Below are 450,391 nucleotides of genomic sequence, written 5' to 3'. Positions count from 1 at the left end.
CAATGTCATGTTTGGAATTTCATCGCAAAGCGAGATATGGTAGTGATTCTAATAATAGGTTATGCACATATAAACGACATATTACACATCCAACGCAAAATGGGAGGTTTAACAAAAGTTTGTCAATTGAAAAAGTTCAGGCCCCAGGGAAGACGAGGGTTGGGGTACCCCGGTCTGAGGGCAATTACCAGACCCAGGGCTGGTGAATCAACTTCGTTATTTTGCCTCACTTTTCACTCAGAGTCAGTCTCTGAAATACGTGACACATTCATCAGAAATTATTACTTTAGTGTGCCTTCTCCAATGATGATCGACCTATAGTAGCCTAACATAGTATAATTTTGTATGGCCATTTGCTAAGAAACAATCAGTTTACTGTCTTGGGGTAGTTCTTAATTGGTGCATGCAACTTTATATTAATAGCTATTACAGAGACTATTCTCCCAGCAATTGTGTTAAGTAGGAGCAGTGACATTTTTCTGAATACAGTAGCCCAGAACGATAGTAGCAGCTTTTATCTGGCTCAATAAAAGCCACCGGATTCAACAGCCGGCCCACATCATTGACTATTATTTTAACTGACAGTACCATTGGCCTATGATGATTCAACTATCAGCTTATGGAAAGTAGCTTTGTTCATAGTGGGTGTGACCTCTCTTGCAAGGAAAGGCTTGAGTTGAGAGTAACCAATTGCGCAATACGGGGGCGTGTATGCGTGGAGCGATGAGTTCGGTTGTAGCCACAGTCCCTTGTGGAGAAAGCGAGAGGACTGTTTTGCAGGTGTGAGGCACTCTCCGTTGACTTGAATTGGGTTTACGTCGTCCCGCCAACTAGACATTTCAGAAATAACGGTATACGTCTGAGCGGATTGTAGTACTATTTTTGGTGCTTTGAAGACAAAAACACCTTCAGGTTTCAGGTAAACATATCTTCAGATTAAGTCTCCTACTAGTTCATTCGGGATGGACTTTAGCGCCTGAATGAGATCGTGAACATCTGTTCGTGTTTTGCACATAGTTAGATACCTAGTGTTTTTACTGTAAAACTACGCGGTTGTTCCGATAGAGTACCATGTTGCAGCTTCAAATTTTAATGTGTAGCCAATGTCCGTTGCGGTTTTTTTTTTTCTTATGAAATGTTGCTTATATTCCACATCCATTCCTGATGAAGATAGACTAGCCTATTACATTTTTTTATTCTTAAATGATGATGAATCTCTGTTTCATTTGTTGTTTTAGGTATAAAACGATTAAAAAGTAGCCTATTCTGCACGCAACGTAGCGGATACTTTTTTAACGGTTTGGGATAGACCATATAGCCTACATCTGGAATTAATTTCCTAGACGCTCGCGTCCGACGCCGACGTGTTCTTTGGTCCGACAGAACCGATTGGGTTCTTTTTTTGGTGTGGTCTAGACCGGCCATGATATTAATGTCCTGTACTGTAATACACTCTAGTGGTTTTAAAACTTTTCAATGTCAAGGACCCCGGGTTTGTTCAGGCCACTGAGGACCCAATACATTAAGTCTAAATAAATGTTTTACCCTGTATGTACATCAAGGCCTGTATACTGTTACATTGGCTTTGGTAAAGTAGTTAATATACAATAAATAATACAATAGTAATATCATTCTGTAATTAATCGCGATTAATTGTAATTTTACAATTTGCTCATATTTAGCCTATAATAAAAAAAAATCTGTTTTAAAAACAGTGCTTTATGTCAATGACATGCTGTGCTTTATTGCAGGAGCTGTCGTTTTCTAAGTTGGTCCATTAGACAAGGGTGTGCCACAGTCCTTACATTTCTTTGCACAATGTGGAAGCCTGTATTTGTGGCCCATGCAATTCTAAACAGAAGGTTGTGCTCTTGATAAAGACACTATGTTAGGCTATTGTATAAACTGCTGTACCTAAACTATGTTCTGCAAGTAAGCCCTATAATCAAACAATATTACATTTTGTAAAAACAAAATTCATGGTTTTCCAAAACACTTCCTTACTTGTCTGTTAGTTAACTACACAAACCTTGTGTCCTAAGGAAATGTCCCAAGGAAATTAGGAAAACCAGAAGTGTTTTGGGTCTTCAGAACCAGAGTTACCTATCCCTGGTCAACCTAATGGTCAGGGTGTTGGGCCAATATTCATGGGGTTTCTGGTTTGAATCCCTGTACCAATAAGGAGCCAAATCTGTTTATCTGGTAAATGACTAAAATCTAAACGTTAACAATTGACAAAAATCAAACACAGTGATTGACAGAAAATTGGAAAAATAAATGGAACTGTTGATGAAACACTGTTGAAGGGGTCAGTTTAATTCTTCTGTAGATGGGACATCATAGCTGTCAGTTTTAAAACTAGAAAAGCTAACATAAAAGCAATAATACGTGTCTCCAAAATGTTCTACCATCTGGGAAATACTTATTTTCAATGTACTTAGAAGACATTTATGTATTTTTAATGAGTGGAAAAAAATACATATTTAAACTTTCCTTTCGCAACCACCTAAAATAAGTCTGTCTTAGGCTATGGTAATACCTGCTACAGTTCTGGCTGTAGCAGTAGCTTGTGAACAATATTAGATTCCTGTGTCTTTGCAGGCAAGAATGTTGTGTTGATGTAATTGTCTTGCACAGATGTCTGGCCTAACTTTGGGGGCATTACATGTCAAACACATTTCCCATATTTTTGATTCCAGTTTTGCACAAGGTCTGATTTGGTGGCATACAAATATTGATGCATTTTGATTCATAACTGTATTTTTCATTTATGTATTTTTCTCTTGTTGGTTGTGTGTTATTGATTCATCAAATTTCATGTTATTAAGTGTTGGACTTCTGATTTTTATTATTTTCTTTCCCTCACATCACTTTGGATCAACTTGGAATGGAATTCTGAATGACCTGCCATGGTGAGTACAAATAAATGCATTTCCTTACAATTAAAATAATGCTGGTTGGTTTTGCTCTTGTCACTGGTCAACAAATTGTGTGATCATATTTATAGACCTACAGTAATCTACAACTACTCAGTTGGTGGGGGCTCAGTGTCCAAATGCCTTAGATGCTTATAAATGCATACCATAGCTCAGCAAATGTCATATTGCATAAGCAGAGAAAGTTAAATTGGTCTAACTTCACTACAGCCGGATGCTTCACTGAACACTTCCTTTGGCTGATGCCGGGAAGTAAATAAAGAGAAGAAGCACAACTGAATTTGGCGAGGTTCTTTTCAGGACAGCCTGTTCTGTTTTGGCCTGTTTGCCTGATATTTAATCTTCCGAACCCCCCACAGATGTGGATTAACCACAACAAATGTCTGTCAGCCGAGCCCTACAAACGCTAAGCTATTGAAATGCTGTATAGCTGTCAGCCTGTCGTTGTTTCGCATGCTGTTATTGTTGTTTAAAGCAACTGATATTTACTCGTATTTACTCCCAGCAAGTATATTAGGTACAGCATTCTGTTCACAAAATGGGATTGCCCATAAATATAAAAAGCCACATGGCCATGTCTTGCTGTATCAAGCGGGCTGACAAGCATCGAGGCATGTTACTGTTTGATGGAGCGTTAAAATGGCCAGTGCAAGTGACCGGAGTGACTATGCCTCTGTGGTTGGAGTATCTCAGAGACATCTATCCTCCTGGATTCTCACACTCCATAATGCCCAGGGGTCTGCCTGGAGCGTTGCGACAAACCAAAAACATCCAGTTGGCTACAACCCTGTGCAAGAACACCTCGACGAGAGAGGTTGAATGAGAATATGGCGCAAGCTGACAAGACAGGCCACAGTGAGATAATGGTGATGTGCAGAGCAGCGTTTCAGGAACTCACAGCTTGCTCGTATCACGGACGGGCTACGGCGGCAGACGTACCACTTCTGTCAGCCAGAAACAAAAAGAAACCGCTCCAGTGGACTCTCAATTACTAACGCTGAATAACTGAGGTGCGGAAAACAAACAGTGGTTCCTGTTGTGTCATGCCGATGGCAGAGTAATGATTTAGCGTAAGCGCCATGTGTCGGTGCCCGTCAGGGTGTTAGCAGTGTTGTCATGGACTGAGGGTTGTTTTCCTGGCCCACGTTAGGATCACTGACACCCGCTGTGGAACACCTGAGTGCCACGACATACCTAAACGTTACCTGGTGCTTCCCTTCGCGGCTAGTTTACCCTTTATCGCGTGGATCCAGCGGGATAGCGTGCTCCCAGGAACATGACAGCGAGACCAGTTTGTTTTATTCTTTTGTATTTACATCATTTAGCAAACTCTCTTATCCAGAGTGGATTAGAGTAGTGAGTGCGGAAATGCCTCATGCCCCCCCCCCCCCCAGGCGATTTACCAGTAAAAGGGTTCAATCAGTTTGCTGACATGGAACTGGCTGCTCGCAACAAATATACCACCATTTAATCTACATCAGCGGTGTGATGCCATCCTCTCAACTTGGAACGAACATTCCTGGTAGTGTAGGGGTTTCCAGTTTCAAATTTTATCTCTTATTCTCTATCTTTCAATGTATATAACTCTCATATTCTCAATCTCACTCAGATTTCTGTGTCTTTCTCCCACTCTCTCTTTTCACTCCCTATCTGTGTATGTCCGTCTCAGCTCCCCACAATATTTCTCTTTCTGTCCCTCCCTCCATCTCTCCTTCTCTTTCTGTTCCTCCATCTCTCTTATCTCTCTTTCTCTGAATCTGTCATTCCTCTGCCTTTCTATTTGTCTCTCTGTCTCCCCCTTTCTCTTTTTTTTCCCCCTCTGATTTTCTCCCCCTCTCCCCCCGTCTGTCAACCCCCAACCCAGTTTTTCTCACTCTCCAATGTTATTGTATTCTCCACTCTTTTTCTAAGGGCAGTATTTCCCTGCACCAACAGGCCTCTGGTTTTTCTCTCTACTTTTCCTTTTCTCTGGTTCTGTCTTTCTTTACTTTTCCATTTCTCTCCCTTTCTCTCTTTTTCTTTCTCTGCTTTTCTCTCCCTGCCTTTCTCTATTTATCTAGCTCTCCTTAATTCACATTTTCTCCAAGGACACTGTTTTCCTGCAACTTGATCGCAAGAAAGTGAAACAATCGATCTGCAGGTATAAATCAGCCTCTTTTTCCTTTCCCAGCAGCAAGTCATAAAGTGCTCCATTACAAGCATGACTCATGCCTATTGAACAGATATTTTTAATTGAGCCACAGGAGCTGGAGGATTCTGAATTTTTAAATGCTACGACAGTCAAAGTTCCAGCTCAGCATCATGCACGTTTTGCATTAGTTATTGAAATACCCTGGCCAGTTGTTCCAGTGTTTCTGCATGGCCTCGGCGCAAAATTGCCAATTCAAATTGCAAATACTTCTGTACTCCCATTACAGTTTCCTGATTGCTTTTCGTAAAGCAATACATAGTAGCCCCTGGATGTGAGATCGTTATGGACTGATGAAAAGTTATATTTCCCTTTTAGGATTGGAAGATAGAATTTCACATGGCCTTGCACTCTCTCTCAGGCTCACACATAGCATTCCCGAACCAACTCCCTCTCTCCTGTCATCTTAGCTTGAAAACACACACACACACTCGCTCACACACACACACACTCCAAACTATGACAGTCTGTACTAGCAGCAACCAGAGGAGCAGGTCTAACACTAGCACTACACGCAAGCCAAGATCAGAAGTGTTCTCCATAGACAATGCTGTGGTCTTCATAGATGAACATGTGATTGTTACACCAAGCAGCACCTGCTCTGCATTCATGGTTATGTGTACATTATGTCGTATGGTAACACAGTTTGGTACACATGTTGCAAACACTGTCAAGACTCAGCATACACAAGCACATATATCGAACACACGGTGGCACTCTAACAAGCACGTCTATATGTTTGGATCTGTTTGACTCATAGTAATACAAGTTGGCACACATGATCAGACATTTGAGTTTGGCTAACCCACGCAATGTCTCAGACACCGCAGGCACAATTTTAATAAATACATTTCACTGATTGGCCCGGGGGCGGCCCGGGGGCGGCCCGGGGGCGGCCCGGGGGCGGCCCGGGAATTCGTGGTGGACAACATGTTTACTGTTGCCTGTTTAGTTCTGGCTCCAAATGTGTTAGAAAATGGAAGTTTCAAGTTTTTGCAAATTTCACTGCACTTGCAAAGCAGCTTAAGAGCCACCTTTGTCCAGTCCTAACACATCAATATATCTGTTAGGAAAACACAAACACCAGAACCTCTGGTGTATTCCAGTAATAGTTCTGCTCAAACAGACTTATAATTTTAACGCAATTCATCTTCCACTTGTTCAGTTCTGGAGAACCTTTGTGGCCAATGTTCTTAATAACCATTCACTATATGATGAGTAATGGACATTTAGTAACAGTAATAATAGTCATCATTGATCATGTTTCTTCATTGACATTGTCCGAAGTCTTTGGCCTCAAAAGCTCTTCTATTGACTTATTTGGCCATGACTAAAAGCTCATCTCCTCAGTCAATATTCTTCGTTCGCTTTCCGGGCTTTTACATGAGGTATTGAAAAATCATTGGTTCAATTCTGGCGAGCCATTGGTGTCGCGGTTGCAATGACCAAGCATAATCGCTTTGATAAGGTTAAGAGTAAAGTAGCCGATTGCTTGATCATTTCTTATGAAAACCTTGCGTGGGTGATTTGTAAACAAGGTCAAATAGCCATTAGTGTTACAGGAAGTGAGCATAAGAAACAGAAAAGTAGAGGGCATCTCTAATGATACAACCCCACTGTGAATTCTGTCACGTCTGTAGAAGGAAGCCTGTTGTTTGCTGAGTGACTGAGACCTGAGTTCAGATGCTGCTGTGTATTTTCTGGTGGATGGGTAAACCTTGGTATCCTTAGCCTTTTGGACTTCTAAATGACTAGTTAAACTCAGCAAGCTACATACAGCTGCTTTGAGGGTTTACATAATGAATACGAATACTGTAGCTATGACAAATACACACCTTTTAGGAGTGAGTTCTTGTGGAGTCAAAATGTAGAGCTGTTTTGGCATTGTCTTTAGATGATGTGTATTAATTTGAAACCCAACAACAAGTATGTTATCTTGGTTTCTCAGGACTTTCCCCAGTATCCAGTCGTAGGTCCTGGAGCCTTGTCATTGTTTCCAGCCTCCTCTGAAGGTTGGATTCCTCCTGAGGTTGTTTGGCAGGTTGTGATTTGATTGGCTTTCACTCCAACGGTGTGGCGATTCTTCCAAGTTGTGTCCACCGTAAATGACTTCTCGAGGTTTCAGGCATTGTTAAAGATGATCATCCTGAAAGTGTGTTGAGCAGCTGCCAAGCGATAGAGCCCATTTCCTCAGCAAAGCAATTACAGTCTAAGTCATGTTGGAGTGGGTAAAAACAGCCTGGTAGAGAAGGAAGTTCGGAGCTTCAAAGACGAGTGTTCCATCACTTCAGTCAGTGTGTGTGTGTGTGTCTGTCTGTCTGTGTGTGTGTGTGCGTGTGGGTGGGTTACCACAGCAGATCTGTCAGAATTGACTGCTTGCCCGCGGCAGGTGAAAGTAAGTTGCAAAGCAAAACAAAAAACAGAATTTACACTTGACAGTGTCTACCTAGGATTCTCCATGTGGCTGTTCTGAACGTACACTGAGTATGGCAGCATACTTACTCAGTGGTTTAGGCTAAAGATTTAGGCTAAAGCCACCATGGATCAGTACCACTCATCTCACCTGGTTTTTCCTAATCAGTTCCTGAGGAATGTGCAAATCAGTGCAATCTCTTAGGTGCGGTGTATCTTTGAAAGTTAAGAGTTATGTCTGCAATGCCCTACATGTCTGTGTGTGTGCGCGTGTTCATGCTGATACTGTGCGCGCGCGCGTGTGTGTTTGTGTGTGTTGTCTTAGCCCAGTTCCAGAGAAGTAAATCTTATTAGAAAAATCAGTTCACCGCAACAGTACCGCCCAGTTGTCTGTTAATGTGGCAGAGTGGAGATTCATTTAAGGTCATCTAAAGAATTGGGCAGTCAGGAGCGTGTGTTAAATTACTGCTTCACACATGGCTGCACTCAGAAGCCGTTTTGTTGCTTTACAGGGAGAGCAGCCAGTGGTTTTTACAGGTGCGTGAGGTAGGCCTATAATATAGGCAGTGAGTGTCCTTGGAGAGTTCTTCCGCTCACTGTAAGAACTGCTGCAGTGATCCATTGCACCTGCTGAGTGAATGCCCTGTGTCTCCGCGTCACTGGTGGATTTCGGGAAAGGGCCTCGCTGAAAAGATATGGGCGTAATTCCTCTTCTTTTTCGGCGTTCCACTTTAAGCACGGCATGTTTTTTCCCCCGTTATTTTGGAGATCAGGATTTTTTGTTTGTTTGAATCAAATCAAATGATCTAATAAGTCATTAAAACACGGTGAAGATCATCAGCTGTACACACTACACACACACAGACACACGCGCACAGGTATACACAGTCACACATACACTATTTCCCATTACATCACCGTCAGCCAGTCGGGCCATCTCTGCCTTTGTTTCGTTGCTTTTCATTAGAACACGTCTCTGCTTTGTGGGCGGGTGTCTGGACTCGCCCCCTGGTCTTGAATAATTGAGGTTCTATTTTACCAGTCTAACGTGAGGAGAGAAAAAGGAAGACCCTCGCCCACTACCCTATCTAGCCTAGGGTGCCATCTTCATAAGCATAACGATGGCTCATGACATAATGGTGACATCACAGTGACAGTCGGAGATTCGAATCAAATTACAGTGAGATTTGGATTCCTAATGATAGTTTAAGTCCGTAGCAGAATATGTATGGGACTGAGTAATGCGGTTGAGCTCATTGATAAAGCATTGTGGGCGATGGGGGCGGTGTGTTGATGTAGTTGCGTCAGCTGAATTGGGATCTGAGGCGGTTCAGTTTCTGAGACCGTAAAGAGGATGTATGGTGGAAACAGGGTCATCGCTGCGACTGTCCTCCCGGTCACCCGTCTGTCCGTCATGTTGTTTTATGGACCTGGTGGCTTGCGCATTTCACCGTCTAGTAAATAAATCAGTCTCTTCCATCGTTCTGCCCTGTTCTCATTAACGTTTTTATTAGATTTGGTCCAGTGGTTTAGTGGATAGCACTCACTAAACTTGGGCCATGAGTTGGATTTTGTTACAAAAGTGGGAATTTGTCACTGTTTCTGTCACCTGTTTTCTGCTCAATATTGTCAGTCCAGTTGTTCATCTGTTTGGCATTTCACTTCAACTCAAGGTTTTTTGGTGTCACAGGCTAGTCCATTATGTTTTCCAGTAACTGCACTGCTGAAAAGAAATGAAGGGAACACGTGATCATCATAGTATGACACCAAGTCAGTTCAACTTCAGGGATATCAGTCTGTCCAGTTAGGAAGCTTAAGTGATTGTGAATCAGTGTCACCAGTTTTGGTTCAAATGAAAGTGACAACTGGTGCACTGGTGAGGCAACAGCAAGACAACCCTGAAAAAAGGAATGGTTTTGCAGGTGGTGGCCATAAAAATTGCTCTCTCCTTATCCTTCCTGACTGATTCTTTTCTAGTTTTGCGTTTTGCTAGTGTCCTTGTCACAACTGGTAGCATGAGGCGGTACCTGCAGCCCATTCCCAGTCCAGCACCCTGCTGCTTGATTGGCATTTGCCAGAGAAAACCAGAATTGCCAGTGCCATTGGCACCCCGTTTTTTTCACAGTTGAGGGTCACAGACCTCCACGTGCTAGCTAATGGTACCCTGACTGCTGTTAGGTACCAGGATGAATTCCTCAGACCCATCTTCAGACCTTACGCTGGTGCTGTGGGTCCTGGGTTCCTCCTGGTGCAGGACAATGCCCTGCCTCATGTGGCCAGAGTTTGAAGGCAATTCTTTGATGACGGAGGCATTGATGCCATTGACTGGCTCTCACATAGCCCAGACCTGAATCCAATTGAGAACCTCTGGGACGTAATGTATCGGTGCATCCAACGCCGTCAAGTAGCACCACAGACTGTCCAGGAGCTCACTGAAGCCCGGATCCAGGTCTGGGAGGAGACCCTTCAGGACACCATCCGCCGTCTCACCAGGAGCATGGCCAGACATTGTCAGGAGTGCATACAGGCACATGGGGGCCATTACTTCCACTACTGAGTCACATTATGAGTGATTTCAATTGTTTACTTAGATTTTCGGTGTGAGTTTGAATCCAGCAAACAAACACCAGTTAATTTACAGTAGTTGGCTTGTGTGAGCTCACTGTGCCTCTTCCCTTAGGGCAGGGCTGTTCAACTCTGGTCTGAAGGGCCAATTTTTTATTTTTTTTCTTCATCTATTATTTCAGGATGGATTAAGTCCTGCTATCAGTTGAATGCAATTAACTTCCAAGTACAAAAATACAATAAATAAATATGAAATAAATCCCAAGAAAAACTGTGGAAAAAATGGATTACTTGGATGTAAGTACTCAATACAATGAGTACAGTTTAGCACAGTACTCACTGTACTGAATACAGTTTAGTCATTTACCACCAGAATACAATGCCAACTGGGACAAAGAAAGAGGAGTCACTCATGACACGAGAGATTGGCACAGTGATTGATAGTTCTATGCCTTACCTAACCTGAAGAACTAAACCACTAAACAGATCTTTGTCAGACAGCTCCGCCACCGGTAGCCAGCAGCTAGCCACATACCATAATATAACATGGCTAGTGACAGTCTGGCCGCTAATGTGAGCAGAAATGAGATGATCACTGACTTAAGAATATAAATACTTTATTCACATTATGATTATTCATATTATTTATTTTGGGATCTTGAGCACGTTTTTATTTACAGCAATAAACTTGTTGGTATATTTGAAAGAAATAACAAAACGAACACCTGTTCTCAGTTGAGGCTGGCATTTATCTGCACAAGTCACTTCACTTATACAGCGGAAACAGAACCCCCGAAATCACCTAGGGATTTCATATCAACAAAACAGACTGTGCAATCAGTGACACGAATCATGGATGCTACATGAACAATCAGTGCTGAACAGAACACAACCCCCACCTCTTAAAACTATTAATGAAAGGAGTTCATAAAGTCCTGAAGCTGAGGCAGGGCGGAGCCACTCAGGTCACAGTACAGGTGCCACAGCAACAACCACAGGTATTTGGGGGGTTGGCACTTAAACTCCAGGTTGGGCAAAGGGAGCCCATGCTGCCGGTAGTGAACCAGAACCGGGTGGCATCAATGGCAGAGTGAGGACATGCAGGGGGCGTGGCAGCACCAGTCGTCAGTCAGTTGAAAAGTTCCTGGGCCTAACTGCTGTTGTGACGTGGGGCAAACCACAAGGTCCAGAGCTTGTCTGCTCGATGTGGCCCTGGCACTCTGCAAAATCGATCACTTGGATTCCAGGAAGCCGTGCTTCTTTAAGGTTTTGTAGCGCTCCTGCTTTCTATGCTGTTGGGTTGTGTAAAGGCAGGTCTAGTACCAGAATCAACCTGGCAGGACAGACTGCAGTGGTAGAGCAGTAAGGGTTTACCAGGCCGTTCTAATGGGCTGGATCCCCTTGCTTTGGATGTAAGAGCTGAACTCGGGGGAAACCAGTTGAGGCAAACTCCACAATTTGCCACATCACCTACATTTCCTGGTGGTTGGATAAGATCTACATTCAGAGTGATCACACCCACACGCTTTGTCACGTCAGGTCTCTATCATAAACATCCAGAATATGTTCTGACTACGGTCCGTAGCACATGTCTGAAGGAAAATGGAGAGTCAGGACACCCATTTAACAACCCATTTGAAAGATGTCCACTTCACGACCTTAGTGCTTTGGGGTTTGATATTTAAACCAGAGGAAAGAGTCCCCTTTACTTGCCCTCCAACACCGCTTCCAGCAGCATCTGGTCTTCCATCCTGCTTAGCTTCAGAGGTAAAAATGTTCTGTAAAAAATAACTCATGATTATCTGATGTGGAGTGGAGCTTTATGTGAAACATTTATATTCCAAAATTAATAATTTATTTGAAAAATCTGTAAATTGCTACGCTAATGAAGCTAAAGAAAAACCTGCCCCGCTTGAAGAAAAAAAAAATAAAGTTTTTGATCAGTAGAAAATGCATCCTGCTACATTATCTGTCTCTATTACATGTTTGAACAATGAACCTGCATTTGGTCAATAGAAACCTGCCTGCTGCTTTTTTTTCATTTGGGGCACTGGGGTCATTTGTATTTGAACACTAAGATTAGAGATGGGGACTGACTACAGTCACCCAGGTGAGTGTAATCCAGCAGCTGAATCACAGTTTTGGACAACATGTGCGCTGCCCGGATTTGCCATTTGGTGAACTGATCTTGCAGGGCGTGAATCGACACCACTGAGAATGTGCAGTTTGAGTGATGCTGGAAGTTCTCGGATGGGGATTCATTCTTGTTTAACATAGCTGTGAACTGGAGAGGGTATCTGTGTGCCCGGACCACACCAACAAGCCATGGAATTTTAGCCATAATTCATGTGTTTTGGTGATAGATGACTTGTTTACAGGTTTTTGGCAATAAAACCTGTAAGTGACGATTACTTGACCTTATACTCTCGGCGGAGAAAGTGGCATAAGAATGTAAGAGGTTGACCTGGGAGAGTCTGGACAGCCTCATGACACTGTCTCTGTCCCTGTCTCTTAACTGTAACACATGGCTTTGCCAAAAACCTGCTTGATTCAGATGGATTGACAGGCATAATCAGCAGCACCTCAATAGGGCGGCGTGGCATGCTTACGATATGGAACGCATGAAACGTTTTCTAAATGAACACAATGTCATCCTGACATATTCTAAAGCAACAGTCCCTTCATTTGTCCGCGCAGCAATTGTCCCATTTCTTCTGGCGTGCTGGTGTAATTGCCTGTCAGAACAGCTAGTGATAACGTAATTCAGAGCGCCCTTCATCTTCTTTTCCATGTTTTGGAAGTATGATTGAAGATGTGATCAGTTTCTAAACATCTGACCAGTGGGATACTGTCAAGCGAATATGATTGTGATATTCAGTGGAGCAATTTAATCTCTTGGAGAGCAAATATTTAACTTTGGAATAAAGACAGTGCCTGCGGGCAGGGCCAGTTCTAGCCTTTTGGGGGCCCTAAGCAAAATTTGGGCCCTCTCCCCCCAAGTGGTCGGGAGCTCCTTAGCGGTCAGGGGCCCCAAGCGACCACTTAGGGCCCCTGACTGTGTGTAATTATATAGTGTGTAATTAAGATGTGTAATTATATGAAACAATAATTTATGTCTATATCTGGTAAAACAACACAGGAAATTGTTAATTATAAGTAGATTGAGTGGAGCATGAATTTCAGTAATGTTTGGTTTATGTTTTCAGGAAGTCACCCTCAAGAATTTAATCAGCGATATTTGACAGTAGAACGCCTTCCATGGTGATTTGAAATGTACTCTTTGTCTCATACTTATCTCAGTTAGCAGAATAACATATGTGTAGGATGACAGACTCATTGGCCTTCTTAAGGCAGCTGCCCTGCATATATAATATTACCAAATCAAGAGTTATTTCAGCGATATTGGTTAGAGCGTCCGACCAGTAACCTATGGTTTGTGAAATCAAATCCCAGAGTTGGTAAGATGAGTTGTTGCTCTGTACTTTAGCAAATCAGCTAACCTTAATTCTTCTCCATTCTCCATGTGCTGTATAGCTAATAGTATTTTGTTCAGTTAACATGCCGGGCAGGAATAAATAATTTTGACAATTGCAAGCATGGGTTTGGTGGACAACCTAATAACTTAGATGTAAACAATTGCTTTTCGCAATTAACACTGCATACTAAATTATAAGCCTACTGTGAAGAAAAATCTATGATATGGCAGGTTGACGGAAAATATAACTAGATCAATAGTTGGAACAATAACTAGCCAACTAGGGATTCTCATTCACAAAACTTGTTTTGGGGAAATAAGAGAGAGGTCTCACCAGACCATAAATATGTTATTATATTTAAAAAAAATCTAACAACCCCAAGGTTGCCTTGCTAGTTAGCTACAGCCAGGATGTCATCTCAGCAGTGGCAACAAGAAAAAAGTGATAAGCCTATGAATTTTTAAGAATAGTTTCAAGTGGATAGTCAAAGCTGAACATGAGCCAGCTGGGTAGCCTAGCTACATTCGAGAACAACCCATATAGGGAATATGGTCCGGTTTACAGATGATCTGCCAACGAAGACCCGACCGCCTGACTGCTGACAGTGTGCTGCCCAACAGCGTGCTGGCCGATGATTAATTGAGTATCAGCTTGCAGTTTGTCAGTTGATGGCGGTCCAACCACGGCAGGCTGCTGACACCGCGCCACTCACTAACCGGTAGGTTATTGCTAGTAGCGGTGGCTATAGCTAAACTACTTCACTGACCACAGCATTAAGCTAGCTGAAACATGTGGTCAAACAGGTAACGGGGGCACAGTTCCTGCATTATGACTGCAGTACATCAAACTTGCTTATGTCATCAGAATGTGCTGGAAAATACAGTAGGGTAGTTTGGGGTAAAATGCTCCCCCTAAGATCAATGTCTATTTACTGACACAGTAAATAAAGGTGTTGAAGATGGCAATGCTATGGGTCACATATTAAAGTAAAATAAATGGCTACAGTTGACAAATTACTTTGTATTTAATCTGATTTATTTTTTAGGAAAAGGCATTTCTTTTCAATTACTGGGGTAACTAACTGGGGTTACTAACCCCCCTCCATGGGGTTAGATGCCCCCTTGGGAATCTTATCAAAATAGAAGACAATGCCTTAGGTTTTTAAAGAATTGTCCCTGTTTAAACTAAACTTATTATAATTTAAATAAGGCAATATTTTAAATCCCAGCTGTCTTTAAAATGAGATTCAGAAGAAAAAGTTTTTAACAGTTGGCTGAGCAGATGTGATCATATAGAGGACATTTTTTGTTGATTAAGTCTAGTGGCAGCCAGAGGTGTTGAAAAAAATAATAGGCGTATTACCCTAGGGGGTGCATTGCCCCATGTTACCCTACATTACTCAAAGCAAGAAAAGTCAACTGAGTTAGCTGTTTCCTTGCATTATGGCGAGATGCATTTCAAGAGGTCTTTCATTAATTGTACTGTCCAAAGTAAAAATTCCCAAAACAGTTTTAGTTCTTAAATTCTTTGGTTTTTTGTCCCAGCTTAATTTGTTTCAACAATCTTTCAGCCCAGTTTAGCTGTATGCTATGTTAGCTTTGGCTAGCAGCATTGCAAATAGCTTAACTTTGCAAAATATTCACAAAATATGGCTACACAGACACACTTTCTTTCATTACAGTAACACATATATTTTTCCAGGTTATGAATATTTTGCCCAATTTCTCCTTTCCTAGCACAGGTATTGTCTGGATGTCAGTGATTGAGTGACCATATTGCTTGCTTTTTGGAGTCATCTAGGTAATGCCTGATATAGAGAACAACTTTCAGGAATACATAGAGATCTGGTCATTCAAGTCTTTGTTTTTACTGGGTTATTGCTGGATGTAGGCCTAGAGTACCTAATCTTGTTTCCAGACACTTCCACATGCAAAATGTATGGTGGATCAATGTGTCAAACATCACCTGTGTTAATTAATGCAGAATGACTGACAGACCATTCTGCTGCATTAGCTTAATCCGCTTAATCTACCAACCAGTCATCAACCACTTTTTGCTTCTATCCTCCATCCACCCTCTCCGCCCACCCTGACCAGTAGAAATGTGGGTTTTCCAAGGTTTTCAGCAGAAGTGGAAATAGATTTCTGTTACTGAAAAAAATTAACTGTGACACACCATCTTCCTTTCCACATTTACTGGATTAGTTGAACAGTGCAGTTTCACATGTTTCTTTCAACTCCTGCTACATTCGCCCACACCCCGTTCTGCTAGTTTTGCTCAGAAAACAACTCTGCACCAAATTACCATGAATTAGGCAGACAACTTTTAGGCTTATCCACTTGAACACAGAACACAACAAGGGTTGTGCATGGTCAGTCACAGCTCAGACTAAACACTTTTTGGAAGACAAGTGGTTGTCTGGCTTTGAAAATGATTTAAAAAAAGGTAACTCAATTGTTCTTATCTTATTCATGGCTTCTCCTCTGTCCCTTCTCAATTTTACCTTCACCACATTTGTTTTGACAGTTTTGTTCTTGAATAGTCATTAAGTTCCTGATTAAACTGTGATTGACTTGCTCGGCACGTCAGACGCAGTCGAGTGTTTAATGACTCTCCCTTGTCTTGCCTATTTTTCACCCGATAATTAGGTATATGGTAATGAATGGTACCTTGGTGACAAAAAGCGACGGGAGCCAATCAAAATGACACCTGAAACATCCGATTGACTGGCACCTCCTTGGTGGCCTGGGTTGTTCAATAGGCACCAAACTAAAGAAAATGCATTGAAACAGGAGAGGGGCTACTGGGGCTAATAAGAAACTCTTACCTTTGTTTTCCAAAGCAAAAACATTTAAAAATGTTTTCTGTTGTGCGCTCGAACGAACGCAATGCCCCAGCACCTCAGTGTCCTTGCCTAGGCTGTCTCGAAGGGATGACACTTAACAAACAACAAAATCCTTGAGAGCCTGCAGAAATGAAGTCAAGGCCTCTGGGACTGAGTTCCTCCATCAGCATGCAGAGAGCATTACTTCATTGGTATGAAGGGGCCAGATGGAACGCTGAGGTATAATGGTGCAATAACAGAGAATTGCACTTGAGGCAAAGATGTTACAGGAATGTCTATGATGTTTACACGATATTAGTTAAAGGTTTGGCTCCTTTACATGAGCTTGGTTCGTTTGGGAGTCTAAGACACTAAACGAAACTCCTCCATTAATTGATGGATCACGGTTTGCAATTTCTTAAACATGTCAACTTTATATGTATGTATTTGGGCATTTTATGCTTCATTTGATAGACAGTGGTGAAAGATGGAGTTCTAATGGGCACTGAAGTAGCTGCTTGGAACACTGGACCATCCTAGGCCACATAAATTCATAAACTCTGTGTGTTGGAATTCAAAGGTTCAAACAGGAGCACTAACTTTTTGTTTTTTATTTTGTCACTGATCTTACATCAGAAAGTCAAGAGATAAGAATTAGACTATGGCAGATCGACTTTAGTGGATAGACCTTACTGAAATACGCTGTAGTGACTAGACTGTGGTGAATGGACTGTAGTGAGTAGAAACAGACTGTAGTGAATAGAGTGAATACATTTTTAAATAGACGAAAGTGAAAATACTTAAAATGTTGTAACTCTAGTGAATAAACTGATAAATAGACTGTCGTCTGTAATGAATAAATTGTGGTTAATAGACTAAGGAAAATAATACACTGTAGTGGGTACACTATGAATAATAATGTAGTGAATAGATTGTAGTGAATATAATGTATTGAAAACACTGAAGTGAATATATGGTAATTAATAAATACACAGTAGTGAATAGCTTGTAATGAATACACTTTTGTGAATATATTGTAATGAATACACTGTAGTGTATATATTGTAGTTAATACACTATAGTGAATATATTGTAGTGAATACACTGTAGTGTATATATTGTAGTGAATACAATATAGGGAATATATTGTAGTGAATACACTGTAGTGTAAATATTGTAGTGAATACACTATAGTGTATATATTGTAGTGAATAGACTTAAGTGTATGTATTGTAGTGAATACACTATAGGATATATATTGTAGTGAATACTCTTTAGTGTATATAGTGTAGTGAATACACTATAGTGTATACACTCACCTAAAGGATTATTAGGAACACCTGTTAAATTTCTCATTAATGCAATTATCTAATCAACCAATCACATGGCAGTTGCTTCAATGCATTTAAGGGTGTGGTCCTGGTCAAGACAATCTCCTGAACTCCAAACTGAATGTCAGAATGGGAAAGAAAGGTGATTTAAGCAATTTTGAGCATGGCATGGTTGTTGGTGCCAGACGGGCCGGTCTGAGTATTTCACAATCTGCTCAGTTACTGGGATTTTCACGCACAACCATTTCTAGGGTTTACAAAGAATGGTGTGAAAAGGGAAAAACATCCAGTATGCGGCAGTCCTGTGAGCGAAAATGTCTTGTTGATGCTAGAGGTCAGAGGAGAATGGGCCGACTGATTCAAGCTGATAGAAGAGCAACTTTGACTGAAATAACCACTCATTACAACCGAGGTATGCAGCAAAGCATTTGTGAAGCCACAACACGCACAACCTTGAGGCGGATGGGCTACAACAGCAGAAGACCCCACTGGGTACCACTCATCTCCACTACAAATAGGAAAAAGAGGCTACAATTTGCACAAGCTCACCAAAATTGGACAGTTGAAGACTGGAAGAATGTTGCCTGGTCTGATGAGTCTCGATTTCTGTTGAGACATTCAGATGGTAATGTCAGAATTGGGTGTAAACAGAATGAGAACATGGATCCATCATGCCTTGTTACCACTGTGCAGGCTGGTGGTGGTGGTGTAATGGTGTGGGGGATGTTTTCTTGGCACACTTTAGGCCACTTCGTGCCAATTGGGCATCGTTTAAATGCCACAGCCTACCTGAGCATTGTTTCTGACCATGTCCATCTCTTTATGACCACCATGTACCCGTCCTCTGATGGCTACTTCCAGCAGGATAATGCACCATGTCACAAAGCTCGAATCATTTCAAATTGGTTTCTTGAACATGAGTTCACTGTACTGAAATGGCCCCCACAGTCACCAGATCTCAACCCAATAGAGCATCTTTGGGATTGCAATACGCCCTGGCTGTGCATCCCACAACTCTCCATCAACTGCAAGATGCTATCCTATCAATAAGGGCCAACATTTCTAAAGAATGCTTTCAGCACCTTGTTGAATCAATGCCACGTGGAATTAAGGCAGTTCTGAAGGCGAAAGGGGGTCAAACACTGTATTAGTAAGGTGTTCCTAAAAATCCTTTAGTTAAGTGTATATTATAGTGAATAGGTTGTAGTGAATATGCTGTACTGAATAGATTGTAATGGATACGCTGTACTGAATAGATTATATAAGGAATAGCATATTAAATGCCCCACCCTTGTTAGTTTGGCTCAAGGCCAGCTCAGACAAAACATTGGTCTCAGTAGAATAGATAAATTGCAATTATGATTTAATTATCATTTTAAAGTCTGTTCTTTGTGTGTGTTATAATTGTCTTGGAATGTTTGTGTTTATTATTACCCTAATGGCTGATATTTATTCACTTAATATTTGCTTTTAAGGACCTAGTTTGTAAGTGTATTTTATCCTAGTTATACAAATACTACTGATATGACTAAATCAGTTATATTCATAAGAATATACTATATGCATGAATTTTTTATTCATACATTTTTTATATGTTTCATCAAAAGCAGCGGTGATTTAAATGTTTCATTCTTCCATGTTGACTGGAGAGTGTCTCAATGAGGGAGGGATATGTAAAACAGCCCAAATGTCCTTTTCACAAAAATACACTTGTGAAACACTTGTACACCTGTGCTTGAAACTGGGAAAATGACATGCACCCCCGCATTTGATGATCCAGTACAAAATGTGTACATTTCCACAAGGCAAAACACACCCTGTAGAATGTATGTTTATCATCACAGATTAAAAGACACGATGCTAAAGTTATTTTGAGAGTACTTACGGTCATTAGTCTGACTTGTGAGATGCTGGCATCACCATGAAGAACTGTTGTGTCAGTTGGAGTAATGTTGGCTTTCTTGGGAAATGCATCAAACACTAAACCGACTTTTGGAGTCTGTGCCACTCAGCCACCACTTTCAATTGTGTGGTTCCATCAGAGTGCTAAGTCGACCAGCAACCTTCCACCCCCCATTACGTTTCATCTCAACATACACTCACCTAAAGGATTATTAGGAACACCTGTTAAATTTCTCATTAATGCAATTATCAAATCAACCAATCACATGGCAGTTGCTTCAATGCATTTAGGGGTGTGGTCCTGGTCAAGACAATCTCCTGAACTCCAAACTGAATGTCAGAATGGGAAAGAAAGGTGATTTAAGCAATTTTGAGCGTGGCATGGTTGTTGGTGCCAGACGTGCCGGTCTGAGTATTTCACAATCTGCTCAGGTACTGGGATTTTCACACACAACCATTTCTAGGGTTTACAAAGAATGGTGTGAAAAGGGAAAAACATCCAGTATGCGGCAGTCCTGTGGGCGAAAATGCCTTGTTGATGCTAGAGGTCAGAGGAGAATGGGCCGACTGATTCAAGCTGATAGAAGAGCAACTTTGACTGAAATAACCACTCATTACAACCGAGGTATGCAGCAAAGCATTTGTGAAGCCACAACACGCACAACCTTGAGGCGGATGGGCTACAACAGCAGAAGACCCCACTGGGTACCACTCATCTCCACTACAAATAGGAAAAAGAGGCTACAATTTGCACAAGCTCACCAAAATTGGACAGTTGAAGACTGGAAGAATGTTGCCTGGTCTGATGAGTCTCGATTTCTGTTGAGACATTCAGATGGTAATGTCAGAATTGGGTGTAAACAGAATGAGAACATGGATCCATCATGCCTTGTTACCACTGTGCAGGCTGGTGGTGGTGGTGTAATGGTGTGGGGGATGTTTTCTTGGCACACTTTAGGCCACTTCGTGCCAATTGGGCATCGTTTAAATGCCACAGCCTACCTGAGCATTGTTTCTGACCATGTCCATCTCTTTATGACCACCATGTACCCGTCCTCTGATGGCTACTTCCAGCAGGATAATGCACCATGTCACAAAGCTCGAATCATTTCAAATTGGTTTCTTGAACATGACAATGAGTTCACTGTACTGAAATGGCACCCACAGTCACCAGATCTCAACCCAATAGAGCATCTTTGGGATGTGGTGGAACGGGAGCTTCGTGCCCTGGATGTGCATCCCACAAATCTCCATCAACTGCAAGATGCTATCCTATCAATATGGGCCAACATTTGTAAAGAATGCTTTCAGCACCTTGTTGAATCAATGCCACGTGGAATTAAGGCAGTTCGAAAAGGGGTCAAACACAGTATTAGTATGGTGTTCCTAATAATCCTTTAGGTGAGTGTATGTCTTTTCAGGCCCCCCCAGATGGGTTAGCAGGGGGGCTAAGAGGAAACAGCCAACCCTTTACCCACTGTCCTCTTTGAGTGTGATGATGAGATGACAGTCAGAAGGCTGACCCTGGCCAAACAAATAATTCAAACCCAGATCTATCAGACTCCATCACCAGGCCATTAATAAAGTCTAGTTTGCCAATGCGTGCTGTGGGCTTCTGGGACGGTGTCCCGGGTGGTCAGTGATATAATGTCTTCACTTTGACAAGTCAAATCACCACATCAAAGGAAAGGGTCCCATGTAGCTCAGTTGGTTTGAGCATGGTGCTTGTAATGCCAGGGTTGTGGATTGCATTCACCCGAGGCTAGTGAGAAAATCAATGCACTTATTGCTGTTGGTGGAAAAATGCATTGAAACTACAATGAGCTCAACACTATTTTACCTGGTTTTATTTTGGGGGTGTTTTTAGGCTTGATTTGGCAGATACAATGATAGAGGGGAGGTTTTGCCAGGCAGACGTGAACCCTCTGTACTGGAGCCCTCAGACTAGACTGCTGAACCACATGAGTCCAACCACCAATTATTTTGACCACTTCAACACTGATCATAATTGCATTTTTGTGAACATTGTTTAAATAATGGATATGGAAAATCGAAATATGCCAATCTGAATGAATGGGAGTGGCCCCAGATGGCCCCTACAGCGTCCATAACAGCCTGAAGGTCAGGATTCAGGTTCTCTGATTCATAATGACAATAGACAGACATTATTGGTTTTGTGTGTTGTTGTCCGCCGCGGTGAAAGAGAGGAGGGACAATGGATTGGTCTCGGTGTGTACATGCGTACATGCGTCACGTGAGTGGTATCTAAGATACAGAATGCCACTGATTGGCCAGTTGGTAGCGCAATATGAAGTTACTGATAATGCACATTTTGGAATGCCACACCCCGTTAATAAAAGTCAATAAAATATTACTTCTCAGGGGGACAGTTTCTTTTTTGCCTTGTTGACACTGGTTGTAGGTAGTAGATGTGCCATGTAGAAGGGTGTCTTCGTTATATGCACATTAAACACCAACCTGGAAGTGCAATTAGCTTTGCTTTTGTACATAATTGTAATACAACCTTGTTAAGTGTCAGCAGCTGCCTATGTATGAAGTGCTTACTGGGAGCTGTATATGAGAGCTGTACAGCTATTGCAATCTGTTTACAAGACTGTATGTGTAGCTCAAATAAAAGCACAAACTTTAACTGCTGCTACGATATGAGAGTCCAATGCCCAGCCCCAATTTCAGGGGTGGGTGGGAAAAGCCCATGTGTAGGACCATCAAATTGGCATGTTATGATCATACACACTCCCATAGAGGAAGGTTATGTATTTATATGAAAAGAAATGTAGATGTAGGGCCACACCATGTACGCAGTTCAGAAGTAAAATGTACTGAAGAAGTCAGTAAAATGTACCTCAAGGTCAGTTTCTAGTGTGTGATAGCGCCCGTTTTGATTTGAACCTTTCCATTGCAGGAGAGGGGCATTTTGCACACACTGTATAATTCTACACCACTATCATCAATCTCAGGGTCGTGTTTTGTCTGTCATAAGGTGGGCATCCTTGGCTATCCCAGAATTCCGTGCTGCCTGGTGTTCAGTGTAGCACTAGCAAGCTAGTTTGGCTACTGCAGGCAGTGGAAGGATGACATAGGGATACTTTACCGGTGTAATCAGTCAAAGCCAGGAGAAACTGCACCTTAGACTACGGATCTTGGAGGACACGGGATACCCGGTAAAACGACACTAACTGCTGATTTCAGAAAGGTGTGTTATATGTTTAATTCAGAAACTGCACGTTCATGTGAAAAGAGGAAAAGTAGTTTCATTATCGATGTTTGCATCTGAAAATGTGACGTGCGGCGGTGCATCATTTACAGTAGATGACGAGGCGAATCCCTTGCAAAAAAATATTGCTCAGGTGTAGGGTTACAGTTAGCATCAAGACAAATAGAGCTATGCACTCTAATATTTCTAGACAGTATCCCACACTTATTTAATAAGTGGGTTTTTTCTGCGTTGGCTACTGCAACCTAATATATATGATTTTCCACTGCATGCTGAATCATGCTCATGTGGTCAAAACGCTTGTTCTGTTGAGGAAAAGGGTATTGTGTTTTATCGAAGATAATAATCTGTGGTGTAATTATTGCATTACGCCTGGATTATTGCTGATCTATGGAAAAGTTTGCCGTTATAATCTTTTGGTGGAGCTGTGCGCTTTAGGCTGCACTTCACAGTTGCGGTTTGCGTTTAAGTCTATCCGTTTTGAATTTGTAGACTTGTATGTCCTGCATGACAATTATGACTTGCAATCCCGAAGTTACTGTCTCGGTTTTCGGGATGTGCTTCTGCAATGCGGTGGGTGTGGCTTGGCTGTTCGTGGATGGAGAGAGCAGAGAGCGTCTCTCCGGCCGCTTTGCCCGGGTTTGTACGTCTGATGGGGCGTTTTTCCGACCACGTCATGGTTAGAAAGTGGGAGCACATGCCACAGACACAGGTTGTGATGCATTTTGTAAGATGGGTCCGAAAATGTAGCAGTACTGGTCCATGGTTAACTGTGTTTTTGATAGTGTTTTGGTCTAATCTGTTATCACTGGACACCGGAAATTTATTTCGAAAATTAAGCCTATTCAGGTAACCTAAAGGCAGGCTGCTACATAATGAAATACCATTATTGATTTAAAATTAGCAGGGTGTTATGACAATGTCTGCACCCTTCTTTTAATATAGTGATAGGCCTACCTTGAATTTTGTTTTGCCATTCTTGTGTCCATACAAATGTGTTCTCTTTCCAAATAGCCCTAGCACAGTGATTACCATGGCTTATTTTATGAGTGCAGCATAGGAGTGTTGTGTTGTTGACCACGCCTCAGAAGGCCGGTCAATCTCCCTGTTGATGCTTAACAATGCTTGTATCTATTCTCTCAGATTTAGATTCAGAATTTCTTAACTAAAAGGTGCATAGTTTACCTTATCTTGGCTCGAGCTTAGTGGTCAAGCACCCCAGTCCTCAGTGTTAGCGGAATAGCTTTGAGTTTAAGGTTAGATCATTTTCAGCTGTTTAAAGCTTTGAATAGTAAGAGGTAGCATAACTGTTTTGCAGCTGGCGATGTCATGATGAGATTTAAGCCTTATAGTATAGAGCTCTTCAATCATATTGGTGTTTAAACCTTGTATAGAGCTTTTCAATCAATCAGTGGATCGCCTCCATTTCGTAATGGTGTTTCAACCTTGTATAGCCTAGAGCTATTCAATCAATCAGTGGATCGCCTCCATTTCACAATGGTGTTTCAACCTTGTTAAGAACTCTTCAATCAATCAGTGGATCGCTTCAGTTTTATAATGGTGTTTAATCCCTGTATACTGCTCTTCAGTTAATCAGTGGATCGGTTCCATTTTGTTACGGGGTTTAACCTTGTGTAGAGCTCTTCAGTCAATCTGTGCATCAGTTCAATGTTTCTCATTGACTTGTCACATCCTCATGTCTGACGGACGGCTCAAGGTGCTTACATGCTGACCACAGTGTATCACACCCATACTGCAAATGTGCAGAGGGAGAGTAAAAAACACAAGAGCTCCTACCATAACCAAGAGTCAAAGGTATCTAAGGTGTTCTGTATTCTGTGGAGGAACAGTGGACCTGTTTGACTGGAATGGACTTCTCAGTCTGTGGGCCACTGTGTTCATCTCTTATTATGTTCCTGTCCACATTTTTCATTTCTTTGATTATGTTATATTTTCCAATGCTGGATGATTTCCAGCATGAGCTTAGTGTGACTGTGTACAGTTGGTAACTCTGGCAGCGGGTAGCCTAGTAAAAGTTGGGACAATTGCCACAAGGTTGCCAGTTTGAATCCCCCAGCCGACTAGGTGGGGAAAATATATCTGGCGACGTGCCCTTGAGCAATGTGCTTTTCCTTAACTGGCTCTCATGCCGGCTTGCCCCCGACAAGTTCATGTCTCAGGATGGAGTTGGGATGTATGAAACAGAGAATGGTAATTTCACACCTACATACTTGCACAACACGTGGAACAGCAGGAATTTATGCACCCCATATTTGACATTGTTTAATCAGTCTGCTGCATCTGGGTCGCTGGCTTTTGGCCTCCGTCAAGGGTTTCAATCACTGTATCTAGGCTACGCTGATAGGAACAAATCACAGAGCAGCAGCCCATTTAGAGCCTCATAGGAAGTAAGGTAATACGAAGGGGGATTTCTATCAATAGCAGAGTGAAGCTGTTGGTTTTTTGCAGTATGGTTTATGATTTTCTAAGCGTTTAAGACTGCCTTTATGCAGTCCAAATATACACTCACTTTGTTACCGCATGGAGATCAGTTTACAAGAGCATGCATGTTTTATGTAAATAGGGGAAGTGGAGTTTGTTATATGGACTTGTTTGCAAATCAAGGAGGCGTGTTTTAGCATTGTTACAGAACCATGGACAGCGTCACAGGCTTTGAATAGACAATCCGGACAGTTTCAACTCCTACAGCATTGCTTCAGGCCTGTTATTCACTTTACTGAAGGGATACTGAAGGTCAGTCAGGAAGCCTGCTATTGCTTTGTCATCAGGATAATCTAATGTCATTCAAACAGATCTTTCTGTGGCCTGGTGTGATCTAGCGGGTTAAGTTGCTCTCCTGGTGTATGTGCAGTGCTGCAGCATGGGTTAAACCCGATCCCAGCAGTCCTTTAGTACTCAATTATTCTGAAAATGTATTTATTAAACCCTGCCGGTCCTTTACCTAATAGTCTATGCAGTGAACCCTGAGCAGTTTAAAGGATTTTAAGTCTTGAGTATATAGAGGTTTGGTAGTAGTAGATTTTATGTTCCTAAAAAGTATTGTACTATTTTTTTTTAGATCTCAGTCAGTTTGCTGCAGCATCTCATGAGGCGTTGGAATTATTTTGTGACCCCAATCAAAGTTCCCCAGCCCCTGGGTCCCAGTGAACAGATCCTCTTCATACTGTGGTTGTCCGGATCGGGTGTGTTAGTGGATCTAAGGGTAGTTGTGGATCTTGGGGTATTAGTTTAATCTGGGGGTATCTAGTGGTTCTGGGCCTATGTATCTTGGGGTATGTAGTGGATGTATTAGTGTAATCTGAGGGTATCTAATGGATCAAGGGGTATCTAGTGGATCTGGGGGTATTATTGTAATCTGGGGGTATCTAGTGGATCTGGGGGTATTAATGTAATCTGGGGGTAGCTAGTTGATCTGGGGGTATCTAGTGGATCTGGGGGTATTAGTGTAATCTGGGGGTATCTAGTGGATCTGGGGATATTAGTGTAATCGGAGGGTATCTAGTGGATCAGGGGGTATTAGTGTAATCTGGGGGTATCTAGTGGATCTGGGGGTATTAGTGTAATCGGAGGTTATCTAGTGGATCAGGGGTTATCTAATGGATCTGGGGGTATCTAGTGGATCTGGGGGTATTAGTGTAATCGGAGGGTATCTAGTGGATCAGGGGGTATTAGTGTAATCTGGGGGTATCTAGTGGATCTGGGGGTATTAGTGTAATCGGAGGTTATCTAGTGGATCAGGGGTTATCTAATGGATCTGGGGGTATATAGTGGATCTGGGGGTATTAGTGTAATCTGAGGGTATCTAGTGGATCTGGGGTTATCTAGTGGATCTGGGGGTATTTGTGTGATCTGGGGGTATCTAGTGGATTTGGGGGTATCTAGTGGATATGGGGGTATTAGTGTAATCTGAGGGTATTTATTGGATCAGGGGGTATTAGTGTAATCTGGGGTTATCCAGTGGTTCTGGGTGTATTAGTGGAATTTCTATATTGAAAATATTTGTATTATTTTCGTCTTTTGATTTTAATGATGTATATGCAGTCAGTAATGCATGTGGCTTGGGATAAGTGTGTCTGCCAAGTGACTGAAATATAAATGTGTAATCTTTATCTTTACCAGGTGAGTGCACTAAGATGGACCTAATTTAATAGGCTTTTTCTCATTAGTTGAATGGTATGGAAAGGCATTCAGATTCTTATATAATAAGACTGTTCTGATCAATGAATAAAGTCATCAATATTATGCAACATGAAAGGTCTGGTATTACAGTGTTGCCCTTGTTTTCTTTTACTTCAAAGGGGCCCAGATGATTGGAAAAAAGTTAGATAGTCGCTGACTCTTAATAAGGTCTCTTAATGTTTTGTTAAAATGAATGGAGAGATAGTTGATGAATGATCGTCTAGTTTCCAAGCACTGGACTTATTTCTCATTAATGAGCTGACTTCTTGTGTGTCCACCTACATTGGACAATCAAAGCCTTTTAAAGGTGGACATTCAGGCATGTTAGGCTTTATTTGCCAGGAAAGTAGTGGAAGATGCAGAAAGGGCAGTAGGTTGGATTTGACATCACTACTGCAGTTCTGCTGAACAATCCAAGGCAAAATAAAAATAAATTGGGATGATTTAACTGCTAAGCGTAACTCTCCACAAACATATTCACGCGACTTCCGATTACGCACATTTACATCACATTTCCAAAAGCTTTTAAAGCAATTACCTGCACTCCAGATCATCAAATCAGCCAGTGGATGGCATGGGCAGACCTTTCCAGAACACTTCCGCCTGTACTGTCATGTCAAAGTTTATATTTGCCTCACGTTGCTCATGGTTTATTAGGTGAATATATATATTTTTAGGGGTTTTTGTACAGGTTTTGAGTGTTCACGGTTCTGGAAATTTTGGCTGAATCTGGCAACACTTCCCTGCGCTCAGACTCACATCCATTGCCATAGTTATCTGATGAACCTAGACATAGAAATGCATTATACATTTTGAACACCTAAATTGATAATGCAGTTTATATACACTGTACTTTTTCTAACTACCTAGCCTGTCTAAAGAGAACGCTGCAGTGTGGGATTTGTAGTCAGCATGAGTCTCACATTATTTAGTGATGATGATGTAGTGAGTATACCTTAGGAATGGGAGGTTTTGGGTGGATCACCCCTTTACATTTTAAAATACCATATAGTAGAGTGACACAGGTCATTTGAGGCCATACCAAGAGCACCTTTCCAATATCAGTGGTTCCCTCAAGACCTTTTGTCACTCGTCCTGGCGTTACTTCGATTATGATGCATGGCTGTCTGCTACACCCGCCATTGTCTGCTCCGTTATTTGATGGTTGTGACAACACAGATGTGTTGAACACTGCCCGTTATGTCCTCCAGTCTCCCTGGGAGGACGTCCCTTGTGAAAAAGTGTGCCTTCAGTGGAGTGCACGTAATATCGCCCTCCTCTCCTCCTCCGGGGCGGTCTGGCTCCTGGATGGTTAGGTTGAGAGGCTCTTTGGTGAATAGGACCAGCTGCAACGGTGAACTGGGTAATTGGTTCGAGCAGCTCACTGGACTGAGTCGGCCCACCAACTCTATTAGTGTAAGAGAGAGATAGAGCAAGACGCGACGCAGTGGAAGAAAGCAATGCAATCAGATTGAAGGAGACACTTTAATACTTTGGGAGTAGTTTAAGGGAGAAGCATAAGGTGCAGGAAGCCAGCGTAAGATCAAATCCAATTTGAAGAGGACATCCGTTATTATGTTCTGGGCTTTAAATAGAGATCGAAGAAGAAAGGTTAAAATGATATCTAGTCAGAGGACAGCAGATACAATGGGTGGCAGAGTCAAAGGTGATACTGGCTTGTGTTTAAAGCTAGAGGATATTTCTGGGTTCAAATATAGCTTGTTCTTTAAGATAATTTGAGCGTTTGACCGTGTCTGCCTAGGGTGTGCGAAAATGGATAGGGTTTGCACATTGAGACTAATCTGTTTGGCCATACGAGCTCAATCCACCATAGCCAAAGTGTTTAAAAACAAACACCATTTGAGACCAGTTCTGACTAGAAGAGCGACCATTGTTTGATCACATTCTCTGTAGGACAGTCCCACAGGTCCTTACTGGATCAGGACTCTCTGGATACGTTAGCCGGGTGTCAGAAAAGGTCAGCGACGCCATGTTTTTTGACAGCTGTCTGCGTTACAGCTGTGAGCGTTGAGAAGGCTCAGTGAATATCGTTTAGCTTGGCTGAGTGTAACAGATACCCAGCACACCAAGGCATTCTCTGCACAGCTGTGCCAAACCCGGACTGTGTTGGCAGCCCTGCTAATTATAGAGCCCAGCGGATAGAGAAAGATACAGACGGTGGGGAGGAAATGGGGGTGGGAGGTTTGGAGAGGGAGGGACAGAAAGAGAAAGTGACTTGAGCGAGAGCGGCGAAGAGAGACAGGGAGGGAGACTTAAGAGAGAAACAAAGAACGCAAGCGTTATTCAGGTCTGTGTTGTAGCTCAAAAAGAGATTTTTATCTGGGGCTTCAGCCAGGGCTTGTGTGCTGAGGACCGTACATCGGTGTCCACTGGCAGTTGTGGAAGCAACCCGTTTGTTTTTCAACGACTTTCTTTTCTCTGTGAACTGGTGTTATTTTTCTGTTGAAAAATTGTGTCTTCTCTTGACTTTCCCCCTCTGATCATTTTTGCTTTTTGCCACGCTTCAGTGGCCATGAAAGTAGATTATTCTGGTTAAAGTATTAGCTCCATTGTCTAGTCAATTTTATTCCTCTCTGAGAAGTGAATGACCTTCATGTGATGGCTTTGAATAATTTATATTCCCAGCTATTACAATAAAAAATAAAGAATGTCTCGTGGTCTTCTAAGCAACAACTATAGTATAGTGGCATTTGATGTCGGTGATTATTTAGATTTCCATGTAATAGTATCGCTTAAAAAGTTTTTCTGTCTTCATGGGAGAAGGGATCGTTCGTGTTTTTTTGTTCACCTGACATGTATGGCTCTGCAGCGCACCAGAATAAGGCTGTGGTCGCCATGCAATGGGCAGCAGATTACTGTGGTCCCGTTGTTTGCTTCTGTCACTTCCACAAGAACGGCCACACATTTATGTTTTCTGTCTCGTTTTGTCAAGATGTGTTACAGGTAATGGCCGATAGCTATTCAGTTTGACTATTGAACTTCAGACAATTTAATTTGGACATCCTCAAATCCAGCAAACCTTTATAACTGTGTAGTATTACTAGTAACAAAAGCTTAGGATATTCAACTGTTGTGCCAAACCTAAAGTCCTGGCGTCCTGTTTGTCCTAATAGTCCTTGCACTGTGGAAAATGTGGTATGCTGTAGATTTATATATAAAGTAATACGTACTCATTCATTATGATTGTTTTGTGTTACACTGTTCAGTCATAAATATGTTAGGTCTATCTGGGCCACAAGCCCAACAGTTCTAAGTCTTTTTGCTTGAATTTCCTCCCTGAACATCTATGGAGAAAGGAGACATGGGAAGAGAAAATCGTATATTAGAGGAGTTCACAGGGAGGGTCACGTAGCATTTCTCACCCAGAGGTCAGTGGACTTTGTCAGAAATGATCTCAACAACCCCTCTGGTTGAGAACTCAGAGCGGCTCCTGTCATTACCTATCAGCCTCTGAGCGGCATGTTAGGGGATATTTTTGGCTCTTGAAAGAAACGAGAGGGAAATGAGAGAAAACCAATCTGTTAGCATCTTTCTTTCTGTCCAAAGATTTGTTTGATGTGGTGTGAATGCGCTGTTGAGAGGTGCTTGTTTGTAAGCTTTAAAGAATAATTTTGCCTTTTATTACAAAAAAAAAATACGACTTAACTTAGATGGTTTCTTACACTGGAAATGTAATATGGGCCAATAGAGACTGTAATCTGTGGTTCAGTTCGGCTGAACATTTACTGGGGGTGTGTGTGAGCAAAATGTAATGGCTGTTTACGAGCTTGAGCTTAACTTCAGAAAACCCTATAAATCTAACCTTCAGTAGTGTGAAAACTGTTCAAGCACAAAATCAGTCACATCACAGAATAATGATTTTGTCTTACCAATTTGCTATGTATGTCATGTTAAGAGGTAACAACATGCCTCTTGTTTTCAACAAAATGCCAGTGTTTTCTCAATATGTAAATTGGGATAGATTTGACAATTCTAAAGTCAACATTAGACTTATAAAGTTGAAACTATTCAGGTCATGGAAATATTATGTATATGTATTCTTTTAAACCTTTAGCATTGGGCTATAGTTCAGTGTGATTTATATGCTAATGGTACACTGGCTCTTGGTAAATTGATGCTAATGCATTCAAACCAGAATCTCATTGCAATGTTACACTATTCATATGAGAAATCTGCATCTTTCAAAGCAGTTTGTTTATTTGGCACAGGTATTGTCAGAGGTTGTCTACTTAAGTCCCTTACAGTTTTAACATCCTCTTCTCCCAAAAACATGGAAGTGAAAAGCCATAGATTTGTTTTCTGTGGCGGGGGGGATTGGTGTTAATGTTTTTATTGCCTTCTGTCAGTTTTAGTTGACAAGGATTTGTTGTTAGACGGGTGGAACCAGCCTACTTGCTGCATTCACCATTCTTTGTCACTTAGTAGTCTGGGCTTAATCTGATAGAAATCTGTTGATATTTTAAGACAGAAAAAGGACCATCCTGTCAGCATCCTCTCAGAAACAGTGAGTGGGGATTAAGGACAAAAAAAAACGTTAGCTTACATGTTACCACTTCTTTAGTCAAAGGTGAGCCAATCATTGACACGATAGAATCATGACCCTTCTTGCAGACTTAAACCTGTGTCAGGGAGCCATTAAAGCTTAAGTAAAATAGAAAGGTGCTCCTAGATATGAGGAAACATCCAGATTTAATAGATATAGTCTTTCTTTTTTTTTTTTTTACATAATTATTTTACGCTTTCTACATCATCACAGCGGTTCTACAAGACTGTCCTTGTAGTTGGCCTCCACCAACTGGTCGCCGTTTTGTTTGAACAAAAAAAACAGGGGCTAACAGTGTGCCGTCCCTCCGCCTGGCCAGCAGTGCACATTTGACCCATATTACAGATAGCAGATTCAACAAAGAGAAAGTTCCACAGGCTTACCTCACCACAGAGACCGGTTCAAACCCAGCTAGGATTATCCTGCTGCTGAATGAGGACGAATGAAATGCTCCGGAATAATACTTTTCTGAGGTATCTTGTGGACCTCACAAAGCCATTGTCTTATCTGCATTTGGGCAACACCGAGCCTTAATTGAACAAGTTGATTACAGAATTAATGGTGGTTCATGTCGTGCTGATTTTGTGCCCTGTTTGTGTGAAGATGTTCAGCCTTGACTGTGTGCGGCGTTGACTTGGTTCCACTTGAGACGTGCTGGGGTGTTGTGCCTACATGTAACCATGTAGCCGTGTGGTTGTGTCTAGATACATGGATGTATGGTGTATGAGTGTACAGACGTGTGTCTGTGTTGTGGGGTCAACACTAATGGTCCAGTATAAATAGCCCCAGAGCTCTGTGAGTGACAATGCATCAACAGCTATGACAGCCCTGACACCGCCTGTGTGTGTGCGTGTGTGTGTGTGTGCGCGCGTGAAACACTACCCAAGCCAAACACCTCCAGCCATGCAGGCTCAAGTTCACAAACTAACATTTTGGTTACCTTTCTACTAGGAAGTATTACAGATTCATTTCAGCATGGAGACAACAATAAAACATAATTTCTCTAGGATTGTAGGATTGTGAGTACTCAAACGCAATATCATCTAAAATAAACTCCATATTTGGTTTGATGGAACTTTAATGTTATCTGGTCATAAAATAATTTACATACTGACAATTACTTCCATTAATTTAAATCTGGCAGTGGCTAAAGTAAGCTGAACTTTGCAATGAACCATCCAGCATAATTATATAAAGATGTTAATACATTTAGAGTGATTCGTGTAGTGCATATTAATTAGTAAATCATAATCGTTTTGTATTGCTGTCGAATGATGAATATGAAAATTATGTTAGATTTAATTTTTCTGTCCTTGAAGACAGCTGAATATTGATTATTATTTTCCCAGTCCAATTTGCTGTTAAGGTTTTTTTGGTTTGTCAATTGAGTATAGTAGCCATCATTTTACAAATAAATAATAAACTACTGTGAAATTTACTGGTCTGCTGTATTTACACATTATTAACATTTGAAAGACACTTGGGAACCCTGATGGACTGTCACAATGAAACATTGAGCAGCTAGCAGCCATCATTTAATTACAGTCGAATCACTGCTATCTCAAATAAGCTTATTATGGAGCAATGTACTCTAGTGTCACCTTTGTTTCAACCGTGAAGCTATGTAAAATACATTAGGAGTCAAATCAATGCTGACTTTCTCAAGTGCTTCTTATTCTATAACCCTGGATATGTTTGAGGTTGGCAGCAAAAAATTGTACCAGATCTTTTTTTAGACACATCAGTTTGGATGTGTGATGGTTGGAAATATGATAATATCTCTGTATTTAAGTCAGCTGTTTTTTAAAGCTGTGTAAAAACATTTTCTGAACATATCAAAATTGTATTTAGCTTAGTCGGTTATCTCTGCACCAAAAATTGTGTATTCTTTCCTTAAAATCTTGTTCTGTGTCTTTGTAATGTTGGTAACAATTCTGTTTTCAGCACATATGCTCCATGACTGATAAAAAAAAAAAAGGTATATCTCTTGCTTGTCCTTTTCTGCAGCAGCAAGCAGTCTTTGGAACATTGACTTGCAACAAAATCACAGTTTCAAACTGTAACACATATAGATTCATGAAAATTGTGAGAATCACAATACATACACTGAACAAAATTAGAAACGCAACCATCTGAAATTGGAGAAGGCTTATGGTAAAGAAATGAACATTCAATCAACGGGAAACAGCTCTGGTGGACATTCCTGCAGTCAGAATGCCAATTGCACGCTCCCTCAAAACGTGTGACATCTGTGGCATTGTGCTGTGTGATAGAACTGTACATTTTAGAGTGGCCTTTTATTGTGGCCAGGCTAAGGCACACCTGTGCAATAATCATGCTGTCTAATCAGCATCTTGATATGCCACACCTGTAAAGTGGATGGATTATCTCGGCAAAGAAGAAGTGCTTACTAACACAGATTTAGACAGATTTGTGAACAATATTTGAAAGAAATAGGCCTTTTGTGTACATAGAGAAAGTCTTAGATCTTTGAGTTCAGCTCATAATAAATGGGGGCAAAAACAAAAGTGTTGCGTTTATCATTTTGTTCAGTGTACATTATTTGTACCTAAGTATGGGGCAAATATCTTAGAGTGAGGTTCCTGGCAATGTACTGGCAAGTGTCCTTTGTTTAGTGTAGATTAGTACTTCTTTCCAGATTGACCTTTCTCATGTTGTGTATCTATTTGTTGCAGGGTGAACCGTCATGACGACAGAACCGGGTTCTGAGTCCAGTGCGGACCAGCAGGAGACCAGTGTGGCTCCACCCCCCCTGGAGGCGGACTCCTTCCCCCCAGCCGCTGCCCACAGCACCCCCGTTAGGAAGGAGCAGGTTAGCCACACCCACAAATACCGCACACGCCATCATCACACAGGAAATGAACTGGGCTCTATATTTGATTTAAATGGAAGAAAAATAAACTCTTGATTGAACACACGGTATCATCATGCGCTTGTGATTTGATTCATAGATTTGTGAATTTCTCCATAAACATTCCCCATCATGTTAATTTGGGCCACCAAGTATCTCCTCTGTCATTTGCGTCGCCAACTGTTCGGTCCAAACAGCACAGTGTTGTCATCACCCCACCATTGCGGGCATGGTGTTATGTAAAGACCTCTACGCCCCCCCCCCCCCCCCAACGGTGAGAGAGTGGAGGGAAGCGTGGTTCCGCAAGGGAATCAGCTTGACCCATCGCAAGTGGACGAGGACAGGACTTCCCACAGGTCATCCACCAGCAAGCTGTCCAGGTCCCCTGGTGGAGGCCGGAGTGTCCGGAGCTACAGGAACATGCAGTGCAAGGTTACCCTGCTGGATGGCACTGACTACACCTGCCTGGTGGAGGTGGGTGGATAAGATCACGGTTGAGGTCAGGAGTTCAGCATGTCGGTGTTGGTGTGTCAGCCTTAATTTAGCCGAGTCACACCCATGTTTTCTTTTTCAAGACAAGCAGTCCTTTGCGGGCTTTTTCCCATGAGATCGATTGGCTTGAGTTATTACGCTGAACCACTGACCTCCCCCTAAACTGCTTCTCCTCGGTCTGCAGGAATTGTCTGGACATAATGGGGTTGTTCTAATGGACGTATCTTAGGCTGAATATTTTGGGTAGCCTGCTCAAACTACTCTTCCCAATGTAACTGATCTTGGCACAATTAAAGATTTTGGAAGACTATGGAAGTGTGTATAGGAACAGTATATCAATATGCTCCCCTGAAGACAAAAAGTCAAATCACAGTTACTTAAAAAAATAACACAAATCAGACAGAGCTTATAGTCCAATACGCTGTGGTCTGTCATAGCATCATTATCTGACTGTAGAAATCTGTCTGGTACTACACATTTACTGCTTTGTCTCCTCCAAAAAACATGCTCTGTGCTGCTGCTTCCAGAAAACTGTCAGCCAAGAGCTGGAGAGACCAATCTACTTAGGGCAGTTTGATCCTCTGGTTGGATTTGGCCAGATTAGTCGCTCTGTCCAATGGAAAAAAAGATGATGAAGCATTGTGGCCAGTTGGCCCGGTCATTCGGTTGGTTGCTCACTGTTGGTGGCCATGGAAACGCGACACAGTGGTGAGAGGGGTGTGGCCCTGGGCTTAATGTGCTCTAGATTATTGACTGGTTCTGTCCCTGACAGTGAGCTGGGGGAGGGGGGAGGTACAGTACTAGATGACAAAGGAGGAAAAGAGGTGAGAGAGAAGAGGGGAGAGTTGGTGATTATTTTGCTTTAAGAGGGGAGAGGAGGAATAGCTGTCAGGAGAGAGGGTAATGGACAGCGGGCGAGAAAGAGGTGAGCTGAGTAAAAATGAAAGTGTGAGAGAGTAGAGAGAGAGCATAGGAGAAAGATGGAAATGATGGGGAGACGAGATGGAGAGAGGAAAGGGAAGAGAGGAGACAGAGAAGAACAGAGAGAGGGGGATGATCGATCATTGACCAGTCTGCCACAGACCACTCCCCATCTGGGTCACATGGTCTGAATCATCGACGTCACTCTGACCTCCCAAGTGGACCTTCGCAACATTCGGGCAAACTACCAATAATCCTCCATCAGTGCCACAGCAACATTCCCAGTAGTGGATGGAACGACAGTTTAGCTGCAAGTGGGGACTCTGCTTTTCATCTCTGTCCTGTTCTTTCTGCCAGGTTCTTTGTTGGGACGTTGATTTTGTGAGAAACTGTAGGAGTGCTTCTGGGGATTGGAAGGGGACGATGAGGATACAGAGATGATCCTGCACTATGAGGGCTGCTAGCTGCCCGGGGCTAAAGCACAAACTCTGGCTTATATTTTTCCTATGGGTTTTGTATGATTATGTTCCAGTGTTTAAGTGGTTCCCCAAGGGGACATACGACCTGGGAAATGGCTTGACGGCATTTCATGGTAAATCGCAGACACCTACTGTACCATAAGCACGTTCCTCAATTACAAAAAAGATGACTACACACACACACACATCTTTTAAATTAGGGGTTGGATTGGATAATTATATTCTGTATTGCCCAACTCAAGTATTCATTTTGATCCTCACACTTCTTTCAGAAGAAGTGGCGACGGAAGGAGACAAGTTGATTTTCTCACAGGAGTTTTGCGGTCTTTGTTCGTGATGAGAGAGTATTGTCTGGGGACAGATGAAACCAGCGTCTCGCTGCACGTCAGGACGCTGTCTGAGACCAACGGGGGTAACATTGTGCTGCAGGGTGGATCTCATCCTCTTAAAGCTTTGGGGAACTGAAACCATAGCACATTCTGAAATAGGAAATACAAACATATGTTGGAATTGGGGGGCACGTAGCTCAGTGATTAGAGTGTTGGGCTAGTAACCAAAATGTTGCTGATTCAAATCCCCTAGCCGACAAAGTAAAACGTCTGTTGTTGTGCATATCGTGGCCAGGCAGGGTAACGCTCATTGAACCAGCAACGGTATGGTATGGTGGTGGAACGGGGGAGTTACGCTCTCAACTGCCCACCTCCCTCATAGAAAATGGCTGTGGAAAGATGATTGTAAGGAGACTGGCACCCACTGTGGCAGAAAGGAACGGGCTTGTATGTGACGAGGTGTGCACGTGAGTGTCTGCACGGTTACTCTTCAGGCGGTCAGTCCGTAATTAAAAGGCCCCAGGCCTGCAGACTGGAGTATATCACAGTATGACAAGATGCTGTTGTCATTTAGATTAATTTTATATTAGAAAAATGGTAAGCCTCTGTTAGCTGGCCAGTGTATAATTCCAACAATAACAGAATGTAGACTAATCTAAGTGGTTCTCCTCTATCTGCAGAATGTAGACTAATCCAAGTGATTCTCCTCTATCTGCAGAATGTAGACTAATCTAAATGGTTCTCCTCCATCTGCAGAAACGGGAGAGAGGTCATGTGCTATTTGACAAAGTCTGTGAGCATCTGAACCTCCTGGAGAAAGACTACTTTGGCATCACTTTCCGGGACGTTGAAAACCAAAAGGTGGAATTGATCTTTTTGATTTTGTTGTGTAATTAAAGGTGGATCTTTTTAGAAACGGCTTGACACTGTTGTCTTATACTCTCATAGAACTGGTTGGATCCATCCAAGGAAATGAAGAAACAGATCAGAGGTGCGTGAAATACTGGTATTTAGGTGGTATTTCTCTGCATGTTTTGTATGTGTTCCAGCGTGCTATACAAAAACAAGTCATGGCAGACCTTTAAATATTAAACCCGAGAGCTTGGTTCTGGGGAGAACTCTTGGTTTGGGTTACAGGCAGAACTTTGAACTGATAGGAAGTTGTGCTTGCAACTGCTAATTTCCTTACGCACTGTAATGCCAACAACACAATCCTATACAATTGACCCCAAACTGAATACATTGCTGTTCACCCTAAAACACAACTTGAATAAAATTCAACATCTCTTTTTTTACCTTCATCTGGTCCCATAATACAGAGACTCAACCTTCCTGCCCTTAAAGGTCCTTGCCTTGATTGCCTAAGTCCTTCTTAGGCAAATCCCCCCATTACCTCAGCTCACTCCTCAACATTGGCTATTGTAATAGCACCACTGATGTCGTGGATATTTTACAGTGGTCAGTCCTAAGAGCTACACTGTGTTTGTTCATCAAATCATTTCAGTTCTATGCGGTCAATGACTGGAACTAGGCATTTCATAACAACCCCGTGTTTGGGTGTTGCTGAGTCCCATAATAAAGAAGTTAAGAGTTAAATTGCATTTAAAGGCTGGTGGAACTGTTCGTAGATCATTTTAAGTAGAAGCTTTATATGAGAGAATTTTTGGAAGAATCCTGCAGAGGGTTTCTAGGTAGAACCTTTCAAGAGGGTTCTTGGCAGAACAATATACACAAGGTTCTACCTGGGACCTTAAAGCTTTGGGGACAAACCAAAGAACCCTATATGATTGTACTTGTTCAAAAAGTATAGTTTGGAATCTTTTCTACTGTTCAGTGGTCTTATTAATTAATTGTTTGTTTTTTAATCCCAAAGGAGTTGCTTGGAATTTTTCATTCAATGTGAAGTTCTACCCTCCAGACCCTGCCCAGCTGTCAGAGGATATTACAAGGTAATACCTGCCATACTACCGATTTCACAGTGTGGTCCACTGGGTGTTTGCGTGAGGCATTGTATTGTTGGGATTTGGTTCTCATGTCTACATTCACCAAATACCTGTCTGGATCGCATAGGAGAGGTTTCTTTGTCATCTGGGTTTTCACATTAGCATAATAACATTGTCTTTTTATCAGTTTATTACTGGGCTTTGAGCATTTGGCTGCCAATTACCTTACTCCCATTCTCTTCTTTCCTTCCTATCTCTCCTCATCTCACTCACCTTTCGACCCCTCCCCCATGTCCCCAGATATTACCTGTGCCTCCAGTTGAGGGATGATGTGGTGTCGGGCCGTCTACCTTGCTCCTTCGCTACCCACACAGTGTTAGGCTCATACACCGTCCAATCAGAGCTGGGGGACTACGACCCAGAGGAGTCTGGGATTGACTATGTCAGCGAGTTCCGCTTCGCCCCTAATCAGACCAAGGAGCTGGAGGAGAAGGTCATGGACCTGCACAAGAATTACAAGTCAGTCAGTCTGTCTGTCCATTGGTCTGTTTAGAACTACAAGTCATTATGTCTGTCTGTCCATTGGTCGGTTTAGAACTACAAGTCATTATGTCTGTCTGTCCATTGGTCTGTTTAGAACTACAAGTCATTATGTCTGTCTGTCCATTGGTCTGTTTAGAACTACAAGTCATTATGTCTGTCTGTCCATTGGTCTGTTTAGAACTACAAGTCATTATGTCTGTCTGTCCATCTGTGTGTTTAGAACTAATAGTCATTATGTCTGTCTGTCCATCTGTCATTATATCTGTCTGAACTAAAGGTTAGCCTATCTTTCTGTCCATCTGTAGTAGAATTAAAAGTCAGTCTGTCTGTCTAGACCGCCTGTATGATATTCAGTTAATTGGTCTGTCGGTGTGCTTGCTTGTAGAACTATAAGTATGTCTGTCTATACCCAGATTAACAAGTTTGTCTGTCAGAAATACTTGTCTACAAACCCAAGACAAGCTGTCTGTCTGTCTAGAAATTCTGTCTTTTGATCTGATCTGTTTAGAACTACAAATTTGTTATTTCAGTCTCTCTAGATTTACAGGTCTGTCTTTTAGTCTCTCTAGATTTACAGGTCTGTCTTTCAGTCTCTCTAGATTTACAGGTCTGTCTTTTAGTCTGTTGAGAACTACAAGTCCTATTCAAAGTATGTTTCAGTAGCTCACCTCTAGCCTCTGGTGTGTTTGTGTGTATAAATCTCCAGAGGAATGACGCCAGCTGAGGCTGAGATGCATTTCCTGGAGAATGTGAAGAAGCTGTCCATGTACGGAGTGGATCTTCACCATGCCAAGGTACCGGGGCCGCATTCAACTCAAACACAGGCTGCTATTTCCAAAATGCACTGTTATTGTGACCTGCATGGTCCTGCTTTGTTCCCTGCCCTTTAACCCTAAACAGCTTGAGCAGCCATTTTTATTTTTTGTTCTTTGAATCCTCAGAGCCTAAAAAATAGGGTTATGCACTGCCCACAATGACCCCCTTAAATCCAGCAAGTGAAGGAAAATGAAAGATGTCACTAATATGCTGTCATGTTTAGTTACTAATTGAATCTTCTTGGCAGATGAATTAATCCAGTCTGTCAGAGATGTGTACATTGTACATGGCCCGCATATCACTAGCTAATGTACTCTGTTTTGTGTTAAATGTTGTTCTAGTTTTTACTTTGTGCTGCTGTTGTTTGTTTCTGTTGTTTTGCAATGTCAACAGGAGAACAGATTTCAGGACGTACGAACCACCTTTCTAAGTACCATTGCAAATACAGAAATCCCCAAATCACTGGCGTAGATGTAAATGGACATGGCTCTGTTAGATGAAAAAACATTGTCAAATAGAAACCGCTCATTTCAGATTAAGCTTTACTTTTGACAGATTTAATGTTATCTCTGTTTCAAATAAGTATTCTTTGGAAAATAGTATTTCTGTGGCCAGACATGGTTTTACATGACCCAGCTTTTGAAAAGGTTATATCATCCTACCTCATGTGAAACAAAGCGGCATGAGGAAAGATCGTTCACCCAAAACATGTTGCCACACCTCTGACTAAAGTCAGAAAGTAAACAGGGTATTTCTCAATATGTATTCTACTGTGCTACAAGCACGCAAATTGAAACTCAGAGAACATCCTGAGAGTAAGTCCAATATTAAAGTATTCATTACTGCACAGAGGACAATCAGACACATAATTTGTTAGTACACATTTTCGAGCTACAACTGAAGCATCCTATTATTTTACGTACTCAAACCACGTAGAAACAAGATCACAAATGTCCTGGAAAACAACAGCTAGTGTTGTGCAGAGGTAAAAAAAAGGGTTTTGTCGTTTAAAAAAAAATCCAAATACAACAGATAATCACACGCCTAACAGTCTCACTGATTGCATGGAAACCATGGAAACCCTCCCTGTGTTTGGTCAGACCAGCCTGTTTTTCTTTTCTTTTCTTACCGAATGGCCTAGTTGGTAGGAAGCCTGTTTGAGTGCTTGTCTCCAGCTAAGGGCGAGGTAAGGCTTGCATTTTGTTTGTGTGTAATTTCCGTAGTTACATGTATGTTACATGTGTCCTTGTCTGAAACCCCCCGTCTTTGTGCATGACCATGGACCGGAAGAGTTCATCGTTCGGGGCACTGTGTTTGCTTACCCCCATTTAGAACTGACATTGTGGATGGCTGTGGTTGTAGTTCCTCAGATGTCTGTTGTGAGGTGTAGGACATTGCCTCCCCATGGTAAAACCCCCCACCCTCCCACCCGCTCATAGCCCCATATTCCACTCTCAGCAAGGTGTGGACCGTTAGTGTCACCCCACCTGCTCTGCAACGCCCAGACTGTGTTTATCTGCAGACTTTTGGGGAAGGCCTCATAATGGTGATGTCATGTGACCGGTATCTACCATCTTAACCCCAGCTTTGTGGCTACCTCTCACAGTCCTTACTGACAAGCCACTAGAATGAAGCCTTCAGGTGTGGTATGCTAGTGTGGGCAGTGGAATATAGCATTACATGGAATATAGCCCAGACTCCTCCATCAGCCTTACATTCACTGTCCTTGCAGTGCCTTCGTATTGCAGTGTACATAGGTGTATGCACTGTCATTCGTACAAAATGGCCACCGCTGGCTGCATATCTTTAAAAAAGTGCAGTTCACAATGGAGCACCGCTGAAAATCCCTCAGCTTGGCTCATTACTGCCCTCAACTACATCTATCTAGCTTAGACTAGTACAGGAGTGTCATCGGTAAATTGGCTCTCGAATGCTTTGAAATCAGCCCCCCCTCATCTCTTGAATCCATCGGCACTGATTGGGATGTGACAGGTTAAAACAATATGCTGGAAGCTCATCATTAGGTGGGCTGGTACCTGGACAGTTATATTAGATCAGTGCAATGAAGAAGAGGAGACTGTGAACAGATAGACTTGTTAGACAATTGAGATGGAGCCAAAAACTTGCTCCTGGCTTCAAAGCCAGACAGATCATTAGGGAGAGAGCGGGGAAGGAGGTGATTTTAGGGTAAGTGATTGGTTTCTGGTAATGTACTGTAGTTCATTTTATTTTCTCATGAGTTCCTAGTTGGGCGACGGTTTGGTAAATGATGTCCCTTTAACATTACAGCTCTCATGATGTTTTTCATTTCAATTTTACTTTTTTTTTACAAAGCTAATTTTTATCCGTCATTGAGTAATGCTTTGTAAATGGCTTGCTGTGTTGCCAATTGTCTTAGAAAGACGTACGGAAAGAGAACTGGTGGATTTTTTCTTTTTTATCACCATGTTTTGGCATTACTCATCTACTTTGCTGTTATAATGTTAGGTAAGGAGTCTAGCCAGGAGTGAAGAATACATATTATTTCATACTGTTGAGGTGTATTCAACTCTAAGCCTGAAGCACCAAAACAACTTCTCTAAGTCTTTGGGCCAATGAGTGACAATCAAATAACTATTCACTAAAAATATGACTGCCAGCAGTTTGGCCGTTCATATTCGGAGTTGAGTAGCCCTGTAGACAGTAAGCTAAAGAAAACAACCAATAAATGAGTTGAATAAAGCCAGAACCACTCAAAAGTAGAGTTACAAAATTCCAGAAACCTTCCCAGGTTTTGTTTTTCTCCAGGAATCCTAGTTTGCAGGAGTTTTGGGAATTTTGCAACGCATAGTCTAGTTTAAGTGTTGTCTGGCTGTTGACCACAACACACGCCCCTGTTCCCTTTTCAGGACTCTGAGGGTGTTGAGATCATGCTGGGCGTCTGCTCCAGCGGCCTTCTGATCTACCGTGACCGGCTGCGCATCAACAGGTTCGCCTGGCCCAAGGTCCTCAAGATCTCTTACAAAAGGAATAATTTCTACATCAAAATACGCCCCGGAGAGGTAAGCCGAACTGAAATGAAAACACCTCGCGAAAGTACTGTATGCCCATGCTTTTTCATGTACCTTTTTTTTCAATACACTGCGAAAACACATTTTTTGAATTGTGTGAGAATCTATTGAAACTCAAAACCTTCATTCAGTACCTTGTTGAAGCGCTTTTCGCAGTGATCCCAGGTTAGGGTCTTCTTAGATTTGCCCCTACCAGGTTTATAGGCATCCGCAGATCAATCCCTTTACACAATTCTATCTAATACGACTACTAAAATGTCCTTGGACTTCATGGCTTGGTTTTTGTTCTGACACGCACTGTAAAGTGTGCGCCTTTCTAAATCAATGTATGATTGTACAACCAATTGATGTACACGCAGTTGAATTTACCACAGGTGGATTCTAGAGATCGCAAGGATGATTAAAGGACACAGGACGCCTATCAGCTCAATATGGAGTGTCATGGAATAGGGTTTGAATACATATATACATGAGATATTTCAGTATTTTATTTTCAATAAATTGGCACAGATTTCTAAAAACTTGTTTTCGCTTTGTCCCTATGGATTATTGTATGTAGAGTGTGGATGAAAAAAGTAATCTAATATAAAATAAGTCTGTAGGATAAAATGAAGGGATCTGAATACCAACATTCAGGGAGCACTGTGTACATACTTTAGACGGTATGCAAATCATATAGACTGGTGTAACAGAAAAGCCCCTCATAGTTTGCCACATGTGTTTTGTATGTTCTAATGTCAGTTTGAACAGTTTGAAAGCACAATCGGGTTTAAGCTTCCCAACCATAGAGCTGCCAAGAGACTGTGGAAGGTTTGCGTGGAGCACCACACCTTCTTCAGGTGAGACCTGGATCACCACCACTCATTTCTTCTGTGACCCTCCCTTTACCTTCTTGACCTCTTGATGGATTCATACCTTTCTTTGAACTCCTTTTTGACCAATAGGTAGATTCATGCCTCCTCCTTCTGTTTTCCTGACTCACCGTTCCTCCCTGACCTCCAGGTTGGTGTCTCCAGAAACTCCTCCCAAGAAGTTCCTGAATCTGGGTTCTAAGTTCCGCTACAGCGGTAGAACCCAGGCCCAGACACGACGAGCCAGCGCCCAGATTGTGCGCCCGGCGCCCCGCTTCGAGCGCTCCACCAGTAAGCGCTACATCATGTCACGCAGCCTGGACGGAGGTTCGTAGTTTACAAGTTCTGTTTGAAGTGGTGAGAAAATGTATTTAAAAATGAAGTAATTTGTCTCAATTCTTCTCTTAGAGTTTATCTTGGAGGAAGTTTGCCTGAAAGCATACAGTTCGCCACCGAAATGCTAGCTACAGGACAATTAAGAAAAATTGCTCTGTCTCCATGTCCTCTGAGTTTTACAGAAGTCTCTAGGCTTTTGAGTTCAGTAGCTTTTAGTGTGTCAAGTGCCACTGCTGTTTACCATTCATCTCAGGCTGCAATCAATCAGTGCACCCTGCCCTACTGGTAATACCACGCCGCTCCCTGTGACATCTGTCAATCAATCACACTTGTTTTGGTCTTCACTGCCATTAACATTCACTCAGGTCCTCTCCGACCTGTCAGTGGCTTACAAGTTCTGCCGATGGGAATAATGCACACTGTCCTCTTGAACATTCCTAAAACGATGCAACGTGTGCTACTTAATATTCTCCATCAAGCCATTTCGGTCGCTGCTCGTCTTTAAAGGTGGTCGTTTGCTTGACAGCTTCAGCATTTCCCGGTCGACATGAAAGCTTAAGTTCTTAACCTCCCTGAGCAGCGGTGCTGTGAAGTTGCTGGAGGCTCTGGATGCCACCCAGTCTCATTATAGTTTCTGGCTGTTGTTTTATCCTCTGCACTCACATCACCTTCTCATCTTCCCAGCTCAAACAGTCCTGTTTGCTCTCTCCCAAGTCTGTATCAGTCGGTCCCAGACCGCGGGTGAAGGCCTTTATTCTCCCAGCTAGTTCACAGAGGAAGCTGCTGTTATAGTGAATTGCTCATAGTGACGGCGGCTGTGCACGAAAGAGTGAGCCAAAAAGGGAGTGCATTTTTATCCCTTCTGAGGGGACAGGCTCTTGCCATAGGGAAAGACAGCCGGCCTGCAGTGTTTGGTTTATCATCGTCACCCAATGGCACAATCTCTGTTTTTGTTTTGCTTTGTTCTCCCTTGTTCGCTGATGGATATAATAATTTGTTATTTTATGTGCCTCCCCTCCAGAGAGCCAGCTGTCCTTGCAGGGGTGGGCTGTCATTGTCCTATCAGTCAGTTTTAATGCAAATATTGTTGTGTCTGGAGTCTCCAGCTGATGTCTCATTTAGGGGTAAAGAGCTCTTTTGGCTGAATTTTTCTAGCTAACTGACATGGAAGAGAGATTCGGCCAGTTGGCAGTGATGCCAGTTGAAAATGAGATACTTAGGGGTCCATATTAAATTCAGACTCCATCATTATCATTGAACTGAAAAGACAACACTGATGTTTCTGTCATTATTGGGAGAAATAAGGAGGCTTTCAGGAACACTGAGAACCAAGCCCAATTTAGGACTGAACATATTTAAATCCCCAATCAATAGTTACAGAATAATTCTAAGATAAACCGGCAGTGTCCTCTCCCCGTGCTCAGCTGACTTCTTATTGGTCAGCTTTAAAGGAGAATTATGTGTCATGTTAACGTTGACTCTCCCTGCATTATTCAATCTTCCTCAGCTCCAGAGAGTACACCCAAAAGGAGTTCACCCAATAGAGGTTCACCCAAAAGGAGTACACCCCAAAAAACAGAGTCTGTATCCCCGAAAATAAAACCTCCTGCTAGTTTAAACGGCACAAAACCAACAGGTAGATATTATACACTGTATCTCCTAGTACGTGCTAACAGTAGATGTTGCCCTGAGCTAGCTATGCCTGCTAGTTAATGACTCCATCTCTGCTTGTTTCCTCCTCCTCTATCCGACATCAGACATGTTTGGTGTTTTGGGCCCTGGTTAGCGACGCCTCCCTCCGTTTTAATCAGGCTTGTGCTGCATGCTCTCATGCTGATATGGGGGGGGGGGCTCCCCGCCAAGCATGTGACCGCACCATGGCCCTCGCTTCGCAGCTGTTCAGTCCTAGCTGTTTGTTTTAAAATATTGAGTGAAGAAAAAAAAAAGTCATGTTAGCTTGGCCACTAATGGCTAATGTGGCCCAGTTTTATAAAGAGACTCGACAATCAATTATACTTTTCTCCCAGCCCGAGTGCTTTTTGTGCCAACACTGACGTAAGGAGATGAAACGAGTTCATGTTGGTTAGGAGATGTATTTTTCTATTCTGAATGGCAGTGTCGTACCTTCTTGGGGTTTGGCAGGGATGCACTGCATGCTCTCATTAAGGCAATGACGGAATATCTTTTTGTTTGATTTAATCAGCTCATTCTGTACCATAGCATCAGCCGACTTTTCATTTGGCTTTTGTTCAGACACTGATGCAGGAGGTTTAGTTTTGCCATTAGAGTGTGTGAAGGTAGCCTTTGACATCAATTTGAAGTGTTTGATTTTTCCTTCAATTAGATTAATTTTGAAGCTGCAGCAAGAGAATGTTGTTCAGGTCTGCTGAAAAATGACATGTTATCAGGGATTGTGGATTTTAGAGGGATTTCATCATTTGATGTGAATTTTTTACTTCTGCCCATATGCAGGTTATCAGGGGCTGTGGATTTCAGCATCTGCTGTGATGTGAACTGAAAACAAATAATTGTCAACCTAACATAAAAAAAATAGGTTGCCAAGCTTCGTGACACCTAATGACACATGGTTTCTCATTGTTGGTATTGATGGTAACTTTTAGTATAGCACTGCTTGTAAGATGCTTTGAGAAGCTATATAAACTGCTCATTTCAGACCACACGATCATTTCAAAATATCGTGTGATTTCAGAATATTGCTTTATTTACTGTTCAAGGCAATTATCTGAACTTGAAAGGCTGCAACGTTGATAATGTTATTATCAATGGAAATGGAAATTGATGCATGCTTTTAGATGATATCCTTCCAATCTGTTTTGGATGAGTATGCTTGTACAAAACGGCTTATTAAAACCATCCTTGCACCTGCAATATTATCTCAGTTGGAGGCGATAGGACAACTCCTTAATGGAAAACGACATGTGCGTGTGTGTGTATATATGTGTGTGTGGGTATCTGCGTGCGTGTGTGCGTGCGTGTGCGTGCATGTGCAACTATGTGCATGCTTCAGAGATGGGCTCGGACCTGTATGGAAGGGCGAAAGGCATTGCCATGAGTGACCTCATCACCACGGTGACGCCAGAGAAAAAGGTGGAGGAGAGGAAGGCAGAGGAGGAGGTGGATGTGAAGGTGCAAGTCCAGGTGGAGGCGGAGGACGAAGACGACACCACGAGAGTCACCGAGGTCTCTCAGCCGAGTCCGACCTCTCCGATACGACACGACACGAAGGTACAGTTCTCCACACCCAATTCGTCATCGATCCTCTGCCCTCGCACCAGTTTTGTCTGTAATACATTCAGACATACGTTCAGCGTGACCAGATTTCACTGAAAACCGAAGCTGTGAGTTGCTGGAACTCAGTTTAGCCCGGCTAGAACCAGCCAGAGGAGCTGAGACAGACTAGGGCCAGATGTTCTTTATTTCTCAGAGGTAGCGAAGCAGCACAAATCGCATTGCCTGGGGATGCCGTCCTGCGCTGTCACGCTCCGTCACACTCTCTGTAAGGTAGGCAGGGCACTGATAACTCACTAATGTAGAGCTGCACTGTGCTGAACCTCAACCCTCTACTCCTGCTGAGGGGCAGCTTCTTTCTGAGAAAGGCAGGGCCAGACTCATTCAAATGTAGAAATTGAAAATGCTTTTTTTTAGATGTGCTATTTATTCGTCGTGCAAATGGATGACAAGGAGCTTGGCAGAATGTTAATGAGTGGAAAGAGTTCTAAGTTAAATCTAAACCCTTATTGTGAAAAGGCCAACTGCTTACTGTAATTGAATTTGAGATGAATGCTACTACAGGGCTGCAGCCTCAAGCTACGGGGGTCCTCTGTAATATATGGACATATGATGACATACTGGTTGTTGTAATTAATATTTATATATACACTCACCTAAAGGATTATTAGGAACACCTGTTCAATTTCTCATTAATGCAATTATCAAATCAACCAATCACATGGCAGTTGCTTCAATGCATTTAGGGGTGTGGTCCTGGTCAAGACAATCTCCTGAACTCCAAACTGAATGTCAGAATGGGTAAGAAAGGTGATTTAAGCAATTTTGAGTGTGGCATGGTTGTTGGTGCCAGACAGGCTGGTCTGAGCATTTCACAATCTGCTCAGTTACTGGGATTTTCACGCACAACCATTTCTAGGGTTTACAAAGAATGGTGTGAAAAGGGAAAAACATCCAGTATGCTGCAGTCCTGTGGGCGAAAATGTCTTGTTGATGCTAGAGGTCAGAGGAGAATGGGCCGACTGATTCAAGCGGATAGAAGAGCAACTTTGACTGAAATAACCACTTGTTACAACCGAGGTATGCAGCAAAGCATTTGTGAAGCCACAACACGCACAACCTTGAGGCGGATGGGCTACAACAGCAGAAGACCCCACCGGGTACCACTCATCTCCACTACAAATAGGAAAAAAGGCTAAAATTTGCACAAGCTCACCAAAATTGGACAGTTGAAGACTGGAAGAATGTTGCCTGGTCTGATGAGTCTCGATTTCTGTTGAGACATTCAGATGGTAGAGTCAGAATTTGGCGTAAACAGAATGAGAGCATGGATCCATCATGCCTTGTTACCACTGTGCAGGCTGCTGGTGGTGGTGTAATGGTGTGGGGGATGTTTTCTTGACACACTTTAGGCCCCTTAGTGCCAATTGAGCATCGTTTAAATGCCACGGCCTACCTGAGCATTGTTTCTGACCATGTCCATCCCTTTATGACCACCAAGTACCCATCCTCTGATGGCTACTTCCAGCAGGATAATGCACCAGGTCACAAAGCTCGAATCATTTCAAATTGGTTTCTTGAACATGACAATGAGTTCACTGTACTGAAATGGCCCCCACAGTCACCAGATCTCAACCCAATAGAGCATCTTTGGGATGTGGTGGAAAGGGAGCTTCGTGCCCTGGATGTGCATCCCACAAATCTCCATCAACTGCAAGATGCTATCCTATCAATATGGGCCAACATTTGTAAAGAATGCTTTCAGCACCTTGTTGAATCAATGCTACGTAGAATTAAGGCAGTTCTGAAGGCGAAAGGGGGTCAAACACAGTATTAGTATGGTGTTCCTAATAATCCTTTAGGTGAGTGTATATACACCTTTTCTTTCCATAAAAATGAAGACTCAATAACAGTTTTAACCACTTTGGCTGTTTAGGTCATGATGAGTTACTCTATACTCCATGCTAACAGCCTTGTTGGTCTTTCCTCTGATGTTTTTCCATGGGATGTCCTGTTGTTGTGTCAGACCGAACTGACAGATACAGCGGTCGACGGTGAACTGACAGCCACTGAGGTTTGTAACGTGTCTAGTCCCCTCATCGATGTTGTTTCATGTTTCTGTTTCAACACGTGATTGTCTGATGATCAACTCAATGCATTGGTTTTTGACAGTTCTAATGAGCCATATTTACATATGTCCAGAACAATGCACAGAATCTGCGTTTTAACTGTAAATTCCTTCCTGGTGCTTCCCAATGTCTCCAGTCGGACCAGGAGGACGAGACTGACTTAAAGACACAGGTATACTGAGTAAAGTGTCATTTCATCCACAGCTGGTCAAACGACCGTTCCATCCCTGTCAACCTGGTTTACAACATCACTGTGGGCTCCACATTCCACACCTGCCCTCATAGGATTCATGTTCAGTGATCTAAACGTCATTTTCTCTCCAGAACAGTTTTATAAGGCGAATTAAGGGGGAGAGTCTGTTTGTCAGACATTGTGCGCTGATGTTAGAGGTTGGTACTGGATGCAGCAGTGGGCTTGTGCATGGTGAGGACATTTTGCTCGAGGACCTGAACCATAACAGTGGATTTTAACACCAGCAGCATGAGTTGTGTAGATGAATAATAGGTGGTTTTAATAACAGATTTAGTCGACTACTAATTGATTCACTAACATACTTTGGTATCATATTAGTGATTTATTTGGTTTTGATTTGCTGTTACAGAGGATATGCCAGACTGGGAGAAGAAATAATCATGAACAGAATCAATAAGATGACATTAGGCTCCAGAGCATACCTAGAAAGAGGCGAATCCTAACATTCAAAACATTTTACTCAAGTGGAAGTAAGGATCTGCGGCAAAATATGCTTAATGTATTCATTAGTAGCCCTGAATGCATGTTCTGCCTGTTTTGGATAGATTATAACATTATATTCAGCTCATTACACTGAACCTTTGATAGGAGCACAATACAAACATAGTGTACATCAAATGAATGGACGTAACATTCGTCATTCTGTCGCCAAGGCGACACTTAGCCACGCTACTTGAATAGCAGCGGCCAAGCTGCACACACAAAGATTGGGAAGTGTAATTTGCAAACGGAGGAGTCTCACAATATGCGGTTGATTTTCTTCTGCATTTGCATTGAAAAACTCATTCAACGCGTCATTTCTTTTCAAAAGGTGTTTAAGGCTGCAACCAGCAATGATTCTGATCATCGATTAATTTGACGACTACTGCTTTGATGAATTTCATATACACTGCTTAAAAAAAATTAAGGGAACACGTAATCATCACAGTATTACACCAAGTCAGTTCAACTTCAGGGATATCAGTCTGTCCAGTTAGGAAATCAGTTTTACCTGTTTTGGTTCAAATGAAAGTGACAACTGGTGCACTGGAGAGGCAACAGCGAGACAACTCTGAAAAAGGGAATGGTTTTGCAGGTGGTGGCCATAGAAAATTGCTCTCTCCTTATCCTCCCTGACTGATTCTTCTCTAGTTTTGCATTTGTCCTTGTCACTGGTAGCATGAGGCAGTACCTGCAGCCCATTCAGGTTGCACAGGATGTCCAGCTCCTCCAGGACGGCACATCCATATGTGCTGTCGCAAGAAGGTTTGTTGTGTCTCCCAGTACAGTCTCAAGAGCATGGAGGAGATACCAGGAGACAGGCCATTACACAAGGAGATCTGGACAGGGACGTTCTCTTCACAGATGAGAGCAGGTCCGCACATTTGACAGATGCAAAAGAGTCTGGAGACGCCATGGTGAACGTTATGCTGCCTGCAACATCACCCACCATGACCGGTTTGGCGGTGGGTCAGTGATGGTCTGGGGAGGCATATCCTTGGAGGGTCCCACAGACCTCCACGTGCTAGCCAACGGTACCCTGACTGCTGTTAGGGACCAGGATGAAATCCTCAGATCCATCGTCAGACCTTACGCTGGTGCAGTGGGCCCTGGGTTCCTCCTGGTGTAGGGCAATGCCCAGCCTCATGTGACGAGAGTATGTAGGCTGTTCCTGGGTGACGAAGGCATTGATGCCATTGACTGGCCCTCATATTGCCCAGACCTGAATCCAATTGAGAACTTCTGGGATGTAATATATTGGTGCATTCGACACCACCAAGTAGCGCCACAGACTGTCCAGGAGCTCACTGAAGCCCTGATCCAGGTCTGGGAGGAGATCCTTCAGGACACGTGGGGGCTATACTCACCACTGAGTCACATTAAGAGTTGCCGTGATGAAATTCATGGAAGTTGGAACAGCCTGTGATTTAAATTATTTACTTTGATTTCCAATGTGAGTATGAATCCAGCCCTCGTTTGGTGATTTTGGTTTCCATTGACCGTTGTTATGTTATTTTGTTTTCAACGAATTACACAATGTACAGTAAAGATTTAGTATATTTTGTTCATCAAGACCCGATGTGTGATTTGAGTGTTCCCTTAATTATTTTGAGCAGTGTAGATATAAAATCATACATTATTTAAAAACAACTTCGAAATTGCTGATTTATTTATTTCAGAATGTATGCATAATTCCACAGTCTGTTTAAGACCTAAAGAAATAGTGAATGGTAAAACATCACTGAGAATCTTATAGTACGCAGTTTTAACTGAAATACACAGACAACGTCACTATTAAAATGAATCAATTAACATGCATTTTCCTCAAAGTTTCAATTGCAGAGGAATATAGAATTTGCTACCTCTGACGCTCATTTTGTCCATCGACAGTAGTTATTTAAGATTTAAGGCCCTACTTGACTATGAACATGAAGCCAAACTAAAATGGACATGTCAGATGAACGTATTGCGCTGAGCCCTCTTCAACATCTGTTGTCATGTCTCCAATGTGTTCTCCTAGGTGTGCATGCATCACTGTCATGTTCCCTTGAGAAGCGGTCTCTGTGCACGTTTTTCCGCAAAACCAGTCTCTTTTAAAGTCTCTAACGTGAAGGGCAGAAGGACTGAGTTGTACACGTCTGTCCACTGGTGTAGACACAGCCTCCAAATCTTTTTTTATCTCTACTTCAATTTTTAGCTGTGTCCCACGTAGATTCTAATTGATAACAAAATGTGTTGCCAACTGTTTTCATTATTGACATTATTGGTGTTGTAGATTAGTTGTTGCAGCCCAAAATGTATTGATATCTTCCCAATGAATTTCCTGTATTACACAGTTTTGACATGACTCATCACTACCTATAGTAACATTGCGTCCGTAAACGCTTAAAACAAAATGTACACAGTACATTTATTAGCAGAATTAACAGTGACGTCTTTCTTCATTACTATCACAGGACACAGTGGAAACTCCAGAGGAGCTGCTGAAACATGCAACCAACATCAGCGAGCTTAAGAGATCCTTCATGGAGACGGGGGTCGACAAGGCTGGCCTCACCGAGTGGGAGAAGAGGTTGTCTTCGTCCCCCCTACGCTCGCCGCGCCACGACGAGGCTCCCATGATTGAACCCCTGGAGCTTGACGAGGATCCATGTTTAGAGGTAGCTGGAGTTTTTGTTGTACGAGAGAGAACAGGGCATGGAGTCTGGAGTGTTTCCTCAAAACCACAGCTCTGTGTAGATGTGCCGAGAGTGTCAGTAGAACATTCAGTAGAACCACAGGGAAAACATGCAACATCAAATATCGGGTTGCACATAATCAAAGGTGGCTCGTGTGCAGGCTTTTGTTCCGTGCCAGCTCTAACTTATGATTCTACTAATGTGCTGCTCATTAGCTTCTTGATAAGCGGAATGAGGTTAGAAACACTAGATGTACAGAATCGTCTTTTCGCAAAGTACTTTTAAACCTACTTACAATTTTACTTGATGTGATGGTGAATATATGAATGGTAAGCATATAATAGAAGATAATGTGATCAGTGCAGTAATATATAATATAAAAGTATTTGCAGCACATACATTTGCATTTTTTGTTTCCAGTGTTCAGATGCAGGGAGATTGAAAAGCGTGAGCGTAGTTTAGTGCAGCTGGTTAGTTTACAATTACAAGGCAAAGGAACTGTTCTGGTAGCAGGATGATTGACCCTGACTGCCCACTTCCAGTCCGCTGACCAGAGGAGAGTTTCTGAAACAGTTTTGGATCAGGGTGAGAGGATCAGCGAGGTTCTTGGGTGGTTAGAGGACGAGATATGTCTTGTGCAGTGTGTTCTCAAGTGGTTAGAGGGCGAGATATGTCTTGTGCAGTGTGTTCTCAAGTGGTTAGAGGGCGAGATATGTCTTGTGCAGTGTGATCTCAGGTGGTTAGAGGACAAGATATGTCTTGTGCAGTGTGATCTCAAGTGGTTAGAGGGTGAGATATGTCTTGTGCAGTGTGATCTCAGGTGGTTAGGGGACGAGATGTCTTGTGCAGTGTGTTCTCAAGTGGTTAGAGGGTGAGATATGTCTTGTGCAGTGTGAACTCAAGTGGTTAGAGGGTGAGAAATGTCTTGTGCAGTGTGATCTCAGGGGGTTAGGGGACGAGATATGTCTTGTGCAGTGTGATCTCAGGTGGTTAGAGGGTGAGATATGTATTGTGCAGTGTGATCTCAGGGGGTTAGGGGACGAGATATGTCTTGTGCAGTGTGATCTCAGGTGGTTAGAGGGTGAGATATGTCTTGTGCAGTGTGATCTCAGGTGGTTAGAGGGTGAGATATGTCTTGTGCAGTGTGATCTCAGGTGGTTAGAGGGTGAGATATGTCTTGTGCAGTGTGATCTCAGGTGGTTAGAGGGTGAGATATGTATTGTGCAGTGTGATCTCAGGTGGTTAGAGGGTGAGATATGTATTGTGCAGTGTGATCTCAGGTGGTTAGAGGGTGAGATATGTCTTGTGCAGTGTGATCTCAGGTGGTTAGAGGGTGAGATATGTCTTGTGCAGTGTGATCTCCGGGGGTTAGGGGACGAGATATGTCTTGTGCAGTGTGATCTCAGGTGGTTAGAGGGTGAGATATGTCTTGTGCAGTGTGATCTCAGGTGGTTAGAGGGTGAGATATGTCTTGTGCAGTGTGATCTCAGGTGGTTAGAGGGTGAGATATGTATTGTGCAGTGTAAATGAGGGTGTTTGGGAGATGACCGAGAAGCCTACCGCCTGTGGTGAATCAGGAGACTGGTCCAACCACCGCATCTCTTTGAAAAGCTGCTGAATAATGCATGTTGCTGGAAGTGGCTAGTTAATGCCCCACTACTGCAGGCGCAGGGACACTCGTTACCACATAATCCCTGCCACACTACCTGCCTCTCCTTCTCCAGTTTCAACTGATCAACCTGTTCACACGTTAACCCCCTGTAACAGGTAGTGATTCTGCTGGGGCTGTACGAAGAACCCCAAAGTTTACAATATTCAACTGTTATAGTGTATAAAAGGAGAGGATGTTGAAAGGAGTGGTGGATTATTTACAATGTAACGTCAGTGTGGAGCTTGATGGATTTTTAACAGTCTGGGCTGTGAATGAGTAATAAATCCCTGTGCTGTAACCTTGCCAAATGGACGCGGGAGGGAGAGTCTCAAGGAAGCAAACATCCTGCTCGGCTGTGCATTTTGCAGGGGTAAGATAATCCCCCCCACAGCTATGGAAACGCTTGCAGAAACTTCAAAAGAGAGTGGGTGCGTGTGTGTGTGTGTGTGTGTGTGTGTTAATATATTCGTGTTTGTAAACAGTCAGGAGAGCGGCAATGATGATGTTTTTTTTTTTATGTAGATGACAGTATATTCCTGCCAATACTTTTGGGGATATGTGCAAAGTGACAAGGAACCGGTTCCCTCTTCACCCAGTTATTCCCACCGTGTTTCCTTTCTTTATTCATGAGCTCCTGGAAAAAGGGGGACGGTGTCTGCCGAGAATGCTCTACTAGTTCTCCCAGACCCCCGTCTGTCTCTTTCATCAAGCCAACAGTGCGTCGGTGTTTGGAGAGACGCTTGGCTCCCGTAGCCACACACTGTTACGCCGCACCACACCGCCTCGTATCACATGCGCTCCTATCAAACAGAATGAGTGATGATGCCAGAAATAGAAGGTTTGGCCGCACAAGCGCAGACGCCTCAGAGATACATTTCATTCTGTTTGATTCGTGACAGGCTTGTCTTGTTTTTTGTGTTTTTTTCATTCATGTAGAGCAAAGAAGACGGGAGTGCCATGGCCGCAGGCGGGAGCACTGAGGAGGAGACCCGGCACGGCCACGTGGAGACTGACACTACTGTGGTAGGTAGCCAGGCGTTGCCCTCACCCTGAACGTCATCTCTGCTACTTGGTTACATCAGAGCCAGCTACACCAGTGAGTTATCATGTAGGTTATACATTCAAACTAAGATCCATCTGGGATTGTGGGAATTTGACATTCGCAAAATTTCGAGCGACTGTGTATTGCTGTCTGCGCTCACGCTGTCTGGGACTTATGTGGATTCATGCTCAAAGTTTGTTGTCTTGAGAATTGCTCTTCTTGGGAAATGTGAAGTCCTTCTGCCCAGTGGAACAGGCTAACCCCAGTCTTTGTATGTATCTTGTATATAGGACTCTGACGGGTGGGTAATTGTAAGCCATGTCCCTCCTAAGGTATCCGAAAAGAGAATCGTTTTTGACTATAAGGTAACGGGCATAACTCACACTTTGGCTGAAGGAGCGCTCGCCGGCGCCAGCGGTGACCTAGGCAACCAAGAGTTTGGTAAACCGCGCGAGAGCCTCCTCGGCGAGCTCTCCTCCAAGACGGAGGAGATGAGGGAGAAGACGTACACCCTGGGGAAGTCCTACGACACTACGTCGGGCAAGATTGTCAGCATGACGACGCGGGCCAAAGAGGGCAGGGACGCGACCGCCCCGGTGTTCGCCAGGGAGCTGAAGAGGGCGGCGGACCAGTCGGCCGCCACAGTGAAGGTCATTCCGGTGTCCGCGGAGTACGATGCGCCGGCGATCGGACCCCCCATGATCACCATTAAGGAGGCCAGCACGCCCTCGCCGTCCGAGGGCTCGCCGCCCGTCCTGACTGCCATTAGGGAGGTCAAGGCGCCCTCTCCGTCCGAGGCCCGGGTGCTGGTGTCGGTCCGCTCCGGACAGTACGGGGGAGACACTTCAACAGTTGACAGCAGGAGGCAGTTGAGGGAGACATTTCTCCTGGGTGACAGGAGTACCAGCCCCGTGGCACCTCCCACTCCCCTCTCACCGCGCTCCCCTATGGCAAAGTCCCCAATGGCCAAGTCTCCCATGACGATGCCCAAGCCTGCCATGGCGGACCTGCGTCTGAGCCCCGGCCCGGTGTCCTATCTATCCAGAACCCCGTCACCCTCTAAAGTGGTAGGATGATATGATGCCCTGACAGACGCCTGATGCCCTCACCCCCATCCCCACAACTTTCTTCTCAAGCCAGTCCTGGCCCTGTTTGCCTGGTCCTCTGATCTAGTGCAACAAGGCCAGACCTGGCGCCGTTTTGGACTCAGTTGAGTGTTCGAGGGAATAGCTTGGGAGTCTGTTCCTTCTTTGTATGGTTTGCTGTTTTTCGTTGGTCACTAATCCCCGGCCACGGTATTTGGTGTCATTTGTCCACTGCTTTTCCTGAGCCAAACGCGCTACCTTGTGGGCACTGGCATTTGTTTACCCCTTTTAGTTAAATTTGTACATTTAAAATCAGGCTTTTATTTTAAGCTGTTTCCCCATGCTCCTGCTAGCCTTAACAAATGAATGCGTTCCACTTTGGCTTATGGTGTTGTGCGCGGGACACCATGGTTTGAATGCCAGCGACTGCTTCAGTCATAGTACTTTTACTTTGAATTCCCTCGCTTTGCACTCTACAAACTCACGGCTGCTTGATCTGGGTTGATGATGCGGGCCCTATTCATAAGAGCAGACTCTGACAAACAAGAATCTTGTCTGTTTCATCTGTTTCTTTTGTGACCCTTTGAAGACATGAAAGCCAAATACTGAGCCATCATTTGGTCCCGCTAGCAAAGTTGAATTGCCAGTGATGATCCAGACCTTTGTAGGCAAGCTATATTTATAACACCTCTAGTTCAGTCATTTTACAGGGAGCTGTTTCTACCTATCATGAATTGCTCAGTGTTGCATATTATAGCACACACATATGGATTCAAAATGTGATTAAGCCTTTTTAATTTTGTTTTGCGTTGTCTTATACATGTGTGAACATGTAAAACCTTTGAATTAAATTCACAGTAGATTGTGATTGATAGAAAACTCAGTTTCAAACCAGCGGTCTATGATGAGAGTTTTTAGCGATAGGTTCTCACCTCATTGCTCTTATGAATAATCCCCATCATCTGGTCCCTTTTCTGCCTGGACCTTCTCTGTTTATGATTCCTCCTTTGGATGTATAGTAGCCTATCTAACCGTCTGTTGGTGTCTCTTCTACTGTTCTGTGAATGTGTGTGTGTGTGTGTGTGTGTGTGATGACTCTCCCCATCTCTTTGTCTGCTCAGCCTAAGCCGTCCTTTGAGGAGATGTCTCCAGAACTCACGACTCTCTTACAGTCGGCCCGAGATCAGAGCAGCATGCGGGGTTGGACGGCCTCGCATGGTCAGGCCCTGTTTAAGGTGGCCGTTCATGTACTGGATCATCCGCCGCTCAACCAATCAGATAACAGCAGTTCTAGTGCATGCTCATCCTTAGAAAACAAACGCCACCGGTATTGTTATTCTGAGGTCAGCTCTATTTCCAAAGAGACCTGTTCAGGATGGATAGCGTTTGATCATGACCATGTTTGTCCTGGTTGGGGAGGAAATGTTGCTGTTGCCCTCGTGGTGTCCGGCAGTCATTTCCGTCATTCGCCCCACACTCTCCCCTGTCCCCACGTCTGTACTCCGCCTCTGTGGGACCAGGCGGCCCTAATTAGGACCCATGGTTTGTCTCCGTCGCGTCTGTTTAGGATGACGTTGACCTGGCTTTATTATTAGATTTCGCAACCCGCCTCCACCTTTTAGGTCATGCAATGCGAAGCACCGGATGTATAAAAGGCAGACTCATCCGATTTTTGTCATCCTCTCACCTTGTCACTGTGTAGTAGAGTTCACACTCAGGTTCATGGAAGACTGACTGAGACGCACTTCTTGTTTCCTTCCTTAGACAACAGAGAAGGTGGAGCACATGGTGCTGCAGACAGAGACGGTATCATCCCAGCACGGCGAACAGCCGACGCAGGACGAGGCTCAGCCGGAACCGGACGGCCAGCCCGACCGCGGGGAGAAGAGGGCGGAGCTGCACCCAGACCAGGTAGAGACTGGATCACCTGAAGGGATGGAGGATGACGGGCCTCAGTCTGTGCACGGGTTTATGGGGACACGCGTGCATGCCGACGAATCGGACGACTCGGACACGCCCAGCGAGGCCAGCGACACCAGCGACGCTGCTAGCATAGCGTCGGTGGGGCCCGCCCTGACCGCCGCTGCCCAGGCCGCCGTCGACCAGGCCGTGGGGGCGGCGGTGAGGCAGGCGGAGGCCGAGGAGGGAACCCCAGTCTCGCGCTCGGGCGGGGACGCGGGCCCGGAGAGCGCGTCGGAGGAGTCAGAGTCAGGGGAGGAGGAGGTCTGGAAAGGGCGCTTCCCTCCCCCCTCCTCCGTGACCCGCTGTCCGACAACAGCGTCCTGGCAGAGTCTGAGTGGGGAGGTCGCTGCGGCTAGGGTTCACTCGGAGGTAACACCCCCAAAGAGCCCCCCCCCCCAACTCTCCTTAGCTGTCCCATTTACCAGTAAACTATCCTTACCACTCCTTTACCACTCGCCTGAACATAGCTGTGGAAAAGATACCACTCTTACATCCCTTTTGCGCAGTGTGTTCAGTCTATCCCTGTCATCTGTAATATCCCTCAAAGGGCCGTAAAAAAAAAAATCCCCATCTTGGTCTCCCGTTGTCTTGTAATATCAGCGGGTGATGTATCCCATCGTGGCCTGTGTTACCCCTGGATAAGCAGTCCTGCTTCCGCCCTGCCTTTTTCCAACTAATAGCAGACAGCAGATAGAGCTGGTGGGGAAAACATGTTCCTGTCCATGTTTCTACCCACTGGGTTTGATATTGGAAATCATTAACCCCGGCCAAGCCAGACCTACATACTGCAACCTGCAGATAGGAGCCGCTGAGAAACTCTACAGAGAGATTGGATAGAGGCAGGCTTGCGTGAGTGTCTGGGGGTGTGTGTGTGTGTGTGTGTGTGTGCGCACGCGCGCGCGTGTGTGTTTGTGCGACATGCCCGTACAAGGTTGTGTCAGTTGTCTCAGCACCACTATGCATTTCCAATTATAATCTATTTCGACCTGTACATGTACACACACTCTGACGTTAGTACCCACTGTTCCCCTAGATTACCTATGTGCCAATCATGAGTGGCGAATTAATTCAAATGTTTTATGGACGCCCGTCTAATTGAGTTTTAAGTTCAAAGCCAATTTCAATTATGTGGACAGTTTCATTGAAAGGGAACAGGGATTGTTCATAAATATGTCCAACCCTTCCAGGTAGACCCATCTTTACAACAAAACCTCAACAATTTTAAGATGCTTTGGGGGTTTATTTCATTATTTCAATTTGATTCGTTTTTATTATTAGGTCAATAGCAAATGTTTTAGAGACAGAGATTACTCTTCATGTTCCACAATTCAACCAGTACTCTCCATGTACTTCTCTTTCGTTGTCTACGACATTTGAATGAATTCCTCGCTTATGTATTTGACCATGTGTATGTCCTGTAAACCAACCATGTCATTATGTATGTCCAGTAAACCAACAGTGACATTGTGTATGTCCTGTAAACCAACAGTGACATTGTGTATGTCCTGTAAACCAAAAGTGACATTGTCTATGTCCTGTAAACCAACAGTGACATTGTCTATGTCCTGTTAACCAACAGTGACATTGTGTATGTCCTGTAAACCAACAGTGTCATTGTGTATGTCCTGTAAACCAAAAGTGACATTGTCTATGTCTTGTAAACTAACAGTGTTATTGTGTATGTCGTTAAACCGTACTGTGTCATTTTGTATGTCATTTAACCGTACAGTGTTATTGTGTATGTCTTTTAACCGTACTGTGTCACTGTGTAGGTCTTTTAACCGTACTGTGTCACTGTGTAGGTCTTTTAACCATATTGTGTCACTGTGTAGGTCTTTTAACCATACTGTGTCACTGTGTAGGTCTTTTAACCATACTGTGTCATTGTGTATGTCTTTTAACCGTCCTGTGTCATTGTGTATGTCATTTAACCGTACAGTGTCATTGTGTATGTCTTTTAACCGTACTGTGTCACTGTGTAGGTCTTTTAACCATATTGTGTCACTGTGTAGGTCATTTAACCATATTGTGTATATCATTTAACTGTACAGTGTCATTGTGTATGTCTTTTAACCATACTGTGTCATTGTGTAGGTCATTTAACTGTACAGTGTCATTGTGTATGTCTTTTAACCGTACTGTGTCATTGTGTATGTCTTTTAACCGTACTGTGTCATTGTGTATGTCTTTTAACCGTACTGTGTCATTGTGTATGTCTTTTAACCGTACTGTGTCATTGTGTATGTCTTTTAACCGTACTGTGTCATTGTGTATGTCTTTTAACCGTACTGTGTCATTGTGTGTGTTCGTGTTTGCATGAGTGGGAAAGTGAGCATCTGTAAGTGTTACAGATATGAAGATTCTAAGGACAATATCTGATCGTCTTTCTCTTTCTTTCTTTCTGTATGTATCTATCTTCTCCTCCCTCTACGTCATCTGTGCTGCAGTCTTCAGAGGTCGTGACCTTCAACAGGGCACAGGGGGAGGAGGAGTCTGACACACTGCTTTCCCAGGATCTCCCAGTGATACACACCGAAACTAAAACCATCACATACGAGTCCATGGAGGTAAAGGCGCTGGCAGGATGTTTTTCTGAGATGTTTTCTGAGACTTACTCAGTCCCACGCTCTACCCCAAGAGTAACGAGTTCCACCTGGGTGCTGTGATTTAAGGTTAATTAAGGAAACCATTGGTCGGTAGAAAACTCTGCCTTATTCAGACAATGTTCTTCTGTTTTGGGCCTAATGAATGCAACTGTTTTTGTAAACCGGTGAGGAATGAATTGTGTGTGTCTGGTCACAGGGCGATGCCAACACTAATCCTGAGGCGGGGATTTTAATGAGCGCCCAGACCATCACCTCAGAGACCACCAGCACCACGACAACCACACATATCACCAAGGTAGCTACTACCTGAACCCAATATCTTGGTCCGGATAGTGCCATGGCAACAGACTGCATGGGACCACCGGGGGGCATGGAGAGCGGGGGTTTAGTTCATGTTGTGCCAGCTGGTTCCATTGGCTTAGTTGGCAAAAGTCAGTCCTGGGAAGAAGACAAAAATGATAATTAGTCATTCTTTTTTGGGGGGGGGAATTTCTCTGAAATTCAGTTTTTATTGATTTTTCTTGCCAGACTGTGAAAGGAGGAATCTCAGAAACAAGGATTGAGAAGAGAATTGTCATCTCGGGTGATGCCGACATCGACCATGATGAGGTGAGCTGTCAGAAAATGTCTGTTCCACATCGTTTGGGCATTATGGACCTACAACCTGGTGTGAATGAACACACGTTCTGCTCATGCTATTAAAACACTAATGCTAACATTGTTGTGGTGACACGGTTAATGGCTGTTCTTGGCCATGGCTTAATGCAGTGTGTCACAGCCGTTAGCCATACAGCCGTTAGCCATACAGCCGTTAGCCATACAGCCGTTAGCCATACAGCCGTTAGCCATACAGCCGTTAGCCATACAGCCGTTAGCCACGGTTATAGGCCTTATTAGTGTTATGAAATGGTTACCTACATATGACAATGTTTTAGTCATACTGGGATTATACAACAGCTTTTAGCTAAGTTACTGTCCTTACGGATATACTTTGTTTCTTAAGTCCCTATTTTATCAACAAGATGTATCCTATGCCTCTGCCCCATAGTTATCTGAACAAACATTATAACAAGAAATATGTTGTCGATCAAAATTGTGAAGTAGCCTGTTAGCATAATGACTGCAGACCTTAAAGCAGGGACCAAAAAGTCCAGTCAAAGTAGTTTTCAGTAACTCAGGCTACAATTTAGCAGCACAACTATATAAATCAAACCATTGAAGTAAATATATTGCTAAACGGGTGGATGAAACACAACCTGTTTCTCTTCAATGAAACGTATGCAAACTTCCCTGCTTTTGCTACCGTGATGTGCGTTCAAACAAACCGCTGACATCTAGGCTACAATCATACTGCACCTATATATTATTGTAATGTTTGTTGAAATGGCCTCTGGGTTTTTAATTCTTCTGTTCGGGAGTATGAGGCAAAGACATAAGCTTAGTCACCTTGGTTGACTGTGAGTAGAGAGAGAACTGTTGACGAAAGGGGGACAGCAGCAGATTTGTAGGAAAAGGAGGGGAGCGAAGGATGAACAGCACATACCTCTGTTAAAAGCAGATAGACAGTAAACACGGAGAACAAGATCCGGATTACAGCAGACGCTTTTGGGTTCATGGATCTAAAAATCCAATGAGTAAAGGGAGGCGGTTATTTCATGAGATTGGGTCCTTTACCCAGCTGGCAAAACCGGTGCCAATGACATCATTATGGGGTTTTATATGATGTCATTGTCAGGCGGGATACTGCTTCTAACAGATTTTTTTGGATCATCTATTTAGCAATCAAGAAGATCACCTGTTTGCTACAGAGGATCAGTTGGTTGTTAATTATTTAAGACAGCAAGCTGTGAATTCTGCCTAGTGGGTTCCGTTTTGAGAGAGACGGACAGAACACATTGTTAACTCTGTAGGTCCTTGTTAGGTCAGGGACCAGGAGCTGTACACGTTCTGTGACTAGTTGAACGCTTGTGATTCTGATCATGCCCATTCCACCTTCATCTCTGTGTCCCTCCATGGGGTGTCTGGTCTGATGCTAGGCCTTGGCTCAGGCCATAAAGGAGGCCAGAGAGCAGCACCCCGACATGTCAGTGACCAAAGTAGTTGTCCACAAAGAGACTGAGATCACACCGGAGAAGGGCGAAGAGTGACCGCAGGTAAGGGGATCACCACGGTCCGTTCATCGGCCGGCGCCGGCTGGGGGCAGCGTGGTTCTGGCCGGCCCTGGCAGGACAAGTTATCCCCTCTTCATCCCCTCTTCATCCACCCTCTGCTCCTGCTGTCTGCAGCCACTGCCGTCTCAGCAGGGCTGCTCCACGCTTAGCTATACTAACCTGGGGCTGCTCCCAGCTTCACACCGCCCGGTCCGGCATTCCTCTCCCCGTCCACATTCATCCGTGTCCTGTGCGGTAGTAGACCGATCGGTTCTGTGTGGGCGGAGTCTCTGTAGCATACCACGGCTGACTTCTCTCTGCAACGGCCATGTCTGCTCTGTAAATGCAATGGTTGGTGCTAACCTTGGCTTTTTCCTTTTTAGCTTCTAATGCTGTAATTGACAATAAGCAATTTAAACCTGTGTGTTTTGTCTGTTGGTGTGGGATTTTTTGTTTCTCTTGTGTCAAAATTTATTTGGGTTTTTTATTGGTGGTTAGTGCCCTCTACTGGCCATTTTTGGTACTGTGTAGACACTATTTGTTTTGAGATTTATTTTGGAAAATTGGGAGTTTGTCTCATTTCAATCAAATTAGGGATTAGTTTAAATGAACTGTATTAAGCTAAATTATTGGATTTCATCATTATTATTTACCCTGCTGGTTATTGTTATAGCATAATGCTTAAGAAAGAGACACCAGTTTGCAATTCTTATTGTCAAGGTTTCTGAATGCTGAAGTAGAGGCATGTTGCCCAGCTAGTGCTTGCTTGTCAGAGGCTGTCTTGTAGTTTAGTGTGCCTATTAACCCTGTTACTTTTTTTTAATCATGTGCAGGCATGCAGCTTGTATGATACTGTGTTTGAATGTCTGTTAAGTGTTGGTTGAAATGGAAAACACTTTCTTCTGCCTGATCATTCAAAGACCATTGACTGTAATTCAAATGACCACTCTCATGCTTTGCTTCTTATATTCAGCATAGCAGCGTGTTACTTAAAGGAGAATGCTCAGCGTTCTGTTTTAATTTGGCCCTCACTCTGTACTCTTCAGGACTGAAAGATCACCGGGTTCTGCAGCGTAACGTCGCGTTGTTCAGAGTACGGGACACAAAAGGGACACTGATGTCGCCGACAGATAAGCACTGCACTGTAGAAGTCACCACTACTCCTGCATCTGAACACTACTGGACTAACCTCACCCGCAGTCCCCCACACACCAACCCTACTGGCAAACACCGACCCTTCAAAACTGGCCAGCCCTTCATCAGAACATGTATATTGCATGAAAAGGGGAACAAATCTGCATTTTTGTAAAAGGAGTGAACAGATGCATTTTAGGAAATATCAAACTAGGTACTGGTATATATGTTTTACTCAACCTGTGCACTCGGTGGGAGAAGAATGTATGTGATGAGAGGTTTAAGAATTGATAGTAGGTACTTGTGTTTTATTTATTATCAAACTGCTCACTTGGAAGAAGAAAAAAGCTAATAGTAGGCTGAATGTGTATGATCACACAATATTTATCCATGCAATATGTGCCATTCATCTTGCCACAAGTCCCTTTATTTATTCCCAATGCTGATTTTATCTGATTTACAGTAAGATTGCCTGTAAGACGACTAAAACAATATGTAGCTATGGTATTGTTACATTCATTTGCTTAGTAGAATATATCTTCGAAGATAATTTTGTTGTTTTTACTTTAATTGTATATATGTTTATTTCTTCCTCCTACAATTACAAGATAAATATATGGACAATGAGGACGATCTCATAGAAGTGTGTGTTAGACAGGACAGTAAAACGAACTCCATTGCTGTGACCTCCGAGTTGATCAACAAATCCTTTCAAATGTGTCTTCAAACAGTGGACTTAACTTTCTTTCTGGGTTGTGTCTGAAATGACGCCCTAGTTCCTATGGGTCTGGTCAAGAGAAGTGCACTACTGTGAATAGGGTGCCATTTCAGACACAGCCTTGTTCATTCTTATGTTCTACCCAGAATCCTCCTCTCATTCCTGCGTGGCACTGCTAAGCCTTAAAACTGTGCAGAACAGACAGATAACCTCCAGTACTACCCTGCAATGTGTGTTTGTGTGCTTTGTTTCTCAAAGGCCCATGTGTCAGCGGCCTAAACACACAGAGGCATCATGCCCACTGAACCTGAGGTGGCACACAATGGGTGGCATGTGCCCCCCACACCCCACCCACCACCAGTGTCATCCGCTGGGGTGTGAATTCATCATCAGTAGTGTCTTATATAGAACAAATACTAAGGCATTATATGTTTGGTCTTTGGTGCCCCCACAGAGTGAACAGAAGTATGACGCCTCTGGTCCCGCCCCTTCAAACCATCCGTATTGAATGTTTCCCACATGATAAATAAAAGGATAAATACATTTTGCTGGATCTAGGTTATTTTTTTCATCAGTCACTAAAATGATGTGTTGTTTTGCCAGGAACTCTACAGCAAAGCCATTGGCAGTAAAGAAATTGCATTATTGATAACAAACAGTTTAGATTGACAAACCACTGCTTGCTCCATCACTCTTCCCCAGCTAGCTGCACATTTGTTTTTACAGCAGGAACCCCTACTGAAAGGAAATGTTTGACCGTGTGCGGACTGAAGTTCCCTGAACACAGGTGCTGCTCCAGTCAGATGACAATCATGCATTACAAGGCAGGTATAGTAAATTACTCTGGTTGACTTAGATGGATTAATAATGATTATAACCAGGACAAATGACACCAAGACAAATCAGCAAGACAGTTACTTGAAATGGTAGAAGGAATATGTGGCACCAGAAATGACTTGTAATGTTATAGTTCAGCTACAGAAACGAACTGAGGAGGAACGGAACCAGTCAGCGATCAGGGCCCATTTTCCAACACCCTCTCAGAGTTTGAGGAGTGTTCTAGAGGAGTATTCAGCCAGTTGGCTCTGCTCAAAGAATGTGTATAGCTGTTTGTCATGAGTGTGTGGGTGTATCCAATGTCTACTATCTGTTTCTCTGTGTATTTGTTGCTTGTGAAGCCGCTGAAATAGAAATGGCAGAAATGATCTCATTTGAATGATCTCGGCAGTTAAGAGCTCATACAATCTCTTGTTCTTGCTGAAGATATTCATTATTTTTCTTTTCCCAACGTGTCACTGTGGCTCTGCAATGTATTTTTCGATGGCAGGTTTGATGTTTTAGGGCGTACTGAATTTGGCTTCCCTCCAGTTCAGAGTGAAAATTCACCAACGCAGCGTTAAGTTATATGTGGAATGCACAGCTCATCTGGCCTGAGGCAGATGGGGACCTTGTGCCATTGGCTTGATAAGCATTATTTTCATTATTTTAATTCCCTCTGGTTTTAAGAGGGTACTCTGAAACACATAACCAATATGGAATTATAAAGTAATCTTAATCTTTTGGAGATGTGTTGCACAATAAATGCATGATTTACACATAGATAGTATTTTAACAAAAGACTCAACTACCTGACATACAAAACATTAGAAATATTTATGCAATGGAGCATATCAAATTAGCATTTATTTTTTTGCATAACTGTAGATGGAAGATTGCATTAACATAATTTACATTTAGAATGTACAAGAGATCCATGATATTATTTGACTTTCCCATTACATAGGACTTGTCCATTGAGGATTATCTTGAGGTACAGCAGTGTAATTATTGCCTGCAGTTCAAATCCTGTTTGTAGCATATTTAAATTGGCCAAGAAACGGGTTAACAGCCCTGCTCTTACATTTGATTTTAAGCGAACGCAGAGAGTTGGGACATTCCATACAAACGACTGCACCCTATGCGAACATCACCTTCACTGCCCACACTGTTTGGGATTTGTTATTTAGACTAGTGGGAATAGCGCCCCCTACTGGCCCTCCAACACTAATTCCAACAGCATCCGGTCTCCCATCCAGAGACAGAACAGCACCAGCAGTGCTTAGGGTATACCAGTCGTGGGATTCAGGGTGCTTTGCTGCTGGCCTGGCCATAAGTGGCAATTGGTCTGTACGAAATTTAGAGGGGAGAAAAACGAGTTAAAATAAGGAGATAACAAAAACGTGAGGACCATCAGAAAATGGAAATAAGCATAATCAGACTATTTCTACATAGTTCTTGTCAGATAGTTTAACTAAATTGGGTACTAATTATTAAATGTGGTTAAATCACAATTTGATGTGTTATGTCTAATAATTTTAATGAATGGTCCCATCTACAACGCTCAGAGTTGAGACACTAGCGTGTACACACCCACCTGTACGGCGATGGAACGGCGGCTCAAATTATCGAATCTCTGTCATCCTAGTAAAAAGCGCTCTCGCTTCCCGCTCGTGACAGTACCTTTCGCGCCCCAAATCTGCTCCCGTGTTCCTTCTAGGTTCGCGCTCCAGAGACTTCTCATCAGCAATTTGCGTAAGCATGTTCGGTCACCATTTGGTTTCTGCTTGTTGTTTTGTTTTTACGCTTCGAGCGTAGTCGCATCCATACAATGTACGTACGTACGCGCATAGTCACTCACATTCTGCAGTTCCGTGCTGGCGCAGCGCGTCCTTCCGCTTTATGCTCGTCCTCAGGCCAACAACACACAAAGTGTATTATTCTTTTTGGATTGGGTGACATTCATCGGAGACTTTCTCAAGGGGACAACATATTGTACTAAAGGTAAGAAACAGATTTTTTGTGAATCAGATCCGTTTCCGAAATATTGCATAATGTTTAACCAAGATGCCTGCGCGCTCACGGTTTCAGTAAAAGCTCGAGTTCGTCGTTTCAGGAGTGTTCATGGCTGCTCGGGCATTTTCCGTGATAGTGTGACGGGCGCTTCCTCGCGTGCTTGTGGCTAGCCAAGCCTCTGATACGGTTCAGAATGAGACAGATTGTTTTATTGTTGTTTACATCGACATAAATTGTGATTTTTACGACCGTACTAAAACCAAGAGATACACCATATTTATGTTCCGTTGAATAACATGAGTATATAAGCCAAGGTGGATGCAAACAATAGCTACCTAAAGGTTAGCGAAATAGGCTAGCTAACAAGCCAGTTAGCTAGCTACCCTGAAATATAAACTGCCTGTAGCTATGCATGCACGGTAGTTATCGCGTCAAATCATTAGTTATACGAAATTGAGATTAACGTTATTGTTAAGCAAGCATGCATTTATAATTTGGCCAGTATTTTATGTGATATGTAGTTGGTTTTCTGGGTTGACAATAAAAGGCATTCAATTGGTGGGCATTGGTAATATTTGCTTAGATTAAATGTAACAAAATAATCTGTCCACCTTAAATCTTGGTTGTAATTCATGTTTAGTTAAAACAAAGGCGTGAAATAAAATTAAGTATGCCGCTAAGTAACGTTATGTCCATCTGGTCGTGTGGTTTATAGTGGGGATGTTGAACTAATACCCTCTTATCCCTGACAAATGCACATAAATGACTAAAGTTATTGATTTGATCATAAATGCTGAAAAAAATTGTAATAGTATTTTCTGTCCACCGTGATTCTGCCCCATAATACCTGTCATCCAGAGAAATATGTATTAGACATGCTGTGCAATTGCCTTTAATTTGCAGTATGACTACTGGATATTAGAATATTAGTACTAAACGGTTCAGGCTAAAAATGTATCCACAGATATCTAACAGCATTCTATCCATTGTTCCAGATTATCAATCCAAGATGTCAGAAACTGTGAAGTACATGGATGACGAACACAAGACCATCTTCCTGAAAATACTGAATGAGCAACGGTTGGAGGGTGAACACTGTGATATTGCAGTGGTGGTGGAAGATGTGAAGTTCAGGGCCCACCGCTGTGTGTTAGCAGCATGCAGCAACTATTTCAAGAAGCTGTTCAAGAAGCATGAAGTCGACAACTCTTCAGTCATAGAAATCGACTTCATCCGTTCAGACATCTTCGAGGAGGTGTTGAACTACATGTACACTGCCAAGATTTCTGTGAAAAAAAAGGATGTCAATTTGATGATGTCTTCGGGCCAGATACTTGGAATCCGATTTCTGGACAAGCTCTGTTCGCAGAAACGTGACATGTCCGCTGAAGAGAAGAATGGGGAAAATGCCAAACCCTTTCCCTACGATATTGTCAAAATGGCTCTCCCGACCGATGACCCTACTTTGGGTCAGGAAAACGACGTGCAGGTACTGGGTGACCATGACGACACACCCACCGACGACCTGGTGGAAGAGCCCGCGGCCAATCACGACCTGGATAAATCACCCAATACGGCGTTGAGAGTTCAGGAGGCCATTCTCAAGGAGTTGGCCAATGAGGACGTGCACAAGGTGAGCTGCTATGACCAGGACGTGGAACCCATGGACACAGAGCCAAAAGACCTGGCAGGACACGCCACCACCACTCTGACATTTGCTGACAGCATCGGCGAGGTGAAGGACGAACAGCCTCCCGGGTGGACCACAGCCACAACAGACATGAAGTTTGAATACCTCCTGTATGGCCACCGGGAACAGCTGGCCTGCCAGATTTGTGGAAAGACCTTTGTCGATGAGAATCGGCTACGGAAACACGAAAAGCTGCACTCCGCGGAGCGTCCGTTTGTCTGCGAGATATGCAGCAAGGCCTTCACTACCCAGGCCCATCTCAAGGAGCACCTGAAGATTCACACTGGCTTCAAGCCCTACCGCTGTGACGTCTGCGGCAAGTCCTTCATACGAGCGCCTGACCTTAAAAAGCACGAGCGGGTCCACAGCAACGAGCGGCCCTTCGGCTGTCAGATGTGTGACAAGGCCTTCAAGCACAAGTCCCATCTGAAGGACCATGAGAGGCGCCACAGGGGAGAGAAGCCCTTTGTCTGCGGCTCTTGCACCAAGGCCTTTGCCAAAGCCTCCGACCTAAAGAGACATGAGAACAACATGCACAGCGAGAGGAAGCAGATGCAGCCCAGCGCCCTACAGACGGAAACGGAACAGCTGCAGGCGGCGGCCATGGCGGCAGAGGCCGAGCAACAACTGGAGTCCATAGCGTGCTCATAGCACACGACATTTTGTAATATTACCTCACAGGTCATGGACAGCTTGAGAGCAATCTTGAGTTTCTGGGGGGTTTTCTTTTTTTATCTTCTTTTTTTTCGGAGGGCAAACGTACTCCAATAATCAGATATATTTGATGTTGATCATTTTTCTTGAGGATATAACATAGCAAAATGAAATTGTATTTGAATACATTCATATATTCTGGGGTTCACAGTCAAGCTGTGACACGTATTCTTATGTTTGACTTATTTCTCCTGATTTAGGTTCTCGCACTGTTCAGTGGTATGAAATGTCTCATTCTTAATCATATTGTAAATGTTTAAAATTATTATTTTGTTAGTGGTAATGATTATGCCAAAAAGTGTGTGTAAAATATATGGCAGCCTTGTGGACAAAAAATGCTCGACTACTGCCTCCTGGTTTTGTCAATATGTCAGTGCTGTTATACAGTGCTGGTTTTTAATAATGAAAACTGGAAATTAAATGTCTGAGTTGTTAAATGTATAAAAAAGAATGGTAAAGAAACCACAAAGTTTTTGGTGGTTGAATATTTCATTGCATTACACACGACTCTTAGTGTAATTGACATGTATATGTTCATCACATCAAAATGTTTTGTTTTAATAAACATGCTACCTTCAACTGCCAACAAATCCAATTATTATTTTGGGAAATACACTATTATAGCATATTAGCAGTTATGTGTAGGCTGTGTGCTTGCATAGATTATCATGTATGTAGTACTTAAAATACATTGAATAGAGGTATAGATACAACATGCAACAATTTCATATGGAAATCCATCAATGCTACTAGCCAGAAAGTACACAAAATGTGCTCACAAAATGTAAAAGAAGCAAGTGCTTTTGGTTCTTGGTAAAGTTTAGCTCATGAAACATGAAAGCAACAATACATGTTGTCTATACGTTTTTGTAGATTAACCGTTGCGATGGCAATCCCAGTTTTACTGAATTAATTGGAATGATATCGCGTCATTTGGTTACGTATAAGCATGCGCAGTAGGTCGCTTTTGGTACTTGAAAACTTTCAGGTGTGTTGAGTGTTCTCATCAAGTAATTAACTAACTCGGTTTTATGTAGAGAGCTTGGACAACTCTGCCATAGGTTAAGAATGCTAGCCTTTTTGGTACGTTGGGGTATGCTCGTTTCTTTGTCTACAGGAACAAAATACTTTGACAGTTTGTATTTGACCGCGCATATCGATAAGTAGCAATTGCTGTCGACCCCACCCATTTCAGTTCCATTGTCAGTCAAATGTTGTTTTTGATGGTGCTCCAAAACCGCTATCCGTAATTCGACTTTGTGTTGGCAAGAAATTCAAACGATATATTTGTTTTAATAGGATAACAGTCAAACTTGAACGATGAAACTGGAAGAAAGTGAAGGGCATGATGGAGCCAAAACGTCCAACAGGAAAAGAACAGCATCAGAATCCCCGAGGGACGGAAGTCCTACAGACAGGTGGGTGCTTTCCCCGATGGCAAGGCCTATCAGTTACATTAGGTCATTATTTACGCAGGATTATCCTAAGATCACACTCACATGTGGTCCAACAGGAAAAAGAGTAAGAATGGGGAAAAAGACAAGACCGATGTAAAAGGGGGGATACACAAGGTAACAATCTACATTTAATTGAACCGAGCTTTCACATTGAGAATTGAACTTACAACCACCGGTTGTGTGTATGAGACACACTTTAGCTCAACTGGTCCATCTTCAGTCACTACATACACTTGTATGATTTATTATTTGATGTAATAGGCAAAGCACTCCAGTTGTAAACAATCTCAAAAACCTCTACAAGAGCCAAAGATCACAAGGTGAGCGTGGAGACATCACTCTATTCAGATAATTGTACATTTCAGTGCTACTTTAATTTGGTAACTCTTTCAGCTTTGCAATCACCTAATTCATCTTGTTTGACAATTCATCCTTAGGCTTTTTTGTGAGTTTGAGACTTTTATTATTTTTATTTTTTGTCTTTTCCTTTATCAGTTCCGAGAATTTAAATGTTGCACATGTTGAGACAAAAGCTGTAGATGAGGTAAGAACCTCAAAATGCTATGTCATATACTTAACAAAAATTTAAAACAACAATTACAATGTTTATTCAAGGAGTTTGTATTTCTCTCTGACAGGATGCTTCACCATCTCCTGGAAATAAGTATGTTTTTCTCTCATTTTGAAATGATTTACACCAGATGCAATCTGTTGGTAATTTTTTTTGTGTGTGTTTTATTTTTTTTAGAGACACTGGTTTATGCAAAGTTATAGAATCAGATGAGAGAAAAGGGATCAAGCTTGAGTTACAGGAAATTGACTTGTTCGGACCAATTGAGCATTCAGATACAGAGAGGTAGGCTACAGATGCAACATGTGTTTATTTGGGTACAGCTGTCAATTGGTGTAGTGAAATGAATTTTTCCCGTGAACTAGGTCTGAAAACAAATCAAAGAAAAGTGTGGATTCAAAAAAAGATTACAAACACAAGGTACATGACTATCTTTATTAATATTTATTTTCTTACTGAAACAGTTTGTGGTTGAAGTGTTGTCTAATGTCTTTTCCTGTAAATATCAATACAGGACAAACCTAAAGGTAGCCAACGAGGAAAGCACTTGACAGATGAGAAACATCTGGAGAAGAAAATGTGTCAACGCTCAGCAAACAGGTGGGTTAGTTTATCCACAAGGAATTATAATAATGTTACTGTACTTTTTAGTTTTAAATGAAGTACTGAGACAACCACCTGTGCATATTGGCCATGTTCCTAAGACCTGAGTGTTTGCTAACCGGGGAGAAAGTGTAGTTCCTTGGCTGGGCGCGTGCACGCACACAGCCTTGTGGATCTGTGCAAAATTGCTACAGTTCCTTCTTTTATTGGAATTTTCTCACTTCTTAAAATATTGATATTCTTCAAAATGTTTCATAAGCAGTGATTATTGATGTTTTAAAGGTCTGCTGCGATTGTAGTTCGAGGACCAATACTGAACAAATGAACGTTGAACTACAAGAGTAGTGGAGTTTAACCTTCTTCATTGGTCACTTTTTTTTTTTTTTTTTATATTTCAGAAATTCTTTATGAAATGTGTCATACATTTACACACAACTCTAAAACTCATTTTTTCTGTCCACCGTATAGTTTGCATTTAAATGTCTTATTTTATTTTCTACGCAGTTCTGAAAGCAACTCTAAAAGGAAAAAGAGCAAAGATTCCAGTGAAAAGGATTTTACGCCTACAGGGGATGTTAAAAAAGAAAATATCAAGGAGAAAACCAGAAATGATAAGGTAAAAAAAGAAAGAAGCAGTAAAGACAAGAAGCCAATTTCAGAAAAGAAACGAAAAAAGGAACCAGATGGACAAGTGGAATCCAACAAGAAAATGAAGAAGGATGCTGAAATGAATGGAAAAAACCTTAAATCTACAAGAACAGAAGAGGACGACTGTAAATGGAAATGGTTAGTGCGCACTTATTTTCTGTATATCTAAGCAATGTTGCATGTGGTATTTGGCCACTATACCGCAGCAACACAGCCCATTAGCCATGGTATATCGGTCATATACCAGAAATCCCTGCCAAGCCCTATTGCTAATATAAGCTGTTAGCAACGCAATTACAACAGTATACTTTTTTTTATCATACCCCGGGAATACAGTCTCAAACTACTGCCAGGTAGTTATCATCCTGCATTTCAGTTGCACATGCTACCTTGCACCTTCAATTTGCCTTCATTGCACATTTAGAATTGCAATTTGCCTTCATTGCACATTTACTGTATACATCCCACTTACAACATACATTGTTCTTTATTGTTTCACCTAAATTTGTTTCACTCTTCTGTTTGCACTTCTGGTTAGATGCTAACTGCATTTCGTTGCACTGTACTTGTTCAATGACAACAAAGTTGAATCTAATTTAATCTTCAGGGTTTGAACCATCTGGTTTAATGGTGTTTTGTTTTTCTGTATTGGAAGTGTCATTTAGGCGGATATAGCCAATAGTGGGTGCTGTTTAGCTTTGTTCGTCACTGACAGCATAATGTACTTGGTTGTTGAATGGGTTTTGCTCCTGTAGATACGCAGACGGACTGTTCTAGCAAACCTTGTTTCTAGGGGACAGCATTAATGGTTGCTCACGTGGAATTTCTTTGAAACCCTTTTAATGAAATTATTTTGGCTGCGTATCTCATTTATTTTCGCTTATTTGTAATGAAACATTTTAGCAATGTTTTTGCCAACTTAATATATCACTCGGTAACATTTAAGAGAAGTTGTTCCGCGGTTTACTCATTACGATTTTACCGAATTGCTGTTAATATAAAGAATGAGCCCAAACAACCCTTGTAAGTACTGTAAACGATATCTTGTAGGCAAATATTTGACAATAGCTGGGTGGGAAATGGCTAATTCAAAACCACAGATCGATGGTTTTGCTAGTTATCTTTGTGAAAACCGCGCACATAACCAGGTGTACATGTAATTCTTCCATGTAAATGTGTAGATGCTTAATTGTCTGAGCAGTAGAGGACGTGTCTACCATTCAGAGTCGAGACGTTGAGAATATCGGGGGGGGATTTTATTTTTTTATAAACGAGGGGGCATGTCTAATTCATATACCATTTGCAGTGTTTATGGGGAAACAAAACTTGGGAGGGCACAGATTCTATCTGTGATCCTCTGTGATGCCAGTTCTGTAAATCAGATAATTGCTCAGTGAAACTGCATAATCTCATAAGTGCCCCATGTATTCAAATGATAAGGTTTGCAAAGCTGGCTAATAATATTCTAAGATGGAGAGTCCGTCTTCCGCTCAAACTAAACTAATGGGTAGTTACTTTAGCTAAATGTGAACTGAATAAAATTGTGATACACTTGTCAGGTGGGAGGAAGATAATGCCAACAACGGGAAGAAATGGTCCACATTGGAACACAAAGGTCCATTTTTTCCACCAGAATACGAACCATTACCCAGTAACGTGTGTTTTGTTTACAATGGTAAGAGACCTCCAAATGTATTCCTGTTACTCTTATCCTCGTCAGTAGTTTTATTAGTTCTGTTTTGCTGTATTCTCAACATTCAACTTTCTTTGATTTACAGGAAAGTCTATAAAACTCAGTTTGGCTGCTGAGGAGGTAGCCACGTTTTATGCAAAGATGTTGGACCACGAGTACACAACAAAGAGTGTTTTCCAGGAGAACTTCTTCAATGATTGGAGAGAGGTGAGTCAAACTGACTTGGCCTGATACTTTACTTTTGAAAGTATACAATCAGGGTTAATGTCATGAGTTTTTTTTGTAGGAAATGACAGAAGAGGAGAGAGAACAGATCAACAAGCTGTCAAAATGTGATTTCTCTCACATGGCCAAGTATTTTCTGGAGAAGACTGAGGAGAAGAAGGCCATGACCAAAGAACAGAAACAGGTAGCCAAGTACTTTGAACCGCATGTGTTAAATGATGTTTCACTTGCTTTGAATGTTGTTGATACTTCATCCTACATATCTGCGTAAATCAAATGATTGTTTCTATCACTGAGCTATTCTGTGGATATTTGTATTGGCCTTCTATTAGGTCTTGAAAGAAGAAAACAACAGGCTGACTGAGGAGTATGGGTTCTGCCTTCTGGATGGTCACAAGGAGAAGATAGGGAACTTCCGGGTGGAGCCCCCTGGGCTTTTCCGGGGCCGAGGAGAACACCCCAAAATGGGCAAACTGAAGAAGAGGATCCTACCCGAGGACATCACAATCAACTGCAGCAAGTATGTAGGACTAACAAGCCTACTGTATCTCCCAAAAAGTGCCCTGTACATTTCAACAGCAAATGCATTCAGTGGTCAGTTTAAGGATGCCTTTCTAGTACATGTTTGGACCCCCGCCCGCCCCTTTGCCCGTGAACCGCCTCTGTTCAAACTCATCCCTAAAGGTGCTCTATTGGGTTAAAGTCTGGGGGTCTGCACAGAACACTCAAGTTAACTGAATTTGCTGTCATGTTCTTGGGACCCTTCGGAAACAATTTGTGCTTTGTGACCTGGCTCATTATCCTGCTGGCAGGGTCAAGGGTGAACTGTAGCCATGAAGCAACGCAACCGTGTTCGTATACACTGCAGGGTTCAGATGTTGCTCCGTTGCTTTCAAGGAACCTAACTTTTTAGTGTTTTTACTTTTGGTTGTTTCCCCAGAGACTCTAAGATCCCAGAGGCCCCAAAGGGCCACAGGTGGAGGAAGGTCCAGCATGATGACACCGTGACCTGGCTTGCCTCCTGGGTGGAGAATGTTCAGGGCAACTTGAAGTACATCATGCTCAACCCCAGCTCCAAACTCAAGGTACTGAGCCGCTCTCTTTACCATTCTGAATTAAAAAGCACATTTTAAAGCAGAAATGGACAATACTACCATAGAAACCCAAACTTTTCTGAATAAAAAAGGTAATAGGTTTATAAACCCAGATTTTTGTTAAGGTGTAAGAACCTGAACTTTGCCAAAGTTTGAATCTGAACCCTGAACAAAAGATTTGGGATGACTATCATATAGAGTTAAAGTGGTCTTTTATTGATGATCAGTAAAATGTCACTGTTACACAACACTCAGTTTTCCTGTTGTGTAAGGAGACCCCAGCTTGACTAAAACACTGACATTTCACTCCTTTTCATATCACATTAATGGTGTCAGTATCACTCTAATATCAAAATAACGGTGGCCAACATTAGGAGAGACCTTTAGGCTAGCTTCATCTGTTTTAAATTACATTTCTATCTGCTGATCATGGAACATTAGTGTGTTCTGTCTAATTCTGATAATGGAGCCGAATGTGTGCATGACAAACTGATGATTATGTTACAACCAAGTAGTTAAACAAATATTAAACATCAGACCGACGGCACACAGTTGCCAATAGATGAAGCAGACCTGGCAGCCGACAGGCAAACATGATGTGGAGGGTTGGAACTTTTAAGCCAGTCACTCAGAACCTGGTTCGTTGCTCGGATTGTTTTATTCTTTGTGCCCAGGGGGAGAAGGACTGGCAGAAGTACGAGGTGGCTCGTAAGCTCAAGCTGAAGGTGGAGACCATTAGGAGGCTGTACCGCGAGGATTGGAAGAACCGAGAGATGAAGATCCGGCAGAGAGGAGTGGCCCTCTACTTCATAGACAAGGTACCACTGTTCTATGCGAACAACATGCTAGCTCTATGAGTTAACCTCACACATTGTAGAACACTAATATGATCATGTTTAGTTATTTTAGTGTGCGGACGTTGTAATTTTGTCCATATTGGACCCCCGGTGGGAATCACGCCCGTCATTGCGAGTGCCATAGTCTACCCACGGGTTTGTGTGTGCGTGTATAGCTGGCCCTCCGAGCGGGCAATGAGAAGGAGGAGGGCGAGACGGCAGACACTGTGGGCTGCTGCTCTTTGAGAGTGGAACACATTACGCTACACGAGGAGAAGGGAGGCCAGGAGTTTGTGGTGGAGTTTGATTTCCTGGGCAAGGACTCCATTCGCTACTACAATGAGGTCCCAGTGGAGAGCAGGGTAAGCAGTGGTTCCTCTTTTCAAACCCATTTTCCACATCGACGCCTTTTCACTACAGGTGCAATAATGGAGGAAATCTACTTCCTGTTTGACCTCTGGGGTGAATGCCATTGTGGAAGTGTAGTTTCCCCGTGCTGGAGAACAAGGTTGTTTTCAAGACACTTTCTTTGGCCAAGTGGTTTTATTACCTGGAAACGGCTAAAGCATTGTTGAATGAAAATTGACCTGTGAAATAAATGGCCTGTCTTTAGTGGTTCCCAGGGGAATAGTAACTACTGTGTGTCAATTCTGATTGTTCCAGATAATCAGTGACCAGGGCAGGACTTATCGCTGCGTGTAATCACAATTATACGTGAGCCATGACCGATTCTCCCTGGTTACTGTTTTGACAGGTTTTCAGGAACCTGAAGCTGTTCATGGAAAACAAGGACCCGGAAGATGACCTGTTTGATAGAATCAATGTAAGTCACACAGGACATTCACTCAGTTTATCTTTTCATGGCTTCTGACTCATTTCAGAAGCTATTCTCTGTTCCCAGACCATCTACTTGAACAAGCACTTGAACCAGTCCATGCCGGGGCTGACGGCCAAAGTATTCAGGACTTTCAATGCGTCCACCACTCTGCAAGATCAGCTGAACAAGCTCACCACTGGTCAGTCCACACCAAAACCTTACACCAAGTATTGGGGTTTGTAGGTCTAATTCGCAATATTAATCTGCTCAAACAAAAATACCTTCTTGCTCAGCTGACATGACTCTGGAGGAGAAACTGCTGTCCTATAACCGAGCCAACAGAGCGGTGGCAATTCTCTGCAACCACCAGAGGGCAGCACCTAAGACCTTTGAGAAATCCATGCAGAACATGCTGGACAAGGTACCGGGAAGCTTTTTTTTAAACCCTCAATACTGATAAGGAGCATTGTGTCCAAACTTAGCCCATCATCAAATTCTGTTAGAAGTGAGACATTGCTTAACATTTCTTTAACTGTTCCAGATAGCCCAAAAGCAGCAGCAGTTGGATGTGGCCAAAATGGAGCTGAAAGAAGCCAAAAAGGAGCACAAGAAGGCAGGAACTGAGAGGACTAGAAAGTAAATTATAAAAGGGTGAATGACCGCTGGTGATTCGACCTGATTGTTCATCTTTGACCCAACCTTTGGGTCACCTTTCATAGCCTGTACAATCCTTTCAAAATCAGCCTTTGTCCATCCAATGGATTTTACATTTCACTGACTTTCTGCAAAAACTTTGAAATTATTGCATTATTACCACCCAAGATGGAGACCGGAGGGGCCCAAAGAGAGCTTCCCATTTTTACAGACCAACACGTTTACTGTGTAAAATGGTTTTAGCCATTCTCACATCAAGAAACATTTTCCGTCCGTGCATTTGTTTTGGACCATGCCACATTTCACAACTGACAAGTGCCAAAATCCGGCATCTCAGCCCACAGATCTTTCGAGAACAACACCTGCAGAACCCCTGATGGACTGCATATAGTCTATACCACATCCACTGTAACTCGTCATTGCCTTATTGTCAGAGGTGGTTTCTACTGTGCCCTTCTCAGACTGGTGGAGAAGAAGGAGGCTGCTGTGAAGAGGCTGGAGGAACAGCTGAAGAAACTCCAGCTGCAGATGACTGACCGGGAAGAGAACAAGGTCATTGCACTGGGCACGTCCAAACTCAACTACTTGGACCCAAGGATATCAGTGGCTTGGTAACACATTATTTAACGTAACATTAATCATTTGGCCTTCGCCAGTTTGTTTGGAATGCTCCAATACTTACTGATGCCATCTAGAAATATATTTTTACTTGTGTATTTTTTGTGGCTTGTTTTTCTTCATGGCAGGTGTAAGAAATTCAATGTGCCAATAGAGAAGATCTACAACAAAACCCAGAGAGACAAGTTTGCTTGGGCCATTGATATGACTGAAGAAGATTTTCAGTTTTGAGCTGTGACATTGGTGGCTAGACAGGATCTGTATTATTCATATTCCTCTTTTTCATGTTTCCTGTCTCTTAAGCATTGATAAAATAGACACAAGGCACAGTTTGTTAAAGTTTTGTTTTGTTAACAAAAAGGAATGTGAATTTAAATAGTCATTTATGTTTAGTTCTTGCTACTGCATACTCCTAATGCCTGTCGAAGTATAAAGACAACTGTTTGTAAATTCATATCAATATTCCAACATAAATAAAAGATTCAAGAATGTGAATTCATATTATGTTATGCAGTTTGATGCTGTGATGGATTCTTAGATGCGTGGCATATTTCCCTCCCAGATCCGCTCCTAGTGTAAACCTCACCACCTATATCTTATACTGATAGGATTGGAGACCCTTGATAGCGTAGGTAAATGTCACCATACTGAAGAGCGTGCATGCAAGGACGTCCATGCCCTTCCCTAGTGTATGAGAATATGTCCACATTATGTATGACTAGACCACTGACACAGCAGCTGTTTGAACACTTTTTTTATTTTTATTTTCTTCTATTCATTTCACATGCAACCTTTTTTTTTTAACCATAGTTTCCTGCATCATTTTTGCATGACTACTGTTGCTAAATCCCTGAGTGACGCCAGGCCTACGTGGTTCCCCACAGGTCTGTGGTCAGTAGACTGCAACGTGCCACATCAGAAAGCTGTGTGCAGCTCTTTCAATATAGACAGCAAATATGGGACAGAATCCTGTGGATCAGGGTCAGACCATTTGTTAATTGTATTCTCCTTTCTTCCTCTCCTGTCGCCTTCTGAAAGCCCTCTATGGGAGAAAGTTATGGAGGAGGGACCACTTGCTATCTCATCCAATGGGTTTTGAGCAGGAGATGAGAGTGAGACATTTGGCAGTTGAGAAAGGCCTAGGTTTGATGCCTGACTGCCTGCAGCCCTGTGTACTCAAGACATTGGGCTTTTTTTTTTTTTTGCAATCGAGCAGTTTTTCCAAAAGCTCATGTCTCCGAAAACAATCTCCTCACTCAAACTCTTGCAGCAACATCTCAAACTAGTACTTACATTTCTTCAAGCACTATGCCAGACATAGGAGGTAAATTATTCACTATAGTACATACGCCGTAGGCCAGAGCCACCAATGAATCATGCAGCGCACGTTATTTATTTAACATTGCAACAGTGTACCGTGCGGACCTTAGGCCTAATATGCTGAAAATGAGAAGGTGGGGGGGGGGGGGGGGCTTTTTCTCAGCTCTTCTCAGGTGGCATGTGCAGTCTACCCCATTTCCTCCATCTTTCAATGGCATTCTGAGAACTGTAGCCTACTGGGTGCCATCTCCGAAGTAAGCCCCTTGATCCAAGCTTTGTGTTGCTGCGGTCCGTTCAGATGGACCCTGTCCTGCGCACTAATCTAATCCAGGCGCTGGGAGTTCTTTGGGACAAGGATTTGGGATTTCCCTCTGTTTGTTTAGGGATTAGAAGCGGGAGGTACACAGCAGTAATGAGCTTAAACACATTGAAAATGGGGGAAATATGCCCGTGTAAGATGATGGGCATTCCGAGAAGCAGTATGACCATGTATCCTTCCAAGACCAGGGTTTGAAAATGCTTCCTGGATTTAAATATTTTTTTGTAATCTTCTTGTGAACTCAATCTTCCTACCAAGCAAAATAATTTGAAAGAGGTCTTTTCGTCATCTTTTCAGCCACACAGACATCTTCTCAACATCCTTTGTTCTGTGTTTTAGAACCTGGGAGAACTTTATAGGGTTGTATGTATACAATTATACAAGTTTATTTTCTACCCTAGTAGTTGTAAAAGAAGTCCTGCATAATGAATTGTAACTTTATTGGTTGTTGTTGAGCTGTGTTTTTTTTCTGCAAGGGAGAGGGCCAAAAAAATCATATTTTGTCATGGATTGTTGTTTGCTCTGGATTTTGTGAACTTCAAAAGCCCATGCAGAAAAGGGAAACCCAAATCAGGAAGTTCATTGTTTTTGGCCTGTATTTTAAGTTTAGCCTTGCAGGAAGACATTTTACAATAACAGCTACTGGATCTGACCTGCCATTATCTAGCTGATGGCTGTTTGCCATCTGTATGTGGAAGTTTTCTTAAATGATTATTGGGTTATTACTAATGACTGATTCAAAGCCTCCTTTGTGGTGTTCTAGCATCTATTGATGTGGAAGGGGTGCATTTAAATTGCTGAGGCCATTGTTACTAGTCCTCTGATCACTGGTTGTTTGCTTTTTTTCTTTACTGGGTTTAATTTATAAAAATAGACATTATGAATGACTGATTATAATTACTTAGCAAAGGGGAGAGAGACGCCTGAAAGCAGAAGCAGATGTGGAATGTTTTCTGAAACCCCAAGCCGAAACGACATTCCTCCTTCCCCAGATCTGGGTGTGTTTGTCTTCTTGTGTTTGTCGCCAACACGCGATATATCCACCACGTTGAGATGTTCAAGCAGCAACGCTCTCCACGACATTTTTCCTGTTTAATTATTTAGAGACATTCCGCTTATAGGGCCCTTTGCCTTCCACTGAAATACAGCTTGGTTTTGTCTGACAAGGCGTTAAGACAACCTGGCTTGACCACTAGGCTACCCCACCACCCCATACTCCTTCGATTTAAAAAAAGATTTATTTTAAATAGAAAATTAAAGCTGAGAGTAATTTGCAACGATGCGTGTGAACATTTGCACTTGTAATATAACACAATGTAGTACGATAAACATCCAGAGGTTTTAGTATCAATGCTATCTATCGCATCACCATAATCTAGCACTGAGAATTGGCCTATATTATTTTACCTCTCTGCTGAGTTAAATACTTAATCTTTAGTTTCTTCACTGACTGAGCGGTGTGTGGTAAAGAGTGATTATTATCTAACAAAAACCCAAGGTTTTTGTAGGGTAGGACATTATCACAAAAATGTCAAAGGTAGTAATATTGAGAACTTCCAATTGTAGATTTTTGGGTCTTTGAGAATAGCATATACTTTGTTTTGCTAGCACCAGCATAGTGTCTGTAAGTGACTTAAAGTAGTTGAAAATGTGTCTGCAATACTGCAAAGGCTTCATATATGTCATTTATATAACAGAATATCACAGTATTTACCAGTGACTCCAGAATATTATGGATTGATCAATAATTTATCATGGTTACCAGCATCCCTACTTATAGCTAGGTGGTGGCAATACGTGGGCGGTTTTCCAGATATTAGGAATGACTTCAGAAATGAATGTGAGATTTAGAATATGGGTTTGACAACCAGAGATAAACCTGGGTCAGGTCTGTCAGCCTCTGTGGCTTTTCTACTATTGATAGCCAGTAAAGAATCAAGGAATACCTTTTCTGTGAAAAGAATATTGACTATTAACCTCAAAGTATTTCTGCCTAACAACGTGGTTATATTTTTGCTCTCTTTCATTTGTGGTGAACATACTGGCCTTCATTCATGAAACTTCAGAAAAGATCTTAAATTCTAACTTTAGGAGAGACTTGGGATCATCTCTAAGTGTGATTCATGAAACTGTTACACCTGGTCGAAATGAGCGTAGATGTCATCGCAGATTAATAAATCGGATAAAGCCGTGGACGCGAGAACGCGCTGCACCTGTCCTTATTTACACATGACATATGTGGGGATCAGCAACCTATGAATTGACAGATTTCAACATAAATTACAGCCTGAAACGGCAAGTTAATCATTCGTAATTCTCTGTGACAAAATCAGCGCAGTTACGGAACCCTTTCGCGTCTCAGCCCAGAGCCGAAGCCCAGAACCACTGGTTTATTTAGTCTCTCACTAGTCAATTTAAGACATGTTAGCTAATCAGGATGCCAGCCACCGAAATGACTATGATCATTTATGATCTCCAAGTATGTCGATACGGCTGAGTGACTTATGAAAAGCAAGGCCACGCAAGTTTGTCTAGCAAGTTTATTTACATACACAAAGCATTTCAAAACGTATAAACACATGAACAACAGAAATAAGAGAGAAAATGCAGAATAAAGTAAAATAAATAATACAGTAATAGCCTACCGTAGTGATACAATATTTAATATTGTGGTACCGTAATCTTATTTTATATTACCTAGTATTCTAACTATAATTGTGGTTGTTGTTACTGAGGCTGTTATGATTGTTGTTTTGGCGCATTGTTCGTGATAACTATGGTCTTATTGCGAATCAAGCATGATCTTTTTTTTTTTGTTGACGTTTGTACCCACGGTCTCCGACCAGAGTTTGATCGTAAGGATACGACAAAGGTAATATTGATGAATACCAGCTCTGTCGTTGAAATGAACGTAGTGATTAAAACGTGCAGGGTGAACACACTTACGATCAAATTTGATCGTACGCACGTTTCATGAATGAGGGTCACTCTATTCAAAGAAATTGCCTGCTGCAATAAAGTGGCAATTGTGCAGATTATCCTCAAAAGCATTAGCAACTCACACATTGTGGTATTGTGTCTTGTTTAGTATCGAAATCATTACATTATTGTCCATTTACTGGCTATGTGCTATTTTTATGTACTATTTTTTTCTTTCCAATCTGCTAATCAGGGTCTTATTTAGACCTGTGACAGCAAGTGGTCATAATTATTGATGAGATGGAGCATAAAACCACCAGGCTTTGGACCTTGTAGATATGTTTAGAATACCCCTGATCTATGATAATGTATGACTTTAGTTCATGTCTCTGGTGCCTAACAGAGTGTCTCAGTCTGGGCAGTAACGTTGAACCCCATATATCTATTCACTCATATAAGGCACTTATCCTAATTGCTCCAGGGTCGTCATCCATAATGGCTGATCCCAGGCTGTGACCCCATGTGCCGAGGTGCTTCAGGAAGTTGACATATGCAGAAAAAACATTTCCATTTTCACACCGGCACATTTATAAAGCACTTGGAGCCGGTCCAAAATGGACGTCTCGTATTACATTTTCCCCCATTCCCGCCTTCCAGAAAATGGTCAGACCCTTTCAAAGGGTCAGAGTGACGATAAGGTTAGCTGACACCCCCCTGTGAGGGCCAGCTAACCCTTGACCTCGGAGGCTCGTCACCCCCATTGACGAAGGCCACAAGGAATCCATCTCTAATTGGCCTCCGGATCCCCCTCTGAGCAGGAGAGGAGCCCCTATAGAGGACCACAGACACAGCTGCTCTTTTCATCTCTTTATATAGCGCCTACACTCTCTCTATTCCTCCAATAGAGTATCTCTATTAAACATGCTTTTCGTCCAAGATTGTTCTGTGTCTAATGTCCGAAAAGCCATCCCAAAATGTGTGAATGTCAATCGATGATTAGTGTGTGTAATACTAGCTGAATAATCTTAATAGTTTTCGATGCCTTCAAATCAGTACTAAGCATTCATCCAAGAAATGCCCATTAGCAGACATGAAAGGTTATTTGTACTTTCTCGGGTTGTGTTTTTGCTCCTTTGAGCATCAAAGATGTGTACAACCCAAGCATGTTTTCATTAAGCAACACAAATGCTCATAGTAAGTATATTTTGGTCTTGTTAAATATGCTTAGGTTCCCTGAAGGGATTGGGCCAGCCAGTGCTAGGCTGGGCTTGTAGGCTGGCAGACGCCCAGTAAGCACAAGGAGCAGTCTCTCCCCGCTCCCAGCACACACACACACACACACACAAACTTTGAGGTTGGACCTACTGCAACTTAGAAGATTAATATCAAACACTATTATACCGAAGTTGGTCATAATGATGGTAGAGATAATGTAGCATTATTTAAAATCCACAATGTATTATTTACATTTAAATTATAGATTTGTTTGCATAATTTGGGACCAATGCATCAAAGTACTGTATATTCTGTCAGTGCATGAATTTATAACCTTGGAGCCTGAGAACAGAGGGCAAAAGACAGAAAGCTAACATCCATTTGCATAATCTTCCTACTTTTTCTTCACAACGTTAAAATAAAGCACTTCGGTGGATCATCAACTTTACTGGTTAGTTCAGGAGCATACTTTTAAACTGTAGGCTTCTTGTATGCTTTGACTCAACCAAACTGATACATAATTCATACACAGTAGCTGAAAAACCCCATCAGGTCATGGAGGAAATGCAGTTGAGGACAGATCGGAGTGAGAGATATTTTCGACCACACTCTGACATATATCCCTCTCACTACTCAACTGCAAGACATATTTATATTCCACCAAATAATTCAGAACCCAAGAGATAAGGAATGCATTGTTTATCACACTTATATTGAAATTCTGATGTAAAATTGTATTTGGTCTCTGCTGTGTAACTAACTGTACTGTGCATTAAATTATGTGACTACACTAAAGCATGTGCTTTTTGATTAATGATCCAGTTTGACATGAAATTACTTTAATATCAGTTAAATCGTTTTTCCTTAAAAATAGTAAGTGTGTTTGAAAGCAGCTTTTCTGTTTTGGAATGGTGTAGGCATATAGCTGTCATTAAAAAACTATTAATTTGAGTAGACCCCCTGAGTGGCCAGATCATCGTTCTCTACAACTCTGATTGGCCAGCTCATTCATATGAGGTTATTATGAGTTAAAAGAATATAACATTTTTAAAGTGAGAGTTTCACTAGGGTTACTTCAAACCGTTAGAATGTTCGTTTTCCGTTAATAATCATTTATGGGCTACCACCAGTCAGAAATTTGATACCAAAGTAGAGTGTTGAATGGAATTCCAACATTCCAACAATTCCTTATGATCTCTTATACCTATTGTATACATTTGGCGCATTTTTGTGTAACATGGGTTATTTTTTTTATTTTTTTTCTACAGTTTATATGTTCATATGACATGCTTGTTTGAACCACACAACATCCCTGGTTATTTAAGCTCTCCCGGGACTTTACTTCCTTTATGTTCAGTTAAACGTTATACTCTTCGGTTTTATGGGGGGCACTGAGTCACAGCGTGATATTGCCCCTCTATGAAACTAGGGCTTGTGTGTTCATCAACTATGACAGACCGAGGACAGAGGAGCGCGCGGAACATAACGAAAAGAATTACATCATTTCTCTGAGCAATACTGAAGAATTGTTGGATTGGTTCGCTTTGTTAATAATGTAAACTATTTTGATTTCGCATCTAGACATCAAGCCACGTCTCTCGGAACGGGTGATCACAAAATTTTCTAGGATGTATTTTATTGTTTTACAATCGAACGGGTGGTGATGCACGGGTCAAATGGGCTGAAAGGCAATCGATTATGGAGACTTTAATGGTCCTTATTTTGATTATAAACCTTTTTATTTATTTATTGGTTTCGTCTGAAACGAGTCAAGACTAAAAATGTTACTCATTAAATTGATTATTTCCAGTGCTTTTCTTTTCAATGGTGAGTTTGGAACATTATGTTAGTATTAAGTTATGTAGTCTACTTATTTTATTATATTATATAATTGGTGAGAAGCTACAATGTTGACTTAATTACAAAATGCGTTGTAGGGGATAATTAGTATTTTCTAGAATTTTAGCGAAGTATATGTATTCTGTCAGTTATTGTATTTATATGAATATACATATATATATATATCCACATGCCATGAATTACAATGGAATTGAGAAACCAAAAAGTCGCGCTTGGAAAATAAATATTGCGAAATAAAATAAAATATTTTGTCCCTACAGGTGGTTGTGAAGACTTACTGCTTTATTCTGACATACCAGCTGGTGTCAAGTCCCTCGGGAGGAAACCGCTGCATCGGCATATTGCTGTTGTTGAGTCTCAGTGTCACTACATGCTCAAACACCTCAATGGTGGAGGTCAGATCTTAGTGCATATGCCTCCCAACATCACAGGCCACTGGGTTTCCACCAGGTAATCTAATAGTCACTGTTATTGTTATTGCCCCTTATTCAATTGTACCGCATTTTAGGAATGTATTGTGAAATATTTGTAACGAAGTGAGGGATATTCTTGACAGACCTATTTACTTTCAATGTTCAGAACCTCTGGAAGAATTTTCTACAGCAGCTGTTGGGTTAATATTTTCCTGTACATAAGCTTACTTGGCACAACAGGTTCAGCCTCTACCCTCTTAGGCTTAGCGTGTTAAACCGACTGGTGCAGTAAAGGTTGGATGCTCGACTCTAGTTAACCACCAGAGTCACTGTGTAATACCGGATTATCAAATAATTTGACAAAACCAAGGTCATTATGTTTAGCTTTTTTCCCCCCTTCAGCTGTGAGGTCAGGCCTGGGCCAGAGTTCATTACCAGGTCCTACCACTTCCACCACAACCACACCTTCCATGTTCTACAGTTCCACTACAGGGACAACCGCTGCTCCACCCCGACCTACACCTTCCTCGCCCAGGGCCAGTTGCACTTGCGCCAGGCCTCCTGGGTGGTCCGTGGGGGCACCGAGGCCGATTACCAGCTTCAAAGAGTCCAGGTTGAGTTCCACAACCCCGAGGCAGCCCTGGAACTCAGCCAGTGGCTCAAGCCCAGCTGCAGAGCTCTGTCCCTGGCTGCAGGGGAGTGGTGGGAACCCCATGTCAGCTATAACCTTTGGAGCGAGGAGGAGGATCGGGGGATGGACTGTGCCCACAGGCTAGGTTTCACTATGAACGAGCTGCAGCTAGTGCGTGTGGAGTGGCGCCGTCATCACGATTACCACGTAGCAGAGCTCTTTCTGGGGGACATCCACACTGAGCGTGCCCAGAGGACCCATCACAAACCATCCAGCTACCAACTGCCACTACAGAACACCAAGGTTGGTCCGAATCAAAGATGTACCATCGAATGTCTATGCTCTAATCTGCATGCTGTAATTCTGTGGTCTCCCCAAAAATCATTTGCCGACTGAGACCCAGTGATTAGCATCCCTTCAGATGTAATGGCCAAGTAACTTTCTGATCCCAATTGAAATTTCTTGTGAATATGGACTTTACATTAGATTTTTTAGTAATTTAGCAGATGCTTATCCAGAGTGACGTAGAGGTACTGCATTCATTTTGAGATTTGCCGGGTGAGACAAACAGTCATAAGTAGATATGTGTTCTCAATTCAGAAGTTATGAGCAAAGTCAGTGTTAGAAGACAAGTACACAGTTTGTTTATTTGGTGCGGTCGGGTTTAAAACCGAGCTGTCTTATATAAGATGCTCTTTGAAGAGGTTGAGTTTGAGATATTTTTGAAAATATTCAAGATGACATTGTTACAGCCTTGATGTCAGAGACTGTTTTCAAGCTATTAAAGTTGACAAACTGGTTCAGCAATTTTTGTTACATATGGAGCCAACAGTAATTGATGCATCATGCTTCAGAGCTGTGTACTCATATTTTTTTCAGCCATCGTACTGATGTTTTGTACAAAAAGCTTCCGTGTTTGTTTGTTGGTTTGTCGGTGAAACAGGAGAGATTATGTATTGTGCAGAAACCCAGCGGCAGAGCCATGGTTGGTAGTGATCATCTGTTGGTTGGTTTTCCACAGCCACTCTTCAAAGAGAATAGCAAATAGTGGCGCAGTATGATCTGCTCTGAATGCCTGAATTCCTGCCCCTCGCTCCCTGGTAGTGTGTACCCCAGGCTTTATGGAGGGCAGAGGGATGAAACTATAGATGGGCCAGAAAGATTGAACAAGGCTTTTCGTTCAGAGGCTCACTCCCCCGCACTAAAGAATCTGTTCCCTTCATGTCCTCCCAGCATTTAACCGCTTTTTTGTTTTTAAATAAATGAAACGCCCTGGCTGTAAAGTGTCAGGTTGATGTAGTTAAAAGCTGAGGCGATTCATGTTGAAAGTGACTGATGTATGCTCTGATGGTGATTGTGGTGAAGCTCTATTCAGCCTGGAATGAACCCAGTAAGTCACGCTCAGCTCTACCGTTAATTTGTTGCTCCACCGCTAAGAGTCAACTCTAAAATGGGCTTCCCACATTAAAGGGGCTTGATTCACTTTTTACTAGATTTTAGGCACTACTCAGTGAATCCAAACAGGATTCCAACCCATAACGAAAACCCAACTGTCAAAAGAATTTGGAAAAATCTAAAACGAGGCTTGGGATGCAAACATCAGTATACTTCTGCCTTTTCAACTGTCTCCATATTCACTGCTCCCACAGCACATATTGCTTTTCATACATCCAGTTCGCCCCATCTGCTCTTTGGAAACCCAGAGAAGAGCGAGGGGTTTTAGGCACCCGACCAAGTACACTTTTGAGGCCATAGAGCAAAGCTTTTGTTTCTTTGCCATTTATATTTTTTTTCATCGCTGCCATCAATCTAGGCTGGCATGTGTAGTGATGTGTGAAGTAACATTTGAGTGTCTTCCATGCCAGGCAGGCTTATCCCTTTTGGGTTAGCAAGGTGGGTCAGACCGTTCATTCTTTAGCTTGAATGGCTTTCCTTGTGTTTCACCATCATGTTTAATTGTCGGCTGTCATCTCGGTTAGTATCGATTATATTCATTATCATCATGCCTTACCTCATCAAACTGCATTGAAAAAAAAATTCAGTTCTCTGGCTTTTTGTGTTAAACATTCAAATGGTTTGAACTCTCACATCCACAGGCTCCTCATGGAGGTGCAGCGAATTCCTCTTGAATCCCAGAACAAAGTATTTATATTCTGAAACACCCTGTATTGCAGAACCACGACCCTACGTGCAGTGTCTGCAGAGTCATAGCTGGGGCGGACGAGCTCCATCCTCCGGTCCTGCCCTGCGAAGACAACCTGACCGTTAAACTTCAGGGCCAGTGGGTCAGCCAACGCTGTGAGGTCCGTCCCGGGGTCCTCTTCCTCACCCGGCATTTTGTTTTCAACAGCCACAACCGCACTTGGATGGGACACTACCGGCATTATGCCGATCCGGTGTGCCGACACCCCACATTCGCCCTGTATGCCCGGGGTCACTACAGCCACGCGGTCCTCTCCAGCAGGGTCCCTGGAGGAACCGAGTTCGTCTTCACAGGTTGGTGTCACCGTCGGCATGAACGGAAATACGGGTATCTAAATAATGGCCGCTTATTCTAATTATAAAGCGTGCGTTTGGCCTTCACAGTGGATCACATGAGAGTGACCCCTATGGATCAGGCCACCACCTCCCTGCTCAACATCTTCCGGGGCAACGAGTGCGGGGCAGAGGGCTCCTGGCGCCAGGGCCTGGAGCAGGACGTCACCCCGACACACGGCTGCGCCGCCCTGGGCATCCGGCTGCCCCACACCGAGTACGAACTGTTCCGCATCGAGCAAGACCCGACGGGTCGGCACCTCCTTTTCAACGGTCAGAGGCCTTCAGATGGCTCCAGCCCTAACCAGCCCCACAAGATGGCCACTTCCTACCAGTACCCGCTGGTGCAGTGTTCCGGGGTGAGCCACTGGTCGTCGGAGTGGGGGAGGAGGGCTGACCGGCTCTCCAGGCTGGGGAGTAGCAGCTGCAGGCAGGGAGGAGAAGGGGATGTGAGGGATATGGTCAGAGTGCTGTTTATTGCTGCTTTCGCTGTTCTTCACGTCAGTTAGGTGTAGATGTGGGTGAACGTCGTTGGCTTTGTTGTTGTTGTTGTTCTTGTTGTTGTACTTGTTGTGGCGCAGAACTGAACAGACTGTGAGTCTGACTTTTAAATACAGCACATTGCAGTGTTGAGCTGTAACTTATTCCTGACTTCATTAGGTATTAAACTGAAGAAAATGCAAAGGAAGTGAAAGGGGGAATGTACCGTACTTTAAAAAGAAATGCAACTTTTCTCAACATTGGGCTCTAATGAACATAAACCAATACAAGTTGTCAGTGCTATATTTGTGGTCGAGTTAAACATCTATTTGGATCAGAATGATTCAGAATCTGTAATCTCCCGTTTACTTTCCAGGTTTTATGTTCTTTTTTAAATAATCAGATACCACAATGACAGATAAATTGTTCAGTGCTTTGTAATAGTCTCTATATTGCCATCTACTGGACCAGTTATGTCACATTTTGTTTAGCCTGAAAGGCAGCCATGTTTTTCAAAATACTTCATCTTGATCAGAATGATCCGGAATATTTAATGTTGAGGTTCTTTGCATGACCACTCAAATGGAAACCTGTACCTTCACTATCGTTCACAGCAGTCAGTCTGGGAATCCTTCCGTTGCAGTAGGCCACGTCAAAATTAGGGTTGTTTGACAAAAGCTAATTTTGGTTCTGGCCAAATCGGTCAGTTTCTGTGATAAAATTGATATTAACTATTGGTTTTGGTGGACCGTGGAGTCTGTTCATATCAAGACTGCTTGCATGGAAGAAACTAAACGTGGGTGTAGTATTGTGCTTGACTGGACCTGTTGGGGAAGCCAAGCAGCTTTAAAAACCATTGCAAGTAATCCAAATGACAGGTTATTCTGTAGTTCTACGAATTGTTTCTCCACTAAACATGGAATTAAGATATTTAGGACAGGGATCACCAGGGGTTCAGTAGTCTTAGTCATCTGCATCATGGTGGCCAGGAGTTCAAAACCCACAGGGGTTAGTACAAATTTACACCGTCGTCCACTGTGGAGGGGAAAGTCTTGTCTCATCACACTCCAGCGTCTACAGGTTGTTGGCTGGAGAATGAGCTCTCCTCCCGGCATGTATGTACCAGCGAATACTACCTGGTAGAGCGAGCACTGTCATCATGGATGGTCTGTCATAGGGAAATAATGGTACCTATCGAATAATAGTAATAGCCTTTAACTTTTAACAAGTATAAACTGCAGACTAACCAGCAACTAACCTGCAGTCAATTTACCATGAGGATGAATTACCAATTCCATATGTATCCCCATCTGGAGGATACAAATGTAGTTTTTCAGTTTTGAAAACCCCATTGCTACCATTTAATGAGTGTCCAATATATTTATCAAATTCACTACTTCACTAGGTAAGTCAAATTCATATTGGCCTTCATCAGCTAAAAACACAATCCCAGCATTGTTCAAGTGTTTAGGTAAATAGTTTCGTCTCATTTAGCTGGAGCACGTTCTACTTGATCTGCTTGTCTACCCTGTTTCTTTACAAGATTCCCATCATCGCAGGCGTCTTTCGCATGCTTTTTTTTTTATTCCCCCAAAAATTCTAACATTTAGTCTCATTTGATTATCCCAGCCCTTGTGAATTCTAGGTTGTCCTATTGGATGTGTCTATTTCACAAACGTTCATTGAAACCTACCCCTTAAGTCTGTGTGATTAGCCGGGATTGTGCTACTGTAGTGTTGGTGAGACCGGCAGATCCAAAAATACCCAGGTCTTGTTTTTCTCATGAACTAAGATTCCAAATGATTTAAATTTGAAGCTAGTATGATCCATCTATGAAAAGCTGGCTGCCATGAACATGTAAACATCATCTGTCACAAACCACACAAGTAGCTGAAAGCTAATAACTTAGATCATAGGTAATTCCAAAACATAGTGTATATATTACTAGAATACACTCAGTTTGCTGTCACAAACTCCTCACAAATCACTGACTATATTGGATTTTTATTTTCCTGTGAACTTACAGCATTCTTACACAGTTTAATACATTTTGTTGTTCACATTAGTAAAACTAATGAATTAAACTGTTAAACTGTGTTCTGCTTGTAGCCTTTGTTGTCAAGAAAATCATGTTGTTTTTTTTTGCTAGGGTCCCTGGGCCTCAAAATATTAAAAGGAATTTTCAAATAATCTAACATACAGCGTTTACGGTCTCTGCAAAAGTGTTCTACTTTTTTCACTCACAGAAACCAGGCACTTTAAATGCAGTCTGAAATTTTTTGAACTCTTGAAACAACCATTTATTCAAAAGAACTTCTGAAATTCTATAATGTATGTTAGTTAATAGGAAAATATGGGATTTATTTCTAAAATGTGATAATTTTACATTGTTTTCATACGCAACAATTTAATCGTGCTGACAGTGTTTTTAATTAGCTCAAAAGAATGTAGTATAATAGCTAAATTAAATCCAAGCCTGGCTTCCTCAAAGACCAAATATAAACAATGACAAAAAGAATGTTAAACATATTTTATATTTTCAGCAATGTTTAATACCATGGGACAAGACTGCAAGAACATCTCTTTTCAGTCAACATTTGCCTCACAAGGGATATATCATTTGTGTAAAGAAAAAAACTAGAAAGAATTCATATAATAATATTTTGTAATAACTCTGTTGTCTGGCAGTAGGGATCAGGAGAAAGACATGTCCTTGGAAGGCGGACACTATATTCCCAACAGACAATCAATTCACGTTCCTCAAAAATCTAAGATTTAAGAATTCCGTGGACATTTCAGCAGCCATCCTGCAACATGTAGCAAAGTGTTTTTTTTCATCCCATTTTCTTAAAAGGATTAAAATAACGTACAGTACACTGAACATTCCAAGTCTGATTAAAACCACAGAGAGAAAGAGACAACTCATTTTTATTTTGCTTCCGATTTTAAATCAAAAGTCTTCAACCCAGTACCCGACTCGCCTTCCATCGATGTTCTGATAAATGTACAACTGTCATTTTCACTAACCCCCTCCCCCCAAAAACTCACCCAAAAGCAGAAAGCTCATTCCTCTGTTTTTCCATATGTGTACTAAACCATGTGAGATTGTGAAAGGCAAGGCCCGTTTATGATTCTGTACACAGAACATATGTACGTATGTCGTGAGTTGTGCCACCACCGGTAATGGCAGCCAACGATAATACATACTTCAACCTCCAGGCCCTTGGAGATGGATAAAGAACCCATGCCTGCTCTCCTTCTCAAATGCCACCCCTACAAGACAAACTTCCCTAGGAAGAATCCAATGAAGATGGCTGCTATGACAACAAGTAGCGAGGGGAGGGAGCTGGAAGATTGCAGTTTGCTCATCGTGGCGGCCGAGCTGGAGACCATGTTGTCCGGTCTGTGGGTCTTCCTCATCCTCAGGCCCTCGTCCTGACAGGAGATGGAGGACAAATATTGCGTGTTAGAACCCCAAGGTTGTCACGCGTCTTCCTACTATAAGCACGACCTGAGGCCAATATCATATCAACCTATGATGGATGTACCTTCAGTTGGCGGTTCTCGTCTGACAGCTTGCCCACGTCATACTGCAGCCTCTTGCATTCATCCATCAGTTTCTTCATCTCGGAGTCATCTAGAGACATGCTGCCAGGCTTGGGGGCTGACGTGCAGTCAGCTCTAGAGTCCAGGGTGGGGGCAGCTTTGCTTGCATCGACGTCATTCTGAAAAAGTCCCAGTGTGCAGGAAAGTGGCAAAACGCCAAAAAGGTTTCCCCAATAAATCAAACAACTACTGGAGAAGTTAGTTTGAAATGACAAGAGGTGCTGAGTTTTTTTTGGGGGGAGGGGCCTAAAAACACAGCATTAACCACTGTCCTACATTAAATTGCACGAGACCAACAACAGTACCTACATAACCTGCATCGTTGCGCTCACACTACTATTCTATTACAACCAGAACTAACCCTGCAAGTAGTGCCCACCTACAATGAAGACACTACACTTCCCAGCATGACCAGCATGGTTACCTGCCCTGCCACAAACCTGCCACTGCCTGCCTCTCACTGACACGAACTCCGGGAGGTCACTGGAGTCATCGTGGGCAGCCAGGTGGTGACTACTTCCCAGTGGGGTGCGGAAATCTCCGGGGGTGGGGGCAGCCCTGGCGCGCAGCTGCCTGATGCTGAACTTAGGGGTCTGCCCTGGCCCTGGGGTGGTACATCCTGTGGCACTACCACCAGACTATCACACCGGAGGAGCACACGCGGCATGCATTACCAGGAAACAGGTCAATTACATACGGATGCTGGATCTTGATTTGATCCGGCTGGAGTTCCAGACACTTTCCTAAGCTGACACTTGCTTGGTAATTTCACAACTTTGAAAATGTCTGACTTGTTTTGGCCTTAACAAAAGAAACGTCTTAACTATTACCCACCTAACTCTGATATCCTGTTGTTGTATGAACAACATCCCTGTAGTAAACTGCCTATGTTAATACACACCTACACATCTGAGGTGTTCAGGCATGCTCTGTGTTTGCTTGGGTTCTAGGCTAACACCTGAACCCTCAAAGGCAGCTGACGAGTCGTACACGTTTGGACAGTCCAGCCTCTCTGATTGTACACATTACTTACCATTTTACCATTTTCAGATGGCAGCTCAAACACACATCTCAGCTTGGAGTCCATGAGATCATCTGGCTTTGCGTCTCTCCACTGTGGGGATTCAACAAGTTAAAGTAGAGATTTAGACTGAGAAGTGGGTACACTGCTCAAACAATCACAGGCGCTTCTGGTGAACGGAGAAGCACGAAGATGCGCACCGTCAGCTAATAGCCCACAGAACAGTGTCTCTCAACCCTGCTCCTGGGCGCCTCCCTGCCCTGCATGTTTTACATCTCTCCCTGCTCTGTCACACCTGATTTAAATGATCAGCTCATTATCAAGTCCTTCATGAGCTACATCAGGTATGTTAGGGCAGGGGAGCATCCATGAGCAGGGTTTAGAAACACTGTCATAGAAGGATAAATGACAGGCAGTTGCTGGTATGGGAGTTGTGTAAAATGCCTTTCGCTGCCCTCTGCTGGCACAAACACAAAAGGTACATTATTTAAACCTGTGGATTAGCAAAAGAACATCTTCCGCGGATCACATAGCAACTGTGAAGCATAAAATGAGTTATTGGTAGCGAAATGGACTGACAAAACGTACCACTGCATCCATGTCAGTAGCAGTGGAGGGCGCAAAGACTGTCTGCACCATGAACTTGTGTTTACTCTTTTCATTGGGGTCGTACTCAAAAGGCTGCAGCATCACTGTGAAAACAGAAGGCACTCGGTCAGCAACTACGCCCACAATATCAACATTTGGCATTCACACATGGATATAGAATACTGCCAAAATGTTTGTATTCACAGCATACAACTCACAAAGGTGAGCCATAATTCGCAAATACACAGCATACAATCCGTACACAGCGATACACATGTAAACCGTGGTCCGTTAAGCCTAGTGGTCTCACTCACATTTGTGGATCGTTGATCGGTGACCAGAAACCGGAACATAACTGCCAAAATCCTGTGCCCAAATGTAAACCGATCCACGCACACAACTTGACTCACGAAAGCACACTCGACAATTCTAACACGAAAGTGTGGACTGACAAATCTGGTTGCATTTATACAAACGCTATTTCAGAAATAAGAGTCGGGTAGTGTTTGTACTGGATATTGACATCTGTGGAATTGGAAATGTGAAAAAGAAAATCCACATTTGTGAGTTTAACGCTGTGTATTTACAGGTCACGGTTTACATGTGTGGATTGTATGCTGTGTATTTACAGGTCACGGTTTACACGTGTGGATTGTATGCTGTGTATTTACGGATCACGGCTCACATTTCCGAGTTGTATGCTGTGAATACGAACATTTTGGCAGTATTCCATCTCCACATTCAAACGCTTGAATTCCTTAGCGCATACAAAGTCTTACAGGTATTTCAAGTAGAAGTAAAAGACAGGTTTTGATTTATTATAGATAAGGGCTTGCCTGGTTTTTTTGAGTAATATTTGTGCTTTACAAAAGTCTTCCAATTCAAAAGACTCACCAGAGACCGTGACGGTTCCACCAGACTCAATCATGCCACTGTTGGGCCGCACACAATACCGACGAGGTGCTGTCGTCTTCACTTTGAAGCATACTCTTTTGTCCGAGGGATTCTTTAGCTTCAGGTTAGTGGTCACTACTTCTGTGAATGGACCTATAGGAAAGAGAAAGGAGAAATCTCTGGGAGTTAATACACTCACCTGGAGTCACACTCAGGACCACAGAGCACCAATTTGAGGGGGGGGGGGGTCGGTCAAAAGTCAAAGTCAAATATCAGTTGGCCCTTGTGTTCAATCGACTAATACAAGGAATGTAATCCTTTAAACAATTGTATGTTATTTAACTGACGCAAGATTGTCTCCAATAAATCAATCAAGCAAAAACTGGTCGAATATGCCATTTTGCATCTGGAATCACACAATAAGCCAGAGAGGCATAATTTTACAAATTGGAATTGCACAAATCCTATTTTATAGCAGGAATTTCTATTTGTAGATCAGCAATTCTACACCTCACTTTGATGAAGTTGACACCTCTCCATCAGACTTGAAGTTGCAGCTAAAAAAATAAGTAATTAAGTTTATTAAACAAAGGTATGTTGTAGCAGACATACTGGGATTTAAATGAATGGCCAGTAACTGTCAAGACAACACCATATTCATTAAGACAAGAGGTCTGAACCTACTGGGCCACACTTCAATGATTAATGTGTTGGCTTGACTGATGCTCGATGGGGGATCAAGTCTCAGTTCAAGCTCAATCTGCTACATTGGTGTCAGAAGAAAAATGCCACTTATAGGGCAGATTGAGGGGAGTATACATGAGGGGGGTGGTATTGAACCGCCTGAATACACACCATTCCCCTTTAAGAAGGCGTAGTGTAGCTACTTTAAATCAACACCTGGCATGTGTTTAAATCGGTTGTTTGGACATCTTGACGTAGCAGTTAGTGCCGATATGAATGAAATTCAACGTAGGCTAGTAACAAATATTGTTTAATATAACGGCAAGTAAACATTATGTAATAGGGAAGACTCCTAAGTGGTTAATGCGATGCTAATGGTATGCAATCAAGCAGTAGCTAAGATAATTAGCACTAGCAGCGAGTGAGCGCCTGTCAGTCCATTAGCTTGTTATCTAGCTAACTATGTACTACTTACAATCTACAATTGCTGCCTTGTCACCCTAGCAACAAAAAATATGCAATGACTGTTCTGGTCATTTAAGGCCATGTTGCTTTTAAACTATTTGAACTACTGCCATCTACAGTAGTTGCCAACTTTAACTAGGTATGTTTCTTGGCCAGAACCAGGGTGACTGCTGTAGCTTTCAGGCTAGCTAGTAGCAACCATATCTAGATGAGTGAATGGTCGTAAACTTGCTGCCTTAACTTTAGCAAGTTTGCCAACTTTAGTTCCGGATCGTATCGTAGCAATGTCCAGACTCGCGAAATAGCATTACCGGTCTAGTCTATATAAGCAGTCGGTTTACATCTAGCGACTGTGTCAACAGTATGACTTACAGTATGAAATGCATTTGACATTAGCTAGGTAGTTAACGTTAACTAGCATAGCTAGGTATTACAGCTAGAACACATTACGTCCTACGCCCTCAACTGACGAGAAAACCAGCAGCCGTGTGGTTTTCCAAACTACAGTAAAATTACATATTTCTAACTGGATACGGACATAAATCCTCGCTCTCATCTCAAAATGGCGACGGTATAGGAGAGGTGTCAGTAGGGTTGTTGATGTTGTACTGTAACACATCCTCGGTCCATCGAGCTGGTAACGTTAGCTATCTAGCTAATCCAATGCGTCTACAAGTGATAAATAGGTAGTTACCATCCGTATTCTTCTTACCTTTAAATTTTAGATCATACGGCGGTTCAAGGACTAGGATCTGCTCCAGTTTAGACATTTCGTGTGAGTTATTTTGTTCAAAATCGTTCCAAGAAGCTGTTGTTCACTTAATTCGGCACCGAGTCACGCTGAGCCAAAAGACGTGCACACGAGCACAGTTGTTACGGAAACGCGCAGCAGGACAAATTGCACGTCACCGCAAAAAACGTGTTCTTTACCTGCCGAATACAGAGCGAAGACATACATTTGTATTGTATAATGTAATGTATTACCAACATAAACAGTGATATTATGGACTGAATGTCGATCAGTGGAAATGTTTCATTTCAATCTTACCACAATGGAAATCATATGCAAATTAATACTCACCTGAATAATCTGAAATGCACATAGGTCACAAGACCGTACACTTTAATAAATATGAGCACGAAATCTGATAAAATGCGTTTGAGATATGCTTAGGCTATCAATGAATATATATCCAATTATATAAGATATCTGTTATTATAACTTATTTTCACCAGTCTATAAACGTTTCCCGTTACGTGACAAGCCGGTGTGTGTCAGTCGGTGTCAGTACTATGAGGAATTATGATGATCTTGATATACAGGTGGCCATAAAATTTGAATATCATCAAAAAGTTGCTTTATTTCAGTAATTCCATTCAAAAAGCGAAACTTGTATAATGTATACATTCATTCCACACAGACTGATATATTTCAAGTGTTTATTTCTTTTAATTTTGATGATTATAACTGACAACTAATGAAAACTCCAAATTCCGTATCTCAGAAAATTTGAATATTGTGAAAAGGTTCAATACTGAAGACACCCGGTGCCACACTCTAATCAGCTAATTAACTCCAAACACCTGCAAAGGCCTTTAAATGGTCTCTCAGTCTAGTTCTGTAGGCAACACAATTATGGGGAAGTATGCTGAATTGACAGCTGTCCAAAAGACGACCAGTGACACCTTGCACAAGGAGGGTAAGACACAAAAGGTCATAGCTAAAGAGGCTGGCTGTTCACAGAGCTCTGTGTCCAAGCACATTAATAGAGAGGTGAAGGGAAGGAAAAGATGTGGTAGAAAAAAAGTGTACAAGCAATAGGGATAACCGCACACTGGAGAGGATTGTGAAACAAAATCCATTCAAAAATGTGGGGGAGATTCACAAAGAGTGGACTGCAGCTGGAGTCAGTGCTTCAAGAATCACCACGCACAGACGTATGCAAGATATGGGTTTCAGCTGTCACATTCCTTGTATCAAGCCACTCTTGAACAAGACACAGTGTCAGAAGCATCTCGCCTGGGCTAAAAGGACTGGACTGCTGCTGAGTTATGTTCTCTGATGAAAGTAAATTTTGCATTTCCTTTGGAAATCAAGGTTCCAGAGTCTGGAGGAAGAGAGGAGAGGCACAGAATCCACGTTGCTTGAAGTCCAGTGTAAAGTTTCCACAGTCAGTGATGGTTTGGGGTGCCATGTCATCTGCTGGTGTTGGTCCACTGTGTTTTATGAGGTCCAAGGTCAACGTAGCAATCTACCAGGAAGTTTTAGAGCACTTCCTGCTGCTGACCAACTTTATGGAGATGCAGACTTCATTTTCCAACAGGACTTGGCACCTGCACACAGTGCCAAAGCTACCAGTATCTGGTTTAAGGACCATCCTGTATCCCTGTCCTTAATTGGCCAGCAAACTTGCCTGACCTTAACCCTATAGAAAATATATGGGGTATTGTGAAGAGGAAGATGTGAGACCCAACAATGCAGAAGAGCTGAAGGCCACTATCACAGCAACCTGGGCTCTCATAACACCTGAGCAGTGCCACAGACTGATCGACTGCATGCCACGCCGCATTGCTGCAGTAATTCAGGCAAAAGGAGCCCCAACTAAGTATTGAGTGTTGTACATGCTCACACTTTTCATGATCATACTTTTCAGTTGGCCAAGATTTCTAAAAATAATTTTTTTCTATTGTTCTTAAGTAATATTCAAATTTTCAGAGATACTGAATTTGGGATTTTCATTAGTTGTCAGTGATCATCACAATTAAAAGAAATAAACATTTGAAATATATCAGTCTGTGTGTAATGAATGAATATAATATACAAGTTTCACTTTTTGAATGGAATTACTGAAATAAATCAAATTTTTGATGATATTCTAATTTTAGGACCAGCACCTGTATGTTTGAAAGCTTGTTTTACCTGTGATTAGACTAGCCAATTATACGACGAGAGTATATTCCATTGTATCTTATGGATGTTTTGTTCAGAGCGGATTTCGGTATGGTTTTGAAATCATAAGGAGCGTAGAATATTTCATAAAGGAAGAATTAATAAAACAAATAAACAGAACAATAAAAAAATGTAATAGGTTGGTGTTCCTGCACCCTACATCTCCTACTCCGCATGTTTCAACAAAGACATACAGGACCTCCTATAATTAACCTAGGCCCTGGGGTGCGCTGAATATACTTGCTATCTGGGGTAATATAATAACTGGGGCAATAATGTGCAACTACATCGCAATTCTGGGCGTTCCTGCATGTGGGCTTATCTGCCCCCACTTTTTCGGATTGTGTTTCAGCTCTACAGCATCACTTCACGCTTAACTGATGCAAAAGTTTGATATGAATCTAAACGGAACCCTTGTCACTGATGTGGTCACCACGTTGTCAGTACCTGAGATCCAGACTCTCATATCTACTTCGCTGTAAAAGCAATGTGATTACATCGTAGGATCTCAAAGGAACTGTGATCTGTAATATTATGCATATATGCATAATTATAATAAGAGAACACCCACTAACCTGGCATCAAAATTTCGTTAGCCTACTTCATTGCTCAGTTGTGTCGGTCCACCTATGATGACCTATTCAGTAAAATTTTGTCAACATAACCTTATCTGTAGATTTTGTGATTTGATGGGACAATGAGTAATTGTGGAATGTGCGGCGTAAAATGTTGGTGGTTGTATTTACCAAACTTTTCAAAAGCATGAATGGAATCCCCCGTTAGGACCGTTGTTCACGAAAAGCATCTTCAGGAAAACCATGTTTAAAATATGGCCTTTTGGTGATTCGTTATAGGTAAAAAATTCCGTTAACATTCATCATTCCACAATTAAAGATCATGACGACAGTGTATGCTCCGGTAAGCTACCATCTGCTAGGAAAGATGCATTCTGGGACTTAAACAAATTACAAACTATTTTAAAATAGTGTTAGGGAGTAGGGCTTTCGACGGCAATATAACGACATTCGTACACAATCAGTATTGAGTTATCAATTAATGAATCATAATTGATAGAAAATTAATTGTGCGTTGTAATTGACTATCACAGCCTCTAGGTGGAGTGGTGATTTCTTCACGGATTTGATACTATCTGGACCGTTCGTTCAGTTCTAACTGCGGTTCATCGTCTCTCCAGTTGTTGCCTCATCTGCACAGGCCACTTTAAATGTAGGACCAGGACAAGATGGCGGGTACGTATCCTTTTTTAACACTAGCTTGGGGGAAATGCGTTTTTAATATTGAATTCCATTCGATATTTTAAAGGTTTTGAAGTGAGTGTCGCTGTAGAGTTTAGCTACCGATTGAGTATCCTTTGTTTTTGTATTTGGTTGTTTTACAGATATATCTTTGCTCCAAGAGGATTCCCAAGAGGAGTTGGACGGATGTAAGTTTGCCCCTGTGTTTTCAGTATGGTGCTCTCACTGCTAACAAGGGCTAGCCAGTTTGCTAGCTACTCTGCTTCTAGCCAGCGGTACAGTGTGCATGCGATGATTGCCCTGTCTCGGTTCTGGGGTTCACGGGTGGGTGGTCTGTGTGGGCCTTGGGTAGACGAATTGGATTGTCTCTTTCTTCGCTGCTCACAGAACTTCTACATTTGACGTGAATGAGTACATTTTACATTCGAGTGCTCTTAAAATGTTTATTAACACTAACGAGAGCTATGTTATGCGCTAACTTAAGTTTGATAAGCTACCCAGCTAACGTTAGCTTATCGAACCAGCTAAATAGCTAGCTAGCCTCGAATTGTCGAATTGACAAAAACAACTAACTACTGTAGTTCAGCTAAAGCAGAGTTATCAGCAGTTCGATTCCCTTATCGTGGTTATTCAATTTCCTTAAGAATATTATTTCGGTGCATTAGTTATGTAACTTCACAAACTTAATCCACCAAGATGCATACTTTTTAACCAAGCTAGCTAGGGCAGTTAGTAATAGCTAGCTCCCTCCTTCACGGGAGGTTTCTGGTTTCTATTACATCAGAAAGGTTGCTCACTCAGGGCCCTTGAGTCTAGTCACTCAGCTTGAGTGACTAGACTCAAGTCACTAAGGCTTGAAATGGTATCAATGTTACAAAATGTAGAAGCAGGCTATTTCTATTGCGGTCTGGACTCATAGCTTTGTTTCAGTCCTACGTATTGCCACAATATAACTATGACGTTTTGAAAACTGCCACTCGCTACCTCCCTGCCTTAGACCCTGACCCGGTGGTCTGCTGCCGTGTGCTGTTTTCCTTGTTTAGACGTTTGTATTGCATGACTTCAAACGTTTTCCTTCCATCGAATCCGTTTCTGTCACTTTCTGCTACTACTCTGACATGTTGTTTTCACTCCATTCTGCATAGCTGTCATTCACCAACCTGTCTGGGTTTGTGGTGGTGGGTCCCTCTCATGCACTATATTTCCAATGTCTTTAATAGTTGGTGTGGATGACTACAGCTCAGAGTCTGATGTCATTATTATACCTTCAGCCTTGGACTTTGTATCGCAAGATGAGATGCTGACTCCTCTTGGAAGATTGGATAAATACGTCACTAGTGAAAACATTTTTAATAGGTAACTGTCCAATGGAATGTTATTAGATGACACATTTTTGAAGGACTTTTTTTTTAATGCTAGGCTGTAGTTAAGTGGTCATTTTTTACATCTGATTTCATTGCAGACAAATGGTGGCGCGAAGTTTGTTGGACACTCTAAAAGCAGTGAGTGAGGATGAGAGGGACTGTATTGCCGTCCTGGAGAGAGTGGGTAGATTAGCAGATGACTCCGGTAAGTCCTCCCTTGGGGAATGTGAGAACTGAATTTGGTGGGGGTAATGGTTGTGTTCATGCTCTGAAAATGACACTTTGTCATGAATTGGGCTGAAAAACACTCCTTTTTTTTTCATCCCAATCGTGACAAAAAAAGGGGGAATTTATTTCCAGGATTTTGCTGTCTGGTGTAATTTGTGGTCCTTTTGTCTGACCACCAATACAGTGGCGATGGAGGATGATGAATGTTTGATGGTGCTGTGTAGTTATCTGCACCTGGCTGCCATTTCAAAGGTGTAATTCTTTTAAGCTCGTTTTGAGGCCTCTTGATGTACGAAAAACTATAGGGTTTAATTAACAAAGCCATACAGGTAAAGGTACATTACTACTGTTATGTATGTAGACTGTTCATGTCGACAAGTGTCAGGAAAGGGGAAAATAAGTGTCCTCATTAGCTGGGAAAATGTTTATATATTCAGGTCCCTGTAATTTAGTGAATAGTGGCCTAGTAGTGTCCTGCCTTGCATTTTCTTGTAGTCAAACCTGGTATTGTAATGCATGGGCCCTGGATGCGATTTTTGCTAATGTTTTCAGAACTCTCCTTTTCCTCCCGTTTATAAGATATTATTTGGTTACGACTGAAGTAATGAAATGCATTTGATTTGGGTACCTTTTCAGCTTCACCCCTCCATTGTATCCATCCTATGACGTCATGCTTTGCACGACTGTATGAAAACATCTCAAATGTGTGTTTGTGTGTGCGACCGTATTAGTTTTAGTTGTATAGCGGTTTAATTTCTTCAGAGCACACTGGTGAGCAAGTCTGTACATGGTCTAGTTTCCCAGTAAGAGCCACATGTTTTTCAGGTTTTGCTGTTCATTTCACCCGCATGTATTATTCGTTGTAGATTTGTTCTCACAGTAATTCAAATTACTTGATCATTACAGTTTACATTGTAGGCTACAGTTTTGTTAGACACTGTAGATAAATGTAAGACTGTAGACCCAGTGGGAGCTTCGTTATTCATTTAAGTAAACAAAAAAAAAAGAAACACAGGATGAAAACAAAGTACAATAACTTCTAGCTCATTTAGCTATGTGTTCGGACACTTTGACAATTATATGTAAGGTTTTTGCTTGTTTCGCTTGCACCTGCCCTCATTGGCTGTAAGGATCCTGCCTAATCAGCCTTGCTGCTTTGCGGACGTTCTTTCAATCATAAGAGTGGTTCAGTATATTTGGCCTGACTAAATCTTTGCTTGGAAACACAAAAACCTTGGCCCTGGTTCTGAAGAAAATCTCTTATTTTCTGAATGTTCTAAAAGACAACACCTAAACATTTGCAGTTTTAAAGTGGTTTCCTTTTTGTTTCAGAGCCCACAGTTAGAGCAGAGCTGATGGAGCAAGTCCATCACATCGCCATTTTCTGTCAAGAGAATAGACCTTCCATTCCATTTGCCTTTTCTAAATACTTGCTTCCCATAGTTGTCAGGTACCTGGCTGACCAAAACAACCAGGTGAGGTGGATGCCAATTTCTCAAATGCTTTACATTTTCCCTTGTCTTTTTAAGTAAACCTCTATTCAAGTTTTTGATTGCATGTTTTTAAGTCATAAAATGATTGGGATGTCTTCCCAGGTCCGAAAGACCAGCCAGACGGCCCTGTTGGAGCTCCTGGAGCAGGAGCTGATTGAGCGGGGAGACGTCGAGACACAGGTGTGCCCCGTTCTGGTGGATCTGACCGCCCCTGACAGCAACGACGACGTCAAGACTGAAGCCATGGCCGTGAGTCACCATATGTCCCCAAGTGGTTCCCTAATGTCTTGAACTCCATAATCAAATGACTAGGTTTAAGTATGCAGGAATCCAGCTTAATGATTAAGAACTGCGGCATTGAGGCTGTAGTCCTTAATCTGAAGTAGTGCAATACAATGTGACCAGTTTTGGCTTTTAACCACACTTTTAATGCAACTCTGAAATTGTAGAAGTGATTTGGATGGATCTTTAGGTAGTTCAAATGTGGGGGTAGCGTGCCATTTAACTTCAGATTCAGGTGCTGTAGTATGTAGAGATCAGGCTTGCCGTTAACCTCAGCTGTAAATTAGAGGAAGACTGCTGCGTTTTCCTTTCTGTGGATAATGGGAGCTCAGGGGAGCCGTCCGTAAGAACGTACTTCTGTGAGGTTTTTGGCCGAACCTGCTGTGTGAGCGAGGCTGATATAAGCTGTATTCTGACTGTGTCGGTAGATTATCTGTAAAATGGCCCCCATGGTGGGCAAGGACATCACTGAGCGCCTCTTCCTGCCACGCTTCTGTGAGATGTGCTGCGACTGCAGGATGTTCCACGTTCGCAAGGTCAGTGGGGACATGACTAAGGATGTTTCTCATGTAACCAATGGATTAAAATAATGATGTATAGGGAGGACTACTTGGACTCATCCACAAAGGCACTTTTCTTTCTTATTCTGAAGCAACACAGGACTAGGCCTACCTGGGATTTGTGTCCATGGCGTTTAGGGGTTGAATGGACTCAAGCTGACTTTCACATTGAGTATTGGTCTTTTTGTTGCTCTTGTTTACCTTGTGTTTACATCATTGCCCACTTCCTGTGTGTGTATGGCAGGTTTGTGCAGCGAACTTTGGAGAGATTTGCAGTGTTGTTGGTGGAGAGGCAACAGAGGAACTCCTGGTAAGTTTTGATGTGGTCCGTCTTGTCCAATTGCCATGATCACTTTGTCCATGACTGCTTCCAGTGACAGGAGTGTATTCAAAATGTAATCTGACAGCCATGTACTGCTACTCTGCCTTATGTTTGACAAGTCCTACGTGCTGTTACCAACTGCCCCAAACATATCTTAAATTATTTTATTGAAAAAAAAAGTGAGTATGTTTTTGTCTATGTTGCTGCTGTGTTTTCAGGTTAACTGTGTGACTCCACTTGGTAGCGCTGGCCTGTGTGTCAAGGAAAGGCCTTTCTGAGCTGTAACTGAGGCCCTTTTTGCCTGCCCTCCCTCCCTCCTCTGTCCCTTTTCCTGTCCAGCTGCCCCGTTTTTTCCAGCTCTGCTCAGACAACGTGTGGGGGGTGCGGAAGGCCTGCGCAGAGTGCTTCATGAGCGTTTCCTCTGCCACATCGCAGGAAATACGCAGGACCAAGCTCTCGTCGCTCTTCATCAGCCTCATTAGCGACCCCTCCCGATGGGTCAGTAACCAGCAGAAATCAGGACATCTGGCGTTCGACAACATGCATATCAAACAGAACCTCACCCGCAACTTGACATTAAATGCATATCATACTGACTTTTACAAATTAGGTTTGAATGTTTGAATTATTGAGGTCTGTGATAACCTTGTGAAGCAACAAAAGGGGGATGTCCAAGGGGGCGAATACTTTTGAGACCCTGCAGACAGAAGTGCACATTTTCTGCTCTTCACTGCATGTGCTACTCCTTCAGGCATGTGAATGTTGCCTAGGTAACCAAATACTTTGTTACAAGACCTTGCTTGTTTCAGCCCTGGAGATTCGTTTTCTTCCTAATTACAAGGTTTCAGCGACGGGCGATAGTTTGCACACCTTCTAGTGTCCGTTTGTTCCGCACACAACATTGGGCCTGTGCGAATGTTTATGGGCGTAGTGAGACCGAATCCACAACAACATGGAAGAATAATAAGAGTGGAAAAACGGCTTGCTGTGTGGAATGTCTAATTGGGTTTAATGCTATAAAAAAAAAAAATTGGGTCCCCAATTTAATCCATTAAACTATTTGCCTAAAGTTTTGCCTAGTATAATCATGAATTTCTAAACCTTTGCAACACAGACATCATATAAGCAGGTTAAACTGCTTTTGGGAATTACTCGGCTACCTGTTTTAAAGGTAACCTTCTTAAAATGTCTAGTCTAGTTTTTGCTAGTTTTTATTTTCAAGTGTCATGTAAACTTGACACATAATTTGGCCTTTGACCGCTTTCTTGTACTGTGTATGTTTCTCAGGTTCGTCAGGCTGCGTTCCAATCGCTGGGTCAGTTCATCTCCACGTTCGCCAGCCCCAACAGTGTGGGCCAGTACTTCAAAGATGGGGAGGAGGGCGAGTGCAACTGTGTCCGTTCCCAGAACAGGTGCAGCCATTTGGGTCTTTTCAACCGGCATCTCAGAAGGGAGTCGCAGTTACATGAATGGTTGTGTCCTCTCTCGATGAAGGACACTTGAACTGCGTGTATGTAACGAGCTTCCTCTCTCCCCCAGTATTAAAGAGAATGCACTGAACGTTGACCTGGGCACTACAGACCCGGCGATCCGCGCCAACACTGAAGTGTCTCCAGGAAAAGAATTTGACACCCCTTCATGCACAAATGGAAACCACCAGGAGGGATGTCCACAGCAGGACGTCTCTATCCACAATACACAGGGGGAGGTGGGGGTGTTGTGCCGGACAGAGACTGTAGGAGTGGATGTGGCAGAGGAGGGGGGTGGGGAACAGGCGGCGGAGGGGGAGGTGGAAGCCTTGTTGGCGTCGGCTGGTTGTAGCGAGAGTGAGCGGGAGCTTTTCTTGCTGACCCCTGAGCGCTCAGAGGAGCGGAGGGACTCGTTGGACACGGTAGGGACTCTAGAGAAGGGGATTGCCCCTTCTACCGATACTGAGTCGCCGGACTTATCGGTGCCCTTGTCCATCTCTTCGCCTGAGCCAGCAGAGGAGTCCTCGGCCCAACCTCCAGATCGTGTCCCTGAGCAGGAGCTTTACAACTCCTTCCACTTCTGGCGGACCCCTATCGCCCAGATTGACCTGGACATGGAGCTGCTACCACAGGAGGAACCCGCCAGCTGCGTCTCCGTTCAGGCTAAGGCCTCAACCCCCGCCCTGGGCCGGAAGCAGCTGGAAGAGCTCATCGAAAACCTGGAGCCTCATATTGATGACCCTGACGTTAAAGGTAACCATCTTGCATATTAGGTTGTCTTGCGCTCTTGGCTGCGACGACGCTATTCAACAAAGTGTTTGGGTTTAAAAATCTACATTAGTGTACGCCATGTAATGTTATTAATTCCCCAAACAGAAACATTATTGGGCTACTTGTTACTCATGAATGACCAGAAGGAGTGCGTGTTTTACCCTGGCTGCCTAGGGGAGATGAAAATGTTGTTGCAGTGCCCGTGTGAATGCAGTAGAGAAATTATGGGCAATATTAGGATGATTTGTGAGCAATTGTTGTTTTACAGTTTAATTGGTCAGCAGATGCGTTTGTCCAAAGGGCCCAACAGGCGTGATTAGGGTTCTGTGGCCAAATGTATTTACTCTCCACTCTGGGTTTTGAACCTTTCGGGACCTTTAAGTTGTCAGCCCAATCCGCTGGAGCACTAGGCTGTTTGCTAACATTTGTGTTGAAGCATTGATTGTTGCTGTTGGATTATTGTTTCCTGAGGTTGTATGTGGGTAGAACCAATTAGGCTTATGCTTGACTGAGCTAACAGTGACTAAGGGGGCTGGGACATTCAGTAAACCGTACATTTACTGCAATTTTACTCATGTAGACATGTTCCTTTTGTCTAAGGAATTCCTTTGATTTAGCAATGGTGAATGTGAAACTAGCTTTTCTTCACTCGAATGTCTATGCTCTTCATCTGGGTTTATTGAAGTGATTTTAAATACCTTACATTTTGAAATGGAACTGTATAAGAGGTGATTATTTGGGTCACTGTTGAAAATCATAGTTGTCTTTGAGGCACTATGGCTGGCTCAGATGTATGTATTATGTAGTTATATTGTGACGTTGTCAGAGTGAATTCTCTAGGGTGATTAAGAGACCTGTTTCTAACAAAACGAGCTGGGGGTGAAACTCTATACATTGTTGACTGTTAAGATTCCTGTGATACTTCACAGGTATTTTTGGGTCAAGGTCACCGGCCAACCCTGGAGGCTTACAAAGTGAGGTTATAGACTGAGTCCCGTCCACTGTATTTTCAATAGAAGGAAACCCTTGATGTCTCCTCTGCATGTGAGCCTAGCTGGCTTCTGGCCATTATACAAAAATAAACAGGAGGCTTTTAAGCCAGTCTTGTGAGAGCCAAATGTGAAAATTAAATGTCTTTAGAGGTATGTTGTGTATTTCAACTTATTTTTTTATTTTTATACCTCTAAACATCTTATACCTTATACATCTACACAAATTGTCCAATTGACATGTAGGGTCTTGTCAGAGGTTGCCGAAGTGGAATGTAAATCCACTGCTCAAAACTACATTTTATGAGACTGTTTTTACTGCGATTGTTTGTGTGCTGCATAGAAACAGTCAAGCTGCACATCATGAAAATGCAACAGGCTTGGCTTATTCTACTGGACTCTGCTGTGTGGGGTAGGGGGTATCCTTTTAACTTCTATTCCCGTGATGTCTCCTGAGATCTGCCGTTTGGAAAATGGGTCGCATAATTTAGGATGATCCAGGCTTAGACCTGCATGTTCTCTCTTGCTGGTCTGATTGTGTTTGACAGAACAGTGCACGTTAAGCGTGCGCGCTCAGCGACGTGATTGTGAAATGTGCTGAATGTTGGCAGTTAAAAAAATACATATATCTATCATAGTGCTGACAGACCATAATAGTACTTTTAATATCCTCTCGAATTTCTCCAGCTGTACTAAAGTAAAGCGCGGTACATATTAACCAAGCAGCTGCTTTTGTCAGAAGGCCTAAGGTAAGCCATGTCAATGCTGTGGCTCCTCTATAGATGGAGGGTGGGGTTGGGACTCGTCCCTGCTCACAACTGACACACTGCTCTTCAGAAAGCTTTGGAAGGCACTGCCACTCCTGTTGCTCTTGAGAAGCGTAGCTTTATGGAAGTGTCCTTACGCAGATTGTCTGGGGGGAGCGGTGCCCTAACCCGGGTGGAGTCTCATTGTCTAATAGAGGATGTGTGAGCACAGCCCCGTGAACGCCTGTTTGACATACACGCTTCAGTCACCTGTTAACCAGTCTAGCTAATGGCGCCACAACAAGGAAGACTATGTATGCTCAAGGAGGGCCTTGATGCGATTCCCTTAGCCTCAGCTGTTAGTGTTATGATTCTCACCATATAGATACTGGGTGTGGTGCTCAAAACCTGAAATACCCATCTGCATGTGTATTATCTTTTATTTTTTTTTAAATGGGTGAAAGGATACCTCATTGAGTGACCGGTCTGTTAGTAAAACATTTCAAGCGTTAATACCACTGCAAAGAAAGCAGGACTGTCAATTCACGAAATGCAGTTGGCAATGCAGGTGAATTTTTTTGATTTGGGACTGTGGTCATGAATTGAATTGGCTAATTTAGTTTTAGGCTGGTTTTTAAGAGCCTGTGGGTGACGGTTTCCATTCCGTCTGTCCACTGAGCGGAGGGGGCAACCAGTGCCTGGCTCAGGGGTTGATGTTGACATTATCTGTAATGTCTTGCTTCCTGGTCTTTTTTGGTTTTTAACATTTCAGCATGCTGTTATTAAAGTGTATTTTGTTTACTTAATCTGGAATGTATTTATTTTTGACCAAAAACTTAAAGGTGGTGGATGTCTTTTTGCTGAAAGAGCAGTGATTCAGATTCAAACAGTTGCTGCAGCTGTACATGTCTACCTGAGGCGGTGACATAGCCCACTGGACACACCATAGGGCACAGAGTATTTTGTCTTGGGTGCAGGGACCCAGGGAGCTGACACAATGTGGCCCAGACACCGTGCAGTCATTCCTCCAAACGGCATTTAAAATTCTTAGCTGCCACCTCCCACCAAACGGGTGTTTCTTATCATGGTGATGGGGGGATCTGGGACTCAACACGTTCTTCCCTTGTTTCCTCCACTTCCCCGCAGCACAAGTGGATGTCCTGACAGCTGCTCTGCGCGCCGCCACCCTGGACTCTCACCTCGAGGACGCCTTCCTGGAGGCCCGGGAAAGCCAGGGGATCCACCACCAGGACAACCCCTTTGGTGTGCACCAGACGCCCCGAATCGGCCACGAGGTGAGGGCTTTGGCTGGGAGGACGGTGCGTGTAGGCTTGTCAGCTTGTCCGCGGCGTCTCACCTGTTTTCCGTGTGTCTGTCAGAGCCGATCCTCGTCCCTGCGTATGCACCACAGCGACGACTCCGATCAGGGCGACTGCTTCGGTCAGGCCGAGGAGAAGAAATCGAAGCTTCAGGACGTGATCCCGCAGGCCCTGCTGGACCAGTACCTCTCCATGACGGACCCCTCCCGGGCTCAGACGGTGGACATGGAGATCGCCAAGCACTGTGCCTACAGCCTGCCCGGTGTGGCCATGACGCTGGGCCGGCAGAACTGGCACTGCCTCCGAGACACCTACGAGACACTGGCCTCCGATATGCAGGTGGGGCTCCGGTTCAGCCTCTCCCTTTGGAAACCGTCCTGAGGGCCTTTTCTGATGTCAGGTTTTTTGTTCCTGTGAGATATCTTGTAGGACACGGCTGTTAAACCCCCGGGGGAACTCGTTCGGGTTGGACACAGCACTGTGGAATGTTCAGGCAGAACAGGATTGTTCCTTCGCATGTGTTCTAGCTTTAAATTCCCCATAAAATACGTCTCCTGTTTTACTGTAACCGACTGCGTTTGTCTGCCAGCTTAATTGACTAAGCCACCCTGATGGCCAGGTTCAGGTTGGAGTCAGTTGATCGCGGCCCCAATGTGGTCATCGACCAATTCAATGTACTGAAACTGGTTCCTCATGGACGTGCTGGAACAGACTCTGTAATGGCAGGCGTGCGCAGATGAGACCTCTTCATCTGGTCTGTTCAGATCAGTGGAGTGTTCAGTCTGCCAAATGTTGATGTTCCACCACGTTGCACCCTTCGGAGTGTGGCCTTGATGTGGTTAGCAGGATGGTGTTCTGTCACTCCGCTCTGTTTCACTCTGAGCAAGGTTTATTTTTTCCCTTCTGTTCACTTCATTATTCATGGGTTTTTCCTTTTTTGGGTGGGAGGCGTGTGTTCCAACTGCAGCCCACGGTGACATCTCTAATTTTCATCCCGGGAGTTTGTCTGCCTACTAGGGAACACCTCAGGACCTGACCCAACATGCTCTGCTCAGAATGTCAGTCCTCCTGTCAGCTAGGAGAAGCTGGAGGCAAGCTGTCAGAGGACTGACAGGCTGACCAGAGCCAGTTGGCTCGAGCCCTAAGGTGTTCCATAGCAGGCCGGCCTCGGTGTGCCTTATGTAAGGCCTGAGTCTGGGGCTGTTGTCCTAGCTCTGTGCGTATGCGTCCTTTAACGCCCGAGGTCTGATGTCTTCCCCTCTGCCCACCTCGTTGCCTAGTGGAAGGTGCGTCGGACATTGGCCTTCTCCATCCACGAGCTCGCCCTGATTTTGGGTGACCAGTTGACCGCAGCTGACCTGGTGCCCATCTTCAACAGCTTCCTCAAGGACCTGGATGAGGTTCGGGTTGGGGTCCTCAAACACCTGTACGACTTCCTTAAGGTCAGTCCACGCAGCCTCTTAGGGTGGATTTGTGTCCCTTTTTACCCGTCAACACGGTTCTTTTATTTCCTGTCATCCATTTGACTGACTGTTTCTAGGCTTCCTGATATCTCGTTCTGTGTAGCGCTGTGATGGTTTTCAGGCATACCTGCAGCACCTGTATGTCCAGTTTCACAGTTCTGCCGGGTTGCTGCGGTCGGTCCCCTTCCCCGCTCATCATCCCTGAACTTGTCTTTACTGTTCTCCCTTCAGCTCCTGCACCCAGAGACGCGGCGTAAATACCTGTACCAGCTCCAGGAGTTCCTGGTCACCGATAACAGCCGCAACTGGCGCTTCAGATCAGAGCTGGCCGAGTAGGTTACAACATCAGACACGTTAACACACATTATATTCCCAGTAAACTGGGGACACTGTAATTGATGCATCCCTCATTGTTGGCCATCAGAACCACAGTAAATATGAGTAAGAGGTGTTTTTGTTTTGGTGACATTTGATTCTGTGGGTCTGGGTAGTCTGACTGTGTGTGTCTGTGTGTTTTAGACAGCTAGTCCTGTTACTGGAGCTGTACAGTGGTCAGGATGTGTATGACTACCTGAGACCGCTGGCCTTCAGCCTGTGTACAGACAGAGTATCCTCTGTACGATGGACCTCCTACAAACTGGTACGTCTCCCTACAAATGGCCCTCTTCCTCCCATGTGAGCAGTACAATAAAAAGCAGGATGTGTGTCAGAATAACCCCCTTCACCTTCTTCTTTGGGGTGGTTTCAACATGCCAAAGGCCATAAGTGTGAATTGAACCTCATGAAATGGGGCGGGGTGAAATGTTTTAAGATGTGGAACTGGTGGGTAAGAAGCACAATGTCCACCCATGACTACATCTGCTTAACACTTCCATGTGGGCAAGAAACCGATGTGATTTAGTGCTGTATGATGTGACTGGTGCTACATGTTGACGGCCTGTATGAATGTTTTCCTCTTGGGCTTCCCTCGTCAGGTGAGTGAGATGATCAGGAAGTTGGCGTCGTGCCAGGCTCTTCTGACAGACTTTCTGAGTGAGCTGGTGGAGAAGTTCTGCCACTCCCCCAAGTGGTCGGGACGGCAGGCCTTCGCCTTTGTCTGCCAGGTGAGGACACGTTCATGGTTCTCCTGACAAATCATCAGTTAACCACAACCAAAAAACAACGTTCCCTTCTGCCCTCGCCCTCAACCCTGAAGTGGTGTATTTTGGTAACGGATCCTATTGAATGGGTTTGCGTGGATTTATTTATCAGGGGGTTAAGATGTTAAGTGTTCTTCGTGTCATTGTCTGGTCATTGACAGGATATCTACCCGGATGTACTGTTATGATTCTTTTTTTTTTTTTTTTTTCTGTTTATTGAAGAGTATTTAGTTTCCATTCCAAATGATTACACAGTGAGTGTAGTTGCTATGGTAGCACAGAGCACACAGCTCTCAATGAGCCACTTGACTGTGTCCCGACCCTTGGTTTCATCATGAGTAGCACCATTCTCTCACAATGGGACTATTGTGCTGAAGGACAATGATATCATGATGACCGATTTGAGACGTGAGGTCGAGGGTAGGGCTGGGCTGGGCGATTTTAATAGTTTACTTTATTCGTTTAAATATTATTTTTTTGCGTGATATGCCAAATCTATATCATGAATCTATTTTGTGCATGAGTTGGTGTATAGCTGTGCTGTATATTGCTGTGTGAGCTCGTCTCCATTGGTTGTAGCCTAGACGCGTGTAAAAATAAAATTAAAAAAAATGTATCCCCAAGCTAAGATGTGGCCTTTAAGTCTGCAAACTACTGAAGCACAAAAAACTATAGATGAGTTACGTGATATATGGTTCCCCTCCTTATAGTGGTAGATCTTGTTTTTAAAATCCTGCTTAATACAATTGATGCCATGTCTGTTAGTATTGTCATGACTACGATGTTTCTATACTTGATAGTCGCCTATATGTTTGCAAATATTTCCGACTTCTCCACAGCAACTGACACGGTCGGGCCCTATGGGTTTTATTTAAATGCTGTACGTTCTAAGGCAAAAGATTGCTAGTCTTGATACGACCGAAATTGGTCAGTGTCCAAACAGAAATGCACGTCTTGAACACACTCTGATGGTCCTGTGTCTGTCAGCTGGCGATTGAGGATGACTGCGTGTCGTTGGAGCAATTCTCGGAGCACCTGCTGGCCCCTCTGTTACAGCTGGCCTCGGACCCGGTGGCCAACGTCCGAGTGCTGCTGGCCAAAACCATCAGCCAGAGCCTGTTGGAGAGAGGTAGAACCACAGACACTGACTGTCAAGGACACTGCTCTGAGAAACATTCGTAGTTAGGCCTAGGTAACAATTATGGCTACATTTGGTGTGTGTGGAAAAATGCTACACTGCTCTCACAGTGCGTGTTAGATAAATGAAGCTAAAGTTGCATTGATCCTATATGCACAATAAGATGCTCAACAATGGCCTAGGAACAATTTCTTTAAAAAAAAAAGGAACGTGACAAAGCGGGATCACGCTGTAGCATTACAACATTTAGAAATTGTGTCCATCTATTTGCACCTGAACCCCCCCCCCCCCCCCCCACACACACACACACACACACACACACACACACACACACACGCACACACACACCCCCACCTCATCAAAGCTGTCTTTTTTTATTTCTTTTTGTTCCTCTGTCCTTCTCTGCAGAGTACTTCCTGCATTCTGCCAACTCGCACCAGGAAGCCCTGGAGCAGACGCTGGTGGCCCTGCAGATGGATCTGGACAAGGATGTCAAGTACTTTGCCAGTGTTCATCCAGGGAGCACGCGCATCAGCGAGGACGCCATGAGTACCACCTCCTCTACCTACTGAGCCCAGGACACACACACACACACCCACACGCGCTCTGCTGAACCCAAGCCAAGTAGGGGGCTGAGGACTTGAGGTAGCCCATTTCTACGGCTCTTAGGCTTCCGTAAACACAGACTCACAAGGGGAAGACACAACTCGCCCAAAGCAGTGCAACACTTGAGTCACTACAGCAAAGATTTTGTGCTTTGATATCTAGATATTATATTTTGCCACAGGAGCCTTAAAGGTGTCTTCCTTAAACATGAAAATACTTGAATGTCTGGAGTGAATTCAGTGGAAAAACTAAACAAATGGAGAAAATGCACGGGCATTTCTTTTTCTCTTTTTTTTTTTTTTTAAAGGACCATTTCTCCCTGTTTCTCATTTCTCTTTGCCCTCTATAGAATCCTCCCCAGACTTGGTGACAAGCCAGTATGTCACAAGCTTTATCAAACCACAGAAGCAGATCAACGGTCTCTAACTTGGAACATTTCAATGGTGTATAGTTTCTGTAATTGCTATCTTTTTTTATACTGTAAAAATTACTCATGCTGCATAAATCTCTATATATATATATATTAAAATAGTCTACCATCACAGCCTTCTTTAGTGGGGAGCTGTTGGTGGGCGACAGTTCTCCTACAGGGATTTGGCCTCCATTGTTTTAACTCTAGTGCAGCACATTGTTGTACCCATAGACTGAAGGCCGCCCCCTGGCATGCAGGGGGTTCCTGTTGTGAATGAAAAATAACTATTGTATTTTTTATTAATATGGCTGTTTGTTCGCGGCGTGTAAGTAGGAAGAGGGATTTCCGATTGTGAAAGGTCAGCACACACTCACTTCTACATGTGGGGGGGGGGGTATTTTTAACCTGAGAATGAAATACTGCGATGTCCCTCTCCCTCGACATTGCCACTCCTCCTTTTATATCCCATCTGTACATATCTCCAGCAATGTTTCTCCGTTTTGATCAACGATCATGAATTTTATTGTGATAGTTTTGTTCCGTTTTACCTGTCTCGACAAGAAATGAAATAAACAGCAGGCACTATAACTTGCACATGTATTTGGTTTGTGTTTTGTCTGGCAGGGAGCACAGAGGATTAAGGTTCTAGAGCAAATCTTCTGGCTTTCTCAAGGCCATAATCATGGAGCCACTCTCTTCCCATTTAAGGGAATGTGTTGCTTCAGGTTTTGCTGTTCATAGTCATCCTACAGCAGCGCATGCAAGGGCCAAGCAGCATGAGCCATTTAGTGTCTTGAGGTCATACTAAGATCACATGATAACCCCAGTGACACTGCCAAGCTACTCCAAGATCCCGCAGTTCTGAAGTATTTTTGGAGGAGCTTGGCGATGTCACTGGGTGGATCATGTGACCAGAGTCTTAAGCTCTCGGTTGCCTGTGGATCTATATTTCAAGTTTTGGCATCAAAAACATAAAGGAGGTGTTTTCAGACCTGAAATCTGTGCTGTGGTTCCTTATAAACTGGGTGGTTTGAATCTTGAATGCTGATAGCTGCAGTATATCAGACCGTTTTTTTTTTTTTTTTTTTTTTTTTTACTGCCATTACTGTGTTGGTACCGTGCTTGGAGTTGGTGATCTATTGGGATTATACCTCGGCTAAGCGCTGTGTCCAGAAACTCTGAGAACCAATCTTAGCACAATACCACACCCCTCGTGCCTTATTGCTAATTTGGGTTTTACCGCATGGGTATTACATCTGGTTTTTATGGTTTTAATTGCCATGCAAACAGGTTTATAATACCAATAAGGTTCCTCCCACAACCTCTGCCTTATTGCCTAAGTATATCATGGGTAAACTGAAACATTTGTATTCATGAAGTTAATCTCAGCTACATGCATACATTTGGTTAGTTACCCGGACACTAGCTGTCGTACTGCTTCAGGAAACCATAATCTCTTGTCAATGTGTTGGTCACATTCGGATGCTTCACCTGTGGTTTCGTAATTTCATGCTTGCGCTGGTTTTTGCGCGGTGTTAAGAGTTCAGTATGAACTTCGAGTTGAGAATGTAACAATTTACACACAGCCCTGACGATCCGCATGCACAGTGCCAACTAATGGAGTAAGGGAACTGCTTTTGGAAGTACATTAATTGTTGTGGGGAGACATGCTTGAATTGCATTTCCTGAAAAAAAGTTTATTGTACCTTGCATGCAGGCTTTCCGAACAGGACACATTTCATAGAATCTCAGCACGTCAGTTAATTTGTAACGGTACATTTCCATGTAATGTACTAATTTGTATAACTATACTAGCATCATGTGAAACCATTGTTGAGCTATTATAAAAGTCGAAGAGACTAGGAAAAGGGCTTTCCATTCTCCCAAGGACTGTTTACTATTCGCTGCATTTCAGAGAGCGCCGTAATAGCCCAAAGCCGCGGACCTGCATAATTTTCATTTTATATTGTAGAGGCAAACCACCAATCGGGTTTAGTGCAACAGGCACCTTTCAATACAACCTTTCCAGCAGTTAATGCCCGCAAAACGAGCAGGTACATACACTCTCTCTACAGGTTTGAGTCAAAGTTTATTGGGCATTTATGGGTATCTAAAACGATCTGAAACCGACATCAAAGCGTTGCTCTAGTTTTATTATTATTCAACTGAGCAAGGCAAGATAAGGCACGCATCCCACATGTAACACTATTTTGGTCTTGCGTCGTCTTTTCATGCTTTGGCATTATTTCCCCCCGACTTTAAATATTTTCACCATTTATGGAAAATTTCGTTTTGGCGGGCAAATAATCTAGGTCGTGATATTTAGCAATGATTATGTAAAATCGGTGAGGGTAAAACCGATCGTTATACATACCCCATGTATTATAAAGGGTTTTAAACTAATAACTTGTCAGTAGTCTACACCTTTTATTTTCACTCGATAAGAGTGTCCACTTGGATATTCGTTCAGACTAGATTACAAGTGGCCTACAGTACAATAAACTCACTACTGTAATTTCCGCACCCCAACTCCCCAAAGCATCAAAAACCAAGTGCCTACACCTATTCCTCGTGTCCTTTTTTAAGACCCTTCCCTGTTTGTTACAGTAATCACAATGACATCTTTGTACAACGCTTCAACAAAAGATGTCTGCCTGCTTGCATCCCAGATCGACTGTATTACAGCAGGTTTGGCAGGCCCACCATGGCAGGGGGACAGACAGATCACGTGGCCAAAGCCACCCTCCGGAGAGAACCAGAGAAAGACTTCTTTTGTGAGGCTGGGGATGCCCCAGCAGGACAAGACAGACAGCAGCACTCTTGTTTTCCTCCAGCTGGCCAATGTCCCCAGGGTGTATGGCCCAGCAACATACTCCACAATGAAAGTCACACGCCTGCCTTTCCTATTCGTGCTTTGGAAGAAATAGGATAAACTGATTGGGGACACCTGGGTTGTGTGGTAAACAGGCTCAGACAGTTCCAGGGTGACATGAAACAGTCATGGAAGATCTATTGTAAAAATCTAATGATCCTGTTAAAATGGTACCATAGATTCATTATCATTCATTACATTACCGTTTTTATTTTATCTTTGCCTATTTGCATCATGATACAGTGCATGTATTATCACAACATTAAATATTGAATTTACAGGAACAACACTGTCACTTGACTTACCCCATTTTTCATTTTGATATGTGGTTCTTACTGAACATGTAAGTGAAAGCAGCTGCTGTAAAGGCATGTGTCCTTATGGTCCTGCAAGCTGCATATTAGACCAACCCAATACTTCCTAAAACCACATAACTGCTCCACTACCCTTCCAGGTCAGAATAACCAACATTGTTTAAGCTCTACTGGCTGCATTACCACTATAAATACTTGAAATTTCATCAAGCAAATAAGCCATGCAAGACAGAGTGAAGCGGCACAGCCAACCTCGAACACATAAATGGAAAGTCAACACCATTAGAAGAATACTTTGGGGGGGGGAGACGTCATACTAATATTTTAGCTGGTCACTGGCAGCTCCCTGCCTGCCTCAGTAGCCTAAGTGAAACCAAATGTTGCAGGACTCATAAGTAGCATTGCTAAGACACGAAGAATGTGAAATAAACGCTGGGGGCTCAGTATGATCACAAGCGGATTCCTCTGTAACATGACATCTCACAGTGGAGCCCACTCCTGGCCACAGCCACACCACACCAGGCCGTCAACTGTTTAATTAACTGTTGAGTGTGCATAGGTAACAGTATAAAATATTCAGTAAAACACATACTTGGTCTCAAATGATTGGGTTTCAAATATTGTTTACAGAAGAAATCTTACCTGCACATACAAAATAAAACATGCTGTTTTTGAAAACCCAGCTATCAGTCGGAATTGAGCAGAACCTGCATTTTCTAAAATAATGCGATTGAACTATACAAACAGTATTTACGATTGTAAAAAGCTAGTTTTTTTTTTTTGGCCTCTCTACTTGACTATACAAACCTGTTTGGCATAGTGACCCTTTCAACAGCAATATCAGGGAATATAAAACAATCCATATATTTCTCTTCTGCTAGAGAACCTATAAAATATATTTATAAAAAAAAGACCACACATCAAGAGCAAAGATCATTTGTAAGGGCTAAAATTTGACATCACAATACTGAAGCATTGTCATGAAAGGCACACAGACTCTAGTCTCCCTCAGTCAACAAGGCCCACCACCACCACCTGCTACTCTGGACATAGCGCCCCCTTGTGCCGGTCTGTTCGGAGTACCCCAACGCTGTCAGTCCCGCTGGCTTCCGTTAGAACAGACAGTTCATGCACTTGACGGCTTTGCTGCCGTAGTCGAGGCACTCCGGGCCGATGCACTCACAGCAGGCGTTGTGGAACCAGCGGTACTTTGAACCGCCCATGGATTCGCAGTACTGCTTGCACTGGCGGATGGAGACGCAGTCGTCAAAGTACACTACCGTGCACATAATATCTAAAGAGTGGGAGGGAAGACCGGTCTTTTATTAACACAGATCAAAGGCAAACATTGTCTATATTACACATTTATTTAGTGCATTCTGTCCCTACACAACATCTACCGTTGGCGGTGCCATTACACTAAATTCATTCTGTGTGTGTTTTAAAGTAATTTAGAGAATGTGAATCTGATTTCCTGTCCTGGAGTCATCTAGGACATGGACGAATGGCAGATGGCGGTCGATTAGTGTATTCCAAAGCTAGCACACCTGACTCAGCTTGTCAACTCATTTTCAAACCTCAACTAATTGACTCTGAAAATCACCAAACCAAGGGTCAAGTGTTTTAGAGTCCACCGCAACCCTGTATGAACTACCAGGGTTCAATCCCAGGTCTTGTTTGTACCACAAGCCTGTGTTAGCCAATTGAGCCAAACCACATCTGTAGCACATGCATCATCCATATTATGCTAAGGAATGGCATGTGCGTCTTCATTTAAGTCCATGTGTTCATCTCAGCCACGCCCATCCCACGGCAAAACTAGGGAAGCCGTTTGAGTCGGGGGTCCAGAACAACCCAAAATGCCTGACCCTCCTCACAAGACAAGGCCAACCTCCCACTGCTGGATGCCTGATTAATGAGTTGGTTTCCAGAGGGAAGACAGATTTGGGTCAGGGCTTTCGAGTGGCGATACGGAAGGAGCTCTCTGCTAATGTGCACAGATGCACGCACACACACACGGGTTCCCAGTCAATTAGAATCAATAGGACCTGTGGTTGAGGATTGGATAATTGGAGCGGATGCCCATGAAAGTCCAGAAGGCCAGTAGAAGCAATCTACTCATAATAATGTGCAGGGTTCTTTGGTTTTCTAAGAGGCCCACTAAACCAATAAAGAAAGCGACAAACCTGAAATCTCATAAGCTTTTATGGAGGGGTCGAGCATCAAGCTCAGATCAAAGCAGCCGTGGCCATGAGTTCATGACAGCTTAGCCCTCCCCCTTCTAAAACAATATGGCCCCTGCCAGGAGTTTAAGGTGTGTCTTTAATTCCACTAAATAGTGGGCTGAACCCAAGCTCATATCCTTAGCAATCACGAGTACCCAAATCCTGACTTCCTAAGGAAGTTGCAGGTTATTTCATTCTGTTTCTTGGTTTAATATTTCAGTGACAGATCACCATGATCGCCTATGAAACATTCTCTTATGGAAGTAGTAGCCAGGAGCTATGAGTTCCCATACAGTGTTCCCAACTCCTCCCTACCTTCAGGGCCTTGGGTGTTATCATAGCTGGCATGGATACTGTTCCCTGGCAGGGAAACATTCTGATGCTGGTCCTCCATGGTCTCCAGGAAGGACACCAGATTCTCATGGTAGGATAGTTCCTCTGCCACGGGGAAGGACACCACCATCATGTTGATCGGCGCTTCGCCCTCGGTGAGGGCGCGGAACAGCGAGGGGATGGGCCGATAGAGTTCCTCCACCGTGCTCTTGGAAGTGGCTGGAGTGTCGCTATAGTTCCTGGGGTTACACATCCCTGAGCGTGGGGAAGCAGGAGTGTAAGGGGCAGAGTAAGGAACTATTGATAGTTAGTAATTAAATTAAATAACTGATGACAAATTACTAATAGAGTAAACCACTATACTGCCCTTTGTTAATCTGACAGTCAACACTCACTGTGTGTGACGTATGTATTACCCTGAAAAATCTGTAAGGTCAGGCATTTAAGAATTGGTAGGACCTTGCCGAGATTCTAGAACAATCTTCATTAGCCACATCTATTCTGACATTGGCTGTTGTTAGTCCGCGACACCTACCTACACAGTCACAGCACTCCTCCCAGAGGGAGCCCAGACAGAGCATACACTCCTTACAGCAGGAGCAGTTTCCATCCGAAGGCCTACACTGACACAGCTCCTGTACAACACAAACACATACAAACACACAGTCCACTCAGTGACCAGTTTATTTGCTACATCAGCACGTTTAGGAAAACTTGGCGGGAATCGAGGCGTTTGGTTCCTGTAAGACTGAACGTTTGAATGGCCAATGAGAGTGGCCTATGTAACTTTAAGCATGCATGACGATCGAGGCTTTAGATTGTCTGTCACTCTAAAACTCAAATGCAGCTTGATAGAATCCCATCAGAGAAACTGGGATGGAAGGAAACATAACCAATCACAGCCCTTGATTAACTTGCATCATTGCACATCCAGCAAATGACCAGTAGAGGGGGAGACTTTAGAACACATTTCTCACCTGCTTTGGTTGGTTATGGTAACCAGTTGATCATACTTCTAAATCGAGCAGAGATTCTACGGGAAGTGTTATATGCCCGTTGACTATAATTTTGTTCAATATATAGCAATTGCATACATCTTGTATAATCCTTCTCTAACATGCACATACAGCTCTGGAAAGAATTAAGAGACCACTGCACCTTTTTTTCCTTTCCAAATAAGTTGAACAGAAGCGTTCAATTTGCAGTGGTCTCTTAATTGTAACCCTTCTGTACCTCACTCAAAACCTTTTCGACGTTTTTTGGGAAGGAAAGAAAAAGGTACAGTGGTCTCTTCATTTCTTCCGGAGCTGTACATAAACAACTTACAATACAGTAGTCTGGGTGTATCTGTAACGTGAGGAGGGGGAACGTAGCATGCTTCATTCTGTGTGCATGGTCATGGTTGATACAAACCCAAGAAAATAAACCGTGCAAAATATCCTGTCTCCACTAAAGGGCGTGTGTGTGTCTGTGTGCGTAACGGCGTATGCTTGAGGTCTTAACCAGAGTGAGTGTGGGCCCGACCTCAAGCTGCCTGTTCTGTGACTCCTTCAGTGCAGGAGGGAGAGCGGTTGAAAGGGAGAGCAGAGGTCAAATTCCAGATGTGCACAGGGATGGAGCTAACTGAGCGCACAGTCAAGTGTGGTTGTGGCTGCACCAGCCACCAGGAAAAGGTATAGCTATATCAATCTCGGTTGGCCATCTCATGTATAGCCAAGATGCAGGCAAAGGTTTGACATCCTTTGAAGAAAGTGTGCCGCTGCATATTTCGAACTTGAGCTTAGGGTTCCCACAAGTTTTTACTGGTGTTTATAGTAGTTAATAGAAGTTGTCACGGTCCAACATGCTTTCCCAATGCATGGAGAATAAACCTACCACTCAGGTTAGTAAGTAAAATTACATCAGATTCACAGTACACACGAGACATTTTGTAGGAGGGTTATCAAGTCTTAGCTGAGCGCAAACAAATTAAACTCTTGGCATTACACTGTATGGCAGTGGAAGTTAATTCTGAAAGTTAACTTAAAGATGCAAAACCATGAGTTTATTAGCTTTCTTACCTGAATGAGGCACTTGCTGACATCACTGGCACAGAGTGCTTTGTTACAGGCGGTGGTAATGGAAAATCCCGAGAGCAGGAAAAGAAGTGCAGTGGATAGTAAAATGTCTGTAGACTTCATTCCGACACGCAAGAAACAACTGTAACCTGCACCGAAAAAGCAGACAGACAAGAAGAAATGAGAATCTAGCCTACGTCGTTTGTTCAAAAAGATAACATCCTAGCAAAGAGAGTAATCAGGACACAATAAAACACAGGAAAGGTAATGTCAAGGAGCCATCCCTTTGATTCAATTGTTATGTTAAATTGCCCGCCTGCTTCAAAGGAGCATCATTCATTTTCGACACAAGCGACAAACCACAAGTAGTCAGACGCAATGCAAACAAAATCAATTTCTTGCAGGCCAGACATTCTCGCCCTTTCATCATAAAATTCTGATAAATTAGAAATCCATGTCCAATTTCATATAGCTACCTACTACGGTATAGTTTAATATAAAAAACGTGTATGATGACAGTAGCGCAACACTCTTTAAAGGATTACATACTATAAGTTTTATCCTCAAATTAAAATTTGGAGACATTTGACATAAGCCTGACACTTTTCAGGCACCGTTTATGAACGAAACTCGTGTTTTTGGGAGATCCGAAGTTATACAAACATATTCTCAACATGAACTAGGCTAGGGTAGGAAATAATTGAATGCACTTTTGTCTTGATAAAGAACGCATACTAACGAAACATTGAATACAAGGAGAAATCAAACTTACGTGGCCCAAATAGTCGATTATTGCTCCAGAGGCGAACGTTTCTTACCTCTTTGTTTACCTCTACGTTTTCGAATTAAAGCATGTTCTTCTGTTTCGATGGCGTGACTCTCCCATCTGGCAACACAAAGCAGACAGGGGTAGGCGACAGCCTTAAAGATACAGTAACATTTTTAGAGGATGAAAAGCCCAACAATTCAGGTGATCCAGAGCCAAGAAAAGAAAAGTGGAGTGGCAAATTATACGCAATTAATCAGTGTTTTTGTATTTTTGCCCAGTTTGACTTTTTCGCTAGACACAATTAAGCATTGTGTTAAACGGACTATCGTTTTTTATTTAGTTAACTTCCACCACAAATATAGCACCTACGAGATGTATGGCCTCTGCCGCTGGCCGTTTTAACAGCTTATTAGCCAGTAATAGGCTTACTAGTATCTATTAACTTGCTACATGGAATAGTAATAATAATTGAGCAGTTGTTAGCAAAACTGAAGATGAACTTTACACCGCCAAAGTGATTTAATTTCAAGGCTCAACAACGCAAGTTTTTCTTTAATTCATGAATGACATTGATACAATAACTATCAATATAGGTGACAATAACTAACTTGGTGAAAAGACGAGAGAATCGTGGAAACCCTTCCTCTTTTACTGTGCAAGGGGTTGTGATCTACTGTATATTACCCCAAAAAGCATGCACGGCTGCATACAAAATACACCAGAAATAGTTGGAATATAAGCGTAACAATTTTATTTTAGGCTTACTATATTGTAGCTTCTGGAGGCTGTTGGCAGCGACGTTTTTACCTATTCTGAACAAATCCTAATGCATAATTTGCTTTGATTGCTGCGGGGCTGGAACAATGGTCCCTAGCGTGAGAGTCTGAGTTTCTAACCTATAAGCTATTTAACAAGAATCGGTCTGTTTGTCAATAAGAGACATCTGCTCTTCTTGGCCGGCTCCGGTTATGCTGTCTGGTAAAAATAAATAAAAACAAGGACTTTTTGTATCTAGTATCCCAGGCCGAACTCCAGGCCGAACTCCAGGCCACCCCACAGATTATTTCTTTGTAAAGAGAGTCAAATGACTGAAACATCTGAAAACTTGCCATTGGCTTGGATACTCTGATTGGGCACAGATGGTCCAAAGAAACCTGGTTCCTCACAGACCAAACTTGTCTAAGCATTAACCAATTTTCCCACACTCTCCAGATAAAACACTGACTAACTAATGATGACACTTCAGGGTCCCCGAGCGGGTGTCCCTCATCACCTCTCCGCTTATTCTCACCCAGAGTACTCTCCTTGACCTGAACCAGGCTCCCTCTCTCTTCTAGTTTAATCTGCTGCATTAAGCGCAGTGAATCATCTGATCCTCCGCTCCAGCTTTATCGGATTGCATCCATTAGGGGAATCTATTTCTGCTTTAGGGGCTCTCACTACTGGTGTCTCCCAGGGCTTGGTTCTATGCCCTTTCCTCTTCTACCTATACACCAAGTACTTTGGCTAATCCATATCACTATGGTCTATCCCAGTGCTTCTCAATCTTTTTTCAATGACGTACCCCCTATCAAATGTTTTCTCAGCCAAGTACCCCCTGACCGGCCCCAACCATTTGAGATAGAAATAAAAGCTATGACTACGATATAGTGACGTGCCATCATTATGAGATTTATTAAACATTGTAAATGAAAAACATTGTTGTTTTCCCCTCTAAGCTCTTGCAGAAAAGTACATTTTCATAAATGTCGTTGATATCCACATACCTCACAAAAGCAATGAGCTGTGCCTTGCCACTGACATCGGTCGACTCATCAAGCTGGAGTGAAAATGCTTCGCCAAGTTTTCCCACAACTTGTTCAACAATATCCGGTCCCATTCCTTCTATTCTGCGGGAAACGGTGTCTTTAGACAAAGGCACCGTTTTTAATTTATCCGCGTCATATTTGTCCAGCATTGTCTCAGCTAATACAACCGCGGGTGGGAGTAACAGGTCCTCAGCGATCATGAACGGCTTTTTTGCTTTAGCCACGAGCAGTAACACCGCGTTTGACGCCTGTAGCGCTTTGGCTGATGTTGTGGAGACTTTTCGCATTGTTTCCTGCGATGATCTAAACTCAGCAAATTTTCTCGTGAAAAAGTCTGGTGGTTTTCCAACATGACACTGATGTTTGGTGCTGAGATGTCTCTGGAGGTGCGCCGGTTTCATCGAGCAGTTAGCTAGTTTCTCCCCACAGAAAAAACACAATGCCTGGGGAGGGTTGCCGTTTGTTGCCGTAAATCCCATCAAAACATACCCCTCCTGATATTGACGGTATTTTGTTGGCTCCACTTTGGCTTTCTTTTTTTCTTCATCCTCCCTGTTCTCCGCTGTAGTATTACTACGTTTTAACCAGGATTTCATTTAAATGTCTGTTTGTTTCCAGTAGAGTAACTGGCTTCCCGCTGGGCGTGATTCAAATTCTTCTTCTCTGATTTAGGTAGTTTACAATCAAACATTTTATATAAAAATGTGGTTTACATAAACATTTTATTAAACCTATTTTCGTATGATATTTTTAGTAATCATGGATGATTTTGTATATCTTTTAAATGAAATTAATTAATAATTTAAATTGTTTTTTTTTTAAATAGATCTCACGTACCCCCTACAGTACCGCAACGTACCCATAGGGGTACGCGTACCCCCATTTGAGAATCACTGGTCTATCCTATCACTGATATGTGGATTCTCCTTCACTCATTCTGAAACACAGGGGGCAACAGGTTTTTATATGCCTGGCTGACATTTCTGCTTGAATGTCAGCCCACCACCACAAGCTTTTGTGGAAAAAAAGCATTACTGGACACTTTATTGAGTAAGGTTTAATTTCCATTACTGGGATATGTTGTTGTCCCAATTGGATAATAAGATGCACTAGCTGTCAGTAAACCAGGATAAGAGCATCTAGTTGACATTTTAATCAGCTTCTTCCAATCTACTGTAAACCCGCTGAACTCTTTGATTCATCACATCACTAACCACACCCACCCACCCACCCACCGCTTAGTACTGCCTCTCAGGGACCTTGTTGCACTACTCACCACTTCCCTATCTCGGGAACCTTATTGCTGCAATCCCTGCATTTCAGTTTCACATGCCAGATGTTACATACACATGTCTACCTCAGGAACCTCATTTATGCTATCCCTGCATTTTAGCAGCACCGACTACCTTACACCTACAACTTTCTCAGTTGCACAGACAGAATTGCATTTGCCTCATCACACAACTATTCATTCCCACTTGCATATACTTAATACTTGTAAATGTTTACATTTTCTGCCCTTATTTGCCTTCATTGCTCATTTAGAATTGCCATTTTGCACCGTATTTTTCTTCACTGCACATCTATACATTCCACTTGTAACATACACAATAAAGTAAAATCTAATCTAATTATCAGACCGATTATTTAGCTGAAGGCCACATTTTTTGTGAGGACTAAATTTCGAGTCGTCATCCTTCCCTTTATACGCAGTAGTCGCAACATTGTAACATTGACGCAATACGTCAATAGGTGAAGCAAATGTAACTCATGGGCTTCCGTAGTCATCACACTGGTGACGAAAGGTCTCTTGAAAACAGTAGCAGTAGCTAATGCCAGTATTCAGTCAAAAGCTACATCTCAATATATTTTAGTCAGTGGTATCTTCAGAATTAGTGTAATATTTTGAGAGAACCACTGTATAGCAGAGCTGCCACTGGACCAGATGGCTGCAAAAATCAACGAGGCGCACGACCACATAGCCAAGGCTGAAAAATAGTAAGGACATCGTGCTAGCTGACTTGCTATAGCTAGCTAACTGTGTTTTCTTTGTAAAAATCCACTACAGTCAGTAGCCTAGAACGAGCTAGGTAGACAGTATTATAATGTAAACAAAAAAGTACACATTCTGTATATTGCAAAGATACAACACATAGATTTTTTTCTTTCTATTTCATAGAAGTAGCTAAGCTGACGTTAACTAGCTGTACTAGCTAGTAAGCATGTCATTGCGTCTCCAGATTTTGATGGTACATTTCTATATTCTATAAATTCTGTTTTTATATTTTTTGTCACTAAATATGATGCATTGTTTTCCACAGTTTGAAGACTAGTTTCATGAAATGGAAGCCTGACTATGACAGTGCTGCATCAGAGTACTCTAAAGCAGGTATTCTTGTATTTCAAAGCCGTTTTATGCTTTTGAATCACACTACAACCTCGGACAATGTATTTCACCATTCCTATCAGTATTTCTAGGCGAAACTGCACAAGTATTTCTCAAGTTTTCATTTCCATTATCTTATTATAAATACATGATAAAGAATTCCCTTCTCCCCCCAGCTGTTGCCTTTAAAAATTCCAAGATGTTTGAAGAGGCGAAGGATGCGTACCTGCAAGAGGCAGAGGCACATACCAACAACAAAACGTATCCTAGTATAATTCACTGCTATGACGGTGTCTAGGCTTATTACAAAACGTGAACGTGATCGCAGTGGTCTCTGTACTCCCAGACCTATACATTTTTTTGTTTAACATGATTTCATATGCTGTCTTTGGATTCTGTCATTTCATGTTCCCCTTGAACAACGTTTAGTACAAATATCTGATACTGCCACAAATGTTGACCTTAACTCAGTGTACAGACTATTCCATGCTGCCAAGTGAGTATGAAATATTGATCTAATTGAATGCTATTCATTTAGCCAGCATTGTCGTTTGGGTATGTTGTTGAATGTGGTTAATGAGGCATTTATGTTGCAGAGCACTTGAGGCAGCAGGTATGATGCTCAAGGTGAGTGGTCATTTGATAAACAATCATACATATTTAATGTGTTATTTGGGGTCTGGTCAAATTTGTTCTTGTATTTAATATGCCATTTTCAACTTCTTGATGAAAAATCTGTTTTTATTCTGATGTTTTTGACAAATGATATTCGCAACAAAGTTCCAATTGAGAGTATGCTTCTGGATTTGACCCAACCGCTCCGAATAGGAGAGCTGTGAGGGGGCTGTGACGATGAGTGCCCGGGGAGCAGTTTAGGGTTAACTGCTTTTCTCCGAGACAGAATGTCAGAATTTTACCTTTCACCTTGACACTTAAGGATTTGATCTAGCAACCATTTTCTATGGACAAATTATCTAACCACTAGGCTACCTGGAAGCATTGTTTACTACTGTAGCTGTTCATTAGCTTGGTTTTCTACCATTTTACTGTTTACTAGCTGTGCATTAGCTAGGTTTCCTACCATTTTACTGTTAGTTAGCTGTTTGTTAGGTAGGTTTCCTACCATTTGGGACACATTTTCAGGCAAGTATTGTAAAACCTACATGATTTAGGATAAGCTCACGGTTAGTTTGGGCAAATGGCTTCACAATACATGATATGTTTGATGTGATGGTTATTCTATCAATATTTGCTCATAAAGGCATTTCCACTTTGTTTTACAAACACATAAAGATCATACCATGTTGACATTACTAAAATGTTACCCACATGTCCAGTTTGGTCTGACCTGTTCTGACGTTTTTCATATGGCATACATACATTTGCTTGAATAAAAACTGAGAGTTACTGTTTTTCTCCTCAGGACATGCAGAGGCTGCCAGAGGCAATACAGTACATTGAGAGAGCAAGCATGATGTATGTAGAAAATGGCACACCAGACACAGCAGCCTTGGCCCTCGACAGAGCTGGAAAGTACGTCTACAATATTGTTAATGTTAACTGTGGTCCTGAATCATGTCAGTGTAATGTAATGTATCGACAGTGCCTTGTGTTGATGCTAAATTAAGTTGGAAACTCCTTTATTTCAGGCTAATCGAATCACAGGATCTAGCAAAAGCAGTGGATCTGTACCAGAAAGCTGCATCCGTGTTTGAGGTAGAGTTCCATTAATGGAATATTGGATTGTAGTGAATAGGGGAAGACCATGATTCATTGTGTTGTTGCATTTGCAAACATCCCATGTACTGCGTGACCGTGTGATGAAATGAAGTGACATTGATCTGGTGAACGTATAAACCTGCAGAACGAGGATCGTCTACGCCAAGCTGTGCAGATGGTGGGAAAATCGTCAAGACTCCTCGTTAGACAACACAAGTAAATCCTCCGTTGCTTAACAGATGTTTCTGGCCCTGAGATCCATTGGCTCCCTGGTAACTAACTGAGTTTCTGTTCGTCAGGCTTGACGAAGCAGCAGCCTCCATTCAGAAGGAGAAGAACATGTATAAAGAAATAGAAAATTACCCAACTTGTTTTAAGGTGTGTTATCTCTTCACTTGCTGAACCTGATCATTAGATATTGTCTTTATGGGTTTATTTTTTACTCGTTTTGACTGAAAACTAATAATGTTTATTTGCAGAAAACCATTGCCCAAGTGCTGGTCCACCTCCACCGAAATGACTTTGTAGCAGCTGACAAATGTGTTCGAGAGAGTTACAGGTACCGACTTCACACTCACTTTGACAACAAAAGGCGGTATATTTTGTTCGGTTTGACTTCTCTAACCACTCTAACCATTGGCCTTAGCCTGCCAGGGTTCAGTGGGAGTGAGGACTGCATTGCTCTGGAGCAGCTCCTGCAGGGATATGACGAGCAGGATCAGGACCAAGTGTCCCGTGTCTGTAACTCGCCCTTGTTCAAGTACATGGATAATGACGTGAGTAGCCATCATGTAACCGCCATTCACTTCAATGCATGTTGTCCCAAGGTTTCAGTGTCTACTCTTCATTGTGATGCGTTGTCTCCTTTGATTGCATGTAAGGACTTTAACAAAAGGTATGGAATCATGAGCGTTCCTTTCCATGTGATTCCTCTAGATGCAGTTCTGCTAAGCCTAGCCTGCAATAGACGTTCACTTGCCTGCTTACTTCCTCTAGACCTCATTTCCTTGTTGTTTTGGCACCTTTTCAAGTTTGATGTTACAGTAGAACTGTTTCCCAAACCTATTCCTGAAAGATGTGAACACACCCTGGCTGCATTCAGTACGTTTCAATGGAAACTTGCTGGACGTGAATGACCAGTTGAAAAACAGGGTGTGTTTTGGTTGGGAAATGGTGTCACCATGGTCACTGCCCTTTTCGGATTCAGAGCAACCAAAGGGTTTCTGATTGGTTAATTGTCTGAATCATCTGTCCTGGTTGAGGATGTAGCTGGGGGTATTCAGTAAGGGGTTTAGGAAACACTCTTCTGAGGAAGAAAAATAATGTAGCGACCTCTATCTAATTGGCCTAAACAATGGACTGATTGTCTTGCAGTATGCCAAGTTGTCCATCAGCCTGAGGGTTCCAGGCGGTGGTAAGAAGAAGCTCCTGGCTGCGGCTGCTGAGACCGGGGAAGCGGGAGCAGCGGCCACAGATGCTGATGAGGATGAGTATGCTGGTGGGCTATGTTAGCCCCAGAGCCTAGACTTCCTGTCTGGACCAGAGCACTTCCTGTTCTTAGGGAAATCGGAATCTTCCACAGCTTGCCCTATTCTAAGCATGTCAGGGGGACTTGAACTTTGCCGTCCATTGCCGGGGAAACAAATATGGGGACTTGGACCCTCAAGCTTAGCAACAAGTTATCTTCATAATATTAAGCATGATTATACAACTGTGGAAGGATTCAAGCACTACTCAATCATTTTGAATATATTATTTGAGGATTTTACTGCGATTGTAAAATTTATATTTTGCTACACTTAAAGTAATATGATACCTTTGATTTTGAATGTCGATATCGGTTTGAGAATGCTTTTGATTATTTTACACCCCAGTAGATGGATCTTCAATATATTTATTCTATCTGTAACAGTATGCTACAAGATACCATGTGTGAATATTGATTTGCACATTCAACTCACAATATCAAACTCTGTGCCTCAGTGATGTGTAAAGGGTTGGATGAGTGTTTTTAAATTTGAAATATTTAGTGTTGAAAGCGGCTATTTCTGTTGCTATTGTGTGAAGGCTATACTTTTGTTGACTGAACTATGTGGAGAAACTGATATTATAGGTTATCAGTTTATTGGAATAGTACCTTTGTTTCATAAGGGTTTCTGAATGCCTTTCCAGTTTTCTTATAAATCTGTACTTTTGAACTGCAAGAAATTATGATTCCAAGGGCTCTGTGGTGGAAAAGCAGTTCTAAGTGCTTTTTTTTTAGTACCAATCTGTCCACAACAGTCTAGGTTTGAACCTTGACTGTGCGACTGGTTGACGTGGCTGGGAGCTTCATGGGCAATGTGTATTGGTCAACCATTGCACAGGATTTGGTTGGGGGTGGGATCTTGGGATTTCCATGCTCAGCGACTCCCTCAGGCTGACTGGGAACCAGCAAAAGATAACGGAGGTTGTCAATGGAGTGTGTCGCTGATCGATCCGATTTCCTAGTTGGACCTGCAGTGTGGGGGGACAAAAATAGTACATTGCTTGGCGTGGATTCCTAGGAGAAAGAAGTACTGTAATCATCAACTCCCCAGAGTCCATTGGAAGTTGCTGCGATGCCATGCGGTCATGGGTACAATTTGGGTGTCACAACATGAAGACATCAATGGTTCCAGTCACCAACTCAAAAATGTGTGCAAGTCTTGTGGAGCATGCCAACTGGATGTTTATGGCATGCCCTCTGTTTCAATGAATCAAGTCACAAAATAAAATGGCAGCACGTCAGCTTTCAAACATGTGCTTTATGTTTAGGTTGCTGAACCACAGTAACACCAAAACGTGATTTCTTACACTAAAGATCTTTACATTTACACAAAACAATACTGCATTTTCCAATGCATAGATTTCTTGGCCTTGATCACATTTTGGTTGTATGGGCTAGGTTCAATCAGATCTTTACCGACAGTGATAACAAACAATTACGTTGCTGTTAAATCGGCAAGCAGCTCCCAGTGTTAGAATGGTCCCAGAAGTTGCCTTTGGATGCTAAGTGTTCCATTAATATTCTATACATCCTCTTGTTACATGTTTAAACACTAATCTATGCACTGATTAAGTTGATATGCAGTTGTCAGTTAATGCTGGAACATATTGAATCCAGGCCCAAATAATACAGATGTCAGGACACAAAACGGGTTACACATTGCAATGACTGTGTGAAGCCCTCCTCAATTCACAGGTTCCACCAAGAAGGACATGCTCCAGAATCCCAAAGAAATATAATCTATAGTCTAGGTGTGTTAATGATTTATACAGTATTCATCACAACATCACTGTTTTTCCCTCAATTTTTGTTTGTTCTTAGTCCTACAGGTTAAAACAAAAAACATACTCCCTTTCTGGTGAGATGAAATGCATTTCCTGAGAACAATGTCTTGCGACAGCCACAACTCCCTTGATTACTCTGTAGAAGCTAAATAAAGGAAACAGAGTATTGTTAACTTGTCTTCGATGTCACAGCCCCTCAACGCTGTCTTGCCAAAACACTTGCAGGTAGTCTACTGTAAAGAACTTATATTGGAAAATAAAAGTGGCTAGTGTCTCAGTTGCTGCCCACATTTCTGCTTTGGTTCCCATCTCTCCCGTGGTAGCTCAAGAAAACATGTCTGTTGAGGTTTACAGCCAGCTTTTAGGACAGTATATTGCACAACCCATGGTACATTTCCCAATAGGAAGAAGGCCAGATCCCTAATGGCCGGTAGGACAGCAGTTGTCTCTGACATCTCAAGCACACTGACTGATGGCTGCAGTTCTTCATAATTGTACTAAACGTGTACAAAAGTATAAAAAAACCGCTTCTTCAGAGTCACCTTTCACATGTGGGTCACACCGTTTCACGCCAGGCTTGATAGGGAAAGGGTCCCCTTATCACAGTCGCAGCAGGGAGCCCATAGCGAGCTAGCTAGCTACTTCCTGCTGGATTGTGGTTTTCCAATCTAGCCGATTTTCTTTTTTTACTTCACGTCTGTTGCCCACTAGGTGTCTCTTTCACTTAGTTTTCTGAGCCCTGGTCCACTTGATCATAGTCTCTGGTGATCGGTAGAGGAAGATGAGCTTGGCATACAGGTCTTCTTCCAGCTCCAGCTCGCCGGTCTCCCGGACCAGGAAGATGTCGGTACACAGCTTCAGGATACGGTCCACCGCAGGCAGCTCCTCAAACATGATGGAGTGGGAGATGCCGCTGAAGAACTCGCGCACAAACTTACCGATGACAAGCACCACCGAGGCATAAAGACCCATGATCCTGTCAGCGAGAGATATAACACATTTTAGTCCCTGGACTTCAGGCCCATTTTTATTATTATATTTTTACATATGAGAAAGTTTCAGTGACTCAGGAGCCCTGAGTGACTCAAGCCACGACGGCTGTGCGCTGTAGGCACAAAACATTTAGAGACGGCCTTTTCCTAGCAAAACAGAAAAATGGTTTCCTAGGAGTGCCTTATTGAACATGAGGTACATGACCTGTGGTCGTGACTGTCAGAAAGTCTCTCACCCGTATCCTGCCAGGAATCCCAGACTTGGCGGGCTGACTTTATCACTGAACACATAGAGCTTGAGGCCGGCCTCTCTCTTCTTCCCCAGCGCTGCACTTCTCATCTGGATCTGGCCTGCCGACGGCTGGTCCACAATCCACCACTCCTGGATCTCACCGCTGCTGTTGTGGGTTCTCTCCAGGTCTAAAAGGATGTTCTTGTAGCTGTTGTCTAAAATTGTGGACATGTAGGAGATAATCGACAATGCACTGTGTTGGAAGGTGTGTTTCCAGCATTACATAACAAACGGACCAGCCAGTGTCGCTAACCAAACCACCGTCTTAGCTTTCTATTTTAATAATCAAATTCAAGAATTTTTTGAAACAAGTTGTTCATTCGCACCATTGAATTCTATCGTGCGGATAAACAACGTGATGTGTGTAAATAACCCATGCTTCTAGAATGCCCTTCACGCTGATCACAAACAAGTATTCAACGAGACCATGGTATAAAATCCACATAATACCTCAAAAGCCATGAGAGAGCCTCGAAATAGAAGTGTTTATATTATAGACAGTGTGATGTAAAGTTGAAATATGAATTTAAAGTCTATACGAGGGTTAGTGTGTTACCTTTATAGAGTTGTTCGATAGGTTTGGCATTGGAGTCACTGGGAGCTCTGAGGAAGCATGGGAAGACTTGTTCTATCACCCTGGAGGAGAAGAAGAAACCTCAAACATAGTCCATAATCCACTGATTATATTCATGATATGGAATCATGGCATGATGTAAGTGATTAACAAAACATCTATAACAGGGCTTTTCATGAGGATTCATGAGGCCAGAAAAGTTGTAGTCTGTTTTAATTAGTGTAAACTTACACAGGTTGGTTTCTAGTGCCATTTAGTAGATCTATCAACTCTTGTCGTGTTGTCATATCTAGATATGTTACATGTTTATCTGTTGCCACTTCAGCTTTGGCTCCAAGACTGAAATTCCTGTTGAACAGGGAAAAATCACTATTACATATACACATTCTTTCCCATACATATTACTTTATTTTTTTACCCACAAACAATGCATTTGGACATGTATTTTATAACCTAATGGTATGTGAGCCCTCACAACACTTCTGTTCAAAGTCACACTTCAAAAGACATTTAAGTGTAAGTTGGTCTATACATTTCCATTATTATGTGTGCATTACAGTATCACTTGTTTAGTGGGGCACGTAACGGAAAACATTCTAAAATCTTTTTTGGAACTGCCTTCGATGATTTGTGTTCTATTTTGTTCCGTTTGGGAGAAGATATCCCTGGTTCTCCTGCCTGTGTATGGTCCAGGACATGGTGACCGGGAAGTGTTCCTCCTTGCTGAGAACATCCATTAGGTTGTTCCTGCTGGGCGGGCTGATGGTCCACAAGGAGTTGGAACTGCCCTCCAGCTCCGCCACGGTCACGTCCTCTGATGTGTACGCCTCCAGGAACTGCATTGCTGACTGGGCAGACGGAAGTTGAAACAGAATAATGATCCACCGTTCAGGGACCCTCTGGGGAACGGGAGGGGAATGTCCATTTTGGTCTTACCGGAATGTAGTTGTACGAATTCATGAAGTCTTCAAAATCTGCTTTGCTGATGTCCTTCAGCTGATTTTGCTGTGCACTCATTGTAAATATGGGCTGAAGAAAAGGCAACAGCGCGCATCAGCGATGATGACGATGATACAATTTACCTGAGTACCGAGTCAAGACTGTGTAAATCCAGCCGATTCAGGTAAACAGACATTCCACTCAGTTAAAGAATCCTTCCTCACCTGAAAGCCTCCGAGAGTGATGGTGACGGATACGTCCAGGGGTTTGTTGACCACTCCGGCTACGGACTTGACCAGGGACATGAAGAGCAGTGGAAACCAGACGATGCAGATTAGCAGCATGACAATCATCCCTCCCATTCCGTACTTCACCACTTTCTTCTTCTTCTGCCCGCGAGGCTGAGGGTATCTCTGGTTGAGGATACAGTCAGAACATTAGGTGTAACACATGCAGGACACAAAATGGTATATGACATCGGGGACTTTAAAGTCGTGTGATTTTTATTTTGTGGATTTGGTTTATGTATACAGGATCCTTGTGGGTGGAGGTCCTGCAGAGTCCTGTTGTGGCCACTTTCTGCACAGCCTCTTTCACAACAGCCTTCCTCAAGTCTCAGTCAAAGATGGACGGGGTGGTCCGAGGAATAACAGACGTCCCTCACCTTCTCTGACATCCTCCAGCACTTGAGGACAAATATGTGTGCGTAGATATCCTCTACACAGATCCAGCTGGACAGGCTGAGGGTGGTGTCCGTCCAGACCCAGTCCATCACGGCCCGTAGCTCCGTCAGGAAGGGGACCAGGCGGAACCTGGTTTAGGCGATTAATAGTGCCACAATATGATATTAGCGCAACATTAGCACATTAGCTAATATAGCGCCATCAGCATTATCAATGAACCAGCATATGGTGGGCAGCCACAATGGCACTTGTCATCCCTGATGAAATCATTCATAGAAATCTGGCTGTTTGGTCTGAAACCTAGACACGAGTGGCGTCAGGCTACTCACCCTTGAAACAGGAAGAGGTTGAGGTAGTTGTAGCTCTTGGTGAGGAAGTTGCCCAGGACGCGGGTGGGATAGCCACACCGGATCTGATATGCCGACAGACCAAAGTAGATACACTTGAAGAAGTACCACAGCTGGGCCACAGCGTTCTGACTGAACCGTCTGGTGATTGATACGGAAATATTATTAATGTGCCTCATTGTTTTTTTAGCGATATTTTGGGAGTGATGTTTATATTTTTACTGAAAGGACAGCAGAAAGGAGAGTCAGTTATTTCTCCACATTTGTACCTCTCTGTGACTCCAGGCAGAATGAAGAACATCCAGAAATGGATGCCGAACACCAGGATGACCTGGAAGATGACTTTCCCCATGACAGTTTTACGGAGGTACAGGGCCCGGTCCACCACCATGGTGCCAAACTGGATCAGCACCATGACCAGGAAGGCCTCTGGGACCTGGTCCTCTGACAGAGAGGAAGTTATATCAGCCGCAGCAGAGTGTTTCTGTAGGGGAACAGGAAGTCATGATATGCTAGTCAATGGGAAGGGTTTTGTGTTGCTATGTCATTGTTTAAAGTTCAAAACTGTTACGTGGCTCATTGCACTGGATTTCAAACACAAACACAATTGAAGCAACAGGAATTGAGCACTCGAGAGGTATTGGGACACTTCATGAAATTGGGCAAAAGCGGATGCAAAAACACAAATATAACCAAACAAAGTGGCGCCTGTTATGAAATCATTTTCAAGCATTATTAGAAACACATTAGGTCATACAACTTTGTCATGTAACTTTTTGCCTGTGGGCACCGCCGATATGTTTCGCGACAAGGAAAAACACCTGAAATCCACACCAGAACATCATGGATCATTGATGCTTTGGGGCAGTGTTGCTGCCAGTGGTCCAGAGGGTTCTGTTTAGATTGATGGTGTGTTGAATTCCACTGAGTAGCAGGATATTTTAGCCATCAACCTAGTTGCCTCTGCCTGGAGATTGAGACATGGCCATGGACAGACCTTTTACAGACCAAACAATGACACCTCAAATCCAAATGTAAACCTGTGATCTGAAGTGAAGAGGCCTCCCACAAATCTAAGACTATCAAGGATCTTGAAATGTGATCCCAGATCCCTCTAAAAGGGTATGCCAACCTTGTTATACTTCACAAGAAGAGGCTCAGATACGTTAAAGCATATGTATGCTGATATCCACTCCAGGGGAGGATTCACAAAATATTGATTGTTCCTTCCGAAACCTGCGTTTTTCAGAAAACATCCTACTGCAAATGAAAATGTTTTGTGTCTGAGAAACAGTGTTGAAATAAAAGTATACTGCTACTCTTACATGTTTAAGCCCAAAATATGACTACTGTTTCATGTAGTTTATTTCTGTGACAGAACTTTTTGAATTGACTGTATATTACATAAGAAACTCACCCCAAAAGCCCAGAACCCAAAAACAATGATGATGAAGTCGACTGTGTCTGCCAGAAACATGAGCACGTAGACATCTGTGACAGCGCTGTACTCTGGGTGGATCAGGTTGTAGAAGAACTGACGGATGGGAACGTAGATCTCCAGAGTTCTACACATAGTTAAGGAGTTAGTACCAATTATGCACAAATGTATACAAAATAAACCAAAGTACCACCACTGTTAACTAGTAAGTTGTTTTGATCAACACTGTAGCGTGTATTCATCAAGTAGGCTTCGGCTTTTAGAGTGACTAAATATTACCGGCCTGAAATGTATTACAAGTCGGGAAATGTGACTGAATATTACAATTTGGTTAGCCAGGCAGTAATATGGCACCTTCAAACCTGACAGACCACTCACTTCTCGACAGTAAAAGTCTTGGCTTTGATGAGTTGCTCCCTGAGTTTCTCCAAGATCATGTCCTTCCTGCTCATCTGCTGGACACTCAGCTCGCTTCCCCGTCTCCGCAGGCTGGGCTTTGAGCTCACACTGTCTGTGGAGTTACCCCGTTTGACGAGATTTGGAAGACATACGGCTCGTGAATTATTTGGAGAAACATTTCTAAGAGATAAGTAGATTAGAGAGTTATTCTTCAGCACTTAGCGGCCATTCATGTCTCGTGAACTTACCTCCTCTGGTGCGGGTGGAGCGCAGGGTGCGCTGGGAGAGGTGGGAGGTGGAGCTGGAGCTCTTGCGCCGCTGCTGGGTGAAGGTGGACAGGGGGTGGCGGGGTAAGCGGGTGCGTACCGACTCCAGCAGGGAGCTGCTGCGCCCCGAGGCCTGTTTCTCCTCACGTCTGGACCTGCTCCGCTTCTCCATGTCCGGACCGAGGGTTTCTCTCCCCCTGGGGTCGTCCTCGTCCCACAGCCCGTGACACTGCAGTTCAAGGCCAAGGAATAGGTGTGTTATAACCGCCAAAAAACATAGACGGGGGAATGCATAAGCCTAACAGAACAATTAAAACAAACATGGCTATGAAGAACTTTTGAGGTGTCAAGTGAAACCCCAAAACGGTTCCTTAGAGGTTTATGTTTGACATGCCCCGGAATGTTCCCGTTTGAAGCTTTCATGAATGATAGTCCAGTAAGAATTAGTGTGCACCTTGAGAATGGACCGGTGGAAGAAGAGGGCCAGGAGCTGAACCAGGTCGTAGTGCACATATCCCTCCTTCTTCTCCACGCCGATGATGTTGGGAGGGTGGAATGGTTTGGACTTGTCCAGCTCAATGTTCTGGTTGAAGGGGAAGAAACCAAACTGGAAGAAGTATTTGATCACAATGGTGACCTGGTGGTAAAGAGAGAAGAGATGAGATAAATCACCAACAAAAAAAACGCCAGACTCATTTCTATTCTTTACAACAATAATTCAGTACAATTCAGCAATAAGTCAGGTGGGTGGTATGAAGTCAATATGCCTGGATACAGCCCTTAAAACAGCTCTGGAAAACATTAAGAGACCACTGCACCTTTTTCTTTTTCAGTGAGGAACAGAGGGGTTAGAATTAAGAGACCACTGCAAACTGAATGCTTCTGTTCCTCACTCAAAAGAAAAAGGTGCAGTGGTCTCTTAATTCTTTCCAGAGCTGTATATCTAAGCAATAAGGCACAAGGTAGATAGTCAATATTCCACAGCTAAGAATGTTCTCAGGTACAATGCATCGCAAAGTAAAATGGAAAGAATAAAATAAATACAACCAAATGCATCCCTAGAGAGTTAACTGATATGTATGCACTCGTGCCTAAGTGGAGTGTAACACAAGTGTATTCCAAACGGCAGAGACATCATAGTTCATCCTCTCGCCAGTGGATTGATTGTCTTTAAGCGTGAACGAGACTAGCGTGTTTCTGTGCGTTAATACCTCTGTGTAGACGATGGCGGTCATCCAGAAGCGTTTGCTGGGCCTGGGGACAGACAGCATGGCCCAGAGGAAGATGAGGATGGGCAGAACGAGCGTGGCCACCGAGGCTGAGATCATGTGGTTGAGGATGATCACCAGGTAGCAGACCATCTCGGAGTGGGCCACCAGCACATTGTACAGCGCATACAGCAGCTGCAGCAGGGCGGGCTGGTTGCCATAGAAACGCTCAGAGTCTTCCAGCTCTTCGTCGTAGAACATCCTGGTGTTGACATGGAGGGCGGGTGAGGGCACAAGGAAAGAGAAAGGTGGGGAAGGAAAAAAAGTAAGAGAGACAGGGACAAAAACATAATTCTTGAGGGCAGCTCGCAAAAATCCTTTAGAATTGTCTAATAAGCAAATCTTAGCCGTGAGTGAATTTCCTGGAGCATCTCCAGTGCTTGGGCGGTATTGCAGTAGGCCACGCACAGCTGGTAGTGGTGAAATACTATACCTGCTGCGTAGCAGATCGCTGGCAGTCATTTCATAGGTAAGGGAGGGCATGCTGGAGCTGGCCGTGCCCAGTGGATAGTCAGACTTCTTGTCAGCTATTGTCTTCTCATGACGGCTTCTGCTGGATGAGGCCTGGTCTGCCCCCTCCCTGTCCAGGCCCGTAGCCCTGCTGTACGAGGGGGGGATGTCAGTCTCTGTGGGGGTGGTGATGGGGAGGTCCGGATGGTAGAGCTGGAGCTCACCGTGGCAGCACGGTCTACGGCCCCACCCTGACAGTTCCGCCTCCAGGACACTGTCCCAGTCCAAACCCTGGGACCTGGAAAGGAGACCCCCCACGGGGTCCACATACAGCCCAGGGGAGGTGGAGGTGGATGGGGTCTCAGTGTTGGACGAGCGGGGGTCCTGGAGGTCATGGTCGGCTGTTCCCTGGTGGAAGCTGAGGGCCGTGTACTCACTAGTGGGGAAAGACCGTGAGGCAGAAGGATTGTTTGTGTTCTGGAAGTCATCGGTCGGCCGTGGGCAGAAACATCTCTAAAATATTTACTGCTATGATTCAGAGATCAGTCCACAAGTGGGCAGTGTTCACCCCCAGTAAATTCCATTATTAGTACCAATAAACAGAACAGTGTATACTATATTTGGACACTTATATGGCGCATACATTGTGTTAAAGGGGTTTGTAGAGCTGTTGGAATGGATGCATAGTGATGATTTGCTACGGATTACAACAAACGCATCAGGAACGCAGTTTTAGACAATTAGCATGCAGCACAGGAAATATGCCCCATACAATCTAATTTACACAAGATAATAAAATGATAGTGTTCCTTTATATACACACAAACACACAGCTGTTGATGGGTGAGGAAGGAAAGAAGGAAAAGGTTTGACAGAGAAAAAGATAGACAGAGGAGCACACCTGGTCTGTTAAGCAGACAATAAAGGTACTCTACAGTCACAAACATCATAATGAGGCAGTGCTTGGAGTAAAAGGCAGGATTTAGTATTAGTCTTGTAGCCAGGAAGTGGAGTGGATGACAAAAGCAAGATTCAATAACCTAAGCCTTGGATTCAGAGGGTGGAAAAGGGTGACAATGTAAAACACTCATCAAAAAGAGGACGGGCCTTTGATTGATTAACATAGGAGCGCTAGCTTAAGGTATTGCATTAGTTACACATATGGTGAATATGCCAACTTAAAACAAAGTGACAAAGACTGGGATCAGGGAGGAGGGTAGAACTGAAGGATGAAGAGAAATGAGCGCAAAGAGGACGAATGAAGAGGGATTAGCATAGAAAGGATTGACGAAGGGTAAACAGGAAGTCTGAAGACAGTAGTCTAGACAGGACCGGTAAAGACAGAGACGTAGAGGGAGACGCTGTGTGTTGTCCTTTCCTACCCAGCCTGGCTGCCTCCACTGTCCGCTGAGGAGGAGGTATACTCCCGGTCTAGGCCCTTCATCTCACAGAGTTTAGGACGGGCACGCTCACTGGTCCTAGGCACCTGGGTGCTGTCAGGGCCCGTGTCGGAGTGGTCCAGGGTGGAGCGGCAGGAGTACAGCAGTGTATTCTCTGTGTATGCACTGGAGAAACGCACGCACGCAGTCCAGTATGAGTCACCTAGTGTGGAAACTAACCCTGACCATTACCCTAACCCTACCCTGAACCCAGATGTAACCTCAACCTCAATAACACAGCCTTTAGACCTTTACAACTTAACCTAGCCCTAATACCTATCCCTAAACCTAACCCACAATGCCTAAACTCAACCTAACCCTAATTGGAATCTCACCCTAAACCTAACCCTGATGAGGTCCTGATTTAACCTCATTTGCTCTTCCCTCTCCAGCTTTGTAACATCCAACTCTATTCACAATTCTATACCAATTCTAAACCTTGTTTCATCTTATGAATTCGTACCAACTGTTCTGTTTTGTCCACGCTGCAAGTCCCCCCCCAAAGAAATCGGTTTACATCAGCACGTGTGAGAACATGCTCACTTGAATGATGGCCCTAATCACCTTGCAGGTGCTCAAACTGCCTGAGTTGATTTTGTGAGATGAGTCAAGTAAACCCTTGCTGACAATGCCACCCCACATCCAGGGTGATGTTTGACCAATGTATTGCTGAATGGAGCTCCAAGCCACCCATCAGCCAAAGGCAAACGTTGTAGTTTTTGTACTACAATATGATGTCTTCACTGAGGAATATTTAGTGAACATCCATGGGTGGATGCATTTAGGGCAAATATTGCATACTGGCTTCAATCCAACTGTCGCAGATATAGATATAAATACAGGGAAATGCCTAAGGAAACATTTTAAACATGTCCTGTTGCTTTTTGGGCGATAAAAATCTTTCTTTGGTTATTGGGGAGTGTAACAACGACTCGTAAGTAATAATTGGGTGTCTATGTGTGTTCTTGTGTCTATTGTTGTGTGTCTTCACTTTGTGTGTGTATACGCCTCCATGGCTGTCATTTTGTATGTATGTGTGTGTGTGTTTGTGTGTGTCTACGCCAGACAGAGAATAGAATAATGGCAGGCAATAGTGGTCCCAGAACAGAGCTCCGCTGTTTCAAGCTGCTAGACTTAAACCCTTCAAAAAAACGTAAACACCGACCAGAAGCCTGGCACTCCTCAGCATCTCAAATAAATATGACAAAAAACAGACAACTGCGTCGAGCGCTGTAGAATTACGAAATCAGCAGCCCAGAATTACAGACAGACAAGTCATGTCAAAATGTAACCACTGAATATAGAATGATTGTACTCAGAGGATTGTGTAAGTGTTCATCATGTTGCACTAGCTGCACTCAGATGGCATCATTTGAGCAACACTTGGCCCAGGACACCAGGCTAGGGTTCTATTAACCACAGATGGAATGCAAATAAAACATTAAATCACGTGTTTCAAATTCCAATCTGCTCACTAACAAAAGAGGGCAGGAGTCATCAGCGCAGCATTAGATCTTACAAAAAAACAGCAAATAATCTTGCACATAATCATTTTATATTTATGTTTGCCCTGTTCTTCTCTCAACCCCAATCTTGTGAGATAATTGCCTTGCCACAAGCCGGTTCTGGTGGAGAGCACATTCATTTGGCAAACAACTACAATTGAGCTTGCAAGTGCCTGACCTGCCACACGGAGTCACCAGAGCGTAGAGGCCTGTCTTGTCTAACATCCACCTTGTGTTCACCCTGGTGCTGATCATTTTATTTAGTCCAGCAGAGTTAGTCTCTCTGCATTTACCTTAACACTTTTCTATGCAGCCAAAATGGAAGGCACACCCTATTTCTCTCTCTCAACGTTTCACTTTGAATTTAGTGGCTTGCTTCTGGGCAGGTAACTGATATTGTACTACCACGAGATTTACAATGATTATCATCATCTCAGTTACATAGTCATTAGGGCAACTGATTGTAAAGCAACAATAACTGTTTATAAAAGCGTTAATAAAACTGTAATAAAGGGTGTGGTTTCCTCCATTCCCATACCTGGACATGCTACCATGAGAGAGTGTTGAGTCTTGACTCTCCAAACAGGAACAGCTTTGCTGCTCAGACTTGTGGGGGATGCAGTCTTGGCACATCTCCTCCTCAGTCCTCCCCAGGTCGGACTCACTGGACGTGGCTTTACACATCTGCTTGCGGTAGTACACATGGATGCTCTCCCGCGATGGCTTGTTCCCCTGGTAACATCATAACCGACGATAGCAGTTAGAATGGATGGTCCCGAATGGATGGCTTCTCCACTCAAAACCTATAGCCTTGATTTTGCAGTTACGGGCACGTTTTGTTGAAAAATTATTCTCTTGACATAATTACTCTCCTAATCTTAGCAGGAACCATAAACTGGTATTGGCTGTGACCATTTCATTCGAAATATGTGAAGAAAGATTACTTAAAGTATAGGAATGGTTACATAGCCATTAAAAAGTGTGAACAGAAAACATTTCCTGTTGTTTTCCATTGTTTGTATGTGTTTCTTCAGAGCCCATCAGTGATACAGTATACAGATAAGTTATTTGTGGGTAGAAAGTGTACTTCATGTAGACATGAGGCTCCCTGCTGGGGACCATGGTTCATTGTCTCTACACTTGACCACTATGTCTCCTCCTTACTCGTCTACCTGGAAAACCAACTGTAAATTAAAGCCCCCCCGAGGAACAACAAGAAAGACAGTGGTTAGGAATGAGGCTAGATCGTACAACCCCCTGGCCGTCCCATTACCTTTTTGACCTCATGTGTAAGCATGCAGCGCTCAATGCGAAGCACAGTGGAGATGTCGATGTGCTCCTGACACATGGAATTGATCCAGGCCGTGAAACTGTCCAGCATGGCCAAGAAAAGCACCCAGGAGAACTTGACTATGTTGAAGACCCGCTTCAGGACATTGTCTGAGGACAGGGAGGAGGCCAACACACACACACACACACATACACACACAGACAGACAGACACACGCACAGACACGTCCACATTAGTCCTTCATCAATGTGACAATCAGAGGGACGAGCAGTGTGCTAAGGGCTGGGTCAAAAAACACAACCTACGGAGTGAACTCAATGTAACATCCTGAAGGAAATGAATCCCAGTGCTGCTTTGATCTATTCTTACCTGGCCCATCTGTCTGCTCTTTGTCATCCTCCCCCTCCTCCGCCTCGAAAGCAACATCAACTGCCAGACAGAAAACAAGTATTGAAAATGTAATGTGTCAATGGAATCACTCAGTGATAATAAAATGATATAACTAGGTATGAAGTCACAAGAACCGCAACCCTCCAAAAGAGGGAGGGTCCACTCACACCCCGTTGTTTGAAAGGAACTTTTTGTGGTTCCAGGAGCAGCTGTTCTCTATCTACACAGCCGATCCAAGACAGTGTTGTCCTCTTCCTGACCTCATGTACAACTATTTGGCTGGACAGAGATGCTGCCCTGTATTCCAGCTATGTCCATGGTCAGTCCAGCTGTCATGTGGGATGAACTGACCTTGTCTAATCCAACATGGCGTCCTAGAGTATATGTCAGACCCAGGAAGGCCATACCCACAGCTGAGACTGGACTGTTGAAGGGAGGCAGCAAATCTAAGTGCTTTTGAACCCTTAGGAGCAGTCGCTGATGCTTGGGCAGGAAACAAACCAAATAAATGAACTAACTCTACAAAAAAAACACACAAGTTGCCCATTAATCACTAGTAAAGGGCCTAGTTGTGTGACACTGACAGAATCCCTGAGGGAGTGAAGTATCCTTGAACGCAACCAGTGACAGGCGAATGGGCGGCAGCCAGACAGGGGTAAACACTCAGGGCCCAGGGGCCAGCTTCCAGGAGGATCTGGTAGCATATGACCTTTCCTACATTGGTAGGACCAGCCTGGTACAACCACACTGAACGCTGCCATCAACCTGCTTTAACATTCCAAGAGTGTTCAGCCTGAGGTGGGAAGCGGAGACCACTGAAAACCCTTTGAATGACACGCCAGGTCATTACCTTCCCTCTGGTCCTCCTTCCTCGGCTTGTTGTTGCTACTGCTGCTCCCCTCAGTGTATTTCCTCCAGAAGCTTTGTTTCTCTTTGCTGCGCTCCTTCATGGCTGTTTTGGAGTCCGTGATCCAGGCATGGTAGACAAACTGTGGGGACAACACTGTTGTTCAGTGATGTATCGCCAGACACGCGGTTAGTAAACTATGTTTTGGTGCTTACATGTGACACATACCCCCCCTAGATACTGAATCACATATAAAGATTTTAGTTGACACACTAGTAATTGGTATAAATGTTTTATTGAAGGTCTAGTTTTTGATTCAAACCTAGTTCACACATAAAACAGTTGTGTTAATGTTGGTTTTAGGAAATGTGTCACAATTAGCCAAAAACACTCTTCTATACAACCACTAAAGCAGAGACAGCGAAGACATTGACAAAGTACATGATACACAGTGAGTTTCAAGAGGTGTTTTGATCCAATGAAATGTGATTTCACTGAGACCAAAAAAATAAGTTCCTACTTTGAAACAATGGTTGGGTTGGATTCCATTTTAGTCCAGTACATTTCAGATCTTAAAATTGACCGAACTGAAATAGAACTGGCACCAACCCTGTCTGACACAAACCAATCTCCACAGGGAATAACCAGGGAAAACAATCACCCACCACCGCACATGCACATCTCACTCCCAGAGCACATGCAGGGAGGATATCTCTCACCACTGCATGCATCATCAGCTGCGGCCATTTTGTAATGACTCGCCAGGAGGTTTTGAAATGGAGGCAGGCCGCGGTCTTTGAACAGAACTTAATTGACTTTGTGGGGATGGTTTTGGAGTGAGAAGGGAAAATGCATGTGGTGTCCTGAGAAAGTGGCTTATTGGTCAAGAGAGAGAGGATACACACATCACACAAAAGGGAAATGCAAGATGGAGACCCCGGAGGGAGAGTACCTTGGCTGCCCTGATTATACATTGCAGAGCAGTTTTGGGCAGCTTAATGACAGACTTTGATAAAGCCAGCAAAGCAGAGGTAAATGTTCGGAAAGCTCTCTACAAGGGAAGGACAAAGCAGAGGTAAACGTTCGGACAGCTCTCTACAAGGGAAGGACAAAGCAGAGGTAAACGTTCGGACAGCTCTCTACAAGGGAAGGACAAAGCAGGGATGAGTCAGGGGAACGCTTGTCGCAAATAAAGGCCAGACACACACGACTCACAAAAACTGATGTTAGCAGGTAGTACTTGGTTAATTAAGAAACAAAACTGAAGAGAGAACGAGCGGAATCAGGGTATTAGCACAATAATAACATTTTACAAATCTGTAGTAATAGGTAAAAAAAAAACACATTGGAAACTGGTTTGAACAGTAAAAGCAGCAAAGAGCCTCTATTTATATACAAAATCAATCCAAATGTTGTTTAGATATTCTCACAATACAGGACATTGCTAAAGGAATTTCATCTGACATTCCAATGTACCTGAAATGCAGACTTCTTGGGCTGCTCTGCTTCCTTTTTATCCTCCTCCTCCTCCTCTTCCTCACTGTCCGTCTCAAATAGGTAATAGTTACCACTTCTCACCACTGAGAGCGCAGCAAAAGACATGGAAAAACCGAAAACACTAGACTAGTCCAGTCCTGTATCACAGTGTGCACACATATTTATTTAATGACAAACTTAAATCAAACACTTTATACCATTCATATTGTGTTTCCACATGACCCAACCTGTTTACTAGCACGTGCTGTAATGGAACTAGCACCACATTTAATGCACTGTATTTTACTGAAATGGAATATTGGAAGTTGAAGTTGAGTTTCTTCAAATAGGTCACAAGGCCACTCACTGGATGCATGATCCACCCACGGCCTCCACCACTGTTTCCTCCTCCCTCTGGTCTTCTCTTTGTCTGCCTTTTCTTTATCTGAAGAAAATAAAAGTCAAGTCTTGGTTGTGTAAAAGTGCTTCATTGATGTTATTGGGTAGTTTATTGTGTCTGTGTCTTGACATTTTGTGAGACAGTAATAGGTGCCTACAAACTGACTTCAAATACATGCTGAACTGCTAAACTGTACGGATCTACACGGCAGAACGCCATACACAGACGTGGTTAAGAGCCCTTGTTACTTCAGGCTCAGAAAACAACTGGCTGCCACACCTTCATCCTCGTCCTCCTCCTCTTTGATGGGTCCGGCGTCTTCGCTCTCCTGAGCCAAACTCAACATCTTCTCCTTCCCCCTCTTGAACTTCTGCTGACGACTCTTGATGCGATCCATTCTGATTGGACACAGAGATTGAAACAACCACAGTTGGCAGTGGGCTCTCACCACTGGGTGTACGGACAATGGATCTGTCCTTTGTTTTCCCTCCTTCAACTCAGTTCTGTGGGTTTGTGGAGAAAGAACTTATGGGAAATTATGGGAATTCTGTGCACAGTAATAGGGTTTGTGGTTTGGTGTCTAGGTGTTTTCGAACATCTTCTGACTGGTAGCAAGCAGAGAGAAAGAGAGAGAGAAAGAGGGACGGTTAGAGAGCAACTCAGTGAAAGATACCCAGAGAGTTAGGGAGCGGGAGAGCGAGTGTGGTGGGTGGTGGTGACAATGAGAAAGACAGACATATAGAGAGACCGACCGCAAGCGAGAGGGGAACACTGACAGAGAGGTTCTGACTGATCCTCTTTGTTTCCAACTGCAGCGGATGTGGCCTGCTAACACACCGCTGTTCTGCGGTGGCAGACATTACAACCTGAGGTAAATCAAAACAGCGCTGGACGTGTTGGACATCAATCACGGTCAAGCTCAGCTGTTATAAGGAGGTGCTGTCCATGTCAAGTTCTGGAGCACATCGTGATGAATGGTTTCTTTAATCAGGCAAGAATGTAGTTGTATCCTGGAATTATGGTTAATTTGAGAGTATGTACATGTCAACATCTGACAGACTTGTCTTTGAGTGTAGAGTGTATTCAATTATGGTGTTCTGAGAGAGTATATGTCAGTCTAATGTGTCTTTGCTTGTGTAATATAATGTGTAATACCATTCATAATGTGTAATGAGTTATATCATGCATATTATATATGTATTATGTATATATTATGTGTTATGTATGTATATTAAATGTGTCATAAGTGTATATCTATATCTATAAGTGTATATCTATATCTATCTATCTATCTATCTATATATATATATATATATGTGTGTGTGTGTGTGTGTGTGTGTGTGTGTAATACAGTATGTGTATAGTATATTATATGTAAATTCTCAGACAAGACATTCAGATATGTTGTATATGTTCTCACTGTCTCTTCAGCAGATCCATTGACTTTTTCTCCACTTCAATTCTTGCTTTGACAGCTTTCACTATGGTGGCTTGGAACAGCTCAGCCCCTCTAACACAACAAACACAATTTTAATTAATTTTAATCATACAGTAAACTTTTATTTTCTTAAAAACATGAAAGAAAACCGAAGTAAAGTAAATAAAGGCAAACGTCACCTGGAGGCGAGGATCTGAGAGGAGCGGATGTCAGCAACCACATGGAGGAAGTAGTAGCTCATGAAGACACGTCGCTGTAGCAACAGAAAGGCAAAACAGATGCTGTCCCAGATGATGCCTGCCTCGTCGCTAGGCAACTCACAGTGTTTGTGAGCCTGCTGCTCGGCTGAAAAAAAGAAAAAAAAAAGAAGAAAAAAACACTAAATATTGAATCTTAATTGTTTTGTATTCTTTATATTTTTAAGAAAGTAAGATATAACGTTTCTCCTCAACCCCAACTATAGTGCGCATTCTCCACCCACTTTAGATGGCGTTACCATCAAGCCTTTCTGAAATTAGAAATGCTATTAAATCCTCTTAAATGAATGGACTGAATAGCGGATGAGTCACATTCTAAAGGCATTCTGCTATCCTGGGTTAGTTGTGTCACCTACGTTTAGAATAGCCCTTTATTGTGCAGGCAAGACTGAAGAGCTGGATGAGCCAACAGTGGTTGGTGACAAGGGCCTTAATGTATCCACAGGCTAGTATCTGAGGACACAAGAGACAAGTCACAGTTAACACAGGACTCAGCAGGAGACAACATATAAAATACAAAGCCTAGATTTTGTTCCAGAAGCCTACCCAGCAAGAGAGCAGTCGCCTTTGAAATACTATCTGTCTTCAATCATGTTATACAAGTGACACAAACAGAACAGTGTCAGTGATACAGATCTGGTAGAACTATCCTCCAACAAGATTGACAGATTTTTTACTACGTAACAACAATGTCATTATTTTTCTACAAGCTTTGGTGCAAAGATGGACTTTCACAAACAACAAACAAATTAAGGACTCTGACGTCATTCAGGATGGACTGTATCTGACTAATCACAATCTTACTGACTATACTCAGTATCCGATGGACTGTATCCAGTATCTGACTAATCACAATCTTACTGACTATACTCAGTATCCGATGGACTGTATCCAGTATCTGACTAATCACATTCTTACTGACTATACTCAGTATCTGATGGACTGTATCCAGTATCTAATCACTATCAAACTGACTGTACTTAGTACAGCATCCAGTATGTATCCAGTATGTGAATGCATCAGACTGTTCCCAGTACTCAACACGTACAGAGAGGATGTTCTTCATTGTGATCACAAACACATTGTAGGCGATCAAGAAGTCCCAGTAGTGCAGGATGCTCTTTATTGGCTTGAGCAGCAGTTCGCCACCGAAGAGCAGGAAGTAGAAGCAAGCCACCAGGTAGCCCATGCAGAAGATGGAAATACGCGTGGTGCCAGTGATGAAGATGATGGTGAGCACAAACCAGAACAGGTAGCTGAACATGATCACCTTCAGCATGTCCAAGTATGATCTGAGGAAGAAATGTTTACTATTATTAATTTAGCATCTTATGCTTCTCTGGATAGGAATGTAATGAAATTTAGAGGAGGGATAGTGCATGTGCACTGGAGACAGAGGCATAGACCACTGAAGTACCCCATAACACTGAAATGATTATACGTAAAAAGCATATCATTCCCACTTACAGTCGAAAAATTTAGAAAAATACTTTTTGGTTATGAAAGTCAAAACACAAATACTTCACATCCATAAAGAGACAAGCTACATAATAAGCTGGAATAACTTGCATTTCAGGATTTTCAAAAACAACATATTCATTCACTCAAATCTGTCATTCAAATCACCTTCATCATCCTCATCACCACTTCCCATAAGGAGGCAGAAGTATGTAAACTAGCAGTGGCGCCATCGAGGTACACTGACTGGGGGGGTTCTGTATGAGGGGGGGGGCGGTTCTGGATGAGGGGGGGAGGTTCTGGATGGGGGGGGGTTCTGGAGGAGGGGGGGCAGTTCTGGATGGGGGGGGTTCTGGATAAGGGGGGGGTTCTGGATGGGTTCTGGATTCTGGATGGGGGGGGTCTGGATGAGGGGGGGGTCTGATATAGCCTTGTGCCGTTCGATTTCAATGGCTTCACTGTCATGGTGTTAAAAGTGGTGTAAAAAGGCCTTCGACAATGTGTGCTTACTCTGCTCACTCTGCTCCACTTTGAGATGACTGAAACTGTGTTAAACGTCACTTAACTCCCTTGACATGTCAAAACAACAGGATACTTACATGAGGAGGAACCCAAGGAAAGTGTCTAACATAAAGTGACTCTTTAAAAGTTAATTTGGATAGGGACATACAGAGAAAGAGAGAGAGACTTGAACAATGTGACAGTAATTGAATGGAATGGGCATTGAACTTGAACCCTACATTTGTAAATGTTTCTATTAAAGTTACATTCACTTTTGGCTGTGATTTGAACTGACATGTTCCAATTACCAAACTCTTCTGTAGCCTCAACTACTTGGGTTTTGTGGAAGCTGAGGAGCAAATTCACCTTAGTGCCATAGTGGCGGTGGTAATCAAATTACACTTGTCCAGAGACTAACATTGGGTCTGTCAAAAAAGAAAACACAAGGGCTTTAGCACTTAGGGATAAACTGGTCTGAGGTCACACGTTCAAAACCTGCTCCTATTCATAGCCAGTACACCAGCCCTGGTCCTGCCTCGTTCTGCAGGGGCTTAATGATTCAGTGTTTCCACGGGGGTTCCAGTTGGATTATTAAGATTTTGAATTAGTGTTTTGATTATTGTTGTTATTAATCAAATTTCTTATACTCTTTGCTCATAATAGCAGCCAGACATTGATGCAGTGTTATCTCAGTGTTTCCCCAGAGAGGAAAAACCAGAGTAATAACCCAAAGTCTAGCCAAAAACTGTGCATGTGAAAGGAAATTGGCACACTGCCAGCAATTTTAAGAAAAAATAGTTTATATCGGAGTAGTTCATACTTTCAATGGGCTGTGTGTTGCCTTCTGGGTAAATCTGAGATATGGGAGTGAACTTCTTCAAGGAGTGACAGGGATTCACGTGTTTGGTTGATAGCCATTACCATTCACCGACCACGGAAAATTCTATGAGTTTGTGGACAATGATTTCCGTAGTTTGGGTTGAAACATTAAGATCAAATCGTTACTGCATATCCATTATCTCTGGCTCCCCTTATCTCTGGCTAGCTAGTGGCTACTGGCTAATAGTAGACTGTGTAATGATACTGCAGAATTGTCTGACAAAATGAATTTTTCATATTTCATTATTTTGAAGTATTACTCAATACCGTAGTTGAGCAACAGAGTTTTCAAACAATCATTGGGGAGAGCTACTGTCTCACTCGTTGTCATGGGCAAGACTAATATAGCGTACACCATATAATCACAACAAATACAGTTTAAAACATCTAAACAAAAGTCAATAGTTTTGCTGAAAACATTTCATTCCGACAAAAAGGGTTTGATTCCCAGGTTAGAAACACTGCTGAAACCTCCTACCGGCAATGGATGAAGTCTGGGACGGGGTTGTGCTGGCTGAAGGAGGCGGCGTCCAGGTCTCTGCAGATCTCTATGTTGTCTCCGGCCAGGAGACGCACGGACACCTCGTTCTCCTCCTCGAACACCTGCCTCTGTAGCGACGCACACAGAAGCAGCATGAAGTCATCTGAAGGAGATGGGAGAAGAGGAGAATTGGGAGGAAAAGGAGAAGTAGGGGAAAGAGCAAAAAACAGGAGATTGAGGAGGTCTTGTCACAAACACACTTCTTTCAAGACAAACCAATCCCAGTCCCGATCCCAGTGGATGCAAACCCAAACGCAAGGAATGGCAGATTATCAAACTGAGTGTTCCCCTTCATTTCACGTACGAAGTGGCAGACATTCAGTGGAACGCTGTGAGGGCAGTCAAGTTAACTATTTGCCAGGAATGGAACCGACTTTCCACTAAAACCTGGGCTTTACATTTTCACGGACGTGTAGCCACCAGGAGAAAGGCAGCGGTCTTGGTGATTTCTAGGCAATTTCAGCTTGACGAGCGTATAGCCATGTAAGCTAGTCGCAAGGGCAAAAGCAAGTGTGGAGGACATACATTGTCATCCAAGAGAATCAGAAAAGGGGGCTCTCTGAATGGCGCGGCAGTGTAGTCACCGCCTCGCGGTTCACCGCGTCATTGCAAGACCAGGGTTCCATTCCTGCTAACGGATTAGGCCAGAGCGCTATTGGCGATCACTGTCTGGGTTTGTGGGGTTGGTAATCAAATGTACAATGCCTCACCGCTCTCTAGCACTTCCTTGCAGCGGCTAAGACGCCTTTGAACTCAACTGAAGTAAGAGGCTGAAGAGTGCGCTACTTCTGCCGGGCATACACTTCCTGGTCAACCGAATAGAGTTAGAACTGAATCAGAACGGCTTCGGAAGACACTTCTCAACATGAACTGTCCTGAGGCAGAAGAGGTGTGCCTCATCCAAGCCTTTTCACTAAACAATGATTCTTCCCGGCTCCCTCTGACTACAGGAGAGAGAGCAGTCAACAATTGTACTCACAGAGCAGGAACAAGGGGTTGGGTTTGGTGTGGAAGTCAGGGAAGTAGAGCCACTTGATGACATTTGAGTCTGTGATGGATGAGGGGAACCTCCATGGGTAATCTGGAAACATTTGAAGAGGAAATGTATTCATTATAATACAATCATTATACAGTGATTTCCTGTGCCTTTGCAAGAATATGGAATAGCTTTGATGTATCTTAACTATCAGGGAAAGACAACCAATGAAACAAACACGATGCATCAGGTCCTGCCGTGGATAAAAAATGCCAATAGTACAATAAAATACACACATGTTAAAAAGTCGTGTTGAACTTATCCATATTTGTCCACCCACCTTTGCAGGCGGCCGGGGGAAAGCCAATGCAGACGAGGTATTGCCAGGTTAGCATGCAGGCCAGGAAGAAGCAATACTTGGGCCAGATCTCTGCGATGGCCTTGCGCTGTCGTCGGTAGATCACCATAATCAGGCCGAAAGCGTGAAGTGTGGCATAGAAGTCCATTCTCTGGCCAATAACGTTCACCGCTAACAGGAAGCACGTCTGACAATAACAACGATAACATTTTTTGTTTTAGGAATATTTTGTCTTACAGGAATTTTGGGGTCTACCGAAAAGTAGACTGTGTAGTTAGGGCTCGTTTATTCTTGCAAATCAACAATTACTCTAACATTCTTTAAAGTTACTCTAACATTCTGATCTTGCAAATATTTAAACTATGGCGCTAGGAAAGTCCAATGTGACAAGGCTTAACGTTACATCATACCTCCAGGCCAAACTTATAGAAGAAGTAGTTGATGAAGTACTTGGCACAGTTGAGGATGCCGTCGTCAAGGTGTTGTCGGGTGATGTCGTGGAAGACGGTTCGGGTGACGGGGGCAGTGAGGTTGCTCCTCATGCGGTACAGGTCCTGGTGGCGGTAGATGGTCACCTCGAACGCCAGGAGGGCTAGCATCAACAGGTTGTTCTGGGTGAAGACAGGATCAAGAAAATTTATAGGTTTCGATTTAGTGTCCTATGCGTTAACAACCCGGACACTGACACCTTCCGAAAACAACGTACGTAGGTCCGACCCAGTATTTTCAGGCCACCACACAAGAGCGCCAGAAGAGATGACACTACTGTATAATGAAACATGCTTCCACTGGGTTTAGTGATGTGTGAGACAGGCAGGTAGGATATGTGTGTGTTTGTTAAAGTGTAACGTGACTCTGAGCGAAGGCATAGCCAGGCTCCAGCTGCGCAGTCTTCCTCCTCCACTCACCCTCAGGTTCTCCAGAAGTGGGGAGAACTTGCGGAGGCCAACCCAGTTGGCCGGGTCCACGGGGCCGCTGTAGAGCAGGGAACGAGCCATTTCACTCCTCTGAACCTCCGTGTAGTTTAGAGGCTACAGGCGACAGGAGCCGAGTGGCATTCATTAACCAAAAGCTGAGAATCATAGTGGCTATATTTATACAGACAGATACTGTAGCAAAATTATGTACAGCGGGTCCCTCAAAGAGGTGAGACAGGAGAGAGAGAGAAACACACACACAATCACCAGCTGGGAACACACACCAACACACACTCGCCCCTTCTGACCAATGCACGACCGCTGGACCGTTCCTCACCATGGAGCAGTTCTTGGAGTATGTGGACGGGTTTATGGAGGTGAGCTGGTAGAGCATCTTGCAGACAATGAGGACACAGGTCCAGACAGTGCACACGCTGGAGGCCAGGGGCCTGAACTGACTGAAGGGCAGCGCGAACGCCCAGCTCACCAAGAACACGTAGTTGAACAGAGACACCTGGAGGACACAGGAGGGAAGGCACACCTTCACGTCTTGATGGAGAACTATGCGTAGAGGTCTTTTTTTTTTTTGCTGGTTTGAAAGAACACTGTGGGCAGCTGATTTTGGAATGACACTTTAACAAAGGAGGATGAGGTGGGAGCCCAGTGGTCAAGACCGTAGTGGTTCCCAACCCTTTTCAGTTCCTGTACCACAGACAGAATTCTGCTCAGCTCGGAGTACCCCTGAAGTTCCCCTTCATGTTCATTTCACTAGTAAGCCTATGGTGTCATGAGTGTTTTCAAGTACCCCCTGTGGAAAGGCCAAGTACCCCCAGGGGTCCTAGTATCCCTGGTAAATTAATGGTTGCACATTCTAATCCCTGAGTCGACATGGTGGAAATCCCAGTAACCCTAATTTCTCCCAGGTCGTTCTTATTCTCACTCTAAATAAGAATGTGTTCTAAGCATATTGATCTTATAACATACTTGTGGGCATCTCCCCACGTTAATAACCCCCTGGCAATCTCTGGTAGAGCAGGAGCCCTTGCCTCTTTGACGGACACCCAGATGATGTAGGAGGACACGATCTTGACGATGTGGAGCTCCAGAAGCCACCAGACGGTCAGCTGCAGCTGCTGGAAGTACTGCAGGAACTTGAGGAACAGCACCGTCAGACGGTCCACCACGAGATGCCACTTACTCCGCAGATCTGGGAGCATTTTGTAGAGAGAGCGGGGGGGGGGGGGGGGGGATGATGATGGGGGGGGGGGGGGGTGACGACAATGGGAGAATGGGAGAAGATGAGGAAGGAATGGCGAGACAGAGTGAGGGGTGTTCACAGCGTCAGTTACGAAGCGCTACATGCAGTCCCCAAAAAAGAACAGGAAGCGACAATTCATATGCAACAGAACAAAGCACCACTTCATCACGGCATGAGACACACTGAGCGACAGGCCCGCACTGAGAACCGTTTCAGGTGCAGGCTTCAGACAGCGGACTTCACCACCACTGGTGGGAGCTGTTCCATTCAAAACCAACAGATGAGTAATCCATCTGACACGATGCTTTGGAGGCAAAGACGATCCTCTCATCTGACCCTTCCATAACCTCTCTGACCCCTCCCACCCCGTCAGGTCACCGTCAGGTCACCGTCCTCCGGTAGGCTAGGTCAGTCACGTCTGAGACGATCCATCCTCAGGAATAGTTTCTCTCCCCCCGCGCTGCGTCAGTCAGCACACATCCACTGGTCTACACCAAGGACCACATCCAGCCACATCCAGCCAACTCCAAGCGGTGCAATAATTAGCCACAGGACACTGCAAATGTGTACATTAACTCTAAATCCACATATGTAATATCCACACCCATCATATTCCATCATACTCACTCATTTGCTCACCATCCATTTGTATATAAAATTGCATGTATACTCTGTACAGATTATGTATAACCAGTCCCTATATTATGATGCCTGACAGCGTCATGACAACAACTAATATTTCTGGTGTGTGTACGTCCTTAGCGATGAAAGGGTCATTCTGATCTCAACGTTTTGAAAATAGGAAGAGCCACATGGTGCAGGAGGACAGTGGATTTCTTTGACAGACAGACAGACAGACAGACAAGTCCCCTCATTTATGTGTTACTGGGAATTTCGGCGCATTCTGGGCACAGTGGCAGAGAGTGTCATCGCAACGATAAACACCACACAGGCACGCACGCATGGCATATGCAAACACACACACACAGACACACGTGTGAACACAAAGACACACAACTTGAACATATTCAAGTTCATTCTTACATCAGCAGGAAACAGTTAAACAGCGGTGTTCAGTCGAGACGCTGAGACAGCGTGAGGGTTCAGAGAGACACACACACACACATCCCCTCAGCCAGTAATGCAAATGGTCAAACAGAGGAAGAATTCTTCTCACTCCCACCCACTCCAGACAATTCCAGGCTAACCACTGAGGTGAAAGGCCAGTAGTCAGCCTCAAATGAACATTTACTGGGCGAGTAAGAACCGGATGGCAAGTATCCTACTTTATGGGAGTTACACAGCCCAAATATACTATGTTAATTATAGCTTGATATAATTAGCCTTGGGCAGGTCATACACACCTCTGTAACACACATGAGAATGTACTGTATCTAGACATTGGAGAAAGAGGAGTGTCTTCCTAACGGCTTACTTCAACTGGTAACGCAAGCTGACTGCCCCTAACTAACTGATTTTACTACGTACTTTGACTGATTCTCATTTGCAGCCAGCACCTGGGGATAAATGAGCAAGTTGGAAGCTGGGAAAGATAAGTTGACCATGTTGGTTTGTGGTATCAATAACGAGCACAGAGAGTTAGGACCTCTGTGTCAAATCCCATCTAAAAGATGGCTCAGAACTCCTCCCAGCAGCCTCTGGCTTCCCAGGTACTTGGAGGACTCATGTCAGGAGTGCCTCCATCCACTGTTGGTGTGGCTCCCTCCTTGTGCCATCAAACCCCCTTCAACTTATCCAGAATACTCCAGCCCATCTGGAGTTCTCCCATGTCATCCAGACCCTCTGCTCACTCCACTGGCTTTCAGTTGAAGCTCGCATCTACTACAAGACCATGTGCTTGCCCACAGAGCAGCGAAGGGAACTGCCCGTTGGTACACACTTCTGCTACCTCTGGTCTCTAGTCTGTCACACTCCTGGAGGGCTGCTCCTGTTCTGCCAAGTCCATTTGTATTTGTTATCCCTCCCTTATAACACTTGGCTAAACGGACTAATTGTAAGTTGTTCAGGAAAATGAGTCTGTTAAATCACTAAAATGTAAAACAAGTTCATTTGTATTCACAGTATAGTGTACAAAAATAGAAATGCAAAGTGTAGAGGGAGAGGTAACTGAGGAGCATGTCTCTGGTTAACCACTGGTTCCCAGACTGTTTGCTCATCAAACAAGTCCAGACACATTTCAATCCCAGGTGTTTATGGTATCTGTCTGTCTGTCTGACTCCCAGTGACTCCGGTAAATAGGACATAATCCCAAGCAATCAATAAATATAGAACATTTCAACAAAACACAGTAATTGCTTTTCTATAAAAACTCGTGAAATGATGAATGCAGACTAACCTACTAGGACAGGGGTTGGCAACAGGTGGACAGATTTACTGTTTTTGGCTCCTGAAGTTTCGGGGAGGGGGGGGGGGGAGAATAAATATTATTTTGTTATTGATGAATTTCAATGTATTTTTGTAAAGCAGTGTTGTAAAATCACCAAGAATTCCGTACAAACATTAAACCGAATGGAGGGAAGTATTCCCAGGAATGAAATCCCGTGTTGTTTAATAGTTAAAATAATGATGGTCCATCTCCATCCCTGTAACTGTCTCCTACTCCTGTGGACACAGTCTGACAGTGGCCAGTGCAGGGCCATGGGAACATGGATCAGGAGGTGCTGACGAAGGGCAGGGAGGTACTGAACAGCTATTGGACGGACAAACAACGCGAGCCCATTGGTCAGGGTGGTGCGCGTCACCTCAACAGCTATGGGCCAGGGTAGAATGTCAACAAATCCAGGCGACCAGTCATACCCACGGACAGCGTTTATATATGAAGAAGGGGCTTACAGACCAGTTGATTGTGTGCTTTTCGTAAAAGGTTAAGGGCATGTGTAGCATTCACATGGCTCTATGTGTGTGTGTGTGTGTGTGTCAGCTTGTGTGCTAGTACCTGACATCTCCTCAACAGGAGGCTCTGTCAGAGATTGGAGGTGGAGGCTCTGGCAGAGCTCCTCCTCGTCTTCTTGCCACCTTCTCTTCTCCTCCTCCTTCTCCTCCTCTCCCGTCCACACTTTCTCCACAGCCTCTTGGTCTTCAGTAGTGACAGCGAGGGTGGGTTTAATCAGGGAAATGTCTGCCAGACTGCCATCGAGGTGCACCAGCCTGAGTGTGGACAACAGAGAGTTAATTTACTATCCACTCCTAGTGTCCTGTATTAAGTGAGGACAGCAGATGTCACTAAATGTTACTGTGAGAACACTACGTTACAGTCCTATTATTCCAGCGTACCTTAAATGGTCATACAGTTAAAACACAGTGGGTCATGTCAGCTTTTCAAAGGACCATCTCTCTATTGAAACTCTTTAAAAACAACTTTAACCTTTACAACTGAACAACGACCATTACGCCACGTTGGAAATAAAATGTCTTAATGAGCTCTATAGCTTCCAAGTACTACCCTGTGAAAATGGGTGACAGCGTGGTCCCTAGCCCACATCGTAGCAGTATTTGACTAGTGGGAGGAATTTATCAATGCCTTTGATGAACCACCAGTCACCCATTTGTCAGTTTTCACGTTGTTTCAAAAGAAGCCGTTAGATCCTTTCAAACGAGGCAGGAGTCTGTGTGTTTCAAAAGAGGCAGAAGTTTGTGTTTCAAAAGAGGCAGGGGTTTGACCATTTCAAAAGAGGCTTTTAACTTGAAACCTTGTGAAAGTGATATCACATTTGGCATGGCAAAGCTTGTACGAGACTGGTTTCTGCATGTGGCATGATAACAACAACTACAGCTACACAGCTCATTCCGGCACCTGGAGATGGTGCTCTTCTGTTGGTCGGCCATCGTCTTGATGTCCGTGAGCAGCAGGAAGCGCTGGTGGAAGTAGTGCAGGTGGAGGATGCAGACGAGGAGGAAGGAGGTCGGGATGAAGATCCGTGTGAACAGAGCCGGGACAGAGAACTTCTCCAGACCCAGATCCTTTAGTCTACACAGGGAGAGAGTGGTTGAGGGCAGACGGACAGGGGAGAGAGTGGATGAGGGCAGACGGACAGGGGAGAGAGTGGATGAGGGCAGACGGACAGGGGAGAGAGTGGATGAGGGCAGACGGACAGGGGAGAGAGTGGATGAGGGCAGACGGACAGGGGAGAGAGTGGATGAGGGCAGACGGACAGGGGAGAGAGTGGAGGAGGGCAGACGGACACAGAGGGAAACACACACACACACACACACAAATCCATAAAATAACCAGGGACCGTTTTTCTTCCCATGTATACAGTGCTTTCAGGCAGTATTCAGGCCCCTTTACTTTCTCCACATTTTGGTTGTGTTATAAAGTTACTCTGCAGAGATGGGAGAACCTGTCAGAAGGAGAACAAGCTCTGCAGCAGTCAATCAATCTTCATGGTAGGGGGGCTGGATGGAAGTGAACGGGTTTATTACATGAAGGACACTGAGAGCATGAGGAAAATATTCTCTGTTTTGTTCCAAAATCAAACTACTAGGCCTGAATGCCAAGTGCTTTGTCTTGCAAAAAGGTCCTGCTAAAACGTTACCGCTTCTCACCTGGCTAATACCGTTTGACTTTGTCATTATGTAAATTAAGTGAATGACACTAAATAAATGTGAATACTTCCTGTACTGTACTAAAGCCAGGTGCAGCACATGGGGATGAGTGAAACTAATCTTCATCATAAATGTCCTCACTAAGTGGTATTGGCAAAGCAAGCTTTGTGACATCCTTTACGTAACAATATACACACAGGTATATAGAAACACCGACAATTACACACACCCACACCCACACCCACAGTTTCTCCATTTCTTTCTTTCTACTTACTTTTCTTTGCTCATGCCAGTCATGTTGGACCAGACATGGATGGAGGAGTCAAACTGGAAGGTGTAGACCAGGATGAGGACCAGCATGGTGTAGACCACCACAGACATCCAGAAATACTTCAGCATCCTCCTCCACCACTCATAGTTCACCTAAGGACCACAGGCGGAGTGGTTACACACCTGGGACAGCCGTGGACTGCCAGGCGGCTAAACGCGTCCCGCGGTGTCCGTAAGATAAGTAATGCTGTCGACATGAGTGAACTGACCAAAGGCTCATATTCCAAAAACACATGACCACAGTGCTATAGTGATATTGCCCATAGTGCCCTCGTTTCATGTGTATATTTATAATTGTTTCAGGCGCTTGTGTACGTGGAGTGAACCTGGATTTAGTTTTCCAGGTAGTATGAAATCAAAGAAAAGGTCCTGAGCGCCAGCCAGAGAGGAAGGCAACTGCAGCTACCTGATAACAGGCTACACAGAAGAGAAACAGCATCATGTAGATGATCTTGTACATGACGATGCGTCCCTCGAAGCTGACGAAGAAGAACATGCCGCCACAGATGTAGATCCAGTACTTGTTCATCATAGCCATGAGCGTGCTGCCCAACACCTGCATCATCTCCCGGTGTCCTCCACTCCCCTCCTCCTTGTCTGTAGAACGCACAGGGGAGGGAAGAGCTGAAACAACAGCTGAGAAAACCACACACACACCCAAGGCGACAACAAGCACGTAGGAAACCACGCTGCTAATCTTTCTGTGGTTAATTACTTTCTTGATACCACTGAGGTATTTGACAGATGCATACAGACACCTCTGAACAGACAGACACATACAGATACCTCTAAACAGACAGACACATACAGACACCTCTAAGCAGACAGACACATAGATACCTCTAAACAGACAGAAACATACAGACACCTCTAAGCAGACAGACACATACAGACACCTCAACACACAGACAGACACATACAGACAGACTTGGTGTCTCACCCTTCCTTAGGGGATCAATGACCCTGATATCCGACAACACCTCTTCTCCTCTCTGCCTCTCCTTTCTCTCTGTCAGTGCCTGTCTCAGCAGTAGCCAGAAACTCAACAGGCACAGCATCTTGGAGCCCAATTCCCGGAAGGGCACCTCTTTCTTCAAGAAGAGCCCAGGCACAGGGCGGAGAACCTCAAAACTCCATATGTATTGTAGGATGATCAGCAGGTTCCCATAGAACACCATGAAGGGAGAGGTGACCATGGCGTATCTGCGTCGGTCACGGACCATCCACAACGTGCAAGACCAGATCAGGAACACGAAGGTTAGCCAGCTGACGTAAGTAATGCTCCAAGCCTGGGAGGGGATCGGAAGAGGGAGAGAAATAGAGACAGAGAGGGAGACAGACCAAAATAGAGAGAGGTAGAGGTAGAGAACCAGATCTTCATAACAGGAACTCCAACCCTGTTCCTGGAGATCTACCTTCCTGTAGGTTTAAACTCCAACTCTGTCCCTGGAGATCTACCTTCCTGTAGGTTTAAACTCCAACTCTGTTCCTGGAGATCTACCTTCCTGGAACTGGGTTGGAGTTAAAACCTACCGGAGAGTAGATTTCCAGGAACAGGGTTGGGCAGTCCTACCATAGGGTGCTAGTTTTGAAAAAAATGTATCCATCTGCAATCCATCTTAAAAGTTAGCTGACCCACACTGGTTGCAACTGAGATCAACAGTGCAGGTGATTTCAGTGTGTAACAATGGTTTCCAAAGAGATCTCTGGTTACGTAGTGGCTCGTCTAGGTTTCATTTTCAGAGATCACATTTAAAAAATAACTATTTTGGTTAATGTAGTGACTGGGATTGTAAAACATGGCTCAATGTGCCTCACTCTCCTCAACACATTACTACAAATGACTGAAGCTCAACAGGGGCTGGCTGAGACTAAACAGGACACTGGGAGGGTGTGTATTTATCTTGAAGCCCCTCACATCCCCTGGGACTGAAAAGGCGGACTGTTCCTTCCTTCAGCAGACAGACAGATAAACAGACAGCCAAGTTGACAGATGGACAGACATGCATGCAGACAGACAGACAGACAGCCACAGACAGAGGCAGACACACACCCTGACTCACCATCATGGCAATGAGAGCACATATGTAGCTTTGCTTCATGATGAACCTGAAGGCAGTGACCGCGGCATTCACTTGCTCCTTGGTCAGAGACACCATCTCCCCTCCTGCCGTGTTTTCATTTGACCCCTCGCCCTGTGCCACCTCATAGACACTGCCCGCCTTTCTCTCTGCAGAAGGGAGAAAAGGAGAGATGGGAGGAGAGGAGGGAGTGCGATTAGCATCACCGGCTAGCTACCGACAGAACCGGATGTGAATCATTATCAAATAACTGCAGTCAGCCTTGAGAAGCAAAGCCCCGTTTTTCTCACACTCCCTGTGATTTTCCTAACCCCCACAGACTACCCCCCCCCCCACCACCCCCCCCCAGGTGCTGCAGTGTGTGTGTGGCGGTGCGGGAGGTGTAATTCCCAGGACATGGGTGACACTAACCCGGGTCTGGCCCAGGTGGGTCTGGGTTGTACTGCGGTGTGTTGCACAAGTCTTGTCCAGGCAGGCTATTGGTGGGAGCACAGTCCGAAGGGGAGCCGCTGGACGTCACCATGAGGAGCTGGGGAAGGAGGACACACTTAGCAGGGAGATTCAGAGCACTGTTGGCATTCTAGTAAAACCTCATCGTTAGTGTATTTCCTGCCCAATGGCTCTGTTTACTTGATATTTCTTGTTGCCATGGAACATCTGATTAGGTCAGTTTCCCAGTAACAAAAAAAAACTAAGCAACAAATGTTACATCATGTGGCAAGTTAAGTAATATAATAAAAGAATAGAACTCCAACCTCAGATGTGCAGCATCCATCTTGGGTTGAATGAAGCTAGAAAGAAAACAGAGAATAATACAGTCTACATTGTGACTCCCTTGACATGACCCTGTGTTTCCTAAAAAACAATGTTCATAGACCATCTATCCACTCAGAAACTAACACACTGACTGTAATAGTAATAGTACTACAGTATAGTAACAGTGTGTGTAATAGTACTACAGAACAGTGACAGAGTGTGTAATAGTACTACAGAGCTGTGACCGTGTATGTTATAGTACTACAGAGCTGTGACAGTGTATGTTATAGAACTACAGAACAGTGACAGTGTGTGTAATAGTACTATAGTATAGTAACAGTGTGTGTAATAGTACTACAGAACAGTGACAGTGTGTGTAATAGTGCTACAGCACATAATCAGGTGGATGGATTACATTTCTCTCATCTGTATTGATGTGAGTCATCCGCCACAGCTCTCTCTTCTTCTCTGCTGTGTGAGGGATGTTATTGATCATAGACTCCTCCCCTTTACCCAGATCTCCCCCATCAGGCACCTGGAACCCAAATCAGTGAAAAGAAAACACCATGTCATCGATTTTACTGTAAATGTGAGTGATTAAGAAAGCTGTGCAATCTCTGGATTTTCTAACCAAGAACGGTGGATGTGCTGGAATGAGCAGAACTTTCTCCGTGTCAATATATACTCACACTGACTGGCTGACTCACTCAGTAAATATTAAGTAGAACCACAAATTGAAACAACCCATTGAACTAGAACATACATTTGGTTAAAACTCCCATTTGCTTGTGTGTTTAATAAAAACTATTTGACAGAATTACAAAACACAGTTAAAAACATTTACTCTGCACCAAAACAGTTTGTGTCACAGTACACCCTCTAGGGCTAAGCGCCACAGGACTCGGCCGCCAAAATGGCCCCTGTGTTACAGCGAAGGCAACTCACCCCGTCCGCGGGGTCCTGCAGCCAGAGGCGTATGAGCGTGGCCAGGGTGTAGTAGAGCACCAGCAGCATGATGGGGTTGACGTAGTGGTGCCAGGCTAGAGCCGGGTTGACCCGGAACATCCAGGTGTAGCTGCAGTCCGTCTGGACCACAGACGAGATGCCAAACAGACTGGTAGAGGGAGAGAGGGAGGGGATGGAGAGAGGGAGAGAGGGAGGGGATGGAGGGGTGAGGAAGTGTTTATATGTGTTCTGACCTGTCATTTCAGAACTAACAGAGAGAGAGACAGACAGATAAAAGGAGATGCCTCTAATAGATCTTACGTATTTACTTCAAGCATGTCTCCTGGACCACAAATCCCACAATGCTCAGAAGTGACTTTGTTCTTGCTGTTCTCAGTTTTCTGTCTCTCAATTCCTCTTAACCGTTTAAAGAACACTAAAGGGAGGCCGCCGGCAATCAAACCGACAACAAGCATTTCTCATTAAAGGAGTGAAGGAGGTCAAAAGAGAGAGGCCAAATTGTACAATAGTCATCCATCAGTCATTCGTTTAGTTTAGTTGTTTATTTTGTCTGTGGGATCACGGTAATGTAAGTATGACAGAGTATGACCTATGACACCTGAGGAAAACTGCAGCTATTTGTGTTAGCCGATGGGCTTCAGAGTATACTTAGTAAGATGCATGATGCGTTCGAGAGGCTGGCTCTTTGTAAACTAGGTTTTACTTCCTCTGCCTCCTTGGCATAGCCAGCCTGCGAGCCAATGGCGATCACACACTGCTGCTGCAGCTGGTGAAAGCTGACCGCTGAGTAGCGGGTGTGTCTTCAATCAAGTGCCATACGATAAATGCCCTTGTTTTTGCACTCTCTCTCATTACTGCACAGAGGACACAAGGAATTGAGAGAAAGAGGTTATTGAGATTCAGCCAAAAGCAACATTATGGCATTAAGTGGTTATTCAGCGCTGACACAGCCTGTCATGGTTTATATGGTTTAAAGTGAACATGGCTGGGAAATCTGGAACAATCAACAACAGGGATCGCAGGAGACAAAAGACTACAGGTGTGTAGTCTTCGACACTATTACACAATGTGAACAATGAGAGTTGATGTACAACAACAACTCAAGCAGATTGCTGAGTCATTGATACCCAATTATTGTCCTAACGCTACAATAAACACACCCCACTAAAACCTTTGGCATTCGCTCGTAATTTGAACCTTTTACAGGCTACATTTTACCATCAAGTAGTTTTTTTGTTGGTGTTTGGGTTTATATTGAAAAGCACACATATTTAACTGGAGCTTGGGTAGTAATCAAAACGGCATCGTTGCCCGCAAATTAAATTACAAAGCTGGTTCTGATTGTGCCTTTGATTGTCAGAGGGTTCTTTGTTTTCGCCTAGAGAGAAGGCATCTCTGCTCTGAATTAGCTTAGTGCTCAGCTATTAGTTGTGGTGTGCTTCACAATTTTGGGGCATATTTTGTCTCATGGATTATTTCAGATTCTGTGAACTCGTCTTTCCATGGTGTAGTGCAGAGTGACAGAGAAGGATCCCAAGACCCCAGTACATGTGCATATGCTTTAGTACAAACACACAAATCCCAGCGTGTGGGACGGAGGTGTGGGGAGGCTCAAGTCTTTTAAGATACTGACATAAAACAGCACCGCTTGGAAAGGACATGGAAGAAGTTTGTTTGAAACGTTGTGCCCTTCCTGGTGACTGACAGCTAATGGGGTGCTTACTTTCCACACAATAAAGCAAGAAGCCTTGAAGGTCAATCCCATTGAGTTTATTTTTATTGTCACAGACCCCACCACTCTCTCGCTCTCTCTGTCACACACACACACACACACACCTGTTAATCATCCCTAGCAGTTCAAAATGAACAATAATGTATTGGAGTGGACAAGTTTAGCCAATGGACCACCCGTGTGCGCACACACAGACACATACCTACACTGACACACACTGACACACACACACACACAGACACACACACAAACTCAGACAGTCCTCTGACAATTGGTGTGTGAGTTTTTGTATTCTGCTGTGAGTTACAACTAGTCAGGGAGGCACATTTCACAGTGAACAAGCGTTTTCAGCCATTAGTATCCTTCTCTAGCGCTGTTCTAAAACAATGCTACTGGCAATCTGAAACTGAAACCCTGAACCGAGCAGCCCTCTGCAGGCCTGACCGCCGTCGTTGTTCATGCATTGTTACAGCGTTCGCCTTCTAAAAAGACCCATCATGCCTTCATTCATATAGACTGCGTCTAGTTTACTCAGGGGCTCGCTTTTCTTTCCCCCTCTGTCTCTCCTCAAACCAGTCGCCTTTGATTTTTTTTTTTTCTTCCTCTCCTGCTCGCTCCCACAATTCGTGTCGAGTTCCCTGAAACCAGCTGTGTAATTTCAGAGCGGGCCAAGAACGGGACGGCGTAATGAGAACCACCTGGTTCTGCGTAGTGGAGCCGTAGCCGGGCCGACTGGTCAGTGCCACCTTTCCCGGGTCGGGCTCTGTCGAGGGCCTGACGTGTATGTTTGCGTGTGTAGGCAGATGATAGCTGAACTCAGTTGAAATGGGGTGGGTTTCTTGTTTGGCCCTGAAATCACTGATGCATTTTCACAATGCATCTTTAACTCCGATACATTGTGTACTCAGTAATAGCTGGTATTTCTGGGACAACAATATCCCTCCTATTACGTAAATGTTGGCGTAATTTGTGTGAAATGCTTATGATAGGATATGGACAGGAAACCTTCATACTCAAAATATTTTAAACGCACCAAATAGAGACCTTGTTCCTTCTTGGTCTTTAAACAGTCTCCATCCAACATCTTCTCACTAACAACTAAAAAGAATGGATGGAATTTAATTTGCTAATTACTTACCTCGAACTGGCTTGTGTTGTCTGTACACATCCAATACAATATTGGTAATTCTTAACTGAAAGCACTCAATCGTGGGTTTATTTAAGGGATATGTTTCAGCTCAGTAACAGCCCCGCAGCAAGGGATCTACAGCCACTTAAAAAAAAACACATTCCACACAGCATTAATATGTCATACCACTCCCTGACAGTTTTCCTTTTCAGTAAAAGGCTGATTGCAGACTATCAGTATCACAGCAACAATTAAGCATCTTAATGTATTAGATTTCCACTGGGGAAAAAGTAGCCTTACAGCAAAAATATTTATTTATCAAGCAATAATCTGGCTAGCACTGAGAGTGGTGTGAGTGGGGGGAAAGAGGGGGGAAAAGAGCTGTTATTGGCAGAGTGGTTAGGAACTCTTTGTTATTGGTCTATTAACCAATTTACTGCATGGTGATGTCACTGTAGAAAGCCAAAACTCCCGCCTATGCAATCCTTCTGATTAGGTCCTGTTGGTTATATATATTAACCAGCAACTATCAGGAAATAACACTAATAAAAATGTTTTCACGTATACCTTCCTGGAGTTCAAAATGTAACTAAAAATACAAGCAAACAAAATGTAAGCATGATGTTAAAGACAACATAAACATTACAGATAATCCAAATGAATTAAACAGATATCAGGAATAAAAGGCAAACTCCATTTGGCCAGTTCCCACAATTATAAACCTATGTAAATATTAAGCCTAGGTGTTCTAGGCTTAGGGACTGTGAAGAGACCCCTGGTGTTCTAGGTTTGGGGACTGTGTAAAGACCCCAGGTGTTCTAGATCTGGGGACTGTGAAGAGACCCCTGGTGTTCTAGGATTGGGGACTGTGTAGAGACCCCTGGTGTTCTAGATCTGGGGACGGTGAAGAGACCCCTGCTGTTCTAGATCTGGGGACTGTGAAGAGACCCCTGGTGTTCTAGGTTTGGGGACTGTGTAGAGACCCCTGGTGTTCTAGATCTGGGGACGGTGAAGAGACCCCTGCTGTTCTAGATCTGGGGACTGTGAAGAGACCCCTGGTGTTCTAGGTTTGGGGACTGTGTAGAGACACCTGGTGTTCTAGATCTGGGGACTGTGTAGAGATCTCTGGTGTTCTAGGTTTAGGGACTGTGTAGAGACCCCTGGTGTTCTAGGTTTGGGGACTGTAATGAGAACCCCAGTGTTCTAGGTTCGGGGGTTGTAATGAGACCCCTGCATTACCCCTACGGATGACATGTATCACCACATTTCTGGCAAAAGGTTATGAATATTTATTTTAATACAATACATGCAAACCTTTGGCTGTACAGAAGTTCATGGTCTGGGTCTTTCTACTGTCTGATAACAGGTCTCCTAGGCCTGTGCACGGAGGGTCCCCTCTGTGCGCGTTATAATCTCCCATTTTCTTCCGGTGATCTCCCCATGTGTGTTCCCATTTGGAATAAATTGCCATCTCCTGTCTTTCCCTGGCAGCGGACAACCTTCCCACAGCAAGCCCCCCACATCCGGGGCCATCCCCAGTGACACCCATTCTTCCTCCTCTTGACCGCCGTCTGGACTATATAGCTGCGCAGTGAAATCTCCTGCCCCATGACCTGCTGGTAGCTGAATCTGCAGGCCTGGCACCTCCACCCAAGTCGCAGAGCAATTGCTCGGAGATACAATGAGTGGTCTTTTTTAACAAAAAGAATGATACGTATTTTATTCAAAGTCAACCAGAGTCATGTGTTGATACATGTTACGAAGGGGTGTTCCCATGAAATGAACCCCACTTTTGCAACGCTGCAAGTGTCCTGCTCCAGCCAGTGAACTACCAGTAGACGCATTACACGACATTCCCATGGCATGACAACATCCCGACTGATAAAGAAACTCCTCCTTTGCCGTAAGGCCGCAGGCGGGCTGAGCAGTGCTGAATGTCTGACTCTGGGGCCAGATGAAATATACCATGATCTACAAGCTTCAGCAGATGTCAAACACATTGTTGTGTTGTCTGGAGCAGAGAGAGAGATGATGCACATGTTTTATCGGAAGGCCTTTCAATCTTAAAGGAGGCACTTCCACTGACAGCTCCCTGTGCTGCATCTCAGAGGAATTCTTATGAAATCATTTTTTTCTTTGTTGGTAAAAACAGAATAAAGAGGGGGAGGGAGAGAAATGGAGGTAGATAGGGGGGAGATGGACGTGGAGAACTATTCACCATTTTAACTTGACACAAGCAATCTCTTCATAAGAAATATCACCGGAAGCTCATTTTCTGACCGTGACTTTGGCTCTGTGATGCCAGGTACAACCAGAGACCACAGACGGACTCCTGAAACCCCCTCTGACATGTGCAGCTGGATCACACTTGATTTGACTGCTTGATTAGATTGCATGATTGGTCATCTAATTGGACGGTCAGAGCCTCAGTGTTCCCGGCATTCCTCTTAATGATTACACATCATCGCGGTTACACAGCCATTCCAAAAGATCCGGTGTGTGGACGACGAGCAACGTGCGTCACTTTCTTTTGGATGACGTATTTGAATTTCCTGTTTGAATAAAACACTTTGGAAACATGAACACACACACACACACACACTCCCTCTCTCCCTCTTACCTGGCGTAGCTGTCCCCGGGTGGAATGAGCTCCTGGAAGAACTGGAACTGGTAAAGATAAAGGACCAGCAGGTGACCGGCGCTGAAGATGGCCATGAGGACACAAAGGCAGCTGAAGACCAGGGGGTCAAAGTTTCGGCAGAAGGACCACCAGGTGCACAGGGCCAGGAACGTGAAGAAGTAGACGGCAGAGGTCAGGGAGGGCAGCATGACCCCTGGAACGGCACAGACCAACACGGACGACAGCGTGACTAAAGGAAGGTCCTGGGTGGAGTGGTGACATGGTGTCACACCACCCCTGAATATGAAGACATCAGGATTCCGTGAAAATTAAGGTCCATTTTCAGAAAGGCTTGGAGAAACAAGGTCCACCATAATAATCTATGCACAGCAATTTTCAGGAAATATTGTAACATTTCATATAAACATTTAATAGCTTATACTGTATATGTTTATACGTAAAATGTATTGCAAATCAATCAGAATTCAATAAAGTCCATTGAAGCAATTTGGTATTGTCATCAGTTGTTATTGTGAGTGAGGGCTCTTACCTGTGAGACCCAGTAAAACGGTCACCACTACTTTCCCAGCAGTGGTAATAAGATTCCCAACGATCTCCTTGACTTTGGACGCCACTGATGCCATCTGGCGAAGCATCTTCATCTTGGTGCTCTCCTCCTCTTCTTCTCCTTCATCCTCTCCTGCTTCCTCCACCTCGTCACCTGTTATATCTCCCTCTCCGTCCTCCCCTGTCTCAAAATCCTCTTCAAACATCAGGTGGTCCTCCCCAAACTCCTCCTCCCTTTTCTCTTCCTCCTCTTCTTCTTCCTCTTCCATCTTTTCCTGGGGAAAATAGACCGCATCAACATCAACAATGTTTAAAAGTTAATATCCTGCTATTTTGAGAGGAAATTCCTATACTTGTGCTGAGTCCTGTTGATTTCACTTTTAGAATCAAATCCAATGAAAATGCACAATACACTTCAATGCCTGATACTAAGGCTTTTTGTGTGTGGAATCACCAGAGCTGGGCTAAAAAATTAAAACATGAGAACAATGTTTCAGTGAAACGGCTGATGGTTGTTAAAGAGGAATAGCAGAGGTGCTCCCATTGGGAACAGTAATTGAAGGAGTCAGAGAAGAGATTGCAGGCCTGTCTGACAGTGACAGGTGGAAGGACTGCCATCCCAAACACATGTTTAATGAGCACTTCAACCAGTTTTTTAATTCAACAACTCTTATAAATTCATAAAATGACTAATACACATTCCTTGCCCTTTTCACTAAACAAATGCCAGTGGGTGTTTTGATTCATACAGCAAATTGCATAAAAAAATTGTCAACCAGAAAAAAGTATATATTTTTTAAAAGAACCACAGTTATAGCCATCCGCATGTTGTAGCGAACATAAACGGGAAGAAAAGCAGACGAAGATGTATATTTATAACATATATATACACGCCTACTAGTATTTGTCTCCATAGCATATACCCCCACTTCTTCTTGAGTACTTATATGATGGTGTCCTGCTTCAATTTGCAATAATACATGTCAACAGCTTCAATTCAGCTGTACATAAATACAAATTATTAGCCCGTTTGTTTGTACATTCAATTACAAAGTGACATACGTTAGGAGAAAGACCTCCCTAACGACTTTACGGCAACATAAATGAATCTACTAGGACGTAACAGGAGGGATGAGCATTAAGATAAATTAGGTTAGGCGTGGGACGCTTGACACAAGACAGAATGTAACATTCACTTCTAAAGCATCGGCCAGACTAGCTGACTCCAAATTTGGGTAGATGCAAGCCACTGGCTGCCACATGGTATGTGCTCCCAGTTTCATATGTAAATTAAATTAACAGGAGATGCAAGGTACTGTAGTTAAGTCGCCAGCAATGTTACTTCAGATGAAGTCTCCAGCAATGCTATGCGCTGGTTGTAACTAGATGCTCCACATTCATCTCCTGGCTCTTTTACGTGCTGCGCTGTTCAAACTTTGACCTGTGTAATACAGTTGCCTTCAGAATGATTGGCGCACTAGCTAGAAATTAAGACGAAAGAGCAAAAATGCACTCTTTAAGAGAAATGGTTACTTTATTCATGTTCATCTGAGTTTTAACAACAATAATTGGCAGCAGTTGTTGATTTACTACCCAATGTGCAAATTAGTTTTTATAATAAACACCCTGAAAAGGTCACTGACTTATATAGAATTATATATAATAATAATAATGATATATAAATATTATTATTTATTTATTTTCTCAAGCGAGTCAGTTAGTTATTGCCATAGACTTTCAGCTGTGGTACTTAAAAGAACACCTGCTTCAATCATCTAAGCCATGATGAAATCCATTTCAGGCAGTCAGGCAGGAAAACAGACGCAATATGAAGGATACTGGGCATTGACATGTTATTACTGGATTAGCAAAATGTCGGCCAGGGGCAGTTAACCGCAGAAAAGGAAATTCAGAAATGTCTGATATTCATCATAACAGCTACAATTCAAAGTAAAGTAGAAACTATAAACGTTTATGTTTGAGAAGCAGAAATAACTAATTTGATGTAAAATCCCTCATTCCTGAACAAAGGAAAAACAAACTATTGCGACGAAACTGAACTACTCTTCTGAACGTGTTCAAATGTGCCCTTCGGTTGTCATGAAGGCATATGTGGTCATCTGAGAGTAATTAGCGTAAATTCCTCCAAACATTAGTCTCTCGTTGTTCACATTCACATACATAACAATGGTCCAATGTGTGAGATCAAAGACTCCTGGCGGGTTTCCGTTGAGAACTCGGGTTCAGGTGCAGGCAGTTAGACTGTGGTCGAAGCCTCAACGTCAACCGTGCTTCAGTCATCTCTAAATCAGGTTGATCCTCTCGACAGCCCAGCCTCCTCTGGATTAATATCTACACTGAAGTCAGCAATTACTGACAGAAATAATAAGACCTTTAGCCCTGACTAATCAGCTGTTCATTTGAAAGGGGCCAAGGGTGTACCAAACCACCGCAATCGAAGAGTGTTCCGTGCGTTTAATCTCCATTCTATCCCAGAATTACACAAACGTCTCCCGCACGGGGCCCCAGGAGAAGAAAGCAAAGTCCGTAATCTGCTCACTGTCGTACGCAGTGCATAGTAATTGACCGAACAAGTTGAGACTGAAAATCTCGGTTTGTTTAACTGTTGTAACTTACTCCCATGTCTGGTTGCCGGCTGGCTGCCGCCGATGCAGTGTGCGGCTGTGTGTTCAAACCCCTGGCATTAAACAGAGTAGGCAGCGAAATGAACCAACAGCTCCCTTATGAACTGCCTGAGGGATCGGGTTCCACCTCATCCTCCTGGCTCTCACAAACAGGCTCTCAGTCTCTTCCCTGGCTGCTGGGCTGCTAGTAATCACTGACATGCCCTGACTGTATGAGCAGGGTCGCTGGGGGCAGTGGGGCCAGTGGGGTCATTAGAACCTGCACTGATTAGACCAGTCTATTATCAGAACCTGCACTGATTGGCCTAGTCTATTATCAGAACCTGCACTGATTGGCCCAGTCTATTATCAGAACCTGCACTGATTGGCCCAGTCTATTATCAGAACCTGCACTGATTGGCCCAGTCTATTATCAGAACCTGCACTGATTGACCCAGTCTAGTCATCAGAACCACCCTGGTAGGCTGGTAAACTTTACACTCAGAGAAGTCTAAAAAGGATACTTGGGACACTCCAAATCTGACACTCCAAGAAGAGAAGGTAGGGCCACACCATCCTGAACCATGCCATGCGAATATCAGACAATCATCCAGAACCATGTCTGTCAGATATCAGACAACCATCCAGAACCATGCCTTGCAGATATCTGACAACCATCCAGAACCATGCCTTGCAGATATCTGACAACCATCCAGAACCATGCCTTGCAGATATCTGACAACCATCCAGAACCATGCCTTGCAGATATCTGACAACCATCCAGAACCATGTCTTGCAGATATCTGACAACCATCCAGAACCATGCCTTGCAGATATCTGACAACCATCCAGAACCATGCCTTGCAGATATCAGGTTGGTCACTGCTTGCTACTTAGCAATTTCCCACTTTATTTCTTAAACATAGAGGGGATGGCGATAATGACTGAAAAGTGCTACATTACTATCAGGTCATGCACTTTTGCCACAAAATTTTACAGAAGGTATTTGCTTTTCCTAATAAAAGGTTACATTAAGGGGACATTGTAAGGAGCGGGCAGGAGGCCATGAGGGCTGAGTCCAATTCTATATCCACAACCACAAGCCCCAGTTTAATACCTTACAAATCACACACATAAACCCCAATGGAAACGCCACACCAAAAGCTCTGGAAGACGTTCAGATGCTTAACCACTTCCCTGTAAATACATTTATTAGTAGAGACAAATACCTCAACTATGAGGCCTTGTAGGCTTCTATGTCAACAAAAACAACAACAACACATGTGGTCCAGTTGTTAAGACGCTGGCACTAGCAAAGGTCATGGGTTAAATTCCACCAGATCACTCACTGCAGCCAAGGTCAGCCTATCATTCCCTGAGCATGACAGTGCTTCCAGGTCAATGCTGTAATATATCATCTGTTATCGGGCATACTTAGCAGGTAGAATAACGGTAATATATACATCATATTTATGGACTGATTATATTTTTTAGGAGAATACAATATAACCAATTGTTTGTTTTCTGGCATTGTACGCCTTTTTGGAGAGTAAAGTGGGGAACAACTGAGGAGAGTTTCAGCTGAAAGGGCAGAAGGTCAGATTCCAACCCATGCTGCAGCAGAAAATGTCCGCCGGGGGGGTCTGCACTACGAAGTTCAATAAAATCCCATGAATCTGTTTCTATCAACCTCAGCGGAAGAGTGAAGAGCACAAGGAGAGCAGTGCTGACAGGATCAGGCCTCTAGTGATAAACGGCTCACATGTCAACACATGGAAAACCAGCTTCTCTGACCTCCTCATAGACAGTTCATCGGATTCATCATCACTGAGTTAGAGACCATGTACTACCACGTTGAGGAGGGCAAATCCACTGTGAATAATGGCCTAACACACACACACTCTGTGGCCCATAGGTGTCAGAGAGAACTCTGTGATGAGTATTTTATGGGCATTTTATGTCGTAGTAAGGTCATATGTATAAGAATATTTCCCCTCAGGAACAATAAAGTTAATCGTATTGAAGTTATAGCAGCTCATTAACTTAAATATGTCACACTTAAAATAGACCTCTAAGTTAAATATTGCTACATTTCCGCCTGCATGTGGAATATCATATAATTAGGTGACTATCACCGCCAATCACAACACTTGCAAATAAATAATCTGTGAGACACCACCATTCCACATTTACTGCAAGTATATTTTGGACTTTTACAAAAAAATCCAATGCAAAAACTAAGCAAATAACGCCCTCTAGATTAGGGGTCCTAGATTAAGTTTAGGACTGTGTGTGTGTGGCTGGATCAGAATGACGTTCAACGTCGCCTCACCTAGTAGCTACAGCAGTAACAAGTTCACCAGCCCAGATGAATGGATGGTTCATGGAGTAGCTTTATTTTCACAGTTTGCCTTTGCATTGGCATGTGTTACTAAATAATGCTGATGTCTGGGCTGCAGAGCTGAGAAAGGGAGGGAAGGAGGTAGGGAAGGAGGGAGGGAGAGATGGAGGAAGAGAGAGAGGGAGGGGGGGGGGGGAGAGAGGGAGAGAGGGAAAGAGGGAGAGAAGGAGGGAGGGAGAGACCCAGCCAGTGATCAGAGCAGAGCGGTATGAAGTGGTGTGGTTCTAATTAGCCCCTGAGTCATACGGCTGTAAAGGGCTCAGCCAGTGGAGAGGGAGGGCCGGGGGCAATGGCACATTCCAACCCATTACCCCAACACATCACACTGCACACTGGGAGACAACACGTCCCCACGCTGCTTTTATTAAGGCAAAAAGACGGACAGAGAGAGGGAGGAGAAAGACGAGAGAGAGACAAGGGAGGAAAAGAGGGACATATAGGGGAAGAGAGAAAGAGTGAAGAAAGAGAAACAGAGAGAGAAGAGACAGAAAGAAAGAAAGAAAGAGAGAAAAGAGAGAGGGACGGGGAGAGAGAGAGAGAAAGAGAAAGAGACGAGAGGAAGAGCATACGAAGCCTTGTCCTGGCACTGATATTCTCTAACTGGCACTCAATGAGGAGTGGTGAGGATGCAAGCCTCTGAGCACACCACAGCAAGATGAGAGACGATATAGAGGAGATGGGAGATGAGATTCATCAAGATAAAATAGGGCCTGTTAACCCTAGCGCTGCCAGTGCCACTGAAAACCCAACCCCAGCTAATGTTCACCAGATGTCTATCCTTTTGCTGGTGCTGGAATGTAAACACATTGTTAATGAAAACAGATCAGGCAAATATTAGGCTGTGCTAAATATTGAGCTAAGAGTAATACTGCGTGGATGAGAATTTTCACCAACATTAAATACGATGGTGTTCTTGAGATTTCAGGCCTGCTAGATTCCACTTCTATTGGTTATGATATTAACAAACCTGTTTAATATTCAGTTCAAAATCAAAATGCAGACCGACTCCCTGCTAGTTGGGGTTTTGACAGCTTAATGATTAACGTGCAGGCAATGGCCAAATGAGTAGAGGGGGGGATTACATAAACACATCCCCACAATGATTAATAGGCATGAAACATGGGCATCAGACTTCAGTCAAAGTGAATTATTGAATTACAGACAGACAGCCAACGGGAAAGAAAGAGAGAGAGAGAAAGAGAGCTCTGCCTATGGAGACAGGAACCAAACAATCTGAGCCAAGCACCTAAATAAAAGTAATGCTTTTATGTCATAGATGGACATAACACGAACCACACACTCCACTAAGATAGAAATACATTAGTTTGGGAATATTAATTTTGCCTTTCCTGTGTCCTGCCAACAGTCCATCAGTCTAGTGTCTCACCTGTCCCTGTTCCTGGCCTCAGAGGCATCCAATACATCTGGTGACTCTGACTAACTCTGGCAACACATAACTCAGGCGTGTCAGAGCAGGACATCTAAACGGCAATAAACAAGGACCTGATTACAAAACAAGATGTGTCTGAAAGAGGGAGGAGGAAACTGTGGAGGGTAAACACACGTCATGCCAGAGCAGAGGGAGAAATGGACCGGTTGTCTGCAGCCAGATCAAATACTAGTCTGTGAAATGGACGGGGGAAGCCAAAAGCAGAGAAGAAGAAAAAAGAAACAGTGGTGCTGGACTCCAAGATTTTTTTTTTTATGAAAGTGGGTCTGAAAGAATATCTTGACCTTGGAACCAGATGCATGATGGTGTGTCAAGGAAAGGCACGAAACAACTAAGAACCAAAATAAGGGGTCAGGGCGCTGAGTTTGCTAGGACACGTCCAGGCATTGTGGAGTCAAAGCCAACTAGTGAAATTGAAGTCCAACAGACCATACGTTGTGGAGGGTCACCCGGGATTGACAAAAGGGGGCACGAATGGACGCCTGCCATGGCCTTGGCCAACAGAACAAGGCCACAACAAGATCCAAAAGGCCCCACATTTGGCGTGTTCTTGGTTCCCCCGACTAGCCAACAACCGACCGAAGTGACTACGAAAATATGACCTTTTCTTCATGGCTGCAGAGAGAAACAGAACATTGTTTTTATGAGGGAGGAAAACAGAACATTTGTCATCCCTTCAAAGTAGAGAACAGCTCGACGGAGAGCAAGTTTTGGTTTTGACGAATAAAGCGTCTATAACATGGTTTATATTGTATATTTTTATTTATTTTTTTAATATCTCATCTTCCAGCTTCCCCAACGCAGGAATGCTTTAAACTGATATCATAAGTGTTGGTGTAACGGAAGAGGGAGAAGGAATGAAAGGTTCTTAAATGTGATCCAAGTTCAAAACTTTTCGAAGGACTGAACTCAATGCCCTGGAATCAGCTTTTTATTTTTACTGCATTAATAATTGGGTGCATCAAATCAAATCGTATCCACTGTAATAAGAACGATTAGCTAGTGGAACACTGCTTAATCATCCACAGCCTAAAAGAATCCTTCTGAACGATGTCCCTCAAGATTAATTAACATAATCCGGTGACCTTTATTCGGCCAGGACAGGACACAACTACAGTGTGGTTGTCTTCCCCCAGCCAATCCGCTCCAAAAATAATGAAGAAAAAAAGATCCCCCACCCACACTGAATGATATGACAAAGCCTCAAGGTTTCCTGTTTAACCTCCTAAGACCTGAGCTTTGGTGCAGGAAGCCTAAAATGTCCACGTGAGTGTGCCCCGGGTCTCAGGAGGTGAACAGACGAATGTGATCCATGATTGGAGAGGAACGGCTGTCAGTCACTGGGACCCGTTGTCACCATAGTTCACACAGCTCTGTCCCAACTGAACAAAAGGAATACAGATGGGATCATTTTCTTCAACGCCATGAGGCCCTCAAATCTCATCTGGAAGTTGGGAGACCTTAGGCTGGACCAAGACCAGCACAACTGGACTCGTGGCTTCCAGAAAGTGAGGGTTGTTTGCATAGCTAACATCACCTCCACTATGTTGAATCTAAACATGGGATACGAGCTCAGTCCCAACCTCCACTCCATGTTCACCAATCGCTGCTATGGATGACTTCTACTCAATCATCACGTCCACTGGCGACCGTGGTTTTCCAACTAAGATGGGACAGCCTGCAGGGAGGGGGTTTTGTCAGGTTCATCACCACCGAACATGGCAACTCCACCACCCAAAGTCGTCTGGCTTTTCAGAGGCTGGTGAGGTCACTGCTCAAGAAGATTTAATCCAAGAGGTGCAGAAGAAAGGCCACAAAGATCCATGGAAACACAATCGTTCTTTCCTCACAGTCATTCCCACACTTACACAGAACTGCTTTAGTTAACCAACTGCCTTGTTCAGGCCCACTTTGCTATATTGGCCACAACATCTGCTATATCTATGTGACCAGTAAAACTTTTAAAATACATCTTGTTTACTGAGCTAACTTGAAACCACTTTCAAGAGAGCTGCTGTATTTCTCTTCAACTGACCTAGCCTACCATGATCTCCACTGTGTGGTGGCCTCTTATCTGTACATCAAACACAGCGGGTAGTGACCTGTCACTCTGGAGGGACCTACACAAACACACACACACACACAGGCGTAAATGGAAAAGAGAAGACTCCTGATAAGAAGAAGACAGATTATATGTGATGGGCGACCACAGTACTGGAGAGGGTGTCTGCCTTTAAGTGTAAGTGTCTGTATGTGTGTGTTTTGTGATGACCAGACATTTCCTCCAGTTAGAGAATGGTAGAATCATTGGCTGGCTTACTGGGGATTAACATGCAATTAGACGAACCTCAGAGGAGAAATTTCACTGTTTGTCTATCAAACAATCAAATGTATTTATAAAGCCCTTTTTACATCAGCAGTTGTCACAAAGTGCTTTTACAAAACACCCGGCCTTAAACCCCAAGGAGCAAACAACAGTAATGTTGAATTTCAGTGGCTAGGAAAAACTCCCTAAGAATGCGAAAATTTAGGAAGAAGCCTAGAGAGGACCCAGGCTCAGAGGGGTGACCAGTCCTCTTCTGGCTGTGCCGGGTAAACATATTAAGATTACAATTGTAATAATTAATAAATGCACGTGGGCTGACACTAGAGTCTATTTAAACTTACTCCAGGTCGGAAGCATGACCAGATGGACAAGGAAAGGGACAACACGGGGGAGGGGGAGGAGTCAGCACAGTGGCAGCTGAAATCGTCAGGTATCGTATTGATCTGCAACACAACCAGGAGGACTTTGGACAGGGACAGCAACGGGTCTTTCAAGAAAGGGGTACTCCGCAGGTGTGAGCCAGGACCTCATGTCCTCCTAAGTTCAAAACAGGAGGAGACTGGGAATATTTAGAAAACGCTTTCCTCATATCAACAAGGATTTATAGTGGAGAAGGAGAACTTAGTGGAGAAGGAGAACTGACCCAATCCCCCAGCACAATAGTATAGCAGCGTAAGACCTTGGGGCTGAGACAGGAGGGACCGGCGACACTGTGGCCATATCTGGGGGATGCCCCGGGACAAGGCCCAACAGGCAGGAAATCAATCCACCCACATTGCCAAGCATCAACCAAAGGGACACCCACCAACCGCAACCACCCTGAATGAGGGCCGAGTATTGCTAGCAGAGTACAGCTCAATTGCACAAGTGCGCAACAGAGAGACAATAATAAGCCAGTGACTCCGCTCCCGAGAGGCATTGGAGGGAGGGCATCCCAGTGGCGATGAGAGCCCACCTGGCAAGAGAGCCCACAGCCATATCGATAACCAGACATTGAGTGGAGGATAATGTCTTTAAACAGAGGCTGTTACCATTTCAGCTGAATTACACTTTAGGGGTTGGAGATACAACAACATCTGTTGTATTTGTTTGCAGTTCATTGGCTGGTGTACATTTGTTGGTATGGTGTAGGAGGTTGTACAGCTGTTGGTATGGTGTAGGAGGTTGTACAGCTGTTGGTATGGTGTAGGAGGTTGTACAGCTGTTGGTATGGTGTAGGAGGTTGTACAGCTGTTGGTATGGTGTAGGAGGGTGTACAGCTGTTAGTATGGTGTAGGAGGTTGTACAGCTGTTGGTATGGTGTAGGAGGTTGTACAGCTGTTAGTAGGGTGTAGGAAGTTGTACAGCTGTTGGTATGGTGTAGGAGGTTGTACAGCTGTTGGTATGGTGTAGGAGGTTGTACAGCTGTTGGTATGGTGTAGGAGGTTGTACAGCTGTTAGTAGGGTGTAGGAAGTTGTACAGCTGTTGGTATGGTGTAGGAAGTTGTACAGCTGTTGGTATGGTGTAGGAGGTTGTACAGCTGTTAGTATGGTGTAGGAGGTTGTACAGCTGTTGGTATGGTGTAGGAGGTTGTACAGCTGTTGGTATGGTGTAGGAGGTTGTACAGCTGTTGGTATGGTGTAGGAGGTTGTACAGCTGTTGGTATGGTGTAGGAGGTTGTACAGCTGTTGGTATGGTGTAGGAGGTTGTACAGCTGTTGGTATGGTGTAGGAGGTTGTACAGCTGTTGGTATGGTGTAGGAGGTTGTACAGCTGTTAGTAGGGTGTAGGAAGTTGTACAGCTGTTGGTATGGTGTAGGAAGTTGTACAGCTGTTGGTATGGTGTAGGAGGTTGTACAGCTGTTAGTATGGTGTAGGAGTTTGTACAGCTGTTGGTATGGGGTAGGAGGTTGTACAGCTGTTGGTATGGTGTAGGAGGTTGTACAGCTGTTGGTATGGTGTAGGAGGTTGTACAGCTGTTGGTATGGTGTAGGAGGTTGTACAGCTGTTAGTATGGAGTAGGAGGTTTTACAGCTGTTCAGCAGGGCTGTCTGTAATGAGCTACATCATACCTGATTGTCTGGGTAGGCATTATGCTGCTGTAACGCGTCATTCCCTTGAGGCTTCTCCTCCAGACTCAGACACAGGATCCATGTGACCAGGCCCGCCACGAACATGCCGATGTCTGGGATAAACACACGGATGCCGTTTCCTGCGTCTGCTCCCCTGACACTGCACACACACAGAATAACGATGGGAAATGGTCAGCTACAGCAACATAACAGGGGGTACATTATTTCAGTGTTACTCTGTGATTTTAATATGCAGTGGCCTATGGTATCTTGTTTTATAAGGTTAACTGGCAGCTGACTGTTGATATTTGACCCTTTTTTCATAAAATGAAAATTATACCTATAATAGGTGCGTGAAACAGGTTAATGGAACACAACCAAAAAAATGGATATGCCACAGGGGAGATCTGTTCACAGGCCTTGCTGACCCATTTAACGCATATCTGAACCGTACATTCACAATCCCTGCCTTTACAATGACACCACACTGAACATATTCTGTGTTTACATGGAGCACCGGCTGTGAAAATGACAGCCAGGAACCACCGAGGTACATCTGTTCCCTGAGACTTTGCTTTCTGGAAATGTAAGTTACTTGTTTATAGTTAAAACGATTAGGGTTCTATGGGATTTTTTGGGGACTTCTGTCTTTTACATTTACATTTAAGTAATGTAGCAGACGCTCTTATCCAGAGCAGCTAACAGTAACCTTCAGAACATTTTACTGTCAATTCTACTGTATTCAATTCCACTGCATTCAATGCAATACATGAAGGCTTCAGGAAAGGTGTTTCACAAGAGTCAGACTGACACAGACAAAATGGATGTGTCAACCACAAACACACACAGAGCAATCCATCACATAGCATAGCATAATGACGTCACACTGGTGAGACACTCAAGATCAGGTACTGTTTATGGCCTTGAACTCCTCTTCCATAAATATATTGGTGATGTTTTTTCACATACATAGTTATTATTATAATAGGGTGATTCAGACCTTGAATTCTGACTGGCTGAGTCACCATACTGTATATGAGACCTTACTATATGTCAGATAATAATTTTTACTGTTCTGCGTTGGTGACTGGTTTATAAAAGCAATAAGGCACCTCGGACATTAGTGGTATATTGTCCGTACACTTCAGCTAATTCCTGAAACCAGGTGCGTTGAGTCGTGCATTAGTATAGCCATTGTATATGGGCAATGGGCCACACCATGCTGCATTGTTTAAATAATATTCAGCCCAATAAACTGTCATTCATTTTCCAATATTGGTGACAGGATTTTGTTTTCTCACTCAAATCACAGGGGATTTTTTGGACAAGTATTGAGTAACGAGGTATGTATGAAAGAGGGAATAAGGAAATTAAATAGAAGTAAAGGTTAACAAAGCAGGCTAACGTCCAAGTACAGTGCCTCCATACATTGTGTATGATACACAAGGTTTTACAGGCCTTTCTCCACAAACCAATAAAAGTATGGGTTGTATATATAAATATATATAAATACATAAATATTGTCATAAAAAAAAAACATTAAAAAGCCCCAAAAACCCTCAGAGTTAAATTAACGTTGATCTATCGTTTTATGGGCAGCTTAGCTCAGCGGTGCACGGTGCTAGACTTTTAAAAACACCCAGAAAACATTCTGTTCCACCGTAAAGACGTGCAATATTCCCACTGTCCTCCCTGCTACAGCGCTGGTCTGGCTGGTCCTTATTAGTCTGGCTGGTTCTTATTAGTCTGGCTGGTTCCTATTAACCTGGCTGGTTCTTATTAGTCGTGCTCTGAGAGACTTTGCTGTGCTGTTCCCAACACTGGTCCCCCTCGCTTGGCCCAAACGTTCTAATGAAATTAAACCATCTCATCATCGGCATGGCCAGCATTCAATGCGTCCCACAACTCCAATTTCCCCCTTCGAAACGAGCATAACTCGAGTTCTCAACTTTCATATTGGCGGAGTTTCAGTGAAAAGCAAAACACTGTATGCGTCGGATGTTGAAGGCTGACGCCTTGGGCCGGTGGAGCTGAAGTTACATGTCCCAGAGAAAACCCTTTCGAGATCCATTTTCGATTCGTGAACTGGGAGTGTGGATGCAGAGCGCAGGCGTCAGGATAGCAGGGCCCTTTTCATGAGACGCTGTGGCGGGAGCACACAGTACAGACCGTCCTCTGTAAGCCAGAGGACAGCTCTGGAGCCTGGGAGACCTGGTGAGTCATAGAGCAGTGCGCCCTGGGAGACTGCGTGGTTGGGCAGGAACAAGTCATCCCTGGACGCATGGCCCGGGGACACGGTGGGAGAGCACGAGAAGCTGAACACTGATGAAGATGAGCCCAAGAGGAGCAAGGTCACAGAACAAAGAAGCCTTTGTCAGTGTTTAAACGGTGTGTAAAGGACAACGGAGCCTAAAGAGCTGGAAAGTGTGATGCACTGAATAGATTATCTTTTGGAAGAGTTCAGGGGAAGGCAATTCTCAAAGAACAGGTAGCCTTGGGAAGACATGTAACCCTTGAGAGCCCAACAGCAGTGGCATTCCTGTCATGGCGCCTTATTAAAGGGCTGTGTAATCTCCTTAGACAGGATACGCTGCCACAAGCAGTAGGTTTATATCCGAGTCTTCGCAGGCTTGTTTAGCTTCATTGTTGAGTTGCAGAAAAGGAAAGGGGAGTCAGAAAGGGAATCGGCAGCTCTGAGCCAAGACAACGTTGTTTAAACAAACACACGGACATAGCTGAAGTAGAGTTGGATAAACCCACCTGTGATAGGGATTGTATTTACAGTGAATTAACAAATGCTAAATAAACTGTTTTCTCAGTAAATATAACATGGTTTTGAATATATCCATACAATCCACACCAGAATAGAAAGAGCAAACGCGTATTGAGCCATAATAATATTATGTTATTTTACTGCAATCCCGTCGATTGAGGATCTCAACAGTAGGTAGATTCTATCTCGTGCTGCTCTCTTGTTAAGACAGCTTACAAGATTCCAAAAGATGTTAAAGAACCTTAATCTCCTTTCACATATTTCATCGTCGAACCTTGTGTTTTCTCTAGACATCCCAACCCAGTATCTTGTCAATGCACGTTCCCTCTACAATACCCTGGAATGTGATGTGTTCGGTACACTTGTCATCTATTATCCTGTGTGTGTGCGTGTGTGTGTGTGTGTGCGTGTGTGTACATCCTCGCCACCGGAGAGAGACTTTCCCATTAAGGCTAATTAAAACATTCTGTATGGGCATGTCAGCCTGTCACTCGACAAAGCTAGTTAATTTACTTTACAATCCAAACAAGACACAATCTGCATGACCCTTTCAATCACTGTGTATTACATCTCAATCGGTCAACAACTTGCCTCGGCACAGAGGATCACTGTAGGCCTGTGAAAAAAACATCTCAAATGGATTTGACACAATCTAAAAAGGGTCAGGCTAAATCATTAATTTCAGTGCCAGCCCGCCTTGTTGCGGAATTAATACAGGAGTCAATGGCAGGGCGACATCTCAGTGGACTCTTTTATTTCCTTACTGAACGCATTTCAGCGACCCAGTGTGGTATCTGTTTGTGCCGTAATCCAATCAGATCTCTCATGGGATTTCCTAATTATTCCCATGGACTTCCACCATTTTTGCCTCTGGGTCCATCTGAGTGAGGACATGTGTAGGTCATCTAAGGAGTTGGGTGGAGATATGAGCACGGATCATATTCAATGATTGCTAGCTTATCTGTTATTTTAATATAAAAAAGCTGTTGTGTTTAACTAGTTATGTGAATGTGTCCATGGTGTCTGTTACCCCGGAATACAATTATTTACGTATCTGGGTTCAAATTACCTAGGGCTCAGTTGAATCAAGACTGCATTTTAGTATTAACACGGTGGCTCCATTTCCAACAGTCAAGTTAACTCTACAACTACTACCAGACTGGTCTTGGGTAATGTATTAAACCCTACAACTACTACCAGACTGGTCTTGGGTAATGTATTAAACCCTTTAACTACTACCAGACTGGTCTTAGGTAATGTATTAAAACCTACAACTACTACGATTAGAAGAATTAGATGTGTGTGAGCACAGGATGAATATAGTGAATAAAGACGGGGCAAAAAAATCCAGACACTAATGAGACACAAACATCGCTTAAGCAACTTGATGTCTTTAATTTTAATGGACAATCAGTAAACTATGGATCTGTGCATTTCAGCGGGTGCTTATGATCTAAGACCTTCTCAGTAGACCGTTAAAAGCTAGACATCTTAACAGAAACAATAACAAGGTGGCCACCCCGTGGCTGATTTGGTAAACAGATGAAGGATGAGTTTGAAGAAATCTCAAATTCAACGACAGGCCATGTTGTCTTACACAGTGTTTGAGTACAACTTACATTTCGGGTTCTAATGGGATATGCAAGTTGATTAAGCTCATTTATAAGTTATGGACAAAATGGATGTAGCCCTTTTAACACCTGTAACATGATCAACAAGTATCTCTCATCAGATCCAAAGATCATGAATACCGTGGGGACCACACATGAAGGCAAACTGTGGTTTTATTCAAACATAAATAGATAGCATTTCTGAAGATGGTTCACATGCAAAGCTTTTATTACGAGAGCCTGGGGGCTTGGTGTTCTCTCTACGGTATGAGTTCTGGAGAAGGCCATCCTAAGACACTAGTGTTACTGTCAACCTCCTGGTGTATGTCAACACACACACACACACACACAGAGAATGGATGCCAAACTTCCGCAACACATCAACACACACAAACACACTGCTGGACACCAATTCCAGGTAATAAGGAAAGGATGAACTGTTCCCGGGGCCATTGATCTGTGGACCCAGACAATCCGTCAGCTGTCATTTATAAATGCTTTGACGCGCATCAATATCCACGCCCGGCTGAGCGACACGGCTAAAACGGTTGAAAAATAATTCAGGCCTTCAGAAAGATTTTCCAGACGAAAGACAAGAACAAGGGAGGTAAATGGTAAAGGGTGGAGCCTTGCTCCTCTCACACAGGGCAAAATCTTTAAATGTCTGAAAGCCGATACCCCCGATCAACTATTCCTGTGCTTAGTGAAACTCCAGCTGACAGGATGATTAAGAATCTAAAAGACATACTGTTATTGTACTTACTTAAGGCTGTCAGGCCTCATGAAGGTTTTAGAAAGACTTTGGGAAGGTTGAGCTGTTTGCTGGGTGACAGTGTATGGATGAGATACAGTGGTTGTTTACTGAAAGCATATTTAGATCAATGTTAAACACGAACAAGAGGATCCAGAGTTCTTTCCTGTCAAGGGGGTGCTCCACAGAAAGAACATTGTTTTCCACTATTGTATTTTGACGTCTCCTGTTTCTGAAAAATAATTCCGATATTGATGAGCAGTGGGACTGAAACAACGGAATTTCACTAGGGCAGCACAAAGTACTACTCAAATGTCAGATCTAAAATCTGCGTAGCCCTCATTTTCCAAACACTGTTGCTTCCTCAGAGTAGGTCAACGATGGGAAACAGTGAAACACGACGGACGACAAAGAAACCAGGATATCTGCATGCCACGGCAAGGCAACAGAATTTTCGTCTGTGGGTAAATAGTTGTCCTTTGTTTTGTCCTTGTCTGGGTGGTGTTGATGGTGCAGAGATGACAGTGCTTTAGGCCACTACAGGTAATTACAATGCTGTTACAATACACACCACTGGCCAACACAGGATCCTAGTGATTGAATTGAAGTTGGCTGAGTATGGTGGTTACAACAACAGGGTTGTGGGTTCAACTCCCATTGCGGACCGATTTCTCCAATTATGATAAACCTACTATTGTAAAACACTGTTAAAAGTAAGAATGTCGGCTAAAGGACTTGTGAATGTTCCGGTACTGAGGCTTCGAACACTGAGGCTGAATATCAAAATGCTACCGGTACTGCGTTTATTGAAAACGAAGCTCAGTTTGAAAACGACTATATTGAAGTAGAGCCTTTGATTTAACAACATCTCAGCGTGGCTTGTCCGTTAGACTCTTTTCACTCATGGACTCACCTAATGTTGCCATGACATTGCCCACATGTGTTTGGGGTTCTCTATGGGACACGCACTTTCAGACTATGTTCGTACTAAACCATCTTAGGTACAAGTCTGGATCTGTTTACTCTAACTACTGGCATTTCCTCTCAAAATAGAAGACAAGTTGTGAGTTAGATTAATTTAACTCGGTTTAACACTGTTTGCTTTGAGTCACCGAGTTTAGAGAGAGAAGAAGACATAATACCGAATGACCAGTTTTCCTCTCATTTTCAAATCACAGCCCATTGCTTCGAGCCTAAAAAAACTTGGTTTTAGCTTTAAGGAACACATTTTGCTTCTTTGTTTTTTGTATTAAAAAAACAGGAAAATGATTATCAAAGAAGGAAAATATTCAGTTGTGAATGGAATGGCAAAAACAATGTGGCAGTCATTACAACTCATCAATCAAAAGGTGTGTTTATCAAAGCATCTCCATACCCGACAACAACACCTTGCTTATCCGTTTGCCATTTTTATTCCAGGACATTAAACACTTCCTCCCCACTTCACCTTTAATCCCTGTAAATCCCTTTAACCGGGCCATTACATTTCATCCTGTATGCTCCAGCCTGTCAGTAGACAGCAATTACGCCTTAATTGTTTGTACAGTAAACAGAGGATGCTGGCGTACTGCCCCCCCACAGCCCATAGGGTACGGCGCGGTCCTGGCACTGTCGGGGCAAAGAGGACAGTGTCCACAGACTGCCAGGCCAAGAGAAGCAAGGCAGCACAGTGGTAGGATTCAGGCCTCGCAAATCTCTGGCAGGTATTAAAGTACAGCAGCACCTGGCCAGTGGGTAGTATCCAACCAACATTATGAAAGTCTGAAGTTTAACTACTGATTTAAGAATTATACATCAGGATGAATGACATGTTTTGTGATGCTGTGTTTAACAGGAACACGTGTCCCAATAGACTAAGGTATAATTTGTGTAATGGACTAGGATATGTGTGTGTAGTAGATGAGGATACATGTGGTGTAGTAGACTTGAGTAAATGTTTATAGTAGACTAGAATATGTATATAGCAGACTAGGGGATATGATTATAGTAGATTAGGGTATACGATTACAGTAGACTAGGATATATCATTATTGTAGTCTAAGGTATATGATTATAGTAGACAAGGATATATAATTATTGTAGTCTAGGGTATATGATTATAGTAGACAAGGGCATATGATTATAGTAGACAAGGATATATAATTATTGTAGTCTAGAGTATATGATTATAGTAGACAAGGGCATATGATTATAGTAGACAAGGATATATAATTATTGTAGTCTAGAGTATATGATTAGTAGACTAGGGTTTATGATAATAGTGGACTAGGGCTTATGATTATAGTAGACTAGGGCATATGATTATAGTAGACTAGGGCATATGATTATAGTAGACTAGGGCATATGATTATAGTAGACTAGGGTATATAATTACAGTAGACTAGGTTTTATGATAATAGTGGACTAGGGTTTATGATTATAGTAGACTAGGGTATGTGTTATAGATTGAGGCAGACATATGTAGCAGAACTGATCAGCAGACGCTCTACAGACAAACTGAGATCTTTGAACCCCTGGTTTTAACCTAAATGTACAAACCAAAAGAACTGTACAGTAGACCGTAACACAAGAACAAATAACAAAAGACTCACAGTGGAGATTAGAAACTAATCTCCACATGAAAGGAAACAAAAAAAAACTGTTGCCTTGATGAACCAACCTACTGAACATGGTTAAGAGCCTCATGGGTAAGGGGCTCCCGAAGAGGAAGACAAACTAGAATATTGAGAATGATAGAGGCATCTTACGGCCAAAAGGTAAATTTAGCCCTTGCAGAACCACTGAGGGATCCAACATTCTAAGTTAGTCTACTGGGTGGGATTTCAAATTTAATTGGCTGATACATTCTTAGGACCTTGTCGTAGTCATGAACCACTGAGTCACACAGAGGAATACGAAGAACATTTACTACTTTAAAATGTAGTTTGCCCTCAGTGGCTTTGCCTGTGACTCTTAGATGCCACTACGGAAGCTGTATAGGGATGCTTTCTCTGTGGGATGTAATTGCTGCCACATGACGGAGGTCATATGACGGAGGTCATATGACGGAGGTTACTGTTTTTACACATACAACCACTCACGGTAAACCTCCAATCATATGTGTTTATTCCAGGAGCAACGCATTTCCTATGGGAACCACATTGAAAGTTTTTTTATGACCGTTTCAGAAGACAGATTATGTAGACTAGCTTGACCAACTCCGCCAAGAAAAGAAACAATCAAATCCGAAGTGAGATGGTTACATGTGGTTGTTCTCCCCTCTGTTGCATCACATGGAAATACATGAGCAAGAGGACCAATCTCATATTACAGATGCTTTAAACTACCAATACAAAATGCTTCAATCTACTAAAGGGCTACTACTGAAACTGAGCTAAGTAAAAAAAAGAAAATTGAACCTTTTTTACGACACTTTAAGAAAAAAACTATTTTCTTCAGTTCCGTAGAGAGACATCTTTTCTTTTTTAACCTTTTTGGGTTTTATATATCCCTTAGGTTCTAGTTAGAAATATGGGTTCTAAAAGCAACCTTAAAGATTCCTAACTGAAAACAAAAGGTTGTCATTAAACCAAAAAGGCCTCTCCTACATGGACAGCCGAAGATCCCTTTTGGAACCTTTTTTTATTGATGTTTTTTTACAATGTAGACGTTGATAATAGACACAGATGTTTCCTTTCCTAGTTGAGTCAGCAACTGTCAAACGGATGGGAATAATAACAAGGAATTTGTCATACTACATAAACAGCTATTGACACTGCTTATCTATAGCCTCCAGACAGATACATGGTTTATACAGGTGCACACACACACACAAACACACACACACACACGCCCCCTCTTCCTAGTGAAATTACAGGTGTCATTCAGAGACACACAGTAAAAGGGGTGGAGCTGGAATGCCGTAACTATGGCAGCAATTCAGACACACTCCGTCACCGTAAAATAATATAACAGGCTAGTATTAGTCAACGAATGTCAGGCCAATAACCAGTCATTTGTCAAGAAAAGAGTAAGTAGCAATTAACACCTGGTGCTATACAGCCGAGGTAGTGACTCAGGTCAACATCTGCCTACTTCATAACATAGACATTCAGACTTATTTGTTTTATATAAGTATATGTAGAAGAAACTATAGGACAGGACACTAGTTCAGCATTAGATTTACTTTACAAGTTACTTATCTGATCTAATCCAGAATAACTTACAGTAGTGAGTGCATAAATGTTTTTTGTACTGGCCCCCGTGGGAATCAAACCCACAAGTGTTAAAAGCCCTACCAACTGAGCTTCCTTACCCAGTAATGGTGTTCCCTCATTCGTTGTTACGGTCGCTCTCTTGCGCTGTATGTTATGTGAAACTGAGGCTCCATTAGGGGGCCAGGCCTCTCCAGAACCATGTGTAAGTAGAAACGATCACTCATTGGGCTCCACAGGCTCATGTTTAGTACAGATTCATCACAATCACTCACCTGCCTCCCAAACTCCCACAAAACAACAGGAAAAGAGGAGCGAGGCAGCAACAGCAGCAGCCCTCTTAAATTCCTCTAGTTTTAGTGTTTTTCTCTCTCTCTTGCAGTGTGCCAATGCAGTTTGAGATAATACTGCATTTTTGCACAATGACACCATAGACCAACTGGCCATCAGACAGACACCCATAGATGACAGAGCGCTAACTATGATGGACCTCTCCATGTCTGTCTACCACTTCCCACGCCTTGTTGGGAAACCCCTCCCGACGGTTTGATCATAACCTGACACCTGAGGAACGCCGTCTCAATCAGGCCTGTATTAAAATATTAATCATCAGGTTTGGCTCTTGTCCAGTTGGCTGTTGCTTTAACCCGGTGAGCAGTAGCATTTTACCAATGGATCACACCAGGATGAATGGCTCCGCTAATTATCCTATAGCGCACAGACGCGACACAGCATGGACGACAAGGCTGTTTTACTGTTTACACCACATCTGGCGCAAGGATTTGAGTGACACTTTCTACAGTTGTAATTTCAACGAACACAGCAGCCGCACTAGCCATGACTGCCAATGGGAAAATAAACGCCCACTTCGGTCCGTTATGACGTGAAGGGTGGAGTCTTGAGAAAAAAGAAAACAACCTCTGGCTTGTTGAGTCTGTTACTTTATGGCTGGCGATTTCTTCAAACCACAGCTGGGGACGAGGCACCTATCGGTCTCTGAGGTACTTGATTGCATCAACAAAGCCTTGAACAGCATGCAGTCATGACATAACCCATTGAAGTGAGACGTGAACTTTCCAAACATAATACGCCTGGAAATGGACTGAAGTCTGTCTACACTTTGTTTGGATGCCTGTTTTTGGACATGAGGTTATGTTCAACACACACACACACACACACACATATATATATATATATATATATATATATATAAATATATCTAATTTCAGAGAAAGGCAGATGATGTGGTCAGCCTGAGTCTGCTGTCATTAGAGATATCAGTGTCCACAGAAAGGAGCATGGCAAATCAACATTTAAGGTACACCCATTTAAATGCCATATAACGTCTTGGAAAAGCAGTCCATTTTAAGGGACTTTCTTTTCCACACTTCATTCCATCACTCATTGTGTGGCGTATTTACCAATGACTGCGATAACATGTGTTCAGGCATAATAGAGTTGACAATGACACGCTCCTGACAGAGTCATTACCAGTCTGATGCAGGCTTTGAAATGATTCTTTATGAAGAACCCACTCTTTTGCATTATGGGGGCCTACAGGATTGCTTTGTATTGTAATAACATTTTATGAGAAAGGAACCTCGACTGTTTGGTTCAGCCACTCTGCATTAATTTGCGGGTTGGAGTGTCTACCAAATGTGGTGGGAGTGTAAACTTAAATCTAATAATTTAGAACTGAATTTAGTGTCCCGTGTGATGGCAGAATAAATGTACACATATACAGTAGATAATGTACAAATGCAGTGGACAATCCCTAGGGAGATTAAATGTAGCATGCGTTTGTCTCTTACTTTTCCAAGCCCAGCTGTCGCAGCGCCTTCTCCCATGTTGAGCCTACAAAAAAGACAAAAGATAAATGTCAAATTTGAGACACAACAGGGTTGACCACTATTCAACACTCTCGAGATGAGCTAAAGATGGTGTATTCCCAACTGGCGCTGTTTCATGAAGCACTCCTTAATCCCAAAGTGCCTTCCCAATTTTTACGTTGACAACCTGTGAACCATTAGCATACACTAAAAGTTGAAGTTACATCAATTCATGTTTGACTGGATGCAGTTTATATGTAGCCACAACAGGGTGCAATACCCCCTTTGACACCAGCGTGGCAGATCTGTCAGACCATTAACAGATTATATGAGTTGAAGGATCAGATTGTGGACCCGACCCGTCCACATGGACACTGGCCCTCAGTGGGACCATAACCCAGATCTAAACCATATGTTAGAACAGTTAAGGCGCGCGCGCGCACACGCACACACACACACGTTTTCAAACCCCCAAAAACATTCCCATTCAAAAACCTATTTTCCCTCACCCCAATGCCACCCCACCCCTCCTCCACCAACTCCGAACCCACACATCACTCACACACAGAAGGCTGCCGTGCACCTCAACAGCCTGTCGGAGCCCCGCCCTGCTGAAGGCCGTCGTCCTCTGTAAATCACATGAGTCATCTGGTAGACGAGTGCTTATCTTGTTCCTGTCTTCCATGTCCCCTCTCTGGTTTAAACATAGTTCGGTCTGTGTTTCCAACATTAAGTGCTTATGTCCACCCATTTGTTGATTTAGCGAGGCAGGAAAAAACAAAACCTGCATTCCTTTGGAGGCTTTGGGACCCTATCTGTTTACAAGGTAATTTCCAGGTGTCCAGGGGCGCTGTCTGGGTGAGAGAATTCGGACATGGTTTACTGCCAAGTGTCAACACCCAACCCAGCGGGTGAGGAGAGTTACCCTAATTACAGATCAATGAGACAGTGCTAAGGCGGCCAATCTGCTCTGTCAATAGTTCATTAACTGTGTGGCTAATAGGCCCTCGGATGAGAAATATGTTCACGACTGACATAGCTGATGATATCATCCTGATTAAAATGAAATGTTTTATTCTGCAGTATCTTCTATGGTGAGGAAGTCATTTCAGTGACTTTCATTTATTAGAGCTGATCTAAATCACATCCGTCATTACACTTCACCTCGAGTTAGCCTTCACCAACCTAACTACACAGAAATATCTGTTGTAACAATATTTGTATTATCAAATATTGTATCAGTATCAAATAGCAGCATCAAATAGTAACATGAAGTATCTGTGCTATGGTTACATGGAATGCTTAGACATTTCCCAAAAACATATTAGCTAACATTCTAGTCCTCACTTTCAAACTTTACAGTCTCTGCGGTTTTAATGCCAGCTTACAACTAGTACTTGGCCCCAGTGATCCATACAGCCTCTTTGTTATGACAAAGTATTCTGCATGTGTTGTTACTTGCTACTAAAACCACACAAACATTTCCTTCAAGGATTCCTCATTGTATACTGATCTCTTGCAGTTAACATGGTTAAGCCAAAAACATACAAATAATAGAAGAGGTATTTTTATTGACATTTTAGTAGTGTTTTTGGATTACATCACGTGCACCATCTCCCCTACGCTTCCCGTCTTGCTGTTCGTCACCCCGATATTTCATGGCCACAGTACAGCCTGCAATATTGCCAATCCCGATTTATGCAGGGCCATGGGAAATGTCATGCTCGTTTGATGAGATGTTTTTCTAAATACGATGCATGGAGCTCGTCGGTCTCAGCTGACTTACGGTCCAGTTCTACAAACGTCTGAAAAACTCCAACCGTCACTGGAGTGGCGCCTCGCGATTTGTGTGTTTATATTTCTGGAGTGGACGCATATAGTAGGAGCGGAATTCCGTAAATCGATTTGGGTCTGACAGAATAATGTTCATGTCCATTAAAAAGCTAAATGACCCCGTGTAAAACAGAAAGTCTCATATTAACAGTCAAAGCGTGTATTGTTGAAAGAAAAACCGGACTAACAGAAGTTAGCTTTCGATATAATAATTACAAAGAGGAAAAACGTAACTGGCAAGCCTCACGTGAGAATAACATCTACATTTGTCTCACAATGTTTCTCTTTGAAAGAATATGGGGAGTTTAGACCCTCAATCCTCTACAGTAATAGGCAGAGTGTCAGTAGTTGTTTTCTACATTGACAATGTATAGGCAGGCCTAAGGGAGTGTGGAAGAGAGTTTTGTACATAGACAAAATGACGTGTCCGTGGCAGTTCAAAGTCGTCCAAACCCATAGGTGGAATTTTGCTTTGTATTCTCATTTATTGATAAGTTGCAGCAACAAGTTACAGATGAACATTACTTGAAGAGAAATAAATAGTTTGTGGGAAAGAAAGATTCAAGAAAAGGGGAAAGAAATGTGTTACAAAGATAGAAAAATACGTGGATGGAGAAGAGTGATAAAAATAAAGAGACACAAAGGGGGGTTGGCCATGATGTGGGCTTAAGCAGCTGTTTGGCAGCTCCATGCCAATGGGTGCAATAACTTGGGAGAGCAATAATGTGCTAGCGCATAACAAACCAATGGTATTTTAATTTTCAGGGTTGATGGCAATGGAGTGCAGCGAATGAGCCTATACAGTACTCAGCACAAAATACACACACACACACACACACACACTATCCTGCAGCTCATTAGTGGGGAAACACCTCATTAAGTATAATATTCACTCTATAATACTATAATATAATTCAGTCATGGTATCAGAGCTCAAATAGATACCTGTGATAATTAAAACAATCCCCTGTGTTTTTATGTGGAATTGTCACCCTATAGAAATCAAAAACAATCTGCTACTTTCTGAAGGCTTGCCAATGAAGTACAACCCGGTTTTCTGCATAAAATGTAATCACCTCTTCTTTTAGCAATACTCTGTAAGCATTTGGGAACTTAGGAGACCAATTGCTGTAGTTTTGAAAGTGAAATGTATTCCCTTTCTAGCTTGTTTTAGGATTTCAGCTGCTCAACAGTTCGAGGTCTCCTTTGTCGTATTTTTCGTTTCATAATGCACCAAATGTTTTCAATGGGTGACAAATCTGGACTGCAGGCAGGTCAGTTTAGTACGGAGCCATGCTGTTGTAATACGTGCAGAATGTGGTTTGGCATTGTCTTGCTAAAATAAGCAAGGCCATCCCTGAACACGTCTGGATGGCAGCATATGTTGCTCCAAAACCTGTATATATTGTTCAGCACTAATGGTGCCTTCACTGATATGCAAGTCACCCATTCCATGTGCACTAATGCACACCCATACCATCACATATGCTAAAACCAATGGTGCTTTTGAAAACAAGCTGGATGGACCCTCTCCTCTTTAGTCTGGAGGACACAGCGTCCATGATTCCCAAAAATAATTAAAACATTTTATTTGTCAGAACACAGGACAGTTTTCCTCTTCACCTCAGTCCATCTTAAATGAGCTCTGGCCCAGAGAAGGTGGCAGCGGTTCTGGATCTTGTTTATATCTGGTTTATTCCTCGCATGGTCGAATTTTAACTTTTTTTTAACGTTTTTGGAAGTGTTCCAGAGCCCGTGCAATGATGTCCACTACAGAATCATGTCTGTTTTCAATGCAGTGCTGCCTGAGGGCCCAAAGATAACGGCCAACCAATATTGGGTTTCAGCCTTGTCCCTTGCATACAGAGATTTGTCAGAATTCTCTGAATCTTTTAATCATATTCATTTCTGTTCACATATAACAATTCAAACGCACCTGTGACAAAGACAGTCTAAAAACAATACAGCAATTCCACCGGCAGAAAAACAACATTGGCTTCTGTCTGCTGAAAGCCATTTTAGAGTCTGTGCAGTGGAATGTTTTCATATGGCCAAAACAGTTCTTCACAGATGATGACTGTTTTGGGAAAACAAGGTTCAAAACAGCCCGTAAGTCTCATTGGACCACATAGGAATATACCAAGCCAGAACTTCACACGTCTGTACAATGCTTTGACAATGTAAACGACTGCGGTTCAGACACCTTGTAAAAACTTGCCAACTACCATAGAAGAAATTCCTTAAATTTCTTTAAACTGTTATAAGTAAAACAAGGAAATGCTTTCAGTTTATGTGCATTGTGGGTTTCAATTGCATTTGCAGTCATGTTATTTTTGGGGGAAATATCATAGACAGAGGTCCTCAGTGGATATTTAAACTGAAGAACTGCACACTAATTGCGTATTTTTCTGTTGAGCAACAGACCTTGAGTTTGTGTGCAGTTATGGCGGTGGTGGAGGACGTAAAACATAAAGGCCTCTTCCTCCCTGGAAGTCCCTCATTCATGGCCTCATCCTAAACTGTACTTCAGTTATTCTGTTAGAAACGGACAGACTGGCAAAGGACGAACAAACGTACCGACAAACGGATGTACGCGCACCTGGTAAACAGGGCTTTCGCTGCTCATTGACGGATGAAGCGCACATCTCAGGGTCGGCCAAATCAGTACAGGGCAAATCACAGGGGCCCAATCAAGGAAAGCTGTGGCAGCTTAGTTTTGACACAGGGTTACACCCGCAATGCCTTCGGAATATATATTCAGACCCCTTTCTCCACATTTTGTTGTGTTATGGAATTTTGTGTTCTAAATATATAACTGATAAAAATTGTTTTGCGAACAATCTACACATAACACCCCATAAGCAAAAAACCTTTGTTCATTTGTGTCAGATGAATAAAAAATAATAACGGAAATGTCTCATACATAAGTACACAGATGCTTTTTTAAGTACTTTGTAGAAGCACCCTTGCCACCGATATCAGCTAAGAGTTTTCTTGTCTATGCCTCTGCCAGCTTTGCACACCTGGATTTGGGCAGTTCTTCTCATCCTTCCTTGCCCATTCTCTCAAACTGTGTCAGATTGGATGAGCAGCGTTGTTGAACTGTGTCTCCTAGACTCCCAAGGCATTGTGTTGGCTGTGCTCTTCAGATGGTTGTCATGCCTCTCCGTATTTTGCTCTGTATATCCTTCCCTCTGAGGTGGTTCCTGCCTCTGAGAAGCATCCCCATATTGTTCCCCCACAATGCTTAACTGTAACGACGGTATTAGCCAGATGATGAGCGGTACCTTGTTTTTCGACAGTTGTAGCCTTCTTGGCATTCAGGCCAAAAAGTTATATTTGGTCTAAGGTGTAAGGTTAAGGCTTGATTGATGGAGTGCTGCTGGGATGGTTGTCCTTCTGGTAGGTCCACCCATCTCTAGAGATAAATTCTCAGGCTTTTTTTCAGACCATGTAAGCCAGCCAAGAAGAGCGAATGTGTGTTACTGAATGATTGTGTGAGTGACTTGAGTGAGTGACTGACAACCCATTGTTAAACAGCATAGTGGTAAGAGACACAAACTGCCACATAGGTGACCGGGTTTTGATCCTCGCCACGGACAAGACAAATTAGGAATTAGGATTTGTTCAGGATAGACTAAAACTTCACTGGCTACAAGCTTCAATAGCTACAATATAGTAAGCTTAAAGTAAAACTGTTTATGGTTTTACTGCGATGGACGAACTGCACCGACAACAAACACACTCCTCTCGATTTCGATTTACATAGCATAGTTCACATAGTGTAGTGGAACCAGCCATGGAGTGACTGGAGTCATTGTTTTCATTACTGTATAGCTATTAGCTAGCCATCTACAGTAATCTCTTTCTAATTTAACCTGTTGAATGTAGTGTAGCGACCCTGTTATACCTGTTGTTGGTTTGGATGTTAGCTAATGTATGGAACGAGTTTCAACATTCATCCCTTCTAATCGCAGGCCGGCAGAACTAGGCTTGCCGGGTTCCTTTTCTTGTTTATCTCTGACCTCCACACACTTTACTTTGGGAAACGTCTAAACAAAGTTGATACAACATTGTTTACTTCTAACGGAGCTAAAGGAAATGAAAGGTTATCAGGACCCCACACTCTCCTTTATTAGTCACCCATGCTTCTGCCTGCGTACCTATACTGTAAAATATGGACCATGAAGTATTTTTAGGATGAATTGTAGCCTACACTGCATCCTGGGGAAGATTCTTCTTACTGCCCTAGACACAGAGCTATTGACAACAATCCGATCGTAGAAAAAACATTAAAATACGTTTTTGACATTTATTATGCTTTCTTGCCGCTCATCCATGTGGTGATGGATGATAAAATATTGTTGCTGGTGTCCAGTCTGATAGCAATTCTAATGTTAAGAACAAGCCCAACGGTGCTTGCAGACGAGCCCAACAACAAAGGCCTATTAGGGTACAGAAATAAAAATGAGAGACGCCTACAGAGTAACACTGCCTACTACGCTTTTTGACAACATATTAAAAAAAAAATCTTTGTTTTGAAAATGTTCCTGTCCATGTTTCTGTTCCCGATAAACACATGATCATGGCTTTGTTTTCCTGGTGACTCCCCATGGTTGAGAATCTGAGATCTCTCAACCAGTGAGGATGCTGGAGCATGCGAGATGTCTACCACCAACCTTGGTGGGGCTGAGCCAATGTGCACTGCCCTTTCATGGGACAGCATTGGTCGCTTTAGTGCCAATTACTAATGGTACTGTTTACTAGTGTTGAAGCATGAGACAACACATAAAGTAGGTTTACTTTCAATTATTCACCAGCTAACAACAACATTTTGGCTGGGCTGTCTGGGAAGCTTTATTCTGGTTTTGCTGGTACTGATACCAAGTGGATGCATGGTTCTTACCTGAAACTACAAGGGCAGTTCAACAATAGACTCCAGTATGTCACTTATAAAGCATTTGTAGTAACTGTGTCAGTCCCTGCCTTCACACAGTAGCCCTCTCTTTCTCATCTGTCTCTCTCTTTAATGCCACAACACTCGCTTTTAGCAGAAAGGGTCATTTTTCATCCCCTTTAATCTCACCCCAGATTACCTCCTCAGAAGGGGTGATTGTGTGTTTCTCCGTACCTCATTCACTTCACTCTAGGCCCTAACTCTCAGAGGGACATGGCAGCGTTTGCAGCGAGCACATTTTTACAGTGCAGATTTATCCCCTGCCAACAGCCATTACTGAGAGTTCGGGAAGGAGATGTCATTTTTGGCACAGCCGAAATATGCACCAATCTCCTTCAGGGATGCAGGCGAGAAATGTCACCCCAGAGGATACAGTCGACGTACAGAGGGTGTGCCTCGAGACGTTTTCCTCAAATTCTATTAATGTCTTGTCTTTTAAAGCCAGTTTTTTATGTATACAGCCTTGTATATCCTATGCGTATGACCAGTAAAAACTTGAACTAGTTACTGCCTGAGGCCTTGTTGACTGGTCCCTTTTCATCAAGTCTCCTTTCAATAGTGTACACGCAGGCATGACACGGTCACAGGCCTGGGTGATTATAGTAACAAAGGAAATGGGGTTGGCCGTTGGCCAATCAGATAACCTTGCTACCTTACTCCTTCAATTTGCCTCGATTACACATCTAGAATGCCATTAAGAATTGCCATTTTTACCCGCACAACTATCATCCAACTTGTAACATACACCATACTTATCACATTTTCTGTCCTCTATTTGCCTTAACTGCACATTTAGTATTGACATTTGTACTGCATTTGCCTTCATTGCACATCTACATGATCTCACAAAAGTGAGTACACCCCTCACATTTTTGTAAATATTTCATTATATCTTTTCATGTGACAACACTGAAGAAATTACACTTTGCTACAATGTAAAGTAGTGAGTGTACAGCTTGTATAAAAGTGTAAATTTGCTGTCCCCTCAAAATAACACAACACAAAGCCATTAATGTCTAAACCGCTGGCAACAAAAGTGAGTACACCCCTAAGTGAAAATGTCCAAATTGGGCCCAAAATGTCAATATTTTGTGTGGCCACCCTTATTTTCCAGCACTGCCTTAACCCTCTTGGGCATGGAGTTCACCAGAGCTTCACAGGTTGCCACTGGAGTCCTCTTCCACTCCTCCATGACGACATCACAGAGCTGGTGGATGTTATAGACCTTGCGCTCCTCCTACAAGAGGGTTTTGACCAGTCAATGCGTGTGACATGATGAGGCAGCCTGTCTGGAATTCCCCCAACCATCAGGGGCTGTGACCGTTCAATATGTGCCGTCCTCTACTTGACACCTGGGACATGTCAGTGTGCCGCGACCAGGATTCCGGCTTCATCAAGCTAACGATTTGCCCGACAGGGATGAGCATAGATAACCTAAAACTTTGTATGCGCTACGCTGCTTCAGAGGATTACGCTCATTGCTATTAGCACAACTACTTGATAATTTGGATACTTAATAGGCTATGGTAAAACTGCAGTCATTTTCTTAAATTCATGCCCCCAGTTACACAGAATCACTGTGAGATCTCCACACACACTATGTATAGTAGACTCCACAGCTATGAATAATAGTAGTCATAAATCAGAAAGAAATTAAAGTAAGAATTCCAACCCCCTAAATATCTGGGTGATGGATTTTGTACATTATTATTTTTAAAACAGCATATTTCTGAAACATCCAATTTATGTCAAGGCCAACAAGACCAATATATCACTCAGTATCTGTTTTGAACACAATGTAGTTCATTACCCCTACTGCAGTATTACAGTCTGTTGTATATAATTCAGAAAGTCTTTCCTGATGATTCACCGCAAGCTAATGCCAGTGGTTTCCTGACATGGAACAGATCTGTCACTGGGGTGAGCAACAAACAATGACAAACACCTGTAATTTAATATCAAGACAGATTTTCTAATTTTTGAAAAGGAGATTTGTGGAGGGTGAGTAACAAACAATGACAAACACCTGTAATTTAATATAAAGACAAATGAAGATGAGATTTGTGGAGGGTGAGCAACAAACAATGACAGACACCTGTAATTTAATATCAAGACAAATGTTCTAACTTTTGAAGAGGGATTTGTGGAAAGTGAGCAACAAACAATGACAAACCACTGTAATTGAATATCAAGACACATTTTCTAACTTTTGAAAAGGAGATTTGTGGAGGGTGAGTAACAAACAATGACAAACGCCTGTAATTTAATATCAAGACAAATTTTCTAACTTTTGAAGAGGAGATTTGTGGAAAGTGAGCAACAAACAATGACAAACGCCTGTAATTTAATATAAAGACAAATGAAGAGGAGATTTGTGGAGGGTGAACAACAAACAATGACAAACACCTGTAATTGAATATCAAGACAAATTTTCTAACTTTTGAAGAGGAGATTTGTGGAAAGTGAGCAACAAACAATGACAAACGCCTGTAATTTAATATAAAGACACATTTTCTAACTTTTGAAGAGGAGATTTGTGGAGCTTGGTTCACACAGTGGTTCAAATGTAGCAAGTGACCATGTTTTCAGAGGGTATTTTGAGGAGTATTAGATTAGCGCGTACCCTACCGTGCAGGAATGAGACGTGAGAACGCGAATTGCAGAGCGTAAGAAATAGAGCAAAGAACAAACAGCACAGCAGAGCTCAAACAGGGGTAAACAGATGTAGCGTGTCAGGTCCAGACATGAGGCATGGGGAGTGACACACACACACACACATCTGTCTGACATGTGTTTCAGCCAAACCGCTGACTCACAATGCACCGCCATTCTACCACTAGCTCTCCTGTGTTCAACCTTTGACCTTTCAGAACCATACTGAGGATGCTGGGAGGGAGCTGCCACATCTAGGAGCAAACCGACATCCCTGTTGTTCATCTTACAACACTTGGTCACATGGGGGTTGTAACCAATCAGGGCATTCGTTTTGACTGCAGCCTACATACACCGGAAAGACATAACATTATGACCACCTTCCTAATATTGTGTAGGTCCCCCTTTTGCCGCCAAAACAGACCTGACCTGTCAAGGTATGGACTCCACCAGACCTCTGAAGGTGTGCTGTGGTATCTGGAACCAAGACCTTAGCAGCAGATCCTTTAAGTCCTGTAAGTTGTGAGGTGGAACTTCAGTTTTGGAGATGCTCTGACCCAGTCATCTAGCCATCACAATTTGGCCCTTGTCAAAGTTGCTCAGATCCTTACGCTTGCCCATTTTTCCTGCTTCAAACACGTCAACTTTGAAGACATAATGTTCACTTGCTGCCTAATATATCCCACCCACTGACAGGTGCCATGATAAGGAGATTATCTGTTATTCCCTTCACCTGTCGGTGTATACATAATTAACACATGTATATTTGTCTAAAGTCCATGGAATGAAAGCAGACAGAAACGTAGCTGCAAACCAAATCATGCGGTCAAATAGAAATTCAGTTATGTTTGCTGTTGAATGGCCCAGGGTCCAGACAGCATAAATAGTTATCGCATAACAAATGTGAAAAACTTGTGTTTACTTGGTTGTTGGAACGATGAGTAAATAGCTCAGTGGCTTTGTTCTTAACTAAATTGCATCTTAGTTACAGTACAGAATGTTTCAAAAGGATCTCAAGTCTTGAGCTCTCTTTGTCCTGAGCCCACTGCCAAATGTTGTCTTTGGCGCCCTCTTACCTGCAGGTCTGCGTTTCTTTTGCAATATAACACAGAAACAGAACACGGTCATTAAACGTTAATCCTTAGCAAATTGGACTTTAAAATGGTACTGCTAATTCCTCACAGTTTTATATTGTAGCTGGACAAATGTTAACTTTAGAATGAATCTTACTGTTGTAGTCCTGACTTTAAGTTTGCCATGAGCTTGTCAGAGATTTGCACTAATCTGGCTTTACTTAAACAGTGTAGTGTGGACAAGAAATTCCCTTTTTTAAATGGTCTAAATGGATTCTTAATGTTGTATTCCATCCAAGCCTAAGCCTCTCTTAAAAGAGTTTGCAGCCAAACGTGACATGAGGTGAAATTCTCTCCCCATTTCAGAGTATATGTTGCTTACTTTAATCACACCCAGGAGCAGGCCTTTGGCGCGTCCTATTTCTCCTGATAATCAGTGCATTTGGAATACAACTGACTCCAGCATCGCCTTAACTATCCTTTTCTCTGTGTTTGGCAGTCCATTTTCATCAGTATTTGAAAACAAAAAAAGGTTTGCATTGGCACTCTCCTGTCTAGACAGAGGTTTTAAGATGATACAAAGCCCCATACCTTCCTCTAACAACCATTTACATCTCTCACACAGCTACAGTTGCCTGGGGTTTTCAGCCCTTGGCGAACTGTTAAGCATTTGTTTTCGTTCGGTCTTTCGACATGACTGTGTACGGTGATGCTGGGAACTTTCACGATGCCACTCGACTTGCGTGAGACAGACGACCTTCGCTCTGAATATTTCGGCGTTCAAGTGCACTTCAGTCAGGACTCACTGGTGGTGAGGGAGGTATTTCTTTTCATTGTGTTAATCCCCATCTTGAGTGCAGATGTTGTGGCTTACGTTGCTCTGGGAGAGCTGTTCCAGCGGTGTGCAGCACCAGGGGGACCTGTATTGGGCCTCTGCCCCAGGCTGAGTCTTCTGTTGTGGTCTTAACACCCTGGTGTCAGGGCCAGCGGGTAAGCTGATCCAGGCACGTGACCTGTCGCCCCAGCCTGCCCAGGAGACCCTCAGTGAAGCACAGGTTTCCTCCCACTTACAAGCAGAGTTGGGGATTAATAGATTACAAGTAATCCATTACATGTACATGTAACCGATTACAAGCAAAAACAGTAACTGTAATCTGTTACGTTACAAATTAAAATATTGTAATCAGATTACATAAAAACAGTGCTTTTGAAAAAAAAATTGATGGTTCCTTACAGTTCCTCACTTACTGATCCGTTGGGAAAGCATGTGATACCACAACGATGTTCCGAGTCAAAAGTCAGGATGGACACAGATAAGTGTGTGAGCGTGCGTGCGTAAGAGGGAGATAGACTGCGTTTGTGCACAAGCATGTGCACACTTCTGTGTGTGTACGCATTTTTTACACAAGGAAGACGGCTGAGTCGAGAAGGTCGGTACTCACAATTGAAGTTAGGATTTATGCTGTCCCCTGCTAGTAGACTGTTGATGGTGATCTGGTAGATAACGTGCAGCAGCAGGAAGGCCAGACTGGTGAAGCACAAGGACTTAAGCAAGCGCCCTGTGTGGCCTGAAAGGGAGGGAAACACAGTCAGATTTTATTCGGAATGTATTTATTTTTACATTTATTTATTCATTCATTCATTCATTCAGAGAGTCAGCCTTGGATCTATCCCTCTGATACACAAAATAAAAATATGTATCTAAACATCTAACTATTAAAACAATTACATAAAGCATTCACATTGAGCAACAGAAATATCGCTTCTCAGGCATTTGAATAGCCCATCTAAGTTGAGTATATTCGGAGAAAGAAAATTCTATGGGTACGGTGTGTTGTAGTCTTGTAGAGAAAAGCAGTTTTCCCTAACGTTGAATAAACCTGCTGGATCTCTAAGATGAACCAGTTTTGAGTGCAATGATCCAGTGTGCACCATGCTCAGTGGGACCCCGGGGTCATGTAGATCTGCCACAATCTGGATCAGTGTAAATAGAGCAATCTTGACATACTATATCTCCAAATTCTTATTATCCAATCAAATTAAATGGGCTCAGTTATGCCACAAAACAAGGAAAATGTTGACGGGTGGATGATTTTTTTTTTTTTTTTACAGAAGTAGAAAGACAAATTCCAGGATGCTCTTGAAGGACCATGGTTGTACAGGACAAACCTGGAGATAAGAATGATCAGAATTGATAAAGTATCATGTTTCAAAGTATCCAAGCTAACATTGATCATTTCTCAACTGAAGATCAAACAAGAATGAATACCCAGGTAGGCCTGCTGTAATCCACCTCCATAACCTCCATATACAGGAATATTTTGGAGACGTCTCCGCTGAGCATGGCCAGTAAAATCACAGAGATGTTTTTGGCAGCCCGGAGGCCATCAGTCAAGAACCAACCTAATCACATGGTGAGCTCACTATTCGGCAAAGGAGATGGATTAAAACGGAGTTCAACGCTTGGAAATGATTGATCATCCGTCGTAAGGCTGATTGAAAGGCTTACATGAATATGGACGAAAGGTCACCTCAAGACAGCAGGAGAAAAGAACACTGTGAACCGATATGTTTCAGCTGGTTCAATCAATTTCACATGACATTTCAGTAATCAAGCAGATGTTGTAATCCAAAACAATTTAGAATAGTGAGCACATTCAGGTTCATACTTCTTTTCTACTGGCCCCAGTGGAAATTGAACCCACAACCCTTCCGTTGTAGGTACCATGCTCCATCAATTGAGCTACACAGGACCCTGTCTGTTAGCCCAGTACATCATCTAACCAGGAAGCAGAAAAGCCAACTCAGTTAATGGTAGATTTAAACAAGATGTTGGCAGGGCTTCATGAAAACAAACAAAGTACAGTACAAGTAATATTAAAAAATATGGATAGATACTGTAACTCTAAGCAAGACAAACTGACAGATTAACACTTGCCTCTTAGTTTATATATTTTAGTGTGTGTCACACATTGCTAAATGTATTTGGAAAACATACATACCGTATGTCAGAAAATATGCTATTTCTGTAGTTTTCCCTTTAATTTCATGCTTTAAATTAATATTTTTTTTCCGCCTTGGGTGAGAAGCTGAGTGCGAGAACGGAGAAGGGAGAAGTGCAGCTGTCAGACCCCTGACACAGAACAGAAGAACACTCCTGTTAACACCCAGAGGACCACTTCCATCTCTCTATGAGGATGAATGATCCCACCGCGATGTCCATAGACGTGGGATGTTGTCCGGACACCGCATAAATATGGACACTCGCATTTGGTGGCGCTTGTCATTTTATCATTGCAAAATCCAACTTCCAACCAAAATGTAGTTGAATGCCTGTTGTCATCTTACAGTGGATTGAACTCCCTGTAATGCTTGGGCCTACAATTACAGTAAAATGTAAATATGTTATGCATTAATGTCTCATTAGCCAGAATGGCACGCCCACAAAGACATTTTGAATGGTCTCAAGCCTCAAATTGTAGTTGGCTTCCTTGTCTGTTTTCGATTAGTTGTTTTCGAGAAGTATTATTCCAACACAACATGTCTGCAGGGTAACTTTCTCACCTCACTCTATTCTCTGTAGCAAACCCTGTTCAGTGTGGTTCTTCACCATAACAAGCTTGGTGTGTGAAGTTGACAGACGGCGCCATTACCCACACTTAATAAGGCTCCGCGCATCAAACAGCGGACACGTCACATCATAATCACCTAGGCTACTGGTCAGATTCTTCTGTCTACATCAGACCTGGGCAAGATAAAGCCCCCGGGCCGGATCCGGCCCGTTGAGTCATTCTATCCGGCTCGCAATACATCCAAAGCTTTTTTTTTTACTTTATTTACTGTTGCATATTTATTTATTTTCAAATTAAAAGTCCCATGTCACTCCCAGTAATAAGTACAGCAGTATCATACTGTCTGTTTAAAATACCTTTAAGTTGAAACTAGGTATTTGCGTTGCTATGATACGTAGGGACCAGCATCACAATCCACGCGCGGAAGTTATCATTTGTACGTACTATACGCAATTGATGGCTATCGATCTCTGGAAATGAGCCTAAGAAAAGTTGATAACGAAAGCAGGGTATTTAAAAAACTCTTGACAGAAAATATTTATTTGCAGATGTCGCAGGTAAAGCAACTTGCTTAATATGTTAAGCTAACAGAGGCACTTCCTGAGCAAGCATGCAGGGAAATACCAAAACTGTCACCCGATGCTACAATTCAACAAGTCCAAGCGCAGATGCAGCCTCACTGATGAACATATTGCAGCAGTACCGCACACTTTTTCAACAGAACCGCACACTGCTTCAGCAGAAATGACTCCTGACTTCACCTCACTTGTCAACGCCCATACGAGGCTCTCCTGTTCATATTGAGTAGCCCTAAAAGTTGATTTCTTGGGTCTGGGCTGCTGGAATCGCTGTCGTTAAAAGCACGTAGTACAAAAAATATACTGTAAGTTAGATGAAGACAATTATACCAACATTTGCTTTGAGTGAAACTCTTCAGAAGTGATTTCATAGACTTATGTCTGCCCTAATAACTAGTATACCTATATAACTGTTATACACTATACCTTATAGCTTACTCTGTTGAGTTGAAAGTTAGGTTTTAAGGCAAATATGTGTTGCAACATTTCTATTGAGTAATAACCCTAAAAGGGATTTTTTTTAGGCCTTTGCCTGCCATAATAACAGTTGTTAACATTAAATAATAAAAAAAACGTTAAAGTAGATGAAGTTCAATTATGAAAACGGTGCTGCGTGGAAAATAAATATGCATAAATATAATAGGCAAGTTATCAGAGTTAGCTATGTTGTGTGTTTTTTAGGCGTGTTTGTTAAAAAAGTAATCTGGCCCACGATGCTCTCTGGCATTTTCAGTGTGGCCCCCCAGTGAAAAATATTGCCCACCCCTGGTCTAGATGAATGTTTTTGGGGAGCAGCGCCAACATTACAATGGGAAACTGATGAAATATGCCACTGACATACAGTGGATATAAAAAGTCTACACACCCCTGTTAAAATGCCAGGTCCTTGTGATGTAAAAGAATGAGACAAAAATAAATCATGTCAGAACTTTTTCCACCTTTAATATGACCTATAATGTGAACAATTCAATTGAAAAACTGAAATCTTTGAGGAAAAAATAACAAACAAAAAAAACAATACCCTGTTTGCATAAGTGTGCACACCCTTAAACTAATACTTTCTTTAAGCACCTTTTGATTTTATTACAGCACTCAATCTTTTTGGGTAGGAGTCTATAAGCATGGCACTTCTTGACGTGGCAATATTTGCCCACTCTTCTTGGCAAAAGCGCTCCAAATCTGTACGATTGCGAGGACATCTCCTGTGCACAGCCCTCTTCAGATCACACCACAGATGTTTAATTGGATTCAGGTCTGGGCTCTGGCTGGGCCATTCCAAAACTTTAAGCTTCTTCTGGTGAAGCCATGCTTTTGTGAATTTGGGTGTATGCTTTGGGTCGTTGTCGTGCTGAAAGGTCAACTTCATCTTCAGCTTTCTAATGGACGCCTGAAGGTTTTGTGCCAAAATTGCCTGGTATTTGGAACTGTTCATAATTCCCTCCACCCTGACTAAGGCCCCGGTTCCAGCTGAAGAAAAACAGCCCCAAAGCACGATGCTGCCACCACCATGCTTCACTGTGGGTATGGTGTTCTTTGGGTTATGTTCAGTGTTTTTTTTGCACCAAACATACCTTTTGGAATTATGGCCAAAAAGTTCAACCTTGATTTCATCAGACCATAACACATTTTCCCACGTGCTTCTTGCTTTTTGTTTTTGCAAACTTCAGCCGGGATGTTTTTCTTTGTAAGAAAAGGCTTCCATCTTGCCACCCTCCCCATAGCCCATTCATATGAAGAATACCGGAGATTGTTGTCACATGTAGCACACATCCAGTAATTCCTGCAGCCTAATGTTGCTGTAGGCCTCTTGGAAGCCTCCCTGACCAGTTTTCTTCTCATCTTTTCATCAATTTTGGAGGGGTGTCCAGTTCTTGGTAATGTCTCTGTTGTGCCATATTTTCTCCACTTGATGACTGTCTTCACTGTGTTCCATGGTATATCCATTGCTTTGGAAATTCTTTTGTACCCTTCTCCTGACTGATATCTTTCAACAATGAGATCCCTCTGATGCTTTGGAAGCTCTCTGCTGACCATGGCTTTTGCTCTGAGATGCAACTAAGAAAATGTCAGGAAAATCCTACTAGAACAGCTGAACTTTATTTGGGATTAAGTTTGAATGTGATTGGTTAATTCTGAACACAGCCACATCCCCAGTTATAAGAGGGTGTGCACACTTATGCAACCAGGTTATAGTAAGGTTTTTATTTGTCATTTTTCCCCCTGGAAGATTTCCTTTTTTGTTTTTCAATTGAATTGTTCACATTATAGGTCACATTAAAACTGGAAAAAGTTCTGACATGATTTATCTTTGTCTCATTCTTTTACAAAAACTTGGCATTTTAACAGGGGTGTGTAGACTTTTTATATCCATTGTACATAAGTGCCCAGTTTATATGTTTATGTATCATAATTACTGTACATCTTGGTGAGAATGTTTATGCCTAACATCAACAAGAACTAACACTAAATTAGAAAAACCATTAAAAGGAAAATTGTGTGTAACATTAATTAATCGTTTGTGCATTTTAATAATTTGTAAATTAATTACTAGCAACTTCTGATCAACTTGTACTGATTCTGAGTGAATGTTCAAAATGGCTGATTTGACAGAGGCCTGCCCAGCAGTTGTATCATGTATTGAAGTCATTAGATGTACCAGGAAATTCTGAAAAACACCATGAGAATGTCCCATCGTCGGTAGAAAGGCGATACACAGGAAGCTGAAATATGGGCCAGATGTTCTGTGTGTCCTTGTGTATGTGTGTGTGTGTGTGTGTGTGTGGGGGGGGGGGGGGTGGTTTAGTTAGGACAAAATAGGTTGCGCAGGCAGATCATTTAACATCAGCAACAAAAAAACAAAAATCGCTACTTTGTTTCTCTCCCCTTTTGTCTCTGTCTTTCTCCCTCCTCTCTCATGCTCCCTCCCTCTCCCTTGTTCTCCCTCTCTCCGTTTTCCCCTCTGTTCCCCTCAATACCGTGTCTGTATTCATGTTGACATTAACGGAATGCAATTTTGCAGGTAGGAAAGGGGACCGGCGACCGGATGGTGTGTGTTCAGCACGAGACCCACATGTTTCTAATTCCCACCACTGTAATCTGAATTTAGAAATGTCATCAATTTAATCGCATTTAAAGATCGTCCCTGGGCGAGGTGAAGGCTGCCAAGCTGTGGGAGTGAGCTGCTTAGCTCATTTAAACGGGCCCCCAGCTTGGGTCCCAGCTTGCGTGGGGCCAACGATGCTCGAGTTGCAACTTGGCTTCTGTCTGGCCCATCATAACTTGTAATTGTTTTGAAAGGGAGAATGCGCCCGCCTTCTAGGCTCCTGGCCAATCGTGTTGCCTGTGAGTACAGCTCTTTATGGGCCTTTACAAATCACCAACAAGGAGTAAATCACATTATTCACAATCTTTTCTTTGTGAATCTGTGACTATTTACTGCTGTTCTTATTAGGGAGAGGAAATGTGATTTGTTATTCCATACAGTCAGAGCAAGAGAAGAATGAAAGGAAACCAAGTGGGTTAGGGTGGTGGTTCAGTTGACTAAAATGATCTCCAACAGTTAACAAATTGTCATTGTCATTGATTTTCTTTGTCATGGGAGCCATTGTCAACAGCCATTCAGCTAGTGGGCTACTTGTTCAGGTCAGCTCAAATGACAGTGAAATCTGACATTTTATTAAATAAATCTGTTACTAGTGTATACTTGCAGTATAATATTTGAAGAATCAGTATACTGGCATTGACGGTCCCACTGGCTGACAGGAACAAACGAGCTCCATTGAGGGATACATTGCCTGGGTTGGGGTCTGGCACTGTCAGTAGGGATTTCCTTGTTTCATTGCATCCTAGCGACTCCCTCAGATGGGTTGGCCACCTACAAAAGTGACACATCTATGCCTACCTCTTTCTTTCCTGGTCTGCCAGTTGCATTTTAATTTTTGCATTCTTTGATCATTCAATGTAGATGTCTTTCTTGGCCTACCGGGGACAGCTGATCTCACCAGTAATATCCTTCATTATGTTCCAAAGTGTTGTTTTTGGTTAGCTTAAGGTTTTGGCTATATTTAGGATAGATTTCTTTCAGATTTTTCCAACTCATAATGGCTTCCTTTACTTTTTTTGACAGGTCTTTGGTAGTCACTTTGACAAACACCAATAACAGATTCCAAAGGGAAAAGTGAAGCCTTAAATCAAGACAAGAATTTGGCAGCTTTTTACGCTTGCACAAATTGCTACAAACCATACATAACTAACCCGAAACACCCGAAACACAAGCATTTGTTTTCCAATCACGCAAGTTTCAGTAAAATCTGTCAGAGACTCTCTGACTCTCGAAGAGTTGGACTTTAAATTCTAACTTCTGCAGCACAGCGCAAAAAGAACAAAGATGCATCACCATCCCAATTCTGCATATAATATACATATTTATACACACAGTATGTATACATCAGAAACGTTTTTAACTCTTTACTTTGAGATGGCTAAACGGACTTGGGTGTTAGTACTTCATTCCCTACAGGCATTACCTACTGCTCTCACTGCAGTCTGGTTCATCTGGTGCAACCTAGTGGAAAGCACTTACCCTTTGCCTAGCATGAAATCTAAATTGTGCTATCGTGCCACTGTTACCTTCACAAGCCTCATCCCCTTTAAGGCCTCTCTAGGAATAAATATCCTGCCTGGAGTGAATTCCTTGAGTGCAAATCCCAAAACATATTAGACTGTGGCATGAACAAAATGCAGATTGATATTAGGGATGACTGCACATTTTGGTAATAGTGGAGTGATGTTATTATGCCAAGAATGATAGGGAAGAGGAGTAGTACCTTGCATGATAATTGCTTTTCTGAGTCTTTAGAGTAATATTTATATGATAAAACTACTTCTTAAAAGAATAAGAAAAAAATATAAACTTTTTATTTTCTGGCTGCCATCTTGAAAGTAAATAAAAACAAAGAAGACAAAGCGTTGTAGATTGTAGAGGCAGGTTTCTGTTGCAGAGTTTTGAACATGACATGGTCATTAATTGAACCCCAGTTGAATTTATTAACATTGCCTTGTGAAAACAGGAAATGCATAGCTCTCCATTCCTAGTGAAAACAACTGCCCAGCTCTCTATTCACTCTCATTGGTCATTTGCGGTAAAATCGCTCGATGTACAACTTTTTTCAGGAACACAAAATATCTAGATTTAAAGAAATAAAAATATATTTTAGGGGAATTGATACCCTGCCTTGACTTACATTTGACTAATTCAGTAGTCCTAGTAATAATATAGACTTCTAAATTATGAATGAAATAAATGATCGGGAAAAGATTATATGTAAATCGGGAAAAGATTATATGTAACACATAACAAATCAATGAGGGCACAGTATTATGTTACTACTTCTGGCTGTTTTTAATGAACTTGGCAGAAGATGTATCCCAATAGTTTAAATGACCCTGAATACGCTACATCAACCAACATACCTAACAGAGGTTAATTCCTCAAATAAAACAAGGCCTTCACCCAGTCTCTAATTAGGCTTCATGAAATTTCTAAGAGTCTATAACATGACCCAGAACACACCACTGGGTCTCTCCAAAACAAAGTGTGGAAGCTTTGTACATATTTGTATATAGTTATGTGTGTGTATGTATATGTGTGTGTGTGTGTGTGTGTGTGGGTGTGTCTATGTGGAGCTGCCAAAGAATATTGTCAATGAACAAAAGGAGTTTTCAAGGAGCCAGCCCAAGCTAGCACACAGTGCTGGTCTTGGAATGCAACCTCAAAAGAAAGAGCCAGTTGACAGACCATCAGACAATGATGCAGACATGAGCATTCTTCAGCCTCTCTAAACCATTCTGCAGTATAATTATTATTCAGTCCAGTGCCAAGCAAGCATCTGATGATCCAATTTCTATTTCAGACAACCAGACCAGAGGTTTGTACGGTAAGAAACATCCACAGATGTTCAAACTCAGTCCCCATTACAAAATACCCAATGCCACAACGAGTCAAAGCCTCATTGTTGGTTGGCCTTAACATGGGGCCCCCGAGGGCCATGGTTGACATGTTGCATTGAGGCGGCATTCAAAGAGACAGGGAGGGGGAGGTGGGATGGCAGGCAGGCAGCTACTTGGGCCGACGGTTCTTGGTGACTCATCAACTTCCTGAGGAAAAGACACGGAGGGGTTTTGACGGAGGGTTTTCGGAAGGCGTGGGCCTGGGGTCCTCTGGTGACCACCTCTCCATTGAGCTCTATTTCCTCAGGAAGCCCTTATGTCTCCTGTGTCTACCTCTCTGAGGACAGATTACGTCTGTTTGTATTACCGTCCTACTGGATGGATAGCTGTGGTGAGGTTAGCTGCTATTGTGGTGCTGTAGCTGTATTTCAGAGATTCCTGGGAATGTGCATAAGTAACAGTAGAATCCGAGTCATCATGGGAAACGACTTTTGTGTCAAGCGTCGTGGTCTGGGGTGTTTACATTAAGGTTACCAGCACACTACTTATTTGATAACACTGGAAAGCGTTTTTTTAGCCTTGTTTCTCCCTATAAAACATGTCTGTCATAGTCAGACAAATCAAGGAGTGACAATGAAATGTCATCCATCTTCAAGGAGCCTTTTAACATCAGTGTATTTTACAGACAGTGTTAGGTTTTCCTGACTGGCAACCACATTAAAGTGTTATAAACTAAGCATAAGCAAAAGCAAACACCTGAAGAATTATCAGAGTGAGCTAATTGAGGATTTCCTCTGATCATAGTGATTGTACTGTTGTAAACAAGGGCATTGAGCCCCAAGGCCGTGGTGACAGCATGTAAATGTCCTGGGCCCATTGTTAGCAGCTCACACAGCACTCAATCATGACCTGCACGTTTTAGTAAAAAATCTCCTATTTCCATAAATGAATGACAACCCCCTGAAAATGTTGTGCTTATGTTCATGCACACCTATGACAAGATTAGGTGGCCCAAAGTTCTTGAACTGTTTGAACATTTTGGCCTTCAGGACGATGCTGACTCATCCAAATGTGACAAAAGCAAGCAAACCTAAATCCATCCTAGATGTGTCATTAACGGTGAGTTATTTGATATAACAGGACAACAGCCAGCCAAAAAGCTGGCAGAATTCTGGGAAAAATTCCTTCTTGAGTGTGAAGTAGAGGTCAGGAAGAAGTCTCCATCTCATCCAAAAAGATACCAGCAGCTGCACCTACAAGCCCATAACAACACAATCTAGTCAGGGCAACCCCTGCATGGTTGAGTAACACACAAAATGCCAATATGGCCAGGATCCTTGTTGTACTCTCTTCTTCAGGTCCAGACGTAGTGTTATTCTCGTCTCCCGATGCTTGCACCAAGTCTGCAACCTTTTATGCCGAGTCCACAACCACATTAATCCAAAGTCTTTGCATAAACTTTTCCATGCAGACATTGTATAGTTGAAAGATAAGACCCTTGTTGAACTGCCCTTTAAGAGTTCAGACACCTAGTCAGTGAGTTCAGACTACAAAAAAGTACCCCATAAAAATGTTTAGTAAAATTGGAAGCCTGCGATGTAATGCTTGTGCAACTAGAACATTTGGCCACACAATCCTCAAATATTGCAATCCTCCTTGAAGAGCAAGTTAAAGAATTCAGTGTAGAGGTAGATAAGAAATGTAACCTAAGAGTGTTCAAAGAGTGTTCACATTACATTATACTCTTCAGAAATTAATTGGTCAACAACAACAAAAACTAGGGCTTCACAAGAACGGTGTAACGTGTTGAATTGGGTTAAAAACGTATATGTGACAGAGATTTCAAATTGCTGGATTAAGAGAAAAATCATCTGTTTCTTCAATTCTCCCTGTAGTCTACCGTATATTAATGCCTCCTTAACTTATTATAACAATAATTTTCCAATTGCAATATTGGTGAACATTTTCTAATAAAAAGATCAATGTTGTATGCTTCATAATAAAACATGCAGTCACTCAAGCATATTTAGAAAAACTGTGTAAAATCACAGAACATTACAGTTTATAAAGGACCTGACGGAAATAATTGATAGAGATGCATGTCCTTGTTTGTCAGGGAGCTGCGATGGGACTGAGGCCTAACGCTGGAGCAGTGAAGGAAACAGCTGGATGAGAAGAGAAAAAGAAGAGGAAAATGTCTCAATCTCTCCGCTGCTCTACAGCCAGCTGTTACAGGATGAAAGAGCTATGAACCTTTTCAACCCTGACCTTTGTGGCCTCACTGCATCCCTTTCCATTGTCAGTCCATGACAGGCGAACTTGTTCCATTACTGTGGTGTGTCTCTGTCCGTTTGGCTTCATCTGCTGCTTCGCCCAGATTAAAACATGGAGACCGTTGTAACGTAATTTACTTTTACCTTGTTAGATTATAGTTCACAGCCTTGTCACCCGGAGGTGAAAGAACCTCCTGACAAGAGACAATTCTGACAAGAACATGTTGCAGGCTCTTACAAGCCAAGTCAGTGTGTGCACAACAGCACTTGGATTAAAGTCCATACCAAGAGTTTGGCTCATCTGAGTTAACTTTTCGAGAACGCCACATCTTCCAGCATTGCTGCGGCTAAGTGATATGGGTTGTGCACTTTTTTTGCTGTTTAGTTTTGATCAAAAAATTAAGAGACCAGCGCACCTTTTTCTATCCTTTCCAAAAAAGTTGAAAAGAAAAGTTTTGAGTGAGGAACAGAAGCGTCCAGTTTGCAGTGGTCTCTTAATTTTAACCGTTCTGTTTCTCACTCCAAACCTTCCTATTCAACTTTTTTGGAAAGGAAAGAAAAATGTCCCTTCATTTTATCCGGAGCTGTAAGTCTATTGCAAGCGATGGGTTATATCATTGTCAGATGAGCATTGATGGTTTAGTCGCCCTGTGTATGAGATGCTGGCCAAAATCTAAGATACACAAGATTCAGACTATTGCTCCTGTTAGAAAGTAGAATCCCAAACCTCAGCTATACTTGAATGTGTGAAATGTATTTCTATTTGCCTGTGCAGTCGTTCCCATATCGATGACACTACCCCCATCTTTACTTCCGAAATCCTCTCTGGGATGCTCTTTTTATACCCAATCATGTCACTGACTTGTTGCCAATTAACCCTTATTAGTTGTGAGACGTTCCACCAGTTTTTTTTTTATTGCATTTCACAACTTTCCAGTCTTTTTTTGCTCCTGTTCCAGCTTTTTTGAAACATGTTGCTGGCATCAAATTCAAACCGGGCACATGTTTTTCAAGAAACAATGACATTTCTCAGTTTCAACATTTGACATGTTGTGATTTGCACATCATTGCATTCGGTTTTTCCCTACATTTTACACAGCATCCCAACATTTGTGGAGACAGGGTTGTACTGTACATATCACAGACGGACTTCGTTCATTTCTGTCACAGAACAAATTATTAGGGGCTCAACAGTCAATCAGGTGAACCGTCTGTTGGCTTAGACTTCAAATCATTCCTACTGTATAGCCGACACACAGTAATGGGTCTAATGTGACTTCGCTTCTAGATCACTTTTTCAAAGTAAAGCAAACAGGCTGGCAACATATGACATCAGACACATCTTTCCATTATAATGCCGATATGCCTGAACATGCAAGAAACAGAGGAATGGAGAAGCACCGAATGTCTCCCACAGCCTGCATTCCCATTAACTGGTATCAGTCCTGGTTGTACAGAAAGTCTCTGGATGAAAGAAGAAAAAAAAAAAGGATACATTGACTGGTACTTTCTTTTAATTCAGTTACTTTAGTTGCATTTGATTTGTATTGTCAGGCTTAGGTTGGTTTGCAGTTGTGGGACCATTCGATTGGTTGTGTTATGCCAGGCAAGCTAAACCTTTTTTTAAAAGAAAACAAACATTCCCCCTTTAAACTAGTTACAATAGCTGACCACAAATACTACAGTGTTTCTACATAGTAAATACAGCATACAGTTATATATTTAAAAATACACAAGTGGTCTGGCTTTCACCATGGGATAAACATTCAGGCAGGATGTTGTGTAAATGCAGACCTACAGAAGACCAGGCGCAGTGGCTAAAATAAACAGCATTTCTTCTCAGATAACAGCTAGGTTATTCAACGCTGAAATAAGTCTGGCCAATAATGGAGGACAGGATAGGATGGGGTGTTGTTTCACACGGGGGGGAATCTAATCTCTCAATACACCACTAGTGTCTCACTATACACCTCCCAACAGAAAGAACAACCCAAGATTTATGCTGGCGTCCAAGATGAGCTTTCACAGGCTAATAAGTGAGTGAGAGACAGAGAGACTGACTGAGTGGGTGGCTGGGTGAGCGAGAAAGTGAGCAAGTGGCTGGGTGAGAGAGGGATTGAATGAGTGGCCGGGTGAGAGGGAGAGTGCGTGGCTGGGTGAGAGCGTGAGAGGGAGTGAGTGGCTCAGAGGGTTGAACTTGTAACCTGCTAACACTCACAGGGGAGTGAGTGAGGAGTTAACGTGGCAGACAGGCAACATTCCTTCATCTCACTCTGACTCTCTTGTCCTGCCTCTCTGAGTGGTGCTATCCCCGCATGGCACACATGTTCCCTGAATATGTCACTGTTCTTTTTTCCACAGAACCGTGTCTATGGATCAATGAGGAAGACTAGAGGAGCGATGTGTTATATTTGACTAAACGCTTGTGTACTGTTCAGGCCAATGTATGTTCAGAAAAGCACACAAAGGACTACGGTACAAGAAGTTCACAAGGACAGATGTTTTTTTTTTTTTTTTATTTGTTTCAATGTCCCATGACAATGTTCTTGAAAGTAACAGATTGGGAGATGTGTGTGCCAGGTGTGTGCGTGTGTCTGTGCATGTAGTTGTTGCCATTATACACCTGGCCCTGGATCGTAATGACAACAACTACCCCATCATCCCATCCCAGTAGTCACCTCCAACACACTGGGAGGCTGGGAGTTACAAATCTGGGAGTTACAAATCTTTCGGTCTCTGAGTGCTGTAAATCCTTCCTCTACACCAGGGCCATCCATCAACCCTGATAATGCAACTGTTTAACCTCTTGCGCTTTAATGAGGCTTTTTTGCTCAATGAATTACCAGTCACGAGTTTACAAATGTGCTTTATGTGACAGTAGACTCTCAAACAGATAAATGTAACCTCCACATACTAGCACATGCAGTATCAGTACGTGGTATCCACACAGGAATAACAGGTAGGAGAGCCATACAAAATAAAGGTGTGACTGCAGTAGAAACATAGTTCATTCAGAAGGTAAATGACAGACCTTGCATTGTTGTTCTGGTGGGTTCTGAAAACAGCGGGATGAGGAGGAGGTAGATGAGGTAGACCAATGAGAGCCCATTGTACCGGAACAGACACGCTGTAAGAGAAATGAAGTAACATGTCACAAACCATCAAAGACACAACTGGTCACGAAGAACTCCCCCCCCCCCGAAGCTAGTACTGTTAATTGGAAGGAACTAAAATAAGACCGAGCAGCAGCACAGTTCTAAATTAAAGGGAGAAGAAGGTCTGCGGCTCTATAAAAGTTTAACATGGCAGCGGTTGGACAGTGGTGTGAAAGGCTGTTGCTGGGAGGGGAAGGGATGGCTCTATAAACCGCAGAGCCTTTGACACCGAGTTCTTTGATGGATGCGTACATGGCACTCGACATTCCATAGGTGTTTGACACCACGCGTTTGGCCCCGGAGCAAACATGGCAGAACTCTGTCAACGTGCCAAAACTGAGCCGAACGACGTCTAGGGCCTACCCAGGCTCCCTGTGCCAAAAAAACATTGAGATCCCATTAAGATAAACTGTGGCCGATGCCAGTTCAATCAAGCATTCCGCTCTTAAACCTGTGCAGCAGTCTATCCGTGGACTCTGAAAGCAGCCAATTCAGTGTTTATGATGAATGACATACAGTACTGTTAGGCAGTTGTTAGGCCTGTTAGTCCTTGCTCTGGCGTAGCATCATTCAGCCCAAATGAAATCTGTTTGCGGGGTGTTTTTTCGGGCTTACAGGCAAAATGGCCCAGTCCTCTGAACAAAGATCAGTCCTTTCAAGCGATTCAACCAAACACAGATTGGTTGACATGGCATGCGGGATGTCAACACAAAGGGTCCGTTGCTCACACCAAAAAAACGCACAACCATAGGTTTAAAATAACAATTCTGTTTCTATGCAAACAACAATGGACACAGTGTGTTAACGCTCTTTGTGTTTGCTGTGAAACAGCACCCTGAAAACAGCACTTTTTTTTATTCATATCAGGTCTTATGTTTTAAGGTTTCAAATTGTACTTCTTCCAATCTGGATTCTGCATTTTCTCATTAAATGGAATCTTAATCTTTACCTCTCTGAAGTGAAACAATGTGACATTTACCCCAAAGTGATGGTGCAGACATTTTGTTTGGTTTTCACATTCAAGATGGGCCTTCTATTAAAATGGCCTGCATTCAATTAAGAATTGAGTTATGTAAAGTAGTGTTCCCAGTAATGTTCAGATTACCATCAAATTACATATAATAACATTGTTCAAGCTCTAGAATATTCTAACATAAAAAAAATGCTTACACTGCAGGTTGAAAAGTTCAGTAAGATGATAAAAGACTGTTCCTCAAGGAGCCCCAGACTTCAGACATAATGCAATTACTCTTGACCTCTTCACACATGATCTGATGATATCTATAGACACAAACATCTATGACATTAAATAATAGCCAACAGCAGGGGAGAGTGGAGTAACTGCCAGGGGTTTTTCCTTGGAGTCCACACACAAAATGAATTCTGTGATGAATATCTAATAAGAGGTCATCACTTACTGTAATCGTTAAAGGACAAAACCCACGAGAAGAAATGTGCTAGAAAGGTCCTAAACAATTATTTTTTAAATATGCATTGTGTTATAGGTTTCATAATGCTTTAATCTAAACCAAAGTAGATCTTTTTAAGACAGTTGTATATATCATGAGACTATAAAAGGTCTGGTTGTTATTTTACTTAAATAAAGTGACCCTAAATGGTATATAGCTAACTATAGGAAATATTTATTGTCAATACAGAGGAAATGTGGCAACATCTGCATCCTTTTCCCCTGCAACAAGAGGACAATCAAAAGGTTTCACCATCTTTAATGGCAGAAGACCCGGGACCGAAAATATCTCCATTATTTTCAAAAGAAGAGGAAATGAGGAAGGGAAGTATAGGTACAGGACTGTTTACTTCAGAACAGAGGAGGTAATCCCTCCTGTCAAACCCAAACAATAGCCCTCATCCACTGACATCTCCTCTGCCCTCATCCACAGTCTTCTCTGTCCTCCTCAACCCGAAGTATCCTCTGCCCTCATCCACTGATGCGTCCTCTGCCCTCATCCACTCTTTCCTCTGTCCCCCCATAGATCTGTCCTTTGCCCTCCTCAACTGATGTGTCCCTTACCCTCAACTGATGTGTCATCTGTCCTCCTCAACAGATGTGTCCTCTGCCCTCATCCAAGGATGTGTCCTCTGTCCTCCCCTATTGATGTGTCCTCTGCCCTCCTCAACTGATGTGTCCTCTGTCCTCAACTGATGTGTCCTCTATCCTCCTCAACTGAAGTGTCCTCTGTCCTCTTAAACTGATGTGTCCTCTGACCTCCCCCTACCTTCCTTGCTCTCCTGCCAATATTACATGGCATGTACAAGCTCAGGTCTTATCTGTTTGATCCCTGTCAATAGGTGCCATTCATCAGCCTCCTGACCTACAGTCAATGGTTCCTGTTTCGCCTGTGGCCACTGGGGTAATGGTAGGAATGGACAGAGGCGGCACGTGCTCTCTCCAGCTTATGGCCCAACCTTACTGAAGACACGTTCGCAGTGTAGTTCAAATTCTCGGAGTCCTGTGAGGCTTGCTTGGTAAGAGCACGATGACTAGAACCCCCAGGGTCAAGGGTTGGATTCCTGTGTGGTTCCACTATGTAAATGTACACACTCACTACTGTAAGTCTGAGATGGTGTTTTCTGGTCACTGTGTCTCTGATTTCAGCTTGAATTACATTCCCGTGTTTTCCTCAGATAAATTGAACATCAATAATTGGCCAATTTAGGCATGGAGTGTTACTATACATTATATCTGGTCGCTCTCATTCTCAGCCACACCTTGGTCTTTTAAACACTGTACTGAGTGGCTCAGGGTGGGGTCCGCTGGTCTAACGCTCTGGTGTAACTATATGTACACCAGAGCATTGTACCATAGACCCTGCTGCAGTGTGGTTTTGAAACCAACCTATTGTTTTTATCTTCTATCTTTAACCCATTTCCTGCCCAGCCAAGCATAAATTACCTGAAAATAATATATCTTTAAACATTATGTTTAAGATGGGCACCTCTCCCAGCTGTTCCTCCATGGCATTCGCCGCTGACCACTAACAAAAGAGGTGACTTGTTGGCACCTGAACCCATGAATCAGTTCCCATCCAGTTCCCATCGTGTGTGTACAATGTCTGTTCAGTTTCCCAAATTATTCTAAAACCATGACTACCGCTCAAAGCATTTAAAAGCATGTGTGTGTGTGTGTGTGTGTGTGTGAGACATGGCATCTGTAGGCACCCGGGTCTTCAGCACCTGTAGGCAGCCAGGTTCTTCAGGACCAGCCTGTATGTTTACAGTAGGAACTGGACATGAGTGAACACAAACCTCACGCCGCCCCGAAATGTCCGGGCACATTTATTTTCTTTACAGAGCTGCAAACACTGTTCTCCAAACAGACAGCAAATAATTGCCCCCAGAATATCTGCTGTGGGTTTAAGTGACCATAAGGACCGGAGCTTGGGACAATGCTGGCGGAGGCAGAACTTGTCTTGGTGGTTGCAGAACAACACACTTTACGTTCCATTCGCTTCCTCGTCTAGCTCCAAGTCACACTTCACCACCTATGCTGTAGATTCCCCATTCATTATTACACAAAGATTACTTCACACAGCTGGTAACCTCAGATTTTAACCGGAACGTAATAGTTACATATTCTTGCACTGCAAGACATACACTAGAGATGACCAAAACACACCAGAAATAAATGAGACCTACACTACAGCTAAACAACTTCGGGCAGCCTGGTGACTTAAGAACACTGGGGAGCACAGTTGAATACATCCAGCATTCTGGATTGGGCTTGTGTTTCTGCCCTTTAAAACCAGGCCAGGTTGGGCAGTTCAAGGAAAACTATGATAAGGCAAATCCTCGTCTCGTAGAGCGGGCGAGTGGCTGAACTGCTGTTATAAGGAACACCTAGCTCTACAGCCTGACTACCTTCAGTCTGCCCTCTGTTGTGGATAATCAATAGTTTGTATAGCTCTGAGTTGTAAGTGGTATGGTATGGACCGGTGGTTTAGACCTCAGCATAAATATAGGGATAAACAAATGCTTTTAAATATCAAACCACTTGTAAATGCCGTTTTGTTCAAATTTTATTTCCAAAGAAGAAGGATTGTCTAAATGGACTATACCCTTTGTTACTAGTAGACATAAAGACTTCTCTGTTACTAGCAACCATAAAGAGAAACAGGACCGATAGTGGAGAGAAACAGGACATACAGTGGAGAGAAACAGGACATACAGTGGAGAGAAACAGGACCGACAGTGGAGAGAAACAGGACCGACAGTGGAGAGAAACAGGACCGACAGTGGAGAGAAACAGGACCGACAGTGGAGAGAAACAGGACCGACAGTGGAGAGAAACAGGACATACAGTGGAGAGAAACAGGACATACAGTGGAGAGAAACAGGACCGACAGTGGAGAGAAACAGGACCGACAGTGGAGAGAAACAGGACCGACAGTGGAGAGAAACAGGACCGACAGTGGAGAGAAACAGGACACACAGTGGAGAGAAACAGGACCGACAGTGGAGAGAAACAGGACATACACTGAGTTGTATCAAACAGTGAAAAGTGCTAAGTGTTCTTCAAATCGAAACGCTTGTATTCCGCAGTGAGACAATGCAGGAAAGCTGGCCTAAGTATCGTGTAAGAGATCCATTTGACCCAAAGTTTATAGCACAACATGTATGTTACTACAGGAATGCCTTTTTGTGAATAAACGAGTCAGAGACCATATTTAACACATTGTTGAAAACACAGAGGTCTATCAAGTAATAAAGAGTTCAAGTTAATGAAATAATATTGACTTACATTTGCCATGGATACTTGATCCTAGGTTGCAGAATTATGAAAGTAATTTGAGCCTTTATACATATGTGAATTCTGCACTTGCAGCATGGTAAAGAAATATTGTGTAAATTTTAATAAATATATTTACTATTACTAGCAATAAATAAGAAACTTGAATAAGAGACAAATAAATATGCAATGTAAGGCTTTTACCCTTAAATTCTTACAAATTCATGATGTATCAACTGTCTGTAACCCAGTTACAAATTAGGATCATGATAAACAGTTCAAAATACATTTGAATTATTAAAATATACTCCAATCAGAAATGCCAACGGAACAAGGTCCGAATCTGGTTGATAATGATTGGTAGCTCTTGCATGGTAAGCTGGGAAATGTTTGAATATTCCAGAGCTGTAGAAAAAACTGCCTGGTTAAAAATGTAAGAGAAACGTCATACTCAAGTCAGGAAGACTTAGTGCTGGTAACACCCTCTCGGGAGTTCAGCTGAAGTCCCGGTTTAACATTCTTTCTCGAGAGTAGAACGTCCATTTGTCTTGGTGAGTGGTCGAGCAGAAAAGATTGCTTGAGGTTATCTCCTCTAGTAAAATTAAATATTACTTATTGAAATACTCTTGAGAATTTTATTTAAACAAACACAGTTTAAGTACTTATTCCTACATTAGTAGAATGTTAATTCGGTTTTAAAGTAGGAATTACATTGTTACTTACAATACAATGCAATGTGAGGAAAGTCATGCAAAGGCTAGCATTTCCATATGGATTTTCCATAGGGGCGATGACGTGACTGCACGTGCCCTAGGACTGTTACCCACACGGAACATGACATACACATTCTACCCAAGAGTACTGTACACTTGGATTGGACAGAACGGAATTTGATTCATAACAAATGAATCAAATTCAAAAGAACTTCACAAAAAAACTTCACTGAATAAACATAACGACTTGATAGGGGAAAAAATCTTTACAAAGGCCTTTTCTATATTTAAGAAATATATATATTCAAAATACTTTGTATAATTTTCATGCTGATCCTGATTATATCACTACAGAAATGTTGCTTTTATTAGTATTAAAATCTGGTCTCTGGTTCATTCATTTACAGTATATTGTGTTCCTTTAGCTCCTAGGACCTAGCGTTGATGTACTCACCCTTACCAATGGGTTACATCCTGAATGAAGCTAGTAGCCTCATGAGTCATGACAGATATACAATTAAATGGTTCATTTTGTTTTGAGCTAACAAAATGAACCATTAAGTTGTAAGAAAATAATTCCAAGAACATAGTTCCAGTATTTCGGAAAAATTGTTAATAACACCCTTCCCTATATCAACCTTTTCATCCCAGATCCACTGAACGGCCAGTGCTGCATGGTCACACGCCAAATGTATGAGCGGTTTTGGATTTCACTTAAGTCTTGTTGCAACTTTTTTATGGTTCTAAAACATTTTTATATTTACAGACTTACAAATGATGAACTGTTTGTAAATCCTGAAGGATCAATGCAAAATGTATAGCCTACCTCAGATTATGAGGTAGGCTATAGAGACGGCATTCTTTATCGACAGATCCATCTCCAGGCAAAGCAAACAGCACATGGCTTAACCCCAGTCAACCACCTGAGGATGAAAAGATGCACAACGACCAGTCAGTCATCGAGTGGTCATCAAACCTATGGATACTGTGCATACTGTTAATGGCGGACAATGTTCTCCGTGCGACACTAATTGTGAGGCTTTACTGGTACACCTTTCATGTGGTATGACTAGTGGTGTAGTCTGTTGAAGTGGGAGAAACCTTGGGATCCTTGGGACCAGAATGATTTCTTGTTTTACCTATTTTCTAATCCTAAATCCAACCCTAATACTTACTCTACCATAACCTAGCCCTAATGCCTAGCCCTAAATTTAACCTGTAATGTCTAAGTAGTAATGACTAATAGTGTAAATACTGACTGTTCATTCCTTGTAGATGTGTTTATTTAGGAAAGATCGCCACATCCCTGGCACAGTCAGTACACTAAATAATATTGATGCTGATATTAAAATAATACCAAGTGCTGACAAATATATTTATCCAAAAGGAAAAAAAACACCCAAACGTTTGCCCAAATTTTTATAACAGAGCTAAATATTAATGTTAGGTTTAAATATGTCAGTTCATTGATGCTGGTGGAATTTATGGGAGGTGCAGAGAACAGAAGCCTCAGGCAGGAACACCATACGCAGACACCCGGATTCCCCGGCTCGCCTGGACCCCTTTCAGCTGGTTCGCTTTTCACAGGTAACTCAAACTGTTATTTCTCTGGGCTTTGTTTACACTAGAACAGACACACTTCAAGGAATGAGTTACCTGAGAAGCACCAGGACGAACTATAGTTTGCCCACATTTTTTGAAATATTACTAAAACTAGCTACAGCCACGCCTGCAGCACCAAAACAATGGAGTGAGAGACAAAAATAGGAGGGGAGGATGCCCTGTAAGAATCAACGTACAACAGGCCTACTCATATCTCCCTTCTAGTACAGTCACATCTATGACTAACACTCTATGTAAGCGATTTCAATAGCCAATTAATATGACATTTCAATAGCCAGTTAGATATGAGTCATTGTGATGATGAGGGACTACTGTAGCATGAGAGAGATGGGCAAGCTAATTACAGGGTTAGTGGAAAGTCCATGCGTAACGTTATTCTTGATGAACACATCTACTACCACAGCAGCACCAGTACTAAAATCACAGAAATCAGATACTTTGAAGACTGCAAGCCACAGGAATATTACATTGGGTTTGTGTTCATTTTGTGTCTGCACCTAGCTGGCTACCAGCTACCATTCAATATCTGGTGATCGGCTAATTTAGCAAGCTGCAAGAGGGTGGATATCACAGACAAATACTTGTTGTTGGCTGTCCTTCTGCTCCCCACTTGTGGCCTCTGCTACTTCATCAATTTGCATATTAGTCGGGCAAACCAATGAGCTATACAGCTGCCAGTGTCCTGACCTAGCAGTCTATATCTTGTGAGGTAAAGGTAAATCCTGGAACAATATCACCAGTTGACACTATTCAGGTAAGCAATGTGGTCACAAACCTCTGAACTAGGTAGCCTCCAAAAAACTCTCCAAACAAAGACAAATTAGGAGCTATATAAATTGTCACCCAACAGAAACCCTCACTACATTTGTACAAACTTTGAAAGTTTTTTCTTTAGTATTCATACATTTAAATCCTGTACATTGTATTCACAAGTCTTACTTTGGTTAAATACAGCCTGCAGTTCATAGAACATGGAAGGGGTATTTCTGTGACCTCAATCAAGTAATTCATGGCTTTAGAAAAAAGCTTCCCAATTTAACTACAGACTCACTGGAAGATTACCAAAACTACTAGACTGTGCTGCGGACACCCACGAATATAACTAAGTAATCTTAATCATACCCGATTCATACACAATGTCAATCCTTTAATTAACTTGAGATACACAGTTGAAAGGTGAAACAGAACATGTTTTTTTTTTTTTACTGTTGAAACCAGACACTTTGAGGTGTGATATATGGCTGGCTTGTTTCTAGTAGTCTGTCTGTAATTGCTTAAGTGGGGGGAGCTCCAGGTTCTGTGTGGTTGGGGGAATCCACACAAAAGGTTCTTTCAGGTGGCTGAGTATGTTTCAGAGGCACTGCTGTCAGATTATAGACAGGAAACAGTTAAGATAAAAATGTATGAATGGTCTGACTATGAAGCCAAAGGAGAGCAAGAGAGGACTACCGAGGGAGTGAGGTGGACGTCCAGGGATCTTCAGTGACAAAAAAAACATCTTATTCTAACAAAATCTATGCCATGTTATTCATTTAATGGGGGAAAAGCTGTTTGGCTGATTACAGCATCAGCTCCTTTTGAGGCACATTAATTTTGACTAAACTAAAACCAACTGACCCAAAATAAAACATTTTAAATATTTCTGTGATATACTTTTTTACTAGGTATTTCACACCATAATGCATAATGCATGCTAATATGATTGTTTCCTTGAAGCAGAAGCTTAGTCCCTAAATTTAATACATTTGTTCTTGGGCCATGAGGTAGTTGCACTATGGAACTGAGAAATACCAGCATTAGATAACAGAAAACTGAATATCTGAGAGTGCGTCTTTGTGGCACACTCAATTCCAAGCCTCCATTCAATGTTTATCTTCTCTGCCTAATCAAGAGATGCTGGGCACAAATAGCAGCTGCCATAACCGTTTAGCAGAGCCCATGCAGCTTCCAGAAGTTCCAGAAAAGTTGGACTCCAAGGCCGAGAACAAGCAAGATCAGGGGCCGCTTTAAGTCATGGCCTTCCCACTTGAAGGCTTCCGGTTGAAAGCCTTTCAGCACCCCATGTACAAACACAAGTTCCTCCACACACAGCTTCATTTACCCATGCAGAGTGTTCACCGGCGCGGCTCAACATAAACTTTATAGCCTCTGTATACATCCTGTGAACCCATGCAAACAAAACGTATTTCCTTGAAGAGAAAACAGTGATAAAACGCTTAAGTAAAAGCTAAACCCAACTGGCTGTGGGTCGCCGGGGCGCCGTGAGGGAACTCTGAGGGGGGAGCTATGGTATGTTTGGCAAATAGCGCTTAAGTAGAACGTGTTAATTTTACACATACCTCTTGGTTGATGATCACAGTTGAAAACATCTTTCACTCTACATGGACTGAAAAATATGAAGGGCAGGTACAGTCACTCTCTTTTCAAGTGAAGAAGATACAGTTAGGTCCGGAAATAATTGGACACGGACAAGTTTAGTTATTTTAGCTGTTTACCAAAATACACCTCTGGAAAAAAATTAAGAGACCACTGCACCTTTTTCTTTCCTTTCCAAAAAAGTTGAAAAGGAAGGTTTTGAGGGAGGAACACATGCATTCAATTTGCAGTGGTCTCTTAATTTTAACCCTTCTGTTCCTCACTCATAACCTTCCTTTTCAACTTTTTTGGAAAGGAAAGAGAAAGGTGCAGCGGACTCTTAATTTTTTCCAGAGCTGTACAGTATATTCAAGTTATAGTTAAATAATGAATATGGGATTAAAATGCAGTCTCAACTTTAATTTGAGGGTTTTCACATTCAAATTGGAGGATGGGTTTAGGAATTACAGCTCTTTCGTACGTAGCCCCCTCTTTTTCAAAGGACCAAAAGTAATTGGACAATTGACTTAAAAGCTGTTTCATGGACAGGTTTGGGCTATTATTTCGTTATCTCTTCATCAGTTAAGCTGGTAAAAGCTGTGGAGTTGATTCCAGGTGTGGCATTCGAATTTGGAAACTGCTGCTGTGAACCCGCAACATGCGGTCAAATGAGCTCTCAATGCAGGTGAAACAGGCCATCCTTAGGGTGCAAAAGAAAATCTAATCAGAGAGATGGCAGGAACATTCGGAGTGACCAAGTCAACAGTTTGGTACATTCTGAGAAAAAAAGAACGCACTGATGAGCTCTGCAACACAAAAAGGCTTGGAAAACAGTGGTGGATGATTGTAGGATCCTTTCCATGGTAAAGAAAAACATCTTCCAACATCCAGCCAAGTGAAGAACACTCTCTAGGAGGTAGGCATATCATTATCCAAGTCTACCATAAAGAGAAGACTTCACAAGAGCAAATACAGAGGGTGGCAGTGTGATGGTATGGGCATGCATACTTCCAATGGCAAGTGGGGGGAGTCACTGTGTCACTAGTGTTTATTGATGATGTGATTGAAGACAGAAGCAGTCGGATTAATTCTGAAGTGTATAGGGATATACTGTCTACTCAGATTCAGCCAAATTCATTGAAGCTGATTGGACGGCACTTCACTTTACAGATGGACAATGACCCAAACATACTGCGAAAGCAACCCAGTTGGCAAATATGTGGAATATTCTTCAATGGCCGAGTCAATCCGATCGAGCATGCATTTCACTTGCTGAAGACAAAACCTAAGGCAGAAAGACCCAAAAACAAGCAACAATTGAAGATAGCTGCATGTAGTAAAGGCCTGGCAAAGCATCACAAAGGAGGAAACCCAGTGTTTGGTGATGTCCATGCGTTCCAGACTTCAAGCAGTCATTGCCTGCAAAGGATTCTTGACAAAGCATTAAAAATGAGCATTTTATTTTATTGTGTTAATTTGTCTAATTACATTTGAGCCCCTAAGACAGGGGTGCCCAAAAACTGATGACCCCATTTCGATACCTAGAAATTCTCACGACCCCAACCATGTGAGGAAAATTCTATAATCGTATTTTTTAAATTTGAGGCTATGAGAGTCAATTTTAAAACATTCTCCCCCGACCCCATTTTCATATCAGGTGACGCCACATGGGGTCACGACCCCTAGTTTGGGAAACTCTGCCCTAAGATAAGGGTACTGTGTATTAAAATGGTTGCAATTCCTAAACGTTTCATATAATATTTTTGTTCAACCTCTTGAATTAAAGCAGAAAGTCTGCACTTCAATTGCATCTTGGTTGTTTCATTTCAAATCCATTGTGGTGGCGTACAGAGACAAAATTATGAAAATTGTGTCAGTATGCAAATACTTCCAGACGTAACTGTATGTAGAAGCAGTATCCTTGTATTAGCCTCATACAGTTCCCTCATGCAGCATCACGTAGTGCCCTGGTAGAAGCACCCTTGTAGAAGCATTTCTAGCAGGTAATAAGAAAGACACACCACGACAACTCTCTCACTCTGTCATGTACTCTAAATCTCTCTCATCTGTTTCTTTCTCTCTCGCCTCTTTCTCTCTCTCGGAATAGCACCCTTCATCCTGTACATGAGTCATCCTCTACATGAACATAATTAACTAAACTATTTGGATGTGCTCTTTAGCTTTTCAAAGAGATTTTACCACGCAGTGACTCCCATAATTCTGCTGTATTCTCACTGTGTCAAACTGGTATCTTGCATGCAATTTAGTTAAGGGGTATAATTTGCCACAGAAGCCTTCCAATTCCATTGAAACCCATCAAGAGAGTAATAGAAACAGCACCTTCAGCGACAGAGGTCTTGTAGAAAGACGTTTTTTTCACCAACTTGCCAATGGAAAGTCTTGAACATGGTGATTTTGTAAATGAGCAAACTCCAAGAAAACAACATATCTCTGTATCAGCTGTTGCATTGGCCAGCTTTGATGGGTCTGTACAAACAAGTCTTACAGATAAACCATGAGTCATAGGACAGACATGTCACTATATAATCACATTGTCAGCGAACTACAAAACAATATGCTCGTCCTCACTTTGAGTGTGGGAGCCTCGGAAAAAAAGACTGCAGCAAGTCTGAAAAAAGCCACTGTATCTCAGGACTGAAAAGAACAAATAAGCAGGAAGGTCTAATGACATAAACTCTTGTCAGTTGTTAGTTCATCTGGTTTGGGTGGTACTGACAGTTACCCATAGATATCTACAGTATTAATGACAATCTATAAGGAATATGGAAGTGGAAGACTAGAATGATGGATTCCCTTCGACAACCAAAGGTTAATACATCTTTACATGGCGGACATTTTGTGATCTATTTGACATAATCACCCTGTTACACTAAATACACTTGCTTTATTTTCATATATGACAGGTTATTGTATGAGGGTTTTAGTGGTCAAAACTCACACCAAGTTATTAATTTCTCATAGTTGGCACTGCTTAAAAAAGCAGGAATATCCTATACATTTACAAGCTGTAATGATCAGCAAGCCCTACAACGTGTTGATGCTAATCAAATATGTTGAATGACACCAAACAAACTGTTCAACCATGATTTCTCCCTGGTGTAAGAGCCATCCAAACATTGTGATCAATCATTCACAGTAGAGGATGGGTGTAGAACCGCACCAAATTATTAACATCAAATAAATTGTTCTGTAAAACCTACAGACTTTGATGAGTGATTTAAAGCATTAGACAGGCCTTGGCTAGGCATTTCCCTGTGGCTTACCCCATAAGGCAACTAAGGAATCTACCAGGATATTCTTATTCTGATTGGGATATTGCCAATATCGACAGAAGAGGAACACTGACAACAAGGTCAACCAGACTACAGTATTCTGCTGTATTCTGTAGTCTCTATGCTGCTGGGAAATCCACAGTCCAGATTCGAAGAGAAGTCAAAGATGATTCAATATTTGCAGGTCCAAAAAACATACTGGACATGTGAGATGTCATTAAGTAAAATCTAGAGTAGTAACCCTAATCTGTCATCATGAAATTAACACTAATACTATTACATTTTATTTGGTGGACGTCCTTTCCTGACATTTCACATACATCTTGCATTAAATGAGTCTTAGTGTAAAACCTTATACCTGTCCTAAACAAAACAAAAAACAAATACTACAAAAAAGCTATGTCATTAGACCCAGATATTTTACTTGGTAGTATGTTTGATGTAAGATGTGATCAGTGGCCTCAACATCACCTGTCCACTCATCCAAAACCCCAATTTCCAAACAAAAGCATTTTTTAAGCCACCCTTTTATTATTGTTTAAACAATGCTGTGATTTTTTCACCTCTATTATTGGGTTACCATAAACAAAGACCATTTAAAAAAACAGCTCTACAAAATAGAAAATACGGATTCGTTTCATACAGGCCTAACATGCTTCTAAAGCATAATTTAATGTTTTATCTAATTAAGATCCATGCTTGGTTATTACGGGGTAAAATAGATGCACACATGAACACATACTGCTATGACTGATAAATATGAATATCAAAAGAAATATAAAATGTAACAATGTATATTCAGCTTTCAATGTGTTTTCAACAGCATATGTATCCTTCGAGATTATATTTAGCTAAATACTAATAATAATCTTAATTTGTTGAAATGCTGTTAATCGGTTAATTTTAGTCACATCATGTCTTTTTATTACTTCAAGTTTGTTTATATTGTCCAGAGTAGTCTAACGTATTCTTGTTTTGTTAGCCTTGTTGTTTTGCAGTCTTGTATAGCTTGTCCCTGATTAAGAAAGCATTGTTAGCCAAATGATATTAATCATTATAATAATTTTAAAATATATTGTATTATTAGTATTGTATGGATAGGTCTATGTATTTGTTATTATTATTAATCTGGCTTTCCAAGAGCACGGTATATTAAATGTATAGAAAACGGAGCTTACGCTTTGAATCCGTTTTGGGCAACCAGGACTTACCTGCAGCGAGACAAACTGGCAGAAGCAGCCTGAAGATCAGTCCGCACACCACCTGGGAAGCCATTCCTTAGAATTTGTTGAATATGTAACAGACAGCAATCTTCTGATGATACGCTGCTATCTTGCATTAGGGTATATCAATGCACCCTTGCAGCTCTCTACAAAGTCCAGGTGAGAGGGCATTGTCCCGTTGCCGTCTCCGACATCCTTTCTTGAAGTCAAAGTATAAAACAACGCTTTTGATTAGCCATATATCAACCGAGAAAAGTTTAAGCACTGCACCGTCCTATGCCCAAGTTTCGACACCCTGCATCCAAGACCGCATACATAGACCAGTAGGATTAAGAGTTGATGCGGATCAGAACGATAATTATTTAACAAACACTGATGCCAGTAACGGCTTGTTAAGATGGAGAAGTTTATCTCAGGCTGTTTCTACTTGTCAATAACGGTTGTCTTGGCTGTGGACCACAAGTAAGCTATCAGGAAATAAATACTACCATTATCTCCAGCCCCGCGCTCTAGACAGAGAACAATTATAATTTAAACTGTAAACAAGTTGCAAATTCATAATCCGCCATGGAGTGAACACAGTTTGTAAGGCGTCCTTTTTCTTTATTCTCATTAAGTTTGGTTATAGTTGTACCACTTGAAATGCGTTAAGGCGTGACTATTCTTTCCTTCTGAAAAACCTACACAACAGCGGTCGCACACGCTCCTTCTCCTGGACAGACGTATGCTTTACCTCATATGATTACACTTTTTTGCTCCTCAATGAAAACTTCACAAGACCACCCGGTAACTGACAAATGACTCCACCATTCAGAAGTCAGGCAAGAATTAGGGAATGATGTCTGGTCCCCAATGAGAGGGAGGCGGAGGTGGACGGAGGGCAGGCCCGGGCTGTGAGCGAGCCTACAATCCTGCGCCCCCCTCCCCTGAGAGAACCGCAGGCGTGGCAGTCGCATTCCAAGCCCTCCTCTGGGTCAGGTAACTCCATGCCTCGTAGATTTCTACGCGGATTTTACGCGAATAACGGTACGATGTTAACACGGTTTAAGTGTTACTCTGGGTTAAATGTTACTTTGAGTGTTATAACAGGTTTTAGGTGAGTAGTCAGTTCAATATTGCTTATGAAAATAAAATTTTATGATTTTAATCAGAGAAATAAACCGTCTACAGTAGCATAGTGCTTCTATTTTCTCATTCATTATTAGGCTTAGATAGTGTAAACTAGGCTTGAGGATTATATTATGAATAGTTTGTGTGCAAATTATTTTTGTATACAAATAAATGTATGCCCCCATATTTAGCATATTACTTAGATGTATACAAGATGATATATAACCTATGGTACTAAAGTAGTCTAAAGTAGTCTAGGTCAAATATCCATAGGCTACAAAACCATTTGTGCAAGGATTTGTTTGAAGTAGAGTGTGGCTATAGGTGATTTTAAAGCAATTCCTTTGTCTTGTTGTTACACAATCTAAAACAACTGTCCAGTACAAGGCCATGTTGGTTTTAAAAAATACCATACATTCAAAATAATGTATACAACAGCGACATCTATCGAACTTTGGGTGGGCTTGCACCTGAGCCTTAATACTATATATTCATCTGAGAGATTTTAGCTAGGACCTACGAAGTTGTAGTATTAAAAAATATCTATGAATTTTCACTGGCTTGGAAGGTAATTTAAACATGTTTTTTTGGTGGCATCTAATGTTTCTTTATTGCTTTTAGAAAATGATATGGCCTCTCACAGTCAGACATAAGAAAAACTTCCACAACATGATCATCTATAGAAGTAGAAGGTAATACTTCTTGTGGATTTCTTTTTGTGTATGTAAATTGAATGTAAATAGAAACGGTGTTGTCTAACAATAACAAACAATAACACACAGGTAAACATGCCTTGCAGAACAGGAATCATTCAAACTAAATTACATTAATTATTTTATTTTCCTTTATCTAATGAATAAATAGGCCAAACGGTGCAGAAGAAAATCCTTGGCAGTGATTTAGTTCTTAATAACATAAATAAACAAACACCACTACAAACCAACTTCTAAAAATACCTGCTTCCACTATGCTTGTTACGTCAGGGAAAAGACTTCATCATTTTCATTTGTTTGTAAAAGTTGTAAAAAAAAAAAAACATTGTTAAAAACGTTCATCCATGTTAAAACTATGAAAATAATTCTAATGGTACTATGTAATATTTACCTTATATCTACTTACAAATTATTAACTAGCTGTGCAGATATTATTACCTATGTGTAACCACCTGTAAAAGATTTCCATATTCAAGGAGGGGAATTAGATTTTAAGTTAAATTCCCTGAAGAAAAAAAAAAAAGAGTAGTCTTGCATACGAGTACACAGCAGACATTGTGAAAGGGAAACACCCTACGGCAGGATTTCATGATATGAGGTAAAAGGCAGAAGAGTCACCCACTGGAGGGAATCATCCAATGGAGAGATAGAGGTTGATCTTTACTTTTGCACACCTGGGTCACTATCGTCCCGCTCGTAGCTGATTGGCTGCAGTTGCTGGACAATGTAATTGGCCATCTCGTGGGTCCCCGCAGCGACCACTCTTCGGGACATAAGGTCAAGAGGACCCCCTGGAACAGACAACACATTGTATATTACGTAACAGTGATACCCATCCAAATATTTATACAATCAGATATTCAAATAAACCATAAATAAGAGTCATGTATGAGTAAAAAGTACTCATCCTTATAGTTTATTTGTATATGTGGTTGTATGAGTGTTTGGACTGATTCATGTATGAGTAAAACATACTCATATTTATAGTTTATTTGCATATACAGCTCGGGAAAAAATTACGAGACCACTGCACCTTTTTCTTTCCTTTCCAAAAAAGTTAAAAAGGAAAGTTTTGACTGAGGAACAGAAGCGTTCAATTTGCAGTGGTCTCTTAATTTTAACCCTTCTGTTCCTCACTCAAAACCTTCCTTTTCAACTTTTTTGGAAAGGAAAGAAAAAGGTGCAGTGGTCTCTTGTTTTTTTCCGAAGCTGTATGTGGTTGTATGAGCGTTTGGACTGATTAATGTATGAGTAAAATGTTATCAGTCCAAGAGCTCATACAAACACATACACCAGTATCAACTACAAATAACAGTACATTTGACTCGCACATGAATCAGTGCAAACACTCACCACCAAACGGTGTCCCACAAACAAACCAAAATCTAAAAAAGTCAATCCCATTTCTAGTCAGGCACCATCATGGCCCACTACCTGACAGTTGGAACTGACTGAAGTGCGGAATCTTCTACTACATTACAGGGAAGCTTGGCTTCAGAGAGGGGCCTTGTTCTCTCTGGGTTGTCAGAGACTGAACAGCAGCCCACAGGCAGATGACCACACGATGCTGACCTCACACCCAGTCACTTGTACTATAAACAGTAGCCCTTTTGTGCAACACCCAGGGGCCTGGGGAGGAAGCCATGAACATGGCTGGCGGCAAGTCTCTTTTTCAGTAGGCTATCAAGCTCAGCATTACAATGGCTTCGGAAGGGCACAGTTCATTCACTCGTATAGTAACACTCAAGGCTCACCAGCCACTGTTTGAAATACAATGAATAGTGGATTCTCTTTTTGAAAGTTTTGGTGTCTTATCACAATAATGAAAAGTTGTAAGAACCAGTAAGTTGCTCAGGTGAAATCTCTAGCTACTATATCCATCTCATTGTTGCCTCCTCCTGGACAAGCCAGTAGCTGACAGGACACTTTGAAACCAGGCAACCTGGGGGAAAGACAGGACATCATTGAAGCAAAACACTATCAAACATCTCAGACGATCCTTCCACCCCATCAGCCATCGTTGACTGACAGTAAAACTCCCCAGGCATTCTATGATCCTCACCTGAGGTGTCCACGACGACTCCCCCCGCCTCTCGGATGATGACGGCGGCGGCTGCGATGTCCCAGCAATGCAGGCCGTATTGGTAGTAGGCCTCAGCCGACCCTGTGGCTACCAGACACAGGGCCAGGGTGGAGCTGCCGATTATCCTCACCCTGGAACACAGGAAGTAGCCCAGGGCCATATGTAGCAAGCCACTCAGAGTTCGAGTGCTGATCCAGGGCCCAGGCCCAGGTCCCCTCTGCCCCCAGCTTATGTCATTCTAGTCATTGTAATCTAAAAGGCAGAACCAGCACTACTATTTCAAGATATACAGCTCCAGGTTCCGAAAAAGCCCAAACAGATCTGGAACCAGGATATTGGAGCAAAATCTTGGGCCAAAATACATGGCTGCATTGATCTCTGACGACTTTGGATCGTTGAGGTCCAGACTAAAGCACCACACATAGACCCCGGTCCAGTCCTTTGGTGAACACAGCCCAAAAACACGTTAGAATGTTTTGCAAAGGAAAACAGAAACGGCTTATCTAATTAGAGCAGTTGATACTTAGTGACTATTGACAGCCCTGGGGAACAACAATTTTTTACATACCCATGAGCTGGGGCACTCAGTAACTTCATGATGTTCCCTGAGAAGATGTTCAGTGTTGCCTGGTCACGCTTGGCTCCGATCTCAGTCAAAATGAGTGCTTTGGAGACATCTAACGGTCGGAGGGAATAGATGAAAAGTTTCCGATTAGGATAACGGACACAGTACATTTCCATGAACTGATAAAGGATCCCTCCAGGACTCCTTTTAGAACGCTACGTGGTACAATGTTGCTGTTGCTTCCCTTGCTAGTTTAAAACAAAACATTACAATCCCCTGTGAAAATGCGGGTGCGCCCTATCAAATAGCGAAGAAAAGTTGACTAGCCTTTTTCCTTTGATACATGGATCCTGACACCATTGCAGAATGCCCCATGGCCTTTTCTTGCGGTGTATAATGTCCCGTCGAAGCAATGGTATATTACTCCAAACTCAAGCTACAGGAATAAACAGATACCATTGTAATAATGACACAGTGTTTTCAACTTCGTCCATTCGTCTACATCTCTCATGCTTACCTCTTTGTTCACAGCAAAACCGATGCTGACGGCCACCATGGGGAAACTTAGAAAATGAGGGGCATCATTAGTAAACCATGTTTGTTAAAAAATATTCTACAGATGACATTTGTTATCCGGGCTTTCCTCTAAACTAAAGTGTTCAAGTGTCTCTTTCGCTGAAGACCCAGAGGATGCTGCACCAATCACAGTCTCCGATGTATTGTCTGGTTTTTAACTTGCTTTTCTGCAGCCAAGCCTGGGTACCAGAGGCAATGGCTCACACATTCCATCACGTTGAGTAGGCCGGCTGAGGCGTCCGCCGTAACTATTCTTGCAGAATCACTGTCCCTTCCCCTGGCTTCATTGATGTTTCCGGGCGTGTTGCTTTGATCAAACTTAGAATGTAGCCCCATGACTGTTGCTGCATGGAGGACAGCAGCCAGAACACCCGACCTCCTGTCACAGAGCACGTCAGTTAGCCCTAACTGCTCCTAGGTCATTGCTGTGTTATGACACGCATGTGCTAACTACCGGATGTATCTGATAAATGACTAAAATGTTATGGGGGAGACTGCAAGCAACAAAACATGCGAATAAAAACTAAACACATGTGCAGAGCGTGACTGGTGCAGAACCTTCTGGAACTTCAGTGAGAGACAGTAAATACTCTCTTAAGGCCGTAAAAAGAGGGCTCTGCTGCCACTCTGCTATCCTCATCAGCTACTATGTGCCATAGTACAAACATGATGTTCAACATGCGTTGTGTTGAAATATTTCTGTAGGAAACTCGTTCCACCTGTGAACAAAGTTGCAGGTCCCATCAATAGGGTCGATGATCCAGGTGGGGCTGTCTGTGAGGATGCATTTCTCCCCAGCTGCAGACGACTCCTCTCCAATGAACCTGTCAGGTGGTCACAATCTACAGTCAAAACTAGATCAACTAAGCTCCAGTTTCTGAGAAAGATGTGAATGGACTGGATAGGATTTTGAACAGCATAGGAATGGCTCCACATGAGCTTCCAAAACGGCAAACGCCTATCCAGTAAACATACAGATTACGCAGACGATTTGTGGCAAGCTAGGTCCAAAGTGGAAGCTCCCCTGTCTTGAGGAAGATATCATTAACATACATCACTGAGGGACAGCATTGCATGTACCTGTGAGAGGGGAACCTGTCCCTGAGGGTGGAGATGATGAGCTCCTCCACCTGTTGATCTGCCTCGGTCACCAGGTCGGTTGGCGTGCTCTTGGTACTCACACTCTTCTCTTGTTTCACTGCTTCCTGTACTACCTGGAGAAGCGTGGAGGTAAGTAATACACTATAAAACAAATCAGCAACACTAGGGACTGAGGATCAAGAACGTCCAAATCCATGCCCTTTCCATTTGAGTGTACTCCCAGTTTATACAGTGTAAATATTTCTGGTCTCAGTTTTTAAATAGTATCACAGCTGAGAATCAAATAATATTATATGTAACAGTGTACCTACTTGGTAGTTTATTCGTACCCTTAAGAGTTCCAGAAATGTGTGGCTTTTGAATCAATTCACAACTTATTTTGCCCATGGTTGTTATGTTTCCTTTGGTTTGGTTTGCCTAAACAGGTTCGGCTGATCTGAATGCCAAGTTATGCCAAAATAATTTTGTCACCGGAAAGCAAGGTGACGCGTAGCAGGTCTCGAACTACATACGTACTTAAACTCGTTCGCATTGTTCTCGATTAATTGCGAACGAGTTGAGATACTTAGCCATGATTTTGCAACTATATTGCAATTACAATATAGTTCAGAGACCCAAGGTCTCTGAACAGTCCTGAAATCGTCCGACTTACCTTGCCAGCTTTACGTGCAACTTCGACAGCAACATCCAAGCACTCCGCCCAGCACTTGTCGCTGTCCGAGTTTGTCATTTTATATTGAATAAGAGTAATTGTATTTCTGTTTACATTAGTTTATTCCAGACATCCATGAGTCAGCACATAAAAAACTGTTATGCTTGCGTGTGGTGTAGGCTACGGTCTCCTGTATGATCCCGTTATGGCCGGTGTCCGCTGTCCACCTCGATGTAGCAGAAGGGTGCCTATCCACTGCCCTGCTGAGTTGACTCAATGGGGCCTACAAATAAAATGTACGACCATCAAAACGTTTGTATGATTCCACGTAGAATTCGAAATACATTGACGCGTGCAAATCTCTACAGTCGCGACAACGTTGAGTCATGAGCAGTCTGGATAGAACTAGATGAAAGCAACTCCGTGTTATCGGTCGCCATTGTCAAATCATAATCTTTTAGTAAGTCCAATAAAGTGTATTTAGCGATTAATACTCTTAAATAAACAAACCAGTAAGCAAAATCAGTTAAATAAAGGTAGCTTACAGACACGTAGAATTACATATCTTGCAGGTGGTCCTGAACAGATTTTCCAGAAGAGGACGCCAGATGCCTTCTTATCCAATGATGATGAAAGAGATGCCGCGACGCGTAAGCAGAATTAACTCTGCATCACGTGACACGATCATGTCTGACATGCTGCTGCCGCCACGGTCATCCCCAATGGTTGTCAAATGTCATTTGCGACATGTTTTGCTTGCTTGATGGATACAACTGTAACCATAAATGCATCGAAATGTAGTAGGCTACTACTGTAATTAAGATGTACTTAAGAATCAATAGTCTTTTAACGCGATATAATATATATTTACCTCAATGTAGGAATGAAAATTTGCATAGTTTAAATAAACAACACAAACGCCGCTATGACCCTATTATGCCAATTAGTGTAATTATGTAATCTGAACGATTTCGCCTAGAGCCTGTTTAGCCATGCTAGTTGCTCTGGTCAAACACAACACCACGCCCACTGAAGTTGTTTTCTCCACAAAGAGTCTGGGGGCCGATTTCGAATGACTCCAGGTGAAATGTTTTTTTGTTACAGCACGGAGAAATTTTCACCCACATTTCACCAACAGTTTGCCTGTGGATGTTACCATATTACACGTTAAGTACAGATAGACACACAGTGAGTGTTCCACTGTCCTTTCCCCGATTTTATCATTTTGGAAAAGCAATCTTTTTAGTGTACATTGTAAAGCCTGCATAGGTCATATGAAGTTTTGCTGGTAATACAAATGATGTACTCTGCACCTTTATACTATTCTACATTACTCCTATTCTCCAGAACAGCGTGCCTCCATGTTTATCTATACCAAATCGGTTTGGCATGGGTGCCACCCCACTCCTGACACCAGTGTACCGAATCCTGACATGTAGGAAACAATGAGGTGATCGAACAGGGAGGGAATCGTGGCACGAGTCACGACGTACCAGGCCCTATGCCAGGAGTATTCAACTCCTACCCTATGAGGTCTCGAGCCTGCTGGTTTCATTATTCAAACAGCTTATCAACTAATTATCAAGTCCTTGGCTGCTTGATTCAGGTTAGCTAGTTCAGAGCTATAACAAAACGATGAGACGGTTGGGAGTGACCAGGGGAGGTTTGAGAACCCTTTAGACTAGAGGGTTGCAATGAAACTGTTAGACATTTCTAATGATAAACTAAAAACTTAAAGCGGTATATTGTAGCCCATCCTCCCCCGAGTCGGAATATACCACTTTTGTTGTCATGGCACATTTTTGGTAGACGCTATTGGATTTCTAATGACAAACTCAAAAATGTGCATTTTATTTTTTCTTCAAAAATCTAAAAGCCGTAGATTGTAGGCCATCCTCCCCCGAGTTCGATCACACCACTGTTGTTGTCATGGCACACTTTTCGTAGACGCTATTGAATTACTAATCATAAACTCAAATTTGCTAAAATATTTCAAAAACGAAAAGCCGTAGATTGTAGCCCATCCTCCCCCGTGTCCGAATATACCACTTCTGTTGTCATGGCACACTTTTTGTAGACGCTATCACCCAGTTAAAATATATTAAGTTTCTGATTAATATTTACCTAAATCCGTGTGGTTAAACCAAGTGGTTTTAGAGGTTGAATTTATTTTGTCATGCGATAGTGTGTCGCGGGTGTGTGTATGGAGAGCAAGAGAGCACATTGAGTCACTTAAATCGGCGATCTATATGATAGCCGTATGTAGGCCTAATAGATATACCACTGGGGTTAGGATTGGGGAAGAACTGCTGAGTTGCATTCTATGAGAGGCACTTTGAAAACAGCTCTACTATGTGGAGCTTCAATAGACTAATCCATCCATTGTTAACGGTGGGATAACCGGCTTGACTGGGTCTGAGACAACAGATGGGTTTCAGTCGGAAATGACAGGACTAATCGAACAGTAGTTTACATTTAAACGGAATTATGTGAAATCCCATACAAAATGCATAATAATAGTCCTACACAATCTCTCATAATTTAAAGTGCTCTCTGTCATAATGGTAGTTTTTATAACAAACAATTAAACAACAATCTTTAAGTAAGTAGGGATCCTTGACTTTAAGCTTGGATTAAATCTAATTTAGAAATAATTTTTGACAAGTCGACTCTTATTAGTGCCAGCTTGTTTTGCAAATTAGATTAAGAATGTTGTATTTCCAGTCAAACAGCGTTCTGTCTGGATTACCTGCTCTCACTACGCGCACACAAATACAATTGTCATTCTTATTCTCCCACATACTACTACTCTTAACGGCATTTGCGGTTTAATATTAACATAGTATCCAGGCTAAATAAAGCCATGATTTTAAAGCCGCAATCTTGACCACTACTAAAGTTTGGATAAACTTTGGCGCACACTCATGATCTATGTTTGGAAGATCGCCGTCCAATGGAGATTTTTAGGTAAACGCTCCAAACAATGTATACCGAGGAATATGGATTTTTTTATGTCATGAGTATTCCGCCCTATTTTTAATCGGTTTCGCTTAAGCTATCTAGGGCATTTTTTTATGATTTAGCAGGATTTATTTTGTCCTGTCTCTACAGTGGGTGAAAAAGATTGACATTCCCTCAGATATGCAGGGACTGAGTGTTAAATGTAAATTTAGCCTTACTTTTACCCTGTTCTTATCGGTCATTTGCGTTTTCATTTTCTGTGAATATTTGATATATTACCCTGCAATTTTGCGTTGTTCTTGGCCGGAGTTGAAAGGGGACAGGGAGGTGGGAGTCTCCCCGCTCCACGCTTTGTTTCTTTCGGATACCCACCTTCTTGGTGCAATTAAGGGACACTGGTTCGATAAACTACGAAGGTAGGAAGTGAAATTCTATAAATGTCATAGCTGATTCTTACTTTTGTTTACTGTTTTGAGTTTCCCCGTAGAACTGTCACTTATTGGGATAGTCTTCAACGTCCATGTAATTCATCCTGGCCATTGGTTAGACTATGTGTAGTAACCTAGAAACCTCTTGTTTGGCTTACTTAAGTTTCTTTTTCCTTTAGTTTTCAAAGCATTATAGACAAAATATTGTTTTGTTTTATTTTTGAATGAGTGGTGTTGTTGCGCTTTCTCCTGAATACTATGTCCCCTAGATATTTGCATACAGGACCCTGAACACTAGGTCCCCAAGATATTTGCAGACTAGGGTCCTACACCTGACCTGTCTACAGTTGTTCATATTGTGCATTTTGAATCCATTCTGCCCTTGATTCTGCATTGTGAGCACATACATTACCAATAGACTAGTCTAGATCCCAATGAACTTTTCCCAGAACACATTGTTTCAATGCCTGAGGGTTTCGTGTGTTTAAATTAGGATATTGTTTTACACTTACACCCAAGTTCAAGTAGAATGTTTTTGTCAAATTCAATTATATATTTAAACTACATATTTGTGGAGTGCTTGAGATATTGTTGTGACCACCACCAACATTAGGGTGGCCTGATCTAGGCAGACTCTGAGGTGCCCTACACCTTTCAGTTAAACTCCTTGTGTATATATAAAAATGTAACTAGCTGTTAAATCCTTGCTTACTCTCTCCTTGTTTCCTACATGCTCAGATACACAATAATGTACTGCAGAGCTTCGATGTATCACATAGCTAAGCTCTTTACCAGTGGTTCATAAGTAGGTCAGTATACATTGTTATTGTTTAGACATTCTTATAATCTTACAATTCAAAAGGAAATTGAGAAACATCACTGGCTTGGTGTTAACATATGACTTAATAGCCACTCTCATATATACCAAAAAGTAGATTACAAAACTTAAGTCATTTTCAGCTTTAGATTAAAAAATAAATAAAAAGACATACTTTTTTATGGTAGTGGTATGTGAAAACACAAACAGCCATTGGCCAGAAAGTACACAGACCAATAAAGTGCATTTAAATGTGTCCTTGATCAAAGCTCAGAAAAGTAAGAATAGGTCCATGTAAACAAAAGAATGAGCGTGCATTTTGTGTGTAGGTAATGTTAACCACTGGCATTTACATAATTTGGGGAAGGCATGACTGATGCTGCGTGCACTGAATACTTTGGGTTGGAATGTGGACAGTGGCAGTTTTTCAAGGACAAGAATAGAATTAATCCTCTTACATGTCTCAAATCAATGTTGGATATTATGAAATCAGTGTGGCATCCAACTTTACCGACTAAACCGGATCACTGCAGTGACTGGACAGCCTCATGTTGACATGGTCTATGTTGAGTTGGTCAGTCAGATTTCTTCACTGGAACCAGGATCTGTTTGATACAGGATGAAGCATGATGGACAGTAACCCATCAGTGCGTTTTGTCTCTCTGGTGCTGGGCTGTCATTGTGACTAGTGGATTATGGGACAGCAAGGGCCCAGAGTCAGGAGTTTTTCATAGTGGTGCTTACTAGTAGTTGTTCCACATTCCAAAATGTCCTGCGGAAATCGTAATGCACACTGTTCTTTACCTCTTCATAGGGAATGGCAGATGGAGAGGGCTTTCCAGACAGCACTGGGGCTCCAAAAGCCAGAAGTAGTCTTTATTTTGGGAGACATCTTCGATGAAGGGAAATGGAGCTCTCCAAAGGTTTGTACTCTATGTTGAAAGACATTTCCTGTTGTTACGCCACACAACAGCTGCACAATTCAGGATATGTGGTAATATCTGTTTTATTTATGTTTTATTTTGGTTCATTGAGAAGTCATTAAAATATGTAAACTGTCACTTTGCCATCTTGATCCACTCCTCTATTGAAATCAAAACAGTAATGCACTTTGCTGATCGAATATTACAGCTGTTTTGGTAACCACATCAACTTAATTTGCTCCTTTTGCAAACAACAGATATTTAGACCTTTTTCTAACCAGTTGAAACGGTAGATCACTGGCTGTTTCAATTTTATAATGCTGGACAGATTGCCCTTGAGGTCTGGACCTGCCACCAGATGTGCTTTAGTAGAAACACTGAAACTGAATTATCTTACACTCTTTCTGACATAATGGGATGATATAACTCAAATCCCACCAAGGGAGGGAGTAGAAAAACAGTAGGGGCAGGAGGAGATGATGTTTGCTTTTTAATGATCACATTGTACAGCTGTTCTAGTAATCACAACAGCTTAATTTTCTCTTTTATAAGCATCTTTTATAAACATCTAGACTTCTATACAATTGGAGTTGGATTAATGATTGAGGATGTATAATCAGCTATTCATATTTGACTTTTACCAAGCAATAATTACACCTGTTATCTGTAATCACATTAAGTCAGTGTATTGTCATCTATATGAATGGGACACTTTCAATGACAGAACTAAGGGAACATTATTCCTAAACAGGAGAACTTTTGGCACATCAGTACATGACTACTTTATTGTTTTGTGTATAAAAAGGTGCTCTCTGCTATTCTGAATTAAAATCGTATATATTTGAAAACCTTGCTGAGAAGTTAGATCACTGAGAGCACATCAAATCATGGTATACCTTTCAAATCTGAAATCTGAACAGAAGTATATCAATCCAGTTAAAGTACTGTGAGGGCATATACGGTTGATTGTGTCACACATCCTGCTTTTATCCCAACCCACTTAAAGAGCCTTTTTCAAACCAGGGGCTGTGTCCCGTGATAAAAAGGGTTGTACACTTGGTTCATAGAACCAGGGTTATGAATGTGGCTCAAACTTTGAAGAAAATATTATGAACCGTGTGTGTGGGGTGGTGGGGATAGTTATTTTTTTCAGGATCATACACAGTTATTGCCTGCTGATCTTCCTTGAGGTTTTCATGAATGTCTTATTCATTTCAATGTGCAAGAAAAAGGGCACAAAGTTAACGGTGACCCAATTTAATATTCAGCTAACTGATATAATACTTAGTACTGATACTAGTACCATAATCTTTTCAAATTCCTTATAAAGTGTTGCAAAATGAAGTTGTTTCTTCAGTAGTTATTAGCAATTAAATATGTATACCTAACTTCACCACATAAGGGTGCTATACTGTCATCTAAACAGACATTTCAATATACATATTTAACTTTGACTACGTTTTGCTGCTTCACTGAAGTAGGACAGGTTAAGTCACTTCTACAAAAAGTTTTAATTCTCTTTCTAAACAAGGAACTGATTCAGACCTGAGACACCAGGTGAGGTCAGTTAACTACCAGGTAAAAGCAAAATCCACCAGTATTTCAGCCCTTCCAGAGCTGAATATCCCTGCACTCGGCAGTCCTGCAGTCCCGACCTCAACACAGAGCTCAAAAGAGTCCTCTGTTACCTTCTGATTACACCTCCTTCTGACTTTAGGACTGGGAGGACGATGTGCGGCGCTTTAAGCAGATCTTCCGGCACCCCCGAGATATGGAGCTAATAGTTATCATTGGGAACCACGACATTGGCTTCCATCATGAGTAAGTTATTGTTGGAGGAGTCACGGTTTAAAGGAGATTACCAAGTGCATTTCAGCAAAGCACACAGTAAATTGGTTATCTAGCGTTGACAACAATAGTTTTGTCCATTATGACTAGGTTCAGGCTTTCAGGTGTTGCTGCTCGCTTCATTTTGATGCTACGTTATTTCACTTTAAACAGGATGAACTGGTACAAGCTTGAACGCTTCGAGAGGGTCTTCAACGTCACATCTGCCCGGATCGTTACGAAAAAGGGAGTCAAGTAAGACCGTCTGCTATAAATAGTATAATCTAATCTCCCCTGAATGTCTGTTTAATCTGCAGTTTGTTGTTCATCACGTTCATGTGTACCTTCAGCCAAGCAAACTTGGAAATAAATAAAATGCCAGGTTGTAAAGATACTACAGAGACCTTAGTTCAATGCCTATTTACCTTTTCAATACTCCAGGAGTGTCTAAAGGGGGTAGCAGAAGGCAAGTGGCATCACTGAATGCCTGTCCTGGCCGGGTCGCTGGCACAGTTTAATGTGCAGAACCGGAGTAGAATCCATTATCTCTCATGCTTGAGGAAATATTTGTTGCTACTTTTCTGCTACTATTTGTCCTGTCAATGTTTGTTCCCCTCTTAAGTTTTGTGCTGGTGAACAGTATGGCCCTGCATGGAGACCGCTGCCCCATCTGTGAGCAAGTGGAAAACGAGCTGTATAGCCTCTCTCAGACCCTCAACTGCTCAATGAAGGTGATCTTTGTCACAGTGGCTTTTGTTAATAAGTGCCATGGATTTACTTAAGGGACCAATACTTTAGGATAATCCGTTTGCAGCTAATGTTCTAAAAATTTGGTATTGAAATGTATCTTGATCCAGTATTTTGAATGATCTCATTTTGGATTTCACAGAGCCAGTGGTCAGGGTCCATGAGAAGATACTGTCAGGAAGAAATGCAGAAATATCCTCCATCATTGTCTATCCTCCTACAGGTACAGTTTGTGTGTGTGCAAGATTAGACAGTCGTAGGTTGTTGCTGAGACATGCGTCATCTAGCTACTCGGTCAGTTGCAAATTAAATCGATGTAGCCGACCTACACTCACCTAAAGTATTATTAGGAACACCATACTAATACTGTGTTTGACCCCCTTTCGCCTTCAGAACTGCCTTAATTCTACGTGACATTGATTCAGCAAGGTGCTGAAAGCATTCTTTAGAAATGTTGGCCCATATTGATAGGATAGCATCTTGCAGTTGATGGAGATTTGTGGGATGCACATCCAGGGCACGAAGCTCCCGTTCCACCACATCCCAAAGATGCTCTATTGGGTTGAGATCTGGTGACTGTGGGGGCCATTCAGTACAGTGAACTCATTGTCATGTTCAAGAAACCAATTTGAAATGATTCGAACTTTGTGACATGGTGCATTATCCTGCTGGAAGTAGCCATCAGAGGATGGGTACATGGTGGTCATAAAGGGATGGACATGGTCAGAAACAATGCTCAGGTAGGCCGTGGCATTTAAACGATGCCCAATTGGCACTAAGGGGCCTAAAGTGTGCCAAGAAAACATCCCCCACACCATTACACCACCACCAGCAGCCTGCACAGTGGTAACAAGGCATGATGGAATCATGTTCTCATTCTGTTTACGCCAAATTCTGAGTCTACCATCTGAATGTCTCAACAGAAATCGAGACTCATCAGACCAGGCAACATTCTTCCAGTCTTCTACTGTCCAATTTTGGTGAGCTTGTGCAAATTGTAGCCTCTTTTTCCTATTTGTAGTGGAGATGAGTGGTACCCGGTGGGGTCTTCTGCTGTTGTAGCCCATCCGCCTCAAGGTTGTGCGTGTTGTGGCTTCACAAATGCTTTGCTGCATACCTCGGTTGTAACGAGTGGTTATTTCAGTCAAAGTTGATCTTCTATCAGCTTGAATCAGTCGGCCCATTCTCCTCTGACCTCTAGGATCAACAAGGCATTTTCGCCCATAGGACTGCCGCATACTGGATGTTTTTCCCTTTTCACACAATTCTTTGTAAACCCTAGAAATGGTTGTGCTTGAAAATCCCAGTAACTGAGCAGATTGTGAAATACTCAGACCAGCTCGTCTGGCACCAACAACCATGCCAAGCTCAAAATTACTTAAATCACCTTTCTTTCCCATTCTGACATTCAGTTTGGAGTTCAGGAGATTGTCTTGACTAGGACCACACCCCTAAATGCATTGAAGCAACTGCCATGTGATTGGTTGATTAGATAATTGCATTAATGAGAAATTGAACAGGTGTTCCTAATAATCCTTTAGGTGAGTGTATTATACAGAATCACCTGGTACTGCTTTTTAAAATCTACCTTGATTTTGCTTACCGTTCCATTTATTTATTTTTTAGAAACGGAATGAATAAAACTGACTAGGCATTAACCTGAATAGGGACTCGTGTTCCGTTAACTGCATTTCCGATTCATTTCCTTCTATCCATACTGTGATCAGCACTTCCCTCTGTACCGTCCAAACGACGCAGAGTGCACGGGGCAAGACGCTGCCTCTCCTGACGAGCGCAACCAGGTGTTCCATGAGCGCTACGACGTGCTATCCCAGGAGGCATCTCAAAGGGTGAGCTATACACGCTAACTACGGTAACACCCGAGGTGCTTCTCCATTGTATACAGTGACCTCCTCTGCTTGCTTTCACCATTTGTTTCCAAATTAGTGCAAATGAAAATGGGATGAGGACTTTAAGATACAACATATCCCTAGGGGTTCATTTTGAAGGGTGCAAATATCATACTGTGTTGGGTAGTCAAGCCTGGATTCAGTCCAAAAGCGAGTTAAAGGCCTTGCTGCTTTTTAAGGAAATATAATAATCCTGACTGGTTTGACCCATGTGACTGCACACCATAGCACTGGTGTCAGCAAGACAATGCAAGCATTACCATTCACCGGTCTCTCTACAGTTACTTTGGTGGTTCCAGCCACGCCTTATTCTGAGTGGCCACACCCACAGTGCCTGTGAGGTCGTCCACAACAACAAGCACCCAGAGATCAGTGTTCCTTCGTTCAGTTGGCGCAATCGGAACGACCCCAGCTTCATCCTGGTAACTAATTGACTACAAGAGCTGTTTGAGATTTGTAATTCAACAAGTGAACTCACATTTTACAATTCTTTGAAGAAAAGAGAAGATGAACACAAGCTCTTTGCTTCTTGTTCTCCACAGGGCACCTTCTCCCCCACAGACTTCCAGTTGGCCAAGTGTTTCTTGCCTGAGGAGAGCAGCGTGGTGGCTATCTACTGTGCCACAGCCATGGTTCTCATCTTGTTGCTCATGGCCCACATCCACTTCTCCAAAAACTCAATGATCCTGGCCACAAGCCTCCTGGGCAAACACAAGGGCCTGTGACTGTTAGTGTTTCCACTAAATCAAATGTTCCTTGGCTGGCGGCTAAAAAAAAGGCTGCTGCAGCAGGACCCAGAATACCAAATGCTGCGTTTAGAGGCCGTACCTGAAATGTATAATTTCCCTGCTGTCAAAATCAGCAAAAAACTATTGCTTTTGGAACTTTTGTTAGTGTGCTGAACAGTGTAAACTATAAATGTTGGTCATTAATTTCTCCAGTTTCAATTTTTGTTAATTATTTTAAGGAAGATTCAGACAAGTCTAAAGAAAAATGTTTAACATCATTGTTTTAGAATCTCAAACGAAGTCTGTGACCAGGCACCTTTGATTTCACCCTTTAGACCAAAAACACCTTGTGATGGGTTGATCTTTTTACATTCAAACCTACAACACCTTGTAAAGGGCCTTGGCTGCTCTGTTACACCATGTTAATTTTAAAGTATTGGCAACATGAATGTTTTATTCACTGTGACTTTATGGCAGAGTTAGTGAAGTTATGGCAGAGCCATCTTTGAGCCTTTAATTGTAAACCTGGATGAAATCAGTGGAGGGAACTGTATTTTTAGCCACTGTTATTTATGCATATACAAAGTGTACATAATAGGTCGTATTTTCCTGCATATTCAGTTTAGACACGAACAAAAAAAACAAAGGTCTTCTGATGCCTCTTTATTAAAATAAAAATATTTTTTTGTATTCCTTTAAAGGCCTGACACAAAAGTTTTACCACTCCCGACTCCATGCTCTCAGAATAGACTTGCACATTGAAAGCTGCTGTTCAGTGTAAAGAATAGCCTATCTAACAGTGCTCACAAACCCACAACGCCCGCGCCATTGTGAAGGGGCTGTCCATGCCCAAATGACCACTACTTTCACACACTTGTCATTCTATATTAAGTTGACGCCTATGCATGTGTATGCATACATACGTTCAAGACATTCAGAAATATATATACGCATAGGCACACATTACTATGTATAATTGTACATATAGATTTATAGAATATATGTATATCTTTATAAATGTATATGTACAGTACATATATATTAATATAAAATGCATATGTACAGTGTACATATACAGTGCGTGAGTGTGTGTGCGTACGCGTGTTTTACAGTACATGCATGCTTCGTAGCACGCATACGCACACATTTACTGGCACGCGCGTGTATAAATCTCATACACACTCCATGTCTAAAAAGACGCCTCCTACTGTGGTGAAACAACGCCAGGTTGCAATGTGGACACGTCAGTGATCTTCCAATGTATTAAAGCTGAGAATCAGAAATGAAGAGGGAAATGTTCACCGTCCATACAGAAGAGGATAAAGGCATGTCCCGGGTTGCCGTCTGGGGTCATTGCGGTAGGTAAGTGGTTAATTTGCATAATGTATACAGGATTTTCATGTTTTTCTTTACCTCTCGCAAATGTTTTCTCCTTTTCTACTAAATAACATTTTCCTTTTTTTTTTTTTATAAATCAGAAAAACTAACCTTTACGGAGAAAGAGAGAGAAACTCCCCATCTGCAGTCTCTTGTCAGATAGTTTGACATCAAGCTGTACAGTCAAAAACATACATCAGAGCTCAATGTACAGGTACAGCCATTATCAAGGCACAAAGATCTTCTACAAGTAGTTTTTTTTTTCTCTCAATAAAGTTGTACAAAATTACATTTTGCAGTCTGTACAAGATAATCAACCTTGCACAGTGTACAAGATAATCAACAAAAACAAAAATATATTATATATATATATACTGTATTTATATATAGAACTATTGCCCAAGAGATCTAAGTCAAAAAGGACCATCTGTGGGCAAATCAAAGTGAGTGTGGTATTTCTCTGTCCATCTAGACATGAGTGGCAGAAAACTGCTGCTGCCCTTCAGCCAGAAGGTGCATAGGGCTCAAACTCCCAGGATTCTCATTGTCTCCCTTAAGCCCCACCCTCTCAATGCTATTTCTGTTCCTCAGAAGCCACTCAATGGCAGCCTGAAAGACTCTTCATTATCCTGAAAATAAAACAAAAGAAATAAAACAAACAAACCCAAACAAAAAGTGACAGAGTAATAAATATTATGGTGCTACATCATGTGTATGTCTTTGACAGCTTTAAAGGGACACTTTCACCAAAAATCATATTTGGGTAAAATAAATCCCACCGTGGAATGTTATACTCCACAATAAACCATTGTTACTTCTGCCCCAGGCTTAATTTAACTTAATTAGCATTGTGAAAATTCATGAATTGAAACCGAGTGAAGGTTCAAAAGCAGCATAGCAAGCGTATAATTTAAAAAAAATGCAGTGGCATCGTTTACCTCAAATGACCTTTCTATGGTGTCTACCTTACAAGGATGTTAGTTTTGCAATAGCACTTACATGTTCAAATGAGCTGATACTTCCTGTTAGTTTTGTTCATACATGTTATCAATCAGCATCTTTTCATGCATTCGCCATTAAAGTCCCGCTTCTCGGGATTGGTAGCTAGGACTGGCACTTCCACATCATGGTACTGAATGGCAAAATTAAACATTCTGCACAACTCTCCGAAATGACTGTGTGAAACTTCTCTACTGGGTGCTTAAAAATTTTCTTGCCAAACAAAAGCCTACTAATGTATTTCTTTGTCAAATCTAGTTGATTAATTTTTTATTGCTCAACTCCAATTTTCTTATTTTTATGAGGAGATTCACAATCTCTACCCAAGTCATTAATGAAATCCATACAAACAATAACATAATTGTTTGTCTGGATTCCATTAACCTCTTTACAGCATCTCTAAAATGTTTAACTGCACTGAAGAAATATACTACATAAACTGAATCCAGTATCCAGTATCTGCCTCTCCATGGTTGTTGATGTTATAAACCACACCCCTGATGACATCATCAATGAGCAACAGGTGCTGGGCGCTGTAGCTAGGGAAAATAGTGCCAGTTTGGAGTAAATTTCCAACAGCTATTTCATTTTTATGCAATAAAAAAGAATTGCTGCTAGCATGACAGATTACAAAATGTAGTTTTAAGTGTTTAGTTATTTAACGTTTGCTATATTGGTTCTACAGTTTCAATTAATGCATTTTGACTAAGCTAATTACTCCCATCTAGGTCAAAAGAATAGCTTATTGGGAAAATGACACCATAGGACTTAAAGAAAAAAAAGAAAACAGAGAGAATTTCACCCAAACAGGATTGTTGGTCAAATGATCCCTTTAAGTTACCTGATGCAAAGTGCATTATGTCTTCTGCCTGCCCCTCCCCCACTCCTCCAAGTACTCTTCAGAACAGGAGAGAAGGGGTCAGGGGGGATAGGCAAAAGGGGAGGAATGGTGGTGGACTGGGGGGGGGTCAGCGGGTAAAGAGAAAAGCAGTCATCCACCAAAGGAGTGTCAGATGGTTGGTACCAACTGTGGAACCAACCCACACTGGAGTCCATTACAGAGCTCCACAATTTCCCCCACGCACGCACATGCACGCGCATGCAGACACGCACACGCGCGCATACACACATACGCGCGTGCGCGCATACACACATGCACATGCGCACGCACGCACACACACACACACACACGCACACACGCACGCGCACACGCACACACGCACGCGCACACACACACGCACGCGCGCACACACACGCACGCGCGCACACACACGCACGCGCGCACACACACACACACACACACACACACAGCGTCAGCTGGTCCATATCCAACCACAACAGAAAAATAACACATTTTAAAACAAAAACTAGAAAACAAAATGGCTAAAAAGGCTTAGTGGAATGACCAGAATAAAGGCATTTGAAATAAGAGTGAGGCACACACAAAATGTCATTTCCCACCCCTGCATATACCTACAAAATAAAAGTCAAAATGGGCCATAAATAAATGAACAAAAAAAAGTTTGTTTTACAAAATCAAAGCAACAATATTAAACAAAAAGACAGCACTGTGATGCTTCAGTAGTTCTCCTGGTCCCTGTGGTAAAAGGGCCATGTGTTTTGGGAGTGGAAACAAACCACGCTGGGATTGGCCAAGCGCTGACTGGATGGAGTGTTGCGACCAATCACAAGAGTTCGTACTGGCGCAGGTGCATCCTCTGGATGATGTCTCGGCAGTCGTTAAAGACACGGCGGATGTTCTCGGTGTCCACAGCACAGGTAAAGTGTGGGTAGCAGTAGTGCTTGCCGTCTCCGCTTGCCGTGCTGATCCTCTGCGGGGTGATGGACATGAGACATCAGTGAGACATCAGTGCCTGAACTGAAATGGAAATGACCCCATCGCTGAAAGGGGTTGCCTCCAAGTTACTGGTATGACCCAAAGGTTTATGGTCAGTACACAGAATGAAAAGGGTACGTACCAGGAACTCATCTCGGATGAAAAACTTGGCCCGGGTCACTTTTGGGTCCTCCCCAGGGTCCGGAACAGCTACAGAATCAGACAAAGGAAACACAAACAGGTTCATTAGTAGAAGGGAATTATATCAATAGGACTGGACGCCATTGAAGCAAGTCAGATTGCATGCAGTGCTTCTGACTGGTGATCTCAGTCCTCCAAATCATTCTGTTTGGCATGTTCATGTTGTTTCCATACTGCAATTTAGCACCCCAGGATAACTATAATCTAAATGTGCTTATGTCAGAGCCAGCACTAATTATCTGACTGGAAGTCCTTCAGTTAGGGGCAACGACAATGCCTAGCCAGGCAGGTGTGTGTGTGCATGTATTTCTGCTTAGTAAATCTGCATGTTTGTAAACTAGTTTATATCAAGCTTTAATTAAAAGTATAAAGTGTATTTTCCATCCATCTCGTTGCCCACCTTCGGCCGGCAGAGTATAGCGGGCATACTCGGGGAAGTAGTCTTCAAGTTTAGATTTCCCTGCTAAGATCTTGTCAGCCAGCATGTCCTGCTTGTTCAAGAACAGGATGACTGAAATGGTCCGTAAAAACCTGTGAACCCACACAACAAAGAGCAGTGTAACTAGACAGGCATTGAAGCCATGACTGCATAGGAGTTAGTGGAAAATAAAACAGGCGGGTTTAAAAAAAAAGCATCACACATCTATGCGTTCACGGCGTTTGGTTGTCTGACTGCGTCCGTTTAATAATCCGCGTTATGATCAGCGTAAAACAACTGCATGCGACAGCTTGATTCGAAAATCTTAACGTAAGGCTATTGACATGACAACACCGGTTCACGCCAAAGGATCGAATTCCCAGGAGTCAGCGGACCGACCGGTTATTCCAGATACTCTTGAAGAGATCCAGAGATTCCCGCAGCCTGTTGGTGCTGTTATCCTCTCTTATCACCATGTTATAACTGCTGCTCGCTGCCACGAAGATGATGGCCGTCACGTCTGGGGGAGGGGAGCACATTAAAATGATCCCTTGAGGCACTAATTGGGCATTATGAGGACCAAACACCGTACCATTGAAAAGCATGTCATGTAGCTTGTCATTGTAGTGTTTCTTTTTTCTTTTTTTTACACAATAAAAGTGCTTTATCCGGGTTATTCTAAGTTGATAAACATAGAGGACAGTTTTCGCTAAAAGGGCAATGTGCCAAATTCAAAACCCAAACTGCAGCAGTGCTCCAGAAGCTGTAGGATAGAATGCTGAACCTCCCTAGGCCAAAAAACACTTACCATTGAAGCACTGAATCCATTTTCTCCTCTCATCTCTCTGGCCACCAACATCAAACATACTAGTAAAGAAGAAGACATTTGTAAGTTGTTTTACATTGTCTAATGTGTGAATAGGCCCAATTTAACTCAACCATGACTTGGTGGACCACTGCGAATCAATTACTTATTGAACTGGGATTTTTAGACCTTTTAGATATAGTTGATTGGAATAATTTTCTACATGGATTTGTGGTAATGACCTAGACCTTGTGGAAAATGAACCACTAAACAAAAACACTTGGCAATGGTGATAGACTTGATGCTGTGTGGGGCAGATATGTTTATTGTGAACACATCAGACCAGTTACACACTACCCTGGTCCTGGAAACTCCAAGATTGTGCACATTTTAGTTTTTAACCATTTCATATTCTCACAATCATTTTACACCTGATTAAGATCACCACAGTTCACTTGAATCAGCTTGGTTGTGCTATGGTAAAACAAATATTTGTGCACTCTTTTCAAAACCAGGTTCCAAAAAGGAAAAGACAACCAACAACTCTCTAAGAAACATTGGTGATAAACTCTAAATAGTTTTATTTAATTTGGGCCATTCAGTTTTATGTATTAAATGTTATTGAATATAGAGCTTTATTTCCATACATTTTGCTACTTATAAAATGTCATTCTTTGACAAAACCTTTGTTAAACATTCAATAATCTTTGAATGGCCATAGCAAGATTTATATTTAACACCCTATATTGCGTAAGTGTGAATATGTATTCAATTCCATATGACAGTCGAACCACCAAAAAGAAGCAATCCTTATGTTTTGCAGTCCCATATACAACCACATGGTGGTGACAATTCCATGAAAATTAGAAACACCCATGGCCACATACATTATTTTAGGGGTGTTTCAACTCTGATCCTGAACAACCAAAACATTTCTGGTCTTCATTCTCTCCTTGTAAATTGGGGACAAATTCAGATCTAAATTTGTTTTTCATAAAAAACTAAGCATTTTGACCCTCCAGGAGCATAGTTCAATAGCTCTGCCGTAGTCTTCAACAGACAATGATCGATGATATCTAATCAGGGCGAAGGAATGGGTTTACTTACTGAAAGTTCACTTTGTCGACTTGAAATCTTGTTTCAAAAATCCCTGAAGTCAACACTCGGCAGCGTAGCAGATCCTGGGGGCAGGGGGGTTCAGGACAAGAGATGCAAAGAGATTACAAATGAAAAAGAAAAGTAAGAGGGAGTGAGCAAGAGTTTGCCTACATTGTGCTTTTCATTGAGCAATGGAGCAAAATTCACCAATGGTTCAAACTGTTGAAAAGTGATCTTACCTGGTCTGTTGGTGTATAGTCATTCGACCTCACAGACTCAATTTTATCCAAGAAGCTGCAAAATACAAAACAGAACAAATGATTAAGGGACAGCGGCCTGGTTCTTAGGAACGTGGGGCGACACAACTGGGTCATTCTTGAATTGCGGTGGTAAACCCTGTCACTTGACTTGAGCAAGAACGGTTTGTAAATCCAGAGCATGGCCGTTCACCCTCACACCCCTGGGCCAGCTAACACTTAAACATAGACCCTAGTGAAGAGATGAGTCTTCAGTAAACACTTAAACATAGACCCTAGTGAAGAGATGAGTCTTCAGTTAACACTTAAACATAGACCCTAGTGAAGAGATGAGTCTTCAGTAAACACCCAAAGGTTGAGGCTGTCTCTCTCACTTTAAATCGGCAGATCATTCCACAATAACGAAGCTCTATGGGACAAAGCCCTGCCTCCAGCTGTTTGTTTCTCGGTAAAGTAGGGAGGCCTACGTCTTGTGACCATACAGTACATTTAGGCGCGTAGGGCAGGACCAATTCTGAGAGACGAGTAGGAACAAGTCCTTCAATCAGGTGTCCACTCAGAATCCAATGTGAATAACATTCAATGTTCATCTAAGAGGACTTTCATTTGGATTATCAGAGCCCCAGACCCACACATGCAGACAGGCACACACGCAAAGTAACACACACACACACACACACACACACACACACACACACACAGTCAAAGACGCATGTCTTGTTAAACAGACAGTGACTGTGTATTGACTTAGCCAATCTTGAAACTATAACATTCAGAATGTTTCATTAGCGAGCAGATAACACTGCCGTCACGTAAGATAGAGAATGTGGTCCTTTCTACAAAGCCCACTGCATACCTACTACACGGCCAATCAGAGGCCTGACCCATCCTTTTCCACCAGAGGGCAGCAGAGGACATCCCTCCCACCCCTACCTATTTATGTCCCCTTCTTCCTGTCCCATTACATAAGCCAGCAATTAGTTCCTGCCAGAGCTAGATGAGAGCCTCTCGCTCTGGTGTGCACGAACTGTTTGTTCCCCGGGTGTGTTTGAGTGTGTGTGTGTGTCCCTGTGGTAGAGCAGACAGGGCCACATGCACGCGCGCACACGCACACACAGTTGTTCTTTACTCACTGAAGAGCATGGTCATATCACCAACACTATCACTGGTATAAACAGTAGATACAACTCATCTGTAGTCAATTCTATTGTGTTACTCTGTTCGGTACTATTCAATTCTATTATGTTCTTTTCTGTTGTACTGTAATGTGTTATATTAATTACTATTCTGTTCTATTACATTCTACAGATTAGGCGAAGAGGTTATTGGAACTCCACATTCCATGGAAACGTGTGGGTGAAAGATGCCTTGGGGGAAATATCTCCTCATTGACTCCCAGCAAAATTAGCCTACATTTAGGCTATTATTTGATTTTGTATTTCACACTTTACTGAGGTGAAAAATAGAGTATGTTCATGACAATGTAAAATAGTCCGCTGCATTTCAACTAAAACAACTTCCTGTCAGCTAGCTACGCAACCAGCTTATACCGATGGAGTGTAGCCTTTAGCAGTAATGTCTACTCAAACTGAAAAGGACCATTTCTGAATATAAAGCTGCAGAAACAACCCAATACATCATAATGCAATGTGACTAACTACATTGCGGGTCTCTCACAATAAATAAATCACAAAAGATTTGACCAAAAGAAATATCGCCCATTGGCAGTATTGAAAAGGTTGATTTGAGTTTACGTTTTCGTGTCAGAATATACTGCAGTACCTTACTGATATACTAAGTATCCATGTGGGATGGCAAATGTGTGTGACTGTGGGTGTGTGTGTGTGCGCGCGCTTTGGGGAAGTCCAAATGCCCCACTCCTCACCTCCAAGTAACTTGACAAGACGGTACCAGAGCTAATAGTCTATTGTATGGACACAGTTACTGTGTATGGACACAGTTAGCCAAGTAGTCAGAGTCTCTGTGTCTTTTCATGACATAAAAGACAACAGCACAGTCAGTGTCTTCAACCTACCATTTACCTTTTGGTTTAAAGGGCAGGTGGCAAATTGGGATTTGTGAAGTTGGGGGGCCCTACTTTCTACTTTCCAGTTGTATCTCTAATGTTAAACTGGAGGCCAGTGGAAGTATCTCAGATGTTAAACTAGAGGCCAGTGGAAGTATCTCAGATGTTAAACTGGAGGCCAGTGGAAGTATCTCAGATGTTAAACTGGAGGCCAGTGGAAGTATCTCAGATGTTAAACTGGAGGCCAGTGGAAGTATCTCAGATGTTAAACTGGAGGCCAGTGGAAGTATCTCAGATGTTAAACTGGAGGCCAGTGGAAGTATGAGAGCGCAGCTCCTCCCAGGTCTAATTTCAACCATATGTGTTTGAATATTCCATATTCCTAAACGAAGTAAAAATGCGCTGTGTTTAAATACTCACAATTAAGATGTGTACATCTCTGAAAATAGTTGTTTTAGTGTGTTGACAAATATATTAATGAATTTAGTACGCCTTCTTATATTTACCCTCTATGAAGTATTGTCAGAATCGTAAGGAGAAGCAATTGGGCTAAGTAGTTATGCAAAACGCAACATAGAACAAGAGGGGTTAACAAAGACTAACATCGGTCTGCACCATTTGAGATCAGGCAGTTCATAATTTTTATTGGGAAAGTTGTCTCCTATGTTTTTTTATGGATATTTCAGCTAAATTGATAAAAGGTTACCAAATTTAACAAATCACCCAGCAGTAAGCTTTGAAACCATTTTTGCAATTAAAATCAACAGAACTATTTTATAGTGTGGGGGGGGAATATGTACAGCCCTACCTTTACCATAAAATGGTCTGAAATTAGAATCAGGTGACTTGGTTACCTTCATCAATAAATGATGTTAAATATCCATCTGTCCAAATATGTAAAAAAACATGAACTTTCCAGGAGGTGTCCTTACTTGTTCAAATTACAAAAGTTACCAGTATTACATCTTTACCAAAACATTGTAAATATAAAATCCCCCCCCTGGAGTTTGGACCTGGAAGCAGTTCTTTTTCATAAATCTCAACTGAGTGAGTTCCACAGCATCCCTTACCCCCACACGAAGAAATGCAAGGTTGTCGATCCAAAAACCCAACCTCAGCGCTGTCCTGATTTTATACGCTTTTTTTTCCTCCTGGACTTATCCATAGCCTAGATCTACTGGACTGAAGCTATTAATTGGTTGAATGGAAAGAAAAGATCAATAGTTTCCACATTTTGAGTGGCTATGGTGGTCAGAGCGGAAATCTGGAACCATCTAGAACCATCACTCACAATAATACAACTGACAGGGAATAACTTTAGCAAAAGAACCCAATGGTTTCAAATGACAAAAATTATTCTAATGGACCCAGGTAGACTAAAGAGTTTCTTCTTATAACATGTAATATTACACAATAGAAAAAAGTGTAACAACACAATGACCCACCCACCAATTACAGCATGAATGCAAAAGCATAAGCTAGATGAGGTATGGACTTTCACACTAAGATGCTGTAAATGTCACTCACACACACACACACACACACACACCCGCGCACATACACAAACCCACCCGCACACAAACACAAAGGTTCTCAGTTACACACCAGAGCAGGACACTAAAATAGCTCTGTCTGGCTCAAGTGTTTCATGTCTGAATAGCTGCTGTGTGTTTATGTGTCTACGAGTCTGGTCCGCTTAACTCGGTCTCTGCCAAAAATCAACAGGAATTTACACAGCTCCTATATTCCTGGTAGCAGCAAAGGCTTAACATGACCATCTCTATCCCCACCCAGGTCTGAAATTAAACCCTATTCCCTAAATAGCACACTAGTTTTGACCAGAACCCAGCTCCGATCCAGATGAATATAATATAGTTAGAAATGATATTTTCCCCAAATAGCATGGGTCACTTCTGACCTCTGTGGGTTCTGGTCAAAGTCAGGGAACTATATAGAGAAAGGTTTACCACTGATGGTGAAGGTGATGATTTACTTGACTGGATGGATGGAAGGAGTGTTCTTAGTACTACTGGAGACTCTGATAGGAGGTCTGGCGGGGGAGAGTGTTTATAGTAGAAAACATGGGGGCCATTTTGCATCCTGACAGATACATTAAACAGATTAAGAGATGCACCTCCAAAATCCAGCCACTCAAACACAAACGCGCGCACGACAGCACGCATGCACGCACACACAAGCCACACACTCACACAGCTGCAGGATAGCTCTGGCTAAAAATAACCCTGGGAATGGATCAGCTCCGAAAAAGACAGATTATACAAGTCCAGAGCGGGGGTATACACACACACACACACACACACACACACACACCACTCGATTTATGGGCACACTTTTGAGGAACTGCTCGCAGAGAGGGAGGGAGGGAGGGAGAGAGAGAGAGATAGAGGGGGAGGTCTTTCTGTACCTCTACAGCTGTTCCAATCATTAAGTTCCATAAATAAAACCGCAACGGAAATAGAAGCAGGGCTCTGATAGGACATTTGATTCATCCAAAAGGAATGGGGCCAAGTCCGTGGAGCTCCTTGAATGACTGCACACAGCAGACAGGGTGAGGCTCTGCTTGCACTATTCCCCTAGCGGCCTCAGGGTGGCGCCCCGTCTGACTGAAAATGGGCAAAGCGAGAGCACCTCCTTCAGTGGCCAACTGTGCCTGCGCAGGGCTGCAGCTGGGTTCCCTGTCAACGGGGTCGAGAGAGTGTGCTCCTCCTCTTCCTTAACTGGCTGACGCATGCTTGCACGCACGCACACACACACGTACAGAGCTGCGTGTATGCACCTAGTCATCTTTCTGGTAGGACTCAGTGAAACACAGACACTCTCACATACGACAAATGACCCAATCACAAATGAACCGTGGGAAAATCAAGATTACAAATATCTGACAACAATTGTCGGAGGCTCCGTGTCAGATGAATTCCTACCAGGATTGGTACAATATGCTAAATATTTTATACCCACTGACGTTGGGTGTGGGGGGGGGGTGGGGGGGGGGGGGCGAAGGCCTACAATAATCTGACTAGGACAGAGAGTTACAAAGTTTTCAAAGCATGTTGCACAGGTTACAAAGCCCTTTATTCTTTGAATGAATTAAGACTTTACTATAGTCAATCCTCCGATCAGAAACTGGGAGAACACCAATGAACAATGCCTGTGTAAAGTGAAAGTACTTAGACTCCTTCACTTTCTCCACATTTTGTTTTGCTATGGACTTCATTTCTATTTGATTACTTTTTTCCATTGATTTAAAAACACTATACACCATAATGATAAAGCGAAAACATGTTTAATAAAATGTGTCCCAATTTACTTAAAGTCTGGTAAGAATGCCTTCCATTCTTACCAGACTCGCAGTCCCTGCCGCTGAGGAGCATCCCCATAACACAAAGCTTAAACGTAGGTTGGTATCAGCCAAGTAATGAGCGGCATCTAGTTTTCACTAAATGCAGCACTTGGCATTCAGGTCTAATAGTGTAATATTAGTTTCAATGCCTGATCAAGTGCTACATGGAAGAACCTGCCAGAAGGTTGTCCTACTGGCAGGTTCTCCCATCCCTGCAGACAAACTCTCAAGCTGTGTTAGAGTGGCAATTGGGTTCACATGGTCACCTTCCTGAAAAAGTTCTGAATATTTTGCTGAAAAACTGTGATGTATGGAGGGGTCATCAGCATGCTACAGGGATGCTTCTCATCAGCGGGTGCTGCGCATCTTTTTGAAATTGAGGGAAGCCCCTTCTTCGGTCCACTTGGGAGGATGTCCCCTTTTCAGCAGGACAATGAGTTGTTCAAGAACAAAAAGGTGAACGTCCTGCAGTGGCCAAGCCAAAGCGCTGCTCTCAATCCTATTGAAAATCGGTGGCAATGTCTGAAAATTACAATGCTCAGAACAGTGTGCAAAGCTGGTAAATACCCAAATACTAAAATAATTTAAGCGGTTATTGCAGCGAATGCTCGCTTTACCTAATGGCTAGGGGTTGATTGAACTGTGTTGTTGGTGGGGGGGGGGGGGGGGTGAGGATGAGTGAACTGTGGGGCTGGGAAGGTGACCCCCACCCATCATCTCTTACCTTCCGTGGTTGACCTTCCTTTGTTTATGGCCTATTGGTGGGCTCCTCCCTTTGGTTTGATTTGACCGTGCAGCCGGTTTGTGCTGCACAGCACTGCACAGCTAAAAATAGCTTCAGCTTGCCCCGGCTCCACAGCTCGTTTACATAAGCTCTAAGGGGGGGGGGGATGGGGGGGCAAGGGGAGGAGTGGCGGACAGAAGTCCACAGGCACTGCCTGAGTCCTGAAATGCAGTGCTGCTTCCGACTGCTCTGCTCTCCAGCTGTTTTAGTGGGCCACCTTCCTTTCTACCCACCTACCCCCCCCCGCTCTCTGCCTCCCCCTCTGTCTGCCTGCCTGCCTTTTTCCCTCATTTTCAATTAAATTCATTCTATCTGTTGTCTGGTCTTCTCTCTGTACTCATCACCTTGGGCCTAACTTGCACATGTATGTGTGCTTGCACCCGCTGATGAGAGACACAATCAGAGACAGAGACATGCACCTATACCCAAGCACACAGACATTTCATAACAACAATGTGTCCACTCCCTCACAAGCCCCCCTGACTGGGACTCTTCACCCAGATCCAGCTACCACCAGTATTTAGGTAGCTCTCTGCCTGACCTATTTTAACATGGCAGCCTTCATTGAGGCCAGGAACAGCCTTCATTCTACTGTAGGAAGCATCTTCAGGGCGGAGACCTCTCCTACTCTGACCATATGCTACCAAGGTCCTCTGGAGCCAGACACAACATATCACACAAGCCTGGTGTAGAAAAGCGCTGAGGGAGTATCAACCAAACAAACTGCCTTGTATTGTGTCGGAGTAAAGGCTTTTCCACAAGCTGTCGTAGAATGTGGAAAACTGTCGTAGACTGTCATAAGGCTGTCATAAGGCGGAAAGGGACCGTACTACTATTTGACTATTTTAATATACAGGCGATGGGTGACAAATTAATGGAAAAAGCAACACAGTGTATCTGTTAGGTGCTGGGCCACTATGAGCCATCAGAGCAGTTACAACACTCCATGGCATAGATTCTATGGGTCTTTGGAACTCTACAGGAGGTATGGAAGACCTTTCTTCTAAAAGATATTCCCTCATCTGGCATTTTGTTGACGGTGGTGGAGAGCGCCGTCCAACACATTGGTCCAAAACCTCCCATTTGTGTTCAATTGGATTGAGATCTGGTAACTACAAAAACCCTCTTGCAGTGTGGATGGGGAGCGTTATCATCCTGAAACAGACCCAAGAAGGGACCCTCTTTCAAAGTCACCTAAATCCTTTCCTCTTGCCATCTTGATCCAAAACCGAGAGTCTGCTCAGCATTTTGAGGACAGCTGTATGGAAGCATCTGCATTCATTATGTCCCTCCACTCAATTATTCAGGCTTGTCCTTTAATTTGTCACCGTCTGCATGTCATAAATGTTTAGTTTTAGTTTTTTTTATAGTCAAAAGTAGAAAAAGAAAACTCAAATTGGACTGCTATAGGAATAATGCAAAATCCGACAAATAACTGCAGACAGTTCGTAGTTGTCCCATACTAGCAGTTGGCTAACAGCAGCCTAGGCAACAGAATCAGTGAAGTCTGCTGTTCACCATCAGAGAACTGGTGAGTGTTTTTCATTGATCTGTGTCAGGTCTTCTGAACCCTGCAAGGAACTTGCCTGTGGGCTAATGGCTAATTGAAATAGAACATCCCTGTCAGGACTGACTAGTGCATTATGATAACAATACTAGTAATAAAATGCCTGTTCATATTAAAAGGGGTAACTTAACAACCCCAGTACCAGACATTTCTATGGTTTGCATTTTTTAAATACGCACATTTTGTATGTGAAAATGATAGATGTTGTGACCTTTGACATTTTGTAGTTACTATAGGTAAGCAGTGTCAAAACACAACGCCTTTGTTTCTATGGACAGGCTGGCTACCTCAGGGGTGTAAAAGAAAACATCTTCACACAATAATACAAGAGTCAGTAGCAGAAAGTAAAACAGCTGCAAAGTCACTAAAAACAATCTTAACTAACACTTGGTATAGATCACAATTCTAGCTCACACAGTGTTCATCGGGTTGCTGTGGCAACGCAAGTCTGAATTTCAGGGAGACATGTGGAAGAGGCGGGAACAAGGTACTTGAAGGAAGACAAGATATTAATCCGAAACTACTAAGGCAATAAAGACGTTTCGGTCAACTGGAGCAGTGATGCCTGGAAAAGGATGTGTGTGTATTGCACCCGTGCACACAGAGAGGAGTCAAGAGCTAAAACATATTCCAATCGCCGGTGGAGAACCACAAAGGAATTTGGTAAAACCTTGGGATCACCGAGGGTTGAAAACCGCAATCAACGGACACATCCATGCCCACAAGCTATTTAGACATTTGGATAGGAAAATGCTCATACTCTCATCAAGACAAATGTTTGCACTTCCTAAACCTTATTTGAACTTTAATGACAGTTGAGGCTTTCCTCAATAAGACTTTCAAATAGCTTGTTTGGCATGGAGTTGGCATCTAATTAAACTTTTTACTTTACTTAAAATAATTTCTATTTAAATAACTGTAATTACATTTGAAGTATTTAACGCTAACTTAGTGCATCAGCATTTAATCAACTGTATTTTGGCACTTTGTGAACTGAAACAGTATTGACATAATTACAGTCAATTTATTTACTGTAACAAATATTTCGATACATACGAATATTTTTGTTATTTCTTTCTCTTGGGCGGTTGCTGTGCAATAATGCAATAGTAATATAAAATAATACATTTAGTAGACGCTTTTATTCAAAGCAATTTACAATCATGCATGCACAGCAATATTTACTCTCACAGGAGGTCCACCTGGAATCAAACCTACATTCCTGCCGCTGCAAGCACCATACCAACTGAGCTCCAGAACTCTGGCGCGCAGCCTGGACACTTGAGCCCCGGAGCCACAACTTTGTATAACTGGGGAACAAATCCAAGGACCAAGCATGACAGAACCACATGAACAGTACTGTAGAACAATGACACAGTGTGTGATTGAATTCAACTGTACTGAGTAATTGGGCATTGCATTGCACAACAATCGGCTCGGGAGTCCGTGGATGGCAAACATTTGCAAAGGAAGCCTGGCATTCCGGAGTTCATTGCGAGAACTGGCGCCTGAATGAAAAGAAACATCAGGACCGTTTTTTCTTTTAAGGCTATACCTGTTTGCCCACGGCTGGTACCAAAAGCACTGGTTCACCAGAGATTAGGGTGAAACATGGCTACGATAAACATAATAAACCTCACTTTTAACTAAATGGGTCTCACCACCTGGGCAAAACCCATTTGGGGCGGAGACATAGTATCCCCACATGGGACCAAACAGATTAACCAGGCCAGCCTGGCGAGGATGAGCAGGCTTTGCATGTACAATTCTCTCCCAAGCAAGGACCAGAGCAGGCCAGTGAGAACAGTGTGCCTTTTGAGCACCAAAGGGACTATATTAAGGCCTTATCAGCCTGCAACATCAGCAGTGTCCTCTGCTTCCTACTGACGACTAAACACACAAATCAGCATACTACATGACCACCATGGTATCAGTGACACACAGGGGAAGAGTTGCCTTGTGTCTTTGATAGTACAACACCCCGGGTTGCTATGTGCATGTTTCCATAACCACGTGTGATATGATGCTTTTAAACTAACTCAAAGGTGAAGTTGTAGGCTAGGCCCATTACAACAGGCTTAAAATGAACCACTTCTGGCAGATGAAGATAGAGGACGTATGTCCCGAATCCCTCACTACCTGTTGAGCGAGGAATTCTTCCGAGGAAGAGGATACTTGTACGTTGCACTGTGCTGATGTGATATCAGTTACCGGAACGTACAGCAAGCCAGGGGACTTAATGAATGGCACACGAAGGACAATGTCTTGAGAGGCTAGCTCTCAAGCTATGGTAAAATAAGGCCGTTGCTCCAATTTTTTTGGGGGAAATCTAGAAAAGTATATTTATTGGTTGTTTTGAACATAATTTGTTTCACTGCCATTTTTCATTCATTGGTTGTTTTGTACTGTATTTTGTTCACTGTAATTGGAATTTTGATGTGCCAGCAACTGACAGTGTGTGTCAAAAGAGCATACTACAAGAAGAAAAACACAATGTAACAACTCTCTCGTTTTGTTAAGTATTTAGCTCAAAGCCGTGTGTGGAAACAACACACTTCACTTCGAAACAAGTCGAGTCAAACTCCTGACAAAACTGCACTGAATAAACAAGGTCGAATGAAACAAACTAGTCGTTCCATGACATGTATGGGGTTTTCCTAGGCTTACAACAATGCCTCACTAGACTGGACAGTGGCCTCAACCTACTGTGTAACAGAACAGAACATTAAAATCAATTAAAATGCAGGAAACAGTCCTCCCATAAAAAAAAAAGCCTTAGATGTACGATGTACAGTCTAAATGTACAATGGACGGTCAGTATCGACTAGCTTATAGGATTGTGGAATGTCAATATGGGTTGCCTCTTTGACACCAGTACTTGGATCTGCCGATTTGCCTATTTGTCCATATTTATTTAGAGTTTGAATTGGACAGATAGCAATGGCAAACAGAAAAGGCTAAATGGAACAGGGGGTGCTAGTGGACGCCAATGGCTCAGCATTTTCCGTTGCATAGCTACAAGTTATGTTCTGTATCAGCCACTACTGCATGAGCAGAATGTTTCTATTCTGAATAACAACCATGACCTAGAAGCATGCTCAGGGACAGAACTATTAACTTTTAACAGAGCTTTTTAACTTTGCTTAGGGATTCGATCAAGCAAACTTTTAGTCGTCTAACCACTAGACTGTTTGCCAGCCATTTAAGGAAACCTCAGGAACATGACTTCAGAACAACAGGGAACTTCTTAATTTAACCAGATTTCAACAACAACCTATTTCAAACGTTTGAAAATGATTTGTTTTTATCCTGGTAACTTCTCAGCTACCAAGTCGCAGCACAATGACATTAACTTGGCAAGTCTACTTTTGAAAGAGATTTCTTTCGGGCACGTTGCGCTTTATAGGACAGAAAATGGCGAAAGACTGAGAAGCTTTTGGTGAAAGGTCAGATTCAAACTGATGTGCACCAGATGGCTTAAACCGTTGGACCATCTAGACCACATTAAATCTACCTTTAAACATTAAAGTAGACTAGAAAAAACCTGGTACCACGCTAGCTACAGCTAAACAGGCAGGAACAGAGGTTGGAATCTCTGGTCATGCTAACTTAGCGCTAACTGTCAGTTATGGGCCTTAACAGATGACAGTTCCCTCTTCTTAGCTCAAACGGGGCCACTTTGTTTCTGTATACAGACGGCAGAGATATTGTCAATGGAAACGAGATAGCAGTTAAACACGGATACAGTACAGCTACTGTGCGTCATGGCATTGAGTGATACATGTGTAAGCGTACGCAGAGACACACAGACACACACAGAGTTAGACTGGGCAAACACTTCAGAAGGCTGTGTCAGCCGTCAGTAAGCCACAGCATAATGGGTGACTTCCTGGGAGAGGAACAACAAGCGAGTCTGACGTCACGTCTTTCACGTGACACACGTTCCGACTGACTAGAGATTAGGAAAGGACAACTTCTATCATTTTATGGTCACTATATTCGCCGGGGTTACAAAACCTTGTTCCACACAAAAGAGTGCATGGCAAACAGAACTACACCCTGTCAAGCCAAATGGTGTCCAGAGTGACCCTTCTAAACAAAGGCTATGGAAATGATGACCTTGAGAAATCCCTGCAGAGCACCTCCGGGTAGGTGGAAAACGCCATTGTTGCTATGACAATACTACACGACTAACCAGAAGGCCTTGGGAAGGCCCAGGACCCGCAAGGAGCGTCACCGGAGACACACTGAAGGGCAACATTGATGAGAGCCACCAGGGCGGCGACGATGAGGGAACATACAGACCTACCGTTAACAAGGATGCGCGATTAAAAGCACTGTGAGCATTATGAACTACGCCCAGCTTAATGAAGGTCTTTACAAAACCCTCTCCTATGGATACTTCCAGCAGGAGTCTGAAACTCAACTGTCACCTATCAGACTGGTGGATGAGCAGCTATGTCACCCATCAGACTGGTGGATGAGCAGCAATGTCACCCATCAGACTGGTGGATGAGCACCTATGTCACCCATCAGACTGGTGGATGAGCAGCTATGTCACCTATCAGACTGGTGGATGAGCAGCTCAGAGGTAAAAGACATAGAACAAAAGTTCGGAGTTGTGAAATATTTAGCTCTGCCATCTCTTTACTGGGATTTTGTGTTTCCTGTCACAGTGTTGATGGTATTACCCGAACAGAACTGTTAGTTTCCTGCCATGGTTTTGAGGTTATGACCTGAACAGAACTGTGTGTTTCCTGTCACGGTCTTGAATGTTTGACCTGAACAGGACTGTGTTTCCGGTCATAGTCTTGAAGGTTTGACCTGAACAGAACTGGGATTTCCTGTCACAGTCTTGAAGGTTTGACCTGAACAGAACCGTTTATTTCCTGTCACAGACTTGAGGATATGACCTGAACAGAACCATTTGTTTCCTGTCACAGTCTTGAAGGTATGACTTGAACAGAACCGATCGTTTCCTGTTATGGTCTTGAAGGTATAACCAGAAACAAAACCGCTCGTTTCCTGCCATGGTTTTTAGGATATGACCCTAACAAAACCACATGTTTCCTGTCACAGTCTTGAAGGTATGACTTGAACAGAACCGTTCGTTTCCTGTCATGGTCTTGAAGGTATAACTGGAAACAAAACCGCTCGTTTCCTGCCATGGTCTTTAGGATATGACCCTAACAGAACCATGTGTCATTTAATCATAACAGGGCACCAGGCATGTGTGGGCTTCTGGGGGTTTTGGGATTGCAGACTGCAGAACATGCTAATTAATCGGGGAAACAGAGTCCACAGGGACAGGGGGAGGTAGAGCAAGCTAAGAATGAGGGAGAAAGTCCACAGGAAGGCATGAATAAAGACAGAAGGAGCAGTAGGGGAGGGAGACAGATGCATGGAGGGGTGGGAGATAGGAGGACAGGGAGGAGAAAGGAGGTTGAAGAGGAAGGGGATACTCACTACTGAGCGCAGTCGATGAGCTGGTATTCGTTGGAGCGCTCGAAGCACGCCTTCACGCCATCATCGTCCCACAGCTGCTGGGCATGCTCGAAAAACTCCTGGTTTCCAAAATAAGAGAACAAGAAAAGATTGAGGAGAGGAACAGCGTTAGGAGGGATGGGACAGACCGGGGGGAACGCAGCATCTTCAACAAGGGCATTCGGGCCCAACAACCAAGACCAAGTTGTCACAATGTCGTGTCGCCTTCACCTTTTGCACGATTGAATAAAGGACACTGCATGTGAACGGCCTCTGGAGCCACCGGGTAGGCAGCCATCATAAGGGTGTCCCATCATGCATTATTCAGGTGTCACCTGATTGGCCGGAAGAGATTTCATAAATTAAAAATAAGGTGGAAAACGTCTGATCCATTCACGATGCGAATACAAAGACGAGCATGGCGGGTGGGGTGTTGTACCACTTCTGAGAAAGTGAATCCCCAGAATTAACAATTCAATGAGCAGCAAGTGAGTGGAGGAGCAGTCGGTTTTTTTGTTGAACAAGAAAGGAGCCGTCTATGTTTTTTTGAGGACCGACTTTGTTTTTTTTGGACAGTCTATGGTTTTTGTTGTGGCAATGGTGGGAAGGAAATGCGTGTATATGAGGATGGACAGACTCTCACATGATACCGCTGTGTTCTAAAGAGCCAGAGAGACACTGCACCAAGACCTTTGAAGGGGGAACCCAGAGTTAAAATCCTAAACTGACGAATACGGGCCAATATAAAAGTGAACCTGTATGGACAAAATAGTTAAAATCCAAAATGCTTTTTTTTCCTCAACGCAACGCAAACACACTTGCCTCAGAGGGAAACCGTTAGGAAAAGTGTGTGTGTGTGTGTGTGTGTGGGGGGGGGGGGGGGGGGGGGGGCGATTAGCGGAAGGAAGGTGAATATAAGGAGAGAGGGAGTGAGGAAAGGAGGTTTTGAAGTGTTGTTTTCCTCTTCGCTGGTTCCTTGGAGAGAGCCAGGAACTGGGTACACAATAATTAGTCCCCCGTTGGAGTCATCACATAAACAGCACAATACAGGTGAAGAAACTGACAACAGAAACCAAACAAACTCTGATGCCAGTGTTGCGAACCCCGATGCAACTACAGGGCCTTGAGTGAAGTTTGAACCACAAAAAGAAATGTCTGCCCATTTGTGATTCTGCTTAATAGTGCATGCGGAATCCCTCTCCGAGTTTGGTCAAAGTGAACCTTCATACTGCAATTATTTAATTTTTTTACCACACTATAAATACTGCAGCCATCAGTGAAACAATTCATCCATGCAAAATATGCCAGAGAGAATTCTTACATGGTCCTTACGTAAAAATAATGTAAGAGAGGAAAACATTTCCCAAAACTACAACTCGCTAAGCTTCCCATGCATTTACTTTACAGTCATTTAGCAGACGGTCTTATCAGGAGGTACATACATTTTAAAAAGACCTTGGTGAAACAACCACAGTTGAGTAGTTAGTGCATTCTAATCAATTAATTAGTTATTGGCGGTCAGTACTGGAACGAAGATTACACAAATTATAAACATAATAAGCAAAGTTCACAAAAGGCCCTTAACAGGTGTGCTGTGGACGTCTTCAAACACTGAAAATCTGCTCGGAATATGAACATAACCCCACCCAACCACACCTTGTGGACTTCCTCTTTGCCCCCATTTATTTCCACATTACATTTGTTTGTACAGACGCAGCACAGGTAACAAAGTATAGATCTCCCTCTCCACATGCAAAGCAGACCGCTCCTGTCTGCAAGGGCTGTTTCCTGGTCAATGCTAATGATCTCACCTTTGGAACAGGAAGTCGCTAAGCAAGAGGAGGAAAGAAGCAGGAAGAGTGTCCCCGTATCAGCACAGATGCTGCTCTATTATGTGTCTCCAGCGAGAATGGATAAGATACGGGGGCATGTTGCTTTAATGTATGTTATGTTATTGCAATAACAGAGAGCCCGGTTCTTATGTTCAGAACATTTCAGAATGACTAATTCCAAGTCCAAGGTTCGGTTTTTAAAGGTCATGAAATTGTTTCTATAATTGCAAGTTCCTTAACCGATGACAAAGTCAAATCCACTACTGTAATTTCCACAGACAGCAGTTAAAAATCCAAGCATGAAATATATGGACTGTAAAGAACCTTTTCAACCTGTGACAGGCAGTGTATGATAGGAACAGTGAATGCTAACAGAGCTCTATCCCAGCAGTGAAAACTCCCATGGCCTAACACTGACCCTTGGGGAACACCTGGTGACACAAAAACACAAACAAAACCCTGAAGTCCATTTAACTGGTATGTACTTTACTGTACCTAAACCTCAATTAGCAACAAGGATATGGCAGAAAGAGTCATTAGGAGTGGGTTAAACACAGCCAGCCCTACGCCAAGGGGATATGGCTAATGATGGCTTTTGGGGTTTCCTCCAGTCCCTCCACACTGCCATGACTGTGATAACCTCATCTTCCCAAGGGACAATCACCCACCCTGGGTAACAACTCACCCACCCTGGGTAACAACTCACCCACCCTGGGTAACAACTCACCCACCCCTGGGTATCAACTCTAGCCCTTGCATACCCTCCAGTGGACAAGAAGGGGAGATTGTCCTAGGATACCGTTGTTTTTAAATCCACAGAATTGGAGCTCCCAGGGTGTGTGTGTGTGTGTGTGTGTGTCTGTGTGTCTGTGTGTGTTACCTGTCTCTCTTGCAACACTTTACCAGTGTAGCGTTACGGGGCACCTCCACAGACAAAGTCAAAGTTCTTGTGAGAAAACATCCGCTGCCATGGGTAACGAGCACACTCATTCCCATTAAACATCTTTTGGGTTAACCTGCCTGTCAAACACGGTTCACTGTCACTAAATGCATGGCTAAGTGTTTGAATGTCTCAGTAGTTTGTGCATGTGGTACGTTTCACTTACATTGTAGGAATGTTCCATGTACCTAACATTTCGTAATTCCACTTTGTTATTTATGGTAATCCTTTTTTAATACATAAGATGGTTCATCAAGTTTATGAAAACATCAAACCAAGTCCCATGAATAACCGCTTTGAATTTCAGAAACCGAAAGATAGAATCCAAGTTAGAGAGCACAGCGAAAACAATGGGTTCTTAGATATATTTGTCAATTGTAGCTATGCATTACACAATTTCACAGGAACCCCAGTCTATCTTTATCACAAAGCCTGCTGTTCTGCCCCAGGTTTGGCATTACTGTCACACAAAGTTATGATGAGTCACCAACACGATGAAAACACTATTTATAGCATCTAATATTTCACACAAAATGTACACACACACACACACACACCTGGGGCAACAGCGCTGTTCACAACGCAAGTGAGGCATGATCCTGCATCTCAGCTACGTCCTGTTACACACATCAGACATCCCCTTCCTGTCAGACACCCGCCCACATTGATGCATCCAACCACGTTGTGGTCAAAACACACAGCTCCGAACTGTTTTACTGACAGTCTTGTCTACCTGCCTGCACGCTGTACTGTAGGCTAAACCAGTCTAAATGGCTGCTGTCAGGAAACAGTGATGCAGGCCAGACCAGAGCAGAGACAAAGAATAAACAGGAAGAGACCTAGAAAGAGAGAGGGTGGATGAAAGAAAGAGAGGAGGAGTGAACAGGAGAGGGGAAGTAAAAATGGGCCGGTCAAAAGTGACCGGCCCAAAAGTGACCGGCCCAAAAGACAAAGGGCGAGTAAGAGATTAGCAGGAAGAAGAGAAAGAAGAAATGAAGAAAGCGTAAGAGAACAAAAACAAAGAGAGAAAGACAGAAACGGAAAGGAAATAAGGAAAGATGACTCAGGGTGGGGTCCTAGTGCTCCATGCCACTACCTTTGGTGCACATGTACTGCAAACGCGCAGGTTCGAATCCGACCTACAGCTCTTTCAGCAAAACCACTTTGCTGTCGAATAAAGCTTAAATACCTTCAAAAATATAAACAAAGAAAGGAAAGAAAGAAAACATATCCTGTCCCTAACTCTTTCTGGCAGAGGGTAATGGCAGGGAAATTGAACTACGGTGATTGTGTTGAAATGCCAGTTGGCCAGAAACATCCCAAAAAAAAGCCCCAACACACCTCAGCTTTGTGACGGTTTACACACCTTTCACACAGAATTGCAACAAGCATTACAAAATGCCACTGCTGAAGCCAGCCTTTAGACTTGAGTGGGTCTCATTTTTCCATTCGGCCCTCATCCTGCCATCATTGGCTTCCTAACTACAACATACTTTAAGACGATCTCACTACTGTGTGTGTCTCTTTTGACACACACAGTACTATGCATTCCATGTCATCTTAAAGGGAAAGGTCCAATCAAGGTTTGGGTTCTCAGATATAACCCCGCCTCTCCAAACGACACCTACAATGAATGCCCGGGGAGCAATGTGGGCTTGCTGCCGTGCTCAGCTACTCAACGAGAATTGTAACATTCCTGGCTTGGGGATTCAATCTATCAACCTTTCAGTAACTGGTCAGATGCTTCCCATCCACTTTTGCAACAGCCTGTTACACAAAATGACTAAGATATGCATGCACACCGCACGTCAAACAGAAACCCTCAATCACACTTGTAGGTTTATGTCATAGCGATGTTAGGTAGGTAAACTCAGGCGCTGAAACACGTCATCGGTCTAACAGTTGTGTTGCACCAAACTGTGCAATTGTGCAGGCCTGGCTCAAATCTAGCTTCTGTATTCCCTTAGTGAGAAAAACGAAGAAAAAAATCCGGTCTGGTCTTTGAGTCTCATGTAGGGTGCTGTTGAGTCTCTTGGAAGACAACTCTGAGGACAAACTCTAAGGACAATCAGTGGATTGACCGTCCTCCTGCTTGAAGCTAAAAAAGTGTGTGTGTCTGTGGAATTCTCTACCTCTGTGTGTGTGTGTGTGTGTGTGTGTGTGTGTATACACATGTTTGTGCGAGCCTGTGTTTGTGTGTGCAAAGAAGCAGGAGACAGTCCTCAGGGCTCGGGTTCAGGGAGGCTCGTGACACAGTTTGAATAAATGCACTGTGTACTTTACTGCCTCGAACAGAGGGGCCATGAAACAGAACAACTGAGATGGCTCCTTAACTGTTTCACACCTATGGCCGTGTGTCCGTGCTCCCAGCCATATTGTCTAAATCCTTTCAATGGTTTTTTTTATTATTCCATTTGTATTGATTTTTCTGTAGGTGTTTCACATTAATGTTTTTATTGGTAACGCCCGTCATTCACAGGAGATATCAGTTTTTATATAAACTAAATAAAAAGAAGTTGCATAAAGTCTCAAATGTCAACTTTGGGCAAATAAAAAATGCATATAAAACTGAATACTGAATGCATAAAAAATGAATTGGAGCCAAGGGACAGGCTCAAATTAAAACTAGTTCATAAAATATATCAGGCAATGTTACTGATGAAGTCCTTTTTAAACTGACCCTTACACATTGTTTTTGCAGGCTAATAAACTTTTAGACATATCAGTGAGGAACTAGCTATTTGGGAGTGTAGGGGAGCTGTTGTTGGGGGGGGGGGGGTTGGTTCATATAACTTTATGAGGTTTCCATGAGCTACGGAAGTGCTGTTTTTGGTTTCTTCCTACAAATGTATCTCTAACTTCGTAACAGTTGAGCCTACAACATACTATGATTATATTCCTGAAAGTTTTGACTCTTAAAAAGTTAGTTAAGTCATTTGTTTAATCAAAGATCAGGTCACAGGCCACAAAGTTTGGGAATCCCCATATTAATAAATTAAAAATAGTTATTGGATTAACCTGCAGAAAAGCAAAAGAACCCAATACCTGTGTTGTCAGTCTGAAAAAAGTTCAGGCTTCATGACTACGCCTTCATGACTAGGATTTAACATGTCATGTTTTATACAATGAAAACGGGTGTGCTGATACAAAAGGTGGCATTTCTGTCTATGTAGGAAAGAAGTACAACCAAATATTATTCCAGTCTTGCCGTCTCTGTCACCATGTCAAGACATCCCAGAATGCATCAAATAGAAATGAATGCTTCAATTGTGTGACCATGATGAAATGTGATACATTGTTTTAAAGTTGAGGTGTACTTTACAAGGGGTTTATCTTGTCAGCTGCCAACATAAAGCATTTGGGCAAGGGCCACGGCAACTAAACTGACAAGCGATACATTTTGCCTAACAAATAAATGTCTGGCAGACATCAGAACCAAGGCAACTGAAGGACCTCCTTTTCCCAGCAATGGGGGAGAAACAGCGGCCAAGATGACAAACACTAATGTGGAAGATCTCCCTGTGGACTTGCAAAAACTCTGTGGCAATACTTGCAGAGGTTAAGAGGATGACTGATGCCTGTATGGCCAAGTGGGAAAGACTGTAAACTCCTATTTCAAGGGAATGACAGATGGAGGATACTGTTACCTTGATATTAATTTAACTCTAAAACAACTGAAGCACATTCATATCTCCTTTCTGAACTGCATGTTATGCAAGACAAGGCACCCAAGGAGGGCTAATGTTCACTTCCTGGAATGTGAAAAGTCTAAATAAGCCAATTACAGAAATGCAGTTATGGCCTAACTGAAATCTCTGTCCTTAGTCATATGAGAATGGTTGCAAGAGGTTAATTACTTCTGATATGGAAAAAATGTTTAATTGTAGTGGGAGCGAATATCTTGTTTTATATCTACTGAAAGTATATGACCCCAATAACAATAGTCCTGATTCCAGATTTTAATTGCATATTGGACCAATTGGACCAAGACAGATTCTCTAGCCAGGCTCCAACCAAAACAAGTTCTTCAAAAACACACATTTAAAACAAATATTTAAAGAGCTATAATGTGGTAATAGGTTTTGTGTTTTGTCATTTTGAAGTAATGTTAGCAAGTTTGACACTGATTAAAGTCATCTTGTTGGTCAGTTTATGTGCAGGTTACCTCATTAGTCAGAACAATATTGTGACAAATATGCTAGACATCCATATTATCCATATCACACACAAACAATCAAGAAAATAGTTAGCATTTGCTATGTTAGCATTGGCAAATATAATCGGTCTCTCATGATAGCTTAACGATAGAGAATAATGACAAGTGATCAACTTTGAAAGGCAAGTTCACATTCAGAGCACAATGCCACTGGTGTCTTTCAGGAAAAAAATAACTTTTTAGTTTAGCTTTTGAAGTGATTTGGTTCGTTAATTGCCATCCTGTATGGGTGGTGATAATTTTTCGGGTTATTAGAGAACTGTATTTCTCTATACCTTGACAACCTGCTCCCCTGTCACTAAACCTCTAGTATAACACCTATTCTGGACTAATAACCTAAACCATCTACTGGAATAAGAGAGAATAAAAGCTGTCCGTATGCAGGACACATGGGTAGATCATCTCAGAATCAACAATTCCTCAGAAACATTTACCTGCCTTATTCCTGAGTTATTCCTCATTCAATGTCAATTTTCCCCCTCTGGTGGACAAACTAAAAGCAAACATCTTCTGGAGAACCATCCCAATAATATGTAGAAAATCATCCATAAAATCTTATCGCACATGAACTTTGAAATGCATCCAGTCACTGCACATGGGTGAAAAGCTTAGGGATGTGCCTCAGGTACCGTATATATATGACTATTCTACACATTGTGCAGCCACAAAGATACAAATAAAATCTCTCTGTAGAGAACTGTATTCTCAACTAAATGTCATCGAAACAGCAGCCTATGCCTACCGGACAGTATGCAATTTTAATTATTTGCATCACTCCATTTGCCATTTCAAAAGCAAACTCCAAAGTCACATTACCAATACTGAAACAACAAAACCAAAAGGTCTTTTGCTGGTGAACACTTGAATCAAAGGCCACGTTCAGGCAACATTTTTAATTTTCCCAGTGATTTATTAGACACATGGATATTATTTATAAATTAAAAATATTGCTTTGAGGTATGAAAGGGTAACTTGCGCAAAGCCGGGTTTTGTTACGCACTTACAACATTGAATTTTGTAGCTTCAAAACATTTCAGAGGAAAAATATGAAGAAAAAATATCAGGCAAATTCTTTAAATCTTAGCTAGGTCTTCTCCCTAACATACAACGGAGAGATATGACTGTGATCCTGCTGCTGTCTGCCACCCAGCCAACAAAACTGGAGGCAGCCCCTGGACCCAAAAACCTGATTCGTCCTAAGCAGAATACTAAATCATCATCATCCCACATTTCATCAACGTCATTTACAGTTTGGAAATGGGTTTCAGGCAGTTCATCTATCAAAATCTAACTTTGTTTCCTGAAAATACCTAGCTACCTAGAGAACAATCAAAACAAGCTAGCCAGCTACCTAGCACTGTTGCCCTAAGCAAAAGCTTAAATCAAATGTAGAACAAGGAGCCAGATAAATCTAAAGCATCTGGTTGTTATTTACAGTGAATGGGCACTGGGAGCGTATGAGGTAAGATGGAACTTGGTTGACATTTTATAGATTTTGTAGAGTTCTGTTACTAAAAATACAATGTAAGTTACAAACAGTTTGGACTAGGTTTTACAGATTTTACCCAATGCTAAAGTTAGAAAGAAACTGCTGTTAAGTTTGAGTGGAATGTAAATCAAGTTAACACACACACTACAGGGTGGGACAGGGGCCGAAAAAAAAAAACAGGGGGGGGCATATTTCAAATTTCTGTGCATTCTTTGTTGAAATTTATCGTGTTGTCCATGTAATTTTCCAGCATTCTACAATCCGAAAGCCGTGCAGAAACCTTGCAATGTGGGCAGTAGTGTTACATACATTATCTTTCCCACTGAATTAAGTGTCCATGCAGGATTTACTCTTCAAAAACAGCTATGCTTTCTTTACATATTAAGCACACTGCATTACCTGCAACATCAGCAAATAATTATTGGCTGGCCCACAGGAACGTTTCATAGCAACTGCCGTGGCTGGTTTCATAATTAAAGTCTTCTGAGCTGACAGCAGAGCTGCAAACAAGAGGGGGCTACTGCTTATTAAGTAAATCAGGGGACTTTTAATTTGATTTATTATAACACTACCTGAACAGGATGTTATGGTTTTTTGTTTGTAATTTTTTATGGACAGCCATGGGCCACACAGAATGACTCATTGTTTCGGATATGGCCCACAGGCTTTGTTTTTCACAGCTCTGGAGTAGGTGTTAGCCAACACAAGAAAGCATGTAGGAAACCATACATTGTCTCATGTTAGTTGTAAAGTGAATCCTTGTGACGAACTACATAGGACTGTGTAACCACTATCCGAAAGACAGGAAAGGTGAAAAAAAGAGCGATGCATATTAATACTGAAAAATGCAATCTGCTTTATCTCCTAATGTATTGCAAAGTTGACTGGAGGTACCCTCATAAAAAGTAGATATTTAAATATATAAAACATTTCCAAAGAAATGGTTTCAACAGTATTGTAAACCATTTCATTCCCATATGCACCAGTGGAGGGTATATAGTGTGCCATACCAGCCAAACCTCGCATACACGTGCGCATCTGTCCGCGTGTGAGTGTTTGCGTACACGCGCGTGGCAGTCATTGGCATGAAGACGAGCGCTAAACGAAGCATTAACAGTAACCAGTTAAAAATGCTGAAGTTAAATGGATGACACACATCAACATCTGTCTTCCAAAGGCCTTCTACACATCCTAGCATGGACGCAACGACACCAAATCATCAGCAGGAGCCAAAACCCCAAGGTTATTATTGTGAAGAAAGAAAAAAAAAAATATCATTCTGGGTACGATTTGAGGGGAAATTGCATTTTGAGTCTTCACAGTGGAAGACAAAAGGGGTTTTGAGACCAGGCAGAGAAACAGGCCCTGGCATGTGACATGGGAGGCCAGACATGAAACACAGATCTGCTTCAGAGAGAGATTCTGTCGGTTTGTCTGCCACAAGGGCCTCTCTCCGTCCACATCAGAGCCTGTAGCCAGCGTGTTTACCAACAGAAATCGATGCTCCATTACATAATAGGCCTAATTAACGAAGCCTGTGTGCGGCAGCCAAACGCGTCTAGCGCTTCTAATGTCCATGTTTGGACAGAGGACTGTAACGTATGTAGCCCAAACGGTAAAAATACATAGGCGGACAGAGGGGCGGATGGATTAAAATGACATTCAGGCATGCTGAGTAAAGCTAAAGTTAAAAGCACTTGTAAAAGCACTGAAATAACACATTTAACTCAAAATGTCTGACCTGAACAATATTGACGCGGCTGAGGCGGATCTTTGTGGCGCAGTGCCATCTCTTCGTGGGCCATCTCTTCTGATGAGGTCCGCTAACAAAAACAAACTGCTTCTAATAAGACGTGACTTACTAAGATGGCAAACCTCTAAAAACTGCAAATATCCTCATGTTGGGGTTCAAATAAACTTTTTTGAAAGTTTCAAAATCTGTATTTCATGTTTTCCGGACACTCATAACCAGCGCTTACTATCATCCACTGTTAGCAGGCCTTCATCGGCGCATGTACAGAAAAGCAGCATTAGATAACCCAGCACCAACTCATCCTGGAGCAGACTCGTATTCTCCCCCATCCGTTTCATGTCATCTGCACCAAAGCTGACCCAATGCAGTGAATCCGAGGCACTAAGAATCTACTGTGTGTATTATTTCATAAAAACCATGGTACAAACAGACCAAAGTTTTTTCCGCCACGCAGAGAAGGCCTCCAACCATTCCTTGTGAGGGGAGAAGAGACAGCTTTGATTTAAAATGTGCGATGATAATACCTCCAAACTCAACACTCCTCCCAAAAAAAGCAAATTAGGTTACTAAAAGCTTTTTCCAGGAAGCCAACTCATCATATAACGGTAGTATTTATCTAGTCCAACAGATGTGCCCAGATTGCATTCCCTTGCTCACTGCCTTAAAAGAAAACAAGGCTGCCGATTGGGAGCAAACTTGTGAACATATATCCGACTCGGAGGACACTGCCCATGGGACGCAACTACAAAGACCCCAACCTACATGAGCTCTTTAATAAATACAGTGTATCATACGCTTCCAGGGCATATTGGTCACATATACAGCTCCGGGAAAAATTAAGAGACCACTGCACCTTAAAAAAAAAGGTTGAAAAAGATTTGAGTGAGGAACAGAAGCATTCTGTTTGCAGCGGTCTCTTAATTTTAACCCTTCTGTTCCTCACTCAAAAAATGTTTCACAGAGCTGTAGAAAGGCCCAGGGGTGTATCTGTTTTCTTGAGTACTTGTTCAAAATATTGTTAACTTCATCCAATAATTTAATTGATAGCTGTGAGATTTCACAGGCAGCCAACGCTAGGAGAGACGTAATCTATTTGCCTACATCAAGGTCTCTCATTTAATAGTAGAGAAACAGTCCAAGCCAATCACTCAGGCTTACTACTGGGTGTTTGTGGAACCCACTGCAGAGGTAAATAGACATAATGGCCTACATAACTGTGTTTTTATAGTGACCCTGTTTGGGACTAGCATTTAAAACAGACTCCTTTAAACAACCTGACTACAAATACAATTAGACAACACTTGTATTCCAGCATCATCTGGAAAAGTAAATGCCATCAGCGGGATAATCTATGGATGTAGGAATTGCCTGGAAGGACTGATCCATGCCTTCAGGTTGCTTCTCAGGGCATTACCACCCAGCAACACACACAAAGTCTTATTCCAAAAAAAAGATATGTTGTTGGAGAACACATTGGGAGGGGATCTGAGCACATTCTTGATACCCTTTGTGTGTTCTCGTGGACCAACGTCCTGAATTCACATTACAGACTTTCAATAGGCTTCAAGCCTGACAACTTACTGTGTTTACTGAACACTGTATGTTGGGGGGGGGGGGGGGGGCACAAAGAACAATATCTTTGTGGATTTTAATTTGTGGATTTGGTTTGATTTGATTTTGGCGTGGTATATTATCGCTCCTGGAAACCAGATTTTGACTGTGATATGCTAGTACGGGTAGTCTACAGTCTCAGGTGCACATTCTCATTCAGACTTGAAACCCACCACTGGAATTCTTGTCCAAAGAATAATTTTCATGTCATCAAACACGCAACTGGAGATTGCTAAACAGTATATTGTGGAAAAAGAACTTCTTAGAAATGATAACGCATGACCAACTATACCTAATGTAAATAGTTTTGGATCCACAAATAAATGGTTACTTTGCCACAAAATCAAAAGTAATGTCAGTCGCTGGAAATGATATCAGTTTAGAACAGTTTTTAATAGAATTCTGTGTGTAGGTACAGTCTTAGATCCCTCCTAGTCTGGTATTGGCCATACCATAATTCTGTGTTGAAAACACATTATCCCCTACCTTTTTAAGATAAGTTATTATTAATCTACAACAGTGTTTCTTAAACCTGGTCATCGGGATTTTGTTTTTGCCCTAGCACTCGCACACCTGATTCAAATGTTGCCCTACCACCTACACACCTGACTGACGTAATCCACCTGTCATCAAGCCTGTAGTTTGAATCAGGTATGTGAGTGCCTGGCCAAAAAAATAAGAAATGTGCACCACTTTGGGTCCCAAGAACCAGGACTAAGGAACACTGATCTACAAAATATGTTGTTAACAAAATCCCATTTGTTAGGCATTCTATATAGGCCATTATTTCAATAATGATATTACTAAACGATGTTTCACCCATTGTTATCAAGGGAATGTACAGTTTTAATCACGAAATACTATAAAGCAGCATCCCTTACCTCGGTGTAGTCAAAATCCGAGAGAGGAGCTATACTTTTGATGTAGTCAATTCTGGACTGGTTTGCTGGGTTGCCTATTGGGACTGGTGGTATTAACGTGCTCATTGCCGAAACTACTGTCTAAAACAAGGAGAAATACAAAAACACGGGCATTAAGCTAGATAAATGTGTGATAAGGCCCTTGGTAAGCCAGTCAGATCAGCAAAATTGGATTTTAGGATGCAGTCAATTTTACATGGTGTGCCTACATTCCATCATACAAATCACCTCCTAATTTGAGTATAACTTACCACGATGGCATCCTTCACATTTTTCCGAATGTCCAGGACCTTTTGCTTCTTTTCTCTAAGTGGTGAAACAAAATGGACAATTAGGACTGTGAAGCGTTGTTCAAGACTTTGAAAAGTGATCCTTCGATTCAGTCATGGAACCCAATGCTGCCCGACAGAAAACAAGACTCTTCAAAGCACTAGTAAAGAAAACCAGCATAGAGCATAGGACTGTTGGGATATTTTTACTGTTTGTCCATTCAAAGTACTGAAGCATTGGACTAAAAGGTGTGTGTGTGTGTGTGGGGGGGGGGGGGGGGGGGGGTCAATATACAGGTCAATGTAACCCCCCTGGAAAAGAGTGAATATCCTGGGATTCATTGACTCTGACCCCCCCAATATACAATACAAACCTATGCCTTTGCCTGTTTATGCTATTACAGTTTTCCCATTTAAACCGATAATGAATGGAAATTAAAGAATATCCTACATTTAGGCCTATCTTTGTCCAAATGCCAAAATAACATGAAATATATTGGTAAATCTATAAAATATTGAGGCCAGTATGACGGGATATCATCATACATCTCTGCAAAAAAGTGTTCATTATAACCTAAATTATACAAATCTAACCAAGCAAAACTATTATTTAGTGTGCATAGGAAATAACAAGGTATCATTAGCCATAGAAATACTTAAAGACACACTGTTTCATAACTGATCTAAATCACCACCGAACACGTTACCGTTATCTTAAGACTACGACATTTTATTTTTGTGGGGGTAGCGCATTATATTATAACTGTAAATACAACCTAAACCTTTGGCACACAGAATTTCAGCATTAACAAAATTGATATTATTACGTCTCCATCTCTGTGACAGCTATTAGAAATCAGTTGGGCTTGTCGCCATGCTGTCGTTTAACCATTGGGCCCGATGGACACTGCAGTGCTACAGCGCAAAGAAACATTCACCCAGCACTCGGTCCTTTTATCTTACATGGACCAAATTAAAATCACAACAAGGAAACATTACACCAATCGATTAACAAAGGATTGCGAGAAATAAGTACAAGTGTGTACGGAAATGCCGTATAACAGATAAAATAACGGGTACTTACTCTGCGTTAAAGCCATTGACGTGCAGGATCCGCATCTGCTTGACAATCGTGCTTTTCCCAGATTCTCCGGCCCCTTCGAAATAAAACACATATAGTATAAGTAACTGGTGCCATCACTAAAATATAAAAAGATACTAGGGTGACCCGTAGCCTATAATGCGGTTTAAAATCCATGATCATTGTACAATCCGTCCGACAATTCAGTCAGCAATCCCTGGCGAGACCTGTCAACATATGTGGGCTGGAGGCGAATCAGAAAACATACATGATACATATCCGTTATCAAATCCACCTTCTGGACCTTACCCAATAAAAGCAGTCGATGTGTCGCTTTGTAGGCTTGTCTTTCCTTTTGTAATTGTTTCTCTATTTTTTTATTCGCTTCTCTTTGTGCCTTTTCATCGATGCGTTGATCTTCAGTCTTGCTGTTGCCCAAACAACCCATCTTCCGCTGACCTCGTCTCGTAAACAGAAAGTATCAAATAAACAGCTAATGTAAAACCTACTTTCAATATAAAAGGAGAACAAATGGGGCGAAAAATCCGTGCGCCACTTCTCTGTCGCTCAGGAAAAAACCTTCTCCGTTACAATTTCGTTTTAACCCCTTGTCAAACCCAACCGAGCGGATTCAGTCGATTCTAATAAATATGTGCATCATAAATACAACAAAAAGATACATTAATTTCATAAATATTCAAAGAGTGGAGCGGGGCTGAATCTGGAAGCCAGCCAACTGCTCCTCTCTCTCGCTCCTGCTTCCCACTCTCTATTTTTCCTGTCTAAAATTCTGTTTGTGTTTCTGTCCCTTTAAACTCAGCACTGCCTCTCTCCGTAGCGCCAGGAAATCACACTGCACCGAAAAAGAAACACCTCAACCAACGTGCACACTGTTTGAATACCCATTTTAACACAGAATCGTGGACTTATTTCTTGGTTTTAACAGGTAGGCCAAACAAAAGGCACAGGCTACATTTTCTTGTAAAATGTGTGTCAAAAGCTTTAGTTTCAGTAGTGAGGGCCCAAAGAAAAGTTAATAATAAGAATTCAAACACTTGGTAAATTAAAAGATTTTGAGCATCTGAATTGATGCATATGTATGTTTCAGTGTAAAAGTAGAATTGTTTGAGGAAAGTGAAGACTGGCTCATGTTTGTGTTGCAAACCAAAAATAAAACCACGTGTGAATTACATTTCCCACACAGCATTTCCCTTATGCTCTTAGCGTGTATAAATCTAGAACAGGACTAGCACTCAACAAAACAGGGACTGGAAAAGAGCCCTAAAAATACAACAACAAAAATAATAGTTCAGTGTTATTGTTCTCGGTTATATTATCCAGCAGTTAAAAGCATTGTCTTTAATCAGAAGCAACATGAAATGCCACAATATAATACTATAAGAGAATCCAAAGGTGTAACTACAACATAAGTTCCAACCTTAGAGAACCAAAAGCACAATGCAAATGAGATGGAATACAGTATATGCAAACAATTTCCTAGGTTTGCATATTAGTGTCTATGATTATGACCGTAACATACCAGCACAGATAGAGCTGTATTCCAATGTGAAGTGGATATCCATATAGTGAGGGCCAAAGACAACCTATTAATGTGTTAGGAGGGGGGGGGGGCTTTAAAGGGTAGGGGGGATAAATAAACAAATGGAAAAGGAAAGCATTGAAGGGAGAATGAATCATTAAGTCCTTTCAAACCCAATCAGTCAACTCATCCAAAGACAACATCTGCACTGATTAAAGTGAGGTAGATGTGTTTGACCATTTCTTTGGTAAACTAGACTTGGATGGATCAAGAGTTAATCAGAACAATTCAAAGGCTGATTTGTTTTAAAATGGAAATGAAGAAATCACATATCAGAACATGGCTCATACCACAAGTATTGTGGGGGCAAACTGGCAACTGTAAGACCTCTAAGAGATGCCTAAAATAACATTACCAACCTCCAGAACAATGAAAAGATTAGCAAGCGCAAATAACCTTTTTATAACAAGATATAAAAAGGTCAAGATATTACAGACAGGTCAATGTGACCCCCCTAGAAAAGAGTGAAAATCCTGGGATCCATTGACCCTGACCCCCCCACCCCCAAATAAACAATACAAATCAACACTGTTGTGTGCAAGTTTGTGCTGGCTTCCCCGACCCAGTCTCTAGTCTCTTACTGTGTCTCCCTTCAGTGGCCATCGATGGATAAGACTTTCTTCACTGTGACTTGTTTTGGTTGGTGTCACCTTAAAACATCGTTAACAGATACAAGTGAGGATAGTGTTAAGTGTTTGGCACGAGGAGCAACAAAACTATTCTGAAGGAAATCAGGAGGAAAGATTTCCCATCAGCTCATCCGATTCCCTCTAGGGTCAGAGTGACCCATTGACTATTGTCTTAATTTGCCTTCTGTCTCCCTCTTGTGGTTCACGTGAACACCATATAAATGTGAACGTGTGCGTATTTGTTTAGCACAAACTCAAATCCAGAGCAACTTAGAGGAACAACTGGGGCTAAGTGTATTGCTCAAGGGCAGCATGGTTAAGAATACCGGCGTTCTTTAATAGATACACAAATGTATGTGTCATGTTAACAAGACACAAAATGGGAAAAAATCCTTCAATTGGAGAGATGATATGGAATAGTACAATAACAAACTGTCGCTTTGTTTTATGATTTCAAAACACTACTGTGTTGTACCTCAATTAACACACGTTTGGAGATATTTTGGCTAGTAGAAACGTAAAAAATTGCAAATTAAAACTGACCAAGTGGGTTTGTTGAGTGATCGGTATTGAAAAAGGTATACCCTAATTATGGTTAATAGTTAGTCACTTTGAGGTTTTCAAGGTCCTATGCCATTTTATGACAGTTTTCCAGTGAACTGAGTTTGGAATATAACTGTCCTTTGTCACACATAACTGGTGTGGGGTGTTTTGTTTTGGTTCAGGGCGAACTTTCAACTCTTTCGGGCAGCTCTGGGATGGTTTCCGCAGGACGTTGGGCCAGATTTGGAAAACGAGAGTTAATATCTGGGCAGAAAACAGGACGCACATTTGATCCCTGGAGAAAGGCAGGTGTGAGGCATATCCGTTGAGGTCATAGCTGGAGGTTGGTTCAGAGATATATTCTGTCTGAGTGGGACACGAGACCGAGAAAGTGAAACCATTCATTGGAACAACATACATAACCCATAGAATAAACCCTTAGCACAAATGGCTACCTCGGTCTAGGTGCGATCCTGTTTTTTGCACTCGATTTGTAATCTTTGGGAAATGACACAGAGTTCAAGGAGTGGAATGTAAAAGCTGAACGGAGGCTGGGAACCAGACTGGGGTTACACATCACTCCGGTAGTAATTATGTAACGGATGTTATAAATATCTGGTTGCTGGACTGGTGTCAGTTGGAAATAGATGCTAAATAAACATTTAATGCTAGCCAAAACTGCGTACCACGTCCATGTCATGAGTAAAGTCAGTTGACATAAGCACATAAAAGACAAGCATTTTATGTAATCTGTTATATAATTATTATGAAAGCCTCAAGGACTGGATGTGGTTTTCGCACAAGTGTAACCAGCAGACATTTTAGTATTGAGTTGTTCATTCAATAACATTTACCTGTATGCATGTCTGTAGAAGATATGTTTATGTCTGTAGAAGATATGTTCTACAATTGAATTATGATGATGATGACTACATTCGCTAGAACAGGGGTAGGCTCATAGTTTTAAGGGACAATGGTTAACTGTAATCTGTATATTGATAATTAATGAACTGACAATATTGTTGTACCTTTATTTCTTTCTATTTCCTGGCGACTTTCACAGAGCAACTTTCAATAAAGATTCCCCTGTTGTTTTTTCCCCTAAAAACACAGTGAGCCACCAGTCGCTAACACCTGTGCTAGATAGTCCAAAACATTTCTGTTAAGAAACGTTCATTTCTTAACAGAAATATACTTAACTTTGGTGATACTTAACTTTGGTGATACTTTTTCAGAAATGGTGCTACTTGTATATCCACTCAGGTGAATCAGAACTCCATCAGGACACAGGATATCTTCTAGACTGACCTCTAGCCATTTGCACAGAACCTGAACCTGTTTGAGAGCAGCTCTGTTCCATTTCCCGAGCTAAAGTAACCCAGATTTCATTTGAATATGGGCTAAAAATAGCCAGTCTCTTAAGCTGTCTCTCAACGCTACTCTGATATGGAATAATAACCGGGCCGACCTGCCCCATAGCGTGCAGAAGACATACCCAACACTTGAAATCAAAGTCCATATTCATAAGCAATGGATAGTTCTGCTGCTTTTATCATTGGCCATTGGTCAGCCCTGATAAAAAGGATCCCAGCAGCTAAAAAAAATATAGCTGAGATTATAAAGCCATGCAACAGGGAACAAGGTGGGGAAGGCTTTATGGGACAGACAGTCTGCAGAAATAGCCCAGACTTTGGACTATTCCCAACTTGACACCAGAACGAACCCTGCTCGGGTGAGATGGACTGAGACATCTACTACAGGATAGTTTGATGCTGTTGTTCAGACAGAGACTACAACTAGTCATAATAGTTTCATCCCAAGCCCTTATTCACAGTGTGGTATGCTAGCAAGGTAATGCAGTCATATTTGTGCAACTGTGATCATGGCCACATGAGCATGTCTATAGTGGAAGGTAGATTAAATTGGAATCAGTGCTCAAAAGCAGGTGCAAATTATTAGAAAATAATTAGTGTAACTTGGGAGGGTCCAGCCTACCAATAAGATTAGATGCTAGGTATGGTTTGCTGTTAACCATATGGGTGTGTGGAAAAACATAATTCCAAAATCAACAGACATATCATAAGACAGGTAAGATGTCCATCAGTCTGGGAGGAGTTGCAAAACCGCTTCCAATGGATTTGAAGTACATAATTCCACTGTCTGACAGATCATCTACAAATGGAGTAACTTTGAGAACACTGCCAATTTACGTAGGTATGAACATGGTTCTTGCATGAAAAGGAGAAATCTCAGGTTATGGAATGAGTCAAAGCCCAGATCTGAATCCTATTGAAACGGTTACAAAATATATAAATATCACCAGTATTATTTAAAATTCAGGCTGCAATAAATGTATTAGGAGAAACTGAGCAAATTACACTGTCTCTGGCTGCCATGTTCCAGGGCACCAGCAGGCCTGGTGACACAGCCTAATGCTATGACCAGGTAAATAGCATGAGAAGGACCTTGTGCTCTTTGATAAGCATGTTCTCAGGATGCTGAGATATTACCATTGTGAGAGTTACAGGCAGCCTGGTCCCAGACCAGATATTGCACAGTACAACCAGTCCAGACTAGGTTACACAGGAAGCTGTCATCGTGAGTCAGTTAGAAAGCACTGATTGGATAAGTCTATGTGGATGCATGAACTAGGTGTGGCAAAGAGATGTCCTCCGTTTTATAGGTCTGAAATGGTCTGATACAGATCATAGTTTCAAAGTTTGCTTGATTATTTACAAAGCTCTCCAGCAAAAATGTCCACCATATCGAACATCACTTATCAAAGTTAAACCATAAAACACAGCACGAGAACACAGGATTGGCCAGTACTATATACTGTATGCCAAAGGTAGCTGCTGAAAAACTGTAGGTAAATCTCCCTTTAAAAAGGCACCACTTTATTCCAGTCAGATAATTTATATTACTGAGATTCTAGAAGTATGTGAAATTGTACAGTGTTATATAGAAAAAAGCCATCAGCAGCAGGATCATCTCTAACCACTCAGAGCATTGAAGCCAATGGTTCACTGGCTTGGGTATTCGCCCAGGAAAGAAAAGTGGAACAAACAAAATATTTAAATTGTTTTAATAAGGTATTGCAGGACTTTTGTACTGTATTTGGCCAACACTACATATTTAAGGGGGCTGAATCCAGGAACTACATGTTGTGTCGTGACTAAGAACAACCCTTAGCTGAAGTATTTAAGCAGTAAGGCAACTCGTTTTTTGGTATATTGCCAATATACTACAGCAGAGCACTTTGTCCAGCTACTCTATGGCTAGAAACAGGTCTTAGCAAGGGTCTATTGGCCTTTCTTCTGAACAAATTTCAAGATTGAGACACAAAGAAAGATTATTGCATCTCCAAACTTGTGTTATACGTATAACATACAAGTCCAAACATAAAGACAAAACATTAGAATGAATATTCATGAAATACACTTTGAGATGCGCATAGGGCCTTGAAACCTCAGTGAGAAACTATTAACTAGACTCTTATTACCAATCACCAACTAAGCCACGCCCACAGTATATTGACCTGCCCCACATGGTCATAATGTCAAATACCCAGCCTCAATAAATCATCAGTTTTTACCGGAAAACACCGAAATACGTGACCCAACGCCTGTAACCTAGCAGCTGGGTCATCCAAATAACCACACATTTTACAGTGTAACCGAAGTCACGACATCGAAGACGGTGATGATAAAATGAAATGTTGAAATCGGGGAACTGATAGAATTTCAGGGGACCGCAGGGCTTCTCAATCAATTTGAGCCAGTAACACCTACCAAGTAAAAGCAGACGTAGGGTTTGGTGGTACTCCCGTTTCTGCTCCTTCAGAATTTGGTCGATATGTTTGCTGAGTTCCTTCGCCTTTTGTAATAGCATCTCCTCCTCCGACAACTTTTTCCCTTTCTTTTTGCCGAGCGTCTTCTGCAGCAATTGTTGACTCTGGAAGCGGTCAGCGGCCCCGTTGCCCCCATTCCTTATTTGCGTTTTTGCGGATCGTTTTGTTTTGCCGGCGCCCCATTGGCGACACCAACAACCGTGGAGCGGTGTAATGTCATCATATGCCGCTGTATCCTCGTGGTCAAGGTCCTTGGAGCGTACAGACCAGCCCAGCGGTAGCTCGGTGTTGCCGGTTTCGTCAAGATTAGGACGCAGGCTGTAGCACAGTCCCATCGTGGGGATTTGTTCCGTTAGTAAATTGGAAGGGGAAATGTCCGGCGAAAGGCTCAAAATTCCTTGGCAGACAGTAGGCTACCTGTCCTTCTGTACTCATTGCAGCATTTCCATTTCCTGGGAGGCGCATGTGGAATTCCAATTGGAGTGTTGATCTAATTACGGTTCTGGACTTTCCCCATGTGTGCCATTTTGCATTTTGTCCCTTCCGTGATCAATTCCTGCCCTTAGTTGGTCATCCGATTCTGGAAAGTGGACAGCGCTGACCGTTTTCCTAGCTTACCGTAAATAAATACATAGCCCAGCCCAAAAAATATAAAACGTGGAGTGTGTCTGTCGCTGGCTCTTGAATACTAAATATACGAACTCCGTCTAGGAGCGGCTGTAAGCTATTAAAGAAATGTTTGCGCGCCCCTCATGGAATGAGGCGTCTGCCTTCAAATCACTACTGGTATGTTCGTACCAGGAACAGTAAAAGCACTCTTGCAATTGCTCAAATTCTCTTTTACAATAGCCCAACTCTAAATGTTTTGATAAAACACATTATATATGCAGGAGCTATATGAAAGGAAATACAGTAGGCTACATATCCGTAAAATATAATATTGTAGGCCCAATAAGACAGAATATTAGCTATTTTATGGGAAATGATAAATGTCCTGGCACTATACTCAACCTCACATACAGCCAAAGTACAGAAAACAATAGAAACTGAAGAGCTAGAAATAATATTTTAGCAAGAATTATCATGAGCTTTGTTTTTCAGGGCTGAGAGTGCTCTATAATCAAAACTTGAATGTTGACACTACAGCTTTTGGGATCTTAGACTAAGGAACAAAATATTAAAATGTATTTTTTGAGAAGAATGTCCCTTTTTAAGCTGGGGTCCCGAACGTTGACAAACTAATGGAAGGGTGTGAAGAAATAACTAATCTCAAATTAATCAGCAGAGCTTTTAAAGCAAGGCCTGACCACTCAAGATATCAGATGATAGTTTTAACCATGTTTTGAGGAAATGTAGTGTGTTTCAGTGTTTACAAATGGTGGAGTAAAACAAGCAAATTTTGTTTAAAATGTGGAATACACTCGTGGCACATTTTAAGTAGCATCATTCAGTTATTGGCGGTTAAAGCATCTTAACTGTAAGTGCCTAGCTCAATGGCAGAATGTCTTAGGTGAGAGAACCACTCTCCGGTCACTAGTTTAGTTTACGTTTGTAACATGCCCAGGAATAGAAACAGAAGGGAATTACTGTAACAGTGTCATCACATTTTGTGGTGATATTAACATCTTATGAACACATGACAGGCCTTGCAGTGGATATACAGTAAAAACATAATGCACTACACGTGTCTGTTAAGCGTTAAACTTAAGTGACCCGTCTCACTGCAAACATGAATCTGGGTAATTGTGTGGACCTACAACATCACCACAGACCAAAGGTTTTTCCTCAAGGTCAGACTAAGCTGTCAACCTCGAATGAAGACCTTTTATGGGGCAGGGATGAACGATTCAGACTGTGCAAAGTGTAACAACACCTTGTCCCACTAACTACTGATAGGGGGGGGGGGGGGGGGGGTGATCGCCTGATTTTCTGGTGAACTTTACTCAATGGAGATATTGATAAGGCTGAGTCTACTACCTTGACTTGACTGCAGTGTGTGTGCAGCGAGACTGATTGCGTAACACTGGACAAGCTGGGATGAACTGCAGACTCTTGAACTGATAGGAAAGCCAACCTGGAATCAAATGGATTTACTATCCTACGTTCACATGAGTGCCAATAATTTGATTTTAGACTAATTGTGGAAGTAGGCCGACTATGGCTTATGTCATGTCAAATAGATTTAGTATACTACATTTACATGAGTGCCAATAATTTACCGTCTCAATGCTTTAATCTGCGTGTCTTAATCAGTTTAAGGTCCAAATCAAATTAAACACACACTGACTAATATACCTGTTGGGTTATTCCTGAATGAGGGTTTAGCAAATTCATGCTTCCCCTTAATATTTCTACTTCACAACTAGATGAAGAAGTATTATTTATCCAGAATGGCTGTAAGTATTTAAGCTAAGCGAAGTGCATCTTGGTTTGACAGTAAATTGATAGGATAGTACATAAAATAGTTGTACCAACACACACAACATACGTTCACATATAAAAATAAATAAATAATGAATGCAACATGAGCGGGAACACCAAAGCCACTCAACAGAGGGCAAAATTCAACCACTGGTACAGGAACTAAAAACTGTCAGGGACCCTCTAGCCTATGTCTAAACTAAAATGTTAATCTAACATAGGCAACAATGTGTTCTGTGTTTCCTTGTAACCATGAGAACCAACAAAACCCCATGGTTACCCTTGGTCCACGGGTCTTTGAAGAACATTAACACTTTAATGGCTGGTTCTTGAACTGATTATGTTTGGTTTAGACCACAGTATAGAGTGTGTATTCTGTGATAATATTTTCACATATTCTTTTTCATTTTGTTCATGTTCTTTAGGGGGATAAGTGTCCAATCAATAGCACCAATGGTGTTTGGTAAATCTGTGGGATGAACAACCAATTTAAATTAATTTAGAATTAGCACAGCACTGGCAGTCATTTGACCTTAGCCAATTGTCCCTGCACTTGTGTTGAGTCCTTTTTGCTATTGATGATGACCAAGAATGCAATAAAGACATAAAAATCCTAATAAGACAGAATATTAGCTATTTTATGGAAAATGATAAATGTCCTGGCACTATATTCAATCTCACATACAGCCAAAGAACAGCAAAACAATAGAAACTGAAGAGCTAGAAATAATATTTTAGTAATATTTGAGTGTGCTCTATAATCAAAACTTGAATGTTGACACGTACAGCTTTTGGGATCTTAGACTAAGGAACAAAATATTAAAATGTATTTTTTGAGAAGAATGTCCCTTTTTAAGCTGGGGTCCCGAACGTTGACAATAACAAAGCCAAACTAATGGAAGGGTGTGAAGAAATAACTAATCTAATTTTCACATATAATAAGACAAATAAGAAAATCATAACTATTCAAGGTCCAATTCATTGTTAGCTGTTAAATGATGTAATATGACTGTTCTTGTTCTAATCTCAAACCAGAATGAACACACGCCGGACTTGATTGAGTTCACAGGTGCCGAAGCCACCACAAGGAGTTGCTAGAGTGCAACGAGCAATGGCAATCATATTTGATTACTAAATATCAAAAACCCAGAAGGTGCAGGTTTTTCGCAGAACACCTATGAACACCTTTTTTTAAGGAGTTTTCTTATCTCAGTGCTGAGATCAAACTTTGGTTAAACAGTCAAATGTTGCTCGCCAGGTATACAGAATCCTAAATATATATGGAAGACTAAATACACTGAACAAAATTATAAACGCAATACTTTTGTTTTTGCCCCCATTCATCATGAGGTGAATTCCAAGATCTAAGACTTTCTCTATGTACACAAAAGGCCTATTTCTCTTAAATATTGTTCACAAATCTGTCTAAATCTGTGTTGATGAGCACTTCGCCTTTGCCGAGATAATCCATCCACCTCACAGGTGTGGCATATCAAGATGCTGATTAGACAGCATGATTATTGCACAGGTGTGCCTTAGGCTGGCCACAATAAAAGGCCTTATCAATTGGGGCCCCCTAGCAGTTGGTTATGCCTAGAACCGGCCTTGCTACTGCCTATATCCTGCTGGAAGCATATTATGAAGGCCTGGATAAATCTAGCTCGCCATGGTACACCATTCAAATGTGTCATGAATTTATCCCGGATTATTAGAGAAATAATTTTTCTCGCAAAACATATTAATATTGTGGGTTAAATAATCTCTTTTAATATCCAATTTCAGGTCCCTTAAAAATATGCAGTCATGCTGATCATCTAAGGCTATTTGATTTAATACTAAAGCTTTGTGGCTGTCATGTAGAAATACTCTAACACCAAGTCTGAATGTAGTTATGGCAACACTTGGCACTATGCGAAGTGTTTTCAAATCTACCCCCCGCAGCTCGAAGCTACATGCACTGGTTGATGGACATTTTTGAAAGAGATTCCGGAGGTTTGCTTATTCAAACGAACATGGCATTTAGCCATGTTGGTGTCATAGAGCAAGTTTATCTTTGTTATTTTTAGTGCAATGGTCTTATACAAACAAGAAGTACAACACAAGGCGCATAATTTGCTTGGTCCCTAAGGATTATTCATATACTAATAACATCGGAGTTATGTGTTAAAGAGTGTGTGTGTGTGTGTGTGTGTGTGTGTGTGTGTGTGTGTGTGTGTGTGTGGTGGTGGTGGTGGTGGTGGGGGGGGGGGTGGGGGGTTATACAAAATCATGCATTTTTATACTCCACTGAAATCCATTTGGGAGGGTGGTGGGGTGAAAAATACGATGCCGGAATATACCTAAATATACGTATTCTATATTATCGCTTGACAAGGCAAATTGATAGCAATAGCTGCATTACAGTGGAGATTGGATCGTTTATATCCAATTTCGATGATGAGTAGTTGCTCTGCAGAGCTCCGTTCGGTCATTAAGGTTCATTTTTTTCCAGGCACTGCGCCAGGATTTTTTCTCTCGGGGGGCTAAGAGGGAGCTTGACCAATACGTGTGGGAGCTAAGAAAATAGTCTATTTTCATGACTTCAGATAATTAAGGAAGTTCTCATTTTTAAAATACTAAAATGCATGAGGGGCTGAACTGGGGCTTCGCAGATTTGTGACGTGGCCATAGCCCCACTAACCCCGGTGTAGCGCCGTGGCTGTTTTTTTCCTACCCGCAGTCTACGCTCTTGTGTCATCCATCCAGTGGTTATTTCACGCATGACTACCCAATTCAGTATCATCGCCATCTATACAAACAATGCCTTTGTCCCACCCATAGTGTATTCGTCCAGTCAGGTCCAACCTCGGCAGCATCCAAGGTATGGTTCGATTGCCATACCGCGGCTGCTGGAACCGCGCCCGTTTTGTCGCGCGTCTTGATTGGCCACAGCCTCTGTCTGTCTTTTCAGCATCCCCCCTATCGCCCCGCATGCCTGTGGTGTCTTCACAGACCGGCATATGACGCGCGGTACTTCGTGGGTCTGTGGACGCGTGCCACAGGAAGCTATAAAGGCGGATACATAGAGACCCTGTGCAGCACACTTTGTCTCTTCCAACCTCTCTTTCCAGGGTATCGTGTCTCACGTCCTCAACGTTATTTGACCTCTGCGGTTGCAAATATTGGGCTTACATCCAGCAGAAAGACATGGTAAGATCTAAATATGTAGAGTGGCTGTAGCCTACTGTCGGCATGTACTGAAAATGTGTGGGCGTCAACTGATGTTTGGTCCATGCTGTCAAAACATTCGAGGGGTAGATACCTTGTAGATGTGAATGTATTGTGTCTTATTTCTCTGATTCTAGTGATTCTATTTCTTAAAACAATCAAGAAGGCATGGGTACCTTCCATTGCACTCTAATTTGAATTATAGGCTGGGCAACTCTAATCAGGTCACTACTCTGGTTCCATATTTATTACAATTTCATTGATATAATTGACCTAGTTTAGGTTGTCAGGAGGGTAAATGTGAGAATATATTAACTTTTAATGAATAGGTGATTTAAAAGATCTGGCTTTTGTGTAGGCTACTATTGCATGGTTTGGGCAATTGACCTGATGTGATGTCAAGATAATTTTGTATGAACATTTATACAAAAATCCGCTCATTTCTAAACTCTGTTTGGCATCACATCCATTTATCATAAAGCAATGTATATGATAAATGGATGTGATGCGAATGTATATGTTTACAGTTTTGGCAGGTTTAAGGACGAAAATGTCATATGGAGTAAATTGACATTGAATTTGAAAATCAAAATTGTGAATTGCTTTATTTCATAACATAACCGTTAATATTTTATTTTGGCATGCATTTACAAAAGTATAGGATCAAATAAATACATATTTTAAAAAATGTTTACCTAAGGAATTTCTTGGTAATATTAACCATACATTTGAAAAACACAAATAGGTAGAAAATAAAAAAATAGACAAATGTCATATGGTGGATTACAATAAAAATGGCCTTTTTTAATACAGAACCAAATCTTTCCAAATGTAATGGATCCTCCAATTCATCAGATAACTAAATCTCCAATGTTAACCAAATGTCCTACACACATCCACATTTAATATCTAAATGGTCTGGATATTTTTTGAAATGTCATATGGCGCAGCCACAAAAATATAAATGAAATCTAGTTTATATGTAAACAAAGATGATGTATTTACACATAAAAACACCTGTCAATGGAGCTACAGCTGGTCTATTTTTTTACAGCTTTTTCTCCATTCTCCACTAATTCTCCATATTCAGTTTTATTGCGACATCTTCATCAGATTCGGGTGAGTTGTAGATCACGGCAAACTTTACACACAAGAATCCATGCTAAGCCATTCACGTTTTCCACACTCAGGCACCTGATGACCTCAGTTAGCTATGCAGTCTTACAAGCCACCTGAGCGAGTTGCTAGAGTGCGACAAGATCAGGAAGTCTGTACTGGAAATCCTTGCCCCCCTCCCCTCACCCCGCAATGCTGCTCAATAACATTTTTCTTCAGTTAGTGGCACAGCAACGGTTGAAATCTAGAACGTGGTGGTCAGCTTGGTGCTCTAGCAACTCAGTTTTTGCCTACGCGTGTAAAACAACATGCTGGATATTGTCATTCCAATCACTGAATATAGCACAAATCTATGTAGTCAGGTAAATATAGCCAGGTAAACGTTGCCAGGTAAATAATAGCAATTAAAGATAGCCAGGTAAACGTTGCCAGGTAAATATTGGCAATTAAAGATAGCCAGGTAAACGTTGCCAGGTAAATATTGGCAATTAAAGATAGCCAGGTGAAGGTTGCTAGGTAAGCATTGCCAGGTAAATGTAGGCAATTAAACATAGCCAGGTGAATGTAGCCAGGTAAACACAGCCAGGTAAATACAGCCAGGTAAACAAAGCCAGGTAAATGTAGGCAGGTAAACAAAGCCAGGTAAATGTAGCTAGATAAAAGTAGGCAGGTAAACAAAGCCAGGTAAATGTAGCCAGGTAAATGTAGGCAGGTAAACATAGGCAGGCTAGCAACGTAAATATAGCCATGGAAAACTTCAGCAGGTAAACATCAGTAGGTAAATATCACAAAAGGTTAAGAAATGTTCCAATATTGCAAGTAAATATTCCAAAATGTCTGCTATCACAGTCTCCCAAACATTTTTCTTCTCATGCCATCTCCAATGCAGCATTCATGCCAGGTCAGAGTTATAATTATGAGTTGGCAGAGTGTTACCTGTCACTTTTGCTTGTAGTACGTCTTTATTACAAGTTTTAGGCATGATATGAAAGTGGGATAAAACCCAATCCACCTATCTGATTCCACCCGTACTAATCAGCCTAGAGGTCGTAATTGCCCTATTCTACATAATTAAAATGATAGGACCAATGACATGACACATGACACAATTAATACATAACACAAATAAATTAGATTATTCTTAATAGGGAAATATGAGCAAATAATTTGTCTAATGACAATAGTTTTTATACATATTTCAGGGCAGCAAAACTATTGGAGCAGATTAATATAATGTCCAGATGAAGCGCTGAAATACGACTGATGTGTCGTATTTGGTCACATATCCCTGATATGTGACTAAATTAAGCTTGTGACTGTACAAACTTGTCGGATGCATTTCCATGCTACCAGAGTTACGGATAATGTGGATGCTACTATAATTACGGATAATGTGGATGCTACCATAATTACAGATAATGTGGGTTCTAACATAATTACGGATAATGTGGGTTCTAACATAGTTTCGGATATGTTACTGATAGTCAGTAGATGATCTGCAGACCATTTATTGAAACACCAAAGGGAAAATAAATTGTCACTGACTAATACATAAGGAGTTGACTAAAGTTGAAACTAATGACAAACTTGGAGACTAACAACTATAACGAGAAGATTTAGGACTTGATTAAGACCACCAACAACAAAGAACATGGTTAAAAAGAACACAAGTACCACATGATGTGATCCTCTCAGCTCAGTTCAATGCAGAGGAGAAACACTGAGTGCCACAGAATCGGAAAGATGTCAATGAGGTGGCACCAAAGTGCTAAGGACAGGTCACCAGGTGTGCTCCTCTCTTCTGTGTCAGAAATCCAACACTATAGCATTGTTCTGTAGGGTCATCTCTTGACAGGAGGTGGATTGAAATATCAGTATGGCCCACATTGTTGTTCTTCCCTGGTCGCCTGTCCTCCTGACATTTGTTACTGTACACCACAGTGGGATCAGATCAATAAACATTAACGTTCTTGAAAGTATGGGCTGTAGAGTCAGGAGGTGAAGAGAGGAGAGACAGAAGGAGAAGAGAGGAGAGACAGGAGGAGAAGAGAGGAGAGACAGGAGGTGAAGACAGGAGAGACAGGAGGAGAAGAGAGGAGAGTCAGGAGGTGAAAAGAGGAGAGACAGGAGGAGAAGAGAGGAGAGACAGGAGGAGAAGAGAGGAGAAGAGAAGAGAGTCAGGAGGTGAAGAGAGGAGAGTCAGGAGGTGAAGAGAGGAGAGACAGGAGGAGAAGAGAGGAGAGACAGGAGGTGAAGAGAGGAGAGACAGGAGGAGAAGGTATTCCCCTCGTGACCTTTTCACCAGTGTCCGAGGGAGAGAAAGATGGAGGGAGAGTTAGAAGAGAGGGGGAAAGGATGAGGGAGAAAGAGAAAGGGGAAGGGAGAGTGAGAGGTGGAGAAGAGAGAGAGCGGCAGAGAGGGAGAGGGTGAGCGGGTGAAAGAGGGAGAGAGAGGGAGAGAGGTTGTTTAATGTTGGCAGTCTTAATCGAGTCCTAAATCCGGGAGAGTGAGGGGGGGAGAGAGGGAGAGAGTGAGCGTGTGAGAGAGGGAGAGAGTGAGCGGGTGAGAGAGGGAGAGAGTGAGACATGCAGAAGGAGAGGGATGGGGAGACAGGGACCAAAGAGCAACACAAAACTCTCTTTGCAAGTTCAAAGTTTGACATCATGACCCTTGATACAGATTACTGTGACTTGACAAACATTCATGCAAAGAAATGCTGAGTTGTTTGGATGACCCAACTGCCGGGATGAAAACACTGATCGAGTTGCTGATGCTGAGTTACTGAGCTTGTTGTATTAGAAGACTGGAGGCATGTCTTGGAAGAGGCGGGGCATTCAAAATATTGATGTTTGTTTATAATTTCCAATTCCTGTTCAATGCCAACCATGGTAAAGGCCAGCAGTTTATAAAGGCCAATTCCTGGGAATGTGTTCATTTCCATGTGTTCATTTATGGCACACAAATAAACCAGGTGCAATCCTATCCCAGCACCGAAAGGCACAGAATCTAGCATTATTCACGTCTTGTAGAGAAAGTGTAGTTTGCCTTCCTAAATGTGCACATCATTAGTTATTGATAACAGTGAAAATACATTGAACCAGTCGAAAAACTAAATAAAATCATAAAAGGATTTTTGTCTTTTTAAATTTGCACACACTCAGATATTCCATGATACGCGGTAATCACCCAGAGCACAGAATGTTGAAAATATGTTAATTTTGGTTGAAAAGACAGAGAAGACATTGAAAGAATAATTGCCCCAAAAAATCCCGCGCCCTGCCCCTGATATTTTCTTTGAAAACTTACTCTAAAATGCTGATTGGCCAGGTCATTATCCTCAGTCATGACATCATACTTTGGCATACACCTCTTAAACAGTCTGTGTGAGACGCAAATTCAGGCGTACTTTCACCAGTGTGCACAAAGAAGAATATAGGAGTCAACAACATTGATTACAGAACAGCACATTCACTTTTATAAGTGTGAGTTTTTATGAAAAGACACACGTTTGGGCAATTTCTGGTTATTCCCATGAAAAAAGCCTTCACTCAAGCAATTTTAAAGAAGTATCAGGTCACCTTCCACATGATGGCCTGTTCGACACCTCTGCACTGTCTGTACTGTCTGTACTGTCTCCACTGTCTCCACTGTCTTTACTGTCTGCACTGTCTGTACTGTCTCCACTGTCTGTACTGTCTCCACTGTCTGTACTGTCTCCACTGTCTGCACTGTCTCCACTGTCTGTACTGTCTCCACTGTCTGTACTGTCTGTACTGTCTGCACTGTCTCCACTGTCTGTACTGTCTCCACTGTCTCCACTGTCTGCACTGTCTGTACTGTCTGTACTGTCTGCACTGTCTCCACTGTCTGTACTGTCTCCACTGTCTCCACTGTCTCCACTGTCTGTACTGTCTGTACTGTCTGCACTGTCTCCACTGTCTGTACTGTCTGTACTGTCTGTACTGTCTGTACTCTCTGTACAAAAGGATATTTGAGAGTAAAGAGAATATTAGAAGATATATAAGTAGAAACACTGAATATCATGTGTTGTCATCTGATTATGCTCAGGTCTGGGCAGGACACCATACATCATTGCATAACTGAAGGTCACTTGTCTGGGGTGTAGAGCTTCCTGGACCTGAGGGAAAGGACAGAGGGGCAGTGGGAGGTTGAAAACAGAAAAACTGCATAAAATGGGTTCTACAACGTATGGTTTATTATTCTGCTAAATGTGATGAAAAAGACACAGACACAAATACACAAACAATGATTGCAAGTGACTTCTCTTTCTATGGTTTCAGGACTATATTGAAAGTTTGGACAATCGGTTAAATACATTTGTGGACTACCTGTTTGGGGAGAGAGGTATGTAATTTCTGAAATCTGAAAATATGGAAAACACTACAAATACGCCTGTCAGGAACAATAATATGTATTGTCAGGCCACAGGGTGACATCAGCTGAAGTGTGACATTACAGAGTCCTTCAATGCTCGCCTCACACACGTGTATCACTCTAGATCCAGGTCAGATGTTATCAGAAAGACTCGTCTGAATACTAAAAACCTCCACAGCTGTGGCTTATCACCTTAGCATTGTTAAACGCAGTGTACACTACACAGGGTGTCAGCTAGTACAATATACAGATTCAATACCTCTGCAATGAAGCAGTCTGTTTATTATTAAATATGCAATTCATTATCTCCACATTTCTGGTCTAATTTAGTTTGTGATAGGAAGTCTTTTGTTAGCCGCTGACATTTGTATCACTATGGAAGGTTTGCAATAAAACATTGGGATTCTGTCTTGTCATGCACTTTCAACGCCTCTGGTGAAAACCAAGCTGTCGTCTCTCTCTCAGTAAGAGCCACAGGAAACGCACATCCCCAACATTACCGATGGAAATGATCGTTCAGCCTGATTAGGTCATAGAGAGTGACATGACTAAGACAGCGACCAGACAGCAACATTTATTTTTATTTTGTTATTACTGTTGCATTATCCGGTTCAAAGTGTATATGTGGCATATGATTACGTAGAACGGTGTTGTCAGATAACGCTATAATAGTTGGTAAAAAAGTCACTCTTCAGTGTTATCCTTCATAGAATTTATAATGTATCAATAATCAAATGAACACTGTTGAATCAGTTTGTGTTATAACAGATAGTATTAGGACAGTAACTGTTTCTAATCTGTTAAATCAGTTTGTGTTATAACAGATAGTATTAGAACAGTAAATGTTTCTAATCTGTTAAACCAGTTTGTGTTATAACAGATTGTATTAGAACAGTAAATGTTTCTAATGTGTTAAATCAGTTTGTGTTATAACAGATAGTATTAGGACAGTAACTGTTTCTAATCTGTTAAATCGGTTTGTGTTATAACAGATAGTATTAGAACAGTAAATATTTCTAATATGTTAAATCAGTTTGTGTTATAACAGATAGTATTAGAACAGTAACTGTTTCTAATCTGTTAAATCAGTTTGTGTTATAACAGATAGTATTAGGACAGTAACTGTTTCTAATCTGTTAAATCAGTTTGTGTTATAACAGATAGTATTAGAACAGTAAATGTTTCTAATCTGTTAAATCAGTTTGTGTTATAACAGATAGTATTAGAACAGTAAATGTTTCTAATCTGTTAAATCAGTTTGTGTTATAACAGATAGTATTAGAACAGTAAATGTTTCTAATCTGTTAAATCAGTTTGTGTTATAACAGATAGTATTAGAACAGTAAATGTTTCTAATCTGTTAAATCAGTTTGTGTTATAACAGATAGTATTAGGACTGGTTCAGCCGTCATGGTTTGAGTGTTGCACTAAGCTGTGATTGGATGATGATGCCCTCTCTTCCTCCCGTTAGATACCCGGGTACGAGGATGGCTTCTGTTGGACTCGTGCCTCCCCACCCTCTCCCTCACCATCCTCTACCTCCTAGCAGTTTATCTGGGGACTAAATACATGCGGAACAGGACAGCGTACTCGCTTAAGGGGATCTTACAAGTATACAACCTGGGTGTGACAATGCTGTCCCTCTACATGCTGGTTGAGGTAACGTATGTTCTCAATTTTAAAGATATTGCTTCCGGCATATTTTATGTTCTATTGGACAGGGCAGTGGTAAAAGAGTTGTTGCTGAAAGAGCAGTGGGTTGGATTCAAACCCATACTGCACAAGAGGCAGTGGGACAGAACAATGCATAGACCACTGGACAGACTACTGGACAGACCACTGCACCTCTCTAGGCCACAGGCAGTGTTGAAAGAGAAGTCTTTAGATAAGATGGGACTATTCATGCCCTTTGTAATCTGGGTTGTGTTGATTAGGCATCAAACAGAAGAAACTGACTGAAACAGGGAAAGGCTTCTTTAAAACAGGGAAAGGCTTCTTCTAAATAGTCCTTTTAATTTTATGTATCAATTTTATTTTAAAGGTTGACCCGCTGGTCCTGTCCCATAAAAACACACAGTAACATATATGGGACAGATGTCAGTTAAACCACTGTTTTAGATTTTTTTTCTCCATTTGGCTAAGTTGTCCACCAGTAAGAAATCAATGATAAAAGACAACCAAATATGTTTGTAATTGGATTTAGGTTTAGTTGTGTGATTATTTAATTTTTTTAAACTTTATAGCAGTTATAGAGTAGCAGTGAAACATCCATACAGCTTCATTCTTTGTAAGTAATCAGTGATGTCATGAGGATATGCATTCAGACTGGCTTAAGTTGGATATAGTATTGTTGTGAATGGTGTACTGTGAACACCTGGTAGCATAGCCTACCTGTGCATTCTGCCTCCCAGTCTTACACTGCCGGGCCAATGTAGCTTCTATAAATTATTCACATTTTAAAAGAGACCATGCTTCAAAAAGAGATGATGCTTCAAAGTGTTGTTCCTTCACTGCTCTGAGTGTCTTGTGTGTGTGCGTGGTGTGTGTGTGTGTGTGTGTGCGCGCGGTGTGTGTTTGAATGTTTGAAAAGGCCATGCCCCATGGAAAAACGGGAAGGTCATGGTGCACTTTTTTCAGGGTAAGAGAGAGAGGAAAGAAAGGAGGAAGAACAAAATGTGGAGGGATGAATGGATGGAGAGAGAATGGAGGCACAGAGATGGAGAGTAGTGAGGAAGTGAATGTTGTGTACATATCTCACACACAGCTTCCTTTCCTGGTCACCCTCCCCTCTCCCTCTGCCTCCCTCTTGTCTCTCTCGGTCACCCTCTCCTCTCACCTCTTTAAAGTGTTGGTGTCTCTCTCTCCTCTTTCTCCTGTCGTCCCTCTCCTGTCCCTCTTTTCCTGTCTCTCTTCCTCTCCCACTAAGACCTCTGGGTATGGACCCATCTGCTGTCTCATATGACACGTTGTGCAGTGGGCCAGAGGCCAGCTCTGGTCGCAGGCTAGATGAAGGAGAGCAGGATCATAAAGATAGACTGCAATCCCTTTTGAGACAGACAGCCACTCTAACACAATACACAGTTATTGATAGATTACAATGACATTTCAGTAATTTAGCTGAGGCGCATATCCAGACTGACTTTGCACTATTATTGGAATACATTATTATGTTTTTCTTTTAAAGACATCACTCTGTGCCGGGCAATATCCCCTTTGTTACCCTGGGGCATTGGGATTAGGTATGTAAAGTTATGGTTAGGTTTAGGAATAAAAGTGAAATTGTTGAGGTTAATGTTAGGGTTAGGTCAAGGTTAGTGTAAGGGTTGTTTTGCACGGTCCCCTCCATGCAAAACATAATATAACAATGAAAAAACAATGTTACTCCCGAAAGGTCATAAAAACATGCTGTGTGTTTTGCGTGTGGGATGTACAGTATCGCAACCTTGACTGTGATGTTTTGGTTGCAGCTCATCTGTGCTACGTGGTCAGCAGGCTATCGGCTGCAGTGTCAGGGACTCTACGAGGCCGGGGAGGGAGACATCAGGGTGAGTGATGTATCTGTCATGGTGTATCTGTCATGGTGTGTCTGTCATGGAGTCTGTCATGGAGTGTCTGTCATGCTGTCTGTCATGGTGTGTCTGTCATGGAGTGTCTGTCATGGAGTGTCTGTCATGGAGTCTGTCATGGAGTGTCTGTCATGCTGTCTGTCATGGTGTGTCTGTCATGGTGTATCTGTCATGGTGTGTCTGTCATGGAGTGTCTGTCATGGAGTCTGTCATGGAGTGTCTGTCATGCTGTCTGTCATGGTGTGTCTGTCATGGAGTGTCTGTCATGGAGTGTCTGTCATGCTGTGTCTGTCATGCTGTGTCTGTTATGCTGTGTCTGTCATGGAGTGTCTGTCATGGAGTGTCTGTCATGCTGTCTGTCATGCTGTGTCTGTCATGCTGTGTCTGTCATGGTTAGTCTGTTATGCTGTGTCTGTCATGGAGTGTCTGTCATGGAGTGTCCGTCATGGAGTGTCTGTCATGGAGTGTCTGTCATGGAGTGTCCGTCATGGTGTGTCCGTCATGCTGTGTCGTTCATGCTGTGTCTGTCATTCTGTGTCTGTTATGGTGTGTCTGTTATGGTGCGTTGGGACGGTGTGTCTGTGACGGTGTGTCTGTTATGGTGTGTCTGTGACGGAGTGTCTCTCATGGTGTGTCTGTCATGGAGTGTCTGTTATGGTGCGTTGGGACGGTGTGTCTGTGACGGTGTGTCTGTCATGGTGTGTCGTGGCGGAGTGTCTGTCATGGTGTTTTGGGGATGGTGTGATGATTGTGGGGTGTTGAGGTTGGTGTCTTGGTGATAGTGTTGATGATGTGTTGGTGTATTGTTGGTTATGTGTTAATGATAGTGTATTGGTGATGGTGTGTTGGTGTATTGGTGGTTGTGTGTTAATGATAGTGTATTGGTGATGGTGTGTTGGTGTTTTTGTGATATCACAACGTTGATATGACTCCTGTCTCGTACAAGCAACTCCCAACAGATTGTAGTGTTGCAGACCGTGGCATGTTTTCCTCCCAGGCATCCGTGCTGAGCCCTTATTTCCATGCAGCACATCCAACTCACTTGCTCCACTGACGACATCAGTTAGCTTCATGCAGTAGCCTGACCCGCCCGAGGGAGTCACTATAGTGCAATGCAACAAGAACAACCCTGCTGAGAAGGCCGAACGCTGCTACCTACCTCCTTCCAGTTCAACGCATGGCTTTATGATAGGTTTAGCTGGTGTCTGAGAAGGGCCCCAATTCGCCCAACTCCTGTTGCCTTAGGTGACCGTTCCTCCCAATCGTCTCTCTGTACTCTCCGGCAGGTGGCCAAGGTTCTGTGGTGGTATTACTTCTCCAAGCTGATCGAGTTCCTGGATACCATCTTCTTTGTGCTGCGGAAGAAGAACAACCAGATCACCTTCCTGCATGTGTATCACCACGCCTCCATGTTCAACATCTGGTGGTGTGTTATGAACTGGATCCCCTGTGGACAGAGTAGGTTCAACCTGGGCAGCGTTCAGTGTGATGAGACGTTCCGGATTGTTAGGCTTACGGGGAAACAGTGTAAACAACCAGATGAACATTTGGGAGAGGTTGGGTTGTGGATTGATGAACAATATAAGCAAGGCTGCTGTCCTTTAAGCCACTCTACGCCTCACCTAACAAACAGAAGGAGATGTACCATAAAGTCTGTTCAGGAATGTATTCTCAACAAAAATATATACGTTATGTGCAACGATTTCAATGACTTCGCAGAGTTATAGATGATATAAGGAATTAATATATTGTTCTTTAAATAAATGAATGAATCCATAAACTATGGATTTCATGTCTGGGAATACTATAAAACAGTCAGGGATCTTATGTTTTATTTCATGGAACATCAAACCAACACTTTACATGTCGAGTTTACATTTTTGTTCAGCGTACAAGATTTGGGGAAAAGTTTGGTTCAATACAGACCGCTCAGCAACTCAGCGACCGTTCAATGAAACTGAACATAGCCCTTCTCCAACCTATGTCACTGTTGGAATGAATCCTTGAAAATATCTCAGTCTAGAAACGGAAAGGTGTGCCAACTGTGTATCAGTGGCATTAATGCACTTGTTCCAGCATGGTGAGCTGCACTGAGGCCAACACCAAGAATGATCAATCCTGATTACCTATTTGGAGTTATCACATGACAAACCTGTTGATCTGGAGGGACCTGCCAATGAAGTTGGAAGTCCCATGTAATTGGCTACATTAAAATGGCAGATATTCTGACATCACTGAAGTCAGGTTTTATTCTCCCCTCTGAAGACTTTTATAAAGTGCCTGTGAATAGCTGTATCTTACACGGGCAGATAAATGCTGATCTTTTATTTACTAACTGGTCTTTAGACCAGCCTGGGAAACACCTACCAGCTACTAACACCTACTCTTCAATTATGGCCAAAGTGGGGAGTTTGGGTTATGCTGAATATGCGAACTTAGCTCAGGCAAGTTAACAAGCTCAAACACAATGTACTTGCTGAATTTCTCCGACATGTTCTTTCAAGGTTTCTTTGGGCCGACTCTGAACTGCTTCATCCACGTGTGCATGTACTCTTACTACGGCCTATCCACAGTCCCCTCCATGCATAAATACCTGTGGTGGAAGCGCTACCTGACTCAGGCACAGCTGGTGAGTGCCCCGTGCTTCTGGCTCACTGTTGGTCTGCAGAGCAATGGTCTTCAGTGTCTACATGAACGTGATCTCTTGTTGTACCCAGGTCCAGTTCATACTGACCATCACCCACACCCTGAGTGCCGTTGTGGTCCCGTGTGGCTTCCCCTTCGGCTGCCTCCTCTTCCAGTCATCCTACATGATGACCCTTGTCATCTTCTTTGTCAATTTCTATATCCAGGTACGGTAAGAACTAGGGTCAAGTTTCACATCCACTGGATATAAACTGGGATGTGAACATTGACCCCTTACATTCGAGTCATGGACTACATACACACTGTACTCCCATTACCCAAATTCCCTCTAAATAGGCATTACAAATGTCTATGAAAATAATCAGGGTGTATGATATATTCTTTTTTATTAACCAATTTTATATAGTAAAACCTGTAAAATGAAATGAACAACCCTTCCCTACGTAAAAAAATAAACAGCCCTGCATTTAAAATTTTAATCACCAATATATTGAGCCTCAAATTTGGTTTTAAATATTATATTCTGTCTGGGCTTTTGTTGCCTGTTCAGACTGCAGGCAAGAAAATCTGATTCAAATCAATTATGGGACATTTCACAAATTCCCAATGTGAACAAAGACAATAGTGTTCTTTACATTTGGGTTTGATGGCTGAATGCTTGTTGGTTTTTCAAATGTTCTTGGTAGTTGACCAATACAAATGTTTGGATCCCAGACCTACAGGAAAAGACAACCCAGAGAAGTCAGGAAACTTGCGTTTGATCAGCGTGACAGCAAGTCCAGTCACCAAAATGGTCACTCGGTCTCAACAAACGGTACCAGCTTCAAGAAAAGCCAGTAGTCTGGACAAGGCTGTCAAGATGACAACCAACTTCAACAACCACCAGAATCTATATATGCTGTGACACTACGCTATAAAGCTACAAAACAGGGAGAAACTTCAATGTTGCATTTTGTATAGAAAACATTGTTCTTTTTTGTATAGAATACATTGTACTTCATTTTTGTATCAAATATGTTGTTTGGTTTCTTTGATGCTTTATAACGAATATGTGTAATACTGAACGCATGGGATGATGTGCTCACTCCTGTTTAACTTCCAAGTGTTGAAATGCAAGTGAAAACTCCATCCATTCCTTTCCACACAGGAATCCTTAACACTGAGAATCTACACTAGTGCATAGAAATTTCCACCACTTTGTATGACATTTACTTTGTTATTAAGCCATATGGTCTTTATTGAATATAGCCCCCCCCCCCCCCCCATGTATATGGCGTGTACTCACCACAAATATCACTTGAGCATTCACACAAATAATTGTCAAACTAAAGATGCCTTAGAAACACTGCAAAACCTTCTACCTGTTAAATCACAATGTATTCGAATGTCTTAGTTTAAAGGTGCAAAATGTGCTGTTAAACATCTGGTTCTTCAGAAGAAATTAACATTGTCATGTCTTTCGTGGACTTTATACATTGATCGAGAGCTGTAACTATGGATCAATGAATGTCTTATAAACAAACAAAATAAAAGTACTTGAGAAAAAAAAGAATGCATGTCTCTCCTGCTTTTGTATCCAAGCATGTAATATTCTGCCCATTAACTTCCTGCTATCAATCAGTTCATCATATTTTAGCTACGTTTAAGATAGTCTGCAGATCTTGTGGAGTGCCTGAAATAAGACTTGTAAGATGGGACCTGTCAATGAGCCAGGTGTTAAATGCCTTTACTCATGTTCAATGTCAGTATTAAAGTCAGAGGTGGGGGCGATGGAGAGCATCCAGCATCTCTGTCAGCACTTCTCTATGATGAAGGCTCCTGAGGAAAGAAAGAAAATAAAGTTAAAAGCTTTTTTTTTTTTTTTAATGGATCTGCTTTACTCCTGCCTCCTCTTTGCTCTCTGGACTGCTAGTGAATAAGGTCAGAGGTAATCACGGAGAGGTGGGGAGGAGGAGACACGTTTGCTGAAATGTGCCTGTGTGAAATGAGACCATCAGGAACTTTCACCTTAATACAACACGGTGGTTGCCAAATGAAAAATATAACTAGAAATGAATTAACGACTTGATAAAAACAGAGTGGAAAAAAATGTTAGACTACATTTTAGTTAACTCCAAATCTGGTTCGACGCTGGGGTGGCACATTTTGTCCCAGTTTATTCTATGCAGATAAAAAGATTTGCCAGTCTTCACAAAATTGTGTTGCTGGGATTCTCAATTTAAACAATTAAGTGGTCAACCTACTGGGTTTCGATAAAAAGCAAGGAATGAGTATTGAGAAATGTTACTACTCTCAAACTCATTGACAGAACTACAGTATAAAGCCAGTCCTGACCATCTAAGATATCAAAATAATATCTTGGATGGTCAATAGTAGTTAATAATGAGTCAATAATAGTTTAAACCATGTTTAAGTGTTTAAAATTAACATAGTTCACAACAGAGTAAAAAAGGGTATAATTTATTTTGGGTTCTGATGAAGTATTACAAGGTCAAGCGTTATGTAATATTGTTATGTAATAATAGCATATGTAATAATAAGGTTAAATGGACAAGCGTATATCATTAACATATGTGTATGTAGAAGCTGGGATGCTTAGTTTTGATTTAAAAAAAAAACATTTGTAATCATTTATTTTCCTGAATAACCTTTGGCACTTAAAATGCAGAGTCAGATTTGTTTTCTAACGCCCACACAATCTGAACACTGGCAAACGGCATAGAGCCAACCCCCTTCCTCTGATGAACAGTCATTGGTCTATCAGAAATCAGATCATAGTTGTGACCTTTGCAAAGTAGGCCAAGGGTTCTGTCACACCTGAGCAGGATGAAACGCCAGGGTCTTCTTTCAAACATTCCCCATACAAATGATCTTTAGAATTTCTGCCATTTCAGTGTGTCATTGTGACCTCAATTATTATTATTTTTTTTTATTGACCTTGACTGGAACTTCTGTAGTAGGACACAAGTATCCTTGATAAAAGGTGACTGTGGAAATGGGCAGGACATTTCTATTCACTTACTGTAAATACAGTGGGGAGAACAAATATTTGATAACCTGCAAAATCAGCAGTGTTCCCCACTTACAAAGCATGTAGAAGTCTGTAATTTTTATCATAGGTACTCTTCAACTGAATCTAAAACAAAAATCCAGAAAATCACAATGTATGATTTTTAAGTAATTAATTTGCATTTTATTGCATTATATAAGTATTTGATACATCAGCAAAGCAGAACTTAATATTTGGTACAGAAACCTTGGTTTGCAGTTACAGAGACCATATGTTTCCTGTAGTTCTTGACCAGGTTTGCACACACTGCAGCAGGGATTTTGGCCCACTCCTCCATACAGACCTTCTCCAGATCCTTCAGGTTTCGGGGCTGTCGCTGGGCAATACAGACTTTCACCTCCCTCCAAAGATTTTCGATTGGGTTCAGGTCTGGAGACTGGCTAGGCCACTCCAGGACCTTGGGATGCTTCTTACGGAGCCACTCCTTAGTTGCCCTGGCTGTGTGTTTCAGGTCGTTGTCATGCTGGTAGACCCAGCCACGACCCATCTTCAATGTTCTTACTGAGGGAAGGAGGTTGTTGGCCAAGATCTCACGATACATGGCCCCATCCATCCTTCCCTCAATACGGTGCAGTCATCCTGCCCCCTTTGCAGAAAAGCATCCCCAAAGAATGATGTTTCCACCTCCATGCTTCACGGATGGTGTTCTTGGGGTTGTACTCATCCATCTTCTTCCTCCAAACACGCTGAGTGGAGTTTAGACCAAAAAGCTAAATGTTTGTCTCATCAGACCACATGACCTTCTCCCATTCCTCCTCTGGATCATCCAGATGGTCATTGGCAAACTTCAGACGGGCCTGGACATGTGCTGGCTTGAGCAGGGGGATCTTGCGTGCGCTGCAGGATTTTAATCCATGAAGGCGTAGTGTGTTACTAATGGTTTTCTTTGAGACTGTGGTCCCAGCTCTCTTCAGGTCATTGACCAGGTCCTGCCGTGTAGTTCTGGTTGGTAGGTGATCAAATACTTATGTCATGCAATAAAATGCTAATTAATTATTTAAAAATCATGCAATGTGATTTTCTGGATTTTAGTTGAAGTGTAGCGATGATATAAAATACAGACCTCAACATGCTTTGTAAGTAGGAAAACCTGCAAAATCGGCAGTGTATCAAATACTTGTTCTCCTCCCTGTAGCTAAATTGACGCTGACCACTTATCTGTGTTATGGTGATGGAGGACAGGCCTCCCCACCTTCAAATAAGATCTTTACTGCAATCTTAGAAGCAACTTGTTTTTGATTCCTCCGTGTTGTTGCTGTCGTTTTAACCAGTTAAACTCACAGGCTGCTTATTCAGTCACATCCACATCAAAACAAGTTAACGCAAAACGTTTGACCTCTCATCTCTCCGGTGTCGACCCCATTATGATTCGTTACAAATTGACCTTGCAATCTGAACAGCCATTTCTACAGTCACACTGCTCATCTCGGGAACAGTTTTAATACAGCGGGGGTGTTTTGGAATCAAGGGCAGAGTAGCACTGTTCCTCAGCGACCTGCTGTGTCAGGTGTGACAGGGGGGGGGGGGGTTACCGAGGGGGCTGCTGCCTCCCAGGAAGTGCTGCTCCTCCGTCTCTCACTGGGCTCTCCCAGGGAATCCAACCTGGAAGGAGACGGAGGGGAGGGGAGAGCTTAACTTTTCATCTGACAAGGCTGTTATTTTGCATCATTATCATTGCTAGGCGTGATATACTTGATCCCTGTCTTTAGACTGGGTAAGGAAGATGTCTGGTTGATTATTACCTTTCCTGTTGCCTTTCGCAGAACGACCGTACAGACTGAGACTCACTCTGCCAAAAGTCCTGAAAAATGGCAAGTGGACAGTTTCGCAAAGGCCATAAAAACATTAAAATCCTCACTTTCTCAGAAGTAGGTCTGACAGCATTAAGAACCAGAATCAAGAGTGCCCCCTAGTGGATGGAAATACACTCAGCCAGTTCACTTGCCCTACTTCACGAGTAATCTCTGCAGCGTTACATACCGTCAGCATTATATTATCTCAATATAAACACAAGGCCTTCTGGATGTGATTACTGGGCATCAAACTAAAGAACATAGACCAAAAAGTGGTTTGTGACTACCCAGGCCAATAATAGATGTTCATTCAAATTGCATTGCGTTGCATGCCCTAACATAGACGGCCAACAATTGAATTAAAAGCTTCATAAGAATTCATGCATTTCCATGCAAACAGCAAGCTAGTCGGTCAATGAGAAAGACAAACCACAGTTTCCCTCTCGATCTCCTTGAGCGAGATGCAATCATTCTCCAGCCGGCCCAGCTCCTGGACTACAGTGACCTGGAAGCGCTCCAGGTGGCTCAGTCTGCACAAACAGGAAATGTCACCCTTTAAACAACATTCTAAACCAATTACAGGATAGGACTGAATCTTAGTGAAATCCTCCTCCGGCCGTAAGAGGAGAACACATGGCCTGTCTAGCAGTAAGGTCCCAGCCTGGGCACGGAGTTACTGAAAGAAGAATTTCAAAAATAAAATCCTTGAACGGGGCAATAAGATACTTTTTTTGGAATAGCGGAATGATATAGAAACCTCTATTCAACCAGACTATTCTGGGGGCATTCAAAAATGCCGGACTGGCTTCAGTTGTCAAATGGAAAATCCGCACCCTACCAGTCTTCCATTGTTGTCACAAATAGATCATCTCTTTGTTAAACATTGATGGACAAATGCTGACTGAGGAGAGCAAAACCCCTCAGCAATTTACAGGTAGTTACAATCCTAGATCATTTGGTCTATTTCTGTTAATTTGAAAAAACGAGTCAAGGGAGTAATTGTGCTGTCTAAATAATTTGTAATATATGGTATATATGAATAATTTTACAGCAGTTTTTTGGGCTGGTCGGCCAAAACCAAAAGTAAAACAGCAGCAGAATTGAAAAGCAGGGTCATTGGTGGAAGAGTTGGTTTGAATTTGACCATTGCTGCAGTTCACCCCGCATCACGTATCGGCTTTAATTATTCATGAACGCATTATGAATATGCAGATGGTTTCAGGTGACATATTTACCGGTTGTTGTGAACCGCACCCAGGAGGGAGGTTACGTGTTTCTGACAGTCAGTGAGAGACTGCAGGGAGTGGGCTTCAATCTGCTTGTATCTGGCCTATACAAATAGGAAAGAAGATCAGTCTATTGAAACAGAAATGGTACTGATCAATTATCCCCACATGTAAAGATGTTGTCAGGTGTAGTTTGAGGTCTTATTGAAAGGCTGGTATCTCTGAAAATGTGCTGGCCAACACATTAGTTTTTCCCCTTTGAAGCGTGCTATACCGGAGCCAGCAGTATCTTTCCAGAACCAGAGCTACAGCAACGGCTGGTTCCACGCTGTTGTGCGTGTGTGTGTTTGTGTGTGAGAGATCACCAAGAAGTGCTCTCTCAGCTGTTGCTTGAAGTTCTGGAAAGCAGTGAGGACTCCCGAGCCCAGCTTGGTCTCCGAATCCACCTCCTCGCTCAGCACTCTGGTCATGGATTCTGGAGAGAAGGGAACAGACGGAGGTCAGAGAACAAGCCTGCACATCCAGTAGCATGTTTCTACACCGTGTGTGTACGTTTGCTTGTGTAACACTATGCATGACCATGAGACCATGTTACCAGTAGCCTCCTCTAGAGCGCCTGAGGTGAAAGCAGCCCTAGGTCTCCAACTCGGAGGTGACACGGTCCTTTCTGGATCCCTCTCTGGTGGGGCAGGCATCTTCCCCGCCACACCCCAAGAATCTGACGAGTAATATGACCACAACATGACCATTGACTAGGGAAAGCTCTGGCCCAGACCTTTCTTCTCTGTTGTCCCGTACTGAAAGCTGAAACTACTCTTTTAAAGTCGTACAGGGATTTTCCAATTGTTTGCAGGTGACTACGGAGACGTACCTGAGACGAGAGCCCTCTTCCTGGATGTTGCAGCCTTCTCGTTGGGAAGATGGCCCTATATAATAAAATGAATATGACATCTGTATGACATGTATGACATCTGCATAGCCCGGCTGACAGTGTAACTGTGTACTTCTCAGGTTCTTGGTCGTCACAAAAGACCCACGGTTAGAACCAACTGTATCGTACAAGAGCTGGCACAAGGGTACAGAGACTCATAGAGGGATCGTACTGTTCCTCGTCTCCGGTGTCACATGGACCAAACCGTGTGGTAAAGGATCCCTGCTTTACAGACTCCTGTGTAAGGTGGTGGTCTGGGAGGAAGCACAGCAGAAACATTGTGCCCTCAGATAGCAGAGGCTCTGGTGTACCTTAGGCGTGGACTCCATTGGCTCCTCCTTTAGAAATACTGAATCATGCCAGCCGTCCCCAGTCACATCAGGGAAGCCTGGAAAGAAACACAGGGTTGGAACGAAAAAGTGTGAGATTTGAATCCTTCAGGGGACTTAGGCCGCACTGCAACTCGGTATTGAAGGGACGCAACAGATCTCACAGCCAGCATCATATTACATGAGGTTGAGAGAGCTATTCTGTACGGAGTCAAAACATCCTAGTAGCAAACATGGCAATATAGTGAAAAGGGGGTCCATTTTGAATGCAGCCTTGTTACAGATTAACGTTAACTTGCCTGAATCTCGTGATATCACGTTGGACTCCAGAGGTTCTTCCGGACTGAGCTGGTCGAACAGCTCCTCTACTGTGCCATTACTTGATTCCTCTGCTGACCTAGTGCCAAAGTGCTGCTCAGAACAGGGGGGGGGGGGAAAGGTTGTGTGGACGTGTCCCAACAGCGATTCACTAACATACAATAATCTGAAGTGTCGCACCTAGACTCAGGACCAAGACTAAGGGTCAGGTTTAACAGAAACACCCATCTACCACTGGGTTGGACTGAATTCATTCTACAGGGCACCGGATATTCCAGAGGGACTCTTCTAGTAACCTGTGAATCAGGTGGGCAAAGCTGCGTTCCAGGATGATATTTAAATAATTCTGCCCTTGTTTAATCAAGTCAGCCTGTTCTTCCCAATAAGCAAATCAGATATCAAAACATGCAAGCCTGCTCCAGAAAGAAGAACACTCATCTTCACCCCAAAGCAGCTTAGTGTAATATTTAATCTTTGAATTTGACTGGCTGATGGGGAAAATGGGAAGGGTTGTTTAAACATAGGCAACATTGCCTCGAAAATCAGCCTGGGAGACTACACTGCCTCACAAATTACTTTGAGGGCAAGAAAGACCCTGCTGGATGATCTGCTGGAAAAATTTCACACTGAGGTTGGTTCATGCTGACTCGATGGTATCAAGCAGGTCTTTCAGATTGGATGGCGGTGTATTCATGCTTCCAACAACCAATTCCATCTCATCCCACACATCCCAAGCTTCCAACTATTGGGTTAAGTGCTGGGAACTTTACAGGCCATTCAAACTGAACCATATCGCTCAGACCAGTAATGTTTTTCTGCTCCTTATTTTAGCTGACAGGAATACAACCAGTGTAGTTGTCTACAACCATAGCCCATCTGTGACATGGACCAGCAAATTCTGCAGTCTGAGATGATGTTCTACAACCCATTTCAATTAGCAGACGCTTTACCTAGGGACTCTTAATAGGGAGTGCATTTATTTTTATACTGGGCCACCTTGGGAATCAAACTTGTATCCCTGCCATTTCACCACTTATGTACTGCCACGCTTCTCCTTTGACCTCTCTCATCATCAAGCGGTTTTGGACACTTTCAGAGCTAGATCACTGTGACGCAACATGGTCTTATTCCAAGCAGAATCGGCAACGCTAGTTCAGGGCTACGTCTGAAGCGGGCAGAGGCTGGCGATCTGCAGGAGACCGCGGGGGCCCACTAGGGTTAACATCATGGACACTGTCCGGTCCCCAAGGTGAAGTAGGGTGTAGCAAAGGTCAACGTTACCTTGACCACAAAGGCCTCGTCGTCACTGCTAGGAGAGGACAGCGGGAGAACTGTAGAGAGAGTGGGGGGGGGGGTGGCTACAGCAGGGTGTCTACTAGACCAGGGCAGCTCAGCACACTCAAACATAATGAATGGGTGTGAGGGGAGGCGGGGTTGAACAGGCTCACTCTTCAGCTTGCTCTTGGTTTTGGGCTTCTTCCTGGTGTAACTGTAATGGGTCTGCTGGACCTGGATTGCTTCCAGAAGGGTACTGGGAGAACCCTTGGATATGGACTAAATTGGATATGAAAGGTTGAACAGCTCACTCATATGCAGAGGACACTTCGGACATGCGGGCCGCAGGCTACAGCATGAATAAAACTGGCTATAATCAGGGACAATGTCAGAAAAAAGAAAAATGGGCACGAAAACCTTTTGCTTCTTTTTCTCCTTCTTGGTTGAGTCGGAGTGGGGTGAAGACCTGAAATAATACGTGACAAAAAAAAGTTACTGGAAAGATAGTTCATACATCGATTGCAGTATCAACTGCACTAATCCTCTTAAACTAGCAGATGCTCAATTGATTTTGGGTGTGGCCATTTGTAAGACTGTGTTGGGGACTGTGGACGTACCCGCCAGAGGAGAGGAACTGAATGTTGAACCGCCTGGCTTTGGCCCTCGTCACCTGGACAACAGACAGGCAGAACGCAGCTTCAAGACAGTGATGTTTCAGAGTACCGAGAACTACAGCCAAAATACAGCCGAGCACAGGGTTGCCCTTGACGAGCAGTGCAGCACTTGACCAAGTAAACCGTGTCTACAAAGGACAGTCTACGGCAACAAAACAGTGTCTACAAAGGACAGTCTACGGCAACTAAACAAGCTGCCCAGTATTCCGGACTGACCTGGTACCTTTTGAAAGCAGTCGAGAATTGAACACCCTCTGGCTTCCTGACGTGACAAGACTATGTACGACGGGGCACTGATAGGACCATGACCATCAGACATGACCATGAGACAATCAGACGTTAACACAGACAGTGAGACCTAACAACGTTGACAGGGACATGATCCAGCTGACCAAGCAGAGGCCTGTCAATCTTCATCTCAGGCATACACCAAAAACCAAACCATCTCAATAGATCAATTCGGTCAGCTGCTTACTACCTACAAAAACAAGGCATTGTGTGTACTAAATAATACTAAATGCTATTAAAACAAATGCAGCAATATAAACATACTACAGCTATGGTCGTTGAGCCTGAGAAAGCATAATTAAACAACTGCGTTTCGGTAACGCATGTTTTATCATCAGCCGATTCTCTCATAAGTGCGCAGTGACTCTACTACATTAAAAGTCGAAATGGGTGTAACAGAATTTAAAGTGAGATCAGCAGCGCCCTCCCTGGATGGGTGGGAGAAATGTAACCACACAAACTGAAATGTATGGACAGAGACATGGTTGCAGGGACAGTCCCTCCGTGAGAACACAAGGTTGTTGTTTTTTTTACATTGACTTAGTTTACAAACATTAGCCTAGCATTACAGTAGACAGTGTGGGGGATGGGTTCAGACGTAGAATGACAAGAATCTAACCGCCAACCTCAGCGTTGGAGCTGCTATCCAATTTAAAAACGTCTGCCGCTGTGGTTTCACTTTCCCTATAACACAAAGGAAAACAACTTTATTTCAGAGAAATATAGCCATTCTGGATATATATCACAACCGTAGTCTATTTCAGAGGAATCTAGCTGTACTGGAAATATCATAACAGTACAGCATTTTAGATAAAAATTATGTCAACACAGGAAACAGTGAAAGAAATGCAGTTACTGATGAACCACAGGCTTGTGTTGTGATCACTCACTGAGTCAGACTGGTCCTAGACAACTGGGTTGCTCCTGGAGTCTATGGGAGAGAACAACCATTAGCAATCCCAAACACAGGCAACATAAAACTGTTCTATGCCAGTTGATTACAGTTTAAAGAGAACAAAGCTAAAGGCTTGTGAACAGGTAGACATATCTAAATGCGAACTGAGCTGCTAGTTATGGTAAGCTAATTATGGGTGGTGAGGTGTACAGTACCTCAGCGCTGCCCGCAGGGGACCTGGGCAGAAACAGTAAAAAAGCTCATTAAAATGCAATCCACGTAGTCCTAAGGACAATAAAGAGATATTGACAGCAACCTTTAGCAGACTACTTACAGTAAGGAGCTCTCCACTGCAACTGGCACACCAAGATTTGTAAAACAAAAATAATAGTTTCTATAAATCCATACACATTTTTGGTATAACATGAGCAGTATCAGATCAGATTTGGCAATTAAAGAACTTAACGTATCTGAATGCCTAGTCTCTGCGACGTGCTGTAGCGATGCATGTCCATCTGAAGGCATGTTTTGCTGAGGGGCAAGAAGAAGCCTAGTTTTAAAAGTCCTTCTCATGTTCTTACATGTATTTGTAAAGGCACTGTTCTGTCAGGTTGGGGTTACCAGCAGTCGCCTGCTTTCAAAGACCCTCTTGGCAGCGTCCAAGATGTCATGCTTGGAATCAAAGCTGATCTGCACCATTCGTCCTTTGGTGTTGCAGTGGGCGATGGGCTTGGAAAGGTGAACAGTCAGAACGGTCCGCTCGTCACAGTCTGGAAAGACATTCATCGTACACCACATCTTAAACCAACGAAGGCTCTGTTGGTACCTCAGGGTTAGGTTTTTCAATTTCCACCAGTGAACAGTAGGAAAAGAACAGAACTCCATGCTCACTGAAGATAATAAATGTTGTTTAAGCGCCCAACTGATGAGGTAATGGCGCAGGAGACGTTCATCACTCACCACACAAACTGTAATTCAGGACATCTACCCTATCCACATGGATTGACTCCCACAGTAAACACTATAGCCACGAAGAAGAGAGCAAACAGGGACAACTAGATGAAAAATCACATTGGTGATATGAACACAGAAGTAATGATCTTGTCAGCCTCACCTCAGGGTTGTTGACAAAGAAGCTGATGTTGTGCGAGCCCAGGTTGAAGTCCACCCAGAATTCTTTCAGGTTCTCGTCCAGTGGCTTGAACAGCTGAACGGAGAAAAATACTGGATCTAAATACGTAAGCATCACACACATTAAACCCAATGAGACCCCCTGCAGGAATTAATTCGCTACAGACAGCAAAAGCGCTGGAATGAGAGATGGGTCATACCTTAGGCCACCCATATCTCCACTCACGTCACATACCTTCTGACTGACATTCAGCAGTGCTTACCTCAGTGGTCTCCAGAAACACTTTGAGGCAGGGAAATGTAAAAACCCTGTAAAAGAAATGGGGTTGCCTGAGGCACTTTTATAGAAAAGTAAATTAAGTCATGGTAAAACATTTTAATCCTATAATTTGTCACAATAGTAATTTCAAATATGATTCCATTTGAGCAGCGTGGGAGTAGCGGTTGGAAAGAATAATGGAACTCACCTTCGTTCATCCCCAAAATAGCTGTTGAGATCATTGAGGAAATTTCTGCAGTCCTATTTTGCAACAGAAAGAGTGTTTTGTTTTTGGACAGCTAAGTGATTGTTGACCTCATTGTTGATTCTCGAGTGTTTAAACACCATATTCACTGTCATTACTTCATCAATCTAATGGTCAGTGAAGAACGTAAAATCTGCATGAAACCTACGGTCTCAAATTCTCCATCCTTAATTGCGTTGAAGCCCTCTGCAAAAACTGGGTTGGCAAACCACTTGTTGGCCAGCTCTTCCCTGGACTTCTTCACGGTCATCCGACAGAGTGCTTCAGTTAGTGCCACCTGCATCTCAAAGTCTGACCAAACCCACCACCGAAGTCAAACAGACAAATATCCATTTTTCCTACAATGACTTGCCATTAAAAAAAAACACAACTGAGAAGAGTTACTCACCGCCCACATTGAGAATAACTTTGGCAAATTGCTCACTGAAAAAACAAAAGTAAAACCATTACCGTTCACAGGTTGCGACAGTGCTGTCATAACAGTATTGGTCTGTAAACTTAAAATAATTAAAATATAATTTAGAGAGGCGATGATACAGGTGGTCCATCATTATCGCTGACTGAATAACACAGATACTGAAGTGGGATTGGGTAATAATTAACTGCACGTGAATGCTATAGAATAGATTTCACAGCGTCTGCTAAAGGACATCCAAGTAGGCCACTCCTATTTCAGGCCATTTCCTTTCACAATGAACAGGAAGGAGGACAAATGCAGACTCAATCTATCCACAAGAGGGCAATCCATTCACAGACACCCAAATCAATATGAAAGGTCTCTTCTCATACCCACTGAGAGGTCTGTGCTGTCTATCGGCTAGTACCAGCATGGCCAGTATTATCAAGGCAATCTCCATGTTGAAAAGACAGTGTCACCCTCGTAATAACCCAGCCGGTTTTGTGGTCACTTGACCAACAAGGTCATTAGAAGGATCTCCCAATGAGCAACTTTGTGATGTTGAGGGATTAGCAGATGCAACTGGAAATCCCAACCCATTGATTACATTAAACTGGCGGACGCCTGTACATGTTTTGTACCACTTGAGTGCTCTGACCATTGACAGGTGCTCACTGTGTTGCCTCATACGTTTACCTCAGATTTACAAAAATCGGACATGACTGAACACTTACAGGAGGAGACAATGATCTTTGGAGAGATTTAACTTCTTTCTTTCTTCTTTTTGGGTACCATCAAGGAGAGTGTTTATAGTCCTTATAGCCTGAAATTATTACATTGATCTTTTATTATAACAATTTCAGATGCAATTAATTTCCAACCGAATTTCGTCTTTAGTAAGCATGTACTAAATAAAAGTACCTTCATTTTTTAATACACTGTAAAGCAGACTTTCGTCCCATTTTTATGAAACTCTGGCAGTGAATAACATGTCTGTCTTCCCAAGCTGAGACAAAGGCTGAACTCTTACCTCTAATCTGAGACCAAACGGGATGTCAGGGTTCGTTCCGACCACCCCAACACGCAGAAGGAAGACACTTGTCAACTGACTTCTGTCTTTTCTCCCCCCAAAACAAAATACGTTATTTTAGAACCCGGCAGAAACCAAGCCATGAAGGGAAATACTGGAATGATCAATGGAAGAGGCTGACCTTCCACAGAAGGAGACAAACGCTGAAAAATAAGAGGAAATTAATATTAATTAGCTGATTTTAGAAATGATACCATTTTAAATGTATTATGATTTTCTAAATCTCACCCAAAACCCAAAAGTTATCAATCTGGATTTTGTCTTGAATGATTAAAGGCATGGACTAAAAATGTATTGACGAATCACTGACTTAAATGCGGAGTACAGTTATAGCATTATATTTCAGGGCATTGAACCTGAATCTGATCTGAGGCTAAATATAAGGACAAAGACATTCTGTCTGGTGTGTTTTTATTTTTTAGCAAAAATATTACGATTTCTGTACGTGGTAACAATTTCATATAACCAATATGTTTTTATGACATGGGAAATGTCATAAAAACACATCTTTAACCGGTTGAAAAAACTTGTTGGTTGTAATATATTTAGCAATTCTAACGAAATAAATACTTGTAATTACTTACACATCGTCACCAGTACAAATCTAACCTGATTCAGTTTAAAAGCAGCTAATAATCAAGAAAGTTAAATAATTTCTCTTAGGAGCCTTTTCTCTAAGGAGCCTTTTCTCTAATGCGGGATTGACGTGTAATGCCCATGAATCTAATGAGGATCTTAAATTATTTGAAAATGCAAGAACTATGGCAAATGGCCCAGTCAATTAGAATCAGAAACACTTTTAATCGCTTGGTAAATTTACACATACTCCGAATTGTACTTAGTTCGGCTAATGATAGACAACATTGGGAAGGAATACACAATCTACATAGCTGACATTCAACTACACACAAAGGATGATGATTAGGCTACATAATATAGGATAGTGAGATGAAATATGACTATGATATATATGGATTCATAATTGCCGTAAACATTTGCAGCTTCATTATATCCAAATGCAGCGAGATTAGCAATTTTTCGTGCAGTTTAGTGTAGCTATTTGGTTTAGAGTTAGGAGTCGACTTGATATGAATGTCTCACTAGTCATAAAACAAGGTGAAGTGATTAATATTGCTTAAAATATAGTGCCTCGAGGGTTTGGTTCTTCAGGAGTGCCCAGCGGGCGGCAGACTTTTGTGTGAAGGGGGCCAATATACTACGCAGTTTAATACAATTTCTACTGATCTGCGGGAAAGTTATGACCTTGCAACGGCTCCTAGACCTGGAATGTCATTCGCATCCACACTTAACCGCACTAATCTCAGATGTTTAACACTAGAGTGCTTGAGATGGTTGTGTTTTAGAGAATCCATCGAGCCTAACGAGAAAACCTCCTCAATGTATTCACCATCAGTAAATTATTTTTGATGTACTGTGCAACTTTATATCTCCCCACTTTTTTCTGCGGGTAGTTCCCAGCTTTGCTTTTCATATCTGGACACAACCCTCATGATTTCGTCAGTCCTGTCTGCCTCATCCGTTTACTCAGGCATTTAAAAAAAATAATACTGTACACTTGAGGTTTCACAAAAAAAAAACAGTGTTCACTTACAGAGAGAAAAATAAAATAAAAATCAACCCCGCCCTTAGTTTAACTTAAAAAATAAAATAAAAAATAAGTATTGCCAGCTGCTAGCAGTGTCGCTCGTCAGCAATGTTTAGTTTTGAATTTAGCTGGGACAAATTGCTGAATCATCATATTCAAGGCTAATTAAGATTGAAATGCCGTGGGAACTAATCTTACAGTGAAAACCAATGCAATTACAATCATGAAAATAACAACTGAAAAAAAAAAAAAAAAAACATTACATTTTAAATTATAAACATAAAATACATCTTTTTTTTTGCAAGTCTTTGGCATGCCCAATGCAAATACCTTCGCGTGCCGCTATTGGCACTCGTGCTGACCCCACGTCTAGGGGGTAGGGGCTAGGGGTTGATATACATTTATAAGGTAAGTTGCCCGTACTACGCACACTTACCAGGAAAAGATCGTAGAACGCCTCGATCAGTCTGGAAAGTTCCTTGCCCCCTTTGTTTTTGTCCATTTTCATAATTTCTACAGCTTTTTCGAACCACATCAACATGTAAAAGTTAACAAAAAGAGGGCAAGGTAGTCAAATTGACAGCTAGAACCCAATAGATAACACACAATTACGAAAACAAAAAAAGGGTTTAGCTCGGTTAGATACTCATCTGGTAGAAGAGACCTTGTCTGGACAGGCAGTTAAAGCAGTCTTCATTCCTCTTGCATACATCTTCAATGGCAGTCAAAAGCATACTGACGCTTTTGAACTCTTTTCTATCGAGTTCCTGCAACCCATAGAGATTTTGATAACGTCTAGCTTATTGCTAATAATGTATAGGCTTATTTCTTACACAGAAAATGGCATGTAAATAATTAATTTGTTTGTGAGAAAATAGGCTACCTTGTACGCAACTTGGTTGAGTCGGCTGACCAGCGACTTGGAGGCTTTCTCTCTAATAAGTGCATCCGAAATGGCTGCAACATTGTTGTTGATAACAGCGTCCTCGAAAGATATTTCGAACTTAAAATATTAGAAAAATAGGGATGGTTTTAATGAAAACAAATTTCGATGAAGCAAATATAGTTAGTACCGCTCTGTCTTTTCGATATTCCCCAAGCCGAAATTCGTGGTTGCTTCAAGTCATAGGCGGTTAATCTTAATACATATTGATTGTTCATTATGTTGTATTATAATATTTGAAAACAATTTTCGACTGGTTTATTAACTCTTGAATAAACAAATGCATTATTATTGTGGGAAAAAAACTTACGCTCATGTCGTTGTGCCAGTGTTACTATAGGGATACTTCTGCCACAGGTGAGTTTAATTAGGCTAGTGACTCCCCTGGAAAGACATTCGTGAAGGACAATCATTTGTCCAAATAATTAAACTCTGTATGTACCGTGTAGTATCTTAACTGTCTTTTTCAGTGAATTAAATACACAATTTAATTATTTTTTTATATTTAACAGGCATTTCAATAAATTATTGATTAGGCCTATGTTTTAAAAAAAATGGGATGTGGGAAACATTCGTTTTTTTGTGTAGGGGCATTCGATCGTATTCCTTTTTGTATTAGCCTATTTTGTTTGTTTGTTGGTACCCCATCTAATTTGCATGAGAGGGACAGACAATAACAAAGGTAAACATCCAACGGTGTTTGATATCATTTGAAAGATGTTCCAGTGACTTTCAGTGTTAATGGCTGGCTTACGTCCGCAATGATCCATTTCACTTAAACTGCCTTATTTGTGGTTGTGCAGTGTAGCCTATACGCTTATGATGCGCTTTAAGAACAAAATAATAATGGCGTGCACGCCTGGTTGGTTGTTTGATCTATAAACAGTGACAGATACAATCGGTTCATTTGTATTGTGTATTGTGCTTTGCCCTTTGTAGGTAAATATAACAACTGTTCAGCGATTGACTATAAGTTACAGTATTTAGGCCTTCAGTTAATTGGCAACAGCAAAAAAGCTTTAATTTCACTGCAAGTAAAATAATATAAGAGGTATATTATTTTACAATGGTTATTTTGCCAATGTAAATAGTCAAACATAAGCTTACAGTCTTGCTGTGCAAAATTCGGTCAGAAAAAAGTCAAAACTATACAGATAGCTACGTGGTCACAAACCGTAATAAAAATATTCCATATTAAAGCAACAGCAACAGGTAGGTTACTATACATGGGTGTCTTGTTCCGACTTAAAAATAAAATTCGTTAACAATGCCGCATGATTGATGCTTTGTTTGTTGTTAAAGTGCAGCCCCAGCTATTTTGATGTTTACACGTCAGTGTGGCTTTAGGTTTACATACAACAACTCCAAATTATCTCCGACAGATCAAGAAACCTGAAAACGTACTTATGGAATAAGGTTATTTGAAAGATAATTCATATTCGTTTTTTTGCTGATTTACGATCTCTGTAGACTCAATCGTATCCAACAGGTTTGAAATTCACATCACAGATAACTTTACTGTCAGAACTGCAAGCATCATCGATTTTTTTAATACATAGGACTACGAAAATATAGCCTATAGGCATACATCCATCATTCGTCTGCGGCCATGGTAATTTAGTTAAATCTATGTGTGTTCGAGATACATGTAGAGATAAGCTACGGCATTATTAGCCCAATCGGTTTTTTTTTTCATGCAAACACAATGCTAGGAAGAAAGACGCAGTAGGTTAAGTGGAGGTCAGTGTCACGGATCAGGTGAACTGAAACTGCAGTGTTCAGCCTAAACAGAGCTAGGGCTATAGACAGACTTTCAAGTCCTGCCTCCTGCTTTATATAGACGAGACAGCCCTTACCTTTAGTCATTCACCTTGCCACTCCTGTGGCTTCGGGTAACACACCTCAGCACGCGAAGGAACCTTGGATTAACCCCCAGAAAAGAGGACATCCGAATGAAGATCCCTTTACATCTGATGTATTTCTGGATATACATTATCACTACAAGTTGCTGAAATTTATAATTGTGTTATATAGTTTTGACTTTTTCTATGCTTATCATTATTTTCAAAAACTAAACTCGTATGAAATGGCGCTTCCGAATTGCGCGATTACGGAATGCTAGCTGCCTGGATGGGTCCTGCTGGGAATCAAGTACAAAGCGCATAAAATCGTGAGAATTCAGCAATATGTCAAAGTCTTCGGATCAGTTTGATGACCCAGACTGTGTTTGTTCCTTCGGTATGAAGTTAACATGGGATATCAACGACCCAAAGCTGCCTCAGGTAATGCCAACGCTTCTACGTAATAAACCACTAAATAAGTTTGGAAAGAATAAATCTTTTTTTAATTGGTTGAGATGTACGGCCTTCAGGATACATCCGCATGCACGCCGGTTGCAATTTACCTTTTATGCTTTATAACTCAGACAGGCATGTCACCTTAATTTTCAGATTTTGGAAATGTCTTGGGTTCTCTCCACAATAGTCTAGTTGCAGACTGTATCATATTAATTGACTTGTGTTTTGCGTTTCTACCTTCATTATCCACTTACAAAGCACATGAACATATGTAATCAACGTCGACATCTTTTCCGACAGGACACAAAACAGTATGACTCATTCCAGGAGTGGACGGATGGATATGTTCGTTACATCTACAACGGCGAGGACAAGAACGCACAGCGGCACCTCAGCGGATGGGCCATGCGGAACACCAACAACCATAACTGTCAGATTCTCAAAAAGTCCTGTCTGGGAGTTGTAGTGTGTGGCCGAAACTGCACGCTGTCTGATGGAAGCAAACTCCAGCTCCGACCGGCTATCTGCGACAAAGCACGACAAAAACAGCAAAGTGAGTAAAATGCATTTGGCACAACTGTAACGTTTATTTTGTACCCTGTACGTGAATATATGAACTTTGTAGGCTATAAATGAATACGGTTGATGCTGTATCTTGTGAATTAATTTATTGCCCTGTGTCTAGCGGATGTTATCTGACTGAGATCCCACTGCATCATTTAACTTTTTTAGAATAGCGTAGAATTCCGCTTTGTAAAGAGATAAACTTTACACCGTAGTGTAAATAGGTGGTTTATGGCTACATCTAATTTATTCATTGTCATCATGACCTTGAAGCCCTATTGATAAATGGCATTATGAGTCATCATATGTCCACTCACGTTGTATGTAGTGGAACCAAGGTATCCCGTGCTAGTTATCTTAAATCGTGAAAATAGAGCACCTAAAATGTATGGCATTTTTATTAAAAAACGGTTGTTTTAAAAAGTGCACGTAAACATAACAACATTATAACATAATAACAAACCCATTAAATATAGGCCTATTTATAAACAGAACTCCTATTTGTAAAAAAGATAAAAGGTAACAATTAGACGACAAGATCTGTCTTATTAAAAATAATTCGTAGTAATGATTATTATGTTTCTTTTGAAATTTATTAAAATCAGTATTCAGTTTTAACCACTATCTGTATAATATTATTCTCCTCATACATCCGGATGAGTATACTATTTCAGAAATAAACGTAAATAGGTTACTTTACTACACATTCCATTTTCATACCGTATGCCTAACGTGAAATAATATTAAACATGTATTTGAAGTAAGGACATAATATAATATAGTTGTGTTTAAACTGTATGGTTGTGCATTTTTGGTGGTTGTTCTCCAGAGAAGCTGTGCCCCAGTTGTAACTCTGCCCTGGAGTTGATGCCCTGCCGAGGACACAGCGGTTACCCCGTCACCAACTTCTGGAGAATAGATGGGAAAGCTATATTCTTCCAGGTTTGTGCGCTCATGTTCAGAATTGAGATTCTGATTACACTTTGAAGTCCAGCTTTCCTCAGCAATTATTAATGAAATATAATTAAATATATGTATCTCATAAATAATTTATAACCCATGTATTACTTATTAATATTACATACTTTTTTAATGAAACATTCATTACTTATTACAATAATGTACAACTGACATTATATGTATATATCTTATGTGAGGGTTTAGAAACAATGTATGTTTATTGTGTTTTTATAAGCAGACCTTCAAGAAATTAGTTGTATTTAAAAAAAAAAAATCAGAATGAATTAGTATTTAATATATTTTAAAATAATTAATAATTATAATATAATAATTACAATAATAATGTAGGAAAGGTAAAAATAATATGTAGAAAAGTTAGAAAGCAAAAACAAAATCTTTTGAGGATTAGATAAGTTGTATTACATGCATGGCCAATGATGACACAAAGATGTTGTCATGTATCTGTGGTAGAAGATAATTTAGTCTGAAGTGTTGATGTCCTGGTAGGCTAAGGGGGTACATGATCACCCCAGACCAGAGAGTAAATCGGAAACAGAGGCACGGAGGAGTGCAGTGAAACGAAGGATGTCCTCGCCACACTTTTCCCAGAAGAGGAGGCTTGTGGAGCCAGATGTAAGTGGCTTTGTCCCGGTTATATCATGTCTGCTTCAGCCCATAGTTTCCCAGACACATGTTAAGCCTTGTCCTGGACCAAAAGTCAAGCCCAATGGAAAATCTCCATGGAAATCTATTTTCAGTGGAGTTTGTTTAATCTGTGTTTGGGAGACCTCCCCCTAAATGTGCACACCTATGCTCATTCACTGTGATGGATCAGTAAAGAATTCACAAAATACACCAATTCCATTTAGTCCATTGGTAGACGCATGTGACTTCCAGGTGGGTTTTCCGTCACTAATAAGTTCTGTTACCTTCAAAGGCTGGGAGATACCATGATTTGGCTGCTCCTTTCCCCAACCTGCATCAACTGTCCTGCATGGAGGGCCCTGACCGCTTCAGCATCATCGCTGAGTCCAACTTTCCCATACAGACCCAGCACTACCCAACCTTCCAGAACCCTGAGCCCTACAAGTTTGCCTACGACACACACAGTGCCTTGGGCGAGTCCCCGTCCACGCTCCAGAAGCCGGCCAACCATCGCCTGTACATGCCCCGTCCTCCATGTGGCTACGACTTTGCTGTGCCTGGCTATTTAGGCTCCGGCTCCTACACAACCCTCTATAAGGACCCCAGTAGCCCCCAGACGGAGTCCCCTGATCCTGGGAAGGGGGCCTCGGGCCTGGGTACCAGCACCGCCACACCCCACACCACTGGGACCCTCTCAGGGCATGACCGCACCAGCTACGATACGCCCAGCAAGCACCACGGCTGGAAGCAAATCCTGGGGAAAGGAGCATACGGGGAGCGGGGTGAATATGGACAGCTGCCTGGCAATGCCAACCACCACTATTACAACAGTGAGTACCCGTGTAGATATCCGGGCCAGGCGCCGGCCACGCCCGCCGCCCTTCAGACCATCATCACCACGACCACCAAGGTGTCCTACCAGCCCTGCCCCAAGCCCTCAGTGGTGAAGTACGGCGACAACATCTACGACGTCAAGGGCCTGCCCAACTGCAGTTCCCTGCTGGAGGACAGCTCGCCAAACTCGTACTCGGATCTCAAGATTCCGGAAGATTCCGGGGTCATCAAGTCGGCACTTTCGTACCAGCCGGAAACCCTGCCGGCCAAAATCGAGAGGGCCGAGAACTTTGACACTTACCGATATGGCAACTATGCGTCAAATAGCTACCCCGAGAGGGTTTCCCATCCGTTCCGATATGACGGAGGAGAGTACTGATGGACAAGGAAGCCACTGAAACAAAGACTTTGATGTCATAGCTGTGCACTGTATTCAAATGATCAGAAAGAACACTTGAAACAGACTTTTTGTGCCACTTTTTATCAGGTTTGTAAATATCTATTGTTATTTATACATTGGAGGTGTTGGAGTGCATTTGAACTGCCAGTGATGACTCTATGTTGAATCCATACTCATTTAGGATGCTCCCAACATTTCCCAATTTGCATTTGATGCGTAAGGAAAATACGCAAATTAGTTATTTTGCCTTTGGATTAATAAAAAAATATTCTTGTGTTTTTAGAATATTAATATGTATTCTTGAGGTATTTTGTCTGTGTTACATGATATTCCTGAAGTAAATGTTCTTTATAAAGCCAGCAAAATATCAGGAAAATCCTCTTGGTATCAGTGCAACTGTAAATGCAGTTTCAGAACATTATTATGTGACATTAAAAATCACTGAGCTCCCACCCTAGTTCTGGCCCATTCTGATGTTATTTTGGATGTAGTCCTTTTTATTATTCAATTATCACTCACTTCTAGTCCTTTGAAATACCTAGCAATTTAAACAAAATAATTAGGTCTGTTATCGACCGTCTTAAAATACTGGTGGGATGGGAACATAACACCAAAACATAGGCTACTTGCCATCCAACACCTATGCACGCACTCACTCAGAAAAGGATGTACGTGTGTCTAAAGGGATGAAGTTCAGCAATTAATCGTCAGGTTTGTCATCAGTACCCTTTTAATCTTCTGGCTGAGAGACGTCCTGACAAGCATTTCCCTCTATTCTGGGGTAGGGACAGGTGAGGGAGAAGAGTTTAGAGGGAACAGAGACTTTTCTCCCACCCTTGGAGAATGCCAGTAATACCTGTTGCTGACAGTATCTCTCCCGGCAGCCAGTTCAGCTAGGAAGCGGCGCCTCTTTAGCTTGCAGCTCAACACTCACACTCGGCCGGGGAGTTTTTCTCTGATCTTCCGTCTAGATAAACAAATGACTCTCTATTATTGTAAAGGCAGAGCTCTGAAAAATCTTCTCTTGTGTGGCAGATAGCACAAGAGACAATGGCTCTTTTCCGAGTAACTATATGTCAGCAAGCCTGATCACAGACAATTATTGTATTGGCTTTAACCCAGATTATTACATATAGTTTAGCTGTTTGTGTAAACCTACACATGATATAATAATATTAATAATTTATTGAGCTTTTATAGAGCTTTTCAATAAATCCCCAAGTGATCCAAGAGCAGTCTATCAAGTACTTGTCTGCTGCATCCTCCCAAGATTGAACAGTTCAGGTCATGGCTTGAAGGGAAAGAGGTGGTTAGAGGATGATAAATGATGGGGTTGGAGTCCTGCAGGTGATCTTGTAGAAGTAAAGTCTGTGGAACAACCTAATCTTAAAGAGGTAATCCACCCAAAACCACACATTCGTATGACGTACATGATGTACATAGTTAAATAATCCAATTGAACAACAACAAAATATGACATTTTCTACAATATGTAGTCATGACAATTTAGCAAGCAACGTGAAATGTGTCAAAACTGATGAGACTCAAGTTTTCCTCAAAACCCACAATGCAATGCTTTCTCAAGGCATATACCTCAGTGGCTAGGTAGCTTGAAATTGTACCTATGCAATAGTACCAAATAGTATCAGCATTGGAAGTAGTTATGAAGAGCACATAAACAAACGTCACTATGAATTTGCAAGTTAGTGTTCAACTCAAGATGTTCTGACAAAGCTGTGGCAACACAAGTCTGTTCGCAGGGAGACAGTGAGGCCATTGCATGAACTGTTTTGTATCATGCTAGTTGGAGAAATAAATAATATTAATATATTAATCTGATGTGGCACTTTGTTTGTTGAAGAAATGTAAACAAAATATATACTTGATCATGACAATGCAGACAGATTGATGTGTTCTAGACCAGTATACCCATAATGGCAAAAGCGGCGATAGGGAGAGCAAGTGATTGTTTAAAGAGCATTGTGAAATGTGACAGTGTCTTATCCCCCACCTTCAGTCAAGAAAATACAGCTAATTTCGGACCACTTAAAAATGTAACTACCGTGATATAAGTTATTTTTGAATCTCAGTGTTTGAATCCCTTTCTTAATATACAGCATATATTAACACACACAGTATATTGATTTATTAACCAAACCTAATTTGTTTAGCACAGAGCCACAAGCATACATAATTTACACTACATTTCCCCTCTGCTGTATGGTGGGATGGCTGGACCAACAAAAATAGATTTATTTCACAGGCCTGTTTCCACTTGCACTAAAGCACAAAGAAATTATTTGAAACAAACACACTTCAGGTCGACAGCTTAAGTCCACTGACCAGTGTCAGAGGCTTTCTTTGTGGTGAACATAGAAAGCGGTCTTTATTATTTATCCAGTCCTTGCCTTAAGCTGTGATTCAAATCACATCGACAGTGGATGAAAAACGCGTGTCAAATAAATATTTGCCAATGGCTCAGATTGCAGAACAAATAGTAGTAGCGTTAGCGTTGCAATGATAAACCTGCGTGTCACAAGGGATGTTATGGTCTTCCCAGAAAGATGCCACACATTGACCTCTGGGCCTCCCTGACCCCTGCTTCACCTTTGCTGGGCTGAGTAGTGTTATAGCCTCCAACGGCGCTGCATCATAGTGTTCCTGTCAGGCCGGTACTGTAGCAGCGAATGTCTGATAGGTGGCTGATTCGTGTTGGTGGATCACCCCTATATTTCTCACCAGCCCTCATGTTACACCATAATACTTCAAGAGCTATTATTTACAAACATTATTGTAGAGATATGCCATGCTTAAAAGCAGGTGCCTGGTTATCTCTGCAACCATATAGCGCATCAAAGAGATCCAAAAGGCACTAAGAGGGAACATGCTTTTGACTGTTGGACACATCACGCGTTTGGCATTGCCAACCAGGAGGCAGCGTAGCACTTTGGACAGTAGAGAGTATGCATCTGTGTTTTTATGGAGTCTGCGTCTATATTTCCAAAACAAAGGTTATTTAACCAAGCAGTAAAAGCAGATTGGCACTGAGAAGGAATTACAATTCAATTTGCACAAAAAAATCCACAAATATAATCTTTCTGCATAGACGCGACTCTTTTGTCATACACTTTCACCCTTTCAAATCCCTTTCACAAAAAAAGAATATGGCTTTGAAAAACATTCCTGTGAAGATTAAGATGGAAGGTCCCAGGTGGTGGGCCCATTAAACCAGCCTTCTAACATCCTGAGAGACAGCCTTTCGGGCTCAGCCACAGGCCATCTCCTACTGTGGCATTAGCTGCAGCGTGGTGCTAATATTGGCAGAGGTACCTGCAGCAGTGGCTGGCTGGGTGCTCTTTAGATCTGTAGGCCTCTATCTCTCCACCAGTCACTCAGAATGATTGGTGCAGGGTCTCAGCTGCTCCAGGCCAAACGGAGAGGCCATTTACACAGGCCCTTTCCTATCTGTCTGAGTGTATCACACGCGTGCACACACACACACATAGAAACACACACACATACACACAGGGCCTCAACCACTTAGAGCTTTTCAGCCTTTCTGATCTCTTTGACTGAGTCTCACTGATGAGTGACGTGTTCTTGAATCTAAAGCAGCCCAGTCACAAGCTTTTTTGCATTAACGGCAAACTGAAAGGGTGGATTTATAAAAACCACAAACAGCTAGACAAAATGTATCTATTTGACCATAGTGATGAACTATAAACCCATCAATCTCCAAGGAGAATTTAATCTCATTGTTTTCTTCTTCTTGAAACAACAGCAGACAACGACGTTCATGTCACTGTTCAAGCATCTGGTCTTCAAACACGTACTGTAAGTCTGCTTGCCCAGGAAGCTGTCCTAACTGATGGATACTGTTGTTTCGTCCTTAGCTGTGAACCGAAGCAGGAATCTCAGACACGTCAGTGTGAAGATGTCACATAATTGTTAAGAATGGATGGTTGGGAACAGGTTGTGCTTTACGCCTGGCCAAGATATCTGTCGCTGAAAGGCGACTGGAATGTCGGTGCTTCGCGGAATGCAACGGACAAGTAGAATCAATGTGAATTGACTGAAACTGATACTAAAGGGTGCCGAGCACTAGATTTTATGTCACCACGCCTCTTGCAACAACAAACCGACCGGCCGTTGTTTCCCGTTAAGTCTTCATCCGTTGCATTGTACTGTAACATCAAAAACAAGCGCTGACGGCCAGTGGCTCCGGCTGGCAACTCAGATGTTCTGAGATCAATTAGGGTGCAATGCTCGTCTGATGTCCGACCTCTGGACCAAGGAACGATTGGTTTAAAGTGGCTTGAAGACAATACATATAACTACAATAAGCTGTATTGGTTAGTTATTTCGGGAAAAGTGTCAACAGTGGTAGATAGTAAAGTTTCCTATTTGTAGTCCTAAAATGTAAAAGTTGTTAAATGCTCCTGTAGACTGCTTTGGGTAAGAGTGTCTGCTAAATCAGCAGTTATCAACCTTTTTGGGTTATTGTACCACCTACTGGATTTTACCCTTTATTGAGAACCCCTGAAGTAGCCCCCCAAGTACATTTTATGGCCTGATGATAGGCCAAGTACCTCCAAGGATCATCATACTGTTTGGCTACCAGATGGCTGATCTCAACAACTCCAGCTCCTCGCCGTTCATACAGTCATATAGCCATCTATCAAAATCTATCCCAGAAAGAAATGTAATACTTTGAGCAGGGATCATGACATAACCATGCAGTGTTCCAGAGAACTGAGAGCACCTTGAAGGCAAGGGGAAAGAGAACTGTTTGATTAAGGACAAAGCAGGCCGCCATGCTTGGCTTCCTCAGACAGGGCTGGGAGTAAATGCCCAAGCGCTGCCTCAGATCTCCCCATCTAACAGCTCCCCTGACCCCCAACGGAGCCCTCTAGCATGGGGAAAGATTAGCACCTGCACTACTGAGGATGGTACGTTTTCTCCACCCCTGCCTGTCTGAATATCAAATACTCAGACGGATGAGAGGACTCCAAAGAGGCCCTTTAAAATCCATGTGTCAAGTTGTTTTCATTGGCCGTACAATGGCATAGAGTTTAATCTCAGTTTCTCTATAACAATGTGGCCCGTCAGCAACAGATTTGTTAATGGATCTTGTGTAGGACCACGCAGATGGGTTTCACTGGGACCTCACACACAAACGGGTCAAAACAGAATTCAGTCAGTGTAAATGTAAATATGGAAAATAACCCTTAATAAAGATGACCCCCCCCCCCCACCATCCATAATTGTGCTACAACAGGAATTCCCAGAATGCAAAGCTATCATTGGTCATGTCAACTGGCACAGGAAGATGTCCAACTGGTATTACTGTATATTTAAATGTCCTCCTGATGGAGTTCTTAGGATTTGGGCAGAATCAGGATCAGTTGTTTATCCGTAAACCAATGACTGGTCCAATGGTCCCAGAGAGGAACTAACTAAAAATAGACAATAAATAAATAGACCAGAGAAGAGAAGGGAGAGAATGGCAGAACACTTGAGAAACTGTACAGGGTTTCCCAATACTGGATACTTCCAGGGTAATGAAAAGAGTAATGACCAGGGTAATGACCAGGGTAATGACCAGGGTAACGACTAGAGTAATGACCAGAGTAGTTATGACTAGCTAGACCAGAGTAATTATGAGAGTAATGCCTGTCTGCAAATTGGTGACTGAGGCCAATGATACCTGATGCAAATGTCATCAAAAAGGGGCACATATTAAACTGACCAGATTGAAATGTAGAGCTGCCAGGCCATATGTAGCTGACAACTCCATTATAGCGATACTCTCTTGGTATTCTACGTGTCGGTCACTGAGCTTTGCGCATTCACCATGACATCCTGAGTAGTCTAAATAATGGCCTGTCTCACAACATAAATACAGCCCTCATTTCCAAATGACTAAACTAATCCGTAATCTCCATGATGTTACACTGCTTCTGTTTACCAAATTAGCATTAGAGCTAAACTGTCAAACTTATAAATACAGTCTAAGATTGTATCTGTGAAAACCATGGTTTTGCATCAACACAGTGTTTGAATGGGATGTAACTAACCAGTGATGCATGGGTTTTTTCAATAGGATACAGACACAATGAAAATCAGGATCCTACGACATATTTTGCATTTAGAGGGCAAGTGCTGAAGATGCAGAGCAAATGTAATTACGAGTGCAGCACACAAGAACCACTCATATAAAATAAAGACAATTTAAATTAAGAGCACAATTGTTGAAAAAAAACATGCAATCATTGTAATGACCGGGAGGATATGTGGTTCAGACGTGACCGAACACCTTCCTGTATCAGAGCATCAAGAACATCCACTCCGCTTCATTTGACTTGTGTACTGTCTCTGGGTCAGCAGCCAGTCATTCGATTCTTATCATAAGCTTAGAGTGATGATTCAATGTTGCAGACATCAGACCTAGTACTTCTGCCACTGCCGTGCTGCATGTTCAGGCACTAAATCACTTCAGCCTCGTCAACTTACCAACAGGTTTTGACAGAAAACAACTCCACTTGTCTTGAGTCAAGATAAACTTTGCAAACACAGACTTTATTCATCTCAATTGAACCAGAAAGACTTCCTCTGCTGTGAATGGAAGCTCAGAAATACAGGATAATATTGGTATTAGTGGGCCAACGGCAACCAATATTATCGCCAGTTTAAATCTTTTATTATCACCGTCAATCAACCGGGTAAGCTGACTGAGAACCAATTCTCATTTAAAATGACGACCTGGCCAAAGACATAACAATTGCAAGACAACACTCAGTAAATTTGGTCGTTAATCATTCTTGGATAGCAATATTCAACCCTGGTCTCAGATTTGTTTAAGCACATTTAAAAGCAATTTCCTGGATAGAAATGTGTGCATTGTCTCAAAGAAATGTAAAATTTTAACTTAGGTTAAGGCAGGTATCTGAGGGGCCTTCGTTTTATTTTTTTTGCACTTTCAACTTTGACTTTGCTCGTTTTTATTTTGATCAAAACAGACTCTTCAGTCTCTGCCAGCGTGACACATACCCATAACATGATGCTGCTACCACAATACTTGAAAACACAAAGGAATCAACAACATTGTACTCCCTCCACATTCCCGGGCCTATATGCCAATGTGAAAGCCTGTGTTAAATAAATCCTCTACAAATCATCCTTTCTGTTTGCAACATGGCTGATAAGGAATATTAGGAGATAACAAGATAAAGAAATGTTTTGCATAAATTATAAATCACACGTTGGGGACAATTTCAATACAAGTACTGTGGTAGTATCATCGTGTTATGGGTATGCTTGCAATCCGCAGAGACTGTGGAGTTTGTTTTGATCAAAATAAATAGGAAAGGAGCAAGGTCCAAGTGAATAGATAGAGGAACACCTGGGATCTCTGCCTTAAGAGTTCAGGTTTCTGTCAGATAACTGCTGTAATGGCACATCAGTTACACTAGAATGGCTTTCCAACAGGTGTGTAATTTTTCCATTTTAATATAAGATATAAAATAAGAACAATCAGATTTGTGGAGCAAATTGATGTCAAATAACAAGAAAAGCCATTCTCACCATCAACAAAGTAACATGCAGCACAGTGACTGAGGCAGCAGTCTGTAATGGTAACATTTCTACCACAGCTTACAACTGTGGGAATGAGCACTGACCTCTCAAAAATGCCTGCTAAGGTGGATCAAAATGACAGATGTCATGTGCATAAAACAGTGCCAAGAATTACTAACCAGAATTACTGACACTTAAAATGAATTAGTGATGAGGTATGATTATTTAAGCAGAAGGGACCCGGTATTTGTATGTTCACTGCAACAAATATTTTTCTTAAAATGTCTTTCTTTTTTTACACACATGTACAATCAAATCCTGTAACTCAATGCATTTCTTTGTTTTAAAGTGTGGTGGCACTCATCTCCAGTGTTTTTTCTGCTTTATTGACAGACAGTTATGTAGGTAAAGGGGCAAGAATAAAAAATATATTTTGGGCAAAATCTGAGCAAATAACAATAACTGCACATAACTATAGAATGCAGTCAGAGTAAATACAACCACTTTTAGAAATGGCTCCTGGTGCATTTAACTACTTCAAAAAGTAAGTTAAGACAATGATTTCTCCCCCCAAAAATAATACATATACACTTCGTACATAGTTATTGTGAATCCATCAGGGTCTTACAATACACCACATGCAATTTCTAAATGTGGCTGTGCATCAGCAGTTTTTCTCATTATGCGATTCACTGTCACTCAATGAACCATGTCAACGAACAATTTTTAGATTGGCAGTTAGTATAGCAAGCTATCTAACCTTTTAATGATCATGGCCGAATACCAACAGGGTACCGCAGGGCATGTCCCAGTGGGTCCTGACTTCCAGAGATCCCAATAACGTCATACATTCTCTGTAAGATGGCATATTAAAATGGCATATTAAAAATGTGCTGAATTGCAACAAAAAAAAAAGAAGAAAAACTAAATGTCTCTTCACTGACAAAATGATTAGAATTTCAGGATAGAATTGCATGAAATTCAATGTAAAATTATTAACATTTTCTCCAAGCCCAATGGCAAACCTGTTCAAATACAAGTAATTTGTTATAAAATTGCAACATTTACTTTATGCCACATGGCCAGGTCTGTAAAATTGCAGGAATTTAACTATAAAACATTAGCTATCATGAAGGGGCCCCCTTAAATCTTGGCTAGGGCCCCCAAAAGGCTAAGCCCGGCCCTGCCTGCAGGTGACCCGCAGGTCCCATGTCATCGTTGCAATCCCACCAGCATGACTGCATGTCAAAATAATGGTTGAATAAATAAATAAATAAAGAATGAAACTGCTCTTTACTATTTGTGCCACTTGTAAAAATGTAGCACTAAATGTCAAACTGCTTAGCAAACTATATTATTGTGTGGAAACTATTTTCATACTACATTCATAAAACTACATGAAAATGTTCCAATCACAAATAGCTTTATTTACCACTTCATTCAAGTACTATACATTTACACACAGCCAGAATTGTGATATTAAATGTAATTCTTAATGCGCTATATAAAAACTATTCTACTAATGTTATTTGCAAACTGGGTTTAAACCTTACAGACCCCTCTAACTGAATACCGGCCTACCCCACATCACCTTCTGTACTGGAAATCTCTCCTCTATGACTTAGTGAGAGTTGAAACAAGTCAAATTATGATTCCATAACATTAAGTTGGTGATTTCTTCCCTATATGATTCCTTTATAATCATACTGAATCAAATGAATGTCATATGTCTTATTGCATATTGATTGTTCAGGTGGACCGACAACAACTGCATCACAGCCTGGGGAAGGACAGGACAGGTGCAGAAACTGAGAAGACAGGGAGGATGTCTCACACCTGGCCAAACTCTCTAAGTGCCCAGCAAGACAGAGAGACAGAGGGTGTGTCTCCTCACAAAGGAGCCGGGGAGAAGAAACAGTGTCATTTCTCTTCACCTCTTGACATATTGTTGTTTTCTATCGCTGTGTGATCAGAATGGCTTGTTACTATTTCATCACAGTGACCTTTTTTTTTGTTTTTGAGGGGTGAGAAATTGGTGTCTTCGGGAGAATGTGAAATCCAGATTTTTTTGTTTGTTGAAAATAGTAGTCACGGCGATGGCGGGGGCTTGTGGAGGTTATCATTCTTTGTTCTTTTATGTCTGTTATGAGCTAGCTGGTGGTTGAACTTTACACTGTCTGTGTGATTGACAGCATGCGTAAGTGTGTGTGTGTGTGTGTGTGTGGATTGTGTGTATGACTTCCTCTGTTCCCTCTGCCAACAGCCATGCTATTTACTGTGTCTACATGCATCAGATTCATCATCACACAGGTCAGGAGACTGAATGTTGGCCATCAGTGCCAGGTCCTACATGCCATGTTATCACAACTAAACCCAATGAAACGGGCTGCAAGGGCACACATCAAGGATACAACCTGTAACTGGAGAACGACACACATTTCTATGAAGTGAAAGTAAAACGTATTGATGTGCCGACTGATTCAGTACGTAGGCGGGTTACTCAAGCACCCATGCTTCCCCAACTCAGCCCGGTCCAGGCTGGCATGGCAACAACGGCCGCAACAAAAAACAAGTTGTCTAAGCGGCAGCAACGGATGTGCTGCCAGGGCCAGGCCTTCCACAAGTCCCATGTGAACCCTCCCAGATCATGCTCCTGCCGGACCCCTGCCCCAGTTTGTAAAGTATGTATAGTCCTAAATGACCGGGATTGGATTAGGAGGGGTGGCTGGGTTCTGGTTATCCTGGTGCTGGATTGAGTTTGTCGATCCTCAGAGACACAAATCAGCAGGTAAGGGCTTTTTTTTTTTCTTTGCTTTTTTTACCTGGTGTAAAACGAGAAGACGAGCAGGTGTGCGTATGTATGTGCGTCGCGCTTGAGTGTTTGAGTGTGTCAAGCTTGTTCTAGGACACTTATTTTTTGTCAGGTTAACTCGCTCTTGTCACCCCCAGCCCCCCCACCCCCCCCCCGGATTCCGCCATGTTTCTCGCTGTTTCCTGGTTCAGTTAGTGAGCAGTAGAGCACATTAGTCGTGTTATGTCTATGCGCTAAAATGAAGTGCTAATGGATTTGCTGAGACCAAGGTCTCTCAAAGTTCTTTGGGAGGACCATATACTGTGATGTTACCTTGTCACGTTTAACGGGAGGAGCTATAACGCTTGACTTCTTTTTTTTTTAAATGTATTTCAAACACTCAGAGGACGGAAGGTGAACAAAAACAGTGTGGGAGAAACAAAGAAACAATAAAAGAGCAGGAGGAGGACAGAGAAAAATATCCAGAAAGTGAGAAAGCTGGTGAAAGACAGAGCGAGGGTTGGTGGCCAATATATGTTTGAAGTATCTAGTTGTTTTGCCGTATCGTCTGCCTTTGATGAGGCATTTTGTCCATGGCCCTTTTGTTGAGGATGAAAACAGCACAACTCATCCGCAGCCACACAAACCAGGTAACATCTGTGTGTAGGCCACAATGAGTTGTGTTTAAAGAAACACTGGAGCACAAAGCGATTGGCTCACGTCAAGGATTAGGTAACCACCCAGAAACAAAACCATTGCTCATGTACAACGACAGCTGTTTGCTTCTTGGCTTCTTGTACGGCTTGTTGTCATATACTGCCTAATTTATTCATTGGGTCTCCATGGCCCACTGTGCAAATGAATACGTAAACATTGTCTTTCCTGTCTGGTTCAGCATATAGAGGCTTAGAACTAAACACAAGAACTAAGTCAAGCTTTAAAGCATGATCTAAAAGTCAACATACTGAGAGCAAAACATAAATTCTAGAGAAAAAGAAAACAAATCCTATAAGTTGTAATAGCAAAAAGCCAGCCTCTTAACAGTGAACACCATTTAGCCTGAAGGGCATGTACACACAAGAGTGCAGGCACCGAGCGAACAAGTTGTAAATGCATCTAGTTAATCTCTAATTTAATCCTGATGAAGGTGGTGAAAGGGTTTCTCTGTAGCTTGGCGGGGAGGAAGGGCACCGCGGTTGAAGAAGACGATGATGATGCATCACCAGAGAACGCAGAAAGAGTGCGAGAGGGGAGGGGGGAGTGAAAGAGAGAGCAAGAGAGAGAGAGAAAAACAGAGACAATGTGAAAAAGAGAGAGCGAGAGAGAGAGCGTTAGAGAGAAGGAGAAAGAGGGAGAGAGTCTGAGAAAGAGGCAGGGAGGGACAGAGAGGGAGAGAGTGTGAGAAAGAGGCAATGGGGAGCGATAGAGAGGAAGAGAGGGCTGGAAGAGATGGATCAGTGCCACAGGGTAATCCCCATATCAGCGGCAACTCATGAGCTCACAAGCAAGCGCCAAGACGCCCCTCTCACCACCCTTTAACCCCCTCATGGCTGCCTCCCAACACCAACAGGGCAGGCAGAGGTTACACAGGGATGAGTGGGACTAAGCGCTAGCTCAGATGTGGGTGGCAGGTTGCCATGGGTTCCATGTGCCTGTCATTTACCTCATTTGCAAATTAATGAAGAGCCATTTTTTACATACAGTAGAGGTACCTATACATGTTTAAATGTTTCACACTTCAATAAATGAGGAAAATTACTGACACATGGTGAAAATGACTTTATCATAGACACAAAAAGCGGTGATAAATATGGGGCTCCGCCTGCCCCAATGACTTTGTTTTCTCAGGTAGCCCAATTTCTTATGTTCTCCCTAAAATAAATATTTTGGCAAATCGAATCAGATATTTTCAAACCTGATCTTGTTTAGATCTGATTGGTGAAAAGTCAAATTAGTAAAACATTTATTTAAAAAAAGATCAAAATTGTGTTGCCTGCGTAAATGAAGCCAATGACCTGTCATGGCTGCAGGAGAAATGATGAGGAGGAATGTAAAGGATGTTGCTGTGACTGACCTGCAGAGACTCCACATACAACAGGTTTTGAGTGAGGAATTGAGCGCTTCTGTTCCTCACTCAAAACTTTCCTTTTCAACTTTTTTGGAAAGGAAAGAAAAAGGTGCTGTGGCCTCTTACATTTTTCCAGAGCTGAATGTAGACAGACACTCAACTGCAATGGCTGTCAAGCCAAAACAGACCTCCTTGACATCCGTCTGAAAGCCTGCAAAGGACATTCGATGGGTAAGAGAAACATTTTCATTAAAAAATAGTTTTTTCAAAGAATCCTTTTCTTAGAAGTTTCTTTTGTCTTTCCAAAAGATGCTAATGTCTTACCATATGACTGTTACATAAAAAGATCTTCAACGTCATCATTCATCATCATTTTGGCATTACCACTGATTACAGTCTCCAAGCTCTCCACCTCACAACAATACAAAGAGTTTTCAGCTATTTTATCACTACATCAGTGTACGCCGCAAATATCATAAAGCCATCTGAACACGATAAGTGACCAGTTAGTATTATGTAATGTGAATCAGAGGGCACCCATGGTGACCTCGTTGCAATGGGGTGAGGCGGCTGCATTGACAACCCTTAGCAACCACAACAGCCAGAGTACAGATTTCAGCCATGCATAAGCAAAGGTGGAGCCAATAGTTGAAAACCAACCACTGTGAAATCCTTTACCGTTCAATCTGATGGTACCTGGGAAAAACTGTGTGACATTCCAATTGAACCAGATACTCAACTTCACACACAATTTTCCTTTTTTAATCGTTTGATCGGAACTGAAGAAATATGCAGTGCTTCAGCAACCAGGGGCTGAAGTCATGAGCAATTTTTCTTATACCAATGAAGCGCTGTTTATGAACAGTTGTTTTATATGATTAAAAGATGGTGAGATCAGACACCCTTATGACACATTTGAGTCAGCATGTTTGAGTTCCATTGCCTTTGAAATTCTACACGGTCACTGATTTTGATAAGACTAGTATTTGCCTGTTCTCTAAACTCGAAATTGAACATTTGTTTAATGACTTGAGAAGATGATTTAATAAAACAATGTTTACGACAATCTCCAACTTAATATATTGCTAGTGTATGTATGTAGTGACCCAGTACTGCGAAACTACATAGGCCATACACTGAAGTTAATAGACTACATTCAACCAATACTACTCATGGATTTACTTTTGTATTTGCGTATTTGTTACCCATAGAAAATGTTCCCAATAAGTAAAATAATTTTACTTCATTGCTAAAACTGAAATGTTTTTTGTAAGTTACTTCTCTGTTAGTGGCTGCTTTAAAAAAGCCAGGGTATAAATCAAATGGAATATCTGTCTGTGTAGAGGTATAAATATCTTATAGTAGGATAACGTCCCAGATCTAAAGATGAGATAAAACCCAGTCCTGGCATTCTCCAGACATGTGACACAGATGAAAATTCTCTCAAATATGTAAACTGAAGAAGTGCTCAGGTGCCCACTAGAAAAAGAGTGCTTTGTCTCCCCCTGTGATTGTGCAATGCAAACTTCTGACATGCTCTGGTGGCAATAGATTAATCATCCCAGTTAGCACCACTGTCTTGTATCTGAGATTCGTCATAGTTGAACCTGGACACTGCGGCAGAGACTGGCTACGATCCAGACGCCCGCCAAGCCGACCTGAAAACAGTGCCAAAACAGTCCCTCCGATCCTTTTGAAATCCAAAACCCTGATAAACCTGATGGATATAATGCCCGCAAGTCCATACAGGAGTACAATGGCAAATTAAGAAACCATTCCACAAAGAAGATCCAAAATGGCTGCTACTTTGCTGGTTTGTCTACAAAAGTTGGTATACAGTTGCATTCTTTCTATCTCCAGACATCACTCATGCATAAAGCACACACATTTGTTTAGATGATGTAGAGAAACTGATACTTTATCAAAGCTACCAGCATGAACAGCTTTTTGTTGTTGTTGTGTTTTTTTTTCTCCATTTTGGCTCCAGTCCCACCAGTGTGAGAGGCGCCTACGTGCAGTTCTTCTTTTGCCGTAATAGTGTGAACCGGCAGTCATTATGGGGCTGACCAGGAGATAAAGGGCTTTCAACAGGTCTAACCTGTGCAGTTCGGCGTCAGTAACTCATGCATTCAAAATAAACATACTGCGACCCAATCATTTCATGCACATTCTGCACTGGGTGAGCAACAACCCAGCTCAAAGGCGCAGACTAACACAGCAGAGGTGCAGGGAGAAAATGGTTGATGCCCCTTCAGGTTGCCGCCATACTTGGAAAACACTGGGAAAGCTCCTAAAATCTTCGGAGATTTACAGATTCCCAGAAACCGGACAGCGAGTACAGTGTTCCTTTCTCCAGCAGAGTAGTTAAAGTGGGAAATTAAACAAATGAAATTAAAATTGTGTGTACTCTGTAGATAGTCGTCAGATAAATACATTAGCGGCTGCATAGTTTCATAGCGGAGATGACAGACTGTGTTTTCCAGAGATGCATGATTCAGACAATGACTAAGTTATTTACAAAAGGCAAAGAAAAGACTACCACAAAAACCAGACACACAGGAACTACTGGGTAATGTTTTTATTTGGAACTCCCCTTGGGTGGAATCTCAATGGTGTGTAAAGCGTCTTACTTTTCTTTCCTTTTCAATTCAGATTCAGAGCACTTTACTGTCCTCAAGAGTGAAAACACAAGCGAAAAAGCAATAGATACTTCCACATTGCATTTTTTCCACTTAAAAACCAGAAATCTAAAATAACATCTTGTTGGCAGTCTAATCTCATAATCTCACATTAATCTGAGCTCTGAAACTTCTCAGTTCAGCCTATCCATCCAATATGCTTTGACTTTCAGGTTAGTGCTAATGAGAGGAGATGAGAAGAGGGGACTACTTAAGACTATTGACACACAGCCGGTGTTTCATGTGGCCACGTCCTTTTATGATTGTTCTGCTTCAACTGCCTGAGAGAAGACTAGCGCCCCCTAACCAAGGAGCCTCTTTGCTGCAGCCTCAAGGATAGCACAGCCCAAGCCACTCATTCTGAGACAGCCTGATGCGCCAGCGAGATAACGCTCAAGAGGACACCTTTCCGTGAGAATCCTTATCTGAGCAGGAAGCGAAAGCCAAAAATGTACTGTCTTCTTAAAGAGGCATGAAGCTGCTGGTTTAGGCCATCGCCTCCCAGATATCCATCTTATAGGCAGGATATTGTGCATCGTTCCCGATAAGCAATCTGCCAGCTGCCTTGCCCTATGGATTCCACCAGGCTCATTTGATATTTCTCCCTCTCCAGCTTCTTCCTTCTAGCGCTCAGGCCTTCTGTTTTTGATCATCACCAAGTGGCATTAAAAGGAAAACAGCCATTAGTGCATAGCCACATCTGAGACACAGGTAAAGGGGGGAGGAAGGCTTTTCGGGGGTGTGCACTGGACTGTTCGACAAGTGACAGCATTTCATAAAGACACGTCGATTTATTTATAAGGAATAACATGAAATAATTTGCCTGAACAAAAGGCAGAGAAGTACCGATAAAGTCTTGACACTTTTTTAACAGCATTGAGAGAGGGAAGGAAAAAAAAACGATTCGCCAAAACAATCCCCTTGTCTGAGGGTCCCTGAATAGGGCCGTTGTAGACCGCTCCTCGACTCAGAACACAAAAGACCGTAAAGGGTTGCATGGATGAGGATTGTGCGACTCGTCTGGATCCAAGTCCTCCAGCAATAGGGGCCATTAAGAACTTCAAGATGAAGGGAGGGTACAGACACCAGCTGTCCAGGTCCAGAGTCTTCCACCTAAAAGGACATAGATGTCCATACTGTAACTCAGTGCACATTTTACGTCCACTATATATGTTAAATATATGTGAGGGATTTTTAATATTATTACTGTTAAACTTTTTATCACAAGGTATATAATAAGTACACTGAACAATGTTATTTTTCCCATGCACTATCGACCTTAAGACTGATTCCACGGGTAAGAGACACTTCTGTGAAACTGGGCATTGATGTGTTTTGGTGATTTGAGCCGTTTTCTTAGATCATGTTTTTCTGTGCGGCTCCTCGCACACTGTCAGTCTTGACATTATCCCTGCCGACCAACAGATAGTTGATTGCCAGAGGATTGCAAGAGATGATTTCAGCTAGGAGGCCTTTGAAGGACCAGTTGTGTTGGTTTCTCCCCCATTGCGATAAGCGTCTGCTGTGATCTCTCTCTCTCTCTCTCTCTCTCTCTCTCTCACTCTCTGTTGTTCATTCTGATGAAAGTGGACGTAGATGCCAGAAGCACAGTCAGAAGGATGAAAGAGCTCTGTGAGGATGATAGGGCAAAGTAAATGCCGAATGGGGTCGTTGGATATACAGGCGCTGGTCATAAAATTTGAATATCATCAAAAAGTTGATTTATTTCAGTAATTCCATTGTATAATGTGTACATTCATTCCACACAGACTGATATATTTCTAGTGATTATTTCTTTTAATTTTGATGATTATAACTGACAACTTATGAAAACCCCAAATTCCGTATCTCAGAAAATTTGAAAATTGTGAAAAGGTTCTATATTGAAGACACCTGGTGCCACACTCTAATCAGCTAATTAACTCAAAACACCTGCAAAGGCCTTTAAATGGTCTCTCGGTCTAGTTCTGTAGGCAACACAATCATGGGGAAGTATGCTGACTTGACAGCTGTCCAAAAGACGACCATTGACTCCTTGCACAAGGAGGGCAAGACACAAAAGGTCATAGCTTAATATCTCTGTGTCCAAGTACATTAATAGAGAGGCGAAGGGAAGGATAAGATGTGGTAGAAAAAAGTGTACAAGCAATAGGGATAACTGCACCCTGGAGAGGATTGTGAAACAAAACCCATTCAAAAATGTGGGGGAGATTTACAAAGAGTGAACTGCAGCTGGAGTCAGTGCTTCAAGAACCACCACGCACAGACGTATGCAAGACATGGGTTTCAGCTGTCGCATTCCTTGTGTCAAGCCACTCTTGAACAAGACACAGCGTCAGAAGCGTCTCGCCTGGGCTAAAGACAAAAAAGACTGGACTGCTGCTGAGTTATGTTCTCTGATGAAAGTAAATCTGGCATTTTCTTTGGAAATTAAGGTCCCAGAGTCAGGAGGAAGAGAGGAGAGGCACAGAATCCACGTTGCTTGAAGTCCAGTGTAAAGTTTCCACAGTCAGTGATGGTTTGGGGTGCCATGTCATCTGCTGGTGTTGGTCCACTGTGTTTTCTGAGGTCCAAGGTCAAGGCAGCCATCTACCAGGAGGTTTCAGAGCACTTCATGCTTACTGCTGCTGATCAACTTTATAGAGATGCAGATTTCATTTTCCAACAGGACTTGGCACCTGCACACAATGCCAAAGATACCAGTACCTGGTTTAAGGACCATGGTATCCCTGTTCTTGATTGGCCAGCAAACTCGCCTGACTTTAACCCTATAGAAAATCTATAGGGTATTGTGAAGAGGAAGATGCGATATGCCATACCCAACAATGCAGAAGAGCTGAAGGCCACTATCAGAGCAACCTGGGCTCTCATAACACCTGAGCAGTGCCACAGACTGATCGACTCCATGCCACACCGCATTGCTGCATTAATTCAGGCAAAAGGAGCCACACTAAATATTGAGTGCTGTACATGCTCATACTTTTCATGTTCATACTTTTCAGTTGGCCAACATTTCTAAAAATATAAATAAAAGTATATATAAAATATATATATAAGTAATATTCAAATTTTCTTAGATACTGAATTTGGGATTTTCATTATTTGTCAGTTATAATCATCACAATTAAAAGAAATAAACATTTGAAATACACTCACTTAAATCAGAGGATGGGTACATGGTGGTCATAAAGAGATGGACATGGTCAGAAACAATGCTCAGGTAGGCCGTGGCATTTAAACAATGCCCAATTGGCACCAAGGTGCCTAAAGTGTGCCAAGAAAACATCCCCCACACCATTACACCACCACCACCAGCCTGCACAGTGGTAACTAGGCATGATGGATCCATGTTCTCATTCTGTTTACGCCAAATTCTGACTCTACCATCTGAATGTCTCAACAGAAATCGAGACTCATCAGACCAGGCAACATTCTTCCAGTCTTCAACTGTCCAATTTTGGTGAGCTTGTGCAAATTGTAGCCTCTTTTTCCTATTTGTAGTGGAGATGAGTGGTACCTGGTGGGGTCTTCTGCTGTTGTAGCCCATCCGCCTCAAGGTTGTGCGTGTTGTGGCTTCACAAATGCTTTGCTGCATACCTCGGTTGTAACGAGTGGTTATTTCAGTCAAAGTTGCTCTTCTATCAGCTTGAATCAGTCGGCCCATTCTCCTCTGACCTCTAGCATCAACAAGGCATTTTCGCCCACAGGACTGCTGCATACTGGATGTTTTTCCCTTTTCACACCATTCTTTGTAAACCCTAGAAATGGTTGTGCGTGAAAATCCCAGTAACTGAGCAGATTGTGAAATACTCAGACCGGCCCGTCTGGCACCAACAACCATGCCACGCTCAAAATTGCTTAAATCACCTTTCTTTCCCATTCTGACATTCAGTTTGGAGTTCAGGAGATTGTCTTGACCAGGACCACACCCCTAAATGCATTGAAGCAACTGCCTAATTGGTTGATTAGATAATTGCATTAATGAGAAATTGAAGGTGTTCCTAATAATCCTTTAGGTGAGTGTATATCAGTCTGTGTGTAATGAATGAATATAATATACAGGTTTCACTTTTTGAATGGAATTAGTGAAATGAATCAACTTTTTGATGATATTAAAATTTTATGACCAACACCTGTACTCTGTTAGATGGACAGAAGGAGTTAAATGTAGACTGGTAGATGGACAGGGGGAGTTGTATGTAGGCTGGCAGATGGACAGGGGGAGTTGTATGTAGGCTGGCAGATGGACAGGGGGAGTTGTATGTAGGCTGGCAGATGGACAGGGGTATTTTGATTAGTAAATTGCCACCATATAGTTTTGGCAATAATCATACATAAAATAAATTAAGCAAACCTTTTCCAAAGATGTGGCATGTCAGGTTTTGTGCAGATAACCATTTAGTACCCGAGAAATAGTGTTCTTTACAAAATGCTAATACTTTTTTATGTAACAATTTCACCTCAATTCAAACCATAAAAAACATATATTTATATATTTTGAGTTTATTTTGTGTTTATCAACAAAATGTACTAACCTACATTAACTGCACCTACACCAGTGTGATTACCCTCAGGGTTATCTACACTCCCTGGCCAATTTATTCACTGCTGTTGCCATTTCAAAGTGGTTTTCATGGTGCCAAAGTCCAAAGACAGGATTACCACCACAATTCAAGAATGACCGTTAAACATGTTTACTGGCAGCCCATTTGTTGTGGTCCTTGCCGTTTCATCACCACTTTATAAAGGACACCTTTACTCCGTCTTTACTTACAAAAATAATTTGTAAATGTTGCTCTTCCTAAACTGAAACACACCCTGGTCTTTGAGAAACATTTCTTACAAAATATGGAGCAAGCACCACAAACACGGATCTGTAAGTATAAAACATTTTCAAGTATAAAGATTTTCTACCCGTTTCACATTCAAACAGTATGCGGACAGACAAGCCGCTCCTCAGTGTTGCGCGTAAACAAGCAGACGTGCCTTTTAAGAGTCTATGACCCCTCCCAGGTCCTCCAGCAAGTGTTTAGAGCGCAGGCTTAATGAGGGAGAAAAAAAGAAAATAAGCAGAAATGCCCATACAAACACAGGAGGGGAAAGTATTCAGTCCCAACGATGTGCTGAATACTGCTGAGCCAGACCAACGGACCCGAATTCTGCCCTTTGTAACGTGAGACCCATCATAAACACGGTGGGGACAACAGTGTCAACCTCAGCAGGATCAAGCACACCTGGCCTGGCTACAGATACGGACCTGCAATGTCTACAGTGTCACTGAACTCAGGGCATTGGGATTGATTTTTTGACTAGGTTTCATTCAGAAAATTATTGAGAATTACCGAAATGTAAGGAGAATTCAGTCATTCCATTTGAGTAAATTCTATACATTTATGTTTACATTAAAAGCAATTCAAAATATTCAATATACAGTGCCTTGGAAGAGAATTCAGACCCCTTGCACAATTCTCTTTTATTACTGAAACACTGTGTTTGATATTATTTGGTAACAAGAATCTCAAAATCAATATTTCTAAGTTGATGTGGGTTTTATGCTGGGAAATATTTCTAAGAAAAACTCAAATATGGGGCTTGCACAAGTGTTCAGCCCCCACACATTGGCATTTTGTGGAGCTACCTTTCACTGCAATAACACTTTTAAAGTCTTCTGGGATAGATTTTTGAAAAAGTGACACAGATTGTCAATGGGGTTTCTGTTTCAGCTTTTCCCTGTATATTGCTCCATCCATTCTTCCTTCAATTTTGACAGTTTTAATGAGAAGCATCTGCACAGCATGATGCTGCTACCACTATTCTTCAATGTAGGGATGGTATATCTTGATACATGGGCAGTGTTAGATTTGCACCACACTTAGAACTTTGAGTTTTTCACAAAATGCTCTATCTTGCCTTCAGACGTGACTTCAGATGATGTTTTATTAGTAATGGTTTCCTTCTTGCCACCCTCCCATACAGGCCAGTGTTACGCAGAGCTCATTCTATGGTTGACTGGTGCACCTTTTACTTTACTGTAGCTCCTTTAAAAAGTGTTTGTTGGCCACTATGTGCCTTATCAGGTCTGGGAAGTCTGATTCTGGTTTGAGGGACAGTTTTTTCTTGGCAGTGCCTGGGTGATATGAAGCCATGCCCACTTCCAAACTGCTGACTAAAATAGTATGAGTCAAAGTCACCATAAAACTTTGTGGAAAAACTTGAAGTGTCTCTATGTGTCATTATACCAATCATTTCTTCCATAAAGGCTTTTAACACCCACTTCAAATAAGGTCTATTTTCTGTTTAGGCTCACACCACCTCAGCGTTTTAATAACTGTAAATATATATATAGGACAAGGTCACTTGTAGCAATATCTTTGCATATATTTAGCCAATCACGTTTAGTGGCTTAGATTACTGGACAAACCTATGTCACTGAACAGTTGCATATTATTATATACCTTTTCTTAATCTAAGCATTTGTATTAATGTATCTCTACTTCTGTAGAGACGTCTGTAGATTGCTCTTTGGTATTAATTTTCCTTCATATTTTCAGCCTGACCAATCATCCTGAGAGATTATGGGGATCAAAAGTGGACAGAAGCCAAGACACCTTCATCCAGAAGATGTGACAGCAACATTAATGGTTCACAGGTGGAGACCAATGGTAAGGTACATGTGTTTTTTTGGGGGTAATTTCTGACATCTGTGTGAACTGGGAGATTTCAAGGCACAGGAGTTGAATACTCCTTACAAATATTTTTATCCTTACAAACATAAAACCAATGTCATCTTATCACAATTGATGATAAGTTTCAGTGTTTTCAAATAAAATATCAAACAACCAAATGTCTGTACCATTTGTAGTTAAGTGATACAAGAGAATAGGTTAGGGGTTTAAATATTGTTGCAAAGCACTGTATACTGTATATTGAACAAAATGAATTACATTTAGTAAGCCACTACTACCAGATTCAGAAATGAACTAATATAGTAGTTCTCAACGTTTTCAGTTACAGTACCACTAACAAAACTTTGCTCTGCCCTGACTGCCACTGAATTATCCATCCTGTTCATTTTACCATTAAGCCACTACTTGTAGTCTCATCAGTCTTTTCAAGTACCCCCTGTGGATAAAGTACAGCTAGATATCCTAGTATTATGGGATGGGAACAGCTGAAATACCAGACACAATTAAACTATTTCATATTGACACAGGAATAGAAATCTCCCAGTTAAGTAAAAATCTGTTTGTTCCCGTATAACATAGCCAGTAGTAGAGAGATACAGTAAATCTGATGTTTGATAAACAACCACTGTGACTGAGCACATTCTACGGTCACAGCCATTTTAGATGTCTGAGATATAGAGGTTTCATGGACAGTACCCTGTGATGCAGACCACAAGCTCTCCATTCCCACGGGTGTGTGTTATAAACGCACTAGGATCAGCGCTTTTGGATCCAGTCTGACACACAATCACTACACCCGACCCTTACGCACATGCACACAAAACTGCACACACACGTATCCACACACATACGCACACACACACACACACATAAACACACAGGGGGGGAAAAAAATCCCCAGGGCAGCTGTGAAAGACCACTACATCAGGCTGGTTGGGGGGACTGGGTCGGTAGATAAGCATCGGTCGGCAGCTATTCTTCACCACTGGTGTGTGCTGTCAACTGCAAGCCGAGGCCTTTGAGCGCTGGAGAGTGTGGAGTGCTTGTCACTGAGCTCTAGGAATTCTTCCCTTGTGGGTAATAACACGTTGCTCAGGTGTTTCACTTTTGACGGGTTCCATCTTTTCCCCTCTACCCCCGAAACAGCCCCCTAATCACCCTCTCTAGTCAAAACCTTTACTTTCTAAACTTTCTTCTTGTTTCATTGTTCTCAACAGGTAAATGTGGGTGAAGGACACTATCGTGATGAGTATAGCCTCAAAACCTTTTCAAATTGACAGATTGAGACAAATGTCCCACTTGTTCCAATTAATCTCAACATTTGTGTATTTCAAAGATATTGATATTACTTCATACCCTACACACCATTATATTCGAAAGGCTGGTTTCACAGCAGAGTGCGCATTGTACAATCACCCTTGGGGAAACACAGTTTTTTGGGGACAACTGTTGTGTTTTATTATGATCTCAGTCTTTCAGGTTATCTAGCCACCATTCCAGTGAAAAATGTATTCTGGAGTACTGCAATTCAAACGCTTCTGAAGGAATATGCAGGCCGAAAATGCAGACACCTTCTTACTGAATGGCTTTTGTTGGGGAAACAAACGTGGTCCATTCCATGCTTGAAGATGTTGATTTACAGTATTATGAACCAAACACCAACCACTGTTTGCTCTGCTTCAGGTGCTGTCCCTTGGCTTGAAAGTCATCCAGGTCAGTGATCACCTTGCCCTACTGGGTTTCAAGTGCCGTCGAGATCACTCCGTCTCCTCTGCTCTGCAAGTGAAAAAAAAGAAATGCCCCTGTCAACACATCATTACTTTTACTGTGACAGTAAACAAATACTCCACCGGTTGTAAAATAACTTATAAAAGTGTTAGTGACAACAGCAGTAACTTGGGTGACTGCTGCATTAACAGTCATAGTAGTAATAGCTGTATTATTGGCATTCATCTTATGATTAGTAATAACAGGATAATTCCCATTCTTATTATTAGTAGCTGCATTATTTATTTTAATTTTCTTATGTGTATTTTGTTTCTTTATTTTCTTAGTATTTTCTGTCTAGCTATATTTTTGTTTTCGTCTTAACTCTCACTACAAAGTTGTCGGGTGCCAAGTCATAAGAATTTCGCAGGATGACACTGTGTTGTTTGGTGCATTTGACAGACCTTGAAACCTGCTGAAACAAATTAAGGGATCATCACAGTATAACACCAAGTCAGTTAAACTTCAGGGATATCAATCTGTCCAGTTAGGAAGCATAAGTGATTGTGAATCAGTGTCACCTGTTTTGGTACAATTGAAAGTGACAACAGGTGCCCTGGAGAGGCAACAGCAAGACAACCCCAAAAACAGGAATGGTTTTGCAGGTGGTGGCCACAGACAATTGCTCTCTCCTAATCTGACTGATTGTTCTCTAGTTTAACATTTTGCTAGTGTCCTTGTCCCTTCTGGTAGCATGAGGCGGTTCCTGCAGCCCATTCAGGTTACACTGGTTACACAGGCACATCCATACATAACGTCGCAAGAATGTTTCCTGTGTCTTCCAGTACAGTCTCAAGAGCATCGAGGAGGTACCAGGAGACAGGCCATTACACAAGGAGAGCTGGACAGGGTCGTAGAAGGGCATCAACCCAGCAGCAGGACCGGTATCTGCTCCTTTGTGCAAGGAGGAACAGGAGGAGCACTGCCAGAGCCCTACAGAAAGACCTACAGCGGGTTACTGGTGTACATGTTTCAGACCAAACTGTCAGAAACGGACTCCATGAGGGTGGCATGAGGGCCTGACATCCTCTAGTGTGACCTGTGCTCACAGCCCAGCACCGTGCAGCTTGATTGGCATTCACCAGAGAACACCAGAATTGTCAGGTCTGCCATTGGCGCTCCGTTCTCTTCACAGATGAGAGCAGATTCACACTGAGCACATGTAACAGACGTGAAAGAGTCTGGAGACGTTGTGGTGAACGTTATGCTGCCAGCAACATCACCCACCATGACCGGTTTGGCGGTGGGTCAGTGATGGTCTGGGGAGACATATCCTTGGAGGGTCACACAGACCTCCACACGCTAGCCAACGGTACCCTGACTGCTGTTAGGGACCAGGATGAAATCCCCAGACCCATTGTCACACCTTACGCTGATGTAGTGGACCCTGGGATCTTCCTGGTGCAGGACAATGCCCTGCCTCATGTGGCCAGAGTGTGTAGGCAGTTCCTGGTTAATGAAGGCACTGATGCAACTGACTGGCCCTCACGTTCCCCAGACCCATTGAGAATCTCTGGGACATTATGTATCGGTGCATCTGACGCCACCAAATAGTGCCACAGACTGTCCAGGAGCTCACTGAAGCCCTGATCCAGGCCAGGGAGATCACCCAGGACACCATCCGCAGTCTCATCAGGAGCATACCCAGACATTTTCGGGAGTGCATACAGGCACATAGGGCCCATACTCACCACTGAGTCACATTACGAGTTGCCGTGATGAAATTCACAAAAGTTGGAACAGCCCGTGATTTCAATGGTTTACTTTGATTTACAGTGTGAGTTTTGATCCAGCCCTCAATCGGTTTGGTTTCCATTGACCGTTGTTACGTCATTTTGTTCTCAAACGAATACCACAATGTACAGTAAAGATTTTGATCTTTAATATATTTCCTTCGTCAAGACCCGATGTGTGATTTAAGTTTCCCCTTAATTTTTTGAGGAGTATATATACCAAATTAATTATAAAGCCAGAAACATTTGAAAATAAGGTAGCCTAATGGTTTTAAAAAATGTGAAGTTTGGATAACCTGAAGGTTTGAAATTCAGTCTTGTATCTTAAATGGCAACAATTATTACAGTTAAATATTGTCCAAAAACTGCATGGCAATATAAAAGAAGCCCAATGACAGTCAGAAAAGTGCAACGTTTGAATGACATTCATTCAGATGGTAATCCCAAAAACGTATACACTTATCTACACATCAAACGTTACATTTAGAAAAGGGGATTTCGGAAGAAAATACAGTCATAAACAAAAAATACTTTTCAGTACAGTGCTCGCTTCATTTGTTTGCACCAGTCCCTGACAATAAGAAACCCCCCCATAACATGATGCTTGTCATCACGTTTCACAGTGGCCATGTTAGGTCTATGCAAACGAACACATTGCATTTAGGCCAAAAAAGTTACCTTTTTGTTTGTCAGACCACAAATATTTTTACCACAGAGCTAAAGAGTTTTGTAATGGCTTTCATATTGGCATCTGCCATACAGGACAATTTTGTTTTGTGCTCTGGATATTGTTGGTCTATATACACTTTGACCAGTCTTGGTCTTTGAAGCCTGTAACTCTGTAAAAGTTGCCACTGGCCTTTTGGTAACCTCTATGATCAGTCTACTACTTGCTCAGTCATCCTGTTTGGAGGGATGGCCTGATTTCACTGTTGAATTCATGTTGAATACAATTAACTTGTGTGATTTTGAATATGATTGGTTACTAAACAATATGATATGACTGCTGTTACAAGGGGTTGGCGCCTTATCGAATTGGACTATTTTAGTTGGGTGTTTTTAATATATTATTTCAGACATCATTAATTCAGAGTTGTTAACGTTTTCAACACGTCTTTAAAACTGAATTAGCAATACAAACACAACAAAATAGTATTTTCACACACTGCTCATTTCCAATCCAGGTTTATACAGAGTGAACTTACATGTGAGTTCATCAGATCCTTTGAGCATGGGAAAAAAAAGGAAGTTAAGGTTCCATACAAGTCATGCCGAGGTTACTTTGTGTGTGTGGCCCTAAAGAACCAGTGTATTATGGAGGTGCCCAGCAAAAGTATGCCCCTATGAAACCCAATCCTCACATCTGCAGGATACCCCCTTTCCACACACAACACACACACACACCACCACACCAGCCGACTGTAATGGTTAATGAATACCAATGCAAAACCAAATCATGTTGAACATTTCCTCGATTGATGGATTACTCCTGCATGGAAAACAAAGGAGATGAAAACTCGCTCATCGCTCTTTTCACCCCTTCAGCTCCGGTCTGTCTCATATCGTATGCTGGTTAATAGACTGTCATAGAGGCAGCTGGCTTATCAGTAGACATCATAATCATCTATTTATGTAATCTAATATACCGTATGTTATCAGTGAAGTATTTAAATACCACTAAGTAGAATTCATAGGCGTTTTCTTGCCCAGTTGCAATGTAATAACCAAGGTGAAAACAATATTAAGTTTGTGAGATTTTTTTTAATCAAAAGCAGTTAAATGTTTAAATTATATTGCATTTTTTAAATGTTGTTTCCAGTTTACAAAATATAATTAATATACAAACTCAATAAAAAGGAGAAACAACACAAACCTTACACAGACCCACTTAGGCGAGGAGTTGTATCGGGAGGTAGCTGCTCCTAAAAGTCTGAGAAAAGGAAGACTGATTCTAGAAAAAGGAATAACAGGAGAGTTATACATGCCTCATGTCCCAACAGATCTCATTATACTCAGTGACAGTTCAACATCTTTTACCAACTGGATGAGTTCATCAACAGTACACACCAATAAACATTTAAAAGGTTTGGATGCATGACCATCTCCTCTAACGAGGGTTAATTTAAGTGCTGAAAATATTCACAACATTTGTGTAACCGACTTTGATTAGAGAAGCAAACCACCCGGGTCAAGACACTAATTTAATAGTGCGATATTTGGTTGCTTGAATAACACAATAACACAAAGCCACAGTTAGTGTCCATCAGTGACCCCTGATCCCAAACACATAGAAACTGAGATGTTCAGTTGGGAGTTGCACCACTCACTTCCAATGTCTCCTTGACTCAGGGACCAACATTTGTGTCCACTGCACCTGAGCTCTGAATCTTTTAATGAAGTAGCTACCCAATCGCCAGCCAACAGTCAAATAAAGGATACCAAACTTCAATCGGAAGAGTGCCGATAGTCAGCCGGTGCCACTTACTCAGAGAGCTCAGCCCAGACTCAAATCACTCTGAGGACGTAACCAAATCCACTTCCCTGTGCCTTTCCTCCTCTGGTTTCTGCTGACGTGTCTGTCTGAAGAGCCTTATAAATCTAGTGTCAATTTACTGTGTTAATTTGGGGAGTGGAGGGGGGAGTTTTTTTGGGGGTTGATTGGTGAAAATGAAATTCCATTCCAAATATTTTAATTGAAAAAAAAAAAAAATCTACAGGATGTTTCTTCTTTCTAATAATTTTCTATATATAAACAAACACAGGGGAATTAAACATGGATTCATTAACAAGTGAAAGAAACTCAATGCATCTGTTTCTTTGTTCTTGATTTCTTAGTGATTTCGTTCATTAACAATTATCATCTTTTTATTCTCTCTTTCTCTAAAGTGTGCTGAGGGCCTTGTGAATATTTTATAAAATAATATACAAATAATACATCCAAAACAGTACACACAAAGTTTTATTTCTGTACATTTCAGGAATTATTATAGCATGGTCAGCGTGCGCCATGTTTGCTCACATGCTAAAGAGCCTCCTGGATTCCCTGTAATGGAAAGTATAGTGGTCTAATGTGAACATGTGTACCCCAGAGCCCCCTGGTGGATAAGGACACAAACAACTGGTACATTTTCACTGTGAAGGTCCATGCTAATCAAATGGGACATAATTTTTACGGTACTAGTAGCGTCAATACAAGCAAAAATTAACAGTAGATATCTGAAGTTAATATTTTAAGCATTATTATTTTTCTAAAAAATTATTCAGAGCGCCTGAGAAATTCACAATTTAAACGTACTTGCCGGTCCTTCAATCAGTTTGATTTGACTTTAAATCTCATAGCCTACTCACCTTCGAGATCCTCATAATACTATCAAGTAGACAAGTCGTGCTATTTTTTAAGCTGAGTATTGTAAACGTTAGAGGCAGGATTCTACACAGTGCCCCAGTAGTGGCCATATCATTTGGGGCATAAGAAACTGTAGATATGATTTGGACAAAATATTTAGCAGTTGAAGCTGGTATATTTAATTGTAGGCAATACAAACTGGTCACACAATCTGTGTTTTGGTAATTAACTACTCTCAAATTCATTGACAGAGCTATCGAAGCAAGTTCTGACCAAGGCCTGACCGTCAGTGATAGTAGAGGGCAGTTTTAACTATGTTTTGAGTGCAGATTGTTTTTTTTAAATTTCTACATCATTTACAGACAATAAAACATCTTATATTTGTTGTTTTGATTGGATAAAAAGAAAACGTCGTCCATTCATGTATAAAAATATATGCAGAAACACTGGATGCCAGTTATAAAGTGGAATTACACAGCATCAATGACATGACTGTAATTGTGAAACACCCCTTTAATGTATAACCTACATAAAACGATACATACATACTAACAGAACAGTCTCAAGGCATGTTTCGGGGGTCACAATGTAGGTATGCTGCTCCACCTATTGGCTGAGGCAAATATTTCACTGGTTTTGAATTGCTACGGTGCCATACGTGACAAAAATACTAAACAAAAAGAGCTAGAAAGAAACCCATGTAAGCCTTATTTGCTCTTAATAGCAAATGCTGAGATGGAACTTGGTTTAACCAACCTCGGACTCGAGTGTAAAATCAGACAGATTTTAGTGTAAAATCCGACAGAATTTACACTTCCGACTGGCACGAGACAACAAATCCCACAAACCCTTGCGTTTCCAAATGGCCACCTGTCAGTTCACGCGTTGCTCTGTGTACGTTGCCACGGAGAAGAGTCACACACACACCCACGTCTTATCTAAATACGAAGGACGTTACATTACTTGCTTTATCTCAAGAAACTTCACCGCAATCTGCAAGCTCAGAAAACGGTCTAAGGGAGGAACAACGCCCTAAAATGGTGAGTTTAGAGAAAAGATCAATACAGAAAGAAAAGGCAATAAGAAACGTCTTCCCCAAGCGAAATTGACAGTTGAGAGGACTATTATAAGAGTGGGATACTATTTTCTATACTGTGTATAGAAAATATGCCTTGCAGTGTTCGTTCAAACTCACAAGTAGCCCTAAATAATAGGTTCTATTAAATCAAAATAGTGTGTAAATTCTAAATAGTAAATAGGTTTTAATGATGCTAGTGTTGTATTCATTTGAAATGCAAGTCATCCTTGCATATTAGGCGTGTTGGAGTTGTTAATGACAGTTGTTTTGTCCATGACTAAAAATTCAAAACTTAAATTTAGTATGGTTATTAGGCGATTATTTCACTATTGGTATCATAGAACAGGATTTTAGATTTGTTACTGACATTCACTAGCTTAATGTCATCTGCCCTTGATACATCTATTTAATTCCTTCTTAACCCCTCAAACAGATTACAATACGCTGGAAGCTTAGTCGACTCTAGCCATCTGTTACCAATTGGGACTTCCTTACTGGTATGGTTGGCATAGGTCTTAAGAAGGAGAACCTAGACGCGCACTGTTCTCTTATTATTATTATTTTAAAACGGGAAACTACAAAATATGTTTAGACATTATGGTCATATTTTATGGTGAGGAGTCCTCTTGCCTTTGTCACGAAATTCATTTGAATGGATCAGTCTTTAGAAACTGACCTTTCTAATTTTAAAAACAGGGCTGCTAGGCTAATTGTTATGTCCCGTTCATAAAAACTGGTAGTTTTGCTAGCATACAGAAATCAATGGTGGTAGTGAAAGTCGTTTTAGCTGTTATGCAGTTTTACCGGTGACAATGACGTGAACGGTTGACATCCATACAAGCATACTCTGACGTTACCTGAACATAGTGTGACATACACTAAGAAACAAACTCCTTTTGTTTTGTATATTCTAGGGGGCAGTGAAGATATTCTCAAACTCTCCCCAGTGGCAGCTTGCCCACGCATTTCCATGGTTTTGGTTAAGTTCCATTGACTGCTTTACCATATATATTCACTCTCCTTCAAGCACATACGTTCTGGCAAATACTTCCTGGTTGAGCGAGCAGTGTGATAAGGAGCAGAACGGCTTGGCGAGATGTGTATCGGGATTTATTTTACCTCGCTTTTTTCCCATTCCAATATGATGATACTCAATTCCTGATGATGGCCATGCCTTGTTGTGCATCCCATTGGCTGCGGGAGACTAGATAAGGATATGTCCTTCTAAGCACATGCTGCCAATGCGTTCTGCTTCTTCCTTATCTCACTGCTCACTCAACCAAGAAGGTTATACCAAAACATATGATTTGGAGGAGAGTGCGTTAACAAACACATTTGAGCTTGCGGACACCCGACCTGTCACAATAAGTCACTAGAGTGCAACAAGATGAGGCAATCCTGCCGGCATCCATACCACCCACCCTGGCAGTGCTGGGCCGATCCCCCCCTCCCCCAGAGTCCCGGTTACTGTTGGTATGGCAAGACCTGGTGCACCAGAAAGTCTCAATCTCCAGAACCTGCTGGGAGTTGCAGCTATGAGGCAAGGCCACGAACGCATGAGGAACAATACATATTTCAGAAGGGAGTAAAATATGGGTAAAGAAAACAAACCTCTGGAACTGTGTCAGAAATCACACCCCAGTTGATTCTCCATTGTCTAATTCCGATAAGCAGCCTCAATCTCAACCATAGTTGTATCGGTTACAGTATCCTATACTAAGGAGACTCTAGTTCCAGGTAGGGTATATCCGCTCTTGCTTGTTTCTTTAAGTGTTCTAACAAATCTAACTGTTGGATATATTTATTCTATGTGATATCTGTCCTTCAGAATAGAAAAAGTAAGCAGGCCGGTGTTGGGGTCATAGCCTAGGTGGGCTGTGCTGCATCCGTGTGCTAAGTGTGATGTGACATTTGGCCTCTGTGGTGTGATAGCGCAAAGTCTGCCTGTGTTCCCTTAGAAAGAAACAAAGAAAGAAAGAAAGAGAAAGAGAGAAGACAGCTCATAGTAATGACTGGAACAGAGTGAATGGAGGGCTATCAAACACATGGAAACCACATTATTGTATTTGAGACTTATTTATTCCATTCCAGACACCACTGTTAGCCAATCTATACCTCTGGTATGGGGGTGATGTAATATCCTGTTTATGTCCCACTGCTCCTAATCGCCAGTAGGCCAAGCCAGGCTGTGTCATGTCCACGGGTGGTGATGACGCTGTCAGGTCAGGGCCCTGCTGTCACACACTTAATCCTCTTCATCACCTCTCACAAGCAGAGGAGCATCAGAGGGGGTTCTCCACATCGGTATTCTCCTTTATTCTCCTTTAATGGTCCTTATATCAGGAGAACCAGGCCTATACTCTGTCTGGCAGCTTCCACCAATGTTGTCCTGTTAGGTTGTGGGCTGCCGGTTACCTCAGTATTGACCCTGTTGTGTTTCTTTGTGTTGCTGAATGCCAGGATCAGGATGGATAGTAATATTTGTCTGATCTCCAATGTGCGCATCCTGTCAAGAGAGAGAAATGGCACCATGCCCGTGGGACCTTCTACAAACCCCACCAATGAAGAGCATCTCCGTGTACTGACCAAGTGAGACGGAGAGAGGAATATCTCTTAGGAGGACCCCGCTGTGACTCCCTCAGGCTGGCAATGAATCGCTACACACAGCTGAAGCAGCTGGGGGACGGCACCTATGGCAGCGTGCTCATGGGGAAAAGCAACGAGTCAGGAGAACTGGTAGCCATTAAGAGGTGCGTATAGTAATCCACCCAACTGCTTGTCTGGGTGGTTTGCTTACTCCCGAGGCTTACCCTGGTTGGTTTATTTGCATCGGTTTGTTTTGAGAAGTTAATATTATTTTTTTTGCCCCCCGGCAAAAGAAATAATTGTATATGGTCCCCTTGTATATGGTCAAATGTTTTCCCATTCTTGTGGGCATGCTCATTTTACTTAGCCTTTGTTGCAGAGGGCAATTCTGAGAGGGATTGAAAGCAAGGGAGTCTCTGGTGACCACTGTAAAATGGCTGCGTCACCCACAGCCTTAACTTTCATGGGAAAGGGGAAGTCGGAGAAGTAAGTCTGTTGTAGACAGGCTAAGTGGATATACTTGATAAGGAATCAGTTTTCTGAGCTGTCTGTCTGCCCAGCGCTGATGATTTGTCAGTCAGAGGAGGGGCAATATGGGCTGTATATCGAAAAGGACCAGATGGCAGCGTGGGAAGAGATTGGGGCGGATTTTGGGCTACAACCAAATGCCAAGGAAGTGCCACACTTGGTTAGATGCATGAAACTGTAAAAGCCTACACACAAGCAAATGTGAAATCCACAATAGAAAATTGGTCTGTTACGTTAAAACTTAAGCACTTAAGGGTGAAGGTCAATGTCACAGGGACTAGGTAAGGGGTGAGCTTAGGTTTAGGGTCAGAAATGTCAGCAACCACAGATAACTCTCCAGCTGTAAACTCTGCCTAACTACAAACAAATGGGGCTGAAGTCTCAATTTAGGTTTCCCCATGACTAATGCAAACCAGCTTACAAGTCTGCCTTTCATCGTGGGAGGATAGTCTGAATAATTGATGTGGCAGCACGGGTGGAGTGAATGAACCGCCGAATGTTTGGTTACCATGCAAGTGATAGCCATGCCGGTGCCGGCGACAGGAGTGAAAGTAGTCTGTAGTGTTGTGTTGCCGTGGAGAGGAATTAACCGGCAGCCAGGAGGACAAGTAGGAGTACGATGTTGGCATTTTCGGTCCCGGTTACATAATTCCCGGCAGCAGTGTCAGAATGAAAACGCCTCGACAGATTGGGTTGCACCAGAGCACCAGAGTGCCAGTTCTAGGATGCGTTGGAGCTACTACCTTCTGTACATAGTAACACGTATTAACTGACATGTAATGGACACCTTCAATGTTAAGTGGGAACAGGGTTTCATTTCATGAACACCTGTAAATGACAAACCAGTTTATGCTTTAACGCCTTGTTTTACAGACCTGTTTCACTTTGTGTTTACATGGCATTCATTACGATGCCAAGTTATTAATTACACGGAACAAAATTATAAACGCAACGCTATTGTTTTGCCCTCATTTATCATGAGATGAACTCAAAGATCTAAGATTTTCTGTATGTACACAAAAGGCCTATTTCCCTCAAATATTGTTCACAAATCTGTCTAAATCTGTGTTAGTGAGCACTTCTCCTTTGCCAAAAGAATCCATCCATAAATGGGGGCAAAAACAGTGTTGCGTTTATAATTTTGTGCAGTGTAATAAAAACAATTTAGGCACTGTATGGATCCATTTGGGAAACAATAATTAAGACAAATAATAACTGCCGTCTTCGTCTTTGGCTAGAGTAGCATTAAGAAGTTGGAAATGTCCTCTTCAGCACATAATCATTATGATTTAGTTGATATTATCTCAGTATTTAGATTTAAGGTATACAGTAGAAACAGCATTGTTGTTCCTCTAGTAATGTAAACATAAATCACCATAATGTAAACGAATGTCCGCAACTATGGTTGACACCTATTGTGAACTTATTTTAACACACAAGAAATGACCTGATGAATATGTCACAGTTGGATCGAAACTTCTGTGTCTTGTGCATTTAAATAAATTCACCATGGGAAGCATACCAGAGTTGCAGACATTCTTTTACATTTGTATTTGTTTTTATACTGCACCAGATGGGTTGGATGTGCCAATGTTTCATCTTCTAAAATAAATCATAATGCCACTGGTCTTTTACAGGATGAAAAGGAAGTTTTATTCATGGGAAGAATGCATGAACCTTCGAGAAGTAAAGGTAAAGATTGTTATACTCACAATAACAACGACATGCACGCAGGCTTTCTAACGGTATTCAGTTTCAGTTCATATTTATGATTATGTTATGGCAAATGTGTTTCATTTTATTTACTCTGGACACTTTGATATTCCTTTTGGTCCATCCCATAATGCATGTACAGTCGCTGAAGAAGCTAAACCACGCCAACGTAGTGAAGTTAAAGGAGGTCATCCGAGAGAACGACCATCTCTACTTTGTCTTTGAATACATGAAAGAAAATCTGTATCAGCTCATGAAGGACAGGTGAGGTTTTCATTTCATTTAGAAATGCCCATACCAGGGGTGGGCAAAAAGGGAGTAAAGTTAAACTTCATTCTGGCCCGCAGTTTGCTTTTACGGGAGTAAAAGCAAAACATCTGAAATCCTAAAGTCGACCACTCACCCTAACCCTAACCCAAATTTATGTATTTTACTTTTTGAACATGTTACATATTTAAGTAGGAAATAACAGGATTGTGTTGATATATTTTTGGGGGATTGAAACAGAGGACCAACCTGGACTAAAATGGATATTTGTTTTGTTTTCCATTCCAGAACATAAAAAAATTCCATTGCTTGCCTTAGTGAACACATTTAAAAATTCATATAAAGTTTTATATCAGTTGACAATTCTATCAATTCTTCGTTTGCAGAAACAAGTTGTTTCCTGAGTCAGTGATCAGAAACATAAGCTTTCAAATATTGCAAGGGCTGTCATTTATCCATAAACATGGTAGGTTTTCACCAGGCTCGCTTGACTTGCTCCTCTAACACTCCTAAAACTATTTGGGCTACAGAGGTCTCTGCTATTGCTGGCCCTCCCATCATTCATAGAGTTGGATATTGTCTGTAAACACTGACAAGTATTTACTCTGTCAAACAAAAAATGTTGGGACTGTCACAAGCTTGCACCTGGCTGGCTGTTGCCCGTGGTTACTCCGCCGTTGTCTTGTCTTGCTGTTTCTGTGAACGGACATGTGGAAGCCTCAAGTGTACAACCCAGAGCTGAACGGTAAAAACACTTTCAACTTCGAGTTAAAAAAGATTTCAGTCTCACAGAGGAGGTCCCGTTGTGGATTCTATCTGGCCTTCTGCACTGTGAGTGACAACGGCATGATTTCCTTTCTGCTCGCACACCACGCTAAGTCTGTGCTTGTCCAACACCATCACAGGTATCCACAAGTCCGGGGGCTGTCTCCATAGTAATAAGCATGTTCTATGTATTCTGTTTCTTTGGCTGGTTCATTCTTTTTCTGTTCTTTCTGTTCCCTCTTTTCTATTTTCTTTTGTGTGTCTTTTTTTATTTTATTTCTTTTCTGCTGCCAGGGAAAATAAGATGTTCAGTGAGAATGAAATTAGGAACATCATGTTCCAGGTTCTATCTGGTTTGGCGTTTGTGCACAAGCATGGTAAGATGCTTAGTCCTCCTCTTGCTGCTCTGGTCTGTCCATGTGCTTTTTGTCTTTTTGTGAATTAGCATAGCCATTCGAATGTCACAAAACCCCATATGGTGCTTATTAAACAGGTTAATTCCATTATCTTTGGGTTAAAGGGATAGTTACTTTAAAGTTAGTCCGATTTTTGAAGTCAAGCTAAAAGTATAATTGTTCTCTATTTGTATAGTTTGTGTATATATCCCTTTACATTAGAATCAAACTATTGGCCTCAATCCAAAATCAGTATATGAATAATCTATTTAAGGAGAATGTGAATCTATTTTGACTGACTGATTAGTTTAAAACTAAATTAAATCCATAACATTGAACGACCAGATTTCATATTTGATTATTATTATGGATGAGTTTTGCATTATATGAGTAGTAAATATATCATTAACATTACCGTAAAAAAAAAAAAAAAAAAAAAAAAAAAAGCAGCAATCTTTCTGGATGACTTGCAGAGAGGTTGAGCTGAAGTGTTCTATGACCCCTAACACTTCCGCAGGGTTCTTCCACCGGGACATGAAACCCGAGAACTTGCTCTGCATGGGCCCTGAGCTAGTCAAGATAGCTGACTTTGGATTGGCCAGGGAGATCCGGTCCCGCCCTCCTTACACCGACTACGTGTCTACAAGATGGTAAGGGACCCTCCATGGTTCTTCCATGGTGACGTTTGGTCCTCACATTTCGTACAGTGCATGAAATGTTGAAAGGTGGTGTTTGTGGCCAGGTACCGTGCCCCAGAGGTGCTGCTGCGGTCATCCATCTACAGCTCCCCGATAGACATGTGGGCCGTGGGCTGCATCATGGCCGAGCTCTACACCCTCAGGCCCCTGTTCCCCGGCAACAGCGAGGTGGATGAGATCTTCAAGATATGCCAGGTTCTGGGGACGGTCAAGAAGGTGAGAGGCAGAAGAGAGACCAGTCCTCTACGGAGAGATAGTGTTGTGGTATAGTTTGTATTGGGGTTTGGCAATAGATGGAGTGATCTGTTTGTGCCCCTCGAAATGTGTTGTAAAAAAACAGTTTTTGGTCACAAAAAGATGGTAGATTGAATTGAGTTTCACGACTAAACTTTGTATCTCGTGTGAGGTCCACTGATTTTAGTAAAAGATATTAGGATGCCTTCCCAGACAGGACAGGACCAGGCAGTAAATCAAACTGAAGGGAACAGAACATCATCAGTGTGCTTTTATTAACAGAATATCATACCAAATTATTGCTTCATTGTCATTACGGAACCACTTCAATAAAATCACCAGGAAAATCAGCACCAAAATTTGTATTTATTTATTGAATCTCTTTCTAAGTTTTGCCACAGAGAAAAAAAGACGTATGTGGTTTTCTGTCAATGTTCTGAAGGTATAACATAAGTTTGCTTAGCTAAGGAACATTTGTTGTGTACAATGTATTATTATGATCTGAGCCAAGAAACCATCCTTTCCATCAAACATCGGCCAACGGCTGCATATAGTTGCCTACACCTGGTTAAATGTTAGTCTCTGTTGTGCAGTGTGTAGGGTAAATTATGAAAATGTGTGTGTTGGAAGTAATCCAGTCTGTAAATTGTTCATGCTCATTTGAGCTGATGGAATGGAATGTTTTTCTAATACAAAACTACTGAAATTACCTCTAATTGGCATGAATCGTGTACATACTGAATCACATCCAACACACACACACACACACACACACACACACAGGATAGGACAAAACTCACATGAGAACTAGCTACTGTCACATTTCGTACAGGGGCAACCGTTTTTGAAGCCACAATTTGCTTTTATGATGTCTGTGAAAAAGACGTTCCCTCTTCTGTTCTACCAGTGTGACTGGCCAGAGGGCCACCAGCTGGCCTCGGCCATGAACTTCCGGTTCCCCCAGTGTGTGCCGACCCACCTGAAGACCCTCATCCCCAACGCCAGCACGGAGGCCATCTCCCTGATGAAGGACCTGCTCATGTGGGACCCCAAGAAGAGGCCCACCGCTTTGCAGGTACACCAGCGTCACAGAAAGGGACTCGTGTGCTGTAATCTGGTCCCAGACCTGTTGGCGCTCCCGATCCACCTCCATGGGACCCTGGCCCAGAGCGTTGGGGGGGTCGTGGCCCGCAGAGACTTGTCCGATTGCCCTTTAGGTTGACTGTAATACTGCCCTTGGAGCTGATCCTTCTCCTTAACTGTTTAAGTGCTTCTTAAAATGGTGACGGTGCTTTTGAGCTTGGTCTAGTGGTAGTGTCTGGGGACTGATGTTCGATCACGAACTTGGCCACTCTTCATATTTTATTTTAATTGGATGGAGAAATTCTGTTATGAATAATGCTGTGGTAAAAGAGCACGTGTCTTTAAAGTTGGACGTGTGTCCTCTGATGCACATAGGATCTGGATTCAAATTCCTGGCTGTAATGATGCAACTGTATAGCGAGGCAGTAACTTAGACAACTGCGCCACTTGCTGTGAAACTTGATAGGACCGGTGTATGGACACAGGTGCAAAGCAAGATTGCCTCGATTGACCAATAAACATTGACATGTACGTGTTCTGATACATAAATGCATACAAATCACTCAATGTTTTTTATTTTATTTCAACAACCTTTGAGAAAAACGTTGTTAACAAAGTCAAGACTCAACCTTCATATCTACCACATGGTTGTGCTATAACAGTAAATAAAATGTCTCTCTTGACATTTACTTTGTGATTCAATTTGGCACACAAGCTCAGGGATCTTTACCTTTGCGAATACAGGTGATATCTTAACCACTGCCTGGTATGATTTTGACTAAACTTGGGAAAATGATGTGTTTTGCCAAAGCGTAATCGGACATTTACAAAATAAGCCTGATTGCCTAGGCATACAGTAATTTGTGGGTGACAACATGTTTGCTATGTGCCTTGCTCATCATAGTCATATACCAGCTATTTGTGTTTTAGGCCCTGCGGTACCCATACTTCAAGGTGGGCCAGGTGTTAGGGCCTCGGCCTGGGAGTGAGTTACGCAAGGCCACCTTAAGGACTCAATCCTCAGCCTCCTCTGAGCCCAAAGCTGAGCTGCCCTCCTCTTCAGCGGACTCCTCGGCCCAAATGTCCCAAAGCCACCACCCCAAAGCGTCCAGCAGACACCACCAGGCCACCCAACAGCCCCTTCAGCAGACCTCCAAGCCCCAGACAGACCACCAGACTGGGCAGACATCTCCGTGTGGCCCAGACGATAGCCCTAAAACGGTGAGTGCCAGGGTCGTGTCCACGCAATGAAACTTAAAGGGAACAACGGAATAGCTGCAAAACATGTAGAAAACATTCAATGCCAGTGGGAAACACAGTATAACACAACACCTTCCTGGAAGCAAACTTTCTGAGACAACACGTGACTGGATAACTTCTGACCATTTGACAGACGCCGGCTGCCGTGGCGACGACTGGGTCTGGTAGTGAGAACAGCGCGACGGTGGGGCTGAAGAGCAGCCGCAGGCGCTGGGGCCAGACAGTAGTGAAGGCCTCAGACAGCTGGGAGGAGTCTGAACCTTCCGGAAACTCCGTGTCCCACTCCAAGAAACCCAGCCTGGGACCGGGGGATGAAAAGGGCACTAAGGACTATAGTAACACACAGTATGATCAGTCAAGGGTTATTCTGCAACCTCTGTCATGCGTAGATGTCACCTGCTGTTTATTTACTTCAGTGTTTGTCCTTCTGTGACACTTCTACAACTATGATTAATATGCAAATCACGAGGAGAAAAAAAAAAGATGTGTTCTTTACAGCTAGATGCTTTTTGGGGATTGAGTAATCTGCCAAAGGGTCATGTTCAGTCTCACTTAAAAATGTCATTGACGGAATTGAATTACTTCAGTTAGATCTTTTTTTTGCCTTCTTGTCTTTCAGACCCAAAGTGCAAAAACCGATATACTCATTTAGCACTGTTACTAAATTACCAAGCCATATAAAGGTTGGCCAAAAGGATTCCAGTCTCCCAGGTTCCTCAGCAAGACAACATTACCTGAGCCAGTCAAGATATCTGCCAGGTAAGAACAACTTGGAATGTGCTCCTTATTTTCTTTGTCTCGTCTCATCTCATAAAAACCTATAAACATGAAGCATGTGACAATAAGTTACTCCCGTGTTTGTTGCCACCGTCCACATTTTTACAGCCATTTTAAAGCTTCCTCTTCTTGCAGGGTTAATTGGCAAGAATTCAGTAGACAAGGAATCCAGTGGGCTGACACTCAGAGATCTGTGGGATAACTCAGCCAATGTAAACAAAGTCCTCTGCCCCATTGGTGCTGGCTTATCCATTAACCGAGGCCATGCAGGTAAGTCACTTTACATTACACATGCCATGTTACTCCTAGAGCCTCTTTCAGAACAGTCCTACTGTAAATGCCATACGCTTTTGTTCTGCAATGCTAATTTGGTCCGCCCTGATGTTTTAGTTCTGGCTGGGCACCAACAATGTTTGGAGTGTGCCACTTTGGTGTCTGGGGCTCTCTGGAGACGGGATCCTTCATTATTCATTTGTCATGTAGACAGACACACAATATGTGTGTCTCTGTGCTCTGCCCCCCTTTCCTTATTCATGAGATCAGAGGGGAATCAAGACAAGTATCCCCAAAGGCCCCCCTCCAACCCACAACCTTGGGTTTTTGGACTGAGTGGCCTAATTTAAAATCTAGTGCACCATCTTTCTCATTGTTCCGTCTCCCTAACACTTGCTACATTTATTCCAACTTGTTGTTAGAATGTTGCTAGAATGATGTTTTTCATTGATTTTCTTTTCTTTCTTCAACCTGTCTTTTCCTCCCCTTCTCTGCCTTTCGTCTCTGTATTGGCTCCATCATCCTGTCTTTAGCTGAGGGAGCAGATGATAATGTTACTGATAACCCTTCTGATAAAACTACGGACAAATCTGTTCTAAAAGAAAGATTACCCGATTCAGCTAAAGGTACTCCTAGTAGAGAGAACGTATGTTCAATGTCATTGTACATTGCTGGTTCATGATGTATTTCATAACCTATAAAACATTCCGAATTAGCTAATATCCAGAGTGAAATTAATTAGTTTGTTTAATTATTAAGTAATGTTCGGAATAACGCCAGATTCCAATAAACATTTATCAACATGTTGTTAGCAAACTGTTATATGTTAGTTGTGCTGAAGTGGTATAGCATTTCTGCATATGTTACCATTATGCATGCAGACTGTGGGAGTGGGTTAACATGTTAATAAGCCAAGCCAATTAACACAGCAGGAGAGAACACCCAAATACACATACATCACTGTGGAGAACCATGACAGAGAACCACAGTCAATATTACTAAACATTTCTGTTGGTAAATATGAAATTAACTGCTGGTAAAGTTGTACAGGCAAAGCATTATTTCTTTTTTAAAGAGTTTTTAAGTAAATGGATTTTCTAAATAAACGTTTGTCCACATTAAATCAATCTCTGGTTTATGTCTTTCAGGAAACTTCGTCAGTACCAAGTACAATCTCTCTGGGGGTTATATTCCCTCAGTTCAAAAGAAAGAAGTTGGATCCGTGGGTCAAAGGATTCAGCTTGCTGCTCTTGCTGGCCAGAACACAAGTAAGATGTCCTATATTTCCTGTTTAAATGTACATACAAATTGATAGGTCGAATTATTAGTGATTCATACAATTACACTCTCTCTATTTTTCACAATTTCTGCCGTTTCAAAATTTTCCCTCTATTTTTGACCTCTGAACTGATCTTTTTCCATGTCTTCCTGCTCTCTCAGCTGATCATTATACTCTTGATACCAAAAATATGAAACCAAAACCGTTAAAGACAAAATCCTCCAGCACACCCATGTGTGAAAACACTGAAGGTAATACAAAGTGTTTCAGTCCAGGTGTAACAGTATCAATGTTCCACCTTGCACTTGTTTTTATTCTGAAATGGTAGATCATTGTGTGTGTAATCCTTGTGGGAAAATAAACTCACTACCATAGCATTGCCCTCTATAATCATACTAAAAACCTACACAGTAGCTGCTGTCGATGTTATCTGTCTATTTATATTAATCATTTGTGAGTCAATGGTTTGCCCTTAAAACTGATGAGAAGTCGGTCATAGTTGTTGAGGCCAAGGGGGAAAGGAAGCCCAAATACACACTGGCAAACAGTAACTGGGGTCTGCATTGCCTAACGAGTTGGAGAACTAGACCCACATTAACATTCATCTATGTTACATTAAATGAGGCCATTTTCATGTATTGTCATGAGCACTGATTGGGAACAAACTGACTGATTGAAAATGATTGGACTGTCTGCCTTAATAGATACTGAGGCTGGAAAGAGCCGCAATCGAACAGTGTCTCAAGACACAGACTAAACCTGGTTCAGGACTAAAATAGATGTTTAATGGAGATGCTCATGCTTCGTGCAAGCCTAATCAGCGTCATTAGTGGATTGAAAACCGGTCATGTTTGTCTGATGTCAGTACAAATATTTCCTATAAAGGTGATTAATAAAAGTCATAAAAGAGTAAGACATTACATAAGTCTTGAAATTGGGGACTTGAAAAATACAAAATAAATGTTGCAGACAGAAGCATAAAAGCCCTTAATTATTCACATTATAGGTTCTCTCTTATTTAAAAACAGTTTTCTTTCACAATTTTTTCAGAAGAATGTGAAAACTGTTTAGTTGACACATTAAGCCTAGACTAAAATAAAAAATCAAGCTCTTTGCAAAATCTCCATTGAGATTGATTAAGCCTAGTCCTGAACTGAAGAATCAATGTCCGCAAAACCGGTCCTTTATGATATTAACAGTGGTTTAATGCCCATTGCAATGACACTGCTGCTTTCTTTTCTGCATTATACAAAAGCCACCCATAGAAAGGCTTTCACAAACAGAAAATCTTAAGGTCTGCATAGAGCAAGTTGCTTACTGCGTAGCAAACCACAGCGATGTTGTTAATGCTTCACATGAAATTCTATTTGTAATTTTACCTTCAACCTTCTATATTGAACATTATTACACAAGCTGTTATAATTAAATGTACTTATTTAAATTGGGGAACAGTCTGTGCAGATAGAACCATGTTGTTGAACCCAGATTGACATTTCAGAACGTTAAGTTTTGATTGCACAACCCTCGACTTTTCTCCTCTACTTTTTCTCCTCACCCTATTGTGTTTTCAAAGTACAACTCACTACAATACAGTTCTGAGATCTGGGATCAATAACTCACAACTGTGCTTTGCGCTGACGGAATTTTCCGGGTCACAATGCCTTGACACGAAGAGGTCCCCCACATGAGTCTGTTTCCTTTTTTCAGATTACGAGGGCTGGAAGAGGAGGGGCGACAGGGCCCAGATGAAAGGCCAGAGCTACTCCGCCCTGGGGAAAACCTCTGGCAACCTCCTGACTAGAGGTCCCCCTGCACAGCCGATCCATGGGAGGGTAGACTGGGCCTCAAAGTATGGAGGCAATCGGTAGCTCACCAGGAGATGCTATCAACCCAACTGTCAGTTCTGGCCAGTCTGAAGTGCACAGAGAAGAAAACCTGTTTGTAGCTATACTATCCTCAGAGCATATCCTTCTGAGGGGCCTCCAGTAAATTATTAAAAGTAACACTTATAAAGGCCAATTGAGGATGTCTGTACATTGATAGGCTTTCTTTACATGTTGATCATGTTATACCGGCATTATTTGGGTAATGTATGAAGACCTGGAGGACAAGTCCCTGTAACTTTTCCAGAACACCACCCAGAGACATCTACGTATGGTCATTTCGGATCGACAGGCTGAACAGAGTGCTCTACGTCAAAAAACAATAATGTGCTGACGCTTGATGGATAAGCTGGGCTGATTGTACTTAAAAGTGACAGTCCTCACCTTCACGAAAATCGCTTTTATGTTAAGTTTAGGCCCGCTAACAGTGGATTTTGTATTCTCCATTTTTATAATGTAGTTATGTATTTGGTTTCTATTAGTTTTAAGCCTTTTGTTTGCATTAATCAACGCAAAGGAAATTCAATTAATTATTCCTAAAATTGTTATTTCACAGGCTTAACACTCTCTTGAATAATGTAAGTGATGTTACCAGTGGCTAAAGAAGCATTGACTTTATATTATGCATGATAGCAATACACTGGTAGGATGTGTCTAATTAACACTGGCCATTTCATTGACCTTTTATACAACTTCACCAATCATTCATCTCTAGTAACATGTAATGTCAATCTAACTATATGATGTGGGAAAATGCATTGCAGTCCTTGATATTTTAGAAACAAGATATTAGAATCAATGTTTTATTATACATTTTTACAAAATAACATCTACGTGTTTAAATGGTGACAGGTTGCAATAAGAGAAAAGAAAGGGGTAACAGTGATTTTTACGTCAGTGTGTAAAGTCTTCATGTCAGTTTGACTCATTATGACTCATGAGGCTTCTGCAGCAGCACTCCAACTCCAAGCTTGCCCACCATAAGGATGCTAGATAAAATGTATACATAAAAGAAACATGTTAAAGGAAAGTAAGGTCATGAATGGGCAAGTCTATTTACTGGCAAGTCTATGATCTACTCAGAGAGATCTATCTACTTTGGTGAATGTTGATTGTTTCAAAAAAGGTTTGGTCAAAGCCTAATACATGTTTTACATTAGAGACAAATATTACAGCATATTATGTTTAATGTAAGACAAAAACATGTTAAAGAATGAAGTATAGCCAAGAATGAACACTGTTTTAGTCAGAATACACAGGTAAGATATTCTACAGTTAAACACCATCTGCTTTGAAATTAACTCAGTATACGTTAATCAAAACAAAGTATGGAGTAGGTCTAGCTACCTTAAAGCTGCCATCAAACCAGCAGGCATTACTTTCCTAGAGCTGTAGAATCTCTTCCCCATTACGCCTGCCAGGGCTCCTGACGTGACTGGAAAACAATGGGACAATGACTTAGTAAAGTAGTCCTATTGTAAACCTACACATTACCCTGACGCTGGTGATCAAGAGAGGCCTGGGCAAAGGAAGGACATGTTGTATGTATGCATTTGCCTGGCAACAAAAATTCTGTGCTTCGACCAAACGACGCGCTACACCGATGGAAGTAAATGTCCTCCCTTACACCTCCCTGGGTATTCTCGGCCGCAATAAAAACAATGGGTTCTGTCTAATTGGTCCCAGAAATGTATGTGTTGGGCCAGAGCCAGAACATCCGTTGGTAAAGCAACGTTTACAAAATCAGAGATGATTCATATAACACCATTTTTACAACACCTAAAATAATGTAATGAGAGTAGTTTCACACTGAAACATGTAACAAGCAACACTGTACTTTGAGTTGTCAGCCAATGTATTCACGCAGTATTAGGTGTCTAAACCAAATATATTTCCCTATGCTGCTTTGGGGGTTCACTCTAACAATTTTCCCAATAATAGTGAGATGGTTTCACTGCTAAATGTGACAGAAACTGTACTAAAAAACAAAGATTCATAAAGAATAATGTTTACCAACCAAGAGACACCCAAATATTTTGGGGATCTTGCGATATCTGGTAGGCACCAACCCCTGCTAAGCCCCCGAAGAGAAGGCCAGCTGCCAATGATGGAACACTGCCTGGGACAAGACAAACCAAACACAGGAGTGAGTGACAACTAGTTACTAGTTTATTAATCAAAAACATGGGTGAGTGACAACTAGTTACCAGTTTATTAACCAAAAACATGGGCGAGTGACAATTAGTTACCAGTTCAATAACCAAGTACATGGGTGAGTGACAACTAGTTACAGTTGTGTTCAAATGTTTGCATACCCTTGGAGAATTGGTAATATATGTACCATTTGTAAAGAAAAAGAGTGAACAGGCAAAACACGTATTTTATTTCTTATGGGATTCAACTGTAGGTCATAACAGAATGGCACAATCATAAAACAAAACATGGCAACAAAGAAAAAAATAAACTGACCCCTGTTCAAAAGTCTGCATACCTTTAGTTCTTAATACTGTGTATTGCCCCCTTTCGCATCAATGACAGCATGCAGTCTTTTGTAATAGTTGTCCATGAGGCCCGGAATTCTTGCAGGTGGCATAGCTGCCCATTCATCCTGGCAAAATGCCACCTGATCATGCAAAGTATTTGGTCATCTTGCATGAACCACACGTTTGAGATCTCCCCAGAGTTGCTCGATGATATTAAGGTCAGGAGACTGTGATGGCCACTCCAGAACCTTCACCTTTTTTTGTTGTAACCACTAGAGGGTCAACTTGGCCTTGTGCCTTAGGGTCACTGTTGTGCTAGAAAGTCCAAAAGTGTACCATGCACAGCTTTCGTGCAGAGGAATGCAAATTGCCAGTATTTTCTGGTAACATGCTGCATTCATCTTGCCATCAATGTTCACAAGATTTCCTGTGCCTTTAGAGCTCACAAACCCCCGAAACATCAGTGCGCCACCACCATGCTTCACAGTGGGGATGGTATTCTGTTCACTATAAGCCCTGTTGACCCCTCTCCAAACATAGCGCTTACGGTTGTGACCATAAAGCTCTATTTTGGTCTCATCACTCCAAATTACAGTGTGCCAGAAGCTGTGAGGCGTGTCAAGATGTTGTCAGGCATATTGTAACCGGGTGTTTTTGTGGCATGGGCGCTGTAAAATCTTCTTTCTGGCAACTCGAACATGCAGCTCATTTTTGTTCAAGTATCGTCGTATTTTGCTCCTTGAAACAACCACACCATCCTTTTCCAGAGCAGCCTGTATTTCTCCTGAGGTTAGCTGTGGGGTTTTCTTTGTATCCCAAACAATTCTTCACGTAATTCAAAAAGCCACAGGTGTGGGAAATTCATCTTTAATTGCCATTTTCGCCTGTGTGTGTCACCTTGTGTGTCTGTAACAAGGCCAAACATTCAAGGGTATGCAAACTTTGGATCAGAGCCATTTTGGTGATTTCTGTTATCATTTTGATTCAAAAAGGAGCCAAACCACTATGTGATAATAAAGGGCTTCATATGATCACTATCCTTAATTAAAATATATTTTTTTTGCATGATCAGTCATAATTTCACAATTTCTGCCAGGGTATGCAAACTTATGAGCACAACTGTATCAGTTCATTAACCAGGTACACCGGTTAATGACTAGTAGCCACCAGTTTATTAACCAATGGTAGCCAGTGCTGTGTAATGGGAAAGGGTGCATGGTCCAAACTAATAGTCTGTAGTAACCACTTGTGCGGTTTCTTTTTAAAAAGTAATTTTAAAAAAATACAAAGGAGTAAACATGATCAAATAATAACAAACTTACGTGCTTTGACATAGCCCATCGCTCCCCCGGATGCAATGAGGGCTGCATATCCATATCCAACCCAATCAGTCATCTTAAGACAAAACAAAAAGGGGAAATGTTACAATTGCCACCATAGATATTAAGCCATGTATATCGATGATTGCCACATATTCACTACTGTGGGTTAAGCCTGATGACCCAATGTAGCAAGAAATACATAAACCACATTCTCCCGCTAAGTTCATGTTATAATGTATTAACCTACATATTAGCAAAACACTAACAAACACGGCCAACTTCTATCCGTGGCTAAGCTGTTCTTGGATACAATTACGCAATTATTAGCTAAACTCGTCAGTGTAATACTGACCTAAATTGTCTCAATGTCGTTGCAATCAAATTCAAAGTAGCGCAGAATGTACAACATACATATTTGGTTCATCTCGGGTTGGTTTAACCAGCCCCACAACAAAACTACTAGCTCATAGAGCATAGCATGTCGCAAGCATGTTTATAAAACAACAAGCAAGCACATTAAATAGCATACTTTAGAATTTTGACTAGCATCTCTGGGTGAAAATAACATGCAGATAATGTCTGGCAACATTTCGGGACTAAAATACGAGCTACTTAGTACAACCTTGCTGCTTTCAACGTCCTTTAGGCTGCTTCTTAGTCACTACCGAACCACTAATGAATGATGACGTACACGCTCTCCTACACAAGACCTAAGCGTACAACCTTGCCGAAGACCTGATGGGAAGTGAAGTTTTTCTTGCAAGATAGTAGACCACATAACACCTGCTGTGTGGTATCTGTAGATCTATTTTTCCAAATTCAGTAAGAAAATAAAATATTACATTGGTGTCAAAACACTCCTAAAAAAATGTACACTGCTTAAACCTCCCTTTTGCTCCAAAATGAGTCTATCGTTTCCATTAATACAGTGAATATATGAATGGAACCTTATTTTTAGTCTAATGTATGGGACACTAAGGCCGCGTTTTTTATTTACAGTCCAATACAAATACTTCCTTTTCAGAAAATGAAGCTTAATGCAGGATTCAGTCATCTAGATCGATTAGAAAACTGGCAATGGTTATCATGTACGGAAGTAACTAGGTACATTTAAAATGCTGTAAGTGTCCTGGTGAATGAAATATATAAGGCCAACAATAAATTGACAGGTAAATCGTTCTTGTTGGCGTCGTAAGTGGAATCCTGTTAAATTGTATGTTTTGCCAACAGAGGGCACAAGAGGATCAGTTACGAGGTACGCCTGCTAATGTCTGTGTTCGGTGTACTGTCTGTGTTCGGTGCATCTAAAACGATTGTCATTATGAAGGGTTTATGGATAGGACGAAATTGAACATTAAAACAGATGTTTTCAACTATGGAATGTTTCTATTCATGGTTTCTTGATATAAAGGTCATTTTTGACTTATTTAATTTTTTTTTTAAATCAGTGAAAAGCAGGGCTTTCAGTGATACGGAAACACATTTTATGAAGTGCACTGCAAGGGCTTGGTGAACTATATGCTTCTGACAATTTATTTGGTTTCAATTCGTTTATTTGAAAAACTCTTTGCCCTTCTTCCGCACTGCGCTTCTGTCTCTGAGAGCTTGATGGCGCTACACCACAACTTATGCTACTGAAGATCATTGTTCGAAAACAATCATCACTTGAAACGCATTTGGTACATAATTATAACTTCGGAATTCATATAATTATGAGTGGTCTCTCCGTAGATTTGCTGTTAAACTTCAAGCACGTGAATCGAGGAAGTATAATACAGCATAATTCTGTGTACATTGTTTTACTGGATATGCGTACCTAAATTATGTTAATGTTCTTCAAAACAATATAATATTCTTTATTCAGCTAGAAGGCATAGCATTCCATCACTCCTCTGTGGTTCAATAATTAATAAAGTTATGCACCTAAGTTTGACTACATAGGAATTGCATGGTATGCACGAAAACGGATTTACGCACGAGGATGAGTTTCTATACATAATATGCTATGGCATCTCATTTAGCACGGCGCAAGTTAACTCAGTAAACATCTGACATAATAATACGGCTTGATGATGATGATGGGAATAATAACAACACGATAATACATTTTAGATGGTACTGCCAATATGCATTACATGCGCATTACCCTTGCTAAAGTGAGAGATATATCAATGCCCAAAAGAGGTGCAACCAGTCGTTTCAGTATTGTTGCCTATTAAACATCTTGCACGGTTTTATGATGGTTAACTGAAATTGTGCCGGGGGCTCGTGGTAGGGGTGGAAGTGGTTGAAGCCTTAGACAAACAGGTTGGATATTCACATGGAAACGTATCCTGTCCAGAATACATAGGCCCACAACTCTTGCAGCATTCACAGGGCACAGTATTCCAGTACCTTGCGGATCTAAACTATATTTTAGATTGTTCTAAGATTTTCTCTTTTAAGTATAAAAAAAAAAAATAGTGAATATTAAAGTTGTCAAAACATAGGCCAACACAGTAGAATGTTTACAAACCACCGTTGGAATTCATAGGCTAGATAATACAACACAGTCAAATTAAGGGTGGAAATGAAATTTAAGAAATGGTTGCGTTATAAGCTACAAATGTATTTTTTATTTTTTTATGAAATGTGTTTTCTTAGGAACAGTTTGCTCAAATCTAAATTCCTGTTATAGGCAAACTATATGGCTAAAAATATAACAGCTGAATTTCAATAATGTAAAACATTATGGTTTATATATAATGTATTTTTATATATCAACTAAATAAGACACCTACTCAAGCGATATATATTGGAACTGGCAATGCAATACAATAATATCCCGGGTTGAAATTTGAAAGAAAAATAAGTTTGTGTCTTCCTTAACCATCTTCACCTTAGCGCGCGCTTGTTACTCTGTTTTTGGTGCTCCTGGTGAAGCACAGAGCTCATTCATTTCTGACTCGAGGCTTGTAGATAAGTATGTATTCGTAATAAACAGATGATAAATAAACCATGACCCCAACACACGTTAGGGAATTTGGTAGATTCTGTATAAGCAGCCTAATGACGTTATAGTTAACCTTCAGATTTAAATTGACACCGTTTAATATTTTATGAAAATAAAATTTTATGAAAATGAACTGATATAGCCGGTTTATTGATACATTGTTATTTAATAAGATATAGATTTTTTTGTTTGGTTTTGTATTTAACCTATATAAATTTGAGAAATTCCGAGCACATTATATTGTTGATTTCGTAGTGCATAACTGTCCCACACAATCCGCTCATTGAGAAAAAGTTGTTGCGATTTTGAGCGAAAGTCTCTTCTACACACCACATACCCCTTTCTCCCACAACCCACAACTGAACACGGTGAGACCCAAATGTAAATTCACCAGAGAGTATTACCTCTTCTTCACCTAGGTTTACACGAACGACCCTTTGCGCATGCGCCACCACGGGTTTTATGACCAGGTAAAGGTGATCTCGTTCCCCACAGGTAAAAGCTAAAATTCGCTTAGGGACGGAAGGGTTAATGAGATAACACGGCGTGTGATCTACCTATCTTATCCAGACAGATTGAAGAATAGAATGTCAATAATGGGCAAAATGGGGGACTGGCAGGTACGTGCGGTTTATTTCAATTAAGGATATTATTATACGTACACAACAGCAGTGTGATTTATGTCAACTATATGGCCACGGTTGCGAAATGCTTTGCCATCCACTTTTCATTGTAGTAGCACTATCTTTATCTTCATTATTATAAAGTTACTGAAAAGTTCCAATTGTTTTCCCTTTACTGTCTTCGCTTTCCTTTAACGTTAAATGTTTGCATTTACGCTTGATTATCAAAAGGCCCTACCGAGTACGGCTGTAGTGGTGACTTTGCGAAACTATGTTGAACTTATTGTATATTAGGTAATATACCATTTGAATCATGCAATTTAAGACAGTAGACTGTGGTCCCTTACAAGCAAGCAAAGAATACTAATGTGAGTACTGATGTGAACCGTAAACCTATCTTTGAAAGCACCCATCACTTAATGCAAAATGCCTAATGTTTTTAATATGAAAAATGAAAATCAATCAAAAGAGAACCATCTTACACTGGATATGTTATACCGTTCGTGTTAATTGGTATTAGAGACAATAAATTGCAAATGTACACTACTAAATTCATGGCTTGCCCAGGAGTTATAGGTTTTGTCACCTAAATTTCGAAACAAATCTCTCCGATGTTTTTACTTTGGATAGGGGTGTTGGTCTAATGCACGTTATTTGAAGAATACTTTAATGTGCATTTGAAAACATAACTTTTTAAGGTGGTGAATGTGATCGGTAAAACAGTTCTAGCAATGGCACGATTGGTAAGATTGAGCATTTAGGTTTCACTCTCCAAAAGAACACCACCTCTAAAATCAACACGCAACATACAGACCCACACACCTCATGTTTTCCAAGGCAAGTTTACCTCCTAGATAGTTGTCATTGTGATCTAGTTTCATGGGCCCTCTCATTAATAACAACTGGTCGTAAAGGTACCCCGCCAAAAATGGTAATCTGGATTAGGGCAGGCCAACGCCTAGGAGTTGACGACCTGGTTCTTGACCCGAAACCCGTGGTGCTCGACTTCACCGGCGTCGGGGCTGAGCCCCAAAACTTCAGACCCTCATTCACATTAAACACGCTATGTTGTTGTGTTAATTATTTACATTCCATTAACAGCGCTCTTACATGTAGTCAATGGAACTGTATACCCACTTTTGAATAGTCCCTCTTTTGCATGACAGTGACAGAATAGCTTCTCATGGTCTCGACTCTCAATAGGACTAAAACAACAGTACGAAAATCAGGTTGGCAACAAAGTATTAGGGAAAATTATAGAGTTTGCATAGTGTGGCACGCTCTTCGGGGGGGAGATGAAGATTCTAAAATTTTAGTACTAGCATGTACTTTCTGGAAGTAGTTTGTGAGGGGATGGAAATGTTTCTGTACTGTTATATAAAAAGTTATTCTTTCTAAACAACATTTCTAAACAAGAATATACACAAATGATGCTAATGACCCCAAGCTAAACATGAATTATCCAATTATTGGTTAGAGCATATAAACCTGGAACACTCTGCTTTAAGTTCAGACTGTGCCTTTTTGTCAAACTACATACTAATAAAATGTCTGCTACTTTCAGTTGGTGCTGTATATTCTCACTGAATGTGTGAGAAGTAAATACATGTTAAGTCTCGCACCATTTTTACCTGTGTTGTCCATTGGTGGTGGGCAGATGGGAATCAAGCGGCTGTTGATATGCTAATGAGGGAATGCGAATGTTATTACAGTGGTGCGCGAGCCTTTTACTTCCACCATTAGAGGGAGATCTCAGAGCGCAGACAGCCAAGCTCAACTAAAATAGTTTCAGCTAGAGCACAATTCACTGTGTAAAACAAGGAAAGGCGCTCTCAATATCCACCACAATCCATGAAAATGCTTTGGAAATTAACTGATAATATAAAATATGAAGATTGCGAGGTAAGAGGCTCATATTTGATTTATTTTCTTTTTCATATCATTAATTGAGGTACTGCTTTGTTTTTATTTTGTCAAAATCTAATTGTTCTGACAGTTATCTGGGAGCATATATAATTGAATTGAAGGATATAGATGCATAATGGTTATATGTTAGATATGCTGCTGTTTTGATATGGTGTCATTCATTTTTTTATTCTGTAAAAATATATATTTTACAGTTTTAATATTTATAGAGAAAATAAAGTAGTAAAAAATTACATCTTAGTATTATGAATTATAAAAACCTATTATAAAAAATAAGAATCATCATAATACATTTTAATAGCAAGAAAGTATATTAATAAATTGCAATAGCACAACAGATGATATATTTCTATAATTTAAAACCAAAATAGTATTTTTAAGCATTTTTTAACACACATTACTTAATGTGTTAAATGTAAAAGACTGCAGCAGAGTTTGGATGAGACTTACCAAAGATGCATTAGCTGATTGTTTCTTCGAAAAAATTGTTTTTCTAAGTAGGTTTTTTAATGCAAAATAATTACTAGGCCTTATATTCTAATAAAATAAGGCGTTGCATTTTAAGCCTTTAACTTGTATGTGCACTGCATAAGCTAAGCGATTGTTATTATAGCACAGACAGAAAGTTTAGCAGGATTATCATGGAGTTGAGGAGTGGTACAGCCAGTTGAACTTGTTTTCACTCGCGTCTGGAGAATATATCCACGCCAAGAGCAGGGACGAAAAGCAGGGCTATAGGGCTTCTCTACCCGTGTTTGAATGCGTGATTCTCTCAAACATTTCTAGTTCGCGGTTAATCGATATGTTTCATATTAGTTGAAATAAGTGTTAACTATACTGTGTATTCAAAATGTTTACTCTTTCGCTGTTTTGTCAAAATGGTCGCCTGCAAATTGGTCTAAAGGGGAAGTGGATTTTTTAAGAGTCCGAGGTGCATTTTGGTATGAGAACTTTGGAATATATCTGCTCCGAGAGAACGAAAGCTCGGCGGCGTAGTTTGAAGTCGAATAAACGTGGATTAATTAATTGGGAGACTCTGGAAAGGGCCATGGAACGCGAGGCGTTGGAATCTGAAGTAAAAAACAAAGGGACAGGACGAGCAGACAACCGCCCTCTGAACAGTAAAAATGTGCCAGCCGAGATGCCCTCAGCGTTTGCTGGATTTTCACACGAATCAGAGGTGCACATTGTTTCCTTCCATGCCTCTTCCTCTCTCTGGTCCCCCCTTCATTCTGTCTTTCTTTCACTTTTGCTTGCCCTCGAACCTTTTAAAATGTCCCCCCCTCTCTCTGATTCGTCAGACGCAAGAGAATGTCCCTCTTTTTGTCTCTCTCTCTCCCCTCCTCACTCACTCCCTCTTTCTCTCCCATCTCTGATTAGATATACTGATTCCTCATTCAATGGACGTCATTTAGTGCAGACTCTGCCTTGAGTTGCTTCCTCGCTTCACGCTCGATTTCCGACCATTCTTCTCTTATTAAGAATTCGTGTAATATTAATAGTCATGAATATCTGCTATTAGGAGTCCAAGGGAAGAAGCTGCTCTTTGCTAATATGAGCTCAAGCGAGGGAACAGCACAGTAGCCTAATAGAACCAGAAGACGGAACAGGGATACAAGAAACTTTAAACCTAAATCGCCAAGACCAAACACTGTATTTTAGAATCGAATGAAGGGCAGTGGGAATTTAACCAAATTCTAATGGATTATCGTTCTTCGTTGGTGCTTATCTTAACATTGGGCTCCGAGATCTTTCAGTAGTTTTGTTGCTGGCTTTATTTTGTTTGCTCGTACATTTTCGTTGTTTTGTCAACGTTTTTCTTATAATTCTTTTGAATCGTTCGAAAATCTTCGCAGATGTTAGTGCACAGTTTTTCCGCGATGGTAAGTTGGACTCCGTGGCAAAGACTGGGTTATTAGCCTACATCGCCCAACGACTTCTGTTATTGCCTTTTTAAATGTATAATCTAAGCTATCATACATACAATTATAGCAAAACAAATTTAATTTCTCTCAAAATGCTCTCAAATTTAATTTCCGTATCGAAATATGTCACACAGGTCTCCTATTCATATTTCTTTCCGGGAAATTAAAGAATGCAGATGTGTTATATCGTTGTTGTTATTTGTATCATGATATTTTCTATTATTAGTAGACTACTATAGCCCAGTTAACAGAGCTGCTTTAATTCGATTGTACCAATAGTTTCTTTTATAACGACTGAGTATTCACATGCAACTATGGTAGATGACATTTCATATTAGCACTTCTGTGAAAACCGGTACATTTGTTGTATTAGCTAAATTCCTCTTATTCTTTTTTCCTGCAGGATCGTCACGACGGTACCAGCAATGGGACAGCAAGGCTACCTCAGCTGGGAGGCGTGGGCCAGTCTCCGTATACTAGCGCCCCTCCACTCTCCCATACCCCAAACTCCGACTTCCAGCCGCCCTACTTTCCTCCGCCCTATCAGCCCATCTACCCCCAGTCTCAGGACCCGTACTCGCACGTCAACGACCCTTACTCCCTCAACTCCCTACACGCTCAACCGCAGCCACAGCACCCTGGCTGGCCCGGCCAAAGGCAGAGTCAGGAGAGTAGTTTGCTGCACCAGCACCGCGGCTTGCCCCATCAGCTCTGTAGGGAGTACCGGAGAGAAGTACTCCTGCCGTCGGGCCACGGAATCGATACGGGACTCTCAGATTCTATCCCAATCCATGGAATACCTCACTCTTTAGAAGATGTTCAGGTAATTCAGCATTATTTGGTAATTATATTATTATTACTATTCCATTACTACTATCACGTTCTTGTTATGTCGTCATCGTCATTATCATTATTGTTGTTATTATTATTTAGTAATTATTATACTCGTAGCCATAGGTTACTATTTGCTGCAGTAAATCGGCAGCTCTGTACGAAATCTCGTGGCCTACATTTTAACATCCACTGCATGCAACTTTATCAGTGCAAAAATAGCCCATGATTATGGCCGTAATTTAATTGACAGAGGCAATTTTTTTATGTGAATGTATAAACAACAATTGCATTTTAAAAAAAACATTTCTTGCATGTATTTATATTGTTGATTTGTGTTTGCACTTCATTAGCCTTAGATATTACTTATTATCTGTTGACCCCCTCCCTCCACTCAAAAGATTCATAGTGGTATACAGTCCTTACCATAAACAAACAGATCAACGCTGAAGCTCTGAGAACTATAATTTCACAAAATGGATGGTATACGCTTGTTGATTAATATTCCCTGTCATTTTTGGACATGATTCTGGATATCCTCCCTTCATCTTTAATTCAATTGTATTTATTGAAAAGAGTCTTTCAAACCCCGATACGAACCGGGGTCGGAGTAATAATAAAAATACTCCACTCGAGAGCTTTGCCCATCATGCAGGCACACTAACTGAGCACCGTTTTAGATTAAGTTCCATCGCTCAGAATATAATACGAAGAAATCAAATGTTCTTAATAAAGGATCTATCTATAATGATTATGCGATTCCCCCCCTAAAACTAAGGCCTAATCCCCAAGGTGGTGGCACGGTGTGTAATATCACTGTTATTCCTAATACAGTTTGGATTAATAGTTCGTTCAACGTAAGTAATTGTGGATGGAATGAGGTCACGATTATCGGGCGACAGAGCTTCGTTATTTAAGTCTAGTGTGCATGACGCGCATACTCTGCCCAACAGCAATAACCAATATCCCCCTCATTGATAATAATAACAAGCATTGCCAACCATATTGTCTGATTGTAGGCTACATGCCAGGCTTTATGTAAACAGCATTATGTGTAACATGAATTCAATTGTATTTTATTTTAAATAATGTATGTTGCATTTGTGTTTTGCAGCATGTTGAGGATCAAGGAATTCACATCCCAGACCAGACTGTAATTAAAAAAGGTAAGCAATTTTCTTCGAGACGCTATGCATGTTTCCACAAGCTGCACACTACACCGTTGCTGCTCCGGAGCTAGTGCGGTAGCTAGTGCCTCACTGAACCTAGTGGATTAATGCGCGGTGTTTTTTTATTACGTGAGCTGGAGTGCATCAAACCAGACCGGTCTAAATACATGGCTTTGCATCAAACTAACTGCACCTTTTCGGCAATGTCAGCATTTCATGCAAAAAAAAAATCACAGCTATATAGAGTTTGCTGCTGCATATACAGCCGTTATGTTTTAATGTTTTGATGAATCTTTTCATACAATATTGTAGGATATGGGCCTTACTAGATTCTTTCGCACTGCAAAAGCAAATCTAAAATGGCAGTTGTTAATGCGTTATGCAGGCTATTAAACATCAGGATGATACTAGATCCTGCATCAAAGGGGGAAAAATGTCGGCCGGCCAAAATAGTCAAGGTTTCGCAGTCATTTACAAAGTCCCATTCCATCAGTGATTTACATGTAGCATTGTTTATTAATGGAATAATGTCGTCAGTGTAGCATTATCATAGACGGGCCTAGCATAATTACGTGTGAATTTGACTGTTTTCTCCTATATGGTCATTTCGGTCGTGCTAGGCCTACTTCATGATCAGGTTGAACGTTACTCCCCTCTCCATGTTGAGTCTTTTGTCAGGTCAAATTAGATGCGCATAGGATAAATCTTGAGAGATGCGCTTTCCGCATCAACATGATAATTGGCTCTTATATTAGTAATCTCAAGAGTTCGTTTAACTCATATTGTCTCTATTAACCTCCCCTGAGCTATTAATGTCACAATTGATCTATCCAAAAGCGCTAGTCCCTTTGTCTCCGGTTACTGCATAAATAACAGTAACCTCTGTAAAGTTAAATCATACGCGCGACTGTATTTTTTGGAAGGGTCCATGGATTTTTGAAAATAGTATTCTCACGGCTTGATGTGTGTTTATTTCACGAAGGCTGCAGCACAACACGTGCCTCATAAAAAATGTGCCATGGATAGAAATTAAATAGATTATAGATAACCTATCCCTAAGCAAATATTGGGCCTATATAAGGAGGCCTCTGATACTGTATTATAATTTTTTTTACCGCTAGGCCTATGTTAATAACAACAATAACCAAACTACAATATAAAAACAATTATGATTTTTCTATTATAGTTATTTTACTGATATGTTTTGATTATTCGTGTCATTATAAGGGTTATGTTTATTATCGGGCCAGTCTTACCCTATGCCCATTGTTTTAATTGTGTTAGCCATAGGTCTCTACACTCACACTTTGTTTGATATGAATCGCTTATGGTTAAGGGTCTACATTGAATTTGTTTCACTGAGCGTGGGTCTTTGTTTTCCCTAGGTCCAGTTTCTTTATCCAAGAACAACAATGTCTCTGCCATTCCGATAAATAAGGACGGTCTTTTTGGCGGTGTGGTAAACCCCAACGAAGTGTTCTGCTCTGTTCCGGGTCGCCTGTCCCTGCTCAGCTCCACATCAAAGTACAAGGTCACGGTGGCGGAAGTGCAGAGACGCCTTTCGCCGCCTGAGTGCCTCAACGCGTCGCTGCTGGGAGGGGTGCTTAGAAGGTGAGCCGGACTTTAATGTCTCCCCTCATTTTTTATCCCAGGAATAATTAAAATCGACCAAGCGTGACACCTTCTGCATTTAAAACAGCCGAAAAGGCAGACTGTTAAATTCCATATTAACTTTACACACACGGAATGTTTTTTCCCCCCTCGCAATACAGCCCACAAATTAATGTAGGCCTGTTGGCCTTACCCTCAACCTTGTAAACTAGTTTGAACACATCACATAGGCCTACACCCTTGCAACTAGAATATTCAGTCAATTGATTTATTGTACAAAGACTGAATTTGGGGTTTACATTGTGTATTTACTTAAATCATGTAGTTTCAGTAAGTTGACAATGCATAGCCGATATTGACACACAAATAGGCCTGGAAACTGATCGTGTAACAGAAGCATAATGGGAAGAAAAGACAACGCTATTGTTGCATTGTTCCTTTTGAAAACGAGATAAATACCTCTGATTTAAAAATATTAATAACATGCTTATATTAATTTATTCTGAAATTTTGCCATCTGATGGTTTCCAGTTGGTAAAAAAAAAAACATTTTTAGGAATTAGCCTATTCTCAAAATCTATTTTCCTTTTTTTTTGCCACAGGGCCAAGTCTAAGAATGGAGGAAGGTCCCTCAGAGAGAAATTAGATAAAATCGGATTAAACCTACCTGCAGGTAGACGCAAGGCCGCCAACGTTACCCTGCTGACGTCACTAGTTGAAGGTAAGTGGCTTTGTAAATGTTTGGAATTGTAAATGCAGGTGCATTGAACGGTTTCAGTGAGGGAACATTTGAAATCAGCATATGCGCTCATCCATGTAATTTGGACTGACTTTGCCTCGCAAACTAACAATGCATGAAGGATATCTGTGTGCTGTTAAGAGAGAGGATGCAGGTATAATTCTCGAGGCTTTGCGTAACATTGGCATGTGTATTTAGCCTACCTGTGAGCAATCCACTCTTTGTAAAAATGGGCCTATGGGCTAGGCTACAGTGTTAGGTGGAAGCAGGTTAGCCTGGCTGGCCTAGTTTGTGCCAGACGAATTAGTTTCGTTCTTTATTCCGGGTTAGGGGCATTTGCTTATTTATTGTCTAGCCGGAGTGTGGAGCGGTTTCACCTCTGACAGAGGTGGATCGATTGATTTATTAACCCTATAGTGGGTTGTTATCATGATTGTTATTATGCTGTAAGGCCTACATTTGGCTAGAAGTGGCAAGTTAGTAGTTGCAATAATAGTAGTAGTAATAGTAGTAGGCCTAGTCCAGCCAACTAGTCTTGCCAACTGCTTAAACTGTAATTAGGCTATCATTGTTATTTACACAGGGATTGGTTTTGTTTCTCTGTGATGGAAGTGGAAGTGACCTATGAAAGAACTATATGTTCGGAGCCTATTAAATAATAAATTAGTCAATTATGGTGAGGATGCCATTGCTATTGAATACATCCATTTTACTTGCAAAGTTGAACCTTGTTATTCGGTGCAGTGGTATTTGGTGAGCTGTGGGCTTTTAAAGGTGAAAACCTGGGACGGTTCACTGGTTCCTGTTAATCATTACCGGCGAAGAGCGAATGCAATATTCATTGTGCTTCATTAAAATGTGGTGCTGTATGGTAATGAGGCTCAAGAAATGTATGATTATTTGCGATAAGCGGGGTGGGGAGGTGGATGTGGAGGGATATGAAGGCACTCGTTTGTTTAGTAAAGAGACACTGCGTTTTTCTGAATTGTTGTTATTGTTTATGATCCGTTCCATTTTATGGAAACGAGTTTACTGGACTTAAGCTTTGATGCTAATTGGCGCATGCGTTCTTCCGGAGTTGAAGCTTATGGCAGGAAGCCCCGCAGTAAAAACCCAACTGTTTCAGGAAATTAAAACCAAAGACTTGAAAAAATCAACAAAAAGACACAACTCAATGGAATTAACCTATAATTCTCATGGCTAAAGTATGTAGGATCGAGATTTACTTATAGCCTTTTAAAATTGCTTTCCTATTTATGATCTGCTGGACTTTCAATCATGTTTAGAGATGGTTAATCAATCAGATAAATCAATGGGATATGCCTGACGCTCATTACGAAATTTTCTATTACATTTTTTCTTGCTTCTCTGGTTACTCTACTTAATACACCCCCCTACACACAAACACACCAAGAACATGTAATGGAAGGTACAGGTGCTAGCCTAGATAATGATGCAAAGAGAAGGCCTTCTCTTTGCCCGAAAACGTTAATTAGATGAATCATGTGTTAAGTGGAAGTGTTAATTGGTCTATATTTGATGTCACCAATTTAGAGCAATATATTATACACTCAATCAATTTTTTTCTTCTTAGGCGAAGCCGTGCATCTTGCCAGAGATTTTGGTTATGTATGCGAGACTGAGTTCCCGGCCAAGGCAGTAGCTGAATATACAAACCGTCAGCATTCCGACCCAAACGAACAAGTCCAAAGAAAAAACATGTTATTGGCAACGAAGTAAGTGCTATATTATCACATTTCATACGTCAAAACATTTGTTCATTTCATTGTCAAGTTTACATCGACAGTGTTTGCAAACACAAATTGGTCGTGGTCAATTAGAAAATTTGGTTTTAAGGCCTTTTGATTGTTTTGTTGTTTTGTTCTCTAAAATGTAGTATTTAATCACATATTAAATGCATCCGGAATGAATGTGGCACATTACCCCATACGAAAATGTATAATTGGAAACAAAATAATAGATTAATTTCAAATTATTTTATCTTTTAATGCTCCAGTGTAATCGCGTGATGTTATGCACGCAAAAAAAAACGCAAAAACGGGGCTATAGGCCTAGATTTCAAGAATTCGACACGTTTCCATATCTTTGCTCAGCTTTTGCATTGAATAAAGCATGTAGACTATAATAGTGTATATCCATGCAAGCTGGAGTGTAGGCCTAATACTGGATGATTGAGCAGGCCTCAGATTCAAACACGCAACCATTTTGTTTTTGATTGGGATTGCACTGACACATAGCTGCTTCTACCCCAATATGAATCCTTCCCCACTGGATTAAAACCCTCTGACGCGATAGTAGGCCTATGACACCATAGCAAAAAACGACATCCCTTCGATCAAATATGCTATAGGCCACATCAACATTGTGCTATATCAAGTATACATAAATTAATATATATTCTAATCATATCTCATATACTGAATTCACATTAGTAGCAGACAGCCATTCTGATTGTAATTAACACATGTCGTCCCTCCCCTTTTAGGCAAATCTGCAAAGAATTCACAGACCTGCTTTCCCAGGACCGCACGCCCTTGGGGAATTCTCGACCACAACCTATTCTTGAGCCAGGGATTCAGAGTTGCTTGACCCATTTCAGTCTCATTTCTCACGGATTCGGGACCCCGGCCATGTGCGCGGCACTCACCGCCCTCCAGAACTATCTAACCGAGGCGATTAAAGCCATGGACAAAATGTACCTGAACAACAACAACAGTCACTCAGACAGCGGCACTAAAGGCGGAGATAAAGACGAGAAGCATAGAAAGTGATTCCCACCTGAAAGCCCAATATAAATATTATAAATACATATAAATACTATTGATCAAGTAAACGTGCCACTTCCTGATCTCGCGATGATTTTACATGTTTGTTTTTACTACCATTCAACTTTGGATTCACGGGAAGCGACGCAAGATCCCCACAATAATTAAAAAGAAAAAAATGCTGAAAGGCGCAAAGGAACAGCTCCACAGAGAAAAGGTCTCTGCCACATCGAGGACTTTTGATGTACTCACTCTTTTTATGAGCTGCAACGGACTGAAATTCAGCGACCCTTATATCCCAATTTACGATTGTAGCCGTGTGACAAAAAGAAGCTAAAAGAGGATGAATTCTTATCAGTATTGTGAATAATAAACTTGAAAAAAAAAATCCACAGAGTTCCATGTCATGACTTCAGTTGTAGACTCTCTCACTCCAAGCGACCAACTTGAACTTTGAATTTCAACACGATTCACAATTATATAAGGGAATCTGTGTTCATGTATGTATATATTTATTTATGTGTAATTTAATGGGAATTGTAAATATGGTGCGTCTGTTGAAACTTCTTTTTTATTTATCTGGTGCCTCCTGTTTTAGTGGGTTTAAATATTCGGTTAGTTCTTCATGTGGTTTTATGGTTCTTAGAAAACAGAAGTTTGGGGTATTTTTTCTCTGGGATATTTCAATTCAGCCCTCTTGTAGCATGTTGAGGCGACATTGAAGCAAGTGAACAAATTTAATAGAAATAAACTTCAATTTCTCTCTATATCATCCTTATTCCATTCAGTTTTTTTTTTATTGAAAAGAGCATAAACGAGACCCTAACGAGAACTGTTTTGTGTTTCTATTTTCTTGTTTTTATACAAGCTTTTATGTGTTGTGCCAATCAGAATACGTTTCACCTCTTGTTCTTCCCTTGAAGCACCATAAAAGCAATAAATGGATATTGTCTTTAGAATTTTTTTTAATGTTCGAAGAAATTCAAAACATTTGGGACCACCTGATCTTGTATGTCCAATGTCCACATTGGAGGCGGTTTTAGCTGTATTGTATAGACCTGTGCTGGCAATAGTTCCCATGCCTGTCAATGTATTATAGTCCTTTGTTGCCCAGAAAAAAATAAATATTTGATACGCTTCATGTCGATTTTTATTCATATCTTTTATTTTATTTTATTCAGTGGTGGATACGCCCGGGTGTATTTTCGTTCTTGGCAGTTTTTTTTATTCAGCACGGTTACAGTAATTGAGTTTAACTCTCCCCTGACGATTGCTCCTTGCAATAAGCAGCTGAACCCATTGTTTCCCTCAAGTATAATAAAAAAACTTATACTTTCAACTCATAGTTCAGAGCACAGGATCATTCAAAACCAGAGCAGAGCTTTTTACCATGCCAAATGACACAGAAAACAATGAATACATTCGTGTTTGAAGTATATGTGTTTGTGTGTGTGTGTGTGTGTGTGTGTGTGTGTGTGTGTGTGTGTGAAGTACCAGCCCTCAAGCGGAACCGTTCTTTAAAATCAGTGAGATGTAGACTATACCGCTGTGTTGAACGTTATGTGCCTTTTCCTCTACCAGTCATTTATTTAGAATTTTTTTAAAGACATGCGTCAAATATTTGTTATTACTGGCCTGTCTGTAATTATTGGTGTTATTTTGACAGCATTCAGTTGGAATAAAATATGGGGAACCTATTTCAGCTGCATTCGGTTAAAGGATAAGACAAGTTGCCATATGGATATCTCCTTTATTTGATCACAGGCTACTATATCCATATATCCGTGGTAGTCATATCCATTCACATTGTCACGTGTGCTATTGCTAACATTACCTAATGCAGGCCTTGCATTGTTTTGCGTGCAAAAGGCCACGAAAGAATGCATTACATAACCGAATTAAAATGGAGTTTGGATTGTGTATTGATGGCATGCACCTCGAAATCAATCTTTACTGAATCATAGTGTAGTGAAGTCGGTGGATGTGTAGGCTACATCCCGTGTCAATACAGTTATTTTTCCTGTTGGATCCCAGTCGGGAGCGATGTAGCATTGGGATGTTGTGGCATCGAGATTTACTGAGCTGTGCTTTTTTTTCTCCATTTTGTACCCCCAAAACAGAGGACATTAATTATCTGCATTTGTTTAGCATAGACAGCCTGTTTTATTCCGAAGCAGTTGTTTTCAAATAAGGTGAATGAAGCCTAACTGTACATGTCCTTGGCATAATTGCGAAGCACAGTGCTGTAGCAGGTGAAGCGAGCCATTGTCTGTCAGGGCTGTTTTTGTTGGCTGCATCTCAGATTGTGTGTGGGATCCTAACCCCAGGCACAATAGCTCACTCATAAAGAGGAATACCCGGCTGTTCTTTCCATACTAAAAAAAGCATAAATAGTCACTTTAAAGGAAAACAATCGTATTAAATAGCATTCACAGGCATTAGGAAGCCCTTCACGTGTGTCATTAATGCTAATGTTATTTAATAAATGTATCGAGGGTAAATGAAAACAGTTTTTGAGAGCGAAACGAAAGCATTATCCATATATATCACAATGGCAGCTATCAAAAGCATATGTAGACTATAGGCCTATCAAGATAACACCAAACGTCAGTACCCCCTTTTATTTTTTTTAAATACGTGTCAAGGCACACACACAAAAATCCAATTTTCTTTCGTTTGTTTACGTTGATACAAACCTGTAATTTACATAGTTTTAATACGAAAATTTTAATTTTGCCATGATTTGATCTTAAACAGGTAGAAGTAGTTTTACATAATGCCTTAAAGCTAAAGTAATTTGCAACAACGAAGATGCCTGAAATTTGAAGAGCCAGTCAGCAATACCCAACTGAATTTGGCTAATTCAATCCCTAACCCCTGCATGGTTTCAGCTAGGCCTACATCAATTACACTTCATTCCACTATAATAATTAATACGTGCGTCTATTGTGTACTGCTCCTCAAGTTGTTATTAAATAGCCTATTCTTAAATAATAAAATGTTGGTTTATTTTTTAAAGAATAAAAAAAGATTTCAGATTTTCTAATGTATCAACATAGGCAGACTATTGATTTAATGCATAAGAACAGGAACACATTCACGCGCTCGTGTAGGCACGCGCTCAGGCACCCACAGCCTACACTCAACGAGTGTGCAAGCATTTAATCTGACTGTAGTAAAAACATTTTTGAAATGTTGATGCGAGCCATTGGTTGGTGAGTTGTCTCTAATGTCGTCTCTCTAGCCCGACCCGTTCTTCGAAATAGACACAAGAACAAAGTAGACTCACAACATCCGACATATTTTAATGGCAGTAGGCTAGAACATTTTGAGCTGACAGATTGCGCAGTTATTTTGAATTCATTATTGCATGAAATAACCGAATGTAACTCATAACCATTCAAATGCAACTTTCCCCAAATATAAAGTCAAGGGTTAACAAAAATGAACAATGACGAAATAATAGTCTGACACAGGGCACATAACGAAAATTGCATTGAAATGAAATTGCACCAGATTAACAAACGCAGTGCAACTTGGAACCAGTTAGATGCTGCTAGATGCTGTTTTGCCACGTGTTTTAGGCTACTTCTGGGTAGTTTAATTATAATATTGACCTCCGAACTGAATACTTGTTGGGTCAAGCACGCACCCAGCGGGCCTAAAACATTTCACTTGTAAACCTGCACTTTATTGTAATATTTAGAGAGTTAAAGATATTTACGAAAAATACACCTTTTTTATTTACTCATTCATTCATTTTAAACTATTCGTGGTTCCTGTGTGAATAGACACTATGATCACCTTAATCAATGTATTCATATCGTATTAATGACGAATTTTGATGAGCATGAAACATTTGCTCGGTGCATATATATTACTCAAATGACACTTGACACGAGGACCGGTGCAATCGAATTATGTGACTCTATAAGTTTGCAATGAAGCGCAAAATGGCTAATTGTCGTCAAGTCTGACATCAACCCTTTTGGCCTAAACCCCCCCGCCAATGACCTCATCTAACTGTGCGAACCCGGGCGCAAAAGCCACGTAAGGTCAACTACATCACCAAATCGTTCTTGATTACTTGAGACATCAGGTAATCGATTAGAAAACACTAACGGACTTTGAATAAACAAAAGGACACTTGAGTAAGCGGAAAAGCGGAAAATTTCAACGATATGGGTCATTCAGAAATGATGATAGGTGTTTGATTAGGTGCCAACTTTGAGACCATCAGACATACACACACAATTCTGAAGCATATAACCAGTAGGTCTTAAAGTTTCAGTTTGCCATTGGCCTAAGAGCACAGGTCACGCCATGAATATTTTCTTTGATGTTAATGGGAGAAATAACTCCAAAACAATCTGCATTTACTCACAATTAAATTACCCAATTAATTGCTACACTTACACAAAATTGTCAGTGATGATATGCATTTATCATCAAACGACCATTTTTAATTAGATTGCAGTTGGAAACATGAAATATTGTTAAGACCAATAATAGCCTTTGCTATTAGGCCACTGATATTGAATTCGATTTTGGTAAGGTTCAAATAATATGTTTACATGGTGTCATAATTTCGAACGCTGGGAAGCTGGACATACATTTACTTTGTACCTTATCAGTGTTGTTAGTGTGGAGACGACTGCTCACGCTCATCCTAATTCATGGTTGTTCTCTGATCATTTCCATCACCTGTCAAAAGCGGAGGTCGACTAATTTCATGGGCTTGTGTCTCCCAAATATACAAAAAGAGGGGATTAAAAATTGTGTTAATGTTTCCCCTCTCCGTTAATATAGTTTATATTTTCAGTCTCTCTGCCTCTCTCTCACCCCGCATTCTCTGAAGCCAGCCGGGGGGAGTGTCGCCCCGGGCCAAACATATGCTTCTTTCCATTGCACTAATCCAAATTCAGCGTGGAGGAATAATTGCTCGAGTGGCCATGGCTTCGCGGGTCTTTGTCCCTCGCTGGCTCCCGTCAGCCAGGCACACGCCATTTCAATCAACCGACTTTTGAAGGCTGTCTCTTTTTATCAAACCTTAGACCTTGCAAATGTTTCAAACAAGCTTCACGCTACACAAACAACACACCCAACACACTTTATTCAATATTTTAGCATATTTGACTGTGTATTCATTAATTCATCAATTTTATTTATTGGCCTCATAGAGTTTCTTAACTTTGGTTCTTGTCATTCGATCACATGACGTTCATCACAGATGTACTGGAGACCCGTTAAACCACGTCTATAAACAACGTTAATGTTTCCCCTCTCCGTTAATATAATTGATATTTTCAGTCTCTCTGCCTCTTTCTCTCTCTCTCTATATATATAGCATATTATGTAAAATAAAAATAAACCTCTAATCTTATTCTACATCATCTTAGATTATTAAACATTTTCTAAACGAAATTCCACAAATGTGCCTTATATAAAGTTCAGGCAAGATAGTTTTGAGAAGACATAACAAGCAGCTAAGAATGGTTTTTATGGACCCCCGCACCCAAGCGAACAGTTGTACCAACACTTGGAGTGTGCAATCTGAAGATATGATACTTTCGAAAAGAACCAAACCCTCAAGCAATGACCCCCATAACATGCTTTGGGGTACTCGCTGGCTTAAACCATGGTCACAGGTCCAAATCAAGTTAAACTCTGGTTGAAGAAAATATATGATTGAAGTTGATGTTATTGTGGTATTAACATTAATGATACTACTAATAATATAACATTATAATAATGACACTAATTCATATTGATAATAACGATATCAAGCCAAATGACATAATAATGATACATGATGGTGACAATATAATTACGTTCACACATTCGATTTCTTTACACACCAAACCTGTATTAGCCTATATTAAAAGAATAGGCTATTTATAGACAAAAAAAAATCGAATTCCAAATAGTGATTAACCTTACTTTAGAATAGGCTATTATATAGAGACAGCCCTGAAAGTGGGCATTTGTCGAAAGGTATTCATGCTTCATAACCACTAAATTACCTACTTTTTATTCATTTTAAGAAATGACAGAAGACACTTTAGCTTACATGTATCTATTGAGATATTTGAATTCACTTAACAACAACTGTGCAGGTTATTCGTTGAGTCTGTCTATTGCCCATTTTTCACAACTGAATTTACCGCATACAATATAAACGATTCCAGTAAATTCGAAAAGATGGGCCTGATGACAGAAACGCACAATAATATGTTTTGGTACACAGACCTCTGCAATTTCACACGAACGAAGCTCCCCTTAGCCTTATTTGCTGTGAATCAACGATGAAAAATTAATCTAGTAAAATGGACCATTTGCGAGGAAATCGCATATTTTCACGGATAATGGATGGAATAGGAGGGAGAAGGGAGAGACGCTGATGTCTGACTGAATGAATAGACGTGATAATTTCACACTAAAGAAGAACACTATTTCATCTAAGCTACTATCGGTTCCATCACAAAGGGTCACCGCGCAGCTGTGGCGAACCCAGCGTTATTATGAAGTTTGATGATAGGATCCCGTTTGCTATCCTAGCACCTTGCTCGAGGCTAGTAATAGCTTTAGGCAACGCCAGTGCCGCCCCGTGATAAAGGACTTACTCTGTGCGCAAAGAAAGAGAGCAGCTTTCACTTGAGACATAATCAACTCACAGCCTTGGCCTATACTGCTTTTCGTTTTTTCCTCCATCTCTATCCTTTTTTTCATTTTAGGCTACAGTTAACTTTTTGCTTATTGCACATTTACTAGACATTTACTTATTTATCCTGCTAAAGAACGTGGCAGATTTTAGGGACCGATTTGCTCCTAGAATGACTCAAAGGATTGAGGATGGATTCAACAAAAAATGTTAAGATATTAAAAATAATTGTTCTTATATACAGTTTCTCTAAAATAGAGATATGAAATTGGCAGCTGTTTAGTAAGTTACAAGACATGAACAAAGAAAAAGGACAGAACAGCAGTCTTTCCCCTCAAGCATTCAGGGGGATGGAAAAACAAATGCTTGATGGTAGAAACCATTCTGTCTGTACCTCATTTGAACATTTGCCTTCAAGGTTGATGGCTTAAACTTTATCCAGTAAAGTGGGCTTATCACAGTTTTAAACAGCAAACTCCACTGAAAATGCCAATAAAAAAGTATTTTGATGTATTGCCCTGATGTTTTCTACAAAACTATTTTTCCATTTAGCAACTTAATCGGTCCTGTTTAATTTGATATATCTATTTTTTTTTTAAATAGAAATGTTTCTGTCTGTGATTGAGACTAGATTTCATGGCCAAGGAAAAATTCCTACTTTAATGTGAACGGACACAAAAGATGTGAATTGCATTGCAGTGACACTCCAAGTTCCTCTCTACCCGGCCTGTCTTCAACTAGGGACTGTATGCCACAGGTGTTATAGTGTGTGTCCCGAGTATGTTGTGAAGACAGGCCTATCCTGAGTATGTTGTGAAGACAGGCCTATCCTGAGTATGTTGTGAAGACAGGCCTTTCCTGAGTATGTTGTGAAGACAGGCCTATCCTGAGTATGTTGTGAAGACAGGCCTATCCTGAGTATGTTGTGAAGACAGGCCTATCCTGAGTATGTTGTGAAGACAGGCCTATCCTGAGTATGTTGTGAAGACAGGCCTATCTTGAGTATGTTGTGAAGACAGGCCTGTCCCGAGTATGTTGTGAAGACAGGCCTATCCTGAGTATGTTGTGAAGACAGGCCTATTTTGAGTATGTTGTGAAGACAGGCCTATCCTGAGTATGTTGTGAAGACAGGCCTATCCTGAGTATGTTGTGAAGACAGGCCTTTCCTGAGTATGTTGTGAAGACAGGCCTATCCTGAGTATGTTGTGAAGACAGGCCTATCCTGAGTATGTTGTGAAGACAGGCCTATCCTGAGTATGTTGTGAAGACAGGCCTATCCTGAGTATGTTGTGAAGACAGGCCTATCCTGAGTATGTTGTGAAGACAGGCCTATCCTGAGTATGTTGTGAAGACAGGCCTATCCTGAGTATGTTGTGAAGACAGGCCTATCCTGAGTATGTTGTGAAGACAGGCCTATCCTGAGTATGTTGTGAAGACAGGCCTATCCTGAGTATGTTGTGAAGACAGGCCTATCCTGAGTATGTTGTGAAGACAGGCCTATGCTATTCAAACAGAACAATACTACAGCCCTGCCACTTCAGTGGCTTACCATAATACCATCACCTTCGTCGTTTTAAGACTCATCATTATGATCGTTTTCGTCACCATCTTCATCACAATTGTCAATGACAATTTAGCTAACAGTACTATGCCAACCACATCTAGTAGCCATTTCCAAACTGTTAACTGAACAGCTGCAATTCACAGCATCAAAATACTGCGCTCATCTCTCCTTATCTATGAATAATACAGGGACGGAAAAACCGTAAACGTATAAATCAACCATATGCACATGATATACTTACCACTCATATAAGATCATCTGTTATGCTCACCACTCATTTTATGTCAAATCCAAGTCGTTTCTATTCAGTCGCTCACTAGCAGAGCTTGTGTGTTAAGTGACATTCAAGGTGTGTGCAGCCTTGCGAGGTGCAGGGGTCAAAGCTGCTGGCTCTGCTGCCCCTGTACCGCTACAGCCTAGATTCAAATTCGGCCTACTGCTTTTTCAGAAAATAAATCTTTATATCTTTCACCACTTTCCTATCTAATAGAGCGTAAAATGCTAGATTTTTTTTTACATTTATTTATTCATTCAGGTATCTGTAAATGCACTTTGCAAATTAAGATGATTCAAATTCGGCCTACTGCTTTTTCAGAAAAGAAATCTTTATATCTTTGACCACTTTCCTATCTAATAGAGCATAAAATGCTAGATTTTTTTTTACATTTATTTATTCATTCAGGTATCTGTAAATGCACTTTGCAAATTAAGATGATTCTAATTCTGACCACCACAGAATTCATGGTCAACTTCATTGTAACTCCTGTCTGTGCAGATCCAGAAGCCATGGCCCTCCTTTTCCTTGTATGAATTACCAAATGAGGGAGCTTAGTTCTAGGACAGATTACTGATGCCGAGGAGCTCAGACTGAATGACATGGACATTGACTTTTGATAATCTACTCCTAAAAAGACTGTTCTAAGTACATTTCTTCTTTAAATTATTATTATTATTAGCATACAAATTGTAATTGTTTATGACTTGATATTAATACTCCCTGCAATGGGAAAGGGGTTGATAATGTGCAATAACTTTTTTATGATGAGTTGCTACATCATTATCTTATTAGAGGAAACCTATACGAGCAGGGAGATTGCTTGGACCTCTTGAGTGTGAGAAGAAACGGTTAGATCTAACCACAGGCTAAACACTTCCAACAGGACTTGACATTGCAGAACAATTTCCCAATTACCTTTTGACATGCATATTGACACAAACGTGCAAAACTGTAATTTTCTCTATGAATTTGTTAGCTTGAGGGGCTCCCTTTCATGCCAGTGAACTGTCAGATGTACAGTAGTTCTGCCTGTCTCCTGCTAGACCGACTGACTGCGGGACGGTCTGAGCTCCATGACAACCATTGCTAAAGGGAGAGGCCATTTTGAAAATGGCGGAGAGAATAAAACGTTCCCGTTCCAATTTACTAATACTTGCCAATCCTATTTGGAGTGAAACATTACATGAACCAAAGGCTATTCAACTGACTATGATGGCGTAACATTTACCATCTGAACCAAAAGGCTAATTTACTAAAATGTGTGAAATGCATGTTTATGGGGATACATCGTTGCATGTCGTATTCTCTGTTCCCTATGCTCTATGACTAAATCCCTCTGACCCCAAAAAAACTTCCCAAACAATTGTTGTCACAAACAAGTCTTGTTGTCTCAGTCAATCACACCCTATACATCCTGCCAGTTGACACTGAAGTGCCATGACGATCGCAAACATCATCCTGTCTTTGACACATCCACGCAGCGAGAGGAGAGGCAGCGCTGTAGCCATGTCATCACACACTCGTCATCCCATTGGGCTGATTGGCACGTGTTAACACAGATCATGCCAGCCAATGTTGACGGAGAAGGGCTTTCCTGATTCCCTAACGCCCAGGAGCCTCATGACAGGATCCCCGGCAAAGTGGGTCAGTTGGGCTTCACATGGCTCCAGGGGCCCACTTCCTCCGCTCCAGCCCCATGCCCGGCTTTAACTTCTGCCCCACCCCCCAGTCCACGTAGTCTCATCCCCAGGCCCAGTCCATGTTTGCCTGACGGCTCAACTGACATCTTCCTCTGCTCCATTCTCGCACCACTCTTCAATCTGACACTTCTATGCTCTTAGAAAGAAAGAGTTCCGAAAGGCTTTTTTCAGCCTTCCCTGTATGATAACCATTTTAGTCTTCATGTACAATAGAACCCTTTTGGGTTCCATGTAGAACTCCCTCTTGAAATGTTGCTACCTAGAATCAATGGGGTTTTACCTGGAACCCACAAATAGTTTTTGTTCCCCCATATGGACAGACGAATATCAGACGAATATCCCAAACCAGTGTAACTATATTGCTTGCTTTCATCGAATGACTGACCATTGCAGGGCTTCAACCAGAGGTTCTCTGAACACACCACCAACTGTCACCCATGAAACATGATAACCACTGCCCCACAAAAGACACAGAAACAACAACTTCATGGACTCACAAAGTGAGTGAGGACAATGTTACCAACACGCACTAACTGGCTAGACATTTTACCTGGCTAGAAATCCTTTCCTATGTACTCAGGTCCAGACCCACTGTGGAGGAGAAATTGTGTCCATGATTGGGACACAGCATTTGAAGGAGTTTAGAAACCCAGACAAAGTCCATGCAATCATAGCTCCATGCCCAGTCTGTTCATGATTCTCTCTGGGCCCAGTCTGTCCATGCTCCTCTCCAGACCTAGTAAATCCATGCTCATCTCCAAACCCAGCCTATCCACGTTCATCTCCAGATCCAGCCCGTCCATGCTCACCTCCAGCCCTAGTCCGTCCATGCTCATCTCCTGACCTGGAGAATCCAAGCTAATCTCCAGACCGAGAGAATCCAAGCTAATCTCCAGACTGAGAGAATCCATGCTCATCTCCAGACCCAGCCTGTGCATGCTCATCTCCAGACCCAGCTCCAATCACAGCTCACATCTCTAGCATTATGCTGTGTAAGAGGCTAAAATCAGATCATTGTCAAGTCCGCATTGCCCTTCTGCTCAAAGTGTGAAGCAGGTTGTTGGTGCAGGAACAGTAACAACATGATTTTAGGTATAAAGTTTGGGATGGGGCAGACTGAGGACGAAGGTCTGGTGCTGGCAAGCTAAACCAGGAAGTAATTTAGTGCAAGCGGGATAGTAGACAAGCAAGTAAAAATGTTTTGATGGCATCAATGACCATGTCCTTTTATAAGCACCATGTGGAACTGGCAGAAGAGGACCGGCCTCCTCTTGAAACCTGGCTTCTCTCTAGGTTTCTTTTTAAGTTGGAGTTTTCACTTGCCACCATGTCTAAACATTTGACTTCTTGCTCTTTGGGGTTTAGGCTGATATCTGTGCATGCTCTTTGTGAGGCAAGTTATGTAAAAATCGCTGCATATAATACATTTGATTTGAGTCCGTCAGTTTATAAGAAAGGTTTCAATGTGTTTATGGTTCGTAATAAGTATAACTGAAACTGTATGTTTGGAACAGGTCACAGGAGGTTGAAAGCTTGTTTGCAGAACACTATTAAATCATCACAAAGACAGTATCAGATGACAGGCAACCTCCTGGAGCCTTAAGCTAAACCATTGGCTAAATCTTGAGCTAAACCATGTCCCCTAGATATCTCACACACAGTGACAGGCCAGTGACAGTCTGCAGTCAGGCTCATTCACATCCTGTCTCTCCGCTCGTCACGTGCCTCTTACGTATTGCACTCCACCTCCACGGGCTTCAGTTACTTTCCCAAAGTCTTGCCGGCGAAACGAGCGAAATGAGCCTCTGCTCCTTCTAATCACCCAAATTAGCATGGCAGCCTCAACTGGTGGGGACGAAACGCAAGCAGCTAGCGAGCAGCAGTACTGTGTTTAACACAAGTTCCATTAAAAGAGCCCATTACTATTACTGAGGGGAAACAGTGCCCCAGGGTTCTCAAAGTGTTGCAAAAACCTCGTTGATAATTAAGTGTTGGTTACCCTGGTATGCATCGCTCCCGAACATTGCTTACCAATCACAGCTCTCTCTCCCCTCTCCCTCTCCTGTTCTCTCTCTCTCTCTCTCTCCTCAGGTCTCTCTCTCCCTCTGCTTAGTGTGTATCATGGAATCAAGCGGGCCCTCTAATAAGCGTCAATTAGAGCGACGGGAGACCGGGGTTAATTATGCCTCAACACATTTTGATTGAACGTCATTAGAATGTACAGTGTTGGGGAGGAACACTGACGAGGGCGGTGGTGGCGGTGGGGGGGGGGGGGGGGGTCGGCAGCGGTAGATAAGGCGTTCTTCTTCGTGTTTTGCACGCCGCTCAATTCCTCCACCTCTTCCCGTGGCACCGGTATATACGAAGACGTGCCGGCCCCCTGCGATACTGCTACCAGCCCGGCTGAAAGAAGGACCCAGAGTTTGTGGTGTGGCATTCGAAATGAGTGCTCGGCATGGAAACAGCAGCAGGTGTATCTGTGTTTGGTGCTGGTGCAGGCCAGTCAGATCCACCGGGGGATGGAAAGAGGAGCTGCTATCGGTCGTGTGTTATTAATCAAAATGATTCACCAACGCAGAGGACACCTGATATGGAAGCTATTCTACTTTTGCATTCAAACAAAAATACATGTTTTTTGTTTTTCGCACAGGCATGCTTTGAAAACAGATTCCATTATCAAGAACATGCCACAATGCCTACCTAGATTAACACGTCAAGAACCGACGAAGGAATTATAATTCCACTGTAAACATTTGCAGTGATAGAAACTTGAAAGGCAGACAAAAAAGGCACAATGAACACTAGGTATCTTGATTGAGGCCCAGCAAATTGATAACAATCATTATCCTATATAATAACACTTCGTTTGTGTGGCTGCGAAGCAAAGGCATAAAAGTAACTTCAAAATTAAGCTCTTGACAGCCCGTTAATGGATCGCTGTAGGCCCATCTGCTTCATTGCAAATAGAAATGGGGTTTGATTTCGTGAACTGTTACCACTGTCACTGTAAACAATAATTGTCAAACATATTTACCCGCAATCGCTTTAGCAGATGTTACGCTTTTTGTTTTGCTCGGCTTTTGTGTATCTCCGCTCTGCAGACATGCCTCATGCCCTCCCCCTTCTCCTCTGTACCAGAATATTGAGCAGGTATTTGCTGAAGGTGCTTCAGGGCACAGGGTGTGAGGGGGGGGGGAGAGAGGGGTGAGGGTGGTTGGGCGGGGGGGCGGGGGGGTGGAGGGGCTGAGGGAGAAGGGAAGATTATCTGGCTCCCTCATCAGTGGTGCAGGGCCCACTCTCCTCTACCCATGGAGCCCCAGGCCTAAGGGTGTGTGGGGGGAGGTTTGGGTGTGTTGGGGTGGGGGGGGGGGGGTCCTGCCTTGCAGCAATGCAACCTCTTTATCACCCTAATCTGTTAATTGTAGGCGCTCAATTGGCACATGGTGGCTTTTTATTAGAGCCTCCCCACATTAACTAGACAGGGAATGCAGAAAAGCTGGTGTGGCCCTCCGTCTCTTCTCCTCTGTCTCTGTCTTTTTTTGTTGTTAACCCCTTGATGTTTGGACTCATAATGGAAACTGGGGCCTTTCAGGAGTTCCAGAGACGCCCGAGCCTCACAGTAGTCAGCTGATCTGATCTCAGGTGCCCTCCATGCCTGCTGCGGTTCCCCTTCTTCTCCCTGAGTGTTTGTGAAGTTTGTTGCAGTCTGAGGGGGACCTCATCTAAAGGGCTATAGAGGAAATTCTCTCGACTGCTCTTTTCTCTCTTTGTCATTTTCTCTCCTGCATCCTCTCATTATTTGCTCTAGATGCACAAGAGCACAAACACACACACACACACACACACACACAGTTTTTTAATACTTGTGAGGACCCAAAAATAATTGTAACCTTAACTCTAATACTTTAACTGTAACCGTAAACCCAAGCCAAAATACATACTTAACCCAACCCCTGGACCCTGACTCCAAATCCCACCTTAAAATATAGTTTTTCCTAATCAGGACCGTCAAAATGCACTACCTTGTCAACAAAGGTACTGGTTTTACTGTTCTTTTTTGGACTTTTGGTCCTCACCATAATAATAACAAACACATTTACACATAAACAGTCCCACAGGCAGGAAACCCTGCCCACTAACACAAACCCATGGCAGGGCCATCCTGTCCAAGACAACGTGTGTTTATTGGCCAATGAGTGACAATGAAAAATGATACCTCTTTGTTTGCATAGACAATTAGGAAGAGCTAAACTCTGTTCAAAAAATAAATAAGCGGGTGGTTTTGTTTTGCATAAATTAATAATTCGATCAAAACCCAGCAGAAATGGGGTCTGTTTAGAGGGTGCAGTCAGTTAACAAGTACTGACACTGGAGTGCATGTAAGGTCCATGTCTGTAATTCAAAACAAATATATGAATGCACTCTTTAACAGAAAACAACATTACAGAAATAATTCAAGAAATCCTATTTAAATGAGATTGATATTGGGTTATTCAGCACTAAAACTGTTTCATGGCTCTCAATGATAAGTGAAATGTGATAGCACAGTGATCATGATGGATGCAAAGTATTGTGTCCTTGGGGAAAACTGATGAGGGTGTTACGAAAATGTTGGATCTTACTGACAGGGCAATAGATTAAGGCTTCTAAAGGTTCTTGCCTTCAGGAATAACGATCAGGTGTTTTGCAAATCAGTCAAAAGAAATCAGTCAAAAAATATACATAACAAAAGAAACACAGTTCCTAGTTGGGTCACACACCTGATATAGTATGTCTGTATTCTCTTCTCAGTCCAACATCAATCTGCAAAGCCGCTCTTCGAGAAACCAACATTTAGGGTCACACTCGAGTCGCACATAGTAAGGTTCCTGTGCCAGCCATGTGACATTAATCGTCTCAATCTTGGTGAATGTGGAAAAAAGCCCCATAATAACAACTTCGATTTGGTTCAAGATTGAGTTTGTGTGATTTATATAATTTGTTTTAGGTAGACTGATTTACACTCTATAGGTCAATGAGGTCTTTGTAAACTGTTCTGCCTTTTTAACGGTGAAACAGTGTCATAGGAACACAGGTGACAATAAAACACATTACAATAAAACACAGATGACAGTAAACCACGGGCTTGCTACATCCGCAGCAAGCATGACACTGACAATAGTTTGCGCCAAGCACTGACTAAAAACGTGGACTTCAGAAGTCTTAAAAAACAGCTGTTTTAGGCTCTCTCAGATGTTCAGCTATGGTGACACACAGACCCGCGACACTTATTTAACAAAGTTTAGATGTCATTTTAACTTAAAACCACCAACAGCGTGCCTATGTGTGAACAGGAATAAACCGGAACAGTTGCACACATCACCCTGTTTGCTGAAGCATTGACAGAACCAACTTAGCATACCCACTCAAGGAAACGCAGGACACCGAATTAGCCTGTCCTCATGTCTCTCGGGACCCTGTCTGTCCGAGCTTCTTGGTGTTGAGATAAACGTGTCTTCCATCAGTGGGTTTAGCATCTGCTAGTCCAACACATGGATTTAGTAGTGACTTTTTGTCAGGCTAAATAGGGATTGATTTGTTCATGATGGTTGAGGGCAGTCCCCAGTCTGGATGCCTTATAGGCCAATGGAAGGCAGTGCAGGGGCTTTACAACTTAAAGGAGTATTTTACCATGGGCTCTGTTTTATTACAACTACTGTTTACATCTGACAATACATCCTAAGTATTCTATTATTAAGTTTGGACAAATAATTTGCCCCGGGTTGAAGGTAGTATGCCATTGAAATGTAATCCTTCAGTTGATCTTATTACAGCCAAACCAAACAAGAAGAAATCAATTTCAGGGGAGAGAGGAAAGGGGGGGGGGGGGGAATTAGATGACGAAAGATAGGCTGGGGGTGGGTTAAGCACTATTTTGAGCCTAGTTGACACCTCACCAAGTCAAAAGTAATGTGTCGTAATTTTTTGAGACGTTAAAATGCGGGGCCTGTACATGCTGCTTTTCCTCTGGCCCCCAAGGCAGAAACAGACACCTGGAATTAGTGGTCTACATTCATTGCGGAACGTGCATTGTTTTAGCACTCCCTGCTCAGCATGAGAAGTACTCTGGAGGGGATCTGAACGGAACACAGCCTGCAGTTCTAAGTGAATCGAAGATCACTAGTCAACACACACACAAAATCATAAGTCCTGTATATTTCTTAAAGGTATCATCTCAAAATTAGATATTGACAGTTAGCTGCGTCATCACGAGACCACAGTTCGCTGAGGTTGATGCAACAGCCCAGCACTGTCCAGTTTGGATTAGCAATCGAATATGGTTGCCTTGCCTCGTCACGCTTTTAGGTGGCCTGGGCGGCTTTGAACTCAATCGATACCCCTATACCCATTCTACTGACGGACATGCTACCGGTTGTTTTGTTTTCTTTCAACATTTATTTTCTCCCGCCCTACTGTGAAATGTAAAGATGAACGGAATGCAATGGTGTGCAAATAATTTAAACCCTATGTTCAATAGAAAATAGTGCAAAGACAACATATCAAAAGCTGAAACTGAGAAAAGTTATTGTTCCTTGCAAAATATATGCCCACTTTGAATTTGATGCCAGCAACACATTTCACAAAAGCTGGGACAGGGGCAACAAAACACTGGAAAAGTTGTGTAATGCTAAAAAAAGAACTGCTGGAACATCCCACAACTAATGAGGTTAATTAGCAACAGGTCAGTAACATAATTGGGTATAAAGAGCATCCCAGAGAGGATGAGTTTGTCAGAGGTAAAGATGTGGAGGGGTTCACTACTCTGTGAAAGACTGCACAGGCAAATAGTGCAACAATTTAAGAATAACGATTTTCAACATAAAATTGCAAAGAGTTTGGGGATCACATCATTTAAGGTAGATAATATCATTAAAAGATTTGGAGATTCTGGAGAAATCTCTGTATGCAACGGAGAAGGCCGAAAACCAATATTGGATGGCCGTGATCTTCGGGCCCTCAGGCAGCACTGCATTAAAACCAGACACAATTCCGTAGTGGAAATCACTGCATGGGCTCAGGAACACTTCTGAAAACCATTGTCTATGAACACAGTACGTCGCTGCATCCAAAAATGTAAGTTATATCTCTACTATGCAACCAGATATAAACAAGATCCCGAAACGCCACCGCCTTCTCTGGGGCCGAGCTGAGATAGACTGAGGCAAAGTAGAAAACTGTCCTGTGGTCTGACTAATAAAAATTTGAAATATTTTTGGGGAATCATGGACACCGCGTCCTCCAGGCTAAAGAGGAGAGGGACCATCTGGCTTGTAATCAGCACACAGTTCAAAAGCCAGCATCTGTGATGGTATGGGGGTGCATTAGGGCACATGGCATGGGTGACTTGCACATCTGTGAAGGCACCATTGCTGAACAATATATACAGGTTTTGAAGCAACATATGCTGCCATCCAGACAATATCTTTTTCAGGGAAGGCCTTGCTTATTTCAGCATGACAATACCAAACCATATTCTGCAAGTATTACAACAGCATGGCTCCGTAGTAAAATATTTCAGGTGGCTTCCTGCAGTCCAGACCTGTCACCTATTGAAAACATTTGGTGCATTATGAAACGAAAAATATACGACTAAGGAGACCGCGAACTGTTGAGCAGCTGAAATCATATATCAAGCAAGAATGGGAAAACATTTCCCTTTCAATACTACAGAAATTGGTCTCCTCAGATCCCAAACGCTTACAGAGTATTGTTAATAGAAGAAGCAATGCAACACAGTGGTAAACACGTCCTTTCACAACTTTTTTGAAACATGGTCCTGGCATGTAATTTAAAATGGGCATGCATTTTTCCAAAAACAATATAATTTCTCAGTTTCAACATTTGATATGTTGTCTTTGTACTATTTTCAAATAAATATAGGGTTAAATAATTTGCACATCATTGAATACAATTTTTATTTGCATTTACACAGCGTCCCAACTTGTTTGGAAACAGAGTTGTAAGTCCTTGTCTCATCACAAGAACTTGTCATGCATTCGGTGGAGTTGAAGATGACAGCAAGCATTATAGGCATCCATGTCAAGCCATTCTGCTTTTTCCCACAATGCCCTTCCAACTAGGAAGTCACGTATGTCAACGCATGTGAAGGCACACTCACTAACCTGACTAACAGTCACTACACTAACTCAGTTTGCTTCACAGTGGCCAGAGCTGCCTGAGGGAGTAGCTAGAGCGCCATTTGATCTGGAAAACCCTGCTGACCATGCCTCCCCCATCCCAGGACATAGTGGCCCTTTTGAATCCCCCATGTGGCATACCCAGCTACTTGTTGGCTAGCAGCACGGTCAAGGATTTGATTGAGTCCAGCTGAAATCTACTACGTGTTGTTCAGGCGTAGTTGAGATTCAAACTCCCGACAGCCAATCTACTGGTGCAACTATTCAGTTCAATCTGAGTGACTTGTTTGAATGAATACAAGCTGGTTATAACCCTTACAGGCCCAAGATGTAGACATTACCTAGACAGCATCAACCTGTAACTAAAGCAAATCGTCACAGCCGTTGTATGCTTATCTATTTAGTGTTTTTCTGTGACTCAATCATAGTAGCCAATAAGCTTGGTTATGACGTATTTGGTAAGTGTGCTATGAGGTTAATGCCAAGAGCAACAAAACCACTGAACTCTAGTACACTTAGGAGTGACCAACACTGACTCCCCGGGATAAAGGAGGACAAATGAAAAACAAAACAAAGATGGGATGAATTAGCCCCTGGATAAAAATGCAAAGCTGTGTCTCTGGCATCATGCCACATGGAAACCCAATAAAACCTCTCTCACAACGCCCTCTCCCTCACAACGCCTGGCTTTGGGTGGCACGAGAGACATTTGAGAGGAAGACAAAGGTGGGACAGGAAGAGGGAGAGAGAGGGAGAAGAAGAGGGAAAGATAGAGAAAAAGGGGGAAGAGAGAGGGAGAGAGGGGAAGGGAGAAGAGGGAGAATGAGGGAAAGAGGGAGAGAGAATCAGAGAGAAGAGAGAGAGCGAGGAGGGAGGGAACAGACATGTTAACAGGGTTAATGCCTGACGAGTGATGTCATGGAAAAGTTGGTGCTCACCGACACCCCTACGCTCCTCTCTTCCACCTTGTTGGGCCACATGGAGTGGGCACACACACCATAACACACACGTTTAGTATGTGGGGCAGTTTTACCCCTAACCCAACCCTGAACAAGAAATAACAATTTTCAATAAGGGGCCAGCAAACATTGTCAGGTTTTGCTATCTTTGAGAGGAAGTCCTCAAATGTGTTGTTAGACCTGGGTCACACAAACACATTCACATGCATACACACACATCCAACCCACAACTCTAACGATTTTCACGGGATTCACTCCAGTTAGAAGTCAATCAGAATAATGTAAGCAACATGACCAATATATTATGCACATTGAGGAGTGCCTAGACACAGCTCTTAGCCATGGTATATTGCCAATATATCACAAATACTATAGATGCCTAATTGCTCTTACAATCACAATTATAAAAGTAAGATGTGATGCGACGTCATACCCATGGTATATGTTCTCTTATAAACAGGGAGGTCTGTTCTCAGCTTATTTCCTCACCATAAATAAAGGAATATATATATATAATCCTGAATGCTGATTGGCTCATAGCTGTTCTATATGGGACATATATCACGGGTAAGACATCACATCACTTTTTACATCTCTAATTGTGTTGTAACTGATTTACCAGGCACTTGGTAATGCATTGTCCCAAAGAACCGCTCTTAACCACTGTGTATTGACCATATACGACACCACCTCAGGCATTATCACATACATACGCCACAGCCAAAAAGCACTGAGGATTCAAACCACCCAGTTCATATATATATATATATATATATATATATATATATATATATATACACTCACCTAAAGGATTATTAGGAACATCATACTAATACTGTGTTTGACCCCCTTTCGCCTTCAGAACTGCCTTAATTTTATGTGGCATTGATTCAACAAGGTGCTGAAAGCATTCTTTACAAATGTTGGCCCATATTGATAGGATAGCATCTTGCAGTTGATGGAGATTTGTGGGATGCACATCCAGGGCACCAAGCTCCCGTTCCACCACATCCCAAAGATGCTCTATTGGGTTGAGATCTGGTGACTGTGGGGGCCATTTCAGTACAGTGAACTCATTGTCATGTTCAAGAAACCAATTTGAAATGATTCGAGCTTTGTGACATGGTGCATTATCCTGCTGGAAGTAGCCATCAGAGGATGGGTACATGGTGGTCATAAAGGGATGGACATGGTCAGAAACAATGCTCAGGTAGGCCGTGGCATTTAAACGATGCCCAATTGGCACTTAGGGGCCTAAAGTGTGCCAAGAAAACATCCCCCACACCATTACACCACCACCAGCAGCCTGCACAGTGGTAACAAGGCATGATGGATCCATGTTCTCATTCTGTTTACGCCAAATTCTGTCTCTACCATCTGAATGTATCAACAGAAATCGAGACTCATCAGACCAGGCAACATTCTTCCAGTCTTCAACTGTCCAATTTTGGTGAGCTTGTGCAAATTGTAGCCTCTTTTTCTTATTTGTAGTGGAGATGAGTGGTACCCGGTGGGGTCTTCTGCTGTTGTAGCCCATCCGCCTCAAGGTTGTGCGTGTTGTGGCTTCACAAATGCTTTGCTGCATACCTCGGTTGTAACGAGTGGTTATTCAAAGTTGCTCTTCTATCAGCGTGAATCAGTCGGCCCATTCTCCTCTGACCTCTAGCATCAACAAGGCATTTTCGCCCACAGGACTGCCGCATACTGGATGTTATTCCCTTTTCACACCATTCTTTGTAAACCCTAGAAATGGTTGTGCGTGAAAATCCCAGTAACTGAGCAGATTGTGAAATACTCAAACCGGCCCGCCTGGCACCAACAACCATGCCAAGCTCAAAATTACTTAAATCACCTTTCTTTCCCATTCTGACATTCAGTTTGGAGTTCAGGAGATTGTCTTGACCAGGACCACACCCCTTGATTAGATAATTGCATTAATGAGAAATTGAACAGGTGTTCCTAATAATCCTTTAGGTGAGTGTATATAGAGCAGTCACACACACTTGCTCATAGCACAAGGTTTGGAGCCTAAATCTCTGTGTTGGTGTGTTTGATCTGTGCGTGTGTGTTTGTGAGTTAAGTTTTAAGGGTGTATCTACATTAATATTTCCCTACTGTACGTTAAAGAGGACTGGACAAGTACATGTGAAAATTCAAATTTTCAAACATATTTTTAACGCATAAACTATAAAATATTAAAACCAACCAGGTCATTATTCTCATCCACATGAATGGATTTGGGAAGCAGTGCTTGTTTGAAACACATCTGGCAAATTTCTTAAAGATCATACATATTTCAAATATGTTAATAGGTTGGTGAATATATGCAATATGAGGTTACAAAATGCACGTTAGAAGGCCTGCGTTTTGGAGCTCATGAAAAAACATACCGCTCGCTAATTATTCTGTAAAATAATCAATCGCAAAACAGCTTCTCGCATTCAAAGTACTGCTGTGAAACGAGTTGTGTTCTGTGGTAGCATAAACGCTCTGCTGGGAGACGCAAGTGTGTGCCGTGTTGTCAGCTGTGGTCGGCCGTGCATCCCAACCAACCAGAATTCCCTGTGACTTTCGTGCTCTTACATCATGTTGCCGAGGCAATAATGAGCACAGGCCCCTCTCTCTATATGCAAATTTGGGGAATGTTCAGGCCTAACACGAAATATAGTTGATTTACCAGCTCTTCAACTGCGATTAGTTCTGAGTGTGAAGCAGTGATGGGGAAGCGTGCATGCACAGGTATGGGTGCACACACAAACACACACACACACACATACACAAACACATGTTTTACGTATCACTATCTTCATGTGGAACCTACACATTATTCCCATTCAAAATTATATTTTCCCAAACCCCAACCACATTATTTATGGGAAGCCTTCTCTTGTTGACTTTCCTTGTATTTCTTCCACATTGGTGCCATCCAACCTGTGATTAGGGCCCAGCTTTATCACAGAGACTCCCAGCAAACTTCAGACAGTGGTGGAGATACGTGTCTTCTGATGCACAGCCCATGTCTTTCTTATCACACTGCTGGCTCAGGAAGTTAATACAGGAAGGAAAGCACTCTCTGTCCTTTTTACCTCCACGGAGCTTCGAGTCACCCAAGCTGCCACAGCAGTGCAACAAGGCAGGGTGACCGTTTTGGATTACTAACCCCCAAACCCTGACAGTGCTGGCTAGTTCCACTGCTCTCTACAGGACCCCTGGGCTAATCCATCAGAATGATTCGGCCATGTTATCGCAATGACAAGCCTTTACACCCCCACCCCACGCACACACAAATCTACGCAATGTACTGTATCTAATTACTTCATTCTGTTTTGCTGGATCAGCAAATAATCTGAGTAGTGGTTTGGGTCTAGACCATCCTCTGTCATAACCCACATTTAACATCATGGTGAGTTATAGGTAGAGGACAGTACTGGCCTAGTCAGCCAGCAAGCCAGTCGACCAGGCAGTAATATTGCCAACAAATGGGCAACAAGGGCAATTATGATATTAATCCAAGACATTTCATTGGTCATGGGAACACTTCTCTAAAAAAGTAATATTTACTTTAACACCTTGGAAAATCAAAATCCGTGACTGTGCGATTAAAAGAAAAAATCACAACAGACGACCCCCTTAACAATTACCGAGCCGGAGCAAACCACAAGAAAACAGTGATGATCAGAGACTGACAAAGCAGTAAAAACATTACAACGTGTGTAAAGATAAGAGGTAGTATTTAACGTGTGCCGCACGTCTGCCAGTGTTGTTTTGAAGCTGTGAATATGTAACACACACGCGCACGCACGCGCACACTCACCCACGCAGAAATGTAGGGTGACAAGACAAAGAGCCGAGGGAGGGGGCAAAACGGCCCCGGGCGCCAGTGTTCCCAGCCATGCCATTTCCCTCCGTGGCAGTCCAGGCAGGCCCTAAATAAGTTACTCATAAGCATTTATTGATGCACAAGTGTGGCATCTGTTCCCGGGGCCTGTGGCTCTGCAGGTAATTAGCTCCCGAACCTTACACTTCAATCAGGCCACACGCTTAAAGAGACTAGAGACCCATTTTTCTCCTTCTTGCATCCTTCCTTCCATCCCTGCTCTAATCCCTCCCACTCTACCTCCCAATCCCTCCTGTTTGTTCCAAATTCACACTACAAGTATCCACGATGAGCGCTAATTATCTCCAAATCAGCTCCATCATTATCGTTATCACCACCACATTCCCCACAACGTCCGGGCCCATGTTTATCAGGCAAAGGAGAAGAAATCTGTGAACGGCGGCACTCACGACAGCAAATAAACTAACAAACAAACAAGCAGGCAAAGAAACCAAAGGTTGGTTCTTGTGTGCTATTTCACGGCCCAGCCTAAAATGCTTCCTGAAATGCTAAAAGTGTAGTGTGTGTCTGTGTGTGTGCGTGTGCGTCTGTGTGTGTGTGTGGGTCTGTGTCTGTATCAGCAAATCGTGCAGCATTTGTGCACAGTGCGACCAAAATTAAATTTGATTAATTTCAGCCGGATTTAAAAAAAAAAATATATAAACTATTCATTTTGTTTGGGGAGAACACAAGAGGAGGTTTAAACCTAGCCCAGGGGTAGGAGGCTTTGTTCAGCCGCTCCTTTGATATTACGGAGGGCTTTTTTATTGAGCGCTTGACATGATAGATAAACCATACAGTGGATTGAATGGCCTCCTCTTGCAGCACACAGTAAATGTCATTTGCCATTAACAATACTGCAGTGAGGTACATAAACCATTAATACACCCCTTTACGAGCACACGGCCTAACTGAGCATGTCTGCCATGCTACCCTGGATCTGATGGACGTGTCAGCCTCGGCCTGGCTGCAATACCACTAGAGCAGCATTTAATTGCCACCAAGCAGATGAGATGACAGACATTAGCTTTTTAAGGCCCGTCGTAAAAAAGGAAGAGGGAATGAAAGACACCTATCCTCCGAGTCGCCGCCAATAAAAAGACACATTGTCTACGTAAGAGGTGTGTTCTCGCCTTTCTCCTGAATCCTCGGACGGGCCCGGGACACCATGGAGGACAAAAGGAGCATGGGTGGACGTGGAGAGGCAACGTCAGGGGACAGACAAGCGCCTCTCACAGGACACCGGTCAGGAAAAGAGGCGAGGGGTATGGATGTGTGTGTGTGGGGGGGGGGGGGGTGACAGGCGATCTGTCAAAAGTGAGTGGTCCTCCCACGGAGCCTTGTGGAGCCTCCCCCCCCCCCACCCGGAGTCTGGCCGAGTCCTGCAGGGGCTTGGCTATAGATCATCACTAGGAGGCCATCATTTGACTAAAGCAGGGTATGCGTGGAAACAATGGTCCATAGTCTGGACAACAAGCTTAAGCAGCTGGGCGTAACTGGCCTTAATGGATGGAGGGGGGGCGGCGGGGGGGGGATGACTCTCCACTCCTCACCAGACGACCCACAATGCATTGTCTGTTCCCCCAGACCAGAAAAGGTGGTCTCTCCAGGGCCCAGCTACTATGTGGTCCCTGTGCACGCAGCCACTGTCAGCAGAACAAGGCTTGGTGGAGTGGTGGGTTAGGCCCTACACACATCTCCGGAGAAAAATAAGAGACCACTGCAACTTTTTCTTTCATTTCCAAAATAGTTGAAAAAGTAAAATTTGGAGTGAGGAACAGAAGCGTTCAATTTGCAGTGGTCTCTTAATTTTAACCCTTCTGTTCCTCACTCAAAACCTTCCTTTTCGACTTTTTTGGAAAGGAAAGAAAAAGGTGCAGCGGTCTCTTACTTTTTTCCGGAGCTCTATACAATAAAGTTCAAAAGTTAGGAGTCACTGGTTTTTGAAATAAAGCAAATTATTTGTCCAATAAAATACCATCAAATTGATCAGAAATACAGGGTAGACATTAGCAATGTCGTAAAAGACTAGTGTAGCTGGAAATGGTTGATTTTTAATGGAATACCTACACGGGCGTGCACAGGCCCATTATCAGCAACCATCAGTCCTGTGTTCTAGCAGTCCGTTGTGTTTGCTAATCTAAGTTTATCATTTTGAAAGGCTAACAGATCATTAGAAAACCCTTTTGCAATTATGTTAGCACAGCTGAAAACTGTTGCGCTGATTAAAAGAAGCAATAAAACCGGCCTCCTTTAGAATAGTTGAGTATCTGCAGCATCAGCAATTGTGGGTTCGATTACAGGCTCAAAATGGCCAGAAACAAAGAACTTTGTTCTGAAACTTGTCATTCTATTCTTATTCTGAGAAATTAAATCTAGTCCAAGTGAGAAATTGCCAATAAACTAAAGAACTTGTACAACACTGTGTACTACTCCCTTCACTCCCTTCACAGCACAAACTGGCTCCAACCAGAATTGTAAAAGGAGTGGCAGGCCCTGTCTGTCCATAAAAAGTGTTATGTCTGAGGTGTTGGGATCACAAAGAAGAACATTCGTCAGATGGATGAAGACCAAATGAAAAGATGCCGGAGGAGTACTTTAAGCCATCTGTCAAGCATGATGGAGGCAAAGCGATGGTCTGGGGAAGCTTTGGTGGTGGTAAAGTGGGAGATTTGGACAGGGTCCTCTTCATTTTGCAACACCATGCCATACCCTGTGGATGGCACTTGCAAGAACTATGCAAGAACTATTTGGGGAAGACCCAGTCAGCATGTCAATCCTATTGAGCTGTTGTGGGAGCAGCTTGACCATATAGTATGTAAGAAGTCCCCATCAAGCCAGTCCAACTTGTGGTAGGTGCTTCAGCAAGCATGGGGTGAAATATCTTCAGATTACCTCAACAAATTGACAAAGATCTGCATGGCTGTAATTGCTCCAAATGGAGAATTCTTTGACAAAAGCAAAGTTTGAAGAACACAATCATTATTTCAATGAAAAATATGTATTTCTAACCTTGTCAGTGATTATGATTTCCATTTATTTGCTATATTTCCAATTGAAACTCATTTCATGTATGTTTTCACAGAAAACAAGGAACTTTCTAAGTGACCCCAAACTTTTGAACGGTAGTGTGTGTGTGTTTATGGGTGTGTGGAGTGAGAAGGGGGGCTTCTAAAGAAAGCGGCCCATTGAGGGCCATTGTGAAGCGGGGGAACACACACAGCATATCACATGGGAGCATCTGGGCCCAGTGGAATGTGTACATGATGTCAAATGATGTCCTAAAGATAGGCTCCATAAAAACACTCTGAGGAGGGTGACCCCCCCACCCCCCCACCCCGGTCCAGCTCCCACAGCCACCATATGAGTGGAGATGAAGAGAGGCTGTTTGTATTGCTTGGCTGGGGTTTTGGTAGCAGTACGAGTTTCCAGATAGGGAGGTCCTAGCTGCTATCGTCTTGTGACACACGGGCAGGAATGTTTCCCCAAACTTCGGCTAAACGTCTGACTCAACTCCTGCTTTGGCAGCGGTAGATGGGCGCAGGGGGACAACAGTTCCCCAACAACGCCTCTGCCTCCCATCCTCCTCCTTCTCTCCTTTACTAATCCTGCTCTCCTCTACTCCTCCTTCTCCACTCCTCTACTCCTCCTTTCTTCTTCCTCCTTTTTTCTCCTCCTCCCTCTAGTTTGTTATTTCGGAGAATTAAATGTTGCGAGTGGGAACAAATCCTTTCTGAGCCGTCCTACACAATAGACACTTTCCCATCAGCCTGGGAGGAGCGTGTCTGGACACGTGTAAGTCATTACAGACCTGCAGACACCTGCTGGTTTAGAGCCATCTGATTATTGTCATTTCCGTCAGACCTTTACCTGCACGCACACAGGCAGTTAATGTAGAAGGGGCGGTTCCAGTTCCAGGTAAACCCTGTCACAGGGTCCCGACTTTAGAGGCTTTCTTAGGGGCTTTCCAATTGGTTGATTCGATTGCCTGGTCTTACCTGGCAGTTACATCTGAAGACACACCTCCATCGCGGTGCTCTTTCAAATGGGCTGTGCAATCTGTGCTCTTTCAAAATTCTTCTGGCAGGCCGACGTTATTTTCAACACACTTAGTTTGATTAGACAAATCACAAGGTGTTCCTGTCCGATTGGCCTCCTCGCCAGTGTGTCCTCACTAAGACCACTTCAGATTGGGGTCCAAGTAGGGCAAGAGTCAACAACTGCCACCCACCCAGCTACACACACACACACACACACGTATGAGTTGACCGGAGGAAGTGAGGGGATCTAGCAGCCATTTATCATGCACTTGTCACATCCTGACCTCATTACAATTAGCAGCCAGATGTCCTGCACTCTGCGGCGCTAACCACGCTCAACGCTCTAAGGGGCGCTTTTCAGAGTGACACACACACACACACTTCATCCCAGAATGTCCCTTTTAGCCTATTTAGCTAGGAAAGTGGGGACAGAACTTGTGGAACAGGGGACAGGACCTGGGTGGTGGTGTGTGTGTGCAGTGTGTGCAGTGTGGTGTGTGTGCAGTGTGTGTGTGCAGTGTGTGCCGTGTGTGCAGTGTGTTTGTGCAGTGTGTGCAGTGTGTGCAGTGTGGTGTGTGCAGTGTGCGCAGTGTGTGCAGTGTGGTGTGTGCAGTGTGTGCAGTGTGTGCAGTGTGTGGGTATGTGGGTATGTGGGTATGTGGATATGTGGATATGTGGATATGTGGTTTTTGTGATGTGCGGTCCTAAAGCCTGGGGCGACCAGCCCTTCAAATCTTTTACTCCTGGAACCCCTGGTTGACTGACCCACCCACCCCTCTCTCTCTCTCTCCTCCCCAGGGGGATTGGGGTGACGGGGGGCGGACTGCTCCGGTCCTCTGGGGGCCTTAACCATGGCAGCCTGGGTCTTACCTGTCACAGTCAGCTCCCTGCGCAGGCAGATACAGCTGGACCAGCGCACCCCGTGGGGAGGCAGAAAGACCTGTCAGGGGAGGGACGCTAGGAGAGGAGGGCGTGCGATCACTCCGAGCCGTGAGCTACGGCCATGACACACGGCTACGGCTACCTCTCCGGAACCCAGACCTGGAAGTGGCGGGAGAGGGCAGAGTTAACTGAATGGACTGTGGCATTGGGTGAGAGAGGGGGACCCTGGGACGGATCGGTGACAAGGAAGTGGCGCATCCGCTGGTGGTCAATGGAGTCTCCTTATTACCTTCATGCTGGGCTAATCTTCTCTCTCTTGCAAATATCCTGTGTGTCCCACCCCCCCCCATCCCCGCCGCCACACATGCAATGCGTTAACACTCCACCACAGGCCTCCCACCCCTCCCTACCCTGACCGCTAACCCTCCAGCCTATCCGTCACCGCCGGGGCCCCCCTCCCCTCGGTGGTCGCGCCGCATTGAGACAGACAATGAGGAAGTCAAGGAAACCGCCGGGCGGCTAATTCAATGAGCTGGGCCCTGTTGTTGATCCGGGGGATCAGAGATCAGCGGCAGACCCAGTGGCCAATTGGGCTCATGGACCTCCTCCGCCTCCCACAGCTAGCCAGCCGCTAGCTAGCTAGGTTACCGCTACCCAGGGGACCACTGCTAACGCTGCTGTAACTTCATTTAACACAATGCAAACACACTGTGCCACTGGGGCCCCAGGCAGACGGGGCCGAGCTGAGGCACAAGGCCGGCCATTGTGACACGGGACAGGGGCCGGGACGGGGGGGAATGCTCCAGCGCATGTTTCTCTCTCACACTTGTCAAAGACTCTCTGGTCCGCAAATATCGTTGCAGGCTAGGAACAGCAGTGACGTGTCGAGAGCGATGACAGTGGGAATTTGTGTACTAGTGTACTAAATATACTGTCTCAGCTGTGTCTATTGTGACAGCGTATCCGACACTGGATAACAGTTGTTCTATATTTCTTCATTCGAATATTTCTTCACTCCCTTTTCCATCCCGTTTTTATTCTCCCTTCCCCAAAATTCGTCACATCTAATTTAATCTACGGTGTGTTTGAGTGTTGAATGTCGCAACAAGCGTCCTAGACATCTGCACCAAACCATTCTGCTTTTTCCTCACAGCTTGTCCAACCAGGAACTCAAGCGGTCAAAGCAAGTGAGGGCCCGATTGCTCACCTCTTTTAACTCAACGCAAGTGCCCCAGCCACCAGAGGGAGCCGCTAAAGCGTGATGAGACCAGCAAATACCTACTGACAACGACTCCCCACTTCCCACATCCAGAGGATGCTCGCCAAATTTGCATCATCCAAGACACTCACCAGCCTGCAGCACAGACAAGGCTCAAACCTAGCCTGTGGTGGTCAGCTCGGTACTACGAAAGAGCGCCTTAGACCACCGCCACACCTTGAAGGGTAGATAAGGGCTATGGTAAGAAATGATCCACTATGTCCACAGAGGGCTCAAACCAGTCTCTCCAGAAGATGGAGCAGACAGATAAAGTAGAGGCAACCGAACACTGTTTGGAATAATGTCCGGAGAGGGTGGATAGACCACTGCCTCACCAGTGGACGGAGAAAATGGGAAGAAAATAATATTTCACTTGTTTCTGCGTCACCCCTTCTGACATGGGTTGACCTAATCATCGGTCTTCACTCCACAAAATAGGTTTCCTCCCCAGGAAGAATAGACTTGGTGCGTGCGTGAATGTGTGTGTGCGTGTGTGTTTGAGTGTTGGGTAATTTTGTGTGTGACTGTGTGCATGTATGTGTGTGTCTGGGTGAGTGTGTGTATCTGTCTGTGCGTGTTAGTGTGTTTTATGTGTCCTCATTCGTAACATATTTCCTGGCAGATAACCACAAAGACTCTCCAAGGTCTTGTCTAGCAGCCTGGGATTAATGCTAATAAAAAGATGGTTTATTACTGATTATTGTATGTGTTGTTTGACAATCAAGCTTGCTTACATACATCCAGATATGTAGCAGATATTTTAGCTTTTTGGAGCCACTATGTTGTGCATAATGTGTCAATTCCAGATGGGTTACATGCTTACTATTTGTACATCAATGACCAAGCTGCAAGCTGAATCATCACTGTTAAACACACACTCACATGCAAACACACACACGCACACAAACACAGCACAAACGCACCACATGCGCTGTTTGTCATAGGTAAATACAACATGCAATCTAGTGTGCTGGGAGTAGAACCGGAACCCGGCCAAAAAGGAGAGAAGAAGCACAAAAAGGATGTACGGGGGAACAAGCTGGTCTGGGCCTGGAAAGGGGCTTCAGATAAAAATAACCAGTCACACGACAGAGGACAGATCTGGGCGCTTCTCCTCTGCCCTGAGGCCTGGGCCTGCACAGCCTTCACTGAGGCCAGAGAGAGGAGGAGGAAGGGGAGCAGGAGGGGGAGAAAAGGAGAGACGGATGGTGGAGGAGGGGAAGACAGCATGCTTCCTAGCAGAGGATAGAGAGGAGGGAGGAGCCATGCGCTTGATGTATAAGCTCCGGCCTGCTGTTGTGAGTCACCACCCTCTTGAATAAGCTGCAGGCAAAATAAAAATATTTTTTGGTTAATAAAACAGAAACTAGACAATTATGAATTGACTGCACCAAAGTCAGTGTGTATGGTGATATTAATAGGAAACGAATCCCACACAATCCCACAACAGTGTGTGAAATCACAAAGAGAGGTTCTTCAGACACTCCTTTATCGTCGTACTGAGTATCTGAGCATCACTGATCTATATAGTTCAGCTGTGGGTTTGGTGGATCTGGTCTGCAGACATCTATGACCAGGCGGTTTACTGGTTCTGATGGACAGCCACGACCGTCAACAGATATTTAGGTAATACCTTCCTAGATATCTACAGAGCCTTACAGAGGTTTTGAATATATTTCACCCATTGTCATGATGAAGGAGCACTGTAATCCTACATATAGGGCTGGATGAGGTTTTGCCCATGTGACCTGGTCTACATCAATAACTATCCTGGAGCAACAGAACATTTTAATTATTATCAGTATTCAAATTAAAGGACATATTTTGGGGGTTAATAAGATTTCTGTTAGGGCAAATCAAGGGAGTTGAAAATGTACAAACGTTTTACCACGAACACACCAGATGTTTACACTTCCTACATGGTTTTCTCAGAGACAAAAGTAATGCACTGGTCATGCGTCATCTTGGGTCAAACACCCGGTCCGAGCTATGAGTGCGCTATGACTTAGAGGCAGGCAGTGGCAAATCCATTGTCATTCATGGCCAGGTTTCAGTGAAGCCACCTGATGTGGGCAGCCTATTCAGCCATAACACAGGGGGAACCGCCGTTTCAAAGCCCGCATCTAACGAGCAGCTGGAGCACAACGCAACATCTTATCCACTGACATAAAACTTTTGTTTCCCCGTCAGACCAGGACACAGTGTGGTTTCCAGTCTGCCGCCATATGTCTTCCTTACTGTCAGGGATCCTTCCTAACAATCCCGGGCACAGAGTGGGGTGTCTTTACAGGAGAGGGCCAATAAAACAGCGCCGATACAAAGACCTCCGTGGTTAACGCCTGATGGCTGTTTCTTCGGGACGGGGGGGGTGGGGGGCTCTCGGAGGGTAATTAACTTCTTATCTCCCCATACCCTGTATCCCCGCGTGTTGGGCCCCGCTTTCAGGTTGGCGCTCCGCGCTAGCCACGACACTCGCAGCGTTTTCGATTATTATTCGAGCGGCGATGCCACTGTAGTGGAGCCATCGACCATTCGGTCAGTCGGAGCGGTGGCTGGATAATTAAAAGTTCCCAACCCTCGACCCCCTGAGGGTGGGGGGGGGGGGGTTGTTGGAGGGCCGAGTCCGCCAGTCACACGGGAAGCCCGGATTCGCCGCGGCGCTGCAGCGGCCGATCGATCAGCTGATTAACCCTCATTACCGATCGGTCCGAGGTGATTGCACCCCAAACCCGCAGTCAAGAAAATCACCTTTGGCCCACCCCCCCGGGGGCACAAGGAGAGCTGCTGGTCTGTCGCAGCACACTTGATTATTGTGGGGCGGGCAGGCAGACTGGTGGGTTGGTGGGGGGGTTAAAGAAGCAATCTTTTGTGTGTTTGCACCATCAAGACGACCCACAAACAGGAGTCCAAAACGCCATTTTGCCCGTGTTAATCTTCATTTGGGGCGAGACGGCCTTGCCTTCCGCTGTCTCCCCATGTAGATCCCTCCCTCCTGTTTTTAGCGGTGGCAGTTCTAAGCGGGTCAAGCAGAAACGCTAGCCCAGTTTCCGCTGCAGTGGCAGATAAGACATTGTACCTTGGCTCAGTAAACAATAGACTGCCATCTGTCCATTAGGACGCTCAGTATGAGTGACTGGAGGGACACACACTGAAGGGGGAGAGCGTTCTCTGTGCGTCAGGGTTCAACCAGGCTTGCTTGTCTCTCCACTGATGTCTTCCCATCTCTCTCTCTTTATCGCTCCTCCTCCTTTTATCTCTCCCTCCCACTGTCCCACTCTCTTTCTGACTCTTTATCAATCTCTATCTTTTTCTGCCTTTCTCTCCCTGACTCTCATTTACTCTCCATCTCTCTTTCCCTCTATTTTTTCTTTCTCTCTCTCGGCAAAGCCACTCATGTTTTTATGTCTCCCTGGTAAAGCATGCACAAGTGCATGCTGGGTGAGTGCTGGAGGAATTCCGAATCTGGAGCAAGATGTGCTGTAAACTGATTCACTGAGAGAAACACACTGGACTCCAGAGGGAGTACGAATAAGGAGAACCAGACACTACTCTCTTTCTATCTCTCTTTCTTTCTCTCTGTGTATCTGAAAGTAAAACATTGCGCTGGCATCTTTGCTCTTAAGTAGACTAGTGGAATAAGAGGGAAATATTTGCTGCTTTGAGCATGACATGACAGATTTGATACCAGAGACTCTGGGGACCATTAAAAAGGTTGCACCGTGCCGGAACAGAATACTCTAGATCTGCTGGTTCAATCTGAATTATAAACGTTTGTGATATAAAAGAGTTGGGTTTTGTGATATAAAAGAGTTGGGTTTTGTGATATAAAAGAGTTGTGTGCGTGCGCGTGTGTGTGCGCGTGCATATATGAGTGCGTGCGTGCGTGTGCGTGCGGGTGTGTGTGCGCGTGTGTGGCCTTGCATATATCTCACTTCCATCCCCGAGGCAGGAAGTTCTCACCCAATGTTTTCTGCAAACAAGCCTTTACTTACTCAGGTTGTAACTCTTATCCAACAACAGACAGGCATCTCTCCCTGACTCTGACAGGTCATTTGGGCTTGGAATGATCAGGAGACCATCCTATCAGCCCAGATGGAACGATTAAACTGCAGAAGTGCAGCTTAATTTGGCATAGCTTTTATCCCAAAACAAACTCTGAAATGCACACAAGGCTGAGCCACAAAGATCCTAAGAGAGACATTCAGGTAGTTAAAGGTGGTGTTATGGTCCCAAATTGAGCTTGCCAATCAAAAACGTATTGTTACTAAGCAGTTAGATTTAGTTTAGGAACCAGGAATCAGGAATTATTTTGAATGTACAGCTCGGGGAAAAAAATTAAGAAACCACTGCCCCTTTTTCTTTCCTTTCCAAAAAAGTCAAAAAGGAAGGTTTTGAGTGAGGAACAGAAGGGTTAAAATTAAGAGACCACTGCAAATTGAACGCTTCTGTTCCTCACTCAGGAAAGAAAAAAGGTGCAGTGGTCTCTTAATTTTTTCCGGAGCTGTATTTGAATCAGCCCCAATCCAAAGAACATTACTGGCAATTCCAACATGTAACTACCATATGTATCCTTCCATCAGCATTATCTCTATGCTCCAGCAACTGCATGTATTATCTGCTTATCTAACCTGTTAAGAAAACATGCTTTATGCTAGTCACTCAAGCAGGACAAGCTGAGGAGAGAAATGAACAGAGCAGAGCGTAGGAGAGCCTGAGGGTTCTGCCTAGCCCGCAGGGGAAGCTGGGAGACTTCAAAGCACCAAGCTGTCACCTCCAATGCTTGGCCTTTGACCTCTAACAATCGTCCAATCAGCCGCTGTGACCACACATCGTATTACCCAATCTCTGCTTCCGACAAAACGGTTATGGCTACACTAATCTCATTTTCCTCCATTTGAATGTTTGTTAAAATATAGTCCCAGGTGCACTGTGCAAAGATGAGATTAATAAAATGAAAGTTTTCTTGGGATACCCAAAAAACAGAGAGTATGGTATAAGAGAGTAGAAGCTAGGAAGTGCCAGGCAAAGAATATCACTCTTAGATGCCAGAGCCAAAACCGGTCTGAATCTGAATTTACTTTAGTGTTAGGAATAATATTAACAGTGTTTAGGTTTAGTGTTAAGGTTAGGTTATGACTTTGCAACTACAGAAGCCAGTGACAACCTATCTGAGGTGTGGACTAGAATAGACTCCTCCCTCTCCGCTCCCCCCGAGATCTGCATCAGTTTGTTTTCACTGTGTTTTATTTTATCCTCCACTAACAGCAACAAAAAGATGCCTTAAAACGATTATAGTTAAATAAACAGAGCCGGGCCTGAGGCCTCAAGGGCGTGAGGCTGGTGAAATACGATGCTATCTTCCAGGTGAGCTGGGCCCACACGACAACAACAAGAAGAATCTCTGGGCTCTGCTCAATTATCAGGGATTTACATACATTTGTCTTCCCAGGACCAACGCACGCAAAAAGTGGCGCAATGTTCAATTCTCTTGGAAACAGCTAAAGCGCTGATAAGACTTTAGAGAAAATAGACCTGAAACTGCCTGAATGTCATCCCAAGGATCTAACCTCCCTTTGCTATCAGTTGGACGGGATCTGATCTAGTCAGGGCTTATCAACACAGACAGTATGGCAGCGGATTATCATAACTGAAAACGATCAACCATATTTTCCTTACAGTCGGCGGCTAAGGAGACAAGCAGAGATATTCAGAGAATACCGATACGGACGACAAAAGGAATCGTTCTGGTCACGTGGGAGTATGCTGTTTAAGGCCACATTAGTATAATACAAATCTGCTCACCTGTTACACACACACACACACACACACACACGGAGAGGTGTAGGTGTGTATATCTGAAAGTTGAGTGTAGAAGGGGGGTTAGGGGTGTAGATGTTCTAGGTGTAGTAGATGTAGAGGTTTAGTAGATGTAGGGGTTTTGGGTGTAGTAGATGTAGTGGTTCTGGGTGAAGTAGATGTAGGGGTGTAGTAGTTGTAGGGGTTAGGGGTGTAGTAGATGTAGGGGTGTAGTAGATTTAGGGGGGCTGGGTGTAGTAGATGTAGGGGTGTAGTAGATGTAGGGGTTAGGGGTGTGGTAAATGTAGGGGTTCTGGGTATAGTAGATGTAGGGCTTATAGTAGATGTAGGGGTACTGGGTATAGTAGATGTAGGGGTTCTGTGTGTAGTAGAATAGGGGTGTAGTAAATGTAGGAGTTGGGGTGTAGTAGATGTAGGGGTGTAGTAGATTTAGGGGGGCTGGGTGTAGTAGATGTAGGGGTGTAGTAGATGTAGGGGTTAGGGGTGTGGTAAATGTAGGGGTTCTGGGTATAGTAGATGTAGGGCTTATAGTAGATGTAGGGGTACTGGGTATAGTAGATGTAGGGGTTCTGTGTGTAGTAGATGTAGGGGTGTAGTAAATGTAGGAGTTGGGGTGTAGTAGATGTAGGGGTGTAGTAGATGTAGGGGTTCTGGGTGTAGTAGAGGTAGGGGTGTAGTAGATTTATGGGTTAGGGGTGTAGTAGATGTAGGATTGTAGTAGATGTAGGGTAAATTATTTCTATCTGGTGTTATCAGAATGCCAGGGGCCAAGCTATAATAAGACAGGCGGTGCGTAAATAATGTGTATCTTTTACATCATTCAAGACCCACCTTGGAAGAGGGGCTGTGTGTGTGTGTGTGTATGTGTGTGTGAGACTTTATTTTAGTCTGTCACCACACCGGCTCCTCCTTTGTTCCTGGGGAGTTTTAGCTGAGTGACACCCATCAGGTTCTCAGACTCTGGATTCAACCTGGGCTCCTGCCACCAAGCACGACTCCCTCCCCCCGGTATCAGCTCCTGTCCCTGGGAGACCGGGGGCGGCTCAGTCCGCCGTCACTCTGCTGTCCCAGCTGTCACCTGGCGTGTCTTCTCATCCAGCCACTGTGCACCGTCCCCACGGTGACATGTCCAAGCTCTAACGCACGCTGCTGGACGCGCTGAGGGAAAGGGGGTCCGTATCCACCCGTCCTTAGCCCGTATCCGTGAGCCCTAAACGTACCGGTTAAAAGGTCAAATACTCTAGGTTAGGAGTCGATGGAGCTGGTAAACCCAGTGCCTGCTACACTGTTCCCATGCACATGGCCAGATGAGGCCTGTTCTTCTCCACTTCCCCCATGTGTGCCCTTTAAAAAGTCAATACCTCGCCACCGAAACGAGGGAGACAATATGTTAGGACTTTTAGGGGGCCATGGGGATACTGGGGTTTACACATATTAGTGGTTGTTTTTGTATTTATTTGTGTGTGTGTGTGTGTGTATCAGCGTGTGTAGGTGTGTGTAGTTGTGTGCGCAGGTGTGGGTATGAGGGTGTTTAGGTGTGTGTATTAATGTGTATTGGTATGTGTGTGTCGAAGGGTCGTACATTTAACTCCCTGAGTCTTAAAGCTGAGTGGATAAAGCCACAGCAGCAGGCTGGGACAGGCTCTTTAAGGAGCCCCTCTGGTTCAATCATCATTGAAGCACTTTGAAGGATGACCCCTGTGTCTGGGAAAATGAGACACAGGGTCCATGCATGCTTCATCTAACACACACACACACACACGTTTGTTTTTCTACCCTTGCGGAGACCGGAAACCCAGAAACCCATGTTTCCTATCCTCTGACACTAACTTAACAATAACCCCCCTGAACCTAACCTGTAACACCTAAAGGTAAATAGTCATCCAAATTCAAACAGTGCCCAATGGCACATTATGACCAAAAACCCAATAGCTATAATCATACATATATATATATATATTTATATATCTCCCTTTGTACAAACATCTTCCCGAACATGTGAGGGTTTTAAAATCATTAAAGGAACGTTAAACGGGAAGGTTTAGGGAATGTTGAAGGGAGGGTTCAGGGAACATTGAAGGGAGTGTTTTGGGAACGTTAAAGGGAGGGTTTAGGGAACATTACAGGCAGTTTTTAGACAGCCAGGTCAGATGATGTGAGGTGACACTGATCCAGAGGGGAATTTAAGCAAACGACCTTCAGATGCCCCCTGATACCCACTGCAGTACCAGGAAGTCAATCCGGCGAGACGTTAGACACTAAGCATGCTATAGTCTTGGCATGGTCAACGGATAATTGTGACTAATGCTTGAGTGCCAAACCCAGACAGTCTGGCGCTGGACTCTGAACACTGACCACAAGCGTCTCAATACCGCTACAACCTCGTGTATAGCAATTTTAATTTACATTTGTTAAGGTAATTCTGTAATTTGCACATTTTATAAGCCTTTGGTAAATCTTTCCGTGTCTTTCCATCTCTTTGTATGTTATCTCTTCCTTTCTCCCCCTCTGCATGGTTGGAAACTTAGTAGTCATTTCATTGTTAGTCCACACCTGTTGTTTTCCAAGCATGTCACCAAATAAAATGGGATTTTATTTGCTATGTTCCAATGTGCTCTGTTCTGTATCTGGGTCCAGAAAGCAAAGCGATACATCATGTTTCAACACATATGGATAGCTCTTGTGTATCCCTGTAGCCAAGTAAAGGTGTTTCTGATGTCTGACATGGTGGGCCAATAGTTTTCCAAACAATAGTTGCAGAAACCATGCATCAATATATTCAAACATTCGTATTGAATTTGGGGATATTTTCAATACTCCACTTTTAATGTGTCTTGTTTGCACACATAAAACCATGGAACGAGTCTGCTGTTGAAAACGTTAAGTGCATGGTACTATTTAAAGGCATTTAGTGGTTTGTGGAAACCGACTCCAAATTGCTAAACATTTGGACCGCAACGCGCCTCACTCAACAAACGTGTTTCCAGATCGGGTTTTATAGTGTTAGTTGACGAGCGCCGTCTTTTATTTGCTTTGCTCCATTGATTCACTTCTTGGCCATTTTTCGAAGTACATTCCACTCGTTAATTTGCTGACATCATCACTCACGATCAATGTGGTGTTATTTCTGTGTCTGTGATGAGCTGGATCGAAGAATTGTAAAAAATAAATAAAAAAAAGAGTACTGCGCAATAAGGAGAACAAAAGTTTAATCTGAAGTTGTGAATGACAATATTGATTTGCCTTTTGTTTGAACGGAATAGCACCTGGGCAAAGGAAATTGAGACTATAACTGTCAAAACACACAGATAGGCTTTGTGTTCAAACTCTTTCCTCTCCCTTCTCTTTTCTCTCTCTCTCTCTTTCCCTCTCTCTTTCCGTTTCTCGTCTCTCAGGCTTGGGGAGTACAGAGGCATCATGGTAATGGGTAATGGTTGTGTTTATGTGTGACTGGGTTGGGAGTGCGGACTGACAGACGTCAGTAACAGTGACATGTTATGCTGCCTTTCCATTGGCCGAGCAAAGCCGAGACACAGCTGACATGCACAATCTATGTCAACCTAAACACACTTTTTAGCCTGAATCCCAAAACATACCCAGCAAGAAGGTGCCCGGGCCTTAGGACATCTCTCTCTAATGGCATCCCACCATCACTGAGCAGGTAGCAGTGAGCCTTTACTCCAGGCTCAGCCTCCCTGGCAGATCTTTGCCTGTATCTCCTGTACCAGGAGGCCTGTCTGTCACACCGATTGGCTGTACAGTAGCTAACTTTAGAGGGCCTTGTGGACACATTAGGACCCATTTGCATGGTGATAACACAGACAGGAGCTTCTAAGGAGCACTCGGCCAAAGACTCAATGGAGCTTGCAAAAATAAATAGGCAGGGGTTTCTTGTGCTGAATGCCAGAGCAATACGGAAACATACCAGTAGACCTTAAGAAGCAGACACAGGACTGAGGATGAACCTGGTTTGTCAGTGATTTAGTGGGTTGGAATCTCCCAGTGAAACTCCCAATGAATCTCCCAGTGAATCTCACAGGCATTTATGGATACAAAGCAGGAGGCCAGTGACCCCTCGCAAAGTTACCCCCTGTGTCACTTTATGTTAACACACACGCAAACACACACACACCAAGTCTTGCTTTACCTCTTTTCCTTTGAGCTACAATTAAGGGCCATGGCTCTGAATAACAAAAAGAAGACCCTTCCAACACAGGTTTGCCCCAGGTGTTGTTTGGGCTTGGGGACATCAAAGGCATTTCTTTACCTTTCCGAGCCCCTCTCTGCTCAGGTAGTAATCCTAAAGCATAATCTCCTTTAAACTGTAAAACACATTAGACTGACACCCTAAATCCACAAAGAGAGAGAGAGAGAGAGAGAGGAGGGAGAGGAAGAGAGAGATGGACAGGGTAGGGGAGAGAGTGAGGGGGAAAGAGAGTTCGGACAAAAGAGAGTGAAAGAGATATCATGACCTCTTTAGAGAACAAATAGTTGACCTTACAGAAGGGCTGTGTGTTTAGCAGAAAGGAGATCATGTGTAGCTCAAGTAGTTTTTTTCATTTCACATTTCCTGCATGTAACCTATTTAGCAAGGGCCATGGGGGTTGATTCCAAGCTGACATTTGAAACAATAACAAAACATGGAGAAACCAGCAGACAAGCAAACACACATGATCTGTGACATAAAAATAATTAATAAGACATTTAATCTCTAAAAGGATCAACAACTACAATGGATCTAAGAAGAGACTCTAAATGTATAAACACATACACAACACAAAGTATTTCCTCACACATATTAGTTGAAGGTTTTACTTGAGGTCCCTGGCATGAAATGGTTGAGTAGCTCCTGTGGTCTCCAGAACATGATACCATGGCCCAGGGAACCACACTCACGGGCCTTTACACTGGGCCTTTACACTGGGCCTTTACACTGGGCCTTTACACTGGGCCTTTACACTGGGCCTTTACACTGGGCCTTTACACTGGGCCTTTACACTGGGCCTTTACACTGGGCCTTTACACTGGGCCTTTAGACTGGGCAACAATCCCATTTACATTTCTGTTGTCCTACTGGCCTCAGGTCATTGGCACATTACGCACCAGAGAAGACAGAAATGTGCACATGGTGGAGAGAGAGAGAGAGAGAGAGTGAGAGAGGGGAAGAAAAGGGGAGAGAGAAAGAGTGAAAGAGAGAGTGAGAGTAAGAGAGGGAGGTCGAGAGAGAGTAAGACAGGGACAGAGAGACTAACATTATGAGAGAGAGGTGGAGTGAGCAGAAGAGAGGGAGAGGGAGAAGAGAATAGGAGAGAAAGAGGGAGAGGTAGAGAAATACTCTGTCCATCCTTTTAGTTCATTACAGGAATTACTTCTGTTCTTCAGTGACCCTCTTTAGTTTGGCCTGCTGACCTCAGGTGACCTTTGTCCAGCCCTGATAAGAGGTGTTTGGGGGACTGATGTTAGTGATGTTTCTGTCAGCCAGTGCAACAGACCAGATCAATGATGATATGTGGATTACATCCTGGCTCGTCCTCTACTACTGATTTCATAGTAACTACGGGTCATTGCACCCACCTACACAAAGTTTTCAAATATTTCAGTTTCTTTCTTCACACACAGTAACACACACATTCGCACACAGACTCTCACACACAAGTGCATACAGATGTAATCCAACGCTCGCAAGCACACTACCCAGGCTCACCACACACACGAGCCCCTGCCACACGCGTTAATCCCACACACCGCGTTCAACTTTTTCAAAGCCATAAATTATCTAGGTGTGGAAATTATTCAATTGCTCCAGCTGCCTCCTGCTCCCCCTGCTTCCCTTTTGACCAGCCAGGAAGCCAAGGCATATCACAGTCAATTCCATAAGCTAAATTGGGTTGTAAAGTGGCGTGCTGAAGGTCAGGGCAGCAGTGCTTTGACTTCCATCTAAGCGTGAAGCACTTACCCTCTTGCCCCTCGGAAGCAGCTAGCGACGGGCAGGCAGTCAGGACGACCATTCTGAGCTTTCTGTGCCATCGCTTGGCACAATAACTTTCCCAAACTCTACAATCACTCAGAGCACAGCTAAAGAGAGAGGGAAAAAAGTGGGACAGATGGAGTAGGTCTGAAAGATGGGGAGAGGACTGAAAAAGAAAGTGAGGGGAAAGACACAGAGAGAGAGAGAGAGAGAGAATGAGAGAGGGAAAGAGGAGAGAGATGGAGGAGACAGAGACGGAGGGAGGCAGGGAGGCAGGGAGGAATGAGTCCTGTTTACGTCAGTGTTTCTGATTAAACCAGGAGTATTTTATTTAATGAGCATGACGCAGGCAAGGTGTTCTCGTAAATCATCACATGGTTTACAAACTCAATAAGTAAGGGCTTCCTGCTATAACCAGGCAGCACACATCTACATTATTAACCAAGCCGGAGGCCCCGTGAGGAACAACTTTGATGATGTTACAGGGGAGAGGACAACGTGCTTTCTCAGCAAAAGATTATGGACCCCTAATTATCCAGCCTCAGAGAGAGGGAGACAGAGAGAAATAAAGCAAGGGGAAGAGAGTCACAGAGAGACGGAAAGGAGAGAAAGAGTAAGAAGCTAAAGAAAGAGAGAGAGAAAGGAAAGTGTGTGTGTGTGTGTGTGTGTGAAGGGGGGGGGGGGTGAAAATGATCTAAATAAACTTGTCACATTTCCTTCGCTCTTTTTTTCAAACACACTACTGGACTGAAATATCATTGATATGGGAGGAGCTACTGGAGCTGTTTGAACAAGTCACTGGAGAGTAATAGGTTGTGCAATATACAGTCTGTCACTGACAGAGGAAATGGCGTGTTATGAAACGAATATGGCAAAGGATGAAGTTTATGTATGTTTCTGTGTGTGTGTGTGTGTGTGTGTGTGGAGATGAATGTGGTAAATGAGAAGTGTGTGCATACAAATGGCTGACTGCGCTGGGACTGTGATCACAGAAGTAACAAGTAAGTCCTCTGCCAACTTTGTTTTCCCTCACATGATACATTTGTCTATGGGCAATACACATTTTTTACATCCAAATTCAACAACGGATGCAGCACTACTCGTGGCAGAAAAAGCAAGAAGTCAAGGAAAACAGTGTTGGCAGTGATAATTTAACTTGAACTAATAACAACAACGCAACTTCTGATGAGACATCAGAGAGCATCAGAAATAAAGAACACACTACTTACAATAATAACTTTATTTGTGTAGCGCAAATAAAGTTATGTATTTAAAAACAAAACGTATGCAGTCACTACCTCAAGACATTCTGAAGGACAGTGTCTGCTGAATTACAGAAATGCCTGTGTAAAATGTTACAGAAACAGGAGTTCCTGAGGCCCAGTCAGTCTAAGATGTTAGTACATACAGTACTCTGTAAACTCCTTCGCCAACAATAGCCATGTCCCTGGTGAGAACGAGGTAAAGAAGAACAGTAATTTCCCCAGTGCAAATTTGCTGATCTGATCTAATGTCCTTGTAATGTAAAGGGCTGTCCTATAGATGATCTGATCTCGTTCCAACGCTGTTTCCTCTTTACGCTGTTACAAAGCGGAAGATGTTCGTTCCTCTGAAAACCCTGTTTATCCTAAGAGGCTAAACAAATTAGGTCCCAGCTGCCTCAACAGCGATGTGACAGAGCGGGTGAATGTGATACATAGGCTGAGGAAGACACAGAGGCCTGTCTTATGAAAATGTTATCCCAGCTTGCCACTTCAGAAGCATTTACTTTGGCACTGCAACAAGTGGTGGGAATGGCTGAAAATTAGAAGAATCCAGAAAAAAATTGGAGAAGTGTCTGTTAAGGCTTATGAACCAGATTCTTTGTACACACACACAGGCAAACACAGAAACACATGAAGACACAGACATACAAGCACAGAGAAACACACCATCAAGCAGTCAAACACAGAAACATGCGCAAACAAGAATTCAGTCAGGCACTAAAACAAGCACTCGCTCTCTTTCTCTCACACACACACACACACACACACGCACGCACACATACACACGCACCCTTTGACTTTGTTGTTTACTCTGTTCCTCCACCTCTGCTCTAGCCAAAAATCCTACTAACATCTCAGCTCATTTTCACCGCATGGAGGAACCAAACAAACAAGGCCTCGCTGCACACATCACAGAAGCATCCCGCTTTAACCCTCCCATGTGTGAAACGCCAGGGAGAGCCAGCCTCCCTCCACTATGCACCGACAAGGGGCCATAATTATCCAGCTCTGGGTGAAAATGTACGTTAGATGCTGCGTGCATTCAAACTGTCCCGTCTGTCTACTGACACGAGTCCCAGGAGGCTGGAGTGTTAGCTAGCCAGGTAGCTAGCCAGGTAGCTAGCCTGGTAGCTAGCCTGGTAGCTAGCCTGGTAGCTAGCCTGGTAGCTAGCCTGGTAGCTAGCCTCATGGGTCTGACAGCTTGAGTGATTCAGTGATGTTAACAACAGAGATGTGTTTTCATTCATCTCTCATCACAGACAAGCATGTCATCGAGTCATTGAGGATGTCCCCCCATCCTGTCTTGAGCCTTGGCACGAAGAGTCACAGAAACACTGCCTCACACTGTCACCACTTCCCCAAAAAGATGGTTTCCCCCCGAGGGGCTTGATGCCACCCCTGTCGTAAACATTCCACAAGTTTGGTTTGCGAGACGTCTCTTTCTCTGATTCTGTCGCTGGCAGGCCAGAAACCGCAAACGTCAATTTCCCTCTGGTTATCAACTTGAGGTGTGATGGATTTAGGGTAGACGCATTTGTTTGTTTTATTGCAATCCAAGTCAGGAGGCTCCATTTCAAGCTGGTAGAGGAGAATTTACATTCAACACATTCATCACTTCAGGTAATAATGACAAATGGGATGCACTGAGGGACCACTGAAAGGAGACATTTTCAAAAGCAAACTTGGAGTCTCTTGACAGCTAAACACTGAACATAACCTCTCTGAATACATAAGCTAAAAAACATCTAATTCACCCGCTGTGTATTCCCTCTCCCTCCTAAACCATTCTCCATCCACAATAAGTCATCTGTTGAGTGGCTGAAATGTGACCATGACACAGGCCCCCAAGTATGTGCTTCTGAAAGGAAGTGGTGTCATCGCTCCATCTAAAACTGTATCGGACCAAATCGAATTACATCCCTGGCGCCCTGGCACATTCAATTATCCCAAAATTCCCCCGAAATACCACTAAAGACGTGGTCCCCGGTCTTCACTGACTGAAGAGTAGCCAACTGTCAGGATAAAGGCAACGCTAACAAGACTAGCTAACAGAGAAAGTCAAGAGAGAGTTGGGAGTCTGGATGAATGCAGCACGGTGACCACTGCCACTCTTCAAGCTGTCACCACGTGTCTCTGTTTCAAAGCGGGGATGCCCTGCAGCTGAGGATGTCGCTTTGGTAAGACTGAAATAAAGACACCAGTTTTCCAGTGTGGTTTCTGAATCCATTATCTGATTAAGGCCAAAAAGAGCAATCTGAAGAAGCTAGCCATCATGGAATTAACATAAGTTATCACCGAGTAAAACACAAAAGACCTGTCACAAAAATGTGTCCAAGCCCTCCCTGGGGTAAATATCAAACATCAACTTTTGATGGCTCGAGATGATGTATCGACTGACCGTTCAGCAGTCAAAGCGCTGTTCACTTGACACCTACAATTCCAACTTTTATATCTTTAACAGAGGAGAAAACTCCCACACCAGCTATAATTAGCTGTCCAAAAGGAACGTGAATGTTTCTCAGGCTGAGGTTCCTTATTGGTTTCCTGGACAGGCTGTAATGAATTACCCCGTGAGGGGTGCTGTTGCTGCCCCCCCCCCCCACCCTACCCACCTCCCCCCACCCCCCCTGCCCCCCCCGTCCCGGCAGACCGTACAGTGAGACAGACAGTGACACACAAATCAATCCCCTTCCACCGAGTGACAAAGCGATCTGCCTGGCTGGCTGGCCGCCCGACCTCAGTGATCAATAGTCATCAGTGACCTCGTCCAGTTACCCATCACTTTACCAAACGCTGTGATACACAGGCTGAGGTGGAGTGTGTTGGGATTGAGTGCGCCCAGCTGTGTGTGTGTATGTGTACGAGAGAGAGCGGGAGAAAGAGAGAAATACAATGTGTATTGTAAGCATGAATTTTTATGACAAAGCCAGCAGGGTGTCAAAATACTAGAATCAATTGTTTTCCTGGGTCATTGATCAATTGTCAAATATGCCAATCAAAATCCACAGTTTTAGTATGCATAACAAATGTTCTTATTTCCTCACGTTTTTTGCTTTTTTTATTTCTAGATGTAGAGGGGTTGGGACAGATTTCTAGTGGAAACATTTCATCTTTTGTGACCAGGCTGATCTCATGGGAATATGTACACTCACCTAAAGGATTATTAGGAACACCTGTTCAATTTCTCATTAATGCAATCATCTAATCAACCAATCACATGGCAGTTGCTTCAATGTATTTAGGGGTGTGGTCCTGGTCAAGACAATCTCCTGAACTCCAAACTGAATGTCAGAATGGGAAAGAAAGGTGATTTAAGCAATTTTGAGCGTGGCATGGTTGTTGGTGCCAGGCGGGCCGGTCTGAGTATTTCACGATCTGCTCAGTTACTGGGATTTTCACGCACAACCATTTCTAGGGTTTACAAAGAATGGTGTGAAAAGGGAAAAACATCCAGTATGCGGCAGTCCTTGTGGGCAAAAATGCCTTGTTGATGCTAGAGGTCAGAGGAGAATGGGCCGACTGATTCAAGCTGATAGAAGAGCAAGTTTGAATAACCACTCGTTACAACCGAGGTATGCAGCAAAGCATTTGTGAAGCCACAACATGCATAACCTTGAGGCGGATGGGCTACAACAGCAGAAGACCCCACCGGGTACCACTCATCTCCACTACAAATAGGAAAAAGAGGCTACAATTTGCACAAGCTCACCAAAATTGGACAGTTGAAGACTGGAAGAATGTTGCCTGGTCTGATGAGTCTCGATTTCTGTTGAGACATTCAGATGGTAGAGTCAGAATTTGGCATAAACAGAATGAGAACATGGATCCATCATGCCTTGTTACCACAGTGCAGGCTGGTGGTGGTGGTGTAATGGTGTGGGGGATGTTTTCTTGGCACACTTTAGGCCCCTAAGTGCCAATTGGGCATCGTTTAAATGCCACGGCCTACCTGAGCATTGTTTCTGACCATGTCCATCCCTTTATGACCACCATGTACCCATCCTCTGATGGCTACTTCCAGCAGGATACTGCACCATGTCACAAAGCTCGAATCATTTCAAATTGGTTTCTTGAACATGACAATGAGTTCACTGTACTGAAATGGCCCCCACAGTCACCAGATCTCAACCCAACAGAGCATCTTTGGGATGTGGTGGAACGGGAGCTTCGTGCCCTGGATGTGCATCCCACAAATCTCCATCAACTGCAAGATGCTATCCTATCAATATGGGCCAACATTTGTAAAGAATGCTTTCAGCACCTTGTTGAATCAATGCCACGTAGAATTAAGGCAGTTCTGAAGGCGAAAGGGGGTCAAACACAGTATTAGTATGGTGTTCCTAATAATCCTTTAGGTGAGTGTATGTGATTCATAAGATACGTTAAGTTACCAAATTCACAAGATACTTTATGTTACGTCAGGGTACGCACCAGCAGCTGGGGGCAGTGGTGAGCCCACCAATACTTACATAGGGTGACTGTTGGGAAGGGCTTTGTGGACAGGGCTTTGTGGACAGGACAGGAAGGGAAACACCCTGTCCTTCACGCCATTGGTTGCTTAATTTATTAACCATAGCCCGAACCTTAACCCCAGTAATGTATAACCTAACCTTGACCTTTCCTAACCTTAACCCAGGACATTATAAGCATTGTTAAACACTGTAATACACTGCAATGTAATGTAACACATCATAAAAATTCTGTTGTCACAGAGTTACGTATAATGTATTCCATATTCCACAGGTTGTTAAATCAGCCTTCATCGCCGGCTAAGAATGACCGTCATCACGGTCAAACGTTGTTGGCTCCTGAAAGTCACAGTTTGACCATAAAAGCCCTCAACAAGAAAGCCAAAATAAACATAACACACAATTCAATTAACGGCTAAACGCTAATGAGACGTGAACGCGGCAAACACACTGTCACACACTCTGTGAGCTCCAGAAAAGGAAGAGGTGTTAATTGCTGCACTAATTACAGCATTATTGCATTGCACTTACAGCTGATTAGAATTTGAACAGGAGCACATTACAATGCTTGGCAGTGGCCCTGTTAACAGTTGCCAGACTGGCCCGGAACACATACAGTCCCATTCAAGCTCACTGTTTGTTAGGGAATCCCCTACCAAGTCACACGGTTTCCTAATCTGTCTGCTCTCTGCACCAACATATTTTAAATTCTCATAACGTGACCGCTGGTTGGCCATACTCTTATAGCAGTAACCTGCAGCCTCTCTCCTTGCCTAATTGAAAATGACAAGACAGGTCAATGATTCTGCATGCCAGGGTGCTCATTGTGACTCTAAACAAGATATCATGAAGGGTGATAAGGGATAAAAGTGATCCTTCTAGGATTTTCACATCACATTAATAGTTGGGCTACATGAGAAATTAGCAGAATAACATTCAACAACACAATTACAAAATGCCTCACTAAACATAAAGTAATTTCTCCTATTCATTCTAGTGGCCTAAACTGTGATCTCTGTGGGCCTAGAATGCCTAATAACCCAAATATTAATAATATGATGTTCTCATCTGTTCATTCCAGAAGCCGCTGCCACCGTGTCGCTGCACGTTTGAAATGAACAGGAGGTGGTGTTTCCTCATGCGGCGCTGCTGCATGGTGTATCAAGGGAAAGACACCGGCGTCCAAGGCTTGGCTGGCCAGGTAAAAATGTATAAGGAGTTTCTTCACCCCCCCCCCCCCCAAACTAAATAAATGAATAACTGTAGTTGTGAAACGTTTCTTCAAAAGAAGCAAACAGAATTAATTAAACAGATTGTGACAAACAGATTTTCAAGAGTACAGAATTCCAGTAGGGTACGTCCTGTTCCATTCTGTTCGCTTCTGTTCAAGTAACGTTTCGCAACTAAACCGTGATATATTTTTTCTTTTGGCAGAACGAACACACTCCAGGCGCTAGCGAGTGACCGCCCCGATAGCTGTGAAATTACCAGTCAGATTCTCAGGGATTCATCCCCTCCCAGTGCAGTGGAGTGGCCGTCTCTGTTGACGAGCACTGCTCTGCGGTTCCTGGGAAAATCTGCATCTGTTACACAAGCCAGGCTTCTACAAAATGTCTTGGAGACAGAGTGGCAGGCAGACTCGTTCTTCCTGCTCTGTGTCTGGTAGCTGCAGAGAATCCTTGTTACTCACAGACCTCATGTGTATGGGCTGTTACTGATACCGCTGAGACATCTGAGCCATGGAAAATAACAAGGTTGTAGCCCACCGCAAATGCACCCTGCTCATCAAATAAAGCTGCACTTGTTTTCCTATCTGACAGCATGCACAAGTGAGGACGCGTTGGGCTTAACCACACACACTCCATAGGCGGACGGTGAGACGGACAGACAGAAAGACGTGATTTTAATAATGACATTTGTTTATATGAATTGCACTGCCTGGAGGTCCAACCCTGAGGATCAATGATGCCACAGTTGGTTACTGAAGTGTGTGAAGACCCATGACCCCTCTTGCTCAGGGAGATGTGTCAAATGTGACATCCCGAAATGATCTACTAATAATGCATTGACATTATATCGCATTGAACTGAGTTGATTGAAGCAAACGTCCAACACACAGACAGCCTAACAAGTCAACGGGGGTCCGTTTTTCTCATCAGGTTGTCATGGTACCAGGTTTCATAGAGTCATCGAGCTTCCAGGAACGTTACTGGTCGAGTCTCTCCGTCTATCCAGTTGACCATAAGCAACACCTTTTTCGGAGCAGAGCGTTATCTGAAATAAGACGTGTAACCAGTCATACCATCCAGCTGAGTTCAAATTAGAGACATGGGGGAGCGATGGATGACCATTGTCCTGGTCCCTAAGACAGCCCTTAGCTCCAGTCTCCGTAGATCTCCCCCTTCCCTCCCACAATCCCACCCCCACTCCCTCCGTCCCCACACACCCTCTCTCCTCTGTCCCTTCCCCAGTGGATCCTGGTGCTGTCTTGCCGGATTGCAGCAGAGAGTGGGGGCCCTAGACGTGGGGCCCCTGTGCGGGGGGCCTAGCAGACGGTGGGCTGCCTGACCAGCTGCCTATTTTTCTGTGTGACCTCCAGAGAGGATTCAGCCACAGAGCAGGACACCTGTCCATCTTCCAGGAGCCCTGTCGAAGGGCAGCACGTGCTGTGTGTGGGCGTTGGGGGTGGTGTTTGGACAGGACATTGGGGTAGGGGGGATGTACTGGGCATGGGTTTCACCCAGGCGGCCATGATTGACCCGGATAGAGAGAGACCCCGGGGGGTGGGGTAGATTATGTACAGAATTAATCATGGACATCACTCATGTTAAAGCTAACACTTCTGCCCCTGTTACTACTACATCTACTACTACTACTATTACTACCACTATTACTAGCATTTCTACCAATACTTCTGCTACTGCTATTACTGCTCCTACTACTACTGCCAGTACTATGACTACTACTGTTATTACTACTACTACTACTACTGCCAATACTACTAGAACTCCACCACTACAAATATTGCTTCTACTACCACTACTAATACTACTACTGTGATAACAAGCCTTCACACTTACACATAACATGATTATTTTTTGTATAATGCTTGGTAAAACTATAGACCCATGTGCTTTCCTTGTGATCTATCATCCTCTGATAGGCAGAACCATCCTAAAGTTAATATTGTGTACTTCTAGGAGTGTGGATGGAAAATACAACATATCTGTTGATACAAATCAATGGGCCATGCTCATGATATCAATTCTGAGCTGCAAGACTATGTTGATCCAAAATACTGGATGGCATCATGAGGCAGACTTGAGAGGAACATTCAGGCAACAAACGGATACATGATGCCTGCATTGAAAACAGAAAAAAGCATGTTTTCTCTGGCTCTCTCTCTCTCATCCACGTTCTGTATTTCCATCTTCAGCACTCCGGCCCTAGTGGCCAGGGAATGTGCAGTACCAGCTACAGTAGAAGTGGAGCCTGGCACGTCAATGTGACAGAGACTAATTCTCCTCTGTATGCCTTGGTCCCCCAGGCCCCTCCCTCATGATTTAAGGGCCCCTCCTCACTGCTGGGGTCAAAGTTCAATAAGTAGGACAAAAACAAAATTTTGCGGGACTGGCAGCAGGGCCGCGCTGCCATTAGTTATGATGCTAAATATCCGTCCCAAGTGCCAAACGGCTGTAAGCAACAGAGAGCACCACTCTGAAGGAACCGCTCAGACTGCCTAGCCTATTCACCTGTTTCAAGGTAGCACATCCATTGTCGTATCACCTTCTCGTACGCTAAATTGTGACCTGCCATGTTTGTAAAACAGTATCTGGAGACACCCTGTGATGGATGAGCAGATCGTGGGTGTCTCCAACAACATGTTGTTCTTCTCTCAAGAACAACATGTTGAGTTTAGCTCCTTTAAAGAGGCAGGCAATTGGACCCAGTAAATTAGTTATAATAGGTTGCCATTCCTTGACAATATTGTCGGAGAGGAAACTGTAGCACAAAGAGGACACCTGGATAAGCTCAGCATTTACACACACAAGCACACACACACGCGCACACACACACACACACACACACACAAATGCACACAACTGACAGAAAATTTGAAAACAACAATGAGGTAATCATCCAACCCCACTAAACACACACATACACACCCATAAAGAAAGTGAAGTCATTAAGAAACACCGTATCCTCCCTTTGGGTACCGGGTCAGGTTCCCTTGTTAATCGGGGTGGTCCATAATACCCAGGCGATTTAGGATAATTTCTTGGCATCATGGTTCTGGTTTCAGTTGTGGTGACCATGGGTATGGTGTAGTCTGCACTGTAGAAGCCCAGAATGGAGCTTGCCAGACCCATTCCTCAACAACACGTTACGTTTCTGGTACCTGCTGACACATTCATAAATATGACACCTCGTTTTGTCCTCCTGGCGTCTTTTGGTTGGGGATAGCCTTTGAATTGGAAGCAGGTAAGCTAATAGGCTCTTTCTGATACATGGGAACCTGGGGTTTGGAGCTCCACAGTCGCCCAGGGCGACACATGACAAGCAGATAATGACAGTATACCTGTCAAGTCAAGGATATCTGTCTAGTGGTAAATACAGATTTGCCTTTTTGACATCATTTTTTCTGCCCCCTGGAAGCTCAACAAAATGCAGCCGGTCTCAAAATGCCTGTTTTTCTCTTTCTCACGCACAAACGCACGCAAGCACACATCCACGCACCTGCACGCGCACAAAAGCCACAACCACACGTACATACACAGACAGGAACAAAGGCCTCCTAAACCTATGTGCTTATAATTGTGATTTTCAGGTCTGTCAAATGTTTCCACGTAATATGTGTTTGGGAATGCATGGTCAGAGCTAATATGATCCCATTACAGTCCGAGAGAGGGAAAGACAGACGGAAAGACAGAGGGAAAGACAGAGGGAGGGAGACAAAGGGAGTAATATGGAGAAATAGAAAGAAAACTGGAGTGGGAGAGCCAGAAGAAAAGGGAGAAATGGCGAGGGAGAGACACAGAGACAGAAAAAGAGACGGGAGGGAGAAAGACTGGGAAAGAGAGAGACAGAGAGAGAGAGGGAGATTCTCTCGCTCGCTGGGGCCTGTGTTGTGGGATGCCTCGAGGGTTGCAGGTGAAAGCAATCTCTGCCATGAAACCCGACGAGATGCGCCTTTCTGCACCCGGAGTGTTGCTGGAGCTGATTTCTTTTTGATAGGATAAAGCCACTGACACTGTCCCTCCATTACGCCAAGGCAGGACGGCACTGTTTTCATCTCCCTTCATTTCTATTCATTAGGTATCCAAACACGGCCGGGCCATCACAATACCATCACTGGGGAGCAGGACCTAGGAATGTGGATTTACAGGGCACAATAGGGTGTAGGACGCTGATATAAATATGACATGTGATGTTCAGGGATGGTATGAATGCCTCAATTAGAAATACGCCAGGATGTCACATATCAATGTCAGTAAGAGTCCATGGGGTTTTCTTCAGAAGTCTTAAAAAAAAAAAATATGTGACTTTGAATGCGTATTGAATCCATATATATATTCTCCATATATGGTCAGCATCCCTTTTTTATATATATATAGAAATACAGAATTAAAACAATATGCAAAAATAATGAATAATGAATGAACAAGAACCATTTATATCTCATTCATCCACATTCAATTATGGTGCAGTACACAGAATTATAATGATTAGCAACAAATCATCTTTTTCTTTTCATGGCGATGTACTTGGTATTTGTCAGGATGAAGCGCCAGTGCATTTAGCATAATCTCATAATGGGCCTGTGTCGGCCGCAGTGTAATCCCAAACAAACACAACATGCTGGGCAGCCTTCCAGTCAATGGAACTTATTAGTGGCTGGATACTTATTACATAGCATCATTTATGGCTGTGAGATTATTTCCAATCCGCTAGGTGCTTAGTGAACAATGCAGAGGGAAGCCCCCTGTAAATGTACATGTATTACCATAACCGGATCATGTTTTCCCAACAGTGTGTGGTCTGGGAGCCTGGGTCCAGTCCCCAACCATCAGCACGTCCCCTTGACTTGGAACCGCCTGCCTGTGATCCAATCACTATGCCTGTCTGAAACAGCAATACGCTCCTACTGAGAAATCCAACACTGACTGTGAGGCCACTCCCATTGCTACCGCCAATAACCCCCCCCTCCCCCCCCCTTTCCCAAGGGATAGGAACACTGACACTTATGACAGTTTATTATACAGAACATGGAAGTTGGCTAAACAGATTGGAGTCTCCCTCTACGCTTTGCCCGGTCGGCAAAGGGGAGCATTAATGCAGTCCAAAAAAAAAAAAAAAGAAAAAGTCTGAAGAGCTTTTCTCCGGGCCAGTCGGCCAACACCGGGCTCCGCCACAGCCGCCCCGCCAGCTAAAATGGAAATGTATGAATGGTGCAGGCTAGCCCGGCTGATGGGGATTTAAGGTTCAGTACCGTCAAGATAAAGTAAAGCCTCGTCTGGCAAAATGACACACTTTCCCGCCTGTTCAACGGCCATAATAACGTGTTCCTGTAACCTTTTATTAAATTAGAAGTAGCAGCTCTGAGGTCCTTTTCTAAACTGCAGGAAGCCGGAAAGCTACTTACTACTCTGTCCCTCCGAGGAAAAGCTTGAGCTTTCAGGCGAACGACCACAAAAAGATCTCTCTCTTGGTCTATCAATCACAAATGAAGTGCCATTCTTCAGGTAAAGTACACAATATCACACGTCAAAGCAGTAGTGCACAGATGACATTCTATATAGTGGTGTTCAGTGCATTGGAACATTTGAACTATTGGGAAAGTGTGAGTGACATGACAACTGAAATACACCGAAAACAGTCCAAACAACAACGCACTGAGATGGCAAGCAAAGTTCTAGCAATCTGTTTACCCACAGTCATAAACTAGGGCTTTTTCAGAATGTGCTGGTATAGAGAGTTGTACCCTATCTTGGTGAATGAGGGCATTTGGGAAGGTTTGGGGTAATGAAGGACATTGAAATAAAGGCTGTGACAGGAGGTGGAAATCACTCCAGCTTTCCTTATTCAGATCAGTCTAATGTTGATTAATAAACAATGGGTGTAAACAGTGAAATGCTTTTTACGGGCCCTTTTCCCACAATGCATTGGGGAAAAAAACAGGAAGAGAGAAGAGCAGACAATACGAATAGATTCAGGAAAGTATCTCCAGTAATAATACATGGGAAGATATTCCTGGGAATGGGAACGTTTTAGTCGAACCCAGAAGAGGAGGAGCCACTGTTCTGTTGGTGGGAAACTGCACCAACAGCGAGCGGGATGAAGGTCAGGGTTTTAAACTAAAGCTCAATAGCTTTCTATCCTTGTGACAACAAAACAAGGATCCCAATTTGTCGCAATAAACCCACCAGATCCCTTCATCCTCCAGTCTAGTCAACAGGGACACGCCGTCGAAAGACAATCCAACCATTTCAGTTACTCTGTATCTCCAGGAGCTAACAGGCAACATCTCACAAATTTCCCTTTCCCCAATCCTGATCCTTTTACGAAACACCTCGCTGCCGATTCCTCCCCACTTCGGGGTACTTCTGTCCCATTCTTCACGGTCACAGGATTAAAACGGTAGACGACAACGCTTCCTTCGCTGTGTCACGTGCGCGGGCGCTGCGGCCAATGGCGTGCGAGCACTAGCCGAGCGGCAGGAGCAACAGGCGCCCCACTTGGCCACCCACACATGCAGGAAAGGGTGCAGGGAGTGGTATCAAACGGGGAACATCTGTGGCCACTGGGCCGTGCAGGACCGGGAACAATGGTGGCCCCTGGGGCTCTGGCCTGCCTCCTCTCTCCAAAGACACAGGCACACGGGGAGCCGGGCTCATCCAAAGACACACACACACACACATACACACACCCACACGACCCAGTGTGGAAGCAGAACCATGCTGGTGTGTGAGCCAGGGCTAGATACGTGCAGCCGCTGCTATAGCGCTGAGGAGGAGGAGGACGGGGGGTGGAGGAGGAGGTGAGGTGTGCGAGAGCAGGAGTCATTCCAGTGCCCCATCACCCTGGGTCTTGGGGTATGACTAGCTTGCCAGACCCTGCATGTCTCTTAGGCTGTGTTTACATACGCAGCTAAAATCAGATCATTATTATTATTTTTTAATTATTGATCTTTGACCAATCAAACCAGATCTCTTCCCCTGAGATGTTTTTCAGAGTTGTTGTGATTGGTCAAAAGACCAATTAGAAAGAAAAGAAAAAGATTGGAACGGATGCATAAACGCAGACTTAAAGACACAGGGCAGAGCGACAGCAGAGTTAAAACCAGAACAAGGCACAGAGCAGATCAGATGTGAGCAGCACTCTGGAAATGGAGCGATGTTGTGTTTACTCCAGGGGTGTTGCGTTGGTGCCTTAGAAAACAGAGGGGTCATGGTGCTCTCCTGATAAGCAAACACTGAGTGGTTATAGAATGTTTTATTCAAGCTAGAATCCATCAAATTCTATTTAAAGATTCTATTCTA

The 450,391-nt window shown here is 42.5% G+C and overlaps 18 protein-coding genes across 68 annotated transcripts; 11 read left to right on the top strand and 7 right to left on the bottom strand.

Annotated features, from left to right (window-relative positions):
- The first annotated feature begins 733 nt into the window (after positions 1-733).
- On the top strand, positions 734-65,945 carry epb41l3a (erythrocyte membrane protein band 4.1-like 3a). 12 transcript variants are annotated; one of them, XM_034289214.1, is made up of 26 exons: positions 734-919; positions 34,330-34,466; positions 34,776-34,979; positions 37,483-37,587; positions 37,675-37,717; positions 38,600-38,675; positions 38,970-39,188; positions 39,919-40,006; positions 41,170-41,214; positions 42,917-43,069; positions 43,820-43,917; positions 44,081-44,256; positions 45,773-45,901; positions 47,294-47,511; positions 49,541-49,588; positions 49,780-49,815; positions 52,833-53,036; positions 55,642-55,728; positions 56,038-56,814; positions 57,954-58,067; positions 58,597-59,163; positions 61,242-61,361; positions 61,597-61,695; positions 61,929-62,009; positions 63,437-63,553; positions 64,597-65,945. In XM_034289214.1, exons 2-25 carry the CDS (start codon positions 34,341-34,343, stop codon positions 63,545-63,547), a joined length of 3,924 nt encoding a protein of 1,307 aa, XP_034145105.1. In that variant the 5' UTR covers positions 734-919; positions 34,330-34,340; the 3' UTR covers positions 63,548-63,553; positions 64,597-65,945. The 12 variants fall into 12 exon arrangements, with proteins under 12 accessions (XP_034145105.1, XP_034145106.1, XP_034145104.1 ...); XM_034289215.1 differs by lacking the exon at positions 734-919 and adding an exon at positions 5,055-5,076; XM_034289213.1 differs by lacking the exon at positions 734-919 and adding an exon at positions 22,693-22,816.
- A 2,142-nt stretch (positions 65,946-68,087) lies between these two features.
- zbtb14 (zinc finger and BTB domain containing 14) lies at positions 68,088-71,217 on the top strand. Of its 2 annotated transcripts, none has more exons than XM_010896644.5 (2): positions 68,088-68,222; positions 69,230-71,217. In XM_010896644.5, the coding sequence occupies exon 2, from the start codon at positions 69,244-69,246 to the stop codon at positions 70,573-70,575; it is 1,332 nt and encodes a 443-aa protein (XP_010894946.1). In that variant the 5' UTR covers positions 68,088-68,222; positions 69,230-69,243; the 3' UTR covers positions 70,576-71,217. The 2 variants fall into 2 exon arrangements, with proteins under 2 accessions (XP_010894946.1, XP_010894947.1); XM_010896645.4 differs by lacking the exon at positions 68,088-68,222 and adding an exon at positions 68,336-68,575.
- A 339-nt stretch (positions 71,218-71,556) lies between these two features.
- On the top strand, positions 71,557-80,363 carry top1mt (DNA topoisomerase I mitochondrial). 6 transcript variants are annotated; one of them, XM_010896648.5, is made up of 23 exons: positions 71,557-71,626; positions 71,938-72,056; positions 72,152-72,209; positions 72,357-72,415; positions 72,591-72,639; positions 72,734-72,759; positions 72,844-72,951; positions 73,032-73,086; positions 73,181-73,266; positions 73,774-74,055; positions 75,477-75,592; positions 75,696-75,817; positions 75,897-76,019; positions 76,168-76,355; positions 76,776-76,920; positions 77,604-77,747; positions 77,942-78,127; positions 78,520-78,588; positions 78,667-78,781; positions 78,876-79,003; positions 79,124-79,218; positions 79,698-79,847; positions 79,983-80,363. In XM_010896648.5, exons 2-23 carry the CDS (start codon positions 71,959-71,961, stop codon positions 80,083-80,085), a joined length of 2,505 nt encoding a protein of 834 aa, XP_010894950.1. In that variant the 5' UTR covers positions 71,557-71,626; positions 71,938-71,958; the 3' UTR covers positions 80,086-80,363. The 6 variants fall into 6 exon arrangements, with proteins under 6 accessions (XP_010894950.1, XP_010894948.1, XP_019897155.1 ...); XM_010896646.5 differs by lacking the exon at positions 71,557-71,626 and adding an exon at positions 71,633-71,721; XM_010896647.5 differs by lacking the exon at positions 71,557-71,626 and adding an exon at positions 71,647-71,731.
- A 6,634-nt stretch (positions 80,364-86,997) lies between these two features.
- LOC105025729 (protein APCDD1-like) lies at positions 86,998-93,741 on the top strand. Of its 2 annotated transcripts, none has more exons than XM_010896652.4 (5): positions 86,998-87,454; positions 87,748-87,937; positions 88,303-88,834; positions 90,706-91,027; positions 91,118-93,741. In XM_010896652.4, exons 1-5 carry the CDS (start codon positions 87,409-87,411, stop codon positions 91,573-91,575), a joined length of 1,548 nt encoding a protein of 515 aa, XP_010894954.1. In that variant the 5' UTR covers positions 86,998-87,408; the 3' UTR covers positions 91,576-93,741. The 2 variants fall into 2 exon arrangements, with proteins under 2 accessions (XP_010894954.1, XP_010894953.1); XM_010896651.4 differs by having other exon boundaries at positions 88,285-88,834.
- Positions 93,742-94,061: 320 nt separating this feature from the next.
- Positions 94,062-102,636, bottom strand: vapa (VAMP (vesicle-associated membrane protein)-associated protein A). Of its 2 annotated transcripts, none has more exons than XM_010896654.5 (6): positions 102,501-102,636; positions 97,656-97,808; positions 96,762-96,865; positions 96,186-96,266; positions 95,095-95,271; positions 94,062-94,981 (listed from the first exon to the last, which is right to left on the bottom strand). In XM_010896654.5, the coding sequence occupies exons 2-6, from the start codon at positions 97,687-97,689 to the stop codon at positions 94,820-94,822; spliced, it is 558 nt and encodes a 185-aa protein (XP_010894956.1). In that variant the 5' UTR covers positions 97,690-97,808; positions 102,501-102,636; the 3' UTR covers positions 94,062-94,819.
- Positions 102,637-102,875: 239 nt separating this feature from the next.
- ppp4r1 (protein phosphatase 4, regulatory subunit 1) lies at positions 102,876-117,903 on the top strand. Of its 4 annotated transcripts, none has more exons than XM_020041855.3 (19): positions 102,876-103,004; positions 103,154-103,198; positions 104,231-104,366; positions 104,473-104,579; positions 105,935-106,077; positions 106,198-106,344; positions 106,806-106,913; positions 107,182-107,247; positions 107,599-107,757; positions 108,547-108,671; positions 108,799-109,481; positions 112,381-112,529; positions 112,614-112,892; positions 113,834-113,995; positions 114,248-114,348; positions 114,536-114,656; positions 114,991-115,119; positions 116,143-116,347; positions 116,702-116,793. In XM_020041855.3, the coding sequence occupies exons 1-18, from the start codon at positions 102,998-103,000 to the stop codon at positions 116,335-116,337; spliced, it is 2,862 nt and encodes a 953-aa protein (XP_019897414.1). In that variant the 5' UTR covers positions 102,876-102,997; the 3' UTR covers positions 116,338-116,347; positions 116,702-116,793. The 4 variants fall into 4 exon arrangements, with proteins under 4 accessions (XP_019897414.1, XP_010894959.1, XP_010894958.1 ...); XM_010896657.5 differs by having other exon boundaries at positions 102,884-103,004; positions 106,046-106,077; positions 116,143-116,284; positions 116,702-117,903; XM_010896656.5 differs by having other exon boundaries at positions 102,885-103,004; positions 104,282-104,366; positions 116,143-116,284; positions 116,702-117,903.
- A 2,470-nt stretch (positions 117,904-120,373) lies between these two features.
- twsg1b (twisted gastrulation BMP signaling modulator 1b) lies at positions 120,374-126,031 on the bottom strand. 2 transcript variants are annotated; one of them, XM_034289228.1, is made up of 5 exons: positions 125,931-126,031; positions 125,116-125,261; positions 123,591-123,690; positions 123,038-123,310; positions 120,374-121,791 (listed from the first exon to the last, which is right to left on the bottom strand). In XM_034289228.1, exons 2-5 carry the CDS (start codon positions 125,233-125,235, stop codon positions 121,610-121,612), a joined length of 675 nt encoding a protein of 224 aa, XP_034145119.1. In that variant the 5' UTR covers positions 125,236-125,261; positions 125,931-126,031; the 3' UTR covers positions 120,374-121,609. The 2 variants fall into 2 exon arrangements, with proteins under 2 accessions (XP_034145119.1, XP_010894961.1); XM_010896659.5 differs by having other exon boundaries at positions 125,885-126,025.
- A 3,431-nt stretch (positions 126,032-129,462) lies between these two features.
- Positions 129,463-134,563, top strand: LOC105025735 (gamma-soluble NSF attachment protein). Its single transcript, XM_010896663.4, has 12 exons — positions 129,463-129,687; positions 130,011-130,078; positions 130,252-130,336; positions 130,554-130,571; positions 130,672-130,702; positions 131,499-131,608; positions 131,725-131,791; positions 131,940-132,010; positions 132,094-132,172; positions 132,274-132,353; positions 132,441-132,570; positions 133,169-134,563. Exons 1-12 carry the CDS (start codon positions 129,635-129,637, stop codon positions 133,304-133,306), a joined length of 930 nt encoding a protein of 309 aa, XP_010894965.1. The 5' UTR covers positions 129,463-129,634; the 3' UTR covers positions 133,307-134,563.
- Positions 134,564-134,569: 6 nt separating this feature from the next.
- On the bottom strand, positions 134,570-236,237 carry LOC105025734 (piezo-type mechanosensitive ion channel component 2). 3 transcript variants are annotated; one of them, XM_013139663.4, is made up of 52 exons: positions 235,424-236,237; positions 221,358-221,453; positions 207,397-207,522; positions 195,422-195,464; positions 184,284-184,443; positions 173,415-173,706; positions 172,865-173,078; positions 167,363-167,531; positions 166,833-166,952; positions 166,417-166,452; positions 166,073-166,190; positions 165,644-165,810; positions 164,521-164,869; positions 163,987-164,177; positions 163,525-163,673; positions 162,499-162,672; positions 161,641-161,852; positions 158,473-158,633; positions 157,764-157,940; positions 157,418-157,540; positions 156,920-157,120; positions 156,492-156,696; positions 156,155-156,256; positions 155,113-155,278; positions 152,845-153,088; positions 152,153-152,249; positions 151,719-151,884; positions 151,522-151,611; positions 150,381-150,499; positions 150,069-150,146; positions 149,702-149,805; positions 148,229-148,367; positions 147,358-147,417; positions 146,972-147,138; positions 146,237-146,430; positions 144,137-144,319; positions 142,738-143,190; positions 142,248-142,506; positions 141,491-141,673; positions 141,019-141,265; positions 140,750-140,882; positions 140,351-140,498; positions 139,203-139,417; positions 138,916-139,074; positions 138,568-138,715; positions 138,128-138,316; positions 137,901-137,993; positions 137,643-137,812; positions 137,196-137,312; positions 136,947-137,026; positions 136,335-136,545; positions 134,570-136,082 (listed from the first exon to the last, which is right to left on the bottom strand). In XM_013139663.4, the coding sequence occupies exons 1-52, from the start codon at positions 235,485-235,487 to the stop codon at positions 135,827-135,829; spliced, it is 8,517 nt and encodes a 2,838-aa protein (XP_012995117.2). In that variant the 5' UTR covers positions 235,488-236,237; the 3' UTR covers positions 134,570-135,826. The 3 variants fall into 3 exon arrangements, with proteins under 3 accessions (XP_012995117.2, XP_019897413.2, XP_019897412.2); XM_020041854.3 differs by lacking the exon at positions 235,424-236,237 and adding an exon at positions 227,768-227,833; XM_020041853.3 differs by lacking the exon at positions 221,358-221,453.
- Positions 236,238-237,373: 1,136 nt separating this feature from the next.
- On the bottom strand, positions 237,374-243,122 carry LOC105019513 (inositol monophosphatase 2). Its single transcript, XM_010885751.4, has 10 exons — positions 243,107-243,122; positions 242,781-243,008; positions 242,236-242,518; positions 241,563-241,696; positions 241,202-241,306; positions 240,424-240,469; positions 240,234-240,342; positions 239,910-240,018; positions 239,321-239,472; positions 237,374-238,049 (listed from the first exon to the last, which is right to left on the bottom strand). The coding sequence occupies exons 3-10, from the start codon at positions 242,311-242,313 to the stop codon at positions 237,919-237,921; spliced, it is 864 nt and encodes a 287-aa protein (XP_010884053.1). The 5' UTR covers positions 242,314-242,518; positions 242,781-243,008; positions 243,107-243,122; the 3' UTR covers positions 237,374-237,918.
- Positions 243,123-243,252: 130 nt separating this feature from the next.
- On the top strand, positions 243,253-253,235 carry mppe1 (metallophosphoesterase 1). 5 transcript variants are annotated; one of them, XM_013139666.3, is made up of 9 exons: positions 243,253-243,317; positions 247,256-247,364; positions 249,082-249,185; positions 249,366-249,446; positions 249,814-249,922; positions 250,081-250,161; positions 251,666-251,788; positions 252,130-252,270; positions 252,391-253,235. In XM_013139666.3, the coding sequence occupies exons 2-9, from the start codon at positions 247,266-247,268 to the stop codon at positions 252,571-252,573; spliced, it is 921 nt and encodes a 306-aa protein (XP_012995120.2). In that variant the 5' UTR covers positions 243,253-243,317; positions 247,256-247,265; the 3' UTR covers positions 252,574-253,235. The 5 variants fall into 5 exon arrangements, with proteins under 5 accessions (XP_012995120.2, XP_012995121.2, XP_019897546.2 ...); XM_013139667.3 differs by lacking the exon at positions 243,253-243,317 and adding an exon at positions 243,351-243,423; XM_010885752.4 differs by lacking the exon at positions 243,253-243,317 and adding an exon at positions 244,932-245,202.
- Positions 253,236-256,190: 2,955 nt separating this feature from the next.
- Positions 256,191-294,239, bottom strand: gnal (guanine nucleotide binding protein (G protein), alpha activating activity polypeptide, olfactory type). Of its 2 annotated transcripts, none has more exons than XM_010885753.5 (12): positions 293,465-294,239; positions 286,905-286,977; positions 285,803-285,857; positions 285,513-285,632; positions 272,773-272,870; positions 259,551-259,605; positions 259,321-259,394; positions 258,217-258,275; positions 257,808-257,928; positions 257,391-257,521; positions 256,932-256,999; positions 256,191-256,784 (listed from the first exon to the last, which is right to left on the bottom strand). In XM_010885753.5, the coding sequence occupies exons 1-12, from the start codon at positions 293,856-293,858 to the stop codon at positions 256,638-256,640; spliced, it is 1,395 nt and encodes a 464-aa protein (XP_010884055.1). In that variant the 5' UTR covers positions 293,859-294,239; the 3' UTR covers positions 256,191-256,637. The 2 variants fall into 2 exon arrangements, with proteins under 2 accessions (XP_010884055.1, XP_010884056.1); XM_010885754.5 differs by lacking the exon at positions 293,465-294,239 and adding an exon at positions 287,211-288,106.
- A 4,687-nt stretch (positions 294,240-298,926) lies between these two features.
- On the top strand, positions 298,927-312,426 carry elovl2 (ELOVL fatty acid elongase 2). Its single transcript, XM_010885755.5, has 8 exons — positions 298,927-299,133; positions 304,569-304,632; positions 306,134-306,321; positions 308,130-308,207; positions 309,515-309,686; positions 310,733-310,857; positions 310,946-311,080; positions 311,589-312,426. The coding sequence occupies exons 1-8, from the start codon at positions 299,131-299,133 to the stop codon at positions 311,712-311,714; spliced, it is 891 nt and encodes a 296-aa protein (XP_010884057.1). The 5' UTR covers positions 298,927-299,130; the 3' UTR covers positions 311,715-312,426.
- Positions 312,417-327,750, bottom strand: sycp2l (synaptonemal complex protein 2-like). Of its 5 annotated transcripts, XM_013139691.3 has the most exons (33): positions 327,675-327,750; positions 327,305-327,424; positions 327,072-327,188; positions 326,858-326,962; positions 324,937-324,958; positions 324,756-324,841; positions 324,460-324,548; positions 323,717-323,751; positions 323,477-323,619; positions 323,272-323,324; positions 323,068-323,113; positions 322,788-322,880; positions 322,634-322,694; positions 322,295-322,443; positions 322,144-322,204; positions 322,008-322,044; positions 321,889-321,910; positions 321,669-321,709; positions 321,405-321,462; positions 320,434-320,486; positions 320,234-320,282; positions 319,990-320,095; positions 319,823-319,872; positions 318,523-318,634; positions 318,206-318,282; positions 317,835-317,889; positions 317,559-317,681; positions 317,329-317,438; positions 316,973-317,067; positions 316,168-316,267; positions 315,687-315,745; positions 315,477-315,546; positions 312,417-312,692 (listed from the first exon to the last, which is right to left on the bottom strand). In XM_013139691.3, the coding sequence occupies exons 1-33, from the start codon at positions 327,678-327,680 to the stop codon at positions 312,678-312,680; spliced, it is 2,418 nt and encodes an 805-aa protein (XP_012995145.2). In that variant the 5' UTR covers positions 327,681-327,750; the 3' UTR covers positions 312,417-312,677. The 5 variants fall into 5 exon arrangements, with proteins under 5 accessions (XP_012995145.2, XP_012995142.2, XP_012995143.2 ...); XM_013139688.3 differs by having other exon boundaries at positions 319,823-320,095; XM_013139689.3 differs by having other exon boundaries at positions 319,823-320,095; positions 326,858-326,940; positions 327,086-327,188.
- A 1,484-nt stretch (positions 327,751-329,234) lies between these two features.
- gcm2 (glial cells missing transcription factor 2) lies at positions 329,235-333,521 on the top strand. Of its 2 annotated transcripts, none has more exons than XM_010885763.3 (5): positions 329,235-329,646; positions 329,962-330,214; positions 331,055-331,167; positions 331,693-331,818; positions 332,123-333,521. In XM_010885763.3, exons 1-5 carry the CDS (start codon positions 329,551-329,553, stop codon positions 333,041-333,043), a joined length of 1,509 nt encoding a protein of 502 aa, XP_010884065.2. In that variant the 5' UTR covers positions 329,235-329,550; the 3' UTR covers positions 333,044-333,521. The 2 variants fall into 2 exon arrangements, with proteins under 2 accessions (XP_010884065.2, XP_010884064.2); XM_010885762.3 differs by having other exon boundaries at positions 331,040-331,167.
- A 29,065-nt stretch (positions 333,522-362,586) lies between these two features.
- Positions 362,587-377,189, top strand: mak (male germ cell-associated kinase). Of its 8 annotated transcripts, XM_020041927.2 has the most exons (17): positions 362,587-362,748; positions 364,959-365,090; positions 365,247-365,536; positions 367,538-367,592; positions 367,756-367,877; positions 368,940-369,022; positions 369,558-369,690; positions 369,783-369,954; positions 370,880-371,047; positions 371,986-372,276; positions 372,449-372,660; positions 372,935-373,074; positions 373,228-373,362; positions 373,899-373,991; positions 374,514-374,633; positions 374,806-374,895; positions 376,352-377,189. In XM_020041927.2, the coding sequence occupies exons 3-17, from the start codon at positions 365,436-365,438 to the stop codon at positions 376,510-376,512; spliced, it is 2,076 nt and encodes a 691-aa protein (XP_019897486.2). In that variant the 5' UTR covers positions 362,587-362,748; positions 364,959-365,090; positions 365,247-365,435; the 3' UTR covers positions 376,513-377,189. The 8 variants fall into 8 exon arrangements, with proteins under 8 accessions (XP_019897486.2, XP_019897487.2, XP_010884068.2 ...); XM_020041928.2 differs by lacking the exon at positions 364,959-365,090 and having other exon boundaries at positions 365,301-365,536; XM_010885766.3 differs by lacking the exon at positions 364,959-365,090.
- A 125-nt stretch (positions 377,190-377,314) lies between these two features.
- On the bottom strand, positions 377,315-381,061 carry tmem14ca (transmembrane protein 14Ca). Of its 2 annotated transcripts, none has more exons than XM_010885765.4 (5): positions 380,955-381,061; positions 380,333-380,405; positions 378,545-378,646; positions 377,875-377,962; positions 377,315-377,516 (listed from the first exon to the last, which is right to left on the bottom strand). In XM_010885765.4, exons 2-5 carry the CDS (start codon positions 380,403-380,405, stop codon positions 377,456-377,458), a joined length of 324 nt encoding a protein of 107 aa, XP_010884067.1. In that variant the 5' UTR covers positions 380,955-381,061; the 3' UTR covers positions 377,315-377,455. The 2 variants fall into 2 exon arrangements, with proteins under 2 accessions (XP_010884067.1, XP_019897489.2); XM_020041930.2 differs by lacking the exon at positions 380,955-381,061 and adding an exon at positions 380,862-380,948.
- A 2,783-nt stretch (positions 381,062-383,844) lies between these two features.
- tfap2a (transcription factor AP-2 alpha) lies at positions 383,845-396,075 on the top strand. Of its 8 annotated transcripts, none has more exons than XM_010885779.4 (7): positions 383,845-383,944; positions 388,202-388,639; positions 389,744-389,795; positions 391,184-391,409; positions 392,012-392,130; positions 393,743-393,884; positions 394,655-396,075. In XM_010885779.4, exons 1-7 carry the CDS (start codon positions 383,912-383,914, stop codon positions 394,938-394,940), a joined length of 1,296 nt encoding a protein of 431 aa, XP_010884081.1. In that variant the 5' UTR covers positions 383,845-383,911; the 3' UTR covers positions 394,941-396,075. The 8 variants fall into 8 exon arrangements, with proteins under 8 accessions (XP_010884081.1, XP_010884084.1, XP_010884079.1 ...); XM_010885782.4 differs by having other exon boundaries at positions 383,846-383,944; positions 388,202-388,621; XM_010885777.2 differs by lacking the exon at positions 383,845-383,944 and adding an exon at positions 385,686-385,849.
- Positions 396,076-450,391: the final 54,316 nt, after the last annotated feature.

The sequence above is a fragment of the Esox lucius genome, chromosome 21, assembly GCF_011004845.1.
Source record: "Esox lucius isolate fEsoLuc1 chromosome 21, fEsoLuc1.pri, whole genome shotgun sequence".
NCBI lineage: Eukaryota > Metazoa > Chordata > Actinopteri > Esociformes > Esocidae > Esox > Esox lucius.
This window is presented reverse-complemented; position numbering and strand designations above follow the sequence as displayed.

What these genes read in the sequence shown, in the direction of transcription:
- tmem14ca (XM_020041930.2), bottom strand. Translation starts at nt 380,921, where the DNA reads ATGTTGCCAGACATTATCTGCATGTTATTTTCACCCAGAGATGCTAGT. An exon ending in AAATATTTGGGTGTCTCTTG is followed by an intron (nt 377,963 to 378,544) that starts GTTGGTAAACAT and finishes ATTGTTTTCCAG; the next exon opens with TCACGTCAGGAGCCCTGGCA. An exon ending in GGTTTGATGGCAGCTTTAAG is followed by an intron (nt 377,517 to 377,874) that starts GTAGCTAGACCT and finishes CATTTTATCTAG; the next exon opens with CATCCTTATGGTGGGCAAGC.
- top1mt (XM_010896648.5), top strand. Translation starts at nt 71,959, where the DNA reads ATGAAACTGGAAGAAAGTGAAGGGCATGATGGAGCCAAAACGTCCAAC. An exon ending in ACCCCAGCTCCAAACTCAAG is followed by an intron (nt 76,921 to 77,603) that starts GTACTGAGCCGC and finishes CTTTGTGCCCAG; the next exon opens with GGGGAGAAGGACTGGCAGAA. An exon ending in GGAACTGAGAGGACTAGAAA is followed by an intron (nt 79,219 to 79,697) that starts GTAAATTATAAA and finishes TGCCCTTCTCAG; the next exon opens with ACTGGTGGAGAAGAAGGAGG.
- LOC105025734 (XM_013139663.4), bottom strand. Translation starts at nt 235,487, where the DNA reads ATGGCTTCCCAGGTGGTGTGCGGACTGATCTTCAGGCTGCTTCTGCCA. An exon ending in CAACCCCTTGTTCCTGCTCT is followed by an intron (nt 155,279 to 156,154) that starts GTGAGTACAATT and finishes CATCTCCTTCAG; the next exon opens with ATGACTTCATGCTGCTTCTG. An exon ending in TCCACCGGTCCATTCTCAAG is followed by an intron (nt 141,266 to 141,490) that starts GTGCACACTAAT and finishes CTTGAACTGCAG; the next exon opens with TGTCACGGGCTGTGGGACGA.
- mppe1 (XM_013139665.3), top strand. Translation starts at nt 245,377, where the DNA reads ATGCAGGGACTGAGTGTTAAATGTAAATTTAGCCTTACTTTTACCCTG. An exon ending in GACATTGGCTTCCATCATGA is followed by an intron (nt 249,186 to 249,365) that starts GTAAGTTATTGT and finishes CACTTTAAACAG; the next exon opens with GATGAACTGGTACAAGCTTG. An exon ending in CATTGTCTATCCTCCTACAG is followed by an intron (nt 250,162 to 251,665) that starts GTACAGTTTGTG and finishes TACTGTGATCAG; the next exon opens with CACTTCCCTCTGTACCGTCC.
- vapa (XM_010896654.5), bottom strand. Translation starts at nt 97,689, where the DNA reads ATGATTGAGTCTGGTGGAACCGTCACGGTCTCTG. An exon ending in CTACTGACATGGATGCAGTG is followed by an intron (nt 96,267 to 96,761) that starts GTACGTTTTGTC and finishes GAATCCCCACAG; the next exon opens with TGGAGAGACGCAAAGCCAGA. An exon ending in ACGAGAACCGCCAACTGAAG is followed by an intron (nt 94,982 to 95,094) that starts GTACATCCATCA and finishes ATCTCCTGTCAG; the next exon opens with GACGAGGGCCTGAGGATGAG.
- gcm2 (XM_010885762.3), top strand. Translation starts at nt 329,551, where the DNA reads ATGTCAAAGTCTTCGGATCAGTTTGATGACCCAGACTGTGTTTGTTCC. An exon ending in GGAAAGCTATATTCTTCCAG is followed by an intron (nt 331,168 to 331,692) that starts GTTTGTGCGCTC and finishes ATGTCCTGGTAG; the next exon opens with GCTAAGGGGGTACATGATCA. An exon ending in GGAGGCTTGTGGAGCCAGAT is followed by an intron (nt 331,819 to 332,122) that starts GTAAGTGGCTTT and finishes TTACCTTCAAAG; the next exon opens with GCTGGGAGATACCATGATTT.
- twsg1b (XM_034289228.1), bottom strand. Translation starts at nt 125,235, where the DNA reads ATGAAGTCTACAGACATTTTACTATCCACTGCACTTCTTTTCCTGCTC. An exon ending in GGAGTGCTGTGACTGTGTAG is followed by an intron (nt 123,311 to 123,590) that starts GTAGGTGTCGCG and finishes CCCCACGCTCAG; the next exon opens with GGATGTGTAACCCCAGGAAC. An exon ending in TAACACCCAAGGCCCTGAAG is followed by an intron (nt 121,792 to 123,037) that starts GTAGGGAGGAGT and finishes CCCACTCTTTAG; the next exon opens with ATATTATGTGCACGGTAGTG.
- ppp4r1 (XM_010896655.5), top strand. An exon ending in TTAGCGACCCCTCCCGATGG is followed by an intron (nt 107,758 to 108,546) that starts GTCAGTAACCAG and finishes TATGTTTCTCAG; the next exon opens with GTTCGTCAGGCTGCGTTCCA. An exon ending in TGTGTCCGTTCCCAGAACAG is followed by an intron (nt 108,672 to 108,798) that starts GTGCAGCCATTT and finishes TCTCTCCCCCAG; the next exon opens with TATTAAAGAGAATGCACTGA.
- LOC105025729 (XM_010896651.4), top strand. Translation starts at nt 87,409, where the DNA reads ATGTTACTCATTAAATTGATTATTTCCAGTGCTTTTCTTTTCAATG. An exon ending in TGCCACTACAGAACACCAAG is followed by an intron (nt 88,835 to 90,705) that starts GTTGGTCCGAAT and finishes CCTGTATTGCAG; the next exon opens with AACCACGACCCTACGTGCAG. An exon ending in AACCGAGTTCGTCTTCACAG is followed by an intron (nt 91,028 to 91,117) that starts GTTGGTGTCACC and finishes TGGCCTTCACAG; the next exon opens with TGGATCACATGAGAGTGACC.
- LOC105025735 (XM_010896663.4), top strand. Translation starts at nt 129,635, where the DNA reads ATGGCTGCAAAAATCAACGAGGCGCACGACCACATAGCCAAGGCTGAA. An exon ending in CAGCAGGTATGATGCTCAAG is followed by an intron (nt 130,703 to 131,498) that starts GTGAGTGGTCAT and finishes TTTTCTCCTCAG; the next exon opens with GACATGCAGAGGCTGCCAGA. An exon ending in ATTACCCAACTTGTTTTAAG is followed by an intron (nt 132,173 to 132,273) that starts GTGTGTTATCTC and finishes GTTTATTTGCAG; the next exon opens with AAAACCATTGCCCAAGTGCT.
- sycp2l (XM_013139688.3), bottom strand. An exon ending in TTGAAAGCAGGCGACTGCTG is followed by an intron (nt 322,205 to 322,294) that starts GTAACCCCAACC and finishes CTTGCCCCTCAG; the next exon opens with CAAAACATGCCTTCAGATGG. An exon ending in AGATCGAGAGGGAAACTGTG is followed by an intron (nt 315,746 to 316,167) that starts GTTTGTCTTTCT and finishes GCCATTTTTCAG; the next exon opens with GACTTTTGGCAGAGTGAGTC.
- LOC105019513 (XM_010885751.4), bottom strand. Translation starts at nt 242,313, where the DNA reads ATGACAAACTCGGACAGCGACAAGTGCTGGGCGGAGTGCTTGGATGTT. An exon ending in TTGCACGTAAAGCTGGCAAG is followed by an intron (nt 241,697 to 242,235) that starts GTAAGTCGGACG and finishes ACGCTTCTCCAG; the next exon opens with GTAGTACAGGAAGCAGTGAA. An exon ending in CTGAGTGCCCCAGCTCATGG is followed by an intron (nt 239,473 to 239,909) that starts GTATGTAAAAAA and finishes CCTGTGTTCCAG; the next exon opens with GGTGAGGATAATCGGCAGCT.
- zbtb14 (XM_010896644.5), top strand. Translation starts at nt 69,244, where the DNA reads ATGTCAGAAACTGTGAAGTACATGGATGACGAACACAAGACCATCTTC.
- elovl2 (XM_010885755.5), top strand. An exon ending in CCCTCTACATGCTGGTTGAG is followed by an intron (nt 306,322 to 308,129) that starts GTAACGTATGTT and finishes TTTTGGTTGCAG; the next exon opens with CTCATCTGTGCTACGTGGTC. An exon ending in CCGGGGAGGGAGACATCAGG is followed by an intron (nt 308,208 to 309,514) that starts GTGAGTGATGTA and finishes ACTCTCCGGCAG; the next exon opens with GTGGCCAAGGTTCTGTGGTG.
- mak (XM_020041928.2), top strand. Translation starts at nt 365,436, where the DNA reads ATGAATCGCTACACACAGCTGAAGCAGCTGGGGGACGGCACCTATGGC. An exon ending in TGAACCTTCGAGAAGTAAAG is followed by an intron (nt 367,593 to 367,755) that starts GTAAAGATTGTT and finishes ATGCATGTACAG; the next exon opens with TCGCTGAAGAAGCTAAACCA. An exon ending in AAGGACTATAGTAACACACA is followed by an intron (nt 372,661 to 372,934) that starts GTATGATCAGTC and finishes CTTGTCTTTCAG; the next exon opens with ACCCAAAGTGCAAAAACCGA.
- epb41l3a (XM_034289214.1), top strand. Translation starts at nt 34,341, where the DNA reads ATGACGACAGAACCGGGTTCTGAGTCCAGTGCGGACCAGCAGGAGACC. An exon ending in CCCCCGTTAGGAAGGAGCAG is followed by an intron (nt 34,467 to 34,775) that starts GTTAGCCACACC and finishes CCCCCCCCCCCC; the next exon opens with AACGGTGAGAGAGTGGAGGG. An exon ending in ATGGTCAGGCCCTGTTTAAG is followed by an intron (nt 58,068 to 58,596) that starts GTGGCCGTTCAT and finishes TTCCTTCCTTAG; the next exon opens with ACAACAGAGAAGGTGGAGCA.
- gnal (XM_010885753.5), bottom strand. Translation starts at nt 293,858, where the DNA reads ATGGGACTGTGCTACAGCCTGCGTCCTAATCTTGACGAAACCGGCAAC. An exon ending in CCTACGTCTGCTTTTACTTG is followed by an intron (nt 286,978 to 293,464) that starts GTAGGTGTTACT and finishes TTTATTTCGAAG; the next exon opens with GGGCCGGAGAATCTGGGAAA. An exon ending in CGGATTTTGACTACACCGAG is followed by an intron (nt 272,871 to 285,512) that starts GTAAGGGATGCT and finishes TTTGGAAACCAG; the next exon opens with GAGTTTTTCGAGCATGCCCA.
- tfap2a (XM_010885777.2), top strand. Translation starts at nt 385,799, where the DNA reads ATGAAAATGCTTTGGAAATTAACTGATAATATAAAATATGAAGATTGC. An exon ending in GCTGACGTCACTAGTTGAAG is followed by an intron (nt 392,131 to 393,742) that starts GTAAGTGGCTTT and finishes TTTTCTTCTTAG; the next exon opens with GCGAAGCCGTGCATCTTGCC. An exon ending in AACATGTTATTGGCAACGAA is followed by an intron (nt 393,885 to 394,654) that starts GTAAGTGCTATA and finishes CTCCCCTTTTAG; the next exon opens with GCAAATCTGCAAAGAATTCA.